At 33.9% G+C, this 576,716-nt stretch overlaps 1 protein-coding gene and 1 non-coding gene across 8 annotated transcripts; one reads left to right on the top strand and one right to left on the bottom strand.

Annotated features, from left to right (window-relative positions):
* Positions 1 to 73,870: 73,870 nt before the first annotated feature.
* On the bottom strand, positions 73,871 to 73,977 carry LOC112206335 (U6 spliceosomal RNA). The gene has a single exon (XR_002940558.1). It is a non-coding gene; the product is annotated as a U6 spliceosomal RNA (small nuclear RNA).
* Positions 73,978 to 153,260: 79,283 nt separating this feature from the next.
* On the top strand, positions 153,261 to 518,570 carry CDH19 (cadherin 19). 7 transcript variants are annotated; one of them, XR_010151984.1, is made up of 14 exons: positions 153,261 to 153,583; positions 416,193 to 416,480; positions 447,819 to 448,125; positions 451,439 to 451,733; positions 465,637 to 465,756; positions 468,912 to 469,076; positions 474,950 to 475,134; positions 475,630 to 475,883; positions 484,752 to 484,873; positions 489,833 to 489,954; positions 503,027 to 503,185; positions 508,150 to 508,267; positions 510,575 to 510,826; positions 514,482 to 516,393. XR_010151984.1 is itself a non-coding variant. In XM_009434121.5 (13 exons), exons 3-13 carry the CDS (start codon positions 447,931 to 447,933, stop codon positions 514,970 to 514,972), a joined length of 2,319 nt encoding a protein of 772 aa, XP_009432396.2. In that variant the 5' UTR covers positions 153,365 to 153,583; positions 416,193 to 416,480; positions 447,819 to 447,930; the 3' UTR covers positions 514,973 to 518,570. The 7 variants fall into 7 exon arrangements, 5 of the variants coding, with proteins under 5 accessions (XP_009432396.2, XP_024206701.1, XP_063651893.1 ...); XM_009434121.5 differs by lacking the exon at positions 503,027 to 503,185 and having other exon boundaries at positions 153,365 to 153,583; positions 514,482 to 518,570; XR_010151983.1 differs by lacking the exons at positions 153,261 to 153,583; positions 503,027 to 503,185 and having other exon boundaries at positions 416,344 to 416,480; positions 510,603 to 510,826; positions 514,482 to 518,570.
* Positions 518,571 to 576,716: the final 58,146 nt, after the last annotated feature.

Below are 576,716 nucleotides of genomic sequence, written 5' to 3'. Positions count from 1 at the left end.
AGCGGAGTCTGGAAGTGCTGGTTATTATCAAAATGAGGCATCATGAAACCTGAAGGCTGAGGAAAATTGCTTATGTTTGGAGTGAGCAGGGCTGTATATGTATGTATGAAAATAAGAGAAGAAGATGGGTCCTAATATACAGTCACCTATAAAAAGACACCAGAAACAAAATCCATTAAATTTGAAAAGTTTCATTATGAATACTTCTTTATAGAACATTACAAGAATTCATATTAGCTTTTGTCTTTGATGAACATTTTACTATCCCTATAGTCTTAAATTCCTGATTTGGTGTCTCCATGTGGGTGAGTCACAGACTTGGCAAATATATGGTGTCAAAAAGATCTAATTATCTCAGCCTATTAGTCAAATCTCTTTCAGTATTGCAAGCTTTTTCATGAAATTATTTTATCTCTTTTTTTCTCCTTCTATCTGTGCATATATTTAACTCTAGCCCGTGTATTCTTTCTTCAAATTCGTTATGTACATCACATTTCTTCTGTTAAACAGATAACCATTGATTTATTTTTTATGTACAGCATTTGCTCCATAACTATTTATTTCATGAACATTTTGATTACTTACTATGGGCTATGCAAGATATTGTGTGCTTGGAGTATGATAGTGAAAAAAATATAGTCCCTGAACTACAGAGAAAATGTTTGTACTGGATTAAGTGGTTTACACTGGCAAAGCACTTTTCAGTTTGTTTGTTTGTTTGTTAGTTTCCATTATTATTTTCAAATTTCATTCTTATTTCTCTATAATCTGGTGTATTGCATCAGTTTCCTTGCACATATTTCACCTAATTAACCTCAAATATTATAATTACTTAAGCCATGTCACTTTTCTACCAAATAATTCTTTATAGATCTACAGTAACTATATTTCAGACAAAATATTCTACTCGTTGCTTTTTATCAGAACTTTTATTTTCTATCTCTAAGTCTTTTCTTGGGTTATTTCTTGCAGAGTCAATAGCTATGTACCATAACGGTAAATACAATTGTAGAAATAACAAAATATTTATTTAATATTCAGTACAGATGGCTCTAATTCTACTGTTTAATTTTAGATTTTTAATTTTACTCTTCTTATAGTTCTATTGTTTTATTTTTACTACCAATTCATTAAAATTACCTTTCAAATTATCATATTTCACTAAAATATATTAAACATTAGGATGAGAATATTGTGATTATGCACACACACACACACACACAGTCACACATGCATTTAATTCCTAGTGCTCAATGAGGTTGATTGACATAAATTAAGCAAAATGCAGTCTACCAGTTATTCGTGATTTATAGTGCATTGGGCAGGTGTTGTTTACACAAATTTTATAACCCCACTTTATTTAACAACTGTTTTTCATTATTTTTACAAAATTGTACATAATCATTTATCTAAATCCATGTATACAATGGCTCTTACACATGATGGCTTTTTTTTTTCTTATGGAGAGCATGAAAATCTCACAAAGTGGAGAAATTATTTCTTTTTGCATTTAGTTCTAAGTTTTATTTATTGGAAGATTATCATAAAATATTCTTCCTCAGATATAAGTGACAGCACTAAGTGTTGGAACTCCTTGAGCATTGGAGAACTAGCTCAAAAGCCATCAACATTTTCTATAAATTGTCTGAAGGTATACTCAATAAGCAGTGAGTTTTCCAACACCTGAAAGGTAGCATACTTTATTTTTATGTCAGTTGCATAATTGCCTTAAGCTTTAATTCAGATATCATATCCTTCAAGAGACCTTTTGCAAGTTTGGTTGAATGAGTACCCCTTCTGGTTTTTTAGAACTGAGTGTCAAATGCTAGCAAAAACTCAAGACCTTAAATGGAAAATATCTGTTAATGTGTACACCTCTCTCATAGATGTACTCATTTGGAAGATGGTTTTATTCAACTAATTATTCCCTACACATATCAAATAATTTGGCACAGAGTAGATGATAAACGAATGTTTCTACTTAAGCAACCCTTTAATTACATTCTATGTAATTCCTGACTTCCAAATCTGAATTAGGTTAAGAAAACATCTTAAAAAGCACTTATTCTGCCTTATATTTTTAGCCCAGCAGTATAGTACATATAATATGTATAATATTAAAAGGATTTATGCAGTTGTTTATTTTTTTACACTAGAATGTGAACTACTTAAGAGATTGTTTCTTCTTTTAATGTACCTAGAACATATTAGGACCAAACTAACATTTCTTTTTTTTTTTTTTTCTGAGACTGAATCTTGCTCACTCTTATCACCCAGGCTGGAGTGCAGCAGAGTGGCACAAACTCAGCTCACTACAACCTCTGCCGCCCAGGTTCAAGCATTTCTCCTGCCTCAGCCTCCTGAGTAGCTGGGAGTATAGGCACCCGCCACCACACCCAGCTAATTTTTGTATTTTTAGTAGAGACAGGGTTTCACCATGTTGGCCAGACTGGTCTCGAACTCCTGACCTCAAGTGTGAAGACAAGAATGCATTGTAGGCACTTTTAGCGCAATGCTGTATTCATTTTTCTGTTCTCCATTTAAAACATGAGAACAACAATCTACAATTAATTTATCAATTATTGTGATTATGTCATCCCATACATGTAAAATAATATCCAAAATTAAGCTTTTCAGGTAGAGGCCAGGAATTGAAAATTTAAGGGAACTAAATGTCTGAACTAAAAGTGGTAAAGATTTACACTGAAGAAGAGAGAAAAATAATGGAGCAAAAGGAGGAATCCTGACATAGAACAAACAACAACAACAATAATATTCTACATCCTGTATCTATCATTCTTCTTAAGCAGTATTATTAAGTATTTATAATGCTACACATAATTTGTGCCAGTCATTTGTTACACTTTACTCATAAAAGGTGAATATCTTTAATATCCTTAAGCTCACATCTCTTCCTTGATATATTCACGAAATTAAAGCTCAAATCCTTTTGTTTCAAAACAGATGGAATATGCATCAATTTAGCCACTTGGCAACACTAAGCCAACCGCATGTAAGGACCAACATGCCTTATGATACATAGGGACATATCTACTTGAATACATATACTGCCTGTATTGAATATTGACTATGATCAGTTTCTGGGAGCTTTTTTGTATCAACATTAGTTTCATACTTGTGTCCAAAAATATCTGAATCCATTCAGTGATAATTTTTGTGTCTTCCAATCTCATAAAACAGCAACACAAAATGAAACATTGTTATCTTTATCTTGGAAAGAGAAAGACAATTTAGAGTGAATGTACCTGGAAAATTTGGGGAATTAGGGCTGTCTTTCTAAAATGGCCCTATGTCTGGCAGCGAATCCATAAACTTATAATTTTGTGTCAATGTTGTAGCTTCTTGACCTTTAAATGCCAACATTAGCACATGTGGGTCAATACATCTTAGTAATGTCCTCAATTAAAGTTGCTATGTCCTTCTTATGCCTACAAGAGAACCGCTATAAACAGTTTGCTGTAAAAGCAGCCTAAGTGAATGGAAGCCTTTTGCCTTGTGCATATCATGGTCATCTTCTGTGCCAGATGTTTTTGGAAGTCAGTCTGATGACTTGAACCAAGTTAGAAACAATATAACCCTATACAGAGATGCAAATATGATGAGATTCCAGAATATTGGCTTCCCCAAAGTACATAGTACAGTGAAATTCTATTAAGCTTTTCACAGAATTAGCAGTAAATAAATATGAAATCATCGTAATAATAATATGGTCATTTTTAAGATGATAAACTCAAACTTACTTTTGAGGAGTCTTTTCATTCAACAAGCATGCCATAATTCTAACTGACCAGCAATGTAGTAGGTTAGCGGGGACAAAGATGAATAAGCCAGTATCACGACTTTAAGAAATTCATGGAATCCTGAAATAACCATTGTCAAAGCTCACCATCATAACACAATATGATATTGGATGTATAGGGATTTTTTGAAGTTACTGTGGGATCCCTGAGGAAGAAAGGATTTTTTAAGTTTGTAGAAGTCCAAATTTTCACAGAGTAAACGACCAAGAAGAGACAAACACATATAAGGTTTTGAGGATCTCAGGATGGACCGGGTGTGAAGAGAATATCAAGGAAAAAGTTTATTTGGGGATATTATATGTCCTTTAGAAACTGCAAGTGATATTGAGGGTTGTGAAAAAGTGCAGAACAACTTGGCTGGAAACATGCAATGGAATGTACATGGTTTTGATGTTGATCTGCTAGAGAATATACTATAACATCATTAAATTGCACAGAAAATTATCTTAGATAAGTCAACTGGTAGCTTCAATGTTCATTTTTTCCCACCCATGGTTATTATATTTATCATATCTGCTCAAACATGTTTTATTACTCCATTTTTTTCCTGGTTAAACTTGTTTCTGCTTTTAGAAACTACAAATACTTTTTGTTTTTCTCCTAATAATTTTGCAAGAAATGTAGAAATTTTGGAAAACATCTGAGATATTATTAATATCAAATAATAGATTTCTGGCAAAACTGGTGCTCTGTGTTGACAAATTCAAATTTCAATGACTAAAACGACATGCAACTGAGAGGGTTGTAAATGCTTCTAAGTCAGAAAATAAGTTCATACAAACTATCTCAGAAAACCAAGTTATAATCACCTGAAAAAAGCAAGAACATAATTACGACTACCTTAGTCATGTTATAATATTACACATAGGAAAGCAAAGGGCATGTTAAAAAGCAAATAGAGATAAGATTTGCACTTTAAACCATTTGATTGTACTCAAGCAAATCAAATCCCATTTAAACTTTTTTAATTATAATGAGAAGATTAATGTTGGTTTGCTTTTTAAATATGACATTACACAATAAAATTACATCACACTTTCTGACTTTTTCTCAAATTCTTTGATGTCTAGAATATGGTTCACTTTGTTGTAAAAATGGAAAGACATCCTTGTCTGGTGTCATCTGCTGAGTACTGGGATGCTTCCTCATTCATAAGCAGCTGTGAAAATTCAAACTACAAGGATTTGATTCAAGAGAAAAACTGCCTGATGATCAATCTTATACATATTGAAGTAGTTTCTTGAAATATAACTACAATGATTCCTTGCTTAATTATGAGAATACATTCTGAGAAATGCATTGTGAGGCGATTTTGTCATTGTGTGAACATCACAGAAGGTACTTACACAAATCTAGATGTTACAACCTACTATTTTCCCTAAGGTATATGGTCTAGCCTATTGCTCCTACACTACAAACCCATATAGCATATTACTATAGTGAGTACTGTAGGAGATTGTAACAAAATGATAAGTATTTTTGTATCTGAATGTATCTAAACAGATAAAAGAGACAGTAAAAATGTAGTATAAAGATTTTTTAAAAATACAACTTATAGGACACTTTCCGTGAATGAATCTTGCAGAAATGGAAGTTGCTCTGGGTGAGTAGGAAGTGACTGTGAAGGTCTAGGACATTACTGTACCAGTACTGTATGCTTTATAAACACAGTACGCTCAGGCTACACTAAATTTATTGAAACTTTTTATTTCTTCAATAATAAATTAAACATGGCTTACTATAACTTTTTTTACTTTACAAACTTTTTAACATCTTTAAATGTTTCTACTCTTTTTTTAATAACAGTTTAAAACATGAACATATTTTACATCTGTATGAGAAACTTTTTAATTTTTTTCTTATTCTGTAAGATTTTTCCTTTCTTAAATAATTTTAACTTTTTAAACTTTTTTGTTGAAACCTAAGACACATAGCCATACATTAGCCTAAGCCTACACAGTGTCAAGATCATCAATTTCACTCAATTTCACTGTCTTCCAACTTCATATCTTGTCCCACTGGAAGGTTTTCACTGGTAATAACATGCATGGAACTGTGATCCTATGAAAACAATGCCTTCTTCTGGGATACCTCCTGAAGGACCTACCTGAGGTTGTTTCATAGTTATCATGTTTTATAAATAGAAAAAGAAAACACTTAAATAATAATAAAGTTACAGTGTGGTAAATTCTAGGTGATAGAAAATGTTCATCTCCATTATAATCTTATGGAGCCACTGTTAAATATCTGTCCATCATTGACCAAAATGTCATTATGCAGTGCATGAGTTATAGACTTGCCAATGTGGTACCTTCGTCAGTAAAATCCACAGTACAATTACACGTTCATTGGTCAGATTAGGAAGGATTTTATCCACTATGGTTTCAATGTTTTTGTTTTCTTCTAAATTCATTTCTAAACTTAATTGTCAATGCAACAGTGTTGGGAGGGTGAGCCTAATGGGAGGTGTTTAGGTCATGAGGGGTCTGCCTTCATGAATGAATCAATGCTGCTATCAGTAGAGCCTGCAGGAGGGGCTTGCCCTTCAGGGTCTTCTGTCATGTGAGGAACAGTGTTTCTCTTCTCCAGAGAATGCAGCATTCAGGATGCCGTCTTGGAAGTAGAGAGCTGGCCCTCACCAGATACCAGACTGGCTGGCACCTTGATCTTGAACTTCCCAGCTTCCAGAACTGTGAGATATGTTTCTTTACAAATTATCTAGTCTGTGGTATTCTGTCATAGATGCAAAAGCAGACTAAGCAGTATCTGTACAACCAATGTTAAATTATAAGGTTATTGGGGTTTTCCCAGAATTCTTAGGAACAATCCCAAATCATAAAGTTAATAGAAGTATACAGAGTGATCCCTTTTCCAGAGTATAGAAAATATATTAGCAAGAGCTTTGACTTTTACCGACACAAGCTTAAGTAACATTAATTGATTGACTGTAAAATAATAATGCACCAAACTCAGTGCTTTGTTCAAAATTATCTGAGAATATGATTGTTAAAATATTGCACAGCACACTTAAAAGTTATTTCTGGTAATAAGAAAAATGTGAAGAATCTTCTTTATGTTTTGTTCGTTGACTAAAAGAAATGATGTTAGTTCATTATTTACTATTTCTTATGGCCTATTTTTACTTTTAAGGCCTTTTTTGGTGTTATAATTTAACATGTCATTATGTATATCACTGAAAATAATAAACTGCCATACACACTACTGCATTTTTCGACAATACTATAAGCATAAAACTGTTTAAGAAATTAGTTTGTGCTCATGAGTTTCTAACTCAATTATAGGACATGCTATATGGTAGGAAATGTGTTTGAAAATACAGTAAACCTTTGTCTCTACTTTTTAAGGATTATTAGGAATGCCATGCCAACAGCTTTCTTATGTATGATTACATGAGCCTATTGTTAATAGACAATTATAAACTACTTCAATGTGAATTATAAATGATAATGGTAGTTTTTACTTCTCAATAACTAAAACTAAAATTTCTTCATTTTCAGAAATCAATATCAAGGTAACTTTACTGAAAAAAGCACCCATTTATTAACACTTGGGTAATGTCCAAAACAGTTCCACAATTGATTTGCCAGCAATGACTTCCCAAAGTAATCTGATTGAATTGAAAGAGAAAAGAATTAAAATGAATGAAGGAAGAGGTGAACTATCTGTGCTTAATCTCCAGTTTCATCAGAAATCGATTAACTAGCTGACTTTGGGTCCAAAAGAATTAATTATACTCAGTCTTTAGTATAATTAACAACACTATGGCCATCTCCCAAAATATTCATTAAACAGTCAGGAACAATATGAAATTCAAATTAAAATTGGAAAAGAGATTAAATAGAAGTAGTCATCTCTAAAAAGAATCATGCTACATCTGAGATGAAATCATTTGAGCAATACAAAATATGGAAATACATTTTGTGTTACATTTAATTATCATTAATTCCAGCACTGCAAGCTGGCAGCTATTTTAGGCTCATTACAACGACTAAAATGGGCTAGAATGTTAATATGAATCTATCCTCATTGGAATAATGGGAATATGTGAATATGCTTCAAAGTTAAAGAAAGTTTAAGAGTCAAGTTGAGTTTCAGTTAGTTTCTTAAATTTTTAATTAGGGATACACATTATACATAAACTGCTGATAATATATTGATAACAATATAATAAACAAAAAAAGTCCAGTGACATTTTCTTTCTAATGAAATTTTAAAATATATACCCTATTTTGTGGTTTCTTAAAAGCAATTTTTGTTTTTGTGTTTTAGTGAATTTAAACACAAAGTTTAAACACACTATTTAAACACAAAATTTAAACACATAGTGTTTACTGACTAATCACTAAAACTTAACATAGTGTTTAGTGACTAATCACTAAACATAGTGTTTAATCACTAAACATAGTGTTTAGTGACTATGAGTCATAGTATGAAATGCCTCATAGGAGGGAATGCCTATTGTTTTGTTTGAAGTAAGTAAGCACCCAAACTTGTGGGGATATACTGTTAGGATATCTTATAAAACTACAAGTTTTTATTATATTTGGGACTTCCTGTTCCTGGTTTTTCTATTTGTCTGGCACACTATTTCTTCAGATGATTATTTAAATAGAAGGATTTGAGGCCTGCATATACACGACGTCAGATGTACATTAAGTACCAGGATATTTCATTCATAGCCAGAGCTCATTAAAATAGTTTGTAGTTAAAATGAAAAATTTTGATGTGCAAAAAAAATACTAGTTTAACATATTTTGAAAATTGATACATGCTTAACTCTGTTACCGGGGATTGGGTTTTACATGTTGAAGGTGTTAGTATGGTACTGACTATTCAGTTCATTATGGGGATGTGTTGTAATAATTTTCTAATAGAGCAAAAATTTTAAAATGTCCTTATTTCACTTTCACAAAAAATTAAACCAACCTCTTCTTAAAGGCATAACCAAAGTCATTTTTGCAGTTTTGAAAGTTGCAGTTTTCAAATATATATATATACTTGAAATATATATATACATATATACATATATATACTTCAAATATATATACACACACACATATATACAAACATTTGTATAGACATGTATATACAAATATTTATATACGTACATACACTCACATATGCATCTATGTATTTATGTTAGTTTTAATGCATATAACTTGTATGAATGCTATAATAACCTTTTTAAAATGTCCATTATCTTTATTTTTAAATTTAGTATAGTTATTAAGGATACACAAGGAATTACATTTTTAGAAACTGGAAGGACAAAAGTCCTAAAATAATGGTTTTTAACTACACAGAAAACTGGAATCAGACTTAGAAATGATTACTGATATGAAGCAATTTGTTCACATAATCGGTAGTATATAGACAGGGCAAAACCATCAACTCTCCAAGTGGACATGTGGAAAGAGGAATAAAAAATAAAAACACACTTTGCTGGCCCTTGGATCCATGTGTGTTCTAAGCAGTATCAGTGTTTTATGGGGTTTGTAGAGCAAACCTCCAGGCTGCGTGTTCTCTTGAACAAGAAAAGTTTATGCTATTCTTCAGCTCACCAGCAACGTATCTTCAGACATAGTTCAAATTGAATTTTAGACAGGCTTAAAGGGGAAATAATAGGACATGAAGTTAACTGGAAAATATTGCTGAAAAATTTAAGAGTTTTAAAATTAGAGTAGTAAAGCAAAGTGTAACACAGCAAAAACTGGGAGAAAAAGTAGTTCTGAAACACCTAGAAAATATAAGATAAATGTAGGAAGACTCATAATCAGACATACTACCTAGGAAAATATAATTATTGAAGTAAACTGAATACAGTGCACCTTTTTATTGTACTTTGCTTTATGGTGCTTCACTGATATTGTATTTTTTATAAGTTTGTTTGTTGCAACTCTGCATTATGCAAGTCTGTCAGTGCCATTTTTAAAAACCTCATGTCTCTTTGTCATACTTTAGTAATTCTTATAATATTTCAAGCTTTTAAAATGAGTATTCTATTTGTTATGGCGATCTGTAAAGAGTGATCTTTGATGTTACGGTTGTAATTGCTTTGGGGCACCACAAACCACACCCATATAAGACCACAAACTTAATAAATGTGTGTGTTTTGTCTGTTCCATTTATAGGCCATTCTCCCATCTCTCTCCCTCTCCTCAAGACTGCCTATTCCCAGAAATGCAATAATATTGAAATTATCCAATTAATAGCCCCCCAATGGCCTCTAAGTGTTCAAGTGAAAGAAAGAGTTTCACATCTCTCACTTCTAATCAAAAGCTAGAAAGGACTACGCTTTGTGGAGAAGGCATATCAAAGGCTGAGAAAGGCCAAACGCTAGGCCTATTTTGCCTATTAACCAAGCTGTGGATGTAAAGGCAAAGTTCTTTGAAAAAAAATGGAGAGTGCTACTTCAGTGAACAAATGAATGATAAGAGAGAGCCTTATTGCTAATATGGAGAATGTTTTAGTGGTATGAATAGAAGATCAAACCAGCTACAATATTTCCTCAAACTAAAACCTAATCCAGAGCAAGGCCCTAACTCTCTTCAATTCTCTGAAGTCTGAGAGAGCTGAAGAAGCCGCAGAAGAAAAGTTCGAAGCTAGCCGAGGTGGGTTTATAAAATTTAAGAAAATAAGCTGTCTCTATAACATAAAAGCTCAAGGTAGAGCAGCAGGTGCTAAAGTAGAAACTGCAAGTTATCCATAATTCTAGCTATGATCATTGATGAAGGCGGTTACAGTAAACAACAGATTTTTAATGTAAAGATGAAACAAGCTTATTTTTGAAGAAAATGCTACCTAGGGCTTTCAAAGCTAGAGAGGAGAAGTCAATGCCTGGATTCAAAGCTTCAAAGTACAGACAGCTTTGCTCTTGTTAGGGGCTAACACAGCTGGTGACTTAAAGTTGAAACTAATGCTCATTTACCGTTCTGAAAATCCTAGGACCCTTAAGAATTATGCTACATCTACTCTGCCTGTGCTCTGTAAATGGAACAACAAAGCACGGATGATAGCACATCTGTGTACAGCGTGGCTTACTGAATAATAAGCCCACTGTTGAGAACTACTGCTCAGAAAAATGATTCCTTTCAACATCTATTACTGCTCAATGACAATGCTCCTGGTTACCCAAGTTCTGATGAGGACGTACAAGGGAATTAATGTTTGTATGCCTGCCAACACAACATCCATTCTGAACACCAGGGACCAAGGAGTATTTTAAATTTCACAAGTTATTATTCATTTTATATATAATAAATAATTATAATTATTAATAATTATATAATTGCTTGTTAATAAATCACATAATATAATAATTATAATTATATTATTTTATTATTTTATACATAATATTTTATATATTATTATATTATATTATATAATTAATTAACAATCAATTATATAATTATTAATAATTATAATTATATATAAAGAGCTTGTCAATATTCAAAAGGGCCATTTTTTCACCATGTTGTAGCTTCTAAAATGATCTGCTTCAATCAAACCCAGAATTAGCAAGTGATAGCCACATGAGAATGGACATAATTTTGATGGCACAAAATCAGTGAAAGATACACTCTGGGGAACAAAAGCAAGTTAATGAGTTTTCCATGATACTATGCAAAGGAACCACTAAGATGATTCAAGCAGTATGAATTTCTAAATACCTTTAAATTCTACAAAGACATGACATCTCATGAAACAGCTATGTAATCATGAAACATCTCTTTCATGATATATTTTGCAAACTCTAAGTTTGACTAAGTCCTTTCTTAGACTTCCAAATTTTGGTACATAAATAACGCTTGCCTCAAAAGTAATTCATAAGTGAACAAACACATTTATTTTAATAATTCATAAAAAATATGAAGTTTATCACATAAAATGCTGAAAAAAGTTAATAAGTACCAGAACATCAATACAGGCATAATATATTAGTGTTTGGCTGAATTTTGTAAAATTAATCTGAGTCAAATACTCAAATACAAGAATCAGAACATCAATTTATTATGGTGGGAGAGCAGATATAACAAACTGAAAGAAGAGCAAATAAAAGATATAAGATATTGAAGATCAAGAGAAGTAGAAGTTGAAAAAAATCTGCAGCAAACTCTAAAGTTGCTGTATCAACTGATTTTTACCTTTGTAATGTTAGCACACATCTTCTAACAGGAGGATAGAACAGCAGGAAGCTACTTGCCAGTCCCCAAATGAATGAATCCTGTTGTCAGCACATCACAAATAAAATCAGTTTGCGATGTCAGCATATTTCCTCAGAGTACACTCAATTTCTCATAAACTCAGCATACATTGAGCTGGGCTTCAGAAAACTTTGTGAACATCAAACCACTCATTCCTCTCAGAAAAGACAAAGTAGAAAGAAACTGAAGAGGACACAAAACTAGAAACATATTCCTTTCTCATGAATCAAAATAATTAGTATTGTTAATGTGTCTAAGTACACAACATGATCTACAGTTTAAATGCAACCCTTATCAAAATAGAAATGACATCCTCAAAGAAATAGAAAAAAATATAAAATTTGTGGAAATCACATAAAAATCTGAATAGACAAAGAATCCTGAGCAAATAGAACAAAGCTGGAGGCATCACACCACCTGATTTCAAATTATACTGCAAAGCTGCAATAACCAAAAAACATAATGTTGACATGCAACAACAACAACAAGAATGGAATAGAATAGACAAACCAGAAATACATCCACACACTTATACCCAATTCATTTTCAACACAGGCATCAAAATTAAACACTGCAGAAAGTGCAGTCTCTTTTAAATGGTGCTGGGAAATCTGGATATCCACACGCAGAAGAATAAAACTAGATCCCCATCTTTTAACATATACAAATATCAACTCAAAATGAATTAAAGACTTAAATATAAAACCTGAAATTATGAAACTCCTAGAAGAAAACATTGGGGAAACACTACAGGACATTGATTAGGGGAAAGATTTTTTGGATAAGACCACAAAAGCTAAGTAAACCAAAAGAAAACTAGACAAATGAGATTGCATTAAGCTTAAAAGCTTCTACACAACAAAGGAACAATCAACAAACTGAACAAAACATCTACAAAATGGCAGAAAATATTTGCAAATTATCAGACAAGGGATTAATATCTATGATATATTAGTAATGCAAACAACACAACATCAAAAAAATAAAAACACAAATAATCTGATTTATAATGTGGGCAAAATTTCTGAATAGGCATTTCTCAAAAGAAAACATACAAATTCAAACAGGTATTTGAAAAGTTGCTGAACATCATTGATCATCAGAAAAAATGCAAATTAAAACCACAATGAGATATCACCTCACCCCAGTTAGAATAGCTGTCACCAAAAAGATAAAAAATACATGCTTACAATGTTGTGGATGGGGGAACCCTTATACACTGTTGGTGGGAATGTAAATTCATACAACGATTATGGAAAGCAGTATGGAGCTTCCTCAAAAAAATTACATTAGGACATCCATATGATCCAGCAATATCACTGCTGGGTATATTTCCAAGGAAAGAATGTCAGTATATCAAAGGGACATCTGCACTCCTATGCTTATTGCAGCACTATTCACAAGAGCCAAGATATATGATCAGTCTAAGTGTTCATCATTGGATGAACAGATAAAGAAAATGTGGTATATATACACAGTGAAATACTATTCTGCCATAAAAAGAATCAAATCCAGTCATTTGCAGGAACTTGGATGGAAGTGGAGGTCATTATGTTAAGTGAAATAAACCAGGCACAGAAAGAAAAATATTGCATGCCCTCACTCATATGTGGGAGCTAAAAAAGTGGATCTCATGCAGCTGGAGAGGACCATGGTGTTTCCTAGAGGCTGTGAAGGAAAGGAGGGAGAGAGGTTGAAGAGAATTTGATTATGTATACAAAAATACAATTAGATCGGAGTCAGTTCTACTATTCCATTGTACGGTGGGGAAATTACAGTTAACAGGGATTTATTGTACCTTACAAAATAGGTAGAAGAGATGAATTGTCATGTTTCCAATACAAAGAAACACAAATATTTGAGGTCCCAGATATTCCAATTACCCAGGTTTGATAATTACACATTGTATACACATATCAAATTGCATGTACCCCCAAAATATGTCCAATTGTGATATATCAATAAAAACAAATGAAACAAAAATAAACAGTAAAATTTCAAAAATTAATTAAAAAATAAGGAAATCCTGTCATTTGTCACAACATGGATGAACCTGGAAGAATTATACTAAGTCAAATAAGCCAGACCCAGAAAGGCAACTATTGCATGATCCCACTTACAGGTGGAAACAAAAAAGCTGAACTCATAGAGACATAGAGTAGAAAAGTGGTTATCAGGAATTAGGGGTAGGAGGTAGAAAGGGGTGATTAATTTTGGTCAAAGGGTATGAACAAATTGTAAGTGACAGATAATTTGATCTCAAAATTCATGTTTCACAAGTTTGAGAGCCACATTTCTCTGTTTACTTGATAAGAAAACTTGTATGTATAGGGTTGTGAGTGGTTCCTTAGCAGTCAAAGAGACTCTGTGATTTAGGAAAGACAGTTTATCATCTTTAAAGAAGATAAATTAAACTTTAAATCTTTCTGTCAGGGACTGTCCTTGAAACATTTATCAAGGTAGGTAGTTCTGCAAGAAATTAAAATCATAGCTTGAATTACAGTAATTTTGCAAACATAATGCATTTTCTGAGCGCTCTAATTACTTCTTAATTATTTTATATCAATAGAAATTGAGAAACCCTAGAGAAGAAGAGGTATGGGAATCTATAAATAGTGATACCATGTCATTCCCAAGTTAAAACTTGTTTAGAATGCAAACGGTTTTATGCAATTTAAAATTAAATAATTTTGACATATTCATGTATTAATTGATGAATTCATTTTATTAAATTTGTGGATCTACAAACTAACTTTATTCAAAACTATTAAAATCATATTGTTAAAATATTTAATAACACCTGTTTGCATTATAGAAAACCACAAAAAATCTTTACTCTTTTCAAAGATTCATCTTATTGTTAGAGAATTTATAATTTTGACAACTTCAATTAAATCTTTCCTATAACCATATTATTTTCAAAGGAAAAAAATCTCTTACAGGCTACATGGAATTCTCTAAAATTTTCTCTTTTGCAACGAAGAGAGTAGATGAAAAATCAATGTCACAATCTACACAAATGACAGAAATCAGTGCCATCCTTGGAGATCCATGGAGACAGAGGTGGAATGTTTTGTCTAATATTGCAAAAAAAGATACAATATACAGAACAAAGTTGGCACAGTGCTTGTGTCACTGTACTCAATAAATGGTAAATGTATTAATAATATTTGATTTGATTTTCCTAATTTTAAAAATTGCAATAAATGGTTGAATTTGCATCTCCAATATCAGCAAAAAACTTCACCCCAAACCAAACACGGCATCAAAGCTGGTAGTTGGATGTATGTTGACTGTAGCTCCACGAAAACAACCAAGATATATCTCCAATAGCAGATTCTGTTCTGTGCAATATATGGGATCTTTGTTAGAGAAAATTAACACGTAGTTTTAGGTGTACTAAACAACCATCTCCATAAACTTATATTTTGCAGATGTATAGGAACTGGTTTAGAAAAGGAGAAAATCATCTACTTGGGTACACACAAAGAAACATATTATAATTTAAGCTTAAAAATACAAATTTACCCCAGCTACTCAGGAGGCTGAGGCGGGAGAATGGCGTGAACCTGGGAGGCGGAGCTTGCAGTGAGCTGAGATAGCACCACTGCACTCCAGCCTGGGAGACAGAGTGAGACTCCATCTCAAAAAAAAAAAAAAAAAAATTACAGGGTGGGCATGCTGGCTAATACCTGTATTGCCAACAGTTTTAGAGGCCAAGGCAGGAGGATCCTTTGAGATCAGGAATTCAAGATCAGTCTGGGTAAAAGGGCAAGACCTCTTATCTACAAAGAAAAAAAAAAAGTAGCCAGCCATAGTGGCATGCCCCTGTGATCACAGCTACTCAAGAGGCTAAGGCAGCAGCATATCTTTGAGCCCAGGAGGTTGAGGCTGCAGTAGCCATGATTGCACTCTGCTGGTGTCAGTGACTTAACTGGTAATGTGACCCTGAACTTCATGTCAGACCATTCTCAGGCCAGGTTTACTGCACTTGTCTTCTATCACTAAATTTGAACTATCGAGTATCAAGAACATCCAAGCGGTCCAAAATGGTACCAAACATAGTTATTTCTGCCTTCAGTCTGTAGTAACAGGTCTGCTTTTAATTAATGATCATTATCTGTTAACCCTACCAAGATGATAACCTACCTGCCTGCAGGTCCCTTAGCACAAGTCGACCTAAGAGTCTGGTGGTCACCTATAGTTTATGGTGAAAGGGAGCTAGTTAAGATGCTAGACTTTAAGAACTCTTGTGTATTTCTGCTTTCCTTTTGATGCCTTTGTCTTTTTTAAATGTCCACCGAGATGCTACACACTAACCCAGTGTGATCCCCAGATTAAGCATATTTGGGGTAGACTTGAGCCTAAACTCAGACAAGAGCCAAACCTAGACAGGTTCATAGCTTGAAGAAGAACCTCCAAATTAGTCTCAGCCTAGATTACCTGGCCCAGTCAACCCAAAATTGAATGTGGAATAAAGGATGTGTCTAAAGCTACAGAATTTTGAAATAGTTTGTTACACAAAAAAATCTAACTAATACAGAAATTAATACCTGGAAGTGGGTTGCTGCTGTAGCAGAAACCTATATTTATCAGGAACATTTCTTTTGGAGCAGTGTGGCTAGAGGTGAGAAACCAAATAAAAGGCTGGATAATGAGTATGAAATTTTTATAAATGTTTGGGAAAATGACTAACCCAAACTGTTTGGGAAAATGACTAACCAAAATATTTGGGAAAATTGTCATATGTAGTTATTTTTGAAAGAAAATACATACTTGGCATATTTTTAGACTACATACAAGTAACTTCTAGGCAGAAAGTGATAGAATAAGCATCTGTGGTTGATACTTGAACACATACCTGAGTAAGGAGCCAAGACCAGGTAGAGTCAAGGCGTGTGGAAGAGCTGTCGCCCTATGCCAAGATAACTGAGCTCTTAGTTAACCAAGAAACTTTTCTGCAATATCAGATGACATTCTAGTAAACCACTGATGTTTAGAGTGGATTGTAATTCAGCAAAAGCTAATCCCTACGTGAAAGAAGAATGAGACAGTTGAACTATTCTAAATTTACTGCTGTTGCTCATTAAACAATGCTTCATTTTAAAAAACACTGTAGTCTACAGATGCAATAAAAGCTTGGAAACCAGTGGAAAATAACATAAAAAAGTGATAGAAAAAAGTAGGAAATTAGGAAACAATGATTGAAATGTAGGGAAAATGGTATATTGAGGTAAATGGTATCGAGTGGGAAGATAATTTTGTGAAAGAAAGAAGTATGGAGGCTGGACAAACATAAGTTGAGGAAAGAGAAAGTCATCACGAAGGTATTGGAAAAAGAGAAAGTATGGCAAGAAATGCACAGGAGAACAACGAATGACACTCAAGAACATTCTGTGAATGTGGGGTTGCATAGATTCACTTAATCATAGTCTATAAAACAATATGAAATTATACTGAAAAAGGATTCGAGTTAGTAAAATTTTAAGAGTACTGACATTTTTTGAAATACTCTGCTAAGTTCTGAGAAAGGCATAAATGCTCTGCCTTTAAGTCTAAAACATAAATTCACAAGGCGCAGAAATTAATTATACTAAATTATTTATACTAAATTATACTAAATTAATATGAATAACAGAATGGTCAGTTGCATGCAGAATAAATACATGTTTTCCCCAGTGTTTTTCTTTTGTGTCCAAATAATTTTTTCCCAACACAGTAAACTCTGTAGTCACACAATTTCTACTGTATTAGGAAAAAAACAGACACAACTCAATTTTCTTATCCTCTATCAGAAAATACTGCTTCTTTCGTGTATAATTATTGCATGGCAGATAATCTGGCATGTGGCCTTTATTGTTCTTTTTTTTAAAAGCTGTTTAAATGATTCATTATGGGTGTGTTACCAGTATCTTGCTTTCTGTGGACTGTGATGATTTCCAGTGAAGTTTAAAAATAAATAAATAACAAGGAAACTTTAAAAAATGCATTGGCCTATTGCTTTGGGGTTTGGAGTAATCATAGCAAAAATGCTTTGTTGGCTGATTTCACGTTGTGGACTGGGCTCTTTTCTCCAAGCACAGTCATAAAATTGCTTTGCCATTTTTTTCAGTTACCAATAAAACCTGTCAAAGAGCCATGCTCGAAAGTGAGTCATTAGCTGAAGTCAGCTCTTTTATTTATATTTAGTGGACTCACAGTACCTTTAGCACTTAATATTCCAACCAAGATGTAAGCATCCAAACAATTATATATTACCCCAAAGCCACAGAATGCTTTCAATATTTTTATTCACCTGCTCCCAATATTATCTATTTAGATAATTCTAAAAAGAGGGAAAACTAATCATTTTCTATCGCAGATGCTATTTTAGGGAAAATATCTGTCATACGACAAACTACCATAATATTTGAAGCATAGCATATAATGTAAGCATATGCCAGTCCAACAGAACTGTTTTTATTAAGGTACTTAGGAGATTTTTTGGTTGGTTCTGTGAAAGAAGCTAAGGTATGTGCTGCAATATTAAATAGTATGAAGATTTTCTCATGACAAAAATGAGGACATGTAGCACCTGTTCTTAATTATCAGTGTTGGTGGCAAGAAGGTTGTCACCCACGATCTGCAGCATTTTCAGCATGAAATAAATATGTGAGTGCAGAAGAAGAGTGCTAGATAAAACAATGACTACAGAGGAGGAAAAGAAATACCTGGTGAAATGCCACTTACAGGAAGAAAGGGTACGAAGGATGGTGGCGCAGAGCCTGAATGATTTCCACACTGAAAGAACAACTTGTGAAATGCCTTGAGCAGTGTCCCTGTCTATTCAGCATATACCTGAACTGTATGATGATGGCAAAGCAGATCTGGTTCCCTACAGATTTCAAAGAATCACAGACCCCCAGATAAGAGAGGAGACTACACATGCATCCAATCTCCATATTTTGTAGACATATGGCAAAATAATACATTTTGTTCACCATGGCCTTACCCTTTTATAATGGTTATCTGTGATTATACTTTGAAAGCAGCAGACTCCAAGGGGCCCAAAATATGTAAGGTAAAATGCCATTTAAAAGCAAAGGCAGGCTTCCATTGTCGTGATTATTTACATGTCCGTCTGTACTCTGCACCGTGGAATTTTTGTGCATTATCCATACAAGTCAGCTAACACACCATGGTTTAGTGAAAAGAGTAGAGTCTTTGAAACAAGGCAGAGCAAAATGAAAGTCATCAGCCATGGTCAGGAGATGCAAGCTTTTCTCCATCAGTTAAATAAAGCTAACAATACATATGAGACAGGATTATTGAAAGGAAGACAATCAATAACGTGGAAATTCTTTCCATACTCTCTGGGAAAATGGTATTTTACAATAGTTGGCTTCCTTTCCATTTTCTTAGTGCCTTCTTACAAAATACATGTCACAAGTCTATGATCTAACTACAGAATTGAGGTGAAGATGCTATTGATTAAAAAAAATGTTCTCTGGAATTTCTATGAAGTTTAGAATGATTTTTGATTGGAGAAATAAATTCGTAGATATTTAAGAGTAACTAAATAAATCAGAAAAACAAAAGTTGGACTTCCTTGGGTAATCAAGGAAAAAGTTAATGCGGAAGGCAATGGAAAGCAGGGCTGAACAGGCAGCATGCTCTATGACATTTACTTTTCTGTAAACCACTGCATTAATTCTTATATGGACTGTTGTATCTAATGCATTTTTAGTGTTACCCTCTTGATAAATTCTGAAGCTGTGCAATATTTTGTTTTTTTAATCATTTTCAATATTTTATCAGTATAAATAGAATAAAATGCTTAATATTTCCTCATAGTGTATAAATATTGCAAACACATATATTCAGCTATGATGCAAACAATATTAAAAGATCTGTAAAAAATGTCACAATGGTTGCAGGAAAAGGAAGAGAGTAATATCAACATTCAAAACTTTTTTTTTCCATTTTATTTTTATTACATATTGGCTGATTACTTTGTATATTTATTCTAACAAGGCCCCAAACAAATTAAAAATGAAAAGCCTCTTGATCTCAGTCCTCCATATTTCCTGCTCTTCTGGCCTTTTCCATTTATAAATTATACAAATATTCAAACAAACACTCAAGCCAATCACTGTGGGCTAATCATTAATTTCTCTCTTTTCTTCAAACCACATTCAATTCATTGACAAATGCTCTTAGCTCTACCACAAAAATATGTCCTGTTCCATTTTTGTTTCAATTATAACATACAGCAGAACAAGTTCTTTCTTTCTTACTTTAAACTTATAAATCACTTTATTTGAGGGAACACATAAAGATTATGTATTCAATATTATGTCTTATTTTGTGGGAACGCAAATGTACTAGGTATGATTTGACATGTTCAAGAAACTGAATACATTGACCTAATAAATTTATTTCAATGCTTTTGTAAATTTTAGTGTTAATGGAACTAAAAGAAGAAAGATATTAATGCCATTTCTATTTCCAAGTGTTTTTTCTGTTTGTTTGGTTTTGTTTTTTTACTTTTATTTTAGTTTCAGGAGTACATGTGCAGGTTGTTTCTATAGACAAGTTGCATGTCATGGGGGTTTGGTGTACATATTTCATCACCCAGGTGATAAGCATAGTACCCAACAGACAGTTTTTTGGTTCTCATCTTCCTCCATCCTCCACCTTTAAGTAGGCCCTGGTGTCTATTTTTTCCTTGTTTCATGTGTATGTACTCGTGTTTAGCTCCCACTTGTAAGTGAGAGCAAGTGGTACTGAGTTTTCTGTTCCTGTTAATTTGCTTAGGATGATGGCCTCCAGCTCCATCCATGTTGCTGCAAAGGATGTTAGCTCATTCGTTTTTATGACTATATAGTACCCCATGGTGTATATGTACTACATTTTCTTTATACAGTCTACCACTGATGGGCATTTAGGTTGATTCTATGTTCTATGTCTTTACTAATGCAATTTTTTTTTTTGAAATGTCTCACTCCATCACTCAGGCTGGAGTGCAGTGCAACCTCCACCTCCCGGGTTCAAGCTATTCTCCTGCATCAGCCTCCAGAGTAGCTGGGATAACAGGCACACACCACTATGCCCAGCTAATTTTTGTGTTGTGCTTTTACTAATAGAAACAGGGTTTTACCATGTTGGTCTGGCTGGTCTTGAACTCCTGACCTCAGATGATCCACCCACCTCAGCCTCCCAAAGTGCTTGGATTACAGGCGTGAGCCACTGTGCTCGGTCGTCTTTGCTATTTTGAATAGTGCTGTGATGAACATACACACACATGTGTCATTATGCTAGAATGATAACATATTCCATTAGTATATACCCAGCAATGGGATTGCTGGTTGAAAGGTAGCTCTGTTTTAAGTTTTTTGAGAAATCACCAAACTGCTTTTCACAGTGGCTGAGCTAATTTACATTCCCACCAGTAGTGTGTAAGCATTCTCATTTCTTCAAAGCCTCACCAGCATATGTTATTTTTTGACTTTTTAGTAATAGGCATTCTCATTGGTGTGAGATGATATCTCATTTGCTTTTGCTTTGCATTTCTCTAATGAATATAATGTTGAGCTTTGTTTCACATATTTGTTGGCCATAGATATGCCTTGTTTTGTAGTGTCTGTCCTTTGCCCACTTTCTAATAGGGTTGTTTTGTTCTTGTTAATTTGTTTAAGCTCCTTATAGACACTGGATATAAGACCTTTGCCAGATGAATAGTTTTCAGATCTTTTCTCCCAATTTTTCAGTTGTCTATATACACTGTTGGTAGTTTATTTTGCTGTGCAGAAACACTTTAGTTTAATTAGGTCCCATTTGTCAACTTTTGCTTTTGGTGTCTTCCTCATGAAATCTTTCTTGATGCCTATGTCTAGAATGGTATTTCCTAGGTTTTCTTCAAGAATTTTTATAGTTTTATGCTTCATATTTAAGTCTTTAATCCATATTGCGTTGGTTTTTGTATGTGAGGTAAAGAAGTGGTCCAGATTCAATCTTGTGCATATGACTAGCCTGGTATGCCAGCACCATTTATTGAATAGAGAGTTCTTTCTTCATTGCTTCTTCTTGTCAACTTTGTCAAAGATCAGGTGCTCATATGTGTGTGGCTTTCTTTATGGGCTCTCTATTTTGCTTCTTTGATCTGTTTGTAAAATTTTATACCAGTACCATGCAGTTTTGTTACTGGATTTTAGCCTTGTAATATAGTCTGAGTTCAAGTAATGTGATTCCTCCAGCTTTACTCTTTTTGCTTAGGATTGTTTTGGCTCTTGGGGCTCCTTTTTGGTTCCATATGAATTTTAGAATATATTTTTCCAATTATGTCAAGAATGTTCTTGATAGTTTGATAGGAATAACATCGAATCTGTAAATTGCTTTGCACAGTATATCCATCTTAACAATATTGATTCTTCCTATTCATGAGCATGTAATGTTTTCCCATTTGTTCATGACATCTCTGATTTGCTTCAGCTGTGTTTTGTAATTCTTGTTGTGGAGATCTCTTACCTCCCCGGTTAGCTTATTCCTAGGTATTTTATTTTTTGTGGCCATTGTGAATGAGACCGTGTTCTTGATTTGGCAATCATTAGTGTATAGAAATGCCACTAAATATTCTACTGAAGTGGTTTATCAGCTCTAGGACTTTTGGAGAGAGAATATGGGGTATTCTTTTTTTTTTTTTTGACAGAGTCTTGCTCTGTCGCCCAAGCTGGAGTGCAGCGGCATGATCTCAGCTCACTGCAACCTCTGCCTCCAGGGTTTAAGCAATTCTCCTGCCACAGCCTCCCAAGTAGCTGGAACTACAGGTGTGTACCACCTTGCCTAGCTTTGTGTGTGTGTGTGTGTGTGTGTGTGTGTGTGTGTGTATTTTTAGTAGAAGCGGGGTTTCACCATGTTAGCCATGCTGGTCTCCAACTCCTGACCTCAGGCAATCTGCCTGCCTCGGCCTCCAAAAGCTCTGGGGTTACAGGCGTGAGCCACCACACCCAGCTGACTATGGAGTTTTCTAAGTATAAAATCATATTTTGACCAAGCAGAAATAGTTTGACTTTCCGTCTTCCTATTTGGATTCCTTTCATTTCTTTTTCTTACTTGATTTCTCTGGCTAGGACTTCTAGTAAAAGTTAAATAGGTGTGATGAGAGTGGGCATCCTTGTCTTGTTCTGATTCTCAAGGGAAATGCTTCTAGCTTTTGCCCATTCAGTATTACGTTGGCTGTGGCTTTGTCATAGATGGCTCTCATTATTTTGAACTTCCTTCAGTGCCTAGTTTGTGGAGAGTTTTTAACATGAGGGGATGCTGAATTTTATTGAAAGCCTTTTCTGCCTCTATTGAGATAATCTTGTGATTTTCGTTTTCAGTTCTGTTTATGTGTTGAATCAAATTTATTGATTTGCATATGTTGAACTAATCTTTCATCCCAGGAAAAAGCCTACTTGACCGTGGTGGATTAAATTTTTGATGTGCTGATGATTTCGGTTTTCTACCCCTATTTTGTTGAGGATTTTTTTCATCTGTACTCATCAAAGATATTGGCCTGAAATTTTCATTTTTTTTGTTGTAACTTTGCCAGGTTTTGGTATCAGAATGATGCTGGCCTCATAGAATGAGTTGGGGAAGATTCCCTCCTCCTCAGTTTTTTGGAATGGTTTCAGTAGGAATGATTTTATCTCCTCGTTATATATCTGGTAGAATTTGACTGTGAATCCATCTGGACCTGGGCATTTTCTGGTTGGCAAGCTTTTTATTCCTGATTCAATTTCAGAACTTGTTATTGGTCTATTCAGGGAAATGCAAGTTCTTTCCATCAAGTCTCCTTAAGTAGCCTCTTCCTAACTCCAGAGTGATTCATTTACTACATAGTGACTAAGGTGTTCTTTTGAAAATAAAAATTGCATAACTTCATTCCCCTCTTTGTTCACTCTGATTATGTGACTCTGCCCTTCTTTCTATTCTGCAAACATGTCAAACATGTTCCTGCCTTAAGACTTTTCTCCATACTGTTCCATTTTTCTCCAATGCTGTTTTCGCAGAATGTGGCTTGAGGGGCTCGTTCTCTACTTCAATTTAAGTCTCAACTCAAATATCACCTACTCAGAGAATTTTTTCCTATGATACTGTCTTAATGGCCCTTCCAATTACATTCCATGTCATCATTTCTGTTTTATTATGGTGTAGAGCACTTGTGATTATCTAAAATAGTCTTAACGTCTCTCCTCATTTTAATGCCATCTCTTAGAAAGCAAGGTATTTAAGACTCTTGCTTATAATCTAGAGGCTAGCCTGTCACTCACTATTTTGTGAATACTGGAAGAGGACTCAATACTCTTGGGTCAGAAATAAAGATTTTACTACTTATGACACACCAAGTGCTATGAGCTTCATCTTGAGTCATCTCCTCATTCCTCCACCCCCTGCATCCTACCCCCAACCAATTTTATGGGTCCTAGGCAGAGAAGCACAGATGAATGATACACAAATTGTGGATTTGTATCACACATAAGGAATTATGAGCTTAGGGAGTCCAACTCTTTAATAGTGGACTATTAGCAAGCACTCTTTATATGCTGCAAAGAAAATGCTGAGGAATGGCTGGACAAGGAGCAGTCAGGGCCTTCAGTCTTGGCATTCTCAGTGAGAAAATGCAAGGATTCAAGTCTCATAACTGATTGCATCTTCCAAAATTCTATCCCTTAGCCTGAGAGATTTTTGAATAAACTTGAATTTTAACATGAGTGTGTCATTCCATCAGGTATTCTTATTAATTTGACCAGAAGGTGCTGGGACAAAATCCATTTAATTTGTTCTATATAGCATTTAATTAAGGCTACTGTCAATAGGACTCAAAAATGAGCCAAATGAGGCCAGCCAAATGAGGCCAAACCACAGTGTTGAGTTTTCTAAGCTGCGCTCCCCAAGGATGAAGACACAGCAAACTGTTCATAGATCCAAAATGCAAAATGGGGGTGGGGAGGAGGGAGGCTTTGCCATGTACTATAAGGTAAGTCTATTATCCTTTACAACGGATGGAAGGGGGACCTGACAATCTTTGGTGACGCTACCAAAAATTCTCTGGAACAATAGCCCAAAAAGCAACACTTGTCTCCCCTGAAGAAATATCCCATGCACCACTCAATCTTTATAGAACATATAACCTGAAGGGGCACAGCTCATGTTGGCTCAGCGTTTCTTATTGAAACTGGATTTGGATTGCCAAACATTGTTTAGGGTAAGCCATGTAATTATCAATTTGTGGTTGCAGCCCAGTAGCCATATAGAGCATAAACCTACACTGCTTAGGCAAAAAGTATATGGATTTGTATCAGGTAGATTTAAACAAAGCTGGTCTTGTGTCATGTTGTACACATACTAGGGAGATCCACATTTAGGAGAGACTGGTGATGGTACCAGACACAGCATGATAGATTAGGAAGTTTATTATTATTATTAGAAGTAGTAGTAGTAGTAGTAGTAGTAGTAGCAGTTTGAGTTTTCATAGCAGGTGAATGGGGTTTTAATCCAAGAAGCAGGTTTAATTGCCAACTACAGCTACTGCTTGACTCAGGAAGAAGGTAGAATTCTTTAGCCTTCAATGCCTAGTTTGCTCTTCACCTTGTGAGCTTAATGCATTCCTTTCCCATGTGTCACACAGTTGGCATAAACTGTCCCAGTCATGATAAGCCTACTATTTCTCCAACAGTCCCCTTCTCTCACTGAGACCTTTCATCTAACTAGTCAGATTCAAAAGGATCAAGGAGGTTCTAATAAAATTGACAAAGATTCATAATCTCTCTTTGGCCTGTGTGGGACACTGCTGGGGAACCTGACAAATGGCACACACTACCAAGTATTCATTGTCTGTAATCTAGGATGATGTCAATCTAGCATGAGAACCAGGTGAATGAACTGAAGGTAAGTTTTATTCCCTCAAGCCCCTTTTCCCTGGGCTGTTTTCCAGAAGGTTATGTTTACCTGGCTGTCTTGAGATTGTTGCCAGGAGAAAAAAGTGGCATTATATGTAAAAATGCTCACGTTATAACAATAAATTTTTAAAATAAGTCTTCCTATACCCGATCTGCTTTGTGCCTGATCATTCGCGACACTGTGGCCAAGATAAAATTATCTCTTTATGGGCATACCACCCTCAGTAATCAAATTAAATTTATTAAAATCTTTGCACAGAAAAGAGACCAAGACAAAAAAGAGTTTTTGTACTGATTTGCGAGGAGCTGCTCAACAATATCAGATGTCTGTGAATGATAAGAAACACGGAATGTTCATCAAATTCCTTTTACTTTTGGCCCTTTATTGAGTGGAATTTGAGATGAAAGGCACCTTTTTGTCAGATTGTAAATGGCTTATAAATCTTAAAGCCTAAAACGGTTTATTCTGAAGTGTTGTAATGGTGTAGCTTGGGTCTGCTGATTGGATTATAAAAGCAACAGTACTCACAATAGCAAAGACTTGGAACCAACCCAAATGTCCAACAATGATAGACTGGATTAAGAAAATGTGGCACATATACACCATGGAATACTATGCAGCCATAAAAATGATGAGTTCATATCCTTTGTAGGGACATGGATGAAATTGGAAACCATCATTCTCAGTAAACTATCGCAAGAACAAAAAACCAAACACCGCATATTCTCACTCATAGGTGGGAATTGAACAATGAGATCACATGGACACAGGAAGGGGAATACCATACTCTGGGGACTGTGGTGGGGAGGGGGGAGGGGGGAGGGATAGCATTGGGAGATATACCTAATGCTAGATGACGAGTTAGTGGGTGCAGCGCACCAGCATGGCACATGTATACATATGTAACTAACCTGCACAATGTGCACATGTACCCTAAAACCTAAAGTATAATAAAAAATAAAAAATAAAAAATAAAAAAAGAAACATTAAAAAAAAAAAAAAAAAGCAACAGTATCAACAGTAGGGAGGCATGAATGATAGTCCTGAGATAAGCTTAAGGGTTTGATGTAGTCAATTTTCCGGGATCAGGCAACAACAATGCCCTGTGCCACGTGACCTCTTTCACTGCATAACAATCTAGAGTTTCGTAGAAGCCACAAATATGGCATGCAGTGGGGAATTAAATATCTGACACAAAGATTTTTATGCTGATCCAGTCAACATTTTGTTGTCCTGTCGGGTGAAGTATTTGATCCAGGAAGCAAGGATGGCAATCTGAAAAGCGGAGTCTTGATCAGCAGTTTGAAACCACTCAGTCTCATTAGATAATTGGCTTTCATCATGGGCATCTGCTTGAGTACCCAGGCTGTCCTATCAATAGCCATAATTTGTTTCCACACTTCACATCACCAAAGAGGGATATCTTAATCTGACTATCATCTTCCAAGTAATAGGCCAGTAAGCTATGCTATTGCCAACAACTCAAGAGTCAGTAAAATATATATCATGTATGATCTACAGAAGGATTTCTGAAGCAAGAGTCATACCTTTTCAATCAGCTTATTGTGCTGATTAGCTCTGACTACAGTAGGTCTCCCAGAATTGTCCTTGGAGCAAGACAATGGGCATCATCAGCTTTTTACTTACGAATACATTCAAACATTTAGGGGAGCCTCTATAAGCTGAGGTCTTCTTTTTTGTTGTTGTTTGTTTGTTTGTTTGAGACAGTCTCACTCTGCAGCCCAGGCTGGAGTGCAGTGGCGCCATCTCAGCTCACTGCAAGCTCCGCCTCCCGGGTTCTGCCATTCTCCTGCCTCAGCCTCCCGAGTAGCTGGGACTACAGGCGCCCGCCACCACGCCCAGCTAATTTTTTATATTTTTAGTAGAGACGGGATTTCACCGTGTTAGCCAGGATGGTCTCGATCTCCTGACCTCGTGATCCGCCCGCCTTGGCCTCCCAAAGTGCTGGGATTACAGGCTTGAACCACTGCACTCGGCCTTGTTTGTTTTCTTGTGTGTTGCTTTCTTCAGGTAGAATTTTTTTTTTTTTTTAAGTTTTTCCCAAAAGCAGAGCTGACACTTTTCTTTTTTCTTCTTTTTTGAGACGGAGCCTCACTCTGTCGCTCAGGCTGGAGTGGAGTGCAGTGGCACTATCTCGGCTCACTGCAACCTCTACCTTCTGGGTTCCAGTGATTCTCCTGCCTCAGCCTCCCGAGTAGCTGGGACTACAGGCGTGTGCCACCACGCCCGGCTAATTTGTTGTATTTTTGGTAGAGACGGGTTTTCATCGTGTTAGCCAGGATGGCTAATCTCCTGACCTCGTGATCCGCCCGCCTCAGCCTGCCAAAGTGCTGGGATTACAGGGATGAGCCACCACGCAGGGCGGCTGACATTTTTTTTGTTTGTTTGTTTGTTTGTTTTGTTAACCTGTAATTCTGCTGGCCTAGGCTGGCCATATTCTAAAACATATTATTTTAATTTGGCAATTGAGGCTTATTAGGCCTTTTTATTGTTAGTGGTGGAGTCTGAGTTGACTCAGCAAGTTAGGTACGTGGTGATGCTGGACTGAAAAATAGTCCGTTTAACCAAAATATCAATATCCTATATAGATAGATCCACGTAAGAGAGAGGGACCTATGTTACCATAAAGAAGATAGCAGAAAGGGTTCACGATCACAACATCTAATACACTTATCAATTCAGAAAGTGGAAATGTAGATCTTATTGTGCCATCTTGATGATACTGGCCTGAAAGAATGACGGACGACCTGTTGAGAAGGCACAGCATGGGCCAGTGGGTAGATTATATTAGACCAGAAGGGGGCTCTGTCCTCCAGGATGGAATATACATCTTGAATCAAAGGGCTTTATCTTGTGTGATCTGCTTGATTCAAAGCAATTATAAATATTCGAACAGGTTGAAAGCAGCAGTTGTCTCTACTTACAATTATCCCAATGACCTACTTGAGGAATTTGTGTATGTTCCCTAATTCTTCACTCTGTAGGTTTAGAGGTTCTTGTTATCAAAGGCAAAACAATTACATAATGTGATCCATTGCCTATGCCTGGATTCCTTATGTCAAGGAAGAAGCAGGCAAAAGAAGAGGCAGCATCTTGGCAGGACTAATTGGCTGTGGGCACCAGGAAAATGTATTTTTGCTATTACCCAACTGGGATGGAAAAAGATAGATATATTTAGCACCTGCATGCTCTATATGGGTGCCTCCTGGTGTCCTTTTGCCCAATTTTGGTAGAAAATATGTAAGTGCAGCAACTCGATCCTCAGAAAGGCCAAGGGACCATGGGCTCATTCTGCTCTGGGATGAGGGTTGGTCACGGCCCTAGTATGTCATTACTGCCCAGCAGAAGTGTAGCTTAGAGTGAGTTTAATGTAAAAAAAGAAGTAGAAAAGGTAGGCAATGAACATTAGTTGTGGCTTCAAGACCAGCTGTAGCAGTGGGGCCTGGGGTTCATGCAGTAACTCTCCTCTGTCTCTCAAGAAGAAAGACACAGTTGAGTCCTGGAGGAGCCACTTCTAGAACCTATGCAAGAATGTGGATCTGTAGACACAAAATGCAGATTGCGATGGGCACTGTGATTTACCTCCAATATTTCTCCTGAGGAATGAAGGACTTGTTTTCTTAGGTGGTAAGTCTGCTGTCAGAAACATTCTTTATCTGTTCTATCTGCCTGCTCCCCCATAGAAAATGAGTACTCGCCTATGTACAGTGGCTGATTCATGCTATGTATAAAGTCCTAGTCTTTGCTCCAACCTGGTACAACTCTGAAGGAACATCCCATCTCCTGAGCATTGCATTGTCAGGAGCATTACATTGTCAGCCGAGGCATTTGTTGTGCCTGAATAGAATGTAAGCTTCTGTTTTGCCAAATCTTTTCTTCCTTTCTTTTCCTCAAATGTTGATCTCAAAAGTGTTTTTTAAACATGTTCTATATATTTATCTCTTTCTCAGAATCTGCTTCAAAGGAAACAAGCTTGGAAGACAAAATAGACACCCATATAACTATTAATTGTGAAAAACTCTGTAAGAGCAACTTAGAAATGTGGCTTTCATTGTTGAGAACAATCTGAAACAATGTTTATTGATTGTTTAATATAGTAAATATAAGCCAGTTTTGTCATAAATATAATGCCATTTTGAGTAATACTAATTGAAGTATAATGTTCACAGGAAAGAGAATAAGGAGTCACCCTTTCACACTGACTATCCTAAGACAAACCAGAAAACAAAGTCCTAGTAAGAAAAGCACTGAAAACCTTGGTTTACTAAACAATAAGTAAATTACTGTGAGCAATATTGAGCTGTTATTATGATAACAATCATTAATAATAGTAATTCACAAGCATATTTTATACTGATAATTTCAGAAAAGTAGCCTTAAAGTTAAATATCTTCGTAAAGAATAATAAAGGATTGGTATTTAATGTATGCAATAAATTATTTAAGAAAGTAAAAGTAAACATATTTTATACAAATAGATATCTTGAAAAGTTGATTATATATGCTGGTCTTGGTAAAATATAATCTCCTGAATATCCAATAAGTTGACAGCAATTTCAATTAATTAAAGGAAATGTATTGAAGATCATTTGACTTTGTGCTGCTTACAACATTGGAAAAATGATCTTAGAAGATTGAAAATTCACTTACTGACCTTTGAAACATCACAACAAAAAAGATATATTTAGCTCATCTAAAATAATTTATAATGCCTAAAAATCTAAAATTAAATTTAAATATATTAATTATTTAACCTGAAATGTCACCTTAGAAAAACCAATTAGGCCCTAAAGAATATTTAATAACTAAAAGATTTCTGTTCTAAGACAAATGCTATCCTGTCTTTTTTAGTTATCACTCTTTGTATATATTGACTTATTAAGAGTTATAGATTAAGCTTAAAGGCCTAGTCAATATGTTTGAACTTGTATAAAAGACTGAAAATGGGACTGTGGGAAACACATTTAATCTGTACTACCAAGAAAATAAAACCTGATTTGCTTCATTATAGTTAGAGTGGGTAACACTGAATGTATTACTCAAATTCTCTATCAATCATGTTTGAGTGATAGTGGGAGGTAGAGACAGAGAGAAAGCTTTCTGAAAAACAAATCTAATGCAATCCAATGCTCATTGAATTTACTTTAAACCTTTCTAAAGAGGGTTTACATTTGTAAAAAGGACAATAGCTTATTTATTTAGCAATGAGAGGTGTCCTAAGGGTTTCGTTATTCTTATTGGATCTCATATAATGCAGGACATTAGTAATTAAAGTGCATGCACAGTACAGGGATATGGTGTGCAAATACATAACAACTGTAAATCTGAAAAGAAAATTATATTTATATTTACATACATAATTCTATTAAAATGTTACTAATATAAAGGAAATATGTCATAACATTTATAAACAATAATTAAATATTGAATTTTAAATACATATTATTCCACTTTTAATAATGATGTGCTTGACAACCAGCTCACAATGATTTCTGAAAATTTAAGAATCAGCTTTCCTACACTGATAAAAGTCAGCTCCAGCACATTATTGATACAAGGAAGACACGTGAGTAATGAATATCTGTAGGAATAGTAACTGTGGTGAGGAAAATAAAGGACTGGGGAGAAAACATTATCTTTAATATTTGAAAGAGTGTATAAGGAAGAGGAACTGTCCTAATTTTGAATCTAGAGATTTGTTTGAAATCCCTGATGCAATGTAAGAGAGATTACCTTTAATTTAATGTAATACCAATCAAGAAAATTTTATCCTCAAAAATGTACTCTGGAGAACCAGCTTCATTTGAAAAATGTGAAGAGCTTAGAAGTTGTCACTCCATACTTACAACAAGATAAAAGCTGAACTAATTGAAAAGCAACAGCTCTTCTTGGATATATCAGAGAACTACACTTGCACAGCAAACTATCACCCGCAAGTTTGGAAAGATGGAAAAATGCAGATAATCACAGTGAGATCTGCCTACCTGGGACAGAAGCCACTAGAGCCCTAAATTAGTAGGACAATTAAATATTGATTTTGACATATATCTCAAAGGCAAGTGTGGATAAAAATGGAAGAAAGAAACAACGGGTTGCTCCAACCTTATAACGAATCCCACATTTTCATGAGATTTTCTCCATGAACTCCATTATGTTCTTACAAATAAAAATGAGATAATATTCTTATGTATCTAGCAAGGGTAAGGGAAGAGTGATCATTATAGACTATACCCAGAACTTTTTCCATAACAAAATCTGCTCTCCAAGGAAAATACAATACCAGAGTCTTATTCCAACTGTGGGGAATTTATCCTCATATTCTAGCATGGTCTAGCCTTTCTGGCTAAGTTAAAACTGGGGAGGTGGGATAAGGAAGGATATAGCACTAGAGAAAAACTTGTGAAGCTTACAGCCCAGAGACAAAGACTCATTAAAGACTAAGATTTTTTCATACCATTACAGTTCCCACACCTCCCACACAACTTACCAGCACATCAATTGGCTCAGTACAAAAGTGCAATAACAGCTACAAGTTTCAGCCTGTTGCTGAGGAAGAATATATAGTGAAGCCCAAGGTCAAAAACAAAGACACTGAATATATTCAAAGCTTATGGTAGCTGCAACTATTGAAAACATTAAACAAAGCCAAACACTTAGCCAGATGAAATAAAACTTCACACTAAATGGCAACTTACCTCAGTTCCTAAATCTGATACAAAATGTGTAGCTTTCAACCAAAAAGTAGAAGGCATGCCAAAAAGCCAAAAAAAAAAGTCCTAATGGAGAAAATCAGCATTAGAACTAGACTCAGATATGACACAGATGTTAGAATTATCACACACGGAATTTAAATGACTATAGGCCAGGCACGGTGGCTCATACCTGTAATTCCTGCACTTTGGGAGGCCAAGGCAGGCAAATCACCTTAGCCTGGCCAACATGGTGAAACCCCATCCCTGCTAAATATAGGAAAATTAGCCAGGTGTGGTGGCACACATCTGTAATCCCAGCTAATTGGGAAAATGAGGCACAAGAATCCTTTGAACCTGGGAGGCAGAGGTTGCATCAAGCTGAGATTGCACCACTGCACTCTAGCCTGGGTGACAGAGTGAGACTCTGTCTAAATAAATAAATCAATGAAATTTGTATAATAAGGGCTCTACTGGAAAAGTTGACAATATGCAATAACAAATAGATAATATAAGCAGAAACATACAAACTGCAAAGAAGAATCAAAAAATGCTGGCAATATAAAATGCTGGAACAGAATTGAAGAATGGCTTTGATGGGCAAATCAGTTATGTACATGTCCAATGGAAGAATAAATCAGTTTGATAATAGAACAATAGAAATTCCCAATATGAGAGATAAAAAAAAAACACAAAAAGTAAAACGGAGTATCCAACAATTTTAAAACCAGGAGGAGAAGAAAGAATGGAAACTAAGAAGTATTTGTTTGCTTTTTCTAACTTTTATTTTAGTTTCAGGGGTACATGTGCAGGTTTGTTACATAGGTAAACTCATGCCAGGAGGGTTTGGTGCACAGATTATTTTTTCACTCAGGTACTAAGCGTAGTATCCAATAGTTATTTTTTCTGATCCTGTCCCTCCTCCTACCCTCTTTCCTCAAGTAGGTCACAGTATCTGCTGTTTCCCTCTTTATGTTTTCATTATTTAGCTCCCATTTATATGTGAGAACAGGTGGTACTTTTTAATACTATTTTTTAAAAAATAACTATAATTTATATCAGATGGGTGATAAAATGGGTTAATATGATAGTTAATTAAAAACAGAGAAGGGAGAAAAAGAGGAAAGGGGGAAGCAAAAATCAAATTAAATGTATAGAAAATAGTTGTAAACATGGCAGATATTAATCTAGTTATATAGATAGTCATTTTAATATATATATATTTTTAAATTTTGTTTTCTTTTTTGAGATGGAGTATAGGTCTATCTCCTAGGCTGGAGTGCAGTGGCGCGATCACTGCAACCTCTGCCTCCCAGGTTCCAGTAATTCTTCTGCCTCAGCCTCTCGAGCAGCTGGGATTACAGGCACGTGTCACCACACCCGTCTAATTTTTTTATTTTTAGTGGAGATGGGGTTTCACCCTGTTGGCCAGGCGGTCTTGAACTCCTGACCTCAAGTGATCTGCCCACTTCAGCCTCCCAAAGTGCTGGGATTACAGACGTGACCCACGGTGCCTGGTTGAATGGTTTTAATATACCAATTAAATAATTCATTTTTATATTTAATAAAATAATTAAGTTGCATCTATATGCTGTTTAAGGAAATTGATTCTAAATATTAAAACAGAGGTTAAAAGAATTTGGATGAGAAAAGATATCATTAACCAAAGAAAAGCTAAAATAACTATAATAATTTAAGCAAAGCTGATATCAGAACAATGAAAATACTCAAATACAAAAATAGGCATTATGTAAATGACAAAGGGATCAATTCTTCATAACACATAACAATGCTTAACTTATATGCACCTAACAACAAAGCATAAAAATATATGAGGCAAAAATTGGTAGAACTGCAAGATGAAACAGACAATTCTACTACTAAAGCTGGAAACTTCAAAATTTTTTTTCCAGTAATTTGAGTATATTTTAAAAATGTAGTACATGTGATCTGAATAATACTCTCAATTATCTTGAGCTAATTAACATTTACAGAATACTTCATTTAACAACAGCAGAATATACACTCTGCTCAAGCTCACATTAAATATTTACTAAGACAGACAGCATTTGGACTTAAGGCATACCTTAAATACCTTAAAGATTAAAACTCATACAAAGTATGTTTTTAGACTGCAATATTTTTCTACTTTAATTGAATTAAACTTAACATAGAAATCAAGAAAAAAAGCATACCAAAAATGTTGAAAAACTCCAACATATTTTTAAATTACATAATAAAATTCACAGAACTTAATGGCTAAATAAGGGAAACTGAATATATTTTAATCTAGGGGAAAATGTTACTAAAATTTATCAAACATTAATACTTGGGGAATGGATATATAACAGTAGTTAGATTAAAAAATTATGTACTTAAATGTGTATAATAAAAAAGAACAAAGATCTAAAAAATGTATATATCTCTAGAAAACTAGCAAAAGAAGATAAATTTAGTTTTTAAAAAAGTAGAATAAATCTAATAATATAAATGAGAGCAGAAACAATGATATTGATAACAGAAAAATAATAGATGAATAAACCCAAAATCTAGTCCTTTGAAAGGGCTAATAAAATGAATAAAACCCTAGCTAGACTAACTAGAAGAAAGAGCAAGCAAGAGAGAGCAACTGTGTGGTGTATGTGTTTGTGTTTGTGTGTGTGTGTGTGTGTGTAAGAGAGAGAGAGAGGGAGAGAGTGAGAGAAAGAGAGAGCGATTTTATGTGAAAAAAATGAGACTACTTCTTCATCTTCTAAACATTAAAATGATTTTAAAAATATTTTGAAATGTTTGAAATAACTCTGTACCTCCAAATTGAAATAGTTACAGCAAACAGGCCACTTTCTTGAAATAATCAGCAAAACTCACACAAAAAGAAAAATAAGCTCTTACTAGGTCTATATCTACTAAGAAAATTGAATCAATAATGAATAACATTCCAAAATTATGCACTATACCTAGACTGTTTAACTGTTTTATATCAGAAGTAGAAAGAAAACTTCTTAACTCATTCCATGGGTCCAGCATTAACTTAATACCAAAAAGATACAAATGTATTACAAGAGAATTAACAACGGATATATTACATGAATATAGATGCAGAAATCCTCAACAAATATTAGCAAATGAAATTCTACAACGTATTAACAAAGGACACATATTCAAAATCAACTAAAATATGATAACCAAGTAGGATTAATTCCAGGAATGCAAGGCTAGTTCAACATTCAGAATTCAATGGATGCTATCCATGACATTAGCATGTTTTAAAAAAACATAAGATGATATAAGTTTATTTTAAAAAACTTTTGACAAAATCAAAATTCTCTTCTTATTAAAAACTTTCAACACACTATAAATTGAAAACTCCTAAGTTTGATGCAGAAATTTATAAAAACCTCCAATGAGTAAGCATATATAATGAGGAGAAACTAGGTGCTGTGCCCCCTAAGACAAAAAAAGAGGAAAAAGAAACGCACCTTTCTCCACTTCAACCCAGTATTATGATGAAAGTCCTAGCTAGTGTAAGAAGACAAGAAAACAAGAAGCTATACCAATTGAAAAGAAATAAATGTAACATTTAAATGCTTCACAGGCAACATGACTCTCTATTAGAACATTTCAAAGAATCAACAATATAACTGTTGGACTTAATGGTAAGGTCACATGATACAAGGTTTATGTAAAACATTAATTGTTTCTTCTACAAAACCGATAAAAAAATTGAAATTTGAAATGTTAAAAACAAATCCATTCACAACAGCACCAACAAAAATGAAATATTTACAACATACGTGCAAACTATATATGTGAAAAAATATAAAAATTGTGGAAAAAAATCTAAAATAGCGAACTCTACATGTTGATGGATTGTAATAGTCAATATTGTCAAGAAGTCAGTTCTTTCCATTTTGATCTATGGAGTCAATGCAAGTATAATAAAAATTCCAGCAGAATATTTTATTGACACTGACAAACAGATTCTACAGCTTTATAGAAAGTCAAAAGGTCAAGAGTAGCAAACACAATATTGAAAGAGAACAAAGTTGGAGGTCTTACATTACTGATTTCAAGACTTACTTTAAAAGTGCTATGATTAATACTGTTTTTTCTTTGTTTGTTTGTTTTCTTTTTTCTTTTTTCTTTTTCTTTTTCTTTGCTGAGACGGAGTCTCACTCTGTAACCTAGGCTGGAGTGCAGTGGCGTGATCTCAGCTCACTGCAACCTCCACCTCCCAGGTTCAAGCTATTCTCCCGCCTCAGCCTCCCGAGTAGCTGGGATTACAGGCACCTGCCACCATGCCCGGCTAATTTTTTTTTTTTTTTAATTTTTAGTACAGACACGGTTTCACCGTGTTGGCCAGGCTGGTTTCAAACACCTGATTTCAAGTGATCCTCCCACTTCGGACTCCCAAAGTGCTATGATTACAGGTGTGAGAACTAATAGGCACATATTTCAACAGAACAGAATAGAAAGCTCAGAAATTGTCCCCCATGAATATCACCATTGAACTTTGAGAGAAGTGTAAAGTTAATCCAGTGAATAAAGGATGTTCTTTTCAACACATGGTGGTGGAAAAAAAATGGAGGTCTATTTGCAAAAGAAAAAAAAAGAGAATCTAGACACAGATATTACAATTTTTACACACACACCCCTTGCCCCCCGACACACACAACTCAAAATGAATCAAAGAACTAAATGCAAACTGTGTAATTGTAAAGATTCTAAAAGAAAACATAAGAAAAAATCTACTTAACTTCACCTTTGGTGATAGAACACCAAATAAATAAGCCATGAAATAATAATTGATATTTTGAAGTTTATTACAGCTGAAAACTTTTCTGTAAATGACACTATCAAGGAAATGAAAGAAAAGTTACAGATTGAGAGAATATATTTGCAATATATTTGCAAAATATATATCTGGTTAAGGAAAGGACACATTCAAAAAATCTTAAAAATATCTTAAAACTCAACATAATTTTTTTAAAAATTAAAAATGAACAAAAGATCTGAGCAGATATTTTACTAAAGAATATATATACATATGTATATATGGCAAAAAATAAGAAGATACACAACATTATTTGTCATGAGAGAATTCTAAATTCAGACGACCATGAGATACAACTACACAATTATTATAATGGCTAATACCAAATGCCTGACAATATCAAATGATTTTGAGAATAGAGAGCAAGAAGTCTTCTTTATTGCTAATAGGAATGCAAAATGGTATAGAACTTTGGCAGAGAATTTTTCAGTTTCATACAAAGCTAAAAATAATTTGATTGTATTTTCCAGGAATTTTGATATGTCCACATGAATATTTGCATATAAATGGTTATAGAACCTTTTTTATATTGACAAAAGTTGGACTCAAACATTCTGTAAAAAGTAAATTGGTAAATAAACTGGTACCTTTGTACAATGTATAATGTATTTTACTGCATGGTGAATTATTCCTCAGCAAAAATTGAGCTACCAAGCTGTGAAAAGGTATTGATGAATCTTATGTGCATATTGCTAAATAAAATAAGCCAGTCTGGAAAGGCTGTATACTACGTGATGTCAATTATATCCTGTAGAAGCAAAAGTAGAGGTCTAGCGAGAAGAGCGGTTTTGAAGAATTAAGGGGGGGCGGTTTAAATAAGTGAAACACAGAATTTTTATGAAGTAATTATCTACCACATAAAACACGTTTTTGAAAATCCATGGAAATTAGTAGCATTAAGAATATACTTTGATATATGATTTCTCAAAAAAGTTACTTATTATATTTTAGGATTTGGGGATGGATTTCAGAATGTGACAAAACAATCCAACTATATTACTATATATACATGAAACAATCCCAATAAATTGAGCAGGAGTGGGATGAGGAGAACTGATCAAAGAAAATAGAATTGAGTGAAGCCTGTAAAACTAAATGAAAAGAAACTGCATAAAAGCACTGCACTCTAATAAACATTCTTTTTCCTCATGAAAGTGTACGTTAACAACTCTGATACCATTATACAATTATACTGGAATTGAACAATTAGGAAAATGGACAGCAGATTGTAGAAGCTGCATTGATCATTGTTAAAGTGGAAATTTTCATAGCTGGAGGATGGAATTATCCAAATAATAATTGGAGGTTGGAATAATCCATTAGGTCATGTATCAGTATGACATTAGCATACACTCACTTAAAGCTTAATATAGATGAAAATAGTTGCAGCTAGAAATATTAACAGACATGTTTACATACATGGGATGTCAGCTGAGAAGTTCTTGAAGCAATGACACCCCAGTAGCCATGAACACACCTAGAAGCTAGGTCTTTATTTCTAATATCATTCTTCAATAGAAGGACCCAAAGCTCCTTGTAAAAATAGCTGATCTAGGACAGAACCAAAACACAAACAAGATGAAACCTGGAGCAGGTTATAGTGGCAGAGAGTAAGAAATTACTAAACACAAAGACACACACACACACACACACACACATACACACACAATGACAGGGGTATGTCAACGAAACAAGGCAGTTACCTAAAGAGTTCTCAGTGTCCAAAGGTGAAATGATTTGAGCAATAAAATAAATAAAGGAGCACTGGGTATAACACAAAGCCCTAAATAAAGATCTGTGAGTCCATATTAGTATAAATAAATGATTGAATAAATAAATAAATGGGGGGCAATAGAAAATATTCCCATGCAGATTTCAAATAATGTATGAAATACTGTCTTCTCAAAGAGGTGGAACATAACTCCTGACTCCTTAAATCTGGGCTGCACATGGTGAGTTTCTCCCATAAAGAATAGAGAGCGGGAAGGAAAGGATAGCTTCAGTGGAGAAGCATAAATACCATTCAGCCTTGTGATCAAGATCAACGTCAACAGTGATATGTCATTGATATGTCATGTAGGTAGGATGAATCATTGAAATGATGTGATGACAATGACACTTTACCACTATAGTCTTCCTTCTAAAATTATAGAATCCCTTTCTAATCATAAGAAAAAGATCAAACAAATCCCAATTGTGGGTCATTCTACAAAATACCTCACCAGTACTCCTCAGAACTGCCAAAGTCATCAAAAAGAAGCAAATCTGATAAATGGTCACAACCAAGAGGAGTCTAAGGACATGACAACTAAACTAAATTTAGTGTTCTGTAGAAGACCCTGGAAGAGAAAAGCGACATTAAGGTATAAACAAAGGAGATTTGAGTACATTATAGACTTTGGTGAATAATAATATACCAACATTGCTTCATTAATTGTAACACATGTGACATACTCATGTAAGATGTTAATAGTCAGGAACACCAAGTGGGGAGTGTATGGGAAATCTCTGTACCATCTTTGCAATTTTTCTATATACCTAAAACACTTCTAAAATAAAATAATTTATTAAAATACAAAACTCTCTACTGTGCTTGTAAGCTCCACAATACTAAAAATGTTCAAGTAGAGGCTGGATGATTGTAGATTGAGCATTTTCCTAAAATAAATGTGAACCTGGCCTAATTTCCTCATATAAAATGCTTTGTATTATATTACAAAGTCAGGACTGCCTTTCATACACCTGAGCCTCAGGATAGTTTATTTGACTCTGTATAAAATGCTGACAAAGTCAGTGTCTTATCTGCTAGGAACTTACAGTATATAGAAAAAAAGCACGCTTAAAACTTTAAGACCTGTGATAAGGGTCTGCCAAGGTGGCAGCAGAAGCAGACAAGGAGCAGCTTAGTCCAATTATAGAGGCTTGGGGAGATTTTCTGGAGGAGGTTATTTCCTGTTTGAATTTTGAAAATAAGTAATAATTAGTTAAACTAGGAAGGGAGCAAAGAGCATTATATGAAATAAATCAGGAGGGCAAAACTAGACGGAGGTGAGAGAGCTTCTTAGTGACTTGAAGTCATAGTGGTTAGGGAACTATCGTATCCCTGGATTGTTCTGAGGAAATATGTAGGAGTCAGACTGTGATGAGCTCTATTTGTCATTTTAAATAACTTGCATTTTACCTGTATATTCAAATAATCTTCCCTTTAAATATGTAAATTAATTCCATTCTCTAATACACATTTCTTTTATCTTAAAAGTTCTTATGAAAATACATATTTTCCTCTTCTTCTGGTTTAATGTGATTGTTTAGTAGGAACATTTTAGGGTATAGTTTGACTAACAGCTGGATATTATTACAAATTTGCCCTCAGGGATATATTTCAGAATGGCTGCTGTGAAGAATATACATATAACTTGTCATTTGAAAGAACACTCTAGATTGATTTTTTTCTTCCTCAGAGAAAACTTTAGAACAAAATGGAATTAGGCAGATGTCACTCATTATTTATCGGTCTCAACCACTTCCTCTAAGAGCAAACTAATGTGAAATGTTGTTTTCTGCATATATTAATATATTTATGCATTTATGCATAGGCATTTTTAAAATGTTTTAGGCATTGATTTGTGCTTATGTGCACAAAATGCCAAAGACAATGAGAGAGTCCTTAACAATAACTAAAATGCCAGCTGCTGATTCTGTAATCCGGAAAGGTTTACATAGACAATGGGTCCTCACCACACATGCTTTCATTCTCATTACTTCCTCTGTGTGTTCAAATAAATGTTCAATGCATAGCTCTTTTCCTAATTGTAATTTCTTAATTAAGTTAATAGAGACCAACACTGTGAGTGTGCATCTCATGGTGTGAAGAAAATATCACCCACCGAGTAACACATCGGCTACTGGGGTGATTATAGTAACAAAACTGTAATTAAATGAACAAGAACTGTCGGTTTCAGAAGTGTCCCATACACATTATTTTATAAAGTGATTAAAGACATTCCTATGCAGAGAACTTATATTGCCTTATTATTGAATAAACTCTACAAGAAATGTTAGTGTGTTAATCTTTGTTTATGTAATGATAACTGCTAAAAAATCTTCTTAGAAAACATCTAGTTTATGTATGCAGAAATAATCCATGTTCATTGACATCAAATTGAGAGCACATTCATATCATTAGGAAGCAATAATTACACTAGAAGCTTCAAAACATTTTAGGGATTCTTGAATATTTGATAATAAATATATTTTCCAAAATAACTGCCTTTCTTAGTTTTCCAAAACACTGTGTTTAACTGTAATTCTTTTTCATAACAGTTCATTGAGGGGAGGTTATATACAGAGTTGTATATATGTGAGTTTACAGTTTATAGAATGGATTAAGATACAGTCTTTTCAGTGAAGAGAATCATTATGCTTTTTGGTTGAGAACATAGATAACTGTCAAAAACACTGGGGCTCAAATCTTAGTTCTGATCACTGTTTTACCATATATTGGCTCAGAGAGAATCTCTTCTGTTGAGGCCCCATAGGAAGATGAGCTTTAAGACCCAGCCCCCTGTGTATGCTCCAGCTTGGACACTCCTGTCTACGATGACCCATTCATTCAGCTAATTACAATACTCTCAGTATTAGCCCTTGCTCACTTTGAGCTGCCAATAGGAAGAGAAGCCTCTGCTTTTGCCTATATCACAACTGTTGTCCCACACTTCTCAATGGTCTTCCAAATCTGTGGCTGTGCTCTCACTTAAGAATATATTGAGTTTACCACTTTTCAAATGGAAAAATTTAGTAAATCACTTAATCTACCTGAAACTTGTTTTCTCCCTATGTAAAATTGGATAACAATTATACTTTAATTCAGATTCCTCCCCCATCAAATAAATCTAAGAGGAGGATGAAGGCGCAGGAATTTAATTTGGGACATGATCACAGGAAACAGGAATGAGAGAGTGAGGAGAGCTGAAGACGGAATCAGAATGAAAAAGAGCTGATAGATACAAACAATGAAAGTTCAAATCCACAAGGCCTTTGTAAAACTGAGAGTCCTCCTAGACCTGTTCATGTGAGGAATGGGCAGCTGAGAATTCATCTACTCGATCTTGTACTCCAGTTAGTTGAATCTCCTGCCGTTAGTTGCCAGGTAAGTCTTGAGGCAGTAAGCTGCAAGCATAGTGCAGTGTGAAGGGAGAAACTGCCAGAGTGGGTCTGAGCTCTCACTGAACTGCTCACTGTAGGTCAGTGGAGAATAATGCAGGCAGTAAAAACTGCTGCTATACATTTCTAACATACAGGATTATTTTGAAGAATAAATATAAAAATTTATTTAAAGCATTTCAAAAATTATGGGAACATGCAGCAGGCATGGAATAAATGACAATCCTTCTAGTATATATTTATTGTCATTAGGATGAGAATCATTTTTTATTATTCTGTGATGAATCACATATTTTGAGAAAGTTCATTTATTCTGACATGCGCATTGAAAATAAAATGCCTTTAATCCACTAGTTTATAACCTACCTCACATATAGACTCTGCAGGATATGAAGGAAGGCATGCTATTTATATCACTTTCTTATATATTTGTTGATGGTCATAAGATAATTGTATCTAGGATAAAATTTAACAATCCTGCCATAGTTCTCCATTCTAATTGGCTGTGGCAATCACTGAATTAAGTGAGTCTCATGACATCTGAATAACAGCATACATACGGATCGTCATAATAACTATAGAAAGCTCACATTATTGAATAGCTCACACCCCTTCAATACTTCTCTCCATCATCCTCTCTCTATGGCCTTGCTTAAAAGCGGAATCTTTTATAATTCCCAAATACGCTATCAATGCATAAGTACTATTCTCTATATTCTTACCTTTCCTATTTTTGGCCTCATGTTATATGACGTTTTTTCCCCTTTTTCTTCTCATGTAGTACAGTCTCAGTCACATGTCTTTCTGAATTATGTTCCATTCTTTCTACATTTTTTTCTTTTGTTAATTCATTCTTTCATATAACTGTGTTCCATATATTGTGCTATGAGCAGGGTTTAAAAAATGAAATATGGAACCCTACTTTTGTTTATTTGATGGCTGAAAGAATAATTGATAATCTCCATTTTGAAACATCTAGTAATATTGTAACATCTTGAAATATTTTTATATATTTAAAATTATATATTTATGCATGATTTTATTTGAAATAATTGGGAAATAAAATTTAGATGGAAAAAGAAATCTATACAAAGTACTGCAAAAGAAAAAAAGTCACATAATATACCCAAATGTATACAGTTATGATTTGTCAATTAAAATGACATCCTTATTGAAAAAACATTTAAATTGTCTCTTTGCAAATGTCATGATCCATAGATATACACACACACGCACCTATATATACACATATACACATATATATACACACATGCATATATAAAAACATATAGACATATATGCACATGTGTGTATATCTACATATATATATATATATCTAAAATTCCACCAAAAATATCTTAGAGCTGATAAAGGAATTTAGTTATTTTGCAGGATACAAAAATCAACATAGAAAAATCAATAGTGTTTCTATACACAATAATGTACTTGAGAAATAAATCAAGGAATTAATCCCATTAACAATAGCTACAAAAAATAACTAGAAATAAATTTAACCATGAAGGTGAAATATTTTTACAATAAAAATCTACAAAACAGTCACAAAGAAATAGAAGAGGAGAAGAAAAAAAATGAAAAGAGATTTGATGTTGATGAAGGTAGAATTAATTTGGTTAAAACAAACATACTACGCAAAGTGATTTACAGATTCAATTCATTCTCTCCTAAAAGAACAATGACATTCTTCACAGAAATAGAAGAACAATTTTAAAGTTTGCATGAAACCACTAAAAAACCTAAATACCCAAAACAATCCTGAACCAAAAGAACAAAGCTGGAGGCATCACACCACTGGACTTCAAAATATACCACAAAGATATAGTAATCAAAATAGCATGGTACAGGTCATGGTAAATGGTAAATGTCAGGTATAAAACCAGACATAGACCAATGGAACAGAATGGATAACCTAGAAATAAATAGACATGTTTACAGCCAAGTGACTTTTGACAAAGGTGCTGAGAACAATCATTGGGTAAAGGACACACTCTTTAATAAACAGTGCTAGGAAAACTGGACATCCACATGCAGAATAATGAAACTAGACCCCTATCTCTCATCATATGCAAAAAATGTCCTCAAAATGGCTTAAAGACCTAAATGTAAGACCCAAGACTATAAAACTTCTAGAAGAAAACATAGAAAAAACACTTTAGAACATTGGTCTGGGCAACAATTTTATAGGTAACATTTCAAAACCACAGGTGACAAATGCAAAAGTAGGCAAATGGGATTATATCAAACTAAAAAGCTTCTACACATCAGAGGAAATCATTAACAGAGAGAAGAGACAACCTGTGGAATGAGAGTAAACATTTGCAAACTATTCACCCAAAAGGGATTAATATCCTGATTATAAAAGGAACTCCAGCAAGTCAAGATAAAAAAAAAAACAGATTAAAAATGGGCGAAGGATCTGAATAGACATTTTTCAAAAGAAGACAAATACAAATACAAAGAAATAGCAAACAGATAAATGAAAAAAAAAATACTCAACATTACCAATCTTCAAGGACATAGAAATCAAAACCAAAATGAAGTATCATTTCAACCCAGTTAGAATAGCTATCATCAAGTAGACAAAAAATGACAAATGCTGATGAGGATGTGGAATAAAGTGAAGCCCTTATGAAAACTAATATAGCAGTTCCTCAGAAAACTAAAAATAGAACTATCATATGATCTAGTAATCCCACTGTCAAGTATATATATATTCAAAGGAAAGGAAATCAGGATATCAAAGAGATGTCTGCACTCCCGTGTTTATTGTAGCATTATTCACAATAGCCAAAATGTAGAATCAACAGATAAATGGATAAACAAAATGCTGTATATATACAAAAAAGAATATTATTCAGTCATTTAAAAAATCCTGTAATTCTAGGTAACAAGAGTGAGCCTGGAGTATCTTAAGTTAAATGAGTCAGGCACAGAACATGCAAGCATATGTTCTCATTCATATGTGGAAGCTGAAAAAGTTGAGCTCATAGTAATAAAGAGTAGAATAGTGTTTATTAGAGGCTGGGAAACAAAGGGGAGAACGAAAGATGAGGAGAGGGTGGCGAGTGGATACAAAATTGAAGCTAGATAGGAGGAAAAAGTTCTAGTGTTCCATAGTGCTGTAGGGTGGCTATAGTTGTTAAAAATGTATTGCTTATTTTCAGATAGCTAGAAGAGAAGATTTTGTATGCACCCAACACAAAGAAATAACAAATGTTTGAGGTAATAGATATGCCAATTTCCCTGATTTGATCATTGCATATTGTACACATATATGGAAATATCATTCTATACCTAAATATGTACTATTATTATATATCAATTAAAAATAAAAAGAAGAATAACTAGGAGTAAATTTCAAACATCTCTAAAAACATAAGTGAGGTGATAGACGTAATGATTATCTTGATGTAATGATTCCACATTTATGCATCTATTAAAACATCATATTTTACCTAATATATACAATTGTGATTTGTCAATTAATATATTAATAACCAATAAACAAATAAATGTGATTACTTAATACCATATCTAATTTTTAAAACCTAAAAACTTTATTATTATTCTCATTGAAGATGGAAAAGAAGTCTCTTCTTAGCATTGCATCTAAGATAATTGTTGCTTCCACCCTAAAGCTAGTCTTTCTGTCTTCTCTAATCTCAGTCTAAAAAATGCACCTGACTTCCCAATTAAAATATGTATCTTTCAGTTTTCAGTATACTCTATAATTTCTTCTTTGCACATGCCTACATTTCATTTGCTGCTGCTTTGGTTAAAAACAAAATTTTTAATTTCTTTGTCTTTCTTTTTCATCTTTTCCTTTCTCTAATTTTAGTTTAGCTAAAAGTAAGATCCAGCCTAAAGGTTAAATTATCTGTGAAGCCATCTTCAGATAACCCAGACTGCCACTTTTTCTGAGTTCCCATGTCATATACGATCTGACTCAATTAAACATGCCTAATATTAATTTATAATGATTTGCTTATCACTCCTAAGATAATTGAGATAACTATGAGTAGGAAGAGTGTCCTGTTCATCTGCATGTTATTAGATGTTGTTGGAATGCAGTACAGTGTCTAAATAAAAGAATAAGCGAATACTTTCCTGGGTACAAGTGATAGTTGTATCCCAGGCTGTAACCCAGGCTGATAGTTCTGTTTTTTTTTTGGCAGAATTTTCTATATGGAATGCATGTTTTCTTCTTGATTTTTTATGTAATTTTGAACAAAAAGTGTGTCTAACCATGAAATTGTTTGTGCAAAAAAAATCTCTCATCTAAAGTGGATCATAATAAAACTCAGTTATTTTAGGGATGAAAAACGCAGATTGGAGCTGCAGCATGTCTTGCATAGCATTCACTTATGGACTTGTTTTCTAAGTATTTGAATTAATACAAAATGTCCCAAATGATAGGAGATTAGGTTCTCTCCATTAGCTAATCCTTTGTGAAGTAACAGCATGCCCAAATGTTGCTTAGTTCTAATCAAAGACCTGATCCATGTGGTAAAATAACAGCAAAAGGAAAGCTGCTTTGATATGCTAATGATTCAATGTGTTATTCATGAAGTGTCGCTCACCATGGACACTGATATCAACTCTAGCAGAGAAAACAGTTATTACACTTTGTTTTATTTAATTTCCATGCTTTACTTGAGAAGTGAATATGAATGAAGAGAATGCTAATCTTTGTTTTTAGAAAACCAAATCTTCAGGGGAACAATAGATCTTGCTTGTCCTTTTCCTTAGATTTACTTTAGCTTTCTAGAAGACATATCACTTTTCATAGAGGTATGTGTTTTCATGGGCATGATCTTTTGCTCCCATACGCTAGATAGTTTTATTGAATAAACACGTTCAGTGTTATATTGTTGACCAATTTCTATTAATAATAGATAGGATTTATGGAATGCCTTCTATATTAGATATTTTGTGTGTATTATCTCTAACAAGAGAAATTTTAAGAAAACTGATATTCAGAGAATGTACACAATTTCCTATAGTCACACAAAGAAAAATGTGTGGAAAAGGGTTTAAATTCATGTTTACCTTGTTCCATTGGCCATGTCTTTTTAACACCATTGTATTTATTTGGATGGGCTGTTGTACTGTAGAAACAGATGCCTGATCTCAGTGACATGGCACGAAATAAGTTTATCTCTTTCTCAGGCTGTCTGTCCTGTATGAGTTGACAGGGCAACTGTAACTAGTGTGATGAATTTGATGCATCACCACAGCTATGAAAAGAGAATATGGTAAAAGGCCATCTGGTCCTTTAAGCTTCTGTGTGCAAGGAACACATTTTTGTTTACATTACATTGACCAAAGCAAATCCCATGGCCACCATTTTGAAAAGCTCTGGGCAGTTCAATTTTTCTTCTAGCCGGGGAAAAAAAAGAGCTATAAATATTTTGTAAGTGACATTAATGACTGCTGCACCATGTTATGTCCCAAATGTATTCTGAAATCTATCCTTTTGATAACTTACATCATTGAATAGTGAAATACAGAAATCAAAAATCTGATAAAATATAGTGTAAGCGTCTGTGATATACATTTCCATTGCTTCTTTGTAGTGGCCTTTGAGTACTCTGTCCTAGTTTTTCTATTGTACGTCTGTTTCCTTATTGTCTCTTTTAAAGTGTAAATTGTTTTTTATTCCATGTTCTCCACTTTCCAAACAAGGTTTAAAATATGCTGCCAGCTTAAATGTCCTAAAGCTCTGCTTATTCATATCACATCACCTTCAAAAGAGTCACATTCACTACATGATTGGGTTGAAAGAGAATGACAAACCAGGCTAGTGTTTAACACTGCCTGATTTTTGTCAACTTGGCACTACCACTCATATACATAATGGATAAATGTCTTCCAAAATCCTATTGCTTTGTCATTTGCCAACCAGAGAAGCTCATGTGCAATTTGAAAGGTAGAAGTAAAAAAGGGGTTGTTATTGATTAATGGTCTTGCTGGTCACAGAGAACAGCTTGCTCAGACACACTGGCCTCCATTCACATCTCCTTCAACTGCCATAGACAAGGCACTTTCTCCAAAGCTCCCCCAGAATTCATCTGCTGTCCCAGTCTGGTTGTCAGATGGACTCAAATTCTCAGACTCTCCTGCACTCTCTAGCTTTTCCATCTGCATCAATGTTTGAGGCTGATATGTTTAGGAATTATTTCTCTGAAACTCAACCTACCTCTTTGCAAGTTTCTCTATCTCAGCTCCTCCCACGTTCCTGTGAAGCCATTCCATATTATGTACCAGAAATACGCATTTTCCAAAACTGTTATGATTTGGTATAATAGCCACAATCTTCAGCCTAGAATGTGTGGACTTCCAAACTCAACCATAGCTATAGTCTTTGCTTTTATTTTATTACTTGATTAATCACTCTGAATAATCAAGCAAGAATCAACTATAAGCTTTATAATAAATATGCACTTTAAATATAAGGACACATGAATCGAGAGTAACTAGATAGGAAAAGATACACCATGAAAATCATAGGCTTAAGGAGGCCAAGGTGATTATATTAATACCAGGGAAAATGAACTTCAAAGGCTACTACAAAAATAAGAAGGACATGTCATAATGATAAAAGAGCCAGTTAATCAAAAAACTGTAATGGTCTAATATCTAGAATCTACAAGAGACTTAAACAAATTTACAAGAAACAAAACAACCCCATTAAAAAGTGGGCAAAGGACATGAATAGACACTTCTCAAAAGAATACATGTATGTGGCCAAAAAACATATGAAAAAAATGCTCAGCATCACTGATCATTAGAGAAATGCAAATCAAAACCACACTGAGATACCATCTCATGCCAGTCAGAATGGTCATTACTAAAAAGTCAAGAAAAAACAGATGCTGGTGAGGCTTCGGAGAAATAGGAATGCTTTTATGCTGTTAGTGAGAATGTAAATTAGTTCAACCATTGTGGAAGACAGTGTGGCAATTCCTCAAAGATCTAGCACCAGAAATACTATTTTACCCATCAATCCCATTACTGGGTATATACCTAAAGGAATATAAATCATTCTAATATAAGGATACAGGGATGCATATGTTCTTTATGTTCCTTGTGGCACTATTCACAATAGCAAAGATATGGAATCAATCCAAATGCCCATTAATGATGAATTGGATAAAGAAAATTTGGTACATATACACCATGGAATACAATGCAGCTATAAAAAGGAATGACATTATGTCCTTCACAGGGACATGGATGAAGCTGGAAGCCATCATCCTCAGCAAACTAACACAGTAACAGAAAACCAAACACCATATGTTCTCACTTATAAGTGGGAGCTAAACAAGATAACACATGGACACAGGGAGGGGAACATCACATGCTGGGGCCTGTCAGGTGGGTGGTGGTACAGGGGGACGAAGACCATCAGGATAAATAAACAGCTAATGCATGCATGGCTTAATACCTAGGTGATGGGTTGATAGGTACAGTACAGCAAACGACCATGGCACATATTTACCTATGTAACAAACCTGCATTTCCTGCACACATATCCCAGAAGTTAAAATAAAATAAAATAAAATAAAATAAAATAAAATAAAATAAAAACTGTAATGGTCACAAATGTGTAAACGCTTAATAACAGGGCCTCAAAAACACATGATTGAAAAAAATGAACAAAGCAATAGAAAATTCTATATTCCTAAAGTAAGACATTTTAAAATACCTATTGAATTATCTTGTGATAACTAAACAAAAATTATCAATATATTTATAAAGGATGTGGACAACATTATTAACCACTGAAACCATTTGACATTTTTAGAGTTCCACATCCAAAAAATAAAGAATGCATAGTTATTTTCTACTGTGCATGTTAAATCCCCAAACATAGTTTATATACTGGACCATTAAACAAGTCTTATTTAATTTAAAAGGATTAATACTATATATAGTATGTTATTCAACCACATCAGAATTAAATGATAAATTGAAAAAACATAAAACATTAATACCAATAGAAATTGTACACCACACTTCTGTAACATCTATATTTGAAATGATAAATCACAAGGGGCAAATTTTAAACTAAATAATAACTAACATGTAAAAGAAACACAAAAATTACTGGAATGGTGATAAAACTATTCTTTTGGGAGCATTCTGTATACTTCAAACACACTATAAAAGAAGGTTTAGAATTAGTTACCAAATGTTCCAACAGAAGCATATAAAAATAATTATGTATTAGGTGAGAACCGAAAAGGATCAATCATATACCACAAACAAATGGTATTGATACCAGCAAACCAATGACAGTTTAACCTTTGAATGCCAGTCAAGTTCATATCGATAATAAGAAAAAATATGTGGCTTGCTAGTACTTTGAAGAGGATAGCATCAAATTGGAAAGAATTAACATATTAAAAATATTCAAACTTCCAAACTATGATAATGGCTTATCTCAGTGCTTATCTAGATCTTTTATTTCTTTCATCAGTATTTTTTGGTTTCTGCATAAAATCTTTCACCATTTTTCTTAGCGTTATTGCTAACTTCTTTCATACTTCGATGTTATTACTTTTTTTATATGAGTCAAATTATTTCTTAATGTTGTATAGGAATACGATTGAGTGTTTTATATCGACCTTGCATCTTTCAATCTCATTAAATTTGCTATTTATTGCAGAAATGTGTTGTTGTTTTGTGTATTCCTTGGCCTTTTATATTAATTTATATTGAATTTTGTCTAAAGTCTAAAAGATAATTAACCAAATGTAATGTATGTTCTTTTATTGGAGCCTCCTGGGAGAAAACAAGGTACATAACATATTTGGGGGATAATCAGTAAAATTCAAATACCCACTGGGCAGTGAATAACGTTTGGAAATTATTATAAAATTGTTAGGTGTGGTTTTGACAATTGTCTTTATTTGACTCATGCTTAAATATCTTTTCATGAATATTCTTCAGGGACTGTTATAGCAAAATATTAAAATATGTTATCAAATATGAATATATTTTGGTATTTATTGTGTTTTCATGTTTACTTTTATGTACATTTGGTAATTGTCATTGGAAAGAATTGTGTAAATATAAATATTTGCTAGAGCATCACACTATCTTGGACATATTTGTTTCATTAGAAATCTCCAAATACTCTAATGGGATATTTTAGTGAGTTAATTCTATTTATGCTGTTTCAAACACTGCACATTATATCGTTCAGTAATCTACAAATACATTTTAGGACTAATTTCTGGAGAAACCCTTGCTGAGGAATGGTTGTACTTTGTAATGTAAGTAGTAAATTCCACACATAAAAAAGTTATTTTAATTTTTAGGTTATTTAATTTTTAGATTTTGATATACATATATACACATATATACATATATACAGATATACATATATACATATATACAGATATACATATATACATATGATCTATAGTTATATATATATATAATTCCTTTTATCTTCTTTATGTGTAAAACATAATATAAGCTATCTGCTGAGATGAGGTCAAACCATGGGAGACTAAATTACAATTTAGAAAATAAGAACCAGCATCTCATAGAAAGAAAATCTGGTGACAGAGATCTTAGTTTTGTCAGATCATGGACATGTATTAAGAAGGCAGAAGAAAACATCAAGAAATCAGTGGCTGACACATCAGGAATCATTTTATATCAATTTTTTTTTCCAAATTACATCAATAAAAGGAGGTTTTAAAATCTGACCTGGAGATTATTATGGGGTTAAAAACTTCCAGGCAGAGGAAATTGTATTTATGCAACAAATGTATCCTTTCACAACCTATATTTATTCTATAGTGGCTTTCATCCTGAAGTGCTTCACAAATTTGATTTACAAACTGTGTACTTCAATCATTTTCATTTCTGAAATGCACCTCATCCGTTATGCATCCACATATTGCATTTTATGAATTTCAGGATATGGCAGAGTAATCCCCAAATATAACACAGTTTGAAATATTATTTTATGGCTGCATGAAAACAACATGACGAATTGCTTACTCTGGTTTCTCTGACAAATCTCTCTTTTCAGTAAGTGGAGATCTAATTGAAATGTATACTTCAACTTGCAGGCAGCAAAAGACAAAAAAATATCAACAAGGGGCTCATGAATGGGAGATGCATTAGTTAGCAAGAAATTTATTGGGTTACCACTGTGTATAGAAAACCTATTTAGGTGCTACATGGGGAAATGAAAAGTACAGCCTCTAGTCTTGATAATCATACCAATTAATTTGCACAGACAAAACATATCCACATCTGGATTTGAGTATTTTCTGTAAGTGGCAAACCAACAGATGTGAACAAACATATGGATCAAATTCAATTCACAAATGCTGAGTGAGTGTAGTGAGAATAGACTAGTCAGAGCAAGACTGACTTTAATTCCTGAAGGAAGTAAACTTGAACCGGCTTTCTATTGCTAGAAAAGTCAAAATACTCCTAACCTTATTGTGGACTTACTAGTAGCACTAATTGTATTTTTATTGTACTAACAATATAAAAGTTTATATAAATTCTGTATTTTTATTTATTTGCTCATGCGATGGTTCATTCATTCCTTCACCATCCATGTATTCTACCACACATCCATATATGCAACCATTAATTATTAAGGATTTCATATGCGTCAGAGAAAGTGATAGAAATCAATGACAAGCTAGGGAACAAAACAATCTATATCCGCCAAAGAGGATTAATATTATTAAGACAATATTTTTTTACTACATGATAACACTCACAGATTTAAACAATGATTATATATTCAAAAGGCTAATAGCTAACATCTGAACAATACCTGTTTGTATTTGTGAACATGTATGTTATGGGCTAGATTGTGTATCCTTTCCCCACAAATGTCGAAGCCCTAACTTCTAGTAGTACTTCTGAACATGACGACATTTGGAGATGAGATTATTAAAGAGGTAATTAAGGTACAATGAGGACATTAGGGTAAGCCCAAGTCCGATATGGCTGTTGTAATTATAAGAAGAGGAGATCAGAACACAGACACGCACAGGGTGAGAGATGACTAAGTGGGGACACAGACAGATGGCAGTTGTCTCTAAGCCAAGGAGAGAGGCCTTAGAAAACACCAAAACACACTGCCACTTACTTGGATCTTGGACATCTACCTTACAGACCTGTGATAAAATGAATTTCTGCAGTAAAAGCCATCCTGTCTGTGGTATTTTGTTATGGCGGCCCTAGCAAACTAATATAGTAAATCTGATAAATATCTAAATCAAGTCCTATATCGTTCCCATGTCCTGATCCTTATGCATGAGGTTGTTTCTTCAGCGGTGGGCAAAGTATAACTGAGTAACTACAATTGTTTAAATTGCGTTTTTGAAAAGTGTCTTATTAACAACACTCTGTCAATTCAAGAAGATGAGAATATTGGTAGAAAATTATCTAAAATATCTATGGAGGATATTATAGTGTATCTGTGTTTTTTGTTCAAATTGGTTTTCCTAAGAAACTGGATGTATATTGCTACAAAAACCATGTTTCCCTCAAGATGCAATAAATCATATTTTAAAACCCAGAGAAAGAAAGCCTAGAATTAGATAAGATGAGGGGGAAGTAAAGAAGATGGGCTGCAGAGAAAAAAATAATGAAATAAATACAAAAAGAAAATGAGAATATAGTTTAACTCATTTGTGATTACTATTTCTAAACTACCTTTAGAAAAACAGAAATGGGGAAATAAAAACTGAATCTCCCTTGATATAGTTTACTCCTAAATGTTTTCTTCTTTATTTCTTTCTCTGTCTGTAAGTACACGTTTACCTTGAAAACTTACCTTATTTCTTTTGCAATTTCCTGAGTATACACAAAGAATTTTGTTTCTATATGAATGTGAATGTGGTTTTTGAACTATGACCAAATTGGTTAATCTGCAGTCAAATTGATGATGGAAAGTCGGCTATATTGTTTTATAACAAATATGTTCACAAACTAATTTATTCATAAAATATGTTTAGACTTCATCAAATTTATAATAAACTTACATGAACCTTTACCATCATGCATCTAAAGAGAGCATTGAGTATTGAAAACCATATCTGTTTTTAACTTGCTTAGTCATGTATAAATTTATATAGGATAGCCAGGTTATATATATAGTTTCATCATCTCAAATACCATATTTGTTCATAACAGTAGTGCTATAACATGGCAGGTATCATTTGCTTTTTTTCCAGAGGAGATTCGAAGGTATGTGAGGAACAGAAATAGAAAGCCCAGTGTTCTGTATTGAAATCCTGATTTATCTTAAAGTCAATGGTAAACAACTAATAAAAAGCATCAAAATCACTGACAAAGAATGATAGAATGCAATGTCTGGAACCTATCTGAGACAGACTAAAGTGGAATTAATTTTGGTCAAGCTTAGACATGGCATTTTGTTTTAAGTCTTCAGTTGATTCTTACCTACACATTTGGCAAAGAATGGACGTGCATTCAAGTTAGCATTGAATGTCTCAAAAAATGCTGAAATTATTCATAAAGAAAGGGAGAATAGGCTGGGCATAGTGGCTCATGCCTGTAATCCCAGCACTTTGGGAGGCCTAGGCAGGTGGATAACCTGAGGTTGGGAGTTCAACACCATCCTGACCAACATGGAGAAACCCCGTCTCTACTAAAAATACAAAATTAGCTGGGTGTTTTGGCACATGCCTGTAATCCCAGCTACTCCGGAGGCTGAGGCAGAGATTGTGCCATTGCATTCCACCCTGGGCAACAAGATTGAAATTCCATCTCCAAAAAAAAAAAAAAAAAAAGAAAATTGGGACGATAATTTTGGATTTACTCAATGTTGATACAAAAATAATTGTATATCCTATATATATATAGATTTCTCCAATAATATATAGGAATTATAAATTATATGTATTTATGTAAATATATATAATATATTACATATATTTATATATAACATAAATATATCTGTAGAAATATTTGTATATAAATATATGTAATACTTATATATAATTATTGTATATATGTATTATAATAATACAAATATATAATCTTAAATTATTTTATTTAAATATACTACATAATAATATAAATATAAAATAATTATATAATTATAATATATAATATTATATATTATTATTAACTATATAATATATATCATATATAAACACACAATAACATATGATATATAATTATTATATATCATATATATCTCCTAATTTTATGAACTAAGGAATAACAAACCATAAAGAACTATATAAATCATATTATTAAAGCTATTGCTTGGTTTATGAATATGGGTTTTTGATGAATTAAACATTGAGTCGATCCAATAATAATTCTCCCATTCTTAATATATAATCCCAGCATTTTTTCAGGAATTCCATTTCTTCATCATTTATTCACAAAGATTTCTCTTGTCTCTGAACGGATCAAAATATAGAGGTAGTGAACTGTAATGAATACACTAAATAATATACTTGAATATTAGATGTAAAAAGATCCTACATTTTTGGAAACACTGTTTATACACCCACAAATATATGCACAAGCATGTATTCATGTATAATGCCTATCATATACATATGTGCACACATATGCATTCTCTATTCCTATACTAACTTTTAAATTTTCAGAATTCCACAATAGAAGAGAATATGATTCATTTTCAAAATGCAAGCTTGCACCAAGGCAGAATTAATTTATCTACTTTAAAGGTAGAATTTTCCTTTGAAAAAAAGTGACAACGTATATTCAATCGGATAGCAAGGGAAAATTTATCTCAGATGTAACTTACTAAGTCCAAAAGCTTTTCTAGGTTGTAAAAACTACTACTTTCCTCAGCTTCCTGACAGGCTTATATAATGAATGGCAATTAAATATCCATTGAATGAATCTGAAGGATAATAAAAATTATTAGGGTGATGAGAAGAGGAAACTGATAAAAAATTGGAATTGCTGAGAAATCAAAAAGTAAGGAAAGAAACATGAATAATTAGAAGGCAAATAGCAAGAATAGAGTCAATAAACAGGATATGGTATATAAATTTAGATAGAAATTGTTTAGAGCATCTTCTCAATATTGAGAACAAAACTTATTAATAGCAACTGTGTGACTGAGTCTTCTTTCTTAAAAACTAATGTATTTTATCCTCTGTGTATTTTTAAATCTTTACATGATTTAATAAGCAAAATCTTGTCTCCATAATTCCATTATCTTCAGATGAATTAAATATCCCCGTGTTTACTGTTGGCATATAGAAATGCTACTGATTTTTGTACGTCACTTTTGTATCCTACAACTTTACTGAAATTTTATGAGTTCTAATAGTTTTCTTGTGTAGTCTTTAGATTCTTCCAGATATAACATTATACCATCTGCCAATAAGAGTAATCTGACTTCATCCTTTCCAATTTGGATGCCGTTTATATCTTTCTCTTGTCTGATCATCTTAGCTAGGACTTCTAGTACTATATTGAATAACAGTGGTGACTGGAAACCCTTGTCATGTTCCAGATATTAGAGGAAAGGCTTTCAGTTTTTCCCCCACTCTGTATGATACCAGCTGTGGAAAATTCAGCTGATGTAAGCAATGTTTATATTACAAGTTTTAATATATTTAATAATTCTTACTGTTTATTCACTTCAGTGTTTTTGGCAGACATTAGTTACTTTTTTTTCCCCGAACTTTTGTTTTAGATTCAGCAAGTACATGTGCAGATTTGTTACAAAGGTATGTTTTGTGATGCTGAGGTTTGGGGAATGACTAAATCTGTCACCCAAGTGGTAAAAAAAACCCAATAGATAGGTTTTCAGTTCTTGCCCTCCTCCCCCTCTCCCCAATCTAGTAGTCCCCCAGTGCCTATTATTTCTATCTTTATGTCTATGTGCACTCAGTGTTTAGCTCCTACTTGTAATTGACAACATGCAGTATTAGCTTTTCTGTTTCTGCATTAGTTGGCTTTGGTTAATGACCTCCAGCTCCTGGAAGTCCTAGCCAGAGCAATCAGGCAAGAGAAAGAAATAAAAGGCTTCAAAATAGGAACATAATTAAAACTATATCTCTTCATTGATGATATTTTTCTATACCTAGAAAAAAAACTCCACTAAAATGCACCTACAACTGATAAATGACTTCAGTGAAGTCTCAGGTTACAAAATCAATGTACAAAAATCAGTAGCATTTCTATATACCAATTATGTTTTAGCTGAGAGCCGAATCAAGAACACAATCTCATTTAAAATGGCCACACCCAGAAAATGAAATACCTGAGACTACAGCTAATCAAGGAGGTGAAGAACTATAAAACACTGCTGAAAGAAATCAGAGATGACACATGGAAATGGAAAATGCTTCCAAGCTCATGGATTGGAAGAATCAATATAATTAAAATGGCCATAATACACAAAGCAATTTATGGATTCAACACTATTTCCATCAAATTACCCAACATCATTTTTCACAGAATTAGAAAAAAAAACAACTATTCTTAAATTTATAGGAAACCATGAAAGAGCCCAAATAGCCAATGCAATCCTAAACAAAAAGAACAAAGCTGAGATCATCGCATTTCCCAACTTCAAACTATACTACAAGAGCTCACAGTAATCAAAACAGCATCGTACTGATACAAAAACAGAAACATAGACTGGTGGAACAGGATATAAATCCCAGAAATAAACAACCCACTTACAACCATGTTGTCTTAGAAAAACTTCATAGAAATAAGCAACGGGAAAAAGACTCCCTCTGCAAAAAATGATACTGGGATAACTGGCTATCATATGCAGAGGACTGAAACTGGACCCCTATGTATCACCATATACAAAAAATTAACTCAAGATGGATTAAAGATTTAAATGTAAAACCTTATATCAGTTTTAATGTTAATCTTTAAGTGTGTCAGGTTGCTTGATACCAGCTTGTCAACATAATATCATGCAGAAAAAGGCACAAATGAATTTCTAGGTATTTATACTGCAACTTTATGAAGTGCTTAATCTTCATAGCTAGAAATGAAGAAAGAAGCTCCATCACTGAATGTCAGTGGAGATAAAGAGCTATCAATCTATAGCATCTCCTTACTGCTTCTGAAATATAGAGTATAAATTATAATTTTTCAAAAGTACTTTTCTAGGAGTTACCTTTGAAAACTAAATCAGAGTTCCTAAAACTCTTCTATAAAATATTTTTACTAAAACATAATAGCAGAAGTTTGCAAATAAGACTTTCAATCATGACGTAAAGGAAATATTGCCTTAATTCATTCTCCAGACAGAATAGATGAAAGTTAAGTTTTACTTCAAATAATTTTTAAGAACCTGGGGCTTAAGTGCTTCGTCAACTTGAAAAACTGAAAAGACATTTTTAGAACAAATTTACGATGTCAATATCTGGGATTTGCTATAAATACTTGCAGTGTATCACACAGAAGAATGATCTAAGTGTTTCCCTCCTGAAGTTTCTAATTGATTGTTTTCGAAGCCTCAAATGCATTCTTCAGTATAGGAAGCAGTCTTTCCTGAAAGGTATAATTTTAAAAGTAAGTTGCAGTCATTTATCAGTTATTCCAAAACCAAATAAACTGCTATTTTAAACTCATAAATCATACTTAATCGAATTTCCTTTTGATAATCAAAGATAATCCAAATTAATCAGGAAATAAACATTATTACACTTAACATACACATCTTAAAACATATCATATCTAAATTACATCATTTTTCCTGAATAAAAAGAAAACAGACAATTAGACAGTGTATTGCATTACTCATTAATCATACAAATAAGTAGTCATGACACAGTTCATTTTAGAAATAGCTGAATTGTTTTATTTTTTGTCTCATTGATTCTGGCCCATAATTGTGATTGTGAATCTAAGATTGAAAGAAATTGAAGAATCCATGTTTTTCGATCTGAGCATCTCACAACATAAAAATTGCCGTCCTTGGCTTGCCTTACAATTCATTCTAGTTAGTTTTCCATTACCAGAAAACGACCAAGGAAAAGTTAGCTAAATGTATTAAATACTTGCTTAAATATTTTAATCATCTCCATTTTGCAGATAATGAATCTAAAGATCAAAAAGAAACATAATAAATAGAAAGTCAAGCTAAAATCCCAGCTTCCTATACTCAACACTTGTATTCTATTAATTTGACCACATTATATATTTTTTGTGAAACAATTAAATTAAATTGTGCATTTGCTTCTTATTAACCCTTGTAAATAACATTCATGTAGCTCTTAAATTTCTTTAAACATGCTTGTGTTATGTCAATGCTATAACTTTATGAAGTCAAATACAATGTGTGCCTCATATTTTAATCTGTACAACATTAAGTTAGTACTTGAAATATAGTGTACTTTTCTCAACTGTTGGGTAATTGTATGCCTTTATCACCTGCCCTTCAAGTAGAGTGTGTTTGTTTCTTTGTTTGTTTGTTCATTCTCATACCCAACTTTTACCCCCTCTGCAATATGAAGAACATTCAACATTTAAATCAGTACCTCCAAATTAGTCTGGTTGTAAAATATTGAAGCTATCTGTCTTCCAGGACACTAGCTATCAAAACAACTCAGGAGCATAACATTTTTAATTAAAATTTGCATGATGTATATTGGTGATACTTTCTTGAATAAATATTTTCTATTTCAAAATAGAAATATTTGGCCTATCATAAACCACACGTTTGAAAACCATGAAACTGTTGAAACAAATATATTTTTTAAAATAAGGAGTAGTGAATAAAATTATTCATAAAATATCAATTTATTCCTGTTTTTTTTAGTTAAGAAGAATACAACTGATTTATTCATACAAAGAGTTGAGAATATTAAAATATGATAGACTTGTATAAAATCTCATATAAATTTAATTAAAAATGGATGTAAAAGCTTGGAAATGGGCTGGGCGCAGTGGCTCATGCCTGTAATCCCAGCACTTTGGGAGGCCGAGGCGGGTGAATCACCTGAGGTCAGGGGTTCGAAACCAGCCTGACCAACATGGCGAAACCCTATCTCCACTAAAAATACAAACAAAAGAAAACAAAACAAAACAAACAAACAAAATAGCCAGGCGTGGTGGCAGGAGTCTATAATCCCAGCTACTCGGAAGGCTGAGGCAGGAGAATCTCTTGGACCTGGGAGGTGGAGGTTGCAGTGAGCCTAGATCACGCCATTGCACTCCAGCTTGGGCAACAAGAGCCAAACCCTGTCTCAAAAAAAAAAAAAAAAAAAAAAGCTTGGAGAATTAGGATGCTTATTTTTTGTGGTGTGTGATTGTTTAAAAATTGTATCACTATCAAACTGTAACAATTTTATAATTTATTGTTAAGTGATCATTTTTAGTAGGTAGCTAAATAGATTAATCAGCTAGTTTGAATTCCAAATTTTTAGCAGAATATTTATTAAAATCTTAGTAGAAATTAAAATGTCTATTTAAATATATCTGGTACTTCAGTGACTTTGTCATTCCAACTTTAAAAAATATCTCTTCTTTGTGTTATCATAAGCCATTTTAGAAAACAATACATTGATCTTTCAGTGACCTATTTAAAACTCCTTTAGCTTAATGAACATCATCAAAGGCACCTCAAACACGAGATAAAAACAGAAAAGCTATCTATTTGAAATACCATCCTAGAATAATCAAATTTTGAGCCTAAAAAATTGCCCCAAAAATATGATTGAGTCTTGACTGGAATAAATATTGGAATGATAAACATTATTTTTGTGCAGTATGGAAAAATAGTAGTGTACCATTCAATTTTTATCAATTTTTTGTAGTAATAAATTATCTGCAGATCTGATTGGCTTACATGAAGGCGTTTATAGCTTGGTCACATGCAGGTTCTGCTGAGATGCATGAGCTTGCTGCACATGTCTCATTGACGTCATCAATACTGTCTAATACAATTTTTCAATGATGGTGTTATTGAGGTATAATGGACATACCATAATTCACCCTTTGGAATTGTACAATTAAGTGATTTTTAGTATATTCACAGAGCTGCACAGCCATTACTATTAATTTTAAGATATTTTCATTCTCTAAAAAGGAAATCCTGTACCTATTACCAATCACTCTCCATCCTTCTATGCCCTATAACCAGATCCTAAAAAAACATATCTACATTGTGTTTATAATATTAATATTATGGACATTTCATATACACAAAATATGTGGCTATTTGTGACTGACATTTTTCACTTACAATGTTTCCATGGTTCATCTATGTTATAGGGCATTTCAGTACTTCGTTCTTCTTTATGACTGAATAATATTATACTGTGTGTGTGTGTGTGTGTGTGTATTTATACATATAACATTTTATTTATCTATTCCCAAGTTAAAAGACAATACATGTTTCATTCTTCTGGATGTAAACCAAGGAGTGGATTCACTGGATCATATGGTAACTGTGTTTAACCATTTACATTAGGTGAAAAGTAACTGTGGTTTTGCAATTAAATTTTTTTTAAAATTGCAAAAGCCGCATTTATCTTTGCACCAAACTATTACAAGCATTTCAAAGTGCTTATACAGTTTTACAGTTTGACCAATAATATATGAAGGCTCCAATTTCTCCACAGTCTTGCTTTTGTTTTTTAACCAATCATTGCATGAAACTCATTGCATTATGGTTTCGATTTGCATTTTCCTAATATCTAATTATGTGTAGCATTTTACCCCTGTTCTTACTGCTCCTTTGTATATCTTCTGTTGAAAAATGTCTGTTGAAGTAATTTGCCCACTTATTACTTGGGTTACTGGATGTATGTTCTTTGTCCTTTATCTGATGAATGATTTACAAACATATTCTCCCTTCTGTGGGTTATTTTCACTGTTGATGTGATCTTTGAAGCACTGCAATTTTCATTCTAATGAAATACATTTTATGTAATTTTTCTTCTGTTATTTGTGTTTTTGGTGTCCTATCTAAGAAATATTTGCCAAATCTAAGATGAAGATTTAAATTTATGTTTTCTCCAAAGAGCGTTATAGTTTTAGCTTGTATATTTAGGTTACTGACACATTTTCAGTTAATTATTTTACATGTTATGTTGTCGAGGTCAAACTGCATTCTTTAACATGTGGATATCCTGTTCTCCCAGAATCATATTTGTAAATTATTTTTCTCCAATTAATTGTTTTGATACCCTGGTAAAAAATTAATCATAAATTTAAGTGTTTATGCCTGTTTGTATGTCAGAACCACAAAGGTTGCCTTAATGTAGCTTTTTAGTAAATCATGAAATTGGGAAGTGTGAGTCTTACAGCTTTATTTTTCTTACTTAACACCATCTTGAGTATTCAGGATGCCTTGTTTTTTCACAAAAAATTTAGTATTACCTTGTCCATTGAATTGACAGTGTAGGTCAATTTGGAGAACATTGTCATCTTAAAAATATTACATTTTCCAATCTATGAGTTAAGGACACCTTACTATTTCTTCAGACATTCTTTACATTTTCAGTGTTTTTACATTTTTAGTGTACAATCTTTCTCTTGTTTTGATAATTTATTCCTAGTTATTTATTTTATTGATTCAACTGTAAATTATACTGTTTACTTAATTTTATTTTGGGATTACTAATAGCGTATAGAAATGGATGGCAACTGAATTTCTTCTGCCTTTGTATACATAAACTTGCTGATCTCATTCATCATTTGTAATAGGTTATTTTGTGCATTCCTGACTATTTTCTATATATAAGGTCATATCACAAGCAAACATAGATAACTTTACTTCTTAATCACCAATCTAGATGCCTACTTTTTCCCTGAATAGCCCTGGGAAAACTCAGCAAATGTTGACAAAAAGTGGCAAAAGCAGATATTTTATTTCGTCAATGAAACCAATGAAAAGCTTTCAGTCTGTCATCATTAGTATGATAATAGTTGCAGGTTTTTATAGATATGCTGTATCAGGCTGAGGAAAGCCCCTTCAATTTCTATTTTATTGAGTGTTTTTTTTTTTCATGAAAGTTTGCTGGACTTGGTGAAATGCATTTCTGTATTTATTGAGATAATCATTTAATTTAGTCCTGTAATCTATTAATATGATATATTATATTGATGGCTTTTAAGATATCAGATTGACCTTACATTCCTGGGGTAAAGCTTCATGGAGTTAGCTGGGAAATGTTCCCTTATGTTCTACATTTTGGAAGAGTTTATGAAGGACTGTTGCTAATTCTTCTTTAAATGTTTGGTAGAATTCATCAGGAAAGCCATGTGGACCTTGAGTTTTATTTGTGGGATTTTAAAAATTATTATTTCAATATTTTATGTGCCTAAATTTATTTATATTTTTAATTTCTTAAACAAGTTTTTGTAGTTTACATGTTTCTATGAATTTGTTCATCTTATCTTGATTATCTACTTTTTGTATTAAATTGTAAGTATTATTATATTGTCCTATTTATTATTCTAAGGTCAAGTAATATCCCCTGTTTCATTCCTGATTTTAATCATTTTAGTCTTTTCTCTTGTTTTCCTTGGTCAATATAGCTTAGGTTTTGTTAGTTTTGTTGCTTTTGGTTTCACTGACTTTCTCTCATATTTTTCTATTCTCTATTTCATTAATTTCTCCTCTGAGATTTATTATTTTCTCTTTATGTTGCACTTGGGTTTTACTTTATTTTCCTTAATGTTTGGTATGGTGGAATGTTCAGTTATTGATTTGGGGTCATCTTTTTTAAATACTGGCATTGAGAGCCTTAATTTTTATTTTGAGCATTGCTTTAGTTTTATCCCATGAGATTGGGTGTGTATTTTTGTTTTCATCAATCTCAAAAATTGTTATAATTTCCCCAGTGATTTCTTCTTTGACTCATTGGCTATTTAGGAATGCGCTGTTTAATTTTTATGTATTCGTGAACTTCACAAATTTCCTTCTGTCATTGACTTCTAATTTCATTTCATTTTAGTCAGAGAAAGTAATGCGTATGATTTTAATCTTTTTAAAATTCCTTGAGGCTTGCATAATGGGCTTATACACATTTTATCCGGGGGAATGTACCATGTGCCCTGGACAAGAATCTTGGAGAAGAATCTGGGATTCTTTCTACTGTTGGGTGGAGTGTTCTTTATCTGTTAGGCAGATTGTTTACAGTGTTGTTCACCTCATGTGTTTCCTTGTTGATATTCCGCCTTGTTGTTCTACTTATCATTAAAAGTGGGATTTGGCATTTTAAAACAATTTTTTTTCTCTTTCTTGTTGTTTAGTGAATTCCTCTGATTCATTATGACATTATTATTCTTTTTCATATGTGGTCACTGAAATTTGATTCAATTAGTACATTATTCAGATAATGTTTGCACAGAGAGTTCCTTAAATGCCTTAAAGCTATATGTCTCCTGGCATTTGCCAAAGTGGGGTGTGTGTGTGTGTGTGTGTGTGTGTGTGTGTGTATAGGTATGCACGCGTTTCTGGCTCATCTTTAACACTCCAGCAGCTTTTAATTGCCTTACCTTTCATTCTCTGGTGTGTAGACCCTTAATAAGAGCCACAGGTGAGATTCTGCACATTCTCAGGCATTTCTCATGCCCACAGCCCTGCACACATACATGGCCTTCTAGATTGTCAGGAAACTGATTCTTTTTAAGTCCCCGTATGTCCCTAGCTTTTTCCAGATTTTCTTTTTAAATGTTGTTGTTTGCCTCTGATTTTTCTAGATGCATGTTCAGGAGATAGGGCTGTTCACACTAAATAAGCTCTGAGTTAGGTAAACTAAAGACAGTCCTATGAATGGAGAATTCCCAGGAAACTTTCAGATACACCAAATAGTGACAATTGATTAGCTATAGTGCTATTTGAGTAGTTCCAACTATTATGCCCCTTTAACGATAGCTAGAGTGCTCATTTTTTATAATTACTCTGCTTTTGAGGCTGTTGGCTTCAAGACTACCATGGAACTGGACGGGGAGGGTAGAGAACGTCATGGGGTAAGATAGCATATCATAGAACTTGCTGTTGTTACCAAGATTCAGCACTTTTCAAAAAACAAATATTCCTCAGATTCTTACAAACATTTGAGTAATTTCCAGAGCTTTAAAAGATGTAGAGTTAGATACATTGTTTGCCAGTGTTCTTAATGCTTTTATAGAAGAGAAAATTTCTGGAGGTTCATATATATATATATTTTTAAATTATACTTTAAGTTCTAGGGTACATGTGCACAACGTGCAGGTTTGTTACATATGTATACATGCACCATGTTGGTTTGCTGTATCCATTAACCCATCACTTACATTAGGTATTTATCCTAATGCTATCCCTCCTCCAACCCCCCATCCCATTACAGGCCCCTGTGTGTGATGTTCCCTGCCCTGTGTCCAAATGTTCTCATTGTTCAATTCCCATCTATGAGTGAGAACATGCGGTGTTTGGTTTTCTGTCCTTGTGACAGTTTCTCAGAATGATGGTTTCCAGCTTCATCCATGTCCCTACAAAGGACATGAACTCTTCCTTTTTTGTGGCTGTATAGTATTCCATGGTGTATATGTGCCACATTTTCTTAATCCAGTCTATCACTGATGGACATTTGGGTTGGTTCCAAGTCTTTGCTATTGTGAATAGTGCCACTATAAACATACATGTGCATGTGTCCTACAGTAGCATGATTTATAATCCTTTGTGTATATACCCAGTAATGGGAACTCTGGGTCCAATGGTATTTCTAGTTCTAGATCCTTGAGGAATTGCCACACTGTCTTCCACAATGGTTGAACCAGTTTACACTCCCACCAACAGTGAAAAAGCATTCCTATTTTTCCACATCCTCTCCAGCTGTTGTTTCCTGACTTTTTAATCATCACCATTCTAACTGGTGTGAGATGGTATCTCATGGTAGTTTTGATTTGCATTTCTCTGATGGCCAGTGTCATCATGTGTCTATTGGCTGCATAAATGTCTTCTTTTGAGAAGTATCTGTTCATATCCTTTGCCCGCTTTTTGATGGGGCTGTTTGATTTTTTTCTTGTAAATTTGTTTAAGTTCTTTGTAGATTCTGGATATTAGCCCTTTGTCAGATGGGTAGATTGCAAACATTTTCTCCCTTTCTGGAGGTTCTTATTCTAGTCTGAAAAAGCATTTCTTATAATGCATTATTAAATATGTTAACTTCACATAAACACAACATAAATGCAAATATATTGGCTGCATATAATGATTAATGGTATAGAAAATTATCAAGAATTTTCTCTCTCTCTTTCTCTGTGTCTCTTGCCCCCTATCTGCACTCCCACCTATCCACTGATCACATGAAAATATTTCTATACCTTCCAGGGGTTAAAAAAGGCTACAAATTCCACAAATAGAAAAAGATAATGGAAAAAACATGCTTCTATTTGCACTGTAGTTGTTTAGTTACTTAACACAGTCTTTTTTTATCCAAATAACTTACACTTTCCAAGTGAAACGTGTACATTTGGGTTTATATTTTTCACAATATATACATTTGAAACATATTGAAGATACATATATGATCGATACACAGACACACACTCATGCACATATATATATACACACACAGATAGCAATATGCATCAACATATATACACTTCAATATATATATGTGTTTATATGTGTGGATATATCAATTTACTTATATATCTCTATGTACACATATCTACTTTCATTAACCGTAACTCTATTTTCAATGTTTTTCTAATAAAAAGTATGATCTAATAAATAAAGTAGATTAATTTTCAAATTTGGTAACATTTTTGGGTTACCAAACATTTACTATAACATTTTATTATCAGTGTTATATTAAAAATGTTGAGCATAAAAGAGAACCTTTGTCTATTTCTGGTAATTATGTTTATTGTAACAAAACTATAAAGTACCTTCAATAAATTAATCTGTGGCAGAAACTCTATTATCTTATTTAATACTTTTATCTATGTACAAATTAGGTCCAGATTGTCATTGTCTTATGAAAAATATATAAAGCCTACTAAGGAAGGGGCATTGTTCTAAAATAAATTATATGTTTTAAGCAATTTATTTATCCCAATATATCTAGGAGAAGTGTGCTAGTATCATTCCTGTTTATAGGAGCAAATTGTACACTGTAATATTTTATGTTACTTGTCCATCACCACACTACCATGTAAAGTGTTGTTCATAATAATTTCTAATAAGCGAAAATTGTAACTCTTGCAAATATAAAAAGATTACATGTCATATGTATTATTTAACTCATTAATGTGGATTCAGTAAAATGTCAGATACTGTTCAACAAGCATTTGAGATACTAGATATTTGTAGGCTATTTTATAAAAGAATATTAAATAAACTTTGCTCCATTAATCAATTGCTTAATATCCAACAGAGCTATAAGTCGTAATATTTGGGAATCTATTTTCCACCAGACAATTTATTTTAATCTTCATCAGATAAAATTGTATAAGTTAACCTATGTCCCTATGAAGTTCTAAAAGCCTTGTCAGCAGCAAGGCAATTACAATACTAAATTCATCCCTGCCATACTTATAACAATAATTAAATAAACAATAGTGCCAAACAAGAGTGCATGTATAAAGAAATGTGCATTTAGTTGTTGCTACGCTATTAACTATAATATTAATATCTAAAATTGTGAGTTAAATACACTGTCAAATCTACTTGTTCTCAAGTTGGCTAACATCCTGCAAAATTAATTATTTGCAATATTCCCCAGGATTTAGAAGTCATTAAAATAACCTTAAATTGCATTATATAAAGCTTGAAGTCTCTTGTAAATTCAGTTTTGAAATTTATTTGCCATTTATAAAATAAAGTATTTGATATTTTTATTAATAAACCAGTATTTTGACCATTTTATTTATTATTACTGTTCAGAGTGTCTTAGTTGTACTCTCTTTTATAAAATGGTAGTCATTTACTTGAAGACAAAGTGAAAAACTTGTCTTCCCTGACATCAACATCTATAAAATTAAGGCATCAAATAAAGACTAAATACCACCTTTCTCCATGTTTATGTTTGTCCTTTTGTAATTGGAGACAACTATGTCCATCTGCTCAGATATAGCTTGTTCTTTAAATATCTCAATTTGCTGCTAATGATTAGAAAGACAAGGAATAGTCCCCTTGAATGTGATCAATATTTAATTTGATCTACATTGATTTTTTTTTTTTTTTTTTACCACAGTCTCTATATTTCTCCATGATCTTTTCCATCTGCCCTCAAAATAACAACCTCATGCCCCGTGGGACTTGCATATGTTCTCTTGTATACTCACTTTCTGTTCCTATTTCTTTTCTAGTTTTTATAATTGTCTTGAACTTGTTGCTTTCTGTTAGAGTCTTCTTGTTCCATTCCTAGATCTTTGCAATGTGGCTTTTGTCTCTATAATTTTCTAGACTATTTTTAATCTTCCAATATTGTTTTCTTAACTGTTGACAGTTTTAAGGCAGTTAATTTCTGAATTTTTTTTTTTTTTTTACACAAGCTTTCACTCTGTCACTCAGCCTGGAGTGCACTGGCACAAACTCGGCTCACTGCAACCTCAGCCTCCTGAGTTCAAACAATCCTCCCACCTCAGCCTCCCTAAGTAGCTGGAACCATAGGCATGCACCACCACGCCTGGCCTCTGATTTTTTTATACTTGGCTACTGAGACACTTCTTTTACAGATTGTCCTCTTTCAGTAGTTTCCTACTGGCTTACTTCTTTAAAAATTATTTTATTTTATTTTATTTTATACTTTATTGAACATCTTTGTGTCTAGCTGGTCTTTACGGTTCTTGTTTCAAAACTCTTCCTTTTTAATATATACTCACTCTGAAAGAAATCAAATCCTCGCTCTGTGCTTTATCAGAGGGTGGGGGATTTGAATGATTTAATTTAAAAGATATCAGTAGGTAACAAATTATTCAAAAAATTACAACAAAAATCTGAAATTACTGTGGGATTTCTCAAGATTAATTAATTTCTAATGTTTCATAGTTTGAGATTATAAGCTAAGCATTAAAGAATTAAGCTAGTCACAAAATTCAAAATAGAGTTATTAATCAATAATCAACATGAAGTCTCTTAAGTGACACATATGAATCTTGACTATGTCTAAGGACCTTGCAAGTTTGGTATTTTGAGTATTATATTCAGTTAAAAAGATGACTTTCCCAACTGTACAAAATCCTTGGTTTTCTCTCAAGGCTTAAGGTAGCTCTATAGTCCTGCTTATTACACTTAAACATGTATTTCATATCATATCTCACATCTTAAATGAATATTAGCACAAGGAAATCAATTGACTAAGCCAGAAATTAGCATTCAGAAGTCATGTTTTTAAGAGTCATGAATAGATTTTTTTTAAAATTTTTACATCAATCCATTTTTATTCTATTCTGTTTTCCAATTACCAGTCTACATTTTCCATAATTATCATTCATCCTTCCTATTTCTTTGACAGATAATTTATTAAATATGTGAATTCATACTTCTATGGGAGGGGGGCAGGGAAGTGCTGGGTAGAGAAAGGCAGGTACCTGGCTAGGGCTCCACCCTCACGGACCTAGGTGAGGACAGACACTCCTGCCTTTGCGCCCAAATGTTGCATTTTCCAAGACCACCCTGGCCCACCACACACCCATCCCGGGCCTCTAAGAACCTGAGACACTAGCGGGCAGACAAACAGGTGGCAAACTTCGAAAGGAGTGCACTAGTGGAAGAAGGCACAAGTGCATTAGTGGAAGAAGACACAAGCCTGAGAGGATGTCAAGGAAGCTCGCCCAGAGCATGCCAGTGGAATAGGACACTGACAGATGCCTGCACACTGGCAGGCCATTGGCCAGCAGGACCAGACAGAGTTTGGCCAGGGCGGTTGGAGTACAGTTGGGGCCGTAGAGTGGATCAACTCCAGGAGAAAACCATCTCCCTCTGGCTCCCCCATTGCCGGAGAGCTAATTCCACTCAATAAAACTTTGCACTCATTCTCCAAGCCCACGTATGATACGATTTTTCTGGTACACCAAGGCAAGAACCCCGGATACAGAAATCCTTCTGTCCCTGCGACAAGGAAGAGTGTCTAATTGAGCTGGTTAACACAAACCGCCTATAGACAGCAAACTAAAAGAGCACCCTGTGACACATGCCCACTGGGGCTTCAGGAGCTGTAAACATTCACCCCTAGACACTGCCGTGGGGTCCCAGCCCCACAACCTGTCCCCTAGAGGTTTGTTCCCCTAGAGGTTTGAGCAGTGGGGCACTGAATAAGCGAACCACTCCCCCATCTCATGCCCTGTGACAGGGAACCTTTCCCACTTCAATACAAAGGAATTAGAACTTTCAATTAGGTTAAAAATTAAGTGCATTTCAACTACATAAAATTTGTAGAGTTGGATGTAGTATATGACAATAATTTGTCTTGATTTTAATGGAAGAGAAAATGACAAAACAGCATTGGTGGCAGAAGACTATTATGGCATTTTCCATTTTCCAGACATTATCCTAAGTGCCTTAAAGAAAGCAAACAATGTAATTATCTCAAGAAAGCTATGTAGCTGATACTAATTTAAAATGACTAATTTAAAGAAAAATAACTGATGTATAAAAGGTAGTCCAAGTATGGCAGACAGAAGTTTCCATGTGTTTAGTTATTGGATAAGTTAAGCCATTTCAGATGCTACAGAGGGTACTCAGAGGAAAGAGACAGGAAAAAAGTAAAGAAAATAATACATGAAATTTCCCATGTGTTGTGGGAGGGACCCGGTAGGAAGTAACTGAATCATGGGGCCAGGATATTTCCATGCTGTTCTCAGGATAGCAAGTAAGTCTCATGAGATCTGATCATTTTAAAAAGGGGAGTTTCCCTGCACAAGCTCTCTACTTGCCTGCTGCTGTACATGTAAGATGTGACTTGCTCCTCCTTGTCTTCTGCCTTGATTGCGAGGCCTCTGCAGCCATGTGGAACTATAAGTCCATTAAACCTCTTTCTTTTGAAAAAAAAAAAAAGAAAAGAAAAGAAAAGAAAAAATTTGCAAATTAAACTAGATTATTCCAGAGAAATAAAATATTCATCTTTTCTATTAGAGCTGGGCAAGAATTATTCAGATACATAAGCAACTCAAGTTTATTATTTAATGGTTCTGTAATATATTTTAGGAATTTGGTAATAAGTATATATTTTTGCTAAATGAAGACAGTATGGAAAAATCAATTTATCATATTTTTAGCATTTTGTTCAATATAAACAGTATTCAAAATATCTTATACTAAAAGTTAATTCCATAAGAAAGCAGAGGAAATTAAACAAGCCAAAAAACACATTTTATTCTAAGTAGGAAAATTTTGCTTACTACATCTTGTCACAAAACTCATTAGCATGATAAATCTCTGAGTAGCATGTGGTGTGAAATGTTTCAACTTTCCATAATTCAATGGTAGAAAATAGGGCACTTCCACAATCCCAAAACCCCAAAAGGAAAATAGTAGGATATTTTGGAAACTCTGATATATAGATTGCCATTATATCTCTTATTATTTTCATAGTAATGCCATCATGCTTTCTGCAATATTTTATTATGTTATCTTTTAGAACTTTTAAAAATTATTATTTTTAGTTCTGGGGTACATGTGCAGGATGTGCAGGTTTGTTACATAGGTACGCCATAGTGGTTTACTGCACCTGTCGACCCATCACCCAGGTGTTAAGCCCAGCGTGCATTAGCTATCCTTTCTAATACTCTTTCTCCCGACTCCACCCCACAACAAGCCATAGTGAGGATTGTTCCCCTTCCCATATCCATGTGATCCCATCCTTTAGCTCCCACTTATAAGTGAGAACATACAGTGTTTGGTTTTCTATTCCTGTGTTAGTTTGTGAGGATGATGGCTTCCAGCTTTATCCATGTCTATGAAAAGGACATGGTCTCATTTATTTTTATGGCTGCATAGTATTCCATGGTGTATATGTACCACATTTTCTTTAACCAGTCTATCATTGATGAGCATTTGGGTTAATTCTATGTCCTTGCTATTGTGACTAGTACTGCAATGAACATACGTGTGCATGTGTCTTTGTAATAGAATGCTTTATATTTCCTTGGGTATATACCCATTAATGAGATTGCTGGGTAAAATGGTATTGCTGGTTCTAGCTCTTTGAGAAATTGTCACACTGTCTTCCACAATGGTTGAACTAATTTACATTTCCACCAACATTGTAAAAGTGTTCCTATTTCTCCACAGCATTGCCAGCATCTGTTGTTTCTTGACTTTTTATTAATGGCCATTCTGAGTGGCATGAGATGGTATCCCATTGTGATTTGGATTTGCTTTTCTCTAATGATCAGTGATGTTGAGCTTTTTTCATATGTTTGTTGGTTGCATGAATGTCTTCTTTTGAGAAATGTCTGTTCATGTCTTTCACCCACTTTTTAAAGGGGTTGTTTGTTTATTTCTTGTAAATTTGTTTGAGTTCTTTGTAGATTCTGGATATTAGACCTTTGTCGGATGGATAGATTGCAAAGATTTTCTCCCACTCTGTAGGTTGCCTGCTCACTCCAATGATAGTTTATTTTGCTGTGCATAAGCTCTTTAGTTTAACTAGATCCCATTTGTCAATTTTTGCTTTTTTTTGCAATTGCTATTGATGATTTCATCATGAAATCTTTGCCCATGCCTGTGTCCTGAATGATATTGCCTATATTTTATTCTAGGATTTTTAGAGTTTGGGGTTTTACATTTAAGTATTTAATCCACCTTGAGTTAATTTTTGTATAAGTTGTGAGGAAGGGGTCCAGTTTCAATATTCTGCAAATAGATAGGCAGTTATCCCAGCACCATTTGTTGAATAGGGAATCATTTCCCCATTGCTTGTTTTTGTCAGGCTTGTTGAAGATGAGATGATTGTGGATGTGCAATCTTATTTCTGAGTTCTGTACTCTGTTCTGTTTGTCTTTGTGTCTGTTTTTGTACCAGTATCACGCTGTTTTTGTTACTGTAGCCTTATAATATAGTTTGAAGTATGGTAGGGTGATGCCTCCAACTTTGTTCTTTTTGCTTAGGATTGTCTTGGCTATATGGACTCTTATTGGTTCCATATGAATTTTAAAATAGTTTTTTTTCTACTTTTGTGAAGAATGTAAATGGTAGTTTAATAGGAATAACATTACATCCATAAATTACTTTGGGCACTATGGCCATTTTCGTGATATTGAAAAATAGGAAAACTTCAAAAACGTGCATGTCATCCTTGTGCAGAGGCCATGCTAATCTTCTCTGTATCATTACAATTTTAATATATGTGCTTCCGAAGTGACCACATCATATGATTTTTGTCTGGTTATTTTAATAATGTTTTTCAGTAAATCTTTCTTACATCATTATTTTAATGCTTAAAAATACATATTGCTGTTCATATTTTAACATGTGCAATCCAGTATTCTGCAATATAATTCATAATAGGTTTTCCATCTTATCTTTGTAAATGCATGTCTGGTCATATCTAGTTATTACATATATTTTCTTAAAAAGCAGATGCAGAGCCTTGAGTTAATTGTACATATCAGTCCACTGCCCATTATCACATAATCCCCATTAAGGTCCCTTTGGCTATTATTATTTCCCAGTGTCCCTGTGGCCCACCAGTTTTTCTTCCACCACTCCCACTCCCCTTATAGAAAGTCACTAAATATGTTTACTGTGCTTCCTTTTATATGTACATATTTTAGTAAAATGTTTTGAGACTGTGCATATACTTTGTATTTATGAAAACTGTGCTATATGTCTCATTCTTTTTTCACTTGACAATGTGTTTTTAAGACACATATATGTTGCTAAGGTAGCTCATTTCCATTGCTGCTTACCGTAACCTTCCCCTCTCACTGTGAGCATCCACTGCACTCTATCGTTCCACCCCATGATATCCACCTTGCTAGACTCAAGTCCCAGTCCCTAAACCAAGGAGTATCCAGTGATACCCTCAGGTAGAATCCTATAGAATTGTATTTGGGTTATATTCCCAGGAAAAGACATGTTTACTATTTTCTTGTAAAAAGTTCCAATATCTAGAGTTACTGAGCCCAAGGATATGCAAGTTTTAAGTATTTGATATATATTATAACATAGTGTTCCTGCAAATGAAAACTGATTTAAACTTCTCTAATAATATGTGTACATACTTCTAATGATACTAAATAGTATTAATATTTTACAATGTGGATAGTGATAAAATTGTTTTAATATTGTGTCCTTTAATTATATGTGATTTTGAATAATTTTGTATGATTAAAACAGCTAGTAGTATTTTTATATTGTGAATTAGTTATCTATAAACTTTGCCAATTTTTTTTCTGGTGGGATAGAGCATTTTATTATTTTCATTTATTTGTATAAATGCTTTATTTTTGAGACTATAACCCTCATATATTGTGAATGTATTTGCAACATGTTATTTGATTTTGAACTTAATATAGGACATATGTGCGTGTGTTTTATTTTTCTATTTAATTAAATTATCAAGTTTTTAAAGATTTATGTCTTTAATAATGTACCTACATATATTTTTAAGTAATATATACATATTTACCAGTCTTCTAAAAATATAAACAATGAATCTTTATAGAATTATATTTGATGTATGCATCTAGGTTACTTCTTTTCTAAAGACTTAGTTTTTTCTATTATAGTTTATTAAACATGGATCCTAAATAAAGGTATAATTTTCTATGGTCTTTCTTCTAGTATCAGAGTATTTAAATTACCCAACTTTTATATATGCAAGATATAACATTGTACTGTAGAATTTAATGTACTTCCTTGAAAGGCAATATATTTTGTAGAAAAAACTTTCCTCATATTATTAGAAAACTTTGTTTCAATTCTCTATTTTATGTATGTTTCCAGATTAATATTGGAATATTTCAAATGCAGGGACAAAAAATATTACATTTTGGCTTTATTTTCTCATTTTAATATCTAGCACACTATCCTACAATGTGTATTTGATAGCATGTTGTATAGGAACATTTAATCAATTGGCATGTAATCCATTTTACTAATATCATGCAACAATCATGTACAATACATTTTCCTGGAATTAAGTAATTGAGGGAGAAAGTCAACAGATAAGTAAGGTTCAGAACTTGTTGTGCATTTAGATTTATTCTGCATAAGGAAAAAGTCTTGAGATTTGAATAGGTAATAATTGAATTAATGAATGAAATATGACATGCTCTAATTTCCTTAAGAGACATTGTGGCTGCCATTTAGAATTGAAGAAGAGAGCCCCTGTAAGAGGCAAATCCTCTAATCTGTTCAAAGATAATAGTGACTTGGAGTAGAATTGTCATCAAAAAAGTTTTATGAACTCAATAGATATTTGCTAGATTTCTGAGGAAAAGACAACCCCTTGAAAAGGATTTGAATATATAGAGAGAAGAGTCAAAGATGTCTCCATAGCTTTGTTTTAGGCAGCTGGACCAGAAGGGTGTTTACAACTTTTGAAACATAGAAAGTTAGGAGACAAACTTTTCAAGCTATGCAAAAATAAGCTAGATTTTAGGATTTTGAGCTTTAGATGTTTCTAATACATCAGCATAGAGGTAATACATTGGACGGAAAACCTCAGATTCAGGGATGAGATCTGGGATAGTGTTATTAGGTTGTTGTAGTACCACAGATGGCTGGATTGTCAAAGCAGATGCACAAGGATAATGGATCTTGCTCAGCATCAAACTTCCCCAATGATTAGTGAAAGATATAAACAAAATGTAGGGACATTGCAGCCTTACAACATGAGTCTTTCAAATAGCCTCAAAGCCAACAGATACAGCTTCCAAAATGAAATAAAACAAAACAACACAATGCAAAACAAAGCAAAACCAGGCTCATTCCCACCCTGGAATGAGTTTTGATTTTGGAGAAACAGATTGCAATATGTGTCTGCGACAATTTCACTTGGAGAAAGTAGTTTTAGTTTGAGTTTTCTTGGTTTCCATACTTTATTACTCACATAGGTAGATAGTCTATCTGGCTAACTTGCATTCTCCAGCCAGCTCTGTTCTTTAAGTCTATAAGTTCCAAGTATTTTCAATGATCAGTACAGACAAACATTCTTAGATAAGAACTTTTGCAGATATCTTTCTGGGATAAATCCCAATGCCATGTTTATACTTAGAATTTTTCAAGGTCAGCATTGCCTCCTCTGTGCCACGAGGAAGGGAAGTAGCTACAGACCTGATGTTTGCTCTTTTCTTCCCAGAGTCATCAGCATGCAGATGGCATTTGAAGCAATGAGATTGTGTAGACCCACACAGTATGTTAATACTTCCTACCAGAGCAAGAGAGTAGGTGCTGCTTACTTTTAGTCCACTTTCACCGACTGTTATCCAGGTGCAGAGTAGAGCGAGCACTGGATTTAATAAGGCTTGGCAATTGCAAAATGAGTACTTAGAAGTGGAATGTAGATTTAAATGTGTATGTGTATGTACGTGTGTGTGTGTATGTGTATATAAGGGTGTAAAGTTATAGGAAGGTTGAAGGGAAGAATGAGAAAACAATATCAAGCAATAAAGAAACTGCTACTAATTATCTTTGCTTACTTGCTTGTCACAAATTCTGGATAGCAGAGACCCTAAATATGTGGGTGTTAGAATGGCAAGGGACGTAAAGGAAGAGACAACAACAAAATGCACTTACACCTTCATCAAGTTTGGTAGAAAATCTTTTCTTTCATGAGATAGGACCTATGAGTGTCACAATTTTTCAATTCAGTAATACTGGCCAGAAAGTTAACGGATATTCATTTCAGATTCTGAAAATAGCTTGACTGTCAACCTTGGTTTGTGGTAATATTTCCACATGTACATGATTATACATACACACACACACACACATACACATCCGTACTACACGTGTGTGTATGTTTTATTTAGAACATGAGAGAATCCACTTCTTAAGGACTGCTTGCTTTCACTTTCAAATAGAACTACTCCTAATGTAAAAATTAGCTCATCTAGATAGAAATAGCCTTATTAACCGTACTTTCTCTGACAGATATTGTTTATTTTGCTTTCCAAGTCAGTATGCTTAAATTTTAGATCAAAATTAAGGTCTTGTATATCATTTAACTGCATCATATATGTAAAGTTTGTTAGACTTCATGAAGATTACATTTAAGTTAATTGGGAGTGAAAGTGTTGTGATCAAGAATGAGAACAATGCGTATTTTACTCCAATCTAGCTTAAGCCTAATCATATGCAAAAAATAAAAAAAATATATTATAGTCACCATCTGTTAAACATGCCTGTCCAAAACCTCAATTTGCTAATTCTCCACATTGTGAATTATACCTTCCTTAGGTAGAATCAAAATGTTAGGTTTCCAGGGTTCCTTGCCACAAGAGCGGAGCCAAGCAGCAGCCTCTATTTCCAAGGAAGAAGTGGCATTTGGAATGACGGCAGAGTGTGCTCTCAGCTCTGGTAGCAATATTCATTGTGAAGATTATCGCTCTTTTTGGAGAACTTTGGCAGGGATGCTGGCTCTCTGGTATCTGGCCCCTGGCTTTTTGAATGGCCAGTGGTTTGCTGTGGCTGAAATTATTTCTGCTTAAAAATTTATGGTAAGTTTGGACAGTTCTCCTGGCTGTGTATCACAGAGTTTGATTTCCTGGCCCTTTCAGAAACTGTCAGCCAACAAATAGCCTTTAACAAGACCCTTTCTGTTTAAGCTAAATGAAGTAGATTCTGTAATCCAATCTTGGCAAATGTGTAATAATCACATGCGTTCAATGCTGAGCAATTGGCAAAAATACTTAGCCATATGTGGCTAAGGTAATTGTCTTTGTTTTATCCTATTTTGAATTTATGTGTCTGTCCAGAGAATGTGTTGCTAATTTGTTCCTGCACACCCTGCACTGTTCTTGTCCTAAGTTTTTATGCACTATGATGACACTATTTTTCCTTTAATTTTTTTGCATTCAATTTAGATGTCAAATCTTTGTCAACTAGATGCCTAATATTTGCTTTTTGTTTGCTCTGTAAAATGTTACCTAATATTTAACTAATTGAGGTAGTTTCCCCATTTGCACAGTGGTGCAGCACCCTTCCCACATCCAACTGTTCTCTGTACGATAAGCAGGAGAATTCCAGCTTCTCGGCCAATTGCCTTTATGGTACATGTACTGGTGAGGACAGTATCTTCTAATCTATTCCTTTTAGAAGAAAGGGCATCTTTCTGTGTTGGGTGGGGGCAAAACATAAGACTAAGTGCTCAGGAGAAATATTTCTACGATGATGCTTAATTCTTCATTTCTAGAAGTATTTAACGTGTTGCCTTCTCAGCTTAATGTTTTCATTTTCATAAAAATAAGGAAATAGAGCTTAGATCAAGGGGAAGGTTGCAGGACAGAGTTTGTTATCACAAGGAGTGAGCAGATTAGAAAATGCTGGGACTACCCAGAGGTGACTATTCCAGGCTGTGTTTAGCATTCTAAAAACATCTTGAAAAAGGAAGGAACTACAAAATAGGGGTATAGATAGGGAGCCAGTGCTAGTGAAGGAAGCAACTGAGAAATAGGTGGGGTGAAAGCAAGAGTTGAGGACTTCTCAAGCTGCCATGTGGGCCTCCTGAAGCAGTTTACAGGGTTCCTTTGGTAGGTACATAAAAGTTTGCCAAAAGAGGCTGAAATAGAGCATTATGTAACAGTTTGGGGATGAGATTTGGCTTTTAAACTTTCCATACTTCTTAAGTCTTGGACTGAATAAGCAACACAAGAAGTTTTGGAAATAAATATATAAAAAGGTTTCTTCCTATGCACAGATCCTTTCTATTTTTTATTAGAAAAGATATGATGAAATACAAATTACATGAATCATTTAGTTATACAAAAGCTAAATTATTGATTTAGCTAGAATTATTGAAGGAACTTAGGGTCCCAGGATTTTCCTGTATGAAGGTAAAATAGGCTTTCAGAGTTAAGGAAATTGTTTCACAAAAGCTTGTTTATGTGGCAGCAATGAGAAGAAATAGGGTTTATGTATTTATTGTCTGTATAAATGTAAATAAATACATATGCAAAATATGCAAAATGTTAATATTTGCTTTTACAAAAAATGTAAAATACAGTGAAAGTTATATGAGTTGGTTATCTGATATCTTAAATACAACCTATTCATTCTCAGATTATCATTGATGTGCAAACACTTCTTTAAATAGAAAAATGCCAAACTTCGCCTTATTGAGAATATAAGCTTATAGAGTGACTGTAGTCAATACGTGAAAGGAAGACGTGCACATAACATACATGTCCATGTGTGTAGTATAGATGTACTGCAATTTGGTTTTCTATTTATAAGTTAATGAACATCTGGTTTTACCCATATTTTAGTTTAATGAGGAAAGTCACTATAAACATTCACATCTTTATTTTTGTGATAGACATATGTTTTATTTTCTCTTGTATAAAAATTTAGAAATGGGATAACTAGTTTTATGGTAAGTGTATCTTTAACTTCATGAGAAATTGTTCATTTTTAGTGTAAGTTATTACTATATTTTGCAATTGAATTAATAGTTTGTGTGTTTCAGTAGCTCTGCCTCTCACCTGCATTTTTTACCACCTGTTTTTGTTTGTTTGTTTTGTTTAATTTTGGACATTCTAGCAGGTTATGTAATGATATGTGTGGTTTTAATTTTTTTAATGACAACTTATTTTAAACATTATTTTCTCATGGTTATTTTCTTTCTATATCTCTTCTTTAGTGAAGTGTCTTCAATTTATTGCCCAGTTTTATCGGGTGTATCTTATTATTGAATTATAAAAATTCACATCAATTTTGTATTTTGCACATACTTTCTTCCAAGTTGTGACTAGCATTTTAATTTTATTAACATTCTCTTTCAAAAAACATGTTTTCAATTTTTATGAAGTTCAATTTATAAAACTGTTTATGAATCATAATTTTATGCTCTATTGAGATAACCATTGCCTAATCTTGGTTTGCAATGTACTTGTTTTATATTTTTCTATTAGATACATTTTTTCTTCTAGACGGAGATTTTGGTTGTATATTCAGGCCTATGATCCACTTGTTTTAAATAAGATTTAGTTTATGTCACAATGTATTCATAAAGGTTCATTGTTTTTCATGACTATCCAGTTATTCCAGAACCACTTGTAAAAAGGTATATTCTTTCTCAAATTGAATATTCTTAACACTTTGATCAATAATCAATCGACCATATATGTCAATTGTTTATTGATCTATTTCTGGACTTTATGCATGACCTATGTAATTGCCCTAAAAGAATCTCTTATTATTCTAGCTACAATCCCAAATATATTAGAAATTAGTCAAGTAATTTTATTATGTGTGTTTCAGTTTTACAAGATAATTCATGAAATCTCTCATGAAAATTACAGAAGGAATATGACTGAGAGTATAATTTGAAATTATAAATGTCTGTTATTTTGTTTAGCTCAGAAGCTATTCTTTGGCACAGAAAGGAAAACTGAAAAAAAGAAGTTGTGATTTTTTTCATTTCACTGAAAATGTCACCAAAAAGTAACAGATAACATAAATAGGCATATATCTCTCTCACACATAACACACACATACATGCAGAGAAAAATGTTAACACAATTGATAGCAAATTCTTTACTATATCTGGAATTAGATTATGCCTTTGATGTTTCAAATTAGACTCTCTTTCTTACATAAGGAGCCTGTGTTACCAAAACCCCAGGGGTTTGGTCTAGGCCCTGCTGCTCGCTGCACAGAAAGCCAGTCACTGAGAAAAGTATTGCCAGGGAGGAAGGCTTTAATTGGGTGCTGCAGCCAAGGAGGTGGGAGATCAGTCTCAAATCCATTTCCTTGACTAAAATTAGTGGTTTGTAGAGCGGGGACAAAATATAACTACATGCAAGAAAACAGGAATTAGGGAGTGGTAAGGAAGAGAAGTGGGTCAACAGGAAGCAGATGGTCAGTTAGGCCATCATGACAAGTGAAGGGTCTTGCAGACCATTGTACAGATACTGTGGTATGATTGGGTGAGTTTAAGTTCTTTGATACTATCTGGGAGGCTTGATGGTTGGTTTCCTGATAAAGGAACTCAGATAAGGCAAATGTAACTTTCTCAAAGTTTAAGACTGGGAGAGTCAATTTCTGTGTTTATTCAAATAAACTGTAAACATCAGTTCTATGGGACAATTGGGCCGGTTTCACCTGGTTGCTCATTGGGACTGAGATAAGTCATGAGTTTGGCAAATACAGGGAAAACAGTGTCCAAAAAAGTCATGAAGATTCAGGCTAAACCTATTCCAGAAAGGACGTAAAGCTGAGAAGACCAAGTGAGCTAAATTTATGCTGAATTTATGACATTTTTTCTGTCCCATTTGAAGAAACATATTCAAAAGATTTGCTGCCTCTATGAAATATCTCTGCAACCACTACGTTATAAAATCTAAGTATAAGCTAATCAATAAAAACAGTGAGATTAAAACAAACAAACAAAATACATGAAAAGTAATGGGCAGCTTTCTTATGAACTGCAGTGGCCATAGTTATGCCAATAGGTTTCACTGGGAAGACAAGTAAGAGAAGGCTTGAAACAGGCTTGGCCTGGTTTCAAGATTGCTTTTACATTTGTTTATTTCTGAAACAGATAACCGTCAATGCAAAATTTATGCACTGTGAAGATGTGGGTGTGTAAAATATGTGCTCCACTGATTCTGTCTTTTCTAATAGCAAGGCATCCAAAAATCAGAAGACTTGACAGATAATGTTTGTCAGAAATGCAGCATGTGCTCAGAGCCTTTTATTTTTGCCAGCACATTAACACCAATTAGCATTTACACTAACACAGAAAACTATGCTCTTTCAGAAGTTCCAACATCTAACCTAATGCTTATTTTCTAAGAATTAAATTTTCTGATGAGTAGGTTGCGAAAATTTTCTCCCATTTGGTAGGTTGCCTGTTCACTTGGATGGTAGTTTCTTTTGCTGTGCAGAAACTCTTGAGTTTAATTAGATCCCATTTGTCAATTTTGGCTTTTGTTGCCATTGCTTTTGGTGTTTTAGACATGAAGTCCTTGCCCATGCCTATGTCCTGAATGGTAATGCCTAGGTTTTCTTCTGACAAAGGGCTAATATCCAGAATCTACAATGAACTCAAACAAATTTACAAGAAAAAAACAAACAACCCCATCAAAAAGTGGGTGAAGGACATGAACAGACCCTTCTCAAAAGAAGACATTTATGCAGCCAAAAAGCACATGAAAAAATGCTCATCATCACTGGCCATCAGAGAAATGCAAATCAAACCCACAGTGAGATACCATCTCACACCAGTTAGAATGGCAATCATTAAAAAGTCAGGAAATGACAGGTGCTGGAGAGGATGTGGAGAAATAGGAACACTTTTACACTGTTGGTGGGACTGTAAACTAGTTCAACCACTGTGGAAGTCAGTGTGGCAATTCCTCAGGGATCTAGAACTAGAAATACCATTTGACCCAGCCATCCCATTACTGGGTATATACCCAAAGGACTATAAATCATGCTGCTATAAAGACACATGCACACGTATGTTTATTGTGGCACTATTCACAATAGCAAAGACTTGGAACCAACCCAAATGTCCAACAATGACAGACTGGATTAAGAAAATGTGGCACATATACACCAGGGAATACTATGCAGACATAAGAAATGATGAGTTCATGTCCTTTGTAGGGACATGGATGAAATTGGAAATCATCATTCTCAGTAAACTATCGCAAGGACAAAAAACCAAACACCGCATGTTCTCACTCATAGGTGGGAATTGAACAATGAGAACACATGGACACAGGTAGGGGAACATCACACTCTGGGGCCTGTTGTGTGGTGGGGGGAGGGGGTAGGGATAGCATTAGGAGATATATCTAACGCTAAATGACGAGTTAGTAGGTGCAGCACACTAGCATGGCACATGTATACATATGTAACTAACCTGCACATTGTGCACATGTACCCTAAAACTTAAAGTATAATAATAATAAAATAAAAATAAATAAAATAAAATCTTTTTTTAAAAAAAAAAACCTTGGATTAATTTACTTTATAGACTTTTTTTTGGTCCAATGAACTTTGATTAAAAATATGCTTCCTTAAAAAATAAAATAAAAAAAGAATTAAATTTTCTGTCTTTGAGATTTTGTTGTCAGGGTTGGAGTAATCTCTCTATTTATACCCCTATGAGATTTTCGTTTTTGTCCACTTAGGAGATCCTGTGGCCATGCTTACCCACAGCTTACCATGCGGCAGTGATAAAAATGATGAGAAGCTCTCACACTAAAAAAGAAAAGAAGATGAAAAGTGAGGAAAAATAATTCTGCTGTTGAGGGGAGCAACCATTCTACCTATACTACTGGAAAAGGGAGATTTTCATCTTATTATTCACCCTATAATCAAGATGTGTATCTTAACAGTTTCATCAAAAGAGAAAGGAGACTTTACATTTTGCTAAATTACAAACAAATCTCAACATAACTTGAATATTTTGACAAAAAACAGTGTGTGGGTATTTTTCTTCATAAATATTCCAAATACAATATTTCATAATATGCAAATATTCATAAAGATGTTTTCTCTTTTCTCTGGTAAAAGTGCAGTTCCAAAATAGAAAGTCAAATCTGAAGTGAACTGCATTGTTTTAAGGAATATGATCACTATTGCGTGTAGTGATAGAGTTCCTTTGGGTAGCAGGTCGGAGGAGTAATTATCTTAGACTAACTGTAATGCTTATCTGTTCAAATAACCAGAGAATACATAAATAATAATGTTAATATCCTCGAGGAAAATAAAACATGAATGATCTCATTGTTGAAAAAAACAAAGGAAATACCTCTTTGTGACAATGCAGGTGGTACAATACTGCACACAATCAAAAATTTTACTATGCAACATTTTGGAATAATATTGAATTCTGTCACATGTATTATGATCTGCTGCTCTCGGTGGTGTAGGTAAACCACATTTCCAGATGGCAGAAGTTAATATGGACTCTTATGATAAAAAAAAAGTAGGCAATTTTAGTTTTGGCTTACTGTTTAATTACTACACAGCAAACAAAGATGAAAAGAAAGAGACGTCTTTGGAAAGTTTATTGATTGATTTTATTTCCTGACTCAATAAGTAACACATGCTACTATGGAATATTTTTTAAAAACAAAATACATGGAAATTTTGGAAACAAAATAAACATAAAGAGAAAATAAAAATGACCTCTAAACATACGGTATAGAATTTTCCGTGAGTGTAGGAATGTGAGTGCATGTTTTTGTGTGTGGTGTCTGTGCCTTATAACAAGTTCATTTGCATACTTTTATCATAAAGTAGGAAGACAAAGGATACAAAATATCTACACTGTAAATGTCTTTTAAAATACATCATACAGTATTTGAAAATGTAACTTAATAAGTAAATACTGTATATTTTTTTGTAGTACAATACTGTCATGTCCTAAACCACCCACTAATGTAGATAAAAGTATCATGAATACTTTGCAGTTGGCAAAACTGGATAAATAACTTCTACAATGTCACACAACTATTTGGTGGGAGACTTTCTGCAAAGATAGTTTCCTTAATAACTATGCTATTGTTTATCTTGAATAAAGTTGTATAACTAGCTCAAATAATATAAAAATTGCTGAAGTAGGTCCCAGATGGTTGTAAAACCATACATTTTGTGTAACAAACAAAAATGAAAGGATATTCAAAAGCAATCTGAAAGAGTTCAACCTTTTGTTTTAGTTCAGTCGTTTTTATATTTGCTTCGGAGGAAAAAAACTTTATTATTTATTCATTTATGTTACATCATTTGATTAGATTTTTCTTAGGCTTTTCATGAGCTACTAATATCATAAGGGTATTCCTATTTTCTGTTATGTTTGCTGCAGATATTTAATCTCAATATGGCCTTTAAATATGAATTTTAGTTTTAATTTTTTCATATAAGAAAATTTTATTTTTTTACTTTTTAATTTGGAATAATTACCAAATATCTTACTTAAATTCTCCCATTGCTTTTTTATTTAAGAAGCTCTCTCATATTTCAAGAGCTTGCAATGATCTCCTTAATTTTATTATGATTTTCCCACTTTCATAATTAAACATTATCTCACAAGCATTTTACACTAAAGTAAAATCTAATCTTTACATTTTTTCTAACAAATCAATTGCCTTAATATAATTAATTGAATAATAACTTATCCAGTTATATATACTATGAAATTTTTAAGTCAATGTCTTGAATCAAAGGTACCGCCATAGTTGTTTTCTATACAAAGAATCAGTTCACAACTGGACCGAATGACAGAATAATTTTTATTATTTCAAATATAGAAAGATTTTTTTTCCTGAACTGCCTATCTTGTTCTATTGTTTGTCTCTGATATATAATCCGATACAAATATTTTAATATACTAGTTAGGAACTACTTTTTGTTCCTCATTTTCTTTACTTGGAATTTTATCAGGAATGCCTTTGGGTTTAATTATTATATATAAATATGTTCTTTACCATGTTAAATAAACCTATTGTTAAATTGAAGAATTTACAGAAAGTTATAAAATTTATTAAAATCTTTTTCCAAATCTTCAATGATTAAAATGTGGTTTTATTCCTTTGCTGAAATTACATGTGCTCTTTCTGCTAAAGCAAAAGACAGAACCATCAAAAGTTGCTATTGATTTTTCTCAAGAGAGCTTTCCTAACCTCTCAGGGATATTTTAATGTGAATGCATTTTCATCATCATGTTGTGGAGATGGTAGGATGTTTGCCAACATTTTTACACAGCTGATCATAGCTAGAGAGTTAAATCAGGCTAATGTGGTTGATTAATGAATTTTGATTTTCTCCCAAATACAATATCAGAACACCTAAGTCTATTATATCTTTTAAGAATTTCTACAATTGAAGCAATCACCCAAGTCTGATTTAAAAAATAAAAAGGAATATAACAAATTAAAAGGACACAGTAATGTCCCAAGTCAGGCTTATGTGCAGCAGTGAATCTAGCTCTTTACTACTGTCCAAAGAAATCTAGTTATGTCATTATTCTGGAGACACTTTGGCTTTGGATTAGATAATAACAACTAATATTTGTGTGCCTGTGCACATACTTTTGATTGCATGCCTGATGAACTCTGTCTTACGGATTTTTCATATTTTACCTATTTAATACTCATAAATTCTATGATAAAATATTGTTATGGCTCTTATTTCACAAATGAGGTAACTGAGTCACAGGATAATGACATAAATTATCCAACATCACAAAGTCTAGAAAGTTAATGGTCTGACTTCAGAACACACATATGCTATCACTTCCAAACATTAGAAGATTTCTCCCATTATATGGTCTTGTTGGAGCCTGTTACCTGTTTCCAGACAAGTGAATATGTGGTCTATGGATGCTAATCAGACATGATCCACACTCAGTTTTACATAAGTCAATGTCTTGAATCAAAAGTACTGCCATAGTTGTTTTCTATACAAAGAATCAGTTCACAACTGGGCAGAATGACAGAGAGCGTGATCCATTAGGAATATTATTTAGCAATGCTGGAACTGTGGCTAAGAGTGGAAAAGAGAGGGTGTAACAAGCAGTGATGTCCCCTGATTTGTCAGTAGACATGACAGATCAGGAGAAGAGACACTAGGCATACTTTAAGCAGAATCTCAAAGTGGATGATCTAGCTCCTTTTTTTTTATATATTCAGAAATATAAAATGCTATTGTTTATCTTGGGTTGTGAGAATTGTGAAAATGAATTCTCTATTTAAATGGACATCTCTCTTCTGTGGAGAGGGCAAATCAAATGCACCTTTTATGAGGCAAGTGAACAATCACAGATTTTAATTTAATTATAAGGTTTAATAAAGTCTTTCTGAAAGAAATCCTGTTTGCATAGTATTATATTGAATTTTCTGTATTATATTTTTAAAATTTATTTCTAGTGCCTTTTCATGTTTTATTTTGTATGTCAACTTTTACACTCTCAGGTGAGATTGATTTATTATTATATTTTATCATTGTCATATTTTCATATTATAGATATTGTAACTATAAAATCAATTGAAAAGTATATTTTTTCTTAACAAAGATTTTACACAGCAGCATTTTAATCTGATTTAAAATAATTATTTATAAATAACTAATAATTAATTTTATTAAAACACCAAGATTTGCATATTAGTTATACTATGTAAAAACCTTATTTAGAAATAATATTTTGACTTGCTAATTTGTGTAAAGCTATTTCTTCCTTATAAAAATGCATTCATCATTAACTTAAAGGTGTTTGTAAATGAGTGTTGTTGATTAATTATTAGAATGCATTTTTCTTCACCAAGGTTATCATACTTAACCTTTATTAATTTACTCATCAATTTATCCAATCAACTTTATTTATGTATTTGTTTCTTTCTTTTAGTGCCTAGTCAGAGCTAGGCCCTGAGATAATTGACGGAGATAAAGTTAATTTAAAATAATGAACTTTTCTTTTTTTAATGGTCTTATACTATTACGATGAGGAAGACTTTAAGTATTCCATATATGTGTACGTGTGTGTGTGTGCATGTGTGAGTGCATATATATATATATCACTAACTGTTATGAAGTGAATTGTCTCCCCCGCAAAATTCGTAAATTGAAGCTTTAACTCTCAATGTGACAGTATTTGGAGACAGGGACTTTAAAAAGGTAATAAAGGTCAAATGAGGTCACAAGCATGGGGCGCTGATCCAATATGACTAGTGTCCCTAGAAGAAGGGGAAGAGACACTAGGGATGTGCTCAAAGAGAAAAGCCCTGTGGAGACACAGCAAGAAATCGGCCTCTGCGAGCTAAGGAGAGAGATCTCATTAGAAACCAACCTGCTGACACTTTGACCTTGGACTTGCAGCCTTCACAACTGTGATACATTTCTGTTCTTTAAGCCGCCTGGTCTGTGCTATTATTCTACGGCAGCCTGAGCAGATGAACACAGAAACTTTAGTCCATTCTGCGAAGAAAGGCTCCATGATCTATGAGGTACTATAATAGGATGAATCGACGAAAACTTAGAAGGTCAGAGAACACTGCGCATGGAAGGGATGAGTGACCTGACACTGAAGGAATGATCGTAGTTTGTGTGACAAAGCAAAAGAATGTTAGGAAAAAAAATGAGGCTGTATCAGAAGGAACAGGCCTAAGGAGAAACTTGTTCTCTGCAATTAAAGCGTTTGAAGCGGAAGTGTTTGCATGCACGTGCGTGTGCTGTGTGGGATCTCACATTGTTAGTTAAGAGGTCATTTGACATAAGAAATGACTGCAACCTTAGACTAGGTGAGGGTGCTGGGGATTCATGACAAAAATAATTATGCTCCAGAAAACAGGACATAGAGAGGGAAACTGTGATCCAGAATCCAATATCCTGAATAAATGAGAGGGAAGAGGTTGAGCTCTTCATAATTATATTTTTCTGCTTTCTCTGAATGAAAAAAAAAAAAAAGACAGAGAGTTTAAAAGTGAGGGGCACTTTGCACTTGAAAGAACACTGAACTAGAAAAGATTTAGGAGTGTTACAAAATAACCTGGGAAGTGTTAATGAAGCAGCTCATACTTAATTTTACTTTCCGTCTTTTAGCTTACTGCCATCCATCTCATTTGAAAATGAGGCCAAAATGAGTAGTAATATAACAACTAATAATACCACTTTCTGCTTAAACTTCTCCCTGGAAACTCAGGGTATCACATACATATTATTCCATCGATCTTCATAACATTGCAAATAAGAGGATTGACATTCCAGGAGGACTGGGAAGAAGAATGACTCCTGCATGTGTGATAATGGTCAATTGAAATTTTAGATTAGTTCTGGTAGCTCAGTGCAAGCTCATTAGGCAAAGGTTTGGTTTAAGAAATATATTTTACTAACTTCGTTATGAAAGTTGAACATTCATATCAATTAATTCACACTTTCTCTGCAACTCCAATGCCATATATATACCCTAACCATTAAAAAGACTCTAGTCTCTCTGCCTCAATGCTGATTGTAAGAGAAGGCCTCTGATACGGGTCAGCGCATGTATTTATGAATTGAGATTTCTGGAGGAAGAAAAAAATTAATTGAAATCCTTCTTATGTTTTATTTTCATCCTCTCTGATTGAGTCATCCAGGTATTTCTAATTCAATGGACTATTCAAACTTCATTGAAGTTTTTCATTTTGTGGCCGCTGTTTCAAGTATGTGGAAAGCCCAGCAGGACCAGAAGAAAAGCCGTGGATGGGAAAATTTAAGCTCCTTTCTGTGTCATTGATTTCTTCTTTCATGTTTTACTGTGGGATCGAGAAAATTCAGAGGGCCAATCCCAAGGGTTGAGCCTAAGAGCCATGAGCAGCTAGGAGCAACAGGAGTTTTCCTGGATTATTCATTTATGGTCCTAAGCAGTTTTGAGGTAGGAGACTGCATAAGCCTTTAGGGTAAATGTGTAAATATTCTTGGAGTTCTGTTTGTGGAATGATCTAATGCAATGATCTCTGCCTATTGTAAATTGAGGACGTATGGCCCAGTGCAATGCAGGGAATGATAAGAAGGAAAATAATTATTAGTCCTTGTAAAAAATAAAATGAGTCAAAGACCTATACTCCTACATCCAGACTACAAAAAATGTGTTCCAAGTTCAGCTGGTTGTTTTATAAAGATCTCAGTATAATTTTCTGTTAGTCTACTCATAGACGCTTCTACCTAGATAGTGCTATTTATAAAGTGCAGCAAGAAGTATGAGCTGTAATACACATATCTCTTACTCTGGTCAAGGGAAAGCACGGGCAAATGCCATGCTCTATGGCAATCCTGGTCAATGACTTAAAATTAGTTTTCTAGGACTCCAGGTTGTGGTTTGGGTAACTGATAATTTTACCATACTATATTTTCTTGGAATTTTTTTTCTATAAAATATACATAAAGAGAAAATCAGTTGTCCTCCTGGGATCTCTTGTGAGCAGCCTAAGTTTGTATCACTGTGGAAGTATTTTAAGTATTGTTCTTGGAGATATGTTGTCCACTTGAAGAGTAGGAGTTTCAAAGTTTAAAGTCTCAAAAAATGTCCAAATTGTCAAGATGTATATGTGTGCACTTGCCAGTTGAATGCTTGGTGTTCATATAAGAAGTAGACTATAAATTCGATGCAGAAGGTATGAGGAGGTAAGCTTTATCTACAGGAGTGAGCCCACTGTGGGTTTGTTGAAGCATGTCGATTCTCTATATCGATTAAATTAATTTCGAGAAAGCAGGTTGGAAGGTGTCTGAGAAGAAGAGGATAACTAATGAAAGTTGCAGATGAAACAGACTGTGAAGTTTTTGCTTAATAAGGAGAATAGAAACCTCTATTGAGGTATAACCCACAATTAATTTAAAATAATTTAGTCAGTGATTAATCTGATAATAAAAAAATCAAAACTAAAGATATTGAGAAATCTCAAAAGTTTTATTTTATTCTGTAAAATTTATTGTGAATGTGACCAATTAACATGGGTGCCTAAACTTAGAGATGAAGACTTTAAGCAAATTAGCTGGTATTGTGTAATTTCAGCTATAGGATTTTGTAGATCCTGTCAAGGAAGTTATTTCTAATCCTTGTTTTCTCATTTCATAAATGGGTGCTGTGTTTTTCAAATGATTCTTTCTCAAAAAAAAAGCAACAGTTTGAACAACAGTATAGTTTTTCACTTTTACTAATATAGTTAATTTAAGTTGCTGGTACTTGAACACTAAATCAGATTTGACTTAGATATGTATTATTTGCTAAAACATTCTTAATAATGTTCACATCTATGTTTATATATTGGTCTAGAGCTTTCGTTCTGGTAGTGTTATTCCCTGGTTTGCTTCTCAGGGCAATGCCTGACTCACAGAATGATTTGAAATGTTCCCTTACCCTTTATTTTCTAAAATACATTGATAGAATCCACCCATGTTCCCAGCTGGAACTCAATGCTTTTATATAAAAGTGTGTGTGTGTTTGTTTGTTTGTTTTTAATCAAGAGCTCAGTTTATTTAATAGATATAGGGTTCCTCAGACTTTTTTATTTCCTCTTGATTCAGCTTCAGTGATTTGTGTCTTTCAATGAATTTATTCCTTTATGTTGTTAAATTTATTGATAATGAATTCGTTTATAACATGGCTTATTACATTTTATTACTTTGTGATGTCAAGTGGTTCCCCCTGTCTTATCCTGGATATGGGTCATTTGTTCAACCCTTTTGCTTGTTCAACCTTTTTGCTTGATCAGTATAAGTAGACCTACTTTTTATATACTTGTGTGAGTATATAAAAATAGAACTGGCAACAGTTTTTTTTAATTCTCTACCTTTTTAAGCATCTCCCTCCCTCCCAACCATTCAACTCCCTTTTCTTGGCCCTTTGTCACTTTATTGGTCCTCCACTCACATCATCCATCTATGTCCCCACAGCAGGAGCCTTGGTTGAGGCTTTAATGAAGTCCGGCCTAAATCACACAATAATTTTGAGGTCATCCTCCTGCCTAAAGCCATCCCCTTATCACAGACAGCTCAATGAACTTTCATGACTTCCCGTTCTTATGCAATAAAGATGGAACTGCTTAGTGTGGCACACACGGCCCTGACTTATATGTCTTTTTCTTATGTCTTTTTTCCCATGTAAATTGTTATTTTTTGCTGCTCCGGCTTTCATATTGTCACAGCCTTACTTGCTGTTTTCCACCCTGCACGCCACGCATTCTGAATATGACGTTTCTCTGAACCTAACAGCCTCCATTTACTAGTGCATGTGATCCCTTTCTTGGGAATGACATTAACTAGTTCTCTCTAGCATTTTTTTTCGACCACTCATCCATCTATCAGTTTCAGCTCATATATTTTCTAATTAATTCAGAAGAATTAACTGCCCAGTCAGAATACAAACATAGTTCATGTGCCACCCCAAGAAGGTATGAATATCAGTCTTAGGGTGCCCATAAGGAGAAGGAACCGTGTAGCGCTTAAGAGACTTGAAAATTGGCCAAATATCTATTTCCGTCTTCTGCACTTACCAACTGTTTGATTTGAGTGCATTACTTAACTTCTCTTTGGCTCAGTTTCTCTAGGTATACAATTAAGGTAATAATAGTAGGTATTTTTGTTATGATTTAATGAGATCATGTATGTGAAACTTAGAAGTATTTTTTTTTCTTTTTACAAATAGTCATCATCTGTAATTAGATTAAAATAGAGACAATGTCGTGTGAGTGTTCTTAGTACATGACAAAGTTCTCTGTACCTAATGTGATGTATATTTATTAAACAAATTAAGGAATACTGCGGAAAAAAGTAGTTGGAAATAACATTTTGTTCTTAATTTTTTTCACTTTGTTTAAGTTAGTTCCAAGAAATGAAATATGTGTATAAAACTCACTTCATATGAAGAAATGAGAAGTTTCGAGGTCATCTCTACAAATAATATAAATATTGCTATTTATCAATCCAGAAAGATAAATGACTTAAAATAGAAATACTACTTTAAAATTATATATGTTTTTAAAATGTTCCACCTCACCAGCTGGATAGATAAGAACTAGAACATTCCCATGTAATAAGTCCTCAGTGCCATCAGAAAAGTCCTGAATCAATGTCTAACACCTTTTTATTTTTTAAACTAAAGAAATACATATCTCTTTTCATGTTATCTTCTGTTTTGGACATTAAAATGAGCAAAGTATAGAGGGTAAACTATAATGATTCTAAGTTAATGTTGCAACATGCTTTAAATCCATTTTAAATGCAATAGAGCAGAAAGTATAAACCTGTTAACCTAAGAATTATCAATAATTTAAGAAGAGCTAACAGGGACTTTCATGCAATATCAAAGGGAAAATATAAGAAAATGTTGTTAAAAATTTATTACAATGACTGGTACAGATGTGAAACACAAACGATTTTAATGGTGAAAAGAAATGACAGCAAGATCTGACATATAAATTCATATCCTATTTTCAATATAATTGATCATAGAAATTAAGTGGACCCACTACTGCACCATGTGGTTTCTTTTGTTTGAAGGGGATTAAACCATATGAGTTATGAAAAATGATAATGCAAAGGACATGACTTCAGGGTTAGCTCAGGTCTATTCCCTCCAAGTTTTTCATAGCTGTGAGTTTAGTATATTATTGTAAATTTTTTCTTCTTTAAAGTAAAAAATTCAATGACAGCATACAAGAATGAGAGGAAACTGTCTGAAATTGAGAAAATATCAACATTTTGACCTCTGTTAACCTAGAAGCTATGGTGACTCAGAATTTTTCTTAGCTGAATTTCTTTTTTGTATTATATATTTTAAAAACATTTGCCTTAAGCTAAGGTGTGAAGATGACATATGGTGTATTCTCAATGTACTTAAAAGAAATTAAATACATCTGAAAATACTTTAGAAGCATCAGCTGAAATGTTATTTTGTTAATTAGTTGTAATTATACATTTATCCTTTCAATCATCTATTCAACAAATGAATCAAGCCACTATTAGGTGTCATTATTGATGAACACAAAAAGTGAACAAAACTATTGAATCCTTTGATTCCCTTAGAGCTTACATTTTACATGAATGCTACTTATATTAAAAACAAAGAAGTGTACAGTGCGTCAGGTGGTGATAAATACAATGAAGAAAATAAGAAAGAGAAATTAGATAGGAAGTGCTAGGCGATGGGTGATGCTTTTGATGAGTGGAGTGAACGTGAGAACATTAATCAGAGATGAGGATAAAGTGTGGAAATAAGAGAGAAAGGCATATAAGGATGGGAATCCTAGGCAGAAGGACAAACAAGTTCAAAGCTGATAAAATGGGATAATTTGGGGAATATTGATAACGGAAGCAGGCAATTGTGGCTGCAGTGGCTTTCTCTGGGGGCACTGGTGGGCACACTATCACAGGCTGGATATTTTAGATCCTTGTAGAACACAGTAGCAACTTTACTGTATTCTGAGTAAGAGGAGCGTTTTGAACTGAAGAATGATTTGACTGGATGTACAGTTTAAAATGATTTCTCCAACTACTATGCACATAACAGACTATACACACAGAATTATCACTTGCAATGTGATCATAATAGCAGTATATAATTACAATATCTTGTTTAGTGTAAAAATGGAAGAGACAGCAAGAAAAAATTAGATTTTAGACATTTTAAAGGTAGAGTCAATAGGCTTTCAGGATTTGCCAATGGCTTGATAGTAAAATGTTTGAAAAAAAAAAAACAATAATTTGCACTCCTCCCACACCCACTGATGGAGTAGAAGAATGTAATCACCATTTACCAGGATAGAGTACTGAAGATGGAGCCACTTTGTGGTGCAATCTACTTGTTTAGGGGTATGTTGAGTGCTAAATATATGTGAGACATCATGTGAAGTTGTGAGGCTATGAGTTGTTTGAATGAGTCTGTATTTCACGAGCGGTGAAATGATTCAAGGTCATTTGCTTTTGCATTGTAATATTTAGAGGTCTATAGAGTAAATACAAATGGTATTTAAGGCCATGATCAGATCACCAAAGATTGAGAAAATATAGTGTTGGCCCTGGTTTCTATAAGCATAGACGAAGCAGTTGGCAATGCTATGAAAAGAAGACAAAACACAAACTTAGAATTTAAAAGTAAGACTGATCAATAGAACTGCATTTTAGGTATGAAGAAGATGATGTAGGGAAGCATTCACCTTCCAATAAATGTGTGACTACCACACCTCAATTCTTCACATATTACAACTCCAAACTCCCTTTTCTATTTGAGGAGCACATGAGATCTACTCTGAAAATGGCCTTTAGAAAGCTGGGAGGAGGGTGCTTTGGGTCCTCAGTGAGGGTGAAGAGACGGTGATGAAGCCAGACTGTACCATGGCTGCCAATGATCTACTCACAGCGGATACATTTGCAATTTGTTGAACAGGTTATAGGAAAGAGCATTTCAGAGATGTATGAGGCCTAAAATTAAGGCCAGGTATTATGTGCTGCCTTGAAATCTGGTAAAATTAGGAGGACCTTGAATGACCCAACCACAAATTACCCTCCCCACTCTACCCTTGTGCACAAAATCCTTGAGCCAAACAATCCTCCTTGTTAAAGGGACTTGATTATCCTTCCTGATTACTTCCTGATTATCCTTGAGGATACCTCCTGCTTATTCTTGAGAACCAAGTATCAGTTGCCTGTCAGTTCAGGAAATTATTTGCACAAGCCAATCTCATCTTTGCGTAAGAACCAGGGCTCACATAACCCTCTTGGTATAACAAAATCTGCCTCTCCACTGCCCCTGATTGTTCATTCACTCTGTCTCCGGATGCAGCTCCCATGTGCCCCCGTCTGATGTATGGTGTCCTGCCCCGGGCTGTGAGTCTATGTGACTAACAAACTGCTGTCACTCACGTGTGTCTAGCGTTGGGTAGCTTGCATTCTGGACCTCAAAATTCTAGTATGTGAATACCCAACAACTAATGAGATGAGATTTATTACAAAGACTGGTACAGATGTGAAGAAATGACAGCAAGATCTGACATATAACTTCATATCATATTTTCAATATAATTGATCCTAGAAATGAAGTGGACCCACTACTGCGCCATGTGGTTTCTTTTGTTTGAAGGAGATTAAACCATATAAGCTATGAAAAATGATAATGCAAAGGACATGACTTCAGGGTTAGCTCAGGTCTATTCCCTCCAAGTTTTTCATAGCTGTGAGTTTAGTACATTATTGTAAATTATTCTTTAAAGTAAAAAATTCAACAAAAGCATACAACTAATGAGATGAAAAGGATGTGATAAAAACATGAAATTCTGTCCATACTTTTTTGGGGTATAAGTTACAGCCCTAGATATAAACACTCCAAATCAAAAGTAAATAGTAAACAGAAGTCATCTGGTGTGGGGAAATACACCCCATATCTCTAAAACAAGAAGGAAAAAACGTATAAAGAATTAACATGATATAAAAATGGGAAAGATATAAAAACTATTCCTGAAAAGTGACATGTTTTAGAGAAAATACAGTCTCAATAATTGTATTAAGTGCAGAAACTTTTACATAAGAGTTCCACAAAGAAGAGCTGATAAATCAGTCAAAGAAGAAATGATAAATACTAAAACATTAAAATGAAGATAGAAGTTCTAAAGAAATAGATTGATGTTAGACATTATAAAACAGAAAACTCATTTGAAACAGTAAGAAATATCATTTTAAAAGATGAAGTTAGATGCTTGGTATGAAGAGCGGACTAAAGAAAATGGCATAGAATACTAAGGAGAAGGACACAGAAAAGGACAAATATTTAAACAGGTTTTTATTTTAAAAGCATTAACTTAATTGGGGTTTCCCAGAAACATATATTAAGATGAGGTTCTGTGTGCAAATGATTTATTAAGGAAGCGTTCTCAGAGGAGACCAGATAAAGGAAAGGGTAGAGAAAGTCATTTCAGGGTGGGGCATCAGAAAAAAATGGCCTACAAAGGGCCAGCCTGAGCTTTATATTACAGAAAAAAAAATGTATAGTAGTGGTTATATTTTAAAGTTGCCACATCCAGCGAAAAGGAGTTGAGATCTTGCAGTAGAATAATGCAATCAATGATAAACTTCTCCCCTCTCAATGATACTCAGGGTGGACAATGTTGGCACTGTGCCCATATTTATCATTGCACTGCCTTGAAAAATGTCGATACTATGCTCATATTTATGGGCACAGTATCAACATTGTCTGCCACAAGTATCATTGAGAGTGTAGAAGAGGGAGGTAAGGAAAAATAACCTGAGAACAATTGATATTTTAGAGAAGTGAGCAGAACAAATAAAATAGAAACAATAAATACATTAAAACACCAGGAAAATACATTGTTTGGTGCACAGACGTATTTTAGGACAGAGAAACTATTCTGTAATATAGTAAAATGGCAGACATGTTATTATATGTTTATCCAAACCTTTAGATTGGACACCAGAAGTGAACTCTAAAGTAAACTATGCACTCTGGGTAATAATGATGTGTCAAGGTAGGTTCACCAATTATAACAAATGCACTTATCTGGTTGGGGATGTTAATAATGGGAGAGGTTAGGCATGTGTGGAGGCAAAGTTTACCTGGAAAATCTCTCTACCTTCTGCTCCATTTTCTTGTGTATGTAAAACTTCTCTAAACATAAAGTCTACTAAAAATATTAAACATGCATTGTAAGTAGACCTCTGAATATGTACATAAAAAGCTTATGTGTTCAAGGAAAAACAAATAGAAATAATCAAGACTGAAATATCCAAGTAGTAACAATTATAAACATGGAGCAACTAAGGAATAAGAAATAGTTATGTAGTTGTGAAAAAGTTAACTAAAATAATTTACATTGACTTTAGAAAGTTAATATATTAGGTTGCAACAATGAGATAATACACCAATTATCATTGACATGTCAAGATAACAGAAAATATTCTTAATTAATGCAGGAATTCAATACTCATAAAGTCTCTTTGAAATGTACTTGAAGATGTGGGCCAACCATTACAAAAATAAAGCAGAATTGAAAGTCACAAATAGTGGAGTTTGAAATGAAATAATTGTGGATTTCAGATCTAGAATTAAAAATATATATATTTCCTGTTGAAGGCATAACCATATAAAGATTGTAACCTGTTTCTTAGGAAAATTAAGTAATTAATGACTGATAATAGAATCAAACACATTTTGTAATTAATGACTAATAATAAAATCAATCACATTTTATAATTGATGAAGATATATTCTTCCACAAAAATGTATCCTCTATAACACAAAATTAAAGATGTATTGAATAATATGAGAAGTAAATTAAAGAGATAAACTAATGAAAAATTAAAAACCAAAATGTGCTGTTTGATGAAATTAATAAAAATCATAGAACCCTAGAAGAACTAATCAAGAAGATGAAGAGTGAATACATGTATTGCCAATATAGAAATGAAAAATGAAAAAAGAAACATTTCAAATTCTGCAGATAATAAAAATATATAAGAAGATGCAGAGGACCTAGAATGGTGTATTACCTCATTGTTGTATGGTGTATTACCTCATTGTTGTAACCTAATACAATAAATAAAATAATTTCAAGACTTGCACTTGCGGTAACACTGTAGAATTAAGACAGTATGTTTTTGATGCAAGAATAGACAGATCAATGCAACACAATAAAAAATATATAAATATATATATATAAAACACTTTTGACAGAGAGTTATGATTCAATCTGAAAGAATTTTTTTCAACACATGCATTGCAAAAACTGGATATCAAAGAGCATCAGAAGATAACTGAGAAACAACATATAGTTCAAAGCTAAAACAATAAAGCTTACAGATTGAAGTCTATAAAACATCTCTATGGACTTGGGATTTGCAGCTAATTTTTAGGAAGAATGAAAAAGAAAAAAAAAGAAAATATATAGCATTAGTCATAAATGGAAAAGTGAAAAAATGGTTAATAAAATTAGGCTTCCTCACAAACATTCTACTCACCAAATGACTCTATTAATAAAATAGAAATACACATTTTAAAGGCTGAAACTATTGGCAAAAATATATACCCATATTCGGAGTAGGGCACTTCAATAAATCAATAATACAAAGACAAACAACCCAATTAAAAATGGGCAAATGACTTGATAATACACTTCCCAAAATAAAATGTGTGAATGGACAATAGACAGCATCATTATTCATCAGAGTGGTATATATTAAACCACCATGAAAAGGCCCCACAGACTACTTTAATGTATTATATTAAGCAGGCTGACAATACCAAATACGTATAAAAGGGATAGAATAGGTCCAGTAAACATATAAATAGTGCAATGGAATCCCCTTTGATAGTTTTTTTTTTTAAGTTCAACATATACTTTCTCGATGATATTTAAGTAAACTTTTAGGTATTTAATCAGGAGAAATGAAAACATGTACACACAAATCTTAACAAGTGTGGTAATAGCAAATTTTTTGCAATAGCTCAAAACTGAAAATAACCCAAATGTCTATTATTTAACTGCATTCTACTCGTACAAACATGAAGGAACAACTGATATACACAAAATAGAGTATCAGAAACATATTGATAGGAATAAGCCAGAAATATGCAAGTACATACTGTTTTCTGGCATTTATTTACATGATCATTATCTACAAGAAAAATACCTATAGTGACAGAAACTAGGATAATGGTTACCTCTGGAAAACGGTTTGAGATAGAAAGCACAATTTTTAATGGTGAAAAAAAAAGTTCAGTGTCTTGATTTAGATGATAGTTGTACACATTTTAGCAGTCATTAAACTACATGCTTTAAATATATTAATTTCATGTATGGCAAATATACTCAATAAAACTATTAAGTCCAACAAAGGCTGAAAGTAAAATGAAAATAAATGGAAAAAATGCACACAATAGCCAAAGGAACATATATTGCTACAATATCAAAATTGTAAAAGTCAATCTATTTTATAAGTACTATAGGAATAAGGATGGGTATGCTATGATGATAAAAGTGCCAATTTTACAGAAAGTCATCCCAATCCTACATGTATAGATTTTTAATATCACTCTTGAAATTGTAAACTAAAAATAACAATCGTTTGAACTGAGAGTAAGAAAAATCCTTAATCACATAGGATAATTTAGTCTACTTATAATAATACACACAATTTTAATAAGAATATAGAACACTGGAATCACAGAGGTTGACGTGAGTGAGTTTAAAAGCCTTTGTAGTTAGCAAACAGACTTATAAACTTTCCAAAGCCATGTGAAATTGTTCAAAATTGACATTATAATAGTCTATGGAAAACTCCTTACAGTATGTTCCTGATTAGAACAGAAGTAAGGTGAAAATCTTAAATAACAACAGACCTAGAGAGGCTCCAACCACATGGACGTTAAGTAAAACACTTCCAAGTCATTTATGAGTCAAAAAAGAGTTAAACTAAAATTAGAAAACATTTTGAACTAAATATTGATGGAAATACAACATATAAAAATTTGTTACATGCAGTTAAAGATGAGAAACATGTATGAACTTAAAGGCATATATTAGGAAAAAGAGAGTTGGGGAATCAGTGATTTAAAACTTCACCTTAATAAGAAAAAGAAAAACAGATATCAGATCTTAGAAATAAAGTAGCAATGATATGAACAGAAATAGAAAGCAACCATACACTGGGGCAAATAAAATCAAAAATCAGTTGTTTGAAAATATTATGTTGATAATACCCGCCCAGCACTGAAAAGAAAGCTAAGTCGAGAAAACACAAATTCCTAAAATAAGAATGAAAAAGGGAACATCAAAACAGATTTTATAGGCATACAGACTTCTGAAGATGTGCAGCACAAGTTTACATTAATAAATCTGACAAATTGGATAAAATTGATGCATTTATCCAAAAGTACATCATTATAAAACTTAAAAAGTATATAAATAAAATTTAAAATATTTGATAAAAAGTTATAGAACTTGAATTTGACATTAAACTCCATCCCACAAAAATAATCCACCAAAAAATATCACTGTGATGCTGAAGTCTAAGAATCATTTAATGAGAAAATATACCAATATTTTACAAACTTTTCTTGTAACGGAAAAATAGAACACAGTTCTCACTCATTGTCTGTGGGTTGCATAATCCTTAATGCAAAACTAGGAAAATGTATTTCAAGAGATCAATGCTATATGGAGGTTTGTATACTGCATATAAATGCCCCATGAAGCAGATTCCTGTATTGGGTTACTTACATATTTAATGAGCTCATTGAAGACTTCCTTTCTGAGTGCAAACGTGACACTTGTTGTCTGTATGACATGGTGCCATCACAATTATTCACATTTACCTTTATTGTGGCATGGTATGTTACTAGATAGTAGGGTATAAGAAGATCAATTGACCATGGAAAGGAAGTAAGAAAGAAAGGGAGAGAGGGAAAGAGGGAGGGAGGAAATGAGAGAGGGAGGAGGGAAGGATGGAAGGCAGGAAGACAGAACGAAGGGAGGGAGGGGGAAAAGGAAGGTGAAGAAAGGGAGGAAGGAAGGAAAGGATAGATTGTAGATATTTAGCAAGTTGAACCCTCAGCTCAAATCTCTTCTCAAACAAACAAACAAACAAACAAACAAGAGAAACAGTTTTGCATGTGTCTGTGTGTGCTGACCCGAGGGATCACTATAGGTGCATAATTGGGCCCAGGACCTGATTATTTGGCTTATTAAGTTGCATAGTTACTTAGAGGCACAGAGTAGCAACCTGTGATCATTTATTAAAACAGAATTGGATCCTGATGTTTGAGATAGGAATATTTGTAGACATAAAGACAAAACTGAGAAGTTTGAATACCCAAGAGAAGTGTCTGTCATAGAAAGCCCTCTTTCAAACTGAGGAAATGATGATTTTCTTGAAAGAAAAATAAGGAAGAACACAATACAACATATTTTTGACTTTGAGGAAATGAACACTCAAAGTGATATTTATTCTTTTCAAGACCTATCACCAACACATCTCACTGCTTCTAGAACCTTATAATATCAGCAGAGCCCAGAGAAATACAAAAGCTTTCATCTCCGTAATGCTATACCCTCTAAAAACTGCCTTCTAAAAATCAAATAAAACTAATAATACCAAATCTAATTGTTTTCATTTTTAACTGGAAAAATTGTAATAAAAAGAAATTGTGCAATATTCCACTGGTATTTACAAATATTGCCTCATGTATTCATCAAATATATATATATAAAATTCATCAAATATATATAAATATATAATATATGTATATAAAATAGTGTATTTTGTGTGTTTGCTAAAATTTAAAGCTAATTTTCAAGGACTTACACATTTTGGAATCCATGAAAAGCTTTTTGAATCAACATTATATTTTTGATTTAAAAATAAGGAAATCAATACTTTCTAAAATGAAAATAAAAAAGGATGAAAGTTACCGTGTCATCCTAAACTGAAAATTAGAACGGTTAGATATGAAGAAACATAAAAATGTGATGAAAATTGTAATTATCACTAGAAGTAATGAAAAAATAAAGTAACAATTGTAACAGAGAAAATCAAGGAAAAATTATTATGTATAACTTCTTCCTAGGGAAAAATAGTGATGTTCAGGATGAAACAGGAATTAGAAAATGAGTGTATAAGTTCCTGTTGGACCTTACTGTCTTTTCTGCCCTTGAATCTAAAGTTCATATGTTATGTTTCAAATTTCCTTTGTGAATTAAATAGGCAAGAAGATGTTACCTTGATGTTGTGTGTTACAGTGCATAGCTTCCATCAATGACTCATAAATCAAATCCAGCACAAATGCATTTACATAAGAGAGAGCACCAAGTTCAAGGACAAAGTTAAGCAATACTCTTTAAAAAAAAATCACAGAGCACTTCAGGAAAAAATGTTCCTTTTTTTTCATTTTGCTTTTGCTTCTGATATTAGGTAAAATTATCATCAATACATGAACATTCTTTATAAATAGATAAAAATCAAGACTTTATTTCTCTTCATTAATTAAGATAGATTATAAGCAGAATGTTTCTGGTTTCAAGCTAACTGTATAACAAATGGTTTTTCAATTCTCCGATGACAATCACGATGAAAAGCATTTGTGTGCTGGTGCATAATTTAAAGGCACTTTTAAACACATTATTTCATTCAATCCCAAAAGCAACCTTACGTTTATACTAACACCCCATATTCACATCTCAGAATGATAAAGGAATCTATTCAAACTTCTACCACAGGTAATGGTTCCCAAAGATGTACATGTCCTAATCCTTGGAACCTGAAAATACTTTACTTTACATGGAAAACAGTACTTTGAAATCTGATTACCTAAGGATCTTGATATGGGGAGATTATCTGGTTTATCTGGGTGAGTCTTATATAATTATAAGGGTCTTTATAAATGAAATAGAGAAACATGTGAGTCAGAGTCTGAGAAGGCAATGTGAAGACAGAAGCAGATAGTTCAGGGTGCTGTGAAGGCTGGTTGGTTCGTAAGCTAAGGAATACCCACAACTTCTAGTATCTAGAAAGTTCAAGGAAACAGGTTCTCCCATTAAGCCTCCGGAATTCACCTTTATGCCAACACCAAGATTTTAGCCCAGTGAGACCCAGTTTTGACTTCTAACCTCAAGAACCGTAAGATAATAATTTTGTGTTGTTTTAGGCCACCAAATCTGAAGCAATTTTTTTGCAGCAGCAATAGGATAACTAATATACCTAATAACTAATATAACCTGTTAATAAATTCTGGAGTTGTTTGATTAAATGTTTGATACAGTTGAATGAATATTCTGCTTCAAACCTACATGTCCGGGTTTGAAGCAGAATATTCATTCAACTGTATCAAACATTGCATCAAAAGTCTCATTTTAAGATGTGTACTTTTTGAAAAAAAAATGCTTTGACCTATTGAAAGTAAAATGCAAGAAATAAAATATAATCTCACCTATCAAATTTATACATATATGTTATCTATTACTGGAATCTGGTTCTTAGTAATTGTAAACATAGGAGATAATTTTTGAGGTTTTTAAAAAATTTTGATCTGATATTTAATCCTTTTTAATTTTTATTATACTTTCATTTGTCAATGATTTTAGCAGCTATTTCACTCCATTCTAGCTTGATTTTTTCTTTCTTTTTTAATTTTAATTTTTTTGAGTATATAGTAGGTGTACATACTTATGGATTACATGAGGTATTTTGACATAGGCATACAATGCCTAATAATCACATCAGGGTAGATGGGGTATACATCTCCTCAAGCATTAATTCTTTGTGTTACAAATAATACAATTATCCTCTTTTAGTTATTATTTAATGTATAATTAATTTTTTTACTATAGTCACCTCGTAGTGTTAACAACTACTAGGTCTTATTCACTATGCCAATTTCTCTTGGTACCCATTATCTCTCTCCATGTCCCCTCCACCCTCCTCCCCAACTACCCTTCCCAGGCTCTGGTAACCATTCTTCTACCTCTCTCCATGAGTTTAGTTGTTTTAATTTTTAGCTCCTTCAAATAAGTGAGAACATGCAAAGTTTGTCTGTGCCTGGCCTATTTCATTTAACATAATGACCTTTAGTTCCAACCACATTGTTGCACATGATAGGACCCCATTTTTTATGGCTGAATACTGATCCACTGTGTATATGTGCCACATTTTCTTTATTCATTCATCTGTTGATGGGCACTTGGGTTATTTTCAAATCTTGGCTATTATGAATAGTGCTGCAGTAATATAAGCTGAAAATAAAGATAAAAAGGTGTAGCAGCGTGTTAGTTTATTTGAACAACATATGAGAAAAGCATGCAGGCTTTAGTTATTGAATCTTTTAATTTGTAGTGGGGAGGAGTACACAACTTTTTATCTTACATTAAATTATTTTTGAGTTGTTGCTACTTGAGATAACAATAAATATCTTTAACTGAGATAATTTTCTCTTATTTCTGAATATGTTTAGAGGAAACTTGAAATCAAATATTTTCCTTCTTGTGTAGTATATCAAGTGGCAGTCTAATATTCAGTTTTTAAGAACTTTTAACATTAGGAGTGGCTCTAGATCATGAAAAATATAGCTAAAAATTTTTATTAACTTAACTGTGGACAATAGTGGTTCTTCATGTTCTGTCATAAATTCAAGATATTAAGGATGAAATTAGGCTAATATTATTCTTCAAATGTGTAAAGAGCTACTTAATTTAGATAGTCATATGGATGGTAGTACTAGTAGTCGCCTTCTTAAAAACTGGTAGCTGATTCAGATGGAATTTTATGATGACTTCTGGCATCACAGGAAGTGCAATAGTTTTGTCAGTATTCCCACCAAGGGAACCTAAGAAATATACTTGCATGATATATTTTATGAACTTAAAATACAATAACTTTCTAAATGTGTTATACATATATTACACTATTGTTATTCTACCAAACTTAATTATTTGTTTGCATTTTTTGCTAGTGTATCAATACTTTTGTACAAAGTATTTCAGTAACTTATATTACAACTAGTGTTCTTTGCCTTCAAGTTCTTCAGTAATAGCATTCACAATGCTTTCAGAAATTTTTATAAACTTCATGACTGAATAGTCATTATGTTTAATAAAATAACTGATTTTTTTGTTCTAGATATATTATTTTAATTAGCACTCATTAAACAATTTTAAGAACATGACTTTTTCAGGTCATTATTCTCTAATATTTCTTTACAATATTTCAATGGACAGTCATATTTTGATATCTGTTTTTGTCTTGACTCTCATATACTTAAATATTGATATATCCGCTGGGGTTATATATACATAGCACATATATTCACTATTGCTCAATGCTTGGTTTTTAACTTATTTGCCTCTGATTTATTTGTTTGTTTGTTTGCTTGTTTTTCAGAGACAAGGTCTTACAACTTGCCCAGGCTGGAGTAAAGTGTGTGATCATAGCTCACTGCAGCTATCGAATGCCTAGGCTCATGTCATCATTCCTAGATAATTTTGTAATGTTTTGTAGTGATGGGGTCTTAATATGTTGCTCAAGCTGGTCTCAAACACCTGACCCCAGGAGATTCTCTGGCTTCAGCCCCCCAAAGTGCCGTAATTACAGGAATGAGTCACCATGCCCTTCCTGCCTCTGATTTTGAAAAACTTAGATATTTTAGTTTCATACTTTATTTTATAATAATGTGTAGGCCAGGCGCGGTGGCTCACGCCTGTAATCCCAGCACTTTGGGAGGCCGAGGCGGGCGGATCACGAGGTCAGGAGATAGAGACCATCTTGGCTAACACGGTGAAACCCCGTCTCTACTAAAAAATACAAAAAATTAGCCGGGCGTGGTGGCGGGCGCCTGTAGTCCCAGCTATTCGGGAGGCTGAGGCAGGAGAACGGCGTAAACCCCGGGGGGCGGAGCATGCAGTGAGCCGAGATCGCGCCACTGCACTCCAGCCTGGGCGACAGAGGGAGACTCCGTCTCAAAAAAAAAAAAAAAAAAAAAAAAAAAAAGTGTATATTTGCTCACTTAGATGAATGCTTTATTCATCATCTTTTTAATTATATCTAAAATCAGAAAAGGAAAAGAGTTGACTTTTTATTTGACTATTTCTTTACAAAAGCATTTCTCATCATTCACTCAAAAGTGTATTTATTTTTTATTCTATACACTGCTTAGGATTGACTCCTAAAACAAACAGCCTGAATATTATGAGATAAATATGTGTCTTTTTTTGAACTGGCAACAGAAACACAGACATTAAATTACTGGCTGATTTATTCAATCAGAAAATAACTGAATCCTTATGATATTCCAGCAGTAGATTCTGGGAAACACAGTGGAGAACAAGACAAAGTCATTGACCTTATTGAACTTGTATTTTGTTGAGTTAGAGGGACAAAAATATCAGGTTTATAATATATTGCTAAGTTATAAGTTCTATGATAAAAAATAAAGTACAGTCAATACAAATGTGGTCAACTAAAACCTTTTTAAGGAGACAATATTTGAAAAGATGACATTTGAACTGAGACATGAATTAAGTGAGGAAGTGAGGCATATAAATATCTGAGGGATAAGAACCCTGAAACAGGATCAGTTTTTAAAAGTTAGAGTAATACCGCAGTAGAAAAATCAACATCAAAATACTGATAACAATTGTATTTGTATGTATCAGCAACAAGTAAGAACATAACATGTTAAATTTAGTAATTTATAAAAATTCTAAAATCAACAAAAATCAAATAAAATTTTCAATATTTCTGATAGGGTTTGGCCATGTCCCTACCCAAATATCATCTTGAATAGTAATACCCATAGTCCTTATCTATCTTGGGAGGGACTCAGTAGGAGTAATTGAATCATGGGGGCAGTTTCCCTCATGTTGTTCTCGTGATACTGAGTCCTCATGAGATTTGATAGTTTTATAAGTGTCTGGCATTCCCCCTGCTGGCACTCATTCTCTCTCCTGCCGCCCTGTGAAGAAGTGCCTTCCACCATGATTGTAAGTTTCCTGAGGCCTCCCCAGCCATGTGGAACTGTGAGTCAGTTAAACCTCTTTTCTTTATAAATTACCCAGTCTCGGGTATTTCTTCACAGCAGTGTGATAATGGACTAATACAATTTCTACACACAAAAGTATAATTTATTATTGAATAGATTAAAATAAAACAAATAACTAAATTTTTATGCCATGTTAAAAGAATTGGGAGATTGATAGTGTCAGTTTTTCCAAACTAATCTGTAGATCCTATGTAATTCTAATTAAATCCCTAGCAGATTTCCTTTTTGTTTTATTTATTCATTTAATTTGTTTGTTTTGTGTGTGCCTAACTTGACTGATGTATTTAAGTTTAATAATTAATTAAAATAAAATTAACATCATTAAAATGTCTATACTACCCAAAGTGACATATGGATTAAATGTAATTTATATTAAAATACCAATGGCATTCTTCACATAAATTAAAAAATTCTAAAATTCATATGGAATTACAAAATGTACACAAATTGTGAAAGTAATCCTGAGCCAAAAGAAAAAGTTGGAGGTATCACCCTAGCCGACTTGAAAATATACTACAACTCTATTAGTAAGCAATATAGCATAGTACTGGCATTAAAAACAGATACATAAACAAATGGAACAGCATAGAGACCCAGAAATAAATTTGCACATTTATAGCCAGTTGATTTCAGTAAATGTGCCAAGGACATACAACGGGGAAAGGACAGGTTTTTCAATAATTGACATTGGGAAACCAGATACTCACATGCTGAAGAGTGAAATTAGATGTTTATCACTCACTATATGCAAAACCAACACAAAATTGATTAAAGCCTTTAATTTATGACCCCAAATATAAATCTACTAGAAGAACACACAGGAAAATCTTCATGACATTGGTCTTAGCAATGATTTTCTGTACAGGCCTCAAAAGTACAGGCAACAAAGACAAAGATAGACAGCTGGGATTTCATCAAACTAAAAAGCTTATGCACAGCAAAGGAAACAATGAAAGAGTGAAGGGACAACCTAAAGAATGGAAGAAGATATTTGTAAGTTGTATATCTCATAAGTGGTTAATGTTCAAGATATGCAAGGAATGTATGCAACTCAACATCAAAAAAACAAATAACCCAATTTTTAAAATGAGCAAAAGATCTGAATATATATTTCTTGAAAGAAGACATACAAATGGCAACATATACATGTAAAAAAAATGCTCAACATCAAGGAAATGGAATGAAAACCACAATGAAATAGTACCTCACTCCTGTTACAGTGGCTATTGTCGAAAAGCACTAAAGATGAACTGATATTCATGAGAGTGTGGATAGAAAGGGAATACTTGCATATTATTGGTGGCAATGTAAATTAGAATAGCATTTATGAGAAATGTTATGGGGGCTTCTCAAAAAATTAAATGAAAAATAGAATTACCATATGATCCAGCAAACCCACTTTTGGGTATATATGCATACAAAATAAAATCAGTATGCCAGAGAGATATCTGCACTTGCGTATTTATTGCAATTCTATTCAAAATCACCAGTATATGGAATCAATCTAATAGGTAAGTGTGTTGAATCAACAGATGAACAGGAAAATAAAATGTTGTTTATATCCAATGGTATATTATTCAGCTATAAAAAAGAATAAAATTATGTTGTTTGCTACAACATGGATGAACCTGGAGGACCTTGTGTTGAGTATAATAAACCAGGTGCAGAAAAACAAATACTACATGAACTCATTCATATGTGAAATCTAACAAAGTTGATCTTATAGAAGAAGAGAAAGGAATGGTGGTAACCAGAAGCTGAGTGATTAGGGAGGAGGGGGCTTAGGGAGATTTTGGTCAAAGGATGTGTATTAACAGTTAGATAGGAGGAATAAGTTTGAGATCTATTGTACAGCATGGTGACTATAGTTAACGACAGAACATGATATTCTTGAAAAATGCTAACAGACTGGATGTTAAGCTTTCTCACTGTAAGAATACTTCAAAACATCATGTTGTACACAATAAATTCATCAAATTTTATATGTCAATTTTAAAAAATACATTTTTAAAATTATTATTTCCTGGACACCAGTATTACCTTACGTTCTAGATTCCATAGGACATGTTTTAATTATCAGTGGTCTTGGCTAATATATTGGCTAAGTAGATGTGATATGGTTTAGACGGACTTGCTACAAAGTGTATTTGGAAAGGTTTAGCTACACAGAGTGATAAATCATGTTATAAACAGGAAAAATTGTCCTGGTTTGATGATTCTCTAATTAGAAAGAGTTAATTTAATAAAAATACATACTTGTAAACCAAAAATATAAGTGCATGGTGAAGTAAACCCATTGCTGATAGTTATGGACTGAGCTATATGCTCCTAAAATTAATGTACAAAATTCTTATGTTGAATAACCCCAAATGTGACTGGTTTTGAAGATAGGAACTATAAGGAGATAATTGAGGTCAAATATGGTCATAAAAGTGGGACTCTAATAGTTAGAACTGTTGTGCTTATAAGAAGTGGCAGAGAGGAAAGACCAGGGCCCTCTCTCTTCCTCTGCATGCACAGATAAGAGGTCATGAGAGAACACAAAGAGAAGGTGGCCCTCAGCAAGCCAGGGAGAGAGCCCTCACTAGATACCTAATGCTGTCACTTAAATCATAGCATTCTAGCCTGCTTTGCTGTGTTAAAATAAACACCTCTTGTCCTAGCCATCCAGCTTGTGGCATTTTGTTATGGCATCCTGAGCTGACTAATAGATTGATTCATGTATTTATTTACATGAATAATACAAATAAATATGTGTTCTTTTATAGCTACTTACTAAATTCTTTTTCTATTGAAGAAAACATCATAAACCCACCATTGCCTCCAAAAATTGTGTTGGTTAAATCCAAAAAAAAAAAAAAAAACAAAAAAAACAAGCCAGCTAACACACTATGGGAGTTAAAAGATGGATGATAGAACATCTTTAGGAGGACATAAAGGAGGACTCCAAGGACGAGCCACGATTTGATTTAGACATTGACAAATTGGGAGCATTTTAACAGTTGGGTATTGTTGTAGGAGGATTCTAACACTGGGAGAAAGATAAACAAGAGTTTGAATGTGAGCAAACAGAAAATATGTTCAAAAACAGCAGGAATCTAATTGGCCTACCTTGTGCTCACTCTCTTTCACAGCAGTGGACAAGTGCTTATGTAATTGGTGTTTGGCTCTGCTGCTCTGTATTTTAGCAACAATAACCATTTAGTGCCCACACTCACTTAAACCCTATGTATTTCAAAATCAGGCTTCACAAATTGAAATATATGCCAAAATTAATCAAATTATAAACTTTAAAATTGATTCTTATATTTAAATTACATTTCAAAAGTCTACAAAATAAAGTAAAATGTGTAGATTAAATACTAAATCTTTCAGAAAATTTTAAAAGTGACTTACCATGATGCAAACAAATAACTTTCTATTGTAATTACATATATAAAATAAGTTTAAAAAGGGTAAATAGTTGTTTTAATCAACTACTATGAATTATTAATATTGCCAATTAAGAATCAACTTTAACATATAGAGACCTAAATAATCCGACTTCTAATTTGTGATGAATTCAGAGTTGAAGATTAAAATTGCTTAAAAAATTTAATGGCAAATTTAAAATTCCAGAAATATGGTTAAAAGCAGAATCTAGGAAAATGAAAAGGTAATTTACACAATAGCAATAGGAGTAACAGAAAAAATAAAATAGTCCACAAGAGTACTGGTGCAATATTATGGTTTGATAAATGGAAGATCTCATGTATGCTGTATTTCCAATTTTTGCTAATTTCAAATTCATGCACATGCTCAAACACAATGTATAACACACTCCATATATTTATATGCATGTTGTTATGAGTATATTATAGAAATTATCTAAGTTCAATTTGTATCATTTTCTAGTTTTTTTTACTAAAAAGTGTAGAAAGCTTTACATAATGATACAATAAGATTGCATGCTATAATTTTTTTTTCAGTAAAGAAAGATAAAACATAAAACGGGGAGGAATTACATTATATCTGTAAAAATTCAAGTTGCAGCTCAGATAAAAGCGGAATTTAGTTGGCAAAATAATTAGAAAAAATATCAAGGGCAGGCTATTAAGCATTAGTAGCCAAAATAAAATGAAGTAGGAGCAACATATGCCTGAATCATAGATAAATGTTTATGTTTTTGCTAGCATGTTCACTGGGTTTATAGAAAACCATCAGAAAAAATCTTTGGTGGTTGGGTTGGAAGTAGCTAGTATAGGCTGTTAAGTGCTTTATTGACATAGCTATTTAAGGTTATGGAGATGTATGGCAGTTTTAAATAGGTAATATATGTGACCTATTTTTAGGGAGATTAATCTTCAGGGTTTGATTTATGTTGTATTTAGCAGGATGAATGGAAAGGGTTATATTTGAGGGAAGAGAAACCAGGAGTTTTAAGGCATTTGTAAAAGTACAGGAGAGGGTATCTACTAGAGTAGTGGATATATGGATTTAGAGCTCAAGAGGAAAAAATAAGTAAATGTGTAATTCATCATACAAGAAATAGCAGCAAAATTCTGGGTGTGTGAAATATAACAAAAGAAGAAAATCCTGCAAAGAATAGATAAAATTGGAAACAGAGTCTTGCAATGCAATGCTGTGTAAGATGAGTACGGAGGGAGAGGGAGCAGAAATTAAGAATGATAAAGACAGAAATCAAAGCAATCCTGCTAAAGTCTATGTCTCTTCAGTTAAATTTGATATTTGGCAATAGCACACTAAATAATAATTTTACTCTTTTCTTTATTAAACATTAAGAATCTTAATAATTCTTAGGTTGAAGAGTTTTTATATGCTGTCAGCTATAATGTCGATTCCTAATTTATATGATATCATTCAGGTTTGGGAAGCTATATCATTATAGAACAAAATATAACACAATTACCATGCTTAATTGTAGCTCAATGGGAATCATCAAAGCCATTTAAACTGTCTTCTGGGAACAATCAATTTAAATAAGTAATTGTCATAGTGTTAACCTTGATGCATCGTAATAAATGCTTCTCTAACAAATGAAAGTATGAGAAAGCAAGATGATTTTGAAAGTGACACTAAAATAATTCCTCTTATCACAGAATAAAATGGAGAGAGTAATCTGACCCAAAATATAATTGGCTCCTGTTTTGATTGAAGTTTTACTATTTTTCTAAATTTAAAATGATACTGAATGGAAATAAATCGGATTAAGTTAAATTTACTCAAGTTTGTCCTAAGTATTCAGTCTAATAATACTGCAAATTAAATATTATCATTCATGCAAATTAATATATTAATTATACAAATGTTTTGATGATTGTTTCAGATATTTTTGTCATAGAAATTTGGTGTTACCTATTATTTCAACTAAATCCAAAACAATAACAAGAATTAGCCATTATTTATTTATTAAAACGGTGCAGAAAAAATGTCAACGTGATTATATAATGGTAATAGTGAATAAGACAATTATTGGATTTTATATTATGCTGTAAAGATTTTTTAAACCAATGCTTATTAAATTAGTACATTTAAATATGTATTAGCTATATATTGTATTATTAAATACAACAGGACAATGCACTGGTGATTTCAATGGACTTATTCCCTGTATTTAGATCACAAAATCCACAAAGCTTATTCTTTATGCACTTAGAAAATTAACTATGCAGCCATAAAAAAGAATGAGTTCATGTCCTTTGTAGGGACATGGATGAAGCTAGAAACCATCATTATCAGCAAACTATTGCAAGGACAAAAAACCAAACACCGCATGTTCTCACTCATAGGTGGGAATTGAACAATGAGAACACTTGGACACAGGAAGGGGAACATCACACACCGGGGCCTGCCGTGGGGTGGGGGTATGGGGGAGGGATAGCATTAGGAGATATATCTAATGTAAATGATGAGTTAATGGGTGCAGCACACCAACATGGCACATGTATACATATGTAACAAACCTGCATGTTGTGCACATGTACCCTAAAACTTAAAGTATAATAAAAAAAAGAAAATTAAAACAAAAAAAGTAATTAGAAAAAAAATGAAGGAAGAAGAAACATGTGGTTCAGTTAATTAGCAAGAGATAACTCTTTTTCTTTTTGCCTATGTGCATGTACGGTTGCCTGTGGCAACTGCTGCAATATTTCAGCCTGATAGCTACATAAGTTTAGTCTAACTCAAAAGCAGTTTTATTGTTAAATTATAGTGTGACTCTCTTAAGTTTCTAGCAGTTATTCTATCTTTAGACAGCATTTATAACTATTATGATAACTGAAACTCTCTAAGGGAGTTGAATTAATCAAACTAAAATATTTTTTAAAATCTAGCTCATCTAGATTTTTCTAGATATTTAAATTAATTTTAGAAACTACTGAGAGTAGATAAGTTTAATTCAGTAAGCTAAGAAAATTTTTAAATAAACGAATAATGGACAAAGTAAAGAAAATGGAAAAGTTTTATCCCAGGAATTATCTCCTAAAGATGTTCAGAGTTGGCATTTGTTTTAAATCAATGTTCTTTATTTTTATTGTTTTAATTTACTTTCCTTGGTAATCAATTTAAAGGATCATATATCTTTCCAAATCAGTGGCCATTTTACAATCTGTAAAACTTTGCCATTTAACACTGAGTGAAATCAGATTAATTCTAATTTAGGCAAATCATAGTTACAATAATCTACATAGGAATAGCTCTAAGTTTCCTGCAAAAAAAGGTGAGAGAAAGATGTCTGTAATTGTCAAGATCCTAGGAGGAACTCTAGCAACATACAGACATCGTCACACAACTTTGAAATTTGGCAAACATAAAAAAATTAACTTTAACTGGTAAAGATTTATATCTTTTTATTTCATTTTCCTTTCTTTGACACGTTTCTTTCTGTCAGATTTGTTAAAGAAACAAACTATGGACATATGGAACAACCTGTGTGGATCTTAAGGACGTTATACTAGGTGAAAAATTTCAAAGGGTTAAATACTGTGTGATTTCATTTATGTAGCATTCTCACAGTAGCAACATTTTAGTGATAAAGAATAAATAACTGGTTACTAGGGTTTAGGGCTATGGGAATGAGGTGAGGACTGAGAGATAACAGAAGAGCATTTCTGTGTTGTGATGGGACAATTCAAATCTATACATGTGATGAAACTTTATAGAACCATACACACACACAGACACACACACACACACACACGTGTATGTAAAAAAGTTGCTGAAAACTGAATAAGATCTATATCTCAACTAATTTTATATAAAAAGATGTTAATTTCTAATGCTTTTTATAATGTACATTGTTTTTATCAGTTATTTTCATTAATGGAAGCTAGCACCTTTGGCCCAGTTCCCAAGTTCCTCATCTCCATCTGAGACCACCTCAGCCTGGACTTTATTGTCCATATCACTATCAAGCTTTGTTCAAAGCCATTCAACAAATCTCTAGAAAGTTTCAAACTTTCTCACATTTTTCCGTCTTCTTCTGAGTCCTACAAACTGTTCCAACATCTGCCTGTTACCCAGTTCCAACGTTGCTTCCACATTTTTGTGTAACTTTTCAGCAGCATCCCACTCTACCGGTACCAATTTACTGTATTAGTTCATTTTCATGCTGCTAATAAAAACATACCCAAGACTGGACAATTTACAAAGGAAGGAGGTTTAACTGGACTTACAGTTCCACATGGCTGGGGAAGCCTCACAATCACGGCAGAAGACAAAGAGAAGCAAGTCACCTTTTACATGGATGGCGGCAAGCATAAAAAGCTTGAACAGGAAAACTCCCCCTAATAATAACCATCAGATCTCATGAGACTTTTTCACTATCATGAGAGCAGCACAGGAAAGACCTGCCCCCATGATTCAATTACTTCCCACCTGGTGCCTCCCACAACACATGGGAATTCAAGATGAGATTTGGTTGGGGACACAGCCAAACCATATCAGGGGATGAAGACAGGAATGAAAAGAAGGGGAAGAAAGAGAAGCAGGATAGGGTATCCTTAACAATACTTAAGTTTGTAAAGAGCATATGCTGTTCTATTTACAATTCTTACTTTATGAACTTCTAAGTTTGAAATTATTTTTAAATAATATTTTAAAAGAGTTTAATATCTTCATGAGCATGGTCCTCTTATTTCCATTTTGAAAATGTGTTATTCTATGATGTCAAATACAATATTTAAATATCAGTTCAAATTATTCTGGTATCCACCTTAGAAATTTAGAATTAAGCTTGACATTGATTCATTTTTCTCTACCTCTTTTGACTTTTTTCCCACTTTTTGGATTTGTTACTTCTGTTCCTCTGTTCTGGGAGAGATTTTATAGTTGTTTTCCATTTAACCCTTCTGAATTGCCTCACTGGCGATTTTGCTTTTTACATTATCCCTTATGTTGTTCACCTGTACTGTTGCAGTTTAGTTATTTATGAATTTTACTTTTTTATATAATGCCTTTATCTGAGCTTCATCATTATTCCCTGTAAAACCCATTCTATTTTCATCTCTTTATGTGCCTTTCTTTTTCCTTAGAAATCAGACCTCTTCGATCTGAAGATTTATGTCAACTGGATACTTTACATCTTAATTAAAATATATTTATTTAGAGTATTTCCTGATATTTTTGTTAATTTTATATTAATTTTAAGTATTAAAGTATAAATGAAAATATATTTTTGTAGAAGACTAAGGGTATACTTTTGTCTTGCTTCCACACGTTATCCAGTTGGAAGCTTATAGGATTTCCTGCCAGTACTATAGGTTACAGGACACTTTGATACCTGAAAATGTTGAATCTCCAAATTTCCCTGAAATATTTTCTTCTCCCTTGTTGTGGGAGAACAGTCACTCTTTGACTATGAACCATAAAATAATCTCACTAGAAGCAAGTGCCTTATAAACGATGTTTTTCTCCAAAAGATCCATCAGTTTTCCTCCCTTCTTGTTGCAATCCAGTGCCTGTAGCTCAGTTTAGCCAGAGAATAAAAAATAAACTCTTCTCTAGGAAGAAATTACCAAGTCAACAAATAAATCTCTGGGCCTATTTAGTATATACAGACAGGATCTAGGGAAACATATGTAGGAGAGGATGTTAAAAATGTAGAATATAAGGGCTGCCTACATGGTAAACTACTGACAATAAGGTACTCACTCATGACTTAAATATTGTGGCAAAGATACCTGAAGTTGGTACTATTCGTTTATAGATGGTTACTCAAAGCATGGACTTAATTAAGATCCCTATTAAACTAAATGGAGAAACCAAGTCTTCTATATATCAGTGTTGAATAAAAGATTATACAGCTTCTAGAAGTGATAATGTTAGGCTTTATTCATTATATTTGGCCAGATAAATTACTTGATTTATTGTATTTGGTCTGTTACATTTATTTGGGTGGTCCAGAGAATCCTAATTTTATTAAGACAAAAAAGAATGCACTGTTATGGAATGGACCAGAATTTCTGAGAAGCTTGGGAATGGCTTTCCTTCGTAGGTCACATATTCTACCACAGATGTAGATTCTCAAATAACAGTGGGATGATGTCACCTGCCCTTGTCCTTAATGACAGGGAGACAGGGGAAGTGGTATTATTTAACACCAGGGGCTAGGTGGACATAACTTCAAATTGTCCTGAGCAGGAGGCAGGCTCTCTTGACCTGCAACAATTTATGGTATTAGATAATAGATCTCGAAGTCACTAGCATTCAGATAGGTAAGTAGCTAATGGTGGTGTTGATTGATTTATGCAATAAAACAAGAATTGCATTTGGTAGACCCCGAGTTACTTACTGGCAGCAAATCCATATGGGTCTGCAGCAACTTCACTTCTTGCTTCCTCAGAAGAAAAAATTTGACTGAGGGGCATAAGGCAGAAGAAGAGACAGAGGCAAGTTTCAAAGCAGGTGGAAAAGTTTACTCAAAAAGCTTTAGAAAATAAGGAAAAGAAGGAAAGGAAAGAAAACAAGGAAAGTACAAATTGGAAGACGACCAAGTGGGCAACTTCAGAAACCAAGTGCCCAGCCTGACCTCTTGACTTGGGATTTTATATGTTGGCATACTTGCAGATCTTGCACTACTTCTCCCCACTTTTGAGATCTTATAGGGAAGCTGCTGATCAGTTTCAGGTGCTTTCTATTTATTAGGAGCCGGCCTTTCCCTGGCACTGGCTGTAATCAATTAGTACTTTAGAGAGACAGTTAACAACAGCCTGACCATCACCTGATGGTCGCCCAACACTCCTGGTGTGTGTGTGTTGTGAGGAACCCTTTCCTGCTCTGCTCACACCTCACAAGCTACCTGCTATAAGATTACCTTGCATAGCAAGAGGGACTTAGAATTGATTAAATTGCAGTTTTTAATGGAGAAATTATCCTGAATTATCCACCTGGGCTCAGTATGATCAAAAAGGACCTTATACATAAAGATGGAGCAGGACAGTAAGAGACAAAGAAGATGTGACAATGGAAACAGAGCTGAAAGTGATGCGGAACCCATGCCAAGGAATGTAGTATCTTCTAGAAGCTGAAGAGAGCAAGGAAATATATTCTTCCCAAAGTCTCAAAAGGAAATTATTTTGATGTCAACACCTTGATTTTAGCCCCATAGTACCTATTTTGTAGTTCTGACTTCCAGAAAATATGTTGTTGCTTTAAGCCTCAAATTAAGTTATTGCAACAATAAGAAATAAACTAAAGCAACTACCCTACAGTTCTTTTAATTTTAAAATATAAAGGAATAGATATACCTAGTGGCTGGTAGAAGCCACACATTGATTTGTTGCCCCATAAAATAAAAGTCATCTTAAAAAATATCAAGTGAAAGCCCATGAAATCCCCCATACACACACACACACTCATGGAATAAATCAAAACTAGGGTCACAAAATTTAATATCCCTTCAAATATTTTTAAAATGCAGAGATAGATTATTTTATCATAGCCATGTTTAATTTACTCCAGAAACAATGTGGACGCTGCAGAAACAATGGATCATGCTCAATAGTGTGGACAACAATGAATGTAAACAGGTCATCTCTCAATTGCCCTTGCTGTACTGCGTGTTGTATGCTTAGCAGAGCAGGTGGGCCTGGCTTCAGATACTTGGCATACAGCTATCACTTTATTAAATACTTCGTTCTCAGTACACATGAGGAGCGGAAATAAAAAACAGGTTGCCATTACATGGCAAAAAAAAAAAAAAATTGGATGTCTGGATGAAAGGGCATTTTAATTATACCACTCCGTGTACTCATACGGTATAAAGTCATCTGAATCATGTTGACCTTCCAAAGAACATCATGCTAATTAATATATTGATGAAAGAGAGTAGGAGAAAAGCCTCATATTTGGTGGAGGACACAAAACTCCAGTTTCCCAGCGCAAGCCAACACATCGGTTCAATATAAAAGTTAAGATGCTGCACCTCATACCTTCTACTAATAATAAAAAGACACAGAGTTTGGTGGAACTTTGTTTATTTTGGAGACAACACACATTATACTTGGGAATATAGCTTCAGTCCACTGTTTCATAGACTCTGAAAGCTGCTGGTTTCACATAGTTACCAAGGCAAGATTAAGCAATGCAATAGCTCCATGCCACAGGCCAGCTGCTCTACCCTTTGTGGACTTTGATCCAGACTATACAATGGTGGTAGAAGTATTTAGTGTATGGAGGCTCTGAAAATACCCAGCTAGGGAATTAACACAGAATCCCTAGGATTTGGCAGAAAGTATATCTTCCAAAGAGAGAAGTGTTATGCTTGAAAAATAGCTTAAGAGTTCTGATGTCAGCAACAACATGTAAAGACCTTGGAAGCTGCCTCTTTCATCATTACAAGAAGAAATAGCTGAACAAACTGTAAACTTATTACTTTTTCTTAAACTAAGCAGAGGAACAAGGTTGTGGAGTAAACTATCACCCTGAAATCCAGAGAGACAGGTGCACCCATAGAGACCCAGCTGTTGAGTTGTGCTTATCTGAATTGGAAGCTACTGGAGCAATAAACTGGTAGAAACACTTAAATAGTAATTGACAAATAGATGAAGGCTGAGTTTTCAAATGAGAAACTTCTAAAGTCATGGTGTTAGAGAAGTTCTCACATTTTCCTGGGCATTCTCTCCAAAAATCCTACCAGGTTGTCATGCTGAAAATCAGAGAATGTGCCTTTTGTGGCTCTGGCAGAGGATGAGGAATAGCAACCTTTGTGAAACATGCCCAGACCCTTTCTCTAGAGCCAATGCTTACACTCTAGGAGAAAAGATTTCATGAGCTTCACCAGAGCATACTTTCGAAACCCCATCCCAATGGCTGCAAGAGATTTCTTCCCACTCCAGCCCCTTCCAGAGTTCCTGTCTCCTGTGAGTGGGAGAAAAATATTTAACAGAGGATAGGGCTCTAAAAAAGGTATTGGAGACACTGTGCCAGGCTAAAAGAGTAGGAGGCAAGGGACACACACTATGTAAGTGAAGTAGGGACAGAAAATCTGGTAAAGTCCCTAGGACTGAGGACCACCAAAAGATGGAGAGTTAATCAGAATATTCGAGAACACTCTCCTCCCCCACACTTTATCACCACAACAACAGGGTTCCAGTTTAATAACAGTGGATTTGACTAGAAAGAGTGCTGATACTTCTAGAAGCAGTATATAGGAAAGACTCAAGAAAGTTGAAAAAACAAAACAAAACTGAACATTAGATCTTAGAGACTCTGATACCCATACCTACAATAAACATTAAACACAAACCAACTTCTAAATCTCACAATAAAGTCTTATTTCCTCAGTTTCTATTAGCTGATACAGATTCTCCTGCTGTAATTTATCAGCAGGACAATAAATTACAGCAGGACAACCTGTATGCCTCGTCCTGGCAAATCACAATGCACAACAAAAGGCAAAAAGAAAAAAAATGATTATGGTTAAGAGGATAGAAAGTAAGAATCACAGCCAGACTCAGATATGACACAGATGTTAAAATTATTGGACAGAAAATTTAAAACAGCTATTTATAATACATTAGGTATTCTAATAAAAAAGGTAAACAACATATGAGAACTTGGATGAAGAAAGATCAAAACTGTAAGAATATTTGAAAATTACATACCGGATAATATTTTAGTGTTGAGAATACATAAAACCTATAACTCAACACCTAAAAGACAAAGAACCCAATTATGAAATGGGCAGAGTTGGGGTAGAAATTTCTTCAGAAAAGATATACAAATCCAACAAGCACATGAAAAAAATGCTGTTTGATTAGTTCTCAGGGCAATAAATAGCAAATCCATGTCCAATAGGACAACTTCATGTCCAATAGGAAAGTTGTAATAATATTAATTTTAATAATAATAATAAACAGAAAATAAGTGTTTGTGAGGCTGCAGTGAAATTGGAACACACACATTTCTCGTGAAAATGTGAAATGGTTTCATCATTGTGAAAAAAGTTCAATAGTTCCTCAAATATTAGAATACAGAATTACCATATAACTGGGCAATTCCACTCCCAGATCTAGGCATAAAGAATTTAAAATGAACATTCACACAAAAACTTGTACATGAATGCTCATATCAACACTAATCTCAATAGCCAAAAATGAAAACAATAAAAATATCCATCAAATGATGAAGAAACCTAATGTTCTATAGATATACAGTAGAATATTATTTGGCCATAAAAAGGAATGAAGTACATACTGATACTTGCAAAAACATGGATAAATCTTTAAAATATTATACTAAGTCTGGTGGTGAATGTAACAAATGCCACTGAATTTTATATATTAAACTGGTTAAAATAATAACTTTTATGTAAATTTTTCATTGATAAAAATATGCTAAAAAGGCAACGTCAAGGTAAAAGACATGCTATACTAACATGAATCAAAAGAAATCTGGGGTAGCTATATTGATTTTAGACAAAGCTACCTTCAGAACAAAAAGAATCATCAGTGATAATGAGGAGAATTATATAATGATGAAAGGGTCAATTTTCCAAAAAGACAAAACAATATAAGTGGTAATGCACCTAAAAAAAGAGTGTCAAAATGCATGATGCAAAATATATAAAATGAAAAGAAAAATAGACATCCACTACTTTAGTTAGAGACTTCAATACCCCTTTGTCAGTAACTGGCAGATCACACAGGCAGAAAATCAGTAAAGGTACATTTTACCTGAAAAACACTATGGAGAAACTTGATCTATTGACATTTATAAGATGCTCCATCTAACAACTGCATAAAACACATCGTTCTTAAGCACACATAAAACATTCACTGGGATAGATCATATTCTATGCCACAAAATACAGTCTCATGATTTTTTTTTAATTATACAATATGTGTTCTCAGGCCACTGTGTAATTATTCTAGAAATCAATAAGGAAAGATGGCTGAAATGCGTCCTCCAAATATTTGGAGATTAAATGATATACTTTCACATAAATATGGTTGGAAGCAAAAGTTCTAAAAAGTAAACTAAATTAAAATAAAATTTATGAAAAATTGTGGGATGCTGAGATAAAGCAGTGTTTATAAAAAAAAGGTGCTAAATTCATAGAGAAGAATCAATTAAAAGCTGTACCCTAAGATCCCATCTTACAAAACTAGAAAAAAGCAAATAACACCTAAAGCAAGCAGGAAAAAAAGAAACAACAAATGTTAGAGCAGATATCAGTGGTACAGAACAGCAGTCCTCAAACTTTTTGGCAACAGGGACTGGTTTCACAGAAGACAATTTTTCCACAGATGGTTGGGGGTTGGGAGGATGGTTTCAGGATGAAACTGTTCCACCTCAGATCATCAGGCATTAGTTAGATTCTCATAAGGAGCATGCAACCTAGATCCCTCACATGCACAGTTCACAATAGAGTTCAGGCTCCTATGAGAATCTAATGCTACATGACTGATCTGACAGAAGAAGGAGATCAGGCGGTAATGCTCACTCAGCCCCTGCTGCGTGGTAGGGGGCCTGGGGGTTTGGGATTCCTGATATGAAAAACAGAACAATAGAGCAAATCAATTACATGAAACTGATTTTAATATATCAATGAAATTGATTAAACTCTGAGCAGAACAGTCAAGGAAACAAAAGTACCAAAATCATAAATGAAAGAAAAGTCATCAATACTTACTGCACCAACATTAAAAAATTAAAGGAATACTACAAAAAACTATGTCTACACTTGATACTTAGATGAAAATGGACCAATTTCTTAAAAGATGCAAACTACCAAAACCCATAGAAGGAAAACTATTAGGATGGTACAAAAGTAATTGTAGTTTTTTCCGTTGTTGGAATTTGTCATTTGATATTGGAATACATTCCTAAATAAATGTGGTTATGTTAAACATCATTTAAGTGGGCATTTATTGCTTTATGTTTTTTGGCTAATTACTTATTACCTGCTATTTATTTTGTGTTTATTTTAGACTATGGAAATCGTGTTAGACAAAAAACAAATTTGATCAATTTTCTTATGAGAGTTCAAAATGGGTTGTAAAGCAGTGGAGAGAACTTGCAACATGAACAACACGCTTGGCCCAGGAACTGCTAATGAGCGTACAGTGCAGAGGTGGTTCGAGAAGTTTTGCCAAGGAGATGAGAGCCTTGAAGATGAGGAACATCGTGGCGGGTCATAGGAACTTGACAACAACCAACTGGGAGCAATCATTGAAGCCGATCCTCTCACAACTATATGAGAAGTTTCCGAAGAACTCAACGTTGACCATTCTACAGTCATTCGGCATTTGGAACAAATTGGAAAGGTGAAAAAGTTGGATAAGTGAGTACCTCATGAGTTGAGCAAAAATAAAATAAAATAAAATAAAATCTTCATTTTGAAGTGTCTTCTCTTATTCTACACAATAACAAACCATTTCTTGATATGATCGTGATGTGTGATAAAAAGTGGACTTTATATGACAACCGGTGATCACCAGCTCAATGGTTGTCCCAAGAAGAAACTCCAAAGCATTTCCCAAAGCCATACTTACAGCAAAAAAGGTCACGGTCACTGGTGGTCTGCTGCTGGTCTGATCCACGATAGCTTTCTGAATCATGGCAAAACCATTACATCTGACAAGTATGCTCAGCAAATCAATGAGACACACTGAAAACTGCATCACCAGCAGCTGGCATTGGTCAACAGAAAGGGCTCAATTCTTCTCCATGACAACTCCCGACCACGTGTTGCACAACCGACACTTCAAAAGTTGAACAAATTGGACTAGGAAGTTTTGTCTCACCCACCATATTCACCTGACCTCTTGCCAACTGACTACCACTTCTTCAAGCATCTCTATAACTTTTTGCAGGGAAAACACTTCCACAACCAGCAGGATGCAGAAAATCCTTTCCAAGAGTTCATCTAATCCCAAAGCACAGATTTTTATGCTACAGGAATAAACAAACTTATTTCTCATTGGCAAAAAATGTGTTAATTGTAATGGTTCCTATTTTGATTAATAAAGGTGTGTTTAAGCCTAGTTATAATGAATTAAAATTCATGGTCTGAAACCACAATTACTTTTGCACCAACATAATAGATAATATGAAAAATATTAAATGTACCAGAAAAATAGAAATAATAATTAAAAGCTTTCCAGTAAAGGAGGGGTTTTCCATTAGCAGAGGACAATTCTGTAAGGAAGGAGATTGCTGTGTGAGCCATTAGCAATCAATGTTGACAGCAGATGGGAGAGTGTCATACCAGTCTGTGAGAGTGGAGCTGGCCAGGATACAATCACCATCTCTTACATATATACAGAGGGAGTTCTTTTCACACCTCCAAGGCTGATGTTCCATTGTTTGATCACTGTGATTGCTTTCAGCTAGTGTCTGCTCTCACTGGTCAGAACCCTTGCCATGTTAAATATTTGGAATGCCTCCCCTAGAGAATGTAAAGTGAGTACATCAAAGTAGCAGTGAGATATAAAAATCTGCAGCTTAGCTACTTTCAAGGGAAGATAAGAACAATCAAAAAAAATCATACTTGCAAGGCAAAAATTAGGCTAGGTTGAATCCCCATTGTGAGTAACTCTACAGCATTTTCTTTCCCTCTCTCTCTCACACACACACACAGTAACAGTAATACTTCTGCATACACATTACTTATAAATTTTTATAATAATTATTTTATTTTCATACAAATTATGCATTAATTTTGAATTCATACATAGCAGATGATGGAGCTGAGGCAATTATCAACTATATAAGCAACAGCATATAATTTAAAAATAGTGAGGATGTGAAGACGATACGCTTCATCTGCAATGACAGGGATATGTGATTTAAGAAACAAGCCTGTCAATAAAATGTTATAATTCAGGAGAAACCAGATATTTTACAATAATACCCAATTCCAACACATGTTTAAAACAAATACATTGACAGAATAATAGAGATAATTTTTAAAATTATTTTGTAAATTTATATACAAAGCAATAAATGAATTTGTAAATCAAAAATAATATTCTAAGCTCCCCAACCAACTAAATGGGCCCCTCCTCTTTTCCAAGGGCATTTCCCAGTTAACCAGAAAAACTAGTTCAGGCCATGATGGGAAGAGGGAGTCAGACGTGCCTCATCATACGCTTCTCCCTTTTGAAATTCAGGCCCCATGACCAGCATTCACATCAGCACAGACCTTAAGACTGATGGACCTTTAAGTCTTTTTTCTTTTTTTTTTTTTAAATTTTTTTAGTATTTATTGATCATTCTTGGGTGCTTCTCGGAGAGGGGGATTTGGCAGGGTCATAGGACAATAGTGGAGGGAAGGTCAGCGATAAACATGTGAACAAAGGTCTCTGGTTTTCCTAGGCAGAGGGCCCTGCCGCCTCCCGCAGTGTTTGTGTCCCTGGGTACTTGAGATTAGGGAGTGGTTATGACTCTTAATGAGCATGCTGCCTTCAAGCATCTGTTTAACAAAGCACATCTTGCACCGCCCTTAATGCATTTAACCCTGAGTTGACACAGCACATTTTTCAGAGAGCACAGGGTTGGGGGTAAGGTTATAGATTAATAGCATCCCAAGGCAGAAGAATTTTTCTTAGTCCAGAACAAAATGGAGTCTCCTATGTCTACTTCTTTCTACACAGACACAGTAACAATCTGATCTCTCCTTCTTTTCCCCACATTTCCCCCTTTTCTATTTGACAAAACCGCCATTGTCATCATGGCCCGTTCTCAATGAGCTGTTGGGTACACCTCCCAGATGGGGTGGTGGCCGGGCAGAGGGGCTCCTCACTTCCCAGACGGGGCGGCTGGCCGACCTTTAAGTCTTATAAGAAATATTTACAATCTATACTGTCTGAACCCTGCTACCTGGAGGCTTCATCTGCATGATAAAACCTTGGTCTTCACAAACCCTTATCATAACCCAGACATTCTTTTCTATGGATTCCAGGTCTTTAGATAATAACTCTTTCAGCCGATTGCCAGTCAGAAAATCTTTGAACTGCTTATAACCTGGAAGCCCTCCACTTCCAATTGTCCCACCTTTATGGACCAAACCAACGTACATCTTAGGTGTATTGATTGATATCGTATGTATACTTAATATGTATAAAACCAAGTTGTAGCCTGACCACCTTGGGCAAATGTTCTGAGGCTCTCCTGAGGGCTGTGTCATGGGCCATTGCTCACTCACATTTGGCTCAGAATAAATCTCTTCAAATATTTTACAGAGCTTGACTCTTTCCATTGGCAATAATTCAGCACCCAATATGGGGCGTCAGAGAAGATTTGGGACCCTGAAGAAGTTGCCCAAACTCAGAGCTAAGTTAAAAGCCGGTGCCCATTAAAAGCCTCCCCAGTGTCAAGCTTCTTCATTGGTGGAAATGGCAAATCTGCCTGAGCCCCAGACCTCCCATTTGGTTGATGGTCCTTGATTTATTCTGAGCTGGTTTTATGTTTCCTCCTAGGAAGTTGTTGTTTAGGATACTATTTCTAGTTTGGTTGTTGGGATCCTAATCCTAGTTTGGAGGTGTATTCTAAAGGGTCTTCTTCATTGCCTTTTTCTAAAAACAAGGGGAATTACCCCCTTTTGGGCACCTCATTTGGTTTCATGTTTGGGGGTGCATTCTAAGGAGTCTTCTCCATTGCTTTTTCTCCCAAAATTAAGCTGGGTTGCCCTGTCTGTGCATCTCTGTGAGGAACTGAACTGTCACTTTCATAGATCTGTGTTGGAGGGAGCTCCTTAGTTCTGAAAAGAAAGGGCATTTAGCTCCTGTCAGCAGAAAGGTGCCTCTGGGTGACCATAGGGCCAAGTGGGAGAGTCTGGAGGGTTGACCTCCGCAATTTGCAGCAATCCTACAAGGAACACCCCACAACAAAACGAGTTTAAGATGGTTCATCCAGGAAATGCATGTAAGAGCTGTTCACTCAGTGTTTTGAGCCCTCTCAGAGGTGATGGACTTCTGAGAGAGAAACTGAGACATTAAGAGGGTGTAAATAACTCAGTGCTCACACACTGTGGAGTCCTGCCCACACTCAGCACACATCCATCCACCACATGCAAAAAACCCGAGGGCACAATTCAGTTCCTCTTAAGAAAAAAAAAAAAAGTTGGAGTCAAATAATCTAAGAATGAGGAACAACAAAGATAATGACCCACATTTGGGCATCCCATTGGTTTTAATGTGCAAGTGCTAATATAAATAGAAAAGTTCAAGAGCATGCCAGGCTTCTTAGTACTCCTGCTGGTTGCATATTATGGCCTATCATACACATTTTAAACTGCTGGGCGAATTATATCAGAGAAAAATTCAGAACCCAAAGGTGGACCTACAACTGCAGAGCTCTTAAGTTTCTTTCTTTCCTTCCTCCCTCCCTGCCTCCCTCCCTCCCTCCCTCCCTCTCTTCCTTCCTTCCTTCCTTCCTCTTTCCTTATTTTTTCTGCCTTCTTTAAATCGGCTGTTACCTTTACACTGAGATAAAAACCACTGTTTGGGCCGGGCACGGTGGCTCATACCTCTAATCCCAGCACTTTAGGAGGTCGAGGCTGGCGGATCACGAGGTCAGGAGATAGAGACCATCCTGGTTAACACGGTGAGACCCCACCCCGTCTCTACTAAAAATACAAAAAAGTAGCCGGGCATGGTGGCGGGCGCCGGTAGTCCCAGCTACTCCAGAGGCTGAGGCAGCAGAATGGCGTGAATCCAGGAGGCGAAGCCTGCAGTGAGCTGAGATCGCACCACTGCACTCCAGCATGGGCGACAGAGCGAGACTCTGTCTCAAAAACAAAACAAAACAAACAAAAAATAAACACTGTTTGGATCCAACCTATTTTTTTCCTTTGTTTATTTTTTTATAAACTGGTGAGTTTGTATTAATATCTCATGACTAGAGTTCTGAAGTAAAAGCTATAGGATATTTGCATGAGTACGCATAACTGTGTAAGTGTATGTACATATGCTTTGTTATGTATTATGGCCACAAGGTACCAAATTGGCTTAAAGTTAAGGAGTACTCATAAATTAAGTAAATAATAAGCCCAAATGCTTTTTAAGTTTATGTGACTTGAGTAAAATATTTAACAAATAAGCTGGCTTTAAAATTATTATTGGTAACATAATATTAGAAGTGTCCTAAAAATTGTCAGCATTTTTTTTCAATTTATTGATGAAGCAGTTTCCTGCTTATCCTTGCCAAATACAATAAAGTGTCAAATTTAGCATAAGGGTTATAAAACTATAAACCCAGTGCAAAACAGAATCATCTTTGCTTGTGTAGTTATTGATAGTTAAGACATTTAATATTGTTGGTTTAATGAAAACAGCTAAGTCCTGAGTTATTGGTAAAATTTCCAAATATTTACCCTTAGGTTTCTTACCTAGGTAGACATCTGAAATTCATAGGCTGTAAAAATGGTTAACAAGAAGATACCTTTAAATAATGACTATCACAGTTTTCACAAGTAATCTAGGCAAAATACTAAAAATAAATATATCAATCAGGTAAATGTAATAAAATAAATGCTTACAAACAAATGTCATAATTGAGAATCTAAAGTTATATCAAATTGAATAATAGATATTCATCAAATGTCTGGGTAATTTTCAATTTAAAAAATTATAGTATAGGAAAGCATTTTCCTAAACAATTTACTTACTAAAATGTAAATAAAAATAAATTTTGTTTTACTCAAAGGTTATTTAAAGGTTATAAATAAAACAAGGTAACAGGAACCAGGAAATAAGAGACATAAAGAAAGTTATATATATATATACACACATGCAGAGATATTTTCAGTAAGAAAGGTTAAAAGAAAAATGACTTTGTGTGAGAGAGAATTTTGTATGGTAAATTTTTGTCCTAAAATGACATGACTGATTTAAGAAGGATTTAGGACAAATCAGAAAGTCCTGGCAAATTGTGAATGCCCTAAGTTGTAGAGAGGTAAGTAAAACAGGAATTTATTAAAAAAAAGTTCTATAATTAAGTTGGCTATAATTTTTAAAAAGTCTTTTTAGAAATTGGGCTTGATTTTATTAAAATATTGACTTACTCTTAATGCAAGAAGTTATTAACTTTTAACTTGTATAATCTGTTTCTTTTGGAAATTTTTCAATTTAATATCTCAGAAGTTCAACTCTTGGTGTACACTGCTACTTCAGTTCTTTATTTACTTCCCTTTTGCTGTGATAACTTGTTTCTTCAACTTTTGTTGACTCCTGTAACATTATTTTTAATAGTCTAATGTAAGGGATATAATTTTTTTGAAAATAGGCAATTGCAAAATCTTACAGGAGCTGCTTCTCTCTGTATGTTATGGTTAAATATTTATATGTGTCATGTGGAAGTGATATTTCACTACCAAATTATATGAAAAAGTTCTAATCAACTGGCTTAAGAAAAAGTAAATGCTTTTCAGGCTAGTAAAAGCTAGCTCTGATGATTTTAGCATCAGACTTTAGCAATATTTGGTAAGATTAATTTGGTAAATTTAATCTCAAATTTATCTCCAGTAGTGTAAAGTCTTAAAGTCATGTTATGTAACCTCAGTTTTTTTTTTCCACTGGGAATTGGGTTAAAATTTATCTAAGAGTTGAAATAATAAGAAAGTATAGTATATTTGGTGAAGTTTATAAAAATACAGGGATGTAGGTTTTTTTTCTAAAGAAATTTAACTTTTTTTCTAGCTTAGAGGTTAAGAGTTCCTTTAAAATAAGTAAAAAAATTATATAAATAAAACTAAATGAATAAAGAGAAACATAGCAAGGTGGAGAATGAGAAACCTTTGACTCTGGGTATGTTTGCCCATTGTCACACTGCTATAAAGAACTACCTGAGACTGGGTAATTTATGAAGGAAAGAGGTGTAATTGACTCACAGTTCCACAAGCTTAACAGGAAACATAACTGGGAGCCCTCAGGAAACTTAAAATCGTGGCAGAAGGCAAAGGGGAAGCAAGCACATCTTACCATGGTGGAGCAGGAGAGAGAAAGAGAGAGCTGAAGTGCCACATACCTTTAAACCTCAGACCTCATGAGATGTCATCCACTATCACAAGAAAAATGAGGGGGAAATCTGCTCCCATGATCCAATCACCTTCCACCAGTTTCCTCCCCCAATATTGGAATTACAATTCAGCATGAGATTTAAGTGGGGACACAGAGCCAAGCTATATCAGATGGTTAGTAAGAAATGAAATAAACAGAATGATAAATGATGGGATTAAAACAGAAGTCTTTACAACAGTATCGAAGGTTGGGTTGATGGAAGGGAATCTTTGCTGATTCCCTACCATTCAAGATCCCCACATCAGTTTACTGCATTTGCCCCATATTGGAGAAATTTGAGAAAAATCAAATGCCAAAGGCTCTAATGAGAAAGCTGACATTGCCTGGGAGCCATGCTGAGGTAAATTAAGATCAAGATTAACAAAAGGATGTGAGTCCCTGGCTCAACCCCTTGCTGGGAACCCGAATCTTTTTTTTTTTTTTTTTTTTTTAACCAGAAAGGGTAAAATGGTTTGTGGGTAGAGAAGAGAAATCCTAGAACACAAAAATGTAAAGGTTGATAGGATTATGACATTTGAGATGTTTACACAGGTTTTATGTAAGGTAGTTATGACTCCTTTACCTAAATGTCTTACAAAAATAGATATTATATCTGACTGGGGAATGTTTCCCCTACCTAGTACCATGAAACGGAAGGCATATAAATCTGTCCTTTGAGAAATGTTAACTGGACATAGTGAATGGACACTAGTAAGACTGCCTGAGCCCAGGAGCTGTAGCACTGGTTGGGACAAATTATCTACTTGGTAGCTCTTTGTGGAGTGTTTACTGGGGCTTATGGCAAAAGCCAGTGAAAACTTCCCAGTGACAACTACTGAGACTTTGTACTGGAGAATTTTCACTTGAGGGACATGTACCACCTTGTTATGAGATGCTAACTGAAACTATCCTATGCTAATAGGAATCATAGTGCCTAGAAGAGTTCCATGATAAAATAAAAATGGTTTATATCGGATCTTGCTACCTGGGGATGCAAGTAAGAGAAACTCATGAGCAAGGATCCTCTTTTCTTCCTCTAACACTGACTCTATGTGAGAAGCTATTACATTCTACTGTGCCTGATAAACAGCTCTCACCTGACAAGAGCTGCCTGGCTCTTGAATAGCAATTCCAAGGTGAACAAACATCTTTTTTGGAATGCTACTGCTGTGATTAAAGAAGAGTCAAGGAAATCCTTTTCTTTTGAGTTATTTATACTTTAGAGCATTTGGGTAAAATATGTTTTGGGGAGCCTTTCTGAGCTGTCCAAAATTTGGAAACTATTTGTGAATGTTCTCATCTTATGACAATATAGTTATTTGCATAAGTTAATTAAGAGTCTTTAAAAAAATAAAAATAAAATAAAAAAGGACAATTGGAGACACTGGTTATTTTACCAAGGCTTTGACTAGAATAATATATTTTAGGTAAAGTTCCAGAAAGCCAACTCGAAAAAAGCCTACATGACCAATCATTTCTTGCTGCACTTTATGTAAATAATCAGGCCAATATCATAAGCCTGAAACTTACTCTGCACACAAATTGGTCTTACTACAATTTCCTTTAGTAAAAAAGGAAGGCTAGAGTGAGAGAAATTGTTTCAAAGGAAAACTGTAACACCTGTTACTAGATTTCTGCTCTGACTTTTATTTTTGAGTGCAGATTGAATCATGAATTACTCCTTGGCTACAATAATACTCTAAAGGAGAACGAGGTTATAATTTTTCCTTGTGTTTGTAGTTGGTGCCCTAACAGAATAGGTTCCTTTTTCTGCTCTGACGCACACATATTTTGTCAAATTATTAATGTTATTTGTCGCTCATAGTTGTACTTCTGAGAAAACCAGAATCATGATATTCTGAAAACTAGAGATGATTTGCCAAAAGCCTGTGAATGTTCCTCGTTTAGAATCACACTGGCGGCCGGGCGCGGTGGCTCACGCCTGTAATCCCAGCACTTTGGGAGGCCGAGGCGGGCGGATCACGAGGTCAGGAGATCGAGACCATCCTGGCTAACACGGTGAAACCCCGTCTCTACTAAAAATACAAAAAATTAGCTGGGCGTGGTAGCGGGCGCCTGTAGTCCCAGCTACTCGGGAGGCTGAGGCAGGAGAATGGCGTGAACCCGGGAGGCGGAGCTTGCAGTGAGCCGAGATCGCGCCACTGCACTCCAGCCTGGGCGACAGAGCGGGACTCCGTCTCAAAAAAAAAAAAAAAAAAAAAAAGAATCACACTGGCCTGATCTGTTTTTCACAGCAAATTTCCTGCTGCTAAAACTATTCAAGCACCCTCTCTCTAGGTCTAGGGACGATTGTGGAAGAGGTGGGCATGTGAGATTGTAAAAGCCAGTTTTGAGGGATAGGATTAGTTCAGATCCTTCAAATCAAGGAATGCCACACAGAATGCCTAAAGAGCTAGTAAAAGAAAGGACTTTGCCTCCTGGGTTATTACCTGGCACCTTTTCACCAGTCTCAACCATAAAGTATTTTCTGCTTCCCATAGAGTTTAAAAGAAAATTACTACTGAGAGGATATAAAGATACCTCATGGCAAAGCCTCCTGGTATGTATAATACACCTAGTTATGAGAATTATGCAGCTACATATATATTAACAGATTTTTTTTTTTTTAAATCAGCCACTTTAGGACAAAGTTCTAAAAGATCACAGAAAGCATTGTGGCACAAAGAAGGTCTCCAAATTCATTAGCTTAAAAGGTTTTAACAATGCTTATGTTTTTTATAGCTAATTACTGTAAGTCTATAAATAAAACCAAGATTACAGTAGCTCAATATATAGAAATTAAAGACAGACAAGTCAACTTTCAAGCTCACCATTGGCTTTATATTTGCTGGCTTTTGTATTACTTTACAAATTTTAAGGGTTAATTAATGCCTGTCCATGTCCATTCCTGCCTGGCCTAGAACATTGAAATTGGCTATAAATCTTTTGTCTCTAAGTCGTTTGGTCATAGGCGTTCCACCAAAGAACGGGGTGGACTCAGGGTAGGCAGCCATGCCACCTTGGCAACACTATGGGACAAAATAAAAGTGTGATAGCCATTGCTGCCTCTTGCAAATCTTGGCCAGAAGGGGGAGAATGTAAACCAAAAATAAAATTCTAACCACCCCCTCCACCCACCCCCACCAATTGAATGCAATCCTCCTCTTGGCCAAGGGCGTTCCAAAATTAACCTGAGAAACTAGTTCAGGCCATGATGGGAAGCAGAAGTAGGACATGTTTCATTATACACTTATCCCTTTTGAAATTCAGGTCCCACTGACCAGCATTTACATCAACACAGAACTTCAGACTGATAGACTCTTTAAGTCTTACAAGAAATGTTTACAATCTATCCTGTCTGAATCCTGTAACCTGAAGGCTTCATCTACATGACAAAACCCTGGTCTCCACAACCTTTTATCATAACCCAGGCATTCCTTTCTATTGAGTCCAGGCATTAGATAATAAATCCTTCACCCAATTGTCAATCAGATAATTGTTGAATCCACTTTTGACTTGTAAGGCCCCACTTCCAGTTGTCTGACCTTCCCGGACAGAACCAACGTACATCATATATGTACTAATTGATGTCTTATGTCTACCTAAAATGTATAAAACCAAACTTTAGCCTGACAATTTTGGGCACATTTTCTGAGGATCTCCTGAGAGCTGTGTCACAAGCCATTGGTCACACATATTTGGCTCAGAATAAATCTCTTCAAATATTTTACAGAGTTTGACTCTTTTGGTTGACCTATGTATCAAAACTAATGGCAATCCAACACTAGTTATAATTAAGATCCTTATTACCTTCTTGGGTAATCTAGTTTTGACCTATTAACCAGATACTGTTTAAACAATTTTAAGAAAAGTATTTGCCTCATTAAAATTACTTAATTATTTATAAATAATGACTGAAATGGCATACTTCAAGAGAGAAAATAATTGAGAAAAATAATTTTTGAGTCAAGGGGTGAAACCCCTATATATTTTGTGCTATGAGTGACTAACTTCCTTTACACAAATTTGTTATAATATTCATCAGTTACAATAATGTGGCTGGAATATGAAACTTGACCAAAAGGTTCAAAAATTACAAATCTAGATAAAACATACAACATTATATTACACTACTTTTAAAGAACATAACTAATAACAAACATATATAACTCATTTCAATGAGCTGCAGCATATCTCTTTATGTTTGAATTGTTTCCATGATATGGACCAGGAAACAAAGACATGTACAAAGGTGATAATTGTGCACAAATTATAAACTTGATGTTTTTCTTCACCTTTACTCTCTACCAACTAGCTCCAGGTTTCTAAATTAACTAGAGCTCATATTTTTTTATTCTGGTAATAGTTTTTAAAAATTTTATTCAATTTTATTAACTTTTTTTGTTGTTGTTTGTTCATATCTGTGTAAGCAAGGTTTACATTTGTTCTGGGCTAAAGAGCATTATTCAAAGATGTGAAAATTGGTTTCATGGCAGTCCTCCTATTAAACAACATGAAATACCAGGTTTAGTCTCTAAACAGGCATGCAACAGACAAAAAAAAGATAGTAATTTGATTCTTAGTTAGATGGTGCATAACTAGGAAAGCACCCATATGCCTTTAAAGAAAAGAAGGAGTTTGTCAACCTTATCATGAAGTAATTAGTGATCACATATAAATCATCATAGACCTGAGATTCTTTAAAACTGAAATAACTTCAATCAATCTTAGGTTAAATATGAGAAGAAGGCATTTGTCTTTATATTTTAGCCATAATAGCTATTGAAAACATATGACATTTTTTAAGAGAATACTTCTTTTTAGTATAAAAAAACTTATACTTTTAACTCAAAACTATACAATATAAATATATTTGTTATAAGAAGTGGCATCTTCAGCATTCTATTATAATGGCAAGACTGCAATTACATTTGCATCAAACTTATAACTGCAGAGAATGTTGCCCACTATTTTATACCACACAACAGTATTCTTAGCCAGATTATATCTATCTATCTATCTATCTATCTATCTATCTATCTATCATCTATCTATCTAGCTAGCTATCTATCTATAGAACTAATGGGAAGGTTTTACCATGTTTGGATGAACCAAAACATTTTATGACAAGAGTTTGAAAAATTACCATTATCTACAACTCTTCAACTTGTTTTGTAGGTGTGCTATTTCCTTGTGTTTGAAAAAACTTTTGCATATACTCATTATTTATTATTATTATTATTATTATTTTCAGATGAAGTCTCACTCTGCCACCAGGCTCGAGTGCAGTGGCACGATCTCGGCTCACTGCAACCTCCACCTCCTGGGTTCAAGCAATTCTCCTGCCTCAGCCTCCTGAGAAGCTGGGACTACAGGCGCGTGCTACCATGCCCAGCTAATTTTTTTATTTCTAGTAGAGGCGGGGTTTCACCATGTTGTCTAGGATGGTCTTGATCTGTTGTTCTTATGATCCGCCTGCCTCAGCCTCCCAAAGTGGTGGGATTACAGGTGTGAGCCACTGTGCTCGGCCACATATATTCATTATTTTACCCAAACATATTTTTCTCCATTATAACTTTATGTGTGAGAACACTTTATGTACAAGATATTCAAAAGCCCCACAATTTGAAGATACATATTTTACAAATCATACAATAGAGTAAGAATGCTTTATCCATAAAGAAAAGATGAATCCAACTGAAGTGGGATATACATAAATGACATTAACCTGTCATCTGGTTTAGCTTTACTGAATCTACGCTTGTTTTGCAAGATGTAAGAAGAGAGAGTTCTGAATCAGTTGCTCATTCTAGGAAATTGTTCTCTATCAGGCAAAGTGACTTTCAAGGACGTATATTAACACAAACTTAAAGAGGTCAACAAAAATGCATCTTTTTTTTTGGCCTAAAGAATTCACTTCTTCTATGGTCATCACACAACTTTCTGCATCAGAGCTCTTTCTACATGTCAACGTTTCAATGAAAATAAACTTATCATCAGGCTTCACTGATTTTGATGTGGAATGCCTGTCTGAAAAATCCATCACAGCTTTTGAAGAGTGATGAACCTTCTTAAGACTTTTCTTCCTCCTTCAACTTTTCCAATAAACTTGCATTATATTGCTTTTTATGTGCAAATATGTATTTATTTACTTTCAAATTGGTGTACATTACCTACAAAAATTAGTTTTAATGATGTAGTTGATAATTTTTGTCTGTGAAAATTGTTTGGGTGTCTAGGATTGTCATAGAATGCAACATAATTTTTCTCTTCAAAAGTATTATTTTTTTCATTTAAGGGTTTTTCATTTTGTGTCAGCATTTCTAGGAATGAATTAAAGTCATTCAGTGAAAGAGAGTTATAAACATCAATCAACAATAAGTGTCCTACAAGTGAAACCAGTATTTAAATATGATTATCTTGTTCAATAGGGAGTAGTGAACCGTGTCTGAATGCAAAGATCAAGGGTCAGGAACTACAGAAAAAAGAGGAAGGAAAAGAAAGGAAAACAAGTGAGGTAAGCAGAATGATGCCAAAATTCTCAGGTACAAATATGGAAAGGTAAGTGGTGTGTGCCCCAGCACAGATCCATGCCAGAAGCATCATAACCTCAATGAAATTCAGAGGCTAAGTGTTTTTAACCTTTTAATGTAGTAACTGCTCAGTGTGATGGAGGAAAATGGAGGGATTATGTTCTGAGGACCAGGGTTTAATTTGCAACTCTATAATTTGTTAGAGTAGCCAAAACAAGCTGGCCCTAGAAGCTCACCTGGGCTGACCTTAAACTGTCATACTTTCCAAAGTGATGACAGTCTGCATGATCAAACCCTCTGAGCTATACTACTTTATAGAAACCTAATTTTTGATGGCTCCAGCTTGTATGTTGCGGTTATATTTACTTCCCTCTCCAAACACACACACACACTTATAAAAACTGCATTTAAATTTTTTTTATTTTTCAAGATGATCCAAATTAAGAATTTTTATGATTCTTCTGCCTTTTGCCTGGTGTTATGACTGGGAATAAATGTTGCACTATCATACACTATCTCTCATTACCAGCCTCATAAACCTTGTATAAATAGAAGCACTATAATTTTCATGAATAAAATACAAATTATATACATATATATGCATATATGAATACACATATTTAAATGCATAGTCCAAATAACACTAATGAGAGGCTATTCAGAAACCTTCTTTGACCTTGCTCTTCACTGCCCTCTTTTTTTTATTGATAATATTTTCAGTATTCCAAGCTTTTCTGAGAAGTATTTATATTTGGGGGTTCTCTCAACCTTGTATAAACCCTTTCCTTGACACTTAGGCATCACCTGATATGTTTAGATAATTTACTTTCATTTTACACAGCTGAATGACTGATGGCACACCAGGAAAGTTAGTCTTATATTCTCCCTCTTATTTTCATTTCCCTTACCCTCCAGCATATTTTACAAATTATTTTTTATCTAATTCATTTTTATTTTATTTAATAGCATTATTTTCAGCTTCCATTGAAGTATCTCATTCTTTATCCCATAATTCAAAACAAGTCCCCTCTGTCTTGGGCAGTTCATTCTCTGCTTATACTTGATTGACTAAGCAAAACATAATTCTTAAAAGAGAGCAGGTAATGTTCACACCGGCAGAAGAATGTATACTCTAATTTTTCACTGGGAGAAGGTATATAATAAAAAGCACCATTTCAGTCCCTCACACGTATGTGTCACCGAGACATCAAGTCTAAAACTTGTGAAGCTTTTATTCACAAGTGTAACTGTTTGTCCTCTCACCAAGTATTTTTTGTTTAAGAAAAGTGTGTTCCAGTTACTGCACTGCAGAATGGTGAATCAACTGTGAAAAAGAGAGATAGTAGAGGAGGCTGTTAAATTAGTAGGAAGACAGATTGTGAAATACTTTATATAGTTTCCCAAAATGTTCATATTCTCAAAAATCAATATAGAGACATCACCAAATAAGTAAAAAATTATCACTAGCAGATATTTTCAGAAACACGTCTCTTACTAAAAGGTAGGATGGATGACTAGAGAGTGGGAGAATTAGATACTGAAATTAGTCCAAGCGAAAACTGATGAACACTTGGTTTTGGACATTGACAGCGACTTAGTGAAGAAGGAACAGATCTGATAAATATGTTAACATGTAGATAATCACAGGGCTTCCAGGAGTTTGGGGCTGATCTAGGGAAAACATATGATGAGGAAAACACAAAGTTTACTGAGAAAAGCCTTGAGATGTTTGCATGTGGGGAAGTCTCTCAGAGTAGGAGCCTGTTCAGAGACTGGAGGCCTGAAGGGTAGCTCTACCATACACAGAAGGGTAAGGGAACTGCAGGGGAGAGGGCGACCGAAGAGGGGGCGGCTTCCATGTCTGGGTGATGTCCCTCATCCCTTGGCAGTGTGGCGCAGTCTCTGGGTCTCTGGTCATTTACTAGAGTAAAACATACCAGCGGTAGAAAAATACAGGGAATGGAAATCATTATAAAATCTCCAAATTATATTTAAATATTTCTGCTAAATCAAAATACTTTGGTCACTTTCTCATGTAAAACAAAGGATAGCCCTTATCATGTAAAATGTAGCATAGAAACATTCAACAAATGATGCATAAGCAAACATAAGATATAAATAAAAGCTAAATTTTTGGTAAAGGACGATCCAGTCATTCAAACCCCCCCATACCACACAACATGGAGAAAATTTCAATTCATCAAATTTCTGCAGTAATAAACAACTGGCAATATTGTAAAAAGTTGTTGGGCAAAGATCTAAGTGAAAGCAAGAACTGTGTGGAAAGTGGAACCAAAATTTCTCTTTTGTTTAGAGTGCATTTTCTTGTTTCCGATGGCCTCTCAAGTCTTGGGGAGCAGAAGAAAAAAATCTAAGACCTCCCTAAGATGGGAAATCTAAAATGGAGTTGCAAGATAAAATACAGGATAGCCAATTAAACTTGAATTTCAGATAAATAACAACTTTTTTTGTATAAGTATGCTCCATGCAGTTTTGGGGATGTATTTATACTAAAGAAAGCATTTATCAGAAATTTAACGTTAACTCAGCAACCTGTATTTTTGTTTGCAATATAAACTCCCCCGAAAGAAAGAAAACGTCTCAACAAAAAGGTGGAGAGTCATAAGTGCTACATCCTCAATGTAAATGTGACCACATTTAAAATAGTGCATGACCTTCTCTTACTTTCAAATGATTATACAGAAATTTACCTTGACACTGAACATAACACAGGGAAGGGAAAAAAAATCCCTGTTACATTGCAATTATAATGCTGTCCTTGTTTAGAACTGTAGCCTAAATTAACATTACCTGGAGAGACTGGGTTTATATCCTATAAAACTATATCACATGTTCTTTGTGCACATAGCATTATTTATCATGTGATAAATGAGGAAACAACTTACCAGTCTTATCATGAAAAAAATAAAGTATATTTGTTTAAGTGAATATTACACAGAAGTGAACCACAGCTATGGATGTAATCTTGTATGAATTTCAGAACACAAATTTGCACAAAAGAAGCAAGTTAAATATTGGTTGCATAGTTTTGATTCCACTCTTTAAAAACTCATAAACATAAGTTAAAAATTCATAAATTAAAAATATGTCATTTAGGGATACACTCATAAGTAATACAATTACAAGATATCCCAAGGAAGTGACTAGCATAAAAGTAAAGAGAAGAGATGGAAAGGGCAGATGAGGGCTTGTTAGATACTGACAAGGTTATAGTTCTTATACTTAACCAGAATGCTGGGATGCTGGTGTGACACAGGTCTTACTTCTACCTATTATTCAATCTACCTACCTACCTACACACCTACCTACCTACCTACCTAATACTCTTCTGTGTGTTAGCTGACTTAACAGAAATTGCTTTTATATGAAATTCTGAACCTATAACAGTAGAAGTTTTATGTGATTCAACCTAATATATATTATATATTATAAATTATATAAAATATATATTATATAAATTATATTATATATAAGTTTATATATAAATATTTCATATATAAAATAATATATAAAATATTATATATATAAAATAATACATATACATATATATTATATATATAAAACCTCCTGTACAATCCATTCACTATTGAAATAAAGTGGTTGTAGAGTAATCACCATTCTTGCCTTTGCAGATAGAAAGCTTCTATTCTGGCACTAATAGAATAAATTCAATACAGAAATTTCATTTTAAATGGGTTGAATTTATATAGAATATTAGAATTTTACACAAGTTTCTGTGTAGTGAAAAGTATCTGATACAAGTTTGGTAATTTAAAAGGATTTGTGGCAATCCTGCGCTCATTTCATACAGTTTTTGTTTTAGTGAAATGTTTGATTTATAACTATTAGGCTTATACATTTTAAGTATACAAAGTCTATCATTAAAATAGCCCAAAGCCTTTTCCTAAAAAAGTGACCTGAAGAGATATTAAAATCTGGTGTATGGGACATTGCTAATTTATCAAACTTTATTCATGCTCCTCAATTCCACACAATCTTGTGTCCTCATACATTGTAATTGGTTTAGTATTATAATATGATTTTCTACATAATTATAGGGTCACTAAATTCATTTTTTAAGTTATTAAAATTATTGTTAAATGACTGATTCATGGCATCTGTCACCTTTATAATTATTTCAATGATATAGTTACAAATATCTAAACTATAAAAATCGCATAATTGTTATGTTCATCATTCATTACTATTAACTTCTTAGCATTCTACACATTTCATGAGAGAAAGGTGTAATTTTTATTTCTACAAGAAAAGGAACTCATTACAAAAATCAGTATTCATATCTCAATTAAAAGTAATTTTTCTGGAATGAATAGCTTAGCTATTCCAATTACAGACATGACTTTTTTTGCAATAGAAATTTAAGCATCCTGTTTAAATCAAAGGAACAGTATCTTCCTTTCACAGAATATTTAGAATCCTTCGGCTTTGTTTAAAAATTTCAATTATAAGAGGATAACTTGTACATGCCAAGTAAATCATATGAACAAAAATATTGTTTAAAAAAGAGGTATTAGATAATCCAGAATTTATAAAAGCATCTAGTATTGGTTAACATGCAACATGGAAATTAGAACAAAATTGAATTTCAAATAATTTCCAACATATTAAAAAGTTTTAATTTACCAAAATTAAGAACTAATAAGTTGTCAAAAAGGCAATAACTGTGGTGAATTTTGCAAAGAAACTCCATAAACAAAAATTATTTACAGGTCAAGGCTCTAAAGGACTGACAAAAGAAAAAGTGCTTGCCAGAAGCTAAATAATGATTTTTACAATTACATTTTAAGACAGAGCAGAAAAATAGCTTTTCTAAGCTGTTTTTAGATTTCTTCATATCATGTCATAGCTTAAAACTCATCCAGCAGATGATTATATACTGCAGCAGCTTCTCAGAGTAAAGATTGCTAATGGTCATTGATTGGGCTGCCCAGTCACAAAGGTGAACTGTTCATTTCTCATGTCTCTACCTTTTATTTTTAAAACACTATGGTATCTAATTACAAAACAAATGTACACTGAGAATAACAATGCTGTGTAGATATTTCCAATTTTCATTAAATTGTCCCTGAACTGGTAATGTCATGAATGCTAAAACTACTAAAATATTTGTTGTGTTTGGGTTTAGAATTTCAAACTGGTGGGGATTTTATGTTTGTAAGATTGCCTTCAGCAATCCACAAAAAATATTAATGTATAGTGATTAATTTCCTATTATAAGGGTAAGTATTTTCAATTTTGCAAATGGAATTCAAGAGTCATTTTAAAAATTATACAAGTTACATATTTAACATGTTTGCCTTTCCCTATTCTACAGAAAATTATTCATGTGATTTATAGCTGTAAATACCATCTTATCAATGTTTTCATGCTTAATAGTCACATTAATGAAAAGACTTATTTTCTACATGACCTGAACATTAATTACATAATGAATACTATGGGGAAATATGCATATTAATAGACATTTAATTGATTACTGAAAGACTGTTCTACTATCTTAAAAGTGCTCACAAAATGTACAGAATTAAAAGGCTGTCAGTGACTAACATAACACAATTAAGAAATTTTTATAAGAAATTTAGTTGTACCTATATTAAGATAATGAATACCAGCTGAAAACTACCTGAAGCACGTAGAAAGTCTCTGAAAAAAGTATTTGCAAAATCAAATAAATAAGAGAGAGAAACATGAGAAAAACTAGTTTTCTATAAATTAACAGAGTGAAGTATTTATGGTTTTTAGATACTTTTGAAGAGATGTGTCTTCATAAGAACACTATTAAAAATGAAGTACAGTTGTCATCACACATAAGCACTTATTTCTTCTTTGCCTTCTTTTCTTTTCTTTTCCTTCTCTTCCCTTCCTTCCTTCCTTCTCTTTCTCTCCCCTTCCTTCCTTCCTTCTGTTTCTTCTTCCTTTCTTTTCTTTCTTTAGCTCCTCCCTCCCTACTTCTACGCCTCCCTTCCTCCTTCCCTCCCTCCCTCCCTCCTTTCCTCCCTTCCTCCCTCCCTTCCTTCCTTCCTTCCTTCCTTCATTTTTTTGTGTCAATACTGTCAAAGACTCTCTTCTAAATTCTCCATAATAACTTCTACTCGCCAGGTTTGGTATGTAGTTTCAATCTTGCAACTCACTGAAATGTTATATATAATAAATGTTTACAAGATATGTAGAAACACCCTAGCTACTATTACTGTAACAATTTTTCACCAAACATGTGAAGTTACTTAGCCACATTTGTAAATAATAAAAGTGAATTCCAGTAAGAATACTGATTGTTTAAATACTCATTTCAATGTGTACTGGTTTCCATTGTTGCTCTACCAAATTACAAATTAATGGCTTAAAAATATAAATTTGTTATTTTATTGTTCTGGAAGATAAAAAATTAACATGAGTTTTATTGTGTTAAAAATCACAATCTCATCAGTGCTGTATTTCATTCTCCATGTTCAGGGAAAAATGTATTTTCTTGCCTTTTCCAACTTCTAGATGCTGCTCACTTTCCTTGACTTGTGATTCCTTTCCTCTATCTTTAAAGCCAGTCATTTTCACACCACCATCTCTCTGTCCTTGGGTGGCAGACAGCAACCTTCACTCTGTGTCCTAAAATGGCCTCTCCATGGTGTGTGTGCTGAGAGAGAGAGGTCTCTCTCTTTCCTCTTTTTGTGGAACCACCAGCCTTATTAGATTAGGACCCCACCCCATGACCTTATTTAACCTTAATTATCCTAAAAGCCCCATTTCCAAATAAAGTTACATTGGAAGAAAGGGCTTCAATATATAAATTTTAGGAAGACAGGTTTCAGTCCCTAGCACAATGTTAACTTTCCTGCTACCTTAATTTCCTTTAGCCATGAAACCTAACATAATTACAGGTTCTGGGGATTAAGACATAGACATTTTTGGAATGGTCATGATTTGGCCTTACTACACGATGAAATATTTAGCTAAAATGAATTTTCATATTTTCCACTACTCTACTAACTAAAGTGATCCCCCTGATATATATATATATATATATTGTTTTGTTTTGTTTTGTTTTAATTAATGTATCCCTGGTCAGAGTAAACAAAAGTGGTACTCTGATATAGAAAATAATTGGCTAAAAGTAGAAACAAATACTAGATTATAGAGATGGTTTTCACTGGGCATAAATCAAATAATAAAATCAAAATATTTTTAACAGTCACATCTATTTATCAAAATCTGAACCTTCAAACTGATGAATTTTATGTTGGTCTATTAAATAGTGCACATTGTCTAAAATATATACCATATGTAAAAACACACTACTTTGTCAAGTAATTTTTTCACATTTTTAAAAACACCTAAGCCTCATACTGACAAAAATTAGGGATTGCCATATATGAGTTAATGATACAGTCATAATTTTACCTAATACCATTTTATTACAATAATTATCCAAAAGGAATAAAAATGGATTAAAAATATACATTTGTTATTTTACTTAAGAATATAATATGTTATTAAGACCAATGACTCTTGAATTTTAGGAGAAAGCATGGTTAGTATAATAAAGTTATTTTTGTAATATATATATTTACTATATCACATAACAAGTAGATTAAGGTGCAGTTGCAGAGTTGATTAGTCCACATCTCAGCATCATCATCAAAGACCCAGACCTCATGCTGTTTATTTGTACATCCACTCTAAGCACCTTGGTGGAAGCCTGTATCTCAGGATGGCTACAGCAGCTTAGGCATGGCCTCCTCATGAAACAACACCCAGAGTCCATTTCTTAAATGTTTTTGTTCATATTATGTTAGACTATTTAACATTTACCCCGTAAAAGTAAAGATGGGGCCAACCTTCCCCAATACACAAGTAAGAACATGTAAACATGAACACAGCCATGGTTGTGTCACCATGAAAAAAAAAAAAGGCAAAGCTTTGTTGACGTAGCCAGTGCCTAGAACAAACACGAGATAATTGGAAACAACATCAAAGATCATTTTGTCCTATCCTGGTATTTTAATTTCAGTAGGTATTTTATATCTGTGTATGTTTTGAGTTCTTACTTTTATAACATTTCTAAGTTTTATTAAAGTTAATGAATTATTGGGATCAAATGACTTGCATAGCACAGTGCTTTTCTCAACAAAAAGCTTATTGTGCAGACTAGCATAACTGAAACAGGAGCATACTGATTTTTGCATTTGTAACATTAAGTTCATACTCTTCAAAACAAATAGACTATTAGCTAAACATCCTCATTATTTTGATACCATTTTGACTAAGGCTGTATCCTTAAATATGCTTATGTATATACTTACATATATGCTTAATTTATATAAACATTATACAAATATGTGTATATGTACATGCATATATATGTGCTTATGTATATGCTTAATGTATGTAAATGCTGTGTAGTCATTCAGGAAAATGAAAATAAAAATTTAAATATTCTTAATTGTTTTCTAAGTAAAGTATCATATCAAATATAGAAAATATTAAAGAAATCAGCTGTAATATAACTTTGAATACTAGCCTCTGTTAGCACTTTCAAATTCAGCACAGTCATTAGATCTTGTGTAAGATTTAGAGGCTGGGGTAGCTTTAGAGTGAACAGGACAGAATGGACACAGAGGCCCGCCCTGCATAAAGTTTCCAGGTTAGGCCACAGAAGAGTCCTCACACAGCCTCCCACAGTCACTTACACTACACTGTGGAATTAGAATCATACAAAGTCAGAAACATATTTTAGTCTAATTGTAAGAAGTTAAATGAAAACAAAATGTTAATTAATTGAATAAACACATTAATTCAATGAACTACAGTATGATTTTAATGGAAATGAAACAATGTATTCTTCTAAAGCGTGTATTCATTAATCATATAATTATCTACAACATTCTGTGAGGTACTTATCCTTGAAGGAAACTGAGGTTTTAGGGAACGTGCCCGATGTTGCGCTTAATTTTGAGAGCTTAGATGTGATCCCAAGTGATTTGGAAACTGACCTTGAACAATATGTGCTCATCTGTCCTCTCAGTTTCTTCTCAGAACATGTTTGCAATAATTTCTGGAATTTTTGAGTACCTAGCATCAGAAGTAAATATAATTATTAGCTACTGTCATCTGTAAGAGAGATAGCTGGCAGATTGCGTCTGCAAAGATGTGGGAGTCATGGGCAGGCTTGCAGAAAAACAGCTGACAGAGGAATTAGAAAAACAAAATCCATGTCAATGATTGAAAAATATGATTTAGGTAGTATCCATCCACTTCAGAATTACCAAAGATACTTACTAAAAATCCACAACACTGAACTATACCCTAGACTACTGAATTTATATGGAAATCTCTCACTTTTATTAAAAAAAGAGCTCCTTCAGCTGATTGAAACCTCCACAATATTTGAGGATTGCTTTTATATTTACTTTGCTGGTTTATCTATGCCTCGTTTTATGACCAAATTCTACAAAATGTGGCATCAGCTCTACCTCACCTGGGAGCTGTATGATTCGAAACAAAATTACCTACATCAGTTTAGGGAAAAAGAAATAGTCCAGACACCATTGCTACCCCAGGTTACTACTGTTACTAGCTTTTCCTCACCAAGGCCAATATTCCAGCGCTCACTGCCCATTCTCTTCATTTTCTAAGCCCCAATCAGATTATTGGAAAGAAAGAAAGGCTGGGGGCAAGATGAAATATAAGGGCTGGCATTACATATTTCTAGTAGATCCATCTTCAAGTCTAAGGTAAGGGAAGAAAAAATCTGAGAAACTTGAACAGGCCTTATAAAAAGAAGGGATGTGTTTATGAAATACTGAAGACAATGTAACTTTTAATTACATTGGATTTTGTTGCAACCTGTACCTGATTGGTTTTTGCTGCTGTGGCCATTTTTTTATTTTAGAGATGGGATCTCACATGTTGCTCAGGCTAGAGTGTTGTGGCCATTCATAGGAGACATCAAAGCACCTCAAACTCCTGACCTCAAGCGATACACCTGCCTCAGCCTCCTGAGTAACTGGGAATACAGGTGTGGATTAATGAGTTTTTTTTTTCAGGTGCCATTAAACTGGACAACATACCTATGAAATTACACATCAAAGCATTTCAAAAATAATATATAATTCAAATAAATTAAAGTCATATTGAACTAGTAGCCATAGATGTTTAAGTAGTCATGAGGGCCAATATAGTGCCATGCTTAGGTCTATAATGTATGTTTTGAATAAAGGATTTATTTGAAATATTTGCTGAGGGCCTTTTTAATGTGTAAATTTCATACAATACAAACTTGTGATTTTAGTTATTGTTTAATAATTGAATAATCCTTCTGATTTCCTGAACACTTTTTAGGACAGCATAATAAAAAATAAATTTTCATGGTAATTATTTTTGAACTATAATAGGTAAGACAAAGATGACATTATCAGAAGATAATTATCCTTCTGACATAATCAGATGATAGTATGAGTAGAAATAGAAGAGCTAGATAAACACTTTCTAAAAAGTTCAGATATCAAATCCTGGCTCAAGTTCACAATACTCATGTGATTTTTTTTGTTCCTCTGAGTCCTTCTCTACTTTCTTGCATTAGACTACATGACCTCAAAGTTCACATTCACTATCATTCTGTGATTCAAAATCACTATGCTAAAAAGTATGTATATAGTGATTATAGTATACAGAATATATTTATTATTTAATCACTAGATGGCAGTAAATGTGCAACTGTGAGGTGCCTCAAATCTGTTCTGCATACTCAAGGAGGGCTCAAAATGCATGCAAGACAATCACTGTTTGACAGCTTCCTTTCAAAGGTTAGCTGGAAGGAGAATATATCCTATCATAAGAAATCACTACACGGTATAAGGAAAATAAAATGTCATAGCTCAATAATGTAGTAGGAAATATCTTCAAATAGTAATTTAAAATACTTTATCTGAGGTAAACAGTGTTGGTGTCTTCCCATTTAAAACTGCGGTGAAGAAAGAAAGAAAGAAAAAACCATAGATCAGAACTTGCAAAAAGTGATGAAAGGCATATATCTTGCCCACATGCAACATAGGTTTCTGCTTCACACATAGTAAATTATTTTTTTTAAAGTAGATAGCAGAAACTACCAAGAATGCTAAATCCATTTACCAAGTAAAATTGAATTAACACATTGAAAGTAATGGTACAAGGGATCCCATTCCATTACTTTTAATGTGATCATGTCTGTATATTCCACAGCAATACATTCTTCAGAAATAGAACAAGCTTCCCAGTATATCCACATAATGAATGAGAAAAGGAAATGAGAGTTCTGTCAAGTGAATATCTAATTCCATTTCTTATAAATTCTTCTTGTCAGCAGCCACTTATCACTTAAACCACAGCAATGTAGTCATGATACTTTTGTCCCTCTGTCCATCTAAAGTACATCTGGTGGAAGTGTGATAATTTAATTGTCATTATTGGAAGATTTCCAAAGTGGAATAAATTTTAAAAGCATTTTTAACTATATGTGTGTGTGTGTGTATATATATATGTGTATATATATATATATATAAAAATAAAATGTGTATTTTATATACACATATATATCTTCTGTGACCAAGGGTTGATAATGTTGGTTAAGCATTATCTACAGAGTTAGTTTTTAGACAGTAAACTGCATTTTTCACAACAATTTTGTGTTTGTCTGCAATTTATAGCAAGCAATAAGTTATGTAAGAAAAATGTCACAGTGACATAGAGTCCACTAAGCATATTCAGCTAAAGGACACCATTGACTTTTGCTGGGTCATGTAAGTTTTAGCATTATAAAAAAGACTTTAGATTTGCTAATTTTGAACCTTAATTAAATATTTGTGTTTGTTCTGTTTGCAATTAATTGTATAGGAGAGGAAAAAATTTGTACAGGAGAAGAACAAATCATTCACAAAAATGTCAAAATGATTAACACATTTTTTTTTCTAATTAAAAGCAAATAATCTTCCATGTAATTTACCTACCATGGTCTCAGTAGGTTTGAAGGGCATTTTTCAGGCACTATTTCAATGACTCAGTGAGCTTTTTCAACATGCCCTGCCACATTCCCCTAAACATTATCAAAACTTGGTGGATAGAAAATAGAAAAGAAAAACAAAGAGACTAGTTAACCATGTGGTGAAGATCACCGGCTTTAACATTTAGGCTATGCTTAAGTAGTAGTCTATTTTATAAAAATCACTTTTATCTCTGTGAGCCTGATTTAAATTTTTGTCTATAAATATGTCCCACAATGATTGTTATGAGATCTAAATGAGGTACTATTTATAAAATGCATTTACAGTACCTAAAACATAGTAACACTAAATAATTAAATCAGGTAATCCAACCACTGCTTCTAAACAGTTTATTCCCTGATTGGAATAGCTAGTGAAAGGTATTTTTTGTACATTATATTGAGTGTCACCAGTAATGGTTATGGAGATAACTTGGAAATACTGTTCTGGGACTCAGACTGTGCCCAGTGAATAAGCAGAATTAATTCTCTGGGGACAGAAACTCGGGATTTTTAATGACCAATAATAAACTAGGCATGAATTTAGCCTGAGGATCAGGATTGTTTAATCTGATTCACTCAGAATCTATTCATTTCCCATGTATTTATCTCGAAGTATTGATTGCTTAAACTAGACCTTTTGATAAATTTTACATATATTAGCTCATTTAATCCTCACAACAACAATATCCATTTTGAGTTGTTATTCTTACTATATCAATTTGCAAGAAAAGAATACAGAGACTAATAACATTTAAGTTATTTGAAACAAGTTATTCTAAAGGTAATTCCATGACAATGACAATTCTGTGAGTTTTTATAATTAAATAACAATGTATTAAATACCAGGAATAGTTATATACCTGGATATATGAGGAAAGGTGTTTTGTTTGTTTGTTTGTTTTGGTAGAGTAAGGAAAAGCTTCCTGGAAGAGGTGATTTATGGCCAAAGATTCAAAAATTAAGTGACAAACCCTGGTGAAGACATTGGGGCATGAGATATAGTGGAAGGTAATAACTTACGAACAAAAAGACAAGAACAAAAAAAAGAATGCTAAAAACAAAGTAAGCCTAAATGAATAAGGTTTGGACAGCAAAGCTGGAACTAGAGAGCGATTGGTAGGAGACTGGGAAAGTAAGGGGACAGATAATGAAGTGTCCTTCAAACACCTTCAGGGGCCATCACTGAGAAGTTAATTGAAAGGTTTTGGATCAACATGGATAAAAGTTTCAGAGAATATATTTGAGACAGAAACACTGTTACGAGGAGGAAAGACATTTCTGGCATGTTGCTAGAGTTCAGATAAACGATCATGAAGTTATAAACTAATACAGAAAAGTAGAAATGGTACAGCAGGTGAAATTTGAGAAACACAATTTAAAAGGAAGAAGGCATAGTCACATATTTAAAGTAGGGATTTAAAGCATGCATATTACCATCAAGCAAGCTAAAGAACAACGTTCACAGAGGTGATAAGACTTCAAATATGAGGTATTTAAGGTATTTGAGGAAAATTCAGTCAAGTTTGTACATTATAATTTGAGTATATATTTCTGAAACCTGAAAACCTGGAGAGAAATCTGAGTTGATATCATACACTTAGAAATCTTCAATGTTCAAGTGATATCAGAAATTGATATTGCTTGAATTTATTGAATGAAAAAATGAAGAGTATCTTAGGGATCAAAATCAGTAGGGTTTTGAAACGCCCTTTTACCAAAGTAGGAAAAAAAACCATTAAGATTTTCATAACATGAGTTCAAAATTGCAAAAAATAAAAAAAAAATTTGAGAACAGCTTAAGAAGAGATGGAGAGAGCAGAGCTTGCATAGGATTCAGGAAATAGAAATAAGGGAGAATAAGTCTGTAACATGGACGTTCAAATATTTTTTGGCCATGGTAGGAAATATTATTTCATGAAGAACTTGAGTTCTATTCAGCATTCTTTATTTTCTAGTATCTGGGAAAACCTAAGTTATTAATTTGCTACATGTATCAATTCAGAAGACTGGAATGGCTACATCCTTGTGTGTTCAGTTACTTATTACCTTTTCTGACTTGATTAGTATAGACTTCTAAATGAGAGGAAAAACAATTGCCTTTCGAGGCCATGTTTTATTAGAATTGTGTGTCCAAAACTAGAATGTCTGTTTAAAGACATAGAAGGCTGAACATCATATCCCTGCATAGAGAATCCCTTACTGATAATATGCAGTTCCACAAATATTAGGAGTGTTGTTTCATAGATTTTATTAAATCATTTTGGAAGTTACAATTTCACAGTGTTGAGGATTTCTGGTTCCCCAGGGAGGACTTCACGCTATATCTTTTTTTTTTATTTCTACCATTTTTATTTGAAGTTCAAGATGAAAGACTTTAATGTTTCTATCAATCATATTTGGAGACTTTTAGATAATGCTATCCAGTTGAACCAACCTTAAATCACAAGGAAATTTTAAAAGTCTTAATGCATTATCCAAACCTAATTTTGATTCCTTGTTTTCTTTCTGAAATTAAGACAATTTTAGAAAGTATTTTTAAATGGATCATTATTTTTCCTACATTTAATATGTAATTGTGATTTTTTTCTAATGCATTAAAATAATAACTGGAAATAAATGAAAATAAGGTTTTATTGTGTTTAAACTCCATTCTCTTTATCAAAGAGATAAATTTCATTCATTTTAAATGATTTTCATTCATTATAAATATATGGTACAACTGCAGAAAATTATTTCTAAAATTAAATTCTATATACATTTATTGGTAAGGAGTCACATAACAGAACTCTTGGCATTTGTTATGACTAAACCTTAATTTATAATAAGAAAAGGAGGACATATTATTAAATGCTTAAATTCAATTACTAACAGCCACAACAAATATTCTTACATATATCACTTTTATTCTTCTTAACTACCTTGTGAAGTAAATAACATTAACTCAGTTTCATACGTTGGAAAACTAAAGCATGGGATTCAAATAACTTTAACCTACAAATGAATAATCTGTAAATCAGAACTCAGCCTACCTCTGCCTAAGTCCATCTAATCTGATTACACACAGTTAAGACAGGTCCAGTTTCCTAGGTAAATTACAATGATGTAACCAATGAAAATCAAGATATTTTAGCGATGTCAACTATGGTAATGAGCTCTTGGATTTAAAAATCCACGTGTTTGTGTCTAGCTCTAACCACAAATATGTGAACATGAGTAAAAATGAAATGTTTATTGGTGCCTGTGGCATTCTGATTTCCTGTGTCTGTAGCTGAGGTGTTAAGTTGGAGTGGGAACCGTAGGGCCTCGGGCCAAACAGACAAGTAAGGCTCAGGATTTATGTAAAACATAGACATTCTGGTTATGAGACTAGCAGAGAACATCTCAACCAGCAGTAGCTATGCATTTGTAGCAATATTGTCACCTAGACGTCTACATAGGGAATTTAAATACTCACTTATTTGAATGAGCTGAAGAACGCCTAGATAATAAAGAACAGCTTCTGTGCAGAGGGTATTTTTTCGCAGCTCTTAAAAATAGCAAAAGCTAGAATCCCTACAAGTCAGGAAAATCCTAGCTTCCAAAAGATCACCAAGATCAGAGCCAAACTTTAATGAGTTCAAGGGTCATAGTAATTCAAGTCATAGAGAATATGAAGCTCATGAAGAGATTATTGGTGATCAATGAGCCAACTGATCAGCAAGTGCTCAGCCATGGCATGTCCCAGAGACTGAAGAAAAAAGGCACGGACTTCTCTGTTCCACCATCATTGTACATTTTTCCTCTCTTCAAAATAATACCACTTTGCCTTTGGTACCTTTGATTTGCTGCCTCATCTGTCCAGAACCTCTTCCTTCAGATTCAACATGACTTGGCCCACATTTGGCCTTCAATCTCTGCTCAGTATTTTATTAATGAGGCTTTTCAAAATTTTCATATGCATATTTCTCCTGAACCCATCATGTACTATGTTAAGCTGTATTTTTTCCATGTTATTTATAAAAATTAATACATATGTATGCATGTATTTCTTTATTAGCTCTTTTGACTGCATGCCCCAAACTGGACTCTAAATTCCAAGAGGGTGATCTTTGTGTGAATTTTGATGATTTCTGTATTCCTAGACCCTAGAGTAAGCTCAGGCATGGCGGGCTGCAGTTCCGAGCCCTGCCCTGCGGGAAGGCAGCTAAGGCCCGGCGAGAAATCGAGCACTGCAGCTGCTGGCCCAGGTGCTAAGCCCCTCACTGCCCGGGGCTTGGCGGGCCGGCCCGCCGCCGCTCCGAGTGCCGGCCCGCCGAGCCCACGCCCACCCGGAACTCGCGCTGGCCCGCAAGCGCGGCACGCAGCCCCGGTTCCCGCCCGCGCCTCTCCCTCCACACCTCCCCGGAAGCTGAGGGAGCAGCTCCGGCCTTGGCCAGCCCAGAAGGGGCTCCCACAGTGCAGCGGCGGGCTGAAGGGCCCCTCAAGCGCGACCAGAGTGGGCGCCAAGGCCGAGGAGGCGCCGAGAGCGAGCCAGGGCTGTGAGGGCTGCCAGCATGCTGTCACCTCTCCGTAGTGAATACGTTTCACAAGAGCTGATAGTTTTATAATTGGGAGTTCCCCTGCACAAGCTGTCTTACCTGCCGCCATGTAAGATGGGACCTTGTTCCTCGTTCGCCTTTCTCCACAACTGTGAAGCTTCCTCAGCTATGTGGAACTGTGAGTCAATTACATCTCTTTCCTTTATAAGTTACCCAGTCTTGGATATGTGTTTATTAGCAGTGTGAAAACAGACTAATACTCATGTCAGACTTACATTTTCTGATGTTTATCCATTGATATCTAGTTAATATTAAATTTTATAAAGGTCCCCTTAGGAAACAGAGAAGAGTAAAATGTTTACTGGGTTATTGCTTTCTTCATAAAATCTTAGCTACCCTGTAAGTTTGGTAGACCCACAGTATGTGAGCAAGATAATTCCTTCCAGGCAGAAGGGGTGAAGAAACTTAAAGTTCATCTGGGCATACTCATTAAAATACTGAACTTAATGAAAGATTTGGAAGTCAAATTTTTGAGCACATGTTTAGAAATAAACATATGATTTAATTCTAAGTGGGGATTATGCCATTTAGAAGAGAAGCATTCCCTACATTGTTTGTTTTTTCGTTGTATCATTCTTTACTCTTCCCAGGGATTATCATCTATGTAAAAGGTACAGGTGTTCTACTAACAATTACATGGGAAGAGAGAGTGAATGAACTACTTTTTTAAATTAAAGGAGTAAGAGGACTCAACAGAGGGAGCTAAGTTATTTGTACAAATTCTTGTTATATGATGCAGAAAATAGCAGTTTCATAAAACAGTATAGTGCCTATAAATGTATGTGCTGTTAAATAGAAAAGACATCTGGGAAGTCTTCAGAAAAAAAGGGAAATTCAACCTGGACACAAAGAGTACAGGACTTTCAAACTTACAAACATACAACATTTAGAGCCACTCTTGTGCCTCTCAAAAGTTAGAATACAGAGTAATAGTTTAGGGAGAAAAAAAAAACACACAGAGTTCCAGCTGTTAATCCCAGTGATAAGGATGTTAATAGGGGTGAAGAAAGTTAGGTTAGCATTAATAACATGAAAAATCTAAAATTACCAAAGGTAACAGAAACCCACCCAAATATCAAGATCGGGGTAAATGGAAGAAGGGAGAAGAAAAATTGAAAAATGCACTTAAGGTTAGATTTATAGCTATACTAAAGGGCAAAAAAATCATTTTTTAATAAATATATGTTTGTTGATTTTAAATCTCATGTAACACATTATTTGAAGATCTCTGGCAAGCCATTTCTTTAATTTTGCTTCTTTTCATATGCTTTATATTAATTAGTCACTCTACATATAAAAATTTAAAAAATCCCAAATAGCAAAAGAAAAAACATAAGCAACCCCAAGTGATATGTGACTGATGGGGCAATGGAGATGATGTATCATTTGTCAATTAGGGCCAGGAAGACTTCCACTGTAGCCTTGAAAATAAATGTAAAGAGTCTTTCTCCTGGGTAGCCCACAGAGCAATCTGCAAAGTTTTCTCTAATCCTTTCATTATGCTAATATCATCATTATGCTACCTTTGGTGACAAGGAAGTTTAATAACAATTATGTGAACAGCAGTGTAAACTTTGTAAGACTTAAAATAAAATTTCTGTGGTAAACATTAAAGAGTTGGCTAATAGATATAGGATGAATGCTTTTGTACTTGAGATTGTTTGAAAGGCCAAACGTATTTCACGTCTATATTAGGCTACAAACATACTCTACTCCAGTGGCTCTCAAACATTAGAATACAGAGCAATAGTTTAGAGAGCTCAACAATAACAGATTTCCAGGTGCTATTTTCAGGGATAAGAATTTCAGTAGATGTGAAGAAAGTTTAGGAATTAAAAAAAAAAAAAAACTTCATGTAATTTTTAGCAGTTGTTCATATACTTTTTGAGAAATGGTTGGTAATCAATTACATAAATTTGAAAATGATTATATAAAGTATTAGTATATTATTTTTATAAGGAGAGATTTACTTTCTCAGTCAAAAGTATAAAGAGCAAAGCTTAGAAATCTGATATATTTTGCCTTTATTTTAAATAAAATTGTATTTAATGATATTAACATATCTCAATGAAGACAAAGAAAAAAGTATACTCTGTGCAGCTAAAGAAACTATGAGTTAGATAAAAACGTGTACACCTCATTGCTGAGGGATTAAGATGTAGCATACATTTCTAGTATGATGACTAACATATATGTCTTTAGTGGATAACTATTTTAAGAGATGACAATGCCATTAAGAGAATCCAACTAATTCTTCTTACTTCGATTGTATATTTTCCCAAACACTATCTTATGATTAACTTCCATGTAGATGTTTCCATATAGTGTCCATGAACAACTTTTGGGGGGGTATAATTTTCATAATAAATTGGTAAGTTGGCATTTTGATTTCCATGTTAGTCTTTTGTGAATATCATTAGGGTGAGCTAAGCTGGTAAACCAGATCAACAAAACATGCAATAACACATTTCGTTTTCTGTTCCTGCAAATCTCTGGAGTTTTGTTGTCCTAGAAGGCAAGAAACTTGTAAGTTGAATGGTAGCTACATTCTCCAGCTCATATTGCTAATGCAATTTTTAAGACCTTCAATAAATCTTCTTGTAGATTATTTCTAAAATGCTTATTTTCCTACTGTTTGACTGGTATCAGTGCTTCCTAAATGTAAAAGTAAGGCCTCTTTTCTCTTGAAATCAGATTGAATGCTTGAAAACTAGTTTCAAATAACCTGATTCATTTAGAGATTGCCGTACTTACCCTAATCCTAGTAACAATGTGGAATTGTTCCTTTATCTCTAAAACTGTCCAATGCGCTTTCTTCAGTGAAGTTTAAATTGCTTAAAGGGACCTCAAGACTTAATATTACACTTTAAACTATTTTTTTTTTCTTTTTGGCAAATGATAGCATTCATCATGGTAGCAAATAGCAGCTCCAGTACTAAAACTGAAGGACAGAGAAATTACCTAATCCTGATTCCCAACATCACTGTTACTTGGTCAGACCTGGTTGGATACTAGTATACAAAGGGGAATAACCTATGACTGCAGACTTTCTCGGCGATGTCTACTCACTGCGTCTGTGACAGGGACAAGGTGCCACTTTCCACACTTGTCTTGGTGTTTCATCTCAAGGTCCATTTGGTTGAGGATTGCTGACACAATAAGTGAGTGGAAGGATAAGGCTGTGTCAGTCAAATCTCTAGTAACATTTTAATGTGAGATTTTGCCCTTGGATGAATGGCCTTTATCAAAAACAAGGGACAGACAAATGTAATTCAACATGCAGTCCTTACAATTCTCAGAGTGAAAAAAGTGAAGAGACCGAGCCTTCAAATACAGTGAAAATGCACTGATTACCATTGTACAACTGAGACATTTCAAGATGACATAGCTCTTGAAACATGAGTTCAGTTGAAAGGATTTGTTCCATTAATTCTTAGACAGTTAACATTTCATGTAGAAAAAAAAGGTAATTCGCACCAGAATTGTCTTCAATCCCATGAGAAGTTTTTGGCCTTAATACTGCCTAAAGCTGTGCTACACAAAGGTTACTGTTATTTATTGCCATGCCTTCCATCCTTAATAGGAGTCTATTCAATAAAAATTACCAGAAAGACTTTTCTGCTGCTTTCTTTAACATCTCAAAATCAATGACTTGAAATAAGTCCATCTGTTAAAGGCTAAAATGTCTTTTTCACAGATATACTTTTGTCCAAGATATAAATTGCCTTTTTTTTTTTTTTTGAGAGAGAATAGTGGTGAATAACGATTTCATTTTAAGGGAAAGAAGTGTTTCAGGACTAAGGATAAGATAATTATGGTGAGTTTAATCCATTTGGAGTATAATAGTATATATTATATGATTGAAAGAGAATTTAAATTCTTAATATGCTACAAGTTGCATGACAAAAAATAATAAATATTTGGTAACACATTCAATCTCATTTGTATGCTGAAAGCCTACAAATATCCCCAAAGTAAATTCAAATTAAAATAAAATATTAAGTAATTATATCTCTGTCTTCTCACTTATATTGAAATATTTGAAGATAGAAGCTTGTTTGCCACTACCTCTCTAGCTAAGTAATGAATAATTTGATTCATTAACTTTATAAATTTTTGTACCTACCATCTGCTACTCTGAGCAGATGCTGCATCAAAATAATAATAATAATAATAGTTTTTAACTTCCATAAGTTTTTGATGGTGTATATACACAAAAGTAAAAATTTAAGAGTAAGAAACAAATAATACTGTGTGTAATAACAAACCACAGTGAAAAAGTAATGATCAATTTTATTATAAATATTAAACTTTTGCATTTTCTTCAACAACTTTATGTAATTTTAATATTTTGTTTTATTTTTTTGTAACATCAGAAGCAATAGTAATTATGCTCCTTAAAGCATTTAATTTTATTATTTCTGTTTTTTAAGTTAAAAGTACATTCAAATATTGAAAGCTTTGAATTATCTCACTTTTCAAAACTTCTTCCCTTTCTATCCATTTCTTACATGAAAAAAATCAAAATAAGGAAATTTTGAAAGATACTTCTAATGTATAAAATGAGACTTTTTTTGTTTCTTTGCATACTTAGATTAGTTCTTATATAAAAATTGGTAAGTACATCTCTTTGTATATTAAAGCAAATTAATAAATCATAATATCCTGCTTCTCAGTTTTTTATCTATTTGTAAAACACATATAAAAATCATATAATTCTGTTTACTAATGCAAACATTAAGCTATTTTCTACCTTTATCTGATAAATCATCACGGTATAATGACAGAAATAATTTCCTAAATATCACTTTCATTTGTAACTTCTGAAGAGAGTCAACATTTATATTTGAATTACATGTCCCTTTGCTCTTATTTTTCTAACCAAAAAGAAACACAGCTGTTACATTCTTCCTTCTTTATAAAGCCCCTTTTCTGAAATAAAGTTATCTAGAAGCAGCAAAGATCTTTTCCCAGACAGATTGTAACTTCTCACCAATCCCCACTAGCATAGAAAATGGTAACATCTGCATTTAAATTACTTATTTATTCAACTCATTTATATAAAAGTGTACTAAACCTAAAATTCAGTTCTGGAACACTGCTCTGAACCTAGAGGACATCCCATTTCATATAGTTTCTCCAACAACTCATCTCTAGAAACTGTCAAACTAATAATCTGTACAGTGTTGTATTGCAGCATCATTCAAATGTAGCATTTTGGAAAGCCTAAGAAAATAGACCGTAAAGTAGGCCTTTGCAAAATGGAAAAAAAAAATCCTATTACTATTTGAGACTCTCTGCCATCCTTTCAAAACATCTTTGTTAAACTAGTTCCCTGTGGCTCCAGTGATCGTTTTATACCATCTGTTCATTAAAAAGGGTACTATTCATTAACATTTTCTAACCTCTAACCACTTTGAAACTATTTCAAAATATATTTTTCACATTTTAAAGTATATCCAATCACTCTTATTAATACAGTTGGGCAGCCCCTGTAAGAAACAAATAAATATTCATTTATAAAAATAACACTAGTAATTTCCAGTTTTGTTATATTAGGCAAATATTGGGATGCTACTAGGTAAACAGAACTCTGCTATGGTATGAGAGATACAAAAACAAATAAGATTTGGATCTTTATTAAAGAATGCAACCATAAAAAAGGATGAGTTCATGTCCTTTGTAGGGACGTGGATGAAGCTGGAAACCATCATTCTCAGCAAACTATCGCAAGGACAAAAAAACAAGCACTGCATGTTCTCACTCATAGGTGGTAATTGAACAATGAGAACACTTGGACACAAGAAGGGGAACATCACACACCAGGGCCTGTCGTGAGGTGGGGGGAGGGGGGAGGGATAGCATTAGGAGATATACTTAATGTAAATGACGAGTTAATGGGTGCAGCACACCAACATGGCACATGTATACATATGTAACAAACCTGCACCTTGTGCACATGCACCCTAGAACTTAAAGTATAACAACAACAACAAAAAAAGTGTAGCAAAAAAAAAAAAAAGAAATCTGGAAAGAATAGATTATTAAGAGTCAGCATTATAACTACCAGGAAAGTGGTGTCCTTACTTATTACTGGATAATAAGAAGTTGCTGCAATGTTCAAGAGAAAAAGTGGCTTTTTTACGCAGGGAATGAAAGAAAACAACAGAGGACAGAGCATTTCAGTTGATGTGGAATCATAAGTATTTTAATAGATTATAAAAATCAGATATCTCAGTTTTTAAATATAACAGTGGTATGAAAATGGGTAAGATGAGTTTAGAAAGGAAGAGTCATATCTTTTTATTATTATAGTTATTATTACACTTTAAGTTCTGAGATACATGTGCGGAATGTGCAGGTTTGTTACATAGGTATACATATGGCATGGTGATTTGCTGTACCCATCAACCTGTCGCCTACATTAGGTATTTCTCCTAATGCTATCCCTCCCCTAGACCCCCACCCACTGACAGGCCCTGGTGTGTGATGTTCCCCTCCCTGTGCCCATGTGTTCTCATTGTTGTGTGTGTAGACAGATCATACTTTGAGAACAACGTTTTGAAAAAGCTTAACCTGTTTACCTGTATGTTCCTTCACTCTTGAAAGTCAATATATTTAGAATTGTAATTTATTTTATTTCACCTACACTTAGAGTTTTATATCTCATAATCATCCTTTAGTCTTCCTTTCCCATTCACTTATTCTTTCCAAGTTATTACAGTCTTGTTATTATCTTTCTTTTTACTTTGTTGTTTGGTTTTTATTTTTATTTTTTAGGATTCATAATTTTTATTTGACTGTCCATAACAGAAGAGTTAATGAGTATTACTACTGATTTAAAAATGTAAATAAACATAAATTAACACCTGTTTAAAAATCTACTTCATTTCTGTGAGGTTAAAGGATCCTTCTGATACCGGATTATATTCAGATATATCCATTGCCCTTTTAACTTTATTAATTTTATTTTATTTTGGTAAGAATATTTAATGTGAGATTTATTCTCTTAATGAAATTTTAGGTATAGAATTCAGTATTTTGATAGATACAATATAGCATATCTTGAGAACTTACCTTTCTCAATTAAAACTTTGTGTTTGTTGATTAGCAATTCCCCACTTCCCTCTTTCCCTAGACCCAGGCAAACACAATTTTACTCTTTGATTCTGTGAACTTGCCTATATTCGATACCACATGTTAGTGGAGTCATCCAGTATTTATCTTTCTATAACTGGCTCATCTCACTAAGAATAATGTCCTCAAGGTTCATGCATGCTGCTGCATAGTACAGGATATCTTTTTACGGGCTGAATAATATTGTGTTGTATGTATATAGCACAGTTTCTTTAACCATCAAATCTCTATGGACATTTAGGTTGTTTCCAAATCCTGGCTTTCTGGATAGTATTGATATGAGCAAGGGAATGCTAATATCTATTTGAGATTCTGGTTTTAATTCTTTTGGACAAATTCTTAGAAGTACGATTTCTGGATCATATGGAAGTTTTAATTTTAATTTTTGAGGAATTTCCAAATTGTTTTCCATAAATCCCACAGATTTTACATTCCCACCAACAGTATCCAGAGTTTTGAATTTCTTTACATCTTCACCTACACTTGTCTTTTTTGAGTTTTTTAAGAATAGCCATTCTGAGAGGTCGGAGATGATAGATTATTGTGGTTTTGATTTTCATATACCTGATGATTAGTGACATTGGGGATGTTTTCACTTACCTGATGGCCTGTGAAAATAAAAAAAAGACACAAACAAATGGAAATATATCTTGCATTCATGGATAGGAAGAATTAATATCATTAAAAATGTCCATACTACCCAAAGTGATCTATATATACAATGTAATCCCTATCAAAAACATAATGACATTTATTTTTTCAAAAATAGAAAAAAATTATAAAACTCCTGTGGAACCACAAAAGACCAGAAATAACCATATCAATTTTGAGAAAGAAGAACAAAGCTGGAGGCATCATACTTCCTGATTTTCAAATATATTACAAAGAAACAGTACTCAAAACACGATGGTGTTGGTATAAACTCAGATATATAGACCAGAGGAAGAGAATAGAGAACCTAGAAATATTTCCACAAATACACAGTCAACTGATCTTAGAAGAAGATACCAAAAATATTAAATTCAGAAAGGATAGTCTTTTCAACAATTACAGTTGGGAGAATTGGATATCCACATGCAAAATAATGCAGTTAATTCATATCTTACATGTTACACAGTTCATTTTTCTTTAAAAAGTCTCTAAAATGTGTACTTCTTTCCTTGCTTTAAAAAATTCCAGTGCAATCACTCTAATTCATACCTTCAGCAGTTTTAAATATTACTATTTTTTTTCTATTCCCACAAAAATATATCTTACTTGAAGTTACCATATGAATCTTCCAAAAAGAAAAGTGTGTGCTAGGCTGAGTGGAAGGCAGTACGGCCTGGTGGTTGATGTGGGTATCAGGGAAAACAACCTAGCTCCAAGTTCATGTACTGCAAAAATAACCTAGATAATTAACTCCTTTTACTGTAGTTTCATGTTTATAAGCAGAAAGATGATTGCTTACTTTTGCGTAAGTCAACTACCATCATTAAAATATTACCATACCAAATGTCCCTCTTACTCATTGGTATTCCTCATATTCAGTTATTTTTCAGTATAGCAACATTTAACTACCCTAGAATGGAAGTTCCTGCACCCTTGCCTCTTTTATATTAGTTTTATATCTCTGCCATAACAAACTTAATGGTATAAAGGAACACAAAATTATCATCTTACAGTTCTGTAGGTTAGAAATCTTATACTCATCTTACTGGACTAAAATCAAGATGATGGTAAGATGCATGTCTCTCTAGAGAATAATATGTTCCTTGATCATTCAGATGATTGGCAGAATTCAGTTCCTTGAAGTGGGACGACTGATATCTCCATTTCCTTCCTGTCAGCTGCTGGCCATTTCAAGCCCAAATCAGTGAGGAGAAATATACTCTCTTCCTGAAGGTACAGAGTGAAGGGAGGAGACAATTACTAAGCATTTACATATTTTATTATACTGTTTGAAATATTCAGCAAGGTAATGAATATTAAAGGTTAGTACTTTACCTGTGGTATAGTTGGCCTTTGATTGGTGTCTTTTTTTTTTTTTTTTTTTTTTTTTTTGAGACGGAGTCTCACTCATGTTGTCCAGGCTGGAGTGCAATGGCTCAATCTTGGCTCACTGCAACTTCCGCCTCCCAGATTCAGTTCTGCCTCAGCCTTTTGAGTAGCTGGGACTACAGGTGCACACCACCACGCCCACCTGATTTTTTTTTTTTTTGTATTTTTAGCAGAGATGGGGGTTTCACCATGTTGGCCAAGCTGATCTCGAACTCCTGACCTCAGGTGATCCACCCGGCTTGGCCTCCCAAAGTGACGGGATTACAGGCGTGAGCCACCGCGCCCAGCCATCTTTTGTCTCTTAAAGCCTTCTATTAGTTGGATGAGGCCCATGAACATTACGAAGGGCAATTTGCTTCACTCAAAATCTGCTGACTTCAATGTTAATCTCATCTAAAATTATATCCACAGCAACATATAGACTAATGTTTGGCCAAATATCTGGGATCCATCGCCCAGCTAACTTGACACATAAAATTACCCATCTCATATGCCTATTTTTATTTTTTAACTCAGTATTTACATGGAGTTTTAAAAAGTAATATGCAGAGATCCTGGGTACCGTTAACCTAATTTTCCCTAAGGGTGGCCTCTTATAAAGTTGTAATACAGTATGACCACTAGGAAGTTGACATTAATCCAGTCAAAATGCAGAACACTTTCCATCACAACAAGGACGCGTCATGTTGCATTTTAATGGACACAAATACTTCCCTTCCATTCCCACCTCTTCCTAATCCCTGGTAACAATTCCTACATTCTACTTTTCTATAATTTTATCATTTCAAAAGTGGTAAGGAAATGGAATTATTCAGTATGTAATCTCTTGGGAATTGAATCTTTTTTCAGTCGGCATAATTCTGTCACCAATCATCCAGGTTACTGCGTGTATAAATACTTTTTTTTTTTCTTAATCCTGAGTACAAGCGTTTGTGTGAATATAAGTTTTCCTTTCTAAGGAGTGCAGTTGATGCATCGTCTGGTATTTGCATGCTTAGTTTTTTAAGAAAGTGCCAAACTTTTTTCCAGAGTTTCTGATCTTGTTATACTTCCACCAACAATGTGATAGTAACCCACTGGCTCCATATCTTTCCCAGCCTTTGTTGTTGCCACATTTTATTTTTAGTGAACCATTTCAACATACGTGCTATAATATCTCATTGTGGTTTTAATTCTGAATTTCCCTAATGGCTAATGATGTTCTTACTTAATATTTGTATACACACTTGATTGAAATGTCTATTCATGTCTTTCATGCATATTATCATTGGTTTGTGTGTTCGTTGGTTGGTAATGTTGAGTTTTGATAGTTCTTTATATTTCTAGATAAGAGTCCTTATTCACATGTGAGGTTTAAAAATATTTTCTTTATTCAGTAAGTAGTGTTTTCAGTTGCTTAATAGGATCTTCAAAACACAGAGTTTTTAATTTTGATGAAGTCCAGTTTATTCATTTTTCTTATTATGGATGGTAATTTAGTATCACGGCTCAAAATGATTTGTCTAGTCCAAATGCAAGTGATGTGTTTCTACATTTTCTAAAACTTTGTTTTAATCTTTTTAAATTTTAATTTAATTTTATTTTACTTTAAGTTCTGGAATACATGTGAAGAACGTGTGGGTTTCTTACATAGGTAAACATGTGCCATGGTGGTTTGCTGCACCTATCAACCCATCATCTAGGTTTTAAGCCCCACGTGCATTAGGTATTTGTCCTAATGCTCTCCCTCCCCTTGCCCCCGACCCCCTGACAGGCTCTGGTGTGTGATGTTCCACTCCTTGTGTCCATGTGTTCTCATTGTTCAACTCCTACTTACGAGTGAGAACATGTGGTGTTTGATTTTCTTTTCCTGTGTGAGTTTGCTGAGAATGATGGCTTCCAGCATCATCCATGTCGCTGCAAAGGACATGAACTCATTCTTTTTGATGGCTGCATAGTATTCCATGGTGAATATGTGCCACATTTTCTTTATCCAGTCTATCACTGATGGGCATTTGGGTTGGTTCCAAGTGTTTGTTGTTGTAAATAGTGCTGTGATAAACATACATGTGCATGTGTCTTTATAATAGAATAATTTATAATCTTTTAGATACATACCTAGTAATGGGATTGATGGGTCACATGGTATTTCTTTTTCTAGAACCTTGAGAAATCACCACACTGTCTTCCACAATGGTTGAACTAATTTACGCTCCCACCAACAGTGTAAAAGTGTTTCTATTTCTCCACAACCTTGCCAGCATCTGTTGTTTCCTGACTCTTTAATAATTGCCATTCTGACCTGCATGAGATAGTATCTCACTGTGGTTTTGATTTTCATTTCTGTGATGACCAGTGATGATGAGCTTTTTTTCATATGTTTGTTGGCTGCATAAATGTCTTCTTTTGAGATGTGTCTGTTCATATCCTTTGCCCACTTTTGATGGGATTTTTTTTTTATTGTAAATTTGTTTAAGTTCCATGTAGATTCTGGATATTACACCTTTGTCAGATGGGTAGATTGCAAAAATTTTCCCATCTAGTTTAATGCCAAAATGTGATCTAACTATATAATAATGCAACTATATATATAAAATTAGGTAGACTGATTTCTCTCACTTTATTATTTTTCAAAATGGTTTTAGCTATTCTAGTTTCTTTGCTATTCTCCATAAATATTAAAACAATTCTTTCTATATCTGTAACAAATTTACTGGGATCATGATAGGAATTGCATAAAATCTATATATTGATTTGGAAATAATAGAGATTTCTATTATGTTCAGTATTTCAATCTAGGAACCATATGGGGAATTCCTTCAATCTAGGAATTATATGTATTTCCATTTACTTAGAGCTTATGTGATATTTTTTCTGCATGGTTGTACAGTTTTAAGTATACAAGTCTTACATATGTTGTATTAGATTTATAGAAAAATCTGTTTGTAGTTTTATTGGTATTCTCACTATAGACAATTATGTCATCTCCAAATACAGTCTTTTTTTATCTCTTCACTTATTTCTGCCTTTTATTCTTTGTTTCTTGCCTTATCAGACTTGTTAAATTTCCAGAAAAGAAAATTGAAAATAAGTGGTGGGAGCAGAAATCTTTGTTTCTAATATTAGTGGAAAATATTCAGTCCTCATCACTAAGTATAATGTTAGCTGTGGTGTTTTTTACAGATTTTCTTTATTAAGTTTAGGTGTGCCTTTTATTCTTAGTTTTCTGTGTGTTTTTATTATGAATGAGTGTTGGATTGTGTCAAATTCTTATCTGCATGAATCGACAAAATCGTATGTTTTTTTATTCTTTATCTTTTCATATAATGTTTTACATTGATTGATTTTTAAATATTGAGCTAGCTTTGAATTCCATAAATAAATCCTAAAGAGTCATTACATATATATTTTTGTATATTGCTGAATTCTATTGGGTAATATTTTGTTAAGTATTTTTGCATTTTGTATTCAAGAGGTAATACTGGTCTGTAATTTTTGTTTTCTGTACTATTTTTGTACCATTTTCTTATCAGGGTCATACTAACTTTATAAAGCATTCCCTTTCTATATCCTAAAATATATTTTTTAGAACTGATGTTAATTTTTCTTTCAACAGAACAGTAGATCACTACAGTTAAACCATCTGGATTTAGAGGTATATTTTTGTATGAGTTTGTAAATTATGAAATCATTCCCTTAGTAATTACAGGAAAGTTTAAATTATCTGTTTAATATAGATTTGATAGTGTATTTTTGGACAAAAGTGGCACATTTTATATAAGTTGTCAAACTTGTGTTTGTAGATCTGTTTAAAGAAGTCTAAGATATGGTCTATCTTGGTATATATTCTATGAGCATTTAAAAATAATATATATTCTGCTCTTCTTAGGTAGAGTGTTCTATAAATATTGATTAAATCCAGTTAGTTAATGGTGGTGTTGATTTTTTCTATATGTGGTACCTGAATAAAAAGTAGAATATAATAAATTTCATGTAGATTATTTTTGGCTTTTTATGCATACAATCATATAGTCTTGTTATTTTATTTTACTTATTCCTTTCCCTCCTTATAACTTTTTTCTTAACTTATTAGCACTGAATATCAATTCCCATACAATGTTGTATAATATTGAAGATAAGTTATAAAAGCTTATACGTTTGTCTCATTCGTAATCTCATGTGTAAAGCTGTCAAAAACCCCTCACAAAATATGCAATTGCCGTTTTTTGTGATTATTTTTATTAATTTACAAAATATTTCTTTTATTCTAACTTGCTCTGAGGTTTTGGCATAGATGATAAATTTTATCAAATGAATGTGCTGTATCTAACAGCATCATAAGATACAAGGGGAAATGTGGTCTCTTTTTCATAGGCTAGAACATTTTTTGTAACAATGGTGTTTTTGTTCTTAAATATGGAATAATTAATCATAAGCCTTTGTTTTGTTTTTATTGCATTTTGTTTAAAGAAAGAGTTTTAGTATAAAGATTTAACTTCTTTCATATAAATAAATAATATGCAGATTTTCTATGTCCTTATTTTTGTTATATTATGGTTTTTCCTTATTTTAATATTTACTCAGCATTTCAAATTTATTGGCACATTTTAAATTATATTTTTGTGTTAACTTTTAATGTCAGAAAGACCTGCAATGATCCTCATTTTTCCTAATATTGGAAATCTATGTTTTCTCTATTTTATCAGCCTTAGAATGGGATTTGACAATTTATTCTTTTGAAATAAGTATTACTTGTTGATTGTATATATATGTGTATATATGCATTATTTTTAATTAATATCTTATCAATTGTATCACTTTAGTTTTGCTTCATTGCTTTATTTGTAAAAACCTCATTTTAAAAATACTTTATTAATTTTTAATATTTCTTCATATCTAACATGTTCATTTATTGCTATTCACTTTGCTTCAAACAATCCCCTTATGCTTTGAGTTCACTAAGCTTCTTAAATATGTGAGTTAGAATTGTTCAACATTGGGAAAAATTGTCAGCCAATGTGTTTTACAAATAGCCTCTTCTCTATCTGTACTCTTCTTCTGGAACATCAATCATATGCATTTGAAAGATGTGTCACATTGTTCTGATTTCTTTTTTTTTCTTCTTATCATTCTTCTTATTACACAGCGATGCAACAATTTGGATGTTTTTACTGATGGCTTTACTAATCCTGTCACTATATTCAAGGCATTCATTTTTCTCATTCTTTAGCGTTTTATGACTACTATAGTTATTATTTACATTATCACTTTTATTATAATAATAGATCCCAATTTTTTGTTATACTTAGTTTTTTTCATCTATTTTGTTCATATTCTTCTATACTTTCTTTTATATATAAATATTTATTGAAATTTATTTTCTAACTCCAATATATTTATTATCTTTGAGTATCCATTTATTGTCTCCCATCCTCTAAATTATAATTCATATTGTCTTGCCTCCTTTAATCAACATTTTATTTACTGCAAGCCAAATACTATGCAAATAAAGCATGGCAGAAAATGATAGCATTACCTTATTCCAAGGAAGCTTTTCTTTTTCCTTGTTAGCAAGAGAGTCTTAGGTGCTTATTGCTTCAATCTAATGTGAAATTGATTGGGGATGGGGTTCCAGATTTAGGGAGATTTAACCTACCTTTGTTTCAACTTTTATCCAAAGGCCTTGAATAAACGTTTTGCAGGTCTCAGTCTCCTCAGGAAGATCTAGCTTTGCCAGTAAAAGATTCCCATCCAGACTTTCCAATGGTGAGCCTTAGACATATGTGAAATCTCACTAACGTCTTGTGGACATTACAGCATGGATGATTCAAACATGTTTTGTAGAAGATGTTTAAAATTATACATTATGAATGTTTAAAAGCATGCATTTTAAAGACCTTACTCGGTCTTTTTGAATCAAATCTTCCCTAGAATGTCTTTGCTTTCTTAAGACCAAAACCTTGAAGGGAGTTTTCCTTTGTATCCTAGCTTGAGATAATCAGCTAATACTCTTTAAAGCAAAGAAACCAAGTTATTAGTCCATTCAACTTTCTGATTTGTTATATTGGTCCCACCCAACTGACAACATATTTACATGTTTCTTTTCCCCAACAGAGGCTCCATGACTAGACAATTCTAATTTCAAAATTGAGCCAAAATCAGCAAATTCCCTCATGAGAGAAAAATGATTGGAAATTGTCACCTTCTTAAAAATTCCGACACTGACTGGGATTATATTTCATAAGCTTTATTGTTTTTATAGCTCTTAGAGACCATAAACTATGACATTTGGAATTTATCTGTATTTTTCTGCTTATAATAAGTGACATACTGTTCTCCAGAAACAACTGCATTTTAAGTAAAAATGAACATTTATTTATTGTAATTACTTAATTGCTTCTTACACTGGAATTTAAATTTCACAAGTTAAGGAACTTTACTTATTTGATATACCACTGTATTAACAGGAATTAAACCATTACCCAATATAAAATTAGCACTCAATAATTATTTATTAAGTATATTAGTAAATTAGCACTAAAGTAAGAGTTCCTCAGTGCAGCTCCTTCCAGCCATCCCCCTCCAACATAGTCTTTCAACCAATTCACCCATTTTACATCTGATTGCTTGGATATTTTCAGAGAAAGCTGCACTCTCTTGAGTTGCCATCTTGTATTCTTATTTGTGGTGTTTTTTTCCATCAATGGAAGGTAAGCTCCGTCACAGCATGGATGATTCAAACGTGTTTTGTAAAAGATGTTTAAAATTATACAGTATGAATGTTTAAAAGCATACATTTTCAAGGTATATTATACTTGATAATAAGCAGGCATATGAGGATGCACATTTTGATTTTTGCAACAACATTCTAACATAGAATGTTCTTATCATTGAGGAGAATATATAAGTATAAAATGTAAATAACTTTGCATCTCACAAATGTCGATAAAAAATCATGAATTTTTAAAATGGTTTAATAAAGTTCCTTTTCAATAAATTCAGTGATACCATTGTATCTTTATAATTTGTATTGATTGTTAAATAATATTTTATTTCATACAAAGACAGTAATTGAAGTAATTCCAATTAAATATTTTCTTGAAATAGCTAAGCAACGGGTACCAAGCAGAATGCTGAGGTCCAGTACTGAGGTTTCACAACTCGGTATGTGTTAGAACCTACTTTAGGAGACCATCCACAAGAGCTTTCTGTCCTTCTACACACCTTGGTTCCTGTGCCTGAATGACAAGGTCTTCAGTATTCTTTAATCCAGAACACAGGAGTGGCGAGTATCACACAAAGAGTGGCACAGTTCTAAAGATCATTTTATGCTGCTGTAAATTTAAAACTAACTGTATAGAAATAGACTCATCATTGCCGCTTGTACCTAGTTGTCTTCCTGGCAAAGATCATTTTGTCTTACTCCTTGCTATAAAATGCAGATTCCCTAAGCTTCAGTTCCTCAGCTGTGAAACTGCCACTCCTTGTGTATCACCCATCTAGATTCTTCACATTTCCTCCAATAACAGGGAAATCAAGTATCAATAGGACAATGCTCCCACTGCCTGCTAGACCTTGAGTAATACCATTCTTTATCTTCAACATAGGAACCTCTTGTCTTTTACCAGCATCCATGGAATTGTGGCAAACTAACTTATTACAACTTATGGTTATTTTTGTGAGTGTTCTACCACTTCTAGCATTACTCTACATCGCCAAATTTAGGTAAGTAAGGTAACATCCCAAAAGAGGGTCATATAGGTAACACGTGGTTTTAAAATAATTTTGAAAAATCAATTTACTTTCTTTCACAGAATAGTATCTAGGAGACTGAAGCAACTGCTGGACTGGGAGTGAAGAAACCAGAATTATTCCCTGGTCTGCCAATAATTAACTATTAGACATTGAGTAGGAGGAAATGTAATTAACATTCATTGAGCATTTACTACGTGTATGTCATCCTGCCAAATTAATGTATTCATTTAATATGCATGCATTCTATCCAAATGAAAGTTGTAGAAACTGAGGCAGAGACTGTTAGGTGTTTGTCCTGAGGTTGTAAAACTAATTGGCGTATTCAAGTTTTGAACCCAGGAAATTTCCAGTTGCAGAATGATACTCTTAACCAATGCTTTCCGTATGATGCAAAGATTATGAATGTTGGATACAGACATACCTGTGTTAATATCTGGGTCTACCACTATTCTCTTTGTGGCCCTAGGCAAATTACTTAAACTTCTTAGCCTTATTTTTAACAATATTAGAATATTGTACCTACTTTGAAGGATGTTTATGTGAATTAAACCTGATGATTGAGATGGTATCTCTTTGCACAGTACTTGACATATTATTGTCTTTCAGTAAATATTAATGTCTTTCCCTCACTAAGTGCTTCTAAAATACATATGTGGCTTCAAATATTTTATGTTTAACCTTGTAGTTCTTGCTTCAAAGTGTTAAGTTTATGTTCTCATTTTGTGTAACAGCTTTTTCAAAATTATTTTGCATTTCAAGAACTCATTTTTTTTCCCACTACCTTGTTCAGTGATAAAAGTGAAAGAGCCTTATATTACCACATTCTGTGCTATTTGAAATAGATCTCCAAGCAGAGGATTAAATGAAAATTCCCCTACTCTCAGATGTACCTAAAAGAAGTAGTAGATGTGGTCATATAATTTAATGTTTGAAAAATTACACTTTCCACAATAATTTACTTAGGAGATAAACTAATTCTTAGAAGATAGGAATTACAACTCTTCATTACTGATGATTATAAATTTTAACTATTTTATAACAGATATATAAAATCTTGACTTCATAATGCTTTTTCCATTAGTTAACAATGTGTTTGTTATAAAAGAAGCTATAATGCTTTGATGAAAATACTGAATAGTTCATAAAATCTACGCAGCTTGAATTAGTCTCATAATCTCCTTGCAGTTAGGGAACAAAGTAGTTTATGTTATTGCATGTATTATTACTGATTTTGATCATTTAATTATCAGTTAAGTTTAATCCAAATATTAACTTTGAAAGTTCATACATATTTTAGAACAAATATAAACAATAAAACACCTTGGGGAATGGTTTATTATATTGATACAATTAAACTGCAGGCTGCCAATTAAGAACACATGTATTATTGTGAATTCCTATGCTTAAAGACAGAAAAGAAATTATATAATTCAAATAAAATTGCTTAACTGAAAATTGGAATAAAAAATCTTTAGAACCATAGTTTAGAAGGAAACAACATGAATGAATTGTATTACTCTATGGAAGGAATACAGTCCTACATAATCACAGGATGAAAAATTCAATTGAATAATTATTAAATAATGAAATTCTCTACTTTAAAAATCTGGACTAAAATTTTAGGTGATGATGAGATTTAAATTTGAGATACTAAGTATAAAGCTGTAAAGTTATTTTATATAAATCAGAAGCATATTTCAGATAGAGATCTCTTTCTCATCAGTCGGGCTGGTTTTATAGAAGTTAAGGAAGAATGTAATAGCAGATTTCAAGGCACACTGTGAGAAAATGAATGGCTTTATTTCCTTTCTTTATAACAATCTTCCAAACGTCAAGCTCTTCTCACCACATGGCACCTAATCTAAAATTGATCACATAATCGGAAGTAAAACACTCCTCACCAAATTTGAAATAATTGAAATAATAAGTCTCTCTGACCACGGCACAATCAAATTCAAAATCAAGACTAAGAAATTCACTCAAAACTATACAATTACATGGAAATTGTAATTGCCCCTGAGTGACTTTTTGGTAAATCATAAGGCAGAAATCAAATTCTTTGAAACTAATAAAAACAAAAATACACTGTATCACCATCTCTGGGTACACAGCTAAGGCAGTATTAAGAGAGAAATTTATAGCACTAAATGTCCACATCATAAAGTTAGAACAATGTCATTAGCAACCTAACATCACAACTAAATAATTAGAGAAGCAAGAGCAAACAAATCCCAAAGCTAGCAGAAGACAAGAACTAACCAAAAGTAGAGCTGAACTGAAGAAGATAGCGATACAAAAAACCATTAAAAGATCAACAAATTCAGGAGCCGGTTTACTGAAAAAATTAATAAAATAGATTGATAGCTAGACTAAGAATAAAAAAGAGAAGATTCAACTAAACACAGAAATGACAAGGGAGATATTACTACTGACCCCACAGAAATACAAACAACTGTCAGGGAATACTATGAGCACCTCTATGCACATAAACCAGAAAATCTAGAAGAAATGGATATGTTCTTGGACGTATACACCCTCCCAAGACTGAACCAGGAAGAAGTTGAATCCCTGAACAGATTGATAACTAGTTCTGAATTGAGGCAATAATAACCTAACAACAACAATAAAAGAACAGATGGATTCACAGCTGAATTCTACCAAATATACAAAGAAGAGCTGGTACTGTACCTCCTGAAACTTCCAAAAATTGAGGAGGAGGGACTCCTTCCTAACTCTTTTTATAAGGCCAGCATCATCCTGATGCCAAAATTTGGTTCCAAGGTTGTTATTATTATTGTCTGTCAGATCTTCTGGTCACTAAACAATTCACTAAGCAGTTTCCTCATCCTGACTATCAAGACCATTTCCCTCCATAAAAATGTGTATTATGAAAAACTGTGAATCAATTTCAAATCTGAGCGGAATATAGTTTGTGGAAGTAAGAAGGATATCTGTTGACCCTATAAGAGCAAGATGAATTCTAAAATAAAAAACAAGAGCAAACAGCAAACTTATGGTGAAGCTTGGGTGGAAGAATAGTGAAATCTTTGATTTCACTTTATGAAAATTTCATGGAGATAATGCCCCAAAGAAATCAAATGTTTTCAAATGGAAAACTCATTCTAAGAAGGGATGAGCTAAGGTTAAGGATAAAGCCTGCAGCGGCAGACTATCTCACATTAACTAGCAAGGAAAAAAAATTCATCTTCTTTATGCCTTCCTTAAAGAAGACCAATGATTAACAAAAGAAACAATCACTACCACCACAGACATCTCAGTTTCACCAGCAGTGCAGTGGCTCATGCCCATAATCCCAGCACTTTGGGAGGCCGAGGTGGGTGGATCATGAGGTCACGAGATCTAGACCATCCTGGCCAACTTGGTGAAACCCTGTCTCTACTAAAAAATACCAAAAGTAGCTGGATGTGGTGGCACACACCTTTAGTCCCAGCTACTCGGGAGGCTGAGGCAGGAGAATTATTTGGACCCAGGAGGCAGGGAGGTGGAGGTTGCAGTGAGCCAAGATCATGCCACTGCACCTCCAGCCTGGCAACAGAGTGAGACTCTGTCTTAAAACAAACAAACAAACAAAAAAAACTAATTGAAAAATTAAAGTTGAGTAATTTCCACTCAATGTGTGCCAAAAACTATTGTGCTCATATCAGCTTCAGATAACAGCAGAAGTTTCAAGGAAAATTTTAAACAAGAGGGGTCAAGACCCCTGAAGCGTTTCTTTAAAGAATTGTAACAGCAGGTACAACGTGATTTTACCAGTACAATCCAGAAAACAAAGCACAGCTGCAGCAGTGGATATCAAGAGCCATCAAGAGCCACACGTGGTCCAGGCAAAGCAAAAGCAGACCAGTCTAAAGCATAAGTCATGGCAAGTTTCAAGATGCTCAAGGCATTTTGCTTGGTGACATTCTGGAGTGCCAAAGAATGACAACTGCTTATTATGATAGTGTTTTTAGAAATTTTGTCAAAGCTTTAGCAGAAAATTGCCTGGAAAAGCTTTACCAAAGATTATTCTAAACCACAACAATACTCTTGCGCATTCCTCTCATCAAATAAGGGCAAGTTTACAAGAATTTCAATAATAAATTATTAGGCCTCCATCTTAGGGTCCTATTTGGCTTCTTTCGACTAGTTTGTGTTTACTAATCTTAAAAACTGTAAAACAAATATATCTTTCATCCATTAATAATGTAAAAATGGCAGCACTGATATGGTAAATTTCCAGGAACCTCAGTTCCTTAGGGGTGGACCAAATTGCTTGTATCATCATTTGCAATATTGTCCTGGACTTGATGGAGCTTATATTTTAAAGTTCATATTTATTTATTGTTTTAAAAAATTCAACTTTATTTCAGACTCAGGATGTACATGGGCAAGTTTGTTAAATTGTGTGATGCTAAGGTTTGGAATCTGAATGCTGTTGTATTCCAGGTATACCCAGGTAATGAGTATATACTCAATAGCTATTCAACAATGCCCCCTGCTTCCTTCTTCCCTATAGTAGTCCCCAGGTGTCTGTTGTTCCCATCCTTATACCCATGAGTACCCTCCCACTTAGAAGTGAAAATGTGCAGTATTTGAGTTTTTGTTCCTGCGTTAATTCACTTGAGATAATGGCTTCCAGCAGCATTCATGTTTGTTATTTTTTTTAGGGCTGCATAGTATTCCATGGTGTATGTGGTCCTCAAATTTTCTTTATGCAATCCACCATTTATGGGCACTTAGGTTAATTTCATGTCTTTGCTCTTGGGAATAGTTCTACAATGAGCATATGAGTATAAGTGTCTTTTTAGTAGAAAAATTAATTTTATTTTTATACACAACAAGTAAGGGATTGTTGGGTTGAATAGTAGTTCTGCTTTAAGTTATTTGAGAAATAACCAAACTGCTTTCCAAAGTGGCTGAACTAATTTACATACCAACCAACAGTGTATAAGCATTCTCTTTTCTCCACACCCCCAGCAGTATCTAAGTTTTTGGCTTTTTAATTGTGGCTATTCTGACTGTGTGAAATGGTATTTCATTGTGGTTTTAATATGCATTTATTTAATGATTAGTGATGTTGAGCATTTTTTCATGTTTTTGGCTGTTTGTGTGTCTTCTTTTCAGAATTGTCTGTTCGTGTCTTTTGCCTACTTTTTAATGAGGTTATTTATTTATGTTTGCTTGTTGAACTGCTTAAGTTCCTTATAGATTTTGGATACTAGACCTTTGTCAGATGCATAGTTTGTGAACATTTTCTCTCATTTAGTAGGTTATTTGTTTAATGATGGTTTATTTTGTTTTGCTGAAGCTTTTTAGTTTAATTAGGTCTCACTTGTCATTTTTTGTTTTTGTTGCAATTGCTTTTGTGGACTCTGTAATAAATTCTTTTCCAAAGCTAATGTCCAGAATGGTGTTTCCTAGTTTCTTTCCAGGATTCTGATAGTTTGAGTTCTTATATTTAAAGCTTTAATCCATCTTGAGTTAATTTTCATATATGGTGAAGGGTAAAGGTCCAGTTTCATTCCTCTACAGCTATCCCAGCACCATTTTTTGAACAGAGAGTCTTTTCCTCATTGGTTATTTTTGTTAGCTTTGTCAAAGATCAGATGGTTGTAAGTGTGTGGCTTTATTCCTGGGTTTTCTACTGTGTTCCATTGATCTATATGTTTGTTTCCTACCAGTACCATGTTGTTGGTTACTGTAGCCTTATATTATAGTAGAGCAATTTGATGCCTCTAGCTTTGTTCTTTTTAACTTAGGATTGCTTTGTATATTCTAACTCTTTTGTGTTCCATATGAATTTAGAATAATTTTTTTTTTCTAATTCTGTTAATAAGGACATTGGTACCTTGTTAGGAATAGCATTGAATCTGTAAATTACTTTTGGCACTATGGCCACTTTAATTATAGTTATTATTTCATTTGCAAGCTTGAATATTTTTCAATTTGTGTGAACTTTAATTTCTTTCAGCAATGTTTTGTAGTTTTTCTTGCAGAAATATTTCACCTCCTTGGCGAGATGTATTCCTAGGTATTTCTTTTGTGGCTAGTGTAAATGGAATTATGTTCTGAATTTGGCTCTTGGCTAGAATGTTATTGGGGTATAGAAATGTTACTAATTTTTATACATTGATTGTGTATTCTGAAATTTTATTGAAATCATTTATCAGTTCCAGGAGCCTCTTGGTTCAATCTTCAGGGTTTTCTAGATATAGATTCATATTATCAGTGAAGACAGGTAGCTTGACTTTTTCTTTTCTTATTTGAATGGACTTTACTTCTTTCTCTTGCCTGTTTGCTCTGGCAAGGACTTCCGGTACTATGTTGAATAGGTGCGATGAGAGTGAGCATCCTTGTCGTGTTCAGTTCACAAGAGAAATGATTCTAGTGTTTGCCCATTCTGTATGATGTTGTCTGTGGATGTGTCATTGATAGCTCTCATATAAAGTTAGTTCCTTCGATGCCTAATTTGTTGAGGGATTTTATCATGAAGGCATGTTTTATGTTGTTAATGGAGTTTTTTCTGTCTATTGAGATGATCATATGATTTTTGCTTTTAATTCTGTTTATGTGGTGAATAACACTTGTTGATTTACATATTTTCTCTTATTCTGTAGGTTTGGAGTATGTTCTGTGTACAGATAAAAAGAATGTATATTCTGTGGTTGATGGGCAGAGTATTCTGTAGATGACTATCAAGTCCAATTAGTCTAGTGTTGAATTTAAGTCCAGAATTTCTTTGTTAGTTTTCTGCCTTGATGATTTGTCTAACACTGTCAGTTGATTTGCATATGTTGAACAAGCTTGCATCCCTGGAATAAAGCCAACTAGATTGTGGTAAATTAACTTTTTGATGTGCTGCTGGACTTGGTTTGCGAGTATTTTACTGAGGATTTTTGTGTCTGTGTTCATCAGGGATATTGGCCTCTAGTTGTTTTTTTTGTTGTTGTTGTTGTTTTTTAAATTCATTGTGTCTTTGGTAGGTTTTGGTATGGGGTGATGCTGGCTTCATAGGATGAGTTATAGAGGAGTCCCTTCTTAATTTTTTGGGGGGATAGTTTTAGTAGAATTGGTTCCAGCTCTCTTTTATATGTCCAATAGAATTTGGCTGTAAATCCATCTGGTCCAAAGCTTTTATGTGGGGTTAATGGGATTTTTATTACTGATTAAATTTTTCAACTTTTTATGGGTCTATTCAGGGTTTCAATTTCTTCCTGTTTCAATTTTGGGAGGTTGTGTGTGTCTAGGAATTCACCCATTTCCTCTAGATTTTTCTAGTTTGCAGGCATAGAAGTGTTTATAATAGACTCTGAGCATCATTTGTGTTTCTGTAGGATCAATTTTAATGTCACGTTAGTCATTTCTGATTATGCTTATTTGGATTTTTCTTCTTTGTTAATCTAGCTAGCAGTCTATTGATCTTGCTTACTCGTTAAAAGAAACAACTTTTGATCTCTTTGTATGGCTTTTTGGATCTCAGTTCTGTTCAGTTCTGCTCTGATTTTAGTTATCCATTTTCTTCTGTTAGCTTTGAGGTTAGTTTGTTCTTGTTCTTATAGTTCCTCCAGGTGTGATGTTAAATGGTTCATTTGAGTTTTTCCCAACTTCTTGAGGTAGAAATTTGGTGCTGTAAATTACTCTTACTGTTGCTTTTGCTGTAGCCCAGTGATGCTTGTTTGTTGTGCCTCTGTCTTTATTAATGTCAACTTTTGTGTGTGTGTGTGTGTTTGTTTGTTTGTTTTTACTTTATGCCTTAATTTTATTGTTTATTGAAAAGTCATTCAGGAGCAAGTTGTTTAATTTCCATGTAACTGCGTGGTTTGGGGAAATCTTGTTATTGATTTCTATTTTTATTCCACTATCATCCTAAAGTAAGGTTGACATAATTTTGACTTTTAAAAATTTATTGAAACTTGATTTATGATTAAGCATGTGGGCAATCTTGGAGTATGTTCTGTGTACAGATAAGAAGAATGTGTATTCTGCAGTTGTTGGGTGGAGTATTCTGTAGATGTCTATTAAGTCCAACTGATCTAGTGTTGAATTTAAGTCCAGAATATTTTCGTTAGTTTTCTGCCTTAATCATCTGTCTAACACTGTCAGTGGGGTAATGAAGTCCTCCACTATTACTTTATGTATAAGTCTTTACATAGGTCTATAAGTAACTTTTATGAATCTGGGTGCTTTATTGTTGGGTACATATATACAGGGGAGTTAAGTCTTCTTGTATTGAACTCTTTATCATCACATTATGCCCTTCTTTGTCCTTTTTTTACCATCCTTGGTTTAAAGTTTGCTTTATCTGATAGAAAAATAGTGATATCTGCTCCTTTTTGTTTTACATTTGCTTGATAGATCTTTCTCCAATTCTTTACATTGAACTGATGGATGCTACTACATATGAAATGGGTGTCTTGAAGATAAAAGATAGGTGGGTTTTAGTTTTTTATATGACTTACAACTCCATGCCTTTTAAGTGGAGCATTTAGTTGTTTACATTCATAGATAATGTTGATATGTGTGGTTTTGACCCTATTAGCTGGTTAGCTGGTTGCTTTGTAGTTTCTACTGTGTAGCTCTCTATAGGGTCTTTGGGCTATGCATTTAAGTGTGTTTTTGTGGTAGCAGGAATCTTTCTTTTGTTTACATGTTTAGAACTGCGTTAAATATCTCTTGTAAGGCTGACCTAGTGGTAACAAATTTCCTTAGCACTTGCTTGCCTGGAAAAGATTTTATTTCCTCTTTGTTCATGAGGATTAGTTTCATGGGATATGAAATTATTGGTTGAAATTTATTTTCTTTAATAATGCTGAAAAAAGCCCCCCAATCTCTCCTGGCTATTAAGGTTTCTGCTGAGAAGTCTGTTGTTAGCTTGGAATGCTTCCCCTTGTACGTGATCTGACCTTTTACTCTAGGTGTTAAGATTTTATATTTAGCATTGACACTGAACAGTCTGGTGACTGTATGCCTTGGTGATGCTCTTTTTGTACAGTTGATAGCAGGTGGTCTCTGAATTTCTTGTACCTAGTGTCTATGTCTCTAGCAAGATTAGGAAAATTTTCTTTATTCCCTCAAATATAAACTTTTTAGGATGTTTACTCTTCCTCCTCTCTTAGGAATGCCTATAATTCATAGGTTTGGTGGCTTGACATAATCTCATATTTCTTGAAGACTGTTCATTTTTTCAAATTCCCTTTTTCTTCATTTTTCTTCTGACTGGGTTAGTTTGAAAGACCAGTCTTCCTGCCCTAAAATTTGTTCTTTGTTTGGCCTAGTCTTTTTTTTTTTTTTTTGAGACAAAGTCTCGCTGTCCTCCAGGTTAGAGTGCAGTGGTGCGATCTCGGCTCACTGCAGGCTCCGGCCCCTGGGGTTCACGCCATTCTCCTGCCTCAGCCTCCCGAGTAGCTGGGACTACAGGCGCCCGCCACCTCATCCGGCTAATTTTTTGTATTTTTAGTAGAGACGGGGTTTCACCGTGTTAGCCAGGATGGTCTCGATCTCCTGACCTCGTGATCCGCCCGCCTTGGCCTCCCAAAGTGCTGGGATTACAGGTGTGAGCCACCGCCCCAGGCCTGGCCTAGTCTTTTGATAAAGCTTTCAATTGTATTCTGAAATTCCTTAAGTGAGTTTTTTTCTTTCCAGAAACTTTGATTAATTTTTTAAAAAGATGTTTATTACTTCCTTCATTTACTGGATCGATTTAGAAGTTTATTTGTGTTGATTTTCAACCTTGTCTTTGATCTGGTTGAATTTCCTTGAAGATCATGCTTTAAATTTTTATCTGTCAATTCTGAGTTTGCATTTTTGTTAGCAACCATTAGTGGAAAGCTAGAGTAATCTTCGGCGGTGTCACTACGTTCAGATTTTCATAGTGCCAGAATTCCTGTGCTGGTTCCTTCTCATCTGGAGACACGGGCACTTCTAATTTTTGTACTTATCTTCATGCAGGTGTGATTTTTTTTTCTTTTTATTTCTTTCCCTATAATTTTAACTTTTTTTTCTCCTTTCTATTCCCTCCCACTCAGGGAGTGTAGCTGAAGAGAATGCTGGGTAGGGTCTTTTGGTTTTGCTTCTGTAGCCCTGTGTACTTTTTTCAGTAGGTTTTATATTGAACTGTGAGGTTTGACCTAAGACCCCATAGATGGTGCATATAGGTAAAAGCCAGCTGAGGCCAATATGGCTGATCACATACTTGATTCTTATTTACCAGAAGAAAATCTCTGTTGCCTCAGGCAATAAGCTGATCCATTGAGTGCACAGTGGTCTGAATTCCTGCTCAGCCCCAGCAGGGTAGGGGGCACCATGAGTAGGGCCAGACTGAGCAGGCTCACCTATGAGTCCCCCAAGGGCAGGCACAAGCACCAGCATCAGTGGAGAATCCAGTGAGTAGCCACCAAGCTCCCAGAGATGTGCCTAGGCATGGAGCTGGGAGACCTCCTGTGCCCCAAGTTCTCTGCTTGAAGATTGGGAGTGGCCCAAACTCCTAATCCAAGAGAATGGGTGCTCCAGATGCCTGGAGCTCTGTCTGAGCATACAGCGTAGAGGGCCCTGCTGTGCCACAATCTCTGCACAGAAAGTGTGAGGTGGCTCAGGGTGCTAATGAAGGGGTGCTCTGACTCTCTGGAGATCTGTCTTGGCATATAATAGAGAGGGCCCCACTTTTCCACAGTCTCTACAGAGGGTGGGTAGGCTAGCTCAGGCTGCTGCTTCAGGTGAGCAGATGCACCAAATGCCTGGAGACATGCTTGGGCATGGAGCAGAGAGGACTCTGCCGCACCACAATCTCAGGGAAGCAGGATGAGGCACACTTTGATGACACATGCAGACTGGTTCTAGCTTGATAAACTGGCCCTGGCTGCAAGTCTTGTCACTCAGGAGAAACTGTAGCTATAGCAGCTCTCCTCATTCCCGAGCCCTGTGGGAAGGGAAAGCAAAATTCTGGCACCTACTGCTCAGGCACTTTCAACAATTCTGGCTGTGGAGGCCCCTGTTTCACTCCAGAGCAAGTGCTGCAATCTTTGGCTTGAGACTAAAATGTTTATGTGGCCATGCTGCTGCGTCATCGCAGAGTGACTGAGCTTGTATGCACCCAGATTAAAATGGTATCCTGTTGTCACTCTTGGGTCTGGGAAACTGCCTGCAGCTTTTTCCAGTGTCTCTCCTTCTCCATACGGTGAAGCCTTTCTCCATGTTAGCTCCAGGCTTGGAAGAAACAAGTGTTCTCCTTCAGGTGGCTTGCATCCCCAATAGAAAGGTGAGTCACAGAGAGTGGTTCTCCGCCTCTTACATACTGCACATACTGGGGCATCACTCATTTTTGTCAGTTGGACATCGTCACAGGGGTTGTTTGTCCATGTTCTCCTCCCCAGGATCTGGGGTGTCCTTCATGATTAGAGTGGATTCTCATTTTTCTTCTTGAATTAAGGCTTACAGAGTTGATCTTATGTGATATATTACTATTTTAAAGTGGCTGAGGCTTGCTAAAAGCTTTGAATAGTCCATCTTGAAAAACAACCACATTTTTAAATTTTTCTTTTAATTCAGTTTTCCCACAAATTTTTTGAAGTTCCCTGTATTATATTTTATTTGCCTTTCTCATGGAATCACGGGTTTCATGACTCCTAGGATCCTTGAGATAATTAGTGGCATCCCAAGCTCCAGCCTTTCATCTATACAAGCCTGTTGACTACCACAGTTCACGAAAGAGTTTCCCTTACTACCAGGGTGTATGTGTTTGTGTGCATGTGTGTGTGTGTGCGTTTGTGTGTGTGTGCATTCTAGCTCTCCTCTGCTTCCTCTTTTTAAAATTTTCTTCATTTTGCCCAGCTAGAAAATAATTTATCTAGCATAAATTAAAAAGATTTTGAGAGGATGTTATGCTCTTCATTTTTCCCCATTTCAAATTTATCCTAACAACCAGATGGTCACTGTTGAACACAAAATTAAAACGAGGCACTTTTTTTTTCATCTTTATTTTTTTCTCAGACTCTCCCTGGCTTTACCCTTTCTTGTAGCAGTTAATGGAAGGCTATTTTTCCAATGGTGGAGACAAAAATAACACATAAATTAGCATTTTGAAATATGATGTTGTCAAAAATCAGGACTTTACATTTCATCCTTCTATATGCAGTTTTTGTATTTTTAAAATTTATTCTGCTGATTTCTCGTTATATCACTAAATTTCATCAAGGGTTTTTAATAAAATCTATTTTGGCTATCACTTACGACAGTTCACATTGATACCTAGAAGTTCTCGAGAGGATGCTTTTGCATTTTCTCTGCTAATTAGCCAATGCACATTTTGGGGGAAGGAGTAGGCTTCTTAGGACAACCCTTGATAAATTATTTCTTAGGTAAGCATTTCTTACATATTAGAAATGAAAATACATTTTTGGTCTCATTAAATAATTCATAATTTACTCACATGGATAGATATAGTAAATTTAATGTTACAGATGCCTATGTAATACCCACTCCTGACCCATTTAGTTTTTGCTACATTTTTATGACTCTGGCAGTGACTGTGCCTTTAGGGAGGAAACTCTGTTTATTGAAAAATAATATCATGCAGTGAAAAAAGCACTAAGGTCTAATTAAAAAAAAAAAGCTGAGTGTTCAGAGATCATCATTAAAGAACTTATGCATGTAACCAAAAACCACCTGTACCCCAAAAGCTATTGAAATAAAAATAAAAAAGAAAAGAAAAATACACCATTTGTTAGTCCTTGTTCTAATATGTCACCACAATATCATACTAGTACATGCCATATGTATGATACTGGTAAATGTCTAGTGACATTGATACATATCCTGATACTTATGGAAGAAAAATATATACAGCTACATATAACATATGATAGCAACTATATTTAGAGATGCATGATATATACATATATATGACATTACACTTTAAGAACACCTATAGGGGTAAAATTATAAAGGTAGTATAACAATGGGTTTATCTTGTTTTTATAATATGAAAGATTTTTTTTAAGTTTCTAAAAATAGAAAAACTATAGCTAATAAGGAAAAGTGAGACACTAATGTTCAAACATTACAAGTTTTAAAAATTAACAAAAGTATATGGCATTACAGGTGAAAAATAAATAACAAAATTACCAGAAGTTTAATAAAATAAATTAGAAAATATTTGTTTTTGCTCAAAGTAGCAGATTTAAATTGAAGAAAAATACTAAATTGTGTTTACGTGAGGATTAGTGCATAGTGTTTTGTTTTTATTCTATTTTGTTGCATTTATGTTTTATTAAAACAAAACATACAAGACATTTACACCATTTTTAAAAATGTGTATTATTATTGGTTATTTTGATTTTTTTTCTAAATAGAAGCATTGACAGTGTTTAAATTAATTACACAGGACCTGCCAATAAATCATTGTTATCCCAAAGAACGTGTTTGAGAGTACAGGATCAGGATAAAAAGGCAGAGAACAGGCCGTGAATGGATGAGTTGAGAAGTTGACGTAGTCTGGATAAAATAGTACATAGTACAATTCAGTGTTAGAAGACAATTAACCTCTTTTTTCTAACAGGTGTGGCTGCAATAACTGCACCTTCAGCAGTAGTTTTTTATCACCTCAGTATAATGTTTGCCATAAAAATTTTACATTTTTTATATGTCTTATTAAGTAAACTTATTAAGATATGATGCCTATTAAAATTGTATCATTATCACTTTCCTCCATTTTGACTGCTATATACGTACTATGAAGGTTTGTAAAGAATTAGAAAAGGAACAATTTAAATTCTAAATATCTGTAGAGATTTTTGAAAAAACAGATCATTTTAATGGTACAAATATGAAAATGATGATATAAACCTCCAGCTCCCTTAAAACAGGGATTCTGGTGTATTTTTTTTTTCAGTATTTAAGTACATTAACTTAAAGTAACATACAATAACATAGTACCTGGCTATCACTTCATTTCTTTTAAAGACAAATACTTTATTATTATTTGAGTTTATCCAAATATGACATTAAGAATTTTCATAAAGCACTCTTAAACTGAATCAATTGGCTTTTTATATATAAACATTTAATTTCTTCCACTAACATTATTGACTGAATCTATTGGACACTTTATTGTCACTTTGTTTATGAACGTACAAAATGTCTGCATTTCATTACTTTCATTTTACCATTAATTTATATTAAACATAGTCACCTGGTTATTAAGAAGGCACTTAGTCCGCAGCTCATAGCTGTCACTAATCAAAAGGGAGAAAAAACAAAAAACAACATAGTTGTGCCCATAAATATTGGGGTTGAACCCAATTTAAATTAATTATGGAGTCATTGTGAAATGTACAATAGCATAAGAAAATTGTTTTAAGGAAAATGTATTTTTTCCTATTTACATGTAAGTCATTGAAATAACATTCATTAGGGATTAATTTTTAAGAGACTATATCTTCCTTGGTTGCCCATCTTGTAGACTGTATTTTATGTTCTCAAAATTGAAGTTAGTACTATTGGATCTTAAATTCACCTGGCAATATTTTTGAAACAATGATGTTAGCACCTAATCAAATTATTCTTTATTCAAGTTCACTTTAGAAAAATATTCCAGGTTGCGTTAGTATTATAGAGAAGAAAAAACCAATTTTGAGAACTTACCATGTGCAAGATTCTATGCTGGGTATCTGTCATACCAAAAAAAGAATCCTGTGAACTCGATATTGTCATACCCATATGGCAGACCAAAACAGTTTCTGGGAGGATAATAACCTTATTGTGGTGGAGCTGATAAAACAGCTAGTTTCCTGATCTGCATGCTCCTGTTCTTTTCATGAAACTTGCTGCCTCACATGTGTATTGTAATTTATTCCTTTAATTAATCCTCGTGTAGATTTTCATTTCATGACTACACACTAAGACACAGACACCTAAGAAATATATACTTATTTTCTAAGGATTTTCAATGCCTTTATGTATTCCAAAATTATTTATAAGAGAATCTTGGGAATATCCACAAACAACTAAGCAAAAGCAACTCAAAATTTATAAGATGAAATTTGTAGAGAAAAAAATAAGCTCTTCATAAAGATTATTACAAATAAATAAATAATACTTTCCTTACTGAGACAGAGGTGGTGATGGAAAAATATGAGATTTGAGGCTAAAATTCCTATCTCCATCATGTAATAGGTAAAGATGACATTAACTTCCAGAATTGCATCAAAAGTAGAAAAAAAGTTAAAATAGCATAAAAATTGCAAGTTGCCACATAAATGTTATTTGTGTTCAGAGGTCTATACATTTTTTACAATATATGTAAAATTTTTAAAATACTGAGTTAGAACTGAAACATTTTAAAATTATAGTATTTCACTCAGCGTTGCATCACAATTTGGCTAAACATTTTACAATTTAATTTTAAATTTAATTCAATTTTAAATTGTAAGATGTTCAGATTTTTTGTAATATTTCCAAAATATTAAATCTTATCTTTTTGTACCAACTGTGAATGGTGTCCTTGAAGGAAATTAATTGGTTATAAATATTTGAACAAAGCCAGGTAAACCTCAGGTTTAATTTGCATTTAATCATCCAGGCCCTCCAAAATCTATGGTCATTACACGGTGATAAGCTAAATATGAGTGTAACTAATTGTTAGAAATCTCTTACTTAAGAAGGCTTAGTTCAAACAGCTGCAAACATAAACGTCATGTGTCCAGCGGAGTGATATTAATAAATGTGAAGTGCAAGCAGATTAAAGGCCAAGACACAGATGTGTGGAAGAGAAGGCAGTGTCTGAAAGCATGAGATAGAGATAGAGAAATGTGCTCAGTATGTCCAAGCAACTGATTTCCATGCAGTGCAAGAATGCAAATGGTATGCTTTACAAGAGTGGCAGTAAAATGTCAGGAAGACGAGATCAGTTGCGTTGATGTCAACATCTGCCCTCATTAATGAGATCTAGATATCTATGATTAGAAAAATTGTTAAGAAAATATTTTGTACTAGATATGGTTTAAATATGGACACACAGACACACACACACACCACATGCATCAAGCACACACCTCATACACCACACATACACAGAAGACACTCACATTGCATAGAAGCTACATGGCATTTAAAGAAGAGTCCTTCACTTCTATATAGAGATAATAGAATAAGACAAATTAAATGCATGTTGCATTATCACAGCCTGATGAAATGTTTCATTTTTGTAGATTCTGACTGTAAGATATTTATTTTTATAGATACGTGGTAGTTGTACATATTTATGGAGTACATGTGACGTTTTGACACATCCATGCAATACTAAATTCAACATAATTAGTGTAAGAATCACCTCAAAGGTTTACCATTTTTTAATATTTGGAACATTTCAAGTATTTTCTACCTATTTTAAATACACAATAAATTCTTGTTAACTGAAGTTGCCCTACTGTGCTATCAAACACTAGAATCTATTCCTTCCCTCTAACTGTATTTTTGTACTCATTCACCAAACTCTCTTCGTCTTCCTCAACCCTTTTCCTTTGCCAGTCTCTGGTAACCACCTTTCTACTTACTACCTCCATGAGTTCAGTCTTCTTAACTGCCACATATGAGTAAGAACATGCAATATTTGTCTTTCTGTGCCTGATATATTTCACTGAACATGATGTCCTGCAGTTCTACTTATATTGTTGTAAATTACAGGATTTAATTATTTTTATGGCTAAATAATATTCCAGTGTGTCTAAATACCACACTTTATCCAGTCATCCTTTGATAGATGCTTAGGTTTATTTCCTATCTTCGGTATTATAAATAATGCTGAAATAAACAGGGAAATACAGATATATTTTAGTATATTGATTTTTTTATTTTGGATATATATGGTAATGATAGTTTTAGTTTTTTGAGAAATGCCATACTTGTTTTCATAGGTGCAGTACTAATTTACAATCCCACCAACAGCATACAAGCATTTGCCTTTCTCAGCATTTTTGCCAATATCTGTTATTTTCTCTTTTTTATAATAGCTGTTTTACCAGGTATGAAATGATATCTAATTATGGTTTTGATTTGTATTTTCCTGATGATTAGTGATGCTGTACTTTTTTTTTTTTAATATACCTGTTGGTCATTTGTATGTCTTCTTTTGAATAATGTCCATTCAGATTTTTATTGTCGATTTTTAATCAGATTATTTGTTTTTTGTTTTTGAGTTATTTATACATATTATGTCTATTAATCTATTGTCAGATGGGTAGTTTGCAAATATTCTTCCCATTTTTTAGGTTGTCCCTTTGTTGATTATTTCCTTTGCTGTGCAGAAGCTTTTTAGTTTCATACAATCCCATTTTTTACTTTTGTTGTGGTTGCCTGTGCTTTTAATATCTTACATAAAAAAAACTTTGCCCAGACAAATGTTCTCGAGTGTTGACTCAGTGTATTCTTCTATTAGTTTCAGGTCTTACATTTAAGTTTTTTATCTATTTTAATTTGATTTTTATATATGATAAGAGATAGGGGTCTAACTTCATTCTTTTCATATGGTTATCCGGTTTTCCCAGCACCATTTTATTGAAGAGATCAGTGTTACCCTGATACCAAAATCAGATAAAGACACAAATACAAACAAACAAAAAAAAGGGTCAATATCTCTGTTGAACATAGATTCAAAAATCCTTAGCAAAATACTAGCAAACTGAATTCATCAACACATTACAAAAATAATTTCACCATGATCAAATAGCATTCATCCCAGGGCACAAGGATGATTCAACATATGCAAGTCAATAAATGTGATACAGAATCAAGGACAAAAAATATATGATCATTTCATTAGATGCCAATATGATTTGGAACTGTGTTCCCACCCAAATCTTATGTCGAATTATAATCCCCATGTTGGAGGTGGGGCCAGGTGGGAGGTGATTGGATCGTGGAGGTGGTTTCTGATGGTTTAGCACCATCCCCCTAGTCCTGTTTTTGTGATAGAATTCCCATTAGATGTGGTTGTTTAAAAGTATATAGCACCGCCCCGTCCTTATTACTCTGACCCTGTGAACTGCCAGCTTCCCCTTTGCCTTCCGCCATGGTTGGAAGTTTCTTGAGGCCTCCCCAGAAGCCAAGCAGATGCCAGTATTATGCTACCCATTTAGCCTGTGGAACTGCGAGCCAATTAAACCTCTTTTCTTTATGAATTTCCCAGTCTCAGGGATTTCTTTATAGCAGTGCAAGAACTAACTAATATAGAAAATTGGTATTGAGGCCTGGGGCATTTCTATAAAGATACCTGAAAATGTGGAAGCAGCTTTGGAACTGGGTAATGGACAGAGGTTAGAAGAGTGTGGAGGGATCAGAAGAGGGCAAGAAGATGAAGGAAAGTTTGGAACTTCCTAGAGACTGCTTGAATTGTGATGAAAAGGCTGATAGTGATATGGACAGTGAAGTCCAGGCTGAAGAGGTCTCAGATGGAAATGAGGAACTTATTGGTACCTGGAGTAAAAGTCACTTTTGCTATGTTTTAGCAAAGAGCTTGACTGAATTGTACCCTACTCTAGTGATCTGTGGAACTTTGAACTTGAGAATGATGTCTTAGGGTATCTGGCAAAAAAAAAAAAAAAATTATAAGCAGCAAACTGTTCAAGATATGGCCTGGCTGCCCCTAAAAGCCTATTCTCATATGTGTGAATAAACAAATGACTTAAAACTGGAGTTATATTTCAAAGGGAAGCAAAGTGTAAAAGTTCAAAAAATTTGTAGCCTGGCCATGTGGTAAAAAGGAAAACCTCATTTTCCAGGGAGGAATTAAAGCAGGCTGCAGAAATTTGCACTAGTAAAAAGGAGGCAAGTAATGATTACAAAGACAATGGGAAAAAGGCCTCCAAGGCATTTCAGACACATTCACACCAGCCCCTCCCATCACAGGCCTCAAGGTCTAGGAGGGAAGAATGCTTTTGTGGGCAGAATCCAAGGCTGTGCTGCTCTGTGCAGCCTTGGGACACTGTTCCTAGCATCCCGGATGCTCCAGCTCCAGCCGTGAACAAAAGGGGACCAAGTACAGCTCCAGTTGCTACTTCAGAAGGTACAAGCCATAAGCCTTGGTGGCTTCCACGTTGTGTTAAGCCTGTGGGTTCACAGAATGCAAGAGTTGAGGCTTGGGAGCCTCCACCTAGATTACAGAGGACATATGAAAAAGCCTGGATGTACAAGCAGAAGCCTGGTGCAGGAGTGGAGCCTTCATGGAGAACCTCTACTAGGGTAGTGTGGAGGGGAAATGTAAGGTTGAAGCCCCCACATAGAGGTCCCACTGGAGTACTGTCTATTTGAGCTGTGAGAAGAGGGCCACCATCCTCCAGAACCCAGAATGATAGATCCATGAACAGCTTGCACCCTGTACCTTGCAAAACTGCAAGCACCCAACGCCAACCTATGAGAGCAGCCACAGTGGCAGAGCTGCTCAAGGGTTTGACTACTGCTCCCCAACACCAGTTTGCCCTCAATGTGAGACATGGAGTTAAAGGAGATTATTTTGGAGATTTAAGGTTTAATAATTGCCCTGCTGGATTTTGGACTTGCATGAGGCCTGTACTCATTCACCAAACTTTGTTTTGGCTGATTTCTCCATTTTGGAATGGAAGCATTTACCCAATGCCTGTACTCCCATTGTATCGTGGGAGTAACTATCTTGTTTTTTATTTTACAGGTTCATTGACAAGAAAAACTAGGCTTGTCTCTCATTAGACTGGAGTTTGGACTTTTAAGTTAATGTTGGAAAGAGTTAAGACTTTGGGTGACTGTTGAAAAGTCACAGCTTTATTTTGAAATGTAAGAAATACATGAGATTTGGGAGGGGCCAGGGGAGAAGGATATAATTTGTATCTTAGTTCTTACCCAAATCTCATATAGAACTAGAATTCCCGTGTTGGAGATGGGGCCTGGTGGGAGGTGGTTTGGTCATGGGGATGATTTCTAATGAATTAGCACCATCTTACTAGTGCTGGTTCTGTGAGTTCTCATGAGTTCTGGTGATCTAAAATTGTGTAGCAACTACCCCTGCTCTTTACCTTGCTATCCCATTCATGTGATGTGCCAGCTCCCCCTTTGCCTTCTGCCATGATTGAAAATTCCTGAGGCCTCCCCAGAAGCTGAGCAGATGCCAACATTATGCTTCCTGTATAGACTATGTATTTGTGAGCCAATTAAAACTTTTTTCTTTGTAAATTACTCAGTCTCTTGTCTATTTATAGCAGTATTATAACTGAGTAAGACAGATGCTGAAAAGCATTCAATAAATTTTAACATCCTTGCATGATAAAACCCTGAACAAAATGAGTATAGAAAGAAAATACCTCAAAACAATAAATCTTATGTATGACAAACCAACAGCTATCATCATGCTGAATGAGGACAATTGAAACCCTTTCTTCTAAGATCTGGAACAAGACAAAGATGCCTACTTTCACCCCTTTTATCCAACATACCACTGAAAGTCCTAGCCAGAGCAATTAAACAAGATAAAGAACTAAAAAACATCCAAATTGGAAATGAAGAATTCAAATTTTTCTTGTTTGCAGATGACATAATCTTATATTTGGAAAATTCTAATGACTCCACCAAAAAACCAGTAGAATAGGTAAATGGACTTAGTAATAGTTCAGGGTAAAAAATCAACATGCAAAAATCAGTAGCATTTCTATATCTAAGGAGTGAACAATATGAACATAGAAATCAAGAAAGTGAATTCATTTTAATAGCTATAAATTAAGAAAATACTCAAGAATAAATCTAATCAAAGAAGAGAAAGATCTCTATGAGAAAAACTATAAAATGTCATAAAGTAAGTTGAAGAAAACACCAAAAAAGTGGAAACATATCTCATTTTTATGGATTGGAAGAAATAATGTTAAAATCCGTATTACCCAAAGCAATGCACAGATTCAATGCAATCCTTATCAAAATAACAATGACTTTCTTCACAGAAACAGAGAAAAACATTCTAACATTTGTATGGAATCACCAAAACCCAGAATAATCAAAACAATCCTGAGCAAAAAGAAGATAGTTGGAGATATCACTCCCTGACTTCAAAATATGCTACAAAGCTATAGTAACCAAAACAGCATGGGACTGACATAAAAACAGATACACAGACTGGTGGAACAGAATAGAAAATCCAGAAGTAAATTCTCACATTTATGGTCAACTGAATTTTGACAAAGGCATTAAAAGCATACCATGGAGAAAGGACAGTCTCTTTAATAAATAGGGATATGTATTTTTTTTCTGAACTTCACCATACTAAAGTATTTAAACTCATGATTTTGTAAAATGTATATTATACACATTAGGAGCTTTACAATATAGAATATTCTAAAGTAAAACTTATTATTGATTTAATATGAAAAGTAGGTCTCTGGGAATAATATTTAAAGAATCATAATAGTGAAGCATCATCTTAACTTAAACCTGACAAGATATTGGCCTCCACATCAATACAGTAATAAGATGAGTCTTTTGCATGGCTTTTGAGAGATTACATGCATTTTGCATGTGAAGGAATATAATTAATTTGCGGTCAGAGAGTAAACTGTGACTAGTTGTGAAGAAAGATGACCACAAACTTTTTGCCACTCTTCACTTAGAGTATTAGAATCAAATTCTACTCCCCTTGAAAATGGCTGACTTTAGTGCTTGCTTGAGCAAAAGAATATGGTAGAGGTAATAGATGGAATTTATAAGGCTAAGTTACAAAAAGACTTTTAGCTTTCACCAAGCCTCTTGGAACACTCATCACTAAAACAGAGCTATGATTCCAACCAGGAGAAAAACCAGCCCAAACAGCTAGGTGGAAATTTCCAGAAAAAAGGGAAATTAATCTTTCCAGCTGAGGTATCATTCAGCAGCCAACATCAATGTACTAGCTCTATGTCTGAGCCATATTGACAGCCAAGTAGAGCTACCTCCAGTGTTGTCATATAGAATAAAAGTTGCCATCTGAGCCCTTTCCAAATTTTGGGATTGTGAGGAGAATACATGGATTAATGCTGTTATAAGCTACAATTTTGCCAAACATTATATAATCAGAAGTTACTTAGCATGCCACGTTCATATTGAAATATGCATGCATTCCTACATGACAGAGTCACATGTCCCAAGCATCCACTTAATTTTTTCCTAATCTTGATGATGAAAATTATCAAAATTATCCAGATACAATGGCCCATTACAGATATCTTCATATTCCTATTTAGAATCCAGGAAACTCTGAAAGCTCCTCAGGCCTATCTGTTTAGATTCTCAGCTCAGTCACTGCTGATGCAAGGCATATGGATCTCTTTATGCCCCGGCAGTCTTTCTAGAGGACATCTTAAGGAGCTGGACAACAATTCCTCTTTTCTAGGATTCCCAAACATAAATGGGCAATTCGTTGTATTTTTATTGTCTCCTCCCAGACTCAGGGATTAAGAACTTCACATTCACATTTTAATTCAGGTATGCTCCCTCCCATTCTCATCGACTGTGTAAAATGTAATCCTCTTTTAGGATGGTGTTTCTTTCCTTACATCATCATGCATTATCCCTCTTTCTAGTTTTTGAATTCATTTGTATGCTTTTTCAAAATCCCTAGCTCAGAGGATTAATAGAAATTATTTTTCATAAACTTAGATCTTGAATTGAAACCCAGTTTTAAGAGTAATTTTTTTTCTTTGAAAGGGCCGCCTTTATAACTCAGCATGAAGATATAGATTCTTTGTCTTCAAACATATCATTTTTCTCTAGATAGACTGCATAGAAAATCTTGTCCGCTAAATCTATAGTGAGAGTAGTGACATGAGTATAAGTGAGGTCAAAGCAGATCAACCTAGTTTTTTCAACTCAAAATAGTTTTATTAATGATTAAAATAATAACAAGCTATAACAACAGAGCCTGCCTCTGTGGATAAATTTAAAATAGAAAGGTTTGCATTTTTAACTTGAAAAGACTATATTTTATTTAATGATAACCTAATTCTCAAATTACTGGGAATATTTAGAGCCTCAAAAATGTTTTATCTTTTTAATTCTTGCCCTCACCCTCAAATGTCACTAGCTTTGTTGTACAAGTACAATTACAGGAAATTGCTCTAGCAGAAGGATTTTGGCAACCACAGTAAAAACCGATCAATAGTACATCAGGCTCATAGTGGTATAAACCTTAATGGAGAGAGTGAACACATTTGTTATAAAGGCTTCTCACCAGGATATTGGCAATTATACAAAATGTTTAAACTTCAGTTGTCACATGAGTGGCAAAGGGGATCTTCATGAGAGATAAAGGAAATAGATTTTTAAGTTTCAGAACCTAAGTATATCAAATTTCCTGAATAATACTTTGTGAAAATAAACTACTTCCGTAGTCTTTATATTCTATATTATATCCTCTTTCTTTATTTTTTAAAAGACTCTGCCTTAGTTGGTAAGGACATTGAAATTCTTGTATAATTTTGGAACATTTGGCAAGTCATGGCAGTGTTTCCGGAGTTTTTCCAGAGATAACAACTAACCAAGAAAAGTAAGATGAAGGTCTCCATGAAAATGAAAGTGCACCTATAGAGACAGCATTTTTTTAAAAAATTATATTAGTTTCCCCTATATATCTCTTTGCTGGACTTATAACTAATCCTTATATTTTCTTTATCTCCATTAGGATATATTATTCTCGATACTAATATAACTAAGTATTTGTTAATTTAAAAACTTGGCATTTTGGTATCAATTGCCAATTGGCTTGTATCTTAAAATAAATTTGTCTCTAAAAAAAGAAACTTTAATATACAAGATGCATCTGTGTTTTGGTGAATTTTTTCTTCTCCTTGATAACCCCTGCTTATTATCAGAGAAAGATATATATAGTATGTGAATGTTTTGTTCTAATAATCAGATGTTAGATATGTAGAACTCATTTTCTTTCAGAAATAGTATTATCTGTGTATTTTTGAATGTCTCTATGTTGTTAGTGTTTTATGGATAGCACTCAGTGTTGCTATCACAGAAACGATTCATAGGCGCTGAATAACAGCGTGTCCTTAAGCCAAAGTACAGACAGTGGGCCCGAACAGATTAAGTTAACTCACTAGAAATAGAAAAATGTTTCTATAAAAGTACTTTTAATACTTATTTTCAAATCTAAAGCCAATATGATACTCACTGATGAAGGCTTTCTTTATTTTATTTGATTTATTTTATTTTTTGAGTTGGAGTCTCACTCTGTTGCCAGGCTGGAGTGCAGTGGTGTGATCTTGGTTCACTACAACCTCTGCCTCCAGGGTTCAAGCAATTCTCCTGCCCCAGCCTCCCAGATAGCTGGGACTACAGGTGTGCATCACCACATGTGGCTAATTTTTGTATTTTTAGTAGAGTGTTTCACTATGTTGGCCAGGCAGGTCTCAAACTCCTGATCTCAAGTTATCCACCTGCCTTGGGTCCCGAAGTGCTGAGATTATAGGTGTGAGCCTCTGTGGCCTGCCAAAGTCTTTCTTCTAAAATGAAAATTTAAAAATGGAATTTCCATTACTACTGTCTTGAAATTCTGACAATTTCAACAAATTAGGAAGACGTATAATATTTTTATATTTAAGAATACTCAGGGAGAACCTGCTATGTATCAGAATTTATTCTAGGTACTAGAAATGCAGTTGTAAATGATGAAGACAATGAATCTGCCCTTCTTACATTGTAATTGAAGAAACAACCCTAACAACAGATTTGGGGAATAATTGTCTCCCTAAAAGGTGATATGTCAACTGAGCAGTTAATGATTGTTGAGAATCCATATGAATATTTCAAAAATTACATTCCAAAATAAAATGAACATCTTGTTTGTATAAAGGCCCTGATTAAGCTTAGAAGGTTGAAGGATAGATAGAAATGAAACGTGGGTTGGAACATGATGATAAAGGGTTCAGGAGGACATTAGTGTAGAAGAGTGAAACCTGTAAGGTCTTGTAGGCCACGGTAAATAAACAGTTTGTATTTGCATCTAAGTATAGATAACAACCAGCAAAAGATTCTTTAAAATCTCCTTATAAAAGGTAAAACATTTAAGGGAGAATTCATTGCAAAAATATGAGGCTTCAGAAAATAGCAGAATAAAAGGCAATTAATCTGCTATCTACAACTCATACATATCTGTTAAATGACTAAGGGAGAAAATGATAATTTCAGTCAAAATACCAATAATAATACCAGACTTCTTATGATATGGGAAAAAACAGGACTGCATTATTGCAAGGGTAAGATACTCACAACATCATTCACCATATAGTTTTGTGCTCAAACCCATGGAAAGAATTAAAGGCAAAAATGTTAAGACCTCATGGTGGACGTAGTAACCATAAACAATCATAAACAAATAAATAACCCCCAGCTAGAACTGAAGAAATTTCAATAATTTACTTGTACAATTGGGTTATATTATAATAGACTGCTTTACAATATCATATTATGTTTCTTAGTCTCAGGTAGTAGGAGCTTTTTTTCCTTGCCTTCTTTTGTTTTTTTGGTAAATGATAGAAACCTGTTTGTAACATCTAAGAAAACATTTCTAAGTTCACAAAGACTTGTGATTGAAATTATAGCTCATCCAAACGGTTTGAATTTTTTCGCAGTGTTACTGGTTTTGGGGTGCCTCCTTATGAAAATATGGGTGCAGTGGCCAAAAATTTAGATCATAACACTCAATTCTCTTGGAATATTGAAAAGCTTTATCGAGAAGAACGGGTATGAACAAGCCTAGAGTATGAAAATGACAATAAATACATAACTCCTTAATAAATAACTCAACAGACATTGCCTAGACATTGTCAAATATCCACAAACATCAAGTCCGTCCAGGACAACATGACCTTAGCAAAAAAAGTAAATAGGTATCAGTGACCAATGCTGGAGAGAGAGATATATGTGGTTTTTCCGACAGAGAATTCAGAATAGCTGTTTTGAGGAAGCTCAATAAAAACCAAGGTAACACAGAGAAATAATTCAGAATTATATCAGATACGTTTAACAAAGAGATTGATATAATTTAAAAGAATACAGCAGAAATTCTGGAAGAAGAAGATTCAATTGACATGCAGAAGAATGCATTGGAGTCTCTCAACAACAGAATTGATGAAGCAGAAGAAAGAATTTGTGAGTTTCAAGACAGGTTATTTGGAAATATAGTCAGAAAAGTCGAAAGAAAAAAGAATAAAAATAATGAAGCTAACCTATATAATCTAGAAAATAGTCTCAAAAGAGCAAATCTAAAAAGTATTGGCCTTAAGGAAGGGCTAGAGAGAGAGGGTGGGATAGAAAGTTTATTCAAAGGACTAATAACAGAGAACTTCCCAAAGCTACGGAAAAAATACCAATACTCAAGTACAAGGTTATATTTAACCAGGCATATTTAACCCAAATAAGACTACCTCAAGCTTTAAGACACTAATAATCAAACTCCCAAAAGTCAAGGATAAAGAAAGGATCCTAAAAGCAGCAACTTTAAAGAAAAAGGTAACACATAAATGAGCTTCTATATGTCTGGCAGCATATTTTTCAGTAGAAACCCTACAGGCCAGGAGAGAGTGGCATGATATAATTAAAGTGCTGAAGGAAAACTCATTCATCCTAGAATATTGTATGCAGTGAAAATATCCTTCAGACATGAAAGATAAATAAAGACTTTCCCAGACAAACAAAAAGGGATTTCAATACCATGAGACTTGTCCTACAATAAATGCTAAAGGGAGTTCTTTATTTTGAAATAAAAGAATGTTAATGAGCAATAAGAAATCATCGGAAGGTATAAAAATTTACTGGCAACAATAAGTACACAGACAAATGCAGAACAATCTAACAATGTAATTGTGGTGTGTGAAGTACCCATGTCTTGAGTAGAAAGAGTAAAATATGAACCTGTCAAAAATTAACTACAACAACTTTACAACACATAGATAGTATAATAAGATACAAATGGAGAAAACAGTTACAAAGTGGCAGAGGGGGTGATGAATTTAAAATATAATGTTTTGATAGTTTTATTATTTTTCTCTCTTTGCCTGCTTGCTTTTGCAATCAGAATTATTATAAGTTTAAAATAGTGGGTTATAAAATGTTATCTGCCAGCCTCATGGTAACATCACACCAAAAATCCTAAAACAGATACAGAAAAAATATAAAGATAGAAATGAAAACATATTACCTCACTTTCACAAAAAGGAAGACCAGAAGGAAGAAAAGAAGACCATAAAACAATGAGAAAACATATTTTAATGGGAGTAATGTCTTTACTTATCAGTAACAACATTAAATGTAAAGGGACTAAATCCTCCAATCAAAAGAGTAGCTAAATGGATAAAAATAAAGAAGATCCAACAATCGGTTGCTACAATAAACACACTTCACCTATAAAGACACACATACACAGAAAATAAAGAGACGAATAAAAGATATCTTATACAAATGGAAACAAAAAAGAACAAGATAGCTATACTTATATTTAAAAAATAGATTTTATGTCAAAAATTATAAAAAGAGACAAACAAGTTCATTATATAATGATAAAAAGATGAATTCAGCAACAGGATATAACCATTGTAAATACATACGTATCCAACACTGCAGTACCCAGATTTATGCAGAAAATGTTATTAGAAATAAAGACAGAGAGACCTTATTGCAATAATACTTGGAGTATTCAACATCCCACTGGACAGATCATCCAGACAGAAAATCAGCAACAAAACACTGGATCTAATCTGCATTATAGATCAAATGAACCTAAAGGATATTTACAGAATATTTCACCCAACACCTACAGAATACACATTTTTTCTCCTCAGCACATAGATCATTCTCAAAGATAGATCATATGTGAGGTCAAAAAATAAGTCTTAAAAATCTAAAAAACATTGAAACCATATTAAGTGTCTCCTCTAATCACAACAAGATAAAACTAAAAATAAATAACAAGAGCAAACTTGGAAACTATGCAAACATATGGAAATTAAACAATATGCTCCTGAATGAAAGGAGGCCAATGAATACATTAAAAAGAATATTAAAAATTCCTTGAAACAAATGAAAATGGAAACACAACATACAAAAACCTATGGGACATGCAAAATCTGTAAATCAGTGCAAGGGACAAGTTTATTGCAATAAGTACGTACATCAAAAATGTAGAAAAATATCAAATTAACAACCTAACCATGCATCTCTAAGAACTTGAAAAGCAAGAGCAAACCAAACCCAACATTAGTAGAATTAAAAATAATAATAAAGCTCAGAGCAGAAATAAATGAAATTGAAAAACAATACAAAAGATCAATGGAATGAAAAGTTGTTTTTTTGAGAAGATAACTAAAATTGACAAACTTTTAGCCAGACTAAGAAAAAAAAAGAGAGTAACCTAAATAAATAAATTCACAGATGAAAAAGATATTACAACTAATACTGCAGAAATTTAAAGTGTCATTAGATATTACTGTGAGCAGCAACATACCAATAAACTAGAACTCCTAAAAGAAGGGTGTGGTGAGTGGGCAGAAATGTGAGGATGCTAATGAGTCCAAAAACATAGTTACAAAGAATGAACAAGACCTGGTATTTTATAGCACAACTGGGTGAGTACAGTCAGTAATAATTTATTGTACCTTTAAAAATAACCAAAAAGTATAATTGAAATGATTGTAACACAAAGAAATGATAAATGTTTGAGATAATGGATAGCCCGTTTACCCTGATGTGTTCATTACACATTGCATGCCTGTATCAAAACATCTAATTTATCCCAAGTATACACTGACTATGTACTTGTAAAAATCAAAATAAGTATAAAAAGGACATGGATTACACATAAAAACCTAAACATTATTTTGTCTTTTTTAAAGACATACAAATTAAAACCAGGATGAAGTAACACTACACACCTATTAGAGTGGCTAATACTTGATAAAACGGCAGATGTCAGCCAGGATTTGGAGAAACGGGAACTCTCTTTCAACAATATGGATGAATCTTAAATGCATTTTGATAAGTGAAAGAAACTAGACCCAGAAAGCTACACGTTGCATGATTCCATTCATATAATATTCTAGGAAAGGCATATAATATGTACAGAAAGCAGGTAAGTGGTAGGCCGAGGTCAGAGGTTGAGGGTGTTCTTGACTACAGAGTAGATGCAAAGAGGAACATTTAGGATTAAGGAACTGACATGTATGGTATTGGGGTGAATACATGACTCCTTGACTCCTTGTGTTTATCAAAACACACAGAACTGCACAGCACGAGGAGATAATTTTAATGTATGTAGCCAATGAAAACAGATAATGAAACAAACTATTCAAAATAAATAAACAAAAGTAGCCATGGACCAGGATGCCAGAGGATCTCAGGATGGAATGCAGACTACAACAAAAGAATTGAACTGTAACACATTGTACTTGTAGTGTAGCAGCATGGAAGGGGTGTGGGAGTAATAGAAGCTGACATCAGTAGCTTTAGAAAATGGTGTTTGCAAATTTCAATGTAAAAGACTAAATGAACTATGCATAAACACTTTAGTTGGTAAATTTATTTTTCATAGGTGCAAGGGTTACAAATTCTGGAACTACTTTTCATATATACTGGGGCTGAATAAATAAGTAAATAGATGATGGATGGTGGACTACAGACTTTTCACTGCTAGGAAGGAAAGTTCCAGATAAGCAAGAAAGCCAGGCCATAAAGAATACCATATGTAGGATGAGAGTTGAAGATATCAGTATAAACTTACAAACACACACATGCGTGCACACACACACACACACACACATGCTTTACATACATGGGTAAATAAACAATTATAAATATGTACATATAAAAATGGATTGGTGTTACATACATATAACAAACATCTAGTTGTTTCTATTGAGAGCACCTAGATGAAATGAACTCCAAAAGCAAATAGCACTCACAATGCTCAGATCTTGATTTCTAAATACCAGTTTCCAATAAAAGGAACCAGTTCTCCTCAGAGCAATAATTGATGCTAGGGTTGGGTGAGGAAAACACAAGATGAGCCTGGAGCATCTTGTAGAAACAAGAAGGAAGTGCTCAGAAGTAAGAGGATAGAGTCAGATCAATGGGACACAGAAATCAGCTGAAAAGTCCCCAGTGGCCAAATCTGGAACAATTTTTGCAACAAAATATAATAAGCGTAGTACTAGATTATAATCCAAAGTGTAAAAACACAATTATTAATTATTAAATGAACTATGTATACTGAACTGATATACATAAATTATCAAATAAATGCATGTGGGAAGATACACATTTTGTGGAAGAACCTCAATGAAGACACATAAATACTCCCATTTCAGCAGATACAGCTAGTTGTCTCCACCCAGCCTGAGAGCTGTATTTATTAAAGACCAAAGAGAAAGTGAGTACCTTTCCAATGGTGAAACCTGTGTCCCACTATCATAAACAAGTGACCAAGTTTAAAGTCATCACTGATGCCATGTGACTATTATGAACCCCTAATATGATGCGAAGAAAAGGGCACATCGCTTCTGTGCAGAGACCCATAACCCAGTCTGATTATGAGTTAGGAATCCAGAGAAATTCAAATTGAATGAAATTGGGAGACATTCTACAAAATACTTCTGAAGTACTTATCAAAATTGTTAAACTAATAACAATGAAGAAAAACTGAGAAACCAGAATAGGCTAAGTAGACATAATCACTATATGCAATGCAGTATCCTGGATTGGATCCCACAATAGAAAAATTATGTTTTTGGAAAAACTGGCCAAATCTGAACAAAGTCTAGAGTTAACAATGTGGGCTTCTTAGATTAAGAAAAAAAACATGTTTTTGTCATATAAGATGCCATTAGGAGAAACTAAAACTTTGTGAGGTGTACTAAAAATATTTGTATTACATTGGCAACATTTCTGTAAATTTAAAATTATTCCAAAATAAAAGTTGATTAGTAAACAACAAAGAACATATATTTCAGCACTTTAATTATAAAACCATCTTCGAACAGTGCATGTTTTCTATTGATATTGGCATGATAAGATACATCATAGTTTAATGACAATATGCAAGGTTTAAAATCTAAATTGCATAATGGGGAATGCATCATTAGATATGGGAACTCAAATTCAGTACATTATTACAGAAGAAAGGGGCTGAGTTTTCAGTTACAAATCTTAGAAGTTAAAAAAGTGACATATTTGTTTTCAATTTTGAACTTGAAAATATGTTTGCATTATTGTACATATTATCAGTCTGGGACATATTTGGGTAAAATAAAATGTTACTATAATGTTTATATCTTTCCATTTACCTAGTGAAATTGTGGTATGGCTATTGTAAAACTAATCTAGGCTCACTGAGAATTATAATGGAGTTTTTTGTTTTGTTTATTAGGAGCAGGGTGGCAGAGGAAAGATTGTGGGGATTCTTGGATAATATTTGAAGCACTTTTGCAACATTGGATAAGTCACTGTGGTTTGTTTATTGAACTGACAGTGAAAGCAGACAACTTAGCAGACCAGAGACTCAAAGCAGCCAAGAATAGGAGGCAACTGAATGGAATTGATACTAGACACTGGGGCTACCAATATGGGTAAATTTTTGTTTTATTTGGTATCAAAGTAGCATTAGAGCTGATTCCGTAAAGATAAAGGTGAAAGAGATGATCACTCTACCTGAGAAGGCCGGAAGAAATGGGAACAGGAGCAATTATCTATTCCATTTAGAGAAGAAAGAAAGGATGACTGGAGCTGAGGTAATTTTGGTGCAATAATTAAATAAATTTTGTTCTTATAATTTTTTCTTCAAAGGATAAAGTAGGAAATGAGATCATTTACTGAGAATTGAGTGGTTAGGCAATTATGAGCTTGGGAAGGTAACCTTTTGTGAACATAACTTTTGTGCCACTAACAGGATAAAATTAAATTTTAGCCTAGTAAAATGGCCACAGTTAGAAGGGATAATTCTCAATCTTGGTTTTAAGTGAGAAATGCAGGATGTGAGGGTAATTTCTTACAGGCCTGCTGACATTGCACCTTAGGAATCTCAGTTTTGCATTTTTCCTTGTTGTCTGTTTGTTGTTTGTTTTCTGTCATTGTAAATCCCTTCATTAATAGGCAAAGTTTGTGTCTATGGAGTTCTCATCCAATGTAATGGGTACTAGACTGTGGAAACCAAACACCAAAGTGACAGCTAGAATTGCCATACAAACAACCACTCCATGATCTTTTAATTTTGAAAGGCTTAGCCAAGCACTCCTGTAGCACAAATCAGCAATAAAAATGGTCAAGATTGATGGCCTTAATTAGAAAAGCTATACAAAGGTCCTTGGAGCAATGAAGAATGCCAGAGTGTTTTTCAAGTAAAGCAAAGGGGTATCTTCAAATCAAATTTTATTTAACTCATCATTTAAGAAGTTTACCCTGGACTAACACCTTCAGAATTAAAAATCTGCAAAAGAGCACCTTTATAAATTTTGATACACTTAACAAATACTATAAATAGTATTACGGGCTATCCTTGATATTTTATTGTATATAAGATGCTTATGAGACAGTACAAAAATGTCTAATACTGAACTGTCAGTAATATTTGAATTTGAATAGCTCAAATTGTGACCATCTTAATCAATGTTCTACGAAGTGTTGTGCATACAACCACGTAACCATGTCGAGACACAAATCCATGAATTGCAGCAGAGAAAGAAGTTACTATAAATTATTGTGTGTGTGTAACCTACAAATATAATATGTAGTATGTAGGATAGTATATATTAACATATGTAATATATAATGTATGTAATATATAATATATAGATTCCATCTTCTACCAGCATTCGGCCCTTATTTATCATCATGTGGCAACAACTCACAAATGTGAGGGGTACTGAGAAATAATGGAAATTTTACTTGCAGAAAGGGTGAGCACAGGCTTCCAGGGGTAATTTTTGTGTTTTTAGATGTATTTTAATTAATTATTTCTAATTAAGTAGAATATTATGTAGTTTCCATTAAGTTAAATGTAATGAAATGGATGAGTAATACCAAAAACAATACTTGCTAAGAATCTGTGGATTTAAAAAAGTGTTAAAAGTATAAATGAGAGTAACTGTCAGAGCTAACATGACTTCTGCTTCCACTACAAGTTCTTTCTCAAAACAATGAGTAAAACATCTCTGGCTAGAAATCAGCAGAGAAGACTTCAAAATTATCCCATTATGATGAATCTCTCTCAACTAGCAATCTATCTAATGATATTGTTTATTTCTTCCACATTTTATTATTTTCAAATGTCTACATTGTACATTTAATAAATTTCATATTGTGCAACTATGCACATATGTATTTTACAAATATTTATTGGAAGTGTGTGATCATAGAGTGTAGAGTGTATGATATTAAAAGTTGGAGCACACTAAGTCTGGAATGAAGTTTGATTAATATAGAAATATAATATGAAAATAAATGTAAACCTGATGTTATTTTCCATAATAATGACAATAAAAAACCTTCCTGCTTATCTATTTCCACAGAAAAAAAAAACAAAATGTAGTGCCTTAAAAACATTAACCATTTTATTTTATGTGATGGTTTAGTGGGCCAGGAATGGGCAAGGCTTTTCCTTTTTGTGATGCTGGAACTCATCTTTTCTATTAGTCCAGCAAGTCACATAGGCCAATCCAGATTCACAGGGAAGAATGGTATCAAGTATTCATAGTGATCCTTCATCTGCCACAACCATATTTTAGAAAATAAAATGACTTGGCAAGAAATAGGTATATATCATGTTTATCAGAGTACTATGTTTAAAACTGGCAGTTTTTTAAAAACAAATTATTTGATGAGAAGGACCTTCAAAAATAGTGTAACAGTCTTATAATGGTAAAGTCAAAAATATTTCAAAAAATTTTAAGATGAGAGAGAAATATTCTTAATGTATTATGAAAATATTACTAACCCAATTTTGCAAAACAGAAACCCACACACATATATACAAACATATACACACATATTAGAGGAAGTAATCAACACATGAACAAATATCTCTCTCTATAGGAATAGCATTAAATTGTGTTTTAAATTTCTATTCGTCATCTCTGTTTTATGAATTGTCTAGTATATATTATATATTATAAATTGTCTAATACATCTTTTAAAATTTTATTTTTTAAATCTGTAAAACCCTTTATCAGTTATGAATTATATTTTAATTTTTGAATACATAACATTAATACAACAAATCTCATTATAATTATTTACACCAAACAATTAGTAAGATATTTGGCAAATTTTTGCATCTATAACTTTTAATTATTGGTTTGCAGAAATATTCAATGTTTTAAATGAAATCCTATATATTGTTTAATGTTCCTCTATACATTTTCAAAAAACTAGACATATTTTATATAAATATAATACTATTATTAAATTTAACAAAACTGTAAATTATTTATTGATATTATTTAATCTGCCATCTGTAATCAAACTTCCCTGATTTTCTTAAAATTATATTTTTATGCTTTGTTATTCATGTCTGTACCTAAAAATGATTTTAAGTCATTTATAATCTACAGTGTGAAATTTATAAGGTTCTTGAAACTCTAGTTTTATATCTTTTGTCACTTTTATAAAATTCATGGTAATTCTTCAAATGTGGCACCTTCCTCATTTTCCTTGCCCTCTTCATCTTGAATACCTGTAACAAATGTACATAACACTTGCACTATCCGTTTCTCTTTCTCTTTTGTGTTCATTTATCCTTTTGTCTTTTCGTGCTTCATCAGAATTTTTGTTGGTCAATCTTTCAAGTTCATGAATCCTTTGTCCTGCTGTGTCTAAGCTACCGTTAAACTCAAATATTGATTTCTTAATTTTATTACCAGTATTTCTACTGTAATTGTTTTTATGCATTTCTGGTATCTTTTAATATTCCCTTAAATGTAATAATCATATTTGTTCTAAAGTCCGTGTATAATAACTGTAATATATTACTTTGGTTTTACATTTTTTTCTATTATTTTCCTAGTATTCAGGCATTAGCCCTCTATTATGTCCATAGTGCTTTATCCAATGACAGACCTTATGGATGAAAATCTGCCAAAACTCAGGCTAATATTATCTCTATCCAAAAAGAGCTAGTTTCTTCTGCTGCATAAATGGCAGGCAGACAGGTCATCTTTATTCTGACCTCATCTTATAAATCATATAACATCATTTTCGTAGTTCTCTTTTTGTAATAGGTGAATCTGAATCCCAACCAATTGCGAGTGTGGGGGACATGGATCTAAACTCTCCATGGGAGAAGTAACAAAATCACATTGTTTAAGAAAAGCACTGGGAATGAGGGTTATTGTTGAGGTTGTCTTTAAAACAAACAAAAAAAATCTACATATTTGCCTTCTACCCCACAACAAGTCTTGTATAGGGTGTAACATGTTTCCTATTATTGAAGGCATATTTGTGTACTTATTCACAGGGTACACATACAAACACATGCAGACAAATATATGCCCAATTCATATATACATAACACACACACACACACACACACACACACACACAGAGACAAATCTAGATTCCCAATGAACTGTCCAGTTATGCTTTGTCCAAGTCAGTGGATTCTTCAAGAGTTATTTCATTTTGTTTCGCTTTTAAATTAGCATGTCCATAGTTACGTGTGTGAATCTAGACTTACTAATTCCTATCCAGCCTCTCATCCCAGCTATGTTTGCTTTCTTAGTAACCTATGACAAAAAACTTTTGGGGAAAGAAAGCTTATATTTTATTACTTTAAGAGGATCAGTCAAAGTTAAAAAAAAGAGTCCATTTTTTTCTATTCTACTCACACTACTAAAAGATTCACGTACACAATTCTAGCAATGGTTAGTGGCTATTCAAAAATATGGATATATCTATTTTCCACACAATATTTTAGTTTCTCTTATGTTACAATAATTCCAACATCTTTCTACCTTCAGTTTATATTTAAATGTATTCAGTGATCACCGTAGACATTGTATTATAGCTACCATTTTGTTACTTGGAGTTTTTCCACAAGATTTTTCTTTTTTTATTATTTTGTTCAAGAAAAGACCAGGGCATACTCTTTCTCGAGTTTCTATATGGTGGGAAAACACTTTTAAAATTAATATTAAAAATATTTTCCCAATATTCACTTTCTATATCCATGACTATTTTTAGCTGACTGGCTATTTTCAGTTTATTCTCTTTTCCTTTGTATGTTTAATAAGGTTTTCACCAATTTAATCATTTATTTTCATTTTGCTATTTATTTTTGTCCTATAACTTTCCTCATTATTTGATAACTTCTTTTTTCTACCCTATGGCTCCATGGTAGCTTCTTAATGGCTATCATGCATCCCTGAAAGGAGCTCTTCTTTCTCTGAATCACTTATTATTGGAGAATATTGGGAGAAGTTGGGAAAGTGAATTGGAATGGAAGACCGTTTGCACTTTCTTCCCTTGTCCTTTGCGCACTCATCCTGCGCCGTAGCTTTGGCTGTCCAAAGGACTAGCTGGTGAATTGTGTGGATAGAAGTGAAAGTGAACATGGCCTGGATACTCAGTCTGAGATTTTGGGTGTCTTCTCCTGCAGCTGCCCAAAAGTAGCAGTTGCAAAGTTGATTGCTACCCATTTTTTCTACTCCATTTTGTTACAGATGTTTTAAGTTGAATTCTTTGAAAAGCAGATCCTGGGGCCAGTATATGGGTGAATTTAGTTCATTTAGCAGATTCTTTCAGGAATAATCTTTAGGGGATCACATATGTGAGACTAGAATAAAAATAGACCACTATAAAATATATGGTCAACAGATTACTGCTGCAGAGAAACAGTGTAGAAAATACCTCAGAGTTACCTCAACAGTGGGAGATGGCAGTCAAGATAGTTCCACATGGAATCCCTTGTTTCACTCCCATTCTTAGGGAGCATAAACGCTCTGGAATTTCTTGCTTGTCCCATGCATCCTGGATAAATACCCACTCCTACTCACAGTTGGTAGCCATGGGATCTGGAGATGCCAAATACTAAGGGGGGAAATGGTGAGATATTGATGGCATCTGCTCTAAGTAATATCCACAATCTTGTCTTTTTTTCTGTATGTTATTTTGTTGGACCTCTTATCCTTTGCCTTTAACCTTAGAAAATAAATCATCATTCTCATATTGCACCTTCAGAACTTGTGGTTCTAGATAAGGTAGCATTAGTTCACCCTATAAGGATGTTTACCTGTTCTAGAAGACTATTTAGCAATGGCTGAAAATTTAATAGACTTTCAAGGAAATTGAAGTTATTTTGCTTTCTGTTAAATAAAAGATGAAATATTAATCCTATTTAAAAATACATTTGGCGTTCATCACAAATGCCACAATACAGAAAGGACATTCCCCTTTTAAGGATTGTTTTCCATGTCTTGTAAATGGAATACTTTGAAGCAGTTAAGAAACATAATTGCTGTTAAAAAAAAAAAGTTTCTGAAAAGGATTTGGATACTCTATTCAAGGCAGGTTAACCTAATTAAATTGATAATTCAGATCAAAGAGCAGTCTGGAGCTAATGTCATGTTTTCTAAATGCATCTGCCTAGTTACAGTTGTCATACTGAGTTTTATATATGACTGTATACGATAGTGTTCAGTGTTCAGTCATGATTCTTTTCTAGTTAGTGGTTTATACATTTTCTTTTCAGGAAAGTTCAGAGGAAAATCATTTGCTCCAACAATGTTTCTGGATATTTAGGACATCGGATTCTTAAAACAGCTGTATACCAAGCAATGGTATACAACAGGTGCACTTATGTGACTTTGAATATTTGAAGTCTTATAAGATTTATTCTCATAAACCTGAGTATACTAGCATAGGTTGGTTAAGGATAGCAATTTTCCACATTGCTTAAATTTCTGAGTAATTTCTTCTTTTTTATCTTGAGTCTCATAAAACATACATGACACTAGCTGACCTAATCCTTCAACAAATTACAGAAAAAAGACTTTATAGTAATGATTAACATATACCAAGTACTTTATATTTTCTGAGTTCTGAATTTGGTATGTATGACAATTTATTCAATTCCAATTAAAATCCTAGTAATTATGGACTAATTTATTATTCCCAATACCTAGATGAAGAAACTGAAGCACAGAAATATTACACAACTAAGAAATGCCAGAGTTACAAGTCCAATTTGGCTATTCTGTCCCAGAGTATGCCCTAACCACCATGATGCCCTGTCTCCAATGACATCAAAGTAGCAAGAAGCCTTGTTCTATATTTAAGCACTGGAGGCAAGTAGTCTGATTTTCAGAACAAATAGGAGACTTCTTTCACCTTCCTTTATTTTTGTGGTAATGTTGGCAATATTTTTCAGATTTATGGGGAAGATTATGTTTGAATTCATCATCCAATTTCATAAAGTTTATCAAATTTATTATTTTAATACAATATTTTTTGAAGAAGAAAGGACACATCAGATCTGAGAATTAGGAGAGTAATTAGTTACTGCTAATTGATGACCATTTGTTCACTTTCAGTATATCTTTAATATGTTGAGTATATTTTGAGCGTAAACATTCCTATGAGATAGATTATGTCACCAACCTGACCCTGTAAAGTTGGAATAAAATATCTAAAAGTGCAGAAATATGTGATTTATCTTTAGACTATTAAAACTGTTTATGCTAGGTTCATGAAATAAATAAGGGAAATTCAGTAGGATGTTCTGTGTTAAAGTGTGTGTTTCTGTATCTGTGACATCCAATATGGTAGCCGCTAGCCATACACTATTTTGAGCACTTGTGAGTAGTGAAACTAAGGGCCCAAATTTCTTAAATTTTAGAGATTGCTCTTAAAACAAGAGGTGTGCTTTATTGATATTTAAGTGATTAGATAACTTATTCACCAACAATTTATCAACAATATTTATAGAATTCCAAAGGTCCAAAATTACAGTGAAAAATGACTAGAGATCAAAAAATGTCTAATTAATATCAAATTATAACGTTAAACTTCACCTGTTATGTCTTATCAGCAATATGTTTATAATATGATGTATGAGGAGAAAATCAAGCATTAGCGTGTGCTACAATCCTATGTGTTTTAAGAAAGGAAGAGAGGAAGAAATACAGGATGGAGGAAGGAAGACAGAGAAATTTGACATCCTTGGTTAATTTGTACAGCCAGCATATTATTATAATTTACTATTATGTGTAAGCGATTACAATAAATTTAGTAGCTTAAAGTAACACCCATTTATTGTCTCATAAACTTTGTTTTCAAGAAAACAAAAAGTTGTATCTATGACAATTAACTTTTTGATTTCAAGAAGACTAAGAGTTTGTGAGACAATAAATGGGTGCTATTTCTTGGGGACTGCCCTCAGCTCCAAGAGGCATTTCACAGTATGCGAGTTTATTTCTTCCAAGTGAGCACAAAAGCACTTCCTTGACTTCTGTCAGCATCAGCCAAGGGCAGTGTGGCTGTGGAGCCAAGAGTTCCTAAAGCCAGGATAGGTGACATTGCTAATGAGGACCTGGTACTTGATGGACAGCCTTTTGTGGGCTGAAAACATTCAAGCTTTGCTTAAAGGATTCAAAGGTGGCCATTGTGACTTTTGAAAACAAAAGTTAGAGTCAAAGCCGACCAGTGGTGTGTAACTGCCCTGTCCTTCTGCATCTGCCTCTTATCCTTGTCCGTCCCTCTATCCCTACCTTACCTACTTTAACAACCACCACCAGCACCACAACAGCAACAAAGTGTATTAGTTGTGAGATTGAAGTCTCCCTATCCCAAAGCAGGACCAAAGACCATATGCACCCATCAAAGTACTCTGGGGATTTTCAAAAATAGGAGAGACACGAATTGCCCTGGCCTTGTTGGATATGTATCCAAGTCACCATCCTACCAAGTCCCATGTACATAAATCCCTGGAAGGAAAATTATTTTTAAAATTAAATCTAGTTTCCCAAATATTTAACTCTCCTGAAACATACGCTATATGTGGCATATATCTAGATAGTCGCTCTTTCTGCAAGATTTTATTATGATCTACCTGATTTCACCAGAAGAGACCCAGATTGATAACCTAATATCTAACTTTTTTTTTTTTGGGTCATAAATTTCGGGTTGTCAGTTTTTACCAGTATATTAAATTCCTGACGATCAGTTTTACAAATCCTTATGCAATTCATTATAGCAAATCTTTATGTCTTTGCCCAATAAAGAAAAATTAGTCAGACATATTGTAAAAGCATGTTATCTACAGATGTACAGTAAAATACATATTTTCATTTTCAAAGTGATATAAAAATGAGAACATAAATTTGCACTAAAGTTTCACTATTGCTATTCCTGTGCATTTACCAAGACAATTCAAACAACAAAGAAAATTACCAGAAAGAGCTCATTTTTATTTTGGTACAACTACATGCAATATTGTGCATTACACCTTCTACTCACTGTAATGTTTTTCATGCAAACTTCAGAGCTTTAAATTGATAATAATTAAAACTTTTCTTATTGCAAGATTTGGAAACACAATTTTAAAAGCATTCTAAGAGTGGTTTAAGAGAACCGTTTGCTTTCTGGCAGTGACAATACCATAATGTTTTCATAGTATATAGTACTTTCCATAATGATCGTGTAAGAATGTGGAAAACAACTTTGCTTTGTTGTTATGTATAATCAAAGCTGACACATTTTACTTCTGCATTACTCTGCTATAATTGTCTTTCTGGATATATCAACTCTTAAATGTAAACAGGATTTTTTGAGCGAAAGAGACACTCAGCAAATTATTCTATTTCAATATGTTATCAAACATCCTGATTTTATATTTTTTGAATTGTCTGTAGGATTTAAATTTAGTCCTTGACTTAGAATAAGTTGTTGTAGTTGATATTTTTATTTATTTATTTATTTACTTTGAGATGGAGTCTTGCTCTGTTACCGAGGCTGGAGTGCAGTGGTATGATCACAGCTCACTGTACCCTCAAACACCGGGGCTCAAGCAGTCTTCCCACCTCAGCCTCCCAAGTGTCTGGAACTACAGGCACAAGCCACCACACTCATTCAGCTACTTTAAAAAAAAAAAAACAAAAAAACTATTTTTTTGTAGAGATGGATCTTGCTTTATTGCTCAGGCTGATCTCCAACACTTAGCCTCAAGCAATGCCTCTGCCTCCAAAAGTGTGCTGAGATTGTAGGTTTGAGCCAATGCACTCGGCCAGAATGAGATTTTAATAGATGTTTTTGAAATGTAAAGTATTTCAGACAAATTTTAAAACATTTAATGAAGTTTTAAATTATTCGATATATTTATATGACTATAATAAAACCATTAAATTTAGTTTTTTTAACTTTTTACTATGAGATGATTTCAGATTTAAAAGAAAACTGCAAAAAATAGTATGAACAATTTACATACATTACTCATCTAGATTCTACGAATGTTTCCTATTTACTCACATTTACCTTTTCATGATCTATACATTAATCTATCATTTATTTACATATATACACACATATATTTGCATATGCGTGTATATTTATTTATATAACAGTTTACACACCTATAAATATTTTTGGAAACTTTTAGGAGTAAGTTACCAATTATAAAGTATAATGTCCCTTGGCTTGAGCTTTTTAGGTTGTATTTACCTAAAACAAAGTAATTTTCTCATATAACCACAGTGTAATCATCAGACCTTTAGTCTGGAATAATCTTTGTTCTTTCATTACCTGAGTATTTTTAAGAGTAGAAGTCATTTACTTTGTGGAATACAAAATAAGAATGCATTAATAGATTAAAAATGAAAATCATCAAATTGGAAGCTGAAATGAAACTATTTGAAAATTTACCACACATTTGGAAAACAATGAGAAGGTCAATAATGTCAACAATGAGAATTCTAGCAAAGAAGAAAATTCTCGTATTTGCAGTTAATTATATTAATTATTAATTAATATTACTATTAATAGTAATAATTAATTATTATGCTATTAATTATTGATATAATAAACTATGAGTATGTTAAATATTTTTGGATAATCCTGTTTCTACCAAAACCTAGCTTCTAAAACATGGGACAGATTATACTGAGAAATTAACAATTTTATAAGCTTGAATTTATTTATCTCATTAAATAAATGACCACAGTAAATATTCCTGGGTTAAAGAGTAAGCAAATGTTTCTAACCAAACATTGCTTAAATTTAAACACAACATCTTTTGGTTGACAACGTTCTGTTGTTACTGCATGAGAAAGTTTGATCACTGGAATAGTACATTTATAAACTATTTCAAGGAAAAACAACCAATAGATTGAGGGTATTTACATGATTTCTTTCATACCACATAATATAAGGTTACATTTTGGGGATTTTGTAGACTTTTATGTATTTTTCTTAGTTGTCATACTTTCTTGAAATAATATTTAAGACTCTTTGGGATAAAAATAAATATAAATATCAGACTAAAAATGCCTAATTTTCCTTTTTTCTCAAAAAACATGCACTATTCCTAGTGGCCATTCTGTGTTCACTAGGAATAGTTCATGTTTTTTAGAAGCTCCTAGACCTTCCATTTCATCTCATCATTGTATTAGTCCATTCTCACACTGCTATAAAGAACTGCCCAAGACTGTGTAATTTATAAAGAAAAGAAGTTTAATTGGCTTGCACTTCCATGTAGCTGGAGGGGCCTCTGGAAACTTAGAATCATGGCAGAAGGGGAAACAGGTGTGGCTTAAATGGTGACAGGCAAAAGAGAGAAGAAAGCCTGCATACGGGGAACTGTCAAACATAAACAAAACCATCAGCTCTCCTGAGACCTCACTCAATGTCATGAGAGCAGCATGGGGGAAACTGCCTCCATAATCCAACCAGCTCCCACCAGGTCTTACCTTTGACCTTTGGGGATTATAAGGATTACAATTCGAGATAAGATTTGGGTAGGTACACAGAGCCAAACCGTATCAATTATGAAAACTTGTTTTTAGGGTATAACAATAATATCACGGGCTAAAGCTTTATCCTGTACATATTTATTTTAAGAAGAAAAATACAAAATTGCAAAAATTTTTAATTATCTGTTAAAACGTATTTATCTTTATACAGCACAATAATAACTGAGATAATGTGTCTTTGACATGACACATATCTGTTGTGGAAAATGATAGAAATGTTAGAAAACACTGTACAAGGCAATTTACATTATTTGTTCATGTGATATTATTTTAAGCCACAGGAACAATTAAAACCATTGGTATGTTTTTTTCAGGCTGGGAAAATGCATTAAAAAGCTCTGCTTAGTCATGTCTAAAAAAATACATGTCTAACAAAGCTGGCAATTCTTATTTAAGAGCCTCATTAGCATAAGTTGAGATTTAAAGGAAATTTATCACTATTTACTCATCTGTTAATAAATTAGCTAGTGACAAGGAAAGTAAAGAAATACACATTTTTTTCATGGCATACAATTCAGGCTATCCGGAACCTTAAGGAATTAAACAAAATGATCTACTAACCTAACATACTAACTGAAAGGAGACTTACAAAAAAGCTCCAAAGAATCTTACAATTAACATCATTTAATCTAATGGAAACATTTGTTTGTCAATTATTAATTAGTTCTAAGTGTGTGTGTTTGTGCACATGTGTGTGTATGTGTGTGTAATTTTATAGAAGGTAGTTAGCAAAACGTCATGAAAATTGTCATGTCTTTTTGAATTTATCACTATTAAAACACTAAGAGAAAAATATTTAAGTTTTTGTGCCTCTGCTTCCTCAACTGTAAAATGGGGATTATAGTAAATGATCTTTATAATCTTCTTTTTCATGTCATTTTTTGAAATTTCTAAAATTATATCAATATGATTATTCTAAATAAAATTAATTCCTTGCAGGTATTGGTGATTTTTTTTCTTTTGTGCTAAAACTTTAAAAAATTAATTCATTTATTGATCTATTCATTTATCAAATACAATTGTGGTACATATTTCTATCCTAAACACTATATTCTTCCATGTGGATACGGATGAAAGACAATCTTTCTTCAAGGGGCTAATAAAAGCAGAGAATTATATGTGGAAAATATGTTTAAGTATTGAAGTCGAAATAAGCATGCAGTTGGATAGAACAGGCCAGAAAAGCACATAAACTAGGATAGAGTTAAGGAAGGCCTCCTAGAGAACTTCTTAAAATAAAAGATTAAAAGCAGCTAGACAAGATGGTTTTCATTTTATTTTAATATACTATTTTTATTAAATGCAATAAAATCTAGAAATCTACATTAAACTGAATTAGACCTTGAGTAGCATTGTCTTAGATTAAAAAATAAAATGCCTGCCCCCAAAATCAAAACAAACTGCATTTTTGTTATCTTCTTTTAAATAAAAAAGTCATTAATCTCAAATTAATTTAAAAAGTCAATATTGATATTTTATTCCATGTAACATCCCACTTATCTTCTGAAAAAAGGATATTTACTATGTGGCCTCTCTTTACTAAAATGTTCATTCAATAAGCTTCAATTACAAATGTATCAGAAGTAATATTATTTAACTTTATTTTTATGCCATTTTTTACTTTAAGTATCTTGTCCTGCTCATATACATTGATTAAATACACTACTTTCTGATCTGCTAATGATCGATATACAAAATGCTAAGAGTGTTTCAAACATTTAAAAGGATTGAGTTAAGAAAATTGAACTACACTTGAGATCCAAGTTCTTTCTCAGACATTAGGGTGATGAGATGGCTCATCACCCTACATTCTGCCAGGATGATATATGACCATACAAAGTGGTAGAAGCTGGCACTTACCCATGTCTTTAAATCTTCGCAATTTGTCAACTTTAGGGATGGATGTACTTGAATATATATATATATGTATCTGTGTGTGTGCGTGTGTGTGTGTATATCTTATAATTCCTGGGAAATTGCACTGATACTATTTCAACTTTGCTGAGTAATTTATCTCTGGGTTAATATAATATAATATATATAATATAATATATTATATATAATATATTATAATATATAATATAATATATTATATATAATATATTATAATATATAATATAATATATAATATAATATATATAATATAATATATATAATATATATAATATATATAATATATTATATTATATATAATATATTAATTAATTATATGTTAATATAATAACATGGTTTCTTTGGTCAATAAATACCTAAAGGCCAGAAAGTGTAACCAATCTTTCCTTATAATAGATCCCCAAATTCTTGACTGAATAATATTTCCCAAACCATTTTTTTGCTTCTTTCTTGTCCACTCACTGATTCACTTAATGAACACTTATTAAGAAGTTTGTATATACCGCGTTCTTCAGTCAGTTTACTAAAAGGTTAGAAATTATGCTCTGTGGCTGTTTTGAGCAAGAATATTAACCTCCATAAACCTTGTTTAATGCCATATGGATGGTCCTATCTCCACAATTTGATCATGAGATCCTCCAAAAAATGTAAACTCAATAACATTATAGTGAACGTGATTACTAACCTTTATAATATGATTAAGGAAAATATCAATACCTGTTTTACATTTTGAAATAATGTCATCTCCCCCAGTGTGATGACACTTATAATTTTCTTTGTTCATTATCAGTTGGTTCTTCAGATTCCTGTTCTACTCAGTCAGAATTGGACAAAGGTCTTGAGGGTTTGAAGATTCTTCTGCATCTTATTTTGTCATTGCAGTTCTATGTAACCATAAGAAGCTCAGCTGCTTTCTCTTATAGAGATTTTCATCCACTCGTCCTAGATTGGCTTTGCTTTGGCGGAGTCCCTAGGCATTGCTAAAGGTCTTCAATTCACTCGAAGGAGTTACTGGCATTTTGGGATTTTATACCCTCTAGTTCTTGTTTCTTCTGCATGTTTCACATGCCTTAAAAATACAGGCTTCCAGGACTGTGCAAATATGATAAATTATGTTCAAAGTATAGCCTTATGTATGTCTGGTTTTGTTTAACCTCGTGCATTGTTTGTTAGATGTATTAACATGATTTTCAAATTGATTTTCTCACATTCCTTACTTGCATTTTGGTCTTTTCGCCTTGAAAACCTTTTCATTTTTTCTGGAATTTTTTTCTTTGAAAATGTCTTTTAGCAATGAGGCACTGGTAGAAAATTCAAGTTTTTCATCTGAAAATATCATTAACTTAGTATTATGCCAGAAAGATAGCTTTGCAGAATATAAAATTTAAGTTGATAATACTATTCTCTTGGGGATTGTGAGATTTTGATTCCTCTGTATTGTGGTACCCATTCTTGCCTTTGTGAAATGAAAATAGAATCTTGGGACCCCAAACTCACTATGCCAAAGGGAATGTTAAGCTTGGGAACTGAGTCACGCAAAATCTGCTTTTCTTTTGTTCCCAAACAGATAGCTGTAATTTCACATGCTTACTTTGTCTTATGGAAAATGTAGATCAGCGGAGCTCCAGAGGAATACATAATCAACTTTTCCCCTCACTCTTTTTGCACTTTTAAAATGTGCATTCGGTAAGCCCTAATCAAAACCTCACAAGAACCTTCCTTTCTTTTTATTTTTCTATCACCCTCCTGGGCGTTTTTTTCTCCTTTAAATATTGGAAGTCCTCAAAACCCTCTTTGGAGAAAGCACAGGTCACAGATTCTACTGCAATTTGTGTTTTGTTTTCTTTTGTTTTGTTTTCCCTAGGTGCATTCTCAACCCTGGCAAAATAAACCTCTCAATCGCTTGAGATCTGTCGCAGACACTTTGGTTTACACATTTGAGAAATCAGTGGTTTATATGACTGTGAGTCCTTTGATTATAAACACTGTTTTCCTTCTGAATGTATGTCTGTTATTCAGTCTAACAGACTGAATGTGCATAAGTATGGACTTCATTTTATTTATCCTACTCTATATACATTGTGCTTAATAGTTGACGGAATCTGATCTCAATCAATGTAGGGAAATGTACAGCTTATGATTCTTTATGTATAACCTCTCTTCTATATATACGATTCTTATTTTCTGGCACTATAATTAGAAATATATTTGAATCAACCTTTCTATCTTACATAACTTAAATGTTTTCATATTATCGAGCCATTTGTTTATCTTTGCTACAGTATATAACTGCTTTAGTTCTATTCATTAATTCTCTTTCTTGCTGTGTCTAATCTGTTGGTTAATCTATCCATTAATTTTTTTCTATGGCATTTATTTTATTTTCCATATAAATTTTAAAAGAGTCACTTTTGATGGATTTTATATCTTTTTATTTTGGTTTGTTTTGTTTTAGTGTGAGTATTTAACACAAGAGTCATTCTTTTAACAAATGTTTGAGTGCATAATACAGTATTGTTAACTCCAGAATGAAGTTGCATAGTAGCAGAGCTCTAAAATTATCTTGATTAACTGGAACTTTATACCTGTTTAGTATAAACAAGTATAAACTCCACTTTTCCTTCCTTCCAGTTCCCGGCAATCAGCATAAAATGTTTACTTTATTTGCAATCTTTTTGGTATTTCAAGATCCATCAAGGTTTTTTTTTTGAGGAAATACAGATATTTATGATAGCCTTAGTAGTATTCATTTTTTAATTTGTAATTTATTTCATTTATTTAAGTATATATTTTTTTCTATTATTAGTATATTTTCCAATTTTATGAATACTTTCATGAATATACATTTTATTAGGTATTTGGCTAACTCTTACATGGTCAGTAAGTAAATCTGGGGGAATTTATATATGATTGTGCCTAATGTACGAGAATGTCTTGAGTCTAATCTGGAGATTCTTTCATCCAGGGAAGGTTTCTTTTTTCTACTGTTTGACAAGAGAGGAGGGAAGGGAGAGAGCTTGCTATTAATCTGGGACCTTTCAATCTCCTTTGGATGTTTTATCCTTTGAAGTCTTAGATTCAGCTCCCCAACAATGCCAAAGCAACAGCAACATCTTCCTGTTGCATACTTACACTGGCATTCATCTACTGAGCTTTATCCACTTTCCTCACTGTTTGTTGTATACACTCCAGCTCAGGTCACTTTTCTTTTCACCTATCTGTTTGTTTAGGTTATTGAGATTTTAAAAATATTTTGCAAGGTATTGACTGTATTGTATCAGGAATAGAGTTGAATTGCAGTGGAAGGGTCCCTGAGATTACTAGTTTTCTACAAAGTGTAAAGTGAAAAATTTCAGGAATTTCTGCCTATGCCCAGTCTGTTATGGTATTAGTCTTTCTTTCCATTCTGTGCCTACATTTTTCTTTGAAATATTTGGTTTTCTTTATTTACCTTTTTTCCACCTAAATCATAAGTAAGGAAAGCATGACCCATGAACCATATTCAGCATATTTATGTACATGAATACAGCCACAATCGTACTTATCCGTATTGTCTATGGTTGGTTTTGCATTACAGTAGTAGACTTGAGTAGCTCCATTGGGAACCATAAGGCCACATAGTTTGAAATATTCACTTTCTTGGCTGTGTTAGTTTACTAGGGCTTTTATAACAAAGTACCACAGACCAGGTAACTTAAACAACAGAAACTTATGTCTTACAGTTCTGAATTTGAGAAATCCAAGACTCCTGGGGTCTGCAGGATTGGTTTCTTCTGAGGCTTCAGAAGAAAGCTTGTAGATGGTGATCTCCCTGCTGCTTCACATGTTTTTTTCCTATACCTCTCCATGTTTTAATTACCTTTTTTCATAAAGACACAAGTCATACTAGATTATGGTCCACCCTAATGAACTTACTTTTAACTTAATTATCACTTTAAGATTCTAGCCCCAATTCCCATCACATTCTGAGGTAGTGGGAATTAGGGCTTCAACATATAAATTATGTGGGTGCATAATTCAGCGCCTAACACTGCCTCTTTGCAGAAAAAGTTTGCTGACGAGTGCTGCAAACAATTACATAATCAACCAAGATGGCTTTTGTAAGATAATTTTCTATAAAGAAAATTTATAAAATAAGAGTTTTATAAATATAGACAATGAACAGAGTCTGCAAAATTGAGACATAGAAGACATAGAAGAAAATACTCATTTGGGGGTTTCAGTTCTTTTTAACATTTTTGACCTGTAATCCTTATGTCAAACATTTTTCTAGAAATGGAGATTCCCAAGTAAAACAAATAGCGGGAAAAATGTATGCATAATTGATACAAGTTATATCAAAGGAAACCTTAAAAGCACATCACATATTTCAAATTTTAAATTTTAATATTTTATAAATTTATCAACTGTAGGTGATTATCATGTTATTTCAAATTTTATTTCACAACTAGGAAAATATTTTCAGTCATAATGTGTGAGACATTTAAGATATTTATTAAATATAATAATGTATATAAATATATATTTACATACATATTTATATAAATATGTAAATATAATAATGTATATAAATATAATAATGTATTATAACATTCATTAATTAATTGAATAACTCATATTTTGACCAAAATGTAAGAATCTTTAGTCAATATATAAATAATTTAAATTTAGTTTATTTAATTCATTTAATTTAATATCAAGATTTCCAGAAAGTATAACATTTAGATAGACATAACTTTCCAATTAGAAGTTTTGGCAATTTTATTAAATAAAGTGGAAAACAGAACTATTAATTAATGTATAAATACAAAATTATTTATTTTCTGTAAAAAACTACAATGGGAACTATTTATAAAAAGTCAATAGGATAGTTCTAAGAAAAATATAAAAAAACCTAAGCCACAATTTATATAAATAGTTGAACATAATTTGACATTTATATATTAGTATCTGATGAAGTAATGATTTATTCATAGAGAATGAGAAAACCTCGGAAGTTTCATTCTGATAAAGATAATCTTCAGAAGGATGATAGCAATGAATTTTGCATCTTTTTCTCCTGACACATATTCTCCTCCAGAATGCTGTTAATACTGAGTCTTTCTTTACCATTGAAACATAGCATGTAGAATATGAGAGGAATTTGTTATCAAGTAAACCAATGGGCTGCAGGGTTATAATGTAAATATAATCTTCTTGGTTTAAAAAAAATTATGGGAAGTCTTTTTTTTTCAATTTGTTAATGAAAAGAAGATACACTGCAATATAGTTAATATAAATTTTCCAAAGTATTAGGTCGTGATTGAGAATTATTATTATTATTATTTTAGTTTGCTTTAGATATGTAACACCATGGCAATTATCTTTTCACATAAGTACAATATAAAAAGGCATGGATATCTCCAGGAATTTATTATCCTTGCATTCCTTTTAGTCTTAATTTTCTTCATTCATAGCTTATTTATAATATAAATGTTGATAATGAAACGAACCAGTTATATTCTTGGAATAAGAATCATGCATAGTATACTGCATTACATAATTTTAAAATGAGCTCTTACTGAATATTATAATAGTACAATGTGTGTGTTAATTGACTAACCTCAATCCTCAATATTAAAGATTAAACTATTTAAATAATTTGTAACAAGTAATATTTGTATATTCTTATCAATATTCTATCAATTGAATTTTCTTTCACCCTTTACAAAAAATTTCTACTACATCTGCTTTATTCTCTGGAAGCAAATTATTTTTATATAATAGAGAATAACATGGAAAGAATGCTTAGAGATTTCTAGGTCTCCTATACTGCAAAAACTTTTTGAGTGTTGTGTGGGACTTCAAGAAAGGTTGAAAAAAGAGCACAAATTCTTTCCTCAAAAAGTGATAGAATAAATTGTCAAAGCAATCACTCCGGAACTCTGGACACGAATTAGATGTCTTATGCTTTATACAGAGAAGTCTTTATTAGAAAAGTCTGTGAGACATAGGAGCCTATGGCATTTTGGTTGGGAGATGCCCCTATTTCAATTCCCTTCTTAGTTCGATTGCAGTAATTCTTACCGGGCAGGGCAGACTGATTTGATGTGGAGTCAGAGAACAGAAACAGCAAACCCAGAGGTACCACTTGCATAACAAATGGAGTGTCCAGAAAGACTGCTAAATATTTGAGAAAGTCAATATGGAACTAGCCTGAGATGGTGATATGTGTTGGGGCAAGCAAATACTGGAAGGAAATATAGAAATGTAAAAGGAACACTTGGTTAGAATAGTCATAGAGGACCTTTATGAGATTTCATATATCTCTGGTGTTCTGGAAGGCAGCTTGCTCGCGCAAATTCTGAGCAGGCTCAGGAGAAAGCACGGGGGATCACAGCTATCTACTAACCCCTCCCCTAGAAACATGAGGCCTCAATTAGGCAGAAAGTAGAAGTTGCAGCATGCTTGTTGATACAGTTTGGCTCTGTGTTCCCACCCAAATCTCACCTTGAATTATAATAATCCCCACATGTCAAGGACAGGACCAGGTGGAGAAAATTGAATCATGGGGGCAGTTTCCCCCATGTTGTTCTTGTAATAGTGTGTGAGTTCTCACGAGATCTGATGGTTTTATAAGGTGCTTCCCCCTTTGCTGGGCGCTGAATCTCTCTCTTGCCACCCTGTGAAGAGGTGTCTTCTGCTCTGATTGTAAGTTTCCTGAGGCTTTCTCAGCCATGTGGAACTGTGAGTTAATGAAACCTCTTTTTTAATAAATTGTCCAGTCTCTGGTGTTCCTTCATAGCAGCGTGAGAATGGGCCAGTACACTTGCAATCTTCCTGAACTTTGAAATGTGGCCTCTGGGCCATACAAAGATCAAAATTGCAAAGAATTAATTATTATTGGCTTGAGATGTTTAAGCAAATCTCTGCAACAATTTTCCCTGGGGATCACATTTGACTTAAAGAAAAGTTGAGGACACTTGAGACTTTATTATAAAAGCATAGCTAAGTTTTTCAATGTTTTAATGTAAATTCCAAAATCATTTAGAGAGAAATAGACACAGAATGTTAATTTTTACAAACATGAATCAAGAGAGTGGTCATAGATGTGTATCTATATGTCTATATCGATATCATCTATCAATATTATTTTCTGAAATTGTTAAAATCATCTATCAGATACAAAAGGAAAATTCTGGACCAAAATCAATGGTCCAGTGATGAGACCCTGCTTGATGACAGGGTCTCATCAATCCATATCCACTAGTGAAGCTCAACTTATATTATACTAATGCAATAGGAAATATAAATAGGACTAAAAATCAAACATGTAGTTGTTGGGGAAACTTAAGAAAGTTCTATAAAAATAGCAATATGCTATTTTATTTACTTATTACTTTATTGCATCTTCTGCACTTTAAAATATAATGAATCAAATATAATCTTATAGTGTTTATTATATTATGATTTGCCATATATTCTTTTGTCGGCCTTTCATTTATTGAAGGGAAATAGCTATTTTATTTCCTTCAAAAAACGGTAGTAATTCTGTCAAGTTTACATGGGATCAGAAACCATGGAATATAGGAACAAATTGAAGGATTAATCAGAGTGTTTATTTAAAATGTATCCTATAAATTATCTCTCTCAAGTTCAAAGTTCCACAGATCTCCAGGGCATAAATTCAACTTTCTTATTACTGATCATATTTGTCATAAAACTTCAGAAAACATGTTAAGAAAATATGTCTGCTGATGTAAGATGTCTCCTAGCATTAGAAATCATTAATAACAAATAGCTTATGCATAACTCTTCATTTATATTCTTTTAGAATTAGGCTTCTGTCTCATCCTTCTTCACATAAAAATTTTGTTTATTCAATGCCTTTAAAGCATTAAAGGAAAGATCATGCCTAGTTTGCATTTTAGTACATTTAATTAGAAATAAAAATACTTGCATTCAATTTAGTGTCTTCCATCTCTATTCCTATAACTGCAAATGAATCTTTAGCATTTGAGAAGATTAAATTCTTATTGTAAAACAGGCAAAATCTTACCTGCTAATCACTCTTATGAATGTAAGGTATTAATTTCCTGAGACAATGAGTGAATGATACTTTCATTTTATAAATTTTAGGGAGTTTTTAAAATAGAAGATGTTTTAATTTTATAGAAATTAAGGCTACATTGTTTCTATTAAAATAAGTATTATACCTTATAATGTTTGAATGCTCATTCTCTGAGAAGATTGTGAAAATGTTTTCTGTAATTTCTCTAACTTCATTCACTCAATTAAATATGTACTGAAATCACTCACATTTGCCCATAGGTACCAAGGATGGAACAAAGTAGTTTCTAAGGAGCACACAACTAAGTGGATAACTTGGGAAGCTTAACTCTACAGACCACACTCTTTAGATACCTAAATATTTACCACCTGACATGTAATGTTAGAGATAAAAGTATCAAGGCAGGAGTAAACAATATGTAATTATTCTTATCAAGAGATTCATTTTAAGCCCGTGTTTAGGTTTCACAAAGAAGCTAAAGTAAAATTTGATTGTGTCTGTTTTACCTATGAAATAAATATTTTTCTATTAATCTATATGCAAAAACTTCCACACAAATGTTCACAGCAGCTTTACTGGCAAAACAAAAAATATTGGAAATAAGAATCTAAGTGTCAAAAAATTGATGAATGGTTAAACAAATTGTGGCACATCCGTACCATGGAATTCTATTCAGCCATTAAAAGGTGCAAAATATTAATACACATGCAACTTTGATAGGTCTCAAGAGAATTATGCTGCATTAAAAAAACAAGTTTCAGACAGCTACATACTGTTTGATTCAGTTTATATAACATTTATTTATTTTTAATGTTTATTTTTAATCGACACATTGGAATTTTACATATTTATGGGATGCAATTTGATGTTTTGATACATATGTATCTTGCATGATGATCAAATCAGGATAATATTCTTGAAAAGACAATATTATAGAGGTAGAAACCAGATTAGTGGTTGCCAGACTTTAGAAACAGGGTAAGGCAAGATTGTGACTTGCCACTGAGTGGTAGTTGTAGAAAACTTTGTGATGAAACTTTTCTGTATCTGAACTATAACAGCGTTCAAATGAACCTATGAATGTGCTGAAAATGCACAGAACTTAATAGACACACACAAACAAATGAATGCATGCAAAACAAGCGAAATGTGAATAATATCAGTGGATTACATCATTAAATTTCTTGGTGGTTACACATCTAGAATGTATTGCTTATATTTCATACAATCTCTCTAGTAGTTTAGATAGAAAAAACAATTTGCCAGCGACTGATGATTTATATTTTAGAATTGTTAGCTAAATTCTTGGGCCCCAGAAGTATTGTGAGACATGCCAGAGGTAATGATCTAGGCAAATTGAAACGTATGATACTGATTAGGCAAATAAGGAAAGATATCACTGCTCTGCATGAGTCATTACCAAATCATTTGATAATGTTCGCAGGCATTATCCACTGACAGACTTTTATCAATGGGTAATTAGAGGAATATAAATAAAGGAACAAACAGAGCTCATAATTGGACCAATGCAATGACAACTTCCTTTCAGACAAAACTCAGACATGATCACAATTTATGAAACTGGAAATATAGGTATATATATATTTAATAATGAAGATATCTTTATGAAAATGCTACAAAGACTTTAAAAACTCGATACAATTGTGGAGCTTCAGGAATTAAAATAAAAACTCTTCTTGTCTACTAACCCTTTCAGGTATGCCCTTAGGTTCTATTTTGTTCTTCACGGCTCTTCTGTATAACCTGGCTGTATCATTACATCTACAGCCCTAGGGCAGTAATAGACATAAGCTCCTCCCTCAGTCCTTCTGTCAATTAGCTGAAAAATAGAAGACATATGGACCAAAGTATAGGAAGATATACCATATGGAATTAATTACTCATTCAAGTTTCTAAAAAAAACAAATCTCTTTATTTAAATATTTATTTGATACGTTAAACTGAGTATTGCTAGTAAGCAATATTCCTGGAATATCTTTCAGATACCATCTAACATCAGCTAACCTGATGATCAGAAATTCACTTTCTTAAATGCGTTGTTGGTCTGTACACTTTTGTCATTGCAGTTAAGTATATTTGGGAACATAACTTATTATAATTATAACCTACTTCTTTTGCTGCTTCCAATGTGGACAAAACAAGGATTGGAATGAGTACTGTATCTTTTTAAAAATTCAAATGGCCAGATATTACAACACATAGGACATAAAGATCATAAATGTGCATATGCCTATTATAATCCTCAATATACTTGAGACAAATATTGATGAAATTAAAGTAACAAACAATTCGACCATAATACTAGAATATTTTCATACTTTCAGTAATTAAGAAAGTTACACAAAAATAGTAAGAAATTAGATGATCCAAAGAACATACTGAACTATTTTAAATTAATGTTCAATTCTAGAACACTGTCTGATAAGAGCAGAAACATATTCTTCATGATATATGTACATCTTTCACCAAGATAGGCCATGTACTGCGCCATAAAATGTCTTAATATATGTCAAATAATTAAAATACTTTATTCTTTGTTCATAACATAATGATATTAAAAATAAAAAAATAAATATCCAGACAATTTAAAATTACTGAGAAATGATATATCCTTCTGAATAATTTATAGAAAAAAGATATTGTTAAAGAAATCAGAAAATATTTGAACTGAAAAGTAATAAAAATGCAACATATCTCAACTTGCTGGATGCATATAAAGTAGTACTTACAGATAATTTGTAGTTTTAGATACAATATTTTTAAAAAGCTCTAAAATCAATGAACAGTGGCTCACTTTAAAAAGGTAGAAAAAGAAAGAACAAAGTAAATCCAAATTAAGCAAAAGGAAGGGTAGAATTAAAAAAAATAAAGAAGACCAGAAGAAAATGAAATAAAACACATCAAAAAAGAAAGAATATTAACAAAGCTAAAAACAAGATATTTGAAATACTTAAAAAGAAAGGCAAAGACAAATTTAAAAAGAATGAAAATAAGGAAGAATAAGATGAGAGAGAACAATGCCAAGAATAAATAAGGGTAATAACTAGAGATCCTGTAATATTAAAAAAAAAACCATGATATATAACTTTTAGTCAATGATTTTATAAAGATAGATGGAATTGATAAAATTTTCAAAAGATACAAATTGATAAAGTACACTCAATTAGAATAGCCCTATATTTATTAAGACATCTAAATTAATAGACAAATGTCTCCTCAGAAAGAAAATTCCAGTCTCAATGTGCTTTCTGGTGAATTTCTGAGAATTATGAAGAAATAACACCTATTATTTTCAAACTATTTGAATCAATAGAAAAAAATTAGATAAAGAAAGAGAAGGGAAGACATCACACCTAATTTAATAAGGCCAGCAATATCCTAACAGCAAAGCCAGAAAATAAGAATATTACAGATAAATATGCCCTGTTAACACAGGAGTAAAAAGTAGTGACAAAATTCTACATAATAAAATCGAGGACTATATAAAATATATTATAACCAAGCATATTTCAGTATTATGAGTTAAATTGTACTACCACCAACAGATAAATTGAAATTCTAATCCCCAGTACTTCATTCAGAATGTGACCTTATTTGGAAACAATCTTTACATAGGTAATCAAGTTAACACAAAGTTGTTAGGATCAGCCTTGATCCAATATGTTTTGTGTCCTTATGGGAGGAGGCAATTTGGACACAGAAACACAAACTTAGGGAAAATGTCATGTGAAAATGAAGGCAAGTATCAGGATAATATGTCTTACCTAGTCAGGAAATTCCAAAGTCAGCTGACTAATCACCAGAAGCTAGGAAAGGCATGGAACAGATTCTTCCTCAAAGCCCTAGAATGAGCTAATCCTGTTGACACCTGGGTCTGAGACTTCTGGCCTCCAGGACGGAAAACAGTATGTTTTCTGTTGTGTAAGCCATCCAGCCTGTGGTACGTTATGACAGCGGCTCTTGCAAATGAATACATCCAAGATTGCAAGGTTGGTGTAACATTCAAAAATTTGTCGAGGTAATTTATCATGTTAACACAAAAATAAAGAAAAATATATATCATTATTTCAAAATTCAGAAAAAGCACTTGACAAAATTAAACATTCATTTATAATACACATTCTGAGGAATCTAGGAAGGAAAATAATTTCCTAAATCTGCTTCTTGTATTAGCAATGATTCCCAAACTGAGCATAACATATATTATTGTGAAAATATAGGAAAGCAAAGAAAAAAACGTGGCACACAAACTATTGAAGACAATTTCACATTGTTAATAAAAATTTCAAATGTATTAACTCTTTACTGATAATCTACTTCTAGGATATTGTACCAATATATACCTGCATGTGTACAAAGTAATGTGCGTACAAAGTGGTTTTTTTTCTTTTTTTTTTGATATAAAAGAGACTAGAAAAACTTGAAATGTCTGTATATCATGATGTAATAAATGAAGCATGATATGTCAACATAATAAATATCACAAATTCATGACTTTTATGCAATCATAACATTAAAATGAAAAACTTTCTGTGTTCTGTTTAAACTCTGCACTATAATTTGACATGAAACAATCTGTAGGCTTGTGAATGCAAGAACCAAGTTGCAGAACTGTGACTATATTATAAAAATATTTGTGTAACAAAATGGAAATACCATGAGTAGATACTCAATTTTTCTTTGGCTGTAATACCTTTTTCAAAAGAAACACTGGAATAATTACAAGGTGTCTTCTGTATGGAGGGGGCAGGACAATGTTGGGTTGTTCAGAATAAACAGCCCTGAGCAAGTGGTATTCAAGCTAGGACCTAAAGACTTTATAGAAGCTAGCCAGTGGATGAAAGCAAAAATAATTTTTCTAAGATAAGGCTACAGAATTTGCATGAGGGTGTGGAACAAAGAACTGGATACTAAAGGAAGCCCAGTATCGGTCATGCATGGTGGCTCATGCCTGTCATCCCAGCACTTTGGGAGGCTGAGGAGGGCTGATCACCTGAGGTCAGGAGTTTGAGACCAGCCTGGACAACATGGCGAAACCCTGTATCTACTAAAAATACAAAAATTAGCTGAGCATGTTGGCAGGTGCCTGTAATTCCAGCTACTCGGGAGGCTGAGGCAGAAGAATCACTTGAACCCGGAAAGTGGAGGTTGCAGTGAGCTGAGATAGCACCACTGCATTCCAGCCTGGGTGAAAGAGCGAGACTCTCTGTCTTAAATACATAAATAAATAAATAAAAATAACAACAACAACAACAACAACAAAGCCCAATATGGCAGATACTTAGAGATCTAGAGGAATAATTGGGCAAGATGTGGCTGGGAATCATGTCTCCCTTAAGTTTTGAAACATTATAATCAGCTTTGGTATATACATAATTGCCTTGCACAGTAATATAATTTCTTTCCCCTGATATATATTGTAAATGTCTTGATGACTTTTATTGTATATCTTTACATTATAAAACATGCTATTTTTGTATACATATACATAAAAAAGATCACTACAATTAAGCAAATTAACCTATCCATCACCTTTCATTGTTATTTTTTAATCTTTATGATTTTTATCAAGCTTTTAAAAATTTTAAAAATAGCAAGTGAGAAGGCATTGAAACTTTCTGAAACCAGGTAGGAACCTTTGGTCTCCATGGATACAACTAAAGTAGCTTATCAATTTTATGAGAAAAGAAACATAAATCTTTGTTTTTAAAGAATGCTCAAACTGTCAGAGACCTGTGAGGTCATCTGGATCAGTGAAATCATTTATAAGTAAAGATATTAAGACAAAGGGAGGTAGTGATTTGCTCAAAGTTTCAGCTTCAGAACAGAAACTACAGAATGGAAACAAAAGCATAATATTTCTAATAATAATCTGCTATTTGCCTGGGAATCTTTCTAATTTCAAGAAAATGGTTGGAAATTTTATAAAATACATGGTCAAAAAAGATATCATCACCATGGAAGGTACAAACAGTATTTTTCCAAAAAATAAAAAAAAAAGGTTGAGGTGATGAATACTCCATTTACCCTGATGTAATTATTACACATCGTATACCTACATCAAGTATTGTAGGTACCCCATAAACATATACATGTACTATGTACCCAAAACATTAACAATTTGAAAAATATTTAAAAATCAGCTATTATAAATAAAATGGAAATCAAATGTCTTTGTTTTTAGATGGAGCTTTATTCTCTAGCAAAGCCAAATTGCATCACCAAAGAATATGTGACCAGACAACCATATTTTTTCCTCAGCCATTGACAATTGAGAGTCATCATTTTTCTTCCATTAATAGGTTTTATAAGAATCAAAATGGAAAACAGAGATATATTTTTCATTAGTATGAAGTGTAAAATATACACAAATTTATAACAAATCAATAGAAGTCATCAGACTTTTAGAAAATACTGGATTCTTAATAGATAAAATAAGCTTTTTGATATTTAAAATTTAATTAGATGAAATATAAACTAATTCATTTATTTTAAGGGCTACGAGAGAAAAAAAAACAAGACAAAAACTGAGTATATTCAGAATTGGTTGGTAAAGCCTTTGTTTTAAAGAGTATTTTAAGGTCCTAAAATGCTTAAAAATAATTTTTAAATTTCTTAAAAATGCCTGTGGTTTGGAAGTTTTACTGGAATGTAATAGACATTTATACTTCTATATCTATGCAATGTTTGAACATAATAAGGCAGATCTCACTAATTTTTTTAGATGTTAAGAAAGTTGTATAATTAATTATAATGTTGTGTGACAGTTGCGTTACTTTTAAGAGAAACCATCTAAATATATTCCCAGTGTTCCAAAGAACACACAATTATCGGAATTATGAAAGTTTTATCTTTAAAATCTTTTCAGTCAATCTAATCTTTTCCATTTTTCCCATATTTTATAAGTAAATGGGCATAAAAACACATTCATGATTCCTCTCCATTAAAGTTTTACACAAATAAGATGTCTTTATGAAACTTGAAATTATAGTCTTTATATCAATTAGAAAATCCTTTGTTACATACATTCATTATGAAATGAAACCATTATATTTTAATATCACAAATGAAAGGTAATGCCTTCCATAAAATGTAGCTGTGAAGTATACCAAAAAATACTTTCCACATATGTAGCTAAATATACACAATAAATTATAACTAATTCAGATTAACGTCAAAGGAAGTATTCAAATATATTGTAAAATCTAAATTACATGCTATTTTTTTCCTAAAATGAAATCTTAAGATTGTAACCACTGGAACAATTCTGACCTTTTGACATGTTTTAATGACTTAGGAAAACATTTCTTTAATTACCATATCAAAGCTCAGTGCTACACCACAGAAAATTTATTTACTGTAGGGTTGTTGTAGATTTGTGTGTGTGTATATGTGTGTGTTTGTAGGTGTAGCTGAGTTTGTTCTTAGAGTTTTTTTTGTTGTTGTTGTTGACAGAGTCTTTCTGTGTCACCCAGGCTGGAGTGCAGTGATGCCATCTCGGCTTACTTCAACCTCCACCGCCTGGGTTCAAGTGATTCTCCCACTGAGGCTCCTGAGTAGCTGGGATTACAGGCACACACCACCATGCCTGGCTAATTATTTTGTATTTTTAGTAGAGACAGGGTTTCGCCGTGTTGACCAGGCTGGTCTTGAATACCTGATCCGCCCATCTCTTCCTCCCAAAGTGCTGGGATTATGGGTGTGAGCCACCGCACTGGGCCCCAAAATAAACTTTTATCATCCTGCATATGCACTTGGTTTACCTCTCCTTTAGCTGGAATAATGCAAATAGTGCTTCAGTTAACTACTTGACTGAATGAAGACAAATATAGATTTGTACTGTCAAAGATAAAACAGCCAGATCTTAGAGTGGTAAAAACAGATTTTATTCAAATATTACTGACAGTAGAATAAAGAGCTGAGATCCACTTCAATTTGTACAAAGGAAAATTGGGTATTTTAAAAGGGGAATGAGGAAGGAGGGAGTGAGGGGCTCAGTAGAGTGAGAGAAGTGAAAAAATATGAAGTGTTGTTTAGTGTCAGTGTGATCAGGCCAGCTGAGTGTGTTAGCTGGCAGCTATCTAAGTTAGAATTCTATCTTCCACAGACACCAGGAGACAGGATCTATCCTCTCTAAGGATTACATTTCAAAGAAATGGCTCTCAGGTCCTTAAGAGACACATCTGAGTTGTAAGAGACACATATTCACAATTGTAGGCCCTTTTTGTAAATGCACTGAGAAAAGGCAGTTGGCCCTGTCTCAGGTGTGGCTGGAACAGTCAATTCCGTCAGCCTTGTGCTTCTTCAGGCAGGCATTTTAATGGGGTCCTGGGATCATCCTAGGGACATGGCCCTATGCTGCTAGAAGCCATGTTAGTGGTTGATCAAGTCTCTTAGGGGAGGGGTTTGGATGGGGTTATGAGCTGGGAGTTCTGCAGCTCTCATTATGAATACATCAGTGAAAACTTTATTAGAGGTGTATCTACTTTCATTGGAAAACTGTTAAAGTCCTGAAATATAAGTTATAGGTAAACTGTGATTTATATGTATGTTTATTATAATCACATAGTTATTATAATACAGTTGCATTATCAAAACTAAAACAAATGAAATTCAGAATAACTCCCAAAATTAATATGAGAAGACAAGGTGTATATACAGGTCATGTTTTGTTAAGATCTTGAGCAGGCAACCTAGTGAGAATACAATCTCTGCTACGTTTATATCCAGTCTGATCTTGAAATAATTATCTTTAAATTTTAATCTTATTTTGTAATAAGCTAATATTTATCATCTGAAAGTGGATTCATAAAGAAATTCACCCCATGGATTTATTGTGAAGAAGCTCTAACACAATGCATTCAGAGTGGTTATCACAATGCCAGGGAAATAGTAAATCATCAATTGATAGTTACTAAGAACTAGGAAAATGTCATTGCAAGAAATGTAATTTTTAAAAAAATTAGGCTGGGCACTTTGGCTCATGTCTGTAATCCCAGCACTTTGGGAGACCAAGGCAGGAGGATCACTTGAAGCCAGGAGTTCACGATCAGCCTGGGCAACAATGTGAGACACTTCCTCTACAAAAAAATTAAAAACTAGCCAGCATGGAGATGTGCACCTGTAGTCCCAGCTACTAAGAAGGCAGAGGTGGGAGGAAGGCTTGAAGGCTTGAATCTAGGAGCTACTGCACTCCAGCTTGGGTGACAGAGTGAGAACCCATCTCAAAAAAAAAAAAAAAAAAAAAAAAAAAAGAAGGAGGAGGAGAAAAAGAAAAAATACTGTGAATAATAGCACCAGAGCATATGTAAAAAATACATTTGGCCAGGTGCGGTGGCTCACACCTATAATCCCAGCACTTTGGAAGGCAGAGGCGGGCAGATCACTTGAGGTCAGGAGTTCAAGACCAGCCTGGCCAACATATTGAAACCCTGTCTCTACTAAAAATACAAATCAGCGGGGCATGCGCCTGTAGTTCCAGCAACTCAGGAGGCTGAGGCAGGAGAGTCACTTGAACCCAGGAGGCAGAGGTTGCAGTGAGCTATGATCGTACCACTGCACTCCAACCTGGGCAAGATAGTGATACCCTGTCTCACACCCACACATACACGCACACATACACACACACACGCACACACAAACATTCAAACTGTCCTATTGTCCAGTTATAATTACCCATATCTATATGCTAAATCTGAAGATAAAATATAAATCACAATACTTCCTCATTTTAGAGTTTTTTCATTATTCTATAAAAGTAAAAAGAAAGTATCATTAAGACAAAACAAATAAGATGTTTGGTGGGAGAATAAGTGTAAGAGAAAATATGAAAATCATAGCCAAAGCTCTTCACATTATCATTAGACCCCAACAAATGATAACTCAAAAAAAGAAATACAAAAACATGACAAATTTATAATACATAGATAGTAGGGGGAAGAGGAGAGAAGAGATAATGGCAAAATGATATAGAAAAAAAGTTAGGTACAATAGTAATGAAGACCCTATTACTAAAAGATCAGGCTATCATGATGAAAAAATGTATGACATATGCTCCCAAGATGGAATTTGGATTGAAGTTTTCCACATATTTTGTAGTATAAAATCTATTCAAATTCATATTATGTGTATATTCATAAAAATAAAACAAATCATGAAAGTATTAGCCAATGTAATCACCCACATAACAGCATGGGATAAGAAGCGGCTTCCATGTCTTGATTAAAGCATACTTTTATCTCTCATATGCGTTTTGTTTGTCTTTTTGCTAAACAAAAGATGAATGTTGCTTTTGGCAGAAAATATTTACAATATCTGCCAAAATTACTCTTGGTAGACGGCAATTCAAGTAGTAAATATCTTTTTTATGGATAATTAGTTGATTGAATGTCTGTATGAATTAGAGTCTTTTAATATTCATGACTAATTTATATCTATGAATATTTTATTAATTTCTGTGTTTTGTGAAATAATGATGTTACAATAACACAGAACACAAACACTTGCCATTAATAAACTCTAAATAATAAGTCAGTGAGAATTCTATGATAAAGTATCACCCAGTGCTTCCTTGACAGAGCATTATACAATGCAAAATACTAACTCCGTGACTCAGGTATAGAAATATATAATTTATTATTTTTCTAACAAATTTAAAAATCTAGCTATAGAGATGTCTTTATTATTTTCAATACTTTATAGAATCATGTGATTAAACGAAGTCAAGCTTACATTTTGGTAGCAGAACTGTTATCCACAGAATGGGTCCATCACCTGCCTTAGACAGATACTCACATTTTGGAGGTAGACTTTGATTTATTGGTCTCTCATATTGTTCTGCTTAGGGAAATATTTGTTATTGGACTTACGTCAGTGTATTGCAATTCTTTGTTTACTTGTGTTTCCTTTTTCACTAATCTGTAAGTGTTTAACGGCAGAGGCAATATGTGATGTTTTGGTTTTATTTATTTTCGGGCTCTAATACAATAAAAGCTTTCTATGAATTGACAAATAATTGCTTGGAAATTAAAAACCTTCACCAAAGAACAAGAGAAAGAAATTAAAATTTAATTCTAAATACCTAAGCATGGGATGCTGAATCATCATCATAATTATCTGATTCTTTTCTAGAGTCCAGCAAAAGAATGGTTTGTGTGCTAGGGCTTACTTGTCAGATTCTTGCATCTCTTATATCTGATTGCAGCAACAGCTTATCTGCATACAACTTCTGCAGTATTTTCACTAGTGCCCAAATGTGAATCAGCCACAGGAGAAATCCAGGCAGGTGCATGCACCTGCCCCCCATGGAGACAGAGCCTCTAGTCATTCCAGCTGAAACAATCGAAAACCAATTTAGGAAAAATTTGAGCTGAAAACGACAGCTCCAATAGAAAACTGCCTCTGTAAATGTCACCATTGTGACTCATGTCAGTATCTACAGCAGGAATACCTCTGTAACAGAAAGGCTGAATCAAAAATCCTAAAACAGACTAACCATTTAAATTAATATATTTTTAGATTTCCAGATCTCACTCAACCTATAAAAGTTAACAACTTTTCAATACCTCTTCCCACATTTCTCCAATTTGACTTCTCTTATAAGAGTGATCTCACACCATTACCATAAAGCAATGATCTGCTCTCCAGACAGTCAACCTGTAAGAGAAATCAGGCGTGATAGACAAACAGTAGCCTTAATTTCAATATTTGTGTCTCATATTTTGTAAAAAAGAATAGGACCTTTTTTGAGATCTGTAAATAATTATTTATTATTAGAAATATTGTTATTACAAATATATTGATGAGTAGAGTATAATATGAATATTATAATTTTAGAAACAGAATTCCAAAATATCTCTGCTTGAGCCCCTGCTCCCTCACATGTTAGTGTGTACACAAATGCAGCACAAATATATTTGCACTTCAGTCTCCTTTTATTAGCCTATTTACCAAAGCATCTATGCTGTAAATAATATATTTATCAATATGAAAGTTATTATTATTATTATTATTATTATTTTGAGATGGAATCTCGCTCTGTTGCCAAGGTTGAGTGCAGTGGTGCGATCTCTGCTTACTACAACCTCTGCCTCCCAGGTTCAAGCAATTCTCCTGCCTCAACCGCCCAAGTAGCTGGGATTATAGGTGCATGCTACCATGCTTGGCTTATTTTTTTATTTTTAGTAGAGATGGGATTTCACCATATTGGCCAGGCTGGTCTCAAACTCCTGACCTCAGGCCCACCATGGGCTCCCAAAGTGCTGGGATTACAGTCACCGTGCCAGGCCTGAAATACTTATTTTAAATCCAGCATTTATTTAGTAGCTGAGGCAGACAGAAAGATATAAAGGAATGGTATGTTTTCCATGAACTGACAGTCTTTATCAGTTCAAAGCCCAACTGCAGTCAAAATCTCTGACAAAGTTTAAGTTTATGAATTGGTTATCATTTACTCTCTGATTTAGAATTATTTAAATTTTTTATAAATTTTATTTTATCAAATATGTTACACTATTTCTAAGGGGGTTACACATAGCTGAGGATAGAGGCATTTTTCCATTACTTTATTGACAGTCACTGAAATGCCTATTTGTTGTACAAATGCTAGCTAGCATCACCTTTTTAAAGATTCTTTGCTTAGTCTTCTAACACTTTGCATAGCTGAAGGAAAAAAATGTTGACATACACTTGGAGTTTAAATTTTTTATGCAGGGTTGAAACAAGGCAAAGTTAAAATGTTCTATGTAGATATTTAAATTACCTACAATCTTTGCAATGTTAGAACTATCTTTACTTGAATTCAGTGTTAACATAATCAACTCTAAGCAAGTTAAACACCAAAGCTGAAAGAAATTGCTCACTAATTTTAAATTACACAGGTAATGTGTAGATTCTTAAGAACAATTTGTTAAAGATTATTTTATAAGCAGGTTTCCCCTTGTGTAATTAAGCCTTATAGAGTCCAAATCAATAATTAATACATGTTTTCATAAGAGTCTTGAATGATGGATAATATTTCATGCGAGTTAGAAAAATTGTCTACCTATTTTGGAAGCCAGAGAAAATATTTTGTAGCCTTAATTACATTAAGAGCTGAGGCTTTGGGTTACGCGTGCTTCCTGATCATTTCATCCTGGAATTTTAACTATTTGCATTTGCTTCTAGTCATATTCTGCTGTCTATTGTATCAAGGAACTTTATAGTCAGGTAGCTATAAAATGACTTTGTACTTGTTTAGGTCCAGATTTTCATTTATCGCCAACTTAGTCTTGGTGGTATCTCTTAATCTTTGTCCCATGTAGACCCAAGAAATCCAAATCAACTTGTTCCCTTTTTTATAACAAAGCTTAATTAAAAATTTTAAATTATTCTCATTTTCTGCCATCTTGTTCTCAGAGTACAAAATCTTTATAAAAATGTAAGTCTGATTTGCTTTTTCCCTTCTATTTTTATTTGTTATAATACAAATCCATTCAAATGTTGGTATTTCAAAGTGCAAAATTCTCCTTAAATTCTACTTTGTAAATTACTAGAGCTAGAGAATTTCTTTCTTTGGACAGAAATAAAAGGTTATTCTCCATATCAAGGGCTATTTGAGATGTCTTCAATTTCTCAAAAATCTTTATATATATTTCTCTTTATCAAGTACCTCTCTGTAAAGCTGCAACTATATTTTAAAAGATTCCAACAGATCTCTTGCTCACTAAAGTGTTTATTGAAAGCCTCAGATCAAGGCAACCTCAAATTACCTACACAAGTATTTTTAGCACCCAAAATTATGCCCCACCATTAATTTTATCCCCTCCTCCTGAGGAAAAGACTCTGGTAATATCTTTGATCTTTACTTTCAGATACAACGTGAAAATCAGAGTCAAATTCTTCTAAGGCAGCAGCTCAGCACTCTGGAGCTAGGCCAATGTCCTATTGATAATATTGGTCAGTATATTTTAATAGTATATTCACAATATGCTTAAAATTATCTGTACTTGTAAGTTACAGAAAAATAAGCACTTTCTGTGTATATTTCTTTCTTTTTAATTTTATTTATTCATTTTTATTTTTATTTTTTTGGACATAGAGCCTCACTCTGTCACCCAAGCTAGAGTGTAATGGTGCAGTCTTGGCTCACTGCAACCTCAGCCTCCCGAGTTCAGGCGATTCTTATGCCTCAGCCTACCAAGTAGCTGGGATTACAGGTTTGCGCCACCACACCTGGCTAATTTTTGTATTCGTAGTAAAGACAGTGTTTCTCCATGGTTAACCAGGCTAGTCTTGAACTCCTGGCCTCAAGTGATGTGCCTGCCTTGGCCTCCCAAAGTGTGGGGATTATAGGTGTGAGCCACCACATCTGGCCCTGTGTATATTTCTATTGTGTATATGTGAGTATATGTAGGTGTACATACATGGTTATGTTTTTATGTACTTGAAAAATAACCTCTCAATGATACTACTTACTCCTAGGATTACTTTATTTTGAGATTATTTTAGGAACAAGAATATCCAATTATTGTTATCCTCTAAATGCTTAACACTTACATTTAGTTTCCTTTGGTGGTTGGTTATAGATACCTAGAAAAAAGGAGAATGCTACACTTTTAAATGTTTTTCTTCCTTTCTTCTGTCAATTGTGTCAAAGACATTTTTCTTACGTAATAACGGTTTCAATATGCCAACATAAATTTCAATGACTACTTTAACAACTTTCAATGTTTTGTTCAGTTCTGATTGTTTCAATAAGATTGATTTAGTTAATGTATCTTTTGTTATTGCTTTTTATTGTTAGCTATTTATTTGAAAATAAAATGCACTGTAGGAAATTGATTTCAATTTCAAGGGAAAAAGGTAACTGAGAGACAGGCAAACTAAGAAAAAGAAAACTGAATTAAAAGTACACATTGAAGACAAAGCTCAAGTCTTCAAACTCCTATTCGTAATTCATTATTTTCATAACCCTACACCCCTTTAATGATTCTGAGTAACAATCTGTGAATTATGCCTGAAACTTGGTTCAAATTCCTTTTATATTTGTAACATATTTTACAACTAGAAGACTCAGTTAAACATATTTAACCAATAATCTATATAACAGTGGACATCGACCATTAAATTATTCTTAGATAAAATCTGGATCTGATTTTATATTAATCAGAGATCCAATAAAGCCAGAAATTTTAAAAATTTGATTAAATATTGCTATTTATTAATAAGGAATAAGAACAAGTGAAAATAAAATATTAAGAAGAGAGAGAGAGACATTTTACATTCCAAAGAGTCCGAATTTCAATAAAGGTGAGTAAAGTGTAATGTAGCAAAGAATTCTTCACAAACCTTTTAGTATTCAAATTATGGCATGCATGCTGCATGGTGTAATTTTACAAGCCCACAAAATAGTAACATTAATGGCCCAGCATCTTTAAAAATCAAAAGCTTGCAAAATGATTCACTTGCCATGCATATTGAATATTAATAACATCAAGTAGTTGAGTTTATTAACCTTTTACATTAATGGTCAGAAATGAAACATGCTGAGAACAATTGCATGACAGAAGGGGGAAATGTTTCTGACGACTATTGGGTTTCATTTGACAGTTAATAAAACCACCAAGTACATATTATGTTATATTATCTGAGAGCTGGATTCCATATGACAAGTCATTATTATTAAAGGCAAATGGAGGGTATTTTCAAATACACCCTGGAGTGAATTAGACTAAAATATGATAGTACACTCTTGAATGTCAAGGACATTTTGTGCAGTGTGTAATGGAAAACTACATGTAATGTGCAATTTGGGAACTATTTCATGTTCCTCTGAAGACCTCAAAGCATCACACTGAATATTTTATTGAAAGATGTCACACTCTGCTATAGGTTCAAGTGCATAACAAGTATTTATAGACAATCATCATTTAAATGGCAAAGATAATATGTCAAAGCTAAGTTCATTATAGTTAGCATATGAATAAGTGTATAATGTCTTACCCTTTCTATTTTTCCTTTCATTTTCTATTATTTAAAAATAGTGAAGTTTTACATCATCCATAAGTCATTCCTGTTAGAAAATTAGAGTCATAAATGACTGGGTGATTTTTCTCAATAATATAGTAAGTGCTAAGCTATGGTTTTGACTAATTATGCCTTCCTAAATGTCAGCTATATTCATTAGAACGTGTGAAGACCATTGGCAGTGGGACAATTTTGTTTTAAGGATGCTAAACTTTTAAAGTATGCAAATATTGGTAATAGCAGAAATAAGTGCTTTGCTATGATGAAGAAATTCTAGAAGTTTGACTAGAGAAAATTTACTGTTCAGTATGAAAATTGTATTATGTAGTAAAAGCTAAGAATTTGGAATCATAGCATCCAAATTAGGGTGAAGTTTAATACTTAAAGGCTAACTGCCATTTAATATGAGATCTACCCTAAGTAAACAGCTTAACCCCTCTAAACCTCAGTTTTAACTCCCATTATTCTTAATCACGCCCATGTGACAAGGTTGTGTCCAGAATTACATATATGGGAGAATCTTTATAAACTATGATAAAGTTATAAAATGAAACACGTGGTGAGTAGTAGTTACAATATAAAGAGTAACATAAAGGTGATCATTAGTTCTCTGAAAATGTGGGTCAGGAATTGTGAGAAATGAGAAGGAAGGATAAAGGACAGAAAGGAATTTGGGAGGATGATGTACATCTTCATTATTATTTTGACTGTGGTTATGGTTTTGAGGGGTGTATACTTATGCCAAAATTTCTTATATCCCAATAAACCTGTTTTAAAATACTAGGACTACTATCAGTGTGAAAAAAAAAGTAGATGCATTTCACAAATATGCTATTGGACAAAATAAAGTAGTATCAAAATAATATGCAATACATTGATTCATGTATAGCTTAGAAACAGGCAAAAATTATACAGACTTAGAAGTCAGGATAATTGATATTGTTAGGGAAGAGTAGTGATTGGTTAAGAACAAATGGATAGTGGAGTGATGAAAATACTCCATGTCCTAACCTGGGCTGCAGTTAGATGAGTTATGTTTCTGATAACTTATTAAATGATACATTATATTTTGTGCACATTGCTTTAGGTATGTTTTACTCCAATAAAAGATTATTTAAGAAAGCAATAATTCATGGGCTAAAATGGTTACCTCAGCTGGAGTTCCTTGATCATTTGTTGCATACTAATTGAAAGAAGTAATTTACCTGGATAAGTAAAGATCTTGTTCTCCATAAGAACATACCTAAGAGTTCTAGTTCTAGAGTTCTACTAAGCCCCTTACTAATAAAAGTCTTAGTGATCACCAAGGAGCAAATTTTAAAACAAAAAAAAAGGATGTTACCTAGTAAATATTTTATTCTAGCTTCTCCAGAGGAGCAGAACCAATAAGGTATCAATAATAATGATATAAAATAATAGATCGCTTCTCTGCCTTTCGGCTGAGATCAAGTGTAAAATAATAGGTAGATTATAGATAGATAGACATAGATAATAAATACTTGTCTAGCACAGTTATAGAGGCTGAGATGTCCCAAGATCTCTAGCTGGCAAGATGGAGACTCAGGAGAGCTGATGATGTCATTCCAGTCCAAGTCTGAATCTAGAAGGCCAGAGAAGAGTAATGTCTCAGGTTTTACTTAAAAATAAGCAGTTAAGCTTTACATAATCCGTAAATCACTCCCATTAGAAAATTAGTCATAAGCAATTGGGTGATTTTTCACCCAGTCAGGCAGAGGGAGCAAATTCTCTTACTCGGCCTTCAGGACTTCTGGCCTTCAGGACTGCCATCACATCCTGATGAGCAGTCTGCTTTACTTAGTCTACTAAGTCAGACGTGAATCTCTTCCAGAAACACCCTCACAGACTTACCCAGAATAATGTTAAACCAAACATCTGGACACCTGATATAGGCCCATTGAAATATTGAGGCCATTGCCAAGATGAATTGACACATAAAATTAACCATCACAGAAAGTAAGGGTAAAAGGTCAGAGGAATGTGACATTCTGTATTGAGAATGGTAGACAAGGCAGTTCGGGGATAGAGAAAATATATAAAATAAACAAAACTGAATCAAAGTTACAAGTATATGCTTTAGTATTTCCAGTTGTGAATTTCAAAGACATTTGATCTTTTTAAATCTCTCCCTTGGAACCATATCAATGTCATCACCCAGATCTGCCCATACCATTTTAATTCTTGCCTAATTGCCTCTGATTTTATTTCTACTAACAACACCTTGATTCAATTTGCCATCACCCATTAACTGGACCATGTGTGTGTGCATCTGACCTAGTTTTCCTGTGTGACTCTTGCTGCTGCAATGCATTTTCTAAAAATCAGGCATATAGATTTCCTTAAAACATATACTCAGTTTGTCAATTAAAATGACTGGGGAAGATTTTCCATTTGCCTTAGAATAAAGTTTCATGGGACTAAAATTACCTGCAGTGCTCTGCATGAACTAGTTGGTCTCTAGCTTCCTCTCAGGCTCTGTATTGCATGAATAACTTGCTCTATCCATTACAATATTAACCTCCTCTTTGTTTGGGGAATTCTGCAAATTAATCCTTCCTTTAGAACATTCACACATCTGTGCTCTTTCCATGGCACACTTTTTCCCAAGCTGACTCCTATGCATTATTACATCATTATAGGTTTGTATTAAATGTTACTTTTTTGAAGACACTATCTCTGTCAACCTTTTTGCAAGGAAATTTATAGCTCATAGTTGTGTTCATCAGTATGGGTTAGCACTGTTCATCAAGTATTCATTAGCCCCAATTATTGCTTGTCTCTATATCCATTGACAGTGTCTTTGTATGCATTTGTAGCCAATTTGGGCAGCTAGAAATAGGTGAAAAAAAAAAGAGTTACCTATCCTATCTATCATCTCCTCTTCTTGTACTAAACTACCACTAACTGTAATCACAAATATAATATTGCATTATTAATATGAATATTATGATATGACACAATGGTCATGAATAAAATGTTGATTTCCCACTTTATTTATTGTGTAATATTTGAAAAAATATATAAATATTTTACCCTTCACCAAAATGTGTTTATTAACCTAGAGCTATGAACTATAATACTTTCTAGTAAATTTTCTGATGAAATAAAATCAAAATGGGAGAAATAACTAAACAATGAGACCAAATACCCATTTTGAGCCTGTCATTATTTTCTGTGTGTCTAATGGAGCTATACATTGAACATACTTCTGTGGAGCTGCTTCCTCACTTCCACTGCTCTGGAAAAGAGTAGGGAGTGGATGTTCATTGACATATAAAACTTCCATGATTTAATCTGCACACACTGCAACCCTAGAGCATTCCTTAAGTCTTGACACAAAACTGTGCACACAATTGGGAATGCCTAGTAGAAACTGTGAATTGGAAACATAAGCTTTTTTTTTTTTTTTTAAAGGATATTTGAAGACAATAGTGGAATGTCATGGTTTGGCTGTGTCCCCACTCAAATCTAACTTGAATTGTATCTCCCAGAATTCTCACGTGTTGTGGGAGGGACCCAAGGGGGAGGTAATTGAATCAAGGGGGCTGGTCTTTCCCATGCTATTCTCTTGATAGTGAATAGATCTCACAAGATCTGATGGGTTTATCATCGGGGGCTTCCACTTTGGCTTCTTCCTCATTTTCTCTTGTCGCTGCCATGTAAGCAGTGCCTTTCGCCTCCTGTCATGATTCTGAGGCCTCCCCAGCCATGTGAAACTGTAAGTCCAATTAAACCTCTTTTTCTTCCCAGTCTCAGGTATGACTTTATTAGCAGCTTGAAAATAGACTAATACATGGATATAGGAATAACTGGTTTTCTGGGAGAGTGATTCAATATGAAAGAGAAAAATTACTATTTAGATAAGGCAAGGCAATGTAGAAATCGTATATCTATCTATGCATACATACACATACATGTATATGTATATGTGTGTGTATATATTTACACACATAAATACACACATATATGTGTGTGTATATATATGTGTGTGTATATATATATATACAGAGAGAGAGAGTGAAAGAGAGAGACGTGTGTGTACATGTATGTGATGCTTAAATTAAGTGTGAACTTTACTGAATTAGGTATACCCAGAAAGCTGTATTATTGCATAATTTCAGTGCATGTCTGTGAGGAGTTTATGGAGGAGATTGGCATTTGAATCAGAGAAGTGAGTAGAAAGATATGCCCTCATCCAGTGTTGGCAGGCACTATCCAATCAGCTGAGGGTCTGGGTAGAACAAAAAAGCAGAAGGCAAATTCCTCCCTCTCTCCCATTTTTTCATGCCCTTGAACATTAGAACTCCAGATCATCAGCCTTTGGCCTTAGACAGAGGGTTATACCACTGGCCGTCCTGCTTCTGAGGCCTTCAGACTTGCACTGTTCCAACCTGTAAGCTTCCCTGTTTCTCTAGCTTGCAGATGGCATATTGTGAGACACCCTGAGCCTCCAAAATAATACAGCCAATCCCTATGATCAATTTCCTCTCATATTTCTCTCTCTATATATTCTATTTGTTCTGTTTTTTGGGGGAACTCTGACACAATGTACACATAGAGCGAAACTCATTCTGATACGAATAATAGGTCTTTATTGTGGGAGGTACTTGAGTGAGAAAGATCAGTTGCCCTTAATCTTTTATTTCATTTGTTACCAAGATAATATATGGAAAATGTAAATAGAACTGAGATTAATTTTCCTTACTTTTTTATTTCCTTTGTTACCAAGATAATACATGGAAAAGGTAAAGAATGTACTTCAGTTCGTGATAACAAGATACAAATTATTAACCCTAAAAATGGGACAAATAATGATGATAATCTATGTCAGAGAATAGGAATAATCAATGAAGTGAAACTTGTGAGATCTAAGAGTACAAGTTGCATTGTTTCCCCAGTTCAGAAGGAGGAAAGTCATTGGTTTAGTTATTAAAAAGTTCAGTCAATTAGACAACAACAGTCTTCTATAATATTTATCTCAGTGTGGTACAGAAGGAACATAGGCTTTTGATTTCACTATGCTGGCGTATTTTTATATATTGCTGTTACAAGTAATCTATTTTGTGACATTTCACATAACTAATAAGTTGTAACTTTAAATTCATTGTTTCTCATTCTTGAGTTACAAGTTCTTTTAATTTGTTTATGAAAATTGATGGATCTAAATGGAATTTTGATGGTAAAGCCTCAGGTTATAAAATGCTTCATTTACATATCACACAGAATAGCACTTTCAATTTTTGCATTATTCTAATATGTAACTGAGTTTATAACAATATTGTTTTTTCCTGCAATGAAAGTAGCACAGTACATTGATTAGCATGATTGCAGATTGATTAGATTTCATTCTACATTGATGAGTCAAAGGAGACAGGCAAAGGAAACTGCTGACTCTGAATTTATGAAATGGCAAGTGAAACACTCTCTGTTAACCAAGCAGCATTTAAAGTTATTTCCTATTCTCCGAAAATTTATTCTAAACTCTGCATCACAAATACCATAGGAGAATAAACATTGAGTGAAATAAAGCAATAAAACTTGCATATTAAAGTAGAGTAATTATTTTCAGGAAGGGTCCCCAAAGAAAACACCTAACGAGAAAAATTTTCCCAAAGAAACAAATGATATTTACCTCAAGGAGAAATAAACAAAATGTCAGTTTTACCATGAAATATCCACAAACAGCAATACTATAATTGATATTTTGATGACATAATGAGTATAGTACTACTCTAGTTTATATTTATTTATTCAATATCAACATTTGTAATACTAACTTAAGCCAGGCACTGTGTCAGACTCTGAGGATACAGTGGAGAGCAAGATTAGTTGTCTGGAACAGTTTGTCATAATCCTATGTGACTTAATCTCTGAACAATCATTGATAATTTTGGCACCTCTTTTTCTGATGCACCTTCTCTCCTTTGTTTTCAAGGTAACTATAGTATCTTGGTTTTCTTTCTAATAAAACTTACTTTTATTTTACTTTGGCAGTGAAAAATTTCCTTTTGCCTCAGAATAGTTCTCAACAGTCATAGATAGAAGAATAGATTCTAATCTATGTCCTGGGTTCAAATTTACTCTCTATATTTTACTCGGTTATATGTCTTCATGCATTTAAAAAATAGTGTTTTGTCCACAAAACACTGATTTTTATTATTTTCTAGTTCTGTAATTGACACCAGTAACTTTTTTTCATTTACTTTTAAAACTTTAAAGTTAAATGTTGAGTTTTTTTAGCCCTTTATTACTTGCTTACAAGTAATGACTATGCATGGTAAATAGTATCTAATTTCTGTGCTCATGGACTGTATTCTCAGAATGACTTAAATATCCTTGCTTCAGTATATAACACAATAAAATATTAGTACCTCATTATACACATTTTATCTTCCCACTTCAATTGAGGCATCTTAACTCTTCACTTTTAAAGCCCAGCTTTAGTCATGTCACTTCTATATACTTCCAAAATATGTTTGCAAAAATAAAACCATAAATTGTGCTCCACTATCTGCTGAAATAAATGGTTTTCATTATAGCATTTAAGACCATCCATAACATAATCACCTTTTTTTTTTTGGAAACTACATTCTTAAGAACAGTGAAGGGACTGAAATTTTACCCTGATTTTATGTAGCAAGATAGCCTTCCAGTTTCATGGATGCTGGGGAAAACAAAGATGACTACTGGTTTTACCCCCCGCCCCTCCCACCACAAAAAAAAGAAAGAAAAAAGAGGAAAAACTCTTATGATTCAAGACACAGCAGGCATCATGAGCTTCATGCTCCCATAAATTTCCCTTGCCCTCAAAGTCCAGGGGCAGTGTGGAGAAGCCCAGTTGGATGTTGTACACACAAGAGACTTGTGTCATAGCTGAAAAAGTGAGAGCTTAGGAAACCTTAAAGTTTTAAAGTGTTCTTAGTATATCTATCCAACCTTTGCCTCAGAGTAAGACAAAGGCTTCAATATTGCAGCCAGAAAACAAATCCATCCTCTGTTCCCCAGAGGTAGACAATATCTCCATCTTCCCAGGCTGTCTGCTATACAAATCCTCAAAGAGACAGTCAAAAATATACACAATCATAAGGCATACAGAAATGCAAAGGACCCAGTTATAATTGTCTCATAATATACATCTTCTACTCCATTGTAACCCCTCACTGAACTCTAATTTCATATTATCAGATAGGTTTGGTAAGACAGGGATTAAATGTGTTGACCGGTAAAGGGGTATATTTTTGGCCTGACAAACATAGTACCTTGTGTTTTGTATTCTCCCACCTTAAGTGCCTGTTATACTTTTCTATTTTCTTTAACAAAACAAAAAAAATTCTATTAAATTTAGTTTAAAATTGGAAACAGATGACACACTTACATTATGTTTTATTTGATTACAAAAATGTGGCAGGGATCAAGGAAAGAACAAGTTATAATGCAGAAGCCCCATGCTGCCAGCCCCCTTGCTGTTATCGCCATAAAAAAATTATGTGAGGATTTATTCTGGACAGAGAGACAAGCAGATCCTTAAGAAGAGCAGTGACCTTTAGTAAAGTGACCATAGCTGGCTTGAGGAAATTACTGCAGCAGGGGAAAATAAAATAAATACCCAATCCTCATGATTTACTCCCCCTTCCTATGTCCAGCTTTGGATCCCTGTAAGCCAGTTCTTTTCTTTTGAGACGGAGTCTCACTCTGTCGCCCAGGCTGGAGTGCAGTGGCGCAATCTCAGCTCACTGAAACCTCCGCCTCCCGGGTTCACACCATTCTCCTGCCTCAGCCTCCCAAGTAGCTGGGACTACAGGCGCCCGCCACCAAGCCCAGCTAATTTTTTAGTATTTTTAGTAGAGACTGGGTTTCACCGTGTTAGCCAGGATGGTCTCAATCTCCCGACCTCGTGATCTGCCGGCCTCGGCCTCCCAAAGTGCTGGGATTACAGGAGTGAGCCACCGTGCCCGGCCCCTGTGAGCCAGTTCTAACCATAATGTGGAGAACATGGAAGATTGTTGATGTAAACCATATAGGTCAACCTCTCAATAAATCTACAAGTGGTATCACTGGTTTAACGTTGCAAGCAATTAATATCCAAAATATCTTTCTGTAACCATCCAGAACACCAGCTCATATACTTAGAGAATGGTGAAATATTGATAGTTCAGCTGTTCACAGTAGCAATAGACCAGCACCGTCAAGAAGACCATTTTTGAGCATGTTCGTAGCCATTCATAGTCTGTTTCTCCGCTGCCATGGGCATTTTCTAAGTAGACCCATTATGCAAGTTAGGGTAATTTGTCTAAGCTGCTGACTTAACTCACAGACAAGACCATTCTTTCCCCTGATTATTGTGAACCTTCATTGCTGTTAATGCCTTCTAGTTAAGTATTTATATAAAATCTATTTTTTTCTTATTCTATGTTGTTCTAAATAGTCAATTCACATACTATCCCCAGATCTCCCAATCACCTATTTTCCAGATCCCTGAATTCCCTGTCAATCATTAGAAATTCTCTACTAGTTTGATCTTTGACTTAAATGAGGTCCAGAGATATACTGGTCAAAATTATGTTTATTGGGAGGGTATTCCCACATCCTTGTCTTTCCAGGTTATTCCTCAATAAAATGAAATTCACCACTACGTATCTCAGGCCCTTACTAACACACGGTGCAGATCTGTCTGTGACGCAGGTCGGTTTTCACTTTTCTGTTCGCTTGGTGTTGGTACTCAAAATAAGGTTGTCGATATGAATAAAAAATTGAAGTAATAAGTCTCGTGAACTTGCTGATGCAATTTTTGGGAACCTTACGGATCTAGTCAAGCCTTGCCATTTATGTAACACTTTTACATATTACAATTACATTTAGCTGGGCGTGGTGGCGGGCACCTGTAGTCCCTGCTATTCAGGAGGCTGAGGCAGGAGAATGGCGTGAACCCGGGAGGCGGAGGTTTCAGTGAGCTGAGATTGCGTCACTGCACTCCAGCCTGGACGACAGAGTGAGACTCCGTCTCAAAAAAAAAAAAAAAAAAAAAAAAAAAGAACTGGCTTACAGGGATCCAAACACAGAGTCTTGCTCTGTCTAAAAAAAGCAAGGGTTTCTCTCTTTGTGTTAGCTGAGACAGAGATAGGGAAGCAGGGGCTATTCTAGATTAGACAATGTCAAGAAGTTGGAGCAATTTATGGTCGTGTATCCTAATGTCTATCAAGAAAGCAAGGGAATTGAAGTAGAGCTAAATATTTACTCAGAAGAGGGGCACATTCAGTCATGTGTGTGGAATCAGTGTAGCCTGTCTCTATCCTGTTTCGACTCTTGAGTACATTCTGATGGGACTATCAAGTCTTGATATTCAAAAGTCTTACCTTCACTTTGTCTGGTGTCCAGCAGGGATTACTTTCACCTCTTTAATTAAAAACCTAATTTTTGTCCCGGCGTGGTGGCTCAATGCCTGTAATCCCAGCACTTTGGGAGGCCGAGGCGGGCAGATCACGAGGTCAGGAGATCGAGACCATCCTGGCTAACACGGTGAAACCCCGTCTCTACTAAAAATACAAAAAAGTAGCCGGGCGAGGTGTTGGGCGCCTGTAGTCCCAGCTACTCGGGAGGCTGAGGCAGGAGAATGGTGTGAACCCGGGAGGTGGAGGTTGCAGTGAGCTGAGATCACACCACTGCACTCCAGCCTGGGCAACAGCGAGACTCCGTCTCAAAAAAAAAAAAAAAAAACACCCTAATTTTTGAAATAAAATAGTGAAGGTGTTAGAAAAGAAGTGATTAACTCGGGGTCCTACAGCTATAGTTGACAATGTCAGTATAGGCTCTAGAGTTCTAATTCTATACTCTCTTTGCTGTCACATTCTATACCCGCATGTTTCTGGGATTTGTATTACACTTACCTGCTTAAACCAATTGATACCTATTTTGACAAGGTCAAATTGTCCAGATACTTCCAGTAGGTAAGACTGTATAATTACAACTTAAAAATAATATGAAAATTTCCTGATTCCTTGGGTGTAACTCTTACCTTTGTCACATTTATTGCGATGTTATGCAGGTATGTTTTCAGGACATAATACCTAACATAGAAAGAAAAAAAAAAGAGATGCATATTCTATTTTTCTACTAGATATCTCCAAAATCCTGATCGGTATAATGATCCTGGGTGGTTGACAACTTGTTTAATCTGAGCAGTTTCTGTTCAGAAATACACTGTGAAGGATTTTCTGTCTTCTCTGTGGATAAGATCAACCAGAACTGGGATAAATTGAGCAGCTTTGTAGTGAAAGAGCCATATCTTGGTACTGAAAAATGCTCTGTCTTTTCTGGCTTACTTTAGATAGCTTTTCTCACAGAAAATTGAAAGCAAATAAAATATCTTTTCAAATACTGAATAATTCAGTCTATACTCTATAATAATACCTAATAATTGCATCTATACTCTAATATATACTTATTAATACTTTTGAAACATGAAATATAGTTTTCCTAGATATATAAAATTTAATACTATAGTTTAAAAAATATATGAAATATCTCACATGGCCAGCAAAACAAACTGGAATAATTTCTTGCCCATTTCTTATTAATACTTGTATCTTGGAGATTAGCACAATAAATTAATTATGTAATACAGGGTATTATATATTTTTGCACTTTTCTCCTTAGAATGTGCAACCCCCATAACAAGGTTTACTCGATTCTTCCCTTCAAAGGATTCGATTTAGCCTTTCTGTTCTTAACTCTCCCTTAGCCACTACATCCAGCCAGCTGTGAATTGCTGGCAATCTGTCCTGAATATGTTATTGATGTGTGTGCATTTTCCTAAGCATACATCTCATTGAGGCAATTCTCCTTACTAATTCAGCCTCTTGACTTTCTCTCTGCTGCACTTTCATGTGAACCCACCCTTCTTACACTTTCTAAAGCAATGCATCTAAAATCTGAATTTATTCATGTCATTCCCTACCTTTAAAAGGTCAGCATCACCCTACTCCCTTTACATTAAAACCTAAGATTACCTAGACTAAAGTCTAAAATTAACACGTGCTCTTTATGCCAGGGAGCATTATTATCTCTAAGACTTAGTCCCCACCACGTACCCATCCTTTCTTTTGTACTCCATATTCTAAGGATAAAACTGCTTTACCATTTTCTGAGTACCTCTTATACCTCTGTATCTTTGCTCACCATTATTCTTCCTCCTGGAAAATTCTCTTTTTAAATTTTTTTTCCATTTTTTTGTTGGCCAACTTCTAAGACTGAAAGTTAATGCATTCATAACGTTACCCTGACATGTTTTGTTGGCATGTCTATTTCTTCCATATGGCATGTTGGATTTATTTATTTATTTATATCATCTCTGGGAGAAGCACAGGGTCCACACAAGAATAGGTACACAGATATTTGCTGTATTTTACTGAAAACAACCATTTTCATAGCATACTTTGCGTATTTCTGTATGCATGCTTATCATTTTTACTATTATTAATATGCTTAAATTTGTTTCATAATGGAGTTCATCCCTTTTTTTAAGCCACAAACAATTCCCTAGCTTTTCAGTGCAATGCCTTCACATAGCATGCATTCAGTGAATACATTATATAAACTATTGAGGAAAATATTAATAACACCAGAATTATAGAAATAATGTGTAATAATATAATGGAAGGTGAAATTAACTGCTTTAAGAATTCAGAGTCAGAAAACAGCTAACACCAGTGCTACAAAAAGGCATTTTTTTTGTTTGGTTCTATTTTGTTTTATGTATGGTTTTTCTGTTTTGCTTCTGGTTTGTTTGTCTGCTGCCCCCATGACCTTTTTTTAAACAAAAGTAGTGAAGATGCTCAGGAATCCAGCTATTTGGACTGAACAATGAACTTAATTCTTATGGACCTCAGTGTATTCATGGGTTGAGTGACAAAGCTGAAAGAGATATTGCCTTAAATTAAGTCCCTTGCCCCTCTGACCTTCTGTATGTCTTTGCTCTGCGTTACATTACCATTAATAGCTTCGGTCACTGTAAAGAGGATCACTTTCTCTGGTGAGATAAAGGGGAATGGGAGACAGCTAAGAACTCTGTACAAATATTTAGAAAAAGTAAGAGAGAAAAGAGAGACATCTATTCATCTAGGTTTATTTACAAATATTGTAATTAATGATCAAATTCTTCATGTTTTACTTATTTTTGAAATTTATTATTTTAATTGACCAGTAAATATTGTATGTATTTACCATGTACAGGCTGTTGTTTTGAAATATGTATACATTATGAAATGACTAAATCGAGCTAATTAACATATTTATAATCTCACTTACTTATGTTTGTGGTAAAAATATGTCAATCTGTGAGGGCTAAGGGAAGGAAACTCCTTAGCTTTGACTGTATTGGCATTAATGATAGACTAGTCAAAAATATAAAAAAAAATTTTTAAAACATCCTGCATATTCTTTTTAGCAATTTTCAAGATTATAATCATTGTTATTAACTATAGTCATCATGTTGGACAATAGCTTTCTTGAACATATTTGTCCCAACATTTTCCCAGTCCCCTCCCTCCACAAGCCCCTGGTAATGAGCATTCTACTATCTACTTCTATCAGTTCAAATTTTTTTTTTTTTTGAGACGGAGTCTCACTCTTGTCGCCCAGGTTGGAGTGCAGTGGTGCGATCTCGGCTCACTGCAACCTCCGCCTCCCGGGTTCAAGTGATTCTTCTGCCTCTGCCACCCAAGTAGCTGTGACTACAGGTGCGTGCCACCACACCTGGCTATTTTTTTGTACTTTTAGTAGAGAAGGGGTTTCACCATATTGGCCAGGCTGGTCTCGAACTCCTGACCTCATGATCTGCCCGCCTCGACCTCCCAAAGTGCTGGGATTACAGGCGTGAGCCACCGCAGTTCAAATTTTTTACACTTTGCATTGAAGTGAAATCATGCAGTATTTGGCTTTCTGTGCCTACTTTGTTTGACTTAACATAATGTCTTTCCAGTTTATCCACATTGTTGCAAATGAGATTATTTTCTTCTATTTTATGAATGAATAGCGTTCCATTGTGCAAATATACTACATCTTCTTTATCCGTTTAACTGTTGATGAACACTAAAGTTGATTTCATATCTTGGCTATTGTGAATAATGCTCTTTGAACATGGAAGTACAGATATCTCTAACATACTGATTTCATCTCCTTTGGATATATACCCAGCAATGGGATTGCTGAATCATGTCATAGTTATATTTTTTATTTTTTGTTTTCAAAAAATTTTCATTATGGCTGTACTAATTTACCTTCCCACCAACAGTTTCACCCTTAACTTCTTAACAATGATAAACTTCAAGGACTTCTTCCACCTAAACTGGTGAGGAAATCTCTTTCAAATGGCTGATCCTAAAATATTCTGGTGAACATTTTTCCTATAAAAAGAAACTACCTGAAATTTTCATCAAACTGAAGACAAAAATGTCTTCCCCAAATCTTGGTATGAGGGCTAAGGGAGCATGCTCTTTAGGTTTGACTGTATTGGCATTAATGATAGACTAATCAAAAATATAAAAATATATTTTTAAAAAATCCTACATATTCTTTTAAATATTTTTAGCTTGCTTCATATAGTTCCCTAAGAGTTCTGTAAATAAAGATGATGTTTATCTGCCTGTTATATAACTTAAGGGTATAGGCCACAGTTTTGCCAGACTGAGTGTATTAGAAATGCTGAAGACTGTCATTTACTCATCAGTTGATTATTTTCAGGTTACAGTGTTCTCTTGGGTTTCTTTTATCTAACAGAAAGGAAAACAGATGTATTTCATGTTATTTATTTCATTGTCAAGACTCATGGCTCCTCAATATAGAATGAAGAGTGGAAGTGAAGCTTCTCACCAGAGTTAATTTAGGATGGTACAATGGAAGGAGAATAAGAACGTGCCTCAAAAGCCTGCAGAAATTATTGTGACATCAGGTTATATTTTTATCTCCAGTTATAGACTAATAAATACATCTGAACTCAGTGGTGTACTCATTGCAGGGAAATAATATTTCACACAGACAAATAGTTACTTCTGTTTGTGGTAAGGGCACATCAGCCTATTATTTTAGATTTATTTTATTTCAAATAAGAAACAGAAAAACCTATTTTTAATATGCTTCCTTAGAAGAATTTTTTGTGTTTCTTTCTTTTTTTTTTTTTCAAACAAATTATCTAGGCCAGGGTGTAGTGGTTCATGCCTGTAATCCCAGCACTTTAGGAGGCCGAGGTGGGAGGACTGTTTGCAGCTAGGAGTTCAAGAGCAGCCTGGACAACATATCAAGAGCTCAGCTCTACCAAAAATAAAAATAAATAAAATTAGCCTGTGTGGCAGTGTACACCTATAGTCCTAGCTACTCAGGAAGCTGAGGTGGAAGGTATTTGATGATACAGTGTATTCCAGCGTGGGCAAAAGATCTAGACCCTGTCTCAACAACAGAAAAACAAAACAAAACGAAACAAAAAACCTGAGATAAAAATCTGCCTAAACTATATCAAAATTTCATTAAGACCATACATAAAATCAAGTCGATTATATTTCATCACATTTTTGTTGATTTCATAGGTTGTCTTTTGTGACAGGGTGGTAGGAAAGAGGATTATTCAAGAAAGTGACTTTGCAAAGTGACACTTTCTAAACTTGTATTCCAGTGTCCCTCACTACATTTTTTATTCTCGGTTTTACTGATTACTTCTAGCTTTCTGCCATATCTATTAAATACATGTTATTCTTTTAGAAGAGCACTTTGAACAAGAGTTCTGATAATGGGAAATGCATTTTTATTGTAATTACTGTATTTTATTCATTACACTTTACATTCATATATTGCAAATATACATTAAAAAGTTATTAAGGTAGTTTTAGATATTTAGGCTTTGAATATTACTAAGGTTATAAAATAAGCTTACTAAGGGATACACTTTTTTTTTTTTTTTTTTTTTTTTGAGTCGGAGTCTCGCTCTGTTGCCCAGGCTGGAGTGCAGTGGCACGATCTCGGCTCACTGCAAGCTCCGCCTCCCGGGTTCACGCTACTCTCCTGCCTCAGCCTCCCAAGTAGCTGGGACTACAGGCGCCCGCCACCACGCCTGGCTAATTTTTTGTATTTTTTAGTAGAGATAGGGTTTCACCATGTTAGCCAGGATGGTCTTGATCTCCTGACCTCGTGATCCACCTGCCTCGGCCTCTGGAAGTGCTGGGATTACAGGCGTGAGCCACCACGCCCGGCTGGGATACAGTATGTTTTTATCTACTTTTTCAAAAGTTCAGATAGAGAGAATTATTTGTTCTACTCTTAAATAAGTATTATAAGCTAAGCAATCCCTGAAAAGTAAAAGAAAATTGCATTTCAAAAGTGGACATATGGTTTATCTAATAAATAGTACAAAATAGAGTTTTGATGTCCATCATTACTTGCTTTAACTTATCCCAAGGAGGCTAACTATTAATTAATATATATAATTCTGGGTGAACCAGTGTACTATATTACAAGCTTTTCTTTTTACAATTATATCTTGACATCAACTTTAATTGATAGTATTGTTCTTGCATTTTTCCTATTGTTTAAAAATAGACTGTAATTTGAATACACTACCTACTACAGTCAGTATCTCCAAGTGATTTAGGATTTCCAGTATATAATTTTTTTTAAGTACCAGAATAATCTGGACTGAGAAAGAACTTGTCAAATATTATCTTGCATGCTTCTCAGCTGCCTGTCTTCATATAAACAGAAATGGAGACCTTTCTCATCCTTGTGTTCTTGTTATCTAATTTTGCTTAACAAATCATTCCAAAATGTAGTGTGTTACAACAACGAACATGTTACTATATCTCATGGTTTTTTGCTTTTTAAAATCGGAAATTGTGAGCATGTCTCAGGCGGCCATTTTTTGGCTCCATGTGTCATTAACTGAGGTCACTTGTTGCAATTGATTTGGCTGATGGACTGTCACAGAGAGGTCAGTTTGGCTCCCCTCACACCCCATGTGCTTTGGCAGGGAATGCTAGAAGGCAAAGCACAGCTTGGACTGTTGGTCTGAGTTCTTACGCATGACCTCTTCAATACAGTGGTCTCAGGATAGTTGGCCTTCTTTTGTGGAAGTTTTTGAACTTTGAGCTAGCAGTCCCAGAGACAGTACATGGAAGATGCCAGATCTTTAAAGCCTGGTCCAGGAAACTGACAGTGTCACATCTATAGTGTTTCTTTTGTAAATTAGTAGCAGAAACAGCCAGATCCATAGAGATAAAAATTAAACTCTACCTCTCAATGGGAGAAGTAGCAAAAATATTTTGGCCATTTTAATATGCTGGAGTCTGCCCGCTGGCTGCAAATTGTTTATATTCCTTCCAAATGCAAAATAAACTCAGTTGCTCCAAGGCCCCTCCACAAAGTCTCATTCCATCACATCTTTTGTTCGAAGTTCAGGATCTTGTTATCTAAATCAGTTCTAGGTGCAGATATGCCTCTTTGTGTTCAGACCTTCAAGTGTTCTTCAACTGAAACTATTTTAATAAATAAAAATAAAGGGTTAGTTTGGAAGCTTTTGACTTGTTAAGCTCTGAAAATACAACATATATACTCTCTTCTAAGTAACCATTTCAGTATAGCATTGGCAAAAATTTTAGAATAGTAATATGGATAACATTTTCAGATAGGCACAAGATTACCTCTGTATGTTTTCTTAGGTTCAGTTTCTTAAATACAGTTTCTCTTGAACCGAGACCTGCAAAGTGTAGAGATACATAATATCTTCTCCAACCCCCATACATCTACTAAATAAAAATGAGACACCTGTAGGAAAACATAATAGATATTTCCATTCAGAAAGGGAAAAACAAAAGACATATAGTCATTAATGGTTCGTAGAAATTTTGAAAATTACCAGGCACATGGTGCCGGGTTCTTGAATAGGTCCCAGTACTGCTGCCTGGAAAATACTCTCTGTGGTTTATGCCTCTTTTCTCCAGGCTCTTGGTTTCACTGTCTGACTTGGATTTAAAGCTGAGTAGTTTTCTCTGCCTCCATTCTGTTTGTACAATTTTGAGAGTACAAAGTCATTTTTTTCATTATACAGCCTCAGTCTTTTTCATTCAAATAGTATCATTTACTTTAAAATTTTATTATATTTCTGTGAATTGAATTATCATTTAATTCATTAGATAAAAGTCACACTCATATTTCGTTTAGACTCTTTTATACATTGTGCTGAGAATCGTTTTACGGGGGTAACATCACACTTGAAATTCGTAGAAGCCTTTTTGTCTATTTAAAATGGGTCTGGTAAGCACGTACCTAATATTCTTAGAAACCCAACTAGATTTTCCCTTAAATGTTCTTTGAAGTCACAATACGGTTTCTTCAAGTCACACTGTTGAGATCTTAAACTTTAGTCAGTGCTTTATTGTGAATGCTCTGGTCTTGATCTCTGTCTTGTCTCTTAATTGAAAGATTTGTTAAAGAAGAAACTGGGGATCAGAAAAGTTTTAATTTCATCCCGGTAACTCCTGGATCCTTTATATTTCTTCCAAATTCTGCTTAAAACTGAATATTTTATTTTGGACAATTTTTTAACCAAACCTTTTCATGTATGCCTAAAATAACTCCAGTCACCTATCATTTAAAGATGAGATACATTATGAGAAATGTATCGTTAGGCAATTTCGTTGTTGTCTGAACATCAGAGATTGTACTGACACAAACTCAGAAGTTACACCCTACTGCACATGTAGGCTATATGATATAGTCTATCACTCAGAGTCTACAAACTTGTGTGGCACATGACTATACTGATTACTGCAGGCAATTGTAACACAATGGTAAGTTTTTGTGTATCTAAACGTACCTAAACATAGAAAAGGTACAGTAAAAATGTGGTATAAAGAAAAAAAATAGGACACATATATAGTGCACTTACCATGAATGGAGCTTGCAGGACAGAATTTGCTCTGAGTGAGTCAGCGAGTGAGTGTTGAGCAAATGCGGTGGCCCAGGGCATTACTGTCCACTCTACTGTAGACTTTATAAACACTGTACCCTTAGGCTACACTCAATTTATTTTTAAAAATTATTTCTTCAATAATAAAGTCACCTTATTTTACTGTAGCATTTTTTCTTTATAAATTTTTAATTTTTTTAATTTTGCCTCTTGTAATAACACTTAGCTTAAAACACAAACACATTGTACAGGTGTACAAAAATATTTTCTTTCTTTTTTGTATTTTTAGTAGAGACGGAGTTTCACCGTGTTAGCCAGGATGGTCTCTATCTCCTGACCTTGTGATCCACCCGCCTCGGCCTCTCAAACTGCTGGGATTACAGGCGTGAGCCACCGTGCCAGGCCTCTTTCCTTATATCTTTATTCCATAAGCTATTTTTAATTTTGAAATTTTTTTTTTACTTAAAATTTTTTTTTTTTTGGTTAAAAACTAAGTCACAAACAGACAGATTAGCCTTGGCTTTCACGATGTCAGGGTCATCAATAACACTGTCTTCCACCTCCATATCTTGTCCCATTAGAAGACCCTTAGGGCTACTCTCATACATGGAGCTGTCATCTCCAATAATGATGTCTTCTGGATACCTGCTGAAGGACCTGCCTGAGGCTGTTTTCCAGTTAACTTTTTTAATTAAGTGGAAACACTATACTCTAAAATCACAGTGACAAGTATAGTACAGCAGACACATAAACCAGCAACATAGCCGTTTATTAGCATTATCAAGTGTTCTGTGCTATACATAATTGTATATGTTATACTGTTACATGTCTGGCAATGCAACAAGTTTGTTTACACCAGCAGCACCACAAATACATGAGCCATGCATTGTGCTATGACTTTTAGATGGCTACAAAGTCACTAGGGAATAGGAAATTTTCAGCTGCATTATCATCACAAGGGGCCATGGTATATATGGTCTCTTGTTGACCAAAATGTTGTTATGGAACCCGTGACTGTATTTAGCATTTTCAACATTCTCTGTGACAGGCTTCTTAGCAAAATTCCACCAGGATATTAAGTGTATTGTCTATTATATGTGTGACCAAAGATAACTGTGTTACCAAACCTTCTGCCCATTTTCTAATAACAATATCATCTCTGTCTTTTCAGCTCTCACCAAGAATTCCCTGAGGCTTTGCAGCTTTTAGGGCCGGGCTCTTGTAGGCTATTCTAGCTTCTGTTTGTCATCTAGTCCCAAAGCCAATGTCGTGTATTTTAATTTTAGTTACAATGGCACCACAATTGCAGGTAAATTGTTTTAGATTAGTTACACAGACTATTTCAAAACAGAGGAAAAAAAAAAACAGTCATTTCATTACATTTTATGAATCTATTTGTCAATGACTCAGATCGTGTGTGGCATTAGTTCTGTACATGGGATGGTTTGGAGGCATGTAGAGGGCTTTGCACACACATCTGGCACATTTGCAGAGCACCTACAGGCTGGGCTCAACTTGATCTCTCACTAGAATGCCTACCAGTGGCCTCCCCAGCATGGTGTTCTCATTGTAGTGACAAGTCTTATATAGGGTGTGGCTTCCCCTAGAGCCAGTGTGGCATGAAACAGGACTAGATGCTATATATATATATATATATATATATATATATATATATATATATGTATATATATTTATAATATAAATACATATTTATTATATATAATATATAACATAAATGTATAATATTTATATATTTATTAATATATAATAAATACATAATATTATAAATATATATACATATATATATGTATATAAAAATCCTGGGAACTCATATTAGCATAGCATTACTTCCGTGTTATCAGATCAATTACAAGCAGTTTCTAGAGTTCACCAATTATTCAAGGGGCAGATATTAGATTCCACCTCACAATGAAAGAAAAAATGAATGTTCAGTCATCTTTAATCAATGAATACCTACCAATGTTGGTAACAAATTTTAATTTTTGATAGTTCTCTATCGTAGAATGACCACACATATTTTAATTGTCTTTTGTTTGTATCCCCTCTTAGATTGCAAGTTTTGTGAAACTAAGACTGTATCTATGTACTTAAGCACCACATCTCTAGGGACAAGTGGAGTATTAGGTTGAGTTATTATATATTTAATGAGTGGATAAATGAATGAATGCATTTGACTTTACCAGAAATAATTTGAATAATTATCTTTAATTGGTTATAAGGTTTATTTCATTCATTATTTTTTTAAAGATGCAACTGGATTTTGGAAGAAATACCCACATATGCAAGGTTCACAAATCAGAAATGCAGTTTTCTTTAAGCACAGGTACAAGAAAAGAGAGTATGTAAAAATCATTTATTTTTGCTTTTTAACTAGTTTTTGTAACTCTTATACAAGTAATATCTTCTAAAAACAGATCTTATTAAAGAAAACAAATGAATCTTTGCCTTGTCTCCTCCACAATTTCTTTATAAGATGGACCAACTTCATTAATCTGTTTGAATGGAAAGCTATGGCTCTTGTTCTGAAACTTTGCTTTCAAATTAACCATAGTATTTTTACTGAGACCATGTGTTATGTATTTATGTGACTTTTGGCAGAAACTGATAGAGACTGTAGAAGGTCATGCTACATAAAAATAGAAAACAAAACAAACAAAAACCTGGGTTTACACTATTTTTTGAACTCCAGGATATGTAAACTACAAGTGATGGCAGGTTTATGCCAGTAAGGGGGTATAATATGCATCTTGAGGTTAGAAGTTCTGCATTTGTATATGGCTAGAAGCACAGTTATGCAAATAATTCAAGTCTCAATTCTTTTCTTGATAACACATGAATCCAGTTGGAAGATGCATAAAATCTTCCCCCCAATCATAGACACTGCTGTGTGCTCTTCTCTCTAACAGAAAACAGTGAAGGAAGTCAAAAGCTAAAAGGCAGTGAAGTTGAATTTTATAAATGCTAATTAGCATCATCTGTACCATAAAAGTTATGCATTTTGGAGTTTAAAGGTTACTATAATCTAATAATATGGTGGGCAAATTAGGGCCTGTTTAAAACAGTTAGGTATGCAAATTGCGGCTACTGCCGTGAGCTCTGAACAGATGTTTGAAAATTTAGCTGAGTGTGTTCATTCATTCTAAATATGTTTACATAATGTGTTGTATGCTATTTTCTCAAGCACATTTGCATGGAAATGTATGTATAGGCCTGATTCTGCCATCTTTAATCATGCAAAACTGCCACTGGCTTCTGGTGGAATTATGCGCATGTCAGTTGTGGCAGAATCAGGCCCATGGAGAAGGTCTCGCAATTGCTGGAGCAAATGAACCTATTGCCAGTGCATGTTCAGTTACACAGTAATGCTTGTAGGCAAAGATTGGTAAGAACTTCATAGGTCTGGAAAGGGAATGTATAGAAGGTGCCCTGTATTACTCAAAGAAATGTAGGCGTTAATTAATTTACATGAGTTCTTTCAGTGACTTAAGGCTATGCTATTTTTCCTGTATCTATATCTATTTCTAATGCTAATTTTCCCTTACTCTCCTCCTGTTTCATACACTCCACACACATACCTCCCACATATCTTTATTAATGACTAGAGTAGTACAAGAATCACTGATTAGGAGGTGATGAAAATACTTAGATGGTTCTCTCCTTCATTTTTTATATAGCAAAGAAATCGGGGTGATTTTCTTTGTTTTTTTGTTTTTCCAAATTTCAACAGAGTTTTAAGTCTCTTAGGTTAAATTTTTTCTAGGTCTCCATAAGCATTTTTTGATGATTATAGATAATCTGTCCTGTTCAGTAATAATTGTTGTCAGATTTTTTTTATTTTGAAGCATTTGATGGCTTAATAAAAAAGTTAGTTACTACCTGCTATTTGCTAAACATTTTTTCTAGATTTCAAGAATACACTGGTGAATGAAACAGTCAAAATATTGGCTGCCCTTACGAAGTTTCCAATCTTGTTAAGAAGAATAAACAGACATTAAGTAAATTAACATTACAGTTTATTATATAAATTTCAAAAGAAATGCAGATCACCTTGAAAAAAAATTATAGGGAAGACTTCATTTGGATTGAGGCATTAGTGTAATCTTTGAGTATGTGACCTTTCATCTGAAACCTGAAGGAAAGCAATTAGATGTAGACAGAGAATAGGTTCAATCTTCAAGGCAGACAGAATGGCAAATGTAAAAGCTCTGAGGTGAGATAATGCTTGGAGAGTTTAAGTAGCTAAGAAAGCAAATGTCAGTGGTATATTTACCAGAATGGCTGAATTTTTGACCACAGAATGGAAGGCGGGAGTCTGACCAAGACAGGGTCTTAACAATCCTATTTCTGAGTCAGCATTTTACCCAAAGATGTTGGAAAGCCACTATCAACCTTCTAAGTAGAAAAAATGACAAAATTTTACATTCATTTGAAAAAGATATAAATGACTACTATGCTAAAAATTACCTTAAGCTCTATTGTAGAAGGAGAAAAACCATTCTGACAGATATTTGTATAATTACGATGGTTCAAGCCAGTATACTGAAAATAGTCAGAAAAGTAAGTTAATTTTAGAGGAATACTGAAGAAAGTGTGAGAAGAATACAGTCATGAAATGAAAGCTAGGATAAAGAATTTAAAAGGAATGACAATGGTAGCCAATATACAGATTTCAGCAACTTGTTAAATACAGACCTCATTTAGTTGGGACAAACAGATGAAAACTTCAAACTTAACCATTGAGAAACGTGTGCTGTCATATCCAAGCAAATATATTAAAGAGAAGCCAGGTATGAAAGTCTGTAGACTGTGGAAGGAATGTTGAGTTGGGAATGTGAGTTTTAGAGCCATTGGTATGGGGATAGTGACTGAAAATAAAAGAGAGACAAGCATGGTGGCTAACACCTTTAATCCCAGCTACTTGGGAGGCTGTGGCATGAGTATCCCTTGAACCCAGGAGGTGGAGGTTGCCTTGAGCCGAGATTGCACCACTACTGTCCAGCCTGGGCGAGAGAGCGAGACTCTATCTCACAAGAAAAGAAAATCCCCTGAAGGGAAAGAGTAGAAAAGAATAGAGGGCTCAGCATTGACTCTGGAAAACTTTAAAACTCTAACTGAAGAAATGTTTTTTCTGTTCATAGAAAAATTAAAACTATTAGGTTGGTGCAAAACTAACTTTTGCCATTTTTTACTTGGGTGGTTTGTGCAGCCATAGCAAAATACCTGAGATTGGTAATTTATAAGTAATAGACATTTATTTCTCAAAGTTCTAGAGGCTGAGAAGTCTAAGATCAAGGCACCAGAAGGTTCAGCGTCTAGTGAAGGCCAGGTCTCTGCTTCCAGGATGCTACTTTGAATGCTGTGCCCCTTCATGGTATAAGGGATCAAAGAACAGAAGGGCCTGGCTACTTTCCTTCTGCCATTTTATAAAATAACTAATCCCATTCATGTTATGAATCTGGGGACAGTTCAACAGTAGCACCATTGTAAATCCCATTAGCCCTATTCTTTATAATCTGTACCTACTGTTTATCATCAGAGTACGCTTGTTAAATTTGGCTTTCACTTGAATTACTACATATATTTTTAGAATTTTAATGTCCATTTCTTTTCCAAAATATTAGACAATGTAAATGTCCTCTGTATTCTATTTCCCAATATTTTATCATAATAAGGCTACTGTTGGATCTCTGTGGTACCATTTTATTCATTCCTCTAACCTGCCCTTTCCAGTAAGCATTTTGTGTTGGTGTATTTGTTTTAGTCACCTTTCTCTCTATCATATTTCACTTGTCCATTCACATTGTTTTCTCCCTCTTCATTTGAAACCTAAATTCTCAGAAGGTAAACTCATACTTCTTTAAAATCTTTTTAACATGCTTTTGGTACAACTTCTTAGTAATAATCCACATGAGACCACTTAGTATTTTTTTATTAAGATTTGTGCTAAGAAACAGAAATACAGATAAAAGTATATGTGAATAATAGAAGATAGAAACAGAAAAAAGTGAATAATAATTTTAAAAATATTTCCATAAAATTAAATAGAAACAAGGGTAGTGTGGTAATATATGCACCTTAGATGGAATTTAAAACTTGCAACATAGGACATACATTTTATCTTTTTTTGAAGATACAAAAAAAATGAGACCTAATGACAAGAAATGAATTACTAAGAATTATAGGCATAAAGGCTGAAAAAATGTTCACCTCCCATCATGATTACCTTTAGGAAATAACATACTTGTGCCAACACACACAAAAAATATATTTTTAGTTAGCTGGATTTAAAATTATACTTTTCTATCAACATTGACCAAGAATCTATAAGTTTATTCAGAAATGAACCACAATCTCTACAATTACTCACTTAAAAATTTTTAGGATGGTATAGTTTTAGGTGATCTTTATTTAGAAGTTAATGTTTACCAAGATAAAGAGGTTCCCATATACACCTGCTTTGATTTAAAAGTTGCTATTGAATTTTATCACAATTTCTTCCCTGCATTATTTGAAATAATCATACATTTTTTCTTCCTATTTCCTCAGAGATTGTATACTCATGTCCTACCTCCAACCATGAAAAAAAGAATGATTTTATTTTCTGTATAAAACAAACTACCTATTAGATCACAGTAGAACCAAGTACAGAAATTCCTCAGGTTACAATAGGCTTATCTCCTAATAAACATACCATAAGTTGAAAACTTCGTAAGTTGAAAATGCATTGGATACACAAAACTTATAAATATCACAGCTTAACCTAGCCTACCTTAGTAAATGTGCTCAGAGCACTTACATTAGCCAACATTTAGGCAAAATTATCTAACACAAAACCTATTTTGTAATGAAATGTTGAATATATAATATAATTTATTAAATACTGTAATAAGTATACAAGGCAGAATGGTTGTATTGGTATTCTAACTATGTTTTCTTTTGAACAAGACAGTATGCAGCAGGGTAGTATATATACCTGCATACACAGACACACACGTGCGCACACACACACATTTTTGTGAGTACATCCGCTCATCAGCTGTTTGTACAGCTTGGACAGATGCCACCCTTATTATGGATCCTTGCAGCCAAGGTTCATTGTCTCGAAACTTATGTAACCCTCCTTATTTTTCCTCAGAAACCTTTGCCTTCCTTTATCTCTCTGAATAGGCCCAGCATTTACTATGGCACATGTATTCCCATTGCAGTGCCCATTCCTAAATAACTATCATTTTTTTATAGAACCTTACTCTCTGTCATTTAGGTTGACATCTACATATCCATAAGTTCTCATTGTCTAAATTTTTAAAAAAGAAAATTGCCATTCCACAAAGTTTCTAAGTGAGTAATGTTATATGATGGTTCTTCAAATATTTAGAGGGACATAATTTACTAAAATTTATTTTTCCTGAATAAGAGGCTATTCCCACTGCTTTTAAAATATACTGAATTTAAGATGTTTATAAATATTTTCATTGCCAGTGGACTCTGTACACATATTTTATTATTTTACTCTGTTGGATGAGGCTCTGGAATCTACAATTCTTAATCAGAAAACCAAGCAATATTAGTTATCCAGGAACTACTTCTAAAAATGTACGTTTATTGATTGTTTTTAAATGTCAAAATCAACCTGGATATTTAAAAGAATAAAAGCCTTTTAAAATTCCATTAATGGCTTTGAGGTGATTATTAAAGAAATGAGTTTTATAGATTTGGGGAAATACGAAGCCATTCTAAGTATAAGTAGTAGAAATTCTGAGATGGGTAACAAGTACAAAACTTCAAATATTCTGACATATAAATTTTCTACCAAACTGTATAATATTGGTTAAAATTAGCAAGAATGAAAGATCCCTGACATGTTTCTCGGCAACTCATATGTGACTTGAGATTAAATGGAATTACTCAGCTGTGGGGAATGAAGCCTGAGGGAAAACACTTTCTGAAGTACAGTAGCAAATTAGATAGTATAGGCAAACATTTAACTCTCCTATGTTGGGAAAAGAGGGACTTCTAAACTCAGGAGACTGCCAGGTGAGATAACATCATTCAAAACTGGGTCAGTTTTCATCTATTATTTTATTCAATGGGCATGTAATCCACAGGAAACTTGAGAAAGAATACTTGAACTTGATGCCATCTCAATTTATTTTACTTGCAGCTATTACCTGTGCTATGAAAGTCTAATTTTACTGTTTGATTCCATTGTTTAAAAATCACACTTCATATTGTTTCCATGTGAAAATCAACAACTTCAGATAAACAAGAAACGAAGGCAAGAAAACTTGGTTGTATTTCACCTATTAATACAGTGTGGGCCCATCTCTAATACTGTGAGTCAGAAGAACTGAAAAGAAGTTACAGGTGGGAACTCTGATACAGTGGAGTAAATCGTTCAGCAAATCCTCTTTCTTAAAACAACTATATCAATATTCTTAAAATTGACCAAGAGCATATGAAAACTTAAAAGCATTTATTCAGGAAAAACACTTAAATGTGAGTAACTGCTTTTTTATTACTGTGTAACAAATTATTCTGCTTATTAGCTGAAAACAAAATGCCCTTATTCTCTTGCCATTTCTGTGGCTCAGCCATCCGGGCCCAGCTTAGGCTCCAGTGCTCAGTGTTGGACAAGGCTGCAGCAATGTGCTGGCCAGGCTGCATTCTCATCTGAAGGCTTATTTGGAGAATAGTCCAATTCCAAGTTGATTCAAATTGTTGGAAAAACCATTTTATTTGTGGTTTGTGACAGCATCTTTTTTTTCTTTTTTCTTGGATGTAAGCTGGAATCTTCAATCGGGTCCTAGATAATGTTGAAAATTCCTAGAGGCTACCCATAGCTCTTTGCCATTTAAGCTTTTTCATCAGGGCTGCTGACTTCCTTAAGCCACTACAAAGGGTGTTTGACCTCAGGGGTAGCCCAATCCCTCTTTTGAGAGTGTTCACCTAATTAGGACAGACACATTCAGGATAATCTCCCTTTTGATTAACTCAAATATGACTGATTTGGGACCTTCATTACATCTACAAAATCTCTTCAATCTGACCATATACTGTTATCTAGAAGCAGGTAATTTGTTCTGACCACCATCAAATGAGGAAATCACATATGTTGTGAACACCAGAAATCCAGAACCATGGGCCATTATAACATTCTGACTACCATGCTGTGTTCGAAAAATGAAGCATCTGTCGAGTTTCTGCATAGGGCTCTCTTTTACCCTACTTTTCCCACTTAAATCCTGGTCAGCATGGTAGTTCTCCAAGGTTAGGGCAGGCCATGAAAAATGATCAGCTTTGCCAACAGATGGGTGTTACTTTACTTAAAGTATAGCGTAGAAAACCCCTTGCCCATAGTAGGCATTGACAATAGGAGTAAAAATCTTGGTCGTGCAAATAAATAAATAAGAAAAGAAATAAGCAGTCATTCAAAGAACTCAAGTTTGTAGTAGCCTTGGTTGAGTAAGCAGTAATTTAGCTGACTGGACAAAAAGTTATCAGGAGGTGACAGGGAATGAGTCAGCTACTTGATGCTGTGATGAACTCATTGCATACACCTGTCCCGCTGAAAACTGCATGCACATGCCTGGAGAACACGTTGTCTGGGGACACAGCCCAGACTGACTGTGAGACTGTGCCCACATGCAGGGAAAGTGAGAGGGGACAGCAGAAAGGAAAAGCTAAGACAACTGAACACCATTTGGTCTTTGAATATGATACCCTAAACTCAAATGCATCAGCCACAAAGATAGAAGAATTACCAGCTCAGATGTCTGAGTACAGCTTCTGACCACAAAGCTATGCAGACACAAGAGTGGTCTTCAAGAGGTCATGATTTAAATTAATAATAAGAATTTTTTAAAAAAAAATTTAACTGAGGCACACAAAATCATATGCCAAGATAAGCATACATTGTATAGGTTTTGTCCAGGCATGTTACTAAGTAAACAAGCAACCAAACAAACACACAGCAAAATAACAGTAATTAAGAAGGAAAAAAAATGAATCCAGATACACAATCATATAGTATTTAAAATGTCCAATTTTCTACCAAAAATTACATTCTAACAAAAAACATAAAGATGAAAATATTATGGTAAAATAATATCAAGAATTGACCCATATAAATAAAAACTTCAAATAAAATTTTTATATTTATAATTGAAAAGTGAAAACCAGATATGGTTTTATGACAGAAAGAATGCACATATAGGGGTGATAAATCATATGTATGTCTCTCTATGTAACCATACATACATACACCAGGTATTGCTAAAACAGCATGCATAGTATGATTAGAATAATAGAAGATAAGAGAATGTATAGGAAGAGCATTAAATAAAACAGCCATATATGAGATTAAGGCATTGTTCTGCTGTGGGCTGTTGATATCCAAAGGACAACCAAAGTAAAAATAAAAAAAAAATCATGTTAATGAGAAAAGGTAAGTTTGTTAGATTTACCACACTATGGAAGAAAACTACCTTCATAGAGTCTTCTAGTATCTCCAAATGTGGAAATTATGGAAAGGTTATTTTATAGTTTAAGAGCCTATGGTGGGTGATTTTAAGGTAGGTCTTGCAAACCAAGGGATTAACTGGGATTGGACACTGTTTATAACATATTATTTTTAGATTGAGTCAGGTCTTTAAAGTAAATCTTAATTAAGCAGGGGGTTCTAGTTCAATCGGAGTCTTATCTTCTAGGAAGATAAGACTTCTTGTTCGTAGAGCAAGACTGTTATACTTTAATCCCTGGACTTAAACATATGAACATAAAATTATGCCTGTTCTCAATATTGTTTGAGAGAGAAATAGAAAATAAAGTTGGTTACTCACTATTGAGTATGGAATATTCAATATATACATATGAAGGAGCTAATAGGCATTATTAAATCATTTTGGCCAACAGAAATTACATATTCCATAGAAAGAATCATTGAACATTCAAAAATATACATTTTAATATTGTTTAGAATGAAAATACCTATACATTCAAAAAATTCTGGGGATATTATTGTACTAACATGGAAAGTTGAATAATAATGTATATATTGATTTATACAACACTTTAAAACAAAGAGGCCAGGTGCGGTGGCTCATGCCTGTAATCCCAGCACTTTGGGAGGCCGAGGCGGGCGGATAACCTGAGGTCAGGAGTTCGAGACCAGCCTGACCAACATGGAGAAACCCCGTCTCTACTAAAAATACAAAATTAGCTGGGCATGGCGGCTCATGCCTGTAATCCCAGCTACTTGGGAGAATCAGGATCTGAGTCAGGAGAATCGCTTGAACTTGGGAGGTGGAGGTTGTGGTGAGCGGAGATTGCACCATTGCACTCTAGCCTGGGCAAGAGTGAAACTCCATCTCAAAAAAAAAAAAAAAAAAAAAAAAAAAGATAAAAAGAAACCTCTCTCCTGGTGACTATTTTAATATACAATTCCTACTGAATATATAACTCTTAGTCCAAGAGGAAACTGACATTAAAATAAAAATACAGAGAGAGTGGAAAACAGAACAAGCACTACAAATGAAAACCTGTGAGCTTTGAAAAAAAAAGGTTTTCCAAGGAATATGTATGTCCTTAAATTAATGTGTTGGAAAGCAAATTCAGAACATTTTCTTCTTTTACCTCTGTTCTTCTTGGAAAGAGTACGCAATGGTATATGTGGAAAAATTAATATGAGAGATTTGTATTAAATTATTTTAATAATAGTAAAGAGTTTAAGATAACTTCAGAAGAATTTTAAAACATGTATATTCTTGTATCTATCCATTTATCCCTGTGTGTGTATTTTTTCCAGTAGCAGTGATTTTAGCCTATTCAGTGCTTGTATATAATATAAATAAGTTCAAAACAATGCAGTAGAGAGATTCTATAAAGCACTTAAAGAAGTCTTTTGGCTAAATGAGGTTCTTGGCATCCTGTTATGCTCAGAAGAAATACTAGTTGTTTGGTAAACCTTTTAATATAAGGGAGAACATATGGTTACATCACAAGCAATAATATTTGAGCACATCTCTAAAATGTCTTTCATATAAACATTGCATTAAGAATGGTGTTTAATATTATTTTTATCATTCAAACAATTAAACTAATCACTTCTAATAACACCAGTACACTATATTCAATTTTAACTAAGCAGCAAGTGTACTACTGAGTTCTTTTATGAGACTCTAATTCTATCCCCAAAAGTAGGAGGTTGAAGTATCCTTGGTCAACTACCATGGTTAAGAAAAAAAAATTCCTCATTAAGTTGTACAGACAAATTATTAACATGCTTTTATGGCGTGAAATTAGATGATGATGTGGTATAATTGAGACTGTCGACATCTCCTATAAATATAGCAATAGAAGATAGAATACGGATAGTTTCATTACATACTGAACCTTTGGACACATGCATGTCCAAATACATATCTACTATATGCTCATTATAGTCTAGAGTGGCTTTGATCCAAGGTTCACAATCTAACAGTTATCCCCAGGTCTCTTACCTCCCAAAGATCAAATGGAGTTGAACACTGGTAAGCAGATAGTTCAGTTGAAAACTGCAACAGATCATAAAGTCACAAGATAGTGCTGAGTCAAATAGATTCAATCCAATTTATTCCTGTTCTTTTTGTGTGAAGAGCTCATAGGAAATGACTTAAACCATTCTGTTACCCTTGGCAGCTGCTAAACTCCATGTGGCTTAAATGAGAGATATTCATGTTGATTTCATTTTCTCTCAGCTATTTCATGGAACACCTACATTCTTTCTTTGCTGTCATAGTTTGTGAAAAAACATTAATGGTTAGGAAAAATGCTTACCATTGCACATTTTTTGGGAATTTAGTTTAACAAGGAGCACAGAAAAGCACAGAAATAGAAGAAAACAAAATGTGTTGAATATTAGGAAAAAATGGAACAGGAAATTAAAAATGGTGAAATGACAGTGTATAAAAATGTGCAAGGTAAAGAGGGATATAAAAGAAGGAAGAAGAATGCACACTATTTGTTTGTGCTTTGTATCTGTAACATCATACAGATAATACAAGTAAATAAAATTAACAGTTCCAAGATTAAACTTGCTTCTCAAAATGGTCAACATTCTGAAATCTAGTATCTTCTCCTTCAGAAATTCCTTTCCCCTCATTTTCTTTTCATTTTCATAAGGTGAAGTTTTCAAAAATAAAATAAACTGTTAATTTTGGGATTTCCTAAGTGTGGTCTGGCCTGAAGGTGGCATTGTTGGAGTACATCAACCCTTTGGATCCTGATAAAATGTTCAGCATACCAGCTCTTCAGTGAGGTCGGAGCGTTTTGTTCTGGGCCTTCTAGGATTCATCTGTGGTACCTAACCTCCAAGCTTTTCAGAACAAACTTTCAGCAGCAGGAGAACATTGTTACTTTTCTTTACCCTGTATTTGGAGTGGAGTGGCATGCCACAGATCAGAGATTCCCTATAGTTGGATTTCTATTAACTAAGAATCTTGTGACACATAAGGTTTTCAAATTTTATTGTGATAAAAATATTAGCAATCACCAATTTCATGTTTTAAAGAAAAAATTCTTTTTTGGAAAATCAATCACTTAAGTAAACTTTTAAAAATTTTTAATTTTTATTATATTTATTTATTTATTTATTTATGTATTTATTTATTTAGGGACAGTCTTGCTCTGTTGCCCAGGCTGGAATGCAGTGGCACGATCTCAGCTCACTGCAACCTCCACCTCCTGGGTTCAAGTGATTCGCCTGGCTCAGCCTCCCGAGTAGCTGGGACTACAGGCGCGTGCCACCACGCCTGGCTAATTTTTGTATTTTTAGTAGACACAGGGTTTCACCTTATTGGTCAGGCTGCTCTTGAACTCCTGACCTCGTGATCCTCCTGCCCTGGGCTCCCAAAGTGCTGGGATTACAGGCGTGAGTCACCGTGCCCGGCCTTTAATTTTTAATTTTAGTTTTTGTGAGTACATAGAAGGCGTATATATTTATGGGGTACATGAGCTGTTTTGACACACACACGCAATGTGTAATAATGACATCTTATAAAATGGGGTACCCATTCCCTAGAGCATTTATCCTTTGAGTTACAGAGAATCCAATTATTCTCTGCTAGATATTTTTTAATGACCAATTAAATTATTAAACTGTTTTTTAAATACATGCAAACATTAGGACTGATAAACTTACAAATTTAAAATTAAAGACAGTTTTTCAAATTGAATGACACTTGTATTGGTGTTAGTGTTGCCAGTTGAAATATGAGACTCCAGTTAAATTTGAATTTCAATTTAATACTTGGGACACAGTTATTCTAAAAAAAAAAACTGTTGATGATAATTTGAAATTCAAATTTATCTGGACACGAACCTTTACTTTTATTTGCTAAATCTGGCAACTCTAACTGGAGCGTAATTTAGTGGTGTACCTACTAAGCTTTATTTGCAGGTAAGCATTTTGAAATGATGATCACATAACACAAAGTAGAAACTGACATACTAGCAACCCACACTGTGACATGACTGACATTTTTCTTAAGATTCCCAGGTACCTAATTTTCTCAAACTTGTGTTTTTAAAGAAAATTTAAAGTTGGTTTTGATATGATTATAAAAATAGTACTTTCAAAAACAATGAACTGAAAAATAACTAAAAATAAGAATTGAGTAATGTGTCCAAATACAAAACAATTAAATGTATATATATTCAAATTTGTTTGTGAGAATAAATGTAGGTAATTGTGAAATGAACTGTGAAAACGGATGATGAAGGTTGACTTGCCATGCCAGAATTAATCTTATACTGACTTATAGAAAGAATAGAATCCAGAAACAGATCCATGCAATATAACTCTATGGTGAATTTTTTTTAAGGTGAAGAAATGTCAGAGTTGGGCCTGGCATGGTGGTTCATGTTTGTAATCCCAGCACTTTGGAAGGGCAAGGTGAGAGAATAGCTTGTGTCCAGAAGTTTGAGGCCAGCTTGTGTAACAGCGAGACCTCATCTCTAAAACAGTTTAAAAAATTAGCCAGGGGTGTGGTGTGGCATGTGCCTATGTTCCCACAAGTTACTCAGGAGGCTGAAGTGGGACGATTGCTTGAGCCCAAGAAATCAAGTCTGCAGTTAGATATGACCATGCTACTGCACTCCAGCCTGGGCTACAGAGGAAGATGAGGTCAGAAAAAAAAAAAAAAAGCCTTATTAATTAATGGCTTATAATGAATTGAATATCTATTCTAAAATGACAGTAAGCATACACACAACTTAGAGTTTATTTCTTTATAAAAAATAAGTTTCATGAAACGAATATTACACTTTCAAACAGTAAAATAATGTGTTGAATGTGGAATTGAAATCAGCTGACGAATACAGGATTAATCGTTATTTTAAATTCTTACTGATTATTAATTTTATAACTTTTGTGTGACATAAAAATAATATACACAGGGTTTTTCAAAATTAATAAAACTTTTAAAAGTCAAAGGTAATGAAATAACAGTAAAAAAGAAATAGGAAAATAAATTTGTAAAATATGCATTATATCCTTAATGACATAAATGTAAAAAAAAAATCAGCTTTGTTTCAGGATAACATTTGTAACTTTTAAATATACTGAAAGAGCTTACAGGAAAAAAAGTACTCTAATAAGTTGTTAACTAGAAAATTATACAACTTATTTTGAAGAGGAATCTGACAATAAAGATAAACTATTTAAACATATATGCTAAATAACAATTAGATAATGTACTAACACATATAAAAAATCCATTGCAGGGATTTCATACTAAAGAACAATTTAGATTTTTCTAAATGTGGAATAGATATTTTATTAACTCTAATAAATAATTTGTAATATCTCTGCATAATGGCATAGTAAGCAGACTGTATAAAAATGAAAGAGAACTAAATGTATTGACTTCAAAAACAAATAGTAACCTATTGCATTGTGAAAGAAGTAGATACAGCATTATATGTATGGCATGATCCCATTTATTAAAAAGATTACACAATATAATCAGACACTGATATACATAATGAGAGAAATAAAGTATCATATATACCAAACTCAGGTTGTTCCAGTGGGTTTGATAATGTGCAGACCTCCCAGACAATATAACATGTGAAAGATGCACATAAAATGATGTTAAAAGTGAATTTGTGCCATTTCCCAATGCCTTTCAAGGTCCTCAAATCAGTGCCTGATCTTTGGTGATTAATGCCTTTGGAGAGGGAAGAGCAAAAAAATCAAATACTTGTAGCCTCTTATAATTTCAGACTGGTTGTGGGGTCAATTCATTTCTTCAAAATCTTTCTATCACTCATTAATTTCTTTCCTTTCTGCACCAAAATTACATATTTCTATTACTTATTGTTGCATCATTATTCTTATAGAATCCCTGGTCATGGCCTTTTACTAGGATATATTTTCATTATTTTCTTCAAACGCTAAAAAAAAATAGATTTGACTAGAGCTTTCTTTTGCCTTGATGTAGTATTTTCCAATGTGTACCCCTCCTCTGTCATTTATTTTCTATTTTGTCTATGTGGGTGCCTGTGTGTGCCTTTGTCATTCTTCAGCCCTTCTTTCTGATAGTTAATGGTTAAGGAGACTTCAGGGATCTTGCTCAAGAAAGAAGTCACTGGTTTTGCTCCGACCAGTGAACACTTTGTGTTCTTGTCTCTCACAGAGATCTGATGCTGCAGGCATCCCATCCAGGGGCTGATTTCCTAACTTCAGCAGCTGTTGAGCACATGAACTAAACTTCCAGCATTAGGGGCTTATACTGTTTCCTTAAAATTGTGAACCACATCTGTCTTCCACTCCATTTGATGTTTGCAATGCGAAAAAGGTTTCAGGCACATCTTTTTGTACCACATTACAATCCAAACTCTTCATGCAGTGATCTTAAAGTACATCTATAAATGCTTACCCTTGGAGTCGATGTTAAATTCTTCAAATAAATACCAAATGATTGTGCACACGGTCCCAGCATTTCTATTTGAGGTAGAAGCTAAAACACACACACAACTTTTACATTTCCTTCCATTTACTTAAAAGAAATAGTACAGAAAACATGCAAATACTCTTGATTTGTTAGGCATCTGATATAGGTGAGAATCTGTCAGTATAAATTGAGTGATAGTTCTAATAATTTCTATTTATTCCAAAAATTATCTTGTACACATTACTGGTCTATGAATAATTTTTAGCAATAGAAATGCATAATTACATTCATCATGAGATGAGCAAAGGAAGATGCCAGAAAGTATCTTCCTATTTACTTATTCTCCATATTTCCAATCTTATGAAAAGTTGACTTGCCGTGGAAAAATTAAATGAGTTTCTTATGAATGAAACTCATGCTGCCTTGATTGGCAGTCTATGTTTCATTCTTTTCCATTTGCAGCAGTGAAATTCCTAGAATACGCAAAAGTACTCTATAACTCGCTAATTCATTTGTTCACGAATTTATTCATTCAATAAATGTAAATTGGCATTTTTGCTATGTGCCAATGTTTTAAAGACTGGAAAAGTATTAGGGATCAAAAGAGACAGAGCACAGATCTTAAATTCTAGTGAGATGAAACAAATAAACAACTAATAATATAAAAAGTTTATTAGCTATGGATAAACAACAACAACAAAACAGAAAATAATATAAAATTAGGTTTTGTGTTACATTTTTGTTGCTTTGACCAGAAAAAGCTTCCGAGAAAACATATTTGACTAAATTACAGAAGAAAGTGAGGCTACATATAATGTTAAATTGCGTTCTAAGAAGATGAACATCCAGTACAAAGACCCTAGGACAGTGATTCTTAACTATTTTGATCCCCAGGAGACACTTATCAGTGTCTGGATATATTTTTGGTTCTCACAAATTGAGACAGGGCTTGCTACTGGTATCTAATGAGTAGAGGTTAGGAGTGCACAATACAGTCCCCTACAGCAAAAATTTACCCAGCTCAAAGGATCAGCAGTGTCAATCCTGAGAAAGCCTGCGCTAAAGTGTTAATGTACCTGTCCTTTTCAGATATAACAAGGAGACAGGTGGTGCTAGATCAGAGTGAGAGGAGGAAGGGCAGTCTTAGAGTATGAGCATCTGAGCTCAGAGAGCTAACACTGCACGGAAACGGAGCAGGTCATGATGGGCCCTAAAGTTTGCCAACACGACTGTCCTTTCCTCTGTGAGAGAGGGGAAAACACAAAAGGATTTCCAGCAAAGCAGTGACATGAGCTCCATATGGCTTAATAAGATCACCGTAGTAAGAATATTGGGTTGTGATAAGAACATTGAATGACAAGGAAATTTTCAGGAGCATGGTTCAGAGTTTATGACAATAATTCGGGCAAAATATGATTTTTCACTTGGACTCATGATATAGCAGCAGGGGAGGTGAGAGGTGGTCAAATTCTGAATGTACTTTGAAGATGAAAAAAATAAGATTGCCCACCATATTGAATGTGGAGAGAGGAAGAGACTGAGAGATAGAAGAGAAAAGAAAATAACAGCAAAAGTAGAGTTTCCAGTAATGGAGATCGGGATGTCCTGACTGTTGGGAGCTTAGTTTCACTGTGTTAGGTTTGAAATAAACTCTGTTTTTGTATGCAACATAAATTTGAATTTCTATGATCACTCCCTGTGTTTCACAAGATTGTAAAACATGCAAGAAAGCAATGTGGGATTTGAGGTGACGTTTAGGTGTCTAATTTGTATGTTATAAATGCAACAGTTGAGAAAATTGGAGATATTCAAATGGTGGAATTAGAAGCCATAGGAACGTGGGCATAGAGGCTTCTAGATTTGGTGGCCTGCTATTTGGAAATGGTACTATAATTATTCAGGGATGTCCCGTAAGACAGACATAAGAACAATGAGAAGAGCTTAGAAGATGGCAGATTTTGCCAAAAAATAATAAAAAAAATCGAAGGATAGATTTTCTGCACCACTAGAGAAGTCAGCTAGTGAGCTTTTCATTTGCTAGCAGTAGTGCATGCTGAAAGTGAATGATTGTCTTTGGGGATTATTTACTAACATTTCTTGTGTTGGAAGATATGTGAGGCTCTCTAACATTCTGTCCACCTTAAGTAAGTATGAAGTATAAAATACCTTTGTTGTCATTCACTGTGAGCAAGTCATAAATGCACCCACTCAGGTTATTGGCTGTCAGTAAATATAAAAAATACATGAAATTATTTTCAACAATATCTTGCTACAATGAGATCTACTAGACGTTGGTATGAGTTCTAGTTTTGTTTAATGATTCAGGCTCATTAAACTCATTAAACTACCTTTTCTTGATTTTGAGGGAGAAAAAAACAGACCACTTATCAAAAATCTTCACAAAAGTATGATAATTTTCACTCAACTATAATAACTGCTGCAATTTTTTCCCAGGTGCCATCGTTAAAGAAGGTTATGCCTTCTAGTCTCAGAACTGTCCGATGAAATCCATTTGGTTATTTTTCTCCAGTCAGCACTATTTAACAATTTTGTTCAAAGATATATATGAGCTGGAGGGCATTGTATCCTTTGTTCTCCATTTTGAAATGTGCAAATGTGGGAAGCTGGTTTCTATTTTTGCAATTATTAACTTTTTCTTGAATGAGAAAGATGATTACAGCCAAATTCTGTAATGCTTGTCAGTTAGGAATTTAAGAATGCCTGAAGCAATCTGAAACTACTTGAGCTGCTTCGGGCTATTTTAAAAAATTATTTGAGACATTATTTTTGCATTCCAGAGGGGTATGACCCCTTTCCTTAATGGCTGTATCTTAAGTTCTTAAGTGAGTACTTTGGTATGGAATATGGAAGAATATTTTAAAAAATGGATACTTAATAATTTTCATCATTCTGATTTTCTTTCAATTATAAGAGTTTGTCGTAAAATGGATATAGATTCAAAAAGTTGCTTCCGCTGTTTTCAGGATGATCATCATTACCTTATTTCCTGAACATCTTACCTTGCGCCTAGTTTTTCCTTCTTTAAAATCAGGACTATTGCTGGCTGATAAGGGAAGTCTTCAGGCATTTTTATCAGCTTACACTTTGGCAATGCAGACGGATGTGACAGGTAAAATAGACACCACCCTAAATGCTGATTCTCCTTGCACAATTAGTTTATCATTTTGACACACAAATCAACCCAAAAGGAAGAAAAAATATTTTGTGATGGTGCCAGCTCTTTTTTTTTTTTTTGACAGCACATACCGTCATTGTTGTCAAACTGAATGGAAACATAGACACAAACCAGTTTTATATTTTTTTGGTTTATTTGGTACAGTCAGAATAATTGCTGTTATATAGCAATGCATACTTATGTCCTATTCCAATATTGGATTTCTTACAATATATAAGAAGCACTAATATGAATAATAATTCTGCAATTATGAGTTAAATCCCTTTTCTTCCAATATGAAATTCCAAAGGAAAAAAAGGTGCATTAAGATTGGGTTATCCAACACATCCACTAAATACAGATACTTTTTAGATATGTTGACTTGAACAAGTTACTTTACCTTTCTGTACTTCAGTTTTCTTATCTGTAATGTTAGTAATAACAATACAATCCTTATGTCACTCACAGGGGAGAAGCACACAAGAACCATAAGTGAAAATGCTTAAAAACCAAACACATGTTTATTAATGTAAGCTCATTTGACATTGTCATTATATGAATCTATATTGCATGTCTTTCTTATAGATGATGGGCACAGTTTCTCTAAGAATTACAGTTTCGCTCACTGGGACATTTACTGGGCCTGGCTTCGTTGTGCGTAAACTAGTTTATAAGGGGACTTAGAAAAATAAATAAACCCAAGAAGACACAGTATTATACCTAATGGCTAATGTGTACTAAAGGAAAGAGCAGTTAGACAACTCACTTTACTACTTGAATAGAATTGGAGGGAAAAGTTGTGTATGTGTGTGTGTGTGTGTTTATAAGGGCTGTGTTTGTTGTATTTGTAGCTTAGTGTGTATCGAGAGTAAGAATTTGGATCACTTGTTACCAGTATATGTGAACAAGAATTGGTGGCAACAAACAGGGGCTTGGCTGGGGTGATAGGAGGAAAGTGAGTTGTTCACGTGCAAGTTTGGGTCTTTATGTGAAATTTCAATATTTTGTTTATCATGCATTTCATCAAATGAACTTTGATTTTTCAATAGTGCATTGAAATTAACATGACTTACGTTTACAAATGAGATTGTTGGTGCCTGCTTAAGTTTTGCACCTTAGGCTCATGGCTCTCTTGCCTCACCTGCCTCACTTTAGACTCTATGCTGACATGGCAGTGAAGATGGAGAAAGGATTTCAAACTTGGTTTGTTATTTTTAATGTGTATAAGGTAGTCAGCCTCTTAGCATTTTTTCCATAATTAGATAAAATACAAGGAATTTGTTTCAAACATTTTTGGGTAATAGGCCATCATTTCTCTGAATGTACCTCCATTTAAAGATAGAGTCAAAGCCAGGTTATTTGTTGTTCTTGTTGCTATTGTGTTTTCCTTGATTGTAAGGAGTTGCATAAGATATACAAAAAACGCTAGCTCAGAAACCAGAGATAACAAAATGTGGTCCTTACCTTTAAGTTGCATGAAATCTTTTGGTAGATAAAAGTTAATTGTGTTTTCTTTCAAAAGAAGAAGAAGAAGAAAAAAAAAAGACAAGCAAGCAAGAAAGAATTTCTGTCCACAATAAAAGTACTAGATTGTATGATACAAAAAAGTAACGTAAAAATTTGGATGTGAAAGTTAGAAAATTGCTGTTTTTCAGGCATTCAGAGAATGAGAAAAGAACTATGATGTAGAAGGGATGCCAGAGATAAAAAGAGTGGAGTGAAATATATATATGTATGAAAGAGAAATAATAACAATAAATATTTCAAATTCTTATGAACAGCTCAAAAACCTAATGACCTGAAGTTAAAGTGCTAAAATTTGAAAAATAAATACATAAATAAATAAATGAAAAAAGAATTAAATTCATGGATGTCTTCATTACGTTGTTGTTTTTTGTGTTACAATTGGACGAAGACCCAGAGAGAAGCCCTAGAGGCCAACATGATGGAGTGAGAAGTGGCAAAACAGAGATAAGCATGAACCTTTCCTCCTCTTTTAACCCAAAGACAGATATCATTTATTTTAATTCTCACTTTGAGACAGCAATCCATGTGAAATTTCCTTTTTAAAAGTCTCTTCTATATCTTTTTTTAAAATTATACTTTAAGTTCTAGGGTACATGTGCACAATGTGCAGGTTTGTTACATATGTATACATGTGCCATGTTGGTGTGCTGCACCCATTAACTTGTCATTTACATTAGGTATATCTCCTAATGCCATCCCTCCCCACTCCCACCTCCCCCCGACCCCACGACAGGCCCCAGTGTGTGATGTTCCCCTTCCTGTGTCCAAGTATTCTCATTGTGCAATTCCCACCTATGAGTGAGAACATGTGGTGTTTGGTTGTCTGTCCTTGCGATAGTTTGCTCAGAATGATGATTTCCAGCTTCATCATGTCCCTTCAAAGGACATGAACTCATCTTTTTGTATGGCTGCATAGTATTCCATAGTGTATATGTGCCACCTTTTCTTAATCCAGTCTATCATTGATGGATATTTGGGTTGGTTCCAAGTCTTTGCTATTGTGAATAGTGCCGCAATAAACATACATGTGCATGTGTCTTTATAGCAGCATGATTTATAATCCTTTGGGTATATACCCAGTAATGGGATGGCTGGGTCAAATGGTATTTCTAGTTCTAGATCCTTGAGGAATCGCCACACCGTCTTCCACAATGGTTGAACTAGTTTATACTCCCACCAACAGTGTAAAAGTGTTCCTATTTCTCCACATCCTCTCCAGCACCTGTTATTTCCTGACTTTTAATAATCGCCATTCTAACTGGTGTGAGATGGTATCTCATTGTGGTTTTGATTTGATTTCTCTGATGACCAGTGATGATGAGCATTTTTTCATTGTGTCTGTTCGCCGCATAAATGTTTTCTTTTGCGAAGTGTCTGCTCATATCTTTTGCCCACTTTGTGATGAGGTTGTTTGTTTTTTCTTGTAAATTTGTTTGAGTTCTTTGTAGATTCTGGATATTAACCCTTTGTCAGATAAGTCCAATATCATACTGAATTGGCAAAAACTGGAAGCATTCCCTTTGAAAACGGGCACGAGACAGGGATGCCCTCTCTCACCACTCCTATTCAATATAGTGTTGGAAGTTCTGGCCAGGGCAATTAGGCAGGAGAAAGAAATAAAGGGTGTTCAATTAGGAAAAGAGGAAGTCAAATTGTCCCTGTTTGCAGATGAAATGATTGTATATTTAGAAAACTCATCGACTCAGCCCAAAATCTCCTTAAGCTGATAAGTAACTTCAGCAAAGTCTCAGGATACAAAATCAATGTGCAAAAATCACAAGCATTCTTATACACCAATAACAGACAAACGGAGAGCCAAATCATGAGTGAACTCTCATTCACAATTGCTTCAAAGAGGATAAAATACCTAGGAATCCAACTTACAAGGGATGTGAAGGACCTCTTCAAGGAGAACTACAAAACACTGCTCAACGAAATAAAAGAGGACACAAACAAATGGAAGAACATTCCATGCTCATGGGTAGGAAGAATCAATATCGTGAAAATGGCCATACTGCCCAAGGTAATTTACAGATTCAGTGCCATCCCCATCAAACTACCAATGACTTTCTTCACAGAAATGGAAAAAACTACTTTAAAGTTCATATGGAACCAAAAAAGAGCCCGCATCGCCAAGACAATCCTAAGCCAAAAGAACAAAGCTGGAGGCATCATGCTACCTGACTTCAAACTGTACTACACGGCTACAGTAACCAAAACAGCATGGTACTGGTACCAAAACAGAGATATAGACCAATGGAACAGAACAGAGCCCTCAGAAATAATAGCACACATCTACAACCATCTGCTCTTTGACAAACCTGACAAAAACAAGAAATGGGGAAAGGACTCCCTATTTAATAAATGGTGCTGGGAAAACTGGCTAGCCATATGTAGAAAGCTGAAACTGGATCCCTTCCTTACACCTTATACAAAAGTTAATTCAAGATGGATTAAAGACTTAAATGTTAGACCTAAAACCATAAAAACCAAGAAAACCTAGGCAATACCATTCAGGACATAGGCATGGGCAAGGACTTCATGTCTAAAACACGAAAAGCAATGGCAACAAAAGCCAACATTGACAAATGGGATCTAATTAAACTCAAGAGCTTCTGCACAGCAAAAGAAACTACCATCAGAGCGAACAGGCAACCTACAGAATGGGAGAACATTTTTGAGACGGAGTTTTACTCTCGTTGCCCAGGCTGAAGTCCAATGGCGTGATCTTGGCTCACTGCAACATCCGCCTCCCGGGTTCAAGTGATTTTCCTGCCTCAACTTCCTAAATAGCTGGGATTACAAGTGCCTACCACCACGCCCAGCTAAGCTTTGTATTTTTAGTAGAAATGGGGGTTCACCATGTTGGCCAGGCTGGTCTCGAACACCTGACCTCAGGCATCCCAAAGTGCTGGGATTACAGGTGTGAGCCACCACATCTGGCCCTCTTCTAAATCTTTATAAAAACTATTTCTTTAAAGAAATTTAGTGTTACCTTAAAATATTTTCAAGCTTTATTTTAAAATTTGAATCATATTATTTTTATTTATTTTGAAATATGAAATACTCGAAATGGATCACAAATAAAATATTTTGTTGGCCGGGCGTGGTGGCTCACGCCTGTAATCCTAGCACTTTGGGAGGCCAAGGCAGGTGGATGACAAGGTCAGGAGATTGAGACCGTCCTGGCTAATATGGTGAAACCCCGTCTCTACTAAAAATACAAAAAATTAGCCGGGCGTGGTGGCGGGCGCCTGTAGTCCCAGCTACTCTGGAGGCTGAGGCGGGAGAACGGCGTGAACCCGGGAGGCGGAGCTTGCAGTGAGCAGAGATCGCGCCACTGTACCTCCAGCCTGGGCCACAGAGCGAGACTGCATCTCAAAAAGAAAAAAAAAAAAGAAAAAAAAAAACAATTGTGCACAGATTATCTTTTGATTACTTATGATTTGTTCTCGTTTAAAATACTGATATAATAACTGAAGAATACAGAGAAAGGCTAGGTGGAAAGAGTTTATTAAAGTCTTTCATTTAAAGTGTAATACACATTTCAAGAAGTGTGTTTGTGGTGTTCCTTTGTGGATGCTCAAGGCTGCGTTATGTTATATGAACACGAGAAGTTTTGTAAGTCTCCAGCTCATCCCAAGATTCTTCCTGTAGTTTCATTTTGGGCATCCCATTATTTGCCTGCAAACAGCCCTTCTCCTGTATTGGAATCACTGACACAAACAACACATGAATTATCATCCTCTTATTAAAAGGGGAGGTTTAAAAATGCTCTCTAGTTGATTTCTTGAGGTCCCAAAGGAAAGAAGGGGAGAAGAAAGAGAGTAGAAAGAAGGTGGGATAAATAAGGAACAGTAGGAAGAGAAACAGAGATTTTAAAAAAGTGGAATAAGTCAGAGAAAGACGAGCATGGGATGGAGAAAGAACCCGCTGAAAAATCGTTCCCTAAGCCTCTTGGATGCTTCATAAGTCACTCTAGAGTCATGTGGAGTTTTAGCAAAGAGGAAGTCACTAAAATTTCCTCTCAATGAAAAGAAGGAAGAGAAAAATAACGGAAGGAAGGAGGGGTGAGAGAGAGAGAAAGAAAGGAAAGAGAGAGAAAAAGAAAGAAAGAGAAAAGAAAGGAAGGAGGGAAGGAAGGAAGGGAGAAAGAAAGGAAGGAAGGAAAAAAGAAAGAACGAAAGAAAAAAAGAAAATAAGGAGAAGGAAGGAAGGAAAGAAGGAGAGAAAAATAAAGAGAAAGAAAAAAGAAAGAGAGAGAAAGAAGACGAAGGAAAAGAAAAGAGAGTGGGATGGGGGAAGGAAATTTTCCTTCAGATACTAGTCAAGATAAAATTTAGAAATTTTAAAGTAGTTGATTTAAATAATTCTGAAGTGGAAGCTGCTACGTGCATGCTTCACGCTCGGGAAGGGAAATTAAAACGAGTAGTAGAGTTTGAGCAATTCTGAATACAAGTTCCTGTCATTATTGACACCTGAGGTTGAAGGTTGGCGTGAAAGGAGCACCTGGTTTCAGTTCGGTTTCCTATGGAATCTTATATACTTATTTATGAGGCATTTGATTACAGTCCAGGTGATAGCTGAAAGCTATTCATACTTATCAAGTTGTTTACAATTGTTCTTTCCTTTTAGCCTCAAAAAGGTTAGAATAGTATTTCCATTTTTATGGAGGGAGAAACTCAGGTTTAAGTAGGTTAAATAACTTGCGGTCTCAGAATTAGAAAGTTTATCACTCCAGTCTTTAAGTTTAAACCTTTCTGACCTCAAAGACAGCATGTTTTGAATTGTTTGGCAATGTTGCATAGTTATGTGGTATTTTCATTTCTATTTCCCCTGGTCCTTTTTCACTTTTTCATTAACTGACTTTATTCTGCAGTAGGTGAATTAGTGGACCACTTCCTTCTCTTTGAAATGCTCATTTACCATAATTGACTTAACATCATTCTCTCCTCTTAACTCCCATACCCTCAGCCTCCTGCCAATGTATTATTTTGTAAGTCATTATTCTTTTGTTCATGTTTTCTTTTTCTTTCTTCATACACTATTATTTGGTTGATCACCTGTTCCATCCTTTAGTGCATATAGTAGTGCAATTATGGCTTCTTTACAGAGACTCCTGATTCTCTAATGACAGTCCACTTTACCTCTCCTAAGTTCCATGTATCCATCAGTATGCCAAAGTTCTCAAATTGTCTCCTCTGGCATCTGAAATGTAAACCTCAAGCTGACATATTCTTCACTACAATCTTTTTGCTGTAAGTATATTCCTTCTAAAATATTCATGTATTTTAGCTCACATGACCAAATGTAGCAACTTGGACATTATTACTCCTGACTCTTTCATCCTAACAATTTCTTTGGTGAGTGAGTTCCTTTGTAAACTTAAAATAAATGCTGGTTTCAAGAGGCACAGTTCAGATAACCTATCCTAATTCCTGTGAGGGCCAACGGGAACATGTCCCAAGTGTAATACTTGACCTACATCAGCACAATCAGATGAAGGATACTTTTTTTTCTTTGAGAGTTTCTTTTTCAAACAAAAAAGAAACCCAGACTAGGACTTAAAAAGCAGTCTTAGTAAAAGCTGGAATATTCAGTAACTCAGGAGAACATGAATCTCACCTCTGGTTTTCTTAGGCTGGATACTTAGCTTCTGATGCATCCTCTGTGCAGCCTCATGACTAACATTTGGCATTCATGCAAGAAAGGAAAATGCCATGCTAGCATTCTTATGATGACATGATAGATGGAAGTGGGACCTTTGACATAAGTAACTCCAATTAATTTCTTTGCTGAGGGAAGTTTTAGATTTTATAGAGCCTGAAAACTGCTACTCGAAGATGTCTTTAAAGCATTAACCTTGAAAATGTTACAAAGTCACCACTACCCTACACACACACACACACATACACACACTACTGCTAGAAAACAGAGTGAGTAGTACAATTAACAAAAGGCTTGACCTTACATACATAGGTAGCAGAGATCATCTGGGATTGGAAGCTATGTTTTAAAATCCATTGGGCAAGGGAAGAATCTGGGAGTAATGTTAGTGAGGAATAGATGGTCAATTTGGTGGGTGGAAGAAAGAAGATTACTTTTATGATATCCTCAAAAACAGCTCTGTAATTTTGAGGGTCAGGGTATATTCCTTGTTATAAAGACTCACTCAACCAAACAGAGCAGAGAGTATTATGCCACATCAGCAGATATCTAGCTTCTGCAATAAATACATACTAAGCACATGAAATTGGCCTTACGGAGTATCCTGAGTTCTGACAAATACCTTTGGAGAGCATCTCTCTCTCTCTCTCTCTCTCTCTCTCTCTCTTAGTTAGGATAAGTTTTTGTTATGATTTGATGGTTTTAGAGGAGGCAGATAACGTAGCCTGCCTACCAGTTTACCAGATATTTCTCAAGGTGATCTATGAATAAGACTTGGGTTCGCTGGGCATGCTGGCTCACGCTGGTAGTCCCAGCACTTTGGGAGGCCGAGGTGGGTGGATCACTTGAGGTCAGGAGTTCAAGACCAGCCTGGCCAACATGGTGAAACCTCATCTCTACTGAAAAAAATAAAAAAAATAAAAAATAAGCTGGGCGTGGTGGTGCATGCCTGTAATCCCAGCTACTCAGGAGGCTGAGGCAGGAGAATCGCTTGAGCCCAGGAGGCAGAAGTTGCAGTGAGTCAAGATCATGCCACTGCACTTCAGCCTGGGTGACAGAGTGAAACTCTGTCTCAAAGAAGAAAAAAAAAAAAAGACTTGGGCTCAAACTGTGGTTCTCTACCCTGTTTCCTGGCTGCTGTATTGGACAAAAATAATGGAATATTTGTCAATTATTCTTAGACAGATCAAAGACGACTTGAGGAGAGGGGTTGTGCTTAATTAATCTTGTTATTTCAGGAGTCAATGACAGTGCCTTAAAATAATTAGCATTTGGTAAATGTTGCCAGTCAAGTGGCATTAGTTAAGCTGATGGGAACCTACTTAAAAATAAAATTCTGACTTTTGTTTTAGTAATAAACCAGCATTTATAATTCAAATAAATATTTTAAATAAATGAATGGTTTAATCCTAGCTAAAATACTTAAATATGAAGTAAAGTTAAATAGTGTATTAGTTTATTAGGGCTGCCATAACAAAATACCACAGATTGTTTTGCTAAACAATAGAAATGTACATTTCACAATGCTGGAGGCTGGAGATTCAAGATAGGGAACAGCAGATTTGGGTCTTGGTGAGGGCTTTTTTTTCCTGGCCTGCGAATGATTGCCTTCTGACTGTGTCCTCATTTGGAGAAAAGGGAGCTCTGGTTTCTTCCTCTTCTTAAAAGGGCACTAATCCCATCTTTATGGTTCCACCCTCATGATTGCCTCTAAATCTAATTACCTCCCAAAAGCTGATGCCCACATACCATCACATTGGGAGTTAGAGCTTCAACATATGAATATTGGCAGAGACTCAGTTTAGTCCATAGCACTTGATATGGTTTGGCTGTATCCCCACCCAAATCTCATCTGGAATTCTAGCTCCCATAATCCCCAGGTGTCGTGGGAGAGACCCAGTGAGACTTAATGGAATCATGGGAGTGGGTTTTTCCCCTGCTATTCTCATGATAGTGAATAAGTCTCATGAGATCTGATGGTTTTATAAAGGGCAGTTCCCCTGCACACACTCTCTTGACTGCCACCGTGTGAGATGTGACTTTGCTTGTCTTTCGCCTTTTGTCATGATTGTGAGGCCTCCCCAGGCATGTGGAACTGTCAGTCCCTTAAATCTCTTTTTCTTTATAAATTACCCGGTCTCTGGTATTTCTTCATAGCAGTATGAAAATGAAGTAATACAAAACTCTTTGTATTTTAAAATATGCTTTATAAACTTTCTGTCTAAAGACAACGTGTCTTCTACAAGATATTTGCTCCATAAAAACATGCTTAAATAGTATATTTAAGTCACAAAGAATATATGATGTCCTCTGCTGAATGTAATTTTCCAATGCCTATATTCAGTAGAGAAGCTGGAAGCAAAAGGATGTGACATTTTAAATCCAATGTATTATTTTGTTAATGCTGTTATATCACTTTTCATAACATACTCTCTTGCCAGAAAAGTAAACAGCTTTATCTTTGCTATGTCTGAGAGTTTTACATACAAGAAAGGTTGGTTAGGCAACTCCAAATGCTATTCATGCTATGATTTTGTGATGTCAATGATATTTGACATGTTAAATTGCATAACACTCAAAGCAAGTTTATCTTGACATTTATGAATAATGACATTTACAGGGGAAAAAAAGTCTTGTTTTTTCAGATTTTTATGAACATTAATAGAGGCTTCTGTATCAGTATAAGACTGGGAAATTTAGACATTTAGATGTTTCAAAGACTAAAAAGATTTCGTATTTTTAAACTTTCAAAACATTTATTTCATTCCATGTTATATACACACAAGAAAAGTGTGTTTTTTTCTTCATACAGGTAACATATGTACAAATGGAAGTCCTCATAAGCGTTTTAATTTGTGATAATCTTTAATATATGTTTAGTAGTAGTGTTTGATTTTAAATATCATTCAAACACAGCTGTACCTATCACTGGTTTTCCAAGTATTATTAAGTCTCTTAGCTCACTAACAGAATGATGATTTTCTTGAAAACCAAAATAAATGTATACCTAGGTGAGCCAATTTGTAAATGATACCGATAATGAACTTTTTAATTATCTAGGTGTTAATTTGGTCACTTTGGAAATAATTAATGATAGTATGAATACAGAGAATAAATAAAATCAATTCTGTCGTAGATGAAAAATAATTCTATAATAAAAAACCATCTTAAATCAATGAAGAATTAAATGACATTCTAAATCATCTTTTTCATGAAATGAAAGTAGAAATTTTTTGTTACTCTTCTAGTCAATATTATTTAGGATCCTTACAACAATGCTTTGGTATAGTTTGTGATATCCTTACTTTAATTATAAGATGTCAGAGTAAGCATGTTTCTTAAATATCAGGCATATAACTTGTGAGAAGGTGAACTGAGGGTCAAACATAGGTCTATAGGACTATAATTACAGTTCATGTTTCATTATATTGATTGTAATTTAGTGTCCATGGTTTTCACTGAACAGATGGATTCTGTGGTAGTACAGCATGATGCATGTCATACCACTGAGCACCAAGTTTATTTCAGAAGATTTGACTGGCTTTCTGGCCAAGCACCTGCTTCCTAACCAATAGCCCAATGTTGGTCCCAAGTTACAGTAGAAGAGATTAGACTCTGCAGGAAAAAGAAATGTATATGATGTAAAAAAGCACACAAAAATAGCGAAGAAACAAATAGCTTATGTCTATTGCCTTTCCTTGACTAAATAGTTTAATCAAAGTGAAATGTTGCTCCAGTTCAGCATTCTGTATTAGGACGATTCTATCTAGTGAAAACATTTATAAAGTTTTAAAATAATTCTATAGATTGAAATGATGTTGATTTGACATTTGATATGAGGAATAATTAAGGAGTTTATGGTCATCACAAGCACTATTTTCATTGCTATATTTTTTCTCTTAAATAAACATATTTATTCCTTGTTATATTACTCCTTTGTAGCTAAACATTGTATATACTAGTATTAATCAATATTTTTTCAAAATTAACTTATGCTTCTTAGTTCATTTTCTCAAAATCAGAAAACATAATCTTTCTGTTAAATTTGAGCCTTTAATTGGGGAACCTTATGCTCTTATTGCACTGGGTAAAAAGCATTATAAAATCAGTCACAAATTATTAGTCTTCATATGTGGCTACTGGAGAATTTTCCATTTTAGAAACTGAAGCAACAAACATCCTGTTTTATTTTATGTTCCACAATAAAATGAACTTGAGTTCTGCCATTGTTGAATGGTAAGTGTCTAAGAATCCTACTCAAGAAGGGGTTCAGATTTCACACATTATGGATGGAAGAAGTGTGCTCATACTGGCTCTTGTGATATTTGTTTCTATAAGGAATATTGACTCCTTTTTAACTTAATAAAAAATAATAATAATTACTGTCAGAATAGGCAAGAAAAAATCACTTTTTATACTTGTAAGAAATTAGTAGGAGGAAACAACAACACACATATGGCATATGAGTTTGCAGAAAGTAATATTACTAGGCATGTAATTCATAAAAGCAGAGCACAAAGCAGCCTTTTAGGAGGCTGACTTTTGTGAACTGGACCTGAATGAGCCTAATGTTCCCTAGTTGCTGATTTGGAAACATAAAGGGTTTGGATCACAAAAATGGCATTTTGAAACAAATTGGCCTTTGTACTCTGCGGTCATAGCCTTGAGATATGAATAATTTTCCAAGCAACATTTCAAAATAAGGGAAGTGTTCATCACAAGATGGAAAACAAAATAGTCAAGCAATAGGATGTTAGGAAGATGAGCATGAACCCATCATTACATTGCTTATAGGCATGTTCCATAGTTATCATTTTCTATCAGTGCAAAATATAAATATATGGATTGGAAAAAAAAAGTCCAAATAGAAAAATGTTAATAACTCTATGCTAGTTTAAGAAGAACGATGTAGCAAAACTGATGATTGAAGAATGATGTGAAAACACATTCAGTACAGTGTGGGTGGGAGAATTTCCTCACAAACCCCCTGAGATATACATTTCCAATCTCTGAGTTACAACCTCTGCTTTCTGTCCACCCTTTTCAGTTGTCCTAGCTGTTGTCTAAGTTAGTGCCAGAAGTCTGGTTTTAAATATAGGGAAAAACAGCCAAGATGAAAATGCACCTAGAGTTTAAAGTTAGCAAATGCAGAAATGTTTCACAGAATAAGATGAGAAACTTAAATAATTTTGCTAGGTTATCCATATTTGCCAACTGACTGGTGAATAGATTAACTCAATATATGGGTCTTCTTTTGTCTTTTTTTTTTTTGGCAGAGTCTCACTCTGTCACCTAGTCTGGTGTGCAGTGGTGAGATCTTGGCTCACTGCAAACTCTGCCTCCCGGGTTAAAGCGATTCCCCTGCCTCAGCCGCCTGAGTAGCTGGAAATATAGGCAGCACCACCACGTCCAGCTAATTTTTGTATTTTTAGTGGAAACGGGGTTTCAACATGTTGGCCAAGCTGTTCTCAAACTCTTGACTTCAAGTGATCCAGCCAACTCGGCCTCCCGAAGTGCCAGGATTGCAAGTGTGAGCCACCGCACCTGGCCTTTTTTCTAATTCTTATGTCAGCTAACTATTGGGCAAATAGTATAACCTCCATCAACTTCATTTTTTTAAGCTGTAAAGAGAGGAAGTTAAACTAATGGTTCTTGAGATTCCATGTAGTGAAAACATGTATAAAGTTTTAAAATAATTCTATGGATTGAAATGACATTGATTTGACATTTGATATATATTCTAGAAAAATATACAAATCCCAACCAAAAGTAATAAGTGATATTTAAATTACAAACTGTCAGATAAACAGTGATGTCTCTTTTGTTTACCTCATTTAAATGTTGATAAGAGGAAATAGAATTGAAATCCAAATTATACTGTCCAGTTGAATCAGAAGTAATTTGAGACCTTGGAGAAGCTGGAAAGGTGGACTAGAAACACACAAAACAGAAGAAGAATTCTACAAAAAAGGTAACATGAATGCCACACATTTTCCAATATAAGATTTTGCTCAGAAATCACACAGACTGATGATTGGATTGAGAGACAAATCTTATAAATAATTTTATTGTATGACTAGAAATATTAAAATAAATATCAATTTCTAAAAATTTCCTAAAAATGAACATGAAATTTTATTTTTCATGTGCATCAGCTACACTTTGATTTCTTGAATGTAGCAAATGTTTATAGTATATGTAATCTGGACATATTTTGAATGTAATATTTATTATAATGTTGTGTTTTGAAATTTTTTACTGGTACATTTGTAAAAATGTCAACATCAACTTCATGGTCATTAGTTTTTCTCTGTGAAATGGTATTCAAATCCTTCAAGAAAACAGGTGTGAAAAACACTTGATACAGGAAAATAAAATTGAATATGATAAAAACACAGAAGGTGTTTCATCACAAGCTCAGCAAGTGCAAGTGGTGTATCTAAAGACTGTGCAAGTCAAGAACCACTGTCACATCCTGTTGCATTAACCAGCTCCCATTATGCCAAAGTATCTTCATTCTTTCTATATTTGATTCCTGCTCTTAAGTAGGGGCCAGAAATCATCATTTGCTCTGAATATTTTGATAAAGGTGAACTCTCAGCTACCACCAATTAAATGCCTTTCAATATAGTCTTGACTTCTATACTAGGGAATATCCGGGCCCCTTCTACAACTAATTCTGAATATGCTTTGGCATTATTTTCAAGTTATCCCAATCTGGACAGAAAAATTGGAGGATTCTTGGTCTCTTAGGCACCACAGTATCTCAGGAGTCTGTAAAGTTTGCTGCACATTTTTCAAGGATAGATTTAATTTTTATTTTCTTCTTTACACTTCCTGCATTTTGCAGTGATAGTTTTATTCTTATGGCTACATATACAAAAAAATTCTTTTTATTTCTAATATACATAGAGTAAAACACATACACACAAAGACACACATACATACATAGACAATATATATTTTTGATGTCTCCCAGATTAATTTTCTCATGAATATTCCTTACTTTTCAAAATTGTTTTGTAAGCTAAGGAGCATAACTTGTGTTTTCATTCTTAAAAGCATATAGTTAATAATAATTTATATTGCATATTTCAAAGTAAGTAGAAGAGAGGACTTTAAATGTTCTAATCACAAAAAAATAATGACAGGAGGAAAGGCGCAGTGGCTCATGCCTGTAATCCCAGTACTTTGGGATGCCAAGACGGGCAGATCACTTGAGGTCAGGATTTCGAGACCAGCCTGGCCAAAATGGTGAAATACTGTCTCTACTAAAAGTACAAAAATTAGCCTGGCATGGTGGTGCTCAACTGTATTCCCAGCTACTCAGGAGGCTGAGGCATGAGAATCACTTGAATCCGGGAGGCAGAGGTTGCAGTGAGCCAAGATTGCACCCTGCTCTCAAGCCCAGAAGGTAGAGTGAAACTGTGTCTCATAAAAAAAAAAAAAAAAAGTGTTCGAAGTGATGGATATGTTAATTACCCTGATTTGATCATCGCACAATGTATACATGTATTGAAACATAACACAGTCCACCAATAATATGTACAATTATCATCTGTCAATTACAAACAAAAATAAATATTATTTTAAAAGCACACAGTGAAATACTTTCATATACAACTCACTGAAAAAAACATAATGGTCAAGATTTATCAAATCTTAACTTGTGGGAGAGTTTGTGCTAAGTGAAATTACCATCTCTAGTTGTTAGATCAAATGAGTGAGGCTTTGGTTAAATGAGTTGAGGTCACATGGCCTGCAAGACAATGCATGTTAAAGCTTAGTCTATTCGATTTCAAGCTTATGCATTTCATTTATTTGCAAGTGTCACCCTATTATTTTCTACCATTCTGTTTATAATGGTTTATACCAACTGAGCATATCAGAAATATATACTGTAATCCAAAATAAATTTCTTGAAGTTTCGTCTTGCAGCTTTTCCCCAATTTTGTGAATGTATGATTCAGGATTTTGGGTGCGTTCCATGAGTTTTGCACACTAGTTTGATCAGCCACAGATAACCTGTGAGCTATGTGTGTAGCTATAAGCTGTGTGCTGTTTATGCATTTGATTCATTTACCTGCAGTGGCCAGGCATCAGTCAAACTGTGACCAATCTATTGTCCTCATCAAGGCATGGGAGCCTTTGCCCTTCATTTGCCTTCTCTGATTCCTCCATTGCCTGTTTTTGCTGTGAAAAGACAGCTAGATTAGAGCAGGGCCCTGCCTTCCAGGGACTCACATCTAGTAGGAAAGAAAAGGCAAAGGCATAAGTTGATGAGTGAATTTTAAAATGTAGTAGAATCATATAGTACACGTTCTGGGAGTGTTTCAGTGCCACCCTCCTCTCCACCATCATGTCCTTGCTTTGGAGATCTTATAAGCATTTGACACAGTGTTCTACTTTTCCTTAGATTTTCCTATTTCTCTTTCTGGCTGCAGACCCTACAGCACAGGCTACTCACAAGATACTCCTGCACTGCTCAGGTAATATTTCCAACAACCTGTGGGGCCCTCTCTCCTGAGTCACAAGTGCCTTTATGTTATTAGGTTTCTCCTATAAACCACCATCCTAAAATAAATACATAAATAAAATGCTATGGTAAGATAAATTAATTAAACTAAACTAGCATAGTATGTATTTGTCTGGCACCTTTGCTTTGGTAAGCTGGCTGGAAGGGTTTAACCAACTCTCCTCTACCCACCCAGAGAAAATGGCTCAGGATCTGTCACAGAGCTCTGGGAATCAGATATGTGAACAAGCACTATGAGCCTTCCAGTGCACCAGCTGGCATGATCCCACCCTGGAGGAGGGCCTCAGCTACCCCATTTATCTTATAAGTAGCAAAGCAATGTTTAAGTTTTATTTGTTTGTTTATTTATTTATTTATTTATTTATTTATTTATTTATTTAGAGACAGTGTCTCACTCTGTGGTCCAGGCTGAGTGCAGTGGCATGATCACGGCTCACTGCAGCCTCAAACCCCTGGGCTCAAGCAAGCCTCCTGCTTCAGCCTCCCAAATAGCTGAGACTACAAGCATGTGCCACATGCCTAGAACATTTATTATTATGATTATTTGTAGAGATTGGGTCTTTCTATGTTGCCCAGGCTGCTCTCAAACTCCTAGACACAAGCAATTCTCCCACCTCAGCTTCCCAAAGTGCTGGGATTATAGGCGTGAGCCACTATGCCCAACCACAATGCTAGAGTTTCTTATTATGCCTTAAAACATACACTTTTATTAAACCTGTTTGTGTGGAGAAATATTGTACTAGAGGTGACTTTCAGTGCTTCCTACCAGTTAGACATGGTTAATTCTCTCTTCTATGTTCCTCATAAAAAGCCCTGTGCATATACCATTTATGCCTTTTACAAAAACATATTAAAATGTGAATTGACCTGAGTTTCTTTCATTTAGAAGGTAGGCAATCTGACCGCAAGAGCTAGTTTCACTTGTCCTTGCAGTTTTTATAGCAAAGCCTATGCCTGTCATATATCAGAGAGACAAGAGACTTGAACTGTTTTGGGAATGAATGTATCAGAAATCACTCTGTCTTAGTGGTATTTCAGAGAGTACTCTTGATTTTACATTTTCACTGTGACTTCTGAACAATATATTCAAGATCTGTAATAACTCCGTGTTTCATTGAGAAAAATTTGATTGTAGAACAGTCAAGTTCTACAATAAACAGCTGTTCAAAAAGGCAAATATCTGAGCCTAGGGACTAAGCTACTCATGGAGTCAGTACTTGTGGTTTGTTTGCAAAGCCGCCTACCTTTGGCATGGTTTCTTGTATTTCCACTTCATTTCTGACTGGGGTGTGGCAACATGAACTTTCTCCTCTTATTGATTCCTAGCAGTTCACAATTCTACCACAAAGCTTGATCTTGTTTTACAATATGTCTTTGTTCAGCTTGCAAAATTCAGGACAGTACATTCTGAAATTCACTATCATTGATATAAACATAGCTTCATCCACAAGAGATATGAGCGTATGCTCTGTTCTCTGTCTTCTGAAGTTTGATTTCTTTCTCATCTGGTTCTTAATGTCATTGCTAATGTTCCTCATTTGGGAATAAATAGGAAGAATTGTAGTGACATTATAATGTGTTGTACAAGACTTTGTATACCTCATATGGGTAATGCTTTTGGAGGCTAGAGGGAAGACTTTTAAAGGATGATATTTGTATTGTCATATTTTTAAAATAAAGTCTCAGAATAAAATGATTTTGCAAAGATACCTTCTTCATAAAGATTCTGATAATCAATTGACAATATAACCTGAGACTGAGAAGAAAATAGTGAATAGAATGTAAAAAAATAACTAGAGTTATTCTTTAATAACCAACCATAGCCAACTTTTTCTAATTAGTTGTGGAGCTTTTTAAAGTATATAGCAGAGATATAATGGCTTTCTACGTCCATTTAATTTTGCAGTTTTGATGTAGTAAAATATTCTCCCAGAGTCTAAGGAAGCTTTCTGGACCCCTCTCTACTACTAACCTACTTCCCAATCCCTGTTAGATTTCCACTTTTCCAGAAACCCACGATTACAAGTGTAAGTGCTCTCAGAACATGGCTCTCAGTTTTCTCCAACTTACACTTTCCTTTCAGACTACAACCCTTCCTATCCCAAAGACTGAAGCAAATGCAACCTACATGCCATCTAAAGCATCAACTTTAGTTACCGTTGATGTAGCTAAAATAGCAAAAGATTTCTTAGAGGAGACAGTCTTTCTTTCTCAGATTTAAATCAGAAAGGGCCCTTTCTGCATGCTAATATTTCACATCTTGGACAGACTGAAAGATCAGCTCTCCAAAGCCAATGAATGCAGTTGTTCACACTGAACAAGCATAGCTTGTAGACTATAATAATCACACACATTTGTTTGTCTCAAACTTTACTTTCAACCTAACTTAGTGGAGGAAACATACATTCTGTCCTGAATGAAATTTCTGCAGGCCCTGAGACTTTTCTGCTCAGTGTAAGATAAAAGACAGGCCAGACATATTCCCCCTTTAGTGTCTCTATTCTTTGGTATGTCTGAATATTTGCTGAATTTAAAAAAATGATATTTTAAAAGGATTGAATCCAGGTGCAGTGGTTCATGCTTACCATCCCAGCATTTCGGAAGGCTGAAGTGGATGGATCACTTGAGCTCAGGAGTTCGAGACCAGCCTGGCCAACATGGTGAAACCCCCATCTCCACTAACAGCCACAGAAAATTAGCTTGACATGGTGGTGGACTCCTGTAATCCCAGCTACTCAAAAGGCTGAGGCAGGAGGATCCCTTGAACCCGGGAGGGGGAGGTTGCAGTCAGCCTGGGTGACAGAACAAGACTCTGTATCAAAAGGAAAAAAAAAAAAAAAGGATATTGAGACCCACATAAAATAGTACTATTTTCATTTGTGTTTAATTTTTGTTGAAAGTTCAGACGACTTGCTGCTGCTCCTTTTAACTGATTTATGTTATTAAAAAATTGTTGACCCTTGGAGAAATATACTGTTATTTACATCTGATATTTATATGTAGAGGTAAATTTTCTGTAGAAGAGAATCTAGCAAGGATTCTAGGCAGGATTGGCTAGAGAAGAAGGTGAAAAAAACCAACATCTAAACAATTGGGCCATTCTATCTCCCTCAGATTTTGCTGATATCAAATAGAATGAAGAGAGGAAATTGCCCACTAAATGTGGCAACATGGAAGTCAATATCAGAACGTTCTGACAAATGATAAAGGAAACAATTGTGGTTTATTCCTTGAATAATGTTTTAGAAAAATGAGAACTGTTTTGAGATTCACTGCAGAACTGGAGAGCTTGGCTTTAGAAAGGCAGGGCCGTTATTCCATTCTAACAAGTGGAAAACCACGGTTTCCGGGTACAGTTAGAGTAAGAGATTTAATGGTATCAAGATGAACCATTCCATTTGTTTGCTTCTTTTTCCCTGTTGAAATAAATCAAGGCCATTTCTTACAGGTATGCAATGAAGAAGTTGTACTGGTAATGTAAAGAGAATACTCACTACAACAGTCCTTTCTGAAACTGGGAGAATGCTTTGACTAGAGAAAATTAGCAGGCTTGTTTACCCTGCTGAGTTGCAGTGGTAAATTTCGATTGATATAAGTCAGAATGGTTGGCATTCAACCTTAAACTGCTCAGGAACAGACATCAAGTAAGTAGAATTAGCATTCAAGGAAACCGTGACAGAGTGGGGGAGAAGGGTGTTGAAGGTGTGTGTAAAAGAATAAATATTTTTTAGAAGCCTCAAAATCCTAGATGAATCATGAGGAATGTGGAGACATGAGGGAGATGGTCAGTGAGTAGTTGAGAGGCTCAATGGATTGGAGGTCCTTGTTGGAGCAAATAATTTCTAGAAATGTGCCCCTTGAATGAATGTTAGCATTCCATTTTAATTATTATTGATGTTTTAGCTATGGCTGTTTGCATTTTTTCAATATTGCTCTAGAGATTACATTGTGCCTTGTCAACATGTTAGTCTGCTTAAAGTTCCTATTATACTACTTCACGTAAGATAAAAGAAGTTGAAACAAAATAGTTGCTGCTTTCTCACTGTTTGTGTGATGTGTGTATAATCATTGTGATATAGAGTTATAATATTTTTCAACAATTGTATATTATTTAAAGAAATTAAGAGAGGAAAATGTATATTTAAAAATATTTGCCTACATGTTTGGCATGTCTGCTGCTCCTTCTTCTTCCCTACACATCTGAGTGTCCATCTGGTGTCAGTACTGTGTTGCTGATGGACTTCTTTTAGTGTTTCTAGAAGTATAGGTCTGTTGGTTTAAAAAAAAAGTTTCTCCAATTTTATTTTAATATAATACTTTGCCTTACTGAGAGGTGAAGCCAGCTGGACATCCTGGGTTGAGTGGGGATTTGGAGAACTTTTCTGTCTAGCTAGAGGATTATAAACACACCAATCAGCACTCTGTAAAAACGCACCAATCAGCGCTCCATGTGTAGCTAAAGGAATGTAAACACACGAATCAGCACTCTATAAAATGGACCAATCAGCACTCTGTAAAATGGACCAATCACCAGGACGTGGGTGGGGACAAATAAGGAAATAAAAGCTGCCACCCCCCAGGCAGCAGCGGCAACCTGCTCAGGTCCCCATTCCATGCTGTGGAAGCTTTTTTTTTTTTTTTTTTTTTTTAGCATAATTGTTCATTTTTATTTTATTTTTTGTTTCTGAAAAAAATTTTTTTACTGTTTATTTTTTATTTTTTTATTTTTTTAAGAAGTAAATTTCAGCACATTTTAATAGAAAAAATATGTGTAAGAAAGGCATAATTTAATTGTGTCTGATAAATGATTTTTATTATTTACGTTATGTGATAATTATCTAACATCTGAGTGCATCATTCATATTGATACATATTAATAGAACAAAATAAAAAAATACTTTTCAAATGATAATAAACAGCACCATGATTTCTACTGCTTCTTCTATAATAATTTCCTTTTTTTTTTTTTTTTTATGGCCACTTCAGTGCGAAGCCTTTTATACCCTCAAGATTGGTCTAAGGTTCATAAGGCCAGTTTGTTTTTTTTTTTTAATTTATTATTATTATACTTTAAGTTTTAGCATACATGTGCACAATGTGCAGGTTAGTTACATATGTATACATGTGCCATGCTGGTGCGCTGCACACACTAACACGTCATCTAGCATTAGGTATATCTCACAGTGCTATCCCTCCCCCACCCCACCCCACAACAGTCCCCAGAGTGTGATGTTCCCCTTCCTGTGTCCATGTGTTCTCATTGTTCAGTTCCCACCTATGAGTGAGAATATGCGGTGTTTGGTTTTTTGTTCTTGCGATAGTTTACTGAGAATGATGATTTCCAGTTTCATCCATGTCCCTACAAAGGACGTGAACTCATCATTTTTTATGGCTGCATAGCATTCCATGGTGTATATGTGCCACATTTTCTTAATCCAGTCTGTCATTTTTGGACATTTGGGTTGGTTCCAAGTCTTTGCTATTGTGAATAATGCCGCAATAAACATACGTGTGCATGTGTCTTTATAGCAGCATGATTTATACTCCTTTGGGTATATACCCAGTAATGGGATGGCTGGGTCAAATCTTATTTCTAGTTCTAGATCCCTGAGGAATCGCCACACTGACTTCCACAATGATTGAACTAGTTTACAGTCCCACCAACAGTGTAAAAGTGTTCCTATTTCTCCACATCCTCTCCAGCACCTGTTGTTTCCTGACTTTTTAATGATTGCCATTCTAACTGGTGTGAGATGGTATCTCATTGTGGTTTTGATTTGCATTTCTCTGATGGCCAGTGATGATGAGCATTTTTTCATGTGTTTTTTGGCTGCATAAATGTCTTATTTTGAGAAGTGTCTGTTCATGTCCTTCGCCCACTTTTTGATGGGGTTGTTTGTTTTTTTCTTGTAAATTTGTTTGAGTTCATTGTAGATTCTGGATATTAGCACTTTGTCAGATGAGTAGGTTGTGAAAATTTTCTCCCATTTTGTAGGTTGCCTGTTCACTCTGATGGTAGTTTCTTTTGCTGTGCAGAAGCTCTTTAGTTTAATTAGATCCCAATTGTCAATTTTGGCTTTGGTTGCCATTGCTTTTGGTGTTTTAGACATGAAGTCCTTGCCCATGCCTATGTCCTGAATGGTAATGCCTAGGTTTTCTTCTAGGGCTTTTATGGTTTTAGGTCTAACGTTTAAGTCTTCAATCCATCTTGAATTGATTTTTGTATAAGGTGTAAGTAAGGGATCCAGTTTCAGCTTTCTACATATGGCTAGGCAGTTTGCCCAGCACCATTTATTAAATAGGGAATCCTTTCCCCATTTCTTGCTTTTCTCAGGTTTGTCAAAGATCAGATAGTTGTAGATATGCGGCGTTATTTCTGAGGGCTCTGTTCTGTTCCATTGATCTATATCTCTGTTTTGGTACCAGTACCATGCTGTTTTGTTTACTGTAGCCTTGTAGTATAGTTTGAAGTCAGGTAGTGTGATGCCTCCAGCTTTGTTCTTTTGGCTTAGGACTGACTTGGCGATGCGGGCTCTTTTTTAGTTCCATATGAACTTTAAAGTAGTTTTTTCCAATTCTGTGAAGAAAGTCATTGGTAGCTTGATGGGGATGGCATTGAATCTGTAAATTACCTTGGGCAGTTGGCCATTTTCATGATATTGATTCTTCCTACCCATGAGCATGGAATGTTCTTCCATTTGTTTGTATCCTCTTTTATTCCCTTGAGCAGTGGTTTGTAGTTCTCCTTGAAGAGGTCCTTCACATCCCTTGTAAGTTGGATTCTCAGGTATTTTATTCTCTTTGAAGCAATTGTGAATGGGAGTTCACTCATGATTTGGCTCTCTGTTTGTCTGTTATTGGTGTATAAGAATGCTTGTGATTGTTGTACATTGATTTTGTATCCTGAGACTTTGCTGAAGTTGCTTATCAGCTTAAGGAGATTTTGGGCTGAGACAATGGGGTTTTCTAGATATACAATCATGTCATCTGCAAACAGGGACAATTTGACTTCCTCTTTTCCTAATTGAATACCCTTTATTTCCTTCTCCTGCCTAATTGTCCTGGCCAGAACTTCCAACACTATGTTGAATAGGAGTGGTGAGAGAGGGCATCCCTGTCTTGTGCCCGTTTTCAAATGGAATGCTTCCAGCTTTTGCCCATTCAGAATGATATTGGCTGCGGGTTTGTCATAGATAGCTCTTATTATTTTGAGATACGTCCCATCAATACCTAATTTATTGAGAGTTTTTATCATGAAGGGTTGTTGAATTTTGTCAAAGGCCTTTTCTGCATCTATTGAGATAATCATGTGGTTTTTGTCTTTGGTTCTGTTTATATGCTGGATTACATTTATTGATTTGCGTATATTGAACTAGCCTTGCATCCCAGGGATGATGCCCACTTGATCATGGTGGATAAGCTTTTTGATGTGCTCCTGGATTCGGTTTGCCAGTATTTTATTGAGGATTTTTGCATCAATGTTCATCAAGGATATTGGTCTAAAATTCTCTTTTTTGGTTGTGTCTCTGCCCCGCTTTGGTATCAGGATGATGCTGGCCTCATAAAATGAGTTAGGGAGGATTCCCTTTTTTTCTGTTGATTGGAATAGTTTCAGAAGGAATGGTACCAGTTCCTCCTTGTACCTCTGGTAGAATTCGGCTGTGAATCCATCTGGTCCTGGACTCTTTTTGGTTGGTAAGCTATTGATTATTGCCACAATTTCAGCTCCTGTTATTGGTCTATTCAGAGATTCAACTTCTTCCTGGTTTAGTCTTGGGAGAGTGTATGTGTCGAGGAATTTATCCATTTCTTCTAGATTTTCTAGTTTATTTATGTAGATGTGTTTGTAGTATTATCTGATGGTAGTTTGTATTTCTGTGGGATCGGTGGTGATATCCCCTTTATCATTTTTTATTGAGTCTATTTGATTCTTCTTTCTTTTTTTCTTTATTAGTCTTGCTAGTGGTCTATCAATTTTGTTGATCCTTTCAAAAAACCAGCTCCTGGATTCATTAATTTTTTGAAGGGTTTTTTGTGTCTCTATTCCCTTCAGTTCTGCTCTGATTGTAGTTATTTCTTGCCTTCTACTAGCTTTTGAATGTGTTTGCTCTTGCTTTTCTAGTTCTTTTAATTGTGATGTTAGGGTGTCAATTTTGGATCTTTCCTGCTTTCTCTTGTGTGCATTTAGTGCTATAAATTTCCCTCTACACACTGCTTTGAATGCGTCCCAGAGATTCTGGTATGTTGTGTCTTTGTTCTCATTGGTTTCAAAGAACATCTTTATTTCTGCCTTCCTTTTGTTATGTACCCAGTAGTCATTCAGGAGCAGGTTGTTCAGTTTCCATGTAGTTGAGCGGTTTTGAGTGAGATTCTTAATCCCGAGTTCTAGTTTGATTGCACTGTGGTCTGAGAGATAGTTTGTTATAATTTCTGTTCTTTTACATTTGCTGAGGAGAGCTTTACTTCCAAGTATGTGGTCAATTTTGGAATAGGTGTGGTGTGGTGCTGAAAAAAATGTATATTCTGTTGATTTGGGGTGGAGAGTTCTGTAGATGTCTATTAGGTCCGCTTGGTGCAGAGCTGAGTTCAATTCCTGGGTATCCTTGTTGACTTTCTGTCTCATTGATCTGTCTAATGTTGACAGTGGGGTGTTAAAGTCTCCCATTATTAATGTGTGGGAGTCTAAGTCTCTTTGTAGGTCACTCAGGACTTGCTTTATGAATCTTGGTGCTCCTGTATTGGGTGCATATATATTTAGGATAGTTAGCTCCTCTTGTTGAATTGATCCCTTTACCATTATGTAATGGCCTTCTTTGTCTCTTTTGATCTTTGTTGGTTTAAAGTCTGTTTTATCAGAGACTAGGATTGCAACCCCTGCCTTTTTTTGTTTTCCATTTGCTTGGTAGATCTTCCTCCATCCTTTTATTTTGAGCGTTTGTGTGTCTCTGCACGTGAGATGGGTTTCCTGAATACAGCACACTGATGGGTCTTGACTCTTTATCCAATTTGCCAGTCTGTGTCTTTTAATTGGAGCATTTAATCCATTTACATTTAAAGTTAATATTGTTATGTGTGAATTTGATCCTGTCATTATGATGTTAGCTGGTTATTTTGCTCATTAGTACATGCAGTTTCTTCCTAGTCTCGATGGTCTTTACATTTTGGCATGATTTTGCAGTGGCTGGTACCGGTTGTTGCTTTCCATGTTTAGTGCTTCCTTCAGGAGCTCTTTTAGGGCAGGCCTGGTAGTGACAAAATCTCTCAGCATTTGCTTGTCTGTAAAGTATTTTATTTCTCCCTCACTTATGAAGCTTAGTTTGGCTGGATATGAAATTCTGGATTGAAAATTCTTTTAAGAATGTTGAATATTGGCCCCCACTCTCTTCTGGCTTGTAGAGTTTCTGCCGAGAGATCCTCTGTTAGTCTGATGGACTTCCCTTTGTTGGTAACCCGACCTTTCTCTCTGGCTGCCCTTAACATTTTTTCCTTCATTTCAACTTTAGTGAACCTGACAATTATGTGTCTTGGAGTTGCTCTTCTCGAGGAGTATCTTTGTGGCGTTCTCTGTATTTCCTGAATCTGAATGTTGGCCTGCCTTGCTAGATTGGGGAAGATCTTCTGGATGATATCCTGCAGAGTGTTTTCCAACTTGGTTCCATTCTCCCCGTCACTTTCAGGTACACCAGTCAGACGTAGATTTGGTCTTTTCACATAGTCCCATATTTCTTGGAGGCTTTGCTCGTTTCTTTTTATTCTTTTTTCTCTAAACTTCCCTTCTCGCTTCATTTCATTCACTTCATCTTCCATCACTGATACCCTTTCTTCCAGTTGATCGCATCGGCTCCTGAGGCTTCTGCATTCTTCACGTAGTTCTTGAGCCTTGGTTTTCATCTCCATCAGCTCCTTTAAGCACTTCTCTGTATTGGTTATTCTAGTTATACATTCTTCTAAACTTTTTTCAAAGTTTTCAACTTGTTTGCCTTTGGTTTGAATGTCCTCCCGTAGCTCGGAGTGATTTGATCGTCTGAAGCCTTCTTCTCTCAGCTCTTCAAAGTCATTCTCCGTCCAGCTTTGTTCCATTGCTGGTGAGGAACTGCGTTCCTTTGGAGGAGGAGAGGCGCTCTGCTTTTTAGAGTTTCCAGTTTTCCTGCTCTGTTTTTTCCCCATCTTTGTGGTTTTATCTACTTTAGGTCTTTGATGATGGTGATGTACAGATGGGTTTTTGGTGTGGATGTCCTTTCTGTTTGTTAGTTTTCCTTCTAACAGACAGGACCCTCAGCTGCAGGTCTGTTGGAGTACCCGGCCCTGTGAGGTGTCAGTGTGCCCCTGCTGGGGGGTGCCTCCCAGTTAGGCTGCTTGGGGGTCAGGGGTGAAGGACCCACTTGAGGAGGCAGTCTGCCCGTTCTCAGATCTCCAGCTGCATGCTGGGAGAACCACTGCTCTCTTCAAAGCTGTCAGACAGGGACATTTAAGTCTGCAGAGGTTACTGCTGTCTTTTTGTTTGTCTGTGCCCTGCCTCCAGAGGTGGAGCCTACAGAAGTAGGCAGGCCTCCTTGAGTTGTGGTGGGCTCCACCCAGTTCGAGCTTCCCCGCTGCTTTGTTTACCTAAGCAAGCCTGGGCAATGGCGGGCGCCCCTCCCCCAGCCTCGCTGCCGCGTTGCAGTTTGATCTCAGACTCCTGTGCTAGCAATCAGCGAGACTCCGTGGGCGCAGGACCCTCCAATCCAGGTGCGGGATATAATCTCGTGGTGCGCCGTTTTTTAAGCCCGTGGGAATAGCACAGTATTCGGGTGGGAGTGACCCGATTTTCCAGGTGCCATCTGTCACCCCTTTCTTTGACTAGGAAAGGGAACTCCCTGACCCCTTGCACTTCCCGAGTGAGGCAATGCCTTGCCCTGCTTTGGCTCATGCACGGTGTGTGCACCCACTGACCTGTGCCCACTGTCTGGCACTCCCTAGTGAGATGAACCCGGTACCTCAGATGGAAATGCAGAAATCACCTGTCTTCTGCATCGCTCACGCTGGGAGCTGTAGACCGGAGCTGTTTCTATTCGGCCATCTTGGCTCCTCCTCAGAAGCTTTGTTCTTTCACTCTTAATAATGAATCGTGCTGCTGCTCACTCTTTGGATCCATGACACCTTTGAGAGCTGTAACACTCACCGTGAGGGTCTGTGGCTTCATTCCTGAAGTCAGCAAGACCACGAACCCAGTGGGAGGAGCAAACAACTCCAGACCCACCAGCTTTAAGAGCTATAACACTCACCACAAGGGTCTATGGCTTCATTCCTGGAGTTAGTGAGACCAAGAACCCACCAGAAGGAGTAAATTCCGGACACATTATCTTTTGAGGGTTATTACCTCTGGATTGAGAGAGTATTTATTCTGTTTTCAGAGGTCTGAAGATATTGTTATATTCTCTTCTAGTCTCCTGTGATTCTGATGGGACACTCTCTATATATTATTTTTTCTCTTGCTGATCTCAATATTGTTTTCTTATTTTTGGTCATTAGTAAATTGACTATTACATGTCTAAGAGCAGTTTTCTATTTATCTTTCATGAAATTTGGTTAGAAAGTTTATGGTTTCCATCAAATTTGGTACATTTTCAGTCATCAATTATTCAAATATTTTTGCCACATTTTCTTTTCCCAGAAACTTTATTGATATTGTCTCAATATTCACTGAAGTTGTCCTCATTTTCAGTATTTATCTTTCCTTTACATCAAATGATGTTCATTGTTCTTCAAATTCACAGACTGTACTTTTAGCCATTTTTCTTGCCTAATCTTAAGGTTATTTAGGAAATTTTACATTTCAGACATTGCAAATTTCAGTTCTAGAATGGGTATTCTTTTGTTTCATCACTTTGTTGAGATTCCTCATCTGTTCCACAATCAGATACATAAACTTTGCTCTAGATTTTGTATGTTAATTGCAAAAATCTGGATCTTGTTGCAGTTGGCTTCCATCAAAAGCCTTCTACCTCACTTCCAGGCACTGTAGTTTGTGAGATGTGCTAGAAATGCACAGCTACCATTCTAAAAGTCCTTCTGGAAAGCAGTGTCCTAGGACATTTACTTATACATAGCCTGACTCACCCAGTATTGGAGAGTTGGCAAGTTGAAGGTTTGGATAAATGGGTGAAGACTGGTATTCTTGAAGTATGTAAGGGAAGATTTGATTTGTTTTCACAGTTTGGAAAAGAGTTAGATAAGCAAGGCTCATTATAGTTTCCTTCCTTCATCTACATTTTTGTCCAACATTTATAATTTGAAAAATGTACTGTTATAATTCTCAGTGACTGACTCCATGACATCAGAATTATGATCATATTGACTAAGTAGCTGAAGCATATGAATTCTTAAGCAACAAAGACTTGCTTTGATCTAATTGCCTTTAGTAGGAGAGAAGGGAGCACTTTGTAGGAAAAAGATTGTTTTCAAGTAATCCCAAAGTAATTTTCCTTGAGAAAGTTATTTACTGATATATATATATATAATTTGAATGGCTTCAAAAGTACATTTAAGGGCACATTTTGATGATAAATATATAAGTAGATAAAGTGTAAGTCATTAGTTTGCCTACTGTGGCTGTTGCCATTTTCCTTGGGAACTTTGCATACTTGTCTTTAAAATTAGAAAAAAAGAGAAAGAGATTTCTATACTTTTTTCTTTTAATCTTAAATACTATAAAAATTATAGACACAAACACATACATGAGCACACAGACATACACACACATATACATACACAGAAAGAGATTTATTACACATTTGATTTCTTACGGATAGCATTTTAGTATCATTCAGATACTAAATATATTAAATAACAGTCATAATTTCATAATTTAGAAATGAATTTTATTGAAATTTATGGCTGAATTTGGATAATATAATTAAATTTTGATAAATATACACCAAACTTTATATAATATATAAATATGTATATAGCTGTTGACTTTTAATAGGCTATATATTGATTGATATAATATGTACAAAGTCTATTAGATAAATGTTTGTAAAAGTAGGACAAGCTCCTTATATTAAAAATAAATTAGAAAATATGCATTAAATTTTAATCCAGAATTGTTTGATAAAATAAAAAACGTTCAAAACTTTAAAATCATTTTAATTTCTCTTAATGTGATTTACATGTGTGTTTCTAATTAAAAATAGGTATGTCTACATATAGTAATATCATATATGATATTTATTATAATGACTAAACATTTATGGCATTAATTATATCCCAGTGAATTTTCTTTCATCTGAACAACAGCCCTATATTTCTCAATATTTTTCTTGCAAATTAAGCTATAATGAAGCAACGTTAACTAGTGAAGATATAAGAGAAAAATACAGCTTCTCTATAGAAAGGAAGTGCAAAAAGGTCAGAGAACATACCCTAGAAAGCATTCCCCTTTGAGCACATATTTTTAAGTATAGGAAAAAAAATATTTCATGGGAATAATTATTCTATTTCATACTAAAGGTTTAAAGTTTTGATTATTGGATTCTCTTGGTTGTGAGGCACATTCATTTTTATTGTCTGTATACAATTTTATGTTAACCTCTAAAATCCTATTCATCTAAGAATAACCTGAAGAGATACTGGCCCAAAGAGAACAAAGGCTTTCTTTAAATAACTATATTTAAAGCCTATGCCTTATCATTAATGACTAAGATAACAAAGCTATAATCTATGATGTCACTTAGTTATCTTGGTTTGCAGTTCTAGGATCTTCCATTCGTGCAGTGTCATGAGTTCTGGTATTTCTTTTAAATTGCCTTTAACGCTCAACCTCTTCACCCCTGCTGCGAACCCCAACCTTTAGGCCTTCTCCTATTCTATCATGCAGGTTGTACTTGCCACTTGAGTCTAGACATTGCCACCTTGCTGACTTGCTCTCAGTTGCTTTTTTATGTGTGATAACAGCACAAGAATTGTCATCAGAATTCTTTATCCCTTTTCACTTCTGACACGTATATGGAAAAGAAGCGTGCATAAGTTGACAATTTATTCACATGAAATATAGGAAGAATTTTGCCTTTTTCTCTGATAAGTTTATTTGTAGCAAATATATATATCCTCTTTCCCACATGACTTTCACAGTAAAGCAACTTCCTTCTGCAGCAAAATGAACCACTTACAAACACTTTCTAACATTCTGGTTTAGCATATGTCTTATAACATTGACTGGTTTTGGCTTCGATTGAGAGCACATATTTTGCGAAATGTTTCACAGTGGGTAAGTTCCTGGAGAAGTCCCACTCATTACCCCAAACTACTCAAATGTAACTTCCAATGGGAAGCTGAGCTGACTTCTTAGTAATACTGAGGTGCCTCTCATTTTGTGTTTGTGTGATGCTCTGTAGCTATCGCCTACTTCAATTCTCCCAACATCATAAGTGTTTGTTGACATGTCTATTGCTTTCACTATACTGCACTAACCCAAAGAGAAGATTATGTTGCCTATTATTCTAGTCTATCTGTGTCTCTTCGTATCTGAATTCAGAAACTCAAGACCTTTATTCCTCTCCTGAAGTATCATATGAAAATAATTCTGAGATGAAAAAAAGTTACTTATATATTTGTGCAAGAAGTTTTTAAATAACATATGCAAACCTAAATTCTATATCATATCAATGTATATAATTGAAATATCATGAAAATCTCCTATTTGCAAATTCAATCTTATCAGTATGAATATTACAAATATATTTTGGGTATTCAAAAAAAAAGGCTATGAGATATTGGAAAGGACATTCCGGTTTTAAACAACAGCAACAACAAACAGCTAGTAGAGAATCCTAAAGAATGGAGGATTGCTTGCCAATGTAGTTGTTAAGTAAAATTTCTAGGACTCCACTGTTTTGAGCTGAGCTTCTACTCCAGACCTCAACAAACCAAGCCAGAATGCAGCCACTCATGCTAAAGTTCCATGTACGTAACTGAAACTAAGTTGTTTAACCTTCTAAGAAAGAGGAATAAGAGATCATAGCCATATATCCAAACAGACTAGTTTTAGCCTTCCTGCTAAGGAAGTTCCCTCTGTTTTTACCACTACCAAAAAAGCAAACTGAAATAATCTAACTGAAACATAAAAACTGCTTTTTGTATTATGCTGTTTCTTTGTTCCCACTAAAGCTATTATATAAAAATAGACTATTATGCCATACCTAGTGGAGAACATTTTCTATAACTTTCTATGAGACTCTGCCCAATTCATGAATTGCTGATAGAAACCAATTTGCTTTTTAAAACTAATTTTTTTGTAATTTTATCTTTTGACAGTTTTACGTGCATAAAAGTGACTACTCTTCATTATAATGATACATGAAACATCAAGATGCAGTAAAATAATCTTGTTGATATGGTTCGGTTAATTGAGATTATTTATTATTTGATCCCCAAGGCTGTTGTGGTTGGTTTAGTGGGGGCTTAAAATTAATTACTCCTATTTAGCAGGTAAAGATAGAAAGATAGAAAGCTGAGTGGGAATTAAAACATGCCCATCTAATATTAATGTATTTGATAGTCATTATATAGGTCATGCTTGATTGGTAGCACTTTTAAACTTTATAATAAAAAGGATATTTTATAACATATAAGCTTTTGATAGCACTGAAGTATTTTCTGAATATTCTTTGGGAGGGAGGTAAGTTAAAAAAGTGGCAACATTAACTTATCATTTTACCAAAATGCTTTGGCAAGATAAAAATGACATTTAATACTAAGGGGTACATTATCTGAAAAACAGTAGATATGAAAGAAGATAATGTAGAATAAAACATAGAATATTTCTGTTGGTCATTTCTTGAAATTGGGTGAAGAAATAATTTTTAATTTACAACACCATGAGCACAAAAATCAAAGGAACAATAGATAAACTCAATTACATAAACATTAAAAACTTGTTTGCTGCCAAGAATACCACCAGGAAAGTAAAAAGACAACCCAGAGAATGAGAAAAAAAAATTTGCAAATCATCTATCTGACAAATATCTAGTGTCTGAAAGATATAAACATCTTACAGCCAACAACAGCAAGACAACCCATTTGAAAAATGACAAAGAGTTTAAACAGATATTAATCCCAAAGAGATACAGACAAATGGCCAATAATCACATGAACAGATGCTCAATATTATTAACCATGAGTTTTGTGGGAATCAAAAACACTGTGAAAGATGAATTCACATCAACCAGGATGATAAAATTTAAAAAGTCAGCAATAGCATCAATAAAATGTGTTGGCGAGGCTGTGGAGAAGTTGGAATATTCGTATGTTACTGGGGGGCATATAAAATGGCACAACTGTTTTGAAAAATAACATTTTGGTCTTAAAATGTTAAACATAGATTTACCGTATGACCCAGTAATTTCATTTTGAAATATATACCCAAGAGTAATGGTAACATTTGACCACACAAAAACTTTTATATGAATGTTAATAGCATAATTTTTTCATAATAGCCAAAAAAGTGAAAGAACCCAAATCCCCATCAAGTGACAAATGGATACATAAAATGTGGTATATCTACACAATGAAATATTATTTAGGGGAAAAAGAGAATAAAGTACTAATATGTGTTACAACATAGATAGATCTGGAAAATATTAAATGAAATAAACCCATAACGGAAGATCACATATTGCTTGATTCCATTTATATGTAATGCCCCAAATAGGTAAATCCATAGAGATAGTGAATATTTAAGTGGTTGTCAAGGGCTGAACTGGGTGTTCAATTTAGCATGGAATGACTGGTCATTGGGATGTCATTTATTTTAGGTAAGGGAAACATTTTCTAAAATTAGATTGTGATGATGGTTGTGCAACTATGAGAATATGCTAAAAATATTAGATTGCATAATTTGAATGGACAATTGTATGATATATGTGGTATACGTCAATAAAGCTGTTAAAAAATAAGTGAGATGGTAAGAAGCTTTGAAGAAACCCCAGCTGTCAGAAAAATACAAGATTGAAACTGAGCATAGATAAACAAAGCTCTTCCAAAGCATTAATGTTTTCCATTAATGTTTCCAATGTTTCCTAAATAATCAACACTTGGTTTTCCTTAAATTTTAAATGAATTTTATTTTTCTGCAGTTAAATATTTTTAAGTGTTGTTTATATTTCCAAATAAAAGCCATATACATTTGCTAGGCAGTAGCCAAAATTATGAACTCTATTAAAGGCTACTTTCAACCAAATACAGGAAAAAAAAAGGAATCTGAGAATGTTCTAAAAAGAAACTCAGCCACTTCACTGTTTTCACTTCTCTGTTTCAGAAAAACAAATTATGCATGGTGGCAGGAAAAGACAGATTCCAGCATTATCGCTTGCTCAGAGGGTTAAATACACAGCCCAACCACACATCTTTCCTATCTCTTTGCCTAGATTTTGTCAAAATATTCTCAAGTCTATGCTTAAATAAATATTACTTTCTCATGGAAGCCACCCATAATTCCCCAGATGAGTGTAATTTCCTTAAATATGCCCTAGTACAGCTTCTCTACTTTGTAGAACTTTGACATATATACATATTTAGTTAAATTCAAACTAGCCATAAACTATTTCCAATATTTATGTTTCCCAATACACACTGCAAGCCCTACAATGAACTGGCTGCATCACCAGAATGTTTATCAGTGTGTCATCAGCAACCAGCACATCACCTGGAATATGGGAGGTAGAATTTTAGAAAAAGAGAGAAATGTATAAAAGTCATCTTGTTCTATAATGAGAGAAAAAAAGTCTCATTTCACTAAAACCATTGCCAATGTGTTATTACCATGGTATCTCATATCCTACAAAGTAAGAATTAGAGTATAATTTTCAATGTAAATGAAATTATATATCCTTAGAACAGCTGACCAGGTTTTTTGTTTGTTGTTTCATAATATTTGTCACCTTGCTCCTCTTTATCTGGGAATATGTACTCATTCCTTACAGCTAAGTACATTTTAAATTTCAGCAAAAGAAATTTCAGGGTATATTTTAAACATTTAGTCTAAACTCTCATAGTATTTTCAATTCAAAATGATGATGGAAACTGCATTTCCACCCCGCACCTCCACACCCAGCATCTGCCTAGAATTTTCCAAGTACCACAGCTTCTATTAATACTTTTACTGTCTCAGTGAGCACTGTGATCTACTTGGTTTATAGGCTCATAATTTGCTGGGGTTTATATATATATATTTAAAATTAAACATGATAACAAAGAAAACGTACAAAAAAAGAAAAAAAAATCACTATAGAAAAGCAAAACCAATCTAAAGATCAGAAAATCAACACGCATGAACACAAAACAAATATATGAATGTTAGAAATGGGCAAGCAGTTGATGATGTTTGTTGTTTATTTCTTGTGACTGTTTAGGAAAACTATATCTAAACATACAATTTTGAGTTCTAAATTCTGTTATAGGACTTTCTCCTTAGTTCAGCTAAAAGCCGGGTTCTTGTCACGTGATCATGAAAGATTAGGCTTGCAGACACTTTGAATGCTGAGAAGGACAGGTTCTATTGGGTGAAAAGGAAATTAAAAGGGGAAACAGGGACTCTCAGCAAAGCGAGAGTCCTGGTAGTAGGTTTCCCACCTCACAGATGGAATCCCAGTTTACCACCCCAGAAGAGGAGAGGCCAAGCTCCTCCCCGCTGCAAAAGATGCTAACTTCCGAGGCTCCACCCTTCTCCCAGTGTGCAGGCCAGCTGGAGTTTTTCTGGGGACCTTTTTATACTTGGCTGTCTGAATTCCTCACCTCATTTTCTCCACTGGCTTCCACTGCCTCTCTGCTCCCACTGCAGACTCATTATCGCCAAACTCATATCAATCAGTTGTTGCTAGGGTGAAATCATCACAGGGTGAATATACAATTTGTTACCAGGGTATTTGGGGGTATGAACGTGGTTGCTGTTAAAACTATGTGGATATTCCTGGAGTAATAATGACAATCTCAAGCACGTCCATCAGCTACGAATTCAAAAGCAACCTGACTATATAATTATTGGATGACAAGGTGATGGACATATTTACTTAGGATGATGTTTTAGATGATGAGAATCAAATAGTTTTAAGTCCATTCTCCAGTAGGCTTTGATCCAGCTTATCCTCTTTCTTTCCAACTGGACACAAATTATGAATCAAGTCAGTACACAATCCATGTTAACTACAATAGAATAATATTAATCTTAGAGAAATACATACCCACTCAATCATATAAAACACTAAAATAGCACTTGGTTATCTTTTTTACCTAGAGTGGCGTAATGTATTTAGATTCTATTAAACTTCTATTTTATCACAGAACTTTATGTTCCTAAACTGGGGAAGGCACCAAAGTGTGTCTTAGCTTTAATTTCAGATAAAACTACCATCCATCTGCTAAATGCCAGCAATCTTTGAAATCTCTAGAAAGGCCAGATGCTCTTTCAAGCCTGCGTAGAATAATACTATCCCTTTAAGAAGTCATTTTTCACAGACCTGAATCTCCCAGGGAGATTTTTTTTTTTTCCTAACAACATTTAATGTACTTTAAAATTGGTTTTCTTTAACTGAGCTTTCTTTAATTGTACAAAACAAGGCACCATGAAGACAAAAGTGGACCATGCATAGTCATATATGGCTTTTATTGATTGTGAGCCGTGGGGAAGATAAATACACCACACCTTTGCTTCTCTCTTATAGTACCAAAGCAATTGCATTCCAGAAGGTCTGAAATGTGTTTTAATTTCCAATTATGGCTTTCCAAATAAACTTCTAAACTGAGACGCAGCGCTTAAACCAAAAACAGAACCAAAAATCTCCTTCAGAAAATGATAGGTACCCATTTTTACTATTATTCATAACTAAGTTTACCTTCCTTCCTCCTTTTATTATGTTAGGTAGGACATCAATTATGAAACTTTTGTGTGTAAAATTATTGGCATTTGTAAAAGGATAAACAACTCTTTGCTATTTGATGGGGCAGTTAGCTGGAGATGGCAACTTTATATTTAGACTTCATATAGCATAAACTTATCCCCTTATGTAATAAGCTCATTTAAATATTCTAATTCAGAAGGGAGTAGAGCTGTAAAATGAATGTGCATTACTGAAATGAGTGACATATGACTGAATACAAATCTATGTTTAATATTTTATTCATTTTTTTTGCATACTTACCAGATGCTAGGGACATTTTTTAGCTACTGACTATATATATCCACCATATACATTGTATTTTAATTAGGGAAACAATAATCGTGTATGAAGGTATATAGACACAAACATAGATATCAATAAATACATAGATGTAGATAGAAATAAGTTTAGAGATACATATACAAGGAAATATAGATACAGACACTATAGTTACAGATATAAATATGACAATGAATATAAGATAGAGACATGATTATAGATAATATTAGTAAAAAGTAATAAATCAGTCTAAGAGGCTGGAGAAACATGGTGGCTAGTTGACAATTTTTCTTTTTATAACTTTTTTTCTTCGAAGATAAAGTTAGGTGTTGCCAGAGTGAATAATTAAACATTATTCCTGAAAAATAGTTTAAAATTTCAAATAAAAAATTACGTTTTCAAATATACATTCATTCCGTTCTTTCAAAATGTGCAAAAAATATGTTTCCTAAATTAATACTGCCTATTTTGACTTTCAATTCTTAGTGCTTTATTATACATTATATTTGTTTATATCTTATGCCTCTACCTGTTTCCAAGTCGTAGGAACTTTTTGACTTTTAAGTTTCATATGTTTTTAATCCTACCTCACACTTAGTTTAATACTGACCACGAGTTTTATACTCAATAAATACCTGATGAATTTAATCAAAATGATTTTAATTAAATCCAAAGTTTCATTACTTGGCATATTGGGGAAAGCAATTACAGTAAACTTTGAAAATGCCACATATAAATTTATCAGTTATGTAAATATCATTTTACGGAAGTATTGAGGAGATTGTACATTTAGAACTAATTTAAGCCATCACTTTAGATATCCCTGAGTTTATTTCTGAAAATATGTGGGGACCTTAGGGTAATGTCATAAGCCATCCTGAAAAATAAATGGGAAATCTTGGTCTTGAATTGCTTGCTTATTAATTGGGGATCTTAGATCCTTTCTTAGGCTTTATGCCATGCAAATCAGAGAGGTAAAGACATGAAGAACCAAGAAATGCTAATGACGATAATATCAATGATGGAGAAAGCAACTGAGTCATATGTTGTTAACATGTTTACTATTCGGGATGTAAAATGTAGGGTACAATTATTTAGCATTTATTCCTTCATAGGCTGACGCTGGAAAAGTGAAATGTCCACAAATTAAAAACCTGCTTGTTACTGGAAACCAACAAGCATGAACAATATGTATTAAAAGCAGAAAGAGATGCAGGATAATCCAGGGTTGGTAGAAATATATATATATATGCACATATTTTTAATATGTTAGTTATTAAATAGGTTAGAGATATTTATTTTGCTTACTATCTTTATGTATTTGAGAATAGTAAATATAAGCAGGTAAAATAAATGAATATTTATAATTTCAATTTTGTTTTAAAATTAAGTCGTGTATAAAACATGTCTGGTTCAACAATTTTTGAAAAGTCTCTATATTTGTATAAATATTTAAGGAAAATATAGAGAGCTATGATACGTACCTCTGCTTTTTCTTTTCAAAAACTGACCTTGCTTTTACTGGACATGAATTTATACTTTAGTGTTGCTTTTATTTTGAGTACTATAACAATAATATTGATTCAACATCTTGCTCAAGAGGTTCAACTTTCTTCCATAAGTGGAGGCAATGATAGAGCAAGTTACCCTGCAGTAATTTGAAAGTAGTGGATTTACAGCGGGGAGGAAAGAAAAGGACTACAATTGAAAGATAATGGACTTGAGATAGCTGCAAACACCACAATTTGTCACCTTCTTCATTTCTATTCTCGACTTTTATTTTGTCTCTCAGATCTCTAAGGCAAGTTTAGTGACATGTTCAAGAAGCAAAATTGTAATGAAATTGAAAGCAAGCAAAGAAAAAAAAACAGACAAAAAGTACAGACATCCTGTTTGACATAAATCATGAATTTGATCTAACCATCATTTTCATGTGAATAAATGGCTAATGCATCATTGCATTTTTGAAGTATTACATATGAGCAATTATGTAACAGAATTACATGCACACAAATTATTTTATAGCAGACCTACAAGTGGCATCAGTGGACCCTAATATCTCTCAGTGATCTATATATTGTACTATTTAAATTGTTTGCTAAATAGTATTTTTTGTGAACATGAAACAGATGACGGATCTCCAGTAAGAGAAAACAACTCTATAATGTTAAAAAAAAACAGCATTTTGAAATGATTGTGATGAAGGAAATGTACGGTTCATCAGTTTAAAAGAAATTAATGCATATATCAAGGACGTTTTCCTTGCATAGGACAGACTCTCTCATTTCAGAATATAATCCATGTCAAAAATACCGAATCACAATCATTATCATATGTATAATGAATACTTCAGAGAAATTATTTAAAGTAATTGGATATAGAGCAGCATAATTTCTAAGTAATTATTTGAAACTAAATGTAATATGTCAAAGATAAATGATACTTTTCAAATAGTTTAGAAATGATACTATTCTTCCCAACTTAAAATGCGTAAACTATCTAGTTTGAATAAAGCATAGTAGATACTTAAAGAAAATTGTTAATCCCCTCAGGTGACTTACTTACCCTTTTAGCCTGAATCTCAAACTCCACGATGTGTCTCCTTCAGCCTTTTCCCTGTATCCTCTATTCACTGAGTCTGATATACAGGGCTTCTCAATCCCATTCGTTCACGTATTTATTTAATAAAACTTATGAGAAAACTCATGTTCCTAAGATCATGTAAGACTCAGAATATAATATAAGCTACCACCCTTGACTTTAAGCTCCTATGGTCTGATAAATATCTGAAAGTACCTCAATGGTCTTAAATTATTGTTTTTTGTTTATTATTATTACCATTGCTATTCTAATAGTTAAATACGAAGAAACCAAGACCATGCCTTGAAATCAGTGGGGCAGGAGTCAAACAGGAGGATTGAGAAGAGTGGAGAAATTTTGTATTGGTATTTAAAAGTTATGGGAGGGGGATGAAAAATTAAAAGCAATTATAGATCGATCCAATGTAGACTTAATTAGAAAGGACTTGAAAATCATTTCTTAATTTTATACTTTGCATTCATTTGATTACTAGTGTGAAATTGGTATGAAGTCAGTTAGCTCATATGTGCTTGATAAATGTGAAAATTATTTCAGAATAGCTAGGAAGCATATTGGAAAACCAATCTTCTCCAGACAGGATAAGTCAGCATAAGAGCAATAGAATTATTACATTCAACAAGACAGAAATTGCACAGGGAACAGGGGCATTTTTCACTCTATTTTATGAAAAATAATACCTGCACGTGAAATAACTCTTCAAAATGATGCACCCATGCCTTGTTGGCCTGGTGTTTGCTGCCTTCAGTGCCTGCTTTCAATCACAGCCCCCATCCTCAAGCCTCACTTCCATTAGCCTTGTCCCAGGGCTCCGAGAAAAGTCTTGCCTTATTGACCACTTGATTGCTTTGTTTAGTTTTGATACCTGCTGTAGCACTCTTCATCACTTCCGCATGTACCAATTATTGCCCTTCTTGTTGGCAATGTTTTGGTTTAAAATGTTCATAGGTGTTTAGCGTTTCAAATCTTCCACTCAAAAGCTATTTTCCTGTAGGCTTTGGGGCCCAAACAATTGCAGGCTATGTCTGAATTGAAAACAGTGGCTCAGTTGATTTGTGGCCATTTAGTTCCACATTCAAATATGATTTTGAAAGTATCTGCAACTTGCAATTCCACAGACTGAAGCTTATGAAAAAGCCCTTTGGGTATCACCACTCAGCAACAGTATTTGGGATTTTGGACCAGAAATTTCCAAGCACAATGATATGACACATGCCGTATTGGACTGATATTGGGCATTAATTAAAACTGCTCCTATGACTGAAAGACATAAAATAGTCTAGAAACTTAACATACCCTAATGATTTGGGTACTCTAACTCACTGAGTACTGGGTACTCACTGAGAAAAGTGGTGCCCAACAGGGCCCCACAATAAAATGGAAATAGTGTATACAGGGCTATGCTATGGGAGGAATGCAATGAGGCTCTCATTGTGTACACGAGCAGGAAACTGACATTGGAACCATTTGTGGAGCTGCCAGAACCTATTGATGCTGGGCAGGTGAGTTCCAACATGGGGGCTTAGCTTAAGGAGGTTCTTGGCTTCACTTGGGAAAGAATTCAAGAACAAGCCAGTGGTGAAAGAACGTAGCTTTATTGAGGTGGCAGTGTTACAGCTCCGTGAATGCTCCTGCAGAGCAGCTACTCCACAAGCAGTGTGCTGAGAGTAGCAGCTGAGGTGCAGTTCTGCAGTCACATTTACACCTACTTTTAATTACATGCAAATTAAGGGGTGGGTTATTCAGAAATTTCTAGAAAAAGCATGGTAACTGCCAGGTCGTTGCCATGGCAATGGCAAACGGACATGGTACTAGAGGGCATGTCTTATGGAGAGGTGCTATCACCTCTTCCCTGTTTCAGCCAGTCTTCAGTCTGGTCCAGAGTCAAGTCTTGCCTCTTACCTCACTATTGCCACATTGCTTTTCAGTCTCAAAGTTTCAGTTTGTGAAGTTTTGTAATTTTTTTAAGGAATTTATTTTACAGCAGAAATGTCAGAATCTTTAATGTGGGATTTTTACATAAATACAGACTTGACATCGTTATATACTCTTCTTCACTTTATTGTACTTCAAAATATGATTTCTCAAAAAAAAATTTCTCTTTTATCATCTCCAAGTTAACCCTCAAATGATGTCCTTTGCTTTAACCCAGTATTACATTTCTTTTAAGTTTATATGTAGATATATCTGTGTGTGTATGTATGTGTGTGTGTGTGTGTGTATATATATATATATATATATAAAATTTCCCTTTAGTTATATAATGTGGTTCAGAAGGTAATACAAATAATAAGTTTAATATCTTTCAGTGGAGTTTGTAATGCCCCTTGCAGCAATTGATAGCCAATTGCAAAATACTTTGTTCCATCTCAAAAACTCCTGTGGGTTTCTTATATTTAATCCTCTTCCAATATTTCACATCTCTTTATCCATCAAACCAGCCAGTCTGTAAATTGTTCAAGATACAATTTCAGGACCTCAGATAAATGAGGAATTAAGCCATCTATTAATTCATTTATTCAAAAATCATTTCCTGTGTTAGATGTTGGAAAAGCTAGGAGATTTAAATATAAAAGAAAGAAAACACATATTACTGACCATATTGACATATGAATTGTTACAAACATAAGGTGAATTGCAGACATTAAAATCAATTTAAGCTGCTTGAGTAATCTGGCATTCTGTGAGATACCAAGGCTTACAAACTACTCTTTTTTCTCTCTCAACCAGCCACATGCACACTGACAATTAATATTTGCCACGATTCTTTACTTTTAAAACTTTTTATTTGCACAAAAATATTTAAAGAGCTTGACCAAGAGTTCACCTTTTCTTTCATAGGCAATTTGAAAAAGTATATAGAGGTTTTCTTATAATTGGTATAATTTGAATTAATTTAATTTTCTTGCAAATCCAACTGCTTTGATGTATTTGGTTAGAATTATAATGATCCAGCCAGAACTGCGGAAAGCTAAAAAGAGTTAGATGCTAATGATTGACCAGTGCATCCTGCCACACTGATAAGAGAGGGATATTTGGGGGGAAAAACAATTCTTCAAGGATTAGACAAACTCTTCTGTTTGAAAAAAAAAAGAAGAGTCATTTTAGTATATAATGGCTATAAGACTTTCCACAAATGTAAATAGGACTTCTCAATGTATGTCATTTCCAATTGGACAAAAGTTTTCTCGACATCAATTATTTTTTTCTTTTCTTTTCTTTTCTTTTTTTTTTTTTTTAGACAGAGTTTCACTCCTGTCACCCAGGCTGGAGTGCAATGGCGCAGTCTCGGCTCACTGCAACTTCCGCCTCCTGAGTTCAAGCAATTCTGCCTCAGCCTCCCAAGTAGCTGGGATTACAGGCACCCACCACCACAGCCAGCTGATTTTCATATTTTCTAAAATTCAATTATCTTATCCAGTAAATAAATACACAGTTGTCCCCCTTATTTGTAGGTTCACTTTCTGCAGCTTCCATTACCACAGTCAACCTCAGTTTGAGAATATTAAATAAAAACTTCCAGAAATGAACAATTCATAAGTTCCACTTGCAAGTTTCATGCTTTCAACTTGAAATCTTGCAATTCCACTCCATCCCATCCAGGACGTGAACCAGCTCTTTGTCCAGGATACTCACACTGTCTATGCTACTCACCCCTTTGTCGCTTATTAGCAATCTTGGTTATCAGATCAATAAAACAGTATAGTGTGCTCTTGGTATCCACAGGGGATTGGTTCCAAAGACCTGCTGCAGGTAACAAAATTCGAATACACTCAAGTCACTGGTGTAAAATGGTATAGTATTTGTACATAACCTATACACCTTCTCTTGTATACTTCAGTTCATCTCAACATTACATATAATACCTTCCTGTTTAGCTGCTTAAAACTTCTAGTTAGTGCCGGTAGGCAATTCAGCCAATGATTTACATATACTTTTATTCTTTCTTTTTTATGTATTGTAATGCAGTAAAATACCATTAATGTGGATTATATTATATTGTGACTCAAACTAACTTAAAGTTTGTTTTATAGACTTCCTGCTTTTAAAACATAGATAATTATGTGCCAGACATATTGATTTGAAAATATAATAAAAATGCAATACTTTTTCTTTCACACCTTTTTTAAAACTATTTACTAAATTACCCAATTTAATTTTTTAAACAAGAATTTCGGTTAAAAACAGAAAGCAATACTGAGTTACACTCGAAATACCACACAATTCACTTATTTAAAGTGTACAATGCAAAGTTTTTTAGTAAATTCACAAGGAAGTGCAAACATCACCAAAATTTAATTTTAGAACAATTTTGTTCCACAACAAGAAAGCTATTCCAGTTGACAGTACACCCTACTCCTCTAGAAACTCATTTGCAGTCTAGGAAACCACTAATCTCTGTAAATCTGCCTGTTCCAAGCATTTTACATAAATGGAACCAGATAAGTCTTTTGTAACTTGCTTCTCTCACTTAGCATAATGTTTCTAATACACAAATATTACTATTATTTTGTTAAATTTAAAACTTCTGCATTTTTAAGCTATTGTAAGTGGAAATGTTTTCTTTAATTATTTTTGATAGCCCTCTGTTCAACATGTTGAGAAACTGATGAACTGGTTTCTTTCCCTCCCTCCCTCCCTCCTTCCCTCCCTTTCTCCTCCTCCTTCTGCTTCTCCTCCTCCTCCTCCTCCCAGTCCTCCTCCTCCCCTCCCTCCCTCCCTTCTTCCCTCCCTCCCTTCTTCCCTCCCTTTCTCTCCTCCCCGTCCTCCTCCTCCCCATCCTCCTCCTCCCCATCCTCCTCCTCCCCTCCCTCCCTCCCTTTTTCCCTCCCTTTCTCCTCCTCCTTCGCCTTCTCCTCCTCCCCTCCCTCCCTCTTTCTTTCTTTCTTTCTTTCTTTCTTTCTTTCTTTCTTTCTTTCTTTCTTCCTTCCTTCCTTCCTTCCTTCCTTCCTTCCTTCCTTCCTTCCTTCCTTCCTTTCCTTTCCTTCCTTCCTTCCTTCTTTCTTTCTTTCTTTCTTTTTCTTTCTTTCTTTTCTCCCTTCCCTTCCCTTCCCTTCCCCTCCCTTCCCTTTCTTGATAGGGTCTTGCTGTGTCACCAAGGCTGGACTGCAGTGGTAGAAACAACTCACTGCAGCCTGGACTTCCTGGGCTGAAGCCACCCTCCTTCCTCAGCCTCCTGTGCAGCTCGGATCATCACGCCTGACAAACTTTTTTGATTTTTTTTGTAAAGGCAGTGTCAAACTTTGTTGTCCAGTTTTCCAGTTTTTTCTTTTCTTTTCTTTCTTTTTTTTTTTTTTTTTTTTTGAGTCTCATCTGTCGCCCAGGCTGGAGTCCAGTGGCACGATCTCAGCTCACTGCAACCTCCCCATCCCAGGTTCAAGCGATTCTCATGCCTCAGACTCCCGAGTACCTTGGATTACAGGCATGCACCACCATGCCCAGCTAATTTTTGTATTTTTAGTAGAGACTAGGTTTTGCCATGTTGCCCAGGGTGGTCTCGAACTCCTGAGCTCAGGCATTCAGTCTGCCACGGCCTCCCAAAGTGCTAGGATTACAGGCATGACCCACTGCGACCGGCCAGTTGCCCAGTCTTGATGAAATATTTTCTAAAGCAGCCATACCACTTTAAATTTCTTGCCACCACTTGGTTTTGTGTGTCTTTTCTATTACAACCATCATTGTGGGCATGAAGTAGTTTCTCACTGTGGTTTTGATCTGCATGTCCTTAATAGCTATTAATTTTGAGCATCCTTAACTTACTTGCTGTCCTTTTGCAAATCTTCTTTGAAGCAATGTCTATTTAAATTCTGTACCAGTTTTTAACTAGGTATTTGCTTCTATTATTGAGGCATCAGAGTTTTTATGTCTTCAGGATATAAGTCCCTTTTTAGATGTATGACTGGCAAATATTTTCACTATCCTGTAGATTGTCTTTTCACTTTCTTGACAGTACCCTTTGAAACACAAACATTTTGCATTTTGATGCAGTCTAATTAATCAACTTTTTTCTTTTTGTTTGTGCTTTTAGTGTCATAACTAAGAAACAGTTACTTAATTCCAAATTACAAATATTTACTCTTGTGTTTTCATCTATAAGTTTTATAGTTTTAGCTTGTATCCATTTTAAAGGAATTTTTGAATATGGTGTTGGCAGGGTGGGGGATGCCACTTTGTTCTTTCGCATGTGGATTTCCAGTAGTCTCAGCACCTTTTGTCCAAAAGACTGTTCTCTTTGTTAAAGTATTTAGCAGACTTGCCTCCATATTATTTGCCATAAATATAAGAGGTTATTCCTGGATTCTTACATTCTATCTGTCTATCTATCCGTCTATCTATCTATCTATCTATCTATCTATCTATCTACCTAATGCCTATCTATCTATCTATCTATCATCTATCTTTATACCAGTATCACACAGTCTTTATCACTGTAGGTTCATAGTAAATTTAAAAATAGAGAAATGTGAATCCTACAATTTTGTTCTTATTCAAGTTGTTTTGGCTATTCCGTGTCTCCTGCATTTCCCAGTGGAGTTTTGGAAAGGTTTGTAATTCTGCAGACTAGCCAGTTTGAATTTTGGTAGGAATTATGTTAAATCTGTACATCAATATGGGGAATATTGTCATCTTAAAAATATTAAATCTTTCACTCGTGAATATGGGTGTCTTTCCAAGTCTTTAAATTTTCTTTAGTATCTTTTAACAACGATATACAGTTTCTAATACACAAATATTACTATTATTTTGTTAAATTTAAAACTTCTGCATTTTTAAGCTATTGTAAGTGGAAATGTTTTCTTTAATTATTTTTGAGGCCATTTATTACGGATATATAAGATGCCTTATGTGTGGTTTGAGGAACACTTTCTCATCTGTCATTCTTCCTTCTCTGATTGCTTTTGAGTGGGTGGAGTCTTGTACATACAAACAGTTCTCTGGGCCCTCAATGGTAACTGTGCTCCCATAAGTGAAATTCTTTGCTGACTCTTCCCCTAGTTCTGTCTTTTAACTAGAAGTAAAGAGATTTGTTTACAGGTTAATTTAGAGATGAATGACAAAATAAGTCTTGCATTCTTGCTATGAAATAATCACTATTTTTATTTTGCTCACTAAGACCTTATATTGTCGATCTCTGAATGTTTCTATTCCAAGTATTAATATATTGATTTGTAGAATAGCTACATTGTTATAACAAGTTGTGTGCTTGTGTCTATTTTAGATTTATGGAGATAAAGGCTAGGCATAGATATGCAGCTAACTAGAGTAAATCATTTCATTTGATATGTTAACACATATATGGGACATGTAGTTATTTTTATTTTCTGTTTTCAGTAGGAGACATTGTATTAGTCTGTTCTCATGCTGCTAATAAAGATGTACCCAAAACTGGCTAATTTATAAAGGAAAGAGGTTTAATGGACTCACAGTTCCACATGGCTGGAGAGGCTTCACAAACACAGCAGAATCAGATGAAAAAAGAACAAAGGGATGTCTTACATGGAGGCAGGCAAAAGAGAGCATGTGCAGGGTAACCCCTCCTTATAAAACCATCAGATCTCACAAGACTTACTAACTATCACAAGAACAGCACAAGAAAGACTTGTCCCCACAATTCCATTACCTCCAACCAGGTCCCTCCCAGGAATTATGGGAGCTACAATTCAAGATGATAGTTGGGTGGGGACACAGCCAAACCATATCAGACAATAAACGTGGAATGGATAATGATGTCAGTTTCAAACCTGTTCAACAATTTTATTTATTTCAGTGTCTTAGCCTATGCCTATTTTTGGACTACTTTTAACTATTACAAGTCATATGAGGGTGACAGTAATATATAATGCCTGATACAACAGAGACAGTAGAAGAAATAAAAGATTAAGAGTCAAAACAGTTGTTCTAAAAATACCTGCCATGCTGTGTATTATACTGTTTTCACATTCAGTCTTACCTGATGAAGATAAATAGGAACAATCTGATTTAGGCATAATTGAAAAAATACAGTTTAATAAATCAAATGAGACCAATTCTCAAGCTATGTGGATGATTACACAACAATACACTCTAATTTTTTTGCTTTTCGTGAATAACTTTTCTTTAACATAGTTATTTTTCTATAACCTAGTTATTTTTTCTCTGTATTTACACTGACAGATATTTATCAACATTACAAAGTGCTAATTGTAATGAAACAATAATTAAAACCATCTGTCACTAGCAGAGGCAAAGACAGATGGTTGGTAGGGACAAAGTAGCTCTGAAAAACATTCTTATATAGAAAAATTCACTATGATAAAAAGTGATAAAATAAAATTGCTATAAAAAAGTTATATTCAATACAAAGGGTTAAGATGTTTGGTTAAAAATGAAAGAATTAATAGATTTAGTACATACTCTTCAGAACATTGACAAATAGCTGAAGAATTAATTGATTAGACTTAAAAAATAGGAATTATATCACCATAAGATGATAAAATTGCCAAACATAAAACTAAATACTAGTAGCCTGGACAAAGCATCATTTTCTAAAATTAATATAAATACAAGAAACACAAAGCAGTAGATAAAAGTTATCTGCATCCATATAAATAATGCATTCTATTTTCCTCTAAATTTGCTACAGCAACAAAAATGACAAAACAGAGAAAATGTTTATAATAAATGTGTACATTTTTTCCAATTAGCTAACAACTTATAAGGAAAAGTAAAGATTGATAAAAACATTTAGCTTACAAATAAAATTTAGTAATGGAAAATAAGCATTTAAGATAATTTTGACTAAAAAAATCTCCAGAAATGGGAATGTATTATCAAGATGAAATTTTATTCACTTGTTCCATTTAGCTAAGAAATTATTGAAAAGAAGAATAATGCCCAATATTTATTAGGTTGTCTGTCATACAACATTATAAATTGATATATTGTCTTAGACTATGCATCAAGATTTATAAAAAAATACCATTTTTATAGGGTAATTGATAGCATGAAAATTGTTCAAAGAATGAAAGTATGTTGAATGTCCACCTTCCAGTCTTAACTTTAATAATGGAAAAAGTAGGTAATCATAAATTTGCATGCAGCCATTCAAATGAAAATTATGACTTCCTATTAAACACATAGTGGCAATGACAAAGATAATAAAGTAAATAGCTATACTGTGATTAAAAAATAAACTAAGAAATAAATGAAAGTATGTGTCTTGAAAGATTTTAAATACATTTTTGACATAGCGAGTCTTACACTTCTTAGCACAATTTTAGCATAATGAATCCAGTAATATATTGCAAGAACAATGAATAGTGACCAAATGTGTTTTACCTCTGGAATGCAAGATTGATTCAACATTTGAAATTTAATCAATGTAATATATCATATTAATAGACAAAAAATACCACAATGACATGCCATTACACACCTATTTGAATATCTAAAATTAAAAAGTTAAACCAAACCTAATGTTCAGGAGGAGATGAAGTAAATTAAGGCTCATACACTGCTGGTAGAAATGTAAAATGGCAAAATCTGTTTGGAAAATAGTTTTACACTTTATTAAAACATTAAACATATACCTACCATGTGATCTAGCTATTTCCCTCCTACATTTTTACTCAAGAGAAGTGAAAAGCACATATCTACACAAAAAGCAATAAGCAAATATCCACAGCAATTTTATTAGAGGTAGCCAAAACGGGAAAGAACATAAATATCTGTTAATAGGTAAATGGTTAAACGAAGCTAGACAATAACATATTAGCTACTGATACATACAACCACACGTATGCATCTCAAATTTTCTGAGTTAAAAAAAGACAGTAATTCTCTGCCCCTCCCCTACCAAAAGCACTTCTAGTATGACTTCATTTACATAAAATTGTAAGAAATGCAAATTAACCTGTAGGGAAAGATAGCTTATCTGTGTTTTTTGTGCCTGGAAGTTTAGGAGCTACTGAACATGATTACATTTGGGGCACAAGATAATTTGGTCATGGAGATACATTTATTATCTTGAATGTAGTTTCACAGATTGTGTAGGTATGTGTAAATATATATATATATGTGTGCGTATATGTATATATACACGTATATACACGTGTATATACGTGTATATATACATGTGTATATACGTGTATATATACATGTGTATATACGTGTACATACGTGTATATACACATGTGTATATACACGTATATACGTGTATATGTACATGTGTATATACACACACACAAGCATGCATATATATGTATATATAGTTGTACATGGTAAGTATTTCCAGTTTACTTCATGTCAGTTATACCATGGTTCAAAGCAAAATTCAAAGAACAGCCAGGGATATTATTGGCATTTCATTCATCAGTGTGTCCCTAGATTGTGAACTCCTTCTGTCTAGAGGCAGGCTGTGGAGTGAACAAAGTCTCATGCCTTTTCTAGTTCCCAAAAGGTAAGTATCACTCTCTTCTGATTCATGCTCTTAAAGTAAACTTGCTGAGTTCTATGGAGTGTGGCGCCCTAGCGGATCCCTTAAACTTGAATAGGACAGATAACACATATTAAGGTTAGTAAAAGACAGGAAATCTTGGGAAAGACAAATGTCCACTGGCAAATCGACACTAGTTCTCTAAATTGAGGGGAAAAAAATAATAATGAGCATTTGACTTGTTCCTCTCCCAACCCTATTTCCTCCTATGTGGAAATTACAATTTGGACAAGATTGTTTTTAATTAATGTGACAGAAATACTTAGAAAAACTCTCAGGACTTGAGCTCAGAGCTGGAGGTTTTTTCTTGTTAGTATTCCCCATTTACAGCCTGGGAGGCAGAGAGATGGTTGGGACTGGTAGTGCTGAAAAATATTATATAGAAATATGGACTATGATAAAGAGGAGTGAACTAAAATTTCTAAGAAAAAAATGCTTATTTAATATAAGGATAAGGATGATGACCAATCGTAACTGCTTCCTGCTGACAAAGGGTGCTTTTTTGGGAACGGCAGTCAGATATCCCTCAGAGGCCTATCTAAGGGTCCCTGATAAAACGTGGCCATTACTTGAGGCTCTGGTTGCATGACCATTTGGAATTTGATAGCCTGAAGGCAAGAAGAGCCAAACCGGATTATTAGAAGACATGTGTTAAAAAGAAACAAAAGGAAGGTGGGGTAAGGACAGCCCCAAAATCCCAGGGCTATGGGCATGCTTAGATAACTTGTGGCTATAGTTACGCTTGCTAAGATTTGGGCGCATGGGGCTTGGCTTTGATTAGCTCCCTTGGTTTTATTTTCCCAAAAAAGAAACCTCTGGGTTATGGGCACCCTATTTACTCCCATCACCTGGCAGGATTTGCAGGATAATTGCCCAGAACTAGAATACTAATCCAGATTTTTGCAGTACGCATCCCTTTTGTATCTTCTGAGCTGTAGCTGGAAATCACTGGTTGGTTTATAGGAATAAGCAGGGTTATGCCAAAAGGTAGGCAAAAAACTTAAAAACAACTAATGGGGCTATAATTTAATGACAAATATGATAAGCTTTGGAACATAATTTATCTCTCTCCGGTCCTCATTTTTGTTAAAAGCAAATCATGATAGGACTGAGTTGTTTGCAAAATAAATGGTCTTCTATTAGGCCTGATTATTCACCTAAAGTACAGCAAGAATAATTATTTTTACAAAGGCTTTTAAAATTGGCTTTGATGGAACTCTGTTCCACAAGGAATCTCAGATAGGACTTTTTAAAGCCAAACACAGGCATGGGTTTGTACCCTCAAATATCTGTGAGTTGCGTGAATTGCTCTCTTCTTCAGGTCCCAAGAATATGGGGTTCCTGGACCTGTTAGAAAGTGACATTCTTTACTCATCACAGGTTAGGGAACTTGTAAAGGGATTGTGTGGACAAAGTATGAGGCCAGTTTTCCCAAGGGGTTTTTATCAGCTATGCAAGTCGAGACTGATTCCTGAAAGGGAAGCTACTCTTCTATTCGAAGCCTTGGATCTCTAATTGCTTCCTGTTGCAAAAGAAAATGTATTCTTATTGCACTGATGCAAATAGCCATATTTCCATAAGTCGAGAATACTAACAGATAGTTTCCAAATTCTAGAGGAATCAGGCAGAGAGAAACAAACATGCTTCAGTTCACAGGAATATACCTTACTCAATTATTAAAGACTATAAGTGGCTAAAAATAAAAGCTTCCTTGACTCTAAAAAACAAAACACGGATCAGCAATGTTTCAAGCAAAACATTTCAAAAAAAAGATTACTTGAGTTTTCTATTACTTCAGTCCATTCCATTAATTCTTGTTTTGCTGGATATTCATTAACATTTCATCTCTTTGTGAGTCCTGTATGTTTTTATTTTATTCCAACCCCACAATCCTCAAAATTATCAGAAATCCACATTGAGAACACCTGTCAAAGTTCTATAGCTGATTATAAACCATCTTTTGAAGAGGATCAAAACAAGACACCAATTGTCTCCAAATGACAAAATGTCCGGGTAGTTACAGTTAAAAACACAATTGACAAATAATTTTGTTTATCTCCATGGTTTACAATAATTTAACATAACCTTAATTATGATTGACAGCATATACTCAGACATTAGAATTTCTAGAAATCCCATGCAATTTTGGAACATATATTAATATTATTCCTTAAAATATAACATGAAGAAGATTAAACATCATTTTGGCAATCCCACATATCTAAACATGTCTAATAATACAGTTTAACTCCTTCTGGATGCTCCAGGGGCCCCGTGTAGCATCCAAAAGATAGGGTTCAGGAAAGACAATTTTGAAACTGAAGTTTGATTTTGAGAAGCCTGTTAAATATGTTAGAGCTTTAAACACTTGACATTATGAGATACAATTACAGATTACCATAAGTTATTTTGTCAAAATGATGACTCAAACATTTTTAAAAAGGCAAAAATCTTTACTCATTAAGAGGGAGGAATTTGTCTCCTGTCTTCTCTTTATTTTCCTTGGCAGTCTATCTGCAGGGCAAATGGTAATCTTTCATTACCCTTCACTATTACATGAAAATCTTGTACAAGAGAGAGAAAGCCAAACGTTATCCTTATATTAGTTTACTATTAATATCAACCCCAATTTTCTAATGAAAACTTACAGACAATTCTATCCAATCTTAACCATTTTGACCATGAAGTAAGAGTCTTATAAACCTTTTATAACCCTTGACAAATTTTGCTAAAAAGCAGAATTGTGCCTTAAGGGAATAGTCCTGTGCTTTTATTCCAATGCTCAATTTATAGAAAAATCATATATAATACTCTTTTGAATTTAATGAATGTTCACACACAGAATTCTTTTGCATGATTGATTTTTAGAAACTTTCTACAACTTGTTTAAACCTTTAGCTTTATTTTATCTAATTTAAAACAATATTTTACCACTAGGCAAAAATTTACATTTCCATGCCTTCTTATATCTTTTTACTAAAAACACAGTTTACTGTCCTTACACACCTTGCATGTAAATCTGTTTTCAGTGGACTCAATTACATGTTATAATGGTAACTTTTAGCAATTTTTAACTTTAATGTAAAATCTGGTAAGTTGTTTCAATTATGGACTAGGCACTGATAAAGTTTAACACCTTCCACCATAGTGAAGGGTGTCATTAATTCCAGTATGTCCCCAGGTCTTACCAAGTTGTAAAGCAAGCAAGTTGAACAGTTTTCAAAGGCCAAATAAGCAATTTACAACCTGAAAACATTTAGCAAACCTAGTATCTGACTTGCATAATTTAGACCATCTATTTACATTTTAATGGCATCTGCATTTTACCAATAATCTTTAAGACTGCTTTTATTTTTCAAATATTATGGTCACATGAACTTAAAGCCATTAAAGCTTTTACTTTTCCTTCAAAAAAATTTCATCAATGTGCTTATTTTTCTTTAAGCCAATTAATTCAAGCTCTTTTTTATAGGTACACACAACACATATATGACTACATGGACAAACAGAAGAAGATCCAGTAGCTATAAGATTTTTCCTTTGCCAATCTCCTAATTGGATTATTGGCCTCCAGGTGGGACCCTTTAAGAGCAGGGCTAGGAAAGCATGCAGTTTCTAGGGCCTAATAAACAGGTATAGCTGTAAGACAAAAACAGCTTTTGCGAAGGACCTCTTTGCCTCTAATTCCTGGGGTTGCACAAGGAAAACAGAGATTTCACCCGTATGGAATCATGGAGCCTTTTCTGTTTTTCCCAAGGAGCCCCAGGCCATCAGAAATTATCTTTAAGCCTCACATGCATGCATTAATAGTGACAATACTAGGTGGAGAAAAGTAATTCAGTTGACTGAGAAAAAACCTTTTTCAGAAAAAATAAAAAGATCCAAGAAGACAAAAACATAAAGACCTTTTAAATATAGATATAACTTGGATATCCACTTTTAATAAGCTGGGCACTTTTTAAGAAATTCCTTTTAAATCCCTTATTACCTGACTTTAGTCATTCCAAGCATTCAATATTGCTGGCTTTGAACTTTATCAAACGTGACCTAGCAGGTGAACCCAACAAGCCTCAATTAAGAGACACAAAGCACACCAGATTGGCTAAAGCTTAATACCAAACTCATAGATTATTTTTCATTAATCAAAATTTTAGGGCCAGGTGTGATGGTTCATGCCTGTAATGCCAGCACTTTGGGATGCCAAGGCGGGTGGATCACTTGAGGTCAGGAGTTCAAGACCAGCCTGGCCAACAAGGTGAAACCCCATCTCTACTAAAAACACAAAAATTAGCAGGGGTGGTGGCATGCACCTGTAATTCCAGCTACTCAGGAGGCTGAGGCAGGAGAATTGCTTGAACCAAGGAAGTGGAGGTTTCACTATACTCCAACCTGGGTGACAGACTAAGACTTCATCTCAAAAAATATATATATTTTATATATATATATATATATATATATATATATATATATATATTTACAGAGAAAATAAACAATTATCTTTATCATTCCTTTTACTGCTTTGCATAAGGAGAGGGAGGTCCAAAGTCCAACTGGTAACAAAAACTTTTACCCTTTTTCCAGCATGTCAAGCTTCTGGGTTCCCTTACACTGATCTCAATTCTAAGCCAACCAGTTTAAGGTTTGGGAAATTAACTTTTCTCAGTTTGGAAAATGCATCTAAGGGAAGTATCCTGTAGTTTGGGCACACAATTACCCATCTGTGAAGACAGGACAGAGAAGGAAAAAGGAAAAACGAAGGCATTTTTTTTCAAAGGAGCTTCAGGGTTAAGGATGCATTTGAAAAGGAGAAAGACTGAAGATGAATGGCTACTCATCTAGAAAGGAGGGAGCCAGATATCCCTCATTCCTTTCTCTTCCTAGCAAATACCTGGGGAATGAGAGGGAGAGAAGGAAAAAGTGTCCTCGTTACTTCTTTTGACTTTATATCACTGGGTCCCAGCGACCTGGACAGGGTGACTCCCATGGTTGCCAGTGTGGCTTTCACCCATGCTAACAGGGGCCTTAGTCGGTAGGATTATCAGCTCTTACCCACGCATTGCCTTTCCCCCACCTGGCAGTAGCCTTCAATTTCCCTAAACCTCATTTATGCCATGGATATTGGCATGTCCTCTGTCCATGAAAAGGGAAGCTTGGCTTAACTGGTAGGAATTAGCTCACGTGCACTATGCCTTTTAACTTCCATTGTCATCTGCCTCTGTATCCCTCAGATCCAGTTTTCTTTTTCTAGGGCTTCAGCCTGAAACTTGGAGTTGAGTTTGGGACAAAAGAGCTGCCTTAGCTAGGTGCATGGACTCATTGAGCCCCAGGTGCCCCTTGCCAGACTGGTTGTTGCCTCCTTATCATAAGCTGACTGCTAAGGTGAAGCCTTGGAATTGGGTCCTTCTCAAAGAAGGGAGGGAAAAAGGGTTTCCTGTGAATTGGGGTCCTTGTCCTTTCAAGAAAAAACCTATCACATAAAAGTTAACTCCCAACAGCCAAGAGAAAAAAAAAAAAAACTTAACTGTGGATGGGGAGAATGTCTAGGGGAAGAACCTCTTATTCTCATGCAAATGGATTTCTACAATAGAGAGAGAAACTTTTAATTGCTGTCCCCTTTGGCCAGGGGGAAGACTCTGTGGATGTGTCTTGGGGAACACTGGCCAGCGAGGCCTGAGTCCTTGAGGCCTGGGCTCTTGAGCCCATCTAGGGGCCTGGGCAGTGGCTGTGGCTCATTCCCACCTTGTATGGCCATTGGACTCCACACTCACATGTGGCAGACATGACCATGGGCCCCAGCCAGGAGAGAAAGGGGGTGGGAAGCTGCCACTCATCCTTCTGTCTTGCTAGGGCACCTATGGACATTGTGGTGAGGGTGGAACACCTCCCTATTTTAAAAGAAAAGATAGGTGCCATTACAGCGCCCCCCAAAGGAAGGAAAATGCCATAGAAAAGACTGGGTTGCCGGAGGTGGAGCTTGCAGTGAGCCAAGGTGGCATCACTGCACTCCAGCCTGGGCGACAGAGCAAGACTCCGTCTCAAAAAAAAAAAAAAAAAAAAAAAAAGAAAAAAATGGAAAAGCCTGGGTTGAAACAAGGCCAACATTCCCAACACCTGAGAGCAATGGCGGCTGGGGGATGTTTCCCTTGCCTTCAGAAAAAATCTAAAGGTGAGAAAGGCAGAAACAAAAGGGAAAAAAGATTTTTGGATCTGTATTTTACTCATCCTTCCTCGTGTCCTCTTATGGGCTACCAAAACGATGCAGAATTTTTTGCTCCTTAGTTCAGCTAAATCCAGGTTCTTATCTCACAACCAGGAAAAATTAGGCATGCAGACACATTGAAGGATGAGGAGGATGGAATTTATTAAGCAAAAGGAAAGCTCTCAGCAAAGAGAGGGGTCCTGCAAAAAGATTTCCACTTCACAATACCAGGGCTTCCACACACAAGCTGAAGGGGCCAGATTCTTCCCCACCATAAGGCACAAATTCCTGGTGGCTCCACCCAGTTCCTCCAGTGTGTATGTGGGCCCTTGATCTGAGCCACTCCACATTGATTTATTTCCCTTACTTCACATGTGTTAAGGGAAGGAGGTTTTCACTCTGCACGTGTTTAGGCAAGTCCCCTGTGCAATGACATGGGTGGTTGGAGGTTCTCTAGGCAACCTCACCCATCTGCCTAGCATCTATCTGTCTGCTACCTGTATCACTATTATTATTGACTCAAGTGTATTTTAACTGCATTTCTCACATAGTGGAAGTAAAATAAGTGTATATTTAAGGGACATAATTTAGTAATATATAGTGATTTTTAAATTGATTTTCTGGCCAGGTGCAGTGGCTCACACCTGTAATCCCAGCACTTTGGGAGGCCAAGGTGAGCAGATCACGAGGTCAGGAGATTGAGACCAGCCTGGCCAACATGGTGAAACTCTGTCTTTACCAAAATACAAAAAATTAGCTGGGCGTAGGCATGGGCGCCTGTAATCCCAATGACTTGGGAGGCTGAGGCAGGAGAATTGCTTGAACCCGGGAGGCAGAGGTTGTAGTGAGCTGTGATTTCACCACTGCACTCCAGCTTGGCGAGAGAGCAAGACTCTGTCTCAAAAATAATAATAATAATAAAAATAAATAGATTTTTAAAAATCTTGTAAAATTTAACTACAGTAGGACCATTTTGGTTAATTGTAAATTTAAATTTCTTGGTAACTAATAAAATTACAATTGTATCATACTTTATTTAAAAAGCATTTGGCATTTAATTTAGAATATACACACATTTGTAGAATATGTGAATTAGTTACATAAATATATATATATAAATAATGATATCCCTACAGTTATATAATAAAATAACAAAGTAAAAATTAATCACATTTTATTTCATTTCTCAAAATTGGTTATGATATGTGAATTTTATCATTCACATAATATAATCCTGTAGAAGAGAGTTATAAAATCTAACTATTTAAACTAGACAAAATATACTAATCATATTATTATGAGAAAATGTAATTATATGGAAATATTGATATTTGAAAGATGAAATAATAATTCTTATACTTAATAATAAATACTTAATAATTATTTTCACTTTAAAAATTGAATTTCTACTCCAAAGGCAAAATACATTTCTTATTATGGAAAAGTATTTTCTTTCATTTATGGATTATGTACAGAAATTATAATAGCATTCAAGGGGAATCTTTCATCTTTCTGCTATCATAGACCCAACTAGAAAAGCATTGAATAGACAAATACAAACAACAACAAAAGAGACAAAATGTTTTTTAAAACTATCAGAATGAGACAATGAGAAAACAATGCATAGCATTCAGTCTCAACTACTTACTCATTGTGCACATATCTTAGAGCTGTCCATTCCAATTGCCCATGAGCTTCTCAACAAATGCAGTAGCTCTACTATTTATTATACCTCTACAGTGCAGAAATCTCTTTTTTCAGCCAACAAATTTGCCATGTTATTAAAAACATAATTCTTTTAAAAAGAACAAATTAGGCAAAGCATTCAACTCTCACCAAATTTTTTCTGCCTCTTCTTTTGTGATATTTTTCACTTAAGTGTAGGTATAATATTAGTATTTAGATTCTACATGTAAATTTAAAACCAACATGTAATAGTACTGGAAAGAATCCAAAATTTGTACTAAATAAGCACAGCAAATCACAGTGTTTAAGTAGAGGGGACAGGTAATTTGTCATTTAATATTTAGTGAATTCCCATTATATTATATAGAATACAAGTGTATGCATATGTGTACATATACACAAATATATATCACAAATTATATGATAAAAATTTGATGTCAAGACTTTACATAAATAACACAAATCAACATATAATTATAGTGAGGAAGTTGGGGAAGAGAAAAGTGGACATTGTGACAATAAATGAAGAAAATGTAGGTATATGCATATAATCAAGAATAAATGTAAAGTTCTGAGACTATATTTTGTTCCATCCACTGATTAGAACAAAACTATTTTTATGGTTTAATACACATAATTACAACACATATTCAATGACTATCATAATTTATTCTAATTTTTTAACTTTTATATTATTTTATTTTTTTGAGACAGGGTCTCGCTCTGTCACCCAGGCTGGATTACAGTGGTGCAATCTTGGCTCACTGCAACCTTGACTTCAATGCCTCAAATGATCCTCCATCTCAGCCTTCCAAGTAGCTGAGATTACAGGTGCATGCCACCATAACCAGCTAATTTTTTATTTATATTTATTTTGTAGAAAAGTGGTTTTGCCATGTTGCCCAGGCTGGTCTCAAACTCCTGAGTTCAAAGGATCCACCCACCTCAGCCTCACAAAGAGCTAAGATTACAGGTGAGAGCCACTATGCCCAGCTTAAATATTTTTTTAAAGACATCACAGAATCACTTAATGATCCATGCATTCCATCCTAAGTTACCATTTAGTGGCTCAGATCTGTGATTTGCATACCCAATATCACAAAAATTTTATATGAAATACTGCCATAGCCACTGAGCAAGTTATTGAGAAGTTTAACTTCTGTATTCTATTTGAACAATACGGTTTGCTTCTTTCCTGTATGCAGTTCCCTAGAAGAGTTCATTTTTATTTGAAAAAATATGATTTTTTAAAGGAAGCCAAATACAGCTTTCAAAGAGGTAGAGCAAATATTAAGGGAGTTTAGCTACTTTCAGTGAGATTTTTAGAGGTATTTGCAAGGGGTATTTGGCAAAACACCCAGTATGTGTGATCAAGAAAGTGGAAATAACTAAATAGGAGACAGACCTATTAAATGAAGAATTTTCTGAATGACCTACATAGACACATTGTAGCATCCTAAAAATATGAGTTAAGTTGTTGGGTTTTATAATACTTTTTATGACTGATTTTCATGCTTTGATAAACAAAAAACTAAAAACCTGAGTGCATAGTTATGTTTGGATTTTGAAAGTGGAATTCCACACAGTTGGGTTTAATATCATAATAACATGAAAATTAAATTGAACCTCATCAATAGTATCATTGCTCTGTGATGAAATGCACATCTTAATTGCACTTGCTGTGGGCTATGCTTTACACTTGCAAAACAAGTGCCACAAATCTATTTCTATGGCTGCATTGTTTTGAGCCTTAGTTTCTGTGCTCACATTGATAACGGTGCTGTCTGAGAACAGGAAGTCCTCTTCCTCTGCTGCTGCCTGGAATTGCTCTCATTTGTTCTGGTAATGGGCGCCAGATGTCAGAGTATAAAAAGAAGCTGGAACAGGCAAAAAGATTGCCACTCTGACCTTCTATTGAATTCCAAAGCTCTTGCCCTTTTTTGTCTTCTGTGAAAATCAAATATTCACAAACATGTAGAACGAAACGGGGCAAACAGCTTCCCTTTTGTGGAAGCCGTCACAGCAGAAGAGAGATGGCTGCTTGGCACTTCCCTGGAATGAGGACATCTGCTACTGTTCTCTAAGCTGTGTTTTGATGGGGGAGGGCAGAAAGAAAGAGAAAGGAGGAAAGAAAAGAACCTGTAACCTCCACATTCACAGAGTCATCTTCTTTGTAATGACTGCTACTGCTTCAAAATTGCTTTCCCCCCAACTGGTTATTTGGCATCTTCCTTTAGTAAAGATGAAGAATAGGTGTGAGGTTTTGTTTTTCTCTTTTATTTTATTTTTTTCTGTAACTACAGGGCTAAAAATGTATTTGCTTGTATAATGCATATCTAATTTATTGAATTTGTCACTTCATTTGTCTTGTTAAAATAGGTTTAAATTTGAAAAATATGCTCAGAGTAAATCGAAGTGAGTATAGTCAGATGTCTGCTGCTATTGACAAGAACACAAACTGGTGATAAAGTCTATCAACTAGTACAGGATTTTCATGTCTGTGCATTTAAATTTCATTTTTATTAACTGATTTCCTACAGGATCACAGGGTTCTGGGCAACTGTTTTTCTATTTGTAATGACATTTATATTCCAAAAATTTTTAAGTGTTTATGTTTTCTTGGTTCTGTTTCTAAGTGGTATAGTTGCAGCAGGCATATTTATCTTATTTTGTAAAGGTACAGTCCCAGGAAAGAAATAGCATCTTTACTAAGGAAATAAATGTTTTTTGTTCTTCTCAGGAAAAGTAAGAAATTGTAGAAAACAGGAATTAGCTATTTATTTTGTTTACCAACTCTTTGCCATCCAAGAAGCATATAATAAAATTTGAACATGTAGATAAAGATATAAAATTATTTTATAGTTGTAGTTATTCACTATTTGCCTCACAATGCTGAGAATGATAAAATTTAAGGTCAGTAGGAAACTTAAGGTTTTCTCAAGGATCACTGTCCGTAAAATACACAAGTCCCACTGCACACTTGTTTGTAATTAGGGTAATCACGGCTGTGGGATTTTTTTGTTTGGTTGATTTTTGTTTTGTTTTATAACGATATTAATATTTTGTTTTTAAAGTAGTTTTAGGATCCCAAAAAAATGAATGGGAAGTAAAGGGAATTCCTATAAAAGTCCCCAACCTACACACACACACACACACACACACACACACACACACACACTCCATTATTAATATCCCCACCAGAGTGGTACATTTGTTACAATTGATGAACCTACATTGACACATCATAATCACCCAGTCTATAGCTGATGCTAACACTCTTGGTACTGTATGTTCTACTGGTTGGGAAAAGTGTATAATGTCATGTACCCACCACTGTAGTATCATACAGAACTGTTTAATTGCCCTGAAGATCCTCTTCTCTCTGTCTATTCACTTCTCTCTGTCTCCTAACCCCTGGCAACTGAGGATCTTCCTACTGTCTTCATAGTTTTGCTTTTTCCAGAATGTCTTATTGTTGGAATCATAACATATAGCCTTTTGAAATTGTCTTCTTTTACTTACTAATATGCATTCAAGATTTCTCCACCCCTTTTCATGACTTGATTGCTCATTTCTTTCAAGTGCTGAATATTCCATTTTCTGGATGTACCACAGTTTATATATCCATTCACCAATTGAAGGATATCTTGGATGCATCCATGTTTTGATAATTATGAATAAAACTGCTGTAAACATCCATGTGCAGGGATTTGTGTGGAAATAATTTTTCAACTCCTTTCAATAAATACCAAGAAATACAATTGGCTGGATGGTATAGCTATGTTTAGTTTTGTAAGAAACCACCAAACTGTCTTCCAAAGTGTCTGTACCATTCTGCACTCCTATCAGCAGTGAATGGGAGTTCCAGCTTCCCCATGTGCTTGCCAGCATGTGGTGTTGTCAGTGTTCTGCATTTAGGCCATTCTAACAGGTGTATGGTGAAATTGCATAGATGTTTTAATTTGCATTTACCTGATGATATATGATATAGAATTTATCTTTTCATATGCTTATTTGCGTCTATATAGCTTTTTTGTTGAGGTTTCTGTTGAGGTCTTGGTCCATTTTTTTGTTTATATTCTTGAGTTTTAATAGTTCTTTGCATATTTAAAATAACTAATCTTTATATGTGTTTTGAAAATATTTTTCCCAGGACTCAGTTTGTTTCTTTTTACAATTTCTTTTCCAAAATGTCAGAAGACTCAAGTGTGTCTTACATTTTCCTAAGATTTTAAATATTTTTGTAAGGTGATTTTATTTTCGTTCTGTACTAATTTCTTCTATTTGGAATTTCCTTGAGAATGACAAATATTCAAGAAATAAGCTCTAAATAAAGACATTGGAAACTTCCAGAAAACTCAATGTTCATAGTTGGCATATCTAATTCTACTCATTGATAATGTATATGTAAATGTCAATTGACTTATTCAGTGCCTCCACAGTGTCTGACAGCATGTTCTGGAGTTTGTTCAGCACTTACTGGAGAACACTGACCTATGTATAGGCCGCAGATGTAGTGACAGGGCCCCAGCAGAGACAGCAGCAAAGGAGTCCTCAAAGCTGGTGTTTATTTTTTTGTGTCAGTTTTAGGACCATGTGTAGCTTACTTGACCTCTTGAAACTTTTCTTCTCTATGAAACAGGATTAATATTTCCTATTTTGTAAATATCCTATAAGGTATATTTGAGAACGTACCCAGAAGACAGTACATATTCTAATAGGTTTTATTGGAATGCATTGTTTTATTGCAATGCATAAGATTAGCAATCTCAAAGAGTTGAGTGAATCTACACTATTAATTTTTTAAGATGTTTAAATTTTACTGGTTGTAAATGTTACATATATAATTTTGCATTGTTTTTGTTGGTTTTTTATAGAGACAGGGTCTCTCTTTGTTGCCCAGGTCTATCTAGAACTCTTGGCCTCAAAAGGTCCTCCTGCCTCAGCCTTCTAAAATGCTGGTATTACAAGCAGAAGCCACCATGCCTGGCCTGGCAGATATAATTATTTACAAGTACTTCCACAGTGTTACACCAAACAGTAAGCTTTAGATTCTGGGTTAACGATAAAAATCACCTAACATAGCTATTTGGACACATTACTTGAAATTGTAGCCAGGCTCAGTGGCTCATACCTGTAATCCCAGCAGTTTGGGAGGCCGAGACAGACACAGCACTTGAGGCCATGAGTTTGAGGCCAGCCATGGCAACATGGCAAAACCCCATATCTACCAAAAATGCAAGAAATTAGCTAGATGTGGTGGTGCACGCCTGTGGTCCCAGCTACTCCGGAGGCTGAGGTGGGAGGAGTAGGCTCAGTTGAGCCTGTGGGGCAGAGGCTGCAGTGAGCTGAGACCACAGCACTGCACTCCAGCCTGGGCCACAGAGTGAGACACTGTCTCTCTCACACAAACACATACACACACACAAAAACTTGAAAAATGAAAAGGAGAATGTTAACAGCTGTCTTACACTTCTCACAGGATATATTGGTATCAAATAACATATGTAAATCTTAAATTTAAAATAATTTAATAATTTGTATATTTCATCGAAATGTTACTTTTATAAAGTGTTTTTGTACTGTTTATTTATTGTGGATGACAGCGATCATGCAGTAAATTGTTCGGGTGTGATGCAGTTAAATCTCATAGAGAACATTTTTTTTCCCAAAATAATCAGTAGATAATGATAATTATTTTCTGCATTTAAAATATTCCCTAGCTAACCTGCACTTAACAACTGATAGAGGTAGGAAGCAGACAAATGCCTTGGCAGATAGCGGCAGGTCCCTGGTGAAACCCAACCGTTAAGCCAGAAACTGTCCCCTACAAATTCTTGGACCAGATAGAGAACCCACCTTCTCATTTGGTGCACTTTCCTCTGATTGAGCCTGATTGAGCCCCACCCTTCACCTATTTTACATATAGCTACCATTTCCTAATTGGTTTTCCACACTGTTATGCTCACTTCTGAGTGCTGACTTTGCTTGGAACTTTTTTGCATACTCACAAGCCAATCAGCACACGTTCCCTATTCTGATCCCATAAAAAACCCTGGGCTCACCCATATTGGGAAACTGTCCTGTCTTCAGGTAGGAGATCCACCCTTCCCACCCCCTCTTTTTGCTGAGAGCTTTCGATGGCCACGTGCCTAATTCGTCCTGGTCATGAGACAAGTACCTGGACCTCACTGAGCTAAGGAGCAAAAATCCCACATCATAATTGACATTTTTTTTACATAATACTTTTTAAAATCGTGCTTCTCATTGCCTTTAATGTCTTGTTTCAGTCTTTCATTTTCTTTCCTGAAGAAGGAAGTATTTTTAGGATATGAAGACTTTCTCTAAACCAACACTCATACAGAAATCTTTTCTACTGCAGCATAATGATGGAAGAAATTACCACCATTGGGTAAAGGTTTTTTCTCATCTTGGAAGTCTTTGTTATCACATATGTTACCATCATTGAATGCTACAGTAATCTATTAACATTTACTAATAATAGATTTATAGTCAACTTGAATAAGGCATTTTAATATGATCAGGAAATCATTTAGCACTGCCTTTTGGCAACCATTTTGACTCTAAACAAATACATGATTTTGTTGGAAGATGTGAATCATATGCTTATACTTTATGACTACTCAAATAGACAAATAATACAGGAAAGCTAATAATAATACCCCTTCTCACCATCACCCTAGAAATAAATCCAGGAATGGGCATGTGAAAGTTGAATTCTTTTTTAGAAATTTCTAGGTTGAGTTCTATGAAAAAAAAAAACTTTCTTGTAAGAATATTATAAGGTCCACATGAATATTATTTATGGCAATATTTGCTCACCTTCTCATACACACCAAAACACATGAGTCTATCTGCAACAAAAGAATATAGAGCCAGTGTCCACAGAAAGAGATGAAATGACAGTTATCTCATTCTCAAAATGAGGCAAACTGCAACTCTGTCTTCCATTATGAACAAATAATTACTTAATCTTATCCTAGTGGGGTTTCAGTCACCAGCAAAGAAAATCCTAATTAGTACATTTGTATATGAGAAATTCCACAGGATGCTTGGGTAAACAAATATAGAATCCGCCTTCTAAGTGTTATGAGTTAATTAGAGAGACAGTTTGAATAAAGGTTGATTGTCAGTTAATCAGTATAGTGTCTTTGTGTAAGAGCTGAAAAACCTTTCCCACTGGTTCAGAGGAGGTAGATAAAGTCTTGAGACAGTCAGGAGCCTTCATGGAAGTTGTGGGATTTGATTTAAGCTGAGATGAGGGAGAAGTATTAATATTGGGTAAAACAGGAGAGTCATCTTTCTCCTGAAGTTGAGACACTAAGAAGTATATTCTGATAATAATGTAGAGGGATTTGGAATGCTTCTCAAGGAAGCCATGCCAAACTAGGCATCTGCTATAAGGAAAGCTTGAAATAAAGAAAAACAAATATTCAGGTATAAAATTGAAGTATTGAAGTCACAGGTTACTTTCTTAGAAAAGGTAGGGCTTCCATAGGTTACCAAGGCTTCTGCACAGCCAGAAGAGCTGCTGTATTCACTTTAACCCCAAAAGACAGAAAAAAGAAGACTAACTTTTGAAAGACACTGAATATTGAGGCCGCTGGACAATCTTGGCTCCCCCTGAATAAGCGTACGTGGTTCAAGTTTGCTTTAATAAAGGGCATTCACGATCACCATTGTGCAAAGCCAGACTGCAGGGCAGTAGCCAATATCCATTGATTAAAACAGGCTAATCAGGACAGAAGAACCCAGGTGGAACCAGGCAGGTGGGACTCAGCATGTGGGAATGGGACAACAGAAATAGATTAGCCCTTTTGTTTTGTTAATCAAACCTTAATAATGTTTACTCCAGTAAATTGCAGAGTTATTTCAAACAAATCAATTCATGTCTGTCATTTTAAATGAGAGATTCTTTGCTGTATTTTATCTCAAAGAGATGCAATTATAATTTTAAAATATTAAATGCTATGAATAGTATATTTCCATTTATAAATTTGTGCATGTGCATTTATTGATATGTATGCATATATAAATTAGGTATGGAAATGCATAGACAAAATCTGAAAGTCAATAAAAATATTAGGAGTAGTTATCTATGAGTAGTGGGATTATGGGTTATTAGCATGAGTTATTAGTATGAGTTATACTTTTCTGTATCAGAAAAGTATGGGTTATTAGCATGAGTTATTAGTATGAGTTATACTTTTCTGTATCAGGTAAATGTTTAATACATATATGATGTATATATATATATATCTTACAATCAGAAAATATTGATTTTCAGGTAAATGTTAAACACATATATATGTGTATATATGTATAATTATAATCAGAAAATATTAATTTTTAAACCTGAAAACATAATTGATCTTTTTGTAAATATAGCTATAATTACTGCTGTGCACTCTGGCATCTTGGGTTTTCATTCACCCATAGTTAATTTTTTTTATATAATCATAGAGTAGGAGTTTTCTAGCAACTCACAATAACCTGTTGCAAACTCTGGTATGCTGTCTAGTGCTTAGTAGGTTCCCTACGAATATCACCAGAATCTAAATCCAAATCAAACTATGCTTTCAGATCTAACAAGTTGTTTTTTCTCAACCTTAATTTCATTGCTTGAAATTGCATAATAAAAATTGATGCATCCAAAATACATAGAACTCATTTATCCTTTCTGTATTACTTCACGCAAAATCATTGCTGCCAGTCCTCTCAGCAGCAGTGATTGACATCTGGAACAGGCTTTCTCTATCTTTCTGCATTATTGGAGCTGCCATTTCAAATCTCATCTGAAACCATATCTTTTTCTTCAACTTCTATTACTTTATTCCATAATTGTATTATTTAACTCTGTCAAATGCACTGGGATACAGCTTTCTATAAAAGTGGCTTGCATAAAAATGCAATGCAATAGCATACTATTTTGAAATTAATTTCGTAGAAATGACTGCCCCCAGGTTAGAAATACTTTTGTTAATTGTTGTTCCACAATCTAGCTATATAAACCAAGGCAAAGTATTTTAAAAGATGGACCAAAAAAAAAAAATTACTGGAAGAGTGAAACGATACTTTTCTTAATTTAAACATTTTCTGAACATAATATTATGTCAATATGTCTATGCTTCTGGGCACCTAAACCAAAAATGTATTTCGTACTTAAAAATAGATACTCTAAATCTGGAGTGGGAACTCTTAGTTTTGAGAGAAAAGCACAGATAATATGCTAATCTCCTCGTATTTGTTTAGTTGTTATTTCTACCAGATTGTATGAATTTCATCCAAGATAAAGACTTTTTTTGTTTCAAATCATTAATTTACTAATGTGGAAATAAACAAAGATGACCCAAATGAGAAACCAACAGAAAAGCCAAACAAAGCTGATTCATTTAGATTTTGCTCTAGCAAAGGAGTCAGCCACTATCCTCTGCCTTTGAGTTTGGGAAAAACTCAAAGGCGAGTAGAGGGATAGGAAGGTTTCATAGCAAAAAAAGGGAGATGGCAGTCGTGGCAGCTGTGTCGGAGAGGACTGGAAGGTATGGGGAAGCTGGGGTTGGCTACTAAGAAGTGGGGCATCCTCATTTATTCTTCTGAGAACATATTTGACTTTCTCTGGTTGTTCCTAAGTAGGAAGCAGGGGGAAATATTAGGAAAGCTCTAAGTCACTAACCAAGCTCTGATTCTTCTGGGCCGATCGCTGCGGAGGCCGTTTGGCTTCCTGAATGATGGCTACAGAGACTGAGTCAAAGTCTCCTTGGCTTACATGGCCTGACTACTATCCATTGGTATATTTAGTCTCTCTGTAAAAAGAAAATAATTTTTAAACACATCAACTAATTAAATAAAATGTCAGCAATAATGATTAAAGAAAGTTTTTCTTTAGATATCTAGTGCAAATTTGAAGAAAACATAAAAACTAGCAAAATAAAAGGAACTGGATCATAAATGGGAAACAATTGTTGACATGCATAGCTCTTACACACTGGGAAACAGGAAAGATCATGGCACATAGATAAACAGAAAAGTCCCAGTGTCAAATTAACAGTCATTCAGATTTGTCCAGGAGGGGTTCGCTGAAGTTGTCTGCTACTAGATCACACAGACGTCTTTTTAAAAGGAAGGCTCATCTATGGTGAAGGCTGTGAATGTTTTCCTCAGATTACAGAGAAGCTAAGGCATAGGAGAGATTTGATTTTTTTTCTTTTCTTTTTATTAGAAGGGGAGTATAAACAGAAAACACTTAAACCTCTTGCAGATACTTTAATGAACTATAAAGGACTAAACTATTAGCAGAGAGAAAGGGGGGAAATAGATGGATTAGAATACTGTCCCTCAAACAGTGTTGTGAATGTGTTTCAGATGTTAAAATATAGGTTTTGCTTGGGCAGGCCTGTGGAAGGGTCCTGAGATGATGCATTTCTAAGGAGATCTCTCATGATCTGGTTGGTTGACGAGCCCTGATGATGTGGGTTAACAACTAAACTTTAATCCATGAGTAACAAAGGAAAAGAGAAATACTTCTCTTGGTGATATTAAACTCTTGAAACAAAAACTTTACAACACCATTTTGTATCTTGAAACAAAATCCATTAATGAAATAATTCACCAAAACATGTAAAAAAATAAAGTCAGTCAATAAAGTGAACTAAAAGTAATCATAAAAAGGATAAATAAAAGATATTTATAAAAAATATAAATTTCAGGCCGGGCATGGTGGCTTATGCCTGTAATCTTAGCACTTTGGGAGGCCAAGGCAGGTGGATCACTGTAGCTCAAGAGTTCGAGACACGCCTGGGCAACATGGCAAAACCCTATCTCTATAAAAAATACAAAAAAGTTAGCTAGGTGTGGTGGCACACACCTCTAGTCCCAGCCACTTAGGGGGCTGATGCAGGAGGATTGAGTCCAGGAGGTTGAGGCTGCGTTAAGCCAAGATAGCACCACTGTACTTCAGCCTGTGTGACAAAGTGATTCTCTCTCTCTTTCCATATATATATATATATATATATATACGAATATAATATATATATACATGTATATTATATATATATAAATTTAAATATGAAAATATTCAAATATGACCTTAAAGACATAGAATCATTTCACCTGCACCTAAATTTAGTGTACTTATCAGTTACAGATGCGTACAGAATCAAGCATGTTGCTTTAACACCTGTGGTGTTTCTGTTATTAACATATTTCTATGAAATATTAAACATTTTTGAGAACGTTCTGAATGAAAAAATTATCACCTTACCTCAGTTTACACAGGGTTCATACTGAGTACTTCTGAAATGCATATATGTACAGTCAGGCATCACTGAATGAAAGGGATACATTCTGAGAACTGTCTTTAAATGTTTTTGTTGTTGTGTGAACATCGAAGAGTGTACTTACACAAACCTAGATGGTGTAGCTTATTGCACACTTATGTTATATGGTAGAGCCTATTGCTTCCAGGACACAAACCTGTATAGCATGTTACTATACTGAATTCTGTAGGCAATGGTAAATAATGGTATTTGTGTAACTAAACATATTCGAACATTAAAAATGTACATAAAAATATGGTTACATAAAAGATTAAAAAGGGTAGACCTGTATACTATACTCACCATGAATGGAGCTTACAGGACTGGAAGTTGCTCTGGGTGAGACAGGGAGTGGGTGGCGAGTGGACGTAAGGCCTAGGACATTACTGTACACTAGTGTAGACTGTAGAAGCACTATAAAGTGAGGCTACACTAAATTTATTTTAAAAAGTTTTCTTCCTTAATAAATTAACCTTAGCTTACTATAACTTTTTTACTTTGTAAACCTTTTAATTTTGTCTAATTTGATTCCTTTTAGCTTAAAACACAAACACATTGTACAGCTATACAAAACTTTTTTATTTATATGCTTTGTTTTATTTTAAATTTATTGAATTTTTTACTTTTTAAACTTTTTTTTTGTTTTTGTCAAAAACTAGGACACAAACACACAAATTAGCACATTAGTCTAGGCATACACAGAGTTAGATAATCAACATCACTCTCTTCCACCTCCACATCTTGTCCCACTGGATGGTCTTTTGGAGCAATAACAGGCTTAGAGCTGTCATCACCTGTGAAAACAATGCCTTCTAGGAATCTCTCCTGAAGGTCCTGCTTACATAGAAGGAATGTACCCTAAAATAATGATAAAAGGTATATAGTAAATACATAATCCGATAACAATCATAACAACATAGCATAAATTAGGGATATTGGCTCACTTGGTGATGGAGGCTGAGAAGTCTCAAGATAGGCCATGTGCAAGCTGGAGAAGCAGGGGAGCCAGTAGCACGGCTCAGTCCAAGTCTGAAGGCCTCAGAACCAAGGAAACTGATGGTGCAACTCTCAGGGCTAGAACTTGAAAGTTTGGCCATGAAACGGGAGAACTGGTGTGAGTCCTGGAGTCCATGAATCCAAAGACCCCAGAACCTGGATTTCTGACATCCAAAGGCTGGAGAAGAAGGGCATCCCAGCTTTGGAAGACAGAAAGCAAGAATTCTTTCCTCCTCTGCCTTTTGGCCTCACTCAGGCCTCCAGCTGATTGGATAGTGTCTGCCCACACTAAGGGCAGATCTTCCCTACTCAGTCCACCTGCCCGCTAGCTAATCTTCTCCAGAAACATTCTCACAGACACCACCTGGAGCAGCCCAATCGTTCCAATCCAAAGCAGAAGCACCTGGCTTTCTCCTTCAGAAGAAGAGGAATGAGCTCAGGGCCTGCTGAAGCATTGAGAATTTTGCTTTTACTTATGAAGTTATGTAACTTTTTCCAAATAAATATTGTTTCTTTCTACATATAAAACCTATTAATTTTATTATTAAAAAAATATATCTTGACAGAAACATTTGTCAGCTCCAGGTAACCTACAATTTGGTCAGAAGATGAAAAGACATTTGACAATTTAAAGTTATATATTTCTAGATTTTTTTTCTGTTTTCATACTTATGAATGTGTATAACAATGTAGTTTGCAAAGGGCTAATATCAAACTATGCACATTATTATGAAAAATATTTTAACTTTTAAAAGCAAAATATTTGATGTATGCAAGAAAAGGCATATTTTTAAAATTTATTTAAAAAGACAACAAAATTAGCATCCATTAATTTATCACACAGATTAAGAAAGTATATAATGAATTTTCAATGGGAAATCCTAATTATTTTACCAACCACATTTTTAAAAATTCTCAAGTAGTTTTTTAGCATATATTTTATCCATGAGAAATACGATTTTTGCTGTATACAAATTGTAAATTCTATGATTCTGCATCCTGCTTTTTCAAATCAATATTAAATGTAAAAGATTCAGCAAATTTGATTTGTGAATGGGGGCATTTGTTCCCTGCTACAAAGTATCCCACCATATTATCTACAGATCACTTTATTTAAATTTAAAATATTCCTTTGCCACTTATCATTCTCATCTTTTCCCCATTTTTATTGCTTTTGTAACCCTCTAATATTTCATATAATTAATATACTTCTTATGTTGATTTTTAAAATTTTCTTTATATTCTCATAAGAATGTCTCACTAAAGCAGGTATTTTTATTTTGTTTACCAATAATCTCAAACATCAAGAATTTTGCTTTACACTATGTGAGTTTAATATATATAGTTTGAATAAATTAACAAATATAGCATTCTTTTATATTCAGAAAAGTTAGGATGATTTTCTTGTATGGATATTTAATATACAGTAGTACATATATACTCCAGTCACAGTATCTACAGTTTCCATGCAGATCTGATGATTCTTCTGATAATGATCATCATTCTAATTATATGTACCAGGTCTGTCTACTGGTACACATGGATAGGAATTTTCTGCAGTGTATACATTGGTTCATAGCATTAAGCAAAATTGATTCTAGATATTTATTCAAGGTAATGGAAACAGACTTACTGACTGAATGAATTAGGTATTGAAGAAACTGAGAGTAAATAGGGATGACTTGAACCTCTTGGCCTAAATAACTGGAAGTAAGCAGTTGTCATTAATTGAGACGGGGAAGAAGTTTGGGAGATGTGATTAAGAGCTTACTAATGCAAATGTTATATTTGAAATGGCTTTTGGATATCCACCTAGAGAGGTCAAGTAGCTGGTTGTATATATAATGTTTAGATTCCAAGGAAAAAGTTTAGTCTGGAGACATAAATATTGTAATCATCAGCATATATATGGTACTTAGAGACACAACTCTAGAAGAGATCAACAAGCAAGTAGATCAATATGATACTATATTAATGGCTGATACCTGAGACTCCTTAATGATGGTCAGGGTAACAAAGGGAGCTGGCAAATTAGAATGAAAAGTAGTGGCCTAAGAGGGAGGAGAAAAGCAAGCAGGGGCGGAGTCCTGGACACTCAGTAGAATAGGAAGCAAACTCATCAGCTGTGAGTGGAGATGGAGGAGGAGGGCTTGAATATTTGAGGAGACAGAAGAATGGGTGGGAATACAGCTGGAATTAGGGTATGATTCATGAGTATCAAGAATGGTCTCCTTGGAACTATGGTGGTGAGTTTAATTTGAGGTAAGTCAGCTTAGTTGCAAATGTTTTCTTCAGATTTACTTGGAGGTTTATAAAAACTTGGCACAGAATTAAACTTAAACTGAGTGGGAGTTTGCAGGTGAGTAGGAATATGAGGTATTTGCTGATGCTGAAGAGCTTGATGCATAAGTGGTAGAAAGGATAAAGGAAATTGGGATTAAGTACCAAAGCTGTAAGGATAGGAATGCGCAGAGATACAGTGAGATGGACAATACTGGAGGAGAAATATAAAATGCTAGTCTTTTTAGTGTTAAAGAAACAGGAAGAAAGATCAAGAAGCAGGAGGTAGTAAGGAAAACTCTGAGTATAGGGGTGGAGATTGGAGATTAAATTATTGCTGTATTCTTTAATTCTAAGATTTAATTTTGTCATTGCCATTTCAAAACTTTCTTTATGATCAGAGTTAACTTCTTTCAAGAGAAGCCAATCTTGTTTCAGAAGGCACAATAATAATTGTAGGGTGTGACGGACAGAGGGCAGGACAGGGCCACACAGAGCACACGATCTTTACTCACACTCAGAAATGGTGCTTTAAACAAGTTAATTTTCTTATAAGCTACTTGCCAATGCCTTTCTTTGTTTTTACTTTTTTATATATTTTTTGAAACACGGTCTCATTTTGTCACCCAGGCTGGAGTGGAGCTCAGCTCACTGCAATCTCTGCCTCCTGGACTCAAGCAGTCCTCCCACCTCAGCCTCCCCATTAGCTGGGACTGCAGGCACAGATCACTGCTCCTGGCTAATCTTTGTATTTTTAGTAGTGTTGGCTTTTCACCGTGTTGCCCAGGCTGTTCTCAAACTCCTGGTTGCAAGTTATCCACCTGCCTAGGCCTCCCAAAGTCCTGGGATTATAGGTGTGAACCACTGTGCAATGCTTTATTTATGGTGTTAGCTTGATTGTGGATATTGTATCTTTAGATTTGGAAAATTGTAAGTGGAAAAAAAAACAGTAATTCACAAACATACTCAACACTGAGATAATGGAATCCTCAGAAATAAATAGAAAAATTAAGCCTCACAACATTTCATACAAATTTAGTACTCTTAACTCTTTATCTATGAAATACACTTTAGAGATCTGCTGTGGCCTGCATGTAAATGATGCCTAGAAAAGTAGGGTGCTGGGAGCACGCAAGATCCAGGGACAATGGTGGCTTCTGAATATCAATGAGCTTGCTGACTTACAGGTAACCTTTTCTAAATCTTAATCTAAATCTTAATTTTTGTTTTTCTCTTTATGAACAATTACATTTAGTTTAGCACTCTGTGGAGTTACAACTGAATAGAGTTCAGTCTTTCTGAATGTTTAAAAACATGCTCACTGCCAAAAAATGTGAAAATATCAATTTAAAAGTTTCAAGGAAGAAACAACATTTTTCAAATATTTTTCAAAATGAAGCCACTTTTTTTTGTGTATATGAAAATAATGACAATATCCAGGAGAGAAAGATCGCAGATTTTCAAAAAGCACACATTTTTCTCCATTTTAAAGATCTAATATAAATCTCAGCCTAATTTATAATTTTAGGTTGCATATACTGATGATTATGAACAATTTCACAGAATGTCAAGAAAAATATACAGCTTTCTTTGATATATTTTTCCAATCAACATTTTATTGAAGTGTTTTCCCTTCAATAAACGTTTTCCCAAATAACATTTCAAATAACGTTTTCCCAAATGTTAAAATAGCAATTAAATTTAAAATGGACATTTAATCTTATTGTGATTAAGTATTCACACTATTTTAGCCTTGAATAGAGTAATGTTGTTCCCTCACCAGATTCAGAATCCAGTGAGAAAATAAGAGTTTTTTCACAAACATATCTCTGTTTAACATTATTACAAGAGCAATTTTAAAAGTTGAACATGGCTCTGCAAATCAGAGCAGGAGAAAGACGCATACCTTTGAACAAGAGAGTTCTGCAGATGCTTCTTATAAAGGAAACATTTTAACTAAAATCTCCAGGGTATGCAAGAAGTAGACATTAAAAATATGTGTACTTAAGCATGGTGGCCCACCCCTGTAATCCCAGCACTTCGGTAGGCCTAGGTGGGTGGATCACCTGAGGTCAAGAGTTTGAGACCAGCCTGACCAACATGGTGAAACCCCATCTCTACTAAAAATACAAAAATTAGCCGGGCATGGTGGTGCACACCTGTAGTCAGAGCTGCTCAGGAGGCTGAGGCAGGAGAATCGCTTGAACCAAGGAGGCAGAGATTTCAGTGAGCCAAAATTGCAGCACTGCACTCCAGCCTGGGAAACAGAGCAAAACTCTGTCTCAAAAATAAATAAATAAATAAATAAATAAAATAAAAGTTTTTAAAAATCATATGTGTTCTTGAAGGGTGGTAAGGGACGAGAAAGATGTAGGTGTAAGAAACAAACATTCTAGGCTAATGTAAATTGACATAAAATTACTCTGACTTGGGAAAAAGTTGGACATTTTAAAGAAGCTGATAAAGGGCAGGATAAGAATATAATGAACTCACTAGGGAGTGGCATTCAATGAAGTGAACGTGGCCAGAAAGTTAAAGGGGGAGACCAGATGCTATTTTTGCTTTTAATTCAAAACAGAAAGACAATAAAGCTTATAAGATAGATCATGGCAGTGTGAGAAAGAAACAAAAGAGAAAGCATGGAGATATGTTTGAGGCTATTAATAATTGGGAAATGAGAGTTGTGAATGATGTGAAATGAGAGTGTCTTGGATTAGAAAGAGGCAGCAGAATTACGGGGTAATAGGCGAGCTAATAAAACCATGTTCTTCAAAAACAAAGCCACAGAATATTTGTTCAACATTAATGATTGTGGGTTAAATGAAACAACATTTTCTATTAATCAAATTGTGTTAATCTTTACATTCAAAATAAGAGATGTTTTCCGTGTACTGATTCTAGCACAACATTTTCCCCTACTTGGAACTTATCTTTTATTTCCATTTCCTGTCACATATAAAGAGTATTAGTTATTCAACTCATCAAAACCAGACTGACTTAGATGAATATAATTACACATCTTGCTTAAATATGTTTTAAATTATTTTATCTGGATATCAAGTCCACAAAGTATGTCTTATAATTGTGCAGTTCTTTTTCACTTCAGTTTTATTTAGAATGTTCTAAATCAGATACACTCTTGAGAAGTTTACAGTATTTAACATTCAGGTAATGAAATAAATTATTTTTGTAAGTATTTATTCACATGGCATTATTCTGTTTTAGAATGGCAAATATTTTTATTTACATGTGCATAAGTGATAATTCTATAGAGCATACTAAAATCAAATGCAAAACACAGGAAAGCTATGAGTAAGGCAATATAAGATAACTGGTTTCAGAGTCTGGGTAATAGCTAGTTGTAGTTTAAAATCCAACTTGAAGAAAGTACTGTAGGGAACTGGAAGAACTAGTGGTAGTTCTGATGATGAATTTATCTTTACTTTTATTTTTTGTTATTGCTGTTAACTGTGGCAGAAATTGAAATCAAATAATATTTTGCCAGTTAAGAATGATTTGCCTGTAGAAATCTGAGGGTAATGAAAATACATCTCTGTTTTTTATCGTTATGTTTTAAAATACCTTGAAGAATTTCATTTTTCTCTGTTTCCTTTCCCTATGAATGTGTTTTTGAGAGGAGACTCCAGTGATCGAGAGATGTCAATGGATATAATATATATCTTAAAGAAAGTATTACTTGTATTGTTAAAATGTATCTCTGCAAATATACATTAAAATGTTTATGAACATCAAGCATACTTATAATTTTATAGCTGATGATTTGGATAAAAAGAATAAAGTTTTTGTAAATTAACTGCAAATTTAAATTTCAGGAAAATTTACAATTTTCTCTTCAGTTGCATAAGTTATGCCAATTCATATTTTTAAAGCTAACAGCAACAGTAATTTATATGGTAATGACAATTGTTCCATTGATTTATTAACATTAAAAAAGATTAAACTTTACAAAAATAGTTTGCTATTCGTGTGGTGACATCTAAATTATTAACATTCCATAGTGACTTGCCTAGTCTTCCATTATAAAGTACTATATTCTAAAATTTTATTATGTAAATTTTTATGCTTTAGTAACAGTATAATTTTACCATATAAGATTTTCAAATTTATTTATTTAAGGCCAGCTTAAATGTTTGAATAATTATATATTTTAAGTTAAGAGACATTAGAAATATAATAATTTCAGGCTAACTGCTTCTTGCTAAATTTATATATCAAACAAGTATTATTGAAAAAACAAGAGAGGAGATTAGATACATACATTAGAACATTCCAAATAAAACTGAAATTAAAATAACTAAAAAATTATAAGACATATTTTGTGAACCTGGTATCCAGATAAAATAATTTAAAACATATTTTAGCAAGATTTATAATTATATTCATCTAAGTCAGTCTGGTTTTAATGAGTTAAACAACTAACACTATAAGTTTTGACAAAATGTACATCACATTATCATAATTATTAGAGCCCAACAAATATTTCATTATATATATTCAATAAGTGTTTTGGTCCATATTCTAAATTTCTGGTCAAAGGGGATTTCAATGCACCTCACACTGTGACATGTGAATTAATCATTTGAGACTACATATATATATTTTTTTAACTCTTAAAATAACAGAAGTGCATGCAAAAAATAAGAACTTGAAAAGACTTGAGTTGAATCTAGAAAGTTGAGTAAGCCCAAAATTAATTTGCTTAAAATTCAGACAAAATAACAAATGCTTGTCTTAACACACACACACACACACACACACACACACACACACACACACACACAAACAACCTGAGAAATAAGACACTAATTTAATAGAAAACTCAAGAAAAAAGACCGACAGTATTAGGCAGATGTAAACCAAAATGCAAGGACACAGAAAGAAGACTACTGGAAGCCAATAAAAGACCTAACAAACAAACACAGGAACCCCAAAATGTCAGTGTGAGCAAGACTGCTAGAAAATCAGTGAGCATTCCTTATGACAGAGGGATCCACGCCAAAGATGGTGATGGATTGCCTATTCTCTCCTCCCTTCCTAGAAATCCAATTAAATTCATGAAAAACTTTTCCATCCTGACCTACATAGCCCTTACCTGCTTTTTCGTATTTTCCACCCTGTTTGTTGCCCATGCTTGAGATTATTTTTTTCTGACTTACTTTCTCTTTTATTGTTTTTTTCCTTCAGCTGTGTCAAATCCATTATTATCTACCTAACTTCTCAATTTCAGTTATTATATTTATTCATTGTATAATTTCTAATTAATGTTTTTTTTGTATGGGTTTGAATTTTGTGGTGAAGTTCTCTATTTTGTCATACATTGTATCCAATTTACTAAGTACAACTTCTTTAACTCCATTTGTAATAATATAAATAAATAGATTAGCTCTGGGTTTGTTTCTAATCATGTTTTGTAAAACTTTGTTTTTTTTTTAATTGAATATTCTATTGAATGCCAGGCCTTATATATGAAAAATTCATAAAGCCTCTGGATGTAGTTATCTTCCTTCAGGGTAGATTTGTCTGATGTGCAGTTGGAGTAGGGACAAATCTTCTCAATCTTTTAGGGACTGAAATTATTCCAGTCTAATATGTAGTTTTTGGCTAGATCCACCTTTGATTCACCTTGACACCAATGTAGACCTTTTGGAGAATAAACAGAGAATCTGTGATAATAAGCAGGGTCCATCTTCCTTAGAAACTTCTTGATTCAAATTTTAATTTTTCCAACACTTTAAAATGAACAATTTTCCTTTGATTTTCAGCTGCTTTTCTGCCTGACTGCCTCTTTTCCTATACAACTTAATCTGAAATGCCTCAACAATATTGATACGGTTAGGCTTTGTGTCTCCACCCAAATATCATCCTGAGTTGTAATTCCCATAATCCCCACATGTCAAGGGAGAGACCAGGTGGAGGTAATTGAATCATGGGAGTGGTTTCCCCCATGCTGTTCTCATGACAGTGAGTGAGTTCTCAGGAGATCTGATGGTTTTATAAGGGGCTCTTCCACCTTTGCTCAGCACTTCTCCTTCCTGCTGCCTTGTGAGGAAGGTGGCTTGCTTCCCTTTCACCTTCCGCCATGATTGTAAGTTTCCTGAGGCCTCCCCAGCCATGCTTAACTTTGAGCCAATTAAACCTCTTTCCTTTATAAATTACCCAGCCTTCGGCAGTTCCTTATGCATTGTGGAAATGGACTAATACAAATGCCTTATATCAAGTTAAAATTTCTGGACCTCTCTCTTCTCCATGTTCTTGGCCTTTCAAATAGCAGTGTTTGCCATTATATTTTATGATATCTCTGAAAGCTTTGCTGGTTTCTCTGCCTATTGGCTATCTGGCTCTAACTGGCTTCTTAGAATCTCTCCTATGCCCAACTACTAGACAATACTCAGAGGAAGAAAAGACGTGCAGAATGCTAGACCCTCTTCAGTAAGCCCTTCTTCTTTCTGTCTCTCCAAAATCTTGATCTTTCAAGGCTTAGATGCCTTCCATGACATTTGTGTTTACTTGACTATTTTATGTAGCTTCCATCATGGTTATTGAAGGAACATGAAAATGTTACAAGCTACTCTATCACAGCCAGTGTTACATTAGACCAAAGTAATTATTGTCTGTTTTTACTAAGAAAGGCAATCCTTCTATTGTATTTTGAAGCAAATTAAATAGAAATACAAAATCAAATAATAATAACTAAAAGTAATCTTTTAAATGTAATAAACACTTATATGTGAATATATCATCAATATCTGCTGCCTCCAAACTACTAGGATTAATGGGATTAGAAAGTTAACAGGCAGCCCTTATTCCCAAAAAAGTTTAAAAACAAACAACGTGAAGTGAGTTGACAGACTGTCAATTGAGTTTTCATCAACACATAAAGTTTCACATGTGCATCAATGAATGTAAGTTATAAAAAGTTAGAAAAATCATTTTGAATAATTTTTCTGCAACTTTACCCATTTTAGATGGTCCATAAATATCAACTACCTATCAATCAGGAAACTCCTTTGTAATGCCTTATTAAAATGAAGGAAGCCACATCTGCATATGTGAAGGGGGCTGCGATTTTAACTTTCATTCAATGTCAATTTAATTTCAGTATCCTTCCCACGCCCAGTTTATGGTTTGTACAAATTACAACATTGATGGGTTTGCTAGGGTAATGGTGGTGATCAGTCATTAATTCCCCAGAGCGTATCATATTTGCTGAACACATGGTGTAGGAAAGGTCACATTGAATTCATCTATTTTACACTACGGAAAATAAACCAGCACCACTAAGCCGCTATAATAGGGGAAGTATACAGAGCAAAACTGTGAGCATACTATCATTATGAATATATTCATATTTTCTATAACTTATCACAATTAGTTTGCACTTAAATAAATCCATAAAATAGGTTGCTATTAAATTTCAGTAATTAAAAAAAGTAAGAGAAAAGCAAAGAACATTGGCTAATAAAGATTTCTTAGTGTATTAGAATATGTTCATACACTTTGGTATGATGGAGGAAGTGACCTGTCACTCGGGCTTTCAATCCCAACAGTGAAGGAGTCATGCTGCTTTCATAGGATTGCTACAATTCTCTACAGGTCACAGTCTCAACAGCATGTACATTGCAAAGCTCTAATCTATTGCAACTCAGGAATTTAGGTGGTCCTTGTCAGCTAAAATGTAGGGTTGATCTAAGCTCAACAAAGAAAGTTTGTCATAGCATAATCACATTAAAATGTCCTAAATACATGATTCAACATCATTCTTGCTGGAGGTCCTAAGTGCGCTCTCCTTTCCCCTAATGATTAATTAGTAAAATTAATGTTCTTATCTCCTGCTCAGGACTGAAGTATGCAACCTTGGGATTACACTGTTTCTCATATTAGAAATTTCAGTCTTGGCCTCCTCACCTAAAATCAGCCTTTAAGAATTTTCTAAAAGTAGTACTAAATTCCAACCTCAATTCTTCAGGAACATAAACTTTATTAGAGGCAATCAAATGAAGACACAATAGAAGACCTCTTTTAGTTATGCGTGATATTGCTTCAAACTGTACTCATCTGTGACTCGGCTATGTCATGTTGGTGTCTGTGTGGTGGTAGTGACAACTAACATTCCTTTTGCTGTTGTTGATCCTTGCTCATCATTATTTGCTCTGACGTCTTCCTTAATATGATAAAGCAGATGGTTAAATCGATTCAGCGCTCTTTCGTTGGTATTCATGCAGTGTCATCATCGATAACTATTTTGGAGGAGATTAGGTTTTTATTGGCCACAGGTACTGAAAGTGAGCAATTCTTAGGCTGCTACTTTGTGATGGTACATTTTAGTTTTGTATTCAGTTTGTTTCATCGCACGTTCAGCTCCGTTTTTGATGCTTAACACAATAAAGCCTTCCACTGCTTATAACCAGGAACAAAATAACACATAGAGACACTTATACTGATGTCTCTTTCAGAAGCAAAGGATGATGCAGAAGTAAAGAGAATTGTCAGGACTTTAAACCCTGTAAACCAACAGAGTCAGGCAGATTGAAAAAAGTAATTGAGGCTGGGGGTGTTGACTCATGCCTGTAATCCCAGCACTGTGGGAGGCCGAGGTGGGAAGATCACTTGAAGCCAGCAGTTGGAGACCAGCCTAGGCAGCACAGAAAGATCCATTTCTTTTAAAAAAAAAAAAATTAGCCAGACATGGTGGTGCGTGCTTGTAGTTCCAGCTATTTGGTAGACTGAAGCAGGAGGATTGTTTGAACCTGGGGGTATATAGGCTACAGTGAGTCATGGTCTTGCCACTGCACTCCAGCCTTGGTGACAGAGCAGGACCCATTTCAAAAAAAGAAGAAAAAAAAAAATTGAAATGGTGCCTAGGTTTAAGAGCAAATAGCAAGTAATACAGGTAGAAAAACAATTTATCTCAGAAGACTCTAGGCGGGATAAGGTCACTTTAACTCTAAGTCCTAGTGTTAAGTCTGTGATCAGGTATGGAGGATCAGGCTCTGGAGTGTACGGTTAGAGGAAATCAGTGCTTGCTTCTAGGTTTTTTAGATTCGACCAAAGCAGCTTTTAGTCAAGGGCTAAATACTAACAGGGAGACAATACCCATTGGGGTCCTCTATCCAAAGTCCCATGGACACGATATATTCCTGTGAGTTCTGTGCTCCTTTGGGGTGATTATTTGCCTGGCAACAGGTTGTCTGGCTCACATATATTCTTATCAGTCCTCAGCTAAAGATACATGGGACCCTCAGTTATGATATTGGGGCAATCGTAGGACTTACCTCATGTCTTCCTCTCTCTTAAGGATCATTGTCCTGTGTGGCCTGATGTTCCGTATCTGAACGTTATTGTTTCCTAGATTTTGTCCTTTAATTTTAGTTGTTTCAGATATTAGAATAAATCCAGATCCTATCATTTCATCTTGGAAAATCCCCAAGAACAGTTTAACATATTATTATTTTGGCTGTAAAAGCATTTAAATCTTGTATTTTTCCAAATTTTAACAATCTACATTATAAATATATCCAAGAGCTTATCATTATAATTTGTTTGAGAAAGAAAATGTAAATGTCATCCAAAGGATAATGTATCATGTTCATTTTAGGTTCATCTTTGCTTTTGAAGTACATAAATAAATACACAATTATTGACTAATATTACTTTCTTCTTTGTATTACACATAACATAAACATTTAAAATTACAATGTAAATCATGTATCTAAATTAAATTGGAGCATAAAACAATAAGATAGTCCAAAACCACACATTCCTAAATCTCTTAAAATAGGTTTAAAATGAAATACCAATAATTGGAGTCATATATTTTATATGATGTTTTGTTTACATAAATCACAATTCCATATTCATCACTCTAATGTGTCTGTGTTAATTTGTACCTAAACAAAACCCTTTTTTAAAACCTATATTCTTCAATTTACTTGCATAAATTTAGTTTGCTTCTCTGTATGATTTTTAATATCCTATATTTTGTTTCTGATTATATTGCTCTATAATAGTTTAACTTTCATTAAAGATTCCTATTCCTTCTTGAAAATTATGTAGTAATGTGTTATATATGTAGGCATTTTGAAAGTTCATTCTAAGAACAAAGAGAACAGTGCTAATTGTTCAAATATTTAACTCTTATGATTTGTAAAAAAGTGTCTCATCCTTAGCATAATATACAAGCACAATTTCTTTTATAATATTTGTCTGTTCAAAGCCACATCAATTTAGAATGCAAATCTCTTTGTAAATAGGGTATTTGAATTATCGGTTTGCCTTTATACTGAACATTTTTGTTTATTGAAGAAGATGGATTAAAGGGAAGAATAATACACCTCTTATCTAATTATACATGTACACATGACCTTAGGAGGGAGATGAGACATCTCATCCTTTGTGTTAAAGCAGTAGCTCTTCACCAGGAGTGATAGTGCCCCTCAGAGTACATTTGCAATGCTTGGAGCTTTTTTGTTTTTTTCACCTGGAGAAGAGAGGCTGCCACTTCCATGTGTGGATACTGGCCAGAGATGCTGCAAAGCAGGAAAAAATGTACACAAGACAACTGCCTTCAACAGAAAATTGTCCAGCTCCAAATGGCAACTGTGTCATATCTGAGAACCCTGGCTTTGAAGAAATAATTATTAGTTTCCAATTTATCAGATATGTGATATATGAAATAACTACTGCTTGTATGTAATTTATGGTTTTATACATTTATTTATAATCCATTAATTTACAAATTTATCTTAGCCTTTGAAGGAAATATTATATTGGCCTTTTAACAGTGAGGAAATATGAGAAGCTGCATGCCAATAAATTAAACACTTACTCTTTGAGTAACACAAGCTATCAAAATCAACTGATAAAATGAATAACTGGAATTGTCCCATATCTATTAGAGAAATGTAATTCTTAGTTTAAGAACTTCCAAAAAATGCTAGTGCCATATGGTTTCACAAACAAATTCCATAATCAAATAACATAGAAATAATCCTAATTCTACACAATTCTTTGCTTAATTTTGAAGAGAGTCAAATACTTCTCCACTCATTTTATCTAATCATTGTAACATTGTTATAATTCAGTTTTACTTTTCCACATCTTCTCAATACTTTTTAAAACATCTCTTTCTAAATTGCATTCTCAATCTTTTAAAGAAGTTTATGGTTTCTGTTTACTCATTGGAAAGAAATAGCGACAAGGCTATAATGAGTCAAAGAAGATTACCTGCCAAATTAAACTCACAACCTGATAAAATCTGGGGCAAAATAGTGTAATTAAATATAATGATAATAACTTATTTAAATAAAGACATTTTTTGTGATCAATATTTCACCATTTTTTGTCATGTAGTATATGCAACTGATATTGTAATCCTTCAGCCTCCAGCTTAATTTAAAATTAAATAATTTACATTTATATTTTCTTGTATAAAACACAAAATAAAAAACTTTCCATCTTTCCCATTTTTATTACCTGTTCAAACTGTGATTGCAGCAATAGGGTGAAAGACAAAATACTGAAATCCAAAACTGCAAATCTCTCAGTTAAAATCAAGCAGCCAATTTCAGAAAATCCTATACTAGACTTATCTCTTTATATAACCTGAACCAAATATTATGACAATATTAATAAAAACAAGAGCAACAACCACAATTTCACTTTCTTGATTTGTGAAAATTTGGTAAAACCTAAGTAATCGTAAGACATTTCATTTGTTTCTGGTACTTGATGAAGTTAACTCCTGACTGCCTATTTGATATTGTCCAATGTAAACACATATGTATTCAATTAAATTCACATGTATTCAAATTAAATCATTATCTGAAAAAATATTTTAGAATTCTGCCCACCACATACACCCATTCAAGTTTGGCGTGCTGGTGGGAAAGCAAAGACACAGAGGCCATTAAGGTTTTTGAGACATTAGCACTGCCAACGTATCCGCTTCCCTGGATCTAAATACACTGTGACTATTTAAGACTTAAAATGTCTCTTTGGTCTCCAGGTGACTAAAGGTAGGAAATAGGCTGAAAAAAAATGCTTAGTCCCTCACAGAAGTGCATATTCCTTTCCAATAACTGATAAAAAAAGAAACTTCCAGAAAGTGATGCCAACAGTTATGGGGAAAAATTGAGTGATTTTCCCTCCTAGGGAGCAGAATCAATGCCTAACCCAGGAGCATTTTCTGTCTCCAGGGAAAGGATGCTTGCCATGCCTGGGTGGGAAAGTTCAGAATTGCTGCCTATCAGTGACTGATCTAATCGACCTAGTATTCTTTCCAAATAAAGAGTATATTGAGGGCTCTGTGCCCATTTTATCATTGCATGTTTCAGTTTTGGGAAAACTAATTCTAATATATAGGTCTCTAGATTGAGTAGCCACATCTAGATGTGGAAAAAATGAAACAGATATCAATCAGAGTTCCTGGAATTTGAGCTATAATGAAGTGACTGAAGGAAAATTTTGTGTTGTCCCCTAGAGGAGTGAGTGAGTCTGCAGGTAGTAAGGAGAAGAGCTGAATGTTTGGAAGACAGATAGTCAGGCTGTGGTCATCACTGGGACTGCCCCCTAATATTGCTGGCTCTCCTTCTAGGAAGCTAATATTATTTCACTGTCCTGCTCCATTGAAAGGCCATAAAATGTGAGAAGAAGTGACATTTGTCAGGCCTAGAAATTTAAAGAAACAGTGGACAACCCATCCACTTTTCTTTCTCTGGGTCTTTACAACAGGCATGAATTCATTACAGTATCTGCCCTGTTGGCTTTAGTCCTGGAGTGTGTGACACAAAACAGAATCCTAACCTTTCTTTATCATCTGTAGGTTGGGAAGAAATAATCATTTGCCTTTAAGCCACCAAGGCTCTGTGGCACACACACACACACACACACACACACACACACAGAGACACAGACACACACACATTTTAACCACATTTAACGGCAGCCTGGCTTAGTCTATTTTGATACTACCATTGACTGTAACTCACTTAACGTAGGAAAACAAAATTATATAGCACTATTTTTCATGTTCATTAATTTAGGCATTAGTTATAAGGCTAACAATAACTTTATATATGCCTTCTCCATTATCATTACATGCAAACAAAATTGTTAACATGGGATTCAGTTTTTTTGTCTTAATATTTAAAAAAATAGAGTGAAGGCAAAACTTTGTTATAAAAGGAAGCAAAGCCTAGTGTATTTTGGATCCTAGTGCAAACAAGCATCCTTGTTCCCCTGTAGGACAATATAACTTTACAAAAATGCCAAAGTAATACATTTTGCATACTTTCCTCCCAGTGACAATGTTGATTTCTGACACAGAAACTACCCTAGTGTATTTTTCATTTAAGAGTGTTTCCCAGTGAGAAGCAATCAGTGGAGCAATTGTTATCTTGTTTCAAGAAATACCTGCCAAGAGAGTACAGAACAAAAAATGTAGCTTGCATGGTAACTATCAATTTTATTGGTGCAAAAAGCAACTACTATTCACGGGTTTAGGTTAGAAATACTTTTGCTACAGATTTTATTTACATAAAAGTGTTCTTGGGATTTTCTAGAAGATGCTTAAAGTGAAAAGAAAATATAAGTGCTTGGAGTGCTTGGACATAAACCGATCTTTAGAAGAAGTAAATTGCTTCCTCCTAGGAACTGGATTTATTCTTTGTTATACATAGTGAGTGCAAAATCTGCTGAGACAGATCAAACATTTGAGTGGTGAAGTTAAATTTAGTATATTGAGATACTATTAACTTTGTAATTAAAATGATTTTGTGTGTTTTTCAATAAAATAATATGACAAATAATATTTTAATTGACCAGATTTTTAACATCAAAAGCTCTTCAAATGCTTTTTGTTTCAGTATGTATTTCTAATGATTACATGTGAATGAGATTGGGATAAGAATGTAATTATATCTCAGATTCCAGTTTTTGCATAAACTAAACATCAATTTCATTTGAATACTAATGAAAAATGTTCTGCAGTGTTTATACATTCAAAATACTTTTCTGAAGAATAATTTTATTTCTAATCTTGCATATTCACATCATATGTAACATTAGTATGGAAATAACTTGAAAACAATCACAGAATGTTAGAAAGCCTCAACATGCATCATGTTGGATTACCCCGTAATATTTCCCAGCAGGAGTGCTCAAATGGCCCACTGCAAGCTTATATTAATAGTGTCACAGTTTCTTATACAGAGCTTCCTTTTCCACATGTTTTAAGTTTTCATATTTTGATACTTTATTAAATATCCTGATGCCACTAGAGCAATTTAATTCTTTGTGACATCCAACCAAATGAAGTTCCTCTTACCTATTTATAGAGCTCAAGTACAAACTTTCCAACTAATGAGTTAATACATTCATTTTCACTTGCAGAAACTTGGTCATGCATACCTGTGTGAAGTGCACTGCCATCATATTAGCATGAAGTGCAAGTTAAGTTGATAGAAGTACCCTTGACTGTAGAGAGAGTGCTTTTTGACAATACTTGCTATGAAACAAAATTAAGATAAATATACAACTGCATCATAGACAAAACTCAGAAATGAAAGAGCTCAATGAGAAGTGAAAGAAATATAGGGTGGCCTAATTAGGAAAATCTAAGTGCTTACCATCCTAACCTTTAAGGAAAATGCCAAGTTTTTTTAGATCTTTAATGTTTATCATTCTTAAACTTTTAATTCCATACTAAAATCACTCTTTAAGCAAAGACATATTCACGGTATATGCATCTATATGTTTAGTCTTAATCAGGCTTAAGAAAATGCAACCTTTATTGTACTACTCCCCTCATGCTCAGCAGAAAAGCAGAGATAAGCCAGTTGCTACCCTAGAGTGCTGGGTGAAAAGGGATGATCAGTAGTGGCAGAGGGCAAAGACAACAGTGGAAGAACCACTCTCCTGGTGAAGCATTCAGGAGACAATATGTGTAAGTTAGACAATAATGAGAATGCATTCCTTAACCCATGATGTTTAAATTACAAGTGGAATGGTGGTAAAATACATGACTTACTTTTACAAAAATGAACTAACAATAATGCTTGGTGTTCAACATTCAATTTAAGTCACCATATATATTTGATAAGGCAAAACACACACACACAGACACACACACACACACACATCAGCCTTTTACAAACGTTTTGGGGGTATGGTTATTGCGGTGGCCATGAGAATCCCCCGTATGACAGACCTGCTATGGGGAGTATAGTTGACAGCCCAGTGAGCATCCCTATGGTCTCTGGATCTACCACCATAGATTTCCAAGTTCATAATTTCCCCAGGCTGCTCCCAGCCAATGATTGACCATGACAGGGCTACTAGTGCTAGCCCATCTCAATGGGACATGAGACTACCCTTACAGAGTGTTTGGACTCAAAGAATTCCCACAAGCTCAACCAAAATTTACAAGAATAGTGTGACAATTTTAGATCTATCTTATCCTTCTTTTTTCCCACTCCCTTTTCAAAAGCATCTGTTTAGAGTTTCTAATCTGACCGTTCTCCCTTGTCTACTTCTGATTCCATGTATTTATGCTTTCCAAGCACATTCCTCAATAAACTTTTTGTACTTATAATCTCATCTTGGAGTCTGTCTGCCTCTTGGGAGATGCCAACCAACACAATTATGTATATTCTCAGCAAGAACATGATAGGATCCACTTTCTTGTTCATTGCTGATAGGTGATTCCATATAATGTTAGTATAGATAAAAGCAAATTGTCTGGCATGTAATCAATTCTTTTGCCATTAAATACTGCATTATACACCATGTGATCCATGTGTATGTTACTTTCTTTAATCAATACTCAAATTCTGTCTGGTGGTTAACTTTTGAAATACCAGTTTGAAATATTTACTTTAGACACCCTTCATCAGTATTTGAAACATTCTAAATAGGAGCTCGCAATTTTGTGGTGGTCATGAACTGTGCATCAAAGATTGCTATCTAAACATTCATGGGAGGGTTCATTTATTAGCATGACAAAATTAGTTATGTTTCAATAGTTCATTAAGTTGGAAATGAATTACATTTAAGAACTATAGTTTTCTGGAAGGAATATATAGATGTGTTGACCCTGATATAGACAAGAATATGATTGTTGTTAGCCCAGAAATGCAATGCCTTTTCAGAGCTATGCCACGTTTATAATACCTGTTAGTCCCATGCATCATGACCCCAAACTTAATGGAGGAGTATCTCCTTATTTTACTATATTATTTCCTAATTTTGCATTAAATTGTAATTGAATTTGCATGGCTGCATATCTTTTTTCAGGTTGTTATGTGGCTTGCAAGAGGAAAAGTATGCAATGCAGATGAAAGAGCAAATTCAAATGCCCTGAGGCAGCAGGGTGCCTGTAGTTGTGACAACAGCAAGGGACCAGTGGAGTTGGAGAGAAAGGAGCAAACAAGAGTGTCATGTCTAAGGGGAATATGGTGTTTACGTGGATTGCAGGCCTTCTTTGGTCAAAAATTGTTGGAATTAGGTAACTTAATTTTACAAAATTGTGAGCTAGAAAGATATTAGGTTGGTGTAAAAGTAATTGTGGTTTTCGCCATTCAAAGTAATGGTAAAGACCACAATAACTTTCGCACCAACGTAATAAAAGATTATATTTGAAAACAAGCTTCTAACAATGATAATAGTTGTTGGTAATGGCAAATTCTAGCACATGATAAACAGCAGACATAAAGTGGAGAAGACTATTGGAGGAAAGGATTTCAATGTACAAAGATTGTGTTAGGGCCTGGCTCGGTGGCTCATGCCTATAATCCCAGCAGTTGGGAGGCTGAGGCAGGCAGATCACTTGAGGTCAGGAGTTCAAGACCAGCATGGCCAACATGGGGAAAACTTGTTTCTACTAAAAATACAAAAATTAGCCAGTCGTGGTGGTGCATGCCTGTAATCCCAGCTACTTGGATAGCTGAGGCAGGAGAATCACTTGAACCTGGGAGGTGGAGGTTGCAGTGAGCCGAGATCATGCCACCGCACTCCAGCCTGGGTGACAGAGAAAGACTGTTTCAAAAAAAAAAAAAGAAAAGAAAAGAAAAGAAAAAAAAAAGGAAAATTAGAAGACTCTCTTCTTTCAGAGACCTAGAAAGTCTTGTTCGAGAAAATAGTGGTTGGTATAGTAAAAAGTTAGTCAGGTAAGGGAGAGGGACCCAGATCCTGTAGATGACTGTATCAGGGAGTCCTGCATGGTACAGTCTTGGGTCTAGACTGGCTGTGAGGAGCAAGGAGCAAGGAGCAAGCCTTTTTACTTTGAGCCTCTCACTTCTAGTGGCATGAGAAGAAGAAAGAAACTTGAAAGGCTACTTGTGAAGTAGTATGCTTAGGGAGAGCTAAGTTTGTTTAGAACAAGAAACCAAATAAAATACTCACAAATGATGGTTTGGGTACAAGGTGTTAGAAGATAAGGAAAACAATTAAAAATAAATGATGGTTTGGGGAATTTTGCTCATGAGTGACTCTGAGTCAATGAAAGATGCTGAAAAGGCAGAGCTCTGTGGTGATAAAAGTCAGGTAACAGGGATGACCTGGGAGTCTTAGGGTTCTTGTGATATAAGCAAGTTTGAATCACGTATCTGAGGTTGGACTGGTGACCCCTAGGCAGCCAGTGGTGCTGAGGTTGTCAGTGCTGTGAGAGGGAAATGGGAGGGCCCAGGTCTTTCCAGGGAAGGCAAGCATTCTGGGATGTCAATGATACTGTGCAGGGCCAATGGTACTGTGCAGGCTGAGGGAGGGGCCATCATCTAGAGTATGAGATATTTAAAGGCTTTCTCCTCGGTCCTGTTATTGGAGGCATAGAATCTGGATTAGGTGTAGTCTTATTAACATATCTCTTCCCTCCTCTTCTCATGGAAGAACATATATAAAACATAACCTCATAAAGTTTTTAAACTAAATGGCTTAAGTCAATTTGTAGCGTCATCCAATTTTTCATAGTACTGGCAGGTAAAACGTTTGCTTTTAGCCAAGGAAAAAGCGACAGTTTGTCAGCATGAGTAAGGTGCCTGTAACAATTTTATTTATATTATAGAGTCAAATATTCATGGCAATCCTATCCATTTTACTGATAACAAATACAGTGAGTTGCCTTTAATCACACATCTTACATACAGAAGAGCTAAAGTTGAAATGTGGTTATAACATATTCCAAAGCTCTTCCACTCTGTCATACCATATTTCAGAGATTGGTTAATTCCCCATTAGTCATTTCTTCAGCTGTGCTTCTACCTACTGATTTTAAGTTTAAATAGACAAAAAGCTGGTTTCATGATCTTAGTGATCAAAAAAGGCATAAATACATTCGGAAGAGTTTTTGGCTACTTGATAGACAATGGACTACATGGGAAAACTATTTGTGGCCCTTTCCCTTCACAAATATGGCAGTGATAATTTTTTAAGAGAAAATGTTCTAAAAATAATTATTAAAAGGCAAAGATGATGAGAGGTCAAAATGAGATTCCTTGAAACACTTTAATATGTTACCAAACTTTCACAGAATTTCAAAAGAAGTGTTTTCCATGAAATATTTGTTACAGGAGGCATTGGTTTGTCATTTATGAATCAGCATCCTGAGGACAGAAAGTTCCTTTGTTAGGTTATCTCACAAAGTGTCCTCCATGGTTCATATTATGTCAAAGTTCTGAATTTTAACTTCTAAAGCTAAACTTAAATATTTATACTAAAATAACCTTGGTTGCACTTAGCAACTTTTTCCTCTAGTTTCTAAAATTTAATCCCACTACGTGTATTTTTTTTTTCTTAACATTAATTTGACAACTACTCAAAAAATTCTCAAATAAATGATTACTTTTAAAACACGATCTTGCCTCAGGGATACTCTCAGCTGCTTTTTATGGCTGGCCTTTAATACTGACTTCTTCATGTCTGACTCTGAATCCCAATACCCATACCAAAAACACAGTGTACTTACTGGAAGGGAAATACTTCATGTTGAAAATTATAGTTTTAATAAATATTTATAATATATTAGAATTAATATAGGAATAAAACATAGAGTCACTGATATTCGTAAGGTTTATTAAAGACCTGAACAATCGATAGAATAGGGATACATTTGAAATGAATTAAGAATTGCACTTTCCGTGTGTTCATCATACATGCCTCAGAAGCAGTGGGATCAAAATACATCTGTAAGTAGGGCTTGATTTCATGGTAAAGCAGGCAGATAGTTATAGTCTTATTTATCTTTTGTTACCCAACTTACCCTGAAACGATGACTTAAAATAAGACACATCTATCTTCTCCCAGTTTCTGTGGGTCTGGAATCCAGGTGTGATTCAGCTGTACACTCTGCTTTAGAGTCTCTCACAAAGCTACAGTTGAGGTATTGGCTGGTGTCTTAGTCCATTCAGCTGCTATAACAGAATACCTGAGAATGGGCAGTTGATAAACAACAGAAATGTATTTCTCACAGTTGAGGAGGCCAAAAGTCCAAGACCAAGGCACTGGCAGCTTCGCTGTCTGGTGAGGGTTGCTTTCTGCCTCCAAGATGGTGCCGTGTTGCTACATCCTCCTGAGGGGATGAACGCTATGTACTCTCATGGCTGAGGGGAAGCAAGGAGGAAACTCATCCTCTCAAGCCCTTTCATAAGGGTACCAATCTATTTATGAGGGTTCGATCATAAGCCACTTTCATGGCTTAGCCATTTTCTAAAGACCCCACCTTTTAATACTGTTGCATTGGAGATTAATTTGCAACATGAATTTTGGAGGGGACACAAATATTCAAACCACAGTAGCTGGGGCTCCATTAGCAATGTGAACTGTATGAAACTGTTTGAGTTCAACATTTCATTAGAGATTTGAAGTCAGTTTTAGTTGAAGTTATTAAGAATTCTAAAGTTAGAGGACTTAGCGAGAGGATTTATCCTCATTTGAAGGCTTGATTAGGGGAACATTCTTTTCCAAGAGGGCTCTCATGGTTGTAGGTAGGATGCATGTGCTCAAGGGTTGTTGGACTAAGGGCTTTAGTTCTTTACCAGTAGGTTTTCAGAGGCATAACTCAAATCTGACCACATAGACTCTCCAGTATACTTACCAGAACAAGCAACAAGAAGAGCCAAAATAAAAGGAGTTCAAGCCAGAGAATGAGTGCTAGCAAAAGGAAATGACAGTCTTTTGAAACACAGTAACTAAAGTGGTATTCCATCACCTTTCTCCTATTTAATTAACTAGAGTTAAATTACTATGTCTAACCTACACTCAATGAGAAAAGATTGTATAAAACTGTGAATACCAAAATGTAGAGTGCACTTGAATGCTGTCTGGGGTTATCATCAAGGTACACATATTCACAGATCATTTACTACACACAATACACTGTGTGAGCTAACATATTGGCTTCCTGACTCCAAAGAATGTAAGATCTACTTAGATATATAAAAAGACTTGTCATAATAAAACAAAACAAGTGATAATGCCACAGAAGAATATAAAACATAGTTCCATTACATTAAAAATCCCTCTTTTATTAAAAAATAGATGAGGAGATTTGACTATAATAATTGCAATGAAAATATAATAATAATAATAATAGTAATAATGATTTACCAAGTAGGTTAGGGGTCACATACAAGGTCAATATTCTAAATTTTGTGCTATGCTCAATGGCAGCATCAAGGAGCCTGGAGAGTTTTCCAGTTCTGTAAACCAGCTCAAAATGTACATATCTATCAAAATAGCAGATAATATTTACTAGTCAAATAATGTTTTAAGATAAGTTCTTAAAGCATTGTTAAGATGCCCAACCCTGTCCAACTCAGAATGCCTCATTTAAACCTCTTTTTATGTAGGAGTTTCAGAGTCTCTACGATATTTGCAAATGAAGGGAATGGGCAGTTCAGATTGATAATCTTCCTAAAATGTTGCAGTAAATGAAAAGTATTGGTGGGCTCTAATTTTCCTATTTATATAAATTCTTAGTTTAGAATTATGCATGTCATGTGTAGAAGAATGCAACTTTGCTTCTATATTGCCTTAAATATATTCAACACCTGAACCACATAAATAAAAATGAATCAACTAGGAAAGTAAAAGATCACCTCAATGCAATTGGAAAAGACAAATATTACGTTAACAAACTCAACTAGCAATGTGAACTGTATGAAACTGTTTGAGTCCAACATTTCATTAGAGATTTGAAGTCAGTTTTAGTTGAAATTATAAGAATGCTAACATTAGAGGATTTAGCAAGATCAAATCATTCACAGTAGAGGATATTATAGAAGTATGATTTAAAATGAAAATTCTCCAGGTTTCATAAGAGCAATATTCAGCTGTATGTTCCAAATATAACCTGTTGCCATCTCCTGCAGCATGGCTTATTCTGGTGCTAGATGCAGGTGTGCATGAAACCAGTGTGAAATTTTGTTAGCAAAGGCAAGTTAGTTATTATGAGCAAATGGATCTCTTGGGCAAGGGGCTTATTCATTACAGCTTTCCACTATTCTTAAATCTTTTATGACTGACACTAATTTTCTTGGGCATTCAAAACACTTCCTAAATGATCTCACCTCAGTGCACAGGGACTACATGAGATAGTTTCAGAACCAGGAACAGTTTTCTCATGATAGGTAAGCCAATGATACTTTAGAGGAAAATATGAATGTCAGGAACCATATTAGGACAGTTATAAATCTTTGGGGTAAGACAGATGAGATTTGAAATCTGTTGCTTACTTCAATGTACCAGCAGTGTGATCTTGGTCAATTTATTAACCTGTCAAAATTTCAAATCCATATAGGAAAAATGGGGGAAAATATATATGACAAGAGAGGGTGTGACTATTTAATAATTTGTTGATTGTAAAGCATTTAGTGTGGAGCCATGGATATATTATGGGCTTGATAAATGATTTATAATTAGTATGATTTTATTTTGTTAAATCCTCCAAATATTGTGCATGGCAGCAATAATTTATCTCATTTTACACGCTCTTCCTACAATGTGATGTTGAGTGTGTCTAGGTCCAACACCCTTGAATCTGAGTGAGTTTTTGACCAGACAGAAGTGACATTATGTGACTACTAATACTAGTTCATAAAAAGTGGTATAGCTTCCTCTTTGTTTGTTCTGTTTTGTTTGATTTGCTTATGCATGGAAATCATTTGCCATGCTGTGAGCTTCTTCAAAGTAGATCATGCACAGAAACAATATGGAGAAGCAATGTCTACGTGTGACAGTCAACCTTTAGGATTTGGGCTGTGAGCCAGCATCAACTGTCAATATGTATGTGAGTTAGGATTTGAATAAGTCCAGTACACAGCCTCCTAGTTACCTGTAGCCTTCCCTGCTGAACCCATTCTGAGTTCCTGGCCCATATGATCTGTGAACAGGTTGTTTGTTGCCACTGAATTGGAGTGATTTGTTATGCAGCAAAACTAACTGGAAAAACAGGATATTTCATTTATACCCCAGCTGTGTTGAGAACAGATAGAGGATGATATTGAACATAATTATTTCTTCATGCTATCGCTTGTGGGAATTGGTTGCAGTGGTAAATAGAAGTGAATAAATAAAGATAGTTTTGTACTTTGAGAAGTTCACAGAAGTCTAGAAGACAGAATTTAAAAAAGGAAAGGCTGTCTTTGGCCAGTGCATATTATCCATTACAAAGTAGATTTGGACATTATATGAGGAATACTGACCCTTTTATTGTCAGATATTGGGTTACAGGCTACTAAATATATTGACATATCAGATCCGATGTTCTAACTGATCTCTCATGAAGTCTGAATTTTGGGGCAGGGCATACAGTCTGAGCAATAGCAGGCTAGACAGCAATTAGAGGGATTCCTGAGGAATCACAAGGAAGAACAATTTTTGCCCAAGAGCAACATATCTTCCAGGATCTTGACAATTTTGAAAATGAGTAATTCACATAGTTTCTTGAAGATAATTAGAAGGGAATAAGAAGTTACAAGAAAAGGAGAGCAGAGGGTGTGCTGAGGCTGGGCACAGCTGGATTGGGCACACCATGGCCATCCCACGAATACTGGGAGATCACTCTGCCATAATGCACTGCATATTGAAAGGGAACATCCATGTAACTATGCAACATGAAGGTTCCTGATTGAGGAGGTGATCTCGTTCAAAAGAGATCTCCAGTGCTAAGGGGCTGGAATTGGCCTGTCCTCTAGCTGATATGACTCAGACCGGCTGAGTCTGAATTATGGTAAATGACCAATATAGGGGGAAAAAAGGAGCTTCAATAGCCAGGTGGTTGTTTGTCTTCAACTCAGAAACCATATTCCTGATCCTGCAATATAGTAGATGTCTTTCTTAATTTCTCAGTAAGTGGCAATGAGTGATTTAACATATAGCAATAATTCCCAAACATTCCACTCTAAGTATACTGTACTTGGATAAAATGGGAGGGTGGAGAGGAAATGGGGAGATACAGGTCACAGAATACAAAGTAGGAGATACATAGGAGATCTAGAATCTAGTGTACAACATGAGGACTATAGGCAACAACAATGAATTGCATTTTGGATTTTTGTTAAATAAATAGAATTTAACTGCTCTTGTTATACACACACTAAAGAATGACTGTGAAGTGATGGCTATGTTAATTTGCTTCACTATAGTCACCAATTTACTATCTATATGTATCACATAACATCATGTTGTGATATACCTTCACTATACACAATAAATTTTATGTAAAAAGAGAATAGGACGATCTCTATGATAGAAAAAAATGAATAAAACACCTTTTGTTTTCACTAAGCTTACATTGATTCAGATGCTAAATTTTCAATGGTTAAATTGAAATGTAGGCTTACCATAACAATGCAAACTAAGGCCTAAAATTAGCAGGTCCACACCCTCAGTCCGATCTGTTCCATCCTGTTACTAATAGCAGTTGATTGACACTCTTCTTTGGCCACATGTGTTCTTCAAATTACCACTCAATTTCTCCATTTTCTCCAAGCAAAATTCATCAGAAGATATATTTATATTCACTCTCCTCTTGAACTCACTCCAGTCAGGCTGTCAGCCCCACCATGCCATGGACATATCTCAATATCATCAAAGATGCTTTGGATGAATGCAGTCTACAAACAGCATTAATTGTACTGTCTTGTGTTTCACTGAATACTCAAGATTCACTTTTTATTAACATCTTATAACTTACTGGACACTTTGGTGGTTTCTCCTAACCTTTGCAAACTATATTGCTGAAAAGCCCCAAATTCCCAAGATATTTTTTATTTTCTATTTTATATTAATATATCTCTGGCCATCATATTCCTCCTGAATACCAGAGATATATTTATCTATTTGATATACCCATTAACGTATTTCATAGGTATCTCAAACATAACATTAAAAAACGCATAGTGTTCTTTTCTCCAGAAGTTTATGTTTTCTACAGCCAATCTGCTTCTTGGTAAATAACAACTTCATCTATCTGTTTTCTCAGGACAAATATTGAGATATTGAGGCTAATACAGTCTGTAAATAATATAAATCCTGAGATCATGAAAATAACACTAAATGTAAAATTAATACAAATAGAAACTACATGGAAGGTGAGGGGAAAGTATAGGTAGAAAGTAAAGTTATCTCTGTTTCTGTTCCATGTGATGTCTCATCCTTCAGCAGATAGTCAGTTATATCTTAAAATATATCCTGGATTGACCACTTGTCACTATTTTTATCAGCGATATCGTATGTATTGCTACCATCATCTCTCATATAGACCATTGCAATAATTTGACTCTTTGTCTTCCAATTCTGTATCCTTTGATATGGGTTGATATATATGTCCATGCTTCCTCTTTAGTTGCATAAATTTTGCCTGTATTGTTGGGTAAGAAAATGGGCCAAAACATAAAGTCACTATCTCAGCATCTTTGTCATATAGGATTGATCCACATAATTCAATAGAAGCCATGTTAATAGCTGCCTAGAAAAATATTTTAAAGGGTGATGATTCTTCTGAGATTAGTGCTTTTAATCTGTGAAACTCTTAAGTGTGATATGATAACTCATGTTTCATTTGCCAATTAGGATTTTTAAGGTAATCTTGCAGATGAAATAATGTGGTAAGTACAATTCTGTTCTCCACATTTTTATATCATATTTTTAATTTTAGATACACAGAAAGACTATGTGTCTTAGATTCTCTTGCATCTATGTCGTTTTGATGAATATCAGCCAGTGGAATGTGGACAGAAGTTATGCTACCTTCAGTCATCCAAGGACTGTTATATTGAGTTCTGCTTTTGTGTCAATGAGTTTTATTGTCTTAACCACTAAATAACAGGGTAACATATAAGGTAAAGATACCAGGAAAAATGCTGTGGAAATAGACACATTAATAATTGTTATTAATCCCTAAAATTCAGCTTACATTTTGAGGACATTGTTAATGTTTGAAAAGATCAGCATATCAGTGAACTCTGAGAAAATCAGTGAGAAAATCTGAGATTTGTGTAAAATAGAAGAATCTGAGAAGTGTCAGATCTCTAGATAAAATTAGAGAACAAAGAAAATATTTCAAAAGCAAAGACAATAACAACAACAAAAAAATCCAAGAGAGTTACTAAACAGCACAGCCTACACTGTAAGTGAAATAGGAAAGGTAAAGTAAAAAGTAAAGGAAAGAAAACAGAAATAAAGAAAGAGAATAAGGATTCGTGAGAAAGGGATGTATGAGAATGGCAGGCAAAGAATATATGTACAAAGTACAAAAAGAATAAAACCAAAAAAGGAGAAAAATAAACAAAAAATATGTAATATAAAATAATTTTTCTAAATAAAATATTTAAATATACTTAAAAGATTTAAATATACTTAAAAGACTCATTGTATGTATGAATAAATACCAATCAATGCAGTCTATGAAAGTAGAACAATATCCTGATATAATACTTTTAAATACTAAAGAAGCATCTTTGGTAATCCAGGCAGGAAGACCAACTCATTTAGAAAGAAAAGAAAATGAGATTGACATCACAATTCTGTATGTAAATAGCTTATAAATAGTTCCAAACCTGAAATATGAAAAAAAGCAAAAAGCAAAAAAAAGTCTGTGATATGGTTTGGCTCTGTGTCCCCACACAAATTTCATCTTGAATTGTGCTCCTATAATTCCCAGTGGGATATAGTTTGAATCATGGGGGTGGTTTCCCCCATACTGTTCTCATGGTAGTGAATAAGTCTCATGAAATCTGATGGGTTTATTGGGCTTTCCACTTTTGCATCCCCCTCATTTGCTCTTGTCGCCACCCTGGAAGAAGTGCCTTTTTCCTCTCGTCATGATTCTGAGGCCTCCCCGGCGACATGGAACTGTAAGTCCAATTACACCTCTTTCTCTTCCCAGTCTCAGGTATGTCAGCAGCAAAAAAAAAAACAGGCTAATACAGTCGGTAAATCATATGAAACCTGAGAGCATGAAAATAACACTAAATGTAAAATTAATACAAATAGAAACTACATGGAAGGTGAAGGGAAAGTATAGGTAGAAAGTAAAATTATCTCACTCATTGTTTTATAGGGTTTAGCTAAAATCATCATATCATTTGAAGGGGAAAAATCAAGTGTGCTAAAATAATTTAAGAACAAAGATAAAATTTAAGGAAAATAAGAGTAATTAATATAATTTAAGGATAGGGAAAGGAAGAAGATGAGGGAAAGAATAAAATAATTATATTATTATCCACACTATGAACTAATAGGCAGGATTTAATAAAAATGTTGAGTATATGATGGAAAGGTATTTATATATATATATATATGTGACAACTAGCAAAAGCACTAACAGCCTAAATAGAAACACACACACAACCACACACATGCCCCCCATATAGTAAAAGTCATTGTACATACACACATACAAACACACGTATATATTTAAATGCACAAAAATTGAATGAAAAATGATTTGACTTTGAGAGGCCATGGGAAACAGGGACTCCCATGTACTGCTAGAGCAAAATAAGTACATAGAAAAATTGACACTATCTAATCATTAGCCATATTCCAAGATACTCCAATCCCACTTTTAGAAAACTATTCCAAGGTTATTATGGAAAAATTTAAAATTACATACATACAAGCTTATCTTTGTAGTATTATTTGTAACATTTCAAAATTGAAGACATCCCACATTTGATTGTACAGTATTTGAATGTTAGAATAAACACAGGTGTGTATTGTGATAAGAAAATGGTTTACTTATAACAAAGCACACGCTTTCACATAACTACATTTACCAGGAATATAATTTTCTTTCATTTTTAAAATAAGTCAAGGCCACATTTCTTTATACAGTCTTTTAACAATAGGAGAATAACTGGCTTGGGAAAATTGTGAAATTTACAAGGAAATGTGACATAAAAGTACAGACTAGCAACTATTTCCATTGGTCAGTAACATAGTCAAATTTACTTTGATCATGTAAATAAATTAGATTCCCAAATTTTTAAAAATCCTCTTCTAACAGATGTTCTTAGTAGGTATTTCCCTTTTGGATAATTCTAGGAAGAAAATTTTGGCATTGAAACTGACTAGATCAGCTCTCACTATAGTGTGGTTCGATGGAAATAGGTGGCAACACTTCCTCAAGTTAACTGACCTTGATTTTTGAATAGTTGAACCTTCATTGACTATAATAAAACCTTAATGGGTCTTCCAGGGAGTTTCTCTCTTTTTACTTGCTTTAAGTCAAAATGGTTGGGCTGTCTTTCTTTCAATTAGTTTTTTTTTTTTTTTTTTTTTCAGATTGAAATGCTCTTTCCAATTTACTCCTGTCCTTTTCCCCAACTTTGAAAAAGCAAACTGAATTCACACTATATTTAGATTGGTTTCTTGCTCATTGACAATCATTTTCCCCTGCTTTTATTTCATAATTTTCCATTCAATAAAAGGTTTTCTATCAATTTCATTCTTTTAAATTTATGACTTTTTCTTGGCTTTCAGTTTTATAGGCTTTCTTAAATTGTCAGTTCTCTAATATGGTTCTGCAAAATCCTTAAATATCATTCTCTAATATCTTCATTATGGAAGTTAATTTATGCCAAAAGAAAAAAAAAATATGTATATATACCCAGACTATCTCTGCTATGCCTGAAATAGTTCTTTTTTGTTGTTGTTGTTGTTGTTGTTGTTGTTGTTGTTGTTGTTTTTGAGATGGAGTCTTGCTCTGTCGCCCAGCAGTGGCGCGATCTCGGCTCACTGCAAGCTCTGCCTCCCAGGTTCAGGCGATTCTCCTGCCTCAGCCTCCCAAGTACTTGGGATTCCAGGCATGTGCCGCCAAGCCCAGCTAATTTTTGTATTTTTCGTAGAGTCAGGGTTTCATCATTTTGGCCAGGCTGGTCTCAAACCCCTGACCTCAAGTGATCCACCTGCCTTGGCCTCGCAAAGAGCTGGGATTATAGGCATAAGCCACCATGCCTTGCCAGTTCCAATTTTAACAAACAAATAAAATAGGAAAGTTTCATATTTGTAGTCAAAGACATTTATTTGCTTTATCACTGTAAATAAATCCGGCTTGCTATAGGCTTATCATTTAAAATTCAGGGAGTAAAATCTTTTAACTGTAATAGGAGATTAAGTTCCATCCCAATATGTAATTTCGTGACTATCATTCAAAGAATAACAGTATCCAAAACTGCATAGAATAGAGCAAGTATTTTAAGAAACTTTTGAAAAAATACAACTTACAGAAAGCTGGGATACACGTCGACTTCCTAAATACTGGTTGCATATAGTGCTAACTATAGTCATATGTGGAACCTTACCTTGAAAGCCTGCAAGTACATTAATGCTTAAGCTGATCCAGATCAAAAAGAATAACAGTCAGAGATTGAATAGTGTCCCTCCCGAAAATATATATTGCAGCCCTAACCCTCATTACCCAAGTACGTGACTGTATTTAGAGACAGAGTCTCTAAAGAGTAAATTAACCCAAATGAGGCCATGAATGTGTCATGATCCAAATGCCTGGTGTCCTTATAAGAAGGGTAATTAGGATACATGAAAGATACCAGGGCTTTACACACACAGAGAAAAGGTCACTTCATATCATGTGAAGACATAGTGAGAGGGTGGCCCTCTGCCAACCAGGGAGAGAGGCCTCAGGAGAAACCAAACCTGAAGACAACTTGATCTTGAACTTCTGGCTTCCAGAAGAATGAGAAAATAACTTTCTGTTGCTTAAGCCTTCCCATCTGTGGTATTTTTTATGGTAGCCCCAGTGAATGGAAACCCTTACAGACAAAATTAAGATTGCAAAGTTCCATGTTTTATTGACTGTATTTAAACTGCACAGACTGAAGCAAAGAGAAAGAAATGGGGCTGGTCAGGGGAGGCTGCCAGTGGGGTGGAAGGAGCACATGAGCTGAGTCATGGTTTCTACAGTCCCCACGCCCTGTTCCTTTCCTGTCTCTGCCACGTGAGCTTCCCTTGTGGGTATTATGCTTATGAGGACTGGCGGTGAGGACTGAGCAAGGGAATTGAAAGGATGAAGGTGCTTGGGATTAATATACACACTTGCTATATAAGGGACATGCAGTGATACGGAAACCTGTCTCCAAGATAAGCCAGTTAGCTTGAATTGCACTTGTTTTTTTTGAGTAGAAGGTACGTCACGCAAAATTACAAATATTCTGTATTCTTTTTAAAATTTTATATCTTTTATTTTATTTTTATTATGCTTCAAGTTCTGGGGTACATGTGCAGAACGTTCAGTTTTGTTACACAGGAATACACGTGCCATGGTGGTTTGCTGCACGCATCAACCCGTCACCTACATTAGGTATTTCTCCTAATGCTATCCCTCCCCTAGCCCGCCACCCGCCAACAAGCCCCAGTGTGTGATGTCCCCCTCCCTGTGTCCATGTGTTATCCTTGTTCAGCTCTCACTTATGAGTGAGAACATGCGGTGTTTGGTTTTCTGTTCTTGTGATAGCTTGCGAAGAATGATGGTTTCCAGCTTCATTCATATCCCTGCAAAGGACATGAACTTGTCTTTTTTATGGCTGCATAGTATTCCATTGTGTATATGTGCCACATTTTCCTTATCCAGTCCATCACTGATGGACATTTGGGTTGGTTCCAAGTCTTTGCTATTCTGAATAGTGCTGCAATATTCTAATGTTCTTCCTCTGAACATTTTATCGTCAATTAATCACCCCTGCCTGTGTCAGTTATAATATTTGTGTTTAGAAATTTTCTATCTCAATCCTTACTATATACTTGTTTTTGCTGGCATTCTGTCATAAAAAAGAATATTCCCTGCCCAAATTTAAACTTTCATCCCAAATGAATTTTAGTCTATTAAGTTAAAATGTTTTGTTTTAAATCTGTTTAATTTAATTCTTTTGTCTGTCAAAATATAAGTGCCACCAATGGATGGATGATTTAAAAACACTGAGTATTTGAAGTGCCTTATGTACCTCATATAAACTAAGTACATCGTGAATATCGCAGCCTCTGGTACCTCCAGTGTGTTTAGCATATTATCATACTAGGGTCTTATGGATTTTTTCATGTCTTCATATCTATGTTCAGAACATGCTCATAGTCTACTTCCTTTTTCTAACACGTTAGGTCTCATAAGTTACTACTTCATCCTATTTTACTTCCTCTATAACTTATGCTTATGAGTCATAAGCTAACTGTTCAACCTAGTTTTATCTACCATTCTGACTTATTTTCTTATATTTGAAAAATGACTTGAATATTCTCATATAGATTCCATAATTTCTCAGAAAATAAAAAAGATAATTCCATTACAGTGTCTTCTCTGTTTTCTTTCAACACTTTTTTTTTCTATTTCCTTCATAAAACTTTTTAAGGTGGAAGTAATAAAAAAATGATTGTTTTGAAGCCCTATTGCTATATTGGAGACTATGATTTTGGCTAAGTAAACAGAAATAATGAAATTTTCAAGAACCTTCAGGGAAGTTAGCATGCTAGGTACACTGAATCACACATTCAACAAATATTGGCTTAAGTCCTGCAATCCAAAGATATGGCCGAGGTGCTGCAGAAGAGAAAAAATGAATTAGATTCTCTCTCCAGGTTTGGCAGCGGCATTGCTATGAATTAACTACATGATTTCCACTTCCTAGGCATACAGGGAGATTACATTTTTCAGCCTCTACCTCAATTATTTGGGGTCAAATGACCAAACATAGACTAATACTTGTAAGTGAAATGATACAAGCCACTTCCAGGGTTGGATGTTAAAAAATACTCTGCATTGCTATCTACTTTCTCCTTCTTTTATGTCAAAAACAAGTCCCTTAAGTTTTCCAGAAGGTGAAGATGCAAGAGGGAAGCATCCTGGATTTTCAGGACAAAGCTTGGAGGACAGCTGCTTAGGGGAGCTGTGAGATGAGCAAGAAATAAAACCTCTTACATTTAGCATAGCCTCCTATTGTGTACAATTACTGATAGATATTCCAATGCCACATAGAAATTTATGTGCAAAAATTCAATGCAGAGTCAGTGCTGGCAAATTGGGATAGGGAAATTGCTCTTCAAGATGAGAATCAGATAAGGAAACAGAAAAGATGTCATTTAGGACTTTATTTGACAGATTTGGACACATAGTGAAAGTATCAGAATTGTGGTTTGTAAAAATAATCTTATACCCTGAGGATGAGCTACATAATTTGTGCAACCCAGTGGAAAATGAAAATTCAAAGATTATTAAAAATTTAAGGATGCCTACAGCAAAGTATTATATTAAGTGTGGGGTCCTTCTAAGAACAGGCCCCTTTGGGACTGCACAGGGCACATGCTCATGGAGAAGCAGGAGGAAATGGAAATATAATGTGTTTACATGGAGTTGCAGCTAAGGGTAATGTGTGTAGTTAGAAACTGCTTACAATTTTCAGAAAACAAACAGTTTTTATTAATAAGAAATTCATTGATAAGCCAGTCAGCATGGAGGATATGGCTAACAATATGGAAACCAGTACTTATACATAAATGTTTACGTAATACTGGTGCAAAACATGTGGTTTGGACTCATACATGTACTTTCTCCCTACAGTGGGAATAAAATCCATGGATTTAATATGATGAAAATAAGAAAAAACACATGCTGCCTGTACAAAATAGAACCTGCAATTTCTGTTTATTTTGTTTTCGGCATTAAATTATTTAGTTGACCAACTGACTGCTGAAATTCATTTTCACTATTGTTTCCCCTGAGTGTCTCAAATACAGTAGTAAAAATGAAATTTACACCTATTCCCTGAGTGTCTCAGCCATATTCTAGTAAACTGTAAATTTTGTAAAACTTATAAGCAGGTCAGAGTTAATGAGAGGAATTAGTTTGATTCTTTGCAGCATCCTAAAGATAATCTGGTGCCTTAGATAGAAGTTTTTCTTAGTATTGCAGTGGGTGAGAATCAGTGTGGCTAGTCATTCGAACAGACAGAATCCACCTCCGCTAAGAAAACGAAGTATTCAAGTGTTTTCATATCTGCAACAGTTTCCTTTGTGTTTTACAAAAGAACATTTAATTCATTTTTTGTCTTTATTTTTTTCTAAGTTAGTATTGCCAAATTGTGTTAATCCTGAATAATGCAAGAAGTTAAAGATATAACTTGAGGTAAAATAAACATCCAGTTCTTCCATATATCCTCAATCGATCACAAAAATAAACATAAGGTTAAACATAGAAATTTGTAAATGAACAATTCACTGCAGAGGAAGCATGCTTTGGGCAGAGAAAAGCATTATAAATATTAATATTTGCTATTGCCACACTGAAAAGTCCTACATTAGCATGCGATCACTTCTTGTTACATTTCAATTCAAAATGTACTTGGAATATATTTTTTGTGTGTGTACTTGTCATGATGTATTTTATTTCCTTCTCAATCACGAAAGCACTCTCATTCTTTGATAGTATTGTGGTAGAATGTTCATAAAGTATACAGAAGCAGAAGGGCAGAATTATTTCCTTGATTTTCCCCCAAAGCTTTGTGACATGTAAAACTAAAACTTCCAGAAGTCTTGCTGTTTAGTAAGAATACATTCCAAGAAACAATAACAGTGATGCTTTTTCCAGCATCTTGCAATATTCTTGAAAATAAACTGATAGAATAGTCATAATAGGTGAAAGGTGAAATGATAGTTCATTTTAGTCTCTTTATTACTAAATTTGGAAAGTCAACGTGCTCACAAAAGCCCTTATAGTGATACAGGTTTTTCTACTCTCCAATAGCCTCCAATACAGAATATATATTCATCAAAATTGACAACACAGTATTATGTTTTGGTCAGTGATACTGAGGTGTATGATTTGCTTTCTTAATGTCGATTACAAGAAATTGTGAAACTGAAGGCTATATCTTTCTTTAATCAGGATTTTGAATTTACCAGGACATTAGATATATTCCTTTCATGGTTAATTAGGAAAAATCAGCATTTTCTGTCCCTCTTCCACTCAGTTTTCTTCTTTAAGATTTTAGGACATTGCTTTTGATATGGTTTGGGTGTGTCCCCACCCAAATCTCATCTTGAATTGTAGCTCCCATAATTCCCACATGTTATGGGAGGGACAGAATGGGATTTAATTGAATCAAGGTGGCTGTTTCCTCCATACTGTTCTCATAGTAGTAAATAAGTTTCATGAGATCTGATAGCTTTATAAGAGGTTTCCCCTATCACTTGGTTCTCACTCTCCCTTGTCTGCTGCCATGTCATATATCTCTTTCACCTTCTATGAAGATCGTGAGGCCTCCTCAGCCACATGGAACGGTGAGTCCACTAAACCTCTTTGTCTTTATAAATTGCCCAGTCTCTGGTATGTCTTTATCAGCAGTGTGAGAACAGACTAATACAGATTTTTCACTGTTTTTTTAAACCAATGTTTGAAGTTAATTACAGCAGCATGTTATGCTTTGCTATATTTGAAAAAACAAGGGATGCTTTCATATCTCAATATATCCTTCTATCTACTTCCAGTGCCTTATACTTGTAATCCATTGTAAAAATGCAAGTACCCCAGGGAGAATTACTACAAAAATGCAAGAATTTATGTAATTATTTTCTTTGAAAGGAGAGGATATATAAAGCATTGAAAAGCTGGATGAAAGCAGTTATATTAAAAATCTAAGGAAATGCTCAGAAAGAGTGTTAGAAGAAGACCCACTGGCATCAACTGATTGAACAAGACCAGGGCCAGATGGTATTCTCATATTCTTATCTCAGGTAGTATAGGACTAGGATTTGCATTATTAAATAAAAGCAAGTCTGGACTTAGATAAGAAATGACTATTTTGAAGTCTATCATGATAGGAAGAATGCTCTGAATCAAACAGAAAAGAGCCTTTTTAAAAAGTGGGGGAAGGAGGGGATAAGTGAAGATCAACAGAAACTTTTAAGAGAAAGTTGGACAACCAAGAGGAAATGATCAGTGGGAACTGGCAGGAAAAGCATCACTCTGTGGGAAGCTGAGTCCCAGGAGAAGCTGACCAAGGGGACATGTTCCACTTTGCAGTGCTTGCTCATGCTTGGGGGCAGGCAGAAATCATCCACCTGTGGGGAGAAGAGAAGCCTTCTGAAGCATGCTCAAAGCATGAGCAGTGGTGAACCCTCAGTCAATGCTATTGCATTATTTTAATAAGTGATTGTTTTTGATTGAAGAAAATGAAAATGTTGTGAATTATGAACACAGACACACTACCCACACTTAGCCACTTTTTAAAAATGGAGACTTTGGCTCCTTTCAAATCTCCACTACTAAAAAGGAGAGTTTGGCTTTCAGCCAATTTGGAAATATTTCATATGCTACTATTGTGTCAATTGTAGTGTCTTCATCTGTGCTTTTCTTCTTTTCTGATTTTGATTTGCTACGTAACCTAATCTTTAACCGCACATAATGTGTTTTGTGGAGGAAAGTGTTAAAACAACAAAAAACCCCAAAAAACTTAACTTACTTTTTTGATGCTTATGATAAGGACTGGAATTGGAATTTGACAGCACGGTACTGTACACAAGTGTCATACACTCCCAAGGGGACTCTATTCAGAGAATTTTAATATGATCGTGCCCCCAAGGTACTCAGTGCACAACCTGAGAAATTGTATAGAGCATTTTGGCTGTATCTATAGCTACCTTAAGGGATATTGTATTTAAAGCAACAAATTATAGTTTCAGATTTGACTATAGGTTTAAATCATTGTTATTATTATTCCACAACCTACATATATTTTTAAGACCTGTATCCAGATTTTTCTTCTATCTGATCATTTGTATAGACAGTTAGTTGTAGGGAAACCTAGACTTGTTTTATTCATTCTTTTTTTTTTTTTTTTTTTTTTTTTTTGAGACGGAGTCTCGCTCTGTCGCCCAGGCTGGAGTGCAGTGGCGCGATCTCGGCTCACTGCAAGCTCCGCCTCCCGGGTTCACGCCATTCTCCTGCCTCAGCCTCCCAAGTAGCTGGGACTACAGGCGCCCGCTACCACGCCCGGCTAATTTTTTGTATTTTTAGTAGAGACGGGGTTTCACCGTGTTAGCCAGGATGGTCTCGATCTCCTGACCTCGTGATCCACCCGCCTTGGCCTCCCAAAGTGCTGGGATTACAGGCGTGAGCCACCGCGCCCGGCCGTTTTATTCATTCTTACTGCCTCCTGCACATAACTCCTTACTCACCTCCTGTAAAACCTCCAAAGGTAGTGGATTAAGATTGTAGATACAGTGATCAAACTTGAATTCTGAGTCTACCATCTGCTATGTATGGAACCTTGAGGAGGTTACTTAACCTCTCTAACCTACAACTTCTCAACTTTAACAGGGAAAAAATATATCTACCTAATGGAGCTGTTTAATTAGAATTAGTTAAAACATATCATGAAAGGAATTGATAAGAATATCTAGGTAGATAAATATTAGGTTACATATTTCAGCTTATATCATTTAGTACTTATACAAATATAAGCAAGTTTTAAGTGCCAGGCTTGCAGTACTAGCAGGATTAAAGGATTAGGCAAATATCCTTCAGGTAATAATTCTAAATTATAGTATATATAGAAAATACAACACTACGATATGCGTGTATATGTGAGTCCAGTTTTATTATTATTTATATATAAACTATGTGAAGTATGTGTATATGTGTAGATATGTGCAATTATTTCAAGTTATTAATGTGCAACATACTAGAAAGTATTTTTAAGTGAATGATAATAGATAACATATCCATATTTATTGGCTGCAACTAAAGCTCTATTTAGGGGGAAAATTGTATAGCTTTAAATGTTCATATTGAAAAAAGTGAAGGTTGAAAATTAACAGTGTAAGTGGCCCCTTAAAGAAGCTCTCTCCCCAAAAATGGGAATCCAAACCCAAAGTAATTTGAGAACAGTAAATAATAATGATAACAATGAAAGTTAATGAAATCCTAATACAAACAACAGAGTAAATCAATGCAAACAAATGTGTTTTTCTTAAGATTGTTAAAATAGGTGAACCTCTATTATGAAAGAGTGGTATCAAAGTAAATAATAAATAAGTCATTAATATCAAAGAACAAAAGGAAATGTCATTATCGACTCTAGAGACAGGAAATGGATAATAACCAAGACTTACGAAAAATTGTATGCCTATAAATTAAACAAATGTACCAGATTCCTCAAAATACATAAATTATTCAATCTAATGCCAAAAGTAACAAAAAAATATGAATTGCCTAATCTTTAATAACATGTTTCTTAATTCAAAATCAGCCCCTCTCAAAAAAAAATTCACAGCAATCCTGTCACATCAGTGATGTTTAGTAAACATTTAGGGTTGAATTGCATCAAGCATAGACAAACTTTTCGTGAAAATAGAGAATATATAATCAGTTGTCAACTCGTGTTATGAGGTCAGTATTACTCTGACATCCACGCGTGAAAAAATAGTACGACAAAACTATATGGCATTAACAGACAAAAGAACATAACAAAATATTACCAAATTAAATCTCCCAGTATATAAAGTCTTAGCCCATAATGAATAAATGAGATTTGTCCTAGGTCTGCAAAGTTAGTATTACATTGGAAAAAAATCAAAGTAGCTCATCAGATTAATAGAATAAAGGAGAATAAACATTTGATAATTTCAGTAGATACAGGAAAAACATCTGACAAATTCCAATATCCATTCATGGTAAAAACTCTTAGCACACTCAGAATTATAGGGAACATTTTCAACTAATCACGAAAAGCTGAATGCTTTCCCCTTAGTGACACAACAAGAATGTTCACTGTCACCCTCATTTTCCACATTGTGCTGAAGATCCATACAGTACAGTAGTCTCAGAAAAGGAGTATTCAATGATTTGAAAGGAAAGAGCAAAATTCTGTTCTCACAGACATCACTTGCATAGGAAATCCTGACATTGCTTAGTGAATCATCTTCACTATGATTAAAAAGTGAATTCAGCAACATTCCAAAATGCAATGTTAGAGCAATATAGAAATTATAGAAGAAGTTAGCAAAATACATTCAAGACCAAACCACCAAACATTGCTGAGAGAAATTGAAGAAGTCCAAATACATGGAAGTTTATACCATTTTTCCAGGTTGGAAGATCCAATGTTGCTATGCTGTCAATTATTCCCATATTGGTTATATATTTAATGATATTTCTTCTCTTAAATACTATCCTTTTTTCTTCCCATATCTTGTATTTTATTCTCTTCTCTCTTCACATCCAAAATCTACTCCCCTCAATTGTCCTATTTTATTCCGTTCCTTGTTGAATGGTATAACTCTTCTCACGACTGGACAACCCAGAAACCCATGGAAAAAAAAAATCCTACTTCTCCTTCTAATTGCCTGCAGTTAGTCAGTAAATCTTGGATAACTTAAATAATAAATATGTTGACAAGCTACTTTAAACTCCTTTACCAATGTCTTTGATCATACCTTTATTTTTTATCCTTTTGGCTTGAGTATTAATATACTAGATTCATATTTGAATAACTTACCTTTGTTCTTGAACCTCAATCCTTTTCAATGTTTCCAAAATGATTTTCCTGAAATTTGAATCTAGTCAAATTATACCCTCCGTAAAAACTCTGATGGATTCAAACACCTTCCTGTTCTTGTTTTATGTTTTCATGATTAACTCCAGATACTTCTCAACATCTACTATAAAATCCAAATGTGCCAGTTTATTGGGCATTCTATTAAGATGTCATTATATGTTGTGGTATTGCTCAGATAGCTCCTTTTCTTGGTGCAAGTAGGCCTGCTTCATCATCAAGTGCAATTTAACCACCAACCGTTTTTGGAATGCTTTCCTAACACTTCATACCTCCACCTGCAAAATATTAGTAGCTTAAGTCACACTCTCCTGTGCCCTTTTATATCATAGCACTTATCAGAGTAGAGAATATGCAGGATCTATTAGCTAAGAGATGGGATTGCTGTAGATAAGCATCACACTGGGATTTTGTTTGTTTTTACATACTCTCTAGTACACTGCATCACACATAGCAGAACTCGATAAACATTCTGTGAATAAATAAATATAGTAGGTAGTTGTAAGTTTTTCTTGAATCCCTGAATATAAGACAGTGCGATAGAGTGTAAATTATGGAAGCTTGAAATCTGGCTGCAAAAATGTACTAACTGCATGACAGTATCTGCATTTGTTTCCTCATGACTTATTTGAGGAGGAAAAAAAAAAGGCAGCCGACAAATATCATGATGCCTGGCAATTTCATATTCCCTAAAAGGGTCACAACATTCTCTGTCTCACTGCTTCTGAAGGGAATGCCCTAGAGAATTACAATTTCTTGCACACAACACTATCTACTCCATTTGCCACAGAAAAATTTGACAAGAGGTGTGAATCCAAAATATAAGTGACTACAAGGTTATTACTTAGGTTGAATATTGCACATAAGTGACCTTAAGATGACTAATTAATAGTAATCAATTACTATTATTACTGATGATAAACATCAGATTATTACTCATGTTCATAGAACACTTTGTGTTCTTATAAGTTTTAAGGGTAAAATAGCAAGAAAATAGGGGCAGTTTGTAGTGGAAGTTAAAAATCTGTGACAAAGATTGTATAGGTATAGCAATCTGCCTTAAGTAAGACAAATTATAAATAAGCAGCAACTCTGAGGGAAAGAAAACCATACACAAAACAATGTGATCATAAAGCCTTGTATTAAGTAGAAATAAAGAAGGTACAGAAAGAGTAGTGAAGCCACTTCTGTAGTCCTGGAGTCAAAACTCTGAACTCCTACATTGACATCTCTAAATCTGCTATAACCATGCAATGATTCTTCTTCCTTATTTCCATGAAACTATGCTTGAGCATAACCACAATGAGTCAGTTTTACTTGCACTCAAAGTAGCCTGACCAATTAACACCTGCTTTATAAGTTTTTTGATAATCAAGAAGATGAATGCTGATTGCGAATTTTTTTCAACAGCTCTTATAATGTTTACCCTTTCTTCCATCATGGCCCCTGACATTCTATTCTTTACCCATGGAAACTAGGTTGGTATCTTTTTTTTTTTTTTTTTGAGAAGGAGTCTCGCTCCGTCATCAGGCTGGAGTGCAGTGGTACGATCTCGGCTCACTGCAACCTCCGCCTCCCGGGTTCAAGTGATTCTCCTGCCTCAGTCTCCCAAGTAGCTGGCACTACAGGAGCCTGACACCACGCCCAGCTAATTTTTTGTATTTTTAGTAGAGAGGGGTTTCACCATGTTGGCCAGGATGGTCTCGATCTCTTGACCTCATGATCCGCCCGCCTTGGCCTCCCAAAGTGCTGGGATTAGAGGCGTGAATCACCGCACCCGGCCGGTCGGTACCTTTAAATCTAAGTTAAATCACAACTTCATTTGCTTAAAACTCTTCAATTGCTTTCCATCTGACTATTTATTAAAGGCAAATAACCAAAAATTACCAGCAAGGCCTTAAACAATCTGCTTGTGTGTACACACACGTACTCTCCCACACTTACACATGCACACTCACATACGCACACTCACACACACATATCTCATCTTCTATTCTCCACCTGTCTACACTCCAGCCATAATGGACTCTTTGATGTTCCATCATTAAATGGTGGCTACTTAATAACATTATTATGAAATTGTTGATTAAATTTTTAAAAGAAATATTTTTTTTTAAAATGTAAATTTTCTTCAGTAAAGAGAAAGTGTGTTTTGTGAGAAAAATATTGGATTTGGCATCAAAAATCTTCTGTGGGTTCAAGAGCTTCCTTTACTATTTGTCTCTGATGTTTACTGAAATATAAAAGGGGACCGACAACAACGGGGCAGAAATTTTCGAGGATTAAGTGAGATAATGCATGTAAAACTTCTACCATAGTACAGGCATTTCATATGTGCTACAAAATGGACTAAATAAGCTTTCCATTTCATCTGCAAAACCTGCTTCCTCATATTCAGACCAGTCTGAACTTGCACACTTTTGCTCTCAACCATGCAAATACATGTCACCAAGGGGTCAGTTGTGTTTGTTTGCAAAACTAGCCATGCCAATTTTTGTTATAGAAAATGATGAGTTTACAAAATATAACAACATATTTTGTTTCAAAATATAACTAAAAAGTACAACGCATTATTTTTCTATGTACGCTAAGATGAATGTTACAGAAATGCACGTTAAAATCAAGCTGCCAAAAGTACTGTTAAAGGGCATGGATGAAAATTTTTAAAATTACATCATAGGAAAATGAACAACCTTTATTACAAAACAGGCCAAAGACCTGAAACGACACCTCATCAAAGAAGATATACATATAGCATATAGGTATATGAAAAAATGTTCAAAATTATGTATCATTAGGGAATTACAACAAGGAGATACCATTATATGCCTATTAAATGACCAAAATCCAAAACACTGACAACACCAAACGCTGGCAAGAATGTAGAGAAATCAGAACTCCTTATCACTGCTGATGAACATGGAAAGCAGAATAGCCACTTTGGAAGCCTGATTGTTTCTTGCAAAATTAAGCATTATCTTACCATACAATCCAGCAATTAAACTTCTTGGTGTTTACCTAAAGGAGTGGAAAATTCAAGTCCACACAAAGTCGTGCATATGGATATTACAACTTTATTCATATTTGTCAAACCCTGGAAGCAACCAAAATGTCTTTCAACAGGTGAATGGATAAATAAACTATAGTAAATCCAAGTAGTAGAGTATTTTTCAGTGCTAAAGTTGAGCTATCAAGTCATGAAAAGACATGGAGAAGCCTTAATTGCATATAAGTAAGTGAAGGAAGCCAATCTGGAAAGACTGCATACTGTATGATTCCAGCTACGACAATCTGGTAAATGTGCGACTATGGAGACAGCATAAAGATCAGTGGTTGCCAGGGGTTAATAGAAGGGAGGGAAGAATAAAGGAAAGATGGAGGATTTTAGGGCAGTGAAACTATTCTGTATACGATAGTCATGAATACATGTTGATATGGTTTGGCTGTGTCCCCACCCAAATCTCAACTTGAATTCCCACCTGTTGTGGGAGGTACCTGGTGGGAGGTGATTGAATCATGGGAGTGGGTCTTTACCATGCTGTTCTCATAATAGTGAATAAATCTTATGATATCTGATGGTTTTAAAAATGGGAGTTTCTCTACATGAGCCCTTTTTATTTTTTGCCTGCCACCATCCAAGTAAAATGTAACTTGCTCCTCCTTGCTTTCCGCCATGATTGTGAGGTTTTCCCAGCCACATGGAACTGTGAATTCTCCATTAAACCTCTTTCCTTTGTAAATTGCCCAGTCTCAGGTATGTCTTTATCAGTAGTGTGAAAAGTACACTAATATACGTGTCATTATACATTTGTCAAAAACCATAGAATGTATGAAACCAAAAGTGAACCCAAATGTGAACTATGTACTTTGGTGATAATGATATGTCAATGTAGGTTCATGAATTGTAACAAATATATGACATTAGTGTTGGATGTTGATAGTAAAGAAAGAGGAGTTAGGGGGAAGTGCAGAAGATAAATGGGAAATCTCAGTATCTTTCACTCATTTTTGCTGTGAACATAAATAGCTTTAAAAAATAAAGTCTATTAACAAACTAGGATTTCACACCAAGGTTAATTCACATTATTTACATTTATTCTTCATTCTTAACAAACAAACAGGAAAACGTAGACACATGATGAATGAGCTTTATGAAAGAATATGCAGAATCCCTTTCTGAAGAAAATATCTTGAGAGCCTACATAAAAAGTTAACATGCATATATATTTTAACTAAGTAAAAATATTAAAATATCTTTTTAAAAATCCTAATTTTTAATTAAATCCTATTAATTAATTGACATATTGTCAGACAAGGTAATGTAGAACAAGATGATTTCTGTTACATAGATTTGTGTTTGTGTATTTATGTGTGTGTTTCTACATATATTTTATTGATCACATATATAATTCAATTTTCAAGTAAACTATGCTAAAATATTAACTAAAAGTAACTACATCATGTAACTATAAGGCATAAGTTGGTAAACTTTTCCCATAAATGGCTAGATAGTAAATATTTTAGGTTTTGTAGACCAAGAGTGTTTTTCCCAATAACTTTGCTATGATAGCACAAAAGCAGCCACAGACAACACAGACAAATAGGTAGGCAGATCAGAATGTCTGGGGTCCAAGAAACTTTTTTATGGAAACAGACGGCTTCGTGAATTTGGGCATATGAGCCTTAGTTTGCATACCCTGATGTGAAGAAAGATTGTAATTTAATAACATTAAAACATTAATAACCCCAAATTAATTATTTCCAATAATTTAAATATATGCTATTTAAGTAGGATTTTTTCTTTTCATAGATATATGCAATATATTCCATAGAATGCAGAAATGTTTTAGAGACATGACTATATTTCAGAGCACTTTAGCAATATTCAGGAAAGTATAGTACAGTCCATAAAAAGAATGTTGTGTTCTAGAATTTTCCCATGATCAGATGTTTTATAAGATTTTCAACTTTTATTTTAGATACAGCGGGTACATGTGTGGGATTATTACATGGATATATTAGACCCTAGTATTGAGCATAATACAAAACAGGTAGACTTTCAACCCTTCCCCAACCCAAACTTCCCCCTCTAGAAGTCCGCAGTGTCTGTTGTTCCCATGTTTGTTTTCAAGTGTTTAGCTCCCACTTACATGTGAGAACACACAGTATTTGGTTTTCTGTTCCTACATTAATTTTCTAAGAATTATGTCCTCTAGTTTCATTGACATTGTTGCAAAGTACATTTTATTCTTTTTATGACTGTGTAATATTCCACAGTGTATGTGTACATTTTCTTTATCAAATCCGCCACTTACAGGCACCTAGGCTGATTCCCCGCCTCTGCTATTGTGAATAAAGTGGTGATGAATATACACAAGTGCATGTGTCTTCTTGGAAAACTGATCTAAATTTCTTTGGGTATATACCCAGTAACATGATTGCTGTTAATTCCTTTGTGAAATCTCCAAACAGCTTTCCACAGTGGCTGAACTAATTTACTTTCCTATCAACCATGTGTAAACATTCCCTTTTCTCTGCAGCCTCACTAACATCATCAGGCTGCAAATTTCTCAAACTTTTATGCTCTGCTTCCTCTTCAATACTTTGACACTTAGAAATTTCTTCGGCCAGATACCCTAAATTATCACTCTCAAGTTGCAAGTTCCACAGACCTCTAGGGCAGGGGCAAAATGCTGCCAGTCTCTTACATTGCAAGAGTGACCTTTACTCCAGTTCCTAATAAGTTCCTTATATCCTTCTGAGACCATCTCAGCCTGTACTTCATTCTCCAAATCACTATCAGCATTTTGGTCAAAGCCATTCAACAAATTTCTAGGAAATTCCAAACTTTCCCACATCTTCCTGTTTTTTGAGCCCTCTGAACTGTTCCAACCTCTGCCTGTTATGCAATTCCAGAGTTACGTTCACATTTTCAGGTATCCTTACAGCAGCACCCTACTCTACTGGTACCAATTTATTGTATTAATCCATTCTCATGTTGCTTTATGAACATATCCAAGACTGGGTAATTTATAAAGGAAAGAGGTTTAATTGATTCCCAGTACCACAGGGCTGGGGAGGCCTCAGGAAACTTACAATCATGGCAGAACAGGAAACAAACATGTCCTTCTTTATATAATGGCAGGAATGAGTAGTGCCCAGCTAAAGGGGGGAAAACCCATTATAAAACCATCAGATCTTAGGAGAACTCTCTCACTATCATGAGAACAGCAGCATGGGGATAACTGCCACCATGATTCAATTACCTCCTGCTGAGTCCCTCCCATGACACAAGGGGATTATGGGAACTGAAATTCAAGATGAGATTTGGTTGTGCACACAGCCAAACTGTATCACTAATAGATTCTGGATATTAGACCTTTGTCAAATGCATAGTTTGTAAATATTTTATCCAATAGTATTTTTGATATCTTTTACATTTGATACAATTTACAATAGTATAGTATTTTTGATATCTTTTACATTCCTCAATGGCAACTATACCCTCTTTTATATATAATATATCCTCTACATGTGCTTTCGTTTGTTTGTTTGTTTGTTTGAGACGGATTCTCACTCTGTCTCCAGGCTAGAGTGCAGTGGCGTGATCTTAGCTCACTACAACCTCTGATTCCCTGGTTCAAATGATTATCCTGCCTCAACCTCCCAAGTAGCTGGGACTACAGGCACGTGCCACCAGGCCCAGCTAACTTTTTGTATTTTTAGTAGAGATGGTGTTTCACTGTGTTAACCAGGATGGTCTCTATCTCCTGACCTGATGATCCACCCACCTCGGCCTCCCAAAGTGCTGGGATTACAGGAGTGAGCCACCGTGCCCGGCCTACATGTGCTTTTTATAATAACAAATCTATATGGGACCATTTCACAGCATGATTACATTAGCTACTGCATTTGCTTTTTGCAGAAACCTTAACAAATAAACAAGGATTATTATTCTATTTTAGGAAATCTGAATACCAAGTTTCAGAAAGTTTAAATAACTTACCTGGAATAAAAGCTACCAAGTGACAAGGCTAGTACTATATTCACATTTACGCTTTCTGCTGCATTCTGTTTTTTGAAGTAAGCCTAAAATAATATTGGGTTATGAATGTGTTTGTACTTTACGTAACATTTCGTGAGCTACGTCTATACAATCTTATTTTTTCACTTATATTTGTACATTGTTTTGATTTATATCACCTTGATCCCTTACTTATTGTGGCTGTTTACCTAATTGCCATATATATTGCCTATGTCCTTGACAGAGAATTACAGTTTTGTTCAGGTATCTAATAGTCTTATGCTTCCTGAAGGCTAGAATTCTCTGTGGAACCATCGTGAATATTTTCTAATCTTTTCCAGCTGTGCTGATCATTGTCTTTTTCTAGCTCTAGTTGTGTAAAGGACCCTAAAATGTAAGTTGTCCATGAAGATGCAAGCAGTGTCTATTTTATAGTTTCCATTCTCAAAAAGATAATAAGGATGAGTCATATTCTTTTCGTTAACTTGTTTTGTGAGAAAAGGATAACTGAAACTCTCACAGAGATTCTGTGATGTTGATGGGACTAAGTAAAATACTGAGGATGGCAGAGCAGAAAATGGAAAGGATGGAGGGCTAAATCACACCAGTGTACTGAAGAGCCCTAACTTTAGATATCTTGACACATGCGATAATAAACTTTGTTCTAGTGTAAGTCTTCTCTGGGGTGGTTATTTATTGCCTATTGCCAAAAAATCCCTAACTGATATATTTGTGAACACAATACAAGAATATAACACATTGGATGTTGTTCAAAATAAGATTGTGTAACTATGGCCTAATTTATGCTTGTTTTTCTTTTTACAATCCCTAAAAATATTAAATAATTATTTGTTGACCAAAGTGCATTGAAAATTATTTTTAGGTAACATATGTACGCTTTTAAATTTAGATTTTATATTTGAAAAAAGACTTGAATTATTATTTTACCTTAACCAAATTGGTTGTCAATCTTCACTCTATTGTGAGGTTTTTTTGCAGTGTTTTACAGAGTCTATTTCTGTCGACATGTCTGCTATAGTCTGAGATTATCACATACCACATAGGATGGTTTTCTTACAAAGAAGAAAAACATATTACAAGTACATTAGAATTTTTAAAAAATCTAAGAAAATAACAACTAAATTTTTGTCTTGGACACCTTTTATTTATTGGTAAATAATATTTCATATGTAATTTATAGTTCCTTCGTCTTTAGTGAAAGAGGAAAAGGCTAAGAACCGCTTTTCAGAGGGCAGGAAAAAATAGCAGAACTCTTGTTAATCTTGCAGGGATGGGTTAGGACCTCACCAGAAGACTTGAAGGGCTCAAAACATTGTCCATTTCTTAGGCCTTTTTCCAAATTCAGAAGCTTTTCAGGATGAGAAGCTTCAAAGCTAAAGCATGTTTTTTCATAGTTCTGCTGCTATAATGAATCAAACATTAGCATCCAGAAATGAACAATGGGAAGTGCCTAAGTGGACAATTCAGCAGCTCAATCTTTAATGATTAGTCATTACTCTAACTACCTAGCAGTAAAAAAAAAAAAAAAAGCATGAAACCTAAAGATAATAGCATCCCAATTACCTACATTTTCTTAATATAAATGTACAGTTTATAGCCAATAGTTACTTATAATGTTAAAAAATGTATAGGATTGAAAAATACAGACAAAACAAACAGATCTATAGGAGCTAGATATTGGTGTTAGAAGACAAATGGAATGTACGGTCCATAAACAGTGCACTCAACTGATTTACAACAAAAGTAACTTCGCAGTTTTTGGAAGAATTGTGGCATTTTCAATGAAAGTTGCTAGGTCAATTAGCTATTTATATGAGAGAAAAATTAATGTTACCTTCTTACACATAGTACATAATTGTCAAAAACAAATTCCAGAAGGATTCAAATTAAAAAAAAAATAAAGATAGCTTCTAGCAATCATGTATATGTATACACACATGTATACATGTACACGTGCACATTCCCATTTGTTAACTCTTGGTAGGATGAGATTCTGAATAAGGTACAGGAAGCAATAACCATATAAATAAGTAAATAAACAAATAATACATATACATTGGACTAACTACATTAAATTTTTTAACGTCCTTAGAAGCCATCACAAAAGATTTTAAAAGCAAGGCAAAAAGGCTATGAGAAGATTCTTGCAATACATTTATTCAACAATAGTGATAATATCTAGAATACTTACAGAACTCCAAAACAAAAATAAAACGGAAAAAATCAATAAAAAATGTGCAGAATCTTTATTAAGCAAATTTGTATGATATACCAATTCATACAATGAACAATTCATACAATAAACATATGAAAGGTTGCTCATTTACATTAGCTAGGTCAAAAAATCTAAATCACAATGACAATAAGATACTAGTATCCATACACAAAAAGACTAAAATAAAATTATAGAGGATGCTACATTTTGGTGAGAATGTAGAACAATTTAAACTATGAAACACTGAAATTTGGAATATATTTTTAGGACTGCTTCTAAAATTGTTTGGCAGTTTTTACCAAGATAAAAATACACCTACCTTGTAAAAAATCCACTTCTACATATATACCAAGAAAACGGAATGATTATATCCATGAAAAGTGTATATTGGAATCCAAGCAGAGAGTTCTGAAGCTCTTGTCATAGTTACTGATTTATTTTTTAAATAGATGTGGGAAGGTTGAAACATAGGTTCACTTTTGAATTGAAACAAGGTAGGCTTTGTTGGTAAGAAATTAAATTAAGGCTGGCAGCTCCGTGAAAGCAAGAAGATCAACAAGAGATTAGCTAGTTGATTGGTAATAAGCAGGTAAAGTCACAGCTAAGAAAATTCCTCTTAGGGTTAAGAAAACCTCAAAGACTGGCCATCCCAGATAATCCTGCACAGTGACTGGAATTTAGTGGAGTACGACTATAGAACAATTCATTTCCAAGAGCTTAGTGGAAAGCAATAGCACAGTCAGCAGACAATTAGCAGAGCTTAAGAGCTGGGTGTATTATCAAAAGAGGCAGACAGGTTAATAGAGGGAAGTTACGCTTATTTTTTTTTTTTGTCTTTTTTTTTTTTTTTTCCTTTTTCTGGAGAATGGGGTCTCGCTATATTGCCCAGGCAGGTCTCAAACTCCTGGGCTCAAGCTATCCTCCCGCCTCTTAGCCTCCCTGAGAGCTGGGATTGCAGGCGTGAGCCACCGCGCCTGGCCCAGACAGGTTAATAGAGAGTTCAAGGAAATACACAGCCAGGAGGAGTTGTGCTATGAGTGACATCAGACTCTTCCTGTTGTAGGGAAATAACTTTCACTAAATAGTCCAACCTAGTAACTAAGTAAACAAGAAAAAAAAAGAGAGAGAGAGAGCGTGGAAGATTGGTGTGAAGAGTTGCTACCAAATATTATCTAGATGGTCCAGTTTTTAACACAAAATCAAGGAACATGCATAAAAATAAGGAAGTGTGAAAGTACCTGGGAAGGGAAGACAGGCAAAACAGGTGACAGAAACTGACAGTGAGAGGGACTGCATGGTAGAATTAGCAGACACACAAAGATTTCAAGACAGCCATTAAAAATATATTCAAAGAAGTAATGACAATGAATCTTAAAAAGTAAAGGAAGGTACAATGACAATGTCTCACCAAATAGTGAATATCATTAAAGAGAGAGCAATTGTTTGTTTAAAAAAGAACCAAATGGAAACTCTGGACTTAAGATCTACAAAAATTGAATAACGTATTTATTAGCGTTCCTCAAGAGTAGATGTGGGCTGTAAGAAATAAGAATCCATAAACTTAAAAAGAGAAGAATCAAGATTATGCAATCTCAAAAACAGAGAGAAAAAATAAATAAAAAGAAATGAACAGAGCCTCAGAGAAATGTGGTGCTCCCACAACGCAAAACAACGTATGTAAATGGGAGTATCAAAGGAAGAGGAGACAATAATTTGGCTGAAAAATACTTGAAGCAATAAAGACTGAAAAATCCCCAATTGGAAAAAATAAATAACATGGATATATACCAACAAGAAACTCTAAGAATTCCACTAGCAAAGAAATTCACCCATGGCACACTATAGTAAAAACACTGAAAGTTAATAAAGCCAAAATCTTGAAAGCACAAAACAGCCATGACTCACCAATGACAAAGGAACCCCGATAAGAATAGCATGTGCTTTCTTACCAAAAATAATAGAGATAAGAGGTAGTGAGATATTCAAAGTATGGACAGAAAAAATAAAATTAAAAAGCAGCCAAGCAAGAATATTATATCCAGTAATACTATTAAAAAAACATGAAATACTGACCTCCAATAATTGAGACAAAATTGAAAAAAATTAACAGATAATTGACAAAAGTTCAGAGAATCTGTTACATTGTATAAGGAAGTCTAAAGAAACTTTTTAGTCTGAAAACAAGTGATCGCATACAATAATTTGAATACACATGAAAACAATAATTATGAGTAAAATTAATCGTATTATTATTAAAATATTACTAATATATGTCATATCACCTTCAGTTTCTTCTAGTGGTTAATCAGGCTTTCAGGGTACAAAATCTATATAAAAAATCAACTGTATATGTATATACTAACAAGAAACAATTAAAAAGTAAAATTAAGACATTTTCCATAGAATGCCATAAAAATAAAAATTATTTATATTTTAACATAAAATTTATACTCTAAAAGCTATACATATATGTTAAAAATTAAAGCAGGCCTAAATAAATCTAAAGATATTTTATGTTCATGATTTGGAATACATACCATTTTTAAGACGACAATACTCGGCACATTGATTTATAGAAACGGTAAAATCCCTATTAAAATATCAGATGGCTTCTTTGCCTAAATTGAGAAAATGATTTTAAATTCAAAAGAAAATTAAATAGGCCCAAACAGTCTTAAAAAATGAAGAATAAATTTGGAGGCATTACATTTCTGGAATTCAAACTTTACAAAAATGGAGACAGAGTAGTACTGAAATAATGACATACTGAAATCAATGGGATAGAATAGAGGATCCATAAAAAAATCCCTCAAATTTACATTCAATTAATTTTCTAAAAGGCAACAAAAACAATTCAATGGGGGTAAGAATAGGTTTTTCAACAAATGATGCTGAACAAATGGATTAACTTTTGCTAAAGAATGAAGTTGGGCCTCAATCTCAAAAGTTCCACAAAACTTAATTCAAATGGATCTTATATCTAAATATATGAGCTAAAAGCATAAAAACTGTAAAATATTTTATTATAGTAAATGTTTGCCACCTGGAGTTAGACAAATCCTTTTTAAGAATGATAATAAAAGCACAAGAGCAAAAAAAAAAAAAAAAAAAGAAACATTGGATAATATCATCAAAATTAATGTTTTACCTGCAAATGACATTATGAAGAAAGTGGAAATTAAAACCTAGGGTAAAATATTTTCAAGTGATATATCTCATTGGGGACTTAAATCTAAAATATATAAAGAATTCTTGATAAGAAAAAGAAAATTTATCTAATTAAATACAGCAATTAAGTATCTGAATAGACATGTATCTAGAAGGCAAACAAATTGCCAATAAGAATATGAAAAGATGCTCAACATCATTAGTTCTTAGAGTAAAGCAAGTTGAAATGACAATGAGATGCCACCACATGTCCACTAGGATGGCTATAATAAAAAGATGAATAATAATGTTTTGCAAAGGTTATGGAGAAATTGAAACACTCAAGCGCTGCTGGCAAGAATAAAAAATGGTACAACCATTAAATTTTGAAAATCTTCTGGCAAGTCCTTAAAAGTTTAAACACAGATTTTTCATATGACCCATCAACTGTACTCCTAGGTGTAGCGTATGGCTAGTCAGCTATACCAACATCCTTTATTGAACAGGAAGTGCTTTTCCCTTTGCTCATTTTTGTCAACTTTGTGTTAGATCAGATGGCTGTAGTGTGTGACTTTATTTCTGGGTTCTCCATTCTGCTCCATTGGTCTATTTGTCTGTTTTTGTACCAGTGCCATGTTTTGATTACGTAGCCTTATAGTACAGTGTGAAGTCAGGTGATACGATGACTCTGGCTTTTTTTTTTTTTTTTTTTTTTTTTTTTGATTACTTAGGCTATTCAGGGTCTTTTGGGATTCATATTAAACTTACAATCGTTTTTTTTTCTAATTCTCTAAAAAAATTGAAAGTTTAATAGGAATAGCATTTAATCAATAGATTGTTTCGGGAAGTATAGCCACTTTAATGATATTGATTCTTCAAATCAGTGAACACTAAATGGTTTTATTTTCATTTTGTTTACATCATCTCTAATTTATTTTGGCAGTGTTTTATAATTGCCCTTGTACAGATCTTTTACCTCCTTGGTTAGATGTATTCCTAGGTATTTAATTATTTTGTGGCTACTGTAAATGGGATTGCATTTATAATTTGGCTCTCAGCTTGAATGTTATTGGTGTGTAAAAATACTACTGATTTTTATACATTGATTTTGTATCCTTAAACTTTACTTAAGTCATTATCAGTTCCAGGAGCCTTTTGGTAGAATCTTTAGGGCTTTCTAGGTATAGAATTTTACTGTTAGAGAAGACAGATAGTTTTACTTCTTCTTTGCCTATTAGTATAACTTTTAATTCTTTCTCTGGCCTGATTGCTCCTGCAAGGACTTCCAGTACTATGTAGAATAGGAGCAGTGAGAATGGGTATTGTTGTCTTGTTCAAGTTCTCAAGGGCAATGCTTCCAGCTTTGTCCACTCAGTATGATGTTTGATATGGGTTGTTCATAGATGGCTTACATTATTTTGTGTTAAATGTATTTTCATTTGATGCCTGGTGTGTTGAGGGTTTTAATCATGCTGGATTTTATCAAAGACTGGAGGGAAGCTGGATTTCATCAAAGACATTTTCCACATCTATTGAGATAATCGTGTGTTTTTTGTTTTTAATTCTGTTTATGTGCTGAATCACATGTAGTGATTTGCATGTGTTGACCTGTCCTTGCATCCCAGGAATGAAGCCTACTCGATCCTGCGGAATTAACTTTTTTGATGGGCTATCAAATTTGCTTTACTGGTATTTTGTTGAGAATTTTTGTCTCTAGATTCATCAGAGATACTAACCTGCAGTTTTATTTTTTGGTGGGGGGTTTTTGCTGAGTTTTAGTATTATGGTCATGCTTATTTTATAGAATTAGTTAGGGAGGGGTCAATACTCCTCAGTTTTTTGAAGTAGTTTCAGTAGAATTGATACCCACTCTTCTTTGTACATCTGGTAGATTGTATATCTTGTATATTGGCTGTGAATTCGCCTGGTCTGGGTCTTTTCTTGGTTAGTGGTTTACTGCTTCCATTTCATAATTTGATATTTGTCTAGTCAGTTTTATTTTTCTTCTGATTTAATATTGGAAGGCTATGTATTTCCAAAATTTGTCCACTTCCTCTTGATTTTCTAGCTTGTGTGCATAGAGGTGTAAATAATCATATCTGTGGACCTTTTGTATTTCTGTGTGATCAGTTGTGATGCCACCTCTGTCATTTCTGATCTTGCATATTTGGATCTTTTTTCTTTTTCTTTATTAATCTAGCTAACGGTCTGTTGATCTTGCTTATTCCTTCTAAAAAACCACCTTTTGGTTGCATTGGTTTTTTGTATGGATTTTTGTGTTTCAATTTAATTCTGTTCCACTCCAATTTTATTTATTTATTTGTTCTACTATCTTTGATTTTTTTTTCATTTTGTAAATTATTTTTTCTTTATTTTTGTCAGGCTGGGTTAGTTTTAAAAACTGGTCTTCAAGCTCTGAAATTCTTTGTTTTGCTTGGTCCAGTCTATTTAGAGATATCTCATATTTTAAAATTCCATAAGTTAATTTTTCACCTCCAGAAGCTCTTACTGATTTTTTATGATGCTTTTCTCTTCCTTTATTTCCTGGATTTCTTTAGAAGTTTCTTTGTATTCATCTTCAACATTGTCTTAGATCTCATAGAGCTTACTTGCAATTCACACTTTGAATTCTTTATCTGTCACTTCAGAGTTTCCATTTGGTTTATAAACCATTTCTGGTGAGCTAGTGTGATCCTTTGGTGGTGTCACTACATTCAAATTTTTCATGGTTGCAGAATTCTTTCACTGCTTTTCTTCCTTCTGAAGATACTAGCATTTCTAATTTTTGTAATTATTTTCTGTGTGGGTAGGATTTTTTCGTTTCCTTTTCTTTCTATATAATATTATTTGGTGCTTTTTTTTTTTTTTCCCTTTTCTCTTTCTCTAGGGGGTGTGACTGAAGATAATGTTGGGTAGGGTCTTTTGGCTTTGCTTTTGCCCTATGCACTTCTGTTGGGAGGTTTTATATAGGGCTGTGCGGTTCCACCTGAAAGCCAGTAGGTGGCACTTATATGTAAGAGCCGGCTGCTGCCAATGTGGCAGGGTATATACTTGATCCTTGTTTACCAGGTGAAGGTCTCTGTTGCCTCTGTCAGTGGGGTGATCAGTGCAGTGCACAGTGGTCTGAGTTCCCTGCTCAGCTCCCAGGTTGTGGGGCACAAGGTGGGCAGGACTGGACTGGGCAGGCCCACCTACAGGTGCCCTGAGGTCACGCACTAGCATCAGCACTGAGAGAGAATCCAGTGGGTGACCACCAAGCACCCAAGGTGTGCCTAGATGTGGAGCTGGGAAAACTCCTTGGCCCCAAGTCCACTGCACTGGCAGGTGGGAGACAGCCTAAACTCCTAATCTAGGAGATTGGGTGCTCTCGGTGTCTGGAGATATGCCTGGGCATGAAGCACAAAGGGCTCCGCTGCACCACAATCTCTGTAGAGCATGGGCGGGGCAGCTCATGCTGGTAATCCAGAGGAAAGGGTGTTCTGACTGCCTTGAGATGTACTTGGGCGTGGATTGGAAAGGGTATGGCCGTACCGTTCTCTCTGTGCAGTAAGTGTTGGGCAGCTCAGGCTACCAATCTGGGCAAACAGGTGCTCTGAACACATGGAGATCTGCCTGGGTGCAGAGTGAAGAGGGCCTCACTTCACCACAATGTCTGAGATCTGCCTAGGTGTCAAGCAGAGAAGGCCCCTCTGCACCACAATCTCTGCACAGGGTGGGGTGGCCCAGGCTGTTGGTTGAGGCGAGTGGGTGCTCCAAATGCCTGGAGATCTGCCTAGGTGTGGAGTGGAGCGGGTGCCCTTGCTCCAGGATCTTTTTATCAGCTGGACAATGTCATGGGGCTGTTTACCTGCATCCTACTCTTGGGAATCTGGGGTGTCCTTCACGGTACCAGTGGATTCCCATTCATTAATACTTCTCAAATTAAAGCTAAATAATTCATCTTTATAAACTATTTTGCTATTTCCAAGTGGCTGAGGCATGCTAAAAGCCTCTAGTCCACCACTTTGGGGTAAAAAAGGTAATTCATTTTAATTACATTAGTGAGTTAATAAGTTGGCTGCAATACTGGAATTGCTATAGTGCTATACTGCATTAGGAAATTTTCTTCTCTTTTAAATGGTAATTTTCTAGGGTCAAGAAAAATAATTATAATAATGCTAAAAACATAATGAAAATATAAATAATATTGAGTATTGTATTTGATTGGTAGTTAAATGTTTTTTTATCAAATGACAATTAGATAATGCATTTTGGTCAAATTAATTTTAGGGGATTTAAATTATATGTAACTAATAATTAAGACAATATATTCATTTAAGTTTTAAGGCCATTTGGTAGGTAATTTATACATGGTTGTGTGTGATATCTATATATGTCACATTTGCTCTTCTCCCTTAAGTATTATTTCAATTTAAAAACAGCCACAACAATCAGTTTTTAAATTTTCAGTCATTGAGAAGATGCTTACATTTTGTACTCAAAATAACTGCTGACATGTTTTTAAACAGGATGTTTCAATAAGCAGTAAACAAGCCAGCTGGCTCTGACAACTTTCTGTAAAGCTTTGGTATGATACTACTGAAAAGATAAGTGTTTTGGATATAGAAAAACAGAGTGTTCAGATTTAGGGCCCTGGGAAAAGTTATTTAACTTCACTGAATTTCACTTTCCACATTTATAAAATAATAAGAAGAAATGAATACCTTCCTGGGTATTGGTAATTGTTTAAATGAGATAGAATATGCAAAACTTTATAAAATATTGTCTATTACTTAGGTTTTAACACATTCAACTCATAATTTAAGAGAGAGAAAAGTGAGTGACACAATTTGAGGCCGAAGTCAAACTCTAATTCCATCAGCTATGGCTAAGCATAGGTTTTACACATCCCAATCATGGCTGCTGAGAGCTAATATCTGTTGATGAAAAGAATAGTGATCAGGTCCTCCCAAAAAATTATTCATGGCAAGACAGAAAAATTGGAAAATATAAAGGAAGTCTAACTTCTCTTTACGTGGTAACCCTTCTACATCTTCTTACATCTAAGGAATTTGAGTTCAATGTATTTCTATTAATGCATTTTGCTAGCTTCATAAGACCATTGAAATTTATCAAATAGCTTGCTAGAAAACATATGTTTTCTACATGAACCACTTTCAAGACAGTTCTTTATATTTCTCTCTCATAATTTTTTCTTTATATAAAATGAGAAAATCACATTTTATTATATGAAAATTAATTTTTTTGAGGTATGATCTACTCCAAAACACTATTATGTTATTAGGATTTATCCAGATACAAGGATAATATGAAAATGGTTTTAAGTAAAACCAATCTTTATAATGCCTGTGTGGGTCAGCTCAACATTGGGAGTTGTTACCCTTGAATTTTTTTTTTTTTTTTTTTGAGACATAGTCTTACTCTGTTGCCTAGGCTGGAGTGCAGTAGCACGATCTTGGCTCACTGCAACCTCCACCTCCTGGGTTCAAGCAGTTCTCTGCTTCTGCCTCCCAAATAGCTGGGATTACAGGTGCCCGCCACCACGCCCGGCTAATTTTTTTATTTTTAGTAGAGACGGAGTTTCACCATCTTGGCCAGGCTTGTCTTGAACTCCTGACCTCAGGTGATCCACTCACCTTGGCCTCCCAAAGTGCTGGGATTGCAGGTGTGAGCCACCACGACTGGCCAATTTTTCACTTTAATATTGTCTGCAAAATATATAGATTTATAGTTTTTGGTTATCAATTTTAATACCCTCTCTTAAAGATATGCAAATAACTTTTATCCTATTTTGTATTTGTAAGATAGAAATATATGCATTCAAAAAAACAGATTTGTACTGTATGACAGCTCTAAGCTAGCTTTCTGATGACTAGCAAGTCATATAGCACCAAACTACCTTAGAAAGTCCAACTGAATGCAGCAATGCCCAAGATAGACTTAAGGACTATGAATTCCTGCCTTTCTTTATGTCCATGAGGTAATAAAATATTAAGGGAAACTTAATTAATTTCTCATGTGTAGTAGACAAGACAATGAAAGGAAAAGTACAGTGATTGAAGGGCTTATTTACTTGCCTTCTTATTATTAGTAAAACATCAGTAAATTTTAATATGCTAAATTATTTTTAAAATTCTTCATTTATCATCACAGAGAATAAACTAATTGGAAGTAAGTGGCATTATAGTTTTAAAAATGTATTTTAAAACTGATTTGTTTTGCTCCCTTTTAATTTTTGTTGTTTGCTCTGGGTTACCCAGATCCTGGAACAAGTCCAAAGTTTGTACTCTTAGGGCCAGTTCACTTAAATAAGTCCTTCTAAAACATTAAACACCAGGCCAGGCACAGTGGCTTATGCCTGTAATCCAAGCACTCTGGGGGGCCGAGGCAGGTGGATCACCTGAAGTCGGGAGTTCAAGACCACCCTGACCAACATGGAGAAACTCCATCGCTACTAAAAATACAAAATTAGCTCGGTGTGGTGGTGCATGCCTGTAATCCCAGCTACTTGGGAGGTTGAGGCAGGAGAATCGCTTGAACCTGTGAGGCGAAGGTTGTGGTGAGCAGAGATGGTGCCATTGCACTCGAGCCTGGGCAGCAAGAGTGAAACACACACACACACACACACACACACACACACACACACACACACACACCACCGGTGATATTTTATCATTAAAAATAACCACCACATAAGCCACTGAAAGTTGGAGTTATTTTATCAAATACCATTATGTAGTTGTTACTAAGGTAGCCCTCCATGACTGTGCCTATAGAATGACCTCAGTCTTTTTATTTGCATTTTAGGCTGCCACACTATGGACAAAACATAAATGCATATATTATATTTCCTTATTGATAGGTATTTTAATTGTGACTAGATCATCTATATTAGTAAAATGCTGTAATAAATGTGTTTTTACATATGGGTTTATAATAGATTTTATTTCTATAGGAAAGTTTAGTGAAATTTTTACTGTCAAATTGTCTTCCACAACTTTTTCATCACCAGTATGATGGAGGTGTATATCTACTCCCTTGGCAACAAAAAATATTGTCACTCTTTGTAATTTTTAGAAGACGCTTGAAATAAAATTACTAGTTATTGTTTTTAATTCAGATTACTATAATTTATATTGAAGGTGTATTAATATGTTTATTGGAGATCATTGTTCAATTTTGCTACTATTTTCTTCTGATTTTCTTATTTGGGTGTAATTATAGATGACAGATGCAATTTCGGCTGGTCTGTATATTATGTTTTTTTTTTTTTTCAGACACTTGGCTTTTAAATTAATGGTTTCTATTTATTTTGCCATTTTAAATTTCTATATAGTAAAAAATGTAACATTGCTTGTCTTATTTTTATTATTTTCCTTTAAGTTCTGGGATACATGTACAGAACATTGCAGGTTTGTTTCATAAGTATACATGTTCCATGGTGGTTTGCTGCACCCATCAACTTGTCATCCAGGTTTTAAGCCCCGCATGCAGGGATAGCATTAGGACAAATAAAAAACATTGCTTATCTTTACAGTACCTGTCATCTGTGCCAGTCCTAGATATCATATCTCATATCCAGTATTTTAAAAATACGGACTCATATTTTCTTCACACTTTTATTTATTTTCATTTAATGTTATCTGCCTGAATTTTCTCTGCTATTATATAAAGCAGAAATTTAAATGCATTTTTCTCCATATAGAGTTCTACCATAATTTTTTCAAACATCATTTATTAAATGACCAAACTATGGTATAATAAGAAATTTGATCTTCCCTCCAGTTTTCTGACACAGAGTTTCTTAAGCACTTGTAATTCCCTGACTAATAAAGACAAAAACTTCTTTTGTTATACTATTTGGTCTTAGTCCTGACTTCCTTACAAAAGATCTTCTAGGATGCATGAAGGAGGGCTGAAGATTGAGTCCAATTACCAATGGTCAGTGCTTTTATCAATCAAGCTTACATAGTGGAAACTTCATAAAACCCCTATAAATGATGGGGTTCAGAGAGCTTCCAGGTGATTGCATCCATGTGCTGGGATGGGGGTACCCTAAAACTCCAAGGGAACAGAAATTTCTGTGCTCAAGACCCTTCCATAGTTCATAATATGTACCTGTTCCTCTGGCTGTTCATCTGTATTCATTAATAAACCAGTAATAGTAAATAAAGTGTTTCCCTGAGTTGTTTGAGCCATGATAGCAAATTATTGAACATGAAGAGTGGGTTGTGGGAATCTGTGATTTGCAGCTAAGCTGGTCATACGTATGTGACGCCCAGGACTGGTGATTTACAGTTTTAAGTGGGGACAGTCGTGTGGGACTGAGCCCTTTACTTGTGAGTCTGAAGCTAACTCCATGTAGACAGTGTCAGAATTAAATGGAATTTTTGGACCCTCATTTGGTATCCTCAGTTGGAAAAAAATTAGTTGTTGCTGTGAAAAAATCTGGTGTAAGAAATTGTGAGTATAGAAAATGTTTCTTCCTATTACTAACCATTCCCTAGTTATTTGAAACACCAATTTTGTCATGTCTCATATCTCATACATGCATAAATCTGTTTCCGGCCTCCTTATTCTTTCTGTTGCTCCCTCTTCTCTATTGTTATTGCATTAATGCAGTGATGTTTGACAGTTTAGTTACCCCTCTTATCTCTTTTCAATTAATAATAACAGATTTTTCTTATGTGTCTTGCTTTAGATAACAAAAACAAATGATAAAATGCTTGGGAACTTCAGCTACCTCAATGAAGTTGGTTACAAATACATAATCTCAAATTTGCTTATCAAGCTCTAGATCCCAAATTTATCACCAAACTAAATTTAGGTATACAACCTGGACATGATAAATGTCCCTAGGATGGGGCTAATAGGGTAGAGTGGTTCGTTGAAATTAAATTTCTCAACACTGAGTTTTAGCAGAGTTCAATCTGCCTTTAAGACAATTTCATGGTGCTATAAAATTTGCCGAAATGGTACAGATGTGAACTATCTTTTGTATTAGTAAAATGGTGAAATGTAACAAAAGGAGAAACCAAGTAATATGTAAAAATACATTGAACTTTTCTCTGGGGGAAGCGTATATTAGCTATTTTTATTAGGTATGAGTATTATATTAACCAATTTATTTATTCATTCATTTTTGTCAAAAATTGTATAACTATGGCATACAGCATGTTTTGATATATGTAAGCATTGTGAGATGACTAAGTCAAGCTAATCAACATGCTTACTTCACATACCTATTATTTTTTTGTGGTGAGAATGTAAAAATTGTAATAATATATACAATATATTATTTTTAACTATAGTCACCATAACATGTAATATATATCTTGGGGATAGTCCACCTTTGTAACTGAATTAAAAAAAAAAAATGACAAACATCTCCCAAATTGCCCCACCTCAAACATCTGATAGCCATCGTTCTATGCTGCCTCTGAGTTTGACGTTTTTAGATTCCATATTTTTAGATTCCTCATTATATCCTGTGATATAATGATATTTTAGGGTATTTTTTATTTTGTGCATGGCATATTTCACTTAACATAGTATACCCCAGGCTCATTCATGTTGTTGCAAACATGTTGTCCATGTTGACAGGATTTTGTTTGTTTTAAATATTATCCCATTATGTATATACAGCAAATGTTCTTTATCCTTTCATCCATTGATGGACACTTAGGTTTTTTTCTATATCTTTATTACTGTGAATAATTTTGCAATGAACATGGGAGTGAAGCTGTCTCCTCCACATACTGATTTGTTGTTTATTTGGCTATTTACACAGTACTAGGTTTGCTGAATATACGGTATTTCTATTTTTAGTTATTTGAGGAACTTCCATAATGCAATCTATAATGACTGAATTAATTTACATTCACACCAAGAGTGTGCAAAGTTCCCTTTCTCCACATCCTCACCAACACTTGTTATCTTTTGTATTTTTTCATGGTCAATCTAAACTAACCCAATCTAAGTCTGAGGTAATATTTCACTGAGCTTTTAACTTGCATCTTCCAGATGATTAGTAATATTGAGCATTTTTTTTTCATATGTCTGTTGACCAACACCATGTTCATAGATGAGAAGAGTTAATATTGTTAAAATATTCATATTACCCAAAGTAATTTACAGATTCGATGCATTCTGTATTAAAATTTCAAATATATTTTTCAGATAAATTGAAAGAACCCCCAAATTTGAAAGGAACCAAAAAAGACCCCGAATAGTTAAATCAATCTTGAGAAAAAGAGAAAAACTGGAGGCATCATCCTACCTGATCTCAAAGTCTACTGATCTCAAAGTCTACTATAAAGCTACAGTAATCAAAACAGCATGGTATTAGCATAAACACAGACTCATAGACTGATGGAGCATAATAGAGAGCCCAGAAATTAGTCCACACATTTACAGTTAATTGAATTTCAACAAAGATTTCAAAAACACATAATGGGTAAGATAGTCTTTTCAATGAATGATGATGAGAAAACTATCCACATGCAGAAAAATTAAGACACTATACAAAATCAACTCAAAATTAATTAGAGACTTAAACGTAGACCTGAAACTCTAAAATTAGAAGAAAAGCTCAATAAGATTGGTGAGATATATATATGTATATATACACATATATATGTGGGAGCATGGTGTGTAATATATGCATATATATATATATATATATATATATATATATACATGCCCATATACATACAGTTTAACAATAATGTGGAGTAAAAATAGTTTAAAACACTATGCTTATTTAATATATTAATATTGCATTATTCTCTACTTTTGATTTAAATCTATTATTTTAATTTAAATATATTATTTTAATATATTATTTAAATCTATTGTTTTTTGTTTTTTGTTTTTATTATACTTTAAGTTTTAGGGTACATGTGCACATTGTGCAGGTTAGTTACATATGTATACATGTGCCATGCTGGTGCACTGCACCCACTAACTTGTCATCTAGCATTAGGTATATCTCCCAATGCTATCCCTCCCCCCTCCCCGCTCCCCACCACAGTCCCCAGAGTGTGATATTCCCCTTCCTGTATCCATGTGATCTCATTGTTCAATTCCCACCTATGAGTGAGAATATGCGGTGTTTGGTTTTTTGTTCTTGCGATAGTTTACTGAGAATGATGGTTTCCAATTTCATCCATGTCCCTACAAAGGACATGAACTCATCATTTTTTATGGCTGCATAGTATTCCATGGTGTATATGTGCCACATTTTCTTAATCCAGTCTATCATTTTTGGACATTTGGCTTGGTTCCAAGTCTTTGCTATTGTGAATAATGCCGCAATAAACATACGTGTGCATGTGTCTTTATAGCAGCATGATTTATACTCCTTTGGGTATATATCCAGTAATGGGATGGCTGGGTCAAATGGTATTTCTAGTTCTAGATCCCTGAGGAATCGCCACACTGACTTCCACAATGATTGAACTAGTTTACAGTCCCACCAACAGTGTAAAAGTGTTCCTATTTCTCCACATCCTCTCCAGCACCTGTTGTTTCCTGACTTTTTAATGATTGCCATTCTAACTGGTGTGAGATGATATCTCATAGTGGTTTTGATTTGCATTTCTCTGATGGCCAGTGATGATGAGCATTTTTTCATGTGTTTTTTGGCTGCATAAATGTCTTCTTTTGAGAAGTGTCTGTTCATGTCCTTGGCCCACTTTTTGATGGGGTTGTTTGTTTTTTTCTTGTAAATTTGTTTGAGTTCATTGTAGATTCTGGATATTAGCCCTTTGTCAGATGAGTAGGTTGCGAAAATTTTCTCCCATGTTGTAGGTTGCCTGTTCACTCTGATGGTAGTTTCTTTTGCTGTGCAGAAGCTCTTTAGTTTAATTAGATCCCATTTGTCAATTTTGGCATTTGTTGCCATTGCTTTTGGTGTTTTGGACATGAAGTCCTTGCCCACGCCTATGTCCTGAATGGTTTTGATTTAAATTACTATTTTATTGGAAATATGATTTTCATCTTTCTACCAAGTACTACTGTCTTTATTATTACCATTAAGCATAGTAACAATAGCAGTTATTATTTAGTAGTAATAAAAATACAGGAGTTGTTATCTGTCAAGAACAATGCAAAGTAACTCCCTTACATTATTACAATAACCCTGTGATTTCTCGTCTCAATAAAAATTTAATTAAATAAAAATTTACTTTATGTAATACATTGGGCTAGGGATTATAATGATAGAAACACAAGACGCTGGTCAACCATGTGTAGTCAAATAAGTGGTTGGTCAGAGTCTTGTCTTTGTATCATTATGACTTGTAGAACAATGCATTGCATAAACATAATAGGTGATGATAGACTATAGATAGATACATAGATAGAATAGAGAGATGATAGATGATAGATAACTTCACATCTTTTATAATATTACAATTCTAAATGATGCCAGAGAGAATGTTTATAATGCTGATGTGCATGATCTATAAATTTAAGAAGTAACCAAAATTTTATAAAAACATGGAAACTCTTCCAGAAATTAAATGTTCATATTAATATTGTCCTGGTGAAAGAAAAAGTAAAAGTTAATCTACCGTTTCAAAGAGGTTGGTGCCTAGGTGAGACGTTTCTAATAAATTCTGGTAATATAAACAGAAAACAAGGCTGACATACCTCTACACGTTTATGTCTGAATTTAAGTATTTTGGGTTGTTTGTTTGCATATTGACAATTACTAAATTATTCTTGTAATGAGCCTTTTTTGTTATTTATACATTTATTCATTGTTAATTTCTATAATGGATTTCTTCCGTCATGGAGATTATGTTGCGGCTTGGCAAATACACATACATATATATATTTCTTAAATATACTGCTCCAGAGAAAAGTCTTCTTACAAAAGAAAATAAAAACAAAACAACTTTGGGAGGCCGAGGCGGGCAGATCACGAGGTCAGGAGATCGAGACCATCCTGGCTAACACGGTGAAACCCCGCCTCTACTAAAAATACAAAAAATTAGCCGGGCATGGTGGCAGGTGCCTGTACTCCCAGCTATTAGGGAGGCTGAGGCAGGAGAATGGCTTGAACCCAAGAGGCGGAGCTTGCAGTGAGCCGAGATCGCCCCACTGCACTCCAGCCGGGGTGACCGAGCAAGACTCCGTCTCAAAAAACAAACAAACAAATAAATAAATGAATTAATTAATTAATTAAATATAAAAAGAAAAAGAAAAAAGAATGAATACAAAAATAAGAAAATAAGGACATATATATGACAATAAAATTTTTTATTATATTAGACAAGTGGCTACTGTAACTAGAATTTAAAAGATAAATCTTCAAACCATACAAATTGTTGCCATATTCAAGACAATATTTCTTTACTCTGAGCAAAATTTGTGTAATTTTGACACAAAGTATTTTAGCATGGTTAGAAGTACATAGATTAGTGAATATTTTGTTTATTGTTCGTTCTATCATTGTGCATTTTTTTATTTCCCCATATTTATCATTGTGATATATATTCAATGTTAAAAACAGAATGGAAAACACAGCAAATTGGACTGTTGGAAAAGAATGCCATTTAATGGCAATCCATGGAGAAAATTATTATTTTTATTTTCAGCATTTTAAAAGCTATTTTACATGAATATCTGAAGTGAACACTGGACGTCTAGTTGGTTATCAACTAGATTCAACCACTCCACTCTAATTTGGGGAAATGAATCTGTTTTTCTATCAACTAACTCTTTCTCTCAGGTTCAGGAATGACAATTACTTTAAGCTTTTCTTGTTGCCATTCTTTGTTCATGCATGGACAAGTGATCGTTTTGATGAATAAGACGAAAGTGACAGTGTTTTTGAGGGCCTTGAGGAAAAGTTGGAGAACCAAACAGAGCCCAGGAACCTAGATAACTGATTGCAGTAGGAAGCCACTGGATCAACTAACCCTTAACCCTACTTTATTTCTCTATGTATACATTGAATTTCTTCATTATTCTATTCATTTTTGGATTTGATTTTGTTTGATTTTGCTATCTGCTTGCTAGTCAATAGATTTCTCATTGATATAGTGATAGCATACAGTAAATATCTGTTTTAAATGTTCTTGTATTAACATATTATAAGCTTTTCCCAAAACAACTTAAATATATTTTTAAGAACTAAAATGCTTCCAGACCATGTGAGAAGGATGTGGTCCTTAGATTATGCTATCCTGACAACACCTGATTGGACAAGGCCTAAATATCTAATTGAAGGCACATGTATAGCCTATGATATAAAGTAGGTAGACTTAAACTTTATGGTTAAATGTCTATTTTCAAGGGACAGATCAGAGTTTGCATAATGTTTGACTTTCCATTTCTGCCTGTTCAGTTAAATTCAAACTTCATTAGCCAGTCTTGTCTGCAGTTAGTCATTAGATATATATTTCTTAATTATCTGGTTTAAAAAATTGGTGGCTCTGAATTATAATACTTGAATTCAAATTTTTATTTAGAGTAACTCAATACAATCCTGGCTTCTGCAACTTCAAGCTCTGTTCCTTAGCCTGCTGGCAGGTGATAACTGTGAAATTCCCCCAGACTGCATGTGAAAATAGACCAGAATGTCACTGTGCAGCTATAAAACACCACTTGTGTTTGAGGAATTGTCCATCCTGCCACATGTTTACTGCTGTGGGGACCTCAGATAACTCTGAGTATGATAACTCTGACTTACATATGGATAGTAGTGTATTTAATTTTGAGCTTCTGTTCTTACACAGTCATGTTCCATTTACTATGTATTACCCCCCCCCATATATGAAAAATTAGTCAGATATATTTCTCTTGTTATAAAGAAAATGACGTAGAAGTAATCACTAAGCTGGGCCGGGTACGGTGGCTGAAGCCTGTAATCCCAGCACTTTGGGAGGCCAAGGCGGGCGGATCACGAGTCAGGAGATCGAGACCATCCTGGCTAACATGGTGAAACCCCGTCTGTACTAAAAATACAAAAAAATTAGCAGGGCGTGGTGGCGGGCACCTGTAGTCCCAGCTACTCGGGAGGCTGAGGCAGGAGAATGGCGTGAACCTGGGAGGTGGAGCTTGCAGTGAGCCGAGATTGCGCCACTGCACTCCAGCCTGGGCGACAGAGAGAGACTCCATCTCAAAAAAAAAAAAAAAAAAAAAAAAAAGAAGTAATCACTAAGCTTATCTGATGACCAGTCCCCTAAGTACTTCCAAGTCTTCATTCTTGGTTGTGGCATAGCGGATGAATCTTGCTGGATCCTTGGCTATCGGCTGTTCATCTTATATCCTCTTCCAGAAAGGGCATGCATTTCTTAAGTAATTTACAGCAACTAGTGCCTGTACGTGTTTGATAATAGATTATCTATTTAATAAAATCAGTTTGCTGTTAATGGTATTCTACATAAAACATGTAGTTTCACACTGTACCTTCTTTAGAAAATTTAATCCTGTCTCACTGTGGTTTCTATAGTTGCCATTGCTCTTTATTGGTACTGTAATAATCAGGGCAGCAAATTGTGACCCACCTTTGCTCCCTTAGGCTCTAAAATAAGCCTTTGGGACATCATGTTTACAGGTACACTGAGGCTCTAAACTGTGGTTTCAATTCTAAGTGCAACTGGATATTTTATAAACATCAAGATATAAATTGGCATCTCATAAAATGTTAGATTCTTACAGAAATCCTAGACTAGGTCATAGATAGAACAGTGAATTATGTAAATAAATATTTTAAACAGGTATCTCCACCTTTTTTGATACTGTAAAAAATATGAAAGGGAAAATGTATAAGAATACTTCAGAGGTTCTTTGTAAAATTTATTTTTTCTCGATTTACTAACATCTTGAAACACTTAGAAGTGTTTTTTTCTAGCTGAATGCTTTTTTCTACCTGAAAAAATAAACTTTTTCCACATTATACTGTTCCTGCTATCCACAGATCTATTCTCACAGGTTCATCTCTTCAAGATTTGTTCATAAATTATTGATTCCTCCTAATATTCACAACCTCATAGGATGTGCATTTGTGCGTGTGTGTGCATATGTATGTGTATGTGTGTGCACATGTATGTGTATGCATGTGTGCACATGTGCATGTGTGTATATGTGTGTGCTTGAGTGTCCTACTTTACTGCCCATATAGCTTTTGCCATTTCTTCCCTCAAAAGCTAAGAGGATAGTGACCAAAATATCTATCAGAATTAACAGGATGTTTGAATAATCCTGCCCCACATAGACTTTCTTATTATATAGGTATAATTTAAGAAACTTTTAATATTTTAATGTTTCTCTAGTTTGGTTCAAAAATGGTTTTTAAGTAAATAACAGCTTGAGTAAACAGCATAGAGAATACATATGTATTTTATATTAAATAATAATAGCTTATATCAAAATCTAATTATAACCATGAATAAAATAAAATATTTTACATAATAATAAACCAAGGAAAAGAAAAGGACTTATTAAAGTTTAGACATTTCTCTCTCATTATGTCTTTTACTTGATTTCTGAGGAGAAATGACCGAATTAAGAAACAGCCAGAAGGCATAGACACACAGTGGAAAATGATTTCTCTTTTTAGTAAGTTTTGGGTCTGCTTTAAATTGATCATTTGTTTCATCAGCTAATCCCCAAACAGAGGGCATGTCCTCTCTACTTGCAAAATTCTTGTACGTAAGTTGAATTCTCCCTTTATCAACTCAGGCCAATAAGTGCTTTATTTTGTTTTTGCTTGTTGTTAGGGAAAAAAAAAAACAGATAATCAGCTCATACTACTTGCTTAGCTGTCTGCATTTTAATTCCAGACTATGAACGAGCGTCAGAGTGCCCTTATGATATTTTGCACAAAAGGCTCAGTGTTTATGACTCTACTCAGAGAACCCAAAATAGCATTGAGTAAGCAGTGACATACTGACAGTGTTGTGGTACTAAAAGCACAAGCGTCTGTAACTCTGGGCAATGGGGCACATCGAGAGTTTGCTGAGAAGACTGTGAAGCAAAAAGAAGAAAGTTTTTCCTACTCTTCCTTATGTGTCCAACACGAAGTTTGCTGTTCAATTTTCACAGAACTCCTAGAAGTTGAAGTTACAAAGGTAAGACTGTGATAATCAGGCATATTATAAACTACATGCATCATCTTTAATGAGTCAGTAGGTCAAAAAGTACATGACAAACTGTTGCTAGGAAAATATTCTAAAAATATTAAGGAAAATATTTACATAGGAAATAAGGAAAATATTCTAAAAATTTTAAAACCATGATGTGTACTTATACTGAACTTTCTCAAAACACGTATTTGTGAGAACAGTTCTCCATCTCTGTAATACAGATTGTTGGTGTTGGGGGGAAGTTACACCTATGTTAGGATATTTAAAACTTCTCAAGTTTCTTAGAATAAATGAATCAACCTTTCTTTGCATGTCTTTCTTTGCACTTTTTTCTTTGTTCAGGGTTTTATTTTTTATTTATCATGTATTTACCATGTATATCAGGTAATATGAACAATAGAGTTGTCATCATTAAGTATATGAGAAAAAATATATACAGAATAAGTATGAAAAATTTTAAGTATAATTCCAAAAAAATTAAAATATTAGCATTACTATGAATAAAAACACATATATGCCTAATGTTGTATAGACATATTAATTTACCTCTATGTATTATAACATTTATACGTAACACAAAAGGTAATTTCTCAAATATGAAAGATAGTATAAATTAAGAAAAGTATAAATTAGGAAAATGCATACTGTAAAAGACATTTTATATTGTTTCAATTCTAATTTGGTACATGCAATTTTAACTGAATAACTCATTATAATAAAATATTTCAAAATAAGTTTACCGAAGGAATTTAATAAATCTATTAAATATAAAAACATAAAATATTTAGCAACAAAAAAATACCTAAATAGAGTGGCAAAGGTTTTCTTTAGATTATGTCAATTTATATTTTAGCTCTATTAATTCATTTGTTGAATTAATATATCTGTAAGAAAGACATTATTTAGATAAAATATTTGAAAATTTAGTAATATATATTTATGTTTTAGATGTAGTTACAATATTAAGTAAAATTATATGCATTAATATATTCTTTTTTCAAATTCTTAATGTAATTATCAGCAGTATGCCTACTTACTATAATTTTTAATTTCAAAGAATTTAAATTTCAATGTAATGTGAACATTTATATTGACCAAATAAAATAACTAACAATTTATTTTAAAAGGAATAAGCATTTCATTATTGTCTGCAATTATTCAAAATTTTTAAGCAATCAATTTATGTCATGTAGAAACCACCAGATCTCCTTTCCTTTACATATGGTTTCCACTTTACCAAGCCTTTGTAACAGTGAACAAAATGCTCATATCATTATATAAATATCTGATTTTTACAGTCTTACACATTAGTAAATTCTTTACTTAGGCTCCAGTGAAACATTTATAATTTTAGGCACACACAAACACATCTGCATATATCGAAAAGCATATGTCTTCTACTTATATTTCTTGTTTTGTTTTGTTTTTCACTTAGGAATGTTTGGAAGGTACATTTCCTCAAGAAACATAAAAAATTTTTTGATTAAATTATCATAAATTGAAGATGCTTTAAAATGATGTGCCCAGATGCCACCTATGCATTCTTAAGAAACCAGATCCATCTTTCAGGAATTTCTCCTAATACAGCTACATATAATCTGATACATATCATCTATAACTAAATATCAACTGATCATTTTTGCCACTCATGATCTTAGCATGTACTCTTAAATATATGTTATTTTTAAAACATTACATAGCAGTATTCAGCATGTTAGTGAGTAGTAATGCATTAGGAATAAATGTGTTAAACTGTTTAAAAGGAGATATTGATCTTTCTATATAACTTCTTTACATGAGAATTTATTGCTCCTAACCAAGTGTTTGAGAACCATGCTGGTGAATAAGAAAAATTTGTTGTCATGACGATTTCCTTTAACATCCATGATCTTCTATCACCTGTATCTTTGCTCTGGTGAAACAGATTGAAGTTGAAACACAACTAAGTATGGAACGTAATAATAATCCCACAGGAATCCTTTCTATCAATGGTGAAGACAGCCCCTGATTGACAAAATGAGTGTCTTTGCAAAAGTGACTAGAAAGATGTTTGCCACTTTAAAATCAAATCAAAACAAAACAAGATAAACTGTACCCTTACAGAATTTTTTTTTTACCCACTCTCACCACCTTTCAATTGAGAGAATACAGCTAAATGCTCTAAAGCCTGTCAAAATGTGTAACAGATCAATTTCCTTTTCAAATGATGCCTACCCTCTTGAATATGCTGATATGATTCGTTAAGAGAATGCTTGTCTGAATTTAAAACATACTCTAGAATACATACCTTTGTCAAAATGTGTCACATTAATTACTCAATAATTATATTCAGAATCATCCAAGTATGTCTTAAGATTAAAGCAAAACATCATTTTTAAAAATCCTGCTTTGGCACAACAAGTGAAATTTGAAATGTTATTTTAGGACAGTGGTTTTTCAACATACCAGAGCAGTAGATCCAGTTTAGCTGTTTTTTAATTCTAAGAAGTTTCATGATAAATGAAATTTGCAAATTTGCAAGATACTGTATGAAAGTGGGGATAATTTTGACACATCAGTCATGTCTTAAAATAACCTAGGCAGTTTTATCTATGTGCAAAATTTAGAAATGTCATTCCTGTGGAAATGAGCAAATTATAAATACATCACAGAAAAGAAATCGCTATTTTTTTGTCTTTAAGTTGTTTTATAGTTAAATTGTGTCAGAGAGTTTGCCATCTATTTTATTCCTAAAAAGGCCTGGTGGAGAATATATGACTTTCCTTGATGGAGAGATAATACTACTAAACATAAAGATAAACATAAAATGTAACTAGAATAATAATAAAGGCAAAGAGAAAAGGTATAGATACATCTCTGAATTTTCAAGAGAGTAGTGTCATTTGTCACTAAGCAAATACTTCTTGACAGTGCTTGAAATTGCTCTTGAACTGGTAAAGCAAAATGTAACTCTTACCCCATAGTATTTGATGAGAAATAAATGGGCTATAATGTCACTCATCAGGTGGATATAATTCCCCTTCTTCTAAATAACACTTTTCTTTGGGAGACTATGTAAGACATTGGTTTATTTTTGATTATTTTCTCTCTTTTATCGAATGCTTATAGAATAACCCAACCCTGTAGGCATATGAGGATTTGACTCCAAATTTATTGGTTAATAATAAATAAGCATATTGATGTTTTCACACACATATGTGTACCTGGCTACACATTTCTCCATTAAGAGATAATTTTGAATGCATGTGTATACTCCTTTGATAATTTCAAGACCACATGAATTATTTATAAAACTTTCATGTCATTTTATACAATATGGATTTAATAAAACCACTTACATGAAATTTAATTTAAAGTATTTTTAAAGATACAAAGCGATGTTGTCATTTTGTGTACGTGTCTGTGTATTGCATTTTTAAACCAGTGTTTAAAACATACAATTCTGAACTCACAAATATGATTTTTATGAGATTATAATCATGTCATTGGGATTTTTTTGTGCATAAAAAAGGAAAAAGCAATAGACTTTTAAGAGAGTGAGTTAAATATTAAAAATCTCAGCAAGACATTACTTAACTGACTCTTAAATATTATGAAACAAAACATTAGAACTTTAGGGTTGCGAGATTTTTAAAAAATGAAGTAAGGAATTATTTTATATAAAACATCATCCCTTTCAACAGCATATACTAGCTGTCTGTATGCTTATTGACAATTTGGTGCAGGTTCAGAGTCCACATAATTTAAAATTTTAGGAATAAAGTCACATTTATTTATTCAATAATCCCAGTCACGCATTTAGATTGTACTAAATGCTGTTACATTTAAGTACTAAAAGAAAGTATGTTTATTCTATCTGGCACAAATTTCAAAGGATTTGCAAACTTAGGATATCCTATCTATCTTTATTTTTAAATCCAGCTTGTAACATGAATTAACTATATTCACGACTGTTCCATAAACGTTCATGACTGTTTTCCTTCCTTAAGTTGATACATATTTTTAACCCATTACATACAACCCTTGGACGTATACTTTACTGTCTTCTGTGTTTAAAAAACTCAAAACACTTCTGTTTTGTTTTATACCATACACATTTTTGTTTATAATTAAGGTGATATTCTTGAATTTCTCATTTTGGGAATTAAAAAGTAAAAATTTATTTATCCTAAATTCATGTCATTAATGTTAAAATAATTTATTAATCTGTTATAGGATGTTTTCAATATTTATTTTTTATTGAAAATTGACAATTTATAATTGAATAAATTTATGAGACATAAACTGATGTTAGAATTCATGAAAACAATGTGGAATGATTAAATCACGCTAGTTAATATATCCATCACCTCAAATATTTAACATTTTTTGTGGTGAGAACATTTGAACTTTGCTCTCTTAGGAATTTTGAAATGTAGAATACTCTACTATTAACTGTATTCGCCACACTGTCTAATAGAACCCCTTCTGAAACGTGAAACATACTCCTCCTGTCTGAGATTTGACCTTCATTTCCTCATCTGCCCCACCCCACCAGCCTCTGTAAATACCAGTCTACTTTATGCCTCTATGAGTTCCATTGTTTTAGATTCCACATAAAGATGACAAAATGTGATATTTCTCTTTCCGTGCTGGCTGAATATTACTTAGTCATTCTTCATACACAGCTCATAGCAGACAATTAAAAAAAATCCCCAAAATATGCAATAATAGCATTAAACATTGCGCTAACCTAGTCCATCTGGCACCACGTTTTATGTTGACAATACCTTTTCATGATTAAATACTCTGAATAAACTCAACAAAATAAAGTTTTACAAATATGAATTTAAGTTAATATGCAGAAAATATAAAAAATAAATATAAAACAAGTGATACAATTTTTTACATTATATCCTTTATGAAAGAGGCTAAACATTCAATTTTATATTATACAATTTGAAACTAAAATAATTCTTATCTTGAGATTGAATTCCAAAATATTTCGTATCAAAATAATAATATATTCTTATTTACCTTTTATAGCATGTCTTTGAAGTGTACTTTCCATTTTAATATTCTATATTTTATTATAGCTTCAATTAAATTTTTACTTTCTAACTCTGAGTTTCAGGGGGTACATGTGCTAGCTTGTTACATGTGTAAATTGCATGTTGCTGCGGTTTAGTGTACAAATTATATCATCATCCAGGTAGTGATAATACTACCTGACAGATAGTTTTTTGATTCTCGCCCTCTCCTCACCCCACCCTGAAGTAGGCCCCAGTGTCTATTACTGTGCTGTCCATGTGTACTCAATGTTAAGTTTTCCACTTATAAGTGAGAACATGCAGTATTTGATTTTCTGTTCTTGCATTAGTTTGCTTGAGATAATGGCCTCCAGTTCCATCCTATTGGGGCAAAGGACATGATCTCATTTTTATGGCTGTATAGTATTCCATTGTGTAAATGTGTCAAATTTCCTTATTATGTCCATTGTTGATGAGCATCCAGGTTGATTCCATGTCTTTCCTATTGTGAAAAGTGCTGTGATGAACATATTTGTGCATATATCTTTATGGTAGAACTATATATTCCTTCGAATATATAGTTAATAATCCACTACTAGGATTGCTGAGTTGAATGGTAGTGATATAATCCGCTACTAGGATTGCTGAGTTGAATGGTAGTGATATAATCCACTACTAGGGTTGCCGAGTTGAATGGTAGTTCTAAGATCTTTGAGATATCTCCAAACTGCTTTTCATAGTGGCTGAACTAATTTACATTCATATCAGCAGTGTGTAAGAATTCCCTTTTCTATGCAAATTTGCCAGCATCTGTTATATTCTGACATAGTAATAGCCATTCTGACTGGCGTGAGATGGTATCTCATTGTGACCTTGATTTGCATTTCTCTAATGATTAGTGATATTTGGAATTTTTTTTTTATACTTTAAGTTCTAGGGTACATGTGCACCACGTGCAGGTTTGTTACATATGTATACATGTGCCATGTTGGTGTGCTGCACCCATTAACTCGTCATTTACATTAGGTATATCTCCTAATGCTATCCTTCCCCCTTCCTCCCACCCCATGACAGGCCCAGGTGTGTGATGTTCCCCTTCCTGTGTCCAGGTGTTCTCATTTTTTAATAGGCTTGTTGGCTGTGTGCATGTCTTCTTTTGAGAAGCTTCTGTTCATATCCTTTGCCCATGTTTAAATGGGGTTGTTTGTTTTTTTGCTTGCTGATTTGTTTAAGTACCTTATAGATTCTGGATGTGTCGGATGAATAGTTTGCAAATATTTTCTCTGATTCTGTGTGTTGTCTGTTTGCTCCGTTGATACTTTCTTTTGCTGTGCAGAAGCTCTTTAGTTTGATTAGGTCCCACATGTCAATTTTAATTTTTGTTCCAATCACTTTTGGAGTCTGTTATGGAATCTTTGCCAGGGCCTATGTCCAGAATAGTATTTCCTAGGTTTTCTCCTAGGGTGTTTATAGTTGTAGGATTTACATTTAAGTATTTAATCTGTACTGATTTTTTTATATGGTGGAAGGAAGGGGTCCAGTTTAAATCTTCTGAATATGCCTAGCCAGTTATCCCAGCACCATTTATTTAAAAGGAGTCCTTTCCCCATTGCTTATTATGGATGGCTTCATCAAAGATCAGATGGTTGTGGATATGCAGCCTCTGGGTTCTCTAACCAGTTCTATTGGTCTATGAGTCTGTTTTTGTACCAGTACCATACTGTTTTAATTACTGTAACCTTGTAGTACACTTTTAAGTCAGGTAGTGTGGTTCTTCCAGCTTTTTTTTTTTTTTTTTTAACTTAAGATTGCTTTGGCTCTTTGGGCTCTTTTGTGGTTTCCTGTGAACATTAGTATGCTTTTTAAAAAAATTTTGTGATGAATGTCTTTGGTAGTTTGATAAAAATAGCATTGAAACTGTAAATTGCTTGAGGATTATGGTCATTTTAACAATATTGATTAATCCTATCCATGAACATGGAATGTTTTTTCATTTATTTGTGTCCTCTTTGATTTTCAGTAACTTTTGTAACTCTCATTATAGAGAAATTACACCTCCCTGACTAGCTGTATTCCTAGGTATTTTATTCTATTTGTGGCTATTTGAGTGGGATTGTGGTCTTGATTTGGCTCTCAGCATGGATGTTATCAGTATATAGAAATGTTACTGATTTTTGTATCTTGATATTATATTCCAAAACTTTGTTGAAATTTTAATGAGATCTAGGAACCTCTGGGCAGACTTTTCTAGGTATAGAATCATATTATCTGTGAAGAGAGATATTTTGACATTATCTCTTCCTATATGTTTGTGTTTTAATTCTTTATCTTGACTTATTTCTCTGGTTAGGACTTCCAAAGCTATATTAAATAGGAGTGGTGAGAGTCAGCATCCTTGTCTTGTTCCAGTTCTCAAGGGAAATGTTTCCAGCACTTGCCCATTCAGTATCATGTTTGCTGTGAATTTGTCATAGATGGCTCTTATTATTTTTCAGGTATGTCCCTTTTATGCCTTTTTTTCAGGGTTTTTAATATGAAGAGATATTAAATGTTATCAGAAGCTTTTCTGTGTGTATGGACATGATCATGTGATTTTTGTTTCTAGTTCTGCTTATGTTATGAATCACATTTATTTATTTACATATGTTAAACAAATCTTGCATCCCAGGAAAAAAGGTAATTTTATCATGATGGATTGAATTTGATATGTTGCTGTATTTGGTTTGTTAGTATTTTGTTGAGGACTTTTGAATCTATGTTCACCAGGACATTGGCCTGAAGTTTTCTTCTGTTGTTGAGTCTCTGACAGATTTTGGTATTAGAATGATGCCGGCCTTATAGAATGAGTTAGAAAGGAATCCATCCTCCTCAAATTTTTGAAATAGTTTCAGTAAAATTGATACCCCCTCTTCTTTATAGTATCTGGTATAATTTGGCTGTGAATTCGTCTAGTCCAAGGCTTTTCCTGTTGGGTAGGTTTTTTATTACTGATTCAATTTTGGAACTCACTATTGATCTGTTTCAATTTCTTCCTGATTCAATCTTGGGTGGTTGTAAGTTTCCAGGAATTTATCAATGTCTTCTAGGTTTTCTACTATGTGTGCATAGAGTCTCTCAGGTTTTTTTGTTTTTTTTTTCTGTGGGGCCAGTGGTAATGTCCCTTTGGACATTTCCAGTCTTGTTTATTTGGATCCTTTTTTTTTTCTTTATTAGTCTTCTAGTACTATACTAATCTTATTTATTCTTTCAAAGAACAACTTTGGTTTTGTTGATGTTATATGTGTTTTTCATGTCTCCATTTCTTTCAGCTCAGCTAGCTATTTTTTATGTTAACTCTGGGGTTGGTTTGCTCTTGTTTTTGTATTTCCTCTAGGTGTGATGTTACGTTATTAAGTAAAGATCTTTCTAACTTTTTGATATGGACATTTAAGACTAATAAACTTTCCTCTTAACACTGCTTTAGCAGTGTTCCAGAGATTCTGGTATGTTGTGTCTATATTTTCATTAGTTTCAAAGAACTTCTTCCTTTCTGCCTTAATTTCATTATTGACCTGAAGGTCGTTCAGGAGCAATTTGTTTAATTTCCATGTAACTGTATGGTTTGAGTGATTTTCTTTTTTTTAAATTTAATTTTATTTATTATTATTATACTTTAAGTTTTAGGGTACATGTGCACAATATGCAGGTAAGTTACATATGTGTACATGTGCCATGCTGGTGCGCTGCACCCACTAACTCGTCATCTAGCATTAGGTATATCTCCCAATGCTATCCCTCCCCCCTCCCCCCACCCCACAACAGTCCCCAGAGTGTGATGTTCCCCTTCCTGTGTCCATGTGTTCTCATTGTTCAATTCCCACCTATGAGTGAGAATATGCGGTGTTTGGTTTTTTGTTCTTGCGATAGTTTACTGAGAATGATGATTTCCAATTTCATCCATGTCCCTACAAAGGACATGAGCTCATCATTTTTTATGGCTGCATAGTATTCCATGGTGTATATGTGCCACATTTTCTTAATCCAGTCTATCATTGTTGGACATTTGGGTATTTATTTTTATTGTTATTGCACTGTGTTCCAAGATTGTGATTCATATGACTTTGGGCTTTTTGAATATGTTGAGAATTGCTTTATGGCCAAGTGTGTGGTTGATTTTAGAGCATGTGCCATATGTACATAAGAAGAATGTATATTCTACTGTTGTTTGATGGACTGCTCTGTAGTTGTCTGTTAGTTCCATTTGGTAAAGTGTCAAGTTTAGGTTCTGAATATCTTTATTAGTTTTCTAACTCATTAGTGTGTCTGATACTGTCATTGGGGTGTTAAAGTCTCCCAATTATGATTGTGTGGTTATCTAAGTTTCTTCGTAGGTCTTCAATACCTTGGTTTGTAAATCTTGGTTCTCCAGTGTTGGGTGCATATGTATTTAGTATAATTAAGTCTTCTTGTTGAAATGAACCCTTTATCATTATGTAATGCCGATTTTTGTCATTTTTGATAGTTGTCTGTTTTGTCTGAAAGAATAATAGTAGCTCCTGCTCTTTCTTGTTTTCTGTTTGCTTGATAGATCTTTCTCCATTCCTCTACTTTGAGCCTGTGGGTGTCATTGTACATGAAACAGATATTTTTAATTCAGCACACAGTTGGGTCTTTAAAAAGTGGGGCATTTAGCCCATTTTCATTCAGCACATTATCTGTCTTCTAAAAAATCTTCATTAACTCCAAACCTCTCATTGCTATCATCCCAACTCTCTGTTTTCCCTCTCTCAGCAACTTCTTCGAAAGACTACTTTGGATTGTGGAACTTCATTCTTAACCTCCAGTTACCCTTCAATTCATTATTTCTGTTTCCTGAGATTCACTCCTAAAACTTCTCTTCAGCTATACAGCAAATTATTAATTTTTCTTAATTGAAGGCCGATATAAAAGATCAGAATTGGAAACTTATGGTGTACATTAGTGGAAGAAATAAGCAGAATTATTCTTTATGTTGTGGTCTCTCAGTGACAAATTAGAAAAAATATATATTTTTGTGTTCATCTGTTAACACTAGTTTATTTTTTAATAAAATATGATGTAGAACTCTACTTTCTTGATACCCTGAGGTTTTTTCGACTACTAAGTTTTTCTACTATGCAAGTCTCCAAATATCTTTGCCATAATCCTATCCAACATCTTTAAACACTTAAGAGAACTTATATGTCAAAAAGTACACGGCTTATCTCAGCAATTAGGTTTTAAGTTTAGACACAATAAATAATACATTGATAAATTTTTTTGTATAAGAACATTTTAGATATCAATTTATTTCTTTAAGATAGAGTCACAGATGTGAGATTGAAAATAAAATGACTTTCAGTATTTAACACTCCAGAAACATTATTGGTTACTTTCAAAAATACAATTCCTATTTATTTTGCTGTTATTATAAACAATTTATAACAAGAATTTATGAACTAAGGCCAATAAGTATATGGAAAAATTTTCAACATCACTAATCATCAGGGAAATGCAAATCAAAATCACAATGAGATATTATTTCACCCCAGTTAGAATGTCCATTATCAAAAAGTCTAAAAAAAAAATACTGTTGTGAATGTGGAGAAAATGAAACTCCTTCATTGTTGGTGAGAAGGTAAAATAGTACAGCCATTATGTAAAACAGTATGAAGGTTTCTCCAAAAACTAAAAATAGAACTAGATAGAAGTAGTATATGATTCAACAATCTCACTACTGTGTATTTATTGAAATGAAAGAACATCAGTATATTGAAAATATATCTGCATTCCAATGTGTATTGCAATATATGTATTGCAATTCACAATAGCCAATATATGGAAGAAAACTAAGTGTCCATCAAGAAATAAAAGAATAAATAAAATGTGGTGTATATACACAATGAAATACTATTCAGCCATAGAAAAGAATGAAATTCTATCATTCACAGCAACATGGATGAACCTGGACTGCATTACTTTAAGTGAAATAGGTCAGGCACAGAAAGATAAACACTGCAAGTTCTAACTCTTATTTGAAAGCTAGAATAAAATTAAGCTAAGAGAAATAGAGTGAAGAATTATGATTATTAGAGAAAGGAAAGAATGGAAGAAGGGGAAATGGGGAAAGATTGTTTAATAGATATAAAATTATGGCTAGAGAGAGGAGGAACAAATTCGGCTTTTCTATAGCACTGTACAGTGAATATAGTTAACAATAATTTAATTTATACTTTTTAAAAAGCTAGGAGAGGATACAGAATGTTCCTAACACATACACACAAAGATAAATGTTTGAGGTGATTGTTGTCCTAATTACCCTGATTTTATCATTACACATTGAATACATGTATCAAAATATCACTCTGTATCCCATAAATATGTACAATTATTTGTTCATATTTGAATATGTACAAAATAAAGATTTTAAAATTATTATGAATTAAGAACTTAGAGGTAATAGGAGGTAAATGAATTTACTTGAGGGATTTAAGACATAGAATTGATCATAGTTCATCTCTAGTCAGGCTTCATGCTCAAATGTATGTATATGGGAGGTTAGCTGAAGGAAACATTAGAGAAGAACCTTTTATTCAAGTGTGAGCTTTCAACAGGATGCTGATTTCATTAAGGGAAAGAAGGAACATAAAGATTAGGTGGAAGGATGAATAGAAAGTAAGAATTTCAGTATGCACTTTGAAATGCCTCGTGGTAAGTAGTTCTGTAGGTCTGGAGATTAGAAAAGAGATAAATGTGGATTGCTTAGACTGTTTTGTGATGCTTCAGTAGGCGGATATTCACTGAAGCCACATAATCTGAAGATATTATGTCTAGAATGTGCAAAAAATGTCTTCAAAATAGAACCCCAAGATTTAATTTTCCTCAAATACCAGTATGACTTTTCAGGAATGTTTTTTCCATTAAAGTAAATAGGAAAGAAGGTAAATAGAATTCAACTTGTAAGTTGCTAGATTATCAATGATTTTCAAAATCTATATTCGGACGTGACAGTGACAATATAAGGTAAGAATTTTAACCTTCTGCTAAATTAAAATTCTATCTAAACTCTCTTAGTTTTTATAAGTATTTATGATAGATTTGTACTGTTGTCTACTGCCAAATCTGAAAATTTTACATAATAGAAACTATGCACACTAATCTTCGGTGTATACACCTAAAATCATTTGTAAATGATCATAGCAAATATTTCCCGTTTTCAATCATTCTGACTTGGAAGGAGCCCTCTCCTGCATGGCTTAAATAGCATTTATATTGAGAGCTGCTCCTTTGATGATTCTTGTAGCAATGGGTGATTACCAGTGATTATCTTATGCACTCCAGGAACTGATTAATAAGCATTTATTTAAAGAAGTCAGACATTATAAGTATTTAAATAAATCACATGTTTATATGACATGAGGACCTTTATTAAACACTTGATATATTCTAACTACAGTTTCTGTTATTTTTAATGGGATTTATCCAGAAGATCTAGAGGTTACATTTATTAAATCATCTTGCAGTTGAAGATACTCAATCTGAGATTGTTTAAGAATCTTGACTAGTGTCATGAAACTATCGTATCATGGAGGTACAAATCATTACATTTTATGCAGATTCTACTTACCAGTCAACATTGACTTAATGTTACAAAATGAGAACTTAAAAAGTAATACATAAAAAAAAATCACTGCTGATTATCCTCTTGAGGAAGAAAGGGAAAATGATAGACCCCAAACAGGATTAGGTGGAAGATACAGACCCGCAAAATCCAACATGATTATGCCATGCTCCTTCATCTTACAGGGAAGTCTGCAAGGAAGTGTTTATATAACACAGCAGGCTCACCATGCTTTTAAATGAACTATGGAAAAATATGAGAAATTTCATTTATATTTATGCTTTACTTCATTCTTTTGCATTTCAATTTTGAGTTCATTTTAGGAAATACTTTACATAGTGATAACATTTGTGTTTGTGAATCATTAGTATATAAATACATATACAAATATTGGGGTTCACCAGCAGTATTTCTTTCTGATAGGAGAATAAATTATGAAAAGTTTGAAAAACACTGTTCTATAAATAAGTGTTAACCAACTTCTACATGCATTTTCTTTTTTTTTTTTTTAAAGATATACATAGTCCAGAAAATGGCTTCTGCAAAGACATTGGTTAAAGGTACCAGCTCTAAAGAAAGCAAAATTCTTTGTCTTAATTCCAATCCCACCAATTGCTTTATGGCTAAGACAAGTTACTTAACTTCAATATGCTCAGTATCTGCATTTATAGAATAGCAACATAATAGAACATATACTATAGAATTATTGTAAGACAAGTCAATTAAGGAATGCCATTATCTTTGCATAGTAATCATCACAGAGTAAACACTCAGTATGGTTGACAAGATGGTGATGGTGATGATATTTCATGAAAATATTTACCATAAAGTCATCTTTGAGGCTTGTTAAAAAAAATACCCAGCTCATGAATCAGTAGCTGTGGAGTGGGATTATCTGTTTTGTCAAGCTTTTGAAATGATTCTATGTTTCTGTGGAAACAATTTCCCTGAAATTGAGGGATCAAACTAACCCTTATTTGTCTATATATTTATTTAAAGATTGAGGTATTCTCCACATTCACAATAAAATTTTAAACTAAATATGAGGTCTAACAAATAAAATAATAATAGTTTTGTCATATTTGTTCATTTGTTAAAGTCACAATTACTGCTATTGTCAAATAAAGTGCTTTTGCAGGCTTGGATCAAATGATTTTTATATTTCACTCAGTTCATGTGAATCAGATTTATGTGGTTCTGTGATATAATTATATTAATTTTTAGATTTTGTACTGATTCTACACAACACAAACATATATATACATAAAGAAAGGCAAATTAACAAAGTGCATGACTTTAGTTTTCTTTTTCCATTCACGAAGGATTGTGTGTTTTATAAAATCATGTTTACATTATATCTTTTCCATAACAAAATAATACTTTCTATACCATTTGGCAGTGGTGCTTACTAAGTATTATTTTTGATAGTAGAGTAAATTTATAGATATTACAGTTATAGAGAGATGTGCTGAAAGGACAACTGATAATTGGAGAAAGGAACATTTGGATGATATGTTTATCTAGGTATTATGTAGCTACTATCACAACATCAGCAAAAACTGTCAAATTGAATACAATGGTTTATTTACTATACTAAGCAGTGGCTAAAAAGAGTTTCAACAAGTGCAAAGTGAAACTATATCTTCATAATGAAAGCATAAGAACAAAGAAATAAATACTGTTAGAAATTCTTGGGAAAATGAAATACACTGTTGGTTCGAAGAAAAATATGTAATCCTTCATGTTGCCTTTACAGATATATATATATGTGTGTATATATATATGTATATATATTCAAATATATATATTCATTCAATTTGTCAAATATAATTTACGTGATAAACATGGTTAACTAACATAATGTTTGATCATTATTCTGAACAATGTTTTAGGAAAAAATAGTCTTTGAATAATTTTATGACTATGGAATTTCCCACTCTACATGTATGGTAATTGGTGGTTTTGTTAAACCATCATGATTTATTTGAAGGTTCATGAAATTTTCAGTCTACCTTATTCATCAACCTTTAAAGATTTTTATTTTTACTTTTTAAATTTTTTCTTGTGTTGTTATTATTGTTGGAAGTAGGAAGCATTATTTGTTTATTCTCTGCTTTCTAAAAAAGCTGTTAATTCATTAATCATCAAAAGAAGCCTGGGATGTATGATTCCCTAATCAGTAGTTTAGTGGTGTATCTGCATATATTCCACTTCGGTCTTCAAACTGTAACTTTAAGTGAAACACTGTGTAATAAAACCAATTTTATCAGAGGCTAATTGAGATAAACGAGAGTTTAGTCCCTATGACATATTTCTGGTAACAAAAACTTCACTAAACTTATAAATAAGGACCAAAACATTTCTAATATTAAACACTGAAATAAATCTGAGCTGTATATATATATAGATATATATGATTAGTAAAAACGAGTAAGATCATTATTTACCGAATTTTGGGCGAATCAGTGAGTGACTGGCAGTTGTAGTGGTGATGGGTTAAATCAAGAAATGAATGTTTGCAAAACAAAGATTGTCAGGATCACCTCTGGCCACCACGAAGTTCAAACACAAGAATTAACAAATAACAGCTGGCTCGCTGAACTCTTTCCTACCCAGCATAGTTTATTGTCCTGCATTTGTATGATGATCATGTACTTTACAAATCTTCATTTTACAATAATTTGTATTCGTTCATTTTCCAACCTGGTTATTCCAGTTCAGGGCCATGGGTGACAGGAGCCTATCCCAGAAACCCAGGGAGATTGGTGGGAACCAACCCTAGACAGGGTGCCATCCCATTGCAGGACCACCCTCACATGGTCACACTCACTCAGACTAGGACCTTGTAGATGAACAACCAACCTGATGTGCACAGCTTTGGGAAGTGGGAAGTGACTGGAGGATCCACATAATCCCACGCAGACATGGGGGGAATGTGCAGACTCAACACAGATAGTGGCTCTGGCAGTGAATCAACTTTTTTCTCATCAATATTACACTGAAATGAAATTCAACAAAATGACATTTTTTGAGGAGTTGTTGTACAAGCTCACCTTGATCTTTCTTCTCTTTTGAAATGAATATAATATTTACTGTATCATTGAATTATGAGACAAATTACTAAGAGAACAGATGAGTACCATTATGGCATTAGAGACACAGTTGATTTTGTTAGTCTGGGAGCTAGGCTATTACAGTAACCAATTAACCTTCCATTTCTCAGCAACCTCCTACCACAAACATCGGGTGGGAGTTAGTGGGGGAAGTGTATCCAAGTTTCACAGTCACTCAGTGACCCAGGCTTGTTAGAGGCTCCACCATCCTTCAACTACTGATTGCCAAACTAGGAAGCAATAAAGACGAGACAATTATTCATAGGCCTTTCAGTGTTTCAGTTTGAAAATGGTGTACATCACTTTTACTCATATCTTGTTAGTAAAACCAGTCATGTAACCTTGTGCAATTGCAAGAGACATATTGGTAAACAATTATATATCTACCACAGTAACCAAAACATTTTAGTTCTTCTTTTTTTATTTGTTTTATATACCAGTCATAGCCATTTCATCCGATTAGTCATTCAGAAGTTAGGGACAGTTTATGAGATCTTAAAAATCTGAACCTAAGCTTTTCTTAGAGTGATGGAGTGGAAGGAAGAATATCATGATAGCAATCGCAGTTCCTTCTGAGTCTGGAGTAACCAGCACCAGTTAGCATTGTCACTTGTGATTTTTGAAGGTATCTTAACCTCTGCGTTTCCCAACTCTCATTTGACACTCCTAACCAGGCAATTTCTTTTGACATCCAATTGGTCATTAAGTTTTGTCAATTCTGCCTCCATGTTATTATTGATTCTCTTACTTATATTGTCCTTTGCTGAAGAGCAGGATTAGTCAGAGTGCTGGGATGAAATATCACCTTCAAGAAGGCAATAGAAGGTCATGGATCTAGGGTGTTTGATGGAGAAACAGAACAATTATTTCAATGTCCTGGTAATGCAGGTGCTTCTGAGCACTGATTAGAAGATCCAAATAATTTCTTTTAAGACTAAAATCATATTGTAACTAACTAATAAAATTAAAATGTTAATATAAGATAAAAATAGATTAAATAAAAGGATAGGCATGGAAGTGGGAATAAAGTCAATAGGTAATACGCATTCCAAAAGATATTCCAGCCACAACAATTCAAGAAGGGGATTTATTTTTTCTTAACATTGTTCTAATATTAATTTTCTTGCTTCTGTGTTTAACTACACAGACAAGATTTAAATAAATTCACAAAAATACAGAGTACCTTTTTGAAATGAGCATTGAGACAATGTTAGTATCATTTTTTAAAATAGACTTCACCACATAGTGTAAAATCTGCCACTAACTCTCCATGTTAACTCCTCTATATGGTACTACAGAGGTGCTTTTGGAATGAAAGGGGACTGTTTATAGACACTTTGTGGCTTCCTTCTTTTTTTTTTTTTTCCTTTTTATAAAGAATCTCTCAAATTAGAAGAAAGATAGGTGATATTCTCTAACTACTTCCCCGTTTAAATATTACCACTCCAGTCCCCCAGAGCCATGTGTTCCTATTTGTTTCACACGAAGGCTTTATAGTATTTGCTTGCTTCATGTGTTCACTTCCCAAGAGGAGAGGTAAGATGTGTTTTTTAAATTGATGAAGAGAAACTCTTATTCTTATTTTTTAGTAGCATTTTCAAAACCTTTAAGTTTTTCTGTTTTTCTTTGTTTTGGGAAAGGTTTGGAACTCTCTGATCACCACAAATTCTAAGTCTATGATATATCATTTTGGCCACGCCTACTCAATATTTTTCTAAAAATGGAGACATTATATTAATTGCCATCTGTTTTTCTCTATGAGAAGCTGGGCTTAGTTGGGCTCAATATTTCAGCTTTCCATGAGCTTTCCGGAATACATTATATTTTTACAAGTTTTCACAGATGGAATAATTAGCTTTATGTAACCAAGAAGAGGTCATAGAAAAGACAATTTCTAATTAGATTCAGTTTCAAACTGCATAAGTGCATAGATTATAATATTTTTCATCCCTTAAGTCATAATTAGTCTTCTTTGAAAATATAATTGTTCTGAGTCACACTGGGCTCATTTTCAGCTTATATATGTCCATGCAATATCATGTATTGCTTCAAGCATGATAATATGTATCTGTCATAGTCACTTAACCATGCTTAGAAAAAAAATAATGACATTCAAATAATTTGAAAATTCATGTGGAACATATACATCAGGGAAAATATATACTAAAGTGTTTTTGCAATAGTCATTTACAAAGCTTTTTATGTGTGTATATTTTTAGCAGAAATGAAAATAGCTGAATATTTCGACCTTGAGAAATGCAGAAATCACTAGATGCTTATTATTCACCTGTCAATAGCTATTTTCATGTAGCTCACTAAAAGCATTTAACTCTTAATACGTGCCGGACAGTATTTTGGATGCAGCAACTCATTTCATCAAGAACACAGACCTTGAGAGGCATAATAATTATCCTCAATTTTCACATGAGACAACTGAGACAACCAGAGGTCGAGCTATTCGTCCAAGGTGATGGAACTAGCAAGTGTTGGTGTTGAGTTAGTTATTCAGCCATCCTTGCTCCACATGTGCTACTCTTATCTCCAGCAAACTGTCTTTAGAACATTCCATCTCAAACTATTTGGGAAAATAACCCGAAAGTCAGTAGAGAGTGCCTCTCTTGGTCTTTACTATGGTGCAAAATAACATTTATTTATATAAAATCAATTTATATTATACATATCCAGGACTTCTTCCCTGCATTTGTCTACAACTTTTTTCCTTCAATTAAAGAAATTATATTGTATGTGTTCCGTTTCTTTATTTCACTTGACAATTATGGCACCAAATTATGTGGCTGCTGAGTAACAACATGTTGACATAAATTTTTTAATGTTTGTATTCAACGGTTGGTCGTTTGTTCAACTGTGAGACCAATTTTATGTACCTCCTCCCAGTGAATGGATTTTGGCTATTGAGAGTGTTTACAGTGCTTTTTAATTGTACATGAAAACTAAAAATAAAGACAGGTTTATATGAGTTTATCTTCTGAAATAATCAAAGGGATAGTAGAATACCTGTTTAGATATTAGAAGTAAAACAGTGTTTTATTTTTCTGTAGTATATCTTGTTATAAGAATATTAAGAGAAAAAACACATTTTAGAAAAACATGAAAATATTGTACAGGTTTGACTGCAAACACACAGGAAATTAATAAGAAATAGCCTGTGTTCATGTGATGGTTAAGTTAAAATCAGACTGCATAATATTTCATGGTATATGTGTACCACATTTCTTATCCAGTCTGTCACTGAAGAGCAGTGAGGTTGGTTCCATGTCTTTGCTATTGTGAATAGTGCTGCAATGAGCATTCGTGTACCTTTATGGTATGTATATTCATGTGTGCATGAGTGAAAATGCATGTGTCATTATGATAGAATTATTTGTATTCATTTGTGTATATACCCAGTAGTGGGACTGCTGGGTTGAATGGTAGTCCTGTTTTCAGCTCTTTGAGAAATTGCCTTACTGCTTTCCACAATGATGACATAAATGAACTAATGTAAATACTAATTTATACTCTCACCGACAGTGTAAGTGTACCTTTTTCCCTTCAACCTCACCAGCATCTGTTATTTTTGAGTTTTTCATAGTAGCCATTCAGAGTGGTGTAAGATGGTATCTCGTACTTTTGATTTTCATTCCTCTAATAAGTGAGACTGAGCTTTTTGTCGTGTGCTTGTTGGCCAAGTGTATGTCTTCTTTAGAAAACTGTCTGTTCATGTATTTGCCTACTTTTTAATGAGGTTGTTTTGTCTTGTAAATTTTTGTTAAGTTCTTGATAGATGCTGGATATCAGACCTTTGTCAGATGCATAGATTGCAAATATTTTCTCTCATTCTGTAGTTTTCCTGTTTAGTCTGTTAATAGTTTATTTTGCTGTGCAGGGATTCTTAAGAGCAATTAGATTCCACTTGTCAATTTTTCCTTTTGTTGTGATCGCTTTTGGTGTCTTTGTCATAAAATCTTTGCCTGTTGCTATGCCCAGAATGGTATTGCCTAGATTGTCTTCCAGGGTTTTTATAGTTTTGGGTTTCATGTTTAAGTCTTTAATCCATTTTGAATTGATTTTTGTATGTGGTGTAAGGAAAGGGTCCAGTTTCAATCTTTTGTATATGGCTAGCCAGTTACCCAACACCATTTATGGAATAGAGAGTCTTCTCCCCATTGCTTGTTTTTGTCAAAGATTAGATGATTGTAGGTGTGCAGTCTTACTTCTAGGCTCTGTATTCTGTTTCATTGGTCTACGTGATTTGTGAGAACATAGATGTAGCTGGAGGCCATTATCCTTAGCAAACTCACTCAGGAACAGGCAACCAAATATCACATGTCTTCACTTATAAGTGGGAGCTAAATGATGAAAACTCATTAACATAAATAAGGGAACTACAGACACTGGGCCCTACCTGAGGGCAGAGGGTGGGAGGTGGGATAAGAGCAGAACAAAACAACTATTGGGTACTAGGCTTAGTACCTGAGTAATGAAATAATCTGTACAACAAACTCCTGTGACATGAGTTTTCCTATATAACAAACGTGCAAATGTACCTCCAAACACAAAATAAAAGTTAAAAAAAGAAAATCATGTTTTTATTCCTATTTTTCTCACACGAACCCTATAAATTTCAGATGCCCTTCATTTCATTCTATTCCTGTCACTGTTTTTTAAACAAAGAATATAATTATCAATGCTTATATGTCTGATGTTTATTTTTGTATAACACTGAGAGCACCAAAGGCTCATAAAAAAGTACAATAATTTTAAAAAATCAGACTGCAAAGATGGTAAAGACATAATTAAGATCTATACTGATAAAGGTGTTTTAGGCAAATCTTCAATACAGGAGCATACAAAAATTTACCCTTGACAAATAAGGGCAAATTATGTTCTGATAGTTTGTGGAGGGGAAGAAAAAGTGAAATACTGTATCTAAGAATATGAAATTTCACCAGCATTTATTTAACCAATTGGAATCTATCTCTTTTCATTTTAGAACTTTTGCACACTCAGTCTTAATGTTGTCAGTGCTTACCACTTCACATATACTGCTCATTAATCCACAGTCCTCTACCACTGCTCCTGAATAAAGTTCATGATATCCAGCCCAGAAATGAAATGGCACTTGTTGCTGTATATCTTAGGATTTCACATCAATAGTGAATGTGGAAGGCTGTGTAATGTCAAAGAGGGCAACAGAGGCTCCAGTATAGCTATTCTGACTCACACTGCTGTAGCTGTCCCAGAGGGCTTTTTTTTTTTTTTTTTTGGTGACAGTAAATATGCAAATTATATGCTTAATGAGAGTTCATAAATAAAACAGAAAATGATCTTTCACATTTTAGTGCTGTGCAATGAATGTTTAGAGAAAGAGTTGACACATGGGTTATTAAAATTTTTGGCCCCAAAATATTGCTTCCTTTTCACTTATGTATGCAAACTGTATCCACTCACATTTCTTTATATTTCATACTAGTGGTTCTGAGAAAGCCATTTCAAAGTCTTTTTATGCATGGTGTCATTCTATGAAGCTGCCAAGTTTCCCTTGATTTTTTAAGAGATCACAAACAGGATTAAGTTTCTAAATTTATCCCATCCACATTTCCCAGCTTCAACTTATGTCTTCCCCCACACAGCCATCAAATCCATCATTCTGACTTATTTTTTTTTACTTGACCTCAAGAATCTTTAGAACAAGGGGAAAAATTATATACTAAGAAGAGATAATAGAAAACATATATTTTGTCATTTGAAGAATGGTCCAAACATTAAAATGTAATTTATAGATCTTTATTCAATGTAAACAAAGTGAACCATTAGATACAGATGTCACAGTGTTAGATATTTATGCATTTTTTTCTTCCATTCAATAAAGTACAGTGTATAGAATACACTTGATGTCTTTAAGATCAGTTGTAGCACTAGTTATGAATACATTTGTTTACAGGACAGGTCACTTAACATTACTGAATATAAGTCCTAGCATATGGGATGTAATTAACACATTAAATAAAATATTGTATTAGGGTTCTTTAGAGGTGCAATACTAATATGATATATGCATATATGAAAGGGAGTTTATTAGGAGAATTAACTCACACGGATACAAGGTGAAGTCCCAGATAGGCCCTCTGCAAGCTGAGGAGGTAGGAAGCCAGTAGTCGCTCAATCCGAGTCCCAAAGTCTCAAAAGCAGGGAGGCCAACAGTGCAGCCTTCAGTGGCCAAAAGCCTGAGAGGCCCCCAGCAAACCACTTTGAGTCCAAAGGCCGAAGAACCTAAAGTCTGATATCCAAGGACAGGAAGCATCCAGCACAGGAGGAAGATGAAAGCCAGAAGACTCAGCAAGCCAGTTTCTCCCACCTTCTTCCACCTGCTTTGTTCTAGCCATGCTGGCAGCTGTGACTGGATGGTGCCCAACCACAACCAGGGTGACTCTTCTCCCAGTTCACTGACTTTATTGTTAATCTCCTCTGGCAAAACCCTCACAGACACACCAAGAAAAAATACTTAACCAGCTATCTAGGGATTCTTCAATCCAATCAAGTTGACACCTAATATTAATCATCACAAACATACTCGCAATTTTACTTGGCCATAATATGTTGTTTCTTCTTATAATAATGCTATTTAAATATGATTATAATTAGTTTAGTATCTAATATTGTGCTAATATAAGTGCACTTTTATTTTGAAATATATTTACAACTTTGAAAATAAATATGGATTGACATTCCCAGGTATTAGCAATAAGAGAAAATATAAAAACACACTAACATAAGACATAGTATTAGCATTTCTTCATACTGAAATGTTATGTAGATTTTTTAGCATATTCATCTGATTGGAAAATACAAACAAGATTGCAAATGCAGGGCAAAATGCCACTGCTGGTTTATCCAGGGCCCATTTCAGGCGAGAGCATTTTTTCTTATTTGCCTGGTTTCAGCCCAGAGTGTTTCTCAGTCTAGCAATGCTGACAGCTGCCACCAGTCTTCAGTCAGAAGTGGAGCATTATGTGAAATGTTTTTCACTTCTGCTGAAATGTATGACCATTATAGAAAGTTTGGAATATAGAGGAGTATAAACAAAGCCACAGTATTTCATTATTGAGATATACCTACTGCTACCATTCATTTTTCTTGAATGTTTTATCTAAGGGTGTTCAAATTAAAGGGCTTTTTCCTTAGAATTATAAATGATGATTTTTAACTTTAAAGTGAATTGAGAAATATTTCAATCATATATTTAATAGGGAAAAATAGCACTTGGTAGAAAAATGACCCAGATGTCATGAGTGTTGTTGTTTGTCATATTTACTTTAAACTGTTTTCGAGGAAGGAGAATCTTGCAGAAACTTCTAAGTTTCAACTTTTAAACAAATTTCACTTATTTCAATCATTGTAATTACCATGACAAATTTTGTCAGTTTTCTCTGCCTAGACTTACTAACTTAACTAATTGCTTTATGCCAAGAGTATTATGGGACATTGCCTTGTAATTGTGAAACACTTATATAATTATTATCATATGGTATACTAATTTAAACATTCTTTTTTCAATTAATCCAATTTATACTTGCTTCCCAGTGGAAAAATTTGAATATTTCTCTAGGTTATAAAATAGTAAAATACAACTGCTACTTTATATACACATTGTAAAATTTATTGCTTTTGGCCAAATTATTCTCCAAAATAGTGTCCAAATTTTCCATTTTATGAGTGTTGTATAGTTCTGCTTTCTATACATTGTCATCAATAGCTGGTATTACAATAATTACTTGTATTTGTTTAACATATTGATTTAAAAGTACGAATTGCTGTATATTTTTGTTGTTGATTTAATACGTATATTTTAAGCATAAGTGAATAATAAAAGAACAACTATCCAAATACTCGTGACCCGAACTCAACAATTATTATCAATTTACCACAATGGTTTTGCCTATCTTCCATTTTTTGAGATATTTTAAAGAAAATATACTTCTTCTCAAGACACCCTGTCATTTCTAATACCAATATGCTTCAAGTATACACGACTAAAAATAGGGCGTGTTTTTATATAACAAGAAAGAAACATTCAATGACCAAAAACCTGGCAATACTTTCTCATTATCATCTATTGCTCATCTCTACATTAGTATGTATTATACCTTATACAGACTAAATTTTTTATAAATCCATAAAAATGCAAATATAAAAACAGTTTTGTAAAGTCGTGACCCAAACAATGCCCACATTTTACACTAGTTCTAGTATATCTTAAATCTTTCTTAATCTAGAGCAATATCTTTCCTATACTCCTGCTTTTTTTGACATGTCAAATAAATTAGATCAATTTTGTGGTAGATCAATGCTTTTTTAAAATTTATTGTATATTCAGACCTTGTGGTGAGTGTGATAAAATGCAGACTCAAAGTCGGTACCTGTGAAGAAGCTCAAGATTTCGCATCTGTAGTAAGATGCTGCTATTCCACAGATTACACTGTGGGTAGCAAATCTGTAGAAAGACACAATTTGGGTTTGTTTGATTGTTTCCTTTTACTTTGTTTACTTTGTTTCCCGTTTAATTTGTTCTTTTATTACAGGTTAATTTCCCATAACTTGAAAATTAGCTTTCAACTTTTTTTGGTAAAATACTTTATAGGCAATGTTCTTTATAAAGGTCATATCATGACACATCAGAAACATCTATTATCTGTTGTTCCATGGTTAGTTGTCTAATTTGTTTTTCTAGGTTTTGACAAGTCAAGATTTTTAACAACATTAATGAAGTATAATTGGCACAATAATCCGCATATACTCAAGTTGAATTGAATTTTTGACATATTTCTACTTCTAAGACTTTCATCACAATACAGATAATGAGCACAATCATCACTGCCCTCAAAAGTCTCTTCAGGTCCCTTCATCATCCTTCCCTCCTGATCTTCCTCCCACCCCCATTTTCCCACAGTTCTTAGTCTGATTTCAGTCACTATGATTGTTTTAAATTTTCTAAAATTAGATGCAAAAGGAAACACACAACCTGAATTTGTTGGCAGGCTTGTTTTACTCATTATTATTTTGGATATTACTGTATCAGTAGTTCATTTCTTTTCACTACTGAGTATCATTACATTGCATAGACATATTACACTTTCTTAGTACATTGACTTGTTGATAGACATTTGACTTTTCCCAGTTTTTTTCTGTTACAAATAAACCTGCTCTGATATTCATGTAAGCATCTTCATATGGAAATATAATTTTATTTTGTCTTAGGTAGATATCTAGATAGATATCCTTGATATCTAGCTAATATCTAGAATGGCTGGATCATATGGTAGGTATATGTTTAACTTTTTAACAAATTGCAGAACTGTTTTCTAAATAGTCATGCGATTTTACATTCACACTAGCAGTGTATGGGAGGTACAGTTGCTCTATGTTCTCTTCAATACTTGATAAGGTCAGTCTTTTAATTATATTCGTTCTAGTAAGAGTTTACTGGTATCTCATTGTAGTTTTAATTTGCATTTACCCATTGAAACTGAAGGTGTTGATTATCTTTTTTTAACTTATTTTACATGTCAAGTCTTTGTGATATGTCTCTTTAAATATTTTGCGTATTTAAAAAAATTGTGATGAATCTCTGTTTCCAAGTTTTGAAAGTCCTTGTACACTCTGAATACAAGATATATAATTAACAAATATTCGCTCAGTCTGTGACTTGTTTCCTCATGTAATTATCATCTGAGGTAGACCACATAATGGCTCTCAGAGATATCAAGGTCTTCACACCTAAAACCAAAGACTGTGATCTCTGTAGATAAACATGAGATTCAGTTAATGGTCTTTAGGTAGGAAGATTATCCTGTATTATCCAAGTGGACTTTAAAGGAAATTATAAGTGTCGTTATAAAGGGAGAAGAGGTAAATTTAACACAACAAAGAGAAGCCAATGTGAAGATAGAGTAGAGAGAAATTTGAAGATGCTCTGCTGCTGGCCTAGAGGTGGAATATGAACCAAGGCATGCAAGGAATAGAATACACTTTGAGAAGCTGGAAAATGTAAGGAAATAGACTCTCCTCTAGAGACTTGGGTGGAAGCATGACCTTTCTGGCACCCTGGTTTAGTCCAGTGAAATTCATTTTAAACATCTCACCTATAGAACTGTAAGACAATAAATGTGTATCATTTTAAGACACTGAGTTGTGGGAATTCTTTACAGTAGCAATGGGATCTGATACAGAGATTATCTCCATTCTGATATGGTCCAATTTAAGTTTTTAACAAGCGCACTTTGATATTGTTGTAAGAAATCTTTGCCAAAGAAATTACAAGTATTTCATCTAAATTTGTATGCACTTTTTGTGACCTCGTGCACGGTAAACTATGGATGAAAGTATCTTTTTCTCAAGCGAATACTCAGGTGTTTTAGCACAAAGACTGTTATTTCTCCATTGATTCGCCTTTTGAACTTTTTCAAAAATCAATTGATCACATAAATGTAGGTGTATTTGTACACTTTGTGGTTTGTTCTACTAAATTATTTGTTGATCCAATACTTTACCATAATGATTACTGTAGCATTATGTGTTAAAGTCAGATGGCATAGTCTTCCAAATTTCCTCTTCTTTTAAAATGTTCTTTGAGTTATTCTAAGCCCCATACTTTTGCATATATAATTATAGAATGAGCATGTAAGTTTTATAAAAATACCTGTTTGGAATTTTATTTTGTATTTTAATTTTAATTTAATTGTATTTTTTAAATTGCGTTTATACAACACTTTGGAGGGAATTGACATTTTTAACCATTTTGAGTTTTCTGATCCAGTATCATAATAAATATCTCCAATCATATTGATTTTTCTTGATTCCTCTTAGCAGTATTTTATAGTGTGCAATAGAGAGGTATTGCACATTTTTGTTAGATTTATGTCCCAATCTTTGAATTATTTATATTATTATAAAATGTACTGTTGTATAAATTTTAAATTTTGATTATGCGTTGCTAGTAAATAGAAATATAATTGATTTTAATATTGACCGTGTATCCTCCAACCCTGCTAAAGTTACCTATAGATTTTACCAGTATTTTTATAGATTTCATAAGATTTTCTATATGTGTATTTATGCCCTGTGTAAATAAACATATTTTTATCTTTTTAATCTAGATGCTTCTCATTTCTTATTTCATTGGATAGAATTTTCAGTATAATGTTGAATAGAAATGAATCAATTTGAATTATAGATTTGTGTGTTTCTTCTTGTAATACAATAAGGTTTTATTTCATCTTGTATTTCATTTATTTTGAGGCATTGTTATTAAGTGTATAAACATTTAGAAAAGTTGTGCCCTGTTAATGAATTGACATAATTCTTATGAAATGATATTGTTTTATATTATGAAATGACATTGTTTATCATTTATAATTATGAAATGATATGTTTATCACTTATTATTATGAAATTTATAATTACGAAATGATATTATTTATCACTGCTAATATTCTTTGTCCCAAAATCTACATTATCTAATATTATGGCCATTGTAGCTTTCTTTTGACTAGAGTTGAGCAAGATATATGTTTTTCATTCTTTAAATTCTTACCTACTGTACCTTTATATTTTAAATCATTTTAAAGACATATAGTTGAGTCTTTTTAAAAATCTAATAATCCTCATCTCGTACTTTGATTTTTTATCCCATTAATATTTAGAGTGATTATTATTATGGTTAATATTAAACATACCGCTTTGCTACTTGTATGTTTTTTTCACCTGTCCTTTGCTCACTTTTTTCTTTTATTTCTTCTTTAGATTGAGTATTCTTTAGGCTTCAGTTTTATCTATTTTGTAGCCTGTAGTAAACTCTGTTACTTTATTTTAGTAGTTGCTTTAGGTTTATTGTATGCACATGTACCGTTATTATAATCTATTTTAAGTTATATCATACCACTTTATATATGGTTTATGGAGCTTAAAATAGCATATTCCTAATCTTTATGCTGTTAATTTCATACATTTTACTTCTGTAAATGATGTATGCTCCACAATACTTTGTTATTATTTTTGCTTTAACAGCCAATTCTCCTTTAATGATATTATAATTTAAAAAAGGTATTTCTATTTACTGATATACCTTCCATTTCTGGTGATTCTATTTTTGCATAGATCCAGATTTCCTTCTAGTATTATTTTATTTCTTCTTGAAGGACTCATTTAATCATGTATCGTATTGTAGTTCCCCTTGTGTGCTGATGCTGTACACCAGAAAGAGTCTTCATCCCACTTTCCTTTATTGAAGATTAGGAATACGGCTTTGGGGTAACAACTGTGATTTGTTCAGGCCTGGTGATAGGCAGCTATAAAGACTTGACCTGGCAGTACAGTACTCACTGCGAAAACATTCCCTTGTCACACCAGATTTGATGCACAACCAGTGCATTGCATTCTCTGAAGGGAGTTGCAGTCAAGGACACAGTCCCTTCTGTTAGGTCATGCTCTTCTCATATTTGCATTACTAGCCCCAGTGTTAAAGTGTAAAGAGGGCTTTATCTGTGGCCTTGGGCAGAGGTCTTTCTCCAGCATTTCTGGTGAGGTCTCCTGATTGAGTAAAGTGGGTGAAACCTTGAAGACAGTTACCCACTCTGACAATGTACTTAGTACTTTTTCACTCTTAACACTCCCCTTGCACTCCCCTGACCCCAGAGTCCATAAAAAATGACTTAGTTTTTTGTAGCACTACCATTATAATGAAATGATCCACATGTCTGTGCTTATCCTCTGAATTAGAGTGCTGTTCCATAGAGGAAATGAAAAAAGGAGATGCAACAATTTCTTTTGTTTTAGCCTCTTGCTTATACTATTGCACTAAGTGTCTAAAGGCTTACCTCTTAATTTTTTTACATGTTCTTTGGATTAGCTGTTCCAATACCTGACAGCTCAGTTTCTTCTCTTTCAATTCAGCTGATCTCTTTACAAAAATCATTGTGATTTGTTGAGAAATTCTCAGTTGGATTAATTTCTTTTCATTTTCAATACTTTAAAAATGTTTCTGCAGTGTCATTTGGCATGCATTGTTTGAGATGAGACATCTGCTAACAACTTTATCTTTATTATTCTATATATAACATATCGTTGACTACCTTCCAGATTTTCTCATTATTAATGGTTTTGAGTAATTTAATCATGATGCTCCTTGGTATAATATTTTTTAACACCTGTGCTTAAGTTTTGTTAAACATTTTGGATGTATGAGTTTCTAAATTTCATTGGTTCTAGAAACTGCAGTTATACATAAATGAGAATGTTTGAAATTGTCTCACAACTCAATGATAGTTTGTTCATTTTTAATTTTTTAACTTGTTTCTCATTATGTTTTTTCAGAAGATTTATATTTGTCTTCAGTTTAACTGTTTTTTTTCTCAGTGTGAATAATATGCCATTAATCATATGCAGTGTATTTCATCACAGACATTGTAGTATTATTCTCTAAAAGTTTAATCTTTATTTTATTTTTTCAATTTTTCTGCTTAACACGTTCAACATTTCTTTTGGTTTCTTGAACATATATTTTGTGTCCTAGTCTACTAAAGATGTCATGCAATAAGATTGGCTATGAATATTTTTGATGAATATTTTATATTACTTCTAATCAAGCCCCTAAACATTTATAAAAAATATGGAGGATAAAGAAACATACTGAATCACACAACAGTGATACAATTAGCAACATTCAGACTATGTGAAACTCTGTAGGACAAATAACCTTGACTCTTCAGCATACAAACGGAAAGAAAAATTGGAGGAAACCTGTAGACCGAATGAGAATTGAGAAATGTACCAAAAAACTGCATTGTGTGGACATATTTAAATCTTAATTCAAAGATAAAGATTTTTAATTTGAACACTGTATGAATATTTTATTATATTAAAATTTTTTTCTTAATTTTAAGCTTTGATGTTTAAAAGTGTGTATACACACTTACATAACATGTATACTTGTGTGTGTGTGTGTGTGTGGCTTCAGTGGTTAAAATGATATTAATTTGAAATTGGTTTTAATATTAAAAAGTGAGCACGTGTAGAAATGACACAATATTGACCATGTGTTGGTAATTACTGAAACGGGGTAATGATATCCAGGTGTTCATTACACTATTTTATTTATCTTTATATGTATCAAAATACCATAATATAAAGTTCCCAAAAATTATATTCACTGAAACACAGCCAGCTAACTTCATATCAGTGTTGGTGATAATTTGCCAAACTTATAAAAAATATCTTTTTCATGAATAGTATTGTACCAGTTCCAAATATTTTTATTCATCAGCTACCAAAAATATATATTTTAGCAATTTCTAAAGAGCAGATTTATCTGAATTTCAAATACGTAACATAAAGATAAATTTCACCTCAGTTGAATTTCTCTATGACCTTCATTAAGTAAACTTTTAACAAGGAATACATCTGCTTAAAGGGAGTATACCGGGACCACAGAATCCCTGTGTACTTTCTTAATTCGGTGTTTTTTAACAACTCCTCTTAACACGAGCCAAAGACCTAAAAAATCTCTAAGGAGTCATTCAAAAATACATGCAGAAGATTCAAAACACAATCATGTAGAAAAAGTCCTAACATGAACTCTGGCTTTTCTGTTGATTATATGACATTAAACTCCATTGTGAATCTTACAAAATTACTTTTCTTCATAAAATAAATCAAATTTGGCTGGATGTAGATGTTGGAAATGCAAAACTATTAAGTTACATATAAGGATTAGAAGTACCCATCATGAAGAGAGAGCCTTGGGTCAATGGAAAGTTTTAAATGTAAAACTCAATAGCCAGAGTCTTTTGTTTTAATATTTAAATACTAGAAGATACATTTCATATCATTCTTACATATTACAAACATTCACCCATTCTTACCCAGAACTATCATTTTGTATTTATTGTCCTAAGAGGATTTTGTTTTTGTTAAGCTGATAAACACTTCTTCCCCATATCTTTGAAATTAAAAAAGAGTAAATATCTTGTGCAAGCTTTCTATTCAGTGTTTTATAGTATCAGTGTAACTGATTATTGAATTCACCAGTTTTAAGCTGAATTGTCATTTTGTCTATTTAATTACTACATAAAATACCATAATTTGGGAAATTGGATGAGGAAGCTTATCTCTATCAAATATAAAAAGGAAAAATAAGACTTTTTTCCTCCTGGATTGACTGTTGCTTTAATGAGATAGTTTGAATTTTACTGAGAAAGAATGGAGAAAGTAAGCAAGTCAAATTAAAAGGAAGTCTATCTCAATGTCAGCTGTCAATCCAGGAGACTCCCAGAGCAATCTTTCAACTTTCAGGCAGATTTATGACTGCAGTTTAAAACTAGCAGTGCCTGAGTGGAAATTTATAATTATTCTAATCAAATTATTGCTGAGCTACAAATCATAATTAGCCAGCTTAATTGGAAGATAAATTAAATGTTTATTTTTATTCCACTTTTGTCAGATGCAGAAGTTGTAACCTGTCTTTAGTAATTATGTGAGAAAATGTTATTTTAAAATGTCAAATTTTGTTTTGTTTCTGACGCTTTAGGTATATAGAAGGTACACAGAATCAGAAAAGATTATAAAAGAAAGCAAGATTTTTGTTAGTGACATCCTGTTTCCTCTGAAGAGTAATAGTTGGAATCAAAAGAGTCAACGCAATGAACTGTTATTTACTGCTGCGTTTTATGTTGGGAATTCCTCTCCTATGGCCTTGTCTTGGAGCAACAGAAAACTCTCAAACAAAGAAAGTCAAGCAGCCAGTGCGATCTCATTTGAGAGTGAAGCGTGGCTGGGTGTGGAACCAATTTTTTGTACCAGAGGAAATGAATACGACTAGTCATCACATCGGCCGGGTACTTATTTATTTAAAATGTTACCGTAAATAGCACAACAATGTAAATAAATATGTTGGAGAAGTTTGGAGATTTGATGAGTTCCACATTTTGACAGGGAAGCCATTGAAAAGCTTCAAACATCAGCATCAATAATTGTTTCAGATTTGCAAGCACCTAAAACATCCACTAAAATCTTGAAGAGGGATAGCTCTGGTTTTTAAATTTCACTTCAGTATCCCGTATGAAAATGCAGCCCTCATTTTCAACATCTGGAAACTTTATTGTGTTATTTTTGGTAATGAATCTAAGCAGTCACAGTGAGACAAATATCATTTACCAACAGTATTTAGCCCGATTTTCTGTTACGCTAAGTAGCTGTTGATTTACCCCTCGTTCATTTTTAATGAAGCAGGTTAATACCATATTCTTCTACAGTTAAGTAGCTTCAGGAGCCTACACACTTAAATTGATTAGTAAAGTTAAAGTAAAAGGAATAATTATGTTCACTTTCTTAAAAGAATATATTTTAAGAACAATTCCTTAATGAGACAAAGCATCTCCTATTTATGTTTTTGGCTTGTATTTTATTATTTGGTTTTCTTTAAACAAAGGTGATTACAATATCATGTCCTTTTCCATAAGGCTTTTTCTCTAGATAAATGAACTGAAATAAGTTTAACCGCTAATTAACTGGCACTAAAATTTAATTGGGCCCAAAGGGTGAAGCACTCAAAATTTATTAACTCTCATTTTCTAGCCCTTTCAGGAGAGCTGCAGTGTTAGCATGGTATCTGGATTCCATTGAACTTCACCTGTGTTATCAGCCAAATGTATATGAGTACATTCAACCAAAGCCTTAGATTAGGATTTTAGGCAAGTATTTCCAAACGTGCAGGGAGGAGGGTGTATTGTGAACACACACACACACGCATACACACACACACACATTACAAGAAATATTTCTCAACCCCTTTTATTTTCGACTCAGACTACAGATAAATAATACACACAGTTGGCACTAACAAGGTCCACAGTTAGGTGCCGACTCAGTAACTGAGTCTCTAGCTACCTTTACAGTGGACTGCACAGAACACCATATACTCTCCCATCACTGAATGGGGTGACAGGCTAAAATCAGCTATTGGCTTTTAGTAAATAAGGTGTTATAGGGAAGTGCATCAGTGTAATTGGAACACAGGCTACCTCTGGGGCTGTCACATTTTCTAGTTTGTTTGTTTTTACTCCCCACATGAATCTCTGGTTACCTCCTTTCTCACAGTGATTGGTTTTGCCTATTTTTTCATTTCATAGACATATTTATGAAACTACTCTGAAAAATGTTTTTCTGCTACACAAACTCATCAGGCTTAAAAAACAAGTGAATCACTGATTTCAAAAAGAACAATAATGAATGTTTAGGTGCTTGTCAAAAGAGTTAGTAAATATACAATTTAGCTGCTGCGTTCAAGATAACTCTCCTTGATCCATTTGTTTGAAAAATGATTAAGATTGGGAAGTACAATTAAGTGAAAATTTGAAGTGATATTTGTTTAGCAAATTGATAGTAGCAGCCTAATTAGGAAAATATTTTTTGAATAAAAATATAGAAAATTGTATAATACTACAGGCCATTTGATTGAAATGTGTTTAACATATGCATTTTGTGACATTAAAAGGCTGGTGTTCAAGTAAGCTTTTTCGTTTTTGTTTCTGTCTTCCCTTAAATCTGGGTCTTAAAAATGTCAAGCTTACTTGTCTTTGAAAATTACACTGCACATATACTTGCAATATATTTACTTATTACTAAACTTAATTTATCTTCATTATAATGTCAAATAAATTATCAAATCATATTGAAATGATATAATTTAAAAATATGAACCATACATTGCTCACTTGATATATTGATTTGATTGTATAATTTGTTCCTCAATTTCTTACATCATCGCATGAAGAATTTCTTTTAGGAATAATTAAGAACTCTCAAAAGAAGTATTAGCAGAAAGACAATCTGGATGTTATTTTTCTCAATTTGTTTCATTACATAGCATTGATATTCGGCACGTTATTAAAATGCAAAATTAGTTACTAGTACCTTCAGATTTTCTCCACAACCTCATAGAAAGTGTATTAATTTATCCAGAATAAGAAATTATAACTTAAGCCATCAGAAAAATCATGAATTTGTTTACAACTGATTTCATGATTAAATTTGTAAATTTTCAGAGGAACTCTTACTTTGAATAAGAGCATTTTCATAAATGGTGAATCAAGAAAATGTGGATTCACAATGATTAGGGAACCATGACATTCTTCTCTTACATACAAATAATTCTGATTGGAAAAGCCATGTGATCATTTTAACTATATCAGAATTAAACTTGGTTTTTTTTACAGATAAATTAAAAATTCTAAATAATACCTCAACAGTATGAATGATGAACTAATTTACTTTGCTTTTTGAAAATATGAAAATGAGTGCACAGGCTGAAAGTGTGTATTTGAGAATTAGGTAGAATATATTGAGAAGAAAGTTTTATACTTTCTGGCTAAAACCCAAGGGCTAAAGAACATGTAACTGAGTTGTTGTCAGTGGAGAATCTGAAATTTGACAGCCTCATAGAAGATTTGATAGCCTCGTGGTGTAAATTCTATATCTACACAAAGACCATATGACTCTGAAAAAAGTTTGTAAAACACAATCTCACTTTTCTTCTCTATAGAAAAATTGATCATATCAATAATATGTATTTCATAATATTGATATGAGAATTACTTGAGAACACTAATATAAAGCAATTTATAGATTTTGTGACATGTAATAAATACCTAATGAACAGTCAAGATTATTATTATCTTTATGAACCCTAATTTTCATCCTAATATTTTCTTGTTTCCATGTATATTCAGGCAAGAGATAGAACATCAGTGTTTAAATGTCACTAAATTGTCTTTCTATCTATCTCAAGGACCCAATCTAGTATAAATATTTGAGAGTATAGTTTTGGTGACTGAGAATTTAATTATAAATAAAAACTGAACCAACTATGTTGTGCATAACTTACAAAAGAAGCTTTATTATCCAATTATTTTTGTTTCTGTTTAGAATAATGAAATGTGTATAGTTCTTTACACTAAATATTCACTCTTCCTTCTCCCTGGTGATAGATTTTAATCTTGATATTAATATTTTGCCTCATTTAATGTAATATGGAAATAATATAAAATCATTAACTTGGGGAATAATTAACATACATAAAAAGAAAATCTTGATTTTGATTTGTCCATTTCAGATGTTTGGAAACTAAATGATCCCTCTTTCCATTTGCAGCTAAGATCTGATTTAGACAATGGAAACAATTCTTTCCAGTACAAGCTTTTGGGAGCTGGAGCTGGAAGTACTTTTATCATTGATGAAAGAACAGGTGACATATATGCCATACAGAAGCTTGATAGAGAGGAGCGATCCCTCTACATCTTAAGAGCCCAGGTAATAGACATCACTACTGGAAGGGCTGTGGAACCTGAGTCTGAGTTTGTCATCAAAGTTTCGGATATCAATGACAATGAACCAAAATTCCTAGATGAACCTTATGAGGCCATTGTACCAGAGATGTCTCCAGAAGGTATTGCATATTAATTTACATCAAAGATATATTAACAATGAAGCAGGTTTAAAATTTGAAGGATATGTTTTGGAAGTAGATGATTTAAGGGTCTATACTAGAACTTCCTTCTACAAATATGTTTAAGTAAAATATTTGAAAAATTAGACTATGCATCAAAATTTTGAAAAAAGGATACTACATATTAATGTTATTAAAATATCTCAGCCTTCACAGGAATAAAAGAAGTTTAGATATGTTTATTTGAGCAATTCGTAAGTTTTTAGACCTTGTTCATTTACTAGGTTCTTAAGTACAAGAATTTCTTTTTCAAAGCAAAATATTTTTTTGTATCTCGTAAAAGCAAATAAGATAATCCTGCAAGATATGCATAAAAATAGGAAAAGTGAATTTATTAGACTCTATTGTATACATCAAAATCATGAAGATAAAACCACTAAGACAAAACTAAGTGGTTGAACACCTGTGTGTGGCTGTATTTATTCAAAGATATTTTTCAAAACCCAGTGTTGTTGTTGTTAATATTTTAAATGTAATGCATTTAGGAGAGAATGGTTTCCATAAGATATAAGAATTGACTGTCTTGGAAATTAGAAATGTCTTTCCAGTAAAGGGGAAATTGTGATTATGCAAAACTTCTCTCAGTTATTCACTCAAAAAATTTTTGTAGCACAATATACTGGAAAGTTTAATTCAAAAATTTACTTAACAGTGACAAATAAATGTGATTTGATAATGGCCATTTTAAATTACGGTAACATGCTTATAACTACTTTACCTCATTACTTGATTCATTAGCCAATGATTCCAAAAATACATATTTCATCATATAATTTTCTGATTCTTGATTTTTAACATTCCAGGTAGGAATTTAAAGATGTGTTTCTACATTGTTTGAAACATAGGTCTTTAAATACAGCAGAAACAAATTTGCCTGTGTAATATATATCAAGACAAATTATTATTAGATGTAAATAGCACTTTAAATTACTCTATTTTGGCAGGTAGGCAAAGAAACAGTTCACCTTCCTCATCCCTCCCTCTCCTCCTCCCCCTTCTCCACCTTCTACTCCTTTCCCTTACTGCCCTCCCCTCTGTCTCCTTATTCCCTCTCTTCCTCCTTCCTCCCTCTGCTTCTTGCTTTTCTTCCTCTGCCGCTGCTTCTTCTTCTTCTTCTTCTTCTTCTTGCATATATTATGATGTAACATGCTAGGAATCTTCCTTTGAAACTATAGATAAAATTGTAAAGGAGATAAAGGAGTAACCTGCTAATATGAAACACATTTTAGTTATATACAAATAAGAAATAGTTATTTTAATTAAAGGAGGTAATATATGATCATGTATAGTATAAAAGTGTTATGTATGGGTGAGGTATGATGATTATAAATTGTCTGGAGGAAACGGGACATTTTAGGAGGTGATATTTGAGGTGAATTGTACAAAGAGGCCATCCATGCCACATTCTAGGAAAAAAAGAATCCATAGCAGAGTTCTCAGGACTGTATATATCAATATGGAAGTCATCAACATATAACACATATGTCAGGCATGACAATGAATGAGATCCCTTTGGCAGAGAACATAGCTGGGGAAGAGAAAAGCATCCAGGCTGCAGGCTGACTTGACTGTTAAGCAAAAAGCAGTCGGCTGGCAAATTAGAATGAGTGGGATTGGCAAGCGTTGTAGGAAGAAGGGAAAAATAAGAGAAAAGATGTTCCAAAAGAAGAAATCCCTCAACCGTGTGGAATGCTGCTGTGAGGCTAAGATTAAGACAGAGTGGTGACTTTTGATTTGGTAAGTTGAAGACCCCTGGTTTTTTGATAAGTACAGCAGTTTAATTTGTGCTGTTACAGCACACTGAAGACTATTGTATGGCATAAAAGGAAGAATAAGAGGAAGTAATTATGATTTAAGCCAAGTCTAAAAGGTGTTACGCCACAGGGAGAAAATGAAATGTGAGATGCTAGGTAGAAAAAGATGAAGGTCAAGAGAATTTTTTGCTTGTTTACGACTATTCAATTGTTTTTTAAGAAAGGAAATTGAACAGCACTGTTGTATACTATGGGGAATGATTCCAGATAATAATATTTTTTGAAGCAAAATAAAAGGATATAACTTCTAAAAAACTGTTCTTGAAAAAAAAAAGAAAGGGTCATGAAATCCATTGTACTTATAGAAGGGACAGATTATATGTTAACATATTTGTTCATAACCAATCAGTTAATAAACATTTCTATTTTGTCAGTGAAGCATAATACGAAGGCAGTAATTGAGAGAGCATGGGTAAAATTTTAGAGAAGAGGAGGTACAATACTGCCATTTTACAGAGTTGGGTAGTGAACCCATGCGAGAATTATTGGTATCGTGGTATCAGTGCAGCCCCACTGTAGATGTTCAGGGAGATTGCAAAAGATGGTTTGGTCTGTGCAATATCTAGCAAGCACAAATCTCTTTGTGCATTGCAATTTGAGATAGAGGTACAAATTATCTTTTCAATTTGTGTAATCAGTACATACTGTGTGAGTGCCAGTTAGGGTCCAGGCTTTGTATGAAATCATGCAAGAACCAATGAACACTTTGTGTAACCTTTCCATGAGAGGGAGAAGCCAGCTGAGTGAGGTCAGTTGCTATTAGAAGTGTTATATAGTATGGAAATAGGGGAATATTTCTATTGCTTTGCCAAACTTCTAGCAACGGTTTCCTTCTGAAGCATTCCTGCATTTGTGTTGACTGTGAAGTAAATATATCAATTAATAAAATTATATGTGATTTATCTTTTTTCCTCAATCTCAATATTAAATTAATGAATACTGCAGATTTTATTACCTAAATATAACTTCAATTCTTCATTATCTTTCTATATCCACGGCCATTTAAGTTTTTGAATATTGACCTTACTTCCAAATTTCCTAGCCAGCTACTTTATTCTTCAAAAACAACTATTGCAAACATTTCGCTTTTTCTTTTTCTTACATATATTTCTGTTGTATTGAAGTGAACTGCCTATTATTATATTTGAATCTGCACTTGAACTCAGAATTTGGTTTGAATTACTGAAGGGAATCCATATTTCATTATGTCATGAGATAAAATCAAGAAAATTATTAACTTGTTGCTTATTAAACACACATTTCTTTACAAGTAATGATGGGCTTTTACTGACTGCATTTATGTTTGAAATGAAATTAATTTCAAACTAGAACTTTCAAGTAGAGTTGAGATAAAACATTATGCTTTCCCACTTGTCACTTTGGATTTGCAAAGTTACTATTTTTCTGCCATCCAAAAATATAAGATTTATTAGACCACAAGTCATAGAGTGACTGAGATTTGGAAGGATTGAATAAATAAATGAGTGAGTACATGGGTGGACAAAAAAATGCTAAATAAGTGATTAGAATAGTTTAGGATATAAATAGAAGATTTCGGGAGATGTGAAATTCATGGAAATCATTCTGAAATTGTATCTGAATAGCCAGTCTATCAAGTATGTAATCTTCCATTTCAATAATATTTGCTAGTTTTACCTAAAACCTTATAATGTCAAAAAAAAAGAAGGGGCATTTAAAATACATGTAGTATATACTTAATAAGCAATTAAACCAAAGCAGAGTCGGGTAACTTATCTTCTGCAAATCAGCACAAAATCCTGCTAAAAATGATACATGCTTTAGCCAGTCACATTATGTGGAAAACAACCATAATAAATAGATATTGATATTGTACACATTATGAATGATCATTAGTGTTAATAGACTTTGTTTATATGTCTGTGTATGTGCAAATGCAAAAGGAAAATTTTAAATCTGACTTCCTTAAAATTTAGTTTCACATATTTCTGCCTAATAAAAGCAAGGAGAATATATTGTCTAGTAAAAAGACTATCCACTCTCTTTGGAACTTTTCCAAATAAATATCCTCCACCAAATTTTTCATATCTGTAGTCACTGAGGGCATCATTTTTAATATTAGCAAGTGTCCAACATTCCTTACACTTGCAATAACCATTTCCTTTTATTTTCAAAACCAGATGTTTTTGAAAATGAATGGGGATAACTAATGAGTAAGACTCTGTTTACCTTACTATTTAAGGAAGCTTATTACAGCATTTCAGATTTTAAATTCAAATATAATATGTTATAATGATCTCTAATTATTATACAATATTTTAAGATGCATTTTTTGGAAAAGCATATAGAAAATTTAATATTCTTCATCAACAATATGGCACAATATGTCATAAAGGAGAGCTTTTATAGAAATATTAAATTCACCTTAAGCTTTGTATGGAAAATCTATGCAAATTTAATTTCAGTTAATACTCAGGAAAATAAAAAATCATGAATTTTCAAAATTTATCACATTTGAAAATTAGATTCTATAAATCTCTTGCCTTTGGGCACATGAGTTGAACATGACTGAGACTGGGATGAATTTCTCTTCTTATTCTTCTAAATATAATATTGTTTGATTTATTAAACACAGTCTAATTTGTTTTACTTAAATTCCATTATCTCAGATTATGAAAAGTAGAGGTGTCAAAAATGCAGCACAAAAATAATAAAAATGACCTAGTTTTTAGGTGACTATGGACAGAAAAATAAAAAATTTGAAGAATACTTTGCCCAGTTAAGATGACAAGTGAGAAAATATTATCTGTTTCCTGAGTTTCACTTCGAGACTTTAGGTTGTAGAGTAATTGCAGTTCAAGTATAAATGCAGCAAGAATGGGTCAGTCAGTACTGGTAGAAAAATAATTATCCTCGTACTAATAAAATAAGTTCCCAATGTGAAGGAGTGAGCAGATATACCTATACAACTCTTATGTCATGTATTTGATCATTTGATCACCTCATTCATCTTAATCCTGTTTTATTGTTGCAGAAATTACATATGCAGAGTGTGGATCACTATAATATTATTTGATCTGTATAACATTGAAGTTGACAATTATACAACCCAACATCTCAATAAATTTGTTTCAGATTAATCAAAGTATACTTGTACTAAAACTGGATGTTAAAATAGCTTTTCCATTAAATTTATATCTACATTGTAAGAAAAGAACAGTTAATCTTCTTACTATTGAATTCAAAATGAATAAAATGTAACATTCTAAAGTAAATGTCATTTTGAAATCTACAGCTGGAATCTTGGCATTCAAACACTATAGCATACTGTGGCACCTGTACTTTAGTATTCCATAATAAATGTAAGCTTTAATTATAAAATGCCCTCGCCACAGGTTGCTAATTTCTCTATTGCTTACATAATATCTAAATTAGTCTGCATAGGAAAATTTTTCACTTTTTATGATTTTTTGTTTTTATGCTTCCCATAATCACCAGTGGATAAAGCATTCTATGTGACACAGGAAAGAACATCATTTAATAAAGTTTTGTAAGCCATGTTAAACATCTGCATGAGAATAGTTTCATCCTCTGCATAACTCCTGGTTAATAATAAAATTTACATAACTCAACAGAGACAGAATTACACTACCTTTACCTCAGGTTTTACTCAGTGATGGCAGAATACATCTGATGTTTGGATAAATTATTATTGATGCTTTCATTAATGCTCTCAATCTTTAAAATTTCTATGTAGTTTTCTACAGGTTAGCACCTTTAAACATTACAAGAATGCTTCATTTCACACACACAACAAATATATTATCTTCTGTTAAGATACTATTATCACACTAAAATTTTCTGTCATAAAAATGAAAAATATATCAGTAAATGCAGTTTCCAGAGATGACCAAACTAACATTTTCCTTTCAAGCACTTGGTACAAGTGTACATCCTGTGTCACCTATGTCAGGGGTTCCCAACAACCAGGCCACGGACTGGTGCTTGTCTGTGGCCTCTTAGGAACCGGGCTGCACAGCAGGAGGTGAGCAGCAGGCAAAAGAGCTAAGCCTCATTTGTATTTACAGCCGCTCCTCATGGTTTGCATTACCACCTGAGCTCCACCTCCTGTCAGATCAGTGGCGGGATTAGATTTTCATAGGATTGTGAACCCTATTGTGAACTGCACATGTGAGGAATCTAGGTTGCATGTTCCTTATGAAAATCTAATGCTTAATTATCTGTCACTGTCTCCCATCACCGCCAGGTGGGACTATCTAGTTGCAGGAAACCAAGCTCAGGGCTCCCACTGATTCCTCATTATGGTGAGTTGTGTAGTTATTTTATTATATATTACAATGTAGTAATAGTAGAAATAAAGTGCACAATAACTGTAATGCGCTTTAATCATCCCCAGAGCATCCCCATGCCCACTCCCCACTCTGACCATGGAAAAATTGTCTTCCACGAAACTGGTCCCTGGTGCCAAAGAAGTTAAGGACCACTGACCTATGTTACAATAAGTTTCTGCAAAGAATGTGACTGATAAAATAAGCAAAGTCAAATATTGTGTTGAACTTATTTTTATAAAGACCTTTTGCTATGAAAAGTTGCCAAGATTTGGAAACTAGCTAGAAAGACATAGTTAATATTTTAAATTTGCAATTATGAAAAGTCTCTCCAGAGTAATGCAAACAATGTCAACTGTCCACACAATAATGGAACCCAAGATTACATTAATAATTATATTTGTATGTTTATTATCAGAATAAGTGAACTGATAAGCTACTCTAATTAAAGTATGATTCTAAGAGAATTTTTTTTTTCTAAGCACACTTTTGTTCACTTAGAATGGATACAAACTACAAGTCATTTTGATTCTTTGCATTTCCAAATACCACTGGCACCTCTGATCCAGCCACAGTGACACCACTCAGGGATGCATGCTGAACTTTGGACCCTTCGGTCCCCCAAAAAGCATTTTTTCACTCTCTGTTTACATTCCTTGCTAATTTGATTTCAAGGATCTCATTAATTTAAACTTTTCAGAGTTCCCATCATTTGGTAGTTACCCAATTCTGCTTACTGGATGGTGTATTGCAGGGAATAATAGGACTTAAGGCTGTGGCAATTCAATATACACAACTCGTGCTACGTTATTTTCATTTTGTGTGCTATCCTGGTGGTCACTTTATATTGTCACTGTTGTTTTAAGGTAGATTGAGTGACCAGATCTTCAGTTTTACCCAGGACAGTTCTGCTTTACTTCTATGTTTCTGTCATCATGTCCTAGAAGCATTTGTCCCGGATTTTCTGTTTTACAAAATGACTATTATTAAGTCATTAAAATAAGCCAGAGTGAATTTTGCAAACATTTACTTTGTACTTGTAGCTTTTTCCATGGAGTGTGAGAAACAGTCTGTCAGACAAATGAGCAATAAATAGACTTCTCTTAAGATATAGTTAAATCTGAAAGAGGACAAGGGATAACCCAAAGGCACTGTATGATAAAATAGTTAAACTAAGAAACTCATTAAATGATGTAAATACTTATGAAGAATATTCTTCTGGTGCTATATTTAATGTTAAAATCTTCTCTAAAAAAGATTTTATTAATGTTCGTATATATTATTTGTCTTTTGTTAGAAATACCTATTTCCAGTATAAAATGTAGAATTTAATTTTTGATCCACCAATGGAGTAAGACCCACTTTGCAAGTATTAATGCTATCATAATAAAATGTTCATCAAATGAATGAAGAGAGACTAAAGAGGTTAGGTATATATGACCTGTACCATGCTTCATGTTCTTATCAGATAATGCACCCTAAATATGCTACCCTTCTTCAGTAGAGTAAGAACAACCAATCCAGGCTGGGAAGAGTAATAAAAAATATGTTTAACAAATTGAAAAAGAGATTTGGGCTTTGAGAAAAATATCAAATTCCCCAGGACTAAATATATGTTTTCCATAAATATTATATACATATATTTGCCCTGATTCTGAAATTTTTGCTTTTCCCCCTCTATTTTTCTTTTTTTCTGAAAGTTTTATTGTTCTAATATTTATATTCTTATTTTTCTTATTATTTACCTTTCACATTTGGATCTACAGTCTGTTTTAAGCTGGTATTTGTGAAAGGTGTAAAGCAGGTGCCAAATTTTATATCACAAAATTGGTGTTAGATAGATGGACAGATAAATGGAGATATCAAGCTGACCCTGCATAAATTTACTGAAAAGTTTCCCTGATGTTCAGCTTTGCCACCTTCTGGTGAAGGGGTTCTCTATATTTGTGTAATCTTATCTCTAATTCTCTAATTGGCTCTACCAGCTATTCATTGCTCCAGGGCAAATATTATTGTCTGAACTACTGTAGTTTTGTCCTAGGCGTTTGCTCGTTATTAGTGCAACTACTGTAGGTATTCTTCTTCAATAAAATTGCCTTGCGGAAGTTGCAGTGTTCAGAGACCACGCCATTGCACTCCAACCTGGGCGACAGAGTGAGACTTCCTCTCAAAAAAACAAAAACAAAACAAAAGAAACAAACAAACAAAAAATGCCTGGACCATACTTGGTCCTTGTTTTTCCATACAAATTTTACTTATTTTTTAATTGTCTTTCCAAGTTAACCATTTATTCAGTCTACTAGGATTTTGATTGAGCTAGCTTTTAAGCTGTGTATTTTTTTATTTTTAAGTAGTCATCTAATTCCTAAATCCAGTATTTTCATCTATTTACTTATATCATTAATTTATCTTTAGTTGCTTTGCAGAGGTTACAGTTTTTGTTTAGATATTCCTGGATATTTTATTTCCTTTCATGTATATTATATATTTAACTAAAATAGGTTTCATGAATATATATATATGCCAGAGTATATACATATATATATTCATATATTAAAAAATGCACTTTTATATATCATTTGTGTCCCTGTTGACTTGCTAAATTTATGAATTTAATGTTTTTCTGTAACTATATGCATATTTTGAGTTTCTAGCAAAAAATATTATTGACTTTATTTAGTTTTATTTATTCTTTTCCAATATTTATTTATCTACCTGTCTATAAATGCGTTATAACTGCATGGTATTGCCTCATTGCATTGTCTAGGAAGTTCAGTACAATGCCGAAAAAAAAAATAGTGACAGAAAAACATTTTTTTCTTTTTATTATTGCAGAGGAAAAGTTTTAACACTTCACAATTAAATATAATTACTGTCAAGGCTTAAAAGCATTCATTATCAGATTCAGAAAGTTTCCTTTTATCCTTAATTTTTTAAAAGTTTTTATTGCAAATGTAAGTTGATTTTTAGATGTACTTTGTGTTTTTTTTATTTTTCTCCTTTATATAAAAAATTGAAATATATTTTCCATGGAAATACAATTTTAAAAGTTTCAAGAGGTTACAGATATGGCCTGTGTAAACAATGGTCCTTATGTAGAATAGTAGCCATAATATTTTAGAACACAACAGCAATTCATAGTGATGAGTGGGTTGTTTTTAGGAAATGGGATGACCAGGGATGGGAGCCGCATTTCTCATAAACCTCTTCGGAGTGATTCTGACAGTAAACAATAATCAGGACATGAACGGAAGTAATTACATAAGCCTAGAAATCCTCCAGTACTTGAAAAGAGCATTGTGGTGGTATTCACTATGACTCAAACATGACACAGTTCTGATATTATAGACAAATGCTGAAATACTTACATATGTTCTTATAAAAAATTATGTAGGAATTAAACATTCGTTGTCTAAACCAACAAGTGTTAGTTAACCTATATTTAACTAGGAAAGGGGCACTATAAGACAATTTATCATTTCCACTGAAAGATACTTTATTGGTTTCATAGTAACGTTTTCAATTTTATGTGGACTATAAAACTAATTCCTAACTACAGGTGAATGTCCAAATTGATTCACTTACAAATAACAAGTCTTTATAAAAATATAAATATTTACAATTGTGTTAAATATTTTTGTATTGCCCTCTGCTTTTATATTTAATTATTATTGTGATCTCTTTATGTTATTTGACTATTTCTTGAGAATTTCTGCCAAATATAAGTTACTCATTAGGAAAACATACAGGCTTAATTCTCTTTAAAAACATAGAAACAATCCAAGAGGATTTAAAATTGCTTAAAGTGTGTTTTATAAATCATGGTATCAATAATAACTGAAAGAGGGAAAAGAAAGTAGGAAACAACTAAATAAAATAAACAAAGATAATTAGGGTCCTGTAAAAATTGAGCATTGCTAAGATTCATCTAAATTTTACAGCCAACATTTCCAAGGCATGAATAAAAATTAAGAGAAAAACTACAAGCACTAAATATTTGGAAATACTGCTGCATATTTTTGCCCTCTTAAATATATATATATATATATGAGATACAGATATATAATTAGATACAGATACATGTCTGTCGCCCAGGCTGGAGTGCAATGGTGCTATGTCTGAACACTGCAACCTCTGCAAGGCAATTTTATTGAAGAAAAATACCTACAGGAGTTGCACTAATAAGGAGCAAACGCCCAGGACAAAACTACAGTAGTTCAGACAAGAATATTTGCCCTGGAGCAATGAATAGCTAGTGGAGCCAACTAGAGAATCAGAGATAAGATTATACAAATATAGGGAACCCCTTCATGAGAAGGTGGCAGAACTGAACATCAGGGAACCTTTTCAGTAAATGTAAAACACACATTTACTGAAAATATATGTGTGTATATATACATGTATATATACACATATATAAATACACCATACTTAGATCTACATGTATACATATATGCCTATATATACACATAAACATCTTCTCACACACAAAAATGTAAGGAGTGAATCACTTAATACTCATTGATAGTCCTTACCAAAAAGTAAGCATTTCTAAAACAATGTTGAATTACACCAATTCTATAGCCTTGGTTCTTTTAAAATGCCACAAGTGTCATAAGAAAGAATAACAAATATTACCCCAGAAATTAAAATCCCCATCAAATTCATGTGTGAGTGGTATTCTGAATATTTATAATATCACAGATTTTTTCCACTAAAATTTCTAAGAATTTGACCTTTTAGATTTTCTACACACTCAGGGAAATTATTTTGTGTAATCTATTAACAGAATACATTAGATTCTCCACTTAGTAGACAACAGGAGAAAAACACTGAAGAAGTAACCTTTGGTTACAAGTAAATGAAGCATCAGTAAAAAATGTTCACCTGCTCCGGCATGTCACTACCTCTTTGCTTTCTATGGGTGTAATCAAGAGGAGACCTGAGAGAACAGGTGTACAGTAGGTTACTGAGCAGGCACAATAATCCAGGTGTGTGTAAGGAGTACACACTGGTATCAGATACAAAGGGAAATCAAGAGAAATGAGAGTTGTTTCCATGTCTTTGCTATTGTGAATAAGTCTGCAGTGAACATGGGAATGCAGATATCTTTACTAGTGGTGTATTTCATTTTCTTTAAATAAATACCCAGTAGTGGGATTGCTGGGTCATATAGTAGTTTTATAGTTAATTTCTTTAGGAACCTCCATATTGTTTTCCATAATGGCTACATGAATCTACATTCCCACCTACAGTGCACGTGTTCCCTTTTCTCTATACTCTCACCAACACTTGCCATCTCTTGTCTTTTTAATAATAGACATCCTAACAAGTGTGAAGTGATATTTCATAGTAGTTTTTATTTGCATTTTCATGATGATTAGTGATGTTGAGAACCCATTCATATAACCATTGGCCATTTATTTGTGTGTGTCTTCGTTGGAGAAATATCTATTCAGGTTCTTTGCCAATTATTTAATCTGATTATTTGGCTTTTTGCTATTGAGTTGTATGAGTTCTCTTAAATAAATCCCTTATCAGATAGAGGAATAAAGAAAGAAACTGTGTCATATATTTACAGTGGAATATTATTAAGTCTCATCAAAGAAGAAAATCTTGCCATTTGCCACAACGTGGAGGAGCCTGGGGGACATTATGCTAAGTGAAATAAGCCAGACACAGAATAAAAATATTGCATGATCTTATTTATATGTGGAATCTAAAAAAAGTTCAATATAGAAAGATAGAGAATAAAATAATGTGTCGGGGATATGAGGAGGGAAGAAATGGAGGTATGTAAGTCAAAGAATACAAAGTATCAGATAAGTAAGATAAACAAATCTAGAGATCTAATGTACAACATGAGGACTATAGTTAATAATATTGTATTATATTTGAGATTTGTGATGAGTGAGTAGATTTTACTTGCTCTTTCCATGCACACACAAAAATGGGTAACTTTGTGAGATGATAGATATAATTTGCTTTACTATAGTAATCATGTTACTATCTATATGCATAACGTGTTGCATACCTTAAATATATATAATAAAATTTATTTTATAGAAAAAGCATGCTAAAAAAACTGGACTGGAAAAAAGAACCTAACTGTATGACATATTTCTATCATCAAAGTGTGAGGTCACCTTTTGTGAGTCATTGCATTTTCTGGACTTCTTGGTTCTCATTCGTATAGTACTAGCTTAGGGGCTCTAAAGACTTATATTACTAAAATTTATTTCAGTCAACTCTGAAAATGGTATGATTTTGATGATGGTATCTGAAGCCAAAGATAGGAAATGTAATTCTAGAAACCAGGGATGGGAACCCCTTATGGAAAGAAATGATAGAGAATTATAATGAGGAAATGTGGGATAAGTAAGTGGATCGGTGCATAGAAGGATAGTTAAAGGAACAAGTCATGCGCAATATGGATCAATGAAAGTGATGGTCCCTGTTAACTATTTTGTTGGAAAAACTTTCACAGATTACTAAATAAATTCACTTTAAAACATCTGAAACTAGTAAGTGTCTACACATTGAGTGGTTATTCAATAAGTTTTGGAAAAGAGAGGCAAAGAGTTTTCCTCTCATGCATTTTATTGTTCTTCATTTTGAATCAGGTAAAAGTATTACCCATTAAAATTATGTGAATAAGAAGAAATTCTACTTCAATAGAATACGCTGTATGATATTAAAACAAATGTTAAATAGCATTATAAAAGTATTAAGACAAAAGAACAAAGAATATGTACTATTTAGGGCCACAGCAAAAGTTTCATGTTAGTGAAGTATAGAATGGATTCCTATTAGAGTGTATCAGTTTATAAAATTGGGCTACGATGAGAAAATTCATGATGCTAGTTGTAAACAAAACCACAGAAGCTATTTGATTTTGTGTCATTCATGTTGCTATTCTTATTGACACAGTAAACAGTGTTTCAACAAATACATATTTCAAATAAGATCCATAAAATTCAATTCCATGTTTACAGAAAGATACTTTGAAAACTCAATATTTTTGAATAAATATTTAAAAAATCTGAGCACTAATTTTAAATGTATACGTAATTATTCCATATGATTTTATTTCTTGTTACTGAATTTTAATGAGAATGCTTATGTTATCAATATCTGCAAGATTTTACTTTGCTTTTTAAAAAATTCATCAAAGGAAGTAGGTATATTAGAGAAGAGAATTAAAGGAGCTGAATAATTATGCCCATCCTTATCCTCAACTGGATACCCTTTCAAGCTCAATTCAATAATCTTTGTAAATATTTATCAACCTTCTCCACTTTGTTTAAGGTACAGGCTACACTATAATTTTTGGTGAAAAGCATTTCCAAGTTCCTTTTAATTTCTCCACTAATAATACACCTTGGAAAAGTTTATGATTTATAAATTATACATTACAATGAATTGTTTAATAGCTACATTTTATTAGGCTATCAATCTACATGTTTAAAATTCCATATTGCATACAGGAATTAGGAATATTTTGTATTAAAAGTTATATTATTTTGCCTGAAAAAAATAAAAAACAAAAAAATACATTACTTTTACAATTAAGAACAAGGAGGTGAATTGAGCTTTCATTTTGTAACAACATCTCGCTTGGTAAAGAAAGACCACTTCACAGAACTGAATTCATCCTGAATAAAACCACAATCTTAATTTCCTGTATTATGTTCTCTTTAGGAACATTAGTCATCCAGGTGACAGCAAGTGATGCTGACGATCCTTCAAGTGGTAATAATGCTCGTCTCCTCTACAGCTTACTTCAAGGCCAGCCATATTTTTCTGTTGAACCAACAACAGGTATTTGTGAATGAAACAAGCAAAGTTTAACATGATTCTAAAGAAGGCAATTGTCAGCAAAAATTATCTGCTTAGAAACATGTTTTACAGTAGTCCTGATATGTCAATAAGCAAAAAGATTGCAATTCCTAAGCATTTAATTACTTTTAGTCTTTTAGCTGATATTTCTAGGTTAGGAGATTGGATTTTTCATGTCCATAGCACAAATTACTTACGTATGTGGTTTAAATCATATGTAAAGTTTCTTTTAAATGAATTAGAAAAAGAGACCAGCAACCCAATTTAAAAATATAGGGAAAAAACATTTATAAGCAATTGACAAAGAACAATATACAGAAAGCCAGTAAGCATATTAAAAATGCTCAGCCTCATTAGTCATCAGGGAATACAAACTAAAACCACAATGAAATACAGCTGCATAACCCTGCAGAATGACTGAGATAAAGTCTGAGTATAAGGCTAAGTGTACACATTGATATGAGACATTCACCTAAAAATAATTCTGTATTTTACAGATTTCTGATTTACATGAATACAATATTTGATTCTTTTTGTAACATTGCTCTACCAATCTGCATTAATCAATTGAATATAAAATAAGTAGAACACAGTTTTCTCTTTTGTTTAAACAATCATATGACCCTAATTCATTAAACAAAAATTAATTTTTGTGTTTTAAACAAAGATTAGGCCCATGTAATTTTTTTTCCTTTAGAAGATTATAGTCTCCACTGAAAAAAAATATATGTATAACTAATCACCCAAGAACGTGAAAAGTGCCAAAGAAGTAAAATTCTATGCTTTTTAATACAAGGAAAATACTATTTCCAGCTTATATCAAAACCCTTAAAGAATTAAAGTATTGTGTTGGATCTTTAAACATTTCTTATTTATTCATTCAGCAAATATTGAATGTCTCAGCCTTTTTCAATTAGGGTTTCTTGAGAGAGTCAGATTCTAAAAAATATTATTTGAGTACCTATGTTCTTAATTCTCTCAGGAATGTACATGGCCTTTATTTTTTCAAATGTATGGAAGAAAAATTATTTTATTATATGCAATGAATGCCTCAAAACATTAGACTTTAATTCCCTCACACATTCAGGTCTAGAAAGGCTGAATATGTACCAAATGTTATACAACTTGCTAGATTTATAAAGGTATAAATTGCAAAATTTAAAATAATACATAATAGTAACAAAAACAAGATATAATAATGGACTCTTCTTTCTTGGAACTTACAGATAGATATTAAACATGAATAGTAATACACACATACATTCCACTGTAGGTAATTATGAAGTAAAACCAAAAAGTTTCAGTGGGAGAAAACAAGTGAGGTTGACTTTATATTGTGTGGTCAAGGCAGAATACATGGAAATCAGAAAGTTTAGCTGAGTCTGTAGACAAGGAAGGGAGAGTGGAAGATGATTTCAGGGCATGGGAAAAATTAGGGAAATTCCTGAGGTGGGAAAGAGTTGAAACTCTTAGAATAACTGAACACCAGTGTGGAGAAATGCAGAAGAGAGAAGAAAGGGAGGTGTCTAGAGTACAAACCCATGCTGGGTCATACCAGGCCTTCGTGACCATGTTTTCTTTCCACCCCCAGCCCCTACCCTGCACACTGACTTTTTAACTATACTGAGCAGGTTAGCTATACTATTACTTGCATTGCTGGAGAAGCGTTGGTATGGACAACGACAAACATGGATTAAATTAAACTGAAAGCATAAGTTCTGAAGTGCATAAGATCCAGAAATACATATCCTTTATTCAGTCTAAAGGCTGAGAGGAAAAGTTGAAAGCAAAGTAGGCACAGTTAATGGGGAACAAAGACTCCTAGGTCCCTCTCCCCTGAGTCACATACAGGGAGACGCTAGCAGCACTTGTGCAACATATTCAATGCTTTCCATTGGATTCAAATAATTGATTACATGTGTGAAACACTTTAGTCCGCAACTAAAATCCCCTCATGTTATTGTCTAATTTATCTTTTAAAAGTTCATATAACAATTTTTTAAAAAATTATATTATATTAACTTTAGTCCAATAAATCAAAAATACTACCATTTCAACAAATAATACAAAACTATGGAGATAGTTCACATTTTTTGTTCTCAGTCTTTGAAATCAGGTGTGCATTTTATACTCATATGTCATTTTTTTCACAAGTTTATTGTATTATTTAATTTACTTTTATTTTAGGCTCAGGGCGAAAATGTGCAAGTTTATTACATGGGTAAATTCTGTGATGCTGAGGTTTGGGGTACTAATGATCCCGTCACACACAGGTAGTGAGCATGCTACCCAATCAGAAGTTTTTCAACTATCTCCCCCACTCCCTCCTTCCCCTCTCTAGTAGTCCTGAGTGTCTATTGTTTCCATCTTTATGTTCATTAATATCACAATTTTTAATGAATATTTTGCCCTTGATATATTTGGGTATTGGGTATTATTTATTTTTTGTGACTGTTTATGTGTTCCCCAAATCTTTAGAAATGTTGAGTCCTCTCTTATGAACCTGTCTTAAGATTTTCTTAGGTTCTTTTCAGTGATAGTTAATAAATGTGTATTAAATAATTTTATAGAATTTAAGCATTTATTGCAATATTTATCATTAATTATCTTGAGTTTGAATATATTATATATGTGTATACACACACACATAAAATAACTGTGGGTCAACAACCAGGTCTTCTTCAGATCTCATAATTCTAAGTAGACTTCAAAATAATAAGGGCATGACATTTATTTCATAAATTTGGTATTATAATTTACAAATGTATCAATAATATACTAACTTCAGAGTTTCGGGGACAAAGTTAACTGTAGCAAGCCGATATTATGTTAGAAGAGATAGCAGAAAATAGGTTAAAGTAAAAACAAGACATTCTTTTTTTTCTACCTGTGGATTATCTTAACATAGTATTTTATTAAGGGCCTACCAGTGTTCCTAATATTGTGATGATCACTCTAGACTCTAGGCAGTGTTGATGTTTAATTTATTTTTTATTATTTTTCTCTAGTGAAGTCTCTGTCACATTGCAGTGGTTCAACATATAGCAAAATAATGTATACTGCAATGGTTAAGAAATTAACTAGAACTTTGTCATGATTAATAATGAAATAATTGGAATTTTATTATATTTTTAAAGGAGTCATAAGAATATCTTCTAAAATGGATAGAGAACTGCAAGATGAGTATTGGGTAATCATTCAAGCCAAGGACATGATTGGTCAGCCAGGAGCGTTGTCTGGAACAACAAGTGTATTAATTAAACTTTCAGATGTTAATGACAATAAGCCTATATTTAAAGAAAGTAAGTAAAAAGGATTCTAAATCTTCATTACATTATAAATATGAGTGTGTTAAATATAAGTAGATTATATAGTTTTCATTCTAAAAGCACTACATTAACACAAATTATATAAAATAAATTTGTCAATTGTTCTGGTATGATTATTTTAATTCATGTTAAATGTTAAATACAAATGAAAGAATAATATGTTAGTTTCTATTCTTGCTGTAATAAATTGCCACAAACTTCATGGCTTAAAACAAATGTATTATGGGTCTCATTGGGTTATGATCAAAGGATTCAGGGAGGCATTTCTTGCTGTAGGATCCTAGTTCATTTAAGGGTTAGCAGAATTCAGTTTACGTGTATGTAGAGTTAAGGTCTCTGTTTTATTGATGGCTGTGAGCTGGGAGACATCCTTAATTCCTGCAGGCCTCTTTATGGCTCTTGATTTAGCCCACACATCGCAGAAGCAGCAAGGAGTGTCACATACTTCACACACTGACAACCCTCTAACCTACACATTTGCCTCTTCCACTTTTAAGCACTCATGTAATTAGACCGAACCCAGTTGGATAAAGCAGGATATGTTCCCATCTCAAGGTCAGCTAATTAGCAACCTGAATTCCGTCTGCAAACTTAATTCTCTTTTGCCACTTTCGGTGACCTATTTATGCGTTCAGGGGAATTTGGACACAGATATCTTTGTGGGGTCCTTCTTCTGCAAACCATAGATAATCATTTAAAAATGACTTTTTGTATTTCTTTTTACTTTATAAGCCAGAATAGGCCACACCTGCTCTAATAATTTAAGCAATTACTGCAAGCTAAATATAAACACATGGTATGCTTCATAAAATTTTCTTATGCAATTATTGGAGGAATTTCTTTTCTAGGAAATTTATTTTTCAGGTTATACTGTTTTAGCTACAGGAATACATTTATAAGCACTTCCAGAAAGCATAAGTAATTATCATGCTAGGAAGAAAATTTAATTAGCATGGAACAAAGAAAAGAGCCAATAAAAAAAATATACCATACCATGATTTCTTAGTTATTGATTGTTTATAGACAGAAACAAAACTATCTTTTGATTACTTTTTTTTCCTCATCCTTTTCTGTTCCTTGCCCCATTCCTCAAGGTCAAGTGAAATCATGTCATTTTTAATGGCCCAAGTGAAATGCTACTTTCACTGACTTCCTTCCGGTAGTTGAGTCCATGAATAAGCACAGGAAGTTGGCATCATACAAATTTGCTTTTAAACCCTGAATTTTCCATTCATTAGTTGTACAGACTTGAGAATATCTGTTAATGTGTGTGCGCACACACAAATGCCCACACCTAAATGATACAGACAACTACTCAGTGTAGCCAACATATGCAAGGTTATCAGATCTTTTGATTTTTCAATAAATATCACAAATCTCATTTTTTAATTTCTGCTCTATCTCACAATTTAAAATTTTGTCATATTAAAAAATTACCACTGTTATATGGGTTGAGAAAACAGTTCCTCTGTGGATGGACTACAGGCAAAGGGGTCAGAGTCTGCACCTTCGTCTCTCTCTATGTAGTGTCACATATGATGTATATGATACATATGTTGTCTTCTGTCCACAACATTAATATGGCCTCTGAAGGCAAGAGGAGAACACCAAGTTAAATATGAAATACCCAGAACTTTATAAAATAATTGGCATATAATATGTGGGAAATAGTGTCTGGATTTATTAAATAAATTTGGTCTAAATTTATGCAGATGATTATTAAATAGCAAGTAGAAGACTCTGGAAGACAGGAAAATTCCCAAGGAACTTGCTGCGATAAAATATCCTGAAGCTTCTACTACCTTTCTCAGTTTCCCTCTGATTTTTCCTGACTTTAATATTAAAATATTTTGAATAAATTAGAATATTTAAAATATATTTTAAAATTATCTTTATTACTCAAATCTGAATATGAGATGATGGTATTACTCTTAATACTTTCACTCATATACGAGTGTGGGTGAATCTGATTCTGGCCTCCTTACTCTTGTCCACATGGTTTTCCCTTGTGGGAATCCCATTACCCTCCTCTCAATTTAAATACTCAATACCTATACCCTCTGTTGTGGGCAACACTTCCTACCCTCCCAATTAAAGGCATCTCTCAAACATCCCTCTCCCTTGTGTTAACAGCGTCCTCTGCTGGTTCATATCTATCATATCCAAACATGTTTATTATTGTTTTTTCTCACATCCTAAAACAAGACAAAACAAAAACACTTTCTTGCCTTCACTTCCATACTTAGCTAAAGATGCTTTGTATTTTTCCTTTCTCTTTAGAGAAGATTTATTTAAAATATTGTTAATACTTATTGTTTCCAATTAATGACCTCAAAATCTCAGAACTTACTCCATTTGAGTTACATCCACACTACTTGACCAAACTGATCTGATCATTTCTATCAATAACCTAAATGGAATGCAGTGTCAATTCTCAGTTCTGATAACACTTGATTTCTTGGAAGAATTTTATGTAATTGATCAACCTCTCCTTGAAAACCTTAATGTTCCATTCTCATTAGCTTTTTCTTCTATCTTACTAGTCTCTGTTTTTTCATTCCTTGCCTTTTCTTCTTCTTTATATACTTTAAACTTTGGAATATTTGTGAGTCAAGCCTTTGATCTTGTCTTTCTTCCCTTTTATACTCATTCTTTTATGATCTTATCCAGACACATGGCTTTACATACCACCTCTGGGCTGAGAACCTCATATTAAATATACATCTCCAGACTGAACTTCTCCCTTGAGCTTCGCAAAAGTAAATCTGTCTACTCATCAACTTCACATATTATATATTTAAAATATATATATATATATATATATATATATATATATATAAAGGGGTTCAGAGGAGGGGGCAGCTGCAATCAGGAACTCAGTTAAGTGTATATTAGGTTTTAAATGTGCATTGTATATATTATATATGTGTATTACATATAAATGCATATTATACATAATATATAATAAATATTTTATATAATATATAACAATATATAATATATATATAATATACATTCAATATATATCATATATAATATATATAATACACATATATAGTATATAATGCACATATATTACATATATAATACACATATATATTACACATTTAAAACCTAACACACACTTAACTGAACTCCTGATTCCAGCTGCCCCTCCTCTGAACCTCTTCTTCCAACAGATTTTCCCATCTCATGTACCCACACATCCAGGTTTCATGTTCTTCAAGCCAAAACCTTGCTTATTCGATATAAACACCACTGTTTGAAGAATTAGTGATCCCACTCAGATTATGGTAGCCATACCCAGGTCAACCATAATTTTTCCCCCAGCCTGAATTGATAGCCTCCACAATTCTGATAGCTCCTGGCTTTCAATATTCTTGGAGCAAATGCACATACACAAAACACACACATATACATACGCACACACACGTACACACACACGCATACCCTCTTCCTTCCTTGCATAAAGATTTGAAGCTACTTTTTCTACTTTTCTTTTTCTCAGAGTTAAAATTTAATTCCCTGCAGATGCTGTTGTCTCTGCCTTAGAAAATATCCGAAATGTGAACACTTCTCACCAACTCCATCCCTAGCACTTCGGCACATGGCACCATCTTGTTTCGTCTCTGTTAGTGCAATAGGCTCTCATCTAGTCCCTTTGCTTACACCATTGTTCTCCTTTAGTTTATTTTCAACACAGCTTTATAATCTTGTTAAAATGCACGTCTGATCATATCACTTGAAGGTCTTCCCATCTCCCTCACGGACCTCAAAATCCTTAGGTTTAGTATCACCTAAATAGTCCTAATGGTCTGAAGTAATCTGCCATTGTCCAGTCCTGTCTCATTACCTCTTGAAACCTTAGTGTTTCTATCTGCCTGTTTGCTTACTAAGAAACCAACACCAGGCAATTGTCCTTCTCTCTTTTCCCAGAACACTCCAGGCTCGCTGGCTTTTCCTCTTCTTGAAATTATATTTCCCCAGATACTCATTTTCTTTCTTCAATTCTTATCCAAAAGTCACATCTACAGTGAATACTTTACACCTTATCTTTAATTTTAAGCCATTCCACCAGAATACTACCTTCTTATATACCAGTATCTTATTTATTGTCTGTTTTATCATCAAGAATATGAGCTGATGGTGGCAGCTTTTATGTATATTGTCACCTGTTCTATCTCCAGCCTCTAGGACAGGACCTTGTAAAAATTATGTTCAATAAAATAATTTTTGAAAGTATGGAAAATTGTGTAGACAAAATATTGACTGAAGAAAATATTTCAGTTCTTTTTCATTTTGAAGACCAATAGTGTAATATCAACTCAATAACATTTAAGTCTTAAACATCTGCTTTCACGTTCATGGCAATGTAATTGTTTTCTACAGATTAATGTCAGTGATTTTTAATCTTCCAATAACATAAACAATTCTTTTAATTTTTCTATAATGTAAAAAGCACTACTATATAGTCAGTCTTCAACTTCTGCTCTAAAAAAGTAGTAAAATACTAGCTCTTAAAAATTAACACTTATCCCACTTAAAAAGTAAGGTCTCAAATGCAATCTTTGAAGTGACTGTCTCCTCCATGCTTCTAAAGGAACTAGGAATCCCTTTAAAGAAGAATTTTATTATATGTGCTTCTTTTTAGAATTCTAAGGAGTTCCATTCTTTAAAATATTGCATGTTTGCTGATGCCGCTTGACATGAGTAATGTCATATATTGACATGGATGAAAATGCAATTGCAAATAATAATTTTAAAATAGTATAGTTCTATATCAGTTTTACACAAGTTACTCCTGAAAAATAAAAAAAAGTGCCCAGCAATTTGTAGTTATATTTATGTATTTTAAATACATCTGCAATTATTTCTTAGGACCAAATCAATTAGGTCATCTTTGACTACAAAATGTTTTTTATATTATATTCACTTACCAACTCTTTTCTATCTATATTTCCTTGCATTTCCAGGATGGCTAATGTAATGCAGGCTTAGACCCTCAAAATCAAACTATCGTTCTTGGAACTCTACTGTTTGCATGCAGACTCTCCCACCTTTATTCCACATGTATATTTATTCAGTAACTTCAGGTATCAGGAATGTTAGAGTAAAATTGAAAGTTATTTCTGTCAAATTTAATTTAGTATGGTTGAAGGTTACAATAAAAAATAAAACATGAATATTGAGGAGACATGCATGTAAATAGAGATAATATTGGTGATAGACTTTCCTAAGATATATTTGAGAGATAATGATAGATGCTCAAATAGGAGATTAGAAAATATTTATATTTCAAAAAGAAAGGGAAAGAGACTATATATGGGGGCAGAGAGAGGAAGGAAGGAAAGAAGGAAGGAAGGGAAGAAAGAAAGAAGGAAAAAAGAGAAAGAATAAAGAAAGATTAAGAACAAGTAAGTGGGAAAGGTAGGTACGGGATTCCCTACAGATCAAAAATAAAGAATGCTACAATTGCGACCCGGCACGGTGGCTCACGTCTGAAATCCCAGCACTTTGGGAGGCCGAGGCAGGTGGATCATGAGGTCAGGAGATCGAGACCATCCTAGCTAAAACGGTGAAACCCTATCTCTACTGAAAATACAAAAAATTAGCCGGGCATGGTGGTGGGCGCTTGTAGTCCCAGCTACTCAGGAGGCTGAAGCAGGAGAATGGCATGAACCCAGGAGGCAGAGATTGCAGTGAACCGAGATCACACCACTGCACTCCAGCCTGGGCAACAGAATGAGACTCCGTCTCGAAAAAACAAACAAACAAACAAAAAACTATAATTGCAAATTGCCTATATTAAGTATTTATCCAAAATACCTCAAATTTTGTTTTTAAAGGTTTATACCGCTTGACTGTCTCTGAATCTGCACCCACTGGGACTTCTATAGGAACAATCATGGCATATGATAATGACATAGGAGAGAATGCAGAAATGGATTACAGCATTGAAGAGGATGATTCGCAAACATTTGACATTATTACTAATCATGAAACTCAAGAAGGAATAGTTATATTAAAAAAGGTAGACATGTTAAAATTATTTGCCTTGCAGAATAGCACAAAATTAAAACATAACATATTTTGTGTAGCTGGTTAGTTTTTAACTCATTAAATAATTGAAATGAGAACCAGTAATTTATGTTTTATGGAGAAAAGGATTTTAGAGATGAGAGAGTTATTACAGAGTGTTTTGAATTATATGCAGAACTTTTTTAAATTCTAATAATAAAACTTTTTGGAAAATATCTTAAATACTAGGAAATTAATTCTCAGTTTCATTAGATGTTTATGCTTTCAAAAGTATAACTTTATCTCCAAATTAAAATAGGTAAATGACAATATACACACAGATTTGTTATGCCTGATTAACAATTATATCAGAGAGATCCATGTACATAAAAAGAAAAATCTAACTGAAAGGCCACTGAGACTTAATTTAACAGGTAAAACCTTTTTTCTAAATCGTATCTTGGGTTACTAAAGCCATTTCTTTTGTGTATACTGTGTTTCTTTGCAGAAAGTGGATTTTGAGCACCAGAACCACTATGGTATTAGAGCAAAAGTTAAAAACCATCATGTTCCTGAGCAGCTCATGAAGTACCACACTGAGGCTTCCACCACTTTCATTAAGATCCAGGTGGAAGATGTTGATGAGCCTCCTCTTTTCCTCCTTCCATATTATGTATTTGAAGTTTTTGAAGAAACCCCACAGGGATCATTTGTAGGCGTGGTGTCTGCCACAGACCCAGACAATAGGAAATCTCCTATCAGGTATGTCTGTAAGGTCAGTTTTGCATTAATAAATAAGTAAATATAAATTAGATTTAAAATAAAATTGCATGCAATTTTTTTTTTTAATTGAGAGGGAGTCTCACTCTGTCTTCTAGGCTCGAGTACAGTGGCGCAATCTCGGCTCATTGCCACCTCTGCTTCCCAGGTTCAAGCGAGTCTTCTGCCTCAGCCTCCCTAGTAGCTGGGACTATAGGCATGCGCCACCACGCCGGGCTAATTTTTGTATTTTTAGTAGAGACGGGGTTTCATCACATTGTCCAGGCTGGTCTCGAACTCCTGACCTCGTGATCCACCGGCCTCGGCCTCCCAAAATGCTGGCATTACAGGCTTGAGCCACCGCCCCTAGCCTGCGTGCAAATTTAAACAAGGTTATATCTGTATCTATATTTCTGTATGTCTTAATTAATTTGTAACAATTTAAACAAAATAGGGAACCTCAATGTCAGTTAAGATGCAGTAAAATTGGTGATTTCAAACACGTGCAAGAAGGAGGCAATTACCAATTAAAATTCAGTGTATTATATTCCCTCTTAATTGGGGAAAGGAGATAAGAGGAAAACAATCGTTTTTTTAAAATCCCCAATTAGGGCTGAAACAAAGCTGATCAAAATGTGGCTTATTTAAGGCAGCGCACGGTGGCTCACGCCTGTAATCCCAGCACTTTGGGAGGCCGAGGCGGGCGGATCACGAGGTCAGGAGATCGAGACCATCCTGGCTAACATGTGAAACCCCATCTCTACTAAAAATACAAAACAAAATTAGCCAGGCGTGGCGGCGGGCACCTGTAGTCCCAGCTACTCAGGAGGCTGAGGCAGGAGAATGGCGTGAACCCGGGAGGCAGAGCTTGCAGTGAGCCAAGATTGCACCACTGCACTCCAGCCTGGGTGACAAAGCGAGACTCCGTCTCAACGACAACAAAAAAGTGGCTTATTTAAATACTATTTACTTGAAATGATATTCAAAAATTGAGAAAGCTTTTATAGCAGTGGTCCTCAACCTTTCTGCCACCAGGAACCAGTTCGGTGGAAGACAATTTTTCCAAGGTCGGGGGGGTGAAGGGGAATGGTTTCAGAATAAAACTGTTCTGCCTCAGTTTATCTGGCATTGGATTCTCATAAGGAGCTCTCAACCTAGATACTTCACATGCACAGTTCACAACAGGATTCATGCTCCTATGACAATCTAATGCTGCCGTGGATATGAGAAGAGGCGGAGCTCAGACAGTAAGGCTGGCTCGCCTGCCCTCACCTACAGGCCATGGACAGGTTCATGGCCTGCTGTTCATGGCCTTGGGGGTTGGGAACCTGTGTTTTACAGGATACCACTTAAAGGAGTTCAAAGGGTTAGAAATCTATTCCTGTATTACAATTAAACAGATATTTGCCATCTATTAAAATAGTCTGTTATTTTCAGTTACTATGTTATAATTTATTTTGCTTTTGTTTTATATTTTGTTTATTTGTTTGTTTCAGTAGTTGAGGTATAGTCTGGTTGGGCATAAAAAACCAAAGCTTGTTACGTAATGATTTCTCCAACACCTTTCCTTACTCACCTATTTTCCAGAAACCTTCATATATTAATTAAAATGCTAGCTGCTCCTTGGCTCTGTGAAGGTCTTGCAGTAGCTCAATGAAAAAGCTCAATTTAATTTTTGATACCAAGAAATGTTCCCACTTTTCCATTATAGTTCCAGTTCATAAAATGTTGCCTTCTGATACGCATATATAGTTCTTAATTAGTCATAGACATTTTAGTGATTGTATAAGTGCATATCAATTATTTACTTTAAAAAATGTATCTGTATACCTATTCATTGTTCTTCAGGGAACACTAAATAATATGGAATGTTTAAAAATGCTTTGATGATTAAGATATTCATATGTTATCATTTATAGTAATAAAGTATTGAAAACTGTTAATTTTAGGAGTACAAGTGAGTAAATTATAATTCATGATGCTTGTGATGCATAGGTAATACCACTGCATACATTTTAAAGCACAATAATACACAGTGAAGAATTGCATGCTTACTACATGTGAAAATGCTACATATATATGAAGAAAAACCTAAGGTGCAATCAAATATTAAGAGGTTTTGTATTTTATAGTATCACCATTGGTGTCTACTTACTTCAATCTGAAAATATTTTAGCTAATGACTTCCACCTTTATACTGGCAATTATTACTTTTTAAAATAACTTGTATCCATCAAAAAACACGTTTTAATGATTTGACAGATGTTCTTTCATTTAAAAGTGTCTTTTAAATAATATTGCTTTTCATACATATGTTAGGATCACTGAGGATACAGCAGTTTTTGTTGTTGATATTGTTGATTTTTTTCATATGATATAGCTTGATTTAACAAACATTCAAAATACATCATAAAAACAAAATCAGTTGCTTATGAAAATACCCACTTCAGCACATTTCAGGAGGCTTCTTTTTGGTTTTCTTTATTTATCTCTTTTTTCTTTGTAAGCAAAAGATCCCCAAAATATTTGAACATAAAATGCAAAATGATTTCAATTTGAGTTTTAATTTGATAATATCTCTTCTTTAATACTCACTGCATGGTAAGAGCTATGAAAACCAGAAAAAATATTAGGATATTGTATTTTAGCCTTAGGGATGTCTCATTGTTGTGGGAGAAGCACTAACACATATTAAACATAGTAAATTAGCCCCAATTCATTAAACTCATATTAGTTTTTCCTACTAAGTAAGAATCACCTGCTGTTTCTGTAAAGCATGGAAATTCCCAAACTCAGTTTCATCACGTCTTGGGTGGGATAAATAAACTGGTGTAACAAAATATTCTTGCTTTAGTTGAGGTCATAAAAGCTTGAGGAGCAAGATCTACCTTTATATGAATTATAATAACAAACTACATGTCAATTTTTTAAAAATGGGGCACAGAAATAATGGAAAAATTTAATATTTAGACTTGAAAGTGAGATGATAGAATTGTTTTAAGGAGCCTTGTATGGTAAAAATTAGAGGAGCCCAAACAATCTGTAATAAAATTACTACCATAAAATTATTAAGAACTTCATAAGAAATTATTCTTAAAATTTTTATTTTATCACTAAGACTATGTATTATTTCAGAAGTCTAAATGTTTACGTCCCTCAAAATTCATATTTGAAATCTGAAATGCCAGTGAAATGGTATTACAAGGTGGGTCCCATTTTGAAATCCTAAATCTCAATGAAATGGTATTAGGTGGGTATGAGAAGGTGGGTCTTATAAGGAATCAAGTGACACAGGTGGAGCCCTAATGAATGGGATTAGTGCCCTTAAAATGGAACCCAGATAGCTCTCTCAAGCCTCTCTCTGCCTGCAAGGACACAGAAGTCAGCAGTCTGCAACTGAAAGAGTGCTCTTGTCAGAAGCCAATCATGCTGGCATCATAATCTCATACTTCCAGCCTCTAGAAATGTGACAAATAAATATCAGTTGTCTATAAGCTGCCCAGTCTATGGTAATTTTTAATAGCTGTCTGTGATGACTAAGACAATTGCCTTATTTTTTGGACTTCAGATATAGGGATTACTCTTTTGGTATCAATGGGTATGATTTACTTTTTGGACGTTATTGAAGTTTCCTTTCAAATTAAGTCTAAAGTCAAACTTTGAAATATTTTGTAAGTATGAGAAAGATGGTGTATTATTTCCTGTTAGAAAAAAAAAGAGCAAATAAAAAGCAAAGCAAGCAGGAAAAAAAGGAAATAAAAAGATTAGATCACAAGCAGTGAAACTGAAAGCAACGGAGTAATATAATGAAGCCAATAGCAGATTCTTTCAAAATATTGCTAAAGTTTATTAATCTCTATTGAGAAAGGCCAAGGGGCAAACAGAGAGAGAGAGAGAGAAGACAAAAATTGTTATTATCAGAAGTGAAAAAGGGAGCACACATATTGATCCCACAGACATTAAAAAGATTATAGGGACTACTTTGAACAATGCTATGCCTATACATTTAGAGGAAGTTCTTGAGAGAATCCAAAGATATTAAAAGATAAATAAACTTAGCATACACACACACACACACACACACACACACACGTATACATTTACAAACAACCATATATGTACAACCTCATAACTATGTATACATACACATGCATACACACAAGCATATATATACCACCAAAAAGTCAGTTAAAAAGCTTCATAAAAAAAAGAGCAGTTCCAGTAAAAATTGATGCCACTGATACATCCTACCATACGTAACAAGCAAAGAAAACTACAGATCAATATCCCTCATAAACAAATATGAAAATTCTTTACACTAATAGTAATTTGAGCTATTTGTGAAAAGGAAAGTATATCCTTATCAACTGGAGTGCACCCAGGAATGCAAGGATGTGTCTATATATTAAAATATTTTCATATAAACCACCATATTGACAGATTAAAAAAGAAAAGCCATATAACATCTCAATAGACAAAAAACATTTGACAATATTCAAAATTAACTTATTATAAAAACTATCAACACAATCAGCACAATATGAATAGAAGATTCTTAAACAGATACAGAGTATCTACAAAAGAATGCAGCTAATATTATACTTAATTATGGAATATTATGTGCTTTTTTCCTAAGATTGGAAACAAGGTAGGAATGTACTCTTTCACTAGTCCAAATCTATAATATTGGAAGTCCTGGCCATGCAGTAAGTGAGAAAAAGAAATAAAAACATACAAGCTGGAGAGAAATAATATAGTTTTCTTTATTTGCAGATGACTTGATTATTGCCTAGATAATTCCATGAAATTCACAAAAATGCCCAGTAATAAGTGAGTTTATCAAGGCAGAAAGATACAAGATTATTATAAATTAAACTTATATTGACCGCAACACCCAGCAATCCCTCTTCCAAGCGTTTACCCAGGAATAAAGGAAACTTTGTGTTTTGGGTAGAGTTGTGTCCCAAAGAGACATGTTGAGTCCTAACATCCAGTACACCCGAATGTGGCCTTGTTAAGAAATAGAGTAATTCTGGAGGTAACTAGTTAAGATAAGGTCATACCTGAGCAGGTATGTTTTTAATCCAAAATGGCTGGTGTCCTTATAAGAAGACAGACACTGGGAGAGGACTGCCATGTGACAACCGAAGCAGAGATCAGAGCGATGCGTCTACAAGCGGAAGACTAGCAAGGACTGCCGGAAATCACTGGAAGCTAGAAACAGGAAGGAAGGATTCACCCCTACAGGCTTCAAAGGAAGCATGACCCTGTTGATACTTTGATTTTAATAAATTTAATAGAGTTAATTTATCATTTTCAGCCACCCAGTTTGTGGTGTTTTGTTGCAGCAGGCCTAGAAAGTGTATTTATTTTGACATGAAAACCTGTATGCAAGCACTTATGGCAGCTTTATACATGATCTCCAATAACTGGAATTGACTCAAATATCCTTCAATAGGTGAGTGGATTAAAAAAATGAACAAACAAAAATAAACCCTCTGGTACCTAAACTAAAAAGATATGACAAAGGAAAGGAGGGTGATAAAATTGTTCTGTGTCATTACGTGAAGGCGGACACATGACTATTCTTTTGTCCAAGTTCAGAGAATTCACCAAGATATAGATGAAAATACTAATTAGTGTACTCTGGAAAAAAATCAAATAGGACTTTGGAGATATCCCCAAAATTGAAGGCAAACTATTGCAAATGTACTTTATTATATTATAGACAAATAACATAATCAAAAGGAGAGGAATTAGGAAAATACAACCTAAGTAATTTTGGAAGAGAGTATTTCAATTCTAAATCTAGAGAAAAAAATAGCTGTTCAGAAGAAATGTACTCTACATACTGAATATATTTTTTACATGGATACTATTTAGGGATTGCAGTGTTACTCTACATGTATATTGGGATTGAACACATAAGTAAATATGCTGTAGATAGTAAGACTAAGATGCATTATTGTCAAAAGAAATGATTACAAATAAAAAATGAGAAAAGTTACATGAAGGTGTCACACTGGATTGAAATCTGAGGTATGATGCACGAATGCTTTCTTAATATATATACAGACAGAAGGAATTACATGGAAATAAATATAGATGTGTTTGTACGCATGGGTATACATACATATATTTCCTGCTGATGTCTGCTCGAAGGACCTAAAAACAATGCAACTCAAGAAGCAATGGGAACTCTTAATACCTAGATCTTGCTTTCTAATACTACTCTCCAATCAAAGATGCTGCAACTCATCTGATAACTGGAATCCAGAGCTGTTGTAAGGAAACGACAAGATCATCCTGGAGCATCTTGTGGTTCCAGAAAGAACATATTAAAAAATGTTAACATTATTCCTCTATGGATACTGAAAATTAGTGGATAAATGTTTGAGAAACCAGAACATTTTAAAATAGTTTCCTGAGATCCTTATGAATTACAGAAGAAAAAAATAGCAATTTTACCCCAGAGAAATGGGGTCGTCATCACCTATTCCAGTTCTCAATGTTAATATCACCATTCATGAGATATGATGAACATCATGTTCCCCTGATATGATAGCCTAAGAAAGTATATCATGTCTGTGTTATTCCTGCCAAAAATATGTAACCTTAGTCTAATCATGAGAAAGCATCAGACAAACCCAAATTGAGAGACGCTCTTTAAAATAATTGACCAATACTCTTCAATAGCATCAAGGTCTTGAGAGACAAGAACATTGAGGAATTGTGGAGGAGACTAAGGACGCAGGAAAATGAAAGGCCGTATTGGATTCTACATTGGATTGTAAAAGAAGAATATGAGTGGAAAAAAACAGTGAAATCCAACTATAGTTTGTAGTTTGATTAATTAAATTATAGCGATTAATTTATTAAACAGATTGAAGTTTTATATAAGATTTTAACATTAGAAAAAGCTGAGTGAAGAGCATGTAGAAATGCTGTGTGCTGTTTTTGCAACATTTCTGTAAGTCCAAAATTATTGTAAAATGTTTTTAATTGGATTAGTGGGAAAATTCCAAATTTTAAATTTTGCTGAGGTCATGATGGTACATATCTAAATAAGTCAGCTGTTTACATATTTATGAATTTTATGATGTTTGTCTCCCTAGTTTAAAAATGGGAAAAAAATATATATGTATTTTACATATATGTAAAATTTAACTAAAACTTACCTCGAAGCCAAACAAATTTTGTCCAGTGAAGGTGGAGTGGGGGAAAAGAAAACTTACATAACGAGAATTTGTGGTTCTAAAAGGGGTTAAGAAAAATGATACATAGTACACATCACTGCTTATATCACATCCTAGAGGGGCTACATATATTTTTATTTCTGTTTTAATTAATTAATGGGAACTGAACCAATTTATTGTTCATGTGGCTCTTCTTCCTAAATTCTAACAGATGTGAATTAAACTACTAAAGACTGTAACATCCTATCAAACTTTAAATGGGCTTTATGTGCAATGACATTTTACAGAAATAGGATTAGATGTTTAATTCAAAATAACAACTGTTAAAACACTGTATAATTTTTCCAACAATTCTATTATGTGTGAAAGGCAACCACTTGGGGATATTTAGGGAAAATACTTATAAATATTTTAAATGGAGTACAGTTAAAACTGAACTCCCCTAAAGCTTAATTCATCGTGATTTCTATTGAATCCTTATCTGAATACCAAGCTACAAAGTAGTATAATGTTTTTGGAAATACTTGAACTCAAAATTAAAATATTCTCATCTTTGCCGTATAATTATGGTAAACTTCCTTGATATCTCATCAAAGTCTTCAGGAATATACATGCAATGAGAAGCCATTATTGAACCCTAGTTATTATTACTCTTTAATTTTTATTATTAATTGTTTCCACATAGATGAGACATGCTGAGTATTTCGAAGTCTTCTTTCATTGTGGAGGTGGAGATCATTTTTCAGTTTTTTTTTTTCCTTGGGAGAAATTTGTAACTTGGCTTTCTTCCATGCACAATATAAAAGCACATTAGAACTACTGTATTTTACTTTTGTTTTATATGTGTGTATATATATAAAACATATATATTATATGTAAAAATATATAATGTAAAATAAATACATGTGATGTAATATATCACATACATATATACATACATATATTGTATGTAATATATAATAAAACATATGTATCATATATTACATATATATGCATAAAACATGTATTATGTATTACATATATTCTATATGTAATATAGAATAAAGCATATATGTATTAAATATTACAAATATGTTATATATGTAATAAAATATGTAATGTGTTATAAAATGTAACATATATATCATATATAATGTATTATATACATGTTTATATATATATATATAAAATATTTTGGATTCCTGATTCCAGATTCCAGATTTCAGAAGTCTTTCAGGTTTCCCAAAAGAATTAAAATTCTATCTACTATATAGACTTTACTTTTTATCAAATTTACTTTTTAAACAAACAAAAACATTTGTTAAATATCAAACCAAGTAGTTGTAGTAAAATGAACAGATTCGCAAGCAACACCTGTGACACAGGAAAGAGATCAATACTCGTCTAGGCTGAAGATATATTTTAATTTATTTGATAGGAAAAAAAGATTCACAATCATTAATTTTAGATTTAGCATCCATCAATTTAAATCTAAAGTCATGTTACGTCTTTTTTTCTATCTCCACTGAGTTGAATCTTAAATACAGGAATATACTGTTTTAAAAGTTGTTCGGTATTATATATTGGCTATGTAGAGCATGCATTGAATAAGATGTCTTATTGCTTAAAGAGTATTATCTAACACTGTTATGCAGATAGAATAAAAACATTAAGGTATACTTTCCTTTTGGTTCAGGTATTCTATTACCAGGAGCGAAGTGTTCAATATCGATGATAATGGTACAATCACTACAAGTAACTCACTGGATCGTGAAATCAGTGCTTGGTACAACCTAAGTATTACAGCCACAGAAAAATGTAAGTACTCATTTGAAATCCAATACAGTTGTTTGCCATATTTTATAAATAATTACAAATTTCTATACATGGGGATGAGGCTACTTTAAAATGTTGTTGGAATTATTTAAATGACATTCAATGTAAATGTGTGTACTTGTGTATTTTATTAGTTTTTATTTATATGCTTACCACTAAATACCTTCTAAACTATTTTCTAATTATAACAGTAAATAATTTTTCATACAAGAATAAATTGAGGAAACAACAAAATATAAATGAAATTCACCTGAAATTCTGCTTGTTTATTTGGGTGGATGATTTCGTTTTCGGGTTGTAAATTATTCTGATTTACCACTTGGATATTGTCCTTAAAATCATGAATCCGTTATTCATACAATTATATTTATTAAAGCTTAAAGAAATAAATATAACACAATATAAAATATCAAAGTCATTTCCATTACTTAGTCAATAGATTTAGAATTGTAAAGTATTAAAATTACAAATATAAAATATTCTCAGATGCATCTTTTCTTATAGCTGATTTTACATAGAATTTTAATAATCGTGTTTCCTTTCTTCACTCTTTGTTGAGGCAGGGAGTGGAAGGCATCTCCGCATATTATTTGCGATACAATGAACAGTTCTATGGAAACACTGTAGGAGAGCTTGAATCTGGGTTTTCAAGGTTCCATTTAACTAAACCATAAAAGGAGGCAAATGTTACAATGGAATAAATGCCCGCTGTAACAGAGGAAATGTCAAGGCTTCTCGTGTCAGAAAATGCAAAGATGTTTATTTTAAATGCAGCTTTTATTCATTGTGTATTTCTGAGAACAATTTTTTTTTTTTCATTTTAAGGAAAAACTTGTTGGAACAAGCTTTTATAACACTGGATAACAAATTTTCATTTTTTTCTTTCTCTAACATTTTAAAAAATTCTACATCATTAAGCCCATTTTAGATCTATTTGGGGAAAATATGTGTAACTGCCATTTTTTTACTACTGTGAAATCAATACTGAACCAAAAATAATTAGGCTTGACCATTTAAGCTTCATTAGCAATATAAACAAACCACCTACTGGTGGAAAACACGGCGTTACGTAAAACTGTTTTAAAAATCATCTAGCTGCATTTGCTAACTACCTTGAAAAGCTTTCACCATAGCAATTATACTGATTATAGGAAAGAGATGTTCCATTTTAACATTTTTTTTTCCAGCGAATGAAGTTCGTTGTGCTTAGTCTCTTTTCTGGAAAGCTTCCCAAATTAAGCACAATGCTATTTATCAGTATGCTAGCTAAGTGAATAAAACTACTAACTATTTTAAGGTGAAGCTGTGAAGTTTTATATACATTTTGTAGAGTAATACCAAAGGTTTAATTTAACTTAATTTCAAGCAAAGTTTAGGAACACAAAGATAAAAACATTATGAATTTCTTATTAATTTTCTGTCAGTTTATTCACAACTGAATTACGTTATACAATTTATTTAAGCAAAAAGATATTCTGTGATGATGTATGTGCTAAAACCATAACAAATACGAACCTTAATTTTCTGGTTAATTTCTTCTTGAAATCTTTAGAAATACCTTTTTATTTTTAAATGTTCCATTAATTTATTTTCATCCTAAATGTCACACAATGGAGAAAAGTCTCAAAATGATAAATACTAATAGTTGCTGTATTTCTTAAAGGCCATGGATGTGTGTGTGTGTGTGTGTGTGTGTAATAAATCATAGAAATTTTAATTTTTAGTTAATTGAAAATTACAATTTCTATCTTAATTGTAACTGTTATTGTTGGGAAAATTCAATTATAAGCAAAATCTCATCCCAGCCCAGAAAACCTCTCCTCAAAGGTGGAACAGAGAGAAAAATTTTATTACTGGAAAGCATTAAAACACAATGTGATATGCATCATAGGAAATCTGAGAGATTGCCAAAATGGAAAGAAATCTCACCTTTTTATGTAGTCAAGCAGGTGCAATCCATTATATACATGTTCTCAAATGAAATGTTGTCTAGATATTCAAGTATGAGGACTTAGCACTATTTGTCACATAGAATTCATTCTATATTCACTGGGTAGTTGGAGTGACCGCCTGTATTTGCTAAGTGGTTTTATCCAAAGGACAACTTAACTTTTCATGTCTTTATAACAAGAGGTAGTTCTACAACTTAGAACAAGATCGTTGCTAAAATGAGTCTCCTATCCTTCCCCACATCTAGGATATAGGGATGCTGTATTCCTTGAAGATTACATTTCAAAGAGATGGTCACCATTACTTGATAAATACAATCCTGGATCCTAAAGCTTCCAAGAAACTTGTTGAACTTTTGAAAGATTTCCATACACTTCAAAGGGACAAAGAAAAAACTTACATAAAAGCTTTTTTTTTCCCCTCTCTCTCTCTTTCTGTGTGTGTGTGTGTGTGTGTGTGTGTGAGTGTATGAATGCTCTGAGAAAAGGAAGGAAAGAAAAAATATTTTCCCTTGCTTTCAACAAGTACAAGGCCTCTAATTTTTAATTTGTTTTGTTCTTTCAAATTATCATTGCAAATAGTACATATATTTTAAATAAAAACACTAAGACAAACTAAAGAATCCCACCCCTATACCCTTTAATTGTATGCACCTTTCCTATAGCTTTCTTTTTTTTTTTATGAAAAAGAGAGGCCCTGTATGATGACTTAAGCCTGTAATTCCAGCACTTTAGGAGGCCAAGGTGGGTGGATAACCTGGGGTCAGGAGTTTGTGATCACCGTTGCCAACATGGCAAAAGCCTGTCTCTACTAAAAATACGAAAATTAGCCAGTCCTGGTGGCATGTGCCTGTAGTTTCAGCTACTAGGGAGGCTGAGGCAGGAGAATCGCTTGACCCTAGGAGGTGGAGGTTGCAGTGAGCTGGGATCGTGCCACTGCACTACAGCCTGAGAGAGAGAAAGATTAAAAACAATAAACCTACACAATGTAATAGCTGCAACTTACTTTTTTCAGTTCACAAAATACATGTCTGGTTAGTAGATACAACAAAACAATAATCTTTAACATTCATTGTTCAGTTATGTACTAAGTACTCTTAATTGCCTTATGTATATTAACCAATTTGTGTAATTGCTTCATGTAATTTATGCAATTGCTTTATGTATATGTTTAATCTTAACAACAACCCTATAAGGCAGGTACTACCATCACACCCATTTTTCAGAATGCCAACTGAGGCATTCTGGTTAAGTATTTTTCTCAAATTGAGAAACAAGATTCAAACTCAAGTCATCCAGTTTTAGAGCTCACAATAAAAATGTGTTACATTGACTCTTTTATCTGAGTCAGGGTTTCACTCTGTAGCCCAGGCTGGAGTGCAGTAGCCCGATCACAGCTCACTGCTGCCACAACCTCCTGCTCAAGCGATTCTCCCACCTCAGCCTCCCAAGTAGCTGAGACTACAATGTACACTACCACACTCAGCTAATTTTTTTGGATTTTTAGTAGAGACGAGGTCTCACTATATTGCTCAGGCTGCTCTCAAACTCCTGAGTTCAAGTTATCCTCCTGCCTTGGCCTTCCAAAGCGCTGGGATTTAGAGGCGTGAGTTACCATGCTTGGCCAGACTCACACATTTTTAATAAATCCACATAATATCATAGGTCAGTTGTAATTTATTCTCCCCAATTCTTTTTTGTTGTACATTTGAGTCGTTTATGTAATTTGGATGTACAAATAACTCTGGAATGTATTTAATCGGATCATTTATTCAAATACTGATACCTTAGACTGTAGCTTAAGTTTAACAGATTGGGTCACAGATATGTGTAGTTTAAATTTCATTATCCATTGCTAGAGTCGGTTTACATTGTTATTTTTCAGCACTCAGCTATCACTGGGTGCTGTTTTATCACATATGACAAAAATGGGATGGGCTAAACCATCATTCTTCTTACCTGTGGTGAGAGGCTGTGTGAACATTATGATAACGCGGTGTGTCTCCACTGCAGGCCATTTGGCTCCACACTTCTGCCCCCAATTTCAACCAGGGCACATTGACAATGTCTGAACACAGTTTGGATTGACACACTGGGATGGGAGGGATGCTGCAGACATTCGGGGAATAGAAGTCAGGGATGCCACTAAGCATCCTACAATGCACAGGAGAATCGCCCAAAACTAAGAATTATCCAGTCTAAAATATTAATAGTGACAGCAGTGAGAAAGTCTGCTATAAAATAAACCGAATTTTCTCTCCTGTGAATTCCTAGTTCATACTTTTTTCTGAAATGTCTTTTTTTATATCAATTTGAAGGATTTAAATGTTTTAACCACAATTTTCTCTCATTATGTTTTTTGGATTTCTTGGCTCACTTAGAAAATCTTCTCAATTCAATGTTTCTATAAAAACTTTATTTAGATTTTATTATAACTATTTTACTTTAAAATATATTTAGATTCTAATTATTTGTTTTTAAAAGCTACGCTCTGAATTTCAGTGGTTCACAGAATATTTTTTGTTATAACACTGCAGCTGTAACCTTACACAAGTAATTTAACTGTAATTTTTGAAACTAAATGGTTTATCAATTTTTTATCAATAAAATTGGGGGGGATAATAATCCATATATTGATCAAAATTAAATGAGTTAATACAAAACTTTAAATGGTTCCTGGACTCTTGCAAGCTCTCCGTATATCCTTATTTTACTTTATCTTTTTACTGCTTTTTCTCATCACTTATTACAGCCCATGGCAAATACAATGCACTTAATAAATATTGCTTGGTTTGAATATATTGAGCATGGAATTTTTTTCTAGGATCTATTGTTGATAAGTAGGTGAATCATATAGATATCCTGTCCTCAGATTGCTTTTTTCAAGTAAAATAAAAATACACCACGTAGCCTCTAATGTAATTTTAATGATGTCTCTTCTAAAGACATATTAAAATATGTTAGATTTTTATTATATATATTCAAATTGCAGACAATATAGAACAGATCTCTTCGATCCCACTGTATGTGCAAGTTCTTAACATCAATGATCATGCTCCTGAGTTCTCTCAATACTATGAGACTTATGTTTGTGAAAATGCAGGCTCTGGTCAGGTAAGGACTCATTATAAATTACAAAGTCTAAACAATATATCATTGCTTCATAATATGAAATTTCTTCATATATTATACAATACTGTTATATAATAGATATCAACATCTTTAATATTCATATATTATAATTTATATAATTATTGTAATTCTATAATATATTATATTCAATATATATACAAATTATATATATAAAATAAGCTTTATAATATGTAATAATTTTTGTTATGCATTCATCTTATTTTAAAACATCAAAAAAATAATTTTATTCTATTTATATTAATTACATGCTTTTATGTTGTGAGCTTTGTATAATAATATTTTATTTTAATTTTTAAAAGCATGCAAATTTCAAGTTTTCTACTTTCAAATTCCTAAAATGTTTTTAAAAATTTGCTAACGATAGTGATTCAGTAGTTTACTTTTATAGTATATTTATTATTCAGTAGTTCATTTATACTTTGGCAATACAATTAAAAAAATTAATTCTATAGGTTAGTCACATTTAAGTTTCTTTTTTTTTTATTCATCATGCAGTTAAAGGTAAAATGAGACATAAACATAAACATATGGAGGGAAAATACGCCAGAATGTCTTTTCGTAGCGTTTAATTGCTATACCAGGTATAGCAACACAAATAAAACTGAGTTTTGTACAAATTACTAGATATGTAAACACTTATGAGAACATACTCATTTTGAAATACATTATCATTACTTCACAATTTATTTCACACACCTTCTTATCTGCTGCTCACTTTTTTATTTGTAAAATGTGAAACTTAGAATGTTATTTGTGTACTTCTAAGCTCTGGTACATAATAAACTAATATAATTATCAGGTTTCTTAGAGCACATAGAAGACTATCAAATACCATAAGCTATTTTTCTTTAAAAAATGTCCACTAATGTTCAAAAATTTTACAGTCTAGAGTTCATGATACTAAGTAGTTATACAGATACTATCAACTCAATTATTCTAAGTAGCTTTGAATTTATCAATAAAGCTAGTCAGGGACCATTTGGATTTTACAAAAGCAGAAATTGTATTTCTCTTTCAATAAATGTTAGTAACCAAAGTTATATTTGATCAATTTCCTACTATGCTGAGGAATACGCATATCTTAAGAAATAGGTACATCTTAACTGTTACTGATTATTAAACTGCAACATAGTGAAAATTGTCAATATTTCTTGAAATGACTGTGAATTTCATTAAGCTATGTGTATTTTTGAATGTGATTTCACTGGAAATACTGATCAAATCTTGCCTATAAATATTTTCCAAAATGTTTTTGAAAACAGTAATAGAATTGTTATAAATATACAAATGACTTAAAAAATTTAAAGCACTCATTTCTAATGGGTTAGAACCCAAGGATTTGGGAAAGTAAAATGTGGATATAAAAATTTCAGAGGCTCTCTATTGTGTTGCACTTTCCCTAGAACCAAAATTGAACTATTTTAGAAATGTATGGACGTACAGTATAGGGTAGAAGAGATCACAAAAACAGAATGAACATGAACTTGGACCCATGGCTCCTGCAGAAATTCAGCTTAGACATTTTTCTTCAAACGTGGTACTATAAGTAGATTATATATTTAGAAATTGGACATATCTAATGTTCTCAAGAATTTCAAACACATCTGATTACTTAGACACATTGACAAATATAATAAGCAACTTTTAAATAATAACATGTAAGTCTAATAAATGATACTTTAAATGTGGCACACCAGTTTTCTTAAAATACAAATAATTTTTGAAATGATGAATTTTATAATTTTCTAATAAATATATATTAAATTTACATATTAGATGTAACATATTTCTAGAATTATTATAAATAAAATTATGGTTTATATTTATTATAATATTTCATATTTCTAGTACTAGTATAGTAAATTATTTCATTCATTTCATGTACATACGAAGTGTACATATGAATGTATTTAGATTATCCATTTATTAGATAGCCTGTTTTAAGCCTAAAAAAAATAGGTTTAATTTACTGCATCTTCTATACACCTATTTCTGTAAATGTCCCATGTGGTAAGTATGTTAATTGGACAAAGTTCTGTTTTTTATATATGTGTGTGTATATATATATATATATATATATATATATATATACACACACACAGATAGATAGATAGATAGATAGATAGATAGATAGATAGATAGATAGATAGATAGATGGAGCTTTGCTCTCATTGCCCAGGCTGGAGTGAAGTGGCGTGATCTTGGCTCACTGCAACCTCCCTGTCTCGGGTTCAAGCGATTGATTCTCCTGTCTCAGCCTCCCGAGTAGTGGAGATGACAGGCGCACGCCACCACACCCGGCTAAATTTTTTTGGTATTTTTAGTAGAGATGGGTTTTTGCCATGTTCGGCAGGCTGCTCTCAAACTCCTGACCTCGTGGTATGCCTGCCTCGGACTCCCAAAGTGCTAAGATTACAGGCGTAAGCCACCACACCTGGCTGTTTCTGTTTAATATTTTCGTATTTTCCTCAATATATTACTAGATTTATGACAGCAGAGATCCTTGGTGATTTTATTCCATAGTTATATATGTATGCACATATAGTGATTATAATATGAAAAGTATTCAATTCATATGCTTTCAGAAAAATATATTTCACATGCAACCTGGAAAAACAATTTTGTATGTTTTGTAAATATGAAAAAATAAGCAAAAATGACAATACAAACCACATGGATATAATTCAAAATAGAATTACTAAGTAGTATTTGTTAGTTATACTAAAAAACTTAATATATATGTATACCTGAGTGCACCAATATATAATAGATATTTTAAAAATTTTATTTGTAATTCATTCAATATTTAAGCTTGCCATACAAATACATACATACACACACACACACATATATATACATATTTATATATTCAGTAATAAAACTAATTCTTGGAAACTATCCCTGATTTTGAAGTTATCTTTATAACACTTATTCAAATATTACTGGACATGTATACTCAATGAAAATAGAAATGAAACTAAAAGATTGTGTGCCAGTCTCTTTTATATATTTTTCAAAGTTGATATAATACTTTGAGCAACACAATTTTAAAAAAGAAGAATGATGAAATAGTGAAGATTTATTTCATTATGTCATTCTTCACACAAACTTTCATTACACAATCTTTCAAATTACATATCTTTTAAATATATATGTGGAAAAAAACTTATGCACAATGATGAAATAATTCTTTGGATGATGATGTATCATGAAAATGTTTAAGACAAGTATCTTGATAATATTCAAGGCATTTAAAACCACCATGTTGCTAAGTTCCATAATGTATCCTAGATTTATAAAAGTGTCTACATACCCACATAGTCATTGAAGATATAATTTTTAAATTTGAAATAAGTTAATATTTGTTTATTCTTTGAAGTACCTCTATAACAACCACAAAAATGAAATACCATTATCTACAGACAGGTAGAACTGATCCAAAGGAAACTCAAATGCTAATGTTTATTGCAATGTACTGTAAAAGTATTATAAGTCTTAAACTCTACTGAGGAAGAGAAATATCTATTGGGTGCAATGGCATAGAGTTTTCTTGTGCCCTGCTTAAAGTATAAATGTAAAGCTTTATGGAAAAAGCTATGAAATAAAATACTTTTTATAAATGTACATATATGTATACTATGCTTAAAAAGTTTAGGTAACTTAGGGCACTTTCTCAACGTCATATAATGTAGCAATAGGTAAGCCAGAATTAAAATTTACGTCTGTCTCCAAGAATGACAGTGATTTTTACCCCATATTCCATGCTAATCATAAAGACTAGCTCTCTGTAGATTATGCACACAATTAAAAATATGAAAAACAAGTTTTTCTGTTTCTCTATTCAGAAAGAATGCTATTTATGATTTTAAGGGCAAAAATAAAAGGAAGGTCAATTTGACTGATTCCAAACTCCTTCCTGGGATATGCACTCTTCAAACTCAAAATAAGGAACATTGGTCAGCCCTATTTTACAATTTCCCTTAAGGAGAGTGTCACACATCATGAAATAATTATTTTGGGACATGCAGATGTCACTGTCAAATTCTGGAAGTCTGTCTCAGTCCTATAAGCATCTGAAAGAATGATATAAGGCTACCTATCATGTTCCTCCATTTAAATCCAAGGAGAAGCCAACAATTTCCTCTCACCCTGCTGTATACATGATAGTTTACAAATTGAAATCAGTGGACACATGGTTTGAGGGCTGTCAATGTATATAACATTATAGTAGATACTTTCTCATATATTAAGATGCCTTGTTTTAATAATCCAGGAATTATGGCTATCACAAGCACAAGACTGTTGTGTTTCCTCCAATGTTGATCATAGAGTCAGACTGACTTGGGTTGAGATTTCTGATTTGAAATTCACTGGGTAGGTTTTTGTTAATACAATTAAAACCAAACACCTAACATTAATATATGCCTCCCAAAGTGCCACTAAAAACTTTTTAAAGTGCTGTTAATCTCTTCCTCCTTCCTAGAAGTGAAATATTAATGTATGAACACTAAAACCAATGAAGCAATCTCTAAAAAAAAATGCTTTCAAAGTTAATAAGGCATAGCTCATGTAACTGAAATGGTGTACATATGAACCATAATTATTTTAATGCAATATCCATGTATAAGTAGTTTTTTAAAATTATTAAAATGGTAGTAAAAGTTATTTGATTAGGTTCACCATAATCTTAACAATAATATTAAGTGGTGCTGATAAGGAAACTCTGAAGAGCATTCTATTTAGAAGTAAATAGAGAAAATGTTTAAACATAAGGAACAGTTAATCACCAAAAGAAGGAAATGTCTACACCATTAGGACACAAATTGTTAAATATATGTGTCAGATAAATTAAATAATGTAAATTCTGGATTAAGGCAAGAGAAAATCCAGAACCAGTATATACTTTCTTAGGTTTCAAGCAGGGAACTTGGTGGCACAAACGAAATGGAAAAACACTTTGACAGCTCTCCACCTTAGAATGAGAAAATGATAGTAAAGAGAAAGGTGGCACCTTCTTTGATATAATCTCAGCCTGAGATCCCTGAAAGGAAATTGCTAAAAAATAAAATTGGGGCAGAATAAAACATGAAGGACACACAATTTAGAGAATGTTGGTAAGAAATAAAAAGCTTCATTATACCAGAAACTAAAAGAAGAGTATGTGCGTAGGGTGATAGACTCAGCATGGATTTGTTTGTATTAAGAAACCCAAAACGAAGTTCACTGTTTCCACTTCCCTAGAGTACTCTTTATTTTTATTTTTTAAAATATTTTAATTTAAAAAATACAGATAGTACATATTTATGGTGCATGATGATGTTTATATACATATATACACAAACATACACGCATACATTGTGAAATGGCTAAATCAAGTTAATTAACATATGCATTACCTACATACTTGTTTTTTGTGGAGGGAACACTTAAAATCTACTCTCAGAAATTTTGAAGTATACAATATGTTGTTATTAACCATAGTCAATTGTTATTAACTATATACAATCGAACTCTTAAACTTATTTTTCTTGTCTAACTGAAACTTTGTATTCTTTGTCCACACTACTCTTTAGAAAGGACCAGGCTTCTTCAAAGTTCCAAAGCAGCGCACAATAATTGTTTTAAAAAATATTTACAGGTGTCCATGCATGTGTGCACACACACACGCACAAGTTAGGAAAAAAATAAAAATAAAAAAATAAGCTATCTACATCACAAAAGGAATCATAAAAAGGACAAAGAATGTTTAGAAAAATAGATCCTCACACATTCATGTCAGTTTCTGTGTACTTTAGACAACATGTTAGTCTTTGATTGCTTACATGGTTTCTGGTACAGCAATATGTTCTGGGCTCTGCCACTGATCAATTTAATGCTTCGTGGTGCACATTCATGCCTCAATACCTGCTTAACAAGGTCCTGCGCTGTGCACAGGAATTGCGCCCCCCAACCCCCCGCCCCCACCCCCCGGAGAGCTTTTCTCCTTTACGGTGAGTGCAAGGTTGAGCCTTGTCAGTAGAGGGCTATGGATGAACATTGCAGGAGAAGACTTCTCTTCCTAGATCCAGTACGTGGCATGTTTGCTTTTCCCTTTGTCATACTGCATGGTCAGCTCTCTGGACGTGTGGGGATTTGTGTGGTGCTTTGCCCCAGACACACATACAGACCCTAATGTACCAAATGTACAGGCACTTGGCAACCAGCAACTGCAGCCTGGGCTCATGACAACTGCCTTGAGACCGCCCCCCCGCCCCCCGCCCCCCGCACCGAGTGTAACACTGTGCTCCAGACCTGGCAACGCAGTGCGCGCCAAGTCCTGCATATTTATCCTCCAGCCCATTGGTACCCTGGAGGGTTGTTTCTTCTTTCCTGAAGAATGTGGGTTAGAATGTGAACCCAGGCAACCTGTGAACATCTTCCATAGGGTATGCTGCAGCTGCACCTCCTCCAAGGAGGGCTGAAGCTGGTCCCAGGGAGAAGGCTTTCCGCCCACGCTTGTCTGTCCTCTGATATTTTCTCAGAGCGTCAGGATACCCTTTAGAGTTCTCCTTACATCTTTATGATTGCTCTGATATTATAGCTTAGAATTCTATTAGAATTCCTCGTTTCAAATGATCATGTGGTTTTGTCCCTCTGTTGGACCCAGGCTGATACCGAGCCAGGCCTTTCACATTTCCTGTCCTAGATATGGAATCAGTCATTTCCCAAGATTCTGTGATCTGTTAGTGAGGAACTGCAGAAAATACAGATGGAATTGTCAGTAAATAAAATTGGAAAACCTGTCCAATTAATTCCTACGCTTTCTCTTTCATTTTTAATAATGATAAAGACAGTATTAAAACTTCATCTCTTTTTTTGTGACTTTTATTTTTTTCAACTATTTTTAATTAGTATAAATATTTATAAATTAATGTTTTAGGAAAAGGTATCAATTTTTCAGAGGGTTTTTAAAATTTTAACTATTAAAAATAATTTATAGGTAAACATTATTTCTATCAAATTGCTACAGACAATCTTACATACAGTTCAACATTAGTTTCCAGATATCCCTATAGAAAGTTGTTAAATAATTTTTTAACGCCAAAATATTTTAAATGTCTAATAAATACATAAATCCTAGGAATAGCACAGAACTCTTTAAGCTTAAATGTGTTCGAATTAATATGAAACATATTAAAAAGTAACTATACCAAAAAGAAGAAAAAATATATATAATAAAATATATTATATTTAAAAGAAAAAGGATAAAAAATCAAATTGCATAAAAAATGTTTGAAAGCTGTGTAAAACATTAATAATCGTTTCTATTACAAATAACTGGCCAGGCACGGTGGCTCACACCTGTTATCCCAACACTTGGGGAGGCCAAGGCAGGTGGATCACCTTAGGTCAGGGGTTCGAAACCAGCTTGGCCAACATGGCGCAACCCCGTCTCTACTAAAAATACGAAATTAGCCGGGCGTGGTGGCGAATGCTTGTAAACCCAGCTGCGTGGGAGGCTGAGGCAGGAGAATCACTTGAACTTGGGAGGTGGAGGTTGCAGTGAGCCTGAGCCGACATCACCCCATTGCACTCCAGCCTGGGTAACAAGAGTGAAACTCTGTCTCCAAACAAAACTACGCCGGGCTGGGTGGCTCACACCTGTAAACCCAGCACTTTGAGAGGCTGAGGCGGGCGGATCAGGAGGTCAGGAGATCGAGACCATTCTGGCTAACACGGTGAACCCCAGTCTCTACTAAAAATACAAAAAAATTGCCGGGCATGGTGGCGGGCTCCTGTAGTACCAGCTATTCAGGAGGCTGAGGCAGGAGAATGGCGTGAACCTGGGAGGCAGAGCTTGCAGTGAGCCGAGATCGCGCCACTGCACTCCAGCCTGGGCAACAGAGCGAAACTCCGTCTCAAAACAACAACAACAACAACAACAACAACAACAAAACAGAACAAGTAACTACATAAACCCTGTAACTTTTTGGCAGACTAATACATTTTAATTAAAAATAAAGGCAGGCAGGGGGTGATGGCTGACACCTGTTATCCCAGCACTTTGGGAGGCCGAAGTAAGAGCAGCACTCAAGTCCAGGAGTTCAAGACCAGCCTTTCTGGACTGGACTTTCACACAGTGAAATTCCGTCTCTACATTTTTTTTTTTTTTTTAATTAGCTGGGCATGGTGATTAATGCCTGTAGAACCAGCTACCAAGGATGCTGAGGAGGGAGGATTACTTGAGCCCAGGAGTTCAAAGCTGCAATGATCTATGATTGCATCATTGCAGTCTAGCCTGGGCAGAGTGAGGACATGTCTCAAAAACAAACAAACAAAATAAATAAATAAATAAAGGCCAGAGATAAGTGAGAAGATAATTATTTGCAAAATCCTGAAGAAGTCATTCTGTCCTCAATATGCAAGAATATTTGCTGGTTGATAAGAAATTTTCTTTATAAAAGTTAGTACCTCGTGTTGATGTAGTAAATGACTTAATGTAAATACCGTGGGTGACTTTGCCAATGAAGAAATTTCCAAGCACTCTGTATCCATTACAGGTGACATATTTATCATTCTGAATGTTTTAACCAGGTAAGAGTACTGTTGAAGCTTTCCCAAATTATTTTCCATAATATGCATTCATAGAAATTAACATTTAAAAAATTTATCAAATCCAGAAACCACATTCTATTTATTACTAATATTAATAGGAAGTGAACATTTTTAGTAAATTGATTCATAGATTGGTTTGATGAATTACTTGTGTGTATAGAAATTTCAGCAAGTATGTAAAAATGTATATAAAATGAAATTATATATTTTGAGTATAAAGAAAATTTTATTTAAGAATAATAACCAAAGTAAAGGGTGTTTTGGGACACCATTTATCTAATAAAGCACCTTAAAACTAATAAAAAGAAAAGTGATCTTTCAAAGTACCTCCTAGATTAATAAAACAACCAGATTAATATCTTGAAGTAACACAATTTAAGGCAATAAGATTACACAACAATCAATAAATCATCCTACACGAGCAACGTTTTCTTGTATTTCCTTTATTTTAACATCAAGGTTATCAGACTATCAGACTTGAAGACTTGTATTGAAAAATAATTAAAGGAAAATTCTTTGAATTGTAAAACTTGTTTTTTAAAGTTTGTGATGTGATTATAAGGTTGTCTGTGAAATTTGCTGGTTCACTTTTTTTATAATGCAAATCTATTAATAGGTAGAATGGGTAAAATATAGAATTTTAAAACAATATAAAATTCTCCAAATGTGTTTCAATGAAGATATACAGATCTTAAAATTATGCTTTACAATATTTTCTTTGTTCTTTTCAGTTATACAATAACTCAAATTAACTCAAAAAAAGAAACAATTATACAATATTTTCTTTACTCTTTTGAAAAAATTCCTTATCTCCAAAAATAATTGGTAACTTTTTCATGACGGATTTATTTGTATATTTTGGAGATTGCTTAGATGTGCTACAGCATCAGAAAACTGAAAAAAAAAAAAAAACAGCTATTTTCTTCCAGCTAGTTATCATTCTTGGCCCCAGGATGGCCAGAGTTTAAAAAAGATAGGCGTTTAATAACTGAGGCTGCTCTATTTCTCTTTCGATTGGAACTGTCTATCACGTTTCTCACTTTTTTGTTTGTTTGTTTGTTTTTTGTTTGAGACAGAGTCTGGCTGTGTCACCCAGGCTGGAGTGCAGTAGTGCAATCTCGGCTCACTGCAACCTCTGCCTCCCGAGTTCAAGTGATTCTCCTGCCTCAGCCTCCCAAGTAGCTGGGACTACAGGTGCATGCCACCACACCCGGCTAATTTTTTATAGTTTTAGCAGAGATGGGGTTTCACCATGTTAGCCAGGATGGTCTCCATCTCCTGACCTTGTGATCCGCCTGCCTCGGCCTCCCAAAGTGCTGGGATTACAGGTGTGAGCCATCACACCTGGCCCTCATTTACTCTTAAGCAATACATAGCACACAGCTTTCCAATGATAGCTGAGTGCATCTTTTTGAATTTGATGGATTTGCCTCTTTTACCCTTTGAGAAAAATGAGCAGTATAGCAAAATAAGTGTTGTTCTTTTTATGTATTATTTAAGTGTCTTTTGTTTTTTGTTTCTTTGTTAGGTTTTGTTTTGTCCCATGTTTTTGAAAGGCAAAGTGGTTCTTTAGAGAGGATTGCAATAAACATTTGTTTTCTAGTGTTAAGTTCCTGGAATTTCTGATTGGTATTCTTGATTATTGTCTAAAAATCACATGTATAGGAAACCATGAGGTGTAATTCAAATATGTTTCCCCTTATGTGAGAAGGAAACATCAAAAACAACAAGCTAAAATAACAAAAAGATTACACAGTGCAATGGCTGAAGATCTCTATCACTCATCCACACTTCCCCAATTAGATGATAATATCCTAACCATGCTGAATACTAATCTCCTCATTTCAAAAATAATAGTACAGCTTCTCCTCTACAATCTCTATCTTCTAAGGATTTTGTAAAGATAAAAAACAAATAAGAAAGAAGGTAAAAGAGGACTGTGGTAAAAGTAGTTTTGTTAATATTAACAGTGACAATTAAGGGTCATGTCATACATTATAAGTTCTTAACATGGAGTTCATTGTCTTCTAAAGAGATTTGAATTAGCTACACGGTGTCTATGTACACTTGATATTGCACACAAACAACATTGTCAATGTCTGTTGGAGATGAGAGTGGAGCAGGTTAATAATGTCGTTCATCAGATGTTTAGGGGAGTCGAATTAACAAAGTAAAAAACAAAAGTTAAGAACTCCAATATAAACGTATTATAGAGGTTGATTTTTTTGTTTTGTCATCATACGCGTGTGATATTAATAATGTACTACAGGTGCATAAGATGTAACCATTGGTTTAGCTGAATGAAGTGTCTGAGAGACTGCATGCACAGGGTTTACATTTTCTTGTGAATCTATAATCATTTCAAAATGCAGGTTTTTTAAAAAAAGTCATTAGACTGGAATGAAAGAAAATGAAATAATGTAAGAAAAATAGAAAAGAGGATTAAAACAATTATGCTTAATAATACTGAGACTATGTCACAGAGAAGTTTCTAAGGAATATTTTCGGTCAAGAGATTTGTATAGTTGAGTTTCAAAGTTACAGTTAATTTTCATGTTATTTAAACTTTCCTAAAAATAATAAAAAGTTAACAATATACAATGCTTTGAAATCTATAAATATTTTACATATCAAGTCAAAGGAACTAAATGATACACATAAAAATTATATACACGAACTTTTCATTTGATGCTAAGAAACCCTCAGATAAAAGTAAACCTAGGTGGGACACAGTGGCTCACGGGTGTAATCCCAGCACTTTGGGAGGCCTAGGCGAGAGGATCACCTGAGGTCGGAAGTTCGAGACCAGCCTGGCCAACATGGTGAAACACCATCTCTACTGAAACTACAAAAATTAGCTGGGCGTGGTGGTGGGCACCTGTAATCCCAGCTACTCAGGAGGCTGAGGCAGGAGAATCGCTTGAACCTGGGAGGAAGAGGTTGTAGTGAGCCGAGATCGCACCACTGCACTCAAGCCTGAGTGACAAGAGTGAAACTCCATCTCAAAAATAAATAAATAAATAAGTAACGAATAAGAATAATAAACCTAAATCCTAGGTAATAAATATAAGACTTCAAAAGGCACACATAATACGTATAATAATGATAAAATATTATAGTCCTCAATCGATAATCAAAACTTTATGTAATATTGAAACTGATAGGGTAATATAATTTAAAACAGTAATAAGAAATCAATGCCTTCTCTTACACTATTATTTCTTGGAGTTCTAAAGCCAAATTTCATACAATATATAAAGTACATATAAAATAAAGTCACTGAAAAAAAGAAAAATTATTTGAAAATATAAGTATGTAATGCAGTACTTCCCAAATAAATGATAGAATTGTAAATTTTCCTGTAGCCACGTTTAAAAATATAAAAAACACCCAGATAATTTTAATAATGTTTATTTGATATAATATATCCAAAATATCATCTTCACATACTTTTAATTAAAATCATTAACAGAATATTAAATATTTTATACATATTTTTAATTTATGAAGATGATTCTTGTCTCATTTCCCACATGCTCAAACAGCCAGAGAAAGTGGCAGGTAAAAGGATGTCTTATGTATATCTACTTTGGATGGATAATAAATTAATCATAGAAAATAAAAATGCCACAGTAGTCACACTCTACTCTGGAGGAATCCAAACATTTACTCAAATACCTATGTGGGTAAACAAAATTTTTGGTTTTGTTCTTAATGTGTAAGGGGCCAGGGTGGGGAAGAGTAGGAGAGAATTTTCAGCAATTTGCAAATACTAATATAATAAATGAGCTGACATCAGGGTAATTTGCCTTCGCCATGTGGTGCAAATAGTTATCATTTTTCAAATCACTGAGTGCCATTATTTTGACTGATATTAAATGTCTTTTTTTGGAGGTAAAGTATAATATCGATAATTTTCAGATTCACTCATACCAATATTTTGTCTAAAGACATTTACCTTGTCTCCATGTAAAAATTTTCTTTTTCCTAAATTTCAGTGGTTGCATTTTGTGATCTGTGATTCTCTTCCTTTCACTTTTGTGTCCAAAAGTTTCCTGAACTCATTATTTCTTCTTTTATCCACTTCCTCCTCTCGACTACAGTTCATATCCAAATAACTGTATCTCTGCCTGATTTTTCTGTTTTAAGCTACGTGTCTGACTAACCTGAGAAAACAACTCAGATGTCCCATGGTTACACCAAATTTGCTCCTAAGCCTTCCCTTTTTTCAGTATCCCTAGGAAAATTATTATGATATCAAGTTTTGCAAGAAAAAAAGACATATGGACATCATTTTTAATTAATTCTAGTCTTTATTCTCCATATCCAATCAATAATTTGGTTCTGTTGATCCCATCTCCTACATATGTCTTTAATGTATCAATTTCTCTCTATCATCACTCTTTCTACCCTAATAGGGACCTATCTTCTCTTCTAGAGTGAACGTGACCTAAGGGACCTATCTTCTCTTCTAGAGTGAACCTGACCTAAGCAGGTCTGCAGAGGGATGTTCCTGTAAAATCAAACTTTGCTTCATTCAATCTCACAGCACATATGCAGCAATGTATCAGTTTTATAAATCAATTATATTTATTAGGTAAGTCTGCAGTCATGCAGTTTCAGGAGAATCAGATTTTACTGGATGGAGAGTAGCGAGGAGAATATATAGCCCTCTTGAAAATGGTGAAAAAACATTACTTTGGTGACATCTCCTGGAGCTCAGCATACCCTTAGGCAAATTTTGGGACTCAGGAACTATATCTCTATTTGAAGCATACTGTACCATTCTCAATTTATGAACACTGCTCAGTAATTTCTGTATTGTTTCTCATTTAAAATAACACATTCCATAATTGTGATTGTTAGTGGGGTTTTTTTTGTATATCACATAAAGTGATTTTGATTACCAAGCAGTTGTTCAATAGGATCATGACAATAGCTTGCGGACTAGATTCTCTATTTCCAGACTTACACTAAGGATGTCCTCAGAAGGAGCATTCTAAAATGCAGTCCTTTGCCTGGAACCATGTGATCCCAAATAAAAGTAATGATCATGTCATTCCCAACTTAGAGCCTGGGAGTGTCCCTCAGTATAAAGTCAAAACTCTTTAATATGTCCACGATGTATCCCCTGCTCACTTCCGCAGTATGATCTTCTAATTTCAGCACAGATACAAGGTTCTCTGACCCCCCAATATTTAAGTATTAAGTACTTTAGGTGTTTATAACTTTTAAAATTTAATTTAGGTATTCTGTACTTCCTCAATACTTTTTAAGTTTGCAATTCTGCTTGATCTTCTTCACCACTAGAACGTGAACAGTGGTGACAGAGACTAATTTTATCCATGATTGTTCCACCAGGGCATAGGATTGCTTGGAGTGCTGTAAGTACTAATGAAATACATTTTAAATTGATACATTTAAGATACTAATGAGATATTTTATAGATAATTTTTCCATATACATGCTGATTTTATGTGAATTTTAAAAGTATATTTGGAATATTAACTTTAAAAGGAAAATTAGAAAATATGTATTGAGATAAAAATCTAGGAATGTGTATTTTTCAACTGAATATCAATTTCTACAAGTTAATGGCAAAAACAATTATAATATCTATGACATTTAAATAAATATAATGAAACATTGTGAAAAATCCTTTTAGAAAACTTAGAGTATCCTCAGTTCTATCCAGGTCTAAACTATTATACTATAATGACCTTTTGAACATTTTTCTTCTAATATTTTGCTAAACAAAGAAAGACAACAAGCATACTACAACCTAGACTTTCTTGTTGGTTCTAGTTCTATTAGTGTATTATTTTGTACTCTGCCTGTTTGAACAGATGTTCAACACCTTTTTTGAGTTTTATAGATTTATTTTGTCAAAACAGGTGTAATTTAAAATCATTTCCTCATTAGAGTAATATAAAAAGTGATGGTCTCATACATATGTTTGTATAATAATTTCTTGGCAATGGGAGACAATCTGCATCTTTAGCCTAATACAAGGTATACCTACCTAGAATAACTAAATAAGCAACTCAGATAAGATTTTTAAGAAAATCTTTCCAGGTATTCATTTATTACAACTCCAACTTTTTGTTTAACATTTTTCTATTGAGAAGCATTTTTTTATTGTTTATTAAGTGCACTTCAAGGAATTGATGACATATAAATTAGTACTCAGTATTTGTATATTGATTTAGAGTTCATGATTCAATCTATAGTTTATAATCTTATTCAACAATTTATTCATTGACTAATCCTGGAAGTAGGTTTCATTGTGACTTGCCATGAAGGTAAGGAAACAGACACAAATGTATTGCTTGCTCCAAATCTTTGTGTACAAGAGTTGCATCTTAAACTAGCTGTCCATCAATTGCATGTTTAATAAGAACCATCTCTTTGGTTTGAAGAATGTGAGTATTGGGCTTATTTTTGGCTCAGGATAATTAATCTGGAATGATATCTTAGTAAACTGGCCCATGTGTGACTTTTTCTTAAAAAAAGACATAGTGCATAATGATTAATAGCAGGCAAATGATTATCTTTATTCTCCTGATTATCTTTAAAGTCAAATAGTGATTATAGTTTCATAAAATAACTAAATTGGAACTTATGAAACTTCCATTAGTAGGTCATCTTTAATCTACAAAATATTAATTTCATACATTTATACCTAATGTATGATATCTTTGCCTTCATTAATTTTCGTGATATTCTTTGCTTAGGATCACACTTTTTTCCTCAATTCATATTTTTATTTGAGTATTAGCTCATTGGCTGTACTCTTACCCTAGAAAATCTTCCCTTTCTCCCATATCAAAACACATTATTTTCTTCTATTTTTAACCATTATTTTTGGTCCTTATTCTACAAAATTATATTACTTATTTCTCTGTCACTAACTTTTATGAGACATATTTTTACTTGCTTTTGGAATTTCATGTCTTTTACGGTATCATTTTGTATGTAAATCTGGTAGGACAAGAACAAGTCTAGGATATGAACAATATGTCCTAGAGGGCTACACTTACTACTCATATTTCACATTGCCTATGACATCAGCTACATTCTAATTCTGGCCCAGCCAATTTAGTTACCTAAGACACTTAGCTTATATGAAGCTTAATATAAACATTTATAACATGGGAACAATAATAGGATTTATTCCAGAGACCATTGTGAAGATTATCTAAGATAATATATAGAACAGATCCTGGCCCATAGGTAAGTTCTTATTAAATTGTAGTTACTTTTCAATTCTTGGGGCTTACACAATGTATTTCCATTGTAGCTTTCAATGCACTGTATATAGATGATTGAATGTACTGCGTCAGAAATAAATTGGCCAAAATTCTACCTAGAGAGCAAAAAGAATATTAAAAATCTGAGCTTTCAGAATTGGTCATAATTTGGAGTTATTTTCATTTTCTCTTTTCCCAATCTCTCAAGCCATGGCTGTTCTTGGTATATACTTTTACCTTTTAATTTATCTTTACTCCTTTCATAAATGTATAAGGTCAACGATAGTTCCCAGATAAAGAGATGTAAGTAAATAGCAACCAATACAACATATAGAAGTTTTTCTTATAATTTTATTTTAAAATGAAAATGAAAACCTTTCCATTGGTATATTTAAAGGAAAAATAAATATCCTCCATCAAAACTTATTAGCATATTAATGTGGTCCCTTTATTAGTGATATGTGTTTATTTTTAAGTGTACCTGTTCAAGGTAACTTCAATAAAATTCATAATACTTGATATATGACTCATTTTATATCAGTGTCTTCCTATTTTTATAAAGTAATTATGAAAGCCAGTAAAACATATTTTATTGGAAGCCCAACTTACAAAGCAAATATAAGTGGAGACATGTTCATTTAAAAGGAGGCAGACTGTTGAAATCTTGCTCATTCAGTTTCCTGTACATATGTATAAGGTATTTTGATTTATTAAAAATCTTTTGACATACATACAGTATATCTCCAGTCTTCTTAAGTCTTCATTCCCAAAGGGAGACATTTGCAACATTTACTCAGATGCTCATGTTTAATACAGAACATCAGGTAGTAAAATAAAATATTCCTTATCTGAACACTGTAGCCACATATGCCAGCAAGATAAACATGAATTCTATACTTTGTTATCAATCTTATTTCAGCAAATGTGCATATAAAGATATCCATATGCCTATTACTAACAATATTCAGGACACCATGATATGCAAAAACTCAACAAGAGAATATTTTCATGAGGAACACATAATAGACATAGGAACACATAATAGTTTGTCGTGTGACAAACTCTCTGACAAGCCAAGACCTATAATCCTGAAAATGAACCCTGAAGGTTAAGTATTAGTATTTTTATTTTTCAAGGTTAAAAACTTCTAAATGGCAAAGCCAGGATTCAGAATATTGGGTTTCCAAGCCCCTGCCCTCTACCCAGCCTATACAAAATCCTGTAATATTCTAAAATGAAGGCTTTACCTTAACATAAATCAATATCCACATGTATAATTATAAGCATGGATTGAATAAAATGTGTTTTGTTAAATTACTTAATTAACACTAAATGAATATTATTTATTAGTAATGTGTAATGAGTTAAAAATAAATCAATGTGGAGAAGTAATATACAGATCGTATTGGTTTCCTAATGTTCTTTATGCCTGTGAAGATGTATCCATTTTTTTGAAGTATAATATAAATCTGGGCTTGTCATCTTGCATCTGAGGCTATTTTTGTTTGACATATTGTTAAAAGCACTTTAATTCTAGAAAATTCAAAAGAATAACTTCTATAATCACTTTACTTTAATTTCCACAATTAATCACAATCTCACTATGTGATCTTGACAGCATATCTTTTTCGACAATAATGAACTACTTGACTGACAGATTCATGTCTTGAAATAAGAAAATTAATTGAGAATGGATTTGTTCATGTCTGCAGTACTTCATTGTTTTATGATCTGAGATATAGAGATGAACTTATTTGATGTAAAATACTTTCCTATAATCATTATGGGTCAAAGGAAATCATGTACATTGCCCCTACATTTTAAATGCATTATTTCCTCAATCAATTGCAAATCTCATTACTTCAGCAAATAGTTTAGTAAGCCAGTAACTCTACCACAGTTTTGCTCTCAGTAAAAACAGGAAATAGACAACTTTAGCAAATCATAATGTCTGACATTCAGATAAAGAAAAAGTTAAGAAGGAAGAAAGAGTGAAATGTAGGCAGGGAGGGTGTGAGTAATACAAAAGCAATGCTTTGGAGACTTTTAACAAACAGCTTTTGGAATCCACCTGATCCATCAACAAGAATTTGTTTATTATGTAATATTACAACACCCTTTGAAAAAAGGAAGTGAACATATTTTTAACCTGAGAAAAAACATTTTAATATTCTCCACTGATTTGACAGTTATTTTCTGCAATGTCCCTATTGATTGTAATAAAGCAATGTGAATAAAAGCTAATAATAATAGCAGCTGTGATCTTCCTGAATCCAAACAACAACAAAAATCTATCCCCCTTTTTTTTTAGGTAATTCAGACTGTCAGTGCAGTGGATAGAGATGAATCCATAGAAGAGCACCATTTTTACTTTAATCTATCTGTAGAAGACACTAACAATTCAAGTTTTACAATCATAGATAATCAAGGTAATGTCATTCACTCATAATGAGTTTTGATACATTTTTGTGACTCATGTTAGACTTTAATGGAATTTATGGCATGGATTTTTATACTGTTCTGGCAACATAATAATGTTTGGAAATCAAGCAAAAGAGTAACAAGGAAAATGGAAAACAAAACTCAATGTTAAGTTCTAAAAATATTGGCTCCATTTCTCACCGCATTTCTTCAAAGTAGAAACACTTTTTAAAGTTAGCAATGGCTGTAAGCTCTTGTAAAGTCTGAATGACCCTGCGAATATAATTGCAGTTCTGACACCACGGCTCCTTTCATGTTCTCATCTAACTCAGAGTTCAATCTATGACTGAGGAAGAAAATGATATTTATTTTAGTTACAGTCATGTTAGCTTGATTGATTCAAAAATATTTAGGGTCATCAATTAGGAGCTTAGAATATATGAAATTGGGTTAATATAGTTCTTATTCCTTCAAAACTAAATAATTTTTATCAATCTAAGGATTAAGTGTTCCAAAGAACTTTTTGTAGGGGCAGAATTTATTTTTCCTTTCTATAGAGGTGGATTAACTTTATACAAAGCCAGACTGCTTCTTTTTCATGAGCTTCAGTAAGAGATACTTTTTGTCATAATAAGAACTTGTTTTAATTTTTTTATACCTCAAAGTTATGAAACACAGTTGATTTATTACTGAAATATCTGTAACCAAATACTTGCAGTTCTCCTTACAGCTGAGGTTAAGCTTTGTTCCAGAAGAGGCCTTTCATACGAGAGTAAATGCAACACATTTCTGTCTGTTTTGCCCTCGTCAAATTCCCCTGGGGAGGAAACTCAAATATGTTTCAGACAAAAACCACAAATATCTCTTTCAAGCTCTTTGACAAATCTCCAGACTGCTTTCCACAAAATTTAGCCATGTAACAAACTCTTAGATTCAGGGGGTACATGTATTATTATTATTATTATTATTATTATTTGTTGTTGCAGACTTCAACGTTATTTTATTTATTTATTTTTTATTATTATACTCTAAGTTAAAAATTATATTTTAAAATACATATATTAATATAAATGAATCTAAGCTGGAGTTTTTAAATGTATATATTTAAATACATTGATATTTGTATATATAGATTAATTTCTATTAATACAAAATAAATTACTGAGGTGAAATAAATACATTGAAGCATACAAAATTGATTTGGTTTAATGCTTGTGGTCACAAGTAATTTAATAAAACGCATACTTAAGAAGTGTCAACTGTCTCTCAACTCTTAGATCTGCCTAGCGAATAAAATCACATGGGCTTTATAGACCTTAAGGGTTTCATAGTGAATTGTCTTTAAAAAGGTGATTTGGGAAATGTCCTACTTAAGCATGCATTTCAAAAGGCTTTTATTTTCCTTTTACTGCTATTGTCTTCTAAAATTTGGTGACTATAGAAAATATTTTGAGGGATGGTAAAAAAGAAGTAAAGGGAAAATACAGTTCTGAGGTACAAGAAATTACAATGACAGAAGTTATTTATAATATTTTGGGATTCACAGAAGAGTCATTGCATATTTGTTGAAGTGTTTATTGTTTGTTTTCATGAATTTTTTTGAATGGACTCTCTAGGTAAATGAATCAGTCTAAGTGTAATGATTTTCAGAATTTTAAATACAAAATAGATTAATAACAGCAATGTGATATGAAATATCCTAATAGGATCTTGTCTACCAAGTGAAATTATTTTGTCTAATTAGAAAATATAGTATTTGAGATCATGTGCTTTGATATATATCTTTGAAAGTCTTGTATATTCCCTGGATTTGTACAAATAATGGGTCACAAGTATTAGAAAATAGGCCGTGTCATATGTAATTAACACAAATAAAGCCAGCTCTATCAGCTTATATTTCATATTGGTAGTCCCTATAAATTATTGATATCTGATTAAAAAGCCATTTTCTGTGTTACACGTATGTTTTATATATGTGTCAAAGACATTTTGGAACCAATTTAATTAATTCAATAATAATATAAATAAATTAACTAAATAAGTAGTATCAACTCAATATTTAATAATATTAAATAGTAATTTTACTACATAATTTAAATAATTCATCTGATTACATAATTAGGGTTTAGGTAATGTCAAAACACTAATAATTTAGTGTGGATGTTTTAGTTGTCTTCTCATCAGAAATTTCGTCTTCCTTTTATTTGAACTTACTTGATCATATCTCTATACTATTGTCCCTAGCACATGTGACTATTACATACAAATTTCTCTTATGTAGTTGAAAAAATTATGCACATGGATTTTTGTTTTAGATAACACAGCTGTCATTTTGACTAATAGAACTGGTTTTAACCTTCAAGAAGAGCCTGTCTTCTACATCTCCATCTTAATTGCCGACAATGGAATCCCATCACTTACAAGTACAAACACCCTTACCATCCATGTCTGTGACTGTGGTGACAGTGGGAGCACACAGACCTGCCAGTACCAGGAGCTTGTGCTTTCCATGGGATTCAAGACAGAAGTCATCATTGCTATTCTCATTTGCAGTATGATCATATTTGGTAGGTAGAAGTCATCATTGCTATTCTCATTTGCATTATGATCATATTTGGTAGGTGGTGCTGAACTGAACATATACTCATTTATTTAAAATAACATGATAAATACATAAATAGTTAATTCTATTATAGCATTATAATGTGGGTTTGTGTGTACGTTTATTGCTTCTCTGAATGTAGTATAATTCTTAAATCAAGTGGAGTAAATAAGTGGATAAAAACATGATCTTTGAATTGTATGAGTATGTGAGTGTGTATGTACACATCTGTTTATGCATGTTCTTGACACATATACAATGTAACAGTATAAAACATGTAAAAATTAGTGATAATAATGGCGAGCTTCTCTCGAGTGCTTATTATACTCCAGGAGACAATCTTCAGTGTTTTATATGCACTATGCAATCCGAACCTCACAATAAACTTATTAAGTAGTAACTAATATCACCTACATTTTCTAGATGAAGGAATAGAAACTCAAAAAGCTTTGTGCTTTATGAAGGGTCACACAGCTAGAAAATGATGTGCTAAGATTCCATGACCACAACACATTGTTATACAACACTGTACTGCAACTGACTAGAGCCCAAGGTGCATTTAAAAAAAAAAAAAAACAGCGCAGTAAAATCTACTCTCTTAGCAATTTTCGAGTATAAAATACCTTATTATTAACTATAGTTACCATGTGGTAAAATAGATCTCTTGAATTTATTCCTAATGTCTAACTGAAACTTTGTGTCTTTTGACCGATGTCTCTTCATTCTCTCACCTGCTATCCTGCTACTACCATTCTACTCTCTACTTATGTGAGTTACTTATTTACTTGTTTTAGATTTGTCAAAGTGAGATCATGCAGTGTTTGTCTTTCTGTGGCTGGCTTCTTTCATTTAGTATAATGTTATCTAGTTTTATCTATGTTGTGGCAAGTGACAGAACTTCTTTCTTATTTAAAGCTAAATAGCATTCGTTCTGTCTGTATACCACATTTTCCTTATCCATTAATTCACTGATGGAAACTTAGCTTCCATCAATTCCATATCTTGGCTATCATGAATAATGCTGTAATGAACATGGAAGTGTGGCTATCTCTTCAACATACCACTTTTATTTATAGGTATTTAAGGTGATGAATATATTAATTAAATTGATTTAATCATTCCACAATGTATACATATATCAGACATCACATTGCATACCATAAATGTATATGTTTTTGTCAATTAAAACTAAAAATAATCCAAAAGTCTTTTGTGAATAAAAAGGACAGTAAATGTTAGAAATGAGGAATGTATAAGAGAACGTCTTTTTAAATCCAAGTACAGAAGAGAAAGAAATCCCAGTAAAAGAGCGCTATTAGTTTTTGTTTGCTTGTTTTTTTCTATTGCTATCACTGTTTTTATAAGCAGATAATTTATATTCATTTCACAAATGAGGCAGCTGAACACCAAAAGGTCTTAATCAGGCTTTCAGGACTATAAAATATTCATCTAGCATAACCTTTTCCTTTTTTTAATGCCAAAATATATAGTCTAAACTCTGCTCTTGCCTCCCTCAAAACTTCAAACCAAAAGCCAATGAAACTACATTGAAGAGTGAGAGCAAATGTATTAGTTTCTGAAATGCCAAACTGACCACTCAAACTGGCATGAGATATGTTTCAGGACCTGCCTTGTCTTCACTTAACTTATCTTTCTCAAGGCTTCAAAACCCATCCATTCCTCATTTACCACCTACCATTACAATTGTTTAGGACCTAGCTTCAGTTTTTAAAATTATTTTTAATGATCTTTGATTATGAAGCTGAATTCATAGCTACATAGCTAGATCCAGAAGCAAAGATAAATAGTAAAAGCATAATTTTGGGGGAGTAAAATACTGAGCTACCTATAGATACAGACTTAAACCAAGCCCTGAAAATCTACAAACAAACAAGGGGCAGCTTTATAATTACAAATGTGAGTAAAATTTAGCAGGTGGGAGTTACGGGTCAACTATTACAATAGTGATTTCCTTTGAATGTTTTATAAATGTTTATCTCCAATTCAGATCAGAAAAGTATTTATTAGACTCCTTTCTATTTCAACCATATATATCATATGAGTTCTAAAGTACAATACATGAATGCAAATATGGTGACCTTATTTAATTTAGATATTTTAAATGCAAGTTTTATATAAATACTATATAACCAACATATTTCTCTTTGTGATACTATTCATAACATTACTTCATGTGTGTTTCAAATCCTACATGTGAAATTCTGAACAGCTACATAAGATCCTAGGTTGGCTCTTGGTTATCCTTGATACCCACATGCAAAGACACACACACACACAGACACACACACACACATTTTTATTTAAAATTAAAGCAAAAGTGTTCTGAATTTTTTCTGTTTCTACATGATGTTAAAATTATCTTATGTAATAAATAATAATTCTAGACAAATGTGTTATGATTCAAATGCATGATAGTTTGGAATTTCTGAAATTTATGTGGTGTCACAGAGCACAGGCTCTGAACCAACTTTCTACTTTTGTCTTTTTTTATTTTATTGTATTTATAATTGATACAAATTGGACATATTTATGGGGTACAGTGTGTTGTTTCAATACCTGTATATAGTGTATAATGCTCAAGTCAGCATAATTAGCATATTTGTGACTGAAAACATGTAGCCTTTCTTTGTGGTGATAACATTCCAATTTATCTCTTCTACCTATTTTGAAATAAATTATTAGCTACAATCACCCTACGGTATAATAGAACACCAGAACTTATTCCTCCTGTCCCACTGTAACTTTGCACCAATTGAATAACCTCTCTTCATCCCCACTCCCCTGACTACTCTCCAAATCTTGGTACCTATCATTGTATTCTCTACTTCTATGAAATCAACTTTTTTAGATTCCATGTATAAGTGAGATCATGCAGTGCTTTTCTTTCTGTGCCTAGCTTATTTTACTTAACATGATGTCCAGCAGGTTCATCTATGTTGCTGTAAATGACTTCACTGTTGGTGACTGAACAGTATTCCATTGTATCTCTCAACTAGCTGTGTCTTTCTAGCAATGTCATTTAACATCTGTGTGCTTCAGTTTTCTCATCTATAATAGGATATAATAATATAATGACTTTCACAAGAATAAAATCAATCAATAAATATAAAGCTTTTAGAAGAATGCCTGATGTATGCTTCATAGTCAATACATATTAATTTAGAAAATAATTATGCCACAGAATTTTGCTTCAACAGGGAACATCAAACTGTTCTGTTGTTCTGAACTACTATTAATATGAAGCATTGGCTACTAAAGTTGACAAACGCATTCAGGTTGCAAAGTTTTATTATTCTACTTTATTCTATTTTAATATTTGAGAAGAAACAGATTTTGAATGTTAAATTGTTCATCATCTAAAATAGTTCACTATATTTTTATGGTTTTCTTTGACTCTAAGTCATCAGCCAGAAAAATCGTGATACATTCTTTTGTAATTTTGCAAGTCCCTTTGGCAAATTTTCAATGACAAATGTATCTTTTTGTTTTATAATCATAAAGTTTAAGCACTCATCTTGAGCTTGAAATGAGAGCAAAGACTGTATTGTTTATAATACTCTTTATTGTTTATTGATATTCTGATGTGCTTTCTTCATCAGGGTTTATTTTTTTGACTTTGGGTTTAAAACAACGGAGAAAACAGATTCTATTTCCTGAGAAAAGTGAAGATTTCAGAGAGAATATATTCCAATATGATGATGAAGGGGGTGGAGAAGAAGATACAGAGGCCTTTGATATAGCAGAGCTGAGGAGTAGTACCATAATGCGGGAACGCAAGACTCGGAAAACCACAAGCGCTGAGATCAGGAGCCTATACAGGCAGTCTTTGCAAGTTGGCCCCGACAGTGCCATATTCAGAAAATTCATTCTGGAAAAGCTCGAAGAAGCTAATACTGATCCGTGTGCCCCTCCTTTTGATTCCCTCCAGACCTACGCTTTTGAGGGAACAGGGTCATTAGCTGGATCCCTGAGCTCCTTAGAATCAGCAGTCTCTGATCAGGATGAAAGCTATGATTACCTTAATGAGTTGGGACCTCGCTTTAAAAGATTAGCATGCATGTTTGGTTCTGCAGTGCAGTCAAATAATTAGGGCTTTTTACCATCAAAATTTTTAAAAGTGCTAATGTGTATTCGAACCAAATGGTAGTCTTAAAGAGTTTTGTGCCCTGGCTCTATGGCGGGGAAAGCCCTAGTCTATGGAGTTTTCTGATTTCCCTGGAGTAAATACTCCATGGTTATTTTAAGCTACCTGCATGCTGTCATTGAACAGAGATGTGGGGAGAAATGTAAACAATCAACTCACAGGCATCAATACAACCAGATTTGAAGTAAAATAATTTAGGAAGATATTAAAAGTAGATGAGAGGACACAAGATGTAGTCGATCCTTATGCGATTATATCATTATTTACTTAGGAAAGAGTAAAAATACCAAACGAGAAAATTTAAAGGAGCAAAAATTTGCAAGTCAAATAGAAATGTAGAAATCGAGATAACATTTACGTTTCTATCATATTGACATGAAAATTGAAAATGTATAGTCAGAGAAATTTTCATGAATTATTCCATGAAGTATTGTTTCCTTTACTTAAAAAACAATGCTAGGTAATCTTAGTAGAAAACTAGAAAGTATGATAAACAACAGTTGGAGGAATCCATGGAAAATAGACGAGAAAATGTAAATAAGGCTTTCTGGGGATCACAGAACTTTTGTATGAATAAAAGCCTTATAAAACCAGCTCTGGCATATGACTAAAATATTCCTCTACTATTTTTCAGTGTCATCTAATGCAAATGCTCAACCTTTTTAAATGATTAATGTGAGAAAGGCACTGAATTAAGATATCTTAGTGTTATTTTATTTACTCAATTTTCATCTTTCACACTGTAAGAATAAAACGTTTATGTGGTTAAGTTCCTGATACTATATAGAGATAAACTTTAAAACTTTAACACCTAGGATAATGTGGGTGATTACATAGATGTTTAAAAACATTTACCTTATATGGAAAGCAGATTTCTGACTAAGATGCCATGATTCATTCTAGTTTGTTATTTTAAAACTTTGCCAAGAGCACTCTTTAAAACTGATTTCAAATTTGAACAGATACTTGGTGTATACTAATTAATCAGAGTTATATAGTATAAATTTGTATTATTTTTGATATTACAACTTTGTATTAAAAAGGAAAATATAGGTGTTTGTCATAGATTTTTTTCATATGCAACTCAAAACACATTCTTGTCATGTCAAAATACAATAGCAAAATACAAGTCAATATTTACTCATAATTAAATGCAAACTTTATGAAACTGGTGGAAAATGTGGAAAAATTTAAGTAAATTTTTACCTCTACTAAAAGTTATTTAGACAACTTAAAAGAATACTGGATTCAAACTTCAGTTACTATTCACTCTAAATATTATGATCAACTGAACTGACTTACCATTCATGGGATAAAACATGATACAATTCTCAGTATTTGCTTTTCTGTTAAGAGCTTGGAATATGACTGATGCTTCAGTGTCTTTTTTTATTATTGAATATAAAATTAGGTGCAATAGATACATCTATTGTAGCCTTAAGAAGGAAATGAATGCTAAGCTGTTGGGCATAAAGCTTTACAGTAACATTAGATAACAAGATAATAAAACACTTTAATTTTAATCGACCTTTTAAGAGTGATCTTTATTATTCTATCCAAATCAAGGTAGACTTCAAAATTTATAGTTTGAACAGGAAGAAAGTAGTGAATACAAAATTCTTAAAATTGGTTCATATGATCATTTTTTTATCAATAGCATGTGAGACTAAGCTGAACCAAATTGGCCATATATGTTAAATCAAATAATTTGAGTAATTTTGAAATACTGATCAAGTAGTTAAATGGTTATAATATATTTTATTGGTACTTTGAAGTTTAAACATCTATATCACATAATAAAGAAAGTTTTTCATCAATCTGAAACAGGCACCATTAAGTTGGTGACACAAATATTATCATTTCACAAAAGCTTGAGAAAACCAGATTTGAAGTGAAATAATTTAGGAAGATATTAAAAGTGGATGAGAGGACATAAGATGTAGTCAATCCTTATGCAATGATATCATTATTAGGAAAGAGGAAAAATACCAAACAAGAGAAAATTTAAAGGAGCAAAAATTTGCAAGTCAAATAGAAATGCACAAATTGAGAGAACATTTACATTTCTATCACATTGACATGAAAATTGAAAATGTATAGTCAGAGAAATTTTCATGAATTATTCCATGAAGTGTTGTTTCCTTTATTTAAAAAGAATGCTAGGTAATCTTAGTAGAAAACTAAAACGTATGATAAACAACAGATGGAAGAATTCATGGAAAATAGATGAGAAAAAGTAAATAAGGCTTTCTGGAGATGACAGAAATTTTGTATGAATAAAAGCCTTATAAACAATGAATACATTTGGATAAACAACTCATTAAAATGCACATTAATGGAATACCTGTACAAATAGTTTTAATACTTGTGTCCAGTGGCACTAAAGAGATATATTTTCTGGTTGAGTTGATTATAAGATTGTCAATCATAGGATACACAGGGAGAGCACAGACACGATTGCACATCTGTTTGGTAGTCTAAAATAAGTTCCTTTTAACCACATCAAAAGATACTATCTGATTCTAATACAGAAGGTGCAACTTCCTAGGAATTATACTTTGTATTATTTTCAATAATTATTTTATGTTTTGCATCACATGGGTGTTGCAAGAACACAGCTCTTGAGCTAAAAAGGCATTACATTAAGAATTTATTTTTGTAAATTTTAATAAACTCTAAATTAATGCAAAACATTTATGAAAATAGCACAGCTTCACATTAATACCCACAGTACTTAAATATCTCCCTTAGTTGACTCACAGCTTTGTATGTAAGCTTTAAATTTTTAATGGTAAAAATAAGAAAATTAGGACTAGCGAACTTCTAGTTGTTCACTCACTGCGTGTGCTTGAGCCTAACAGATCTTTGTTTGAATTAGTTACTTTCAATTAAACGAACATATAATATTTGTTAAACTGCTTAATCTTTCCAGATCTCACTTTGTAAAATGACGTCCAATCAACCTATTTCACATGGTTGTTATGAAGAATTAATAATAAGATATGTAAAACCAGCAGCACCAATAGTGCCTGACAAAATATAACTGCTCAATAAATAACAGTGAATTATTATAACAACAGCTAATGGTATTCTATTGGAACACATGGTCTGTTTCTTTTCCAATTCTGAGTGATCTCAACAGCCTCACGGCACATTGAAAATAAAAATCAACTTCCTCACCTTCCCCATAGGCCATGGACTTTCCCATCTCTACCCACTTGTGCAGTTTCTCCTCTTTCCTCTCTCCTCCTCAGTTACTAAAGCAATCTTCCTTCAAACACTTCTATTTTCCATTATGTCACTTCATTCAGGTTGGTGATCAGCTGCAACTTCCTCAGAAAGACCACTGCTGCTTCCAGTGACCCTGGCTTTGTCTTGCTTTGTATTAGATTACTCAGCTCCCTGGTATTATTGTTGTCTTTATCGCTTATTAGAATGTAACCCTTAATGGGCAAGAAATTGTCAGTCTTGTTCATTTATCATCGTATAAAAAATGTTTCTAGCACACAGAAACTGACCAATAAATATTTCTGGAATTAATGTAGTAATGAATCCAATCTATTTTACTTAGTGACTTGTAGAAATTCTTTTGGTTTCCATTGACTATTCTTATAGAATATTAATATGGAATTAAAGTATTTTTCAAAATGGGTTAGTACTGAGTAGTTAGTGGATACGGTAAAGATTTTTCAGAATCTTTCTAAAAATTACATAACTTTGGCATTTATCTTGCTTGAACTCATTGATGTATCTGGAGGAAAGATAGTTGATGAAGTTATACTGTTCAATCAAAACAGGTTATTAAATGATGGCTGTAGAAAGTCTTATATGAATACATTTTCACAAAGTGTAAGAAATATGAAATCATGTGCCATGCATAAGAATCCTACTTCACATTTTAAAATACAACTTGGTAACAGATGCATTACACAGCTCTCAGGGCTACAAAAAACCTACAAGGTGGCTTCAAGATTTTTTATAGTCTATGGTATTTGATAGTAAAAGAAAGACAGGGAGATTAAGTAGACAGATAAATGGAGGAAAGGAATATGTGACTTTTTACATATTCAGATCTGTCTGTCTATATGGAAATTGTGATTTCCTGAAAGAAGAAGGACTAGCATCTCAATTGCAAGTAGTTCCTTGAGACCTATTAGAAATTTGTGCTGCCCTTTTTTCCTAGAGAGCTCTGAAGATGACTGGCCGATCCACCTGAAATAGCAGGAACGGGAGAGGGTAGTAACTGGGAACCGCCATTCCTAGCTTTTGACAGGGTGAAGCTGAATGAGTTTTACATAGCTTAAGGGACTGCAGCTGTAGAAATTTTGCACAGATGGAGGTAAGAGGGAGCTTAAGACAGTCATCCAAAAATACATTACATAGGTCAAGGAACAATAGAGATCTCACGTCCTTGAGATGTGTCTCTGAATCGTCCATGCATGTGCCCCATGACAGAGGACCAGCCTTCAGATGCCTGTGGTCACAGAGGTCACTGGCTGTGAGGTCAGGATGGCACCAACATGTTTACTGTGCCCCCTTTTTCTCATATCTTCCTTCCTACCCAGACGTCAGAGGATCAGAAGCAGCAGAGGTCTGCTCCTCTGGGAGAGGATAGGAATTAGATTTTATACTAGATGTGAGGTTAAGGTCTTCTCGTAAATAGCATAGATTTTAAAAGATATTTGAAAGTGACAAGAAGCTGTGGAAACTGTCTGATATTTGGCCAAGGTAGGCATCAGAAAAAATGTCCCAAACTGAATAAAAGAATTCATTTTCATGATAATTCCCACCAAATTACATAGTAATAGGCTGGAAACATAATAAATCAATTTGGCATTTCATGTAGTTTAAATACTAATTTGAAATTCACTCTTTTAATATAAACCATAAGCTAACTATACAAAGAAAATATAATTTATAGTGTCCTTACAACATCTTAGAGCATATTAAAATAGTTTACACAGCTTTATTTCAAGCAGTTCCTTTGTATTTATTCATTTTAATATTTATAATATACATTCTATTGACTTCCACAGTGCTAAGTGATTTATCTCAGCTACAAATAAGGCTGGGCAGGAAAACTACAATATTTTTATGATTATATAGAGGTAGAGATCAATACAATGTTTTATCTGTAAAAGGGAGAAAAGTTGGTGGATAGTATTCACACGTGGTAATGTTAACATTTCCATAATATTACCTAGTTGGTATGCTAGTGAAAGTAAGTGGTCTATGAAGTTCATTTTAATTAACTTTTTGTTGCTAACATACTTTGCAGTGTAACCTTGAGTAAGTTATTTAGTATTTTTTCTCTTGATACCTTCACCTGTACAACGGAGGTATTAAGAATACGTAAGTCATAGGATTGTTGTGGGAACTAACTGAAATAATATTAAAGAATGTAGAATATTTCCAAACGTGCAGCAAATACTTGACATTTTTACCAGTTGTTATTATTGTCAAAATAGGAATCATTATATTATTAATTTTACCTTTAGGAAGGTTTATAGACCTATCCCTTTTACTGAAGTACAAGAATTAATACGGAGAAGAAGAGAGAAGAAAGGGAATTAAATCAGGGCAATAATTATCTTCCTGTTACTTACTGCCTCCTCACCCTGACCCTCCCAGAGTAATTTTCTAATACCAAAGGAAGAAATTAATTGCTCAATTTATACATTATGTATGAGGTGCTCCGATGAAAATTAATCATTCTATGGCATTTATTTTGGGAAAAAAATGCTGGAAAGTTAAGTAGTAACCAACCTTTTTGTGGCAATGTTCCCTAGGTATAGATATTTCAGGAGAAATCCTGTAGAAAAAGAGGAGTTGGTTTATCTCATTTTGTAAGTAATAGAGAAGAAAAATATATTCCCATATTATTTTAGAACTACATAGAAGAAACAAAAGAAATATACTAATAGCACTAACAGATAGCTTCTCAAACATGTTGTTAATATCTAAGATCTGATGACCGTAGTTGTAATTTTATATGAAGAAATAAAAATTAAATTACAAGCAGATTGTCACCTCTGAAAATGCAAGATGAAAAGCTGCAGCCTTGACATCCCTATCTGCTTTCCCCTGTCCTCGTGCTTTTTAAAAATAAAAATTAAGGTCACATTCCCATATGTTCTCTGATGAGTACGTTTTTACCATCTAGCCTTCGCATATCTGAGCCAATCTTAGGTCTCAGACAAGTTGTAGGCAATTGTCCAGCTAAAACTGACACCTCAGTTTTCAGAAACATTTTTCTTATCCCAGATGACCTCTATGTTATTCTGGAAGCTTGCTTTGTAGAAATGATTATCTATTTTCAACTCTATATAAAACATACATGTTAACACTTGACATATTCAGTTTATATAGAGAGATTTCACCAATAATTTAAAAATATTTTAAGTTTTACTAATTGTAAAAATAAAAGGTTGATATACCATACAGTGTATATATTCATAGTATATTCATTATCAAACACTATTAAATTAAGTTGTCCCACTAATACTGTTTTCAACAGCAAAAATCTCTCTCTTTTTTATAACATATTATCTACAGCCAGGCTTGTTACTTTATGTACCTTTTTGCACAAAGACCAGAGAAGGAAATTTGTACAAAAGGACATACTAGGAAAATGAGTGAACTGAGAAAATTCTAAGTTTTCCTCATGCTTGTGTTGTCAACCCAAATATCAAGTAAATAACAAGGAGCAAACTTTATTTGCTAGCAGCATCTATTACACTAGTAGCATCTACTGAGTCTCTCTAATTTGAGTTCTATGTAATAAACCCCAAATAAAATCTTAAATTAATTAGCTGTGTCCTGGCTGAAAAAGTAATGATGAGAAACACTTGGAGGTGGAGTCAGGGGCCAGGGCGAGAGGTCGGTGCTCAGGTGAGACTGGTTGCTGAGCTCAGCTCCCATTCACACCTTGCAAAGGTGTAGCTGCTTTTACCTGGTCCTCATGGAGTTGTGCTGCAGCTCGAAAGAAGAAAACATTTGTAATAGGAGGACTTTGGTTTTTTCAGTTTTTAATGAATATACCCAACAAATCTGTTCTAAATCTCTCTCTCTCATCTTATTCTAAGTGTTTTTAAGGTACTATTTCATTTAACGAGGTAGGTATCTTTATTACCCCCAAGATATTGATAAGGAAACCAACACACAGAGAGTCTTTGTATTGTGCCCGAGGTCGTACACCTAACGGTGGCAGAGTTGAAGTTTAAATCCAGGCCAACAAGTTCTAGATTCCAGGGTTTTGTCCATTTACAGCATACTGGCTGTCCATTTACAGCATACTGGCTGTGCTGCCCTTGACACAGGGAGATTATGGGGATTAAATTCAAGATGAGATTTTGGGTGGGGACACAGCCAAACCATAACAATTGTCATAACTCAAAATTAACATGCTGAAAAGCATATCAACTACTCACTTTTGAAAGAGTGAGTATGGTTACAACCTATCAGACTGAGATGTTGATTTTCTTAAATTCATAGTTTTTAGAAAAGATTTGCATTTATACAAGCAATAAATCATGACCAGTTCTCAGAATTATTGAAAAAAATATTTTTTTCAGTATATCTTCTAAAGCAGTCCTTTTGAAGCCTAAATAAAACAGAGTTCCCCCAGAAGTAAGCTGGTCTTATTACTTCAGAAAAACTGTAATACAGTATATATGCTATTATATAAGGAATATGTATATATATATATGAATAAACCATATTTATATTTTTATTTATAAAACTTAAATCCAGGAAAACAAGTTCTAGATTCCAGGCTTTTGTCCATTACAGAATAATGACTGTCCATTTGCACCACCTCACTCAGTTAGTAACATAGGGGCTTTTGTTACTTATGGTTGCCAAAGTTTTTTTCTATTACTTTAGATGTTAATACTGTATAAATATTATATATTCACATAGATGGATTAAGGAGGGGAATAGCATTCTTTTTTCAAAAATAAATCCATCTGTCCATTTATGTCACTACTAAGTCTGAGTTTCTATTATTAGGTTACATGTCACATATTGTATTTATTATTATTATTATTATTATATTATTCATTATTGGTGCCAATCAACCATAGAAATAACACACTCAGAATATCCAAAGGTACAGAAAAAAATTGTATATATATATATATATACAGAAAACATATATATACACAGATCATATATATATATATAAATCATACATATATACACAGAAAACATATATATATATATATATAACCCATTTTATTTTGGACCTTCAAACATACATTTTCAAATATGGCATTGATTTTAAGGTGGCTAACTTATGACAATACCAGTCAACTTAATTGGTGTTTTTCACTTGAGTCCATATTTTAAAATGTCTTGTGTTTCAATTTAGGGCCCAAGCAAATCTCTGAAATAATAAACATGTAAAGGGCAAAAACAAGAAAAAACACATCAGGAGTTGCATAACTAGACACATCTTCAAAGGACAAATATGGCTAAGTGGCTGCTTTCTAGTCTATGGTAGAAAGCAAGCAATGTAAAATCCTTTCTTGGTAATATTTTTGGAGAAAACATTACAGCATGGTGACAGTTATTAGCATTGTATCATTACTGTGATACTAAGTAATTAAAATGTCTTGTCCCTACTGCTGAAATGCAGCTTGACCATGGTCTGGCAAAGGCAGAGTAGACAAGTCATCCGCATGATCTACCCCAGCAGGGGGTGCCTTCTACCTATTTTTGCTTAGGTGGCTGCATATGGGCCTTTCTGTAGTTTGTGCCGAAACAAGCATTAGTATTACCAGCTCAGATGAAGAGAATGTGATTTAATAGGTATACAGAAGTAGTATCGTTCCACACAGAATTTTATATCATATTAATTTAAATGCTAAATTTCTTATGGCTTTTATTTTTTATGTTATTTGTTTGCAATATTGGTCAAAAATAATTGATAGTTTTATTAAAATGTATAATGATAACTAGCACTGAGAGTCATTAGACTTTTATGAATGAATCATGTTAGCCTATTTAGTGAATATTCCAGATTGCAGAAGAGTGTCTGCCATTGTGAATCGTGTGCTACCTATTATGTGCTCTCTTGTCCTGATAAAACTGGTTGCACAAAGCCTGTGGAACCTTGGGGTTTGAACTCAAAGAGCATTATGGAGGCAGAGCTATTCATTCCATGCTGGCTCTTGTTTTGCCACGTGCTGCAATATTCCAAAAGCCAAATGCTGCTTTCTATGGCATGTACACTCATCCCTGAGGCAGATTGCAGTCCCAAATTTCCCTTCCTTAATCATTTCTACTTATTTTTATACTCTACGTAGCATTAAGTAAATCAGAGTATTCCCTTATGATTTCTAATTGCTTTTCTGAAAGGTGAAATGCTTAAATGTATTAAATATGTTGAACATGGCAACAGTCCCACTGAGAGACATAAGAATTTCAACATCATCATCACCTTTATAAAGCAATTCCATATGCTTCTCTTCTTCCAGGCAGTTCCTTAATTCAAGTAGAAATGTTCTGATATGTGGCTTTTACAATTAGCCTTTGCCTTAAGACATTGCCCCAGATTTGAGAAGATCAGAATAATAATGAATTTTTAGATAGCATATCTATAGTGTTTTGCATTAATAATAAAAGAATCAAGAGATATTGGCTTGGAATACTCAAAAAATAGGTAGATATTCTCTGGAGTACTATAGTGTATAGTTGGCTTCCTTAATATTTTCAAAAGTTAAGTCTCATATAGTTAAATGAGTATTAAACCACTTTGTAAGACAATATGTCTCCAAATTGTCCCTCAACTACTAAAAGTAATATGATAAAAATGCAAATTTTAGAAAATCTTTTGTTACTCAAGCTTCAAAATTCCTTTTTAATATCATGAAATAGCTATAAAATGTGGTATCGACCTGATTCCTATATGGTTTCATATTTTAGGATGATTTGGTTCTAATATAGGCAGTTGTGAGATAAACACACAAATACATGAATGCACAAGCACACAGACATTTTAAAAGATTCCTATATGGTTTCATATTTTAGGATGATTCCTATATGGTTTCATATTTTAGGATGGTTCTTATGTGGTTTCATATTTTAGGATGACTTGGTTCTAATACAGGAAGTTGTGAGATAAACACAAATACATAATCACACAAACACACAGACAGACATTTTAACAGTATTTCCCATTTCCTCATCACAACTCTATGAGGTAAATAAAGAAAATTTCTGTATGTGCCTATGTGTATACCAGAATGGGAAGAAATCACACCATAAGATGGAGACTTCCCTCTGACAGATTCTCGTCCCAGACTCTTTCTAATTTAAATAAGGCCAGCACTCATATTCAAGTTTCATTTATTCATCCGATTAGTGCATATTTATTAAGTATCCTTTACACGCCAAGCACTTCAGTAGATGCTGGGAAAACAAACAAAAAACACAAAACTTTTCATTACCAAAAAACTATATTCAAAAGATGGGTGTGCATCAAAATATTTTTCACAATTGGAATGCTTTTAGAGGTAAATATAAAGTGGGTTAGGAAAATCGAGGAGCGATCCTCCCAATGGGGTGACCATTGGGAGGATCCCTACTCAATCCCAGTGGGGGGACCAGCAGAGCTGTGTGGTGGGAAAAAGCTTAATGAGGAGCTTAGGAGTTGGTCATTGACATGATCTTTGCAGACATGATACTGTGCCTCATGCATATTTACCTACTCCATGGTGGAATTTCTATGGACGTTAGAACCCTGTTCAGCTTGCAGGTAAATGAGAATTACCTCAAAGGTAGGCCAAACCTTCAGGTAGTGAATCTCATTTATTGGGCTATAAGTTGATGGCCAAGCAAATGCAAAAACTAATGGCAGGAAGCTTGGTTACATGATAGGGACAGAGGACACTGTGCTATACCATTCTACGGGTGCGATTCACTTTGCAGGGAAGGTTGTATAGTATTTGACGTGAAACAACTCCAACCACAAATGTTTACCTCCCAAGAAAATTTTACTATGCTTAATTTTTAAAACAATTTTAGATTTACAGAAAAATTGTTGATAGTACATAATTCCCGTACCCACATACGATATACTCAGTTTCCCTAATGTTAATATTTTACAATAGTATAGTACATTTATTACAATTAATGAACTACTATTGATACTTTAGTATTAAAGTCCATACTTTATTCAGACTTCCTTAGATCTTAACTGTTTTTTTAATTTCTTTTTTTTTGGTTCAATTCATCTGTATCTAATGTCTTTTCGGTTCCAGGATACCTTGTTATTTTCAGTGTTTAAGTCTCATTGGGATCCACTTGGCTGTGACGGCTTCTCACGGTTTTATTTATTTATTTTATGACTTTGACAGTTTTGAATAGTACTAATAAAGCATTTTGTAGAAATATTGGGATTTGACTAATGATTTTCTAAAGATTATGATAGGCTAATAGGTGTTTGAGAGGAAGAACACAGAGGTAAATTGCCATTTTCATCATATCACTTCAAAACTACATACTATCAACATGGTTTATCACTGCTAATATTGACCTTGTTTACCTGGCTAAGACAGAGGTTGTTATATTTCTCCACTCCCAAATTACTCTTTTTTCCCCTTTTTCATATATTAGTCTTTGAAAGTAAGTAACTATGTGCAGCCCCCACTTAAGATGTGGGGGATTGTGCTTCCTCTCATTGAGATCAGAGTACCCACATATTTTTTCAGATTTCTTTTGCAAGGAATATTGATCTGTTTTCCTCATTCGATCATTTATTTATATCAGTATGAACTCATGAATATTTACTTTATATTTTGGGGTTATAATCTAGTAGTAGTTTTTTCTGTTGCTCAAATTGTTTCAGCTTTGGCCATTGAAAGTCCTGTGTCTCAATGGCATACCCTCATGATTGTGTATAAGATGTGTGTGTGTCAACATTAAGTGTACAGAATTAATATTGGTGTTTCTAATTCTAGTTCACTAGGTCATGGATGATTCTAGCCTTCTACACTTGTTATCTTTAAGCTTCACTCCAACAATGAGAAACCTGATTTCTAATATCTGCCATCCATCATATCAGGATTGTTAACCAGTACTCTTGTTGGACAAAACTTTATCACCTAGATAACAGGGCTTACAATTTTCTTTCACCTTTATTTTTACAAAATCCATTTATTTACAAAATTACTTAGGTCAGCAACTCTCCCCCTGAGTGATATTTTTCATTCATTTGTAACAAGTTACATTGTTTTGTCATATTTTTATTAACCTATATTAAATTTCATATTGTGGTATAAAATTCAACGATATTTGGCAAGTGCCTAGTGTCAGGTGTCTTCAACTACAGTATCATATTTAGTAGTTTTATTTTCCTGAAACATTCCCTGTGCTTTATCTATTCAACCTTCCTTCCCCTCCACCAAAAACTAGAAAGCCATTGATCATTTTACTTTTCTCTATACTTTTGTCTTTTCTAGAATGCCATATAATTTGAATCAGACAATATGTAGCTTTTGTAGTTGAGAAGGTTTGCCTGTGTCCCCACCCAAATTATGTGTCAAGGGCAGGGCCAGGTGGAGCTAATTGAATGGTGGGGGTGGTTTTCCCCATAGTGTTCTCATGAGAGTGAATAAGTGTCATGAGACCTGATAGTTTTGTAAATGGGAGTTCTCCTGCACAAGTTCTCTTGCCTGCTGCCATGTAAGACATGACTTTGCTCATCCATTGCCTTCTGCCATGATTGTGAGGCCTCACCAGCCATGTGAAACTGTGAGCCCACTGAACCTCTTTTTCTTTATACATTACCCGGTCTTGGGCAGCTTGAGAACAGATTAATATGGTAGTCTAGCTTCTTTGACTTGGCAATGTATATTTAAGTTGTCTCTATCTTTTCATGGCTTGAATGCTCATGTCTTTTATAGCTGAATACTAATTCACTACATGAATGTGCCACATTTTGTGGATCCATTCACCTATTGAAGGACATTTTGGTTTCTTCCCTTTTTGGTAATTATAAATAAAGCTGATATAAATATTTCTGTGTGAATTTTTGTGTGAACATACATTTTCAAATTAGTCAGATAAATACCTAGGAACATAATTGCTTGATCATACAGTAAAACTATATTTAGCTTACTAAGAAGATGCCAAATAGTCTTCCGAAGTGGATATATCATTTTGTTTCTTTTTTAACTTTTTTTTTAACCAGTCAAGGAAAACAGTGGGGGTGGAGAAGAAACTAAAAGGAGGTAGCATTTTGAATTCATATCAACAATGAATAAGAGTTACCCTCACTCTACATCTTCATAAGCACTTGGTATTGAGAATTTTTGGATTTTAGCCATTCTAATAGGTGTGTAGTTGTATCTCATTATTATTTCAGTTTGTGTTTCGCAATAATGAATTACGACATTCTTGTCATATGCTTATTTGCCATCTGTATAGCTTCTTAGGTGAGATGTCTATTGAGAATGTTTCCTCATAATTTAATTGGGTTGTTTTTCATATTATGGAGTTTTAAGAGTTATTTGTATATTTTGGATAGAAAAACTTTATCAGATATAATTGTCAAATATTTTTTCCTGGCTTGTGGTTTTATTTTAATTCTCTTAGCAGTGCTATTTACAGGGTGGAATATTTTATTCTAGTAAAATATAACATTTATTTATTTATTTATTTATTTTTACTTCATAGCTCATGTTTTTGGTGTCACATCTAGAAATCATTAAAAGACCAAAACATATAGATTTTTACATAATATTTTTTCTCAAAATTTTATAGTTTTAGGCTTTATATTTGGGTGTATCATCCATTTTGTGGTAATTTTTGTGACTGGTGTAATGTCTGTCTGGGTTTATATTATTATTTTCTTGCTAGCATACACCAAATTGTTTCAACATCATTTGCTGAAAAGAATATTATTTCTTCATTTAATTCACTTTGATACTTACTCAAATATTAGTTGACGATATTTGTTTGGGTCTGCTTCTGGGCTGGCAATTCTGTTCCATTTTTCCATGACAGTACCATGATTTCTTGATAACTGTAGCTTTAAAACAAGACTGAAACTTGGTAGTGGGAATCCTTCATAGCTTACTTTTCTTCAGTATGTGTGCGCTATTCTAAATATTTTGCTTTCCATAGAAAATTTAGAGTAGTTTGTCTATATCTACCAAGTAGTTTTCTTGGGTTTGTATTGAAATTGCATTGAATCTAAAGATCAAGTTGGAGAGAATTGACAAGGTTGTCTTCCATTCCATGAACAAAAAATATCTGTCAAATTATTTACTTATTTAGATCTCCTTGGATTTATTTTATCAGAATTTTGTAGATTTCCATAGATTTTTGATTTTCTAAAGATTCTTATTATGGGTTTCAATTTTTTGGTTGCTAGTATAAATGTAAATGCATTTCAAGTTTGATTTCTGATTGTTTAGTATTGATATACAAGCAACCAATTGACTTTGGTATGTTAACCTTGTATCCTGAAGCCTTGCTATACTTTCTTATTTGTTTCAGGTTTTTGCTTGTTTGTTTTCAACTGTCTATGATTTTCTAAATATGCAATTATGTCATCAGCAAACAAAAAACAAATACATTCTTTCTTCTTTCCCAATCTGTACACCTTTCCTTTTACTTTCTTGTAATATCACAGCAGCTATGAATTCCAATATTATGTCGAATGGGAATGGTGAGAGGAAATACCTTTGCTTTTCCCCAGTTAGTGTAAAAAAGTCCAGTTTCTCAGCATTACCTGTGTTGTTAGCCATAAAGCTTTTATGATATTCTCCATCAAGCTGACAAATTTTTCCTCTGTTTTGCTAAGAGTTTTTATCATGAATAGGAGTTGGATTTTGTAAAGTACTTCTTCAGCAACAATTGATACAATGGTTTTCCTGTTGTAACTTGTTCATGTTGTAGAAGACATTTATTGATTTTCTAAGGTTGAACTAGCCTACCATAGTTGGAAAAACTCCTGACTAGTAATGGAATATAATACCATTATACAGTCATCCCTGGACATCGATGGGGGATTGGTTTCAGGACTTCCCCATACCCAAATCCGTGCACACTCAAGTCCCACATCTGACTCTTTGTGTATGTAAGTTTCTCATCCATTGAATATATATTTGTGATTTGCATTTGGTTGCAGATGTGGAATCCTCTGATATGAAAGGCCGACTATATTTATTGCAAAAACTGTGCATGTAAGTGGAATCATACAGTTCAAACTCGTGTTGTTTGGGTGTCAACTGCACCTTGTTTTGCTAATACAGTTGTCTCTCATTATCCATGAGGGATATATAAGTTCCTTATACAAAATGTTGCAGTATTTGCAAATAAGTAGAAATTCATTGATGAGAATAAGCATCAATAAGTAGCCCTGGGAAATTTTAAAAGCATTAATACCTGGTTATAAAATTTCATAAATCAATCATTGACATATGAATATAAACGAACAAAAAACTTAAAACCTCCTTATGTGGTAAATAAGGCATATGGAGGAAAATGATTCTACTTGGTTCACTTATGTTTCTGCATACTTTGTAACAGAAACATTGATTCTTTTCTGTTCTGAATTATCTTTTCAAAGATGTGTTATAGCACAGTCTTGGAAGAGATTGTGTTTCAGTCAAGAGCAAAGGTTGAGTTTGTAGTCTTAGAAGGCATGATAGCATCTCCCATTGGCGGAAAAAGTAGTCATGCTTACTGTCTAATATAAAAGATTCAAATTTCCTAAACTAAAACTGAGTTCTTAAACTCAGATTTCCTTTTCTGAAATGCAATCCCATGAATGTGTAGGTGTCATTTAGAGCATTATGTCACTGAGAAATTATGGTGGGGAACAGGCACAAATTCTGACACTGTTGTTACTACTCTTAAAATGAGTAAGGAAGGCTGTTGTTTCTGACCTTGGAATCTTGTGTCTTCTGCTAGTGTTTATAAGATTGTGACAGATTAATTTGTTGGCTGGCAAGAGAGTAAAATCACAACATCATAAGGCAATGAAGAACCTTATAAAATCAATTAGTTTGTAAAATGTTAAACAATGTGATATATTTTAACTTGTGTAAAAATATTTAATACTATATTGATATGGTTTGGCTGTGTCCCCACATAAATCTCATCTTGAATTGTAGCTCCCAATTGTTGTGGGAGGGACCCAGTGGGAGGTAATTGACTCATGGGAGTAGGTCTTTCTTGTGCTATTCTCATAATAGTGAATAAGTCACATGAGATCTGATGGTTTTATAAAGGGGAGTTTTCCTGCACAAGCTCTATTCTGTTTTCTGCCACCATGTGAGACATGTCTTTCACCTTCTGCCATGATTGTGTGGCCTCCCCAGCCACGTAGAATTGTGAGTCCATTAAACCTCTTTCTTTTGTAAATTGCCCAGCCTTGGGTATGTCTTTATCAATAGTGTGAAACGGACTAACGTATACACACATATATATGTACATACATGTGCTAGTACAACCTAGATTCTATTGAATTAACTAAGAAAACAACACAATTCTTAACTTTTTATTATTTTTTCATTAAAAATTGTTTTTTCTTTTCTTATTTTCTTAGAATTAATGAGTGGCTCAGAGAAGACTCCCAAATTTTTTTTATCATAATATATACTCTAAAATTTAAATCAGTATGGCCATCTTCCTAAGTGATATGTTTTCTCTAATACATTTAAATCTGATTTAAAAATCACCATTATAAGTATGGTTATATATACATTTATTTAAAATAATTACACTATTAATAATGAAGAGACAACACCACAAAACATGCATAATTCTTAGGATAATGTACACACTTTGGGCCTGACTTTTATAGACTTCCATTACTGTTGTGTTGTAATTGGAAATTGTTTGTGGCCCTTGTGAATTCCAGGGCAGCAGTCAGCAAATCTTTTTTTTAAAAGAGTCAGATATTACATATTTAAGGCATGCTGTGTATGCGGTCTCTATGGAAACTATAAAACCCTGCTTTGTAGTATAACAGAACCAAAGATGATTTGTCAATTAATAGGCATGGTTATGGTCCAATAAATCCTTATTCATAAACTCAGATAGCTGGCCCACCAGCCATAGTTCTCTAACCCCTACGATATTGTTTGGAAATACAATACACCTACATATATAGTTTGGTGCTCTAGTCTTTTAAGTAATGATTTAGCTTCAATGTTCTGAGAGTTAAACAATATGATACAGAATTTGCCTTGATTATGCTGTGGAGGATGGGTTCTGGTACTGACTCTATCAGTTACAGGCAGGTAATTTAAATCCCCTACTTCAGATTTTTCATGTGCAAAATCAATTACAGGAAGATCTATCTGAAAGAGGAGGTTAGAAAGGAGAAAAACCAATTAGGTTTTCACAACCTGCTTATTCATATTTTAATATCTTTCTAGGAATTCATTAAAAACATCTGCTTAATAAACCTGGAATGTTTTTGAAGATCAAATTAGAAAATGTACCTGAAAGTATATTATAAATGATGATACTTAATATGTAAACTTTTATTATTATTATTATAACTAGTAAGTGCATTATGTTCCTTATATCTAGCTAAGTGCTATCTGACCCTCTGATTAGGTATAGCCCCATAGCTCAATGGACAATCAATCAACAGATCAGTTGATCAACAATGCCATTTTTATCCTTGATTTTCTGGTATTTTCACTTCTTAAAGAAGATGCTTCTTTACTACTGGTTTTTCAGTCAGCTCTGCTTTAACTTAGCTTGGTTAAAAGAAGACTACATGACTTTGAAATAACCTAGATTTTTAGCATATAACTCCACATTTCACCCATAATTTCTCCCAGTGCAGCCATTTCTTTGAATGGACACTTTCAGTAGAGTGATTATCATATACAGTACTTCTCATAAGATACAGATCTTCTTTAAGTAGTGGCCATCCCTGTCATTTCTTTAAAGCAAAAGCCTGTAGATCATTTTTCTTATATAATTTAACAGTGAAGTGGGTTTAATGCTTTACTAAAGAATTATGGGAATTTTTCTAAAACATGAATTTGTCAGGATATAACTCTAGTGTCTTTATGGGCAATTTTATTTTGAAACATAGTCCAGCGTGAAATCAGTCTACTTGACTTTAAAATTAAACTAAGAAAGCATATTCTGAAATAATTTTAAAGCACTGTCTCTATCCACATGCCCTTTTTCTGAAACTAGTAAATGCATCAAGAGGTACATTTAGAAATGGGATTAAATGCAAGTCACTTCATTTTCAGAGTCCCATGGTGACACTTTGCAGGACACATGAAGATACATTGGTTATTTGTCTTTTTTATCACTAGTTGGCTTAGATTTTTTATTCATCTCTGTTACTCTTTTCTGAATTGATTCTAATTGATCATGCCAAAAAGTTATCTCTTTAATAATCACAGAACATAATACAGATCTGTGTGTTTAATAAGTGATCAATGAAATCATAAATTAGGCTCTTAGGATAGGTATAAATTATCCTTACTAAATTCACTTATCCAAAAAGAGGAATGGTTAAAACTGTGCTAAGAGAGACCATTGCTCTTTTTGGGTCATAGACACCTTCTATTTCAAGATAATAAGAATTAAATGAACTGCAGCAGCCTGAATGTTATCATGCATTTATGGTGCATGAATTTACACCAACATTATTTTTAGAGAGCCTATGTCAAACTTGGGAAAATGTGCCAAGCAGGTGAAAGTTTCTTTATGACTTCTTATAAATTAACTAAAGATTTGGATTTTACAAGTGTAAAAAAAAAAAAAAAAAAAAAAACTTAGTAAACTGGCCCCCAAAAAATCACAAGATGAAGAGAATCTTTAACAATATACAATCTATTCTTTCAATTTCTTAGATTTGTTACATTGATAATATGATGACATATCTTCTGCAATTTAATTGAAGTCATGGAAAATTTGAAAACATAAAATTTCATATTAGTCTTATATCAAAGATCATTAGTATCACACCTTATCAACTGGCGAATTCAATTTAGGGACTTCCATAAACATGTAATACACTTTGTACAAACTCTATCATAGAACCCATATTTCTCAGAGGTATCTACGAAGATATCCTGAGAAATACTGTGAAGGATTTTATTGTTCTTAAAATCCAGATGCATTATTTCCTTACTCTATTTCCTAATCTAATATTTGCTAAACATAAACTACAGGGTACAGTAATGTATACATTTAAGTTTGCTTTTTATCACTCTTGGTAAGTCAAATGAGATAAAATTTAATTTAGGAAATTAAATGCATAATATTATTAGAAGATTCCATTTTTAAAAGTCTAGGAGAAAGTTTACTACATAGTTTCCATTTGGTTATCAGGGATTAGAAAGTTACCAGATTTGCAGGAAAATCTCTATGATCACAGATGTCTATAGCACTTGACAGGAAATTTACGGAAAAAAATAATAAAGCCTCAAAGGCGTAGAATATTGCTTCCTTCGATGTCCATGGTCTGCTTACCGTTACTGGAATAATCAGTTTTGTTTTTTAATTTTTCACCTTCCAGAACTCACAGAACTTCCTCTTCTGGTAGAGTTAAAATTAAAATAATGAGAATGGAGGGGAAGTTCGGCCCATTTCTGCCATCAAGCTGTCAGCAAGAAAAATAGAAACTACCCTTTCCTGAAGATAGGTATTTACTATAGGAAATGATACACCAAAAAATCCTTTTGAATGCTGAAGAGGTCATGGTCAAAAAAAATATTGCTAGCTCTCAAATTCATTCTTTGATTTTTAAAAAATCATTAATTTGCAAAAATACAAGAAAACTTCTGACACTAATCTCAACTGCCTATGTCACCAAACAGGGAAATTTTCATGGAAATACTAAAGAGCTGCACAAATTAATATCTGCCAAAAGCCATGCACATGCCTGAGGCTATTGAGGAAAATTAATGGGTTTTCTTCTCTTCTGCCTTCCAAATTGGCTTTATTTCTCTGCCTTTCAAACTTTTCACCAGCAAAACTTAACAAGAAACTTGCTGGAAATGCTTCCTGTCCCTAAGATGTCAGGAAGTGCTAAGAGATGATGGGCAAGATTGTTGGTTAAAATATATCATTTTCTCTGTTTGTTGTCACCCACATTCAATCCATTATCAAGTTCTGTTGAGTATACCTCTTAAACAGATATCAAATTTATTCGATTGTCTCTATGTCTACCATTATTATCCAATTACAAGCCAACATTCTTACAGGGACTATTGCAATGACTCTTAACTGGTCTCTAAATACTTCTAATACTAGATTTGTCTCCTTCACATTTGTTCAGCTGCCAGAGTCATTCTTCTAAAGTGCTTATTGCAATATGTCATGCCACTACCTAAATTACTTTACGTCTTACTCTGCATTTAAATAATATCAAACTCCTCAGCATAGCGCCAGCAATAAAATTAACATTCATTAAGTAGTTACTATGTGCAAGAAATATACCATGCACTGTCTATTTGGTATCTCATTGAAGCATTAGAAATACCATGGGAGGTGGATATCTTTATTATGTCCATTTTGTCAATAATAAGTTGAAACAAAAAGTGATAAACAACTTATGGCCACTCAGCAAGTTAATATGAAAACTCGTGATGGTCTGTGCTGCATTCCTGAGCTAGCTACTTGTCATTCTTCCAAATTCATTCTCTTTTCTCTCACTCACAATGGTCCAGACCCAATCGATTACTTTCATTTTTTTGCACATACTGATGTCTATCTTGATATATTGCCTTGCACATATTATTTTTAATCTGTGAAATAGTTTCCTGCTATTATTTGTAGAACTTATTCTTCAAGTCCTGATTTAAATATCTCCCAAGATAAGACTTTTAAGACTATTCTATTTATAGATATTTTTTACGATTATTTTCTGTATATCTTTAGAAAACATGTCTATACTTGTCAAAATTGTAATTATATATTCTATTGTTAACTTATTTTCTGTTTCTTTAGATGCACTGTAAGTTGCAGAGTCTGTTTCTAAAACACTAGCAATTTTGTATCTTGACCAACGTTTTGTTCAATGTGGTCATTCAGTAAATATGAATGAATAAATGGAGATCTCAGCTGCTCAAGTTTGAAAATTATATACAATTTACAAAACCAACTATCAAGTCATTCTTAGCATTACACTAATGTTCTATGTTGGATGTCCCAATTTCTCCAACAGCTGCTCTTCTCAAGAAATGAAACAAATTTGTCTATTTTCTGACAGTTACTCAAATTTAAGCCACAAAAGTTTCTATTCATCTATTCATGAATGGTAGATTATGGAGCTCTTCCTGGTCCCAACCAGGTGAATTTAATAGTTCAAACATGGTGGGGACGACCAACTCTAGAATGGCCTATATGACAGCTGCTAGAAAGATGTGACTATTTAACACTTGAAATAAGGCTAGTCTGGATTGAAAAGTTGTGTAAATATAATATACACACAGGATTTCAAAGACTTTATGTGAAAATAAAACAATACATAGTATCATATCAATAATTTTATACTGACGCATGTTGAAATGATAATATATGGTACATACTGAGTTAAGTAAAATATAGTACTGCATTAATTTTACTTGCTTATTTTAAAAAACTTAGCTTATATATCTGAAATCTATGTCTTGTCATATAATTCTGTTAGCCAGTTCTGGAACAACTTGTTCCAAAGGTTGTCAGTTTTATTAAGTTCTTTCCTTGCATTTACTTTTCCTAAATTGAAACATTTGCTGAAGTTAATCACCCTAAGCAAGGGACCCCCCAGCAGATCACAACTCAACAAAATCTGTGACGCTGCCAGCAGATCACAACTCAACAAAATCTGTGACGCTGAAGAAATCATATGTGGCTTCAAGAGCTACCTCAGGCATGCCATAACCTAGCCACATTTTGTTTTGTTTTGTTCATTTCTTTTTTATTTTTATTTTATTATTATTATACTTCAAGTTTTAGGGTACATGTGCACAATGTGCAGGTTAGTTGCATATGTATACATGTGCCATGCTGGTGTGCTGCACCCATTAACTCTTCATTTAGCTTTAGGTATATCTCCTAATGCTATCCCTCCCCCCTCCCCAACCCCACAACAGTCCCCAGAGTGTGATGTTCCCCTTCCTGTGTCCATGTGTTCTCATTGTTCAGTTCCCACCTGTGAGTGAGAACATGTGGTGTTTTGTTTATTTCTTTAGGAAATTTTTTGTTCCACGTAAAAGTTTAACTCTTTACCTCCCGTCAACTGAGTTCTCATGGTCAGAAATCATTTGATGTTGGCGTGTATCATATCCATTCCATGCCTATGGAGGATATAACAATATGTTCAACTGGAAAATGGAAAAGTAACTTGACGGATTCATCTCATCTCAACAGTAGGTCATTTTGATATAAAATATGTAATTAGTTTTTCCATAGCCATTCCTCTACCCGCAACATTTTGTTTTGTATTGCTTTGCTTTAAACCAGGTATTATAATTACTATCCTGCTACTTCTTGCTAATTTTTATACACAGTCATTTTTAAAAATAAGGTACAAGTGACATATTTATTCTTTTACCCCAGCAGCATATTTCAGGAATTTTATCTGAAATAAACATAAACGTACCAGTACAAAAAGATATGAATATATATAACGGATGTATGTTGACATTATTTCCAAGTGTTACACATGGCAATATTCTCAATGCTATTTATGTGAGATGATACCATACTGCTGAGTAACCCCATTATTTTTTTACTTATCAAAATACTGCATATATCCATCACAATCAATGCACATTTACTAAAATCTGCACAGTATAAATGTACAATTGTTTATTCAACTTTTATCTCATATTTTCAATTCTTTCTTGATAATAGTGTGCACCAACTTGGCTAGGCTATGGCATGCAGTTATTTATTCAAAGACTTCTTTAGATGATTCTTTTTCAGGAAGTATTTTTTACATGTAATTAATATTTAAACCAGTAGCCTTTTAATAAAGCAGATTACTCGTCATAATATGGATGAGACTCATCCCATTGGTTGAAGGCCTTAAGAGCAAAGATTGAAGTTTCCCGAAAGAAGAAGGGATTTGGCCTCAAGACTACATTAAATCTCACCTGAATTTCCAGCTGGCTGGCTTGTACTACATATTTGAACTTGCTAATGGCCAATCTTATAAGCCAGTTCCTTAAAATAATAATTAAAAAAAAAAGACTCCATTTCTCTCTCTCGCTCTCTACACACAAATACACACACACACACACACACACACACACACACACACACACACCCCACACACACTTAATATTGGTTCCGTTTTTTTGGGGGGGGAGAATCCCAACTAATATTGCTATTCATTATTGTCTGTATAATTTTAAATATATTTCTTAGTTTCTTGAGGTGCGTCATGAATTTTGGATAGTTTCACCCAGAGTTGTCATAAGGTGTGACAAAAAGTTTTCATAATTATATTTAGGTTTTAGAACTATCATTTCAACTGCAATGTATGAAACATGCTGTATTTTATGGGGCAAGATCTAAAGATCAGTTAGTTTGACACTCTAAAGGAAGAGTAATGTTGTTCATTACAGGAAGACCGTATGGGTTGTTAAGAAAATGAGATACATAACTTTCCTTTTTTACATGAAAATAATTATTTATAGTGACACTTTTTTTTTTAATACTGAGTTTCACTCTGTGGTCTAGCTGGAGTGCAGTGGTGCAATCTCGTCATGCTGCAACCTCCGCCTCCCAGGTTCAAGTGATTCTCCTGTCTCAGCCCCTTGAGTTGTTGGGATTACAGGCGCACACCACCACACCCAGCTAATTTTTGTATTTTTAGTAGAGACAGGGTTTCACCATGTTGGCCAGGCTGGTCTCGAACCCCTGACCTGAGGTGATCAGTCCAACTCAGCCTCCCAAAGTGTTAGGATTACAGGTGCGAGCTGCCGCACTGGGCCTATAGTGACACATTTTAAGGTATGATCAAAATAGTGAGTGGTTACAGTGAAGAAGATGAATTATCTGTAGAAATATTTACATATCCATAATGAAGATTGGATTTTTTTCAGAGAAAGATGTGATCAAAAAATGAGGACAATGAACAGAAAATTGTTAGGCAACAGTAACAGGAGGAGTCAGATGTAAATAAATTAAATTTCCAATTCACAAATGAACCTAGTATAACGGCAATGTGAAAGATAGTAAGCAGCATATGTAGTAGGGTACTGCCGGAGGAACAGAAACACTATCCTTACTCGAGTTAGGTTTCAATGATATTCAGTAAGGAAGAAAGAAGCCTTCCTCAACAGCTTGATTCTAGAGTTGATTTTTATATGAGACAGTTGTTAAAAACCATCTGCAGACTCTTTGTGGATGACTTAAATACACCATACCATTTGTCATCATTATGGATCACATGGGTGAATTTTGAAATAGGTGTTGAATAAATATTGGATAAATGAATAAATCAATGAACTTATAATGCCACAAGTTTATCCATTTTAATCTATTAATTGTATGAAGTTATCTCATTGATTTTTTAATATTCCTTTTATAATTTAGTAACATCGTTATTGTACAAATGACTGAAAGGATTTGAAAGTGGCCTAATTTTGGAAACCCTCTCAAAGAAGTACCCAGTAAGTACCTGGTAGCCATTCATATTTAAATTGGATTTTTACTTTGATGTTCTAAGTGTATCATATCACAGGCACATAATGAGAATCAATAAGAATTTTATAAATTATTTAGCCAACTTAGAGGATTCCTGATACCTTAAGAAAGTATAGATATTGAAATGGTTTACTCTAATTAATAATTGTGCATATGTGCAGTAATGTGTAAAAATGCTCCTGTTAAAACATGAAATCAATCATTACAAATTTCTGAAATTTAAATTCCTTATGCTTGAGAATAGCAACTTTGATTATACAAAATGTAAGCCATAAACAAAATTAACAAATATGTTTCTTAACCTTCAGTAAGATTTTTTTTTATGATGGAAATTGAAAGCACATGGTGGAATCTGGTGTGAAAACAGCTCAAAGATTTCCATCTGTGTGATTTTGAATAAATCTGAGCTTCTCTGTGCCTTTGTTTTCTCATAGGCTGAATGGTGATAATAAAACTATTTTTCGGTGACTTAAAGTATATAAAGCAATTCAGATAGATCCTGGAACATAGTAGTGTTTTTCTGAGTATTAGTCATTTTATGTAGTTTTGAAAATAATATGTTTAAATTCACCTATACCATTACTGTATTTCTGTCCATCATATGATTGTTGTATCTAAGGGACTATAAATCTCAAATTTATGTAATAAGAAATTTTGTTCCATAAACATTGTTAGATTTAGTTAATTTAAACTAAGAATTAATAGAGTCCAAGAACTTGAAAGGATGCATTCAGTTTTAATCACTTACAACGCCTACCAAAATAAGTTCACATTAAGCCAATAATCATCACTTTTCTAGTGAAAATAATATTAATATAAAGAATGGGAGACTGGCAAGGCACAGTGGCTCATGCCTGTAATCCCAGCACTTTGGGAGGCCAAGGCAGGTGGATCACCTGAGACCAGGAGTTCAAGACCAGCCTGGGCAACACAGTGAAACCCGATCTCTACTAAAAATACAAAAAATTAGCTGGGCGTGGCAGCATGTGCCTGTAGTCCCAACTACTCGGGAGGCTGAGGCAGGAGAATGGCGTGAACCCAGAAGGCAGAGGTTGCAGTGAGCTGAGATCTCACTGCACTCCAGCATGAGCAATAGAGCAAGACTCTGTCTCACCGAAAAACAACAACAAAAAAAGAATGAGAGATATGCAAATAAATAGGGGAAAGAAGAATTAGAAACACAGGAGAAAAATATATACTATTTCATTTTCTTATCCTTAAAGTACTTCTTTTAGCTACTAATTTATTTAATATAAAACTTTAAGAACTTGTTTGTACCAGTACTATGCTGTTTTGTTTACTGTAGCCTTGTAGTATAGTTTGAAGTCAGGTAGCATGATGCCTCCAGCTTTGTTCTTTTTGCTTAGAATTGCCTTGGCTATTCTGGCTCCTTTTTGTTTCCATCTGTATTTTAAAATAGTTTTTTTTTTTCTGGTTCTGTGCAGAATGTCAATGGTAGTTTAATAGGAATAGCATTGGACTTATAATTGCTTTGGGCAGTTTGGCAATTTTAACTTGAACAGAAAACCAAATACCTCATGTTCTCACTTATAAGTGGGGGCTAAATGATGAGCACACATAGATACATAAAGGGAAACAACACACACTGGTGACAGTGAAGCGTGGAGAGTGGGAGGATGAGAGGATCAGGAAAAATAACAAATGGGCACTAGGCTTAATATCTGAGTGCTGAAATAATCTTTACAACAAACCCTCATGACACAAGTTTACCTATGCAACAAACCCACACATATATTCCTGAACTTAAAATAAAAGTTATAAAAACAACTTGTTTATATAAAACAACTAAAGAGAAGAATAACTTTTTAGAGAAATGTGTTTACTCTTTTATATAAAACTGAATTTTGCTTTGAAAATATTGTCTAACAAGCACAAATCCCCTTCCACTAAATGTGATAAGTGTTGTTGGTGTTATTCAAGTATTTCTAATAAAAAATACTAAATAATTAAAGGCATAAACACTGCCAACTTGCAATTATTGTTCTTTATCTCAAATTTATTTGCCAAGATGCTGAAAGGCTTCAAAAGTTTTAACTGTGCCAAATATTTATAAATGCAAGAGACAATACTATTAGTGATTCTCTCTCTTTTAATTGTGAGTAATAGAGCCAAATACTTGTCGCAAGGACCAACATGTGAAGGTTGGATTTAGGAATTTTCAGTAGCAGAGTAATAATTGTCAGAATACCATTATTTTAAAACTTTGAAAGTCAGTGAATAAAAATGAAAAAGTCACATAATTTTCTAAAAGACACATTCAACCATGTGAATGTACCCTCATTCTTTTGCATGTGAAGTCTCCTTGCACATTTAGAAGCCCTTATTACCTATCGTATCCCCACCTTCCTCTCCCATCTATGGCTAATTTTTACTTTTGCAAATTAAGTAGCTCTCTTTTTCCAATCATTCCTCAGATACCTGTGTTAGATCCCCACTCTGGCTCTCTATGACTGAATTGCTGTTATATCTTTCCAAGATGTGCTGCACAAAATTAAACATGTAATACAGTTATAATCTCACATGTGTAAGGCAAAAAATGCTAATAGCCTTATTCCAATAAAAAAGATGAAGACAGACAAGGATTATTTTAGGTATTTTTTTAGGGTAAGATCTTACTGTCATTTCCCTTGAGCATTAAGCCAGTGAAAGCATTATGCATTGTTATCAGCCTAAGGCAGATGCGTCAATTCATTTTAGAGCCATGATTAGAGGAAGTTAGAGTCATTCATATGAATTTGCTTACTTTGTTTTAACATAAATCTTATTTGATAATTTTGCTCAATATGTATTTAAATTACTCTAGACTACTTGTCCTCTGAAAATCTTCAAAGTTTCTTCATTGCAAGTACATTATAAAAAAGATTAAATGAGTATCTGTCATAATAACTATCTTTACTTGAAAATGATATAATAGCTTATGTAGAAAATCTCGTGAAATGTAATTTTTAAATGGAAATAATAAATAAGTTTGGTAAAGCTGCAAAATTCGAGATTAATATACAAAGCAACTATATTCTATATACAGTAATGAACAAATGGAAATTGAAAACAATAACATTTGCATTAGTATCAAAAATATAAAACACTAACAAAAAATTTTCACAAAAGATGTGAAACAGCTGTAGACTGCAAAATACAACTAGTGCTGGAAAAAAATAAAAATAACATAAGTAATTGGAGAGACATACCTTTTTCTTGGGTTGGAGAGCAATACCATCGAGATGTCAAATATGAAATCATTAATATATATTTGATGGTATAATATGTAATTTGTTTAATTTTGTACTCAGGGACCAAGTTGCCTTTTCATCATTTATCAATAAGAAAATTTTGAATTCTGACACAAGTTAGTCATGTTAAAAGTATATGTGTATCAAAATTTTAAAGAGCAGATTTTGGAATTCTGGGCTTTGATAACGTTTTCATCTCTTCAAACGTTATTCCAGAAATTCATGGTCCATTCATTGCTTGACTGTTTTATTCCAGGTGTTTCATTTTTCTACAGAAGTATTAAGAATTTGTAGGTATTCGCAGGTTTTTTAAATCTTAAAAAGTTTAATCTTGTTTTATCTTATAATCTAAGAATATACTTTCAAGTTGATATGATATATGCAGTTTCCTCTTTCTTCCTTCTTTCCTTCCTTTCTTCTACCCTTTCTTAATCAAATGCTATAACTTCTTCTCTCTCAGTTAAAAAAAGCAAAAAAAAAAAAAACTCATTTATTCCCCCTAAATGATGAACATATTTGGTGTTTGTTTGTGGTTCATTCCTATCGTTTAAGCCTTTTTATAAAAAAACTTCTTAACCAGTACTGAGGAATACCAATAGAGACAACATGCTGTATCTTCCATTTAGAACACTTTTATTTCCGTGAAATATTACTAATATAAATTATGTGAAAAACTGGGATATTCCTTCTACAGAAGATATCATTTGGAGAGATAGAAATATTCAAATTTATGCTTAGGAATGAAAAAATGACAAATAAACTTAAGGATTTAAGCTAACACAATATTTCCTTCAGATACAACCTATTAGAAATAATGGTAGTTTAAGATTGTTTGATGTGTTTTTTAGAGTCCAGAAATCACTGGGAAATGATAAGACAGACAAGTTTCTCCTTGACTTTTTTAAAGGTCGGAATTGAGCCTGAGTATAGAAAGACAATGCATATATCATTGATACACAAAAATAGTCCTTAATGATATCATTTTTCTGTTATATTTATTTCTTCATTAAGCAATGTTCTGGTCTGTAATGCAGAATTCATGATAATTTTCTTCCAGGGCATGGTGCAAAGTATTACATTTAAAAAATCCCATTCAAAATTAATAAAATAATTTTTGTGTGAAATAGATAGTTTGGTATTTTAGTTCAACATGTCAGTCCCTTTTGCTTCTTTAAATAGAATAAATTAAACTGTGTATATGTGGATCACACTGAAGGTCAATTTCTGCAGACCACAGAGCAGATATTTCAACTTATTACTTCATGATAAAAGAAAGTGAAACAAGAGAGCTTTTTGGTACACTTGGTTAATTCCTTTTACTCAGAATTTTCATCCTGATTTCCCCGACATTTAGTTCGATATTTATATCCTTCTGTTTTCTACTATATTAGCTTCCCTCATCCAGAGCAACAAAATTCCTATGTTAATTGTAAGAAAATGACTAGGCAATTATTAATACTAGCTCCTCAATACACCTAGTTGATTACATCCCACACAGTAAGCAAATAGAAAACTGAAGACATCTACATATTAGTATAATTTTCTAAAATTTTTAGTCATGGAGTTTATTATTTATAAGCGAATTTTAATCTTATTCATTAGGGTAAATACTTCCAAATGATGAAATCTACATTGACTTACATTCCCTCAAATGATAACATTTCTTACTGAAAGAGCATATTTTGTTTCTTGAAGACCAATTCCAATGCCTCCTCCAAAATAAAGATTATCTAGAAAACAAATTTTAATGTAAGCTTAAAACAAGGCAAGTCAATTAAAATGAATGTGAAAACTTTCAGGCAATTACAGTTTGGTTTGTTTAGTGAGCCTGAGACCAGAGCACCGGTACCAATGTTTCTTTTTACAGCTCACATAAAAGCAATAGAAAATTGACACTATTGAGAGTTCCAGGTGATTTTTTTTATAGCATAAATATTCTGAGCTTCGTTTTGTTCTGCCTTTTTTTTGCCTTGATAGCATGTTTAGGTTGCGCTAAAATTTACATTATTTTCTTGATATATATGACTAATAAAATATGACTGGAAGAGAAAATAGTTTTGAAAATTCTCTTTAAAAAGTGTTATGTTGTCTTGGTTGTATTTATGATGTCACCATATTCTTACTGGGCGTATTCTGCTTTCCCATCCACATTAATGATTACTCTTTCACAACTTCCTCTTTTAGTCTTTTACACCATAAATATATAGACAAATGATAGATAGATACTGCTATAAAATTTATTTTCAAAATCCTGTGATACATACAATCACTGATTTAACTTCCTTGCCTCTGAAACTCTCCACTGAATGACAATAGTGAGTATTTTTAAGAAATGACTACAGAAAGAAAACAAAACTATAAATGAGAACAGTAAAACATTCTCAAAATCTAGAAAGCGTATCTAATCTAAAAAGCACAAGAAAGCAGAATCTTAAACTGATAGTGGAGAAAGCCAAGGTGCTACCTGATTTGCACAACAAAATTTGCAAAGGCTAAGGAATTAATGGCCTCAGATTTGCCTGAAAGGCCAAAGTGTGGCAGCAATAAGGAAGATAAGGTGATTATGAATATCTACGAAAGAAGAATCCAGAGCTTCAGACCATTTGCCCCATTCTGCACCCTGAGGCCCTTCTCTTCACCCTGTCTGAGGTCAATCTCTGGAGTGAAGGCTGCCGGGGATGGAGGACAGAAATGGTACCATACTGCACACAAGGCATGAAGTAGAAATCTACTAGGACACAGTGTACATGTGTGCAGTCTGTGCCCTGCAAAAATGTAACCTGCAGAACAAAAAAGGGACCACTGAAGTCAGGGAATTCCACATTCCTTTGCTCATAGGGCTATATTTGCACAAATGTGGTGTCCTGTTTCTAATGCAAACATTGTGCAGTATAAGGTGATATCTGCACAAACCACATACTAAATATTGGGACCTTAGATTCTCGTTCTCCACTTTCCACCAAAATGAATACTGAGACCCAGATTTATAAATCCAGTAAAAGGAGTGAAAGGTTTTTTCGGAGGCAAAATTTTTATGTAAAAAGTTTTACAACAAAACCCCAAACAAACTAACAAAAGCATTGTTTCTGTACAAATGCATACATCTATAATTTGAGGGAAAAAGACAAACGAGCAATCAGCAATTATTCAGACACAACCTCGCAACATTAATACTGTTCATTCCCACACTTCTCGTGAACTTCAGTCGGTAAAACACCAGAGCTCTCGGTTTATGTACTGCATTAATTTCATTTCATGTACTTTGTAGAATTTTCTGCTCCTGTAAGAGTTATTCTTGCCTGGTGTCCCAAAGACTAAAGAGAAAAGTCTTATGGAAATTGTGTGTGTGTGTGTGTGTGTGTGTGTGTGTGTGTGTGTGTGTGTGTGTAATTTTATTATATTGCCTTTTTTTTATTATACTTTAAGTTTTAGGGTACATGTGCACATTGTGCAGGTTAGTTACATATGTATACATGTGCCATGCTGGTGCGCTGCACCCACTAACTCGTCATCTAGCATTAGGTATATCTCCCAATGCTATCCCTCCCCCCTACCCCCTCCCCACCACAGTCCCCAGAGTATGATATTCCCCTTCCTGTGTCCATGTGATCTCATTGTTCAATTCCCACCTATGAGTGAGAATATGCGGTATTTGGTTTTTTGTTCTTGCGATAGTTTACTGAGAATGATGGTTTCCAATTTCATCCATGTCCCTACAAAGGATATGAACTCATCATTTTTTATGGCTGCATAGTATTCCATGGTGTATATGTGCCACATTTTCTTATATTGCCTTATTTTACACCTATTTCATTAAGAATGAGTAAAGTTCAAATTGTGTGAGGTTATGTGTAGTTGCTTATTTGCCCAAATGTATACAATAAATTACCCAGTCATGATGAAGGCTGAGTTATTCACTAATGATTAGAACCACCAATTATGTGATAATTAGAAATAAATTTAAAGAAAACTACTTAACTAAATAACACATATGAGAGAGAAAAGATATTTAGTGACAAAATTTCTCATGTATATATGTTTCTTACTTTTACCTGAATTGTGTTTACTTTATATATTGAGTTTAAAATCTTGTCCTGTCTTATTCCCTAAGTCTTTTCTGAACTTCATATTTTGTGTAGAGAATAAAGGAAGAAAACTTGTGTTAAATAGAAGCTCCTTCTCTGACTTAATAGATAAATGACTCTATTTTCTCTATAAAAATGATACTCGTAGATGGTATTCATGGATCAGTGCTCAAGTACTATGCTTTCCAGTGTATATATTCAGTAATTCATTGTATTTTTGCTCCAAAACTTTATGCTAGCTGCAGTTTTAATCACTGCATAATTAAATTAAATATTAATTGGATCAATGGAAATAAAGAGAGTTTTTTTCCTATGCAGAACTATCTGCATACTTAGTAATAACTCACTAAATGTAAGTTATTTTAAAACATTTGTGTAAAATTAGATGTGGGAGAGTGCTAGGGTCTGAATGTTTGTATCTCCCCCAAACTGATATGTTGAAATCCTAACTGTCAAGGTGATGATATTAGGAGGGTATTAAGAGGCAGAGTCCTCATGAGTTTATGCCCATTTTTATAAAATAGACCCCGGCCGGGTGTGGTGGCTCACACCTGTAATCTCAGCACTTTGCGGGGCCCAGGAGCACAACACTTGTGCTCAGGAGTTCCAGACCAGCCTGGACAACATGGTAAAACCCTGTCTTTACAGAAAATACAGAAATTAGCTGAGCGTGGTGGCATGGGCTTGTAGTCACAGCTACTCAGGAGGCTGAGGTGGGAGGATTGCTTGAGCCTGTGAGGCAGAGGTTGCTGTGAGCTGAGATCAGGCCACTGTATTCTAGCCTGGGTGACAGAGCCAGACCCTGTCTCAAAAAAGAAAAAAAGAAAAAAAACAAAAAACAAAAACGAGGCCCCAGGGAGCTGCCTCATCCTCTTGAACCAAGTGAGGACACAGCAAGAAGACCCCAAGGAAACAGGGTCTCACCAGACACCCAATCTCCTAGCACCTTGATCCTGGATTTCCCAGCCTCCAGAACCGTAAGAAAAAAATTTATGTTATTTATAAGCTACCTAGTTTATAATATTTTGTTACAGCACCCCAAATGCTCTAAACGAGATAATGTTATAAGTTTTGTTGAGGTGATCTTAGAGGAATTGATACAAATCTAGAATTATTTTGTAAATAGTTTTCTTGAAACTGACTTATTGCCGTGTTTAAAAAGAGAAACAGAAATTTCGGCTGATGTGTTAATAGTATCGTTTTAAAAATGGAAACATTGCTCATTTTCAACAAAAGGAGCCAAACATTTTAGATTACAACAAAATATAGTAAAACAGTTGTGATCCCGATTTTAATGTCACCCTTTTTTTACATTGGATAAGAAAACTCTTCCTATATTTCGAAAACACCAGATTTGGCAATACTTCTTTGCACAAATGTTTCTATTTAGGCAAAAGGATTTAGATATCTCTCGAGGAGTGTAAGATGTTGGCATAAAGCTTTACTACAGCCTATGATTTGGCTTTTGTTAAGCATTTCCCTAATCCATGTAGAGAGACATGTATATAGGGAAATGAAGAAGGTGTTTTAGTCTTTGGCAAATAAAATAGTTGGTGTCCTACTTCATGGTTTTTGTCAGCTCTTTTTATCATCCCAATTAGAAAGTAGACTATTATACATTGAGATTTGTTTTCAGCCCAATAATATCGGGCAATATTTTTAATGAAATTGCTACTTGAGTACTTCCTCATTTGTGAGATTTGTTCATAAAATTGTAGCTGAGTATTTTTCCAATCAGTCCCAACTCTGTGCCTCAGAAATATATGTGTCAAGTGGTAGACAAATCACCTTAAAATTGATAATTATCTCCTCAGCAGTACAGGTATAAATTAAGAAAAACATATTTTGGATAACTTCATGTAGCTTATTTTACCTAAAAGTTCATAAAATGCTTTTTGAAAGCAATAAACTAATATTTATTATGAGAAAATTATTTTTCTCATAATAAATTATGAGAAAATTATTTTTTTGTTATTATGTATTGTATCTCGGATAAAAGGACATTTTTGGGTCTTTTTTGCAAGACGGATCCCAAGGATTTCTTTGAAGAGTTTTACAAATTTCAAATGTGAACATTTTTGTCCACAGTTTTCTTTACAGAAAATAAAATTTGGCATAAGAGAAATACTAGACTAAAATCAGTTATTCTAAAGATGACTCAGGAAACAAAAGTTGCTATTTGGACCTACCTCATACAAGGGGTTGGAGGATTCCTAGCTCTAGTATGGCTGAGTAAAATCCTATTTAACCTATACTCTGACAAACAATGACAATTAATCCTGTAATATTATGAAAATAAAAAAAAAACTGAAAGAGAACAAATAAATCAGGAACTGAAGGGATATTGTCTTAGTCCGTTTTGCTACAAAAATACCACAGACCAGGTAATTTGTAAAGAAAAGAGATGTATTAGCTCTTGGTTGTGGTGTCTTGAAGTCTAAGAGGTTGGCACTGGCATCTGGTAGGGGCCTTTCTGCTGGGCCATAACATGGTGGACAGCATCACATGTTGAGAATGCAGGAGTAAGAGACCCAGAGAAAGCTCGCTTTTATAACAAAGCTACTTCCATGATAACAAACCCACTCTTGTGATAGCAACATTAATCCATTTATGAGGACAGAGCTCTCACTAATCCATTAATCTCCTCAGGAGGCAGAGCCAATATTATTCCATTCATGAGGGCAGAGAGATTAAATTTTCAACACATGAGCCTTTGGGAAACATGTTCAAACCATAGCAGAAGTTAACGCTTGGAAGAAGAAAATGGCACATATGAGTTTCTAAGTTTGTTAGACATATCACCATGCAGGAAAACCCACAGGTGTGCTGAGGTGGTGGTGGTGGGCTTCTAGGTCTCTGACAGAAAACTCACAATAATTCTTGCATGGAGAATAAAAGGAGATGGTTCAGAGCAACCATGGCCACTGAGATATGAAAGGAAAAACTCCAGGAAGGCAAGAACCAGAGAAGCAGGGGTATAATTCTAGCACAAATCATTGGATTATGGCTGAATCACACATGCATAGTAAAAGACCTAAGTAGTCCACCTAAAGCTAGAATAATTCCAGTGGAATGAAATGTCATTCATTGCAGAAGGAAGAATTTTGAACTTTTATTTCAGCTAAGTTCTATAGCTACTTTAAAACATAGCTTTTATTGGAGGAACATAACAAGTCTATTCTCAATGTCCAGGGAAAAATCCAAAATTGTTCTACACACAAAGAAACAGAAGTATATAAGAAAAGATCATCAGTGGTGACCAACATAGAGATGCCTCTGATGCTGTAATAGCAGAGAAGGGTGTTTTACAGAGAATGCAATGATACTCGAAGATTTAAAGAAAGACATGTTTCTCATAAATGAAAAGTAGGTTATCTTAGGAATGAATAAGAAACAAAATAATAGACCCATAATAAAAAGTTTAGACCCAAAAAATAATTCAAAATAACATAAAAATTACTCCATTAGCTTAAGATCAAAATGGATAAAGAGAAGGCAAGAGTAAATTAACTTGAAAATGAATCAACAGAAAATAAATGTAGAAAAAACAATCAAGAAGGATAAACAAAGCCTGAAAAACACAAGAGACAATAAGAAAAGAATAAACACATACAGAATTAGAATTCAGAAAAAAAGGAAAGTAAGACTAAGGTCAAAAATATTTGACAAAATAATGGTACTGAATTTCCATATTTGCTGAGAAATATAAATTTACAAAGTTGAGAGTTACAATAAATCACAAGAATAGGTTGAAAAATCAAACAAATAACAGTAAAAATTTCCAGACACCAGATCCATTCATTCATACTGCTAAAACCAAAGAAAATATCTTAAACCAGCCAAAAAGTAAATGACACATTGCATAAGTAAAAAGGAACAATAATTTGAAAGACTGATGACTTAGATAAAATGTCTTAAGAGATTACATGTTGTTTCATTAAATTATATTCTCAAATGAATAAAATTACAGTGATAGAGAACAGATTAGTCATTGCTATGGCTTAAAAGAGAGGCAAGCATGTGACTACAAATGGGGAGAAGGAGATAACTCTTTTGGGTGCAAGGGAATATTTCCGATCATGGTAATTACATAAATATACGCATGTGTTAAAATCTGTAGAACTCTATAACAAAATGTCAATTTTATGGCAGGTTAATTAAAGAAAAAAAACTCTAGATTGTCAAAATGGATACCCAGAATAATATATAACTCTTGGTTGTCTGAAGAAATATTTTAAATATAAATATACAGAATTAGAAAGAAGTTAACTAGTACATCATGAAACCATAAGCATAAAAGACTAAAGTCCCTATTAAAATACCAGGGAAAGAAACTTCATCACAAAGATTAATACCACATGTAACGAGGTATGTTCTATAATGGTAAAAGTGCCAAAATGTCTAGAAATGGAAAATAATTCTAATTGTACACATGTCTGATAAAAGAGACTTAAAATACATGAAGCAAAATGTAACAGATTAAAATAGAAAAAAAGATGATTTCAGAGTCTTAGTTACAATTTTAATATCCTTCCCTACAATTGATAGAACAAGACAAAATCTGTATGAAGACATAAAAACCCTAAACAATAGTGCTAACCACCTTGACGTAATTGATATTTTAAAATATAACACTAAAAATACTGCAGTATGCAAGCTCTTTGCCAGTGTATGTATTTCATTCCCCAACATTCATATGCTACTCCATCTTTGGCTAATGATACCTGTCCTTAATTCCTTTTTAAAAACTTGATATCATACAGATTATGCCCTTGTGCCACAATGGAATTAAATTAGAAATCAATGAGAATAAGATAACAAGAAAAAACAACAACAGCAAAATACATGGAAATTATATAAGATACTTCTAAATAGCCCATAGGTCAAAAATACTTGGGCTAGTCTGTTCTTGCATTGCTATAAAGAAATACCTGAGGCCGGGCGCGGTGGCTCACACCTGTAATCCCAGCACTTTGGGAGGCCGAGGTGGGCGGATCAGGAGGTCAGGAGATCGAGACTAGTCTGGCTAACGCGGTGAAACTCCGTCTCTACTAAAAATACAAAAAATTAGCCGGGCGTGGTGGCGGGCGCCTGTAGTCCCAGCTACTCCGGAGGCTGAGGCAGGAGAATGGCGTGAACCCTGGAGACGGAGCTTGCAGTGAGCCGACATTGCGCCACTGCACTCCAGCCTGGGCGACAGAGCGAGACTCCATCTAAAAAAAAAAAAAAAATACCCGAGACTGGGCAATTTATAGAGAAAAGAGTTTTAATTGGTTCAGGGTCCTGCAGGCTATACAGGAAGCATGGTGTCATCATCTTCTGTGCAGGCCTCAGGAGGCTTATAATCATGGCAGAAAGCAAAGAGGAAGCAGGCAAATCACACGTTGAAAGCGGAAGCAAGAGCGTGAGCGGGGAGGAGCTATACAATTTAAATCACATCTTGTGAGAACTCACTCACTATCATTAGGACAGTACCAAGGGGGATGGTGTGAAACCATTCACGAGAATCCCAACCCCATAATCCAATGACTCCCACCAGGTTCCACCTCCAACATTGGGGATTTCATTTCAATATGAGATTTGGGCAGGAACACATATCCAAACTATATCGATAGTTTAGAAAATATTTCCAAGTGTATGCTAAAGAAACTATAACATTTCAAAATAAATCAGATACACAATCTATAGCAGTGCTTAGAGGAAACTGTATAGGTTATGTGCTTAATTGAAGCAAAACAAAGGCCTAAGATCAATGACCTTAGGTTCCACTTTAAAAAGCTTAAATTAAAAAGAGAGAAATAGAAGACAATGAAAAGCATGAAGCTAAGCGTGCCAATAGATTAGTTCAAACCAAAAAATACACCCAGGCAACTGAAACTTCTTTCAAGACACAGAGTACTATCATCACTCGAGGAAGTTTTCTCAGATTTCTTCGCTTTCAAAAACTCTCAAATACCAGAAGCAACCATATGTTTCTCTGAATTTTCCACCATAAATTAGCTTTTCCACATCTAGAACTTCATAAAAATGGAATGATAAAATCACACTTGACATTTAATGTTTCATTCACTCAGCATATTATTTTGAGAATCATCCGTTGAAATGTACATTAGTAGTTTACACCCATTTATCTTTTAGTTGTATTACATTTCTTGACAATATCACAGTTAAATATACACTTATTGATGAGCAAAATGAACTGTTTCAACTTTTACCTGTTATAAATTTTTAAAAATGTACATATATACATATGTATATATGAAATATACATACATACACATATATGGGGACGTATACTTAGAAATAAAATTATGAAATTGCTGGGTTATAAGGCAAATGTGTATCTACTTTATTCCCTAAAAAATTTCAGATTTTTCTTCTAAGGTGGTTTTAACATTTGATATTCCTCTTCAACAAAAGATGGGTACTTTATTTGTTCTATCTTTGCCACTATCAGTTGTTCTCTGTCTGATTACATAAGCCGTTCTGACGGGTATGTTTTTGTGTAGTGATATATTTTTGTGAGATTAATTTGAATTTCCCTGATGACAAATGAGGTTGAATATGTGAATGCACATATTAGTGATCTGTATCTTTATGAAGTGTCTGTGTTGTCCCATACTTTTTATTTTATTGTTTTTGTTACTGAGTTGTAGGCATTTAAAAATATGTTGTTAGACCAGTCTGGCCAACATGGTGAAACCATGTCTCTACTAAAAATACAAAAATTAGCCAGGCATGGTGGCAGGTGCCTGTAGTCTCAGGTACTTGGAAGGCTGAGGTAGGAGAATTGCTTGGACCCGGGGGGTGGAGGCTGCAAAAGAGCGAGACTCCGTCTCAAAATAAATAAATAAATAAATAAATAATAAATAAATAAAAAATATATATATTCCGTATGTATATATGTTCTGAAAACGTGTTCTTCAAGTAAATGGCTTCACTAATTATGTTCTTAATTATGTTATCTGATTAACAAATGTTTTTAATTTTAAAGAGATCTATGTTATGATTGTTAGCTTGTCTGTTTTGATCTTTTATTGTGTTGCTCTTCAGGTCTAATGTATGAAACCTGTATTTACCCCATCTCATAAAAATGTTCCCCTACACTTTCTTTAAAATGTTTCATAATTTTAGCTTTTATGCATGGATCTATGATCTAACTTGAATTAGTTATTGTTTACAGCGTGACGTAAGAGTTGAGATTAATTAATACCCAGTTGTTTTAGCTTCCTTTGTTTAAAAAGGTTGTCCTATTAATAGTGGATTGTTTTGTCACTGTCAAGATACAAATAACATCTTAATTTTGCTAAGAGAGTATGCTTCTAATGTACTCAGCACACAAAAAACACACCATAAGTGTATTTCATAAACATATATAACCATGTTTTGTCAATATAAAATTTAATAAATAATTTTAAAAATTAAAGGTGCTGTGAACATTTTGTTTAAAAGAGATTCAAATAGCCGTATCAGTGTGGAACAATTTCTGAACTCTCTATCATTTGACTGTTTCTTCCATCCAGTAATCTTAAAATTACTAGTTTAAATTACCTTGCTTCTCTTGTTAAAGAGTTTCTTAGATATTCATATTCTATTCACTTTCCATATACATTTTAGGAACAGTTTTATAATTTCAGTAAATTAAACTAGTGGGATTGTGTTTGGAATTGCACCAAATCTAAAACTCAGATTAGAGACAATTGATATCTTAATAAATTTGTCTGCCTAGTGAAGGATACTTTTTTAGCTTTGTAATTAAGCATCTGAACCTATACATTTCCCTCCAAAATCAGCTTTAGCATCATTCTGGCATTTTTGAAATGTCGAATATTAATTATTCTATATTTCAAAATATTTGCTAATTTCTCTTTTGACCCAGAAATTATTTGCAAATGTGTCTAATTTCCAAATATTTTAAATTTGTATAGATGCCTTATTTCTAATTTAATTTCATTTTGGTCAAAGATCTCAAAAGTGTGTTATACTGATTCATGGGTTGTTTTCTATTTTGCTGTTTCCCATGAGACACACTTTTTTTCATAACTGATCTCTTAAGAATCAGAAACAAACAGCAAAAATAAAGCAGAAAATTCTTTAAGTTCATAAAGACAAAATTATAAGTCAAAGGAAGGTAACATTCTGCCCTCCACTGTGCTTTAGATAAAGGCCATTTATTAGAATAAACAAATTTTTCCTGGCCTTGTGACAAAGAATTGGTGTCTAAATCCCAGAAAATATTAGAATCTCCAAGACAATCAGATATCAAAACACACAATGAGATTACTGATTACTTGTAAGTCCACAGTGTCACAGTCACCTAGTGTTATGCCCCTGACAAAATACAATGGCAGCTGTACAAATGACAGAACCAGACTTCACAAAGAAACAGAAACAACCTCAAATAAAAAAAATAAATGCATAAATAAATGAAAATTAAAAGAAATAATAATAACAAACAGTAACTGAGAGGAACAGCACAGCTAGAAGCACCCTGGCACAGGGAAACACTATCCCATAGAGTACTTTCCTATGAAATTCTATTCTGGGCATCTTGCTGGAACTTCCATCTGTGAAATGATGGCTCTTAGGCAAATGCATTAAGATAAAAAGAATGTTCACCCAAAATATTTTGCAAGGATGTCTAGAGTAATTGGGTTTCCAAGAAAAAAAAAAAGAGGAATTGGATGAAAAAATAAATAAACACACAGAGTTGCCAAGTTCCATTATTGATATAAGGTACTTTTCTTATATGTTTATTGTAACTGTAAGTGATATTACATACTTGCAGATATCAATATTGCAATGTCCAGGATGCTGTTATTTTCTCTTAGGAAGTCGGCAACTAACAACAACAACAAACCACATATTTTCATTTATTTTTGGGCTTGGTGTTAGACAGGCTAGTCTTGCCTTTTAAAAGTTTATTGCAAGATTTTTCTTTTCTTTTCTTTATTTTTTTATTTTTCCTGATCACGGAATGTGATGTGCTTAATCACTGTGGCATCAGGGCCAGGTGTCAGTTTTTTTCTTTTTCAATTACTTCTAGATATTTTTCAGTGAACTGAGGTAGAAAAGAAGCAATTTTAAAACATAAATAAAAGCATGAGTTTATACTGCTATAGCTATCCAATTGAAAGTGTTGAATTATAGGTTGAAATGTATCTTGTATGATAATAATATGAAAAGAAATAATTGCTTTACGTAACCAAGAACACACATTTTCTTGATTACATAAAGAAAATAAGAATTTTTTCTTATTTTCACAAATAAGAATGTAAATATTTTAAATTCTTAAAATACTTTTTTGGAATACAATAAATTTTTTCTTACTTTCACAAAATAAGAATTTAAATATTTAACAACAAATGTCAATAATTTTTTTGAGAATATTTTATTTCAATGTAATGTCAATATATTTAACACTTGTGAAATAATTGTTTTTCCCAGTATAATTATATCACATACTTGATAGAAAGTCGTTAATTTTTTTTTTAATTCATTAAAATTCTTAAAGGAGTCCATAACCAAACTACGTATTATATTCATTGTTTTCTTTGCATTTTCTTTCCTAGGAGATTTGTATTCCACAAAGATTTTTATTATATTTGTTTCAGATTTTTTATTACTTTTTATTTATATTTTCATTTTTTTCCTTGTGGTGTGTGTGTGTGTATCTCCTTACACAAAATGCAACATGTCATGAGCACTTCCTCATCTTACTATTTACAATTTAACTATCCTTGATAACACGACTTGAGTCCTTGAGAACACCAACAGCCACTTGTCATTTTGAGACACATATTCTTTGTTGCTTTTACAGCAGCAAAGCATTCAAGAATAGTAATTCTGCACAATGTGTGTAATCAGTCTTCATTGATAGGCATGTAGGTTTTTCAGTCATTAGTTGTTATCATGGTAAGTGATTTTATGCAACTGTTCTGTGTTTTTGCCTGTATGTCATTAGTTCTTCGTTTAATAGAAGATGAATTGATGTCAATAGAAAATACTTAATTTCTGTAGATCTTTCAAATTTACCACAGTAGACGTTGTATCACCCTGCATTCTCACCCATAATGTGTAAGAGTGATGGTTTCTTTCCAGTCTATCAATCTATCTTCAAACTAGAATTGTTGCCAAGGCAATGGGTTCATTTGTGATAGGTTATCTCATTTTATATTTATTTGCATTTCTATTATTATGAGAAGTAAAATTTATTTGATCTTTTTCATGTTTAAAGAAAATTTGATTTTTAAATTTTTAATTTTAATTGACAAATTATAATTGTATATATTTATGAGGTACAATTTGATGTTTTCATATATGCATATATATCAAATATATACACACACACATTTTGAAATGATTACATCAAGCTAACAGTATATCCACTACCTCACATTTATTTTGTTGGGAGAACATTTAAATTGAACGCTTTTAGCAATTTTTGATATTTTACATTTGTTCATATTCATAGGGTATGTGGAAATTCTGTTGCATGCATAGAATGTGTAATATCAAGTCAGGATATTTAGAGTCTCTATCCCTCCAGTATTTATCACTTCTACGTGTTGAGTACATTTCAAGTTCTTTTTTCTACCTATTTTAGAACAACAATGCATTGTTGCTAACTGTAGTCACCCTAGTCTTCTATCAAAGATTAGAGCTCATTTCTTCTATCTAATTCTTTACCTCCCACCGCACAACCCACCTGTACACCCATCTCAGTCTCTGGTATCTATCATTAGACTCCCTATCATCGCATGATCAACTTTTTTAGCTTCCACATATGAATGAGAACATGCAATATTTGCCTTTTAGTTCCTGGCTTATATCACTCAATGTAATGACCTCCAGTTCCATCCATGTTGCTGCAAATGATTGATTTCATTCTCTATGGCCAAACAGTATCCCATTGTGTATTAACACCACAGTTTCTTTATCCATTCAGCTGTTGATGCATACTTAGGTTGATTTAATACTTTGTTATCGTGAATAATGCTGCGATAAACATGAGAGTGCATGTATCCCTTTGATACATTGATCTGTTTTTATTTGGATGCATAACCAGTCGTGAGATTGCTTGATCATATGGTAGTTCTATGTTTAGGCGTTTTTAAAAAAGAAATTTTATTATACTTTCAGCTCTGGGGTACATGTACAGAATGTGCAGTTTTGTTACATAGGTATACACGTGCCATGGGGGTTTGCTGCACCTATGGCTTTTTAAAAAAAATCTGCATACTGTTTTCTATAGTGGCTGTACTGATTTACAGTCCCATCAACAACATATAAAAGTTTAGTTTTCTCCATATCCTTGACAACATCTGTTATATTTTGTCTTTTTTAAAATAGCCATTCTAACTGATAGAAGGTGATATCTCATTGTGGTTTTAATTTACATTTTTCTGATAATTACTTATGTTGAGCATTATTTCATATAAATGTTTGGGCATTTGTATGTCTTCTTTTCTAAATATGATACATCACATCACAAAAACATAAAATCATCTCAATATATGCAGAAAACTGATAAAATTCAACATGGTTTTATGATAAAAACTCTTAACAAAGTAAGCATAGAAGGAACATACCTCAAAATTTAGAAGTCCATATGATGCATCAACAGTCAACATCATACTGAATGGGGAAAGTTGAAAGCCTGTCCTCTAAGAACTAGAATAAGACAAGGTGGTTCACTTTCATCACTCCTATTCAATGTAGTACTGGACATGATAGCGAAAGTATCCAGGCAAGAGAAAAGAAACAAAATCAATATATAAAATTAGTAGCATTTCTATACATTAATAATTAAATTACCAAAAAAAATCAAGGAAGTAGTCCCATTTACAATAGCTACCAGAAAAGAAAAATTACCTAGGAATAAGTTTATGGAGGTGAAATCTCTCTACATGGAAAACTACAAAACACTGATGAAAATAACTGGAGAGGACACAAACAAATGAAAAGACATTCCTGTTCATGGTTTGGAAAAAAATAATATCCTTAAAATGACCATACTACAAAAAGCAATCTACAAATTCAGCACAGTCAGTATCATAATATCAATGTAATTTTTTACAGAAAGAAAAAATCCTAAAATCTGTATGGGAACAAAAAAGAGACAGATTATGAAAAGTAATCATGAACAAAAAGAACAAAACTGGAGGCATCACATTATGTAACTTCCAAATATACTATAAGTCCATAGTAACCAAATAACATAGTGTTGGTATAAAAGTAGATGCATAGATCAATGGAACAGGATAGATAACCAAGAAATAAATCCAAATATTTACATCCAACTAATTTTTGACAAAGCTGTTAAGAACATACATTGGGGAAAGGAAACTCACTTCAAAAATGGTGCTGGGAAAACTGAGTAACCATATGCAGAACAGTGACTGGATCCTAATCTCTCATTATATACATAAATGAGCCTAAACATAAGACACAAAACTGTAAAACTACTGAAAGATAATAGATACAGGAAAAAAATTTTAGGACATTATTCTAGGCAAGAATTTTATGGTCAGGACCTCAAAAGCACAGGCAACAAAGCCAAAAACAGACAAATGGGGCTGCGTTAACTAAAAAGCTTCTGGACAGCAGAAGAAACAATAAACAGGGTGAAGAAACAACCTATTGAAGTGGAGAAAGTATTTGCAAATTACTTATCTAACAGGAGAGTGACATCCAGAACACACAAGGAACTCAAACAACTCAACAGTTGAAACAACAACAACAAATAATAATCCCATTAAAAATGGGCAAAAGACATGAATAGAAGTTTCTTATAGCAATTTTAAAAGATACAATATATTACTATTAATTGTGGTCACTGTGCTGTGCAATAAATCTCAAAAATTAATTTTTCCTCTAAAATTGACACTTTGTACTCTGATCAACCTTCCCCTTCCTCATGCCACTTCCCATCCCTGCCTAGTCTCTGGTAACCACCATTGCACTCTTTACTTCTATACGTTTAAGAGGTTTTTATTTTGTTTTGTTTTGTTTGTTTGTTTTGTTTTGTTTTTTCTTTTTTTTATTCCACTCACATCTAAGTGAGAGCATGTAGTATTGTTTTTCTATGTCTGGTTTATTTCACTTACCATAATATCTTATAGGTTTATCTGCATTGTTGCAAACAACATTTCCATTTTAAGGCTGTATAGTACTCCGTTGTGCATGTACACCACGTTTTCTTTATCTTATTACCTATTGATGAACAGTTAGGTTAATTTCATATCTAGGCTTTCATGAAATTATGCAATGTGCAAAGAACATGGGTGTGCAGATACATCTCTTCAAAATGCTGATTTCATCTCCATTGAACATATACCCAGAATTTTGAATGCTGGATCATGTGGTAATTACATTTTAATTCTTTGAGGAAGTGTCATACTGTTTTCCAAATGGCTGTACTGATTTATATCCTTCAAACAGTGCCCAAGAGTTCTTTTGTCCCCACATCCTCACCAGCACTTGTATTTCATTTTTTTCATAACAACTATTCTAACAGGTATGAGGTGATAGATCACTGTGGTTTCAGTTTGCATTTCTCTGATTATTATTTATGTTGAGAACTTTTTTACTAAACGTGTTGGCCATTTCTTTTTCTTGTTTTAAGTAGTATCTCTTCAGGTTATTGTTATTGAGTTGAATTCTCTATATATTTTGGATATCAATCCCCTATCAAATTTATGGTTTGCAAACATTTTCTCTCAGTCTGTGGGTTGTCTTTTCACTTGGTTGATTATTTCCTTTGCTGTACAAAGTATTTTACTTTGATGCAATTACATATTTCTATTTTTGTCTTTCTTGCCTGTGCATCCAGGGTCATATCCAAAAAATTACTGCCCAGATTAATGCCATGTAGGTTCTCCACGCTTTCTTCAAGTTTGTCTTTATATTTAAGTCTTTAATCCATTTTGAGACAACTTGAATGTAATTTTCAGTTTTTATTATTGTCCATTTTTCTTTTAGATTATGAAGCTTTTGCCCTTAATTAATGGAGCTATTTTTGTATTAGGTATCTTAGCTGTTTTTCTGTGATACAATTTACAAAACTTTTTTCTAGTATTTTACTTTTTCTTTTTATTTACATTGTCTTACATTAAAAATATTGTTTGCTTTGCATTTTTAATTAAAATTTTCAGTTGTCTACTTTATTTTTTCTTAATGTTGATTATAGTTAAGAATGCTGTTCCTGTTCCCACATGTTATACTGGTATTAGTATGAGTTCATTATATTCATATGTATCTCTAGGATAGATTATTCTTGTTAATGAGACAGCAAGTATTACCATTTTTGGACAACGTTTATTAAACTGACCAGTTTTTCTCATAAATTAGAGTACTATTTTGCCATATTCTCCATCTGATGTTCATTTGAATCTATTTCTGGTTTTTATTTTTCCTTCAATTAGTCTACTTATTCATTCATGTATCATTCTAATATCAAACTCATTGAATTGCATGTTATTTATAATTTGCTTTAATATGTGAAAGGTCTCACTCCCATTTTCCCACTAATGTTCCCTATAGGATTTCCCTCGTTATTTTTTGTTTGTTTGTTTTAGGTTTTCATATGAATTGGAAAATCAACCTGTAAAAAACAGTAAAGCCATGTGCATTTTTTAATATTCTGCTGAATGTATAGAACTTAGAATAAAATTACATTTTCATAACATCTAGTCATCTTATCTTAGACTGTATTATTTCCTTCAATATGCTATCTTTATAACATGCAAACTGTTAATCCTTCCTTTCTAATTATTTTTACCTCTAATTGCTTACCCTTGAAAATCCAATCAGCTAACCACTGAATGCAATGTAAACAATTGTGGCAAAAATGGTCATTATTGGTTTGTTTTAGTGGAAGTTTTCACCCATCATATAAGATGTTGACTTTTGAGTTAAGATATGTGTGCATGTGTATATATGTGTATATGTGCATGTGTGTGTATTTTTAAATATATGTAAACATACACTTTATGTATAAGTGTATTACATTTTTATTGATTGTTTATACAATCATGGAAGTTCGATTATTAAAATGGTTTTGTATTTAGAAATTATAATGTTTCTTTCCAGTTCTATAAATGTAATGAAATGTATTAAGTCATTTTTAATAACACAATCAATTTATTACCCAAAAAAACTTGCCATTGGGTATATTTTATTATTTTTAATATGCTATGGGATTGTTTTATTTTCATTGATATTCATTAGTGGCATTGACCTATAAATTTGATCAATCATTATATTTATCATACTTTGGTAGGTTCGCATAAAAATAATTTGGAAATTTTTCTTCTTTATCAATTCCGCAAAATAATTTAAGTGGCATTGCTCTTTCTCATCTTTAAAGTTTTCATAAAATTTCCTTCTGAAAAAAAAATATTAGTTTTGGGCTTTTCACTGGGATTGTCTTTTAAATTGTCTTCTAATTTTTCAAAAAAGCATATTTATTCACACTTTCTATCTTTAAGATTACAGTTTACAATACATTTTCTCTACAAAACATACATTTCACCATGCTTTTCAAACATAGAGGGATATCTATTTTAAGATGTCTCTCTGTTTTAAAATGCCTTTGTTCTGACTGCTAATTTCCCTTGCCCGTTCTTATTTTGGTATTTGTGTTTCTAATTTACTTGTTGAATATTAAGTTAGCTAAGATTTTGTCCAGTTTTTTAATGTCTATTTTAGTGTTTAAAATAATTATTTCCAAAAAATGATTATTTTCATCAGAAATATATTAATATATTAATTAACATATTTAAATATTTTAATTACTCAGAATTATTTCATTCACTTTTATAGTACTTTGTATTTTCACGAGTTATGACATATGTAAATATTTTATATTTTTAAATTTTGAAATATCTATCTTGTTTTTAGAATTCCAAACTTCCCAGATACAAAAAAAAAAAGTAAAAAAAATTGACTAACCAGACAAATTTTTGTGGTTAGTCAACATATTTCCAAGCAGTTATTAGAGTTCTATAAAAAATAAATAATGGAAAATGAGTAATTTTGTCAGGAAGCACCTTATGAAAGAGCATATATTTACATAATATCTATGATCTTCCCTCATTCATTTATCATTCATTCATATAGTCACTCATTCAAAATGTTAATTGGTTACATAAAGTATCCCATTTTCCATCATTGTTTCATATTATTTTTACATTTTTAAAAAGCTTGTCATGATGCCAAATTAATATAGCAAATTAGTTTTACAACACTATCTGAGCCATTATTCAGTATTCAGCCAAACCCATCTTATCTAATATATAATTAGTTTTACACACAAAAAAGATTCATGGTTATATTTTTCATCCAAAAGTTGTATTTTTAAGGCAAAATTTGCCAACCACACAATGTTGCACATTTAGATCTAATATGTCATTGAAAAAGTATGCATCCTCTTGTTCTTATTTTCTTCATTTCCAAGTACTCTGTTGTAAGAAGATTACTGGGGATTTATGGAGTATCTCTCTGAAACACTCTCAATGTATTTTCACAGATGCAGAGCATTTTCCTGAGAATAAACTTTTTTCTTCCTCCTTCTATTTCATCACCTCTATCAATTAAGCAAAATTGTTTCTTTGCTTTGGTTGGGCTTACTTAAAAGTTCTTGTTTTATCAATAATTAAAATTTTTATATACCCTATAAAAGTAAAACTTCTAGCCACATTCATTTTAAAAGGTTAAAATTTGTTATTATTTTAAAAAATTTGGATTCATGAGATTGCTTATAAAACTAGTCATTTAATTAAACCAAAGTCCAGAGTTATTACAAATATAATTTACATAGAATTTCAAAATTTTTTCTTACTCATTTTATATTTCAATTTAAACTGTCAAATCCATTGTTTAGAAACAGTTTTCTTCTCTCACATGTTTCAATCATCATTTAAGGGTCATTCATACAATCATGCTATTCTTCTATTTATGGACATAGTTTCATTAATAAAACTTTGTTTATATAAAAAGAAACAAAATATATGTTGTCTTTTGTTTTTATTGTTTCTGTTTTGTGTGTGTGTGTGTGTGTGGGTATTTGCTTGTTTGATTTTACTAATTAAAGTCTAGAAGAAGGTGATGGTTTGAGAGAATTAAGGAAATTTTCATTATTTTCCATTCCACTTCCAGATGGCATATACTCATACATCTTTGTTCCTCCTCTTTCAGTGAAAATAAATATTCTAGAAATAATTCAAAATGCTATCACAAATGACCCTTAAAAAATCAAAGAATAAGTGGAGTGAATAGAGACCTTAGTTCTTTAGTAACTGTGCTGTCTTTCATAAATTTTCTATTTCCTATGTATCCCAGAATCCCAGCCTGCATACCAGAGATGTGTTCATTCTAGACTGCCAACAGTCATTGACAAAAATAAACAGAACAAAACAATAGAAAAAGTCTATTCTTTCTGTTCTAAGGAGCAAGAAAGGGGAATCACAGCAGCTATCTAGGAGGGAGCCTCATCCTCTGATCCTAGCCCAGGGCAGTGATGGGATGATCTCCAGGTGGTTGCAATGCCGCAGGGTTGTGCCTCACACCTCAGGAAGCCGTGGCCTGATTGATAGGGTGGGGATAGTAGCAGTAGGAGCACTCTCTCCATCCTGAGGGCAGCAGTAGAATTAGTTCACTACAGCAGCAATAATTGAGTTTGTAAATAATCTAGTTTTAAAGAATGGCAAACAAGTTCTCCAGACAAAAAAGAATATAAGAAGCTAGGGATTTCAAAAATTAAAAGAAGCATGACAGAATGAGTAAAAATAAGGTAAATATAAGGCTCCCTCACCCAATGAGTTTGTTGTTTATCTTTGATGGCTGAAGTAAAAATTGTAACAGCATCTGATGTGGTCAGAGTATGTAGAGGAAATGCTTAAGGAGACCATATTTCAAAATTGAGTAGGGTGGAGGCTGAAATGGAATTAAGTCTCTAATGTTTCACTGAAAGTGATAAAAACTGATACCAGTAAGCCTGGAAAAGTCACATAAAACATATTATAATATCTAGTTCAATCACTAAGAAAAATATACAAAGTAGTATACTCAAACACATTAAAATAAATCAAAATTGAATTTTAAAACCTCTTCTGTAACTGGCCTGAGTGCAAGAACAGAGAAACAGAAGAATCAGAAACAGAGGCAAGAAAGGGAAAACAAAAAAACATAATGGCAGACTTAATCCCCAATATATAAATAATTACTTTAAATATAAATGATAAAATCACACCAATTAAATTATCATGGAAGTAACTTGTACAAGAGTTGTATCAGTGGAATGGCAGAGAATAACACATATTTTAATTTAGTATAGGAGAAAATGGGAGGCAAAAAATTGGGACAGTGACTTATGTGTCCCTTTTGAGAAAATTCATATAATATAGGAAGTGAAATTTGCAGCTAGCTGAAGGGGATTGGAGTTGATAATTTTTTAAATTTGAATAAATAATAACATGTTCATGAGAATGTGCAAGTTGACAGGGAATATTTAATGATAGTAAAAAGTGAGGAAGAAATTACTAGTGCAATATCCTTGAGCAAGTAACGGAATGGAATCTAAATGTGAAATGAGGGAGCTGCTCTCAGCAAGGAGACTGGAGACAGCTTATTCACGGTAACAAGAGTTAAGTTCAAAATATATTAGCGCAGAGGTAGGGAGGTGAACTGGTACAGTATAGGGGTTTATGGAATTTCACTTCGGATAGCTTCTGTTTTCTCAGCAAAAAGCAAATCATCAGCTAAAGCAATAGTGAGGATAAGGTTTTGGAGGTTTTAGGAAAGAGAAGATATGTAAACTAGATATCTTGGAACATGAAAAAAACACATGAGCTAAAATAACACACTAATTGTCCTTATGAGGTTAATGAGCATGAATTAAAGTGGCATCATTCTGTATCACAGTGTGCTTTCCACCAGCGTGCATGCCAGCGTGTAGTAATGTAAGATTCTGGTTTGAGGAGTAGAGCAAAGTAAAAGAAAACAAAGGAGTTTAGGGTGTATGAAGAAAGTGATCATAGTAACTGACTATGGAATTTAAACCAGTTAAGGAGAGAGTAAAGTGAGACATGAGGAGTAATAAAAAGATAATAGGGTCATCGGACAAGGTACCAGCAGTAGAAAGATTGTTGGATTTGTAGCACAAGAGGGAATTAGCAAAAGAAAAAATAAACAACAACAAAAAAAACTAAAACAGAAAACAGGAGTCAGTGGTGAGCAAGCTGGATATATGAATTTCAAAATGGAAAGGTCTAGTAAGGTCTAGGCTGAGGTAAGGTGGTAAACAAGGCCAGTGGAGTAAAAGAGGGCAACTTATTGAAAGGGGAATTCATGGGAATATTGACATCACTAAACATTCCAACTAAAGCAATGTGAAAGAGGCAATATGCCAGAAGCTAAAATCACCAGGGATGAAATAATGATGACCAGTGGGGATGAGAGGATAGGTGGCTGCAGCTGAGAGTGGTAGTGAGTGCTGTAGTCTAAAGACTTGTCATTCTAAGGGAAAAGGGAGAATAGCCTGGAAGCAACAATAATGAGAAAGAATGTAATGTATCTCACTTCCAGGCACAAAAGGTATTAAGCAGGTGGGAAAGAAAAGGAAAACAGCCACTTCTTAAGAGGTCTGCAGGGGAGGCACTGTTATGTTATCAGGGAAAATGTTCTGAGTTTCTGGAATTGGTTCTCCAATCTGACTGTATGTAAGGACACTTATGCCATTATCTTTGGTGTAAAAGTGGGCAGTGGTTGTCCGTGGCATAATCTGGTAATAAAAATAAGCAAAATATTCTCAATGGACATTCCTAATTAAATACCTACAGAAAGAGAACTACTGGTTTCTATATAGTTGCCACCTTAGAACATTTTAGTCAAATTAAGGAGTAAAATGGAATTGGCTGGTTGCTCCTAACTTGCTGGAGAAGTGGAGAAAAGAAAAGATGAGCTCAGGGCTTCAAATTCACAGCTAACATAATGACCTGAATGTTTTCATATTTGCCATGAAAGAAATCCTAATCTCCTCCAGCCACAGGGCTGAGATTTCTGAAAACCAAACCTTGAGCCCCATACTGCCACTGGCTGATTTACAAGGCAGTTTATTTTCCAACCCTCAGTGTGTCTTCAGTTATAGTGAAGGCATCGACTGGGAAGATATGTAATCCTAAAATTAGAATGGGGGCGTAGAGACAGACCCCCATGAAGCTGGCACCATCAAACCTTGAAATCTGGCTGCCATTTTCCTGTCAGCAGCGGCCTCCCTTCCACCCCTGCCTGAAGAGGTAACCCTTCCTTGACCCATAATGGCCTCCCCTGAGGAATTTGCTTACAAAACACTCCTGGTTCCTTTCAGGATTCAACTTCATCCCTTCTCTTTGCTTCTAGACTTAAACTAGACTCAGTAGGTCCCGAAGGATGAAGTATGAAGTGCGGCACACAAGGGGATACAGCATACACCAGATTAATTGCATGTTTCTTTTTCTTTTTTTTTTTCAATTTAAACAGAAATCTGGGACATGTGCAGGAATGGATCCTAATGAGTGTGGTGTGATCTAAGAGACTGAAATGGATTCCTCTTTATCAACTAAGGTGGACCCTAAAGTGAAGGAAAAAAAAGTTACCTACATGTCAAGGGTTCAGGGCTGGGCTATCATGGCATCTTCCTACATTCCTATGGCTCCAAGAAAAACCAGACTTTTGTTTGATTCTCTAAGAAGAGAGTCTATCAGGCAAATTATCAGACCCCTCCTAACTCTGATTTGTAATCCAAACCACTGCAACTCTTGTTCGGACAGAGGACTGGCCTTACAAACATTTTTTTTTTCTGCTAAGCCACTGCAGACATTAAGGTAGTTTCAGCAGCTGATAGAGGCTGTGCACAAGTTGTCTTTGTGTCCTGTGGTTTACTTTTCAATCTACAGAGCCATATTCCATCTCATTTTAATGCTGAAAACCCTATGCCAAAGGGAAATGAGATGTTTGCCCATTGCACCTGCACTTGACTTCCCTTATAAATACACCCTCAAAACTTGCTGAATATGTATGTATGCTTCTATTTTGTAAGACCGACCCTGTGAGGCATAAAACTCATCCCATCCTTTCCTTTTTCAAAGAGAGAACACCTTTCATCCACACCAGAGGCTGCCTCTTCCCAGTTAGCAAAGTGATATGACCAATTAAGCTCTCTTTCCTACTATTTAGCCATTCTGGTGGTCTTTTGGATGAGAGAATTATTGCGTAAGACCTGTTTACCCAAGCCTGGAGTGTCCATATTATGCACCTTTTACTATGACCCTGAGAAATAAAGAGGGAGCTCCAGCATCCATGAAAAGCCCTTGTTCACTCCTCTGTAGGTCAGAAATTACAGTGGGAACTGCTACTAGCAAGCTGGGATCACAAAATTCAATGAGTATAATGGAATCCTGGAATGACAAGATCGAGTGATAGCACTTAATCACCAATGATAAGTGTTTTCTGATTATTATCAATCATGAAATCCACCCAGAGAACTAATCAGAATAGTCTGACTTTCAGATAACTGGCATTGGCTTGTTGGTCATAATGTTCTTAGAAAACAGATGGATGGTCTACTAAATTATTTACTGATCTGTATACACAGAACAATTCTAGGTCTAATAAAAATAAGTAAGCCTTAAATCATCAAAACAAAACCACAAGACCTCAATTAACACCCAGGCTTGAGCCAACTTACAGATCCAAACACCTTGAATGGATGGGAGGCTGTATCCTCTTGAGGAAGAACCCTGCTACACTGCCAAAAATTTTCTAATAAATATTTCTCCCAGCCTTCCTCAAAGGGTCTTGTGACCATATACTTGGGTGGCTCTGAATTACAGAAAATAATCAGACTTCTTAGGGATTTTTTGACACTGGTTTAGAAGTGAAATTACTTTCTGGAGGCCAAAATGTCACTGTGATCCACCAACCGGATTAGTGGCTAATGGAAGTCAAGTAATCAATAGAGTTTTAACTTGAGTCCATCTCACAGTGGTATCAGTGGGTTCCTAGGCTCTTCCTGTAGTTATTTATCTAGTTCCAGAATTTATCATTGAAATAATCATACTCTGCCACTGGAAGAATTCTCACATTGGTTCTCTAACCTGTGAAGTGGAAGCTATTTTTATATGAGACCAAATGGAAACCACTGGAGTTTCCTTTACAGAAAGCTTAAAACAAATGCAACACAGCACTTCTGGAGGGATTGCAGAGATTATTGCCATCATTAAGGACTACAGCAAAACAGGATTGGTGATTCTCATTATAGCCCCATTCTACTTCCTATTTGGCCTGTGCAGAAACAGATGTATGTTCGAGGATGACACTATTTATGGCAAACTTAATCAGGCAGTGACTACAATTGCAACTGATTTCTAGATGGGGTAACATTGCTTGAGAAATTAACACATATCCTGCCTGGTACCTGGTACACAGCTATCTAATCTGGCAAGGGATTTATTTTTCCCTTTAACAGTTAATAAAGCCACCAGAAGCAGTTTACTCTCAGCTGGTTTGGCCACCAATACCTTAACTCTCCAGCTCTAGTACCCATAAAGCTCTTGATCACCTTTCTCTTTCAAATGACATCACACTGGTCCAATACATTGATAATTTTATGCAGAAAGCATGAAGCCTAGGGGGTCTCTTTGAATTGGAATTTGGAGACAACTTGTTTCTAATTTGTACATACTAGCTCATTAGTCAGCTTGGGCTATTGTAATACAACCATAGACTGAGTGGCGCAAAAAACAAAATTTATTTCTACAAATTCCTAAGACTCTAAATCTAAGATCAAAAAGCCAACAGAGTTGAGGTCTGGTGAGAGTGCTCTTCCCGGCTTTCAGACAGCAAGCTACCATCTTGCTGTATCCTCATAAGACCTCTTCTCAGTGTGTGAAAATAAAGATACTGTTTGGAGCCTATGGCAGATACCCACAGATTAATCACAGAACCCCAGGATTTTGGATCAAAACTCTTCCATCTTTTGCACATAATTATTTCCTTTTGAAAACAGCTTTTTGCTCCTGAGCCTTGGAAAAGATTTAACACTTGACCATGGATCACTAAATCACCATGCAACTTGAGTTGCTTGTCATGAACCATTGTTGAATTTACCAAGCCATAATGTTGGACATGAACAGGAGTTCTCTGTCATCAAATCAAAGTGGTCAATGTAAGATTGGGCTCATACATGCCCTGAAGGCACAAATAATTTGCATAAGAAGTATCCTAATTTTCCATGTCTCCTTCACCAACTACATTACCTATCTCTCCTAGCCTACACCCATGCCTCATAAACATTGCTGATTAAGGGAAAGAAAACTTGAGTGTGGTTTACAGATGGCTCTGGACAATACTTAGGCACCAAAAAGACAGTGATCAGTTGCAGAATTACAGCCCTTTCTTGGACATCCATGGACAATGATAAGGAAAAAGTGTCTCTCTGGGTAATGCTTCTATTAATGCAACCTGGTTGTTCATTGTGCCTGGTAGAAGAGAGAAATATTAACTCATTGACTGTGGCCAAAGATTGCCTGAATGGTCACAGCATGATTGGAAAATTGATGACAAGGGGGTCTAGGTACGAGGAATATGAATAGACCTCTCTGAATGGTCAGACACTGTTAAGATATCTGTGTTCCATGTATATGCCCATATAAGGGTGACCTCAGCAGGTGAGGACTTTAATCATTCAAAGGATAGGATGATCAGTGAATAAATGCCATTTAGCCTGTCCACAGACATTTATGCCATTGTCTGTTAGGCTCATAAAAAAAATTCCGTTGTAATAGATGTGCAGATTTTGCATGGGCTCAGCAACATAGAATTTCACTCCTGAAGGCTAACCTGGCCACCACTCATGCTAATTACCCAATTTGCAGGCAGTAGAGAACAATGATGAGTTCTTGTTCTCTCCCTTGACTGATCAGCCAGCTACTTGGTGACAAGTTGATTACATTTGACCACCTCTGGTATGGAAGGGGCAACGCTTAGTTTTAATGGAATAGATATTCACTCTGGATATATATTTATCTTCCATGTATGCAATACTTCTGCCATCCATAACTTATATGTTTACTATTTGTGGACTTAAGGAATTGTTTATCCACCCTCACAGTCCTCCAAACAACATTCTTGCTGACCAAAGAACTCACTTCACAGTAAATAAGGTACATCAATGGACCCATGTAAGTAAAATGCATTGGTCCAATTGCCTTAATAGAATGGCAGAATAAGTGGTAGTACCTTATGGTGCTAGGACAATGTCCTCCAGAATGCTGTACTGCTCTAAAGCAGTACAAAATATGGCCTGTTTCTCCCATAGGCAGGATCTGTGGGTACATGAATGAAGGAGTGGAAATGAGAGTGGCTACACTCGTATTATACCTGGTGATCCATTAGAAAACATTTGCTTTCTATCCCCATGACCTTAGTCTCTTTTGAATTAGAGGGCTGACTTCCAAAGGGAGGAATGCTTCCACCAAGAAACAATGATTTTATTGAACTGGAAGTCATGACTGCAATCCAGCTACTCTGGCCTCCTCATTCATCTAAATTAGGCAAAGAGAAAATTTATTGTACTTGATGGGTGTTTGATCCTGATTATCAAGAGAAAATTGGGCTGCTACTCCATAATGGAATTGGAGATAGTACATCTGGAATACAACAGATCCCTTAGGGTATCTGCTAGTACTACCATGCTACTGTGTGTGGCAGTGGGACCAGTGAATTTTATTTCCATGTGTCCACTGATGCACTGCATTTACTGTGAAGTGAGCTCCTTGATCAGCAAGAATATTGTTTGGAGGAGTATGACATTGGATAAGAAATTCAACAGGTCCCTTAGGGTATCTCTTAGTACTGGCATGCTACTGTGTGTGGCAGTGGGACCAATGAATTTTATTTCCATGGGTCCATTGATGCACGGCATTTACTGTGAAGTGAGCTCCTTGATCAGCAAGAATATTGTTTAGAGGACTATGAAAATGGATAAGAAATTACATAAGTCCACAAATAGTAAATGATAAGTCATGGATGGCAGAAATATTCCATACATGGAAGATAAATATATATCCAGAGTGGCGTCTATTCCATTAAAATCTAAGCATTGCCCCTTCCATACCAGAGGTGGCCAAATGTAATCAATTTGCCACCAAGTAGCTGGCTGATTAGTCTGGGAAGTTGTGCCATAATAAGCACTCATTGTTCTTTCCTGCCTCCAAATTAGGCAATTCACATGAGTTCACCAGGTTAGCCTTCAGGAGTGGAAGTCCATGTTGCTGAGCCCAACCATCATCTCCATATCCAACATTATGGGAAATCATGCTAATCATACCATGATTAAAGTCAATGAAAAACCCAAGCCCAATTGAGGTTGGATTTACTAATGGGCCAGACCCCTCAGGAATGAAGATTTGAGTCAAGCAACCAAGCAAAGAAGCACCACAAATGAAAGTACCACTGAGGACAGAGGGACAGTGGGATCAGTAGGGGAAGAATATGGTTATAAGTACCAGATAGGACCATGTGAACATTTGAAAAATCAAGAACTGTATTAGTATTTATTTCTTATTTTCTATGAATATATTTGTATACATATTAACTGAATATTTTTGTTTTCTTCTCTATCATCCCACGTAATCTAGCAAAAATATATTAATAATAGAAAATTTTACATTGATGTATTTAGGTTACAGGATATCAAAAGAGAAAAGTTAACATCATCTAGGAATAGGCATTATCTCATGGAGAAAGAGTTAGCCTGCTTTCAGTTGTACACAGCATACTTGAATCATGTCAAGCAGAAACAGGACTTTGCTAGCCTCTACTTGGAGAAGAAATATGGTTTGAAGAGGTATGTATGGAGATCAAATTGACAAGAGATCAAATATGATGCTCTTTTTCAGTGTCACCTTGGTTAAAGCCCCCGTTTATTCAACCAAACACTTCCAGATGTCGGCCACGAAGAAATTTTGTATAGATGATTAAAGTATATAACTGGTTAACTTTATGTAAGACAAATTTTTCTAGATAATCCACATAGGCCTGATTCAATCACCTGAAAGGCCTGAAGAGGAGAACTGAGGCCTCCCTGAAGAAGAATTTCTGACTGTAAACAGTGGCTTCTCCTCATGTCCAAGAGTTCCAGCGTGCCCTTCCTGACATTCTAACCCACAGATACTGGAATTGCCTCATCAGCTCTCAGAGTCCCATAACTAATCCTTATTTGTCTGATTCTCTGGTAAATCCCTAACTGATGCATATTTCTATATGAAATTACATAATCAATGTCCTGATCATTTTGGAGAAGATTTTTAGACTAGTCCTATGGGAGTTCTGCTTTTATATCCAATTACTTCACAAGGCTAATAGTATCAAGGCTTGTACATTTAAATTTAATATTATATGTTCATAAGTATTATTATATGTATTTAATATCTATAAATTTATTTATTTATTATGTAAATTTATATATTATTGTATATATCATATATAAATAAATAAAAACTTATATACTCTAGTATATATACTAGAGAAACATGTTTATATATACATAATGTATATATACATATTGTTTATATATACATAATGTATATATACATATTGTTTATATATACGTAATGTATATATACATATTGTTTATATATACGTAATGTATATATACATATTGTTTATATATACGTAATGTATATATACATATTGTTTATATATACGTAATGTATATATACATATTGTTTATATATACATAAACATACATTTACATATATATACACAGAAAACTTATTGATCTTGCTTTATTTTTCTTTTCAAATGTACTTTGCTATGATTTCCACATTTTATATTCAGAAGCTGAGGACCTGGGAGGATCTATAACACAATCAAAATTCACATACTTGTTAGGTGGTGTAACTGGGAATCAGAGAAACCATAAAATATGAGCTAATATGCATTATTTTAAGCCAACGATGATAACACTGGCTTGTGGGTGGCCATGTATCAGTACTGATTTTTATCTAGGGTTTCTTCACTGGCCTTATCACTCTACCCTGAAATTGTGAGTGAGATGCTTTGTATGATATTATAGTTTCTGAAGATTTGACCTCCAAATTGCCTCCTGCAAGAAATCCAGTAATTATTTCAAATTTCTACTGACATGACAAAATAGATCGTACACCAAAGTACTTGCAGTAATTTACTAATATGAATAATTAAGGCTGTAGAAAGCATCTTGCAATTGGACCATGAGGGTTCTTGAGAAACAGGGGACAGAACTGATGTCTGGATGAGGTAAAATTTATTAATATGGATAGGAAGACTCCCCCATGTTTTAGATTTTAACTTCTTTTCTGTAGCACCAGAAAGCAATAATACACTACTGGTGTACGAATATATATATATATATATATTTTTTTTTTTTTTTTACTGAGAAAAACTACATGAATATTTCACTTAGTAGAAGAGCTTATATCTGTTTTTATTGCCTATTGCAGTATAACAGAGTTATTGTCATTCAAATATTAAAATTAAATGTACAATGAAGACAGAACAACAGATCTCATAGAAAAAATAAAACATTTGATAGAATTGCTCTGCATTATTTTAACAGCATAGATCATTATTTGCAGAGATTGGGTGTCATTTTACTTGTGCAGTTTATGAAAAATTGAAGAAATTTAGTGATGTATGTGTAGATTGAGCCACTGCACCCCAGCCTGGATGACAGAGCGAGTGTGTAGTCCCAACTGCTGAGGAAAGATGAAGCAGGAAGATGAATTAGGTAAAACTTACACGTGAAAAACTGCACCAACATTAAAATTTTCTCAGCGTTCTAGTAAAGCACATTTTTGAAAGTGAATAGACTTCACGACATTGAGTTTGGCAACGATTTCTTGGATATTACACAAAAAGCACAGTCAACAAAGGAAAAAATAGATAAATTAGATCACATAAAAATTAGAAATGCCTCCCATCAAAAGGCACAATCAATGTGTGTAAAAATGCAACCAATGAAATGAGAGAAAATATGTGTAAATCATATATTTGAAAAGGAGTTAATATTCAGAATATATTAAGAACTTCTACAATTCAACAACATAAAACACAACACAATTTAAAAATGAGAAAAGGTCTTGAATAAACATTTACTTTAAAGAAAATATACAAATAATAAATAAGCCCATGAAAAATCTGAATATCAATAATTATTAGAAAAATACAAATCAGTGCTACAATGAGATACCACCTCAGACTCATGAGGATAGGTACTTTCGAAAAACCAGAAAATTACAAGTGTTAGTGAAGATCGGAAAAGTTGGAATTTTTGTATTCCTTTGGTGAAAATGTAAAATGGTATAGCTGCTATGAAAAATGGTATGGTCATTCTTCAAAAAATTAAACCTAGAATTACAACATAATCCAGCAATTCCACTTCTGGGTATATACACAAAATAATTGAAAATGGGATCCCAAAAAGCTATTTGTACACTCGGCCGAGCGCGGTGGCTCACGTGTGTAATCCCAACACTTTGGGAGGCCGAGGTGGGCGGATCACGAGGTCAAGAGATCGAGACCATCCTGGCTAATGCTGTGAAACCCCGTCTCTACCAAAAATACAAAAAAAAAAAAAAAAAAAAAAAAAATTAGCCGGGCGCGGTGGCAGGCGCCAGCTACTTGGGAGGCTGAGGCAGGAGAATGGCGTGAACCCGGGAGGCGGAGCTTGCAGTGAGCGGAGATCGCGCCACTGCATCCCAGCCTGGGAGACAGAGGGAGACCCTGTCCCAAAAAGTAAAGAAGAAAGGAAGGAGAGGAGAGGAGGGGAGGGGACGGGAGGGGAGGGGGAAGAGAGAAGAGAGAAGGAAGGAAGAAGGAAGGAAGGAAGGAAGGGAAGGAAGGAAGGAAGGAAGGAAGGAAGGAAGGAAGGGAAGGAAGGAAGAAAGAAAGAGAAAGAAAGAGAAAGAAAGAAAGAGAAGGGAAGGAAGGGAAGGAAAGAAGGAAAGTGTGACACATGTTACAACATGAGTGAATCTTGAAGACATTATGCTAAGTGAAATAAGCCAGCCACAAAAGAACTAATACTGTATGAATACACTCATATGAAGTACCTGATGTAGCCAAATTCTTAGGACCACAAAGTAGAATGGTGGTTTCTAGGGGGTGGGTGAAGAGTGGAATTGTGACTATTGTATAATAGGCAGAGTTTCTGTTTTACAAGATAAAAAGCCTTCTGTGAATGAACAGTGGTGATGGTGCACAACTATGTAAATGTACTGGGTGCCACTGAGGTATACATTTTAAAATAATTAAGATAGTAAATTGTATTATGTATTTTACCTCAATTTTTAATTGAAGAGTATAAAGGGATTTATTATTGGACCTCACATATATTCAGTTCTTATTTATTTATTTATTTATTTATTTATTTATTTATTTATTTACTGAGACAGGGTCTAGCTCTGTTGCCCAGGTTGGAGTGTAGTGGCGTGAACTTGTCTCACTGCAACCTCCGCCTCCCGGTTCATGTGATTCTCCTGCCTCAGCCTCCCAAGTAGCTGGGATTAGAGGTGCGCTGCCACTATGCCAGGCTAATTTTTGGGGGGGATTTTTAGTAGAAATGGGGTTTTACCATATTGGTCAGACTCCTGACCTCAAGTGATCCACCCACCTCAACCTCCCAAATTACTGGGA

Source organism: Pan troglodytes, chromosome 17 (assembly GCF_028858775.2).
Source record: "Pan troglodytes isolate AG18354 chromosome 17, NHGRI_mPanTro3-v2.0_pri, whole genome shotgun sequence".
Classification (NCBI taxonomy): Eukaryota; Metazoa; Chordata; class Mammalia; order Primates; family Hominidae; genus Pan; species Pan troglodytes.
Note: the sequence above shows the minus strand (reverse complement) of the source record. Positions and strands in the feature narration are given on the sequence as shown.

Coding starts and splice junctions, on each gene's coding strand:
- CDH19 (XM_009434121.5), top strand. CDS start 447,931: ATGAACTGTTATTTACTGCTGCGTTTTATGTTGGGAATTCCTCTCCTA. Junction 451,734..465,636: donor ACCAGAGATGTCTCCAGAAG/GTATTGCATATT, acceptor TGTTCTCTTTAG/GAACATTAGTCATCCAGGTG. Junction 484,874..489,832: donor TATTACAGCCACAGAAAAAT/GTAAGTACTCAT, acceptor TTCAAATTGCAG/ACAATATAGAACAGATCTCT.